Source organism: Rattus norvegicus, chromosome 13 (genome assembly GCF_021556685.1).
Source record: "Rattus norvegicus strain SHRSP/BbbUtx chromosome 13, alternate assembly SHRSP_T2T, whole genome shotgun sequence".
Taxonomy (NCBI): Eukaryota; Metazoa; Chordata; class Mammalia; order Rodentia; family Muridae; genus Rattus; species Rattus norvegicus.
Window position 1 is genome coordinate 82820001 of NC_141546.1, and position 407500 is coordinate 83227500.

The 407500-nt window shown below is 44.0% G+C and overlaps 1 protein-coding gene and 1 long non-coding RNA gene across 8 annotated transcripts; one reads left to right on the forward strand and one right to left on the reverse strand.

Moving 5' to 3' along the window:
* Positions 1-53887: 53887 nt before the first annotated feature.
* LOC120096312 (uncharacterized) lies at positions 53888-59415 on the forward strand. Its single transcript, XR_015636139.1, has 2 exons — positions 53888-54077; positions 58534-59415. It is a non-coding gene; the product is annotated as an uncharacterized LOC120096312 (long non-coding RNA).
* Positions 59416-83860: 24445 nt separating this feature from the next.
* Positions 83861-393506, reverse strand: Pbx1 (PBX homeobox 1). Of its 7 annotated transcripts, XM_087580974.1 has the most exons (10): positions 393162-393506; positions 392655-392944; positions 389116-389189; positions 174964-175208; positions 168947-169137; positions 160665-160800; positions 156295-156454; positions 149961-150073; positions 148553-148642; positions 117143-122314 (listed from the first exon to the last, which is right to left on the reverse strand). In XM_087580974.1, the coding sequence occupies exons 2-10, from the start codon at positions 392843-392845 to the stop codon at positions 122222-122224; spliced, it is 1293 nt and encodes a 430-aa protein (XP_087437100.1). In that variant the 5' UTR covers positions 392846-392944; positions 393162-393506; the 3' UTR covers positions 117143-122221.
* Positions 393507-407500: the final 13994 nt, after the last annotated feature.

The window sequence follows — 407500 nt, forward strand, 5'->3', positions numbered from 1 at the left end:
TTATTTTTCCTTCAAGGGACAAGTGCTGTACAACACAGAGTCGAAGTTTCCCTTCACTAGATGTATACATCCTTGGCTAGCAGTCAGAGGATATTGACTAACAAGCACTGATGAGAGATGTGGGTTCAGAAACCTCCTCTCAGAAGCCCAGGTGACCTTACCCCCACCATTTCTCACTCCCCCAAATACCAGCCTTGTTTGAGGAGTCACTACCAAATCTTAGTACTTTGGGATTTGCTAACTAAATAAACACCAAACATTGAAAGTGTCATAAAGTTCGCAACATGCTTGTTGTATTAGAGATATTCCCCAGTTGAATGTATAGAAGCTTGGTAGATTATTGACTGACTTGGAGGGTAACTGTTGTTCATTACTGTGAAGAGAAATAGGAAAAGCAATATCAATGGGTTTCCAATTGTATATATCACAGATTTAGACTGATTTAGGAATTTTTTTTGCGACACTTCTGAAAGTTTTTTTTTTTGTTTTGTTTTTTTGTTTTGTTTTTTCTTTTTTTCGGAGCTGGGGACCGAACCCAGGGCCTTGCGCTTCCTAGGCAAGTGCTCTACCACTGAGCTAAATCCCCAACCCTGAAAGTTTTTTTTAATAACATCTGTGTGTGTTTGTGTATATGTATGTGTGTGTATGTATGTATATATGTATGTATACAGGTAAGTGTGTGTATGTGTGTGTGTGTGTGTGTCTGTGTGTGTGTATAGGTGAAAGGACAACTTTTAGGAACTTGTTCTCTCCTTCCACCACATGAGTCCCTGGAATTCAGGACGCCGGCCTTGTCAGCAGGTCCCTTTACCCACGGAGCCATCCCCCTATTTTTCTGTGATGCTTTAAGAGTGTGTTTGGAGTCTGAAACTCAGGCCATCTCAGTTTGAATACTGACTTATTAGCGCCATGACTTGGAGAAACTTTTTTTATTGTCTAAACCACAGTGTTCTAATAATTTAAAATGGAGATAGAATGGCCCGTTTCTAACGCTGCCATGACAGGACTTCCTCTTATACTCAGTGTCTGCTGGCCTGAGTCTTGGTGAATAAAAGTGATTTCAGGGGGAGGATTTGGAATCCAGGGAGAGTCCACTTTTATGCTTTCAAAAGCACTGAGACTCCAGGTGGACCAGGCGCTTATAAAAAGGCTTGGTGAGGCCATGGGCACTCATAGGCACAGTGACGAATCCAATCCTTCACCACGGCAGAGCTCAGGGCATCTCACTACACTCGCAGGACCCTAAGCAAGGCCAGAAGAACAGCCACACCTGACAACTTTCAACTCTCCCAGCTACCAGAGTCAGTAAAATTGTAAGTTTGAGGCATCAAATTTTGGAGTGATTTAATATAAAACAATAGTTAATGTAAACCTAATATCATGGCCTCTAAAATATTTGAAGATATGTTATGGTCATGTTAAGTTTAAGCCACCAAATTTTGGGGCGATTTAGTACACAATAATAGTTAATGCAAATCTAGTATCATGGCTTCCATAATATTTGAAGATATGATATATATGGTCACGCACACTGAGCTCTTGGCACATAATCATTGCTCAGAACATGTGTGTTTAGTTATGTATCTCTGCAAACAATTCTATACATCTTTATTTTTTCGTTTTAAACATATTTATATTTTCAATTGCTTTTTATGTGCGTGAGCAAATGTGTATGTGTATTCGCGTATGCGCGCGCGCACACACACACACACACATATACACACGCATCTTGGTATGTGTGTAGACATCAGAGGACAAAAGAAATCTGTTCACTTCTGTGTGGGTCTGGGAGATTGAACTCAAATGTTTAAGTTTGGAGACCAATGCCTTAGCTGACTGAGCCATCTTGCCAGCTCTAGCACCCAGTTTTCACGTTGAGAAGCCTGCTACAGAAGGCAGAAGGGAGGGCTAGTGACAGGTGCAAGGTGCCAGGCCCTTCTCACCCCAAGGCAGATTGTTCTCATGGTTTGTAGCTGTCTTCCTAGGAAAAATAGAAGGAATGTCTTGTCCCAAAGCCTTTGGAAAGCAATAGCCTCCTTCTCACCTCACATCTTCTCAGTAATAAATAATGAGGGGAATGGAGGCAGTGTAAGCCAAAGTGTGCACTCTGGGGATGGGTCTGGTTGCTGTGGAGATGGCGGTGATGTCTCAAGCTGATGATGATCTCAGCGGGGGGAAATGAGCCGCAGGAGAGGACGCACTGGGGAGCAGCACGCTCTTTCTCCTAATGTCATGTAATGAAGGGAGTTAAGCTCCAAATGAATGAAAACAGGGATGGAATATTTTCTAAAGATAATGCTCGCCTGCATCTCCCCAGCACTCTAGCGAGCACCATCAGCTGGCAGAATGAGAACAGCAGCGAGTACCATTCAGCGTTAATTATGTTGAAATGTAAATCTAAAGGCATCAGGCGCAGACGAGTCATTTTTAATAACACCTCATCCTGGGCTATGAAAATTTTTATTTGTCACCATCTAATTGATTTGTGTCCGTTTCAATTATTTGTTTGCTTTGGCTTGGTGTGTTCCTGGGCTGGTGGGAACAGGCAGCCCACAGCCCTCATCCCTCCATACACACACACACACACACACATACACACACACTCACGTTCATTTTTCACACCTACTATCCCAAATGTTTGACAGTGAGCCATGTCAAAGTAGCTCACTTTCTGCCCTCTCCTTGGTTATTAAAAGCAACCCCATGCTGATGCTGAATGATCTCTCGACTCTCCCTAACCTCATCTAAAAAGACAACCTAGGGTGTCTTCCTGGACAATGCCACCTAAGCCTAGAACTTTCCATAGCCATTACCCAAGTCAGTGCCAGGAATGCGTACCGTTTTGCTTCCCAGTAAATTGTACCTGTATATTTGTCTCATTAGGTAGCTACAAGTTCTTTAATAGCTGTGTGTGTGTGTGTGTGTGTGTGTGTGTGTATTACCCTCTATATGTGTACATGTGCACACATATGTGCACATACTGCATACACATCTATGCACTCGAGCGCACACACACGCATGTGCACACACACACACACACACACACACACACACACGCATCCACATAACCATTCAGTTGCTAACAGTATTCTTGACCAAACTCTAGTTCAATGTTTACCCATTACTCTCTCCATTGTCTTTTAGGTTTCCTACACAAGACCAAGTGTGATGACAGATTAGTTAAGTAATTAAACCATGTGCATTAGGAATCTCACGTGTGTCCGTTCCCAGACAATAAAATGTTCTTAACTAAAAAGAAAAAAAAATGCAGATACCTCCTTAATATGAAAGCTAAGTCCTTGGAGGAAGAAATAATGTCCCAGACTACAAAGATAAATATCCTTAAATGGGGTGACTTTTCAGGGACCCAAAAATTGTGTTAGTCAGCTAGTTATTATGCCTGGGCCTTTGAATGTCAGATTTATAGTAATTCTGTTTGTAGGTCTGATAGTGATGACTGTTGTAATTGCGTTCTCTGGAGCCCCCAAACCACCTGCCATTTAATCAAAAGCAGATGGGAGATGCTACTCGGCGATGGGGAGCTTTGGGAATAAAGTGGAAACAGTGGCAACTGTGCAGAGGTAGAGCCTCCCTTCCCACAATTAAGGATGCTTGCGTTTTCTCTCCTCTTACACCGCATTCCGTCTTTCGCTCTCAGACAATGAGCCCATGCCTTTGAATGCCTCTCTCTCCAGGCATGATGCCTTTTTCCCCAGCAGTATGAATCAGAGTAGACATGGCTTCCAAAGAGCCAAAGGGAATGGCATCCACCCATCACTGCAGGGACAGGCACCGGAGGCGCCAGCAGTTGACAATATGTTTGTAACAGATCACTGGGCAATTTTCCAGTCTGATACATCCCTTCTGCCTGTGCCCTCCAAAATACAAGGTATCAGGGAAAGTTGGCAGTCGAGTTCGAGGAAGGCTTTGAAACACAACCCCCATCACACACCACACGCTGGAAGGCATCCAAACCACAGTACCCGGCTGGATTCATTTGCAAGTCTCTGAGTCCCGGGTTAATTGTACAAAACAATGGCCCTGACCCATCAGTACAGAAAGACAATGACTGGCAGACTCACAAGTGTCTGTTCATTTAACTTACTCCTCTAAGCATCAAGGCACTTAAACGGGTGTGTTTAGAGGCAGTGGGCACAGGAAAATATGCCTGCTGCGTATGAATTCAGTGTATGACTTCAGTTACATAAGATGTTTTTGACACTCTATCACACACACACACACACACACACACACACACACACACACACACACACACACACACAGAGAGAGAGAGAGAGAGATAACTTATTCCCAAGCTAGCTTTCAAGCCAAGCCAATAGGACTTGGCCTCTCGAGTCTATTCCCAGAGCCAGAGTGTAGCTCCGCAGTGCTGAGTCGGGAGCACATTCTAGCTACTGGCATTTATTTGAGTTTAAATTCCCTTGTCTCATAAAGGCCTGCCATTGTGCTTTGAAATTCATCAGGCTCACATCCCAGCCATGAAATGAGGGCTTTGCACAGCTGCCTGACCTGTGCTCAAGATGCTATGATTGCCCCCCCCCCCACTGCAGGGAGTGGCCAAAGCTTCCATACTCGCTCTGTCCATGGCTCTTCCCAACCCATGTGACCAGTAGGCACTTAGCTGATGGGCCTGTGTCTGCTCCTTTATTCCTTCTATTACTTCAGGTATGAGTCCATCTGGCAGAGTTGCCCACATGGGCTTTGTGAACATGCCAAATGCCTACTTAACATACACTGGAAAGCCTCTGGCTGTTCACAATCCCACGAAGCAAGGCAGTGAGGAACTTCGGAATTAGGTTTTTTTCAGACAGACCCTGATATAGCTTTAAATTACTGCTGTGTAGTCATGCCTTGGCCACACCATCTTTGACCCTCAGGTTAAAAAGTGGCTGGCTAACACCCATCTCATACCATAATGTGTTAATTATATGTGATGGTGCATGTTGATCGTCAGCTTGGTGGGCTTTAGAGTCACCATAGAAACACATCTCTGGGTGTATATTTGAGGGTATTTGCAGAAAGGTTTGACTGAAGAGAGAAGACCCAATTTGAATGGTTGGTGTGGGTATCACCTCCCTAAGCTTGGGACCTTAGACTAAAGAAAAGGAGGGAGTGAGTCCAGCATGAGTACTTATCACTGTTTCCTGAGGATGCAGTATGACCAGCTACCTTGAGTTCTTGTTGCTATTGCTTTCCTGCCATGATGGACTAAACCATCAAACTGAAGCTTGAATGAACCACACTCTTCCTTTAAGCTGCTGTTTGTCCAATATTTGATCAGGAATTTGATAAAGAGTAACTAATTTAAGTATGAGTGGGATCCAACCTGTTCCAAGCATCTTCAAAGTGTTCAGAAGGGACTGGACATCACCATTACCATCATCACCATCCTAACACTATCACATCTCCATTACGTCATCATTATATTACATCACCAGAACTATCACCATCACATCACCATCATGTCACCATTACATCACTATCATATCACCATCACAACACAATCACCTCACTGTCACTATCACCATTACATCACCATCACATCAACATCGCATCACCATTACATCACCATCATGTCACCATCACATCATTGCATCACCATCACATCACTATCATATCACCATCGCATCACCATTACATCACCATCACATCACTATTTCATAACCATCGTGTCACCATTACATCACCATCCCAACACTATCACATCACTCTCACATCATCATCAAATCACCATAACCATCAATCATATCACCATCATCATCTAATCACCATCATCACCATGGCCATCACCACCATCATCATCATGATTCTCACCATCACTATCCCATCCCATCACTTCACTATCACACCATCACATAACTACCACCATCATTATCATCAATTTTGCTACAATCAGCAATTCCTGTTCCTTAGAAGAATCACTAGTACCTGATAATGGCTGTGGCTTCTTGCTCCTTGACCTTTCAGGTCCTAGAAGCTCATTTTTTCTGGTTAGGAATTTTTAAAAATTAAATTTCTTCCTTCTTAAATACTTATGTAGAAATATTTACTTTCATTTGTTTTGGTAGTTTATGTGAAAGGGAATAAGAAGTCACTAAAATGAGGCAATACCCCAGACACTGAAGTGGTTAAAGTTTAAAATTGCCGTCAGAGATTCCAGGCTCCATCTCCAAGAGAAACGTTGGTACAGGGAGTCTTTGGAAGGAAGGGGAGGATGCTCTCTTTCCGGGGGATGGGGAGGCAGACCCATCTATGTGGTGGAAGAGGTGGATGCAGTAAACTGATTACAGACTTGACAGAGGAGGAATTAACCCTGGGTCTGATCAGGAAGGCCAAGGACCAGCTCCCAGGAATTCAGGAACTCACCAGTCAACAGTTTCTGTCAGAATTCAGAAGGGTTTTCTAATGTAGGCAACGAGGACAGCAGGGGAAAATGGCTGCTTTGCTCAGAAGATAAATATAACAAGTAGATTTCATGTCTATAGAAACAGATCAGCTCAGCTCAGTCAAACTCGAGGAACTGGCATGGATCCCTAGAAGCCATGTCTTCTTGTTAATTCGTTTATTTATTCACTTTATATCCCAGTCACAGCGCTTCTTCCCTCCCTCTTCTCCCAGTCCAGCCTTCACAAACCCCAAACCCTATTACTTCCCCCCTTTTCCTCAGAGACGAGGAAGACCCCCCTTTGGTACCACCCTGCCTTGGTACGACCATCACAGCAGGACTAGGAGCATCCTCTCCCATGGAGGCCCAACAAGGTAGTCTAGCCAGGGGAAGGGGATCCAACGGCAGGCAACAGAGTCAGAGACAGCCCCTAATTCAATTGTCAGAGACCCACATGAAGACCAAGCCATGCATCTGCTGCAAATGTGGAGGGGGCCTAGGTAGAGCCCCTGCATCCTCTTTGGTTGGTGGTTCAGTCCCTGTGAGCCCCCATTACTCAGAATGGCTAAAATCAAAAACTCAACTGTTTGTACATGCTGGTGAGAATGTGGAGCAAGAGGGACACTCCTGCACTACTGGTGGTGCAAATGCAAACTTGAACAACCATTTTGGAAATCAATTTGCCAGATTCGCAGAAAAATTGTGAATAGTTCTATCTTAAGACCCAGCTATACCACGCCCGGGCACATACCAAAAAGATGCCCCACTCTACCACAGGGACACTTGCTCAACTATGTTCATAGCAGCTATTCATAATATCCAGAAACTGAAACAACCTAGATGTTACTCAACCGAAGAAGAGATAAAGCTATAGTTTTTAAAAAGCAAAAACAACAACAACAATGACAACAAAAACATTAGGCATGGTGGTACCTGTTGTTCTCCGTTTGCAATCTCAGTGCTGAGGAGGAAGGGACCGTTTTCTAGGCTTCACCAGCCACTCATCAGACTGAGGGTCCTGTGCTGGTCAAGTCAGCAAGTTCCAAGTGACTGAGAGACCTTGTCTCTCTCTCTCACACACGCACACACGCACACACGCACGCACGCATGCACATATAGTTAAATGGCAGCTGCTGAATGACAGCTTAAGGCAACGTCTTCCCCCTACACACACACGTGCACCCGCACTCATGGAAAGAACAAACAAAAACTTTACACTCCTCTGACCCTGGATGTGGTGTCCAGGACACAGAGTTCTGCCCCAAAGAAGAATAATATTAGATTATTGTGCAACCACTAAATGCCAGGCATCTTCCTGAATACTTCATGTTCTAACTTGTTTGTTCTCAGAGCAGGTTTGCGAGGCCAACTTCCTATTCCCAACTGCAGACGAGGAAACTGAACACAGAGAAGTTATATCTAGGAAAAAGTCACACACACAGCTAGCAAATGGCAGAGGCTGGGTTTGAGTTCTGAATTCCTGCTCTCAAACCTTCAGTAATGGTGATCATGGGAGTAAAGTGAATATATATATATATATATATATATATATATATATATACACATATATATGTGAATTCTATGTATTGTATATATGAATATGAAATATATATACATATATATGTATATGTATATATATACTTTTTTTTATCTTACTGGTTCTGTTCCCCTAGAGAACCTCTAGAGATTAATACACCTTCCCTACTTTTATACAGCCCGAAGTCTCCTTCCTACAATTAAGACGAGTCTTCCCATATCATTTAGTGACTATCTTAGTGAAGTGACCCAGATGACATGGCTAGAAAGCATATTGTACTCAAATACCCTTGGCTTGATCCACTACTAAGGCTGCATCGAGCCTGTAGCCTCCTTCTGGCAAAGTGTAGCCTCAACCTTATCATTAGGAGACTTCAGATGCATCCAGTTCTAAGACACTCCATAACCATCTATGCTTCTATGTCATGAGAAACTGAATTACTGTCACCGTACAGAAGACATTATGAAATATGAAAGCTAAATAGAGTCCATCACCCTCAATAGAACCTTAAAACAGATAATGAGAAATTTGTACAAAATTTTGAAATTAACGTAGTCTATGCCTTTGATAATAATATTATGGCTAATTTTATAATTTTTTTCTAAGATGTTAATATTAGAGGGAGCTAGGTATGGGGTATGGATTCTTTCTATAGTATATTGTACAATTCTGTTAGAAAATTCCAGCAGTGTTCCTGATTTAAAATAATTATGATTTTAAAATGGGAAAGAAAAAATTCAAATTATCTCCCGTTGCGAATAACATGGGCTTATCTACAGGAAAACCTATAGATCCCACCTGGAAATGTTAAAAAGATTACCGAGTCAGGTAAAGTTGCAAAATATGAAATTAACATACAAAGTCATTAGGGGTTTTTACGTATTAGCAGCAAATTAGCTAAAAATGAAGTGAGTGATTCCTCTTCCTGACAGCTCCAAAGATACCTTTAAAAGATTAAAACAAAACAAAACAAACAAAACTGGCCAATCAACAAACAATAACAATAAAATCCCTTTCTTCTGTGAAAATTAAAAAACACTAATAAGAGAATCAAGGGATATTTTTTAAAAAATGGAGGAGGGCTGGAGAGATGGCTCAGAAGTTTAAGAGCAATGGCTGCTCTTCCAGAGGTCCTGAGTTCAATTCCCAACAACCACATAGTGACTCACAACCATCTGTAAGTCCAGTTCCAGAGAAATCAGATGCTCTGCCCTGGCCTTTGTGTGCACCTGGCATGTAACTGGTACACAGATCTATATGCAGACATAATACTATGTGCGAATTTTTTTTTAATGGGAACGACATCCATGTTCATTCCTCTTGGACTCAGAGAGATCCACCAGCCTCTTCCTCCTGAGTTCTGTGTGTCACTGTACCCAGCTCACCTAGAGCTATTTCTAAGGGACCACAGAAGCTGCGAGGCAAAGCTGGGGTCTGTGGCCTTGCCTTAACTCCTAGTTGGACACTGCACAGCTTGCACTGTTCCTTCCACATGCCCATAATAATTGGGGTACTTTTTAACTCCAGCAATTGCCTGGGCAATGGAGAGATTCTGTTAATCCCATGTTCTAAAACAAAACAAAACAAAACAAAAACCAACTCTGCTAAGCATAATGGCAGACTATTTTCTGAGAGTCAGGCATAATCATCAGGAACCAAAATTCACTCTCCTTCTTTCTGCCACTCCAGATACCATAGTTGTCTTAGTTAGGGTGTTACTGCTGTGAACAGATACCATGACCAAAACAACTCTTACAAGTATAACATTTAATTGTGGCTGGCTTACAGGTTCAGAGGTTCAGTCCATTATCATCAAGGTGGGAGCGTGGCAGCATCCAGACAGGCATGGTGTAGGAAGAGCTGTGAGTTCTACATCTTCATCTGAAGGCTGCTAGCAGAGTACTGGCTTCCAGGCAGCTAGCACTAGGATATTAAAGCCCACACTTACAGTGACACACCTACTCCAACACAGCCACGTTTCCTAATAGTGGTACTCTCTGGCCCAAGTATATACAAACCATCACATTCCACTCCCTGGTCCCCATAGGCTTGTTCAAACATATGAGTCTATGGGGGCCATACCTTAACATAGCATAATGCAAAATACATTTAGTCCAACTTCCAGAGTCCCCATAGTCTCAGCAATGTTAAAAACCCAAAGTTTAAGGTCTCATCTGAGACTCCTCCAATCACTTAACTGTAATCCCCAAAGCAAGATAGGAAACCAGCTGAGCAAGTTCCAAACTCTGAACCTCCATGTCTGATGCCAAAGTGGTCTACAGATCTCCAACTCCTTTCTGCAACAAACTTCTTTCTCCTGGGCAGGTCCCTCTTAGGAATTTTTGCAAGCAGATAGCTCATGGCTCTGGCATCTCAAACATCTTGGGGTCTCCAAGGCAACGTCAATGTTACAGCTTCATATTTCAATGTCTGGAATCCACACATGATCTTCTGGACTCTTCCAAAGGATTGGCATCACTTCTCCAGCTCTGCCCTTGGTAGCACTCTAAGGTCAGGTTGATCCACTCCATTGCCACTGCTGTTCTTGGTAAACTTCCCACGGTACTGGCATCTCCAATACACTGTGGTCTTTTGCTGCAACTAGGCTTCACCAATAGCGTCTCATAGGCTCTCTTCATGGTGCAAAGCCTCAACTCCTTTGCATGACCTTTTGAGCTCTGGGCTATCAACAGCAACCGAGGCTGCACCTTTACCAATGGCCTTCCATGGCCTCTCACAGTGCCAAGTCTCATCTGTTCTTCATGATACCTTCAAAACCAGTACCACCTGGGTGAGTCTTACCCATTACCAAGTACAGCTGCAGCACAAGGTACAACCTTAGCTATCTCTGGAACACAGCTTCTTTGTGCTTTCGGAAAACACTTTCCAGAAGATATCACCTCAGTGATGCTGGTCTCTTCTTAATCACCACTAATATCTTAGCTCTAGCTGACCAGCATCAATTGTCCCAGTAGTCCCTTCTATTCTTGACTCTAAAACCAGAGCTAATGGTCAAAACTGCTGAGTTCTGCTGCTTGCTGGGGCTGGAACAAACACCCCCCCCACCATTGTTCTATTACTTTATCAATGCTAGGATTAAAGATATGTACCACCACATCTGAATTTAAGTTTTTCTTCACTTAGAGCTTGCTCTGTCCCAGGCTGGCCTTGAACTCAGAGAACTGTTGGGCTTTATCTCCAGGGGTTAAAGGTGTGTACCACCATTCCTGGACCTAAATTTAGCTAGGTAGGATCTTTCCCCAGAGTCCTACTCCCTTAATCTGATATCTGCTAGAACATAGAATTCAGCTCCATTCTACTCTCTGGTGCCTTTTCAATACTTGAACCATATATTTTATAGTTTTCCTTTCTAATCTTGCTACACGTGTTCAAAATACACTTCATGGGACTTAACCAGAGAACAAAGTCTCTGCCAGGCTTTTTAAAGACTTCCTTTTTCAGAGCAATTAATCTAAATCTCTTCACCTTAGTCTCAGGCAACTCTTCAGACAATGGCAAAAAGCAGCCACATTCTTTACCAAAATACCACAAAAACAGTCTCTCTGCCACATACTGAAATTCTTCCCTGAAACCTCTTGGGTCAGGTCTGCACAGTTCAAATTACCCTCAACAACAAAATCGTTCATATTCTTACTAGGATGGCCCATTAAGCCCCATTTAAAGCATTCCACTTCTTTCCAAATCCAAAGTCCAAAAATTCACATTCTTCCAAACAAAAGTATGGTCAGGCCTATCACAGCAATACCCCAGACCCTGGTACCAAGTTCTGCCTTAGTTATGTTTTTACTGTGAACAGACATCATGACCAAGGCAACTCTTATAAGGACATTTAATTGGGGCTGGCTTACAGGTTCAGAGGTTCAGTCCATTTTCATCAAGGTGGGAGCATGGTAGCAAGCATCTAGGCAGGCATGGTGCAGGAGGAGCTGAGAGTTCTACATCTTCATCTGAAGGCTACTAGCAGAACACTCATTTCCAGGCAGCTAGCTCTAGGGTATTAAAGCCCACACTCACGGTGACACACCTGCTCCAACAAGGCCACACCTCCTAATAGTGCCACTCCCTGGCCCAAGTATATACAAACCATCACAATATTCAGCAAGAGTACCTTTTATAGAAAGGAAAGGGAAGAGAAGAAAATCTCTGCGATGTAAGATATCTACCTCCCTTCATGTCTCATTGTCCAGAAGAGGCTCACATGGCTGATTTTAGAGCAATTCATATAGTAAGAAATAAGACTGGATAACTTCCACCAGTCATTCCATACACTGCAGCTGGGGTGGTTCCCTACATTACAGAACACATTATAAATGTATATTTTACCTGAGAAAGCTAGAGATTCCGTTAGCAAAGAGGCAAAGAGAATTACTACTTGGAAAGCATCTACTATCCATTGAATATGCACCCTCTCTCCTCTCTTCTCTCTGTCTCTCTGTCTCTCTGTTTCTCTGTCTCTGTCTCTCTACCTCTGCGTGTATGCACACGTGTGTGTGGGCGTGCGCACGCTCCCTTCAGTTATCTTAACTTCCAACACAACTATAAGAATTAATTCTCAGGATTGCTTTGCATTCTCCACGATCAAGAAGAGCACAATAAATGTTTATCGATTAGCTATAGTAGGGAGAAAAGATAGCCTAAAGTCAAAGATTTGAAGACCCTGTCTTTCATCACCTCAAAATTCCAGGCCAGCTTTGAATGAGTAGCTTAGGCATGCTTGATGAGGATGGCAGCGTCGAAGAAGGGCACCAGAAATTCTATCTGCCAGTGTTCAGCTGACTAGCTGGACATGCTCACATACCAAACAACATAGCAGGCAGGCACTGGGACTCCTGCTTCGACAAAGCTCTCGTATAGGATTTGTGTAGCTATGATTGGCAGCACCAGTGTTTTCTATAGCCATTGTGCTGCATCTCATGGCCACAGGGTTTCATGTATTCCCCCCTTTCACTGGTCTATATTTCCCTTCCCACACTCCTTAACCTAGGTGAATCCCGATAGTCATTTAAAATCTTCCCAGGATATCTTCTCCGTTCTTCATGCATTGTTGATTTGGGGCTTCCTCCTCTGTGGGTCTGGATAGCTGTCCTAATGGTTGCATTTAACAATGTGTTTTATATATATGATATTATACAATTGCAAAATATATCGTAATATAATTTGTGATATATAATATAATTCTATGTAAGATATACTATAATATATAATACAATTATAATGTGTGTAATATATAATAATATATAATGTATATTCAATATATTATATATAGTGACAGGAACTTCAATTATATTATATTAATTATACCATACTATATTATGTATATACCATAATCCTCTTTTGCAGGCATAAAATATATTCTAAGACTTTAAGCAGGAATCTCAAATACCAGATGTTGCTGAAACCTATTTATAAGTCTCACTGTAGTCCCATAACAATCTCATAACCAATACAGCTATTTAGTGACTAGGGTTAAACAGAATACACAAAATGGACACATTGGACATGTGGGTGATTTATGTCCCCAACAGAAGGAGCAGGGTGGAATGATTTCATTATGTTACCTGTAACAATGTTATAAATAAAATTTACACATTAATTTTTTCTTGGAAATTTGTTTTGCCAGCGTATTTATTTTGATAAAGAATCTTGGGAATTCCAGACTGGCACTGAACTCACTAAGTAGCTGGGGGTGGCCTTGAACCTTTCATCTCCCTCCCTCGGCCTCTGAGTGCTAGGATTACAGGTGTGAACCTCAGCTCTCGGTTGGATGGACTATTTCCTATTTTCAGACACTGACTCTGTTTAATGAAATTGTGAAAGGTGAGACCTGTGATAAAGAAACTATTGTATTCGTTATATATGAAGTGGCTAATTTTTAGGCTCGTGGCGTTTTAAAAACAGCGTCTCAGTCAGAAAGGAAAGCCTGTTCTGCATTGCTTTATTTTCCTCTCAGTAAGAGGTAGACTCAGAAGAAAAGCTATAGTTGCTAACTTGGAAGTGACCTGTGGAGAGAACTCACAGACCATGAGAGCAGCATAATGACAAGCCCACCCACCCCTTCAAGAAGAGAGAGTAGAAGAGAGTATCAGACAGTGGCCATGGCTGTGCTGAGGAAAGAGAAAGGGTGGTGTCAGGCAGAGGACAAAGCACCCTGGGAACCATCTGAGGGAGCATGAGGGAGAAAATGAGGAAGGTCAGGTCAGAGAGGACTGCAGAGAGAGTGAGGGAAAGGTGTGTGTGTTGTGGGCATGGGGGGGGTGGTCAAGGCTAGAGTGTGATGGGCGGGGCCAGGCAAACCACACACCTGAAGTCCTGTGTTGTTTGCAGAAGAACCACCAAATGTCAGTCCCCCCCTTTCCCTCCCTCCCTCCTCCTGTCTCTCTCCCCCCAAAAAATGCTTTCTGCTATTTCAAGAAGAAACAACAAAACTGTAAAGTTGAGTGGATAAGGAAGTGTGATCTGAGAGGATTTAGGGAGAGAAAAACACATTTATCAAAATAAATTATTATCAAAACAATTATTTTCAGTAATTGTTTTAATTACTGTCCTCATTGCTACAACAAAATGCCTGACCAAAGCATTTTGGAGGAGGAAGAGGAAGAGGAGGAGGGAGAGGAGGAGGAGAGGGGGAAGGTGTTTGTTCTGGCTTAACATTGAGGGGCAGTCTGTCATGATGAAGAAGACATGGTAACAGGAGCCAAAGTCTGACTAAGCATCTCACATCTTCAGTTGAGAAGCAAGAGGGATCAAGGCTGATGTTCAGCTCTCCCTACTCACCTTTTTCATTTTATTTTTTTAATTTAGCCAAGGTCCCAACCCATGGCATGGTATTGTCTACAAGTAGGTTAATCTTGCTATCTCAACTAACTTATCTAGACACTTTCTTACAGTCATGCCACAGACTTGTTTCCATGGCAATTCTAAGTCCTGTCAAGTTGACAAGATAAACCATACCACAACTGATGCTTGGGGTGGGGTGGAGGGCTCTTAAGATATCTTAGAAGGTGTATGTGTCAGGGGAAGGGGCAAAAGTTGCACGACAGGGTTTTTATTTGAAGAGTTCTTTGCACAGCAGCATAAGGAGTTTGTCTTCTAGGATCAGTAAGATGAGTCAATGGCTATGTGGAGAGGGGGTCATGGGCAGCTCCAGTGTGATCCAGAAGGTTGACATCATTGGCTTAGCCTGGAGTGGTAGTCATGGAGACTGAGGAGCAAAACAGCTGTATTCATTTACTGTTGCTACCACTACTGATTAAAACAAACTTAACGACTGAAACAAACACACCCGTTATCAATGGTCAGAAGTTGAGGCATTCTGACTCAAGGGCTCCCCTATTAACATTAAATTCTATGGAAGGACAGGATGAACTTAGCATGTGCCAATAGGTCCATAGATCCATCTCAGAAGGCTGGAGTTACAGTGTTGACCACACTAAGCTCCTGTCTGGAATTCTAGTTCCAATTTATTCAGGTTAGGAGTGAATTTCCTTAAACCCCTTGTTTCCATAACACATAGTCTTTATTTAAGTTGAGAATGGATGGGATTTCAAATCCTCTGATGGCTTAGACTCTCTGGCCCCCTCTTCTATATCTCTCCACTTTCCTGCCTTTCCGTTCTGTTTATGTGATTACATTGGCCCCACCTGAATCATAGAATAAACTTTCCACCTTAAAATCAGCTGACTGGTAACTTAAATGACACATTTAATACCCCTTCCAACCTGTAGTACGACAGAAGCATGGATGTGCTAGCCCAGGGCAAAGACAGGAGGCCAGAATGCTACCTGTCTCGTGAGATTAATTAAGCAACTAAAATCAACAGTTCTTGCAAATGAATTGAAGTGACCATTACCACATTCCTCTTCTTCAAAGAGGAATGCAGATGCAGAGAAATTACAGCCCTACATCCGGCTGCAGCCTGCTGCTATTTCTCAGCTAGTGTTGTCAGAAGTTTTGTGATTCTGGCACAATAAGAAGCAAGAACTCTCAGGTAGAATGATAACTGGAGCCCTGGTTGGTCCTTTCATCCCTTGGGTAAGCCAGTCTACCCCCTTGATTTCTTAGTTTTTAAGGTGAAGGGTATGAACCAGAGAGTATTGTCCTCCTGAAGAATTCTAATACTAAGTTAATCATATTCATTTGTCTTTTCTTCTTGCTACTTGATCAGGAACAGGCCAGGTGTGAGGGGGTGGAACCGTGGAACTGCTGGCACATGCTGAATTCATCATGTCTTTTCACAGAGTTTAATACCAACAGATGTTTCTGAGTCATGATAAAAGGTTAAATATTTTAATAAAAAAGACACATGTTGAAGGTGATTTGGGTTTCGATTAAACTCCCCTGTACTCACCATTTTTTCCCTCACATGCAAATGAACTGGAAGCTTATTAATGAGATGAGAGGCTGGAGCCTAATTAGCAACAGGACTGAGGAAGCTTATATTAGCTGATTCAGCAAACCGAATGGATAATTACTGTAGCTGGACTTGGGTAGCTTCTAAGAGGCCTTATTAATAGAACTCTCAGAAATTGCCTTGATTATGGTCTCTCGACCTACAGACTTAATCCAAGCCATAGATCCTTTATAGTTATTCCATGCAGGCCATCAGCCTCCTCCATCATACTTAGTGGGCAGACAGAATACAAACCATCTCTGGCAAAGTTGGATCTTTATCAACTTGGGGACCCAGGGGAGTCTCTGAATCTACTGCTGACCCAGTCTTTTCCTGAGCCCAGTCTTGATTTCCTCCTTGGCTTCGAGGCATACCTGACAGTGCTTTTCATAGCCATTGCCTATTTGCAACTAGGAAGCCTAGTATTTTATGTGTGTTTTTTTTTTAATTTAACAGATACATGGTTCAGCATACCACATGCTGCTTGTGGTGGGGTTTGGTACTTGTTACTTTGACAAAAATTTAGAATCATCAATGAGGCCAACATCCAGGCACACCAATGAAGGATTATCTAGATTAAAGTGATCCTCTGAGAATGCGTAGGAGAGGTGGTTTTAGATTGTGTTAATTGATGTGGAGAGTCCCACCTTAATTATAGGTGAGACCATTCCATGGGCAGGGGATCCTTGATGGTTATAGAAGAAGATTGTGAAGTGAACACTGGATGTGTATTCACTGTTCACTCCTTGTGATCAAGGGCAGAACGTTACCAGCTCCTTCAAGCTCCAGCTGCCTTGACTACCCCACCATGATGGATTGTACCAGGGTGAGCAAAAATAAACTCAGTACTTCGTAAATTACATATTAGGACATAAAGTCTCAACAAATACAGGAAAATTGAAATCACACCCGACATTCTATCTGACCACCATGGATAGCCAAAGAAAAAACAAAATGTTCACAATTCATGGAAACTAAACAACACTCTACTGAACCAAAACTGGATGGAGGAAGAAAATCAAGAAGGAAAAATTTAAATTTCTAGAACTGAGTGAAAATGGAAACACATACCAAAATCTATGCAATGCAATAAAATCAGTCTGAAGAGGAACGCTTATAGCATGATGTGCCTTCATTTAAAAAAAAATCTGAGAACTCTCAAATTAATAACTTAATGATGCATCTGAAGGAATAAAATTAATAAATACCAAAAAAAGTAGATTTGAGGAGAGAGCCAAAATCAGAACCAAAATTAAATAGAAATTAAAAAAAAAACCCAGTCAATCATCTTGTTTGAAAGAATCACAGCTCCAAGAAAAGAAGAGACTGATCTAAGAAATTGGTGGTTGAGCAAACTCACTACACTACAATTCCTCTGTAACTGATGTGTTGATGGTCCAAATGGAAAGAAAGAAGCTATCTAATAGATACATAGTAACAGAAAATTTAGTTTACTGAGTAAAAGTAGTAACTGGAGCAGGGAAAAGTGTACAAGAAGTGTTTCATCTTCAGGTAGATGACAGCCTCAAAGATATATTAGAAAGATGTATTCAAGGCCAAGGGCCTCACTGGACTCTTGGCTTCCACTTGATTTAATGGTGTCTCCTTTTTACATTAACTTTTTCTTCTTTTGTTTGAAGTCAAATTTCTTGGAAGCATTGAATTAATACTTTGCTTCTTTTCCTTAACTCCTCATTATTCAAACATTACTCATAACGTGACCTGTGTTGTCATTGCTCTGCTCAAACTAGCATTTTAATAATTGCCAGTGACATCCTGTTTCCCAAGCCCCACATGATCTTTGGTTAACCTCATGACCAGTCCTTTCTGTCAATTCCCCTTGTCTCCTTGGTTGTTGTCATACTGCCTGTGGACAGTTCCATGGGTTGGAGGCTTAGACAGGCTAGAAATGGGAGAGAGAAAAAAAGTCAGGACTGTTTCTTGCTCTTAGCTTCATAGCCCACTGCCCTAGTTTGTATTAATGGCCAACTCAATACAGTCTAGAGTAATCTGAGAAGAGAATCTTGATTAAAGGACTTCCCAGAGAAGATTAGCCTTCAGACATATCTGTGGCGAGCTGCCTTGATTGTTAATTGCTGTAGAAGTGCCCAGGCCTCTCTGCGCAGTAAAATTCCATGGACGTGTGGTCTTGGAATGTATAAGAAAGTCATAAGCCTGTGGGAGTCAGCAATGGTTCCTCAGTGGTTTTTCTTTTGAGTTCCTATGTGAGTTTCTTTCACGAGTGTGCTCAATGAAGCAGAAACAAACCTTTCCTCCTCTAAACTGTTCTGGCCATGGTAATTGTTACAGCAGTAGAACAACCAGAACGCCCTGTGTTCTCTGAACCTGTCTGTTCTGTCATATCTGTTCTGGAATTGGTGGATACCCCCCACTTTGAGTTGTCTCTGCCAGTCACAGTGATGGAAAAGTAATTAGTAACACACACACAATTATGATTTCAAGACATCAATCCTCGGCACTCTTCTGTTCTCCTTTGAACTATTCCATACACCCCCATGAGCTAAATAACTTTCTATGTGATCATGACCCTAAAAATATATTTCTTTCATAGAGATATTTCCTCTGAACTCCGGGATTCAGTTCCAACTTCATTCAACATCTTCACTAATTAAGCTCTCAAACAAATAAACTTCATGTATTCTGAATGGATCTCAGACTTTGTGTATTCCAAACGGAACTCTTGAGGGTTTATGCTTTCTACTTCAAAATGCACACACCTTCTGCTTCCATGAACATATGATCTTAGGTGGTGCCTGTATGCTGCCCTATACATGCAAGTAAGGAAGCTGTCTTAGGCTGGAGAGAGAAACAGTTGGGGAAATTAGCTGTACACAAAATGCCTAGGCTGTAGTATGGACTCACCAAATATGAACTGAGGTAAAATAACTAAAAACCTAGAACCAGAAAAAAACAAAATGATCCTATAAAACTTAAACAGTATTTGAAAACAACACTGAGTGAGAGCAAGAGGTTTAAAAGTATCTAGCATTCAACAAGATAAAATTTATGTCTGTGAAGAAGTAAAAATTATCAAACATATAAAAAGGCAAAAAAAAACCCCCAAAACCCTGATGTCTTTGTTTTTAATAGCTGAATAATATTCCATTGTATAGATAGACCACATTTTCTTTGTCCATTCTTCAGTTGAGGGACATCTGGATTGTTTCCAGTTTCTGGCTATTATGAACAAAGCTGTTAGGGACATATTTGAACAAGTATCTTTATATGGTGGAGCATCTTCTGGTATATGTCCAGTAGCAATATAGCTGTGTCTTCGTGTAGAACTATTTTCAATTTTCTGAGAAACTGCCAGATTGATTTCCAGGGTGGTTGTACAAGTTTGCAACCCTACCAGTATTGGAAGAGTGTCCCCTACCCACCTTTCTCCACATCCTTGTCAGCATGTGCTGTCCCTTGAGTTTATTATCTTAGTCATTCTGATTAGTGTTAGGTGGAATCTTAGGGGTGTTTTGATTTGCATTTCCCTGATGACTAAGGACTTTGGACATTTCTTTAAGTGTTTCTCTGCCCTTTGAGATTCCTCAATTCCTCAATTCCTCAATTCCTCTGTTGAGAATTCTCTGTTCATCTCTGTCAGCCATTTTTAAATTGGGTTATTTGGTTATTTGTTGGTGTCAAACTTTGTGAGTTCTTTATAAATTTTGGATATCAGCTCTCTGTCAGATGTAGGATTGGAGAACATCCTTTGCAAATCTGTAGGCTGCTGTTTTATCCCATTGACAGTGTCCTTTATCTTACAGAAGCTTTCCAGTTTCATGAGGTCCCATTTATCAATTGTTGATATTAGAGCTTCAGCCATTGGGATTCGGTTCAGGAAGTTGTCTCCTGTACTATGAGCTCAAGACTATTCCCCATTTGCTGTTTTATTAAATTTAGTGCATCTGGTTTTATGTTGAGGTCTTTGATCTACTTGGACTGAAGTTTTGTGAAGGATGATAGATACGGATCTATTGCATTTTTCTACCCTTAGACCAGCACCATTTCATCCTGAGTGAGGTAACCCAGACCCAAAAGGATATGCATGGTATGTACTCACTTATAAGTGGACATGAGCCAAAGGGCACAGAAGAAGCAAAGAAGCTAAACAAGGAAGAAGACCCAAGTGCCCAAGTGAGGATGCTTGAATCTCACACAGAAGGGGGGGAATAAAATAGTCATAGGAGGCAGATGGAGGGAGAGAGGTGGGTAGGAAAGGGAATGGGGACAGAAATAGGCAGGTGGTTCAGGATCAGGTGTGGAGAGACAGGGGAGATGGCCAGAAGGTCAGGAGAATGAATGGAAATCAGAAGCTTATGGGGGTGGGGAGGTAGGGAGCGTCTCAAGGATGTCTAGGTGTGAAAATATATACTATGTTTTAATGTTTGCTCATTATGTGCACAAGGGTTGGTGGGATGGCGCTGTAAGCTAAAGACTCTTGCTGCCAAGTCGGGCGATTTGAGTACAATTCCTGAGACATGGTGGAAAGCAGGAACTGAATCTTGAGTAAGTTGTCCTCTAACCTTTACATTTGGGTACACAAACACATGTGCACACACATACACATGGGCACATGTGGGAACACACACAGTTATACACTCACATTTTTATTATGGATGAAATAGCTCTTAAGATTTGTTTGAGGGGTGAAAATGGGCATGAGTTTAAGTAATTTAAGACTTCTGTGAGTTGGTAATTACTAAAGCTGGATGAGGCATGCTGTACAGTTTATTCTATTTTATGAAAATGCTTGAATTTTTCATAATAATTTTAAAAGTTTTTATCTGTTCTGGCCATTGAGATTCTTTCTTTTTTTTTTAATAGCTTAGTGCACAACCCTTTAAATATTGGATGGAAAAGAGAACATTGAAGGTTCTATTAAAATTCTTCAATGAAATGCACCAGTTCCCAGGGCAAAAAACAGCATCTGGATGCAGCAACAAGACCCACTTGTTTGTACCCCAGGATAGAAATTACAGTGTTTGTTTAAACCCAAACTGAACAAACCCGACACTGTGAGAAAGCACAGACTTCCTTACCCACATTGTTGGCAGAAGCCCCTGCCTCAGCGGGTGCACACATCTAGATTCTTGGATGTTCATCAGGACCAGATTGAGTCTTTAGGGCTTCACCCATCACCAAGCAGAAGGATATTCATGCTTTCCTCATCACATATGGCACTGGAGATTAAGGCTTCCCGGTGAACATCTTAGCCTTTGGCAGTTGTGGAGAGCACACATCATTTGCTTAAGGCCACTGGGTGGGTCCCGCTTAAATCCCCCAGTCAGCTTCCCTTTCCTAGACAAGAAATGCCAGGCTTCCAAGCTCTGTGGTTCTTGGCATGAAAGAGTTCCAGAAACCTGCCCATCTCCTCAGCATGGCCCTGCAGTCAGTCACCCAGCCTCTTACCATGAGTGCAAAACCTTCAAGGGGACTGAAGAGATGGCTCAGTGGATAAAGAACTTGCCGAGCAAGCAGGAGGCCTGGAGTTCAGACCCCCAGAATCCATACAAACAACAGGCAGGGTTGGCGTCCTGTGCTCCAAAGGTAGAGAAAGGCAGGGAAAGGCAAGCCAGGAGCAAACTGGCTTGCTAGACTACCTGAAGTGTGAGCTCTTGAGTTCAGTGAGAGACTCTGCCTCAGCTTATAAAGCCACCGAGAAAAATACCCACGATCAAACCTCAGCCTTCACGAAAGAACGCACACCGCACACTGCATACCGGCACATGTATCCAATTACATATATGAGGGCATGCATGTACATCACACACACACACACACACACACACACACACACACCGAGAGAGAGAGAGAGAGAGAGAGAGAGAGAGAGAGAGAGAGAGAGAGAGAGAGAGAGAACGGTAATACAATACCACAGGCAGCTGTTCTTAGAAGGAGTTGCATTCAGAGTCTCACAGGAGAATAAAGGCAGCAGCAGCTTAAATTATGTTTTTAATATCTCCGGATGTTGTCCTATTATTTAGAAAAGATCCTAAGTTTACATCTTAATCACTTGAGGAAATGACAAATAAACTACTATTATCCCATTTCCCTATCACTCACAGAAATCCAACTCCATCTGTCTACCATCTTTCTAGTACACTAGAATCCCCACGACCTTTCACTCTTCATCCCTACCTCCTCCCTGAAGTTGGGCGGCTGAGCCCCTATTCTTACAAGAAGCCCAGATCCTGTTGGAGTAAACTTGATACAGAAAGAAAATAAGTTAGCCCAGATAAGATTTGAACTCTCACTGTCACTCTCCCTAGTTCTGTGATAGCCTTTAAATTTTTCCTTTCCCTGAATACTGTGTGTTGGGATACTACAACTCAGAACAAGAGAGGGAGTGAGTGAGATCACATATGAAATGACTATGGCACAATAGACAATGTACTAATATTGCCACGAAGCATCTCACTTCTAAATTCAAATCTTAGACTGTTTTGTTTTGTTTTGTTTCGATGATGAGTCCTTTAAACATTTCTCCATGGCCAGCAAACACAATGTTTTGTCAGTAGAGGATGCTAGAAGAACACAGTTAGAGGGCGGAATTTTCCCCCTGGTGCCTTTGTGCTTTCTGGCAATATCTTTAGCATGCACAGCTCCTAAAATGCTCAACTCCTGCTGTGCAAATGTCTTTCCTAGGGCAAGGTTACTGCTGGGTGTACAACCACCCTAGCACCCAGCTTCCAAAGAGTGCATGACTTCCTCAGTGCTGCAAGCCTACAGCATAAACAGCTTCTCCACTGCCTGGCTCTGGCAGCAGGGAGAGGTTATCCTGAGCCCAACTCCTGCAGTGAATAGATTCTCCAATGCCCTACTTCTGCGCTAGACTCGATGCCTAGCAGATAATGTTAGCACCACCTCAAGTGTCTGCAATGGAGGACACTGTCCAGACACTTACGCATCATAAAGGATCCTGGCTGGTCCTTTGTCAAATTTCCCAGCAAGTTCTTAGGTGCAGGGCCTGATCGCTGGCAGCTTCCCTCACTAACCTGGAGGCCGAGCTCCTAGCAAAGCCCACCTGCTTGTCACCTCTGAGAATCCATCGTTCAGGGAACCACAGTAATCTCTCTTGGCTTGGGGGTTGGGGGAGGAGCTTTTCATGAATACTATCAGTCTGAGAGGTAGTACCTGCCACTTTTGTCTGTAGCCTTATATTCCACCAAGCTCTGCTTCTAAGTAGCCAGCCCTTGTTTCTTCAAACCACTGATGTAGTTTAAAAAAATTATGTTGTTTGTGTTTTACTTTGTTCTGTCTTGTGAAACAGAGTCTTATGATGTAGCACTGGTAAATCTGAAACCCACTCTATAGGCCCAACTGAGCCCCAGTCTCGTGGGCAGTCTTCCTAGCTCTGCTTCCTGAGTGCAGAGTTATAAATCCCCCCCTTCTAAGAAATTCCCTTGTGGAATCCTTGTGTGGTCTCTGTCTTCCGCTTGGACTTCAAATGCTATCCAGGCATGCTATCCCTGTTAGCCGAGTTCAAGACAGTTCAGTTTCGCAAACCTCTTGTAATTCTGTCATCTAGTTCTAAGACTTAAACATCTCCATTTTAGAACATGTTGGTTCTCCTCATAACAAAAAGTACAATGTATGCCTTATTAATACCAAAAGACAGAACAATAATGAAGCCCTTGGCATATGATATTATGAATTTGCATAAAAGCACAGCCAGACTCAGTCTTCCAACTAATGGCGTTTATTCCACAATAGCTCCCCTGCTGACTTGCCTTCTAAAGCATTCTTTTTGATTTCATCAACGAGGTTGGTTTTTTTTTTTTTTTCTGGAATGTCCTTCAGTGTGGTTTCGTGGGAAGTTCCTGGACGAGATCAGAGATGAGATTGCTTATCTCTGGGAAACAAAATGTTCTTAGACCTCAGGACAAGTCCGTGGCAAATTGTCTGCATTCGTGGTTGCTAAAGAAACAGGATCACAGTGAAGCCTAGACAACCAAGGCTGGAGTGCTAATTCTTCTAAGCTGGTAGTCATTTTAATTTCCTGCCAATGGGATGCTGTGGAGAAATGTGTCTTAAAATTAAGGACAGTCCCTTTCCCAATGAGTCACTGGTAATTGGTGTCTTTGAAAAGACTGAGAGGGACTTATGACTTGGGGTTTCTCTCTTAATTTGCATTTTTAATTAGATGAGATCTCAAAGGGTTTCCAGCCTTTTCTCTCTTCGCCTCTTGCCTTGCCTTTTTTGGGTTGTTGCTCCGCAATTAGAATTTGTAACAAATGAGTTGCCTGCATATAAATGTCAGCTCTGAGGTAAAATATTATTGTTGCTGAAGAACAGAACGGGGCTCTGACCATAGCTTTTTAAATGAAAGCGCATTCCTCTGAAGAGAGATAATCAACCGGGCCAGAAGAAAGGAGACTAAGATTTAGCAACAGTTAAAGTCCTTCGTAGGAATGGCTTTCTCTGTGGATGTTGGAATGATTCCTGACTCTAGCATACAACCCCACTTCAGAGAACTTCAAATCCAGATCTGCACAGAGTGAGGAAGGAGACAAATTGGGGAACCCACAAGAAGGCGCTGAATCCGCCGATTTCACAATGACTTCTGGGCAGAGGGATGCTTTTGGTTGTATCTGCTCTCTCTCTCTCTCTCTCTCTCTCTCTCTCTCTCTCTCTCACTCTCTCTCTCTCTCCCCTCACTGTCTCTGTCTCTGTCTCTTTCCCCCTTCCTTCCTTTAATTTATTTTTACTCTTTTAATTGTGTGTGTGTGTATGTGTGTGTGTATGTGTGTGTGTATGTGTGTGTGTATGTGTGTGTGTATGTGTGTGTCTATGTGTGTGTATGTGTGTGTGTCTATGTGTGTGTATGTGTGTGTGTTTGTGTGTGTGTATGTGTGTGTGTATGTGTGTGTGTGTATGTGTGTGTGTGTGTGTGTGTGTGTGTGTGTGTGTGTATGTGTGTGTGTGTTACAGGAGCCTGTGAGCAGCCTGGCATGGGTGCTGGGAAATAAACCTGGGTCGTCTGCAAGAGCAATATATGCTCTTAGGTTCTGAAGCATTTCTTCAGTCCTCAACTCTTGTTTGAATGTTGGAAAATAACAGCAGGGCAGTATCTAACTAGCCACAGATGGCTGAGCCGAAACAATCATTGTAGGGTTACTTTTCCAACTCTCAACCCCACTCATTCACTCGTGGTTACAAAGCCCACACTACGAGAAATCTCAGCCTGGTGTGTATAACAGACACGGCTCATTGCTTCTGTGGTCACAATACGCACAGACACAACTGCCCCAGCGAAGGCATGCTAAACGTGCAGCGGACACAGACGAAGCAGGGCAAGCATCTGCCACTCTAGGCAAAGATCAGCTAAGCTATTTTTAAGGACTCCTAAAGAAGACAACTCTGTGAACTCCCATATCAGCCCACTGAGCACACTGCCAGGAACCATTTCCCCTCATCCAGTGTGAGCCCCTCATTCTATGGGTAAGCCATTGCTCCCGTGTTCTGTGCTCAGCTGAGAGAGAAAACAGCTGCTCCTCATCCCGCTTAGGTGAGCCTTTTATAGACTTCAAGACGCTGTCTGCCTTCTGTCTACTTTTGACAAGAAAGAAACAGAGCTGCCAACAAAGATAACAATAATAATTTTTACTTGGAGATGGAATTATTATTGCTATGGTTACTCATAGGATCTTTTTTTTTCCAATGGGAAAAAGACATTTATTCAGCACTGTACTTTGCAGAAGAACAAAGTGCTACTAAGTCTACCTTGCTTCAGATGCCTTGTTTACACAGGGACGTCAAACCAGGACCGGCCAAAATATGTCCCATTGCCATTTGGACTAAGGTGGAGAACATGATAAAAACCAGTTCTCCTCTCAATTCCTGGGCTTCAAATGTTGAATGTCTGAGGTAACTAGAATCACCATATTATTAAATCAGGGATTCTGAAGACAGAAACAAGAGTAACTTAGAAGTTATAGCCATTGCTAGGGGAAAAGGAATTCTCTCTCTCTTTCTCTCTCTTTCTCTCTCTCTCCCTCTCTCTCTTCCTCTCTCTCTCTCTCCTCTCTCTCTCTCTCTCTCTCTCTCTCTCCCTCTGTGTGTGTGTGTGTGTGTGTGTGTGTGTGTGTGTGTGTGTGTGTTTCTAAGAAAATCCTTAGAGAGGTCACAAAACATTCAGGACAAGCTTATGTATGATTAGTTGTCTGTGTTTTGTGATGTAAAGAATGCCAGCCCTGGCTGACTTTCCAAAAACACAGCCTCTAATGTCCAGCCAAGGGCACACCAGTCTCCCATTTTTCATTGCTGTAGTTGAAGTTAGAAAAATTCAAAATTAAAGTAAAAATGTCTTCAGAGACAAATAAGGTATTTAGTCATTATCAGTTCTTAGTTCTTGGACCCGAATTAATTTGTTAGTTACAGCCAAATGCAGGCCATTGAGGAAGCAGATTTAGGACTGAGGAGGCTGTCTACACAGAGCAGCTGGGGCAGAGTGAGGGCTGGAACCATGATGATGGGACCCTGGCCTGCTGACCGGAAGTTTATGGTTTAGGGTGGTGGTCAGGGAGTGCCATGGAAACAAGTTGACCAATTTCTCAATTTTGCCTTAACCTTCTACTTCATATTCCTATACAACCCATTACTCAACACTGGCCTTTCAGTTAATAACGTTAAGTTCAGTAAATGAATTTCAGTCTCAAATAATTGTTGCAGCTTTATCCTTATTCACACATTCATTTTCATCCTTTAAATGTGGATTTGGGATGACTTAAACCACAACAAGGGTGTGACATGTGGCACATTACTCAAGAAGTAAGAACACAGCATTACCAATAATTTGATAAAATCACCATCCATCAAGAGAACCCTGGAACTGGTGTCACAACTCCCAGAGGGAATACAGAAACCAGAGAGGAAAAGAACCCTTTATTTTGGCCCCATCACTTCTCTCCAAAGCCTGTGCAGCACAGCACCAGGAGAAACTCCCATCGTTCACACAATATGGCTTCTCTGTGGACACCAGTACATGGCCCAGTTGAGCTGTCCATCTGCAGACACATTGGCAAGCCTACTAGCTTGCAGTCTCCAGCACCAATAACACATTCAGGGTCTCCTGCTCTGGCAAATGAGGAAGGGCTCTGCTTTTGGTACTAATAAGAAGAGACTTACTTTGTTAACAAGTTCTTCAAAGAGGCAGGCACCAGCATGAGGCTAAAGAAGCACAAAGGATTCACGAGCCATACCTCAGACAGAGGAACAAAAGGAGTTTCTAGTAGCACATGAGAAAACAAAACAATCTGAGACCTACCAGCTGTCTGACAGCAAATTCAAAGCAATCATTTAAAAAAAGACCAGCTATCTTCAAGAAAACAGAGATGAAATCCAAACATATTTGGGAAAAACAGGAAGTGAAAAAAGCTGGGATGGTCAGCAGAGACAAAGGCAGCACAAAGGAGACAAATTCTGAAGCAGAAGAACAAAATAATTGAGCTAAAATATTCAACCAAGAAGTTTAACATCAGAAGAAAGAAACTTTGTGAAACTGACATGAATGAATATTCATAAAAACACAAGAGAAGACCAAATATATATAACGAAATAAACATTTGAAATCGATGCAAAGAACCAAGTAGATAGTTTTCCAAAGAATAAACACAGTGGCCAATAGATGCAAGGTGCTCGATCTCACCAATCCTAAGGAGGAACATAAGTCAGTGCCATAAGCATGCGTCATCTGGTGCCTGTCAGTGCGTCTACTACACAGAAGAACTGAAAGACGCTGGTGAGGATGTGGGAGAAAGCGCTGTTATGTGCTACTGCCGGGAATGTGAAGTTGTGTAGCATTGATAAAAGCAGAGCAGCTCCTCAGGAAAGTAAAAACTGCAGGATGCCACTGTGTTTCTACCGGCTGTGTAGCTGCGAATACTGAGAGCAAGAGCTTGAAACACTGCTGAGCTCTGCCCCAGTCACTGCAGCAATGTCCACCATGTCGGTACTTAGGACCAAGCTCAGTCCACGGGGAGGTGAATGGAGAAGAGTGTGAGTCAACAGCCAACCTTAGAAAAGGAAGGGGCTGGTACCATTCCCAATAGCAGATACAAATCTGGAGGACATCAAACCGAGTGAAATAAGCCAGACAAGTCAGTACTCCAGACACCATTTATGATGACTGTAAGAGAGTTTAGCAAAGGGTGAAGTGGTGGGACTGGACATGTGCATCTACCGTCCATTGTATGTTCTCCTTTCCTGTGTAAGCTAAATCTACTTGACTTTTAGTTGCCACCTGAAAAATCACTAAAACTATGTAGCAGTAGAAACCTGATCAATCCTTAGGGATGTGGCTCATTTTCATCCCATGAGAAAGAGATACCTTCTCATCCGGAATGTATCTGCTAAGGTTATAGGCTACTGCAAATGACAGAGAAACTAGACAACCTTAGAGCGTTCTCCACTCTCAGACAAAGTGAGCCTGGCGGTGCGTAGGTCAAAGGCCATGTGACAGCTCTTTGCCATTAGGAAACAAGCTTCCTTCTAGTGTTCTTTGCTGTCCTTAGCGAGGAGGGCATAGCGCTGGCTCACAGACCGTTCAGTAGGATGGGTGAAGTCCCAGCCTGTGGGTCTAGAGAAAGAAGAGCACACAGCAGAGAGAGTTCTCCATCCTCTTCTGTCACGGTGCCACCGAAGTTCCTAATGGATGTATCCCACCTGTGGCCTATGGGCCACATGCATGCCAGGATAGCTGTGAATGTACCCATACAAAGTCGTCAGCTTACTTAGAACATTATGAGACTTTTGGAAGCTTTTGGGGGGAGATGGATTGCATGGTTGTCAATGTCAAAAGACTGGCGGCTCCTGCCAGATCCCGTTTATGTGCTCAGAGTTTAGTTAATTAGCCATTCCTAACTGCTATCAGATATGGACGAGGGATGCCTTTTTACCAGGGCATTTTTTTTTTTTTTTTGGCTTTGGCCTCAGTGATATAGAAGTTCTCTTACAAAGACAAATGAGAAAGTGGAGGGAGGCTTAATAGGGAACCAATGATCTCTGTAAGTCACACAGAGCATGTAGGTGTGCCCACACACACGCAAGGGCTTTCTTCTGGAAAGCACATATTCTGTTCAAGGTCGGGGACTACTGTTCTTTCAAAATGCTCCACCACATGTGCCAACAAAGAGGGAGACAGAGACTACTGGACCTGTGTGACTGCTGCCTTTCCCAAAGAAGCACCGTGGATAACATAGACATGAAGCGATAAAAATTTGCTTCCTGGATTCACAAAGCAGCCTGTTGTAAGGGCTAAATATTTCCCAGCAGCATTATAAATTGCCTTTGAGATGTGTCTGTGGAACCAGTGTCTATCTTGCTTCCTCCTGCAGAGATGGGGTGTATTGTATTTTTCCAGGAAGCATGCAAAATGGGAGAGTTGGCACACAGCTAAAATAAGTTCTCTAGAGGCTCTTTTAGTCTTAGACAGATGCAGTCTCTCTGTGAGGCAATCTGGATGGAAGAATTCTGCGTCCTTTTGCTTCTGGATGAGAAGTCCTAACATGTAGAGGGGTCTTCAGAGCCCATGGGAACAGTAACCATAAACACGGAGGTGAGGAGAGCAAATGGAGCTGGAAGAAGACTGGGACAGAGAGGGAAGGAGGGTCACCCTCTTGAAAGAGAGCGCTGTATATTTTTTTAATGTCGGATCTGCCAGCAAACTGCTGGCAGTAAAAGGAAGATCCCAACTCACCTTGGAACGTGCACATACTTTTGAATTTATGAGAAAGGACATCTGTGGAGCCTGAAAAGGAAATATATTCAAAGCGGGCAAAGAGATCTGCTTGTTGGATGTTTTCTGGACTAGAAATTGAGACTTGCCCCAGGTTTGCATTGGAACCCTCCTATACATTGTTCAATTCTTGAATTATCCCCCATCATATTAACCTCTGAGAACTCATGGATGGATGCCTGCACTGTCTCAAAGCAAGGAATTGTTTCTCTAACCCACTTAAGATGTCTCCTAGTCACCAAGATCCCTTCTCATGGGGCTTGTCCTCCCACTCAGTAGTGTTCTGTGGGTGACTGGTAGCCTTGCTGTCACCACCAGATTTAAGTTATGATGTAGCTTTCTTTCTTAAAAGTTAAAACTCCAGTAGATTAATTGAGGCTGTAGTGTTTGAATATCATTTAGAAAATATGCATATTCTTTTTTAATAAAACATGATGTAACCAATTTTTTATTTATATGTATGTCTTTATATAAATATATACATGTGCTCAAGGATGCCAAAAGAGGGCATCAGCTCTCCTGAAGCTGGAGTTCAAGGCAGTTGTATGCTGCCTCTTGTGAGTGCTAGGAACCAAGCTCTGGTCTGAAAGAGCCCCAAGGGTTCTTAACTGTTAAGCCATCTCTTCAGCCTGCAAATATGCATATTTTAATTTCACTTCATAGGTTACTTCAGGACTCCTCAAAAGAAAAGAAAATAAAAAGAATTTTAAAAAGAGAAGTAATTGCAATTTCATGTTTTAACAGAATGAAAAGAATTAATGTAATGTTTGAGCCAAGTCTGTAGAGCTGGATCATGGTTTAACTGAGAGGCGTTTAAGTGCTGTATGTCTGTGGGGAAGATACTTGGCTTCACAGTGTCCCAGTTGCCACACGGGTTAAGGTCAAAGCAGAATTCTTACATCAACATCAGCACCTTGTAAGATCGTTACCAATGCTGGCAATTATTATAAATGAGCAGAAAGCCACTTGCTACTGAACAAGATGCCTTTCTCGACATTCTCTGTGATTTCAAGAAAGCTAATCCTTCACAGGGAAGGGAGTTTCTTTTCTCAACCTGTCTGGATAATGATGGGCACAATATCCATATGCTCCTCACTTACTGCTCAGAATTCTTGGGTCAAACTTCCTATTCTCAGTGACTATTCAGACAACCAGAACATGCGACTACAAGGAGCTAATCCTTCAGTTAAAGTATTTGAAGAGTTCTCAGTTCCTCTGATCCTCATGCTCTTGCGCTGACCAGTCATGGTAGACCACACTGGCTTCCTGCCTTAAAGCTTAAAGGCCTTAGAGCTTCCTGCCTCCTCATCCAGCCATACATCTATCCTGCCCACTTTTACCATCCTCCCAAGGACAACACCTGTCTCAGTTCTTTTTTCTTTTTTCTTGCTGTGATAAGACACCCAAGACCAAGAGAACTTGTAGAAGAAAAAAGAGTTGAATTTGGGGCTCATAGTTGCAGTGGGTTAGAATTCATGACCGTCACGGCAGCAATCAGGTAACGATGACCCTGGAGCAGAAGCTGATTGCCTACCTCTTGATCCACAAGCACAAGGCAGAGAGAAAGTGTAACTAGGAATGGTGTAGGCTTTTGAAACACAAAACTCCACCTCCAGTGGCATATCTCCAGAGGTCACACGTGATTATTCCCAGGTTTCCACCAACTGGGGACCAAGCATTAAATATACAAGTCTATGGCCACTATCATCCATCTGCCAAAGCACAGATGATCAACAAGAAGGGGATTTCACATTCCTCCAAGAGACGAGCCTTTGGCTAATCTGGGAAGAGGCTGCATTGGTTACTTTCCCATCCCTTTGATAAAGCACTATGGCAATAGCAACTTAAGGAAGAGTTATTCTGGATCACAGTTCAGTAAGCTCCAGAGGAATGGAGTTCATACTGATGGGTGAGACATGGCAGTAGGCAGGAATGGTATCAATAGTAAAGATCACATTCCATTCATACACAGAAAACACACACACACACACACACACACACACACACACACACACACGAGAGGGAGAGTTAGAGGGACACAGAGACAGAGAGGGAGAGAGATAGAGACAGAGACAAAGAAACAGAGGGAGAGACAGAGAGGCAGAGAGCGTCTGTAAACATTCCAAGTCCTTCCCCAGAGACATACTTTTTCCATTAAGCCTGTACGTTCTAAAGATTCCATAACCTCCCCAAACGCAATTATCACTAGAGGACAAAGTGCTGAAATACATGAGCCCATGGGTGGCATTTCTCATTCAAATCACCACAGAGACCATCAGAAAAAACTACTTCTCTGCTCCTCTTCCTGGATGGACTATCCCGAGAAGATGCTCCTGTGAGATCAAACCATCAGTTACAGGAGACATCCAGAAAGATGGACTTGAATTACAATTTCTGGTTGTTTAGTCATCTTCTCTGCCTTAGTCCCATTTCTCCTGGCTTTCACTTCTCTTGAGCTGCAACCCTTCAATGAACTAGCATCACCTGGCTTTTTTTTTAAAGATTTATTTATTTATTTTATATATAAGTACACTGTAGCTGTCTTCAGACACACCAGAAGAGGGCATCGGATCTCTTTACAGATGGTTGTGAGCCACCATGTGGTTGCTGGGAATTGAACTCATGACCTCTGGAAGAGCAGTCGGGTGCTCTTAACCACTGAGCCATCTCTCCAGCCCCATCACCTGGCTTTTACCTCAACCTTGCTTTGTGAGGAACCCAGCTTACAACCAAATCTACAGTTTTCCATTTTAACTGAGACTGACTTCTCTTCACATAATTTGTGTATTTGCATATTCAAAGCTCCTTCCTTGTATGATGACTTGATTGTTGGCCATGGTTTGAATGTGTCTACCAATACATTTTGTGGAGGAGGTAAAAGTTAAATTTACTAACTTTCAGTGTTTTCTTCAACATTTGTTTCTCTGAAGAATCCGAAGAAATCTTAAATTTCTTAGAAATCTTAGATTTAAAAAACTGCCTTCCTCTTTTAGATCAATGTAACTGAGAACCTGGGAGAGGTTGTCTCTTAAGCATTGTCAGCCCTAATTCTACCTAAACTAGCTAATATTCTCTCCTCAAGGCTCCTCGTTAGGGGCCTCACCATTTTGGCCCTCTTTACTTTTTTATCTTGTGGGGTGATGAGCCTTTCTTTGATCTGCCTATGGTGACATTCTTACCCCCACTTCTGGTAATGAATTCTAGGACCTCTGTCAGCTGCTGTCACATAATACCTTTAGCATTTGTACTCTGTTATTTATATAGACTGAATGTGACATGTAACAAGATATGATGTGAATTTGACTCAGGTGTATTGTGTCTCCTTAAATAAGCCTTAGCTCAATATTATTCATGAGGATGCTATTCACTATTGAGTTATGATTATGACTTTATGGCTATATGGAAATAATATCTACTAAAAGACCCAGCATATTTTAATACCTATTTGCTTTCTCTTCTTTCTCCTCTGCTGACTCAAGAAGCCTCCCCACCCCTTTTTTTCTTCTCTTGCCTGGTGGCTAATTCTGAGACAGATGGTGCCCTGCTTCTATTCTATCTGGGTTTGTTCTACCTTTTTTTAATGATGGGAATAATCTGTCATGTGGAAAAAAATCATTCAAGTATTAACCTGACACCCCAGTCCCCTGTCACCACCTAAGATGTAAAACTACGAGGAGATAAAAGTCTACAAAAACGAATTTTGGATTTGCATGTGTGCATTGTGTATGTATGTGGCTATGCAGGAATGGAGGCCCAAGGAAGACTAGGTGTCCTACTCTATCCTTCTCCATCTGATTCCCCTGAGACAGGGTCTCACATTAAATCCAAGGTAGGCTGGCAGCCAACAATCAAGAATATTGGTGATACTACATTGGGGTTACAGGCATGTGCATGATGTCACCAAGCTTTGTACATGAGTGTTGGGGCCTCGAGCTCAGACCTTCATTTTTGCACAGTAAGTATTCTTACCCACTGAGCACTCTCCTTACTGCACTTTAGATGGACCATTCCACCTCAATGTTTGGGGAAGAGAAATGGAAAATAGGGCGTTTTAAGCCAGAAAATGTGACTTTTGAGTAATGAAAGTATGACCTTTAAGGACAAAGGGATTAAAATGATTGTCACATGCGTTGACTTGGAAGAAGCCCTTGGGCCTATCTTCTCTCCTGTGAGAAGAAAATTAAATTCTCAGGAAAGGCAGAGGATACCCCACAGGTACATCTTTAAGAGGGGTATCTGCATCCTATCCTACCCCACCCCAGTTCCAGTCATACTCTGTGGAGGAACTTCCTGAAGGATCCTGCTTGAAGGGGATTAGCAGTAACAGCATTTGTGACCTGCACAGAGAGGATCTCTAGTAGCCTGACAAGTCTGTTCATGAGCCATAGTGATGCTGGAGAAAACTCATACTATCTTGGTTATTATTTGACCTTCAGTGACCTTGTAGTTGGGCTATAAGGTCTGTAGTGTGGCTAATGACCCGGATGAAACGTCATTACATCCGCCAGAGAAGGAGGAGGATGATACAAATGACTTGTTTGCCTTGAGAAGTCACAAATGCTCTTTACGTTAATTCACTATTAATAAAAATCCCCAAAGACTCATGATGGACTGAAGACCTACTATGTGTCCGAGCTTTGTCTGAGCTCAGATAGTCAATGTCATTGTATACAGATTCTTTATCAATAAGAGATATCTGGGAACATGGAGAATAGGTTCTCTTTTCTACCTTCTACCTTGAAGCCCCACCAACTCTTCAGCCTCTCATTTCCCACTCACCATTTCCAACTAGGGCTGTTAATTTTAAAAACAACAAAAATTACCACTGACCCCAGAGAATACACTTTCATATGCAGCTGCTTACCTTTCCCTCCTTGTAAGACGTCTGCCTCTTCATAATGCTTTTCTTGACTTTGCTTTTCGGTAAGGGGAAAATAATATTTTCATCCTATTTAAAGAGAGAAATGTTCTCAATGGATATGAACTGCAGTGGATGAGAACTTCGGGGAAAGTTGTTGAACGGGGTTGGGGGATGTGGGGACAGTGCTCTTCATGAATGATGAATGAGCTGAACAGCTATCCACACAGTCAGTGACTCTAGCACCACTGTGCCCTCTGCTTCTCTCCTACAAGATGGGAGGCTGCATCTTTGCAAGGCTTCCAGGGAACAGGAGGGCCCATCAATTTCAACCTAAAACTATTAAAATGTTACTTGGTTAACAATAATTAAGGTGTTCAGCCAGGACTCCCTAGAGATCCCAGTTGGAGTCAGGGTCATATTTTTCTCCTATAGCACCTCAGGGGTCTTAAATTAACAAAATCAAGGGAGGGGGCAAAAACGAGTGTGGGCAAGGAAGGAGGAAGGGAAGGGAGGTGCTAGTTTTCAGGACATCTTTTGTTTTTCTTCTTTAAATTTTCTTGGGGTGGCTTTGTGTGCCTGTGTGTGTGTGTGTGTGTGTGTGTGTGTGTGTGTGTGTGTGTGTGTGTGTGTGTATGCACATCTATGCATGTAAGAATGGAGGCCAAAAGTGTACACTGGATGTCTTCCTTAATTGCCCTCTACCTTGAATTTTGGGGCAGTCTCATTATCTTGGGACTCAGCAATTTGACCAGAATGGCTGTCCAGAAAGTGCCAAAGGTTACCAGTAAGGGATCTCCCTGACTGCCCCCTCAGTGCTGGGGGTATAGATGCTGTACCTGACTTTGTACGTGGGTGCTAGGGATCCAAACACAACTCTCCATGCTGACAGAGCAAGCACATAGTGATTTAGACATCTTTCCAGCCCAAACCATCTTTCTCCTAACGCCACTTTCTCTTCTAAAGTATCCTACAGCACTCATCCTGCATTTAATCTGAAAATGCTTAAAATGAATATTGGTCTGATCTAATTTTTCCAATATGAGTTTTTAAGTCATCAAAGACACTACAATTTTCCTTCAACATTGGCTGATACAATACGTAATGATGGTGCTATAGACTGTGTCTGTCAATGCACTCTGAGAAACACCTCGTCGTCTAGCTTGTACTTCTGGAATCTTATTCTTATTTTCATTCTTCACCTTGGTTCCCAACTCTGCTTCTACCTTTAGCCTCACAAGAAATCCCCAGTGCCCACCTTGCAAGCTTGTAACACTCCAGAAAAGATACCGCCACTTATAAATCAGCCTAAGGAAGTTTCCTACGGAACAATCCCTTGTATGGACCTCTGAGGACACCTGATATTAAAACCAAGGCTGTGGACTTCAAGCTTCAGGCACATCGAAAACTTAGAAGACACCAGAAAATAAGGGTTAACTAATTAACTGTCTATTGACAGTTTAATGGGCCGAATTATTTTTGCTTTTTCCCATTCTGCCTAGGTGCATAAGGACTGCAGGGTCTATATTGCACTCTGTGTGGAAATGGTTTTGTGTCATGAAAAAAATTCCAAGAGTCTGCTTTACCAAACTCTAGGTGTATTAGTAAGGATTCTCTAGAGTCACAGAACTTATGGTAGTCTCTGTATAGTAATGGAGTTTGTTGATGACCTACAGTCTGTAGTCCAACTCCCCAACAATGGTCGGCAGCAGGTGTGAATGAAGTCCGACGATCTAGCAGTAGCTCAGTCCCACAAGGCAGGCAGGCGAAGAAGAGAGAATCTTCTTTCTTCCAATGTTCTTATGTAGGTCTCCAGCAGATGATGTGTCCCAGATTAAAGGTGGGCACCATCACGCCTAGATATGGGACTTGCTTAGTCCCAGATGACCTTGAACTCAGAGATCTTCTTGCCTTACTCTCCTGGGATTCATAGACACTATGCCTCAAGATCTCCATGCCAAGATCCAGGACAGAAACTTGCACCTCCCAGCCTCAAAATCAGAATCAAAGGTGACCCTTCCAATTCTGGTTTGTTGTTCATTCCAGATATAGTCAGGTTGACAACCAGGAATAGCCACCACACTAAGCTAAACTCGGATGCAATGGAATACACATAAGCTTAGGTTTTGGAAAGTTGACTGGCTTTGGAAAGCTGGTGACTACATCACCCTGACCTCACCACCCAGGAAGCTCCTATCCTTTATGTGGTACATGAAGACATCCACCTCAAAGTTAGCTGTGAGCCTTAAATGAGATGCTGGTCTCAATTCTGTAGATTTCTCTTGATTCCCAGTCCTTGTCATAGGACCTGCTCTGGCAATGGAATCTGGGATGACATCTGTCAGTTGGCAGTTCTTCCCCTGCTCTCTCAAAGGCACTGCCATGTATGTCTGTCCTCCCTCCTTCTTCTCTATCATCACGAGAAGATTCCAGGCCAGCCGGAGGGATAGAAGATGGGAACTTAAAGAGCATACCTTCAACTTTAGTATCATTAAAACACAAGGCTAGCCCCAGACATCCCATCCAGTAAGTCATTTGTATTTTAGTGAGCTCCCCAGGGCTTTTGATGATGTCAGTCCATCTGTTCTCCTTTTTACTCTTGCTGCCTGCCATCCTCTATTCCCTGTTTCTTTTAATCCCTTCCCCATCCCTTTCAGTGAATACAACATTCCTGAGTTCTAAAACAGAAGAATATGAAGATTGTCCCTTTGGTGAGCCGCAGAAGTAAACTGAATGTACTTTTTTAGAGTGTGCTTCTGAGGATCATTTTAAAGTTTCTAGAAGCATCAATACTGAGAGTAGAGGACTAGAGAAGAGAGCAGAGAGGAGTCCTGCCTTACAGCTACCACTGGAGCCCAGCTTGTCTCAGCCAACTCCCACAACACCCAGGATGCAATGCTTATTTATAAAGTAAATGCTTATTTCTAGACACCACTGAAAATGTGCACTTATGACATAGTAAGTAGTTGACTGGTGTAAAAATTATAAATTATGGAATATGTGATTGCTTTCCAATGACCTGGCTTTCTGGAGTGAGGCCAGAGACAAGCTCTAAGTTCTGAAAAGATGCTAGGGGAGCTCTGAAAGTCTTCAAAATTCCACAGAACAGTAATTTTTTCCCCTGAACAATTCCCTGCCACTCACATTGTTCTCATTTCTTTCATCTCTCTCCTTCAATTTTTTATTACTCTTTTTCTGCTTTAACTCAAAATGTCCAAAAACAAAACAAAACAAAACAAACACAAACCCCTTGAAAGTTCTTTTAAAAGCTGATCTGAAAGAGAATGTTAAGTCTACCCTGTTGACTGATGGAGGGACCTTGTTTCGTACCTGGGTATCTTAAGGCATGCCCCATCCTATGACACAAAGATGATGAGACGGAGAACCAGGAGGGAGGTAGGAAGAAGGAAGGACAGACTTACAGTGTTCAGGGAGTCTAGCGCTTCTGTTCGGTGACATATGGCCTCAGTTCTAGAGATCAAGCCAGAAGCAGAAACTCTCCTACCTTAGGTTCCATATTGTGTCTAAAGAACTAATTCCCCCAGAAAACAACTTTCTCCCCTAGGCTGAAACTCAAGGACACAGATCTTAGCCTTGTCCTCTGACTCATCTTCACTTCCAGTCATGCCTGGAACATGCTAGACATTCAACACACATTTGTTGAATGGAAAACATAACCGGAATCTCCCAGAGCCTAGGGTAGTTTCTAAACGTTGTAGTTTGCTGGGCATTCAAACCATCCCTGACTTCACCGTCACCATGTTTGTCTCACACAAACATGACACTCAGCAGTTTGTGGCTTCCAGCTCTGTCTGCCTTTCCCCGGGATAACAGGAGCAGCCCTGAACAGTAGACACATGCTTTATGTGGACCCAGCTCTTCCTTTGTTCTGAGAGTCCTGTATTAATTCTCACTTCTCACTTCGCCTCAAGTCTTCAGCACCACATTGTTCTTACGATTAAAACATTTCCGGCACTTCTTGAGGGTGGGGAGGGGTGCCGGCTTAATTTTTCAGCCCTTTAAAATGCATCTTTAGTCGACAAGTAATAATTGTGTTCATTTCTGGGACACAATGGGCCTCTTGAACCTATGCATATATCATAGACTTTACTGGGTGTGTAACATACTGAATTTGCATATTACTGCGACATTGGGATGCAGTCTTACAGAGGCATATATGCCTTTGGAAACTGAGATACAGGAAGTGAATAATTTACTTAGTACCATATGAATAGCCAGAGGTGGAGCTGAGGCTTGAACTTGCTGGCAGAGATTTTCCCACACTGCTCCAAAATGCCCTCCTCCAGACATTTAGTTCTTTTTCTGGTTCAATTTTAAGCCAATGACTCAGATACATTCCTTTGAAATCTCTGGAAGTATAAAGTGGGCCATGCACTGCTATGCTAATACTAACTACATTCTGGTAATAAAGGTGGCTGACACTTCTAGAACATTCTATAGCGTGGGAAACACCCTCAGACACAGTCCTGTTTGATATGGAAAGCCTTGGGTAAAGTGATGGCTTTCTTGGCAGGTACCTACTCCCTCTAGAATGAGGGGAGCACCGAGGTCACAGTGATAGATAATGACCCTTTGGTTCGGCTGCTTTTCAAACCCTGTGCGTACAGCGGACCGAGCCGGACCTCCGCTTAGATCATTCTTGGGGTCTGGAGCCTGGAAGTGAGGTAATCGAAAAATGGAGCAAGAGCAGCGAACAAGAGGCAGAGAGAAGTCTTCGCATCACTGAGGCAAACGCTGACAGGAGTGTGCACAGTAAAATATTTTACTACGAGGCAGAATTACTCCAAAGACTGATGGACTCGCTCGCGAGACCCACTCACATTTATGAAGGTCATAAGTTACCGACGCCTGGCTCACTCACAGGAGCACAGCCATCACCTTTTATGGGTGAAACTTCCTGCAATATATTAAACTCTCCAGAAAACAGACAAGGGGTTTATGGCAAACGATAACTTTAATGCCTAGAAACCATTTGGTGATTTTGGGAGGATTATTAGTAACAAGGGCAAGATGCTGAGCTGTTTCCAGGCCCGGGCCTTCTCTCTCTCTCTCCTGCCTGCTCGCAACAGTCTTCATTTTATCTCAGTGTTTCAGCCAGAAATGTCGACCGCAAGGTGGAGTGTAGTGTAGGGGAAGGCATCTAAGCAGGGTAGAGCTTTGGAAACCCTGTGCATTTGGAGGACGTAAATTGAAGGGCAAGGTGGGGGTGTCATCTCAATGAAGACATTGATCTACCTTAGGATTCAGAGAGGGCCTTGCTCATCAAAGTCTGCTATTCTCAAGATCTTCTAAGTACCCAAAAGCCTCAGCTCTCAGCTCCGAGAGGGATTTAAATGGCTACCAACAGTGGGCAGAGGGCTGGTGGAAGCTGTGCTGGAAGACCTGGCCATGGAAAAGGCCTCAGAAAGGTGTATCAGGAGGGGAAGCGAGACAGTTGCTCCCTGCACGAAGCCTCATTTCCTGCAATCAGAAAGGGGCCAGGAGTTGCTCCTATAAAAACAACAGGGGATTGTGCGTGCCAGTGTGACTCTGGGGAGCTGGTTTCTTTATTCATAGTGGAGGCAGACAGAGTTCTCCCACCAGGCTCTATGAGTCTCACTTCTTACCTGCATTCTGCATCCTGCTCTAGCCGGTCTTAGATCCGGCTCTTCAAATACTGTATATCCTGTTTCTCCAATCCCTGCTTTTAAAAGCACTTTCAACCTAGCACCAAGCTCCCGAATCAGCTCGCAAAGAAACTGAAATTCCCTGGAAGGGGGCGGTTTAGAAGCCCAGTTTCCAGTTCTTCCCAGTTGCACAACCGACTGACTGACCTAGGACTCCCATTCGTCCTCTGAAAATGGCCCCCACCTCAGTACGCTGTAATGAGTCTCCTTCTCTGGTTCCTGAGATTATCAACTGTCTGCCTCTTCTCAACTCCAAGAGTGTAGTCCTAGGTCCCAGCTCAGCTCCAGTATCTTGATGCCTGACCTCTTCAGACAGTGAAGGGATGAACTCTCCATCCGCTTCCTGCTGATGAGTGATAGAGAAATAGCCAAAGCTATTTTGCACACTTGAGAGGCAGTCCTTCTCCAGGAGCAGAGAGCAGTGGGACCCTCTGAGGATGGAGCCAGGCAGCATGATGTCCTGTCTGTTCCTCCTAATTATAGAGGTAGGCTTGTCCTTCCAGTTGTCATGGAAACCCTCATTTCCTTCTACCTTGCCCCACAGCACACGTGAAAGAAGAGTCACATGGGGATGCACACTCCCCCGTCCCCCAGAACAGGGTGCTCTCTCCTCTCACATCTGCGAATCTCAGCTCACTGTACTCTTTATTTATTTATTTTTTTATTAACTTGAGTATTTCTTATTTACATTTCAAATGTTATTCCCTTTCCCAGTTTCCGGGCAAACATCCCCCTAATCCCTCCCCCTCCCCTTCTTTATGGGTGATCTCCTCCCCACCCTTCCCCCATTGCCGCCCTCCCCCCAACAATCACGTTCACTGGGGGTTCAGTCTTAGCAGGACCAAGGGCTTCCCCTTCCACTGGTGCTCTTACTAAGATATTCATTGCTATCTATGAGGTCAGAGTCCAGGGTCAGTCCATGTATAGTCTTTAGGTAGTGGCTTAGTCCCTGGAAGCTCTAGTTGCTTGGCATTGTTGTTCATAAGGGATCTTGAGCCCCTTCAAACTCTTCCAGTTCTTTCTCTGATTCCTTCAACGGGGGTCCTATTCTCAGTTCAGTGGTTTGCTGCTGGCATTCGCCTCTGTATTTGCTGTATTCTGGCTGTGTCTTTCAGGAGAGATCTACATCCGGCTCCTGTCGGCCTGCACTTCTGTACTCTTATCACTAGTATATTGCTGTTGGACTAGGGCTATCTTTGGGTTGGTTATGAGATTGTCTTTATCTCCTATAATGCCTCTACTCTTACTCAGACTTCACGGATATACCCTTCTTTGGTGCTTGAAATTTAAATTCAGCCAACTCTCTTCTCATTTAAGATATTTTTTATTGATAATTTGAGAACTTCATACAAGAGTATGTTTTGACAATGTTTACCCCATCCCATTCACTCGTCTCCTTAACTTCTCCTAGATCCCCTTCACCCCCCACCCCCATTCTTTCCAACTCTTTTGTTTAATATCCTATTATTGCTGATTTATAGTGTCCATATACTCCTGAGTACAGAGACATCCACTGGAGTGTGGTTGGCCTACCAGGAGCCACACCCTTAAAGGAAACAGATTCTTCCTCCCCCAGAAGTTTTCAACTACCCACAGCAGGAGCTTGTGAATGTGTAACTACTGCATGCTAGCATGCAGACGGACTTGGTCCTAGGTAATCCATGTGCAGACCAAAGCTGTGGTGAGTTCATGCATGCAGTTGGTCCTCACAATTTCACCTCACCCTCCCTGACCTCTGCCTCTTGCAGTCTTTCTGCTCCGTTTTCCAAGATGGTCCTGTAGCCTTTGGGAAGGCATGAGATGTAGTTTCCCTGTTTGTGTCTGAGTGTTTCATGGACACTAATTCTCCGTGCTTTGCCAGCTGTGGAAACTCTCTTCTTTTACATTGACTTTGTCTTCCAAAGATTTTTTTTTTTTGAGGAGGAGGAATTTCTGGGGCTGTGGGAAAAACTTGAAGGCCTCTTGAACCCTTCAAAATGCCTATGACATAATTCATCCAACATGGCATTGTTCCTCACAGTTTTCTGTCACCAGAAATGTTTACTTGGTACTAACCAACTAACTGCCAAAAATATGTAGTGAGATGGGACTAACTAAGGGACAGTTGATATTTAAAAAGTGCATGTGTGGTGAAAAAGCACTATGTCGGTAGACAAATATTAGTGACATTTATCACTGATTGCTGGAGACATTCCCATTGTTAATAACAGTCCACTTAATTCACATTTTATTAGAATTTTTAAAAGAAGTTCATACATCCGATTTCCCAGCAAATTCTTATTTCTTTAGCTCAATATCACTTAAAATATCAAATGTGTTGCCAAAATAGATAAATTGAATTTTCTTGACCTATCATGCTGTCTCTATTTTCCAAATACAGAAATTATTCATAGCAAATCTATACTAATTCTAGATATTACTTTTAAAAATACTTGTCATTTATTAATTCTCTGTTGTAAACCTCCTAAACTAGGACTACTTACTTTGCTAAGGTTATTTCCAAATTAACCATTACATCCCTCTAGCAGACACGGTCTCTTGCAATCTGAAATTGGATCTAGTGGTTTGATATGTTTCTTTTTCCTGTCTACTGGTCTTCAGGTGTTCCTGTGGGCGTGTGTCCTGAGTCCACCAGGCAGGTCACTTGGAGCGGAAAAGTTGGTCTTACCTCTGGTTTCAGGCCTGGAGTCCCTTCTCAGAGCTGGGTTTCAGCTCTCCATGAGGGCAGCAACCAGAAGAGCCTGCCCCGCCTTCACTCAGGACCCTGTGCACAGGGGGCCCAGATGGCGCTAGGCGTTTTCCTCTAGAGTCAGAAATGTGGGCAGAAAGTAGTCTCCTCTGGCTTCCCAGGCATGTCTGCCCCTCTGAAGGTTTAGCTCTCCCTCCCACGGGATTTGGGTGCAGGGAGCTGTTTGACCGAGATATGTTTCTTTTTTTTTAAAACTATTTTTGTTTTTTTATTGAATTTTTTAATTTACATTTCATACATTATCCCCTTTCCCCCACCCATCTACCCTTCCCTTCTCTGCTCCCCACTCTGACATTTCCCTACACTGGGGGATCCAGCCTTGGCAGGACCAAGGGATTCTCCTCTCTCTGATGCCCAACAAGACCATCCTCTGCTACATATGCAGCTGGAGCCATGGGTCTGTCCATGTGTACTCTTTTGATGGTGGTTCAGTCCCAGGGAGTTCTGGTTGGTTGGTATTGTTGTTCTTATGGGATTGCAAGCCACTTCAGCTTCTTCAATCTTTTCTCTAACTCCTCCAATGGGAGCCCTGTTCTCAGTTCAATGGTTGACTGTGAGCATCCCCCTCTGTATTTGTCATGCTCTGGCAAAGCCTCTCAGGAGACAGCTATATCAGGCTCCTGTCAGCATGCACTTCTTGGCATCAGCAATATTGTCTGAGTTTGGTGGTTGTGTATGGGCTGGATCCCCAGGTGAGGCAGGCTCTGAATAGCCATTCCTTCAGTCTCTGCTCCAAATTTTGTCTCCATATCTCCTCCTATGAATAGTTTTGTTCCCCCTTCTAAGAAGAACTGAAGCATCCACACTTTGATCATCCTTCTTGAACTTCATGTAGTCTGCAGATTGTATCTTGGGGAATCCAAGCCTTTGAGCTAATATCCACTCAGTGAGTGCATACCATGTGTGTTTTATTGTGATTGGGTTACCTCACTCAGGATGATATTTTCTAGTTCCATCCATTTGCCTATTAATTTCATGAAGTTATTGTTTTTAATAGCTGAGTACTATTCCAATGTGTAGATGTACCACATTTTCTGTATCCATTTCTCTATCGAAGGACATCTGTGTTCTTTCTTATAAATAATGCTGCTATGAACATAGTGGAACATATATCCTTGTTATATGTTGGGACATCTTTTGGGTATATGCCCAGGAGTGGTATAGCTGGGTCCTCAGGTAGTACTATGTCCAATTTTCTGAGGAACCTCCAGAGTGATTTCCAGAGTTGTACCAGCTTGCAATCCCACCAACAATGGAGGAGTGTTCCTCTTTCTCCACATCCTTGCCAGCATCTGTTGTCACCTGAGTTTTTGATCCTAGCCATTCTGACTGGTGTGAGGTGAAATCTCAGGGTTGTTTTGATTTGTATTTCCCTGTGGACTAAGGATGTTGAACATTTCTTTAGCTACTTCTCAGTCATTTGATATTCCTCAGCTGAGAATTCTTTGTTTAGCTCTGTACCCTATTTTTTAATAGGGCTACTAACTTCTTAAGTTCTTTGCCCTCTAGTGGATGTAGGATTAGTAAAGATCTTTTCCCAATCTGTTGGTTGCCATTTTGTCCTAATGGCAGTGTCCTTTGCCTTACAGAAGCTTTGTAATTTTATGAGGTCCCATTTATCGATTCTTGATCTTAGAGCATAAGCCATTGGTATTCTGGTTAGGAAATTTTCCCCAGTGCCCATGTGTTCGAGGCTCTTCCCCACTCTTTCTTCCATTAGTTTGAGTGTGTCTGGTTTGATGTTGAGGTCCTTGATCCACTTGGACTTGAGGATTAGATATGTTTCTTAAAGATCATAGCTCCATGGCCCTCTCTGAAAATGAAAACAGCTTCCATCCGCTTCTGGGGACTGAGATCCTGTGAGGGGCGCTCTCTTACTACTTCTACAACTAATTTGGGCTGTGGCTTCTTTCTTCGAACCTTTTTCCTTTCTTTCTTGATCCTTGAAGAAAAATAAAGAATTAAGAATTACCCTTCATTTTTGGTAAAGTGTATGAGAAATCTGCCCCTGAGAGTGCCAAGGTCCACAAGGAATGGGGCAGATGACTTGCTTGTTTCTCATTCTCAGAGTGGCTTACACAGGCTAAGGGGCTCCTTAGAGCCTCCCTTGTCTTCTCTGGAATATATTTTGATTCAGGAAAATTGTTTCATCTCCTGTAATCTCTTGTTTGTTCCTATAAAAAGCTGAAATAATCCGTGAAGTATTTGTTGTTGTTGTTTTATTTTGTTTTATAACATTTACATAGGCTTGAACAGTTTCTTTTAGGAAATTCATTCTGGCATCTCAGTCTAAATGTCTACCGTACAAGTAGAGTTTTCAGGCTGTCTTCTTATCCTTTCTTCACTGGGGGGAGGGATACCTTGCATGGGTTGAGCCACCGTTGGGTGACATGAATATTTTCTTATAAGTCAAGGGTAGCTACTAGTCACTTGCTACACAATCAGTACCATCCAGACTCTATATGCTACACAATGACCCACATCTCCTCAAAAGCTTATGTTGAAGCCCAGTATGACTGTGCTAAGAGACACAGAAGGGATAAGGTTAGATGAGGTTGTGAGGATAGGGCTTTGGTCTGATGGATCTCCTTCCCTCCTCCTTCTCTCTCTTTCCCTCTCTCCCTTATTGCTACCCCTTTGTTCTTATCTCTTCACAATACGTTTTGTAGTATTCAGCAAGAAGGCAGCATTATGGAAGCTAGGATGGGAGCCCTAACCAGAAAGCCAGGCTGTCAGACTTTGGTCTGGACTTTCGGCCTCCTGGACTGTGAGAAATAACTTCCTTCTGCCTCCTATCCAGCTTGGGATCCGTTGTTTCAGCAGCCTGAGCAGACCAATCCACCATAGAGTAGGCACCGACATAGATCACATACTGCACTTAAATCAAGAGCTGAGCTCCTAATTGTTGTTTGGCTCCAAACAAAAGACTATTTTCTTACAGTCCACATCACTTCATTTGTAAAACAAGGCTTTTAAATTTTATTATGCCTGTCTCACAGGATTGCCTTTTAGATTAAAAGAATAAGGTGTGAAATCGCTTGCTTCCCAAGTTGGCCACTCTGTGGAATCACCTAAGACTCTTCTAAAACTGCTCATGCCGACCTCCTACCTCATATATTGCCAAGAGTCTTTTAAAGGAGCTTAGAGCAGCTCAGGTAACTCAAAGTTACAACAAGGTTTGGAAACGAGGGCATCATCACAATACTAGCTCCAGAGCTAGTGTCTGGTAAGTATTAGCTTTCCTTCCTGGCTTTCTCTTCCATGATACAGCATCTGACAGCGACTCAGAATATCCAATATGGCGCTCTGTCTGGGTTGACCAGGTTAGATAATTCTGGCAAGAACTGATGGCATGAAAATATAATAATCTTTGCCCACATGGGTCTGACATGCTTGTGGAAAAGTTTTTTTTTTTAAGATTTATTTATTTTATGTATGTGAGTACACTGTAGCTGTCTTCAGTCACACCAGAAGAGGGCATCGGATCCCATTACAGATGGTTGTGAGCCACCATGTGTTGCTGGGAATTGAACTCAGGACCTCTGGAAGAGTAGTCAGTGCTCTTAACTGCTGAGCCATCTCTCCGGCCCCTGTAGAAAAGTTTTTGATAGAATCACTGTTCTTGTATGCATTCATCCATGTTTAGACTTGTCCCGTCCCCTTGGATCTGCAATCTGCTGCTCTCTCGAGTCAGTATACAAACTTGACTTTGATCTCTTCTCTTTTTTTTCCCTCCCCATCCTCTAGAAACACACCTCTGACCAGGGCCTTTTCCATCTCCCAAGTCCCTCAGACCTGCAAGGGCTTCTGTCAGAAGTGGCTGCACCTACCAGTAGGTCTGTCACTTAAGAAAGGGGCTGCATCTGTCTTCTGTCCCTCGGAGCAATTACCTCTCAGCTGGGCACTCCCAAGGTACACTCTGATCCCCTAGTTGCATAATCTCAACATGAGATTGCTCCCTTGCCTAAATACTCACTCTTTGGAGCACATCATCTTCAGGACTTGACAGCTAATTAATAACTTCCATTTTCCGGCTAAGGAATCGTAAAAAGATAAATGCCCATCTTTCAACCCCTAGCTCTCATTATCGCTGATGATCACATCTCCCAATTCAGGACAAGTCCTCTGCCCTGGATGTGGAGCCTGTTCGCCATTGAATTAAATAGGTTTTGGGGTATGGATGTGGACTTCTAAATCTCAGCCATGGATGATGCCATCCTACTTGTAAGCACTTCTAAAATCTGGCCTTCAAGTTCTAAATCATCCTTCTTCAATGGTTCTCAGCAGACTTGGGGAAAAGATATTTCAGATAGAGTGACCTGGAGTCTTTAGAAAGACGTCCACACTTGTGTTAGACTGTGGTTGAACATGTGTTGCATATTTATTTTTGGAAACCTTTACTTTATCAACCACTGCACCGGTGATTTTTTTGTATTTATTTATTTATTTATGTGTGTGAGTGTTTTCTCTGTGTGCATGTCTGTTTACCACTTAAGTGTCTGGTTCCTCAGGGGCCAGTAGAGGTTGTTGGATCCCCAGAACCAGAGTTACCTACCAATGGTTATGAGCCACCATGTGGGCACTGGAACTGAACAAGGTTCTCTGGAAAGCGAACAAATACTCTTAACTTCTGAACCACCTCTCCAACCCTACCACTGAATCTGCTATCTATTATTATGTTCTCAAGAATGGCTGACTTAGTCGGTGAATCCAAGTGACTGGGTAGGCAATCCTTTCTTGTCTCTGCGTGGGGTCCTTTGTGAAGCTTTTGCAACATTCAGATTCCCAGGTCTTGTCCCAAATTATTAGATCAGAATTCTTTAAAGTAATATCTGAAGTCTGTAATTAGGGAAAAGAAAAGGCTCTGGATGATTTTTTTTTTGAGTCATCTAGGGCTGAGAGCGGTTGGCATGGTGATTAAGAGTCTGAATTCTGAACCCAAATGTGAAATAAATTTTTATAGATGTTATACCTAACCTAGCACCTCACATCTCAGGGGTACTCATAAATCATAATTAAAACTTGCCGTTATTGAGCACCGATTCTATGTAAGTGGTGCACTGGATACGAACATACACTATTTCATGCCATTCTCACCAAAAGCAGCTCCCACATCAGCCCAGAGACACTGAGCCTTCCTGTAGAGCGGTGGTTCTCAATTGTCCTAATGCTGCAACCATAAATACAGTCCATCGTGTTATGGTGACCCCCAACCATAAAGCCATTTTGTTACTACTGCATAATTGGGATTTTGCTACTGTTATGAATTATAATGTAAGTACCTGACTATCAGGATGGTTTCAGGCAATCCCTGTAAAGGGGTTGCTTGACACCCCCCCAAAAAGGCTGAGAACCGGTGCTCTAGAGGAAAGCCTGGGGCCCTAGGTCTTATTCCAAAGCATATGTTTATTTCACATCCCACTCTTTACACACACATATGTAGTGCATGGACTGTAGCCCCAGGAAACAGCAGCATCCCTTTCATTCCTTAGTCTCAAACACTTGCTGTTGTTGGACATATGAAATGGATGACCAGGCATATAAAAGCAAGCAAAGACAGGCTGGTATTAGGTGGCAAATGGAGATGTTTAGCTGGCCCCAAATAGACACACTCTGATTTTTTTTTCTTTTTTTCGGAGCTGGGGATCGAACCCCAGGGCCTTGCGTTTGCTAGGCAAGTGCTCTACCACTGAGCTAAATCCCCAACCCCCACACTCTTGATTTTTAAGCTTTAAGTTCTCATTATCTTGTGGACATACATGGCGTCTCAGACCAGGACGGAGCAGGAATGGAAGGAAGCACATAGTCTGTGAAGGGCAGGGAGGAAGTGCGCTGAGGGGAGAAAGGGACCAGACCGGAACTGAGAAGGCAAGGAATTGTGGGAAGACTCTAGTGTAGAGCACGCTGCTCACCCACTCACCCGGTGAGTTTTTAACCCTTAGTGATTCGTAAGACATACTAGCTAAGACATACTATTTATTGCTATTATAGATGTACATATGATATGGGACGGGCCTTACCACATCTTAGAGAAGCCAGAAAACAACTCTCCAGAGTCAACTCTTCCCTTCCTCTGTGGTCTTCCAGGATAGAATGCCGATTATTAGGCTTGCTTTAAAAATATTTCACCCACTGATCCCATGTAAGGCACAGTGATCTTACTGGACACAAAGAGCATTTCACAGATAGGCCACATATACTGATTCGCGTTGGAAAGCTGACGTTTGTAAGCAGATTCCCAGAATATACATAGACCCTCATGTAGACCAATGCAGACCCCAGACACGTCTGGGAGCGGCAAATGGCAGCGGATAAGGCTCGAAGCTCAATTAAAGGAGTGCTCCAGGGAGGAAATGATGCTGGACTTCGCTGCTGTGATGGAGACAAAAGGCTGTCAATCATCAAGGGTCTGTGGGCAAATGGACAGTGTGTCCTGAATGCTGTCCCCCAAGCCTTGCAACAATGATGTCTGTGACTGGAGGGTCAGAGAATCCTAGTTTCCACGTTTAGATCCCAGGGACGAGAGGTTTCAGGAGGTGACCAGCTATAGTTTAGCTGCCTGATTTCTACCTTGTGCACATTCACAGGCATACACAACCAACCAACCAACACACACACACACACACACACACACACACACACACCTATTCAAGCATGCACAAATATGCATATGGGCATGAACACACACAGTCAGGCTCCAACATACACATGTGGGCATGCAATAAACATAGAAAAGCATACTCAAGCACGCTCACACACTCTAAGCACATCCCTTCACTCCACCAGATTCCTACCTGCTGTGTGTACACTCTACCTTCCTCAGCCAGCTCCTCTACCTTTTAATGAGAGATTCGGGCTGACTTCATTGTTGCCCAAGACTACAATCGGTTGATGTTTGTCATTGTTGGTGGCTTCATTGGGACATCAAGGACCAGATGAATATGAGTTCAAGGGTAAAGGACACATCTGTGGAGGTGGATAACTGTCCTTCAGAGACAGAGGAAGAGGGGAGGGGTTCTTCCAACAAAGAACATGTCTCCCTTTTAGTTCATTCCTGGTTCTAGCAATGATCCAGAAGCTGAGTCTTAACGCCTCATTTGTCCAGAAGTCCATCTTCCCTTGAACTGGTAAGTGATGCCCAGTGACACAGAGAGACCTTCACAGCAAAGGACCGCATCCCTTTACCTGTTAAAAGCCTCTTAGTTCATTTTAATTAAAAAAACTGTGAGCATTGTTCACCTCATAGAGCCGCCTTGGATTTAAGAGAGAGGCTTTACAGCCCTGACAACAGATGGGAAGGGAGGGCCAGAGGGGGATGAAATTAAGGGTGATGCCCAGATTTACCTAACATAGCAGAAGGTGTGCAGCGACAGGGTTAGCATTACTGTGGGCAGGACAGTGGTTTTCAGTTCCTTCACTCTCTGACTGAGCGGCTCTGACCTTCCAGACAGGTCCTCTAGGCTCCTCACTCCCCCGCCTCCTCAAATGTATTGTGCTTTCTCTCCTCCCAGTTTCTTAGTAGCCTCATGGAATTTTCTTACCAGCCTCCTCTCTCTGCCCTACTATGGTTCTCACTGTTGCTGCTGTGACTAATAAGACGCCACATGTGTGTGAAAGAATGCTCAAGTTCTTCCAGAGCCCTTTCCCAGGTATCACCTCTTTCTGTACACAACCTTCTTCTTAGCCCACAAGGCACACACACAGACTTGCTTTTCCTCGGGTAGTAAACTTGGAAGACCTTGGCATGACTGCTTTATTTGTGCTTTTTTCTAGACATGCAGTCTGCCTTCCTTATTGATGCATATTTTAGAGTCTGCATTACTTACTGGCAGAGCCTAATGCACAATGCTGTACTTAAAACAGCAAGCACAGGGAAACCTAGAAGCTCGTGATACGGCTCCTAAGGTATAAGGTTTCTGGTCCTGGTTCCCTATCCTCCGAGCTTTCTGACAGTGGGATAAGGTAGTTAGGTACCTGTCACTAGAGGGGTGCAAACGACAAGATGCTGCATCCTGTGTGGCCAGGAGAACTGATAGAGCTGTACGTTAGAGTAAATCTCTCTGCTTCCCGTCAACTGTGAAACTTTCCCTATATGAAAGGGTTGTGTGTGTGTGTGTGTGTGTGTGTGTGTGTGTGATGTGTGTGTGATGTGTGTGGTGTGTGTGTGTGTGTGTGGTGTGTGTATGGAGTGTGTGTGTGTGTCTGACTATGTGTCTATGCATTTGTGTATGTGGTATGTATATGGCGTGTGTTTGTGTGTGTGATGTGTTCATGGAGTGTGTGATGTGTGTGTGGTGTGTGTGTGTGATGTGTGTGTGTGTGTGGTGTGTATGGTGTGTGTGTGTGATGTGTGCATGGAGTGTGTGTGAGATGTGTGTGTGTAGTGTGTGTATGGAGTGTGTGTGTGTCTGACTGTGTGTGCATTTGTGTATGTGGTATGTGTATGGTGTGTGTTTGTGTGTGTGTGTGTGTGACTGTGTGTCTGTGCATTTGTGTATGTGGTATGTGTATGGTGTGTGTTTGTGTGTGTGATGTGTTCATGGAGTGTGTGATGTGTGTGTGGTGTGTGTGTGTGATGTGTGTGTGTGTGGTGTGTATGGTGTGTGTGTGTGATGTGTGCATGGAGTGTGTGTGTGTGAGATGTGTGTGTAGTGTGTGTATGGAGTGTGTGTGTGTCTGACTGTGTGTGCATTTGTGTATGTGGTATGTGTATGGTGTGTGTGTGTGTGTGTGTGACTGTGTGTCTGTGCATTTGTGTATGTGGTATGTGTATGGTGTGTGTTTGTGTGGTGTGTGTGTGTGTGTGTGTGTGTGTGTGTGTCTGACTGTGTGTCTGTGCATTTGTGTATGTGGTATGTGTATGGTGTGTGTTTGTGTGTATGGTGTGTGTATGCTGTGTGTGTGATGTGTTCGTGGAGTGTGTGTGTATGTGTGTGTGTGTGTGCGCACTCGTGCATGTGATGTGCATACTACTCATGCATGAGTGCAGGCATGCACATGCCACAGCATTTGAGTAGATGTCATAGGAAACCTGGGATGACGGTCTTCACCTTTCACTTTGAGACAGTCCTCTTACTTTTCCTCAATGCGCAGGCCAGACTAGCTGGCCTGAGAGCATTCAGGGTCAACTAAACTGGACTTACAAACACACCCTTCCACAGATGTGGTTTTATGTGGTTCTGGGGATCCAGACTTGGGTTCTCATATTTGGGTGACAATCACTGTATGAGTAATCTTTCTAGTCTGAAACTTTGCATTTTAAGGGAAACATTTGATGCAATCAAATTCTGGTAATTACCGTTGCCCTTAAAGAAAGGAAGCTTTGGACCTCCATTCAGTTGCTCTTCTCTACATAACACCAGCCAAATCTTAAAGCAAATGTCCTGTTTGGAGCGTCAAGGCAAAGCCTTTCCAATACAGCAGAATCCCTCCCTCAGCACCTCCAGAGTCAGCAAAGGCAAGGCAGGAGTCTTAGCTTCCCCCTCCTGCCCTGGGCTGATGAGTTCTCCCTCCTCCTTCCTTCTTCCTAAACCTCCTGTGGCACTTTTAAAACCCAGTCCTCAGCATCCTCCTGGGCTCTTTCCCCAAGCATCATTTGGTCTCAGAGAATGGGAACCGTTCTAATGTTAGCCTGAGGAAGCATTTCCCAAAGTGTGATTAGAGGAACTCTTGCCTTAATAGGTACTTCTGGTAAAGAGGTCCTTGTGCTCAAATATTGCTTCGTGCATTCTTCCCCTTTGGAAAATTCCAGTGCACAGTAACATTTCAGCAGAGTAAAAGTTTTGAACGGTTGTGCACAAAGAGATGTGTTTCATGTTTCAGCCAGGAGTTTCTCAAATATATGTGATCATACCAGACTTTTACAACACTGCTTTGTGTGTATATGTGCCTACACATGCACCCATGTGTGTGTGTGTGTCTGTGTGTGTGTGTGTCTGTGTGTGTGTGTGTGTGTGTTTATTCGCTTGTGTGAGGGAGTTAATGTACAAACATCTGGAGACTAGATTCAACCCTGTGGAATGTTTCTCAGGAGACACCCACTTTGTTTCTTGGGACGGGGCTTTTCACTGGGACCTAGAGTTCACTAATTAGGCTAGGCCAACGGACCACTGAGCTGTACAGATGCTCCTGACTCACTTCCCCAGCATTTTGACCTCAAGCACACACGGCACCACTACACATGGTTCTTTCTATCAGTGCTGAGAACCAAACTCAGTCCCTGGTTCTTACGAGGTAAGCATTTTACCCTTTAAGATATCTCCCTAGTGACTAGGACATTAATTTTTATTGGCGGGGTGGTGGTGGGGAACTGACCTATAGCTAGTAAGTTAGTACTTAAAATATCTGCGAAGCCGTGCTTAGGGGAAAGGATTCTGCTATCATTCACAGTTAGCACGACATGGCTTTATTTTATATTGTTTGGATTGACTGTACCCACCTGCATCTCTAGGCATTGTGACATCAATAATAGAGAACCGGCAACACCACCAGGGCCTTTCATCAAAAGCAGGGCCCTGGCACATCCCTCTGGAGCAGTCTCTGATGAGTGCTACTGACTTATCTCCGAGTCACTATTAGTGACATTCAGGGCAGGATGACCTTCCTGTTCGGGGCTGTGCCCAGGTCTCATCTGCAGGACTCGCCAGCAGCAGGTGTATTTCATCTCCTGGCTCCAAGGTATTTGTCCTGCAGCACCTGGTGTGGAGTGATAATTCCTGCCACGGGGATGCTCCTGGTGAACCACTTGGCAGGAGCCTGGGGCTCAGAGGCTCTCTTCACAAATCTCTAAATCAACTGGCCATGCAGATGCCGGAGCAGCAGCAGCTGTTTCTGAAGCAGAGGCCATTCATCTTCTGCCTTTTAATCTCTTGTTTGTGGGGATCCTGGAAGAGTGCAGGTCTCTGCCACTGCACACTGTATGCCTGGGCGCTCACCAAGATTCATCCAGACGATATAATTGCTGGGTGTTCTCAGGAAGCCAACGCATGGGTGGCAAGGATCTTTCATGAAAGGGCTTAGAAGCATGAGGATTCTATTTTAAAGAGCTCAGGAAATGCTGGGCTCCTGTTCTGTTGCCTGAACTCAATACAAACAGGGGATTTATTGTATTAGTTCTAAGTCCTATACTAAGAATAGAGGAAGATCTGGGGGGAAAGTAGAGAATACTAAATCAGGCTTTCTGATAAGGTAGTGATATTGATACATAGAGGAGGCTTAAAGTAGAGGCTTTGGTTCACCCAAAGGATCTCTAGCCTCCTGAGAACTGCTCGGTAACTCGGATGTGAATAGAAAAGGGAACTGCACCTTGTAACACTGTATTGCATCTACCATGGATGGTCAGTCGGCATCACCCACTTATTCTCTCTAAAGCTAAACCCTTGATCTTTGCTTCCAGGACAGGCATCCCCAGACCAGCCAACAGCAATTCCAGATGCCCTTTGGACAAAATACTCCTCTCATTCCAGGTCCTGACTATTGTGTTGCCCCCCTGTCTGCCCTATGTCCCAAACTAGGCCACACCTACTTCCTCTCACAGTCCCTACTTCTTAAATCTTGTCCAGCCCACTGGACTCTCACCCATTTTTGCAACATGACTAACAAATTTTCCCATCATCAAACCTGCTCACCTATGTCTGTCTTCACCCAGAAGCCACAGGATTCTTAAGATATTAATAATAATAATAATTAAAAAAACCCAATACCCTTCTGTGCAAAGCTACAAGCCCCAGCCCTTCCATCAGGCACAGGGTTCTCCATGGACCATCCCACCTGCCCCCTTCCCAGTTGATTCCTTGCCACACTCCTCTCTCCTGACCTTACAGTACTTCTCCAAATGCATCGGGGCACGTACCTCACGACTTGTGCCCATCCCTTCTGCCTGGAAATCTTCCTTCTTGAGGTCTCCACACGGCTGGTCCACCCTCTCCTTCATCAAGTCTCTGTTCCTGTCTCTCACCTACATCATGTAATGCACCCACTCTTCCCCTTTATTGCCTTACTGTTCTAGCAACTCTCATAGTCCGCCATGGTTTGCTTCTACGTCTCCCCTTTAGCTCCTAGCTTGGAAGTGTCTTATTGGTTGTGGTTTTCTTTGTCCTTTTGACTCAGTGCTCCATGGGACAGGGACAGGAATATGGCAGCAGCCACCAGACAAATACACATTAAGTGAAGAAACCAAATGATAGTGACACCTATTAAATACAAGGTAATATATAATATATGAGGATATGTATTCACATATATATGTACACACATGTATATCATTATATTTCCCTCTTAGGAAAGGTTTATATATATATGAATGATCCTGAGAACTCATGCCTACTCTTTCCTTCTCAATTTGAATCATCAGGGCAACCCTAGGCTCATCGGGACTCAATGGTTCAGGGATGTGAGTTGTGGAGGTCTATGAAAGAGTCACCCAGGAGCTAGGAGTTGACATGGGACCTAGCAGCAGAGTTTGTCCCTGATAAGTCAAGAGGAGGGAGAATAGCATTCCAAAGAGGGAAGGCCTGGGAGGTTTGGACACAGAACAATTCAGAATTTGTTTGTTCAGGAGTGGCTTGGCCCAGTAACCTCAGTCCCCTTTGCTGCACTTCTCTGGTTCCAATGCCTCTGTTGGGGGAATCCACTCCCAGTGAAGTACTGAGTCGCTCTATGTAGTAAATGCATCGGTGAAGAGAACAAGCATTTGTCCATATCATGGAGGGTGGACCCACTGACAGCATAAATGAAAAGGTATTTTCAATCTGTGGAAGTGGGCTTGGAAGACTGTGGGTTTTAAAACGGGGATGAAGTGCAGACACACAAGCAGACAGGAAACACTGGGGTGCGTTAGGAGGTGATGGTCTGGCTAAGGAGGCTTAGATAGCTAGTCAGGTGTGGACTCACCTGTCCGTGATCCTCTACAACAACTACTGCCCCCTCCTATGACTCTTTGGTCCTGGTCTACATGCCAGCACTGGTTCCCAGGAATCTTCCTAGACCTTAGTGCCTGGAGGTAGTGCTAAGCCCAGGAAAACTCCTGTCTGGTCTTCTGTCACGTTTCCTCTGTCTTCTGTCATCCCTGCCTTCTTTTTCCTCAAGATGACCTATGAACTGCTTCTCCCTAGAACCATGGGGCTTGAGGTCAAGGTCCTCACAGAGCCCGCACAACCTTGTTGCACCCATTTTAGCACTCTGTGTCATCCTTTTGGAACGTATACACTACAACTCAGAGAAAGGCCTTATTTAAAAAAAGTGAATGGCAAATGTGCGTACATTTAAATAAATAAGAAAGAAGTACTAGGGGCCCTGTGAGTGCCCTTAAATCTTGGCAATGGCTATAGTTGTCTGTAAAAAGCCATCCTGAGAGCAACACAGCTAGATATAGCACACTCTGAGTAGACTACTGACACTGTCTTCCTTACTGTGGCAGACTTCATATCAAGTACAACAGTTCTACCATCAGAGGTCCTCAGCACTTCAGGAACAGAACACCAGGGAAGTTAGCCTCCAGTAGGTCCTGCTGTTTCAAGCAGTAAGCAATAGGATGTTCTTGGAGATATATTCTGTCAACATACACAGGCACACGCACTCACACACCCACACACACACCCATGCACCATACCACATACATACACTCCATACATATGCACATATATATCAAAACACAGCACATACACATACCACACAAACCACACACAAAACAACATTCAACACACTGTCACATATACCACATACACATGTGCACACACAAAATATACATACCATATGATACACCATATACACACACACACATCATGTACATTCCTCCCTATACACACTTATACCCACATATGCACACACACACATGGCACACATTCATATATACACCACACTCCACACACATATACAAACACCATTTTCACATACGCATGCCACCCACTCATATCAGAAAACATACCTACGCCACACAAAATACTCACCACATACACACCACACATACAACATTCACCCCCCCCACACACATATGCCATACCATTCATGCTAAATACACTGTATACACACCACACACATCTACCCCATCACACACACTGGTGTGCAGGTGTCAGCTTCTTCTGACTATTCATTCGACCATTGTTGACTTGGGTTTAGATGCAGAGAGGTTCAGTCTAGAGACACAGCCATTATGTCTGCGAACTGGATAATCTTTACTTCTGCGCTTTAGTCACTGATTACATGCATCATGCCTGCAGCTGCACACATTGTGTTTGCAACTGCACACATCGTGCCTGCAGCTGTTCTTTCTTATCCCAGGGCCTCGATTCCCCCTTCTCTCTTTCCTGCTCGCACACTTCACTCTGCCACCTTTATTCTCAGGCCTGACTGGGTAAACTGAGGCCTGCTTTCACCCTCCCCTGACCGATTTGTGAGGTCTGCACCCCTCAGAGTCATCTCGTGAACTTCTCTAGATTAAAAACGCACATCAGTCTCTTGTTCATAGGTGGCTTAGTCGTTACATTGAACCTGACCAATAGAGGGGAAAAGTCCTTAAGGATGTAACTGTTTACAAATCTCACACATCCTCTTGGGCAACATATGACTCATTGGAAAGAATTCTTTGAGGAGATAAGTATAAATTTACCCAAAACACTGAGATTAAATTCCTTCAGAGACACTCCTGGGTGTAGACATTAGGGGAAAAGCAATCGCAAGATGTCTCCGGTTTTGCAGACCTGCAAGCAGCTGGCTTTCCTGAAGGATGCCTGCTGAGCAGAGGGAAAAGCTTGGTGGGCTCAGCCCAGCCTCCAGGGTGTCCCTGCAGCCATGGGGTGACTTACTCTCCAGGTGGAGCAGCAGCAGAGATGATTTGATGGAAGGGACTTTTCATTGCGACTGTTCTCCCAGCAAAGCTCCTCTCGGGGGACCTCAGACTGGCACCTTTCACCATTGTTAAATTCACTTAAGATAAAAGCGACACCGGGCAAACAACAAGGGAAGAGCCATTAAGGGCTGAGTGTAAGCCTTGACTGACAGGCAGGTTCTCCAAAATGCTCAGCTGCCAGCCTAGCTACCGCTGAATCACTAACGTGAATGCTGTCCCTAGCCAGCGCTTGACAAACAGGCAGGGCCCCGGCCAAGCCTACAGGACCTCCATCCATTATTCCCACAGCCTCGGTCTCTGAGAAGAGCCACCCATACTCCATCAGTGACATCACCTGGAACCACCTGGAGAGAGGGGATCCCCGCCTGCAAAATGAGACCCTATCTTCTGCCTGCTTTCAGGTCGGTGCCTGCTGGTAGCAAGCCATGGGCTGTGGAGCTTCGATTTCCTCACTGTGTAGCTGAGAGAGACAGTGTGAAGATTGGACTCAAATCATAGGGAATGCATAGACTGCCGGGTCTCTCGCTTAGCCTGTTTTCTCCAGCGAGTACAGAATTGTATTGATTGTCATGTGTTTTCTTGGGACTGGGCACACGGCCATCCATTTGTTGAGATTTGCCAGCATACAGTCTGGTAAATGTAGACGCTCTATAGCAAGGAACTAACAGCAGGTACCTAACCTGCTAAACATTTTTTTTAAACATCATCATCATCATCACCACCACCACCATCATCATTCACAATGTTTAACTATGTAGCCCAGGATAACCTGGAACTTGTGATGTTCATATCTCCATCTTCAGAATCCAGGGACTACAGACCCATCAACATGCCCTACAATTGTGGGAAAATTTATGAAGGTAACTTTTACCTTTGGAAGTTTCTGGAAAATAGACAAATAGAAACCCACAATGAAAATGCTACCATACCATAAGTCCACAGTTGAAATTTACAGTTGCTCCTAAGTGCAGTGACTCTTAATGTTTGTTGGTTCCTTCTTGAGCTTGGCCACATCTTACCTGTGTGACCTGGAGAGAGTTGCTTAACCTCTATGTGATTTCATGTCTGCGTCTTTAAAATCAAGTATAGGAAATCCTTCCTGGAGTCACTGTGAACATTAAATGAGTTTGAAATATAAAACTCGGGCTGGAGGATAACTTACTCCCTAAATTGTTTGCTGTGCCATCAAATGCAGGACCTCATGCAGGGGACAAATAATTTGGATGTGGTGACACTCCTGTGCTTATAAGCCCCAAATTAGAGACGTTTCCCTAGGGCTTGCTCATCATAGCCTACTTAACTGAAGAATTCCAGTGAGAATCTCAAATAATAAGGTGGATGACATCTGGGGACAACACCAAAGGTTGACTGCTGACCTCCATAGGCTTGAACACATGCACATGTATGTCATGAACGCACGTGCGCGCGTGCGCACACACACACACACACACACCAACCACACACCATGAACCCAAGAACACCATAAATAATAAATCTTTAAGTCTCATTGTACACCATTTTCCATCCTGCCCTTGGCCTCAGCTGCAGTTCCACCGTAACACCGCCTCCTCTCTCCATGACATTTTGAGCCTAGGGATGATCCTACAATGCTTAGCATTGCTTTTGGCTGCCACATTGACATCAGCGGCCCATTTTAGCTGATGATCATATCATACAGCCTTGTTCTTGATTGCAAAGGATTCTGAAATACCAAGTGAGGAGACTGAAATCCTTGCAAAAGATTTGTGTGTACAACTTGAGACAGATTCTTGCCCAGTTGCTCACCCGGAATTCAGCTGTAGGTATGTTCTATGGGGTCCTGAAATGTTGGTGTGTCTTATGCATGCTTAGAAACACAAGTCTCCATTCTAGCTTCTTTATCATGTGCTGCCGCCATCCATGAGATGCTTCCTTAGGAAGCATAAGTATCCTGCATTGGTGCAGCTGTGGGTAGAGCTGGGGAGGGTAGGCTGGACCACTGTCAATCTTGAATGCAACTGTCATGAAGGTCTTGAAGTGCACATTTGATGACAGACTTTTTACCACTATGCTTCTTTATGTTCTTGCCCTAAAGACTCTCCTGGTGAAAAAAAAATCTAGCTGGGTCTTTTAACCCATGCCATCCAGACCATCCCTTCTCTCTTCCCCTCCATCATCACAGTGCTCTCCATTGTCAATATGTCTCTTCAACCAAGATCATGTAGACTTCATGCACATTTGAGAATGGTCTTACCAGGCTGCACATGTGTACCAATATTCTTTCTAGTTTATACAAACTTACAGAAACACAACTTTGAAAACCAGTATTATGATTTTTTACCATCTGCATCAAATCTTGAATCCCTCAATAAGCAAAGAGGCACAGATGCAATCAGAGGTCACTCAGCTGTCTTCCATGTCTCGGTTTTATTGACTACAGAGAATTCCATCTTATTGTTTTATAATATTTTCTATTTCCTCCTTTGCTAGACAATGAGGTTCTTCCTTCATATTGAAAACCAAGTACTACTGATCTCCTTGTGCAGTGCCTTACCATGCTTATGGAGTTATTTTCTCAGTATAACTTTCTAGAATATAGCTTAAGGATTTTTTTGATATGTTAAGATTTTGTGAATTGCAAGGGGTCTCACTCCTCCATTATACCCACCACAAGTTGAAAATATTACAAGTGAAGAAATTTCCCTTAAATATACTAACCCACCAAAGACACCAGCTGAGCCAGTGGAATCTCTTTTATTTGTTTTGTTTTTTTTTTAATCAGTTAAGGTGTTAAATGTTGATATTCTGTCTAAGCTCTACCCCCACAGCTACCTGGGACAGCCAGGTATGCTCTGCCCCACAGTTGCCTGGCAACAACCAACTGTGCCTGACACTATAAAAGGGGCTGCTTGCCCCCTTCTCTTCCTCTTCCTCTTCCTCTTCCTCTCTCTTATTTCTCTCTTACTCCTCTCTTACCCCCTCTTACTCTTTGTTCTTCTCTGCTCTTGCCCCTTCCCATCCTCCTCCTTCATGTGCCCATGGCTGGCCTTTCCTCTCCTCTCCTTTTCCTCTCTCATTAAACCTCTCCATGTGGAACCATGTTGTCTGGGTGTGTTCTGTCCATGCTCGGGCCGAGATTTAAACCCTAACATTAAAGATAAAAAAGTATTTGGGGCAAAACAAAGGTTTTGTTGCTCATTTGCAAGCTCTATAGACTCTGCGAATAGAGAGGGGTCCAAAAGCTGGGAGACATTGTCTCTGAAGGCGTTTGGGTTTACACTGCATTTGAGGTGTCCCTCCCAATGTCCCCTCCCTCCTTTTTTTCTACTGGCTTAACGATATCTATGTGGCCCTCTATAGTAAGAGTCAGGTCTTTCTAGGCACAAACATGGAAATAACTGCAATAGGACTCACTCCCCACCCATGATACAAGAAGGCAGTGTGGTACAGGGTCTCTCACCTTGGGGCACAGGCACAGAAACAGGTGTTGGCTGGATTGGTCTCTTTGTGGTATAGCCAGGAAAGGAAACTCATTGAAGGAATGGGAAATGATGAAGGAATGGAAATAATGTAGGAAGCAGAAATGACCTACTTTTTAGGAAAATGGAAATTTTCTGCTAGAGACCAAAGCCATACAATAGCAACCAATGGAAACAAACAAACTAATGGGATGTTTATATCCCCCACTTGTCTCCTTCTCGGGTCCATGGCCTCACCAACATCTCTGATCAGCAGTCCAGCACTGTGTAAAGCATCAGTGCTTTCCTCCGCTGTTCAAATGACTGACAGGAGCTATGGTACTCTGCAGCAGGCCACCTTCAGTCTCTTCACATTTAAAGATTATATGGAGAACCATCAGAAATCAGGGACCATTTTCGTTTTTGTTGTTGGTGGTGGTGGTTTTGTTTTTATCATACATGAAAGAGAGGATGGATGGTTTTATGTATCATCTTAAGCCCATCATAGACTAGCAAGACAGTTGACTAAACATCATTACACCCTTGTCTATGAAGATGTTTCCAGAAAAAATTTATGATTTGTACAGGTGGGCTGTATAGGGCAGATGGGGTGAGGACTAAACAGGACAAGAGGATGGAGGGCAGTGGAATATGCTCTGTCTGCCTGTGTGAGCTGGGATACTTATCCTCAGACGAGGCCCGGTTCTGTACTATTGGCTTTCTGGCTGGTGTAAGGGTCCACGATTCACCAAAGTGATACCCTGGACTCAACTAGTGTGTAAAAGCGAAGAGTGTTTTATTCTGCAGAAGTCAAGCATGCTGGGGTCTCCCATTCTAAGATGCAGAGAACCAAGTGAGCTTGTAGGCCTGATTTAAAGCACATTAGATGAACTCCAGGGTAGGTGACCTGCATGTTGTACCATCTTTAGGGACATTGCGGAATCATTACTGGGGCCTTGGGGGCTGGGAACTGTTGCTGACCCATTCATTGCCCTTGCTTCAGGCCCGGTGGAAGGAAGGGCAGCTTCTGACTAGCTGCCTGAAGCCTGGGTGGTTTTTTGTTTGTTTGTTTGTTTTGTTTTGTTTTTTGTTTTTTGTTTTTTTTTCTAGTAACTGACTTGGCTGAGCTTGCCTGGACCTGCCCAGTTCTTAGTCCAGTTTTGAAGCTTATCATGGAGTCAGCCTATCCTTCTCACTGTTAGGTCTAGTCACAAGCAAATGGAAGATCATGAAACCTTTCAGCCTCCATCGACACGGGATCCACCATGTTACAATGCACTTATTATTTTCATCTATTTCTGGTCTATCAGATTTTTCTGGGGAAGGAAATACTAAAGTTTCTAGGGTTTTTTCCTTCGACAACAGTGTCTTCCCATTAGAAAAAAAAGTCAATGTCTGAATTGGTTTGGGAAGTGAGTACTTCAGTTACTGGAATGTTCTGCTTAGCTGAGAATTTCTATCTGCCAACATTACATGTGGGATAAACACGTTATCACTTAACACTAAATTACACCAAGCATAATCCCATTTTCCTTTGAGAATTTCAAAGGCGTTCACAGTTCTTCAGAGTCATTATCATAATCCTACTTCTCAATGCAGAGTTTTAGAGGCTGTGTGGGGAAGGCCTTTGTAAGTGGAAAAGAACTGCGGGCATGCAGAATTTCATTGTTTCTGTTTTTTAATGAGAAGAAACTGTATTGACCAAACTTATCAAGACATGTCATGTACCAAGAGATCCTTTTGGGGGTAGTACATGGCAACAACTCATTTATATGTCATTTACCTCTTCCTCATGAAAGCAAAATCAAGAATATTAAACCAGGCATGATAGCGCATGCCTGTAATCCCAACACTAGGGCAGCAGAGGCAGGAGGAGCTCTGAGTTTGAGGCCAGCCTGATCTAAAGACTGTGTTTAGGACAGCCAGAGGTACACAGAGGAACTCTTTCTCGAAACACCAAGAACAAAGAACAACAACAAGAAACAACAAGATATGTAAAAGTTCCTTCCTTCATTGTTGAAGGTGAATAGTGACTATACTGTAATTTTAGTATCACAAATAGTGTTCACCTCTGAAATCTGTCAGTAGGCATCAATGATAAAAAACAAGGCCAGTGATAACAAGAAAGCATTTTCTGCACAATGAAGAAATGTTCCTGCTTCTATGAATTCAGGGATGGAGGAATCTGAGGAGGGACCCAACACTGTTCCTGAAGGGCTCTTATAGACATCGCCTTGGGCAAGTCAATTACCTTTTCTGAAACCTGTTTTCCTCATAGATGATGAAAAAGCAGTCATTTATAAAATCCCTTTAAGGTCTAAAATTTCTATGATTTTATGCCTTGGCCCTCTTTTTTTGAAATTATGTTGTCTCATTTTCTTGAAAAGTTCTTGAGCTAAAGGAAACTATATTTCTCAAGTAAAATGATGTAGAGTGGGACTTTTCTCAGTGTTTAGGATGTTAGCTCTGTTGAGAACAAGGATTGGGAGGTATCTCTCACCTTAAAGGACCCAAAGCTCCTAATGAATATACTGAAAGAGGGCAGCAACAGCCTGCACCCTCACCACCATCAGTATCCCTAGAAATGAGTAGACAACAACTTTGGAGTATCACACTGGTGACTTAAGAGTTCCATCAAGGGTGGGGGTTAATGCTGAAATTCATAACTGGTCAAAATGAAGATAACATGAAGAGTGCTCAGTCATAAATGGGACATCTCTATTATACCCCTCTCCCCAAAACTCAGGGACCATCTTGGAAGACAGAACAGAAAATAAAGAGCCAGAGGTCAGGAAGGACTAGAGAAAAATTGTCTTCTGGATATGACAGGGCCACTTCACTCATGAACCCACAGAAACTGTGATTACCTGCTGAAGACCTAAAGAACATCAAGCTAATCAGTATCCCAGTATGGGAAGGGGAGGAGCTCACGAGTTCCCACTCCAAGCTGAGACACTCTTGGAGTTGGTGACTTCTTGGTCAGAGAGAGGTAGTTTTCTTTAAGAGTATGGTCCCTGGTGGGTTGACCACACTCTGGTGGATAGCCCCAAGTCTATAAGTATATGAGCAGAACAAATTGTACTCTGTGGCTTATTTTAAAAAGAAAGATATAGGTGGTGGAGGAAGGAAGTGGGGCATGAGTTAGGGGGAAGTTAGAAGGAAGAGTCAGGGACATGAATGTGATCAAAATACGCCATCTGCATATGTAAAATTCTCAAAGACTTAATAAAATAGTTTATGTAATGAAAAGAACAGGCAATCTGAAAGGTCTTTAGACTGGAAGTGAGGGTACTATTCTGTCAGGTGCCCTTCTCCAAACCAAGTCATGGCAGACTCAAGAGAAAGAAAGATTGAGGAGGTTGGTGGTATGATTCAAGAGCCCTTCCCTAGCCAACTGGAATTTAGTGTGTGTGTGTGTGGAGCTGTGGGTGAGCTGCAGGGTTGAGGAATCTCATGGACCATATCTTCATGGAACCTAACAGTCTATGGAAAGATTCTCTGAAGATTCACATGTAATCAATTAATTTGTTCTTCCCTAGAACTAGGGACTGGCAACCAGCTGTGGCCAGGCTAAGACGGAGTAAAAAGTTGCACTCATCCCTACTGGCACTGTGGTCTGACAAGGATTAATGTGATTCCTGTAGATAGTGTGTCCTTTGGGAAGGTCCTAGGCTGGGGTCACCATACAAGAAGGGTTGGAAAAGGCAGCAGTTTGTCAGGAGATGAGATATGAGGTGAACAGCCCAGATAGTCAATGAGAAGTGTAGTGGCACCCATGACCTGAATGTCTTCTCTTCACCTTGTCCCTCTCCCTGTCCTTGGATTCCTAGGACATCCAGAAACGGAAAAGGTGGTCAGCTGAAAGGGTCCCAGACCTTCTTTTTCTATAGGTAATTGCTATTTTGTCTGTGTGCTTAGAGCTGAGGAAACAGACGCAGAAACTTTGAATTTTTTAGCCGAGTATCTGAGTGATCTATCATATATGTTATTGGACTTCCCCCTTATGGTTTTTGTATATTGCATTTTCTCTGACCTTCTACTGTTTCACAATTGAATGTTGCTCTATTTCCATAGAGGCAACACAATGAGTGAATATCACTTTTTCATTAGATATAGAGATGCCCCTCTTTGCTGACCGGCTCTACATATGAGGGGGTCAACAAGTTGAGATATAAAGAAAAACGTTCCATCTATATGGAACACTTTTTGTACCCCTATTCTCTGAGCAATATAACACAACCGTTTACTCAGCATTTATGCTATATTAGGTGCTCCAAGTGATCTGGAGATTGTCCAAAGTCTGTCCTGGGAGGTTGCTCAGTGATTCAATCTCTGTTTTCCAAACAAGACCACTCCAGTTTAGATTTTCAGAATGCATAGAGAACTTAGATGGGATTGATAGTCCATACATATTTCCAGCATGGGAAAGTGAGACAGGAGGTACCAGGACCAAGCTGGCTAGTGAGAGTAACTATATTGGTACACACTGGGTTTGACTGAGAGATGCTGCCTCCAAAGAATGTGATAGATAAGCAACCGAAAAAGATTCTGGGGATCAACCACAGCTCTCTGCATACCTGTCAGCACACACAGGCACCGACGCACACTTAAAGACACAGGCACACATGCATGTATTACACACAAATAACATATATGTGTAAGAAGAAAACAGCAACATCTATATTATGCCATTTTATCAAAGGGACTCCAGCATCTGTGAATTTGAGTCTTCCCAGCATATGTCCCACTCTCCTGTATGTACCACGAGATGATGTCATCTACAATTGGGGAGGGGGGACAGTTTGTGGTAAGGTAATGAGAAAAATCTAACCATAAATTGTGATGCATTTTAACCATGAAATTGTTACTTCGGGAAAATGTCTTCCTTAAATACGTAAGGAATTAACAAACAAGAAAGGGTATTCCCTGGAGAAACTATGTAAAGAGGAACTTACACTTAAAAAGCACAACCTGATAAATTTGGTTCCTGGACTGTTACAGCCTTTGAAAGCAAGACAGACGTGGGTTAAATTCCCAGGCCTCCCATTTGTCAACTGGGGCAAATAATTCCTAAGATGCATGAGATTACCTAGAGCCATACACCACAGCATGACGAAAGGACAATCAGTACGTTTCTAATTTCTTCTCTTTATTCTTGGTCTTAAATACAAATTTATCTGATTTTTATCATTCTTATATATAATTTTTAAAATAAACATAAAATGTGTGTCCATTTTACTTAATTGGGTTTTAATAATCATATATATACATATATATATATATTTCCATGTACATTAAAGAGGAGTATGAATTATGTTACTGTGTCCAATTCCACTATTCCAATAGATCCACCATTAGCATTTTGGGGGGACATTTTGAGGAGGGTTCTCTCTGTCTCACACTTTCTCTTCACTTGGCCTCCTTTTCCTCATTACTCTGAAAATTGCCTTTGCTTCGTTTAAAGCAACTTCCATTGCCAGAGTGGGTGTGGTGAGTGGCGCAAGGGGAGTTTAATAATGTATTGTCAATTTCATTTCCAAGGCAAAACGCTGGTCCTCTAAATAATTTCTTTCCCTCTGGGCATTTGGCTTTGCAAGTGGGACAAGAAAGAAAGCTTCTTGCTGGACTAGAGACTGTTCATGATGTCACCTTGAGAGCTCTTCATGTTCAGAACAAATACAGTGTTTGGGTCAGTAGAAAGTCACATGTCAGAAACTGTCAGCCTTTCTCCCCCATCACTCCTTCTTGCATAGTTTCCAAGGTCCCAACATCTTTATCTCCTGGAGACTGGATGCCCAGTCAGATTTGCTTCCTCCTTCTCTCTCTGTTTTCAAATCCGTCTTTTAGGAAAATATTGTTTGGTGAGTTTCAGAATTGTTGGTCTCAGCCAACAATTTAGAAACCTGAATTATAATATTGATGACATTAGAATCAATGAAACAGAAAAAAGTCTATACCTGCATTTGATTTGGAACAAAATACAATGGGGACTTAGCTATGAAAGCTGGAGTGTTATATTCCAAAGATCATCACAAGCCACCATCACCCTTGGTTTTCTGTACAGACTAGGACATGATGTCTGTGAGATGATGTCTTGTGGTTTCCCATGTTAGAATAATAATGACAACAATGTTATGAATGCATCTGCTGTACCAAATTCTATTTGGAGCATCTCCTACACATTTAGTCTTATTTGATCCTTACACCAAACATTTCTGAGTGAAGGAAATCATGGTCATGAATGTTAGGTGACTTTTGCAAGGTATCACCTTTGTTGTGCTAAAGGTGACTTCTCCTCTGGATCTTTTGCTCTAATCTGACCTTAGTTTTATCAAATAAGAGAAAATCTCCCGATCAGATTTCATGTGGAAAGACTACAATCATTCTTGGCTTCCCAAATCCTTAATCCAAGGGTATAGTGAAAACTTTTTTTCCAGCACATGGTTGGGTAAACATGTTGTCTAGGGTAGGATGCAGGTGTGGTCAATATGTTTCATGTAGTCTATTGAGAAGCAATCAATCATAAAGGGAATAAAGTGTCTTGTATGATACAATTATGTTTGGTGTATTGAATAAGAAATGTACTCTTGGGTTCACTTGGTCCCCAGTGGATATTGCTATCTGGAGAGGTTCTGGAACCATCAGGAGGTAGAGCCTTGCTGGAGGCATATGTCACTAGGATAGCCTTCGATGGTTTATAAGACCTCTCCACATCCTGTTCTCTTTCTCTCTGCTTCCTGTGTGGATGAAAATGTGATCAGCTTGACTCAAGCTTCTGCCATCGCATGTGCCTCTTGCTGTGTCTTCCTCACCTTAATAGACCATCCTTCCCTAACTGTGAGCTAAGTTAATTCCTTTCTCCTTGAAGCTGCTTTTGGCCAGGGTGTTTTATAACAGCAACAGGAAAGTATTTAATGCATTACATCCTGTTAGCATTCTTCTCTGATTACTTTCAAGGAATTTCAGCATCTATTTAAAAATTAGGACTTGAATTATTCAAAATTCAAAAGTAAAAGAGACCAGAGAAGGTTTTAATGTTTGTTTTTCTCCTTATGTCCTTGATTCCAACTCTCTGCTCCACATCTTTGAAATGTGTCACAGATCATCTGTTTGGAACTCACTGGCAAAGGGAATTTCTACTTGGCATGACAGAGATGAGGAGTTGGACATGTAAACGCACAACTAGAGTAAAATGCTCACACTGCTTTATAAGTGCTGTGTGCCAGTTACTATGGAAGCATGGAAGAGGGGCCTGATTTGGAGGGAGAGGACATTTAACCAGGTACACGAGAAAATGACATTTGGTTTGCTCTTGATGGGAAGAAGTAAGTCTGGCAGTTAAGGAACAGCAAAGAAGAAAAAAGCAAGGAAAAAGTCCAAGTTGCTGGCAAGCATTTGGGCTTCATGTAGGTCTTCATGTATCTAGGATATGGGTAGAGAATGTTGACAGAAGGGTCAAATCTAAGATTGGAAATGTACACTGATGGTAAGGACTTTGAATTTGATCTCGAAGACAAAGGGAGTCATTGAGTAGTTTTCAGAGTCTGATAGGAGACTATGAGGGGGGCCCACTAATGAGGACACATGGAAATCAGTACCTTTATACTATTTAGTAGTTTCAGTTAGCAGGGTTTGTTGACAACTTGGGTATAGTGTTGATAGAGATTGGAAGATGTAGATGATAAAGCCCTGGCTTCTACCACATCTTGTACATGAGGCAGAGGGTAGGGGAAAGAAGACAAGATTGGTCCCATCCCTGGAAAATTCTACGGTAAAATCCCAGCATTTGGCAGAGGCAGAGGCAGAGGCAGAGGCAGAGGCAGAGGCAGAGGCAGAGGCAGAGGCAGAGGCAGAGGCAGAGGCAGAGGCAGAGGCAGAGGCAGAGGCAGAGGCAGAGGCAGAGGCAGAGGCAGAGGCAGAGGCAGAGGCAGAGGCAGAGGCAGAGGCAGAGGCAGAGGCAGAGGCAGAGGCAGGCAGATGAATCTATGTGACTTTGAGGTCAGCCTGGTCTACATATTTAAGTTCCAGAGCAGTCAGGGCAGTATAGTGAGACCATGCCAAAAAAAAAAATCTCGAATTAACTTTCAAAAAATATCCTTCAGATTGGTCTTAGTCGCCTCAATCATCACTCCAGCATGAGATTGTAGATATGCTCAATTTTAGGTAAATAAAAATACACTATTAAACTGCTAATTCTACCAAATGTCTGTTCGCTCTCTCTCTCTCTCTCTCTCTCTCTCTCTCTCTCTCTCTCTCTCTCTCTCTCTCTCTTCCCTTCCCCTACCTTACCCTCCTTTCCCCTTTTCTATGTTTGTCCTGGAGCTCCCAGCATAACAAAGAGCCAAGGTTCCTTTCTTGTGGCATATTTAGCACCTAAAGATAGTCTCAATGTCTGAAATGCTATAAGTAATAAATAAATAAATACAACTCAGCAAGTACACACACTGAAAAGAACCAGATGAACTGTGAGAAACTGAGCCCTGGCCCGATTCTCCTTCCACCCCTGGCCTTTTCATTGCTGTACGTTATGCGTTTTGCCATTCTTTGCAGTATAATGACAAGGAGGCTGACTGCAGCTCTGTTCCCAGCACAATACGCCCTGCTTTACAAAAGCCCTTGGGATAAGAGAATCAAATATAGAATTTGCTGAAGGGCACAAATATTGACAGTATTCAGCTATCCAAACACAACCTAATAACATTTGGTGAAATGTGGGAAGTCAAAGACACCATTCTGCCTTCATGACAATTGCTAGCGCCTCTCCCCTTTTGAATTCTTTTAATTTTTTTTCCCAAATGGAACCTATATTTTGACTGGATCAGTTACTAACTTTCACCAAAGGAAGAGACAGGGAAGATAAAGTGGCTTTGTGCAGATAACATGGCTTGGCGAAGTGATGACCACTGTCTCTGTCCACATAGTTCTTGCTTAAGAGATCAATGCAGCTTCAAGCTGCACGTCTTCTGCTTCCTGTAACAGTAGCGTTTCTCAAGATCACCTGCATCTGGGGTGGGGATGGAGCAAGAAGGAGTTAAGTCTGCAATTGCAGGAGACCCTATCCTTCCTCCTTCTATTAGGGTGTGACAATATTCACAGCTGTTGTTGTAGACCTGTCTGCCTCTGCATGACTCAACAGTTGGAAAAGCCATCAGCCAAGGTAATGGCTAACCTCAAAATGGTGACAGGTAATCATGCCACGGCTGACCAGGAAAACCACAAGAGCATGTATTAGCATAGTGATTCTAAGTCTGGGCTAAGGTAATGGGTCACAGAAAAGTCAAGTATACAACTTAAGCCATAAGTAATCTCCACACATTCCCAAACCCCTTTGTCAAGGAAGTTTTCCTGTGGATGGTCGGGAAGCTCAGACCAGAAAAACAGGCCCTGTGCAGATAAAGCTTCAAGCGATACCAAGCACCTACCAGCAGGGACCCAAGGCAACTTAACCAAGGTTCATTCTTTATCCAGCATCTGTGTAACTCCTGTTATGTAGTGACAGTCCTCTACGTCTGTCACACAGCGTAGGTCACATATTGTTGGAATCCATTTCCTTATAGGGCAGAGCCTTCTCTTCCCTCAGACTCCTTCAAGAGTCATGGTATCTCAATTTGTCCCTTAGGCCTGAAACTCTGCCCTCAGTGTCTGGTGCCAGGTGGGTAGGATTCTTCTTACTGTCCTTTAAGCTGGTTAAATATTGCAGAAGCTTCCATGCACTTCAGTCTGCATCTTAATTCTTTATACAACCAGAATATCATTTTCAACATCTATTGAAGTTAGCCATTTATCAACAAAAGCAACCATGTACTACACTTAAATAGTCTGTAATGAGCATTCAAAACCAGACACAGACATAAGAAGCAAGCATGATTATTTACATTTGGGCTAAATCGTTTGTTATCAAAGGAAAGTTTCAAGATAATTTTCAGAAGAATGAATGTTAAGTAAAAAGATAAGGATGGATGACATTTTCTACGCACAAGGCCAAGGTCAGATAGAAGGTACTGGTTAGGCCCTACTTTCTCTTAGCAAAAAAGACAGACAAATAAGGAGGAAAGCGATGGAGATGTGGAGGGAGGAAGAGGGGATGGAAGGGAAGAATAAAAGAAAGAAAAGCAAAAGCAAATAAATGTTGTCTTAGTCAGGGCTCCTATTCCTGCACAAAACATCATGACCAAGACGCAGGTTGGGGAGGAAAGGGTTTATTCAGCTTACACTTCCACATTGCTGTTCATCACCAAAGGAAGTCAGAACTGGAACTCAAGCAGGTCAGGAAGCAGGAGCTGATGCAGAGGCCACGGAGGGATGTCACTTCCTGGCTTGCTTCCCCTGGCTTGCTCAGCTTGCTTCCTTATAGAAACCAGGACCACCAGCCCAGGGATGGCACCATCCACAATGGGCTGGGTCTCCCCCCTTGATCACTAGTTAAGAAAATGCCTTACAGCTGGATCTCATGGAGGCATTTCCTCAAGGGAGGCTCCTTTCTCTGTGATAACTCCAGCTTGTGTCAAGTTGACACACACAACCAGCCAGTACAAATACTATGTAAATTTTAAATGCAAGTTAAAGATTCAGGAGGAAACCGCTCACCCTGACTGATGAACAACTGCCATCTGTAACCTAGGAGTGCTTGAAAGTTCTCGAAAGCTAGGCCATCCAAAAGATAATGGAAGAACACTCTTCAAAGCACACAAACTCTCTGTTGCAATCCATTTCTATCCCTACCCTCCTCCTGCAGTCTGCATTGGGTTTGGGATGAGGCAGGGGGGAGGAGGGTGGAGATTACATTTTACTAGGCCTCCCACAAAATGCTTTGAACACATTTCCACTTGATTATCAACATTCTCCCACATCCAAGATAGGATTATACCAGTACTTTAGGGAATGAAGAAACAGAGGCCAAGAGAAGCTCCGCAAAGTTGCCCAGGGCCATTAAACTATGTATGAGGGCAGAAATGCGGATTTAGGTCGGTCTGAATTCAAAGCCCCACTGTGGAACACTGTGGATGCCTTGCGAATCCACATTTATTCAGGACTCACATCAATATTAAACACTCTCCTTCCCCAGCCAGGCCTTTCCCTTCTTGCTGGGTGAGTGACCGTGCTGTTAGTCACCACGGTGGAAGGAAACCTTTGTGACAGTTAGTGGTCTGTGCGCATGTAGGGGACAGAAAAATAAAGCGAAGTCGGCCATTTGCATAAATAGAATCTGGTCGAATGTCAGCAAGCACACACTAGCAGCAAATGTGGAAACAAGCCAAAGGCAGATAATACACCTCTGCTTGCCTCATACCCACCCTTGTCCCCGAAGCCTCCATCCCCAGCCCTGCCAGGGCGCATGTCCTGTCAGATAAGCCCTAGCCAGACAAACATTGTCATTTAAACTTCAGCCCATCACTCTGATCCTGATCGGGTCCAGGCTCAGGCTCAACACCCAATCGTGAGTAGAATTTGCTTTGACATGTACCTGGCTGTGATAACCACGTCCCTGCCTCTACCCCTACCCCACTTGACCCTACGGCCTCGTATGTCAGAACGTGACATCCCAGGTGTCAGCTGTGACACTGAATGCGCAGAGCAGGGGAAAGATGGACCATGACAGCAGAGGCTTTGCTGCCTGCTCCATGCCTGGCACCAGGAATGGACTTCTGCCTGGGAGGGACGCACTGGATCCACCAGCTGCATGTCAGAGAGGCTGGGAGAGCACCAGCCGTGCTGGGTGCGGTGGAGTCTAGAATGTCTTTTGCTTAACCATCATTCTCTCCTTGAGTCCTTACCTAGGACTCTCTGAGTTCACTATGAATTTGACAACAAGCAGTATTTTCTCTGTCTGGAAGAGGCCAGTGAATGCAAGGGATACAAAATTACCAAAGACATGGCAAATCAGTTGTCCTGGGCCAGTAGTTCTTAACCTGTGTGCAGTGACCCCTTCGGGGGTCGAGCAACCCTTTCATCAGAGTCGCATATCAGGTATCTCGCATATCAGATAGTTATTTACGTTATGATTCATAACAGTAGCAACATTACAATTACGAAGTAGCAATGAAGATATTTTTATGGTTGGGGTTCACCACAGCATGAGGAACTGTATTAAAGGGTCATAGCATTAGGAAGGTTGAGAACCACTGCCCTAGACACAAAGGAAATTTAGTCAGAAGTCAACAGTATGTGTCTGGTACATGAAAATCGAAGTGCTCTGTGTAGCTTGCAACAGCTTCTTCTTAAATAGATCTCTGTATCTACAGACGGTACCAAGCATTTCATGCACTCTAGCTGATTTTGTGCACACATGTTAATTAGCATGCATGCACATGTGTACATGCACACAGGTACATAGATGCTACTATGCACATGTGAAGGTCAGAGGACAACTTTCAGAAGTCCTCTCTCTCTCTCTCTCTCTCTCTCTCTCTCTCTCTGCCATTTTGGGCCCCACTGAGCTAACTCAGGTCATCAGGCTTGGCACAGTGCATATACTTTTACCCACACCAAGCCATCTAACCAGTCCCACGTACTCTGGTTTTCTAAACCTATGACTGAAGCTAAAATTGAACTTAAAAGTTAGAGTAAGACGTTAACAATAATTCACTGAAAACTTTGGCATCCCCTATGAAAATCAGAATTTTCAGTTTGAGTAGACCATGTGTGGCTCTTCTTTGGCATATCTGAAAGGGCACTGTGATGGTTTGCATATTCTTGGCCCAGGGAGTGGCACTATTAGAAGGTGTGGCTTTGTTGGAGGAAGTGTGTCACTGTGGGGTGGGTTTGGAGACCCTCTTCCTAGCTGTCCGAGGATGTTCAGTCAGTTCTTGGCTTCCTTCTGGTGAAGATGTAGAACTCAGCTCCTCCTGCACCATGCCTGCCTGGATGCTGCCAGGCTCCCGCCTTGATGATAATGGACTGAACCTCTGAACCATTAAACCAGTCCCAATTAAATGCTGTCCTTTATAAAACTTACATTGGTCATGGTGTCTGTTCACAACAATAAAATTCTAATTAAGACAGGCACCTCAATGTCAGCCTGTCAAGTGAGACAGCTAAATACTAATGGGTACTAACGGGCAGGTAGTATATACAGGATGGATACACTAGGCAAAGGGATGATTCATGTCCTGGCTGGATTAGAGCCTGGTAGTATCAGATCTACCCAGAATGATGCACAATTTTAAATGAGTTTTCAGAATTTCTTGTTGCATATGTTCAAACTGTAGGGGGTCACTGGTAACTGAAACCTTGGTAAGGAGGGACTATAGTACTACAGTATACGACTTTACTGTTACAACAATAGTACCAGGTTCACACAGGAACCTGCTTATGATTATATACCCATTAATTAAAACAAACATCCAGGTTATGGTCCTGGAACTTTGTCTGATAAACTCTATGGCAACCTTTCCCCCCCCTTTTATAGCATTTTATTTAGTGTGTGTGTGTGTGTGTGTGTGTGTGTGTGTGTGTGTGTATGTGTGTGTAAGTTGGTTTTGTTTTCCCACCGTATGTGTCCTTGAGAACCAACTCAGGTTGCCAGGTTCGGCAACAAGTGTCTTCACCAGATGAGCCATCTTGCTGGCTCCAAATCTTTCTTTTCATAACACTTCTCACCTGGAGCACAGTCTTGGGCATAGAGCATAGAGCACAGACTTGGGCACATCAGGTATCTTTTCAGTCCCTTGCCTTAATCTCTCCTGACATGTCAGGACAAATGCAGAGGGAAGTCAGCTCTCCTACTCCTGAGCCCACAGACTCCAAAGACAGCCCAAGGGATGCCTTCACTCTAGTCTATGGGATTTCTAAGATTATGCAGGTTCCTGGCTGAGCCACACTGGCTTTGGGTTCTACGAGGGCAGGGTCTTATCAAGATGATGTTGAGTGGCCTGGGGTTGGTGACTGCATGACAGGGTGATAAGTGGAATGGTTACAGGAATCTTCTGTTTATCTTTGTGGACTGCCAGAAACAATATACATGGCAGTTCCAAGACTTTAGAATTTTAAGGAACTATCTAGGACTGTCATGTAGTCATCAATGTTACATTCCATCAAGTAGTCATATAAACTACCCACTTTGCTATCATTACCGCATTATAAAGAAGGAAATTTTATGTACAATAGCAGGCTTTCTCAAGAATGAAAGTTGGTATTGGATATATATATATATATATATATATATATATATATATATACATACATACATGTGTGTATGTATATATATGGCTATCTTTACATATCTCATGTGTTGTCACAAATGCATAAACCTATCATTGACCATCTGTAAGAGCCTTTATCACAACAATGCAGTGATCGGTGGGGAGCCTTGCTTAGGATGTAAAGACCTTAGATTAAAAGTTAAGCTGCCCAAGACCCAAGCTTGATCCCACTACTAGCAAGTGTGTCTCAGAGAGTTACAGCATCTCCAGAGTATGCTGTGGCCTCCCCCATGGGACAGAGTAACAGTACCCCTGAGAAGGTCCTGAGGATTGAATAAGGCCCTGAGTGTAAAACATAGACAAAGAAATACTAATTCACTCATCTTTTAAATAAGAGGACTAGATAAAATGAACTGATGTCCCATTCTATTCTGATTTCACAGGAAAATAGCCCAAATCAAAAACAAACAAACAAACAAAGAAACAAACAAACAAACAGACCTTGGATAGACTGTGTAGCCCAGGCTAGCTGCAAACTCAAGGAAATTGTCTAGCCTTAGCCTTCCACGTGCTGAGAGAGAAAATTCTTCCTTGAAGACAAAATGTCTTTTAACTAGACAGAACCCTAAAGACTTGGGACAGAGTGGATTTGGAGTAAACTCTGGCAAATTCTGCCTATCTATCTATCATCTATTTATCTATCATTTATTCATTCATTCATTCATTCATTCATTCATTCATTCTGTAGTCTTTTGTGGATGTCTTCATTTCTCTCCCCACCATTCTTCCATTTCTGACTCCCCCAACTTATCAATAGATTGTCATCTTTGACTTAAGCTCCCTGGCTCTACCTTGTATGCAGACTAATTTTCTTTCACATTAGGTATATAAGGCCAGAGATAGCTTAGGCAGAAGAAATATTTTTCGAAGTTCAAAGTATGATTTGCAAGCACATCAGGCTCAATACAGTGAGTCCCAGGATGGGTGCAGGTGCACCTGCGGCACCTGTTTTTGCCCAACTCTTGGCCTTCACCCCGTTTCTAGAATCCAAGTTCAACTGTTCCAGTAAAGCACATTTACAGATAGTTCTGTCAGTCCCAAGAGATTCTGGAAGGTTGACAGTCGTGTGAGTAACACTGTGTATGTGTGTGTGTGTGTGTGTGTGTGTGTGTGTGTCTGTGTGTGTGCGTCTGTGTGTGCCTGTGTCTGTGTGTTCTGTGTGTCTGTTCTCTGTGTGTCTGTGTGTCTGTTCTGTGTTGTGTGTCTGCATGTCTGTTTTCTTTGTCTGTGTGTTCTCTGTGTGTGTGTTTGTGTGTCTCTGTGTGTGTGTCTGTGTGTGTCTGTGTGTCTGTGTGTGTGTGTGTGTGTGTCTGTGTGTCTGTGTGTGTGTGTGTCTGGTCTCTGTGTGTGTCTTGTGTCTGTGTTTCTCCTCAGTGAAGAGTGACAGTAACCCACATGCTAAGGAGCCAACAAAGCACTATAATGTTGTAAAGGTCATCTTTCTAAAATCAAAGTACAGCTGACAATGATCGTGCACAAAGGGAGTGGCTTTAGCAGCCCCTTCCCCCAGGAAGGGATGCCTGAGCCAGGCAGGCCTCACAGCCTCACCATTATTTTACCAATTAACCAGGCAGAGGAAGCCACATCCAGCCCTCATACCCCAGTGCTTGGAAATACCTGTTTGGTGTTTCAGGGCTATGTGGGAGTTAGAAGTGGGCAATGGTTGGGGTTTTATTGACAGCTGACCTGGGGGAAGTTTGTGGCTGTCAATCACAGCTTTTCAATCTGTTCCTCTAAGGCAAGCTTAATGTACATTCAAGGAGTCCATGGTATAAGTTTCTGATCTCTTGTCATATGTGGGACTCTCCATTTTTTATTATTTGAACATGTAAAATAGAAGCTTTTATTCTGAACCTGAAAGTTTCACTACTTTTTTCTCAACAGCAGAGGTAACTTCCATAACAGCACCCAAAGAGACATGTGTACAGCAACCGAGGAATCAAATGGATGAAATGATTCACATGGCATGCACCCCATTCATTCCTTTATATCCTGTTCCCACCTCCTTCTCTGTTTTTTTTTAAAGACTACAAGTCTCAATGGGAAACCTGCTGAAGATGCAGGAATGAAGTTTAATAGGGTCTGCCCTGTGCTTACTCGCCCTTCTGCCAGAAGGAACACCTGCTGTTGGAAAGAATGACAGTTCATATAAAAAGAGAAAGAAACAGCAACAGGGCAAGCATCACTGGACATGCTGCGCTGTGCTGAGACATCTCCTAGGAGAGTAAGCCAGGCTCTGCTAAGGGATGGCACCACCCACAGTGGGTTGGGCCTTCCCCAGTCAATCACTAATTAAGAAAATGCTCTACAGGCTTGCCTACGGCCGGATCGTATGGAGGCATTTTCTGAACTGAGGTTTTCTCCTCTCAGATGACTACAGTTTGCTGCATAAGCATTGGCCCTGAGTTCAGATCTCCAGCACCCTTGTGAAAATCTGGGTGTGGTGACCTGCATCGTAGGGGCAGGCAGAGACAGACAGATCCCTGGTGCTCACTGTCCAACCAGTTTTAGCTGAGTCCATGAGCTTCGGGTTCAGTGGGAGAACCTGTCTCAAAAAATAAGGTTAAGGGCAACTGAGGAAGATTCTCAAGGTTGATGCTAGGCCTTGACATGTGTGTTCAAGCACACCTGCATGCACATGTGCACACCAACATGAACTAAGACACTGACATGAATATGTACAGACACACACACACACACACACACACACACACACACACACACACCGTGCATGTAGATTTTACTGAGGCTGATCCTATAGTCATTGCCTTGTACACTAGGTAGGGTTCTCCAGTGAAATAAAAGCAATGGATTACATTTGAGCAAGCATTTGTTATAAGGAATTGTTTCAGCCTTTTCCTGCAAGTCTGAGTTTCAAGACCCTCAAAGGTATAGTTTCCGTTGGATCTGATGGCCTGAGAACTAAGGAACTGATGATACAAGCTTTCAGCCCATCTAAACGCCTAACAGCCAGGTTTTCTGTTGATGCCAACTCCGATACGAGGGCAGAAAAGGATAAGACTTATCTCAGCTCCAGCTCCCAGCAGACAAAGTCTGCTCTGCTTGGATCTCCAATAGGTGAGCTGTGGCCCACCCACCCTGGACAAGACTATATCCAGAGTACTGCCAAACAACGTCTTTTCTGAAAACCCTCACAGGTACACTCAGAAATGATGAACTGAATGTATGAGCACTCTGTAACCTTGCCAAGTTGACATGAAATCATCATAAGAGCCCATCTGTGAGAGAGCCCTAAGGGACCCTGGAGGAGAGTACCAGCTAACTGGAGTCTATGTATAAACTTACATTCTGGTTAAGGTGAGTTCTGCTCCCCTCCCCAGTGCTCTTGTTTCTCCTTCTTTCGACATGGAAGAAATGTGATGCTGGAGTGTTTGTGGTTAGCCATGTTTTGTGAGTAAGAGAATAAGTGCTGTATCGTGTTTGAGAAGGGCACAACGACTAGAAATTCCAGGACGTCACAGTTTTTGGTTTGCTCCAACCGGTAGCAGCCGCACTTGCCCTTAATCTAGGTCAGATATCCTTGTCTCACTACCTTGATCTCTGGATTACTATAATCATGAGCCCAAAAATGCTCCAACAGCACCCATAGCTGGGTGTTCAAGGGGCCCTTCTGTGTCTTCTATTAAAAAGAGCATTCCTTCTTTGTGAAATGGACTTCCATATGGACATGGACTAGCATCAGGGGAATAGGATGCCTAAATCCGTAAAATGGGTCCCTTGGAGTACTAGAAATGGGGTCACTCTGCTCCCTGTGCTGTGGTTTCTAATTCATGTACTCTATACATCAAAGACACAATATCATATAAAACCATTGCTTTAGAACAGTGGTTCTCAGCCTTCCTACTGTGGTGACCCTTTAATACAGTTCCTCATTGTTGTGGTGACCCCCAACCATAACATTATTTTTGTTGCTACCTCAACAACTTTGCTACTGATAGGAATTGTAATGTAAACACCCGTGTTTTCCAATGGCCTTAGGCAGCCCCCATGAAAAAGTCACTTGATTCCCCAAAGGGTTCCAACCCACAGACTTGAGAACCACTACTTTGTAAAATATGCAGGATCCTAGAAACAGTGCTCTGTTACTGCAAGGTATCATTTCTAAGCCGGCGTTGACTTCCAGGATTCCTTTCCCCTGGGCAGTAACATCAGTTGCAGGCACTTGCTTTGCAAACAAGAGAACCTGAGAACAAATCTCTGTCACCCACATAAAAAGCCCAATCTCCAGGCCATCCAGCACAAAGCAATAGAGGAAGACACTGGAGGGATGTGACGCTGTGCTCTGGCCTCCACAAGTGTGCATAGGCATACATACACAGCTATACACTCATGTGAATGCAACACACACACACACACACACACACACACACACACACACACACACACACACACACACAGTCCCTTTCTCTACTGACTATCAGAATGTGCTAGGAAAAACAGATTCCATGGTTGTTTGTTTGCTGTTAACTCTTCTTTGCTACAATGTCACATGAGTTTTGGTCCAATAAAATAGCAGGTAAAAGCCATGCCAGTGGAAGCCCTCAGAGAGTGACTGTGGCTAAGGACTTCGGGCAAGAATGGCGAATTCAAATGTGTCTGCAGATCCCATGTAAGCTTATTGCTTTTCCTTCCAAGATAGAAGAGATCTCAGGATGCCAGGTTGCTTACAAGCAACTATTTCTCCTTCGGGGATGGCACCCCATTGGGATCACCTGAGAGGACAATGCAGTTTCGTCTTTGCTGTTTAGACACAGATCAATGGAAGTAAATATGTCATCTTTGCTGAATGGGAAACCGAGCCCTTTATTCCATTAATGTACCCATTGTGTCAGCACCCAGATAGCCAATCAAAGAGCAGGCTTCTGTGGGTTGTTTTGGTTACTTGATTGCTTAGTGTCTCATCTATGGTGGAAATTCTTAGGAAACTGGTAAGTGTTGCTAAGGTATTTATTTTGTGTCTATACACACACACAACACACATTGTCTACACACACACAACACACATACACACATGTACGCACAATGCACTCACACATACACATACATTTATACACATGTACTCATACATGCACACATGCACTCACACACACCCATTCACCCACACACACGCATGCACACGCGCGCATGCACACGCATACTCGCACAATCTTTTTCAGAGCCTGTCTCTGGTTTTTATGTGTCTTTACTTTTGAATTCCCAACCCTGGCTAAGCCAACGCCAAGAGGCAGGCTCTCTGCTCATCTGTCTCTTTGTCTCTGTCTCTCCATCGCTCTGTCTTTCTCTTTCTCCTTTCCCTCCTTCTCTCTTTCCATCTCCTCTTCCCTTTCTCTCCTGTCCATTTCTATTAACACAGAAAATAGAAGATCTGCTGCAGATTCCTCGGTGCTCTGTCTGTTGGGAGGATTTGCCCTCATCAGTCTGTTGCAGAGCACTAAGCGAGAGTAGTACCGGTGTTAGCCATTTGAGATTTGCAATCATAGACAAAGCTCAGGCTACCACCCGCCCCCCAGCTTATTATTAGGAATCCTTCAAGCATTCAGATGTAGGAGCTAATGGAGACACACCACTGTGGCAACAGGAGAATAAATTGGCTGAGTTACCCAGTCATGCAGCAGACTATCTGGTGGGCCTTTTTGTTGCTAATCTTGTATGTAATGCTCTGCCTTAGAAATTGCCAATAGGCCCACCAAGTCTACTTACTTTAAACATTGGTGATTCTGAATGAACCTAACTTATGATAGAATGTCTGGCCATATGATCATTTGGTATCCCTCGGTCAGTTATCCCATCTTTTAGGTTTCTAAGAAGAGGACTATCCGTGGTAGTCCCTTTTCAAGTGAAATATAATTCTCCGGTGTGAATGGTATGCTTCTATTCCAAAAATATTGGGTTTAGATGATGACACTTTCGTTGTGACTTATCATAGCCCCAGAGAGCATCTTTCCCCACCAGAGATGCCTATCACATCACAGGGACTGCTGTGTCATATGTTCCAATTTGCAGAGTGATTTTCATAGTAATTCAAAACCTTTATGTAGCCCTTTATAGCTCTAGGGTTCACTCAAAGCTGCAACGTCCATGTTACTTGGTAACAGTCAGAGCAGTATTCCCTGTGGAGCCTACTTCCAGGACTCAGGGAAGATTGCTAGGAAGATTGCTATTTCTTCTCAGTGGCAGGAAGCAGGATTTGACATAATCAGCTGCTGTCTTTGGAAGGGTAGCCTTAATACACCCCAACATCACCACACTTCAGTGCTATTCTAGGGTTTTGGATATTCCTAAGTTTGATCTCCTGCCTTTGAGGGTGCATTTGTCACATTAAAAATATCCACCATATTTGCTAATGCCTGGTACTTTTTAACACAACTTTTTTAATGTCATGGATGAGTGTAACATTCTTTGGAATGGCCAGTCTAAGTCCCTTCAGACTCCAGGAAACTGAAAAAGGAGAATTAACATAGCTCAGGGCAAGACGACAAATATACATTTTGTCTATGCCATGTGAATACAGACTTATCCTTCTTCATACCATGGAAAAGAAGTAATTTGGGATGTCAGAGGCTGCCTAGCACACACCCAGGCTGTGTTAACATTCCTTTGCAAAGATTCTACACCCAGCACAGCAGTTGCATTTGGAATTACTATTCTCGACACAGCAGTTGCCACTGGGTTACTATTACTTGAATGAGTGAAGATCCATGTCTTTGTGGTAGTGTACAACTACCATTCTCTAGGATCCGTTCAGTTTTTTGTAGACACCAAACTGGTGAGATAAATGTAAATATACTGGATATTACCACCTCGACATCTCCCAGGTTAAGTAGGGGTTTATTCGCCTTAGTCGCAAATGTTTTTAATTTATTCTTTTGGTAGAGATGTGGAGGTTGGAGGAAGACAGGTTTCAGAAGCTTGCGCTAGGTCTACTTGACTATACATAACTGGTTTTATTCCACCATCCAGGGATCTCTCTGCTGATGTGTATCTGTGAAGCCTGTGGATTCACTGTGAACAAAAGCACAGGATGGACATAGTAAGAACCTTCCCTTAAGAACAAGACCATGATGACTGACTCTCAGGGTCCCGGATGTCAATGTCAACATTAAGCTTATGCTTAACAATCTTCCAAATATTTAAGTCATCTTTTTTCTCCAAGTAAATGGCCATCTGAGTAAATGCCCAAGAACTTTTTTGAGCAATCATGGGACATGGTTTATAGCGTATAACATTTGAAGGGCTTTTCCATTGGAGACCTTTTTTTGATTACAGTCTAGGAGATGAGGAATATGTCTTGATTTTTCATTGCAGTGATGGTCTCAGTTCTTGATCAATCTTTCTTTGATTTGTTTGATTATGCACATTGAACAAACTTTTATTGGCTATCCATTTGTCTTGTTCCCTAGGGACACCACATTTTACTAGCCATCTCCATAGATCTCGGAGAGTGCTTCCCTTTGGCTGGACTCCAACCTTGTCACCCACTATAATAATTATACTCTAGATCTGTGAGCTACAGTTTCCAAGCTTCTAAGGAGACCTCCAGGAATAAGCAGCATCCTCTCTCTTGAAATAACTTACTCCCTCAGTAAACATCCAATTCTGTGAAAATTCTTTCTTGTGCACCAGAAATATGCTTTCTGGAATTTCTACTCATGTGACATGCCTTCATGTATGGGAAGGGAAGGTAACTGCCTTGCAAGTCTTTCTCCTCATTTCTGTCACAAAGATTATATCCTCTTTCATTTGAATAATCTCAGAAATGGACTTTAAAATTCACTAAGGAAGTCAGGAAGCTAATTAACCTTGGGTCATCTGGAAGGAAAGAGAGCATATAGTACTGAGATTAGATAGAATAATAAAACAATAACTGCTTGCCACATAGATAACATATATGTGTTTACCATGTGGCAGGTCCCATGCAAAACAATTGACTCAAATTATCCTCCCAAGAAACATTCATTTATGCAAGAAATATTTTATTAAGCACCTAATTCACTCTAGAAACTGGGGATACAGCAGTAAAGAAATACAAAAAAAAAAATCCTGCCCATATAGAGCTTACATTCTAGAGGTAAGAAGATGGGAACAGGCAATAAATAAGAGAATGGAGTGCTCTGTATAGAATGTTAGGTGTTGAGTGTTAAGGAAAATAATAGCATGAGGAAAGGAAGTAGGAAATGGTGAGTGTCATTTGCAAGGTTAGAGACTGTTTGAGGCAGGCCTAGGTAATGGGTAACTTGAGTAAGACTAGAAGGAGATATAAGGGTGACCTTGTGGATGACTGGGAACTGTTCCAAGGAGAATGAACAATAAGGGCAGAGACCCTGAGGTAGTATTATTATCTCTGTTGTATATATGACTTGCCCAACAGCCCACTGCTTGGGGACGGAGCCAGGATTCAAACTCGGGTCTGCTTGATTGTAGACCTTGTTATTATTACCATAGAGCTCCCTAGTGACAGAGTGTGACATTAGACAAGGGGGAAATGCTCTATGTTACCAATGATGGCACAAGATCCTAGAAGAGGGAAGCAAATTGCTTAGATGAACACATGGAAATGCTGGCGGGTCAGAGACTACCATGTGGTCACTTCTAGTCCCTCATTTCTGTCTGCAGAAGCTAGACATTTATTCTCTGTCTAGAACTAGTTTCCAAACCAATCAATGGACTAGGTAAAACAAATTTTGCTGATACACATTTTAGAGTTATGTCTTGGCTTAGCTGCACTAAATGATGTCTTTGAGCTCTGACTTCTCTCACTGGCAGGTATGGGTTAGTAACAAAGCATAGACTACGGAGTTAGTTAGGTACATCTAAGCCTGAAAATAGACTCTAGGCTTTTCTATCTATGTGGCCATGGGCAAGTTACTAAATATTTCGGACTCTCAATTTCACCATTTATTAGAGGATAGGAATGCCTCTTGGAGACGTGGTAGGGATTAGACAAAATAAGACATGTGCAACACCTTCCACAGTGACAGGCATGTGGAAGATGCTATACCTGCAACCATGTTCTCTCCCCTATGTGATTAGTTGTCTTGTCACATGCATAACTCTTACTTTGTAAATGCATTACTTTTTTGAGAGTTGAGAGGTTACCTTATATATCTAGCTACTCACCACGGTTTATATTATATGGCGGTACACAGTAAATGCTCAAGAGTGATTATTTGATTGCTGGATTAGTGGAGAAGAGAAAGAATAGTGGTTATTGCTTTGGGACTCTGTGGACTTATCCATCATCTAGTTACAACATCTGCTAGCTCCCTGCTCACCAGGCTTGTTTTGTCTGATCTGAGTGGCCAGCAAATATCCTCTTACTTCTTCGAAAGTCAATGAGCATTATTCCAGAGGTCAGGCCACTGTTCAGGTAGAAGAAGACTTTTGTTTGCAGTCAAGAGAAGAGAGGCAGCTGTCACTGTGAGGATCAGTAGGTTCTTGACATATCCTGGGAAGAAGACAAAACTCCAATTTAATTCACAACTTTAGCATCTTCCACCCAGATCGTTCATCAGGACTGCTATCAAAGAGTCAAATTGACCAATTTCCATTTTTATTTCTTTTCCCCACCCTCTGGCAAGATCTCAGTGAGCAGCTAACCAGCTGAAAATAGGAAGAGAAGAGAAAGGCCTGGACCTCAATGACTCCAGAGATGGCTCATCAGTCGCCAAAAATTGAAGTTAGTTTTTCATTCGTGTAATGTAGAAAAAACCCCTCCATTGTAAATATTAGCAAGAGTTTAATGGAATAACTTGTTTAGAATACCATTGTTTAAGGAAAAAGGTAGCTAATTTTATAGCATCCTCTTACAATAGCTTGTTTAGTCCTTCTGGCCACTGTATGAAATCATTATTATAGTCCATTTCTTAGAGATGAAGACACAAATGGATCCTAAGGACATTAACTTGTTCCAGTTTATACAGTGTGTGAATCTCAATCCCAGGGGACTATCTACACATTCTCGAGCCCAAATTCATTCCTTTGCACCTTGTATTTTTGTTGTTATTGTTGTTTGTTTGTTTGTTTGTTTTTTGCCTCCATTTCTAAAAAGATGGATGACAAATGTTGTCTCCTGATCCCCTCACAGGTCAGTCAAGACTGTCAAGGAGGACCAAACAAACATCTTTCTCCTTTTCTCTGATGAAACATGCATAAAGTCTTGTAGTAAAGCAAACACATCAAAGAAAACATCCTATTTGTTCCCCTTAGAGTTAATGATGTGTCTACGAATTAATGCTTCTCCCTACATAGATGAAAAGACTTTGAAGCTTCACCTCTTGACAATATGAAAGGAGGGAGTGTTGTTTTGTGACTGAGGATCAAGGGAAAAACAGGAATGGGAGGCAATCATCAACTGTCTTGAACTTTAACACTGGTCAGGTTGAGCTTAAGGAGCTTTTAAAATAAATCAAACTATTAAACTAGTAATTGTGTATGTGTGTACATCAGGAAGATTCATAGACAGTGAACACCATTGTATTGGGATGGTAGGACCATCATGACACCTCCCTCCTCTATGCTATGAGTGTATAGTATTTAGATGAGCAGATATAAAGGGATAATTCTATGGCTTTATTGGAGACTCTGTAGGTACCCATTTGCCTAGAGCTAGGAGTTCTCTTTCCTTCAAATTCCAAGTTTGACAGCTGATGAAATTAACACCAGGGGAGGACAGATTTCTTCGGAGCTGGAGGCACGGGTGATGCTCCTTCAGTGATAAACTAACAGGGAGCACTGGGTCTCATGGACTTAGCACCCTTGCACTTGAAGATAGGTGGCTCCATTTTGCCTGGTGGTCATAAAGAACAGGGAGGCAAAACCAGAGTTTGAGTTATTTTCCTGAGTCCAGCTTCTCCAGTAATTTTTTTCTTTTCTTTTCTAAGTGTGGGAGACTTTTAATAATCAAATATCCTTGAACATATCCTAACGCATTCACCTTTGGAACTTTTTTTTTAGCCTAATCCTGACATTTTTCTTTAGGACAAATAGTTCACATCTTTGTACATGAGGAGACCAAGGCTTGGAGAAAGAGCTTTCAAGGTTAAAGTTCACAGGCAAGCACAGCTCATGGGCTACCTAGTTAGAATCACACACTACCCCACAACCCAAGCAAGCAAGTTCTCAATATTACTGTTGCCCTTCATGGCACTATGCAATAATTTGCTCGTTAGAAAGTACTCTAGTCTATGTCACTGGGGACTCTGAACAAACTAGGAATACAGAGTTTTCATTTTCAATAGTGAAAGACACTAAACATGTATGAAGTGACACATGGGTAATATTTTTAAAGAAACTTATCATTTGCTTGTTTTATTATAGTTAAAAAAGAAGCCTTCAATGGGGTCTCTAAAGTTGGTAGAGAAAGCAGCCATGAGAATGAAGGGCATGGACATAGGCTTTGCTGGCTATCCTTCTGGATTCCCAGGGTGTGTCCCTACTGTTGTCTTCACTTTCACAGAGGGATGGCAAATGGCTGTCATTTTCAGACAGCACCATTATGTAGACTGGGAGATTTTATGGGAACTTCAAATCTGTTAATTCTTTTCTATATGGCTTTTAGAAACCAGTCACTATTTCCAGGTCTGGGGTCTCATCTTGTCAAAGAAGTGAGTTGAACTACAAATTCTGAGTCCCTGCGGTTTCACAGGGTGAATTAATTTAAGCTCAAGAGAATGCACCATGGGTAGTTAGCTCACAGACTTTAGGAAGCCTAGATCACCTGTGTTGGAAAACGAGATGGAACCAGGACAGGTCAGTGTGAAGATCTGAGAGTGCTGGAGCTGAGGAGAGAAGAGTCATAGTGCAGGTAGCAGTGTCACTAGTGAACAAGCCACATCAGAGATAATGAGGTCCCTAACATTTTCTCCCTTTGCATCTCACTACTCAAGCCCAGAGTCCCAGGACACTGACTCCTTGATCTAGACTGAGGCTGTATTGCAGTTTACCTAGACAGGAGACAACTTCCTTTGAGTCCTCAGCCACACAGCCTTCAGTAGTGGAATGACTATTACTGCATAATGGGGTAGATGCTCAGTGGGCACCTAGCTGCTTCCTCCTGGACCCTCCTTTTCCAATCCCCTCTATTTCCCTCCCCACCTCTGTTTCTGTCTCTGTACTATCTCCTGAAGGCTCTTCCAATCACCAGCTGCCTTTTATATTTGGGGAAGGCTATATTTTTAGTACATTAAAGAAGGTTCTAGTCCCTATTTCTCCCTACACCATCAGAAGGCTTAGGATCGTAGTGAGGAGAGGAGACAGTTGTCCTGGTTACAGCTGGGGACCAGAAAGCCAGAAAGCAGCAGTATTCCTAAGGACTAGAGCCAGGCAGGGCTATGAGCAGGGATCTTGGAGCAGATGGCTCATAGAAATGTCCACCAAAGTCCCCCAGGGTACTGCTGCTAGTCTGAGGGGTTTCCTTTCACAGTGTTCCCATTAACACATTTTCTTGGCTTTCTCTTTATGGCTGCTGGGATGAGCAGCTCTTTTCCATTTCCAAACTGTCCTTATCAGTAATGCAACAATAGCTAATTTAATTAGCTGACCTGAATGGCGGCCAGTTTGGGCTAATTTGGTTTTGATAGTGCTCCTTGGCATATGCAAAGCTGATAAGCATATTTTGCTCCATATGAACAGTGGGGTTTAGGGGCGGTATATGAACGAGGATAGCTCTCCCAAAGCCCCTCTTTTACCTAGGGGACACAGTGCTTGACCAAAGGCAAGTTATTCTAAAGTCAATATCCACCCCCCCCATCAAGGACCTGTCAAATGTGTCAGCTGAAAGAGATAAAATAGACAACCAGAAAATTGCAAAGGCAAGTTGCCCAGGATGAGGGTGCTGGGAGTTGGGATGAAAATATTCCCTTTAGTAGAAAGAATGGTTGGCTGGGAAGTCTGGATCTCATCCATGGACTCACTGTCTCTCAGCCACCTCAATTCTGTAGGTCAGCCACCTGATGCGTCAGGTGATCACTGGCTACTTCCTCCACAGCTGTGTCTCAGCACATTAGTACAGTGTAGATAAGAACACACGCGCGCCGTGTTCGCGCGTGCGCATGACGCGCGCGCGCGCACACACACACACACACACACACACACACACACACACACACACACACACACACACGCACCATGCCAATGGAGGATGCTGCAACAATGAGCTGATGATAGGAACTGAACATCATTACTCCTTGTGTCTCCAAGTCCTAATATGACATGTATACACAGAAGGCACTTAACTTATTTTTGGTGACTGACTGAGTGATGTAGGAAAGGGGGTATGGGAGCACACAGAAGGACAGTTTCAGGCAACATATAACTGAATATCATAAAACAAATTCCTTTTCAGGTCAATATTTCAACCCTCTCTATCCTTGGGGAGGGGGGTAAAGTTACCAGAAAAACACAATTGTTTTGTATCTTCAGTGAGACTCTATTTTCGAGAACTAAGTTTTCATTGATTAGTGATTATCAAATGGAGACAGCGTCTGGGTTAGGGATGGGGGTATGTGGCTACTTCTCCTTTCTGCTCCCATCTGGCACAATCCATGCGGACCCTGTGAGTCTCCGTGAGTTCACATGTGCGTCGGTCCTGCTGTGTTTAGAGGCCTTGTTTCCTTGGGGTCCCCATCCCCTCTGGCTCTCACAGTCCTAGCATTAGATGGTCAACACAAGATGAACTCAATGACATCTTTGCAAGGTCTTTGTCACAATGTTTGGTCAGAAAAAATTTTTTTTAACTTTACATGCCCCTTTTTATATCATGGCTTTTGGTTTTGTGTTTTTTTGAGTGTAGGAATGTCAGTGTCCCTGCATTTAGATGTGTTGCTTGTGCTTTTCTTTGGATCTTTTTCTTGGGCTTGCTTGCTTTGTGCTATTTTGGGTTTTTGTTTTGTTTAGTTTTATTTTAATTTTATTATTCTTTAGATGTCTGTTCTCTAACAGCAATAGAAAGGGTATAGATTTGGATAGGAGGGAAGGAGGAGAGGACCTTGGAGGAGTTAGGGGAGGGGAAAACATAATCAGAATATATTGTATAAAGGAATCTATTTTCAGTAAAAGAAAAATAGAGGGGAAAAGACTCAGTTGTTAGGTGAAACTTATTCTTTAGCAAATCTCTTTTGTCCCACTGGGGCTTCTGTCTTTCATTCCCCAGCCATGTTCTTTCTAGATAAAGGGCAACACCCAGGTAATCTTTGAATTTTCTTTGAAGTGCTTTCTCATTTTGGAACTGCACTTCAATAGCACACAAATGAGCCTGCATGTAATCACATGACTTAGATGGTGTATGACTGAAATTAGTAGGTTTGTTTCCAGTAGGACTGGCCCACGGGAGAGTGTTTCAATATGCCTCCTGATTCTGCTGCATGGTCATGTCTAACAATGTTTGGTCATCTATTCTCATTGCGTGTATTTTTCCTGGGGGAACTCACTCACTCACTCCCTGGCATCAGCACCCTATGTGCTGAAAATATGCAAGTCTTTGTCGTCGATCACTTAGCTTAGTTGGGCATAAATGCAACTGATTGTCAGAGCTTTCTACCTGGATCTTCCATTACAGCCTAAGCAAGATACCAAAATCTGTCCTGATTACCTGTTTACAGAAATCTACTTCTCTTCATTCCCTGCGTTTGGGAACAACTTAACCCAACTGCTTCCCTTCATTCCTGCTCTAGACAGTCACCTAGTCTATTGATTTTGTCTTCCAAATGTCTTTTGAATCCAGGTCATTCTTAACACCGAAATGACTTTATTTATATCTTTCCTCCCCCTATCCCTTCCAATCTAAACAGGACTTTCTCAAAGTCTGAGATCTCTCAACGTCAGACAAATAGAAAGTGTTCTGTTTTCTGAGCTGAATTAACATATCCCTCTCGCTGCTCCATCAAATACTAAATCTTCAGTGAATACCAAGTACTTGGCTGAATACAAAGATGTAGATGGGTTTCTCACTCTGGTGTATATCAATTTATATTTTAGTAGCAAAATCAAATGCCTTTCGTGTATAGATCGTATGCTATGCAGTTTTCCTAGTTCATAGATGACAGTCAAACAGAAAAACAAAACAATCAAGGCTCTGACAGGTTATGAAACTTTCCCCTTACTACACAGATCATAAATGATAGAAGTTGAATTTGGAGTCTGGGTTGGGTCCAATGTAAACACTATGTAAGATGCATAATAGTTATTCAAAGTCCTCATCTCCGTAAATAAAACAAAGAAAAAGCAAAGCACTGAGATGAAGCTCAAAATAATTACACTGAGTGAAAGAAGCCAGACGAGGAGGAGTGCATGCTGTGAGATTCCACATAGACAAAATTCTAGAAAATATGAGCTAGACGTGATGATAAAAATCAGGTCAATGGTTGCCTAGGGAAGAAGGAAAGGGTTGAAAGACTGGATTGTAAGCAAGGAGAGTTTGGTAAGTGGGAACAGGTTCAAAACTTGTCCAACTGTACTCTTCCAATATGCAGTTCAATGTGTGCTTACACCAACAGGCAGACACACAATTGAGCTACATTCATATTTTTAAAATCCCACATATTAAAAAAGGGTAGTTAATCAAGAGCATAGCCCAGGGATGGGTGAAAGGAGAGCAAGTCCCCAAACACCTAGATCTCAGAGTCAACAGGTAGTTGTGGACTTGTGGACTTCCCTGGTTCTCGCCTCCTCTTTCTTGTACTTGGGGGAAATACAGTGAAGTGCATTCTAAAACTTTTAGTGTTTTCATCTAAGAAGCAATACAAGGTGAATCAAATCAAGGGGTGTTGAGGTACATAGTCCACTGATGAAATGCTACGCTCATGTCTATGCACACATCAACACCTGCTAAATATTAAGGGTCACAGAAGGCCTGAATCAGGGTGCATTGGGCTGTGGTGTGCATTAAGTCCAGCAGGGGTGAGAAGGGACCATCCTTAGGTATGGTTCCATAGAAAGACATCAGTCATCACGTAATTTTTTTTTTCTGAAAGGTGCCAGCATCTGGAGGGCAGTGACAGATCATTGGGTCTGGCTGGAGGCTTTCTCCCTTCTCCTATCCTACCAGGCAAGCAGAATGCAAACAGCAGCCCTTGCACTGGCTCAGTCTCTGCCTTTCTACAGAAAATAGCCATGCTTTCTGCTCTATTCCATTCCTCTATTACCTTAATGTGCTGGCCTGGAGGATGAATGAGATAATAAACACGGAGCACCGAGTGAGCACAGTGTCTGGGTCACAGGAGGCGCTCAATAAATGTTAATTCCCTGCCCCCAGCCTGGTATAGATTAGCCCTGACTTCTCAGAAATGCAAATCCCTGTGCGCTCAGCTCACCTAGGTCTCCTTTCAATATCCTTTGCATAGGAGCCTTTTACTACCCCTTAAAGCTGGCCCAGAATCCCTCTCCCTCTGCTAATTGTCCCACAGAGACCAGGGGAAGAGAAGGCAGCCACTCCGGAAGAGGCCAGAGCCTCCTAGCAGAAGAGTCTGTGTGTTATTGAGCTCCATGGGCACGGACCTCATTCATCTTCACAGACACTGCTGCGCCATCCATTTTAAATGACATAGAAGTCGACCCGTTTATCAAGATCAGCATACTACTGTATTATTATGATTATTTAGCATTTACATAAGACTCTATTTGCAAAGTGCTTAATAATAATTTATTTATTACTTCATCTAACTATGCACTAATGGAAAATTCAAGCGGTTGTTTTGAGTTCACTGACCTCGGCTCTGGAGACACCTCAGGCCATTTTCAATTGCTGCCCAGATGCCTGCCATAAAATGTTTTTAATGAAAAACCATTTGGTATATATTATATATATATATGTATTATATATATATGTGTGTGTGTGTATGTGTGTGTATTTTATGTATATATACACACACATATATACATACATACATACACACATATATATGCATTTATATTTATATAAATGTGTGTTTATGCTTTCATTTTTTGACAATTGTAATGTGTTAAAAAAACAATATTTTTGCTTTACAATTGGGAAAAATAGCCATTACTATTAATAAGAAGACACTAGCATTAAATATATTTAGAACTTACATACAATTGCCCCAACATTCTCTTCTCATTGAGTAGAACACACAGAAACCACACATGCATTCTTTGCATCCCTCTCTGGAGGGATTCTCACATCTATCCCAGGATGCAGGAAGCTGAAGCAGGAGGGTCGGGGTTTAAAGCCAGCCTGTACACTACTGAGACTGTCTCAAAAACCAATGAATAATCAAACAGAAAAACCAAACAAGAGTTCAGTCGGGTTCGGAGTCTCATGGGTGGCTGACAGCTTTGTCAGTGAGCTGTTTTGAGGCCCATGTCAGGCACTGAGCATGGCAGTGGGGTGCGGTGGCTAGCTTCTCATGGTGGGGTTCAATTAAACAGGGATTGTATTGCAGAGCTCTGTCTTGGGTTGACAGGGACTTTCTCAGTCCTCCATTTCTGTCTGACGGCTTGTCTGCCCACTCAGGTCCTTTCCTTCACTGCTAGGCAAACCTCCGCACATTTTGCAGTCCTGACTCAACCTCAGATCCGGCCAGCTTCCTCAGCCGCCAGGCTTCCCCAACCCCATATTGAAGTTAAGCCTTGCTCTGTTAGGCATGGCTGTAGATTGTATCCACCAGAGTCCTGATGGGAGGTAGCTTGAATGCTTTCAAAGAGCTTTCCCCTCCTTCATTCTATGGAAAGGTATCCACTATTCTGGATCTTTAGCCTCTGTACAAAAAGGTTTTATAAACACTCTGAAAACAACCGTCCTTAAGAAAAAAGCAATTTAGGGGGGAGAGAATTTCTTTTAGTGTGTAGTTCAAGGATACCATCCATCATGAAAGGTCATGAGAGCATGATCTTGATCATGTAGCTAGTCACACTGCACCCACAACCCAGAGGATACAGGTGGTCACACTGTACCAACCCAGAGGATACAAGTGGTCACACTGCACCCTCAACCCAGAGGATACAAGTGGTCACACTGCACACTGCACCCACAACCCAGAGGATACAAGTGGTCACACTGCACCCTCAACCCAGAGGATACAAGTGGTCACACTGCACACTGCACCCACAACCCAGAGGATACAAGTGGTCACACTGCACCCTCAACCCAGAGGATACAGGATGTCACACTGTGCCCTCAGCCAAGAAGCAGAGAGTGGTGAAAGTTGTTTGTTTCTTTTCATCTTCCTTTTTATGCCATCTAGGACAGAGGCTCTGAAAGTAAAGCCCATTGCTTCTGATAGCCCCGTCTCTATACCTACAATAGTCTGCATTGATTTTTTACCTTTGTTAAAAATGTTATGAGTACAGGCTAATATGTGAATATTATACAATAAGAATATATACATATATATATATATAATTTATATTTAACATTATATAATATACAGAATAATAAAATAAATAAATGATAGGGCATAAATGAACTAGCACATAGGTACACATAAAATACCAGTCAAACAGGCATGTCAGAAGAGAGAAATGGGGAGGAGAGGTCATACAGAGATAGTGGGAACGCAATTACATTTGAAAAGAGGCTAATTCCTAAGCTAGAAAGCACCATTGTTTACCTATCCAGTTAAAATCAAATAAGAAAGGAAAACTTCAGTGAACTGCCGCAACAGGGAATGTTTCCTGAGCTACACTCAGAATTCTGGGAATGCCAAGGCCCTTGTGAGTGAGTCATGCTTGTCACCTATGAAAGTTTGGGGTTTTTTTGTTTGTTTGTTTTTTGTTTCTTTAGAATAAGAACAGAAGACATTAGCCCTTTCCCACCATGTCCCCAACCCCCATTTTCTTTCTTTTTTTTTTTTTCATTTTCCAAACCATTTCTGGAAGAATTCGGGTCTCTCCTTTTCTAAACCTTTTATCCCTTTTCTTTATCTCACAGTGGTCTCAGGTCTAAGACACCCATGAGAAAACTATTAAGGAATGTAACAAGTAATTTTGAAAATGAAGTTTACCAAGAATCAACGCTAACCATGGACAAGGGTCATGCATTTAGTTGGTAGTGGTGACTGGCTTTGAGAGATCATTCAAACTGGCTGAAATTTTAAAGCATGTTTCATCGTCTTTTGTGTAAAGTCTTAGGAGACTTAACTGTCATTAATTAGGGGATATGTGGCATGTTTAAGAGAATAATAATGAGATTATCTTGGAGTTTTCATTAACTTTTAGAGGCTAGCTAACAGAAAGTATACTGCACACCCCCAAAACAGCAAACTGGCAGAGTTCAGAAGTCGTCTTAGGTAAGAATCTAGGCTGAACTTCGATAATGACCTCAAAGCATGAAGTAGAATAATTTGTGATTTACAGACGTCAGCAGGAATTGACCCAAACAAGACACATCCTATTTCCATCACTTACTCCTAGGATGGAAGCTATTAGAACAGCACAGAATCCCTGATCCAATTTCTTCAACATAGTGGACAGCACTTCTCTTGTCCTTGCTTGGGATAAAAGTGTGTAATGAGAACAACGATATGCCAAAAAAAGGGGAAGGGATCTGTCCTCAGTCTGCAGTAGTCCACAGTGTTTGCCTTAAGGCACTGGCTCTGACTGGCCCTGTCTATAGCAGGGTTGTAGTGACAGCAGCATACCTGGTGGCACACCACCTTCAGGGTCACACTCTGGGTTCACATCCTGACTCTCCTACATATCTGTATGTCTCTAGATAATGTTCTGAATTTTTCTGAGGGTTTCCACAAATTTCTTTCATATAAGGTGGGTCAGCAGGGCACAATGATGCATGACTGTAGTGTTAGTACCCAGGAGGCTAAGTCAGAAGGATGTCCTGAAGTTCATGGACAGCCTGTTTTCCACAGCGAGTTCCAGACCATCCTAGGTTCTATAGAAAGATTTTGTTTTGATAAAATGAAAGAAGACAAATGATTAAACAGGAACCAATGTCATAATACACACTTTCAAGAGTTGTAATGCGGTAGTATGCTGTATAAAGTGTAGCATCTGGTCAGAGAAACAGACTGGAAACGGTAGCTCTTTATTACACATTAAACGCATTGTCTGAGAATAATGAGCTAATATGTGGGATGCTGAAATCAGGACCCAGAAAGGTCTCACTAGGCTGGACTCAAGGAGCAAATCTAATAGGGTGGCCTTTAACAAGGATAAATGTAAAAGCAGTGTGATTCGATCTAAACAGCAAGTGGCAGACACCCGGTGGGGAGATGAGTGCTAACAACTGCGCACCTGAACGAAGGCTTGGGCGCATCATTGACTCTTTGCTAATTTAGGATCAATGGTAGAAGTCCACCAAAAAGCATACATAAGTCTGTGCATTGTCTGGCACAAAGGAAGAAATAGTAGCTGTATCCTCTGCCATTCCCTGGACCTCACATGCTTTCAAGGGTGGTGATAAATGGAGCTAGGATTAGGAAAGAGATGTACATTTAAACGGAGCAAAACAGGAGGAGGTAAGGAAAACTCATGAAGGTGCTGGATCCGTGTTTCTGAACATTCAAAAAGCAGTATGTATATGATGAATAAAATCCCTTATAGCAAATTTCTGGCTCCTACTCTGCTTCGAACTGCGCAGGAGAGCAAGAAGGATGGGTGTAAGTGCCAGGAAGGAAGATTGCTGCTTATGCTACAAAGAACGCACCTTCAATCATTAACCCTGTCTCCAAGTGGGGACCTAGTGAATTCCCCCCAGCGCTGGGAAGGCCCAGGGAGAAGCTGAAGCATCATCACCTGCAAAGGATGCTGTACGGTAACTACACTGTCTCCTAGTTCAAGCTCAGTCTGCCTACCGTAGAAGTCATAGGCAAAGGTAGATTCTCCCCTGGGGAGAAGGTTCAGAGCTCTCTTTAGATCATTTAAAGAACCTCACATCCCCTCTCATCCCTCTCTCAAAAGATGGAGACGGAAAGCTTGGTTTGATGCATCCTGTCATTCAAATGTATACAAACTTCGTTCTCTGCTGTGATGGTGTACAATAGAATGCCACACGTGAGTGACAGCATTCTGCTCTTCCTGGGGACCATCCCTTCAGCTTGGGGACTGAGGACTCTGCCAGAGACAATAGTCAAAGTCCCTCAACCATGTTCGCAGTCCTCTCAAAGTGGTGTTTTCCAGGGTCACCAAGGACTCCAAGGGGATGAGACACCAAAGCCACAGACATTCCGTAAAACCCTACCAAGGCCCTGGGAACTGTTTATCTCTGGCCCTGACCTCTCCAAGACCCTATCCCGCCTGTCTATTATGGGATAGGTGTGTGAACTAAAATGTCCTGAAACGAGATGCCATGGAAACTGCAGGAAAATACCTTCACTTAGTTCATGAAAACCCAAATCAGCAGCTGCTTGTGCCTGTATGCACACCTCCATTAAACTGTCAGGCTGCTTTACATTTATTTACCCTCCATGTACTGCCTGTTTATTGGGCTAATAAATTGGAGGCAGTAATATCTACTCACCAAAACCCTACCTGTCTTCCAGGGCCTGGCTGTCACCTTACATTCTCCAGATGTCTCCCCAGGTACTCTGCACATGGAAAACACGCTATTCTCTGAACAGAGGAGCCATCTACTGTGTGTGCCTCTTATTAAGCACTGGCTGTTTACCTCTCTGGTTGTTACTTCTCTGGATTCTTTTACTTAGCTGGATTTTCTAGTTTTCAACTAGCTGAAGTCTTACCTGATGAAGCCATTAATTCTTGCTTACTGGGGCGGAGCCAAAGCTCACGATTGACTTTCACTGTGAGATTTAGAGGCATGAGCGTCCGGTTGCTAAGTAGGGAGTCATATACCTATCTTGGGGTCTTTAAAAAAATGTTAGAGCCAGATAGAGCCACACACAGGAAGGCAGTCTGCTTTGCCATGGCCTGTGGATTCACCCAGTCTCCCTGGAAAGAACAGAAAGAGGGAGACAGATCCCACGGGTTTTCACATTGTAGACTTGACATTATGGTTTTAGGGTTTTCCAAGGTCTAATGGCTCCAAGGAACACTGTAGGTCTGGCCTAGCTTTTTGAGACAGAGTCTCATTATGTAGCACTGGTTGTCTTGAAATTTGTTTTATGTCCCAAACAAGCCTTGAAATCACAGAGATCTGTCTGCCTCTTCCTCCCACATGCTAGAGATGGCATGCACACACCATCTGGCTTGTTCCAGAGCATGTAACCAGAGGGGTAAATAGTTGGTGCTTAATAAGAGATGTACATGGTAAATGCAGCTGTTCCGAGAATAGCACGTTCTCCGTGAGAAGAGCACCTGGGGAGACATCTGGAGAATGTACGGTGACAGCCAGGCCCTGGAAGACAGGTAGGGTTTTGATGAGTGGATACCACTGTCTCTACAATTGAACTCAGATTCTCAGCTTGCACATGGCTTGGCATCTTTATGTTGTGCCAGAGACACAAGAACAGACTTTCAAACTCTCAACCAAGGCCAGTTCTTTTGCTCATAGCCAAAAGAGCTTTCTCCCAGTCAGTCAGACCCAACCAAACATAGAGAATCACTGACTTAGATGAGGAAATGGAGTTGAGGTTTGACACAGTTGAAATCTATAGTTGCTTTAAAAGTGGAACAGCTTGCTGTCTACAATTACCTGACTCAGAACATTGGTTCTGAGAGGGACCAAAAAGCTGAATAGACACCCACATTTACCTTCTTCAGGAAGCATCCTGTTTCCAACTGGCCATTACCTAGACATAGGCTGCCAGGTTCAAATTATGAGCAAGTGTCTGGGTATAAACCAAGACTTCTCTGAGGGCCTTTCTCTAAGTCCAAGCCATGATGCATGTTTAAAGCTAGCCAGGATTCATGAGACACCAAAGAGCCCAAGGCCAGAGAATTCCTTTACATCTCCAACCCCAACCCAGGCACTCCCTACCCTCAGAATGCTAGTTCTTCTGGCCCCTTCTATCATTTGGACAGTGTTGTTTGCAAATCAAACTGGCTCCCAAGGTCAGAGAAGTCTAGTTCTCCTCTCCTATTCTCCTCTGTGTAGGGCTCTCATGGCTGAGGCAAGCATTTGAACTCAGGGGTAGGTAAAGCTGACATTAGAGCAGAAGCATGCTACTTGCCTGTGAAGCCTGCCTCTGCCACCTTCCACACTCCCTCCTCCACCCACTGGCAAGATGCAAGCAACACCAGCTGGGTCAGCATCCTTCCCTACGCTGCTGCCATTATGGCCTCTCAGAAACCCAAGGCCACACCATAGGAACAAAGGACATCTCAACGTGGACGTTGGCTACAGTCATTTAGAAGTCACCTTGGGCCAATAGCCATTTTCTTAAGCTAGTACTGTACCCATCTGGAAATCTCCATTTGGCTGGGAGCTGTTCTATTCTTTCTCTTTCTGCCTTTTCTCTTCCTACCACACAAAACGCTCGAGACCCACCTGAGACCTAACATTTGTCTGTTTTGAGAATAGATGAGTATTTATTAGAATTAAACAGCTGGGAGCCCCGTGATATTTAGACGGGTATTAGGAGGAATGTATGAGAAGAAGATAATGCTGGGTCTTTTTGTCTGTAAACCAGTCTGGGCTTAGTTACTGAGGGGATTTCTTGGATCTCCTGTGAGCGCCAGATACAGTTAATTTCCTGCAAAAGCTGCGGGCTAGGCCGTGCTGATATTGCAGTGTTATTTAGAATAGAAAGGTCAGGCCTGAGATTGAATAATCACTGACAAGAAATCCACAGGGCAAAGGAGGCAGTTGGTGAGTAGTCAGACTTATTTCTCCCTTCCCCGACTTCCCTTCATTCCTGGGTATCTGTTGATTCTGGAGTTTGTTTAATATTCTTTTTGCAACTGTTTCCCAAATTCGGAGCTGGTAGGAGATGTGTGTTGAGACAAAGAGGGGACAGATTCCAAGCCATCAATGGAGATGGGACATTTAGTCTCATAGACTGGGTCTATTTATTCTGGGCCATTGGCCTTGGGTACCTGTGTATGAATTTTTCCGACCATACATGGTGGTTTTTCTTCTCAACAGTTTGAAGCACCCTGTCCCTAAACATGGTGCTTTCTTTTCCTGCATAGCATCTGAGCTATCCACCGTGTGGCCCAGTTTAAAGTCTGCCCTGTGTCTGGAGGCAAATATCAGCCTCTGAAAAGCATAGAGGAGAATCCGAAGAATGGAACATGTGTCGTGTGTGAGGCTGGAGTAGTTTATGAATTCTAGCACCCATGGGAGTCCCGCTTTACTAATGGGAAAGGCACCAGAGAAACTGGATGGCTTGCCCAAGACTTCTCAGTTCCTGCACAGCAGAGTAAGGGTGTAAAAGCTGGGGATTTCTAGGTACCAAGTTCATTGCATCCTTCAAAGGGTCCCAGTCTCAATGGGGACGTCTCAGGGGTTCTGTCCTCTTTCCCTTTATCCAGTCACCCTAAGGGGTTTCTTGGAAATTTTATTTAATACAAGAGTTTCTCTCTTGTATTATTATTATTAGCTGTCCCCTGGGATGACTGATCCTACAAATTAAGTGGCGTAGACTTGAGACCTGTTTGTAAAGAATGTGGATGGGCGAGAGGAATGTTGGCACCCCTTTTGATTCTCAGATGCCACATAGTTTATTTATTTTGAAATTCTTTATTTCATGTTTGGACTTCATCAAGAGGACTGTGAATCTGAGGCCAGACTGGGATATACAGCAAGTTCAAGGCTAGCCTGGGCTACATAGTAAGATGCTGACACCCCCAACCCTCCAAAGTAAAAAAAACAAGACTGGGCATGAGTAGCTCACACCAATAATCCTAGCACCTCAGTGTTGAGGCAGGGGGAGTATCATGTATTTGAGGACAATCTGGATTATAGAATGAGATTCTACCTCAAAGCTTGTGGCCACACATGTGCACATGCACGTACACACACACACACACACACACACACACACACACACACACACACACACACTAAAAGACCTAAGTGGATGAAGGCAAAGTTGGGTACTAGATTAGGTACTGGAATGATTCCTTAAACTTAGAGGTCATCTTGCTTAATTTGGCAACGGTATGGGTACAAATAATAAAACAATCAGCACGTCATCTATCTATCATGAATTGTGAGTTGGCACCTAGGTTATGGTGAAAGGCCTTCAAGCATCCTGAGTACAGCCAGCTAAGGGCCAGAGCACGTGATTCTGAGGATAAGGAAAGGCAAAAGGTTATAAGGTCAGGCTTGGAATGCTATGTCTAGGTTTCTCCCAATTTAGGCACAGATAGCAACAAGTAATGATATGACTTCATGACACTATAGCTTTAGCACACACTGGCCCGTCTGTTGATGTCATCATAGTGTTCTGGCATCTGGTGACATTTCTCATGCTTTTCATAACTCTGGGCTTGAATCATGAGGACCATATATGACAGGTTGGGCTGAAGGGAGAACAGATCGTGGACTCCTGTCATCCTTAGCTGACAGAGACATAATAGCAAGATTAGATTGCCAAGTCATCTGCTTTATGCAAATTCAGTTCCTAAATTGAGACACAGTGTGGCGATTCCTGTTCCCAAACCAGGTATCTAGTAATGAGTACAAACATCGCTTGGGGTTGACGGAGGTTTTGACACAGCACAAGTGCTTAAAAGCCATGATCTGGTGGCTGCTACAAGAACCAGGACCTTGGAGTCCCAAGTTTGACCTCCAATGGGACTCTCCTTTCTCTGTGCCTAGCATCAGTATCCTGAAGCTACAAAGCATAAGGTTGTACACTGGCTTTGAGTGTTTATCTTTCAAAAGCCTTGAGTCGTTTAGTGCAGGAAGGTGGCTGCTAGCTTTTGTCAATGCAGCTGTACGTGAGTTATGATAGTGAGAGGAAGTACTGATACACAGAGCAGGAGCCTGTGTGCCCAGGGAGTGGTGAAACCAGACTCTCGGCTCCGGCTTCCTTACTTTGTGCCTTACAGAAAGTCGCACACCCTCTCTGAACTTCCGTGTTTCCATTTGTGACGAGTGGAACCTCGGAACCTCGGCACCTACTTAAAGCTGTTGAGAAAAGCGTGTACAAACCCTTAGAACTCCACCTATTTCACAGTAAGCACAAATATGTGGATAGGTGCTTCTCCAGCCTTGCCAAGCAGGCACATCTGAGAAGCACCATTTGAGTGCCAGGATCTATGGTAAGCACACAAATTAATTAGGAGGCAACTGGCTTCTGACCTGGCTCTAGCAATGGAAGCTTCAGGCTTCCGAGACCTGGATGTGGTTCCACAAGCCAACCTTAGAATGAGTCTTTGGGCTGTTTTAGGGCAGCACGAACTGACTCTCTGACTCCAAATAGATTTATTGCACACCTCTAGGAGGCAGGCACCTCCATTAGTAATTTGTCCCGTAGCCCCTGTGTCTGGGTTTTATTTCTTGCAGAAATGGAACTGTGACACCTGCCCCCTTTGGGTTCATGCAATGGTTGTGATGCTCCAAAGGAATATGTCAGCACAACTTTTGAAATGCTTGACACATCTGTGGTACCAACATTCGAACCATGACAAGTGTCACCTCTGTAGGTTGGTGGCCCTGTTGTCAGATGGCAAACACCCCCCCCCAACTTCAGAGAGAGTGCAGATGAGAAGGATGACCTCGAAAATACAATCTCTGTGGTGCCATCTGGCATCCTCTTTGCCTTTGATTTATTAGTGCCCGCCTCTCCCTGTGCGGTACCATAAAGGCAGGTTGTGTGACACCTTTACTGTCTGGCACGACACGAAGCAGCATGATCTCATGCATGCAGGGACAAGGTGTGGAGGCTCACCTCTGCCTCCCTCCACAGGATTCCAGGCTGCGCCTGGCCACACGTACTGTTCAGGAACCACTGGCCATTCTAGCCGCTCTGGAAAAGGTAGAGATGAGCCAGGGCAGAAACAGGTCAGCCAAGGTCCAGCCAGGTGGGATGTGTCTCGACAACCTGTCACGTCCCCCTCTTCCAGGTTGTTCTGGTGCCTGCCGTCCCTGAAGTTTATAGGTGTCATTACCTATGAAAAATCTCTTCTATCTGAAGATAGTCCGGGCTGGGGATGGGTGGCAGATTGCAATTTAATGACCAGATTAAAATATGCTAAAGCAAACAAACAAATAAATAAAAATCCCAGCAGCCCGGAGCTCTGCAATTCATTCTGTGGGCAAGAGAGGCTGGGGCTCCAGGGACCGGCTCATAATTCACCCCATCGGCAGGTTTAGTAGGCTGTTACTGTATGACCACAAGGGGAAACAACTCTCTAAGAAAGATTTACACTGACTGCCACTGGAGGCTGAAGGGCTAGGGGCCAGGAGTAGAGGATCTGGGAAACAAACAGGTCCTGATACTAACCATGGGAAACACCAGCCCCTACACTGACCCGTGCAACAAGAGAGGTTCATATTCCCTTCCTTTTCTGAGTTCTCCCTGACCCCTATGTTGCTCAGCAGGATTAAGTCACTCCTTCTCATGGCAAATGAAACCAAGGTCATAATGCCACCTATTGAAATGGAGGCTCGGTTTTCTATCTCTGTCTTAACAGACTCGCTTGTTTTCGAAGGGTAGGGAAAGCAGTGTTCTTTTGCTATTCTTGATTTCAGGTATAATTTTGAGTCACTGTTCAGTGAGCGAACGTGTGAGTGAGTGGTATGTGTCGGGATCTGTGTGACTCAGGGGGAGTCACAGCCTGTTAGCATCTAACAGGAACTGGTTCTAGACTCCAAGGAGATACCAAAATCCAAGGCTGTATAAAATGGTATAGTGTTCTCATCATGTAACCTGTAAATATCTTATGCTTTTAGTCATCTCTAGATAATTTATACTATGTACTGCAATGTAAAAGTTGCTTAACTGTCATTTTTTAAAATATTTTTTAAGTGTGTGTGTGTGTGTCTGTCTGTCTGTCTTTTTATGTTCAGGGATCTGACAAGTTTCCAGGTGTCTGTGGAGGTCAGAAGCATCAGATCTCCTGGAGTTGTAATTATAGGAAATTGTGTCACCTTATGTGGATGTTGGGGACTCCATTCTTTGGGAAGAGCAATACTCATTCTTCACCTTGGAGCTATCACTGCAGCCCCCAAATTGTTGTTATTGGGGGTTTAGGGAACAATGACCAAAAAGTCAGTGTCTGTTCAATATATAAGTAATTTAGAAATATTTTTGACCCTTTGTTGAGGTCATAGATACAGAGCCTGCAGGGGTGACAGGCCAGCTGTGCTGTGTACACACTCTCATTTAGTGAAGAAAAGGTGGGAAAATGACATTAAGACCAGCCTTTGCCTCTTTGGCCTTTGATTTCTCGAGGAACTGTCCTTTGATTTTCCTGGCCTGCAGGTCTACTCCCTGCCAGTTCCTCTCTTGAAGCATAATCCTTGTCCCTGCTGGTCCTTGTCCTCTGCTGAACATTCTCTTTGTTGTCCCTTATTACATGTCTAGCTAATTTGACAGTTTGAGCGTCCAAGGCAGTTACTACTTAAAAAGACAATGTTGACCCTATTGAGTAATTCAGTTTTCTTCATTATAGATGCTCATAGGATCGTATCTATCTTACCTATCCAGATAAATAACAGGTAGATATTACACAGGCACTCTCAGTAGATGGTGAGCATTGTCACAAGAAGGACTAGGTAGTGTGTGTGTGTGTGTGTGTGTGTGTGTGTGTGTGTGTGTATGCATGCATGCACGTGTATGCATATATGTACTTATGTGTGTACATGTGGACATGAGTGTGTGGGTGTACACAAACAGGCTTAGAGACACAGGTTAACCTCCCATGTCTTTCTCAGTATATCTGTCTACCTTGTGTTCTGAGACAGGGTCCTTCACTGGCATAGAACTAGGCTGGCTGGCCAGTAAGTCCCAGGGGATCTGTCTGTCTCCTCTTCCCCAGCACTGGGATTAGAAGGGTGCAACATTGCATTTTAGTTAGCTTCTGAGGCTCAAACTCAGGTCCTCATGCTCATGTGGCAAGCACAGTACTGGTGGAGCTGTTAACTCAGACTCAGCCTTCTTCACTCGTCATCCTAGCACTCCGGTTGACACATCTCCATGGAGACATCAAAAGTTCGGTGCATAGTGGAATGTTACATCTCCATAGGGTCTTCTCATTTCTCATGAAAAGACATCTATGCAGCTCTCCTTTCCCCTATCCTGCCACTCTATGACCTGTCACCTTTGCCCACTGAAATATATGCATGGTGATTTCAGACACGGAGCCCCATAGAGCTAGAGCATGGGGCAGCTCTTCTCTAAGACTTGGCATGGCTGGCGATTGCTACTGTACTTGAAGGGAAGAGAAGGGTGAGGAGCTCCGAGGTTATCACTCATTTCTACCCTTTGGGGAAACTTTGTTTTCTATTCACATCCAGCAAATGATGCTCTTGTACCAGTAACAAATGTCAAGTGTTCTTCCTGGGACTTTGGGGAGACAGAGCATTAGCAAAGGAGGAACAATCCAGCAAAAAGGACAGGAGTTCTATTTAAGGACAGGGAAGCTAAGTAACAAATGTCACCCTGAGACACCAGGGAGACAGCTTTGCATCAACAACCATGAGTGCAGGGAAGAAAAAAAGAAGAAGAAGAATATGCCCACGGCGACCTGCGATTATCCTGGCTGCCTGCTTTCTAGAATATTCCAGGAACCTCCCTCTCATGCTTGATGTGATCCTTAGCTCTCAGCATTACCTTATCTATGGGCTATGGTGCTGTCTGAGCTGAGTGTTGGGGGCCATGTAGGGAATTAGTGGGAGCTGCACACCAACGCTGACATACACTTGAAACAGCATTGCTAATAAGAACACTGTGGCTCCAGCCCACAGTGGTTTGGCGTACGTTACATTTCTTTGTTTATTTATTCATTGAACAGTGGTGAACCCTGCTCAGTGGTAAGTGTGGGAGTTATTGTTCAGTCCCCCTCTATTCGAGGTTGGAACTGGGATAAGGTCTTATCCACCTTTCATCCCCACTGAGGGTAAAGGAAATGAGCTCCAATTGGGGCTAGGGGAGGGTTCTCAGTTCATAAGGGAGCAGGGAGAGGGTAAGTAATTCCAACCAAGGCCCACGAGTGTTAGATGAACAGGGTAACTGGAATTCTGTCAGGTCTCATGAGCCATTGAACACATCTGCACTGTGCAGTGAAATCCAGAGAGGGTCTCTTGCAGGGTGAGCTTCCTTTTGAGTGAAAGATATTTGTACTTTTCTCCCCCAAAAGCAAAGTGCTGTGTGTGTGCATGTATTCTCAAGAATGCAAGTAGGGGAGCAGGTGTGTATGAGTGTGCACTTATGTGTACTAGCACGTGTGAAGTCACAAGTCAACTTTGGTTGTCGTTTCTCAGAAACTGTCTACCTTTGGTTTTTTGAAACAGTCTTTCATTAGCCTGAGTCTCTCATCAATCCAGTTAGGCAAGGTGGCCAATAAACTCCAGGGATCCACCTGTTTTTATGTCCCCAGAAAGGAGAAACAAGCATGTGCCACTGTGCCTATTTTTATATGGGTTCTGGGATTATATTTGCACATCACAGACTTGCACAGCTGAGCCATCTCCCCAGTCCCTCAAAGGTACCATTTTATCATACCAGGAACTCTCTGGGCCCACACCACCATCATCTTTGGCCCAAAATACTGTCATCATCTCTTCAGTGGGTCTTTATTTCCAAACTTGTTTGCTTGTATCCTATTTGCAACAGTTGACAGAGCCATATTCTCAAACTTGAATCCCATCACACTATCAGTCCTGTGTCCCCACTTCCCCAAGGCCTACAAACTCATGTTCATCTCAGGTCTGTGCTGCCGTCCACCATTAATTTTCTGACCATAGCACCCATCTTAGTTACTTTCTATTGCAGTGACATACCATGATCAGGGCAACTTACAAAAGTGGGAATTTTGGGGGTGTGTTTGTGTGTATTGCAATTTCAGACGATTAATTAAAGTCATAACCTTCACGGTGGGAACATGGTAGCAGACAGACAGGCGTGACACTGGACCAGTAGCTGAGAGTTTATGCCTTGACCAACAGGCAAGAGTGCTAATTGGGAATAGTGTGAGCTTTTGAAACCTCAAAATCTACCTCTAGTGACGCATCTTCTCCACAAAGGCACACCTATTAATCCTTCCCAAACAGTTCTACCAATGAGCGGGCAGCTACTCAAACATATGAGGCTATGGGAGGGATTTCTCATTTAAATCACCACATTCTATTCCCCACTCCCCAACCCCCGTATGTTATGGCCACCTCATAATGCAAAATGCATTTAGTTCAACTTCAAAAGTCCCCATAGTCTTTCAGTCCCAACATGATTTAAAAGCCCAAAGTCTCAAATGAGACTCAAGGTAGTCTCTTAATTGTAACCTCTTATGATATCAAAAATTGAATTAGATTATTTCAGCATACAATGGCACAGAATATATATTATCAATTCAAAATGTCAGAAGGATGAAATGCTGGACTCAAGCAAGATGGAAACCTAGAAGGAAAACTCCAACCTTGTACATCCATGCCTGGTGTTAAAGGACTCAGAAGACTCTGACTTCCCAGGTTGGCCGACCGTAATAGCACCTAATCGCTTCCTCCTCACTGAGCCAGATACTCTATTTACCTTGAAATTCCTCAAATCTCTTATGTATTCTCCAGCATCATGGCCTTTCATGGGATAGTCTTTCTTTCTGGAACAATCTTAGTTATCTTAGTGGGTTGCCTTGGTGTCCTGCAGCATTTGTTCAAAACCACCTTGTCATCCTGTGTTCAGGATGTCTTTGTCTTGGCTTATCACATTGCCTCTGCCTGCCTCTCTTACCCTTCTGCCTGTTTGGTTCACTCTTTTCTTTACTGCATCCTTCCCTTCCCACTAGAACTAAAGCTCCATTGTAATGGAAAACTGAATCACGTGCTCTAACAGTGCCAGGTCAGTGGCTGAGGACGGCTGTGAACAAAGCCAAATACAAAATCATAAATGACTTATGATGTTATGAGATCTTTGTTGCAAGTGTAAGTGTGTGTGTGTGTGTGTCTGTATGCATATATGTATGTGTTTATGTATGTATGTATACATGTATGTATGGAACAGCATATCCACATCCACATATGCACACAGAGATAAAGGTCAATGTTGGGTGTCTTCTTCAATTGCTGTCTGCCTTATACTTTTTATCCAGGGTGTCATTTAGCCTGTAAATTACTGCAGGGGTAGGATGACTGGGCACTGACCCCAGGGATCTACTTGTCTGCCTCCCTAGTACCAATGTACACCATTGTGCCTGCCTTCTATACGTGGCTTCTTTGGGTAACTGAACTCAGTCTCTCATGCTTGTGTGACAAGTCCTTTACCAGCTGAGCCACTGCCCCATCCTCTCAATAACCTAAACATTTTAAAGAAATCACACACTTAATCTTTAGAAGTGTGTACATGGAACTGCTCTTAAAGAATTCTGAGGTTAGACTATGATAGTTCGTTTCACACCTGCTCCATGCTTTCTCGGAATGCCCTGTTTCTCTTAGAACCCCTTTTGCTTTTGGACTGCTAAGTGCTGTGGTCTCCCTTTAGAGTAATAAAGTCTCAGAGCCTTATTTCAGTGGCTTCAGCATCTCTCTCTCTCTCTCTCTCTCTCTCTCTCTCTCTCTCTCTCTCTCTCTCGACGTTTCTTTCTCTCCTTAACACCTCTCCCATAATACTTTGTTCTTCTGTATGCCCTTCTCCTGTTCTCTCAGTTCTCTTTCTTTGTCCTCTCTCCCCGCACTTTCTCCCTGCTCTTCCTCCCTCTTCCTGAACACCTTTCCCATTTTCTTCCTACTTTCCCCCATTGGTTCCCTTCTTTCCTCCCTCCTTTCTCTCTTCCCCTCCTTTCTTTCTGTTTCTGGATACCTACTAAGTGACCAGTGTGGCAATTTGTTCTGCTTTTCTTTGTAGGAGTCATGTGGTCCTTGGGGGTCTGATGGTTGATGTAAGGAGATGAGACACTTACTAGAGAGATTGTGGTAGATCCAAATACAGTGGGAGAGCTTGGAGCAGGGAAAGGTGAGCCTGGGAAGCACGGAGGCTTTCCCGAAGACAGACACCTGCCTGAAGAATAAGTGGGGCTGCATGTGTGAGGGTGGCAGTGTGGCAACTGTCATTCCAGGTGTTTGACGTCATGATATCGAGAACAAATAAGAAAGGAAGAAAAAGCTAGATCTGGGCTTTCTGTGGATGGTAAGAGAAGATAATCCCTGAATTAAGCCTGGAGGGATGAGTAGCAAAGGGCCCTGAGAATTCCAAATATTTCTTTTTTTATTCATCCTAATATTGTTTTCTTCATCACTACAGAGCAACCTGGTTTAAGACATCAATTGCTGGTGGATTCTAGTGATCTCAGGAACTAGTGCTTTCCTATCAGCCAGTTACTAGCCAGCACATTGGAAATGGGTGTAAATTAATTCCTGTGTGACTTGCGGGGAGGTGGTGTAACAGCTTCCCTGGCGAAGTTCAGTTCTATCATTCCTTTGTATTACTTTTGAATAGTGTAGATTCCAGTCTTGGATCCTTCCCTGGCATTTGATCATTTCAAATATTCTGATGGCAGCATTTCCTCTGTCCCTTAATAGATTATTTCAAGTCTTCCAACTGTAAGATTGTTCTTATTTAAACCCACAGCTGTTCCCATAATTTCAACCTAATTCTGTTTCCTCTTAGTTTATGTCTTTGTTAATGGATGTAAGGTTTTAAATTCTTCCTCAAACTTCTACGTGGACAAGTAGAGTTGCATTCATCCCAAGACCCCAGAAGTTCTATTGACTTTTGCTCTGTCTTCAGGATGCTTTGACCTAATCTTCTATTTTCTGGGAATGGAAAGTGTCTCTTGGTACATGGGATGTGGCCACAGCAGGCTTGCTCATTGAAGAAGTGCAAGATAAGTATAGAAGACAGGTGTCTGTCTGATGACTACAATGTCTTAAGCAACAGTCTCCTGAGGTAACGGCCCAGGGAACTCAGCAGAGATCTTGCTATTGATAAGGAAAGTCTTGAGTAGGGAATATAGTAATTCGGAATAAAGTAGGAACATGTGAAGAAGCAGGGCAGTGGATCTAGGAATAAAAGATTGGGTTTACATCATTGAAGGTAAAGGCGCAGGGATATGACTGCAGTAAAGTTGAGTGTGGAGGATGGGTGGTGAATGCTGTGGAATCACATGCAGTGCATCCTACAGAGTCAGCAGTGTGAACATGAAGGAAGTCAAAACCTCCCAGGGCCTGTATCCTGCTCTGCCCTTAGAAGTTCCTGGAGGCTGGGTCAGGTCAGGCTTTCACACATGACCTAGTACTTGCTTTGTTCCAACATATGATTCCCATAAAACTGCTTCTCCATGTGTGGACTGCTAAGAAGCTACAGATCCCCAACATTGCAAATCAACCCAAATGCTAGCACTCGGAGAGCAGTTTCACCTGAGGGGAGATTTTACATATTGAGATATTGTGAGCATCTTTTCTCCCTGTAGTGAAATCTCTGCCACCTTAGTAATAATAAGGCCCAGAAATGAGCAGAAAGAGAAAATGGGAATTCATATTCTGCAGTATATATTTCAGTGGCTTTGTACTTTTATACTAGACCAACTCAGCCTGTCCGACTCTGAAGCATGGAGTCAGCTATTTTTTTGAAGAATATAAAATTTCCTTAATATACAAGAGCCTGACATGCCTGGTGGGTCAGAATATTTCATGCTATCATTTGGTTAGGACATACAAGTTTTTTTTAACTTCATATAGTTATTCATGTCCCCTTTTAGACTGTCCAAAGCATGGGTGTGTCAAGTATTTCATTCATTGTAAATTCTCCCGCTTTTTTTAAAAAATAGAAACACAGGATCTATGTAGGAAACATGTGAAACCTGCAACATGGGAATGTTAGGTTAGCATTGTAGGAGAAGTGTGCATCTTGGAAACATAGATTTGTTCTCAACATTGTCACTTGGGTGTGTGTGGGTGTGTGTGAGTAGATGAGTAGATGGTGGGGGAAGTGTATTTCCTGATGCAAAAGAATGAAGGCTGTTCATGAATGAAGAAGAAGTGAGCTCCTACATGCTCACTTACTCTATGGTTAACGGGAAGAAACATTTTCCTGTATTTCTACAAGTTCGGGGCTATGAAAGGCCTCTAAAAGGAACACACTGGGACTAAGAATCAGATTCATCAAGATTTTTCAAGAAGAAATGGGATAATTTTTTTAAAAAAATTGCAATTTTGTGATCAAATTTAGAATTTTAGAAGCCACAGGGAAAGTCAAGGAGAAATGAGGGAGAAATGAGGGAGTGATAGTTGGGATATTTTAGCAGTCATTTGGAAAAACTGGAAAAAGAGACAGAAGGAGAAAAAGGAGGGTGGAGGGAAGAGGAGGGGGAGGAGAAATGGGAGGCACATGGAGGAGGAGGGGAAGAAGGAGAAGCGATAATCATAGCTAATATTTCTTTTCAGTAGAAGCAGGACCGAGGAGGCTATTCTAATTGGTAATAGTTCAAGGATGACAATGTGCAGTGAAATATATTGGTGGAAGAACACTAATAAGGAACACATCTTTCAACTTTACTGTTTAACAGGTATTGTTCTGAGTGCTTTCATGTATTAACTCATTTAATCCTTCCAGGAGCCCTACGAGGTAGATACCGGGTTTAACCATATCTCTTTGTGAAGGAAATGGAGACACAGAGAGATTAAACAATCTATCAAAGGCCATATACCCTAGTGATAAAACGGGAAACCTGCAGAGGGTGAACATCCCTTGCCCGATATGCCCAGGATCAGCCATATTTTTGTACTTTGTATTTTTTTTTTCAGATTTTGAAATACTTTTTTTTTATTTAGATATAATGAGGTATATTTGGAAGGAGATCAAATTCTACACATATAACGCATTTATGTTTCAGGTACATTGCACATTCGCAGTCTGTAAATAATTCTGTTTACTTTTAGTGCTAAGCATTGCATGAAGTGTGTGTGGAGTCGCACACACTGGAGTCCAGATCTTCCTGTTGGAGCACTCAACTTTGATCTCCCTTCCCTCGGGGCAACTGGACTCCTTGAAAGTTCTGAGTGATGAGTGGCTGGGCACTGCTTTCTTCTCAGGAAAGGACTGTCAACAACCTAGTAAGTAGCTACAGAATGGAGCGGGTCATAAAAGACTAAGGCTGACTGGAAGTTTGCAACTTCCCGTTTTGTCCCTTCCACCTCTGTGTTAACCACCAGTGATCTGTGATTTAGTCGCTCATGCCTCCGTAACCAAACCTCCCAAATCCCTAACAATAGGGACTAAGTTGATGAACCAATCCATGTTGAGGGGAGGTGCATGCTAACTATGAGAACGACATGATGTATCCTCAGAACCCTTCCATTCAACTCATGTACCTCTCACCTGGCTGTTCATTTATATCCTTTAATGCCAAAGGAGGACACATAGATGGAGTTGTTACTTGCATCCCGTAGCTGTTTTAGCAAATTACCCAACTGAAAGAGGGGATTGCAGCTTGGTTACAGCTCCTGATCAGATTTGACGGTTGCATGCAAAACCTGTTATGAAGACAGTCTGTAGGATCGAGCCCTGTTGAGCCCTAACCCTCCCCCAAATAACTAGTGTCAGCTTTGGTATGAGTTTTAAGATGCCTCCCAGATGCTGGAGCAATTGTTGGTGTAGAAAAGCTCTCATTTGGTTTTAGAAGTGGTATCAGGAAGGTCCCGAATGACAGTAGTGGATCTGGCACTTAAGTCAGTATTATGTATGTAGCTGTTAGGTGCTCAGTGAGCAAACACCATGCAGACCGGAAGGGAAGGACTCCGGAACGTACCAATGCAGCCAGTAGGAAGATACTGGGGAGTACAACCAGAGATGTTCTCCTGAGTGTCTCAGAAAGGGGCCCTGGGCGTTTGCAGAAAACGTGGGCACATCTGAGAGGAATTACTGAGGAAAGTAGGGTGGGACATTCAAGGTTATTAGTGAATTCTCCTATCGCCATTTCTGTGTGAGGGGACATTGATGAGCTGTGTGTTCTAAAGGCATAGCCTGGAGATGAGGCCCTTTGGAGGGATTCTGCTGGAGAAGTAATTGCAGGAATCCTGCTGGGGCAAAGGTGGCTAAGTCTGGGAAAGTCTGTGGAATTTGAGTAAAGCTGAGCAAGATGCACTGGATAGAGTGGAAGCTTTCAATAGAGCCAGAATTTGGGTGGGGGAATTAAAAATAGAGTTTAGGAAACTATGCTAGGGAAACCAATATGTAGACCTAAGAGCAGAGAGAATGCACTCTATACAAGAGACAGAAGAGAAGGAACTAGGGAAAGAAGGCGGCCAGAGCATTTGAAACACTTCCGGCTTGCTTCCAAGGAGCTCCTTGGAAAGTTCGTTATGAGCAAATGTCAGGACAGTTTGTGTCTGTGGACATGGAGCAGGCCCTGTCACTCTGGCTTAGGCCCACAGAGCTGAGGGAAGGTGAGGCTCTGTGGTGTGTGTGTATGTGTGTGTGTGTGTGTGTATGTGTGTGTGTGTGTGTGTGTGTGTGTGTGTGTGTGGTGGGGTGTGCACACAGGGTACATCCCTCTGGCCTGCAGTGTATGGAGAGCTTACGCTCAGCAATTGGCAGCCGATTCTAGCTGAGCCAGGGGGAAGGGCAGAAGGGTCACAAGCTGGACAGTCTTGCAGAAAAGGAAGAAGCAGAAGTCACAGAGGTCTAGTGACCTGTGGTTGGGGGTGCGGGGCTTAACAGGAAATGGAAATTGTGTGAAGTTTTAAATATGTGTATGAATGCTGGGGGAGGAAGGGAACCTCAAGTCAGCCTGTGGACTAGAGGGGACCCACTTTTACATTCCTGAATTTTTCATAAAGGCATGAATATTTCAAAGGTCGTTCTCAGAGAGAGGGAGCAGAATGCATAGGTCGGGTTGTTTCCCTGAGGATACAGGAAGCAAAGTGCAAGATTAACCTCTTGCTGGTGGCTTTTTCTCAGTGTGACTGTGGATACCAAACCACTGTACTGCAAGACTAAAAAAAGAGTCTACTTTTACTTTTTCCACGGACTCTCTCTTTTTCTTGCTTTCTCATCAAATTATCAAAGAGCCGCTAAGATCATTCATTACCAATAGTCCTGGCTACTTCATTTTGCAATTGGAGCTAGGATTCTACTGGTGTTTTCTCAGTTTTGCAGATAAAGCTGACCTAAGGATACAGTTCATATGCCTTGCAAGTTGATTTCTAGGGGAAAGTGGGGGGGGGGTACTAGAGAGACTCAAGGTTAGATTAACTGGGCATTGGAGGAAGGAAGGCCCTAGACCCCAGTCGTCACAGTGGACTATGAACACACTTGTGCACAGTGAGAGCATTAGCAAATCAGAGAGGATGGAGCTGTAGATTAATATCCTTTTGGATTTTAATTTATAAGAGAAGGAAGACTTTATTTTGAACTTTAATTTCTCTCTGGGTACTTATTAATAAAAGATTCATATCTGAATACATACCAGCACTTCAGACCTTTTATGCTATAAAGGAATACATGTTGATAACTGCTGAGCTCCATTAGAAATCTGGCTGGGTAGTGAGGGGTGGGGGAGTGATTTTGGCTTAGGGCACAGTGAAGCCCAAACATTAATGATTGGTCTACTAGCTCTACCTGAAGCTATCTGAGTTAGGCCTTGACTGGGTCCCAGGAAGACAAGACAAAGAGTGGTTCTCCAAAGCATGAAGCCCTGGGCGGCACTGTGACTTTTCTTCATCTCCCAGCACCACTGAAGATCAAGGAAGTCTACCTGGGTGAGAAGCTACAGACTAAAACCCTCCAGGCATGGTAGCCCCCTACTGCACTTTCGTGTTGAGGTACACGGTTTAGTTTTTATGCAGGAATGATAAAGAAACTCTTGCTCCCTGGTTCTGTGCTCAGATGGCAAGCTTAAGCCCAGGCTCCTTGGGAATCACCCAATGGGCAACTCCATAGAACGGGGCCGTGCACTACTTCTCAGAAATGACTCTAATGCAGAGGCTATATTTTGGCCACTAAAGAGATATACCATTAATACTTTAGCTACATTTCTCCTTGCAAGGTGGAAATCGGTAGAAATGTAGAAGGACATGTAGGAACTTTTGGTTGATGAGAGTAAGCACATCTGACTTCCCAGTTTAGATTTGCTATGGTCTAAGTGGTTTCTGTAGACTCTGTGTTCTATGCTGGACTCTGCCTTTTATAGGAGGCAAGGTATTTGAGGTATGGTTCAATCAGGGGTGAAAAGCATCTAAAATTATACTGTTGCTTTTCTGGAAGAGACCTGGGGAAATCCATGATGGAGATGCTATCCATAAACAGCCCCTGCAAGACTCTTAATCTGCCAGCTCCTTGCCCATTCAGAACACGGAGCAGTATGATATTATTTATAGATTATTTAGTGTAAGATGTGTGGCTACAGCATGAATGAACTAGGGCATAGCCTCCATACAGTCTCTTAGATGACTCCTAGCCACCAGCCATGATTCTTTGAGGCAGCTATATGAACACAGAAGTGTGACTTCCTGGAGATGGGGGCAAGGCTTTTGTCATTCTCAGTAGCTCCTTCCTCCTGGTGACCACAGGTTTGATGCTGAGGTTCAAGATTAGAGACAAATTGGAAGATGTTGGAGAACGTGTTTGCTTGTTTGGTTTTCTCTTTTCCATTCTCACACTTCCATAGCATAAGTACTTCTGTTTACTCTCCCTTGAAAGGGGACTATTAGGGCACATATCCCTATATCCTGACACACCCATTCCTCAACCTTTACAACTGAGGCATAATGCAGCCTTGTCTAGAATGGTGCCTAGGCATATATTTACTTGGTATGTGTCTACGTAGTGACACAAGCATATAGATTTGTCTTTTGTTTTTGCTCTCAGTCACTTGGCCAGTCATTCAAAAGAGCCACTCAAATACCTTGCCTCATACAAAAGGCAGAGTCCAGCATAGAACACAGAGTCGACAGACACCACTTAGACCATAGCCAATCTAAACTGTGGAGTTACTTTGAAGTGACTGCCTAGCTAGGGAATAGTTTTCTAGGCTTCCACTATTATCCCTAGATCTTAAGACTTAGACATCTAAATGCAAGTCTTGGTCAAGGTTTTCAAGAAATGGGTAAGCCTCCTTCATACCCTTTCGTCCTACTAAGTATGGTAGATGACACACATGGGAGATGAGTGACAAAGAGCTGGATCTCTAGGTCACAATAATGGAAGGAGGTACCATGGCTGAAACATGTCTTAAATTATTGTATAGGAAATATATTTGATTTGTATTTGAGGCATTACACATTTTTGGCTTCTTTCTTCCTTTAGTTCTGTACAGCTCCAGTGAGTTCTAATGAATGTGCTTTGTGGGTAAATTAGACCCAAAGGTTTCCAAATAATTGAGAAAAAACTTAGTCTGAGTCTGACTTTCACACACACACACACACACACACACACACACACACACACACACACACACACACGAAATGTGTTTTTCTGTTTAAATTTGAAGGAAGAACCTGAGACTTTTAGCCTCTGCAAAGATTTTAAAAATCATTTATGGATAGTTTTATTCTTCCAAGGTCATTGATGCTTTGTTCAATAGAAAGAAAATGAAAATTTAATTCCGACTGCTTCTCTGTTGGTCTAGTTTTGTTGATTGGAATCACGATTGGGATGGGGTGGGCATATGGTGCTACCTCAACTTCCAACTCCCTTCCTTGGAAATGTCAAACATAAAAACAGAAAAGGAATGCTTGTTTAGAACCATGCTTTTGGTGGGACAATCTGTCAGAGGAAGATAGGCAAGTAAATCCACGGTGTTGAAGGTAGGGACATGCACTTAAAGCACTGGAAATACTGACTAACAGATGGTAGCCTAGGCCAGAGGCCCAACGAATACAGACAAACTCTCAGGCTCAATGCTTCAGCAGGGTGGTAGACATAACTGACTGCAGTTTAGCAGATTGCTGGAGTGACATCTAGGGTATTTTGGAGAGTCCACAAGTATTATTCATAGCCTGGATTCTTTCCCTTGAAACATCCCTTGAGAACAACAGTTTCCCTTATGACCAGACCATTCCAGCTAAGGAAAACATAACCCACTGGGTCAATAGCCATGTCTTAGGGAGCAAATGAGTTTCTCCTTCCTTCAGACCAGTTGATTTTTTATGTCTCTTTCTCCCTCCCTCCCCCCTTCCCGCTTCCCTCCTTCCCTCTGTGAAGCTGGTAGCCCAGATTTTGGCTGATTAGGGCAATAATTTAAAGTGCAAGTGACGATAACCCTGGACCATTTCGGGAAGAGAAGTTGCCAGCACAGAAGAAGTGCACAAAATACAAGTGTGTATATATATATTTTTTGCAACAAAAGAAACTATTTATTTGGAATCTGCATTACCAGTACAAATTAGGAGACTGTAAAACCTACATCGTGTTAGTATCATTAGAGAACACAAAAAGTTCAGCTGGAATCAAAGGGGACAGAGGCCTGTGCTCGCACAGAAGCAGAAAAAGCTTAAACTTTCAAAACCAAAGTAGAACCGAGCTTTGCAGGTTTATACTCTCAATAATAAAGAAAAAAGAAAAGAAAAGAAAATGCGGGGGGGGGGGGAATAAAACCAACAACCAAAGGAACACACTTCAAAATGAAACCCCCCAGAGGGAAGAAGAAAGAGGGAAAACATTCGATATTTTATTTTAATGAAAGGGAAAGAAAAAGTTTACAAAAAAAAATAAAATAAAAGTTTCCAGAAAGCTTTGAGCTAGGCTGGAGAGCACAGAGGTGACGTGAAAAGGCTGCCTTTCATCTCCCAGGACATAGAAACAAGAGCTAAACTGTCTCTAGGTGGAATGCTTCCTACAGCAGAGACCCGGGACTGTGGCTTCCCTTCTTCATGCATCTGGCGGGAATTCTGTCTGCTTTCTGAACACTTGAGTGTCTGCATGAGCAATGTCTGAAACTGAGTGTCTGTCCAACCACATGGCCTTCTTTTTCCCTAAGACCGTGACAAACGTTCTGGTGAAGCCCACCTGGCATTTTAGAGTTAACCTCACCAGAGGTGAGCGACAAGTGCACCCAGATTAAAAGACAGCTTCTTAGTATTCAAATCCCAGCCGTGACCCTGGCTCCTAACTTCATCCACACTGCGTCCAGAATGTGGGAATCTGGATCCCAAGAAGATGGGCCCAGGGTGGGCTTCACGGATCTACTGTACTGGGTAACATCGGCTTCCATGGCAGTACTGCCTGTAGAGTTCTACCTGGAGAGAGATCCCACCTTGTTGGGAGCTTCCTGTGGACTGTTGATGTTAGTCAGGGAGAAAGAAAGCCCTTGATTGGGACATTCAGAATCAACAAGCGCTTTTGTTTTCAATGTAAGAAATCCCCTGGACAGACTCGGTGAGTATTTAAGGAAGGAAGTCCCTGCCTCATTATCTCGGGGACTGCAGAGTGCCACACACCCTGGCATGCAAGAGAGCAGGGGCATGTGGCCGTGGGCTTTATCGTTGGTTTTGACATTGACTGCAGCAAAGCAGAGGGGAGAAGCAGCCTTCTCTCCTAGCTGTCTCTTTTCACATCACCCTGTACACATATGTAAGGAACAAACCTAGTAAGACCCATAAACCCAACAGCGGAAAAGGAGCACCCCCCCCTCAAATAAACAAAACCAAAAAGAAGACAAAACAAAACTTTCTTTTTCTGTATTTTTAAGAGCAGGAATAAAGAGAAGAATTCATTTCTGGGTCAAAATTAATAAACATAATGTGTTAGGTTGAACCTATTATGTTCACTATTCCAACCTTTTTTTTTCCTTTTTTTCTTTTTTTTTTCCTTTTTTTTTTCCTTTTTTAGTTTACAAAATGAATTACGGTCACTTTTAAACATCATGAAAGAAGAAATGGATGTACACACCTTGACACTTTTCTAGCATTCTTGAACTAATTCACAAATGCGAGAAAATAAAAAAGAAAAACGGGAGAAATGAGGAACATAGGTAGTTCGGTGTTAAAAAACATTTGCAGGAATGATGTGTATTGTTACAGAGAGAAGGGACGCTTCCCCTTCCTGTTTTGCGTGCTATGAGGGTCATTTTTAAAACTTTTTTTTATTATAAACACTATTAAATTCAGACCGCTTTTTTGGTTTTTTTTCTTTATCTGAATATACAAGAACATTCATTATCAAATGTTCATCATCAATACTACAAAGAACGAGACACAAGTCGCAAGAAACAATGGAAAAATGTTAATAAAGCTGAAAGAATTGTTGAGTTTTTTTTTTTTTTTTTGCATTCTTTTTTTCCTAAGATTTTTTTTTTTTAATTTGAGTTTCTGTAGTTTTATCTTTTTTTGGTATCGAAGTCAGGTTTTTCTGGGCAGAAAAAAATAAAGAGGAGGAAGAAAGAAGCGAAGATAAGTGTGAGGAAAAAGCAACCGAAATAAAAATAATAATATTAATAATTAAGTACTACTACCACAGGGGAGGAAATGGAGAGAAGGTGTCTGTGGGCTTAACAGCTACCCAGAAGTCCATTCTACTCCAGCAGGAAGAGGTGATGGTAAACCAAGGTATACACGGCAACGCCATTTCTCAGGAGGGAATTGCTGCTGTTGGAAACAGAGCACTCACACTCGTACTTAGAGAATACGAAGAAATTCTGGGACACAGTTTGTTTTTTAAATGGGGAGTCTATAGCATTGACCTGATCTGAAATCCTGGGGAGCTGAGTTTCTAAAGGCCACACTCATTCCAATTCTATCTGGGGACTGCCAGTTTTCCCTAGCCTTGCTTGACAACAGAGATCTGGTGGCTGCCATGTTGGAGGCAGCAGTGAGCATGGATGTCAGACCACTGGCTATGTGTTGGAGCTAAAGGCGGCCTAATCAAGTGCTGGGTGGGTCTCTCTGTGCAGCTACTGCCTGGAGAGAAGCAAGCTTTGAGGATGGTACTATTGCAGCACGATCCACTCATGTCCCTTCATGTGTTCAATCCACAGCTGGGGTCATTCTTGTTTTCAAGAGAGCCCTTCAGCAATTCTTACAATTTGCTCCATGTTACATGATGTGATCCAGCCATGCTTCTGTTAATGGTTTCAATATATTCTTGCCACAAGGACAAAGATCTATGCATGGCTCAGGTTTGATGACAGTCTTTCTAGTAACGGGTCAGCTAGACAAATTTTCATTTGCCAAATAATTCTGTTCTGCATTATCTTCAAATACTCGGTCCCCTCAGGTTTCCAGTATACAAGCCTGACTCCTCCGAACACACATGAAGCGTGTTTCCCATTTATCACTGTAGTATTGTGGAATGTGTGTGGTGCTGTGGGCTTGTCTCTCAGCCCTCAAGCTCTTGTACTTCTTCCTGGGAGTCCCTGAAGCAGAAGAGTTGTGATAGGGACAAGGACTTGCAGAGCCTCATAACTGGATTCAAGTTGAAACTAATAAAACCAGGTTCTACTCCTCTAGCTTTGAATCTCCTCTCTATCCTAAGAAGACAAATGGAGCAAAACCAAATCAGAGCAGAAAGCCTCTGACACAGCACTCTGTCATTACTACGATGGCACCAAGGTCTGGATAACAAGCAGAGATTAGAAGAAGAAAACCATGTATCGTTCTGACTTAGCATGAAATGTTTGGCATAGAGACATTGCTTTTCCTGACCATCAGACCTGGAGATTAAATATAAACAAAACCAGCTTTTTTGGGGGGGGTGTCTTACAAGCCCCTTGGTGAGCCAAGTATACCAATTCCCATTTTACAGAGGAAGTGCATGAGGCTCCAAAGATATCTGGCCACTTGTCACTTAACCTACTGGTAAAGCTGCCATCTTTATGGCTGGCAGACTCATCTGGAGAATTTAAGTTCATATCAAAAGCAAGACTACCTTTCTAGCAACTTATATTTTCTGTCAATCCCTTGGCATATAGATAGATCACCGTGATTATTTCAACGACAACAAAAAAAAAAAAAATTCATCACCCTTACTCTATGATTCAATGTCTTCCAAGTAATTAGTAAAAGTTAACCGTATACCTATACCGTTCTCTTCTCTGGAGGGAAAGCCAGAATCAAGACCATGGTTGACTATAATATTTTGGAAAGATAACATAATAAAAACACAAACAAAGCGTTCAAATCTGTCATAGACATTGGAAGTCCTGTGTGTGGCTCCCTGAGAGCTGCAGAGGTGGTAGGAATGAAGACGGTTTACACTTGAATCCTGACCTGCATGTTAACCAAGTCCTGTACATCTGACTGTAGTAAGTACATGTTAGTGGGTCCTAAAAGCCCCAGCCACATACCGCTTCTCTCTCGGGCTCACCAGATAGAGTACTATGATCACTAGTGTAAGTCTGTATAGGACTTGATTGTTGGGAGACCATTTGGGAGGTATCAGTAAACACTGCCAGGGCCTTCTACAGGGGAGGTCACTGATGAAAGGTTAGTAGCATCCTGCGAAGCAAAGCTGTGAGGTTGTGCATGTGTCCACCTGTATGTTGTGTATGTGTGCACATGTCTATGAAGGGACAGTGAAGCCTTTCAGGATGAGATCCTTCACTCTTTATAAACAGCCTCATCAGGACGCCTCTCTTAGACCTGGCTTGCCTGAGGTTCTGCAAATTGAATGGTCGAATGGTCACCATAGACTGTGCCTCTGAGACCAAGAACTGTTTCTAAGAGGATGAGAAAGCTGGTAGGAGTCCTGCCTTTGCCATTCCTTGTGTCCTCCGCTGCTAGACTTCCTGCCTAGGACTCAACCTGATGGAGCTACACTGGGACATGTGGCACCTTTAGAAGCCCAGGTATGGCAGTCCCTAGCAAACACCTGGGGCCAGAAAGGAGAGGAAGAAATCAGGATTGTTCCCAGAAAGAAGGGGGAAATGGAGATAGGGTGGCCTGGAATGAGTAGGGCAGTGTGGTGTATTCCTGCTAAGAGGTAGTAAGAGTAACAAGGGAAACAGAAGGATTGCCTGTCAATGTAGGGATGAGGGCTCCTCGTGAGGTAAATTTGGCTCCTCAAACCACCAGCATGAAAACATACAAACGCGTTTATTGTTTCTTTGTAATTTGTCTTTCCTTTTTAAATTTCTCTAATTGTGGGGGGAAAAAATCCTTCAGTGAAATAATAGAAGGCAGGAACCAGGGAGTCTATAACAGAGAGCGGGGGCCAGGGAAGATGACAGAACCAGTCTGATAGCTGGAGGCAGGGAAGGGTGGCTTCTACCCAGAAAAAAAGGGAAGAGAGTATAAAGAAGTGTCCAGATTGGCTGAAATAGCATCCCAAAGAAGAGAAGAGAAGGAGACTCTTATTGTGTTTGCTGATTGCTTCGACCTCCAGTCTGACCGCTTCAGCGTTGGGAGAGAAACCCTCCCTCCTGCCCCTGCCCCAACTGCGGCACAGGGTCAGCCGGGATGCGATTGCTGGGAGATCAGTTGGAGGTATCAGAGTGAACACTGCCAGGGCCTTCTGTAGGGGAGGTCACTGATGAAGGGGTAGTAGCATCCTGCCAACCTCCATTAGCCTAGAAGGGAAAAAGGGAGAGAAGTCAGTCCTCTGTGATCAGGTGGCCTTTTTGAGCAGACAATGACAATGAGGCAACTTGTGGAAGGGACTGGCACCTGGCACATGGGGACACCCATAAAATGGGCTCATCGGGTTGTAGATGATAATATTCCCCCCAACACTCAGATGAGTCAGTCCTCCCAGTGAGCCTTTGGATCCAATGGTGATACCTCCCACTTATGTGATGTTTGTATTTCTCCAAGATTCTGCAATTCAGTCCCAGCCATCTATGAAGTGATAGCTGCCTTCTGGTCAGGAGATATGAGAAACTTATTTGGGCTTTAATCTTGGCAACAAGTTAGCCATTGATGTGGGTAAAGTACCTAAACATGGCTGGCTTTGGTTTCTCCTGTGAAGAATAAGAAGACTGGCTTAATTGTTTTCTGAAGGTCAATCTAGCACTGTGTGTCGTGAGTATTTATGGGATACCAGGCCCCGCTCTATGCCAGGGTCTAGAATCTCTTTGGTACATAGTGATGAGTGAGTCTAGTTCATGTATTCGAGGATGGGGCTAAGACAATACCATGAATGTCTTACAATTCAAGACAGAGCCTGATCAACTGTTGAGCCTGTTGTTAAGAAGGCCAGAGCTTCCATGAGGGCAATACTGTGTCTTGTTGGAATATCAGGAACTAACATTCTTAGCAGAATATATTGCTATGAAGAGAGAAGAGGGACGACTGGAGAGAGAGAGAACTAAGTGGGAGAGGGATGGAAGAGAGGGGAAAGGGAGGGACTATGGGAAGGGACAACTAACATTAAGGGCCATTTGAGAGACCATATGGAAACCTGAAACTAAAGAAGCTTCCTAAAATACATACGCATATGAAAAAATATAAACCGAGTCACCAAATAATGAGATAATGCCCCAACTAGACATCTATGCCACCAAGGAAAACCTCAAGTGCCAGGGTTGGATTACATCTACTTGAGTCATTGGCCAAAGGGACCCCATAAAAAACCCCAAGCATCTCAGGCTGTTGCCAAGGATATTGATTGTTCTCCACAAACTGATGAGAAATCTCTGTAGATAAAGACAACCCTCACATCTCTCATCCAGTGCAGAGAAATTGAGCTGGTAAGTAGCTAGAGCCTTTATCCCCTCTGCCTAGTGCTCACAGAGCTGGAAGGTACTGCACATGCTACCAGAGAAGAAAGAAAACTATCAATCCATTTACAAAACCTGTGATCTACATCAGTGACCTGCCTACAAGATATGCTGGGACAACAGCGGCACAGAGGTGAGAGGAACCAATCACTCAGATTGGATTTAAGGCCTACTCCATGAGATGGAATCCTACTCCAGGAGATTGAACCCAGGCCTGACACTGCTAGGGTGGCCAAGAATCTAAGGATGGATAAGTCATAGGCCTAGGGGAAAAGTGAATACTATTGTTTTGCTACAGAAACAAAGCAATAGAATTATTCCTAATGCCATTCTTCTATAGCCATAGATCAGTGTCTTGTTCATTCACCATTGGAAAAGCTTCTTCTTGCAGAAGATGGGAACCGTCACACAGAGCCACAACTTGGACAGTGAGAGAGATTGGAGCACTCAGCCCTAATTGGGATGACTTCATCAAATGCTTTCCTCAAGGTTCTGAGCCCTATGTGAAAGATGAAATGGAAAGACTGTAAAAGCCAGATGTGGTGGCATCAAGGAAGCAGAGTCCTCCAGAAACAGCAAATACGAATTAACAGAGACAATGCAGTCCCCACGGGGCTGTACCGGTTCGAGCCAGAGAGGGCCCCAGCATCTAATCCAGTGGAGGCTCAAAGGGTATATTAACCCACTTAAGGGTAGACAGCACTCTTAGATGGTCAACGCTTACACACACACACGCACGCACGCATGAGCTGTATTGGCCTTTTGCTTGTATTTTGGCTTCTAATTGTGTGTGTGTGTGTGTGTGTGTGTGTGTGTGTGTGTGTGTGTGTGTAAGAAAGGTTCTTGTTTGTAGGGAGGTGGGAAAGATCTGGGAGGGGTTGAGAAAGGGGAAAACATGATTGGAATATATTGTATAATTTTTTCAACTGAAACAAACAAACAAACAAAATAGGTGAGGGCTTCCATGAGGACAGTATTGTCAGCCAGTATTGTGTCTTGTCTTGTTGGCGCATCAGAAACTAATGTGCTTTGTAGAGAAGATAAACTTTGATGAACATTGAGAAGGGAATTCAAATGAAACATCACGGCTGCCACTGTGGGATGCATGAGAGTGGTAGGAAGATGGGAGAGTGTGAGCTTGACAGGGCCTCTGGAGGTCATTTGTACCAGGCAGTAGGCCTCAACCAAAAGAACTGTCCTGAAGTGTTTGTGGAATGGACAGTCTTTGCACAAAACACCCCAGAACTGAGTGAGTTCAGGAGTGATTTTTCTATGACAGTTAATTCTTGATTGATATGTTTAAGATCGCAGAGGTCACTGCACAAAAATGTGTCTCCTGTCCCAATCACTGTATTCTTGGAAGTAATTTATCTCAACTCTGGAAACAGACCATATCTGAGGGATCCCTGATTAAAAAAATTAGTTTCTATCATCTATTCTCTCATTTTATTCTTTAAAAATTTTAGTCATTATTATTCACATTATCATTATTATAATTCACATTTAGAAAAGACCACCACATTCCTATTGTAAAATCCATAGTAAGTAGAAGAGAGGATATCTGCACATTCTCTGTGAACAGGTGTCTGGTTATACCTCACTCACAAAGTAGCTGAGATGAAGAGAAAAGCTTCCTGGTCCGTGGCCCAGATGGAACACAGTCCTCCTAACTCCTGAAGCTACTCCTTTCTGCCTCCTTTCCTTGACTTGGCTTCCTTTGCCATTGGCTCACTGAGTGATGATTCAACTTTCCCAGAAAAGCCATATTTTTCATTCAAAACTGTTTCCTCCAGTCGTTAGGTTTTATGAAATCCCTAAGAAGGAACATACCAAATGGCTTATTCCAGGCAATGTCAAGAAGAACATGCCTCCCAACTTCTTTCTCCCCATGAACAACTGCTCTGAGCTCTAACTCCCAGTCCCCTAATCCATCAAATGGTTCTTCCCATTGCCTTCTCTGCTGGAACACTTCTTCCACTTGTATAGGGTCAGGACATTTTATTGAGGACAGTGAAGGCACAATGGGAGGATCTTCAAAGTTCTAAGGGGCAGAGACTTGGCAGCATAATCCAAATGAGAAATAGAATCAATTCAAATTCTAGTACAGGTTGTCATGGGGACACGGTGCTTCCACTTCGCCACCCAGCTAAGGGCATATATATTTTGGTGTCATTTGAAGCTTGCTAGGCACAGCAATTATATTTATTGCTTTTTCTACAAGAAAATCTTTTAATGGCATTCGTCTTTTTCCTGGGGAAACAAGGGTAAGATTATCAATAATATTTTCTAAAAAAATAGACAAGCTTAAAAAGCAAAGTGTTCAACACCCATAATCTACTACTCTGAGATAATTACTGTTAGCACTTTGATATCTGTCTATCTTAGTAATTTCATATGTGTATGTTTCCTCGATATTTTGATAGATGATAGATAGATGATAGAAAGATAGACAGACAGATAGACAGATAGATAGACAGACAGACAAAGGCAGGCAAATACTGTGGTGTGCTTAGGGCTTGAGGGAGGTAGGCACGCATTGGTATGTGTGCTAAGTAGTATTAGTTCTTAGGAGAAAGTGATAAAAGATGTATAAGTACAACTCCACAAGACAGAGAAAAGTGCTAGGGGGAAAAGCCACCTTAAGACTGACCTGGTACAAGTCAGGTACAAGGAAATCCCATCTTTATCATGGCACTTGGCACATGGTACAGGAGAGTTTGAGTTGACCACCACTGCCTACTTAACCATGCTATAATTCCATTAAAACGGTCATAAGTGGGGCCCCTGATGGAACATTCAGGAGAGAACATTAGTCGTCTTGTCTCTTTAAAGAAAAATCTGGCATTCCATGCTGCACAGAAATACTGGGAGAGTTCTCTGGGTTATCTCTGAACTGAAATGTATCAAAGAACTTGAATTTAACTCCTTTTATTTTTTTTTTTCCTTTTTTCGGAGCTGGGGACCGAACCCAGGGCCTTGCGCTTGCTAGGCAAGCGCTCTACCACTGAGCTAAATCCCCAACCCTTAACTCCTTTTCTTAAAAATTCAACTTCCTCACACCAAATATGCCAGGGGTCTGGGGAACTCAAAGATGGTAGAGAAGTTTAGTTCAATCAAAGAACAAAATCAACATTTTTACATATGGTAATTGAACCGGTTAAAGAGAATATATGGAATTTGTAGCCCAAATAAATACATACAATAAGCCTTCTAGCTCTATAACAAACCAAACCAAACAACAGACACCCCCACCCCCCTCTGTCAACTCCTCTTCCATCTAGAAGCCTAAAGAATGGGCGCACACACACATACACGTACCCCTTAGATTTGGCAATCACCATCCCAGGGCAAGATTCTTCCACATTAGCTCCCCAAACCCATATTCCAGGAAAGCCTTGTAGTCTGAATCAAATTGTGTGGCTGATCATCTTACCCGAGGATATACCAACTAGGATCCCCTGCTTCTTGCCAAATTTAGCAAACAGCAGCACAGGAGTTTCAAATCAGACAGGGAGAAGCACTTTGTAAGGCAATTTCATGTAGTACCAAGAGACCTGGGAGAGTTTCCTTCCCTAGAAGTGTTTTGTACAGTGGAGGGCCGCCTGCTGCCATGGCAGCTGGAAATGGCTAGCTCAGAAACTGCAAGCAATCCGAACCCAACTGCACTGTCTTTCCCGTAAATCACTCGAGCTGCTTCCGAGGTAACGTTGCAGCTTTAAAGTAAGACCTTCAGAGAGGTTGTACCATCTTGGGAAACAGCTGACCTCGCTTACTGCCACGTTAACCCTCGGGAGCAATTCTTTCCCTCTTCCCTGACTGCGGGTGAATATTAAGCAGAGCGCTCTGCCTTTGTGTATTTATTATCTGGGCACAGTGAGAGGAAAGGAGGCTTTTATTAGCAGCGGTGGGAGGGAGATGAAGCTAAGACTACGGTTTTCTCTGGACCCCAACTTTCCTGTCTGATTCATGCTGTCCTTCACAACAGGCAATGCTTCACCTCAGGAAGCACCTTGAGGACTTAATCTTTTTCATTTCTGAAAACATGACTCTTGGAAGAGTCATCTGCATGGGGCAGGGAAGCAAGACCCAATCTTACTTTTAGTTTCACCCAGGAAGCTAAAGGCAACCAAATAGGTTGAACCTAGAACCTTATAGAGGGGAAAGGTGAGAGGATTAAAATTGGAACTAAATGCATCAGGTTCCCAAGTTAAGGGAAAAAAAAAAAGAGAGAGAGATCTTCAAAACACAAATGAAAGATACTAGGGGACGGGGACAGAAATGCTTGAAACAAAAGTGACTCTTTATTCTATGGGCCACTCCAGAACAGGTTTTGCTAGAAGTATAACTAAAGACCAAGCATGGCTGTCTGAAGAGAGAGAAAGCAATGAGTCCCAGAACAAGCCTGGGCAGTGGCAGGCTAGAAAATCCACGACCCCCTATTTCTTTCTTCTCTGCCACTTTTCTCAAACCAGAACAGCGGGGTGGGCAGGCAGCTGCCTCCTCCTGGCTGTGGAGGATTTTGTAAGGCCTTTAGTTCACTGCAAAGTCTGCTGGGCTGTAAGAGGTCCCTGTCCCATCTCTTTTTCTTCTCGCTCTTCCTCTGCGCTTACCTTAGCAGCACGCTGTTGATACAGAGAATTCATCACCTGATTTGACAGCCCGAGCGAGCATGGCACTAAGAAACCCTCATTTGCAACCCAGAAATACGCTGAGGTGCCACAAACTGGCTGATGTCAGCACCAAGTTGAGTTAGATCTGCATACGGGCCAGATGCCATTATCAGAGATGCCTTCAGCATGGACGACGAGGTGTACGTGCTTCAGGCCCTCAATCAGCCAGGCTGGTTGGTCAACCAGGAAGCAAAATAAAGAACACGGATGTATCTTGTCTTCTCCTCTGGGCATGTGTGGGTTAAATACACACACACACACACACACACACACACACACACACAGAGAGAGAGAGAGAGAGAGAGAGAGAGAGAGAGAGAGAGAGAGAGCAAGCACTTCTCTGTATCCCAGACACATCAGTTCACCTGGGAAGCTACACCTTAGATCCATGATTCTTTTCTCTCTTGTTCCCTCCATCTCTTTCTTCTTTGCCTCTTCTACTGCTTTATCTTCTTCCTCCTCCTCCCCCTCCTCCTGTCAAATGTGGACAGAGTTCCGCTATGTAGCCCAGGCTGGCTTTGAAATTGTGATCCTCCCGTCTCTGGTTCTCAAGCGTTGGCGTTCTAGCTATCAAGCTAGAAGAACTATGTTTTCCTAATGTGCTTTCCCCAAGATAACCTTGCGAGTGCTTACCAAGAGAGGCTTTGGGATGTCAAAATGTGGTACGAATGTGATTGGAAAGTCCCTCAGGGGTCATCCTCTAGTTTAAAATTTCCCAGGAAAATTTGCAATGGGAAACAGAACTGGGCTTAGCCTGGCACTCCTCCAAGCTTATCTCTAAGCTAGCCCAAAGGGATTTCTCGAAAATGTAATTTTGATCATATCACTGCCCAGGGTAAACCTTTCGAGACTTTCCATTGGCTTCAAGATGAGGGTCAGTGTCCTCATCGAGTCTATAGCATCTTTGATTGTGTTTATTCCCAAGCCAACTCTCTCATTTACGCCTTCAACCATCTCGGACCACTTAGGAATCCCCAGATCGGAGCAGCTCTGCTTCTTCCTCCTTGAATACAGCGCTCTCAAGCATCCAGTGACAGTCACTTAAGTCGAAGTTCTTTGCAAGGCTGAGTTTAACTGCCCTTGCAACCTGCTTCCTTGGCAATGTCCATTTCTGCACCAGGCTCCTCAAGGCTCTGCACACACCTGGTCACCCCACCTACACTACCACACTGATGTGTTCTTTCACAAGACCTCCCTTATTTGCCAAAGCACAGGAGCGAGGCTGTGTGATATCTGACTCCAAAGAGCCTATCACAGTGTCTTACATACACATCATTTCGGTAGACGTATCTTGGAGGGAACATGAAATAAACACGTGGGGGACTCCATAGCATCCACTTGGCATCAAGAGACGATACAGGAAGATCGGGATTCTGAGCTCAACAGTTCAGTCTGAGTATACATTTAAAATTTATTCAAAATGCCAAGCAGAGGTGGGTCTAGTGTCTGGGTAGACTCTGAATGCAGACTGTAACCTTTTCCTTACTTACTAAATTGCCACCAGGGAGACAGCTTACTCCAAACAGTTTGCTATGATTAACATTTACATGATGGTACTCTGTTTCTGGGGAGAACGGTTGAGAAGGATACTGTACAGGGCCTCACACACCATCTCAAGAAGTGGCAGTGTCCAGAACGAGTCAAGGAGAAGATACATTTCTTACCTGGAATCCAGACAGTTTCTAGGTCACCACTTTGAGTATTGTGAAACTCTAAAATGTACAGACACAGCCCCTAGTGGTATATGCTTCCCTCTCTTTTCTATTTCCAGAGATGAGACCCACACCCCCCCATCCAGTTTTTATCTTAGGATATGGGAATGAAGGTGGCATGTCTAATATAGAATATCCTTACACACACTGAATACAAAGTTTTGAAAATATAAATCCTGTTTTGTTATTACTGTTGTTGGTAATATTTTCATTAGCTAAGTTAGGTAACCTCTTTTGGTAATTTTCTGCAGACCTACATGTCTCAGTGTCAATCATGTTGACTACCTCACCCTGACCTTGTATCTGAGAACTCTTATACAGAAACTCCCTTATACAGAAACTCACTTGTGGATGAGAAGATCTCTTCCTCACTGCCTCAGATTTGCTTAGTGCCCCACAGTTCCTTAAAGATCAGGATACTCACTTGATCTTAGAATTAGGTCACACTCTGAGACCTGTGCTCACCAAGAACTACCTTTCCTCATATGCCTCTGAAATCAGTCATCTGCGTGCATGTTCTCATGATACTGGCTCTAGGATTACAGTTTCAACAACCTTTGGCAGCCAGGGCTTCCTCTCTGATTGCTAGCTAGCTCTAGGTGAGACTGGGAATGTCACACCACTGGCACACTACCATAAACTCAGGAGCCCTATGATCTTGCTGGACACGTTTCAGAAAGACAGTGCAGTCAACATTACTGGGAAATCATATTCTTGCTATAATGACTTTGGCAATTTAAGATGTTGCAATGACATAGCAGATCCTGTGTTGCCAAAGAGAGATGTCTGATTACCCTAAAGAGAAGTCCAGTGGGAACCTCTTTTGGCTTTGCCTGCCCAGGTCTCCTGGTCTCAGGGAATCTGAGTCATCTTTCAAGGCCAGGTTTGACAGCTGTCTCCCTGTAGACTTCTTCAAGAGGCACCATCATGTAGTTCTCTAGATGTGACTCCATTGACCTTCTGACCTTCCACCCTGACCTTGAACCATGCCCAGCCTTTCAGAGATCTCCATGGAAACAGAGTCTCTTTTCTATTCCAGTTACTTCCCTTTTAGTTCTATCTTATGCCACTTACTAGAGATATAGGATTATATAAAAAGTAAGGAGGAAAAAAATCTAGTTTCTAGTATCAAGGATTTTATAGTTTTGTGGAAAACAGATACTTGTTAATCATCTATCTATCTATCTATCTATCTATCTATCTATCTATCTATCTATCTAGTCTAGATTGTCCTAAGTGCCAGGTCAGATTAGTATATAAGGATGTCATGGACACTTCTGGAAAGTCAGCCTGGAGCTGAACAGAAGACAGAAGTAAAAGAGTGGAGCAAAGAAGCTCCTGAAAGAGAATTCTAACCAAAGGCTCTGTGGAATCCAAAGGTGGCCAGGGCTGTGGGGGTTAAAAAGGTAATTTAGGGCTGGGGAAACAGAAAACTTGATCACTGGACCTAAAGAGCCCAAGGAGGGCTGGCTTTGACATTTCTCCTTAGTGCGGTGGTAAATAATGGAACAAGAAGCCATTAAGGCAAGAAACCTGTCTAGTGCAGTGGCTTCTCAGTGAAGCACCTGCGTTGAATGAATGAAGAACTGGTGCTTTGAAAGCTTTGCTAGTATCCTAACCCTAGGAAGATGGGGCCCTGGCTGCAAAGTTATGTGGGATAGGTCATTTGTTTACCCTAGATAACAAATACATAATTGGCATTGACACTGAGATCAATGGGAACTCATTCTAACTCCTCAGGAGAGGACACTAAATTGAATAAACTTGGTCCCCATTATGGGGTGCTTCAGACATGGGAAGCTGGGGCTAGATGGTGTACAGTCACCATTTAGAGTTGGTATTTAGAGGTGTTCTGCTTTGGAGCTCCCAAGTCTTTTTTTTCTAAATTCATGTATCATGAAGACCCAGAATTAATACTGGGTCTTCTTGATACTGCTACCAGTATCAAGTGCAGTAGGATACTGCTACATAAGGCACAGTAGACAGAGGCTGAAGACAGTTGTAGTTTTCTGTGGCTCGCACGGAATGTGAGACAGTGTAGTTTCAAGTCTAGGATGAATTGTTTTCTCACCCCTATTAAAAGTACAAGTAAACTATTATACAAAATGTTTCTATGCCCCATAGATGCACAGGGGTTTTGAGTCTAACTATATAGTAAGTAGAGGGTTAAAACTTAAAAGTCAGTTCTTATTCAACTTTTCAAAGATTATCCCGATCTTCTGGCAAAGAGAAATAAGCTCAGCTTGATTCAGCCAAATAGAGATGCCTTGATGATGAGAATTCTATTTATATCTGAATAAACATCCTCTGTTCTCAGAGGTGTACAAACCAACACACACACACACACACACACACACACACACACACACACACACACACAAATCAATACAGTAGTTAAAAAAAAAAACCCATGATAGTCAAAGAATCCCCCCCCACATATCAATACAGTAGTCAAAAAACATACACACTTTCTATATTTTCTGATGTTTGAGTGCCACTAAAATAGGTTTAAAAATTATTCACGACACCCTAAGACCTCATCCCCACACACAAACACACAGGCAGGCAGACACACACTCATACACGTACATAGCTCTAATGGAAAGCAATAGGTATATAGTATGTAAGACAATGTTTACTGACATAGCCAAATCTAGAGAAGTCAATCAAAACAGACTTTTTAAAAGCCCTTGGAATAAATTATCAAATTGGTCGATCCCATATTGAACCGAACTCTTCATTTCATTTTCGTAACTTTTGATTTCGCTTGGCTATGGCTGCCAAGTGTATCATTTACTTGGGGGTGCACGCAGACATAATGTACACATTGTTGTGATGATGGTGGCTAAGCGGGGGAACACACACAGCTTGGTCTGTGAACGTGCCCCGGTCCTGTAAATCTTGAGGCTATTAACTGTCACGCAGGAAGCGAAACCTCTTACACTTTCCTGACCATCCAAGAGACAGCAATTACCCCAGATTATCAGACCAACAATGACATGTCGCGTAAAGAGAGTCACTGAGCCAACTCTCCATCCCAAAGACTGGCATATTCAAGTACACTTAGGACATTAATAGCAATTTACGTGCCATCACTGAGACAAAGCCACAAAGGCTTCGCTGGCAGCCTCTTATTTTGAAGCCTATTATTTGTGGGAGTTACAGGCTATAATCACAACAGAAACTTTCAAAACCCTTATCTTCTGTGACGCACCAAATCTATTTCAGAGCCGTAATTGCTATGTCACTGGAGAGTCTGCTGCTTAATGCACTCAAATGCCATTTAGTGTTTGCAGGGTCATTACAGCTAACAGAGGGGCGGGGGCGGGATATAGTGGGAAGGCAAGAGGGAAGAAGCAGGCAGACAGTGTGGAGGGACATTAGGCGCTATTGTGCCCAACGCACTTACAGTGAACGTTGCTGTCGTTAGAAGAAAATCCTGTTTGCTGTTGAAATGAGAGCAAGGGCTTGAAATAATCTACGGACTCAACAATTTCCAGGTCAGGGGCTTTACTCAGTAGATAGATAGTCGGTAGATGCTAGCAGGTACCTACTTGTATTCTGAGGTCTGCATCTATGCATGAGATGGTTGAGCTTCTTAAATCACCCCACCCCCACCCTTAGTTAATTACAGCAATTTTTGCAGTGGAAATTGTCCAGCTGTCCTGATGGAGGAGGAATCTGCCTTGGCCTTTCTAGATGCTGCACTGTGGAAAGAGAGGGCAAACAGCCTGAGTTCAGGAGCCCAGGAAAAGTGTGACGCTTATTGATGGTCAAAGAAAACTTAGGGCGGCTGATCTAGAAACTGACATAAGAAAAACAGCAAGTCTCTCAAAAAAACAACGTCCTTGACCTAAGTCTAGTAAAGGCCATAATAAAAAGGGACTTTAAACATATGCAACTCCTATTTCTTCAACTGGGCTATGAACGAGGCGAGGAGAGACTTAACTTATTTGATTTAGTATAGGTATAACTTCTATATGATAAGGTCCCTTTGGATAATTTTTAGGTTTGATCTTCCAAATACTGAGTTGATTTTTTAAATAGGTCAGAAAGACTGAAGATGCCAAGTTACCTTAAGACTCTGTGTGTTCAACCCAGTCTTTCCCTCTCAAGATCCCAAAGAGATAGTAAAAGAAATAGGCTTTCACTCTGAACCTGTCTCCTTCATTTGGAAACATAACTTTGTCCTGGAAGTCTCAGCTAAGTTCAGAACTTTATATCCCTCGAGTATGAAAGTCCTTTGAAGTTAGTGAGGGGGAAAAGGAATGAACATTTCAAGAACATACATAAGAGGCCAGTAAACATGAAAAAAAAAATCCAACTTCACCACCAATACAAAGACAACAAATTAAAGCAAAAGAACTCACAAAATCTGAAAAACTGCCAGGCATTATTGTTGAGGATATGAGGGAAATTCTACTTATCAACTGCTAGTAGGAATACAACACAATAGACATTTCCAGAAGACAAGTTTACAATGCATTCTTACAAATGCCTTAGACATATTCTTATCCTTTGATGCCACCATTTGTTTTTTCTAGAAATTTATCCAAGGAAATAACAGAAAACATGTGTTGTATTTTTTAAGCTAGGAAGTTTACTGCTGTGTTATTAATAATACTAAAAAATTATGGACCTGCCCTGTAACATGTTCCTATGCAACTATTTAAAGTTATGTTTGAGAAGAATGTTTAATAATATGGAAACGTATTCATAACATATTTTTGGGAAAATAAGTAGGCTACGAAATGACAGGTAACTCTTGTACACCCACATAAAAACATACATACAAAGTGCTGGAAGACCGAAGTGCTGAAAGTAAGTGGTAATTTTATTCTGGGTTATTTTTTGTTTTCTCTAATTTTCGGCACTAACTATTCATTTGTAGTTAAAAAAAAAGAAGAAGAAAAAGAAAAAAGAATATTCGCGATTTAAACAAAGCGTATAGAGGAAAATCTACACCCCCAGTAGCTCTCTGGTGTGTGGCCAACTTTTAAAGCTTAGGAATGAGAAGAAACTGGTACCAACCAGTTGTGACCAACCAGGAAGGGGGCTGAGTGAATGGAAGAGGGTTCTAGCTTCCAAGGAGAGTGTTACCCAGTCATTTCCGAGTTCTTTTAAAAATAAACACCTATGAAAACTTTGACTGGTTTCTCTCCCTTCCTGTCAAAAATAACTTCAAACACAGAAATCCACCCAGAAAGAATGGCAGCCTGCTTAGAAAAGAGGCACCAGGACTCATCTATTCTGCCATCATGCCCACCCAATACAAAAGGTGATTAGTCCGAGACCATAGGAGGATATCTGCTGAACAAACGAATGGGTGAAGGATGAATCCCAGATCAAATTCAAACCCCAGCGATATCACCTCCTGCACAGGGAAGATGGGTAAAGGGAAGAGGAAGGGAAGCTACAGTTATCTATCCCTCTGTGAGACATTTCTAGCAGGTAGAGATACAATTACAGGGACAAGAAGGAGGTCAAAGATGGCAAATCTATAAAATAAAGAGAAAAGGACAAAGGGTAAAAGGCCTTGCTTGATTAGCTCTCTTAGGGAGATATTCGTGACTGTCTGTGTAGGTTTCAGGCAGGCAGGCAAAAAAAGAAAAGAAAAGAAAGAAAAGAAAAAGGAAGGAAAGAAGGGAGGGAGGGAGCAAAGAGGGAGGGAAGGAAGGAAGGAAGGAAGGAAGGAAGGAAGGAAGGAAGGAAGGAAGGAAGGAAGGAAGAAATCCAATCTCAACAATCTGATTCCAGGTGACCACTTCTACCAAAACCAAACCAAACCAAACCAAACCAAACCAAACCAAACCAAACCTAACCAAACCAAGCCAAACCAAACCTAACCAAACCAAACCAAACCAAACCAAACCAAACCAAACCAAACCAAGCCAAACCAAACCAAGCCAAACCCTATAATAACATCGAACAATCCATAGCAGTAGCAACTTCATGTAGACCTGTGGTTTTCAGCTTGTGGGTTGCAACCCTCTTGGGGTTCTGTATTATGAGATCCTGCACATTGGATATTTATATTACAAATCATAAGAGTAACAAAATTACAATTCTGAAGTAGAAACAGAATAATTTCATGATTGGTGGTCACCACAACGTGAGGGACTGTATTAAAGGGTAGCAGCATTAGGAAGGCTGAGAACCACTGATCTAGCTCGTATCAGGCTTCAGCTGAAATACTTTGTTTTGGACACAAGAAAAATGATTCTCTTTCAGAAATTCATGCCCCGGAGAAAGGACAGATGCAGATCAGCAAAGGACTCCACCCCAATTTCAGGATGCCTTAGAAAATAACCGAGAAGTCTGAGCCGAGTTCGGAAGTTGAACCCCATCACAGGCTTGTTCATCGCCACAAGGTCTAAGTAGTATTGGGGGTTTGCACCACTAAGGATCGCTTCTAGAAAAGGACCACCTTACTGAGGCTAGTAAGAGAATGGCCACCTATAGCCCCAGACACCTCAGGAGAGAAACAGAAAGAGAATGCTGGGTAAGTCACCCACGAAAATTTGACAAAAATATTAAATAATGGGAACTTGTCACCTGCAGACCCATCTCGCTAGTCTTCACAACTCTTCTTGTGATGATTCTGCCGCACAACTAAACTATTTAGCTTACAGTATTGGCTTTTTAAAATACACGTGAATTAGGTAAGTTAATGCACACAGAGTGCTTCACACCAAAAAGCAACTCAGTGTTAGCAATTAATACAATTATAAGTGTCAATTTAGCCTGTTAATTTCTATTATTGGTTTTTAATTGTCCTTTAATTTACTATTTTATATGATTTTTTTATTTTTATTACTACTTAGTCTGTTGTTTTGAACCCTTGTGTCCTTGCTGATGGCGTTTATTTAACCACTTGTCCCAGCTTACTCGCTTTTATTGTCCTCCTTTAGTACTTGTGTATCTCAACTGTTTTTAACCCTCATTCTGTATCCCAAATACAGTTTCATCAGACCCCTGCCAACTTTGTCCTGTTGTCCCTTTACAAGTGAATAGTGTATTTCTATTTCATACTTCTATTTCTTACTGTCTCATGCTTTAAAAATTATTAACCCTTGCCATATATTTCTCCGTTTATCTTCCTTAATTTTATTCAAATGATATCATATTCATATCCCTGTGCCTTTACTCTTTCTAACTTGTCTTTGAAGTGTTATGTGCATAAGGAGGAAGGAAACTTGATGAAGGTCCTGGGCCACCAAGGTGAAGGAGGCTTTCTTATTCTTTGTCTCCAAGAAATGTCTCTTAAGTAGATGCTGTTCCAGTTTCTTCCCCGTGGACCTTTCAGCTCCTAACACCGTCATTTAACATGCAAAAGCTATTAAAATCTTCACAGGCAAAAGCCACGCCCCTTCTCCCCTTCTACTGCTCTCCAGATTAGAAAAATAAGTACTGGCAACAAATCTACTCTGATATGAGAACTCTACATGCCAGACGTGAGCTTTCTTCCCTCCTGTCACAATGAACCTCCCGATCTCTGTAAGGGATGCTTGGTATATGATCTCTCATCGCTTCTGGATTTCATGGGGTCTCGGAGTAAGAAATCATCACCAAGGTAAAGGGTAGGCATATGCAGGATAGGACTGCTCTTATCATTGTCCAGCTTTAATTTTGATGACGGAATTGACGAAATGTAAGCCTTCAGAGAGGATACCCAACAGAGGAGGGATTCAGTTCTTAAGAATTCATTGCCATACCCTTTATGTTCCAAAATAATGTATCCCAGGGCAACTTAACAGATGTTTATAATGCAAGGACGTTGGCAACTCCCACCATTTAAGCAGTTTAAGAACTATGGGCTCAAGGGTCCATTTGGTCAAAAGTGAGACAGAGGCTTTAGAGTATGACTACTGGGTTCACACCTGGCCCTGCCACTTACATGTCAGCTGATCGTGGGTGAAACACTTAATGATTCTGTTCTCAGTTGACAGACTATAGTAGGATCTCAATAAATAATCTGCACTAGTGCTCCTGGCATAGCCGGTGGACCCACAGCTGAACGCTAGAACTGTAAGCACACAGTGGGGTAGTGAAGCATGTCTGCTGTCTTTTTCCCCACTCGGAAGGTGCACAGAGCCCTCAAACTCGTGGGAGATCTTTCCGGAATTCTGAGCTTATGAGGGAAGGACTGATACTTGCTGTGTCAGAGCACCATTCCCTGGCAGTGTCCCTTTGGTGGAAGCTCAGTAGAGGCCGTGATTGTTCGTTTCCTTGAGTGGGTGGATGTCAGTCTCATGCAAGTGCTGACTGTGAGGGAAAAGTTTTTGCGTGAGTTTGGGGAGGCAAGGAAGACAGAGTGGACTTGCGACTCAAGAACCCCAGATTAAAAGGGGGAAATGACAAAAGAAGAAAGGGAAGCTTTAACATCCTAAGCTTTTCTTATGAAAAGGGGGGTTTATAATTCCCTTTAAAAGAAAGCATATCAGATCAAAAGCAAGGGCAAATAAATGTAAAATAAATCACCTTAGGTGACTCTAAATGGCTTTCCCAGCACTCCTTAGCTCCAAGACATGAGGGTGAGGTCAGCTGGGAGAGAGATAGGAGGAGAACCTTAGACTGCCTGGAAAAGTCCAGACTGCTCTGTGCATACCCATGGACTTCTACCTTCTCCCTCTATCTGCCCTTTTGTTTGTCTTTATAAATTGTGAGAACGAGGCAGGTGTATGGAGATACAGCACAGAAACCAAACAAGTGGACTGTACCCACCAAAATGCCAAGAATGCACACTCACAACTTGCACATTTAGTTGTACAAAACTTGGCCTCAGAAGTAAAAACAAAACGGTATGTGTAAACACCAACTCTAGTCATCTCCACACGCAACAGCAACATTTACGTAAGGGAAAGTGTACAATTTTCTGCCATCACAGTGTGGAATGTTCCATGAACTGATGAAAGTTTGAAGGGTGCACCTGTGTGTGCATGAGAACATGGGTAAAGTGGCAGAATCTAGCCAGTGAGTACAAAGGTTACACTGCACCACATCATGTGTGTGAGTGCACGTGTGTGTAGGTTTGTGTGCACATGCATGGGACACAAGTGGAGGGCAAGACAAACTCGGGTGTCAATTCTCAGGAGTCTTGGGCACTTACACGCTTTGAGAGAGTCAGTCCTGCACTAGTCTGGGATTTTGCTACCTGGACTAGATTTGGTGGCCTGAGCACTTCCAGGGATCCACCTGCCTCTGCCTACCACCTTCTCTTGCCAAAATTATAGGAGTGTATAACTGGGCTGGCTTCTGGGTTCTTCGTGGGAACATGGGTTCTGGGGAATTGAGCCAAGGTTCTCATGTTTGCAAGGCTAACTGAGCTGTCTCCCCAGACCCTTGCACTATTAAATTCTTCCTTTTGGGGGAGGGTATATCTGTAAATGCTTAAAGAAAACTCTTGGAAAACTAAAGAATTTTGTGAAGAAACCAATATTAATTACTTCTCTTAGGGAAGTCTTTTTTTTTTTTTATTAACTTGAGTATTTCTTATATACATTTCGAGTGTTATTCCCTTTCCCAGTTTCCGGGCAAACATCCCCCTCCCCCCTCCCCTTTCTTATCGGTGTTCCCCTCCCCACCCTCCCCCCATTGTCCCCCTCCCCCCAACAGTCTAGTTCACTGGGGGTTCAGTCTTAGCAAGCTTCCCCTTCCACTGGTGCTCTTACCAGGATATTCATTGCTACCTATGAGGTCAGAGTCCAGGGTCAGTCCATGTATAGTCTTTAGGTAGTGGCTTAGTCCCTGGAAGCTCTGGTTGCTTGGCATTGTTGTACATATGGGGTCTCGAGCCCCTTCAAGCTCTTCCAGTTCTTTCTCTGATTCCTTCAACGGGGGTCCTATTCTCAGTTCAGTGGTTTGCTGCTGGCATTCGCCTCTGTATTTGCTGTATTCTGGCTGTGTCTCTCAGGAGCGATCTACGTCCGGCTCCTGTCGGTCTGCACTTCTTTGCTTCATCCATCTTGTCTAATTGGATGGCTGTATATGCATGGGCCACATGTGGGGCAGACTCTGAATGGGTGTTCCTTCAGTCTCTGTTTTAATCTTTGCCTCTCTCTTCCCTGCCAAGGGTATTCTTGTTCCCCTTTTAAAGAAGGAGTGAACCATTCACATTTTGATCATCTGTCTTGAGTTTCATTTGTTCTAGGCATTTAGGGTAATTCAAGCATTTGGGCTAATAGCCACTTATCATACCACCCTGAACGCGCCCGATCTCGTCTGATCTCTTAGGGAAGTCTTAGTGTTAGGAAGGATTTAAAGACCTGATGTCCTCATGCGGACTTTCAAAAGCTTAGAAGTTACAAGGGGATCTAGTGAACTCTCAGAAACCAATTTGATAGGTCTGGTTGGGATACAAAGTTCTTCACTGCTCACTGGCCCCCATGTGACACTGCTGAGGTGACAGCCACACTTTGCCCAGACTAACAGGGCAAGAAGGGGGCAGCAAGGCAGAGGCTGTGAGAAAGGATTGCAAAGGTCACCAGAGGGAACTGAAATAGAGCCTGCACTTTGAAGAAGCGTGGAATGGTTGAATCTTAGCCAAAGGGCTCAACATGAACATGACCTGGGCAGGCTAGAAAAATTATAATTAGGGGAATTAAGTAGCTGAAAATCACTGCAAGTAGAGATTATAATAAATGTGGGTAATTCTATATTTATATTTTAAAACTTCCTCCATATTATTTCCTTGCTTGAAGCATATTCTTATGCTAATGTATATTAACTGCCTACACATGACTAATTTTAAACAAGGGTTCTATTTATCTTAGAACAGCAAAAAACATTATTTTCTGTAATTTTTTTAAGGGTGTTTATCCTTTGTTTGTAGCATGGCCATACCTTTCACACTATTGTATGACTCTGGGTATCTTGGTACAGCATAGGCCTCATTGCCCAGGATAGCAGCCAGTACTTACAAATGGCTATTTTGAAATTAGGTAAAATTAAAAACTCATTTTTTTAAAACACTAGTCATACCAAGTACTTTATAGCAATGTGTTAACTTACTAAACAAGATTAAAATAGACTATTCTTACCAAGACAAAAATCCCATTGCTGTAGTCACTTGTAATAAAATAATTCACGGCAAAGGCCAATCATATTTATAAGCAATTCATATATTTTAGTTGGTTGGACTGCATATACAAATGCCCCTTTTGACATCTAGTTCCAAGATGCCTTTAAGATAATGTATTATATTGATTACATTAGGTGGTATAGCTCTCTGTCCAAGAACCAGATGACTAAGGGAGATAATTTCCACCCCTTTTAGCTTCTGGTGATGTTATGGATTGCCAGGGCTATGACCTATTAGTGTTTCTATTACTGATATGGGATATTAGAAGTACTCAATAAATATTTGTTGAATGAATCATTTCTTCATTTGCTTACCATACTGTAAAACTGAAGCAGATTTAGATATGAGGATTTCTAAGTATTTAGTATTTAGAGATCTGGAAAAGAATCTCCTCAGACTAAAATATAACCAGAGAAGCAGAAACTTCAAAAACTTACCCACTTTTACTTTTGTATTAGGAACAGTGGGATCTTTCAAAGAAGAGGAAGAGGAGGAGGGAGAGGAGTAGGGGGGAGGAGGAGGGGGAGGAGGAGGAGGAGCAGCAGCAGCAGCAGCAGCAACAACAACAAAGTAATAGTCTACCCAACACAACAACAACAACAACAACAACAACAGAGTAATAGTCTACCCAACACAAGCTTGTCTCCGAACACGGATTTCTTCAGGAAGCAAGAGTAGTCCAGGCTTAATTTAATATGCTAAATGTTTACTGAAGTTTATGGGGACATGGCCCTTTCAGAGCAACCACAAAAGTAACTTTCCTTTTTGAAGTTGTGGTTTTTCTTCACAGAGTAGAAGGCAGGAGCCTGAATTCCATATGAGCCTGGAATAATTTCTCAGCACCTGAGAGTGGGCCAAGCTGGACAGGGTGCCAGAAACATCCATTTCAATGAAAAGAACGTGGAGGACAACAGTCATTTCACAACCTAGAATTTTCCCAGCAATGCAATTTCTCCTTTGTGTATTTGAGCATCTCTCCTGGTGCTATATTGATTTGGGGATAGGAAAATAATCACTATTCATAAATATAATATTACAGTAGACAATGGCTTATCTAATGTTCAGTTCAATTGTTCTTTTTGGAGTTCAGGAAGTTGAATCCTCACAAAGCTGTCCATAGTCCCATGGGCAGAACTGAGACACACACCATGCCCGTGTACACAGAGTATGGACGCAATGCTCTTGGAGTGGAAACACCACTAACCTGGCGGTCAACTAAGTTTACCGTGGATCTACAAGGAGATAAGGAGCATGCAGAAAAGATGCTTGTTGTTGCACTGAAACAACCCAAAGTATGGATGTCTGGGAGGTGGGAAGAACACTTTTTTAAGATATTATTGGTTGTTTTTGAGTTGATTTGCACCAGGGGGTTTCGTTTTTTGATTCTTGTTTTTTTTTTAACATGTATGTGTTTTGCTCACATGTATGTTCATGCACCTTGTGCTTGCCTGATGCCTGTAGAGGCCGGAAGAGGGGATGCCCTGGGAGTAAGAGAGTTGTAAGAAACAATTCTAGGTTCTCTGGACCAGCAGTCAACACTCTTAACCACAGAGCCATCTCTTTAGTGCCATCATCAGAGGTTTGTATGATTTCAGGACTTTTGTAACTTGACCTGTATGTGACATATGTGACATATGTACTTCCCTCAAAGATGAAAAAGCACTTATGATTATTGAATGGGCGAAAATCCAGGCCAGTGAAAATGAATGAACAAGTAAGTCAGTGCATGATCCGGCCATATTTGCTTCCAGAGCATTTAGGCTGGCAGCTAGGAAAAATGATGGATGTGTAGAACATTGAAACGCTGTGACTTTTTTTTTTTGATTCATTAACAACTATGAGCTGAAAAATAAAAAGCCCTCTATTTTTTAAAATGTCTCTCATGCAGGAGTAGACACAGTATTAACTTTTAAAGGTCTTCTAATCTAGGCAGAGTTCTGTCATGAAGAAAACTCATCAGAGTCTGCCCATGCATGTGTGGACCTCTCCATTTTTTCTCAGCCCCTTCCCATGACCAGTCTGGGGCTCTGCCCCTCATCCCTGGTCACAGGTCCCGAATGTCATTCACAGGCAAACTGGAAGCACATCTGGACACCATCTAGCCCTTTCAAAAGCCACATTCAAATTTAATTGACGAGAGAATTAAACTCGGTATAAGTAAAATGAATTTTTAATGATTTGCACGTGAATTTAATGATTACCCCTTCTCTCAGCCCTACAACCTCAAACATGGCAACACTATCTTAATACACACAATTGAAAGGTCTGTCAGAAGCAGCTAAGGAAAGAAAAGCCACAGCGTGTGGCTGAGCGCTGCTAAATAAACCCTGTGATATCTAAGTGCTTGGCACATGTTTGCTGAAATGGTAGGATATTCTGTCTTAATGATTTGCATTTATTTATTTATTTATTTATTTATTTATTTATTTATTTATTTATTTATTTGAGCAATGTCCACTTTATTCGTTCTCCACCTAACATGAGAAGAAAACCCAAACAAAACACCTGCATTACAATTTTTCAAGATAAAAGCTTCATCTCTTCTATTTTTCCATTTCTACAATTATCACAAACCAAAAATTAGTGCGTTTCCCCCTGATGACTGGATGTCGTCACTGGCGTTTTCCCCCGGATGACTGGATGTCGTCACTGGCACACTGCCTCACAGAGATAAACACTAACACTCACAACTTTCACTAAAACCTTTGAGTAAGCAAATCTCCAGGCGGATTGACCTTCCAGGCTGGCTGCAGCAAATTCACCCCCTCAACTCCCATTTCAAAACAATTTAAAATAAATAATCTCACCCTGCAGGGTAGTGGTTCTGCTTTTTACAAATCTCTAACTCCAAAGGGAAGGATTTCTTGGAGTCAGACTTCTTCCTCCTGCACATTTGAACTCAAGATACAATCTGGGGGGGAAATGGGGTAGAGGGGAGAGGGGAGGTTAGAAAGTTGATCTGGTGCCCCTTGAGCTGAGGAAATCAACGGTCACACTGTAGAATTGTATAGTGTGAATTCCGAAAGAGACTTTCAGGGCGGTTTGCTGTGATCCAAGATGATAACTTTCCTCCTTTTGGGTTGCTTCCACATCCCTCCCAATCAGGGTATGCAGACTCTTGCTCCACAGTGTGTGAGGAGAGGGTGGAGAATCATTAGACATGGCCGCCCAACCCACAGGTGCTCTCCGGGAGAGTCCCTAAATAACAAAGGAGCTCTGAGGCTGTAACTGACAGGACCTACGGAGATGATGTTCCGTACCATCCCATACAACAGCTCACAGGCTGAGTGGAGGAGAAGATCCTTGGATTTTATACAAAATACATGCTCCGAAAGGCTTCGAGAGCTGTTAGCTTTTGAATCCGGGTCTTGTTGTGGAGCCCAGGTTCATCTTAACCTTAAAAAGTTTCCCATCTCCCTCCTATGCGTGCACTGCTATACCCTGTCTAGAAAGGTCACTCCCAAAAGTATATATTTAAGATCATTTGGGGGTTTAGAACACAGCCTATTTATGGTTAAGTGAAGCACTTAAAATAATCATGATTACTAAATACCTTAGAGCTGATACATTAGATATGCCCATTAAAAATGTTTTGAATTTGGTACATCTTTTTCTTCTCCTGATTGGCATATATATATTATATATACATGTAAACACACATATGTAGAGATAAATGATATAATGGTAATAAATGTGCTCTGTGAATTTAAGTGCTATAAGAGAAGTTTGTGAGAAAAACGAAGGAAAGGATTAATAGGAAGAAAGATGCTAAGTAGGAACTGTGCTTGAAGCAATAAATAATGATTGGGACAGGAGTGAGATAGTGAAGGTAGCCTAGGAATGAAGGGACGCCCATGTGGATGACAGAGAGAAGTGAATGCAGGGGTTGAAGAGACAGCTCATAGGTATCATCTCCAGGGGTACCAGGCACTCACATGGTACCCAGACATAGAAGAAGAGGGTTAAAGATGTAACCAAGTTAAGGTCAATGGGCTGCATGAATAGGATCCCAGAGTTTAAGGACAGATCGGTTGGGCCAACAAATATGGAAAATCCTGTACGTGGACTCAGAGTTCGGGCTGCTAAGGCAGGCGATCAAGACTGCTAATGATTTCTGAGCAAAGAATGGCACTGGAAGCCTTCAGTGGGGATGTGCAAGAGAGGAGACAACCGAAGACAGCAGCAGCGTGGAGTCTGCGGCAGAACCCTAGTTAATGAACTGCTTCCAGAACCAGGGCAGTGGCAGGGGTGATGAAAAGAAAGAGTCTAGTAGTTAGGCCGTCTTCAAGAATGTCTGACTGACAGAGAAATGGAATATTTTCCCTGAGCTACTGAGAACCTCTCTGTGTGGATCAAGAATTGTCTGTGGTTATGTGAAAACACAAAGTATTTAAAGACGTAGAGTTTACCATTCACGCTGGGCAACAGGGTGTCTCGAGGTCTTGTATAACTCTGTGTCCATTTCAAATCCACGTCTTTGCATCAGAATAGTGCCCTATCCTACCCTCAAGAAGAAACACCCACCGTGAAAACTGTTCATGAAGAGGAGAGAAAAAAGACCAAACCAGAGAGTTATGCTTAGCCAATCCTTTTGCTAGCTGCCTCCTCCTTTTTCCCGGAAGCGTGCCTGGAATTACCGAGACAGGACCACCACTGTTATGGGACCTTGCCTCTAGAACTTTGTAATCCCATTGCTCTGAGCTCGGTTCAAGGCGAGTGGTCCACATGTTACACGACTTAAAAAACAGACACCAGCTGGATAAGATATGGGTGCTGTGGAAACCCAGCCAGGAGGCAGCTGAACAGTGCCCAGAAAACGTCCTCCATCAAATGAGACACTACCCAGATCCCAGCTGGGAGTTCCACTGCTGCATTCGGCTTAGGGGTTGTTTATTTTTGCCTTTTGGCTCAGATCTTTCATTCCTGTCCTTGTCTCCTCTTGTGTCTCCTCCCTTTCTCTCTTTCTCTATCTTGGCAGTTAGAAGTCTACTCTGTGCATGCCTATGCCCTAGCTTCTAAAACCACCATCTAAAAATACATCTTGCTACAACATGCCTCATCTCCTGTAGGTGGCCCATTTAAGAATGGACAGCAAAGCTACGTATCATGTCGCCACTGTCCTTCGATGCACTTAGCCTGTATATTAAAGACTCAGAAATAAAGTCATCACAATTTACAGGAAAAAATTAATACACGAGTGACTCGAGTGGCATTTTTCAGCCAACACCCCCACTTTTTTTGTTTTTTGGGGGGGTTTTTTTGGGTGCTGGGATTATGTAATCAGACATAATTGTCCCCACATGTTTGTTACACTGTCTCAGAAATGATTTCCAGCCCACCAGATGATGTCAGAAGGGTCAATACTGGATGTCTACCCAACCCTGACCCCATGAAGCACTGCTTACTACAGTACTGCAGTTAGGGATTAAAATAGGCCACATAAGAAACTGTCAGACCCACTTTGCACTGAGTCATAAGGACTTCCTTCAGTTTTTTTCTTTTTTGGCATACATCTGCATTTTTTTTGTTCCCACCTCTTCTACAGTCTTCACAGTCTTCTCTTTCATTTAATGCACAAAATCATTTCTGGAAAAGTCTAGTATCTCATAAACGCTCAGCAATACCCAGATGTGTGTGCACTTAATTCTCTAGCCAGTCAGCTCCTTCCTTCACTTGGATTCTTTGAGAATGCGAGGGCCACATGGAGCACTGTGCTCTCCTAAGCATGTGGCCCAGCCAGCCAACATTAACACGTTATCATAGTTATGATTGTTATCATAGGCACAATATGGAGACAAGCTCCTCTCTGGACTTTCCTAGAAAATGGCATGACTGTTGAAAGTGTGTTCAACAGGACAGGCTGACCTTGCCTTTCTTTGCAAAGAGAGAACGGTAGTTAAGAAATGAGCTCAGCAAGATTCTGCCTGATAACAGGAGAGAAAGAATTCTTAACTGTAAGTAGCAATAGATGTCACCCCTCAAAATTACTACCTAGTGACTGGCTTATTTTTACCATGTCCTTACCAAGACTGTTACCACAGGTACTAGCCAAACCATGTATGAGGCTCTCAAATTATGTGAAACCTTCGATGTTAAGCAAGGGACCACAAATCCATGTCTCCGATGATTCTATTCAGTGTTCTATTCAGACCGTTCTGATGAAGCTGTCTCTGTGAGGGCTGCATCAAAACTGTTATACATCACCTACTCTTTGTCTTTTACGGGATAAGAATTCTTCTTCTTTACATGTATGTGGTTTATATATGTGCTTGTGTGGGATGTGCAAGTTGGTATGTGTACAAGTGCTGGGTGTGTGTGTGTGTGGAGGCCAAAGGTTAAAGTTTGGTGCCTTCCTCCACTGCTGTTCACTTCCTTTCTTAAGACTGGGTCTCTCTCACTGGCTAAAGAGCTCTAGGGGTCTCCCTGTCTCTGCTTCCCTAGTGCTGGGTTTATGGATGTGTGGCCAGATGACTTTTTACATGGGCACTGTGGATACAACCTTAGATGTTCATACTCAAATAGCCTGATGGAGCCATCAGCCCTACCATTCTCTGATTTTAAAATAATTATTCTTCATCTGATGAAATAATTGTTCTTCTCTTGATTCCTTCCAGATATGCCATAATTGGGTAGGACAAGACTCAATGCAGAGGCAAAGGGGCCACCTCCCACATCCTCACAGACATTATACTTCAATTAGAACAGACTGAGATCACATTATTAAATCACATCATATTGCCTTCCTTCCCACTCCCGTTGTTAAAAAGTTATTTTAACAATACCAATAGCAATGAACAATAGCACGGTTCTCCATCAACTAACCGAAGCTCTGCTTTCTTCATCAATTCCGAGCCAATCATCCCACGAGAGTCTCCTGTGACCTCTAAAATCCTGGAAATCACCCCTGAACTGAAGAACAACCTCCTTTTCCAGGCTTCCCTCACGTCCCAGCTTGCTGTCATCGCCGCTGAGATAGCAGACGGTTGATCTGAGAAATCAAGTTGGATTGCTGTCCCGAATCTACACTTGGTTCTCCTTGTGTCTGTCTGATCGATTTCACTCTGTGCGACATAGCTTGTCGCTATGAATTTTCATGCTAGTCAGGAGCCGCCAGCGCACCCAAGAACAAGTGGAAGATGGTCCACACCCCCTCCCTGTCCCTTCAACATACTCGGCCTTGTCAATTTTTGAAAATCATCTATTGACAGATTGGAAAAATGGTGTTTTATTCTTATGGCCATAGACCTGGATGCAATGGATTTGGGCCCCTGGTTTTCTTCTCCAGGTATCCTGGTCCCAGCCTGTGGTGATATTTCCTACCACGGTTGTACTAGGTGTCACCTGTTTAGCAGCTCCTCTCAGCTGAATGCATGTGGCCGCAGGTGCCATGCAAACACTGATTGTGTGTGACAGCCTTAGACGCCAGCTGCCTGCATGAAGCCTGCCCAATCACTACGTTCTTTCGTGGGGAGGATGCTGCCGATGGCATGACCGATAAAGAAACAAGAAACTAGGTGACTGCAAAGCTAAGACAAGTCCTACTAAGTGGCATTCTGGGCCCTGTGGCTTTGAAATAATTGACAGTGATAGAATAGAAACAAAGGGTTGGGGAGCCTTGTTTGCTTACACTGATGCCCTGCGGACTGTACATCTGACTGGCTGCGAGTCCGTCACTGTATCCTCCTGTCTGGCTGATAACATGGCGAAGGGTATCCACCTAGACAGAGGAACAACAACAGAAAGGCAATTAGTCAGAGAGAGGAAGGAAAGGATGCGGCACATCATCTCCTCACAGGCTACCAATGGGTCATGCTACACAGTAAAGCAAATCATTTTGGAGATGCTCTTCCTGGGAGGGGGGAGTCCAGAAGGAGGAGGCTGGGACTCCCCCCGATGCCAAAGACATTGTTACTTCTGAGTTCAGTAAAAACAGTAAAAGAAACCTGGGTTCCCCAAACTGAGATAGATTGCACAACACTGTGTGAGGGGTCAGGGACCATGGTGCTAGAGGGAATGGAGGGAGAGGACAGGTGCTTCTCCTTCCCTCGCTTTTTATCCTATGCAACTTGAGTCAAGGTTTTTTTTTCCTAGACTTGGGACAGCCACGTCACAGAGAGAGGAAACTGGGATAAAGACCCAGTTTTATTTATTTATTTTTAAAACCAGTATTTCAATGATGGTAAGTCATTTAGTCACATGACCAAAGTCTGCCTGCGTCACCTCAAATTTGTTTCTAGGCAGCGCTTCCTGTGCAAGGGGCTGAGTCACCAGCCAGCTGTCTATTCTAGGCATGTACTATTTTCTGTTCCATGTGTCAGATAGGTAGATGTGGCTCCTATCTTCCCAAGTCATTGTGACCCAGAGCATATGACTTCAACCTCTCACATCACGCTTCATGCTGAGAGAGCAGGATGGCTTCCCAAGGTATCTGTCTTGAAGGTAAATGGTTACACTAAGAAGCACGGAGGTTTGGCACATGACTTGATTTTTGGTTCCATATATGGTCTTATCATCAGAAACTCGAACCCACTGACCTCAAGGGTGACTAAGTATACGAGTTTAGTCAAGCTGACTTTGGTGATTTTAAAGCTTAAGGTGAAAGCAGGAGATACTAACGCATCTGCCTGACCTTGGATGACTTCTTTATGTGAGCGAATCCTGAAGATGGGAAATCAACAGACGAGAGGGAGACTTGGAAGAGATAACAGGCTGAAACTCCTTTTCCTTTGATGAATAACAGAGACACCAGTTCCACCCGCCTCGCAGGCCTCTTTCACCTCACTCTTTATTCGTTCCTTTCCTACCTTCCTACTGTGATTGACAAGCCAGAGCCAAAGCATGGGCACCATACCCAATGATAATGGTTGTCTTTGTTCTGTTTCGTTTTATTCTGACTTGGTTTGACTACCGCCTGTCTGCCTTTCCCTTCCTTTCTTTATCCTTCTCTGGGTCCAGACAGGAGCAGGAGGCTGAGACAACTGAAGGTTCTTCCACTCTACTGAATTCACCTGGCGGCATATTGGCTGGGTCCCTACCTGTGATTGCACGTTGGCTCCAACCTGGGCCCCTTGGTAAGAATCCCCATTGAGTGACTGCACGCTCATGAACAAATCTCCAGAGTTTGACATGTTAAAAGAACTGGAAGAACCTGGAAAGGAAAGAGTGAGGCACCTGAATCACAGAAAGGAAAAGGATCAACCCCGCAACCAACAGCCAAGAGGAGAATGGCATGCAAAGCAATCCCCCAAATCAAATGTAAGACGAAAACAGTGTCTGCAGAGCCTGGTTAGTAGCATGAAGAACAGAGCAAGCGAGAGGGTGCACGCTGTTGCTCTTACATAAAGAGACCCCTCATTCCGAGTTGTCGTGAAGACTGCTTTCGGCTAGTGATTTTAAGTTGAAAAGGGGAAGCTGTAGTCTAGTGCCATCTACTTTCATGACTCTAATTGTCTAGGGTTGGCCATGAGGCCGAAAGGATGGAGAGTGTGGTCAACAATATTGGCTGGCCAATGATATTTCTGCCACCACATTAGAGCATCTGGGTACTTTTTCTAGATTCCAAATATGCTTTGCTGAATCCATCTTGTGAGTGGAAGCAGCACACAGGAGGAGAGTGCATTGAGGCAGTGTCTCCTGGGGTGGATAGATACTCTCCATTCCTAGAAATACGGTAAACTTCGTTGCTCTGTGGCAAGAGCCCAGGAAATCGCCAAGACTGCGAGATTATGTGAGAATGGCCTAGCCTTTCTACCAGTTGCTGGAGCACAGAAAGATAAAGCAGAACACTGGGCTAACATTTTCAAGCATGCATGAAATGCGTCTAGGAATTTTTTTAAAAATCGGCCTCCAGAAGGAGAGGTAGCATGAGCTTTCACCAGAGATAGAAGTTCCATCTGGCTGGCCTTAGATCCATCCACAGGCTCCCATGGGATGAACCTAGCTCAAGCTTACCCTGAATCCCAGGGCTTCCGAAGCTAACCAGAGCTCTAAAATCATCGTGCAGCTCAGCGCATAGGAAGGAAAGCTCAGCGTGCAAGGTTTGGTTAAAAACATGACGTTAGCCTGATAAAGGAGAGACCTCAGGGACCCAGGTCAGTTGCACTCTGTGACTTCTAACCCTGTGCTCTTTCTTGCCCTGAGATTCTTCTGACAGCCACCACCAATGGGGAGTCACCCAGCGATGAGTCAGACCTCCTGTCTGATGCTTTCTGTCTCTTCTCTCAAGACAGGGATCTGAGCTCCCCAAGAGAGCTGTCTACCCGCAGTCAAGAAGAGAAGACCTTTTCTTTTCCCCCACAGAGCAGCCACTTAATAGGCAGTGTGTTCTCTACCCTGCCATGGCACTTGATATACAACTGTCTACTGTGTCATCACATGTCAACTGCAAGAGTCATTTAGAGGAACCAGGTGTTTGTAATCTTGGCAACAACCCCAAGTTAAGAACTATCTGTATCTTCCTGTGTTCCGGGGAGTTTGCATCCTCACACAAGAAACTCTGTAACTATATTTCTGCATAAACTGCTGTTGCCTCCAGCTCGCTGCCCATTCCTGCTTTTCCAGGCAAGGAAAGTGCTGTCTTTATGGGTGGAGAGGGGACTGAAATATCAACCAACGGACTACATCTTGTCTGGCCTGTACTTTTCTATATAATTTCTCTTGAAGGAATTAGACACACTCAATCTTAGCAAAAACAGGACTAGGATCTCGTCATGGTCAGTTTATATGCAGGCAGTGGGATGGAGACTTTGGCCTGTAACTTCCCTCCATTACCACGGCACTCTATTTTTGAAACCAACCCTCCCAACTATGGAAGAAGCAACGTTTATTGCAGCTCCAACTCTCATGCTTGTGTAGCCAACCCAGACTTTGACACGTGAGTTGTAGCCCCTTCAGATCGCGTTTGTAGTCACAGACACAAAGCCTAAACAATAAAGCCAATGCAATATCACGTCTTGTTCAGCGCACATCAGAACCAGAACCTACACAATGGCTGTATTCACGTCATCAGACTTCCTATGTTCCTTGGCCCCGAAGTGCTGAGTCTGAAACCTAGGTATTTTATTTCTCACCCATTCTTAGACACCAGGTACTAGTCACAGATGCTGTGTGCCTGGCTGAGGGTCAATTGGTCATTACTATTTAAACCATGCCATGAGAGAAATCCCCAAAAGGGCTACCCTCATGCCAAGAAGCATGGCACCCACAGAAGCATGCAGACATGGAGTGTGCCATCTACAAGATATATACTGCAATTGACACGGATGATTTAAAAAAATATATGTGCATAGATAAATTGTAAATATGTCTGGCTATGTAATATGCGTAGGGATAAATATGCGCATACAAATGCACTGTGTGTATAAATGCATTTGTATCAGAGCAGTAATTGCAGAAATAGTCCCTTGTGCTCTTGGCTGTGCTGTTTCAGCATTTCATGGTCTCTGTGCAGCCATGTCGTGGCTTCTGAGAATCTAGAGGCAGTGATGGAGTAGACGGAAGTGAACAGGTGCTCCTAGTACCACAATAAAGTCCACACAGGCATCAAGGTATGTGTGTGTGTGTTGGGGGGCCGTTCTTTGCCCAGCATTGAAGGGTGGAAAGAATGGATCACTGAATGGAGAGCCTCCTGAGCACTGCATGGTTCCCAGACAGAAAGTGAATGCACTTTCTTGAAAGTGCTGTGGAATCCCCAAAGAACAGCTGCGTACTAGTAGGTTTGCCGAGACCACCCAGTCACTTTATCTGCAGGGTGCTGTAGGGTAATCAGCAGTCACTTGGAGGCATACTTCAAGATGTGCTTGGCAGTTGAAAGGATCTGGATTTGGCTAAGGAATGAAGGCCAGTGCCACCCAGTGTGGCACTTGGGGTGTGTACAAAGTGACATCTGCACTCAATTAGACTGAGAAGAAGTAATGGGTCACCCGGGAATCTAATGCATTTCCTTGGGCAAAGACTGTGACTTGGAAATGTGTTAACATCCATTTTCATAAGGCGAGTTCCTGAAGATAGTCAGTCCTTTTATTTCAAATGATCTTTAGGAGTCTAAACTTCTCGCGAAAAACGAAACAGAACAAACAAACAAGACCCAAATATGCAATAAAATTCAACTAACTTAACAATAAAACGTAATAATATCTAAATGGAAGCATGGCTTCCCAGTCTTGGCACTATTGATGCTTTTGGCTGGATAATTCTTGGCTGTAAGGAGCATCTCATGCCTGGTGGGATGCTTAAGTGGATCTCCATCTCCAGCCACACCACGGACACTGACAACAATGAAAACCATCTCCAGATACTCCTGAATGTCTGCTGAGGTGAATACTCACCTCTCATTGAGAACTAATAACTCACCACACAGATATGGTATGTGCTTGCCTTAAGAAACTCAAAGTGTTTGAAAGTATGAGCTCACGGATTCTCACTGGGTATACAGGTTTTGTGAGGGAACTACCTGGCAAATATTGCTTTAATTTCTGGAGTCTAAAAAACCCAAGTTCCCCATAGGTGAGGTAACTGGCTAATTCAGCCAGACTTCCATGTCATCTCGAGGCAGGGAGGAGGGTACAGAGGAGGACAGATTTTAGTAGATGTGAACCTAATCATGTTTCACTCTTGCTTCCAAGTAAGCACCTGCCTCGTTTGAGTCCTCAATTCATGCTTCTATAACCTTTTTCTTTTAAACTTGAGAAATTGAGAGCTCATTATTTGGGGTCTCCCCAGTGAGCTCTAGCCAAAGGTTTATACAATTTTGTCATGCAGGTTCTCTCATTTCCCACGCCCTCAACTTCATTGCTTTCATCCTTCCTCATTATTGCATCGGGTTTGTCCACCTCTGCTGGAAGACACAATAAATCACACTGAAAGTCTCACGATACTTGGACATCCCTAGCACCTAGTCCTAGGTGAGGCTATGGAAAAGGGGGCAAAGTCTACTGAACAAACAGGGCTGCTTAGGTGTGGGTTGCTAACCACCCGAGTGCTATTCCCTGCACACAATCCAGGGGAGGGAAGAGGGTTTATTGCTGTATTGCCTTTCCTGCGGTAGAAATGAACGTGTCGAGTAAGCAAAGATCCCAGGAGAATTTCTATTTCCGTACCAAGAAGATAAAACTGTCCTGGGTGCCAGAATCCTGGACTTCAAAATCTGCCCAAATACCTTTTCATAGATTAACCTTTTATTGACAATCTCCATTACCATTTCTCCTTTGAAATTCCTTTCGAGATGGCGCACAATGGAATAAACACTCTATGTAAAAGTTCGAGCGCTTATCCTCCAATCTGTGCCGTGATTTAGGCTGTTAAAAGCCGAAGAAAACCCAGAGAAGCCCATTTATAACTTTTCCAGTTAAGACATTTATCTTTAAAATTCCGTGCTGTTGCACATCTACAATGGTGTTTTCTTTGCTCTTTGTATTAGAAAGGGACCATTACAAAGGGTTCCTTGGCAAATTATTTCCAATAACTTAGGCACAACTGGAAGGCTTAGCTTGAGTTTTCCATAATAATGTACTTTGTGCTCAGAATAGTCATATGAAGTTTAAGCCACCAGAAAATTCCTTAGAAAACTGTAATCAGACTGACATTCCGTAAGAGCCAACATAATTCTTAAACACAGAGTGGGGGTTAAAATGCTTACTTTTCTCTTTTTAAGTGCTTTAGGAAAGAAAAATAGTTATGGATTTAGTAATGAAGGGAGCCCACAGGGCCTTTCTAAGGACTAGTCATAAATCATGGGAAGCCATCTGTGATGCAGATATAGCAGGGACAGGGAAAAAAAGTCATTTTGATATCTGTTTTGCATTATGATAACCTCTGCAGGACTGTTGAGTGCATTTTTGCTAATATTGACAGAATTATACTTCTTCCAAAGAGATAAGCGAGAATGTCTGCCGAGCACCGCAGATCACCTTGTGAAGCTGGGTTTGAAATCTTCAACCATCAAGCAGATAGGGAAGGAGGAAACTGTGGTTATTGGACCTGTTTCACTTGGATCTTTTATCAATCATACCACATCGAGGAAGAGCAACAACGGCCAACAACAACAACAACAACAAAACCAACAGAATTTTCAAAAGCGTTCTTCAGGGCAGCCTGACCTTAACAGCTGAGGAAAATAAATTGGATCAAATTAAAGAGTCTTGTGATGCCAATGTTTGAAAAGCCAAGGGCTCTCCTCATGCCTGATTCTAATTAAACAAAAGAAGGTCATGGTGGCATAGCCCAGGGACTTGGAGACCCCGAAGATAACCAATTAATGTGTGGAGAAGCTCACGGAAGAAAAGTGTGTGGTGCCCCACAGATATCCAGTTACAAAGGCAGCATATGGCATGAAGAAGCTCCTTAGTAGACAACCAGACCATGAGGTTGATGTCACCACACATACTCCTAGAAATCAGATTCGCAACCATGTTATGAGTCAATATGTTTGGATTTGCTAGTATATTATTGGTATCGGCAGACTTAGAAGTGCACTCCACATCCCAAATAAATGCATCTTGTCCGTTATAGGGAAGGATGACTTCTTACACAAAACATATTTAATAAGGAAACGTTTGTTTTCCCCTTCTCCCCTCCAGGAGAAATATCAACATGTCTTCTGCAGCATACCGTCACAGAGGTAATATTTCATATAGTACTGACTTACTGTGGCACCCTGGAAGTTCAGAAGTGACAGCGCAGGGCAGTTCTAAAAATGAACTTCTATGGCAGCCTAAAGTCTGAATTTAGTGGTATGATGCACGCTCACAAAAATAAAATTTAGACCCAGAGCACACGGTTGAGGTTACAATATGAACACTAGAATTCAAAATATTTGGTTTAACAGCTTATAATTTTTCCTGGCAATTTACATAAGGAAAACCAATAAAAGAAACCAATACAGAATAATATCTCTAATCAGCATCTAGGAAATATTGTAGCCTGGCCCTGCAGATTGGAATTTGCCAATGAGACCTTCGCAGAAGAATGAATATCCTTGCCCAGGTCCCATGCCAACACATGACCTGGACATGTTGATGATGGGGACAGCAAGATAAACGAGGATGAAAACATCATAGGAGAACCCCATGGAACTGCCTAAAAGTGTTCAATTTTATCTGTGATTTTAGAGGTCTCATTAAATCCACAGTGGACCTCCATTATAAATTAAACATATGCATTACAATGCAAACTTGCAGACAGCCCCATCTTAAAAGCTTTGTCCTTTGAATATGACAAGGAAAAAAACCCGAATTGTCACTGACAGCAAATCATAATTGCAGTATAGATCAACGAATCAGAACCCATAAGCATTCAAACAAAGTCTCAAAGTAGGGAAAAACAAATATACAAATGGAGAATAATCCCCCCCAAATCAAAGAGGAAACTGACCCGCTGAGTTGGGAGTGGAGGGCGAGTTAGCTTGGCTTCCATGGGCTGACACATTGGTGGCAGTGACAGCCGTTTTGGCAGCATAAATATTGGCTTCCTCTTGAAATTTACCTATGTTCTTCTTGTACCGGATTCGCTTATTTCCAAACCAGTTTGATACCTAGAGCAGCAGGAGAGAAGATGGTAGAGTCAGTTCAGCAGCCATCAGAAGACATTGCAGGGAAACAGAGGTCCGTGAAGGGGTGGAGAGATGGGGCCAAAGAGGATGACCTCACCCGCTACGGAGCAAAAGTAAAATCTTAAAGAGGACCAACTGCCTACTATAGGTTTTCTAAAATTCACAAGACCGCTTCGAATAAGATACTCCTATGTAAGACTTGCTCACCAATGCTAGCACTCTCGGTTTAGAATAAGTATTTTAAACTTATTTCCGAATTTATGACATTTAAATAAATATATTAGGAAAAAAATGCTTGTTCTTTTTAAAGCAATGCTAATGCTGACACTGTGCAATCAAAATACACAGATCTTTAAAATATCCACATAAATCTATATTGATATATGGGTGCTTCTGTGCATACATTAATTCCAGACTTTAGAAGTTAAATGACCTTAATATGGACTCTGAGACTTAACTGTATTGTGCTATAGGCTTTATCAATATAAATTTACTGATTATCTTGTACAAAGTTTTATCTTAGATATGGAAAAAAACAAACAAATGACTAATTACTACTTTAAATCCCTGCTTTTAAATGTTAAAGCCAATGAACACAATAAACCTAATTTACTTTCTTTTGTTAATTTATTGCCTTCCTGTGGCTCAGAACAGCTGTCTTGGCTCCAATGGGTACTTCTTTTCCATTTATACAAAGACTCCTACCAGAAAGGAGTCAGGACATACACTGGCATTTACTCCACAAGTCTTGCCTTGGGGAGGAATGTCTAATAACACCCTACATTCTAGATGTGAATCTGGACTACAGGGTTGTGGTTTTTATTTAATTATACAACAAGCTATGAAAACAGGTAAAGGAAGAACAAACTGACCACAGACATAACACCCCTTACATATAATCCCCACTCTACCTTTTATCAACAATGGCAGATAAAGAAAATGTTAAGTTAAGAAAAAACAAAACAAAACTACACTTAGTTTTGAATTCATTCAACAAAGCTAAAACTTCAAAAGCCTAGCTAACCTTCAAAGGCCTCTGTGGCTTACACATAGCAGAAATACCAAGTCTTTGTTACAAAAATCAAACTGTACCAGTGCAGTATTAGTAAATAAGAGAAAAAAAATTCAATAATAAACTGCTTTATTTGTTGGAAATGCAGAAAAACAGAGTTAACGTGGGGGAGGAGGTGTGCTTCTGAGTACAATTCAGGATGACACCACGTCTAACTGCACTTTGAAATTCAAATTTCCCTTGATCGAAGTTTCAGTGCGCATATGAATCAATCATAATTATCACTGGTTATTGATTTGTACGTGCAACAGGGAGGGAGAGGAAAGGTAGGTATGTTTCTCAAAAGCAACTGGGGAAAAAAGATGGAAATGGTGAAGGTAATTGAGGGAAACCTTCCGGGAAGAAAGGAAATGACCCAGGTCTATTTCTATTAGCTGTATATGAACAAAACAAGAAGGAGAGATATGGGTGGGAGGGTGTTAGAGAGGTTGGGGCATTTCCTGTAGTATCTACATAGCAGTATCCTCTACCTCAGATAATATGTAGACTCTGCGTTTCATTAATTAACACTCAACTGTCATAGACTAAAGGCCTAATATGTGTCGGGCACTAGGGATGCATACGGATGAGGTAGCATGAGTCAGACAACACAGAAAGAATAATAGGTTTTCCGGGGACTGTTTGATTTACATCTCAAACATGTTATGTTTCAAGAGCCTATGGGCAGAGCCACGGCAAAATCCAGTGGGAAGTAAGATACATGAGTTTAGTGTTCCGGGACAAAAGCCCCATCTGGATATTCAAATGGAGTTACATTTGTAGCTGTGAGTGTGTAGAACGGTGCTTTTCAGAGGTAAGCATTCACAGATGCCTCGTGAAAGCAGATTCCAGGACCCGCGTTCGCAAAGATTTGGATACAGGGCTGGTTGAAGACCCAAGAGTCCACATTTCTCTTAGGTCCCAGGTGATGTGCTGCTGGCATTGCTGATGCAGCTGATGCTGCTTTCTGAGGACCACACTGAGCAGTACTCACATGGATGAGGGGCTCTTTGGGGACCAGGGGGGGAGAAGATAGTTATTAGAGGCATTTCAGACAGATTTAGGTCTATGAGCCTATTTTATGGGGGAGTCATGGGAGAAACCAATAGCTTTTTTAGCACATGTCAGAAAAGTTGTGAATGAAAAAAGGGTGATCCGGTCCACTGGCTGGAGCATGAACTGATGAAAGCTAAGGAAAGAAAACCAGTTGTAGGGTGGGCAAAGTGAGAGTAAATCGACTTCAAAAGACTGAGGGGGGCTAGCCCAGGGGGAGAGAGGAAATGCAGAAATAGTGATACCAAGAAACAAAGGATGGCTGGACAGGTCCCATGAGGTGGCTATTAAAAAGGGTGGCTACAGAACGTCTACCTCATTAAGAAACTTAAGTAGTATACATTACTAAATCTGAGAAACATAGACAGCTTTAACATGTATCCTCCAACCAGCCACGCTTGGTCAATGGTATAATAAAGACTCTCCAAAAGTAAGAGTAAGTCCTCTAGAATCCCACATTGACCTTGGCCAAAAACAAGCCCCCACCCTATGAAACTATGAATGGCGTCTTATTGTTTCTCAGCAGATTTTGCTTCACAATGTGGAGCAGCTTAGCCTACCAGTTGTTATTGTTACTGTGGTGGTGGGAGTGGTGTGTGTGTGTGTGTGTGTGTGTGTGTGTGTGTGTATGTGTGTGTGGGTGTGCACGCTCGCGCGTGTGTGTGTGTGGGGGAGGGGGGAGGCATGGCCTTGGGGTAGATAGAAGAGAAAGGAGACATGGCATATAAATAATTCTTTTGGTGAACCAAGTTCAGCCCTTGGGTTCCCACAATGAAGGAGGTAGAGGTTGCTACAGCTAATTGTCATTATCACCAGCTGTACCCTTGAGTGACTCCAGAAGGGTTCTCCCTCATTTCTAGATAAATTTAAAATCTGGAATTGTGGACTTTTTTGATTGAGTCCAGGGAGCAGTTTAACTCTACCTTAGAAGTAGAGGACTCTACCATGGAAACCTATTGATCTGTGACAGTAGAAGTGTACTTCACGCCCTAAACCCACTCCTCAAATACACCACCAGGAGCAAGGAGCATCATTTCTTCCCATTTTACAGGCAAGGCATCTAAATCTAGGGCTGGAGAGATGGCTCAGTGGTTAAGAGCACTGACCGCTCTTCCAGAGGTCCTGAGTTCAATTCCCAGCAACCACATGGTGGCTCACAAGCATCTGTAATGGGATCCAGTGATGCCCTCTTTTAGCATGTCTGAAGACAGTGACGGTGTACTCACATACATGAAATGAATAAATATTTAAAAAAGAAAAACAAAAAACAAAAAAACCAAAATGGTCACAGTTCTAGAAAAACACTAGGCTGACTTACTTGAGCATGAATACTGAGTTTCTGCTTTCCTTAACTGATGGGGCTGGAAATAACCTTCAGCTAGGTCACAGAAGCCACTGAAGGCCTGGGTTACAAGGCCTATATGCATGCTGCCTTACCTAAGTAGATGTTTCTAAAGTCAGTAACTTTTGTAAGGAAATTATCAAATCTAGGGAGCTATGCTATTTTTCTTATACTTTTTTTTTTCTATTCTAAGACAGAGGCTCAATACTGCTTCCTGTTTTTCTTCTATTCGTGTTAAGAGATCCCATGGTTACGGTTAATGCAAGCTGGAGAAAGGGACACCCAGGGCCATTCCAAGGGAACCACAGTGGCAGGCTTCACTCCTTCTCCCAATCAGTTATTCGTTGTAGAGTCAGAGTACCAAGAGAAAGCATTCACATGCCTTTCATTCAAGTAGTTTATTCACCGACTCTTATTAAAGTTCTTGGTTCGGGAGAAAAATGACAAGGAATTAGAAGAAACAGTATGAAAGATGCGGGTATTGTATAATAAATGCTACCATCCCAAGGGAGCCTTCTCCGTCTTTGCATACTATATTCTAATTTTTCTCTTCCTTTGGTTGTTTCCTTTGGCTGGGTTTTTTGACTCACCGGAAAACTAGTTCACAAGCACTAAGAGCTTATCTTCCCCTTTCAAGGCTCTCTCTGGTAGCTCTTACAAGGCCTGAAGGCCTAAAAAACCCTCCAGTACCCCCAGGATGCTCCATTAGGCAAGGCAACCAGCTGGCTCTTCAAGGGGTTTCTCACCTGGGAGACTGTGATGCCGCACTTCTTGGCTAACTCCTCTTTGGCTTCCTCACTGGGGTAAGGGTTGCTGAGATGGGAATAGAAATATTCATTCAGAATTTCTGTGGCTTGCTTGTTGAAATTCCGTCTCTTCCGCCTTCAGAACGAGAAAGGGAAAGGGATAAGAAAGAAGGTCACATTAGACAGAGAGCAGGGTGGCTTCTAGAAGAAGGAACATCTTTGAGCAAAGGGTGAAATTTGAAAAAGGGCTGAATGTCCAAACCACTAAGCACATTTATTCTGTGTTTCAAATGAACTGGAGAAGAGAATCAAAAATATCTGTACATTCAGGCCACCTTGGGTTTAACTCCTAGACCAGCTCGATACCAACGGGGTGACTGTATGACACGAAAGCACCAGCTTCTTCAAGTGACTGTGAAGAGCTCCGAGGTGCACAGGGACCATGTACACGAAGGACTCAGTAGAACATTTAGCACTAGACACAAGCCAAACTCGGTGGTAGCATTCCAGGCCCTTCCTACAAGAGCATGAACTTACGTCGTTCATTCCACCTGGCACTTTGCTAGAGCTATTCTTATCCGCTTGCCTTTTTTGTTTGTTTGTTTACTAGTTCTGTTTTCTAAGACAGGGTTTCCATGTAGCCCTTGCTGTCCTGGAACTCAGTCTGTAGAACTTGGAGATTGACCTTTGAACTTGGTTGATTGAACTTGGCTTTGAACTTGGAGATTCACCTGTATCTGCCTCCAAAATGTTGGGATTAAAGGCTTGCACCCATCATCATCACTACCTCTACTGTCACTGTTCCCACAGCCTGGCCCTATTCTCAGATTAAATACTGTGTTCTAAGTCACTCATCGGTTGTGCTATGGAGATAGTTCAGGTCTGACTGACATCCAACCCAGCCTCATGCTTCTATGTAAGCTGCCTCCTGGCAGTGACACAGAGATTCTGGAAGCCCCAAGTTAAAACTAAGTTATCATTTTCTCTCGATTCTATCCGCATACAAATGCACCCAACATTTTAAAAAGTCATCTGGGGAAGAGGGCAGGAATTAACCCCTGATTGCCTGACCTCCCTCAAACAGAGAGAGAAAGGGCAGTTTTGAAGCAGAAGCTGCTAAGTGGTAAAACTGAAGCTCACAGAATTCTTCCTCATACACAGGTTGCCAAAAGGAAGAAGACCATTTTTCTCTCATAAAAGCATTTCTCTGCCTTTTAAAAAAGGGGGTGCTAATTGAACAAATCTCAAGTGAGAATTATTTTATTGCTTCCTCACTGCTAAGGCCTGTGGGTGGTTGGATGATCTCTTAGAGGACTCTGGGCTCTGTGTAGGCCTGATTTTCCTCCTTGAAGCGGGTGAAGCCTTCCTTTTAAAATTCCCTTTAATAGCACATTTACCTACCTTGCTTTTTGTCCAAGTTATTCCTCAAGGGAAAGAATTCTAGAATATCTCTGATTATATCAGGACAGAGACTTTCCAAATTTAGCCAACAGAAAGCACCGGTGGCCTTGCTAGACTGGAAATTTAGCTAATATTGTATTTTCAGGGTCCCTCTTGCATTAATTAACACAATAAAGTACGTGATTTTACCGGATGAACACCATCTGCCTACAGGTATCAACCACATCTGTCCAGACTGTGGCAAGCTCCAGTCACTCTCCCAAATCATGCTGTGTTTCTGGGTCATCCAGCATCGGAGATTGGACAGATTGGATTTAAAAGCCCAGAGAAAAAAAGAGGCTTGTGTGGAAAGTTCTTGCCTAATGGAAATTAGAAGAAGATGGCCTAACGGTCAGTGTACCCTCTGGGTTTGCCTTCAAAGAACCTTTTGCTGGTTTTCCTACAGATAGTTGTTTGGGGTCTGGGGAACTGGACCAGGAAATGCTTCTGTCTCTGGGAGAACCCCCAATCCTTCATCCCATTATTGGCAATTAGCATTACAGAGTATTTTTTGGGAGTCTTCCAATTGAGCTCAAAGGAAACCTCTCTGGAATGAGCTAGTGGTGTGGGGATGGTGCAGACAGCTGTTGCTGGCTCTCTTGGTGTCCATGATATGTGATCTAGCCTAGGTGGTCCCATCTACTCCAATGGACTTGCTTATCCCTTCACTCAGTAGCTGTCTTAATCTGTCTCTGAAATCTCATGATCAGGATGCTTCAGAGCTTCAGGAAATCTAGTGAAAATAATGTGTGCCTCAAGGTAAGGCTGGGAGCTGAGACAACTGGACAACTGCTTTCCTTGTTTTAGCATTCCTGACTTACAGGTTAATGTTTGTGATCACCAGCAAATCAGAGCAGTGATCACTATGGATTTCCTGTGTGTGCGCTCGAGCGAGTGAGCATGTGTGATCCATGCATGTGTGTGCGTGCATGCAATTTGTAAAGTGTATAGGCAGGTGTTTGTGCACCATGTATGCACTGCTAGAAGAGGGTGCCAGATCTGTTACAGACAGTTATAGAGAATTCTGAGTCTAGAAGTGGGGCTGGACCCAATCCTATGGAAGAACAGCAAGTATTTTTAATTGCCATGCTAGTTCTCTCTACCAGGATCTTTGTGTTTGATGTAAGAAAATGTGGATGTTCATGGACTATTACAGCCCTGCTTTGGGCTCATGGGAAACTTTTTGTTTTCCCTTTTCTAAAAGAGCCATGATCACTTCTTAGCCTTTGGCTAAGATCAAGTGTAGTGCCTAAATGAGATACCCATGATCATGAGAAGCAGGATTTCCTCCTGCTGCTTACTTACCCTCATCTGACCATGGTTTCAGAGCAGGTCCACACAGTGCTGATCTCTCACATCTATCCCTTTGTTCCACTCCTGATACCACTGTTAATTTTGAAAGGTTTAGATGAGCCAGCGTGTTTCACAGCACTGCTGACTAACGGTGTCGAGCGGTGTTTTTGGAATGAGGGAGTGTTCTATGTTTGTGTTACCCAGTAGAGTAGCCATAGTGACTTGAGGCTACCATGCAGCTGTAATGTGGCTGGTGGAGCTAACAGACGATTTCTTAAAGCACATCAGCACTCTAACTGTACATTTGAATTTAGAGTCAAAGGGCCACAAACTAGGCATGCACCGTTAGACTGATGCTGTCAGAAGACATGCTCAAGTAGCCATCATGGAAGAGAGCCCAGGTTAGAACACCCCCAGAAACACTGGATGACTGTAGAACCCACTGACCGTTTCCATAAGATAGCCAGGTTTATCTTCAAACCAGAAAAATTATCCAGGAATATTCTATAAGGTGTAGACAGTATTTTCTCCACTGGCTGTGCTGGCCCCGTCTGAGGGACAGAGAGGTCAGCAGTGATTCATTCCAGACTCCTCCAGTTTGGAACATCCTCATCAGAATCACTATAGAACCCTTCTTAAAGCAACATGCTCGCTACTCATGCCGCCAAGTTATAAAATGGATAACATATGCGTATATATAAGTATATTATAAAGTTATTTAAGTTATATTTATTTATATAGTAAAGGTGATAATATTTAAATGTGTTAAATATAATATACGTACTGAGTGGCCTAGGAATTACTATACTGGGATCATAGAATAAACATTTTGTGTCAGACGCTGTGTTTGTTTTTCAAATTAGCTTCACACATTCTCATGTAAGGAACCATCCCCATTCCATAGATATGAAAACTGAGTCTTTGGGAGGATAAATCACTTGTCTCTGATCACAGGGACCACTGGACACTTCAGTGAGAATTTGAATCCAGTGGCATTCCAGAGTTTGTGTAAAATTTTCTCACAATCACTCCCTAAACACCTCTCTTGAGGGTTCTGTTCCTTAAAAGTAGGAATTTAAACCCCCATTCCCCCTGGTACAGCTAAGATGGTCACTGGGTCCATCCTACTCCTGATCTCTCCAACTCAATACACATTGTTACACCATTTTGTCCAGCAACGACTTATATGCTCTCATCAACCAAAGATCCTAGTGGCCCCTGGTTTCCTCTATCTCTTCATTTTCTCCACCACAGTGTTTGCCACAGCTTACACACGTCTGCAACTGAAAAGAAAATCCCTTTAAGGGCAGGACCCATGGTTTACTCATACTTAAAAATCTTGTGTCTACAGCCAGAATACAGCAAATACAGAGGCAAATGCCAGCAGCAAACCACTGAACTGATGATAGGACCCCCGTTGAAGGAATCAGAGAAAGAACTGGAAGAGCTTGAAGGGGCTCGAGACCCCATATGTACAACAATGCCAAGCAACCAGAGCTTCCAGGGACTAAGCCACTACCTAAAGACTATACATGGACTGACCCTGGACTCTGACCTCATAGGTAGCAATGAATATCCTAGTAAGAGCACCAGTGGAAGGGGAAGCCCTGGGTCCTGCTAAGACTGAACCCCCAGTGAACTAGACTGGTGGGGGGAGGGTGGCAATGGGGGGAGGGTTGCGAGGGGAACACCCATAAGGAAGCGGAGGGGGGACGGGGACGTTTGCCCGGATACCGGGAAAGGGAATAACACTCGAAATGTATATAAGAAATACTCAAGTTAATAAAAAAATAAAAAATAAAATGTAAAAAAAAAAATCTTGTGTCTAACACTTAGCAAGTGCTTGGGTAGGGATGTTGCTAAGGTCGAATGAGGGGGTTGGGGATTTAGCTCAGCGGTAGAGCGCTTGCCTAGCAAACTCGAGGCCCTGGGTTCGGTCCCCAGCTCCGAAAAAAAAAAAAAAAGATGCCTAGCTAAGGTCGAATGAGGAGAGTCCGCATTGCTAGTAAGATGTCTTCAGCTTTATCGACATCTTTTCCTTTGCTTTGGTCCTGCTCTTTGGTGACTCAGAGCATAGCCCAGCCTAAGAGTACACCTCTAAGCATCCATGTTAATATTGCAAACCCCAGTGCAGCACACCACGAAAATCCTATAAGCTTTTTGCTTTGAAACTACTAAATGCTTAAAATTTTATCCCCTTTACTCTCTTTAAGAGGACACAATTTTTAATGCTGAATAAACTAGCCAAGATGGATAGTACACAGGATGAGACGATAAACAGATGAAAGAAAATTTAAGTTCAATGTTGTTGGCATTTGTACATCAATGTGAGGCCCAAAGAAAGGCTGAAACCCGGGTTAAAGAAATCCAGATCAAGAGCTCAGTTTAGAAGTATGAGTACAGGAATCTAAGGTCCCTGATATATGATACCTTCTCCTTCAAGTGACTGGGATAGTGGCCACAATGGGGGTCTCACCTTGTGATTTGGTTAAAGTTTTAATCGGAAGAGTTTGTCTTGCAGGCCACCAGAAAGAAAGCAAGCAGTCTGATTGGGAAGTGCTTCTAGAGAAGGGTTGCCTCCACAAACCAAAGTTCTGTAAGTCCCGCAGGGACAAGAGGGGGAACAAGAGGGTTTATTGCACCCGACGTTCAGATGTAGTCACTGACTCTGGACAGCTTGGCTGAAGAGCCAGCAGAGCTATCCCCAAACTGAAGCCAACACAACTGCAAGGGCGCAAACTTGCATGGTCTTAAGCTGCTCAATTTGTGGTAATCTGCTACACAGCAATTGAAAGCTGATACTAGGCATTTCCCTCCATGAAGGAGTGTAACAGTCACTTCTACACACCTATTAGATCACAAAGACTAATCCCATTACTAAATCAAGTCCTCTTTGTATTTCGTTTGTCTACCATGAAATCTTTTCTGATGAATCCCTGCCCGTCAGATGCATGGTTCAGGGGTAGAGGGAGGGGGTGTACAGGATGGGATATGAATATTCACAGTGAATGCTGAATCGATCCCTCCCTGGGGTTGGCCTAGCTCGCTCATCCAGTTACTGGTGGGTGAGTTATCAGGACGTTTGGATATGCTGTTATTTGTGAGCCGGGCTCTGCTTCACGTTGGGCTGCATTTAGGCTGATGCTCTGCTGGCAAATATGTAGCCACACAAAGACATGAGATGGCCAATGACAAGAGGCTGCCTGTGTCCAAGGGTCTGGTGTGGTGATCTGAAAGTTTCTTACCCAAGTAAGAAAGAGAACCTGCCTTAGAGTGACTGCCCTTCTGGTTCCAAATGGAATCATCTAGACAGAGGCCAGTGGAAGGAACAAATGTGAACAAAACATACCTAGTCCAGTGTCTTATTAGAGTCTGACCTTGAGCTGGGTGCAGTGGAACTGACGCTAAGAGAGACCCATAAGCACAATGGTTCTCTTATGTTCATTTCTCCAGTTTCTTTCTTGAGAAACAACAGCAACAAAACAAAACACCTCGACAAAAAAACAATCTAGACCCAACATTTCTCTTTGATTTTCTTTCTTCTCCCTCTCCCTCTCTCCCCCTCCTCCTCCCTCTCTGTCTCTGTCTGTCTCTGTCTCTGTCTGTCCCTGTTTCTCTGTCTCTGTCTCTGTCTCTGTCTCTGTCTCTCTGTCTCTCTGTCTCTCTGTCTCTCTCTCTCTCTCTCTCTCTCTCTCTCTCTCACACACACACACACACACACACACACACACACACACACGTATCCAGGATTTGCCAATGTAAATAGCAACTCCAGCATCTTAATTAAGGGAGTTACCATGGGGATGCAAGCAACACATGCAGCACAGTGGCCACTTCGGCCTAGAGGAAGGACCAAGACAGAAGCCACCAGTCGCTCACATTGTGTAGAATGGTTGCCTGAAAGAAACCAGGCTGGCTGTAGGCCACTGGGCAAGAGAAACAGAATCCTGCTGAAGGTCTGATTTCACCAATGCCTATGTCCCTTCACCTACACGGGCAAGCTGTCTCACTTTTATTTAAGATTTTATTTTTACTTTTGATTATTATATATGCTTGGGGTGTGTGTATATATAGCTACAGTGTCCATGTACCTCTGGAGGTCAGGGAAGGGCTTCGGTTCCCATGAAGCTCAAGGCAGCTGCAACCTGCTCCCTGTGTTCTTACTGGGAACTGAACTCAGGTCCTCTGCCAAGACAGTTTGTGATCTTAATTGCTGAGCCATCTCTTCTGTCTTGTCCCCCTTTTAGGACAGGATCCTTTTGGCCGACAGGTGTATCTTGCTGTCTGGCATTCTCATTTTGTATCTCATGCAACCCAAAAACATACTGAGGAAAGGGAGGTGGGAGAAGATGCTGGGGGAGTTTTAAATGGGTCCACCGACCACTGAAGCCTACCACCGTGAGAAAGAGAAGACGCCAGGGGAACTGAATAATGCATGACATCCGAGAGGAAAGCAATCCTGGAAGAGCTGTGAATCTTTCAGTCTGACTCAACAGGAACAAAACTATATACACCATGAAATGGTGTACGGACCATGACATACTAACATTTGATAATAAAAGCTTTACGCTGGAAATATTTTCCAGGGTTGTGCAGACACAAAAGATGACCAATTCAAGATGAACTGTGGTCTACAAGGCAGGCCTAAACCATGGGACAAATTTGTAGATCAACTGTCAAAAAAAAAAATCTACTTCTAAGTAAAGGTAAACTCTGATTAGTACTCTCTCAGAGGCTGGAGAAAAGAAGCCACAGGTTCTAATCACTTCACATCACTTCACTGGTCCATAGAGTAGAAGAATTAAGAATTGGTTCTCAGTCTTTTGCTTTAAATTCTCATGAGGTCATGAGGGTTTTTTTTTTTTAAGGACTGTTCTAGACCTTTTTTTTTTGTCAAACATATATAAGTAAGGCCATGAGCACCACTGAAGCCAGATAGAAAACATCAAACCAAGCCAGTGGGTCTCTATCAAGCCACCTTCTTGACTGTCTATGCTCAGGGAAGCATGAGTTGTTCAACTGTGAACTTCTTAAGCAGCCCCCAGTACTGTGCACGGTAATCTACTATGAAATAGTCCTTGAATTCAATGGAGTACTCTCTCTCTCTCTCTGGAGTATGGGAAAGATCCCAACTTTCAAGCAGTTAGAAGCCTTCTTGGAGGAACTGTCATTATGGTGTGCTAATAAAGTCAATGAGTACATAGTTATGATATGTTCGTGTAAGACAAGGAAATAGTGCTGTGTAACAACAGCAGCAACAGCAGCAGCAACAACAACAACCACCCCTTTCGGGCCTCTCACTGTTACCTGTGCTGCTCACCCAGAGGACCAACAGGAATGATAAACATCTCCCACAATCATGTATTCCGCCAGTACTATATGAAACCAGCGGGCTATCCTGTCTCCCAGACTGTGTTTCTCAGACCTTAGACCTTTACACAAGCTAGAGCATGGCACAACATTCAATGGAGAACTGAAACTTTGGAGAGAGTCAAACCACAAACCTAGACCCCGCTGGATTCTCTTTCCAGACAACCGGAAGGACTCACCTCGCATCCAGAAACCGGGAGCGCAGGATCATGACTGCCTCGCACGTGCTTTGCTTCAGCTGCATCTGGATGGAGCTGAACTTGCGGTGAATAATGCTGACCATCCGCTCGATCTCCTTCGGAGAGATGGGTCTGGTCCGGCTTTGCTCCCGAAGGAGGTTCATCACGTGGGTGGTGAATTCATTGCATGCCTGCAGAGGCGACACAGTGAACATGGGGTGAACTGAAATTCATACTTTGGCAAAGAGTCTACAGTACGGAGCTGGGGCGCTTTTCTAGACACTGGTATAAGTGAAGAAAACTAGAAGGCTTTACGACATTTTGCCAAATGTAATAGCTAGAATAAATGATTATATAGAAAATCCTCTTCTCCCCAGTGGCTCTAGCTCTATTTGGCACTGGCTTCAAATTCTTAACAGAAAATAAAATTCTGAACCGTTTTAACATCATTTTTCCTTATGATTTTATGGCATTGAAAGGGGAGATACTTAACATCCACCCCTGCCTTTTGCCCCTATGTTAAGAGCAGAGTGACTTGGGGTCAAATACATTATGAGCTTTCTCTGTCTTTCTCATTATTCCTGATATGGTTGGGCTTCCAAATATTCAATTTTGGGATACGTAAACAGCCAAAAAGAGTTCAAGTGGAATCAAAAAATAAAAAGCTCTAGAACTCTTCCTGGAGATTTCTCATTACTTGGCTTTGAGTTTTATCTAAAGAAGCCCCTTTGCTCCTTGTCCATAACACAGAGGGTGTGCCCTCAGGAACCTTATAAAAAGAGTGCCCAGTGTGATTTAGAGGGTCCGCAAAGCACCCCTGTAGGAGCACATTATCAGTCAACCACGGAAGTCTAAGTGGGATCTTCATGGCTTTCTTGATCGGTTGGGAAAACCATGGTCTAAAGGGAAAAGGGGATTTTTCCGAAGGAGGCAAGAAAGGCTAGAGTGAGCCCAAAGGCTTCCTATCATTATGGGCCGGGAAATTCAGAGCCTGAATTCGCTCTTTGAGAAACCACTACCCTCTCTTTTAGTTATTAATACTTAACATCCACAGTCTAGTTTCATTAGGTGAACACTCAATAAAATATCTATTCACGGATTAACTCACAGCGCTGCTGTACAACAGTATTAGATTTGTAATGAAAAGGGCAAGACAGTGCTTTGAGAACTTCGAACTTGGGACTCGAAGGACCCCGAATTTAATATAAAGAGCAGAAACTTGCTTATTATTGACAATATTGCATCACTGGGTTTTTAGAGCAGAAAGCTCTTTGTATGCATCAGTAATGCAGTAGTGATTACAGAAGCCCACAGTCACGGGTTATTTATGGAAGAATCCTTTGGGTTTGGATGACCAAACTAACACGGGCAGAGGCACCCATAGGTGGCATCTGAAACCCACGGTGGAAGCCTGCTTTGAACCCTGCTCCTGTAAACATTGTTGCGAATTCCTGCATTACCAAAAGGCACATTTTATTCATGTGAGAGATTTAATGACTCTTCAACCCTCCAACACACTAAATGGTACTCGCGCTCTTGTGCACAGGGACCTAGACGTAAAGAAGACCACTTGTATGGACCAGGAACTGGGCGAAGTGACAGGCTGCCTGGGTCCCTGCCTGCAGAATTTGGCAGGAATGGCATTTGGGGAAAGTTCTTTAACATATCTGTGTCCCGTTTCCCTTTGTAAACTGGGGGTGATAATATGCTACTTTACACGGCACAGCAGAGGTTTGCAGAGTTACTATGTGTGCAATGCTTATGTGGGCCACAAGTGCACGTCTTCATTATGACTTCGTGACACAGAAGAGGACTCAGGGCCTGGAGAGATGGCTCAAAAGCTGGCAGGACTCTTTGCAGAGGACACGAGTTTTGTTCTCAGCACCCATGTGGCAGATCACAACCACCTGTAGCTCCAACTCCAGGGGATCTGATGCCCGTTTCTGGCCTCCTTGGGCAGTGCACACAGTGGACTTAGAACCACTCAGGCAAACTATTTAAACTATTTATTATAATATAAATATAGAGGCGACTTAAGAAATCCACCATACTATCCTGACAAGAGTAAACATCTGCAGACTTCATTTCAGTCTTGGTAAAATAAATGTGACAATAAATGTCCCCTTTTCTACTCTGCAGGAATATGCTGAAGAGCAAGCCACAGATGGGTCTATGTAGCATTCTCTATTCAGAAAAGTGTCTGTTACAGTTTTATTCCCAAACTAAACCTAGGCTCTGGAACTGTATCACAAAGACAGGGAAGTGAAACCTGGCAGTGAGCTGGCAGGGATTATGAGGCCCTATGACATAGAATAAAGGGCTAGGCTCACAGCAAGAGCACAGCCATCTTTCTGAGGAAACAATGCAATCTGCTGGGCTGCAGCATCCCTACCTCGAGGGAACTATCAGGGAGCAAGAGCTGCAGGTTAGGAGGGGTTGTCAAATTTACCAGCTCTCGGTTGGAAAGCCACAGTGCTTGGCTAATAATAACACGCTCCATTACAGTGAATCAAAATACTCACAATATCTGGTGTTTAGTCAGGGCATTTTATTCCGGGGACTTTGATGCTCCACAATGAGAGGACAGTGGGGTCCTTCCACCCACTGCTGTGGTAGAGCAAAGCAGCCGCTAAACAGCTGGGAGAACACACAACCGAGGCTGTCTTAGATACATAGGGCAAAATGATCCAGATTCTTCTAGGATCTGAACCGCCTGTAGCAACCCCTCAGCTCCCTGCCATTGCAACGTTAGAAGCTGGGATGCTTCTGTTCACTCAAGAGCTCACAGTGTACCAGTAAGGTATGTATTTGAGGTTAAAACGTTATAGACTTTTCAAGGTCCAATGGTCTTTGCTGTGGACAACTAAGGGAAGCGTGAAGAACTCAAGCTACCTGTGGAGCAGAGCTTCTACAAAGAAGCTTTCCAGGGATAGCAGGAGACATTACCAACTAAAGAGAAGCCCATGTAGGGAACCTCACAAGGTTCTAGATTTTGCCCAACATCCTGCATGTCAACCCATCTTCCTGACTTCTTCTGACTGAGAAGAGGCACTAGGCTCCTTCACAGAGATAAGTGGATCTAAGAGCTCCCTTTGCTGTGTACTGAGTTATCCTAGCCCAGGTCAGCACCGGAGATGCAGCTCAGTCAATACTCCAGTGGCATCATTTATGAAAGCTGACGAACTCAAAGGAACAAGAATACAAGTATGTTAGCTCTTAACTACCTTCGCCACCAACATTTTTTTTTTTTTTGCTACAGAAGTGTTTTATTAATGTCATTTAACAGGGATGACAGTTTCTAGATGTTTCTTTATTTAATAACCTTTGTATGAAATAGCTCGTTCAGGTGGGTCTATTTGGAGGGCTGGGGGGTGAGGGATGAGTTAGAAGTTAATTATTGTGCGGTTACTTGTTATCAGTATACAAAGAACAAAACAAAGGTAGCAGAATTGACAGTGACAACTACTAACACGGAGGATGACATTTTACTCGACTGAGGTTCCCTACATTTAACAAAGCCCCCATGAGGAAGTGTTGCAGAAGAATGAAGAAGATGGATCTTCTTCACACACACCAGCTAAAAGGTTAACAGCGCCATCGCCACACAAGGTGCTATTTATTATAATTAACAAACTAATTTTAATAAATTATTAAGCATCCAGAATGTGTTAAGCAGAATTCACTTCTTACCCCCCAAAACTGTCTGCATAAATAAGGGGACATGATGCTTTGTTTCCCAGATCTAATAAATACACAGGACAAGTTGGCCACTGCTACATTTGCATAATCTGTTGTGTACCCGAGGGTTTTCCCTAAATTCTTCACTTCTGACATCTTTATGATTTCAAATAGGAAGGAATCCATGAGAAAGTTCTAGAGAAAACATTTTTACCACTAGTTTGATGTCAGCAGTCCAACCCAAAGAGATAACGACACACTTCTTATTCAGTGTTGACTACCTTATATTTACTAAATGGAGGCAGGCCTTATTTTAACAATAGCCCTTGGCCCAAGGGTCACAACAGGATTCTATGTCAACTTCTATTCCTCACCGGATATGTGACCTCAGCATCATGCTTCCCATTTTCCACCTCACCTTCCTCACGTCCTTAGACAGTCCTAGGCACCCAACATCAAAGTGGCTTGAAGATCAAGCGAGATTGCACTGGACCAGAGGTTTCGCGGTGAGTACGTTATTGAATGGGCTACTACTGCCTGAGCGGTGGAATTTTGCATGGCAACAGGAAAGAGAGAACGGAGTTTCAATGGAGAAATCAGTTCTGTGCTGTATACATCCCAAGCTAACAATGAAGCCATCCATCAAAACCCTCAAGCCTAACACGCATCGCAGTTGCGCGATTGGAGGAAGCTGCGTTTATTCTACGTTTCTTTCATGCCTTGATTAACTGGCATGAGTTACCTGAGGTGTCAGGTCTAGGCAGGTTGATGGGAAGAGGCCACGCTTCCTGGAGAAGGTGAAGTAAGAGTAGTATGGAGGGGATAAACTGAGAAGCCATCTGGAGATCTTTATAAGAAAAGTCTGCACGTGCATCTTCTAAAGTCCCACCGAGTTAGTGCAGAGTCCAGGTTCGGGATGACCCAGGTGGAGAAAAGCACCATTAGCAGGTAGACCAACTCATCCCAGACTCTCCTGGGACCTGAGAAAAGTCTCTGGGAGCCAAGATGTGTCAAGAACACGTGTTCTTTTTCAAGAACACATAGGGTAGTGTTCTCATAGTTCCAAACATGCTGACTTATTTTTTTCTCCCCTTCAGCTCCCACTGCACCTTGTCTGGTGGTTGAATTTTCACTGTGACTAACTTAAGGAGGCATAGCATCTCCTCCTGTGTAAGAGAGTGGATTTTGTGGGTTTCCACTCCAAAGGTGGACAGGGGTGCGCTCATGAACCTTTCTCCACTTTAAATTTTAAAATGCCCATTTCTGTTTTAAAATTTAAATTTTCTATTACGTTCACATTTGCTGGCTAACTAGGCAATCATAAGTAGACTGTTCTCTGCCCCCCTCTTCCTTTTTGGCCCACAAAAAAATGGTAAAAGAAAATCTAATTCAAGGAAAGACATTCATATAGAGCTGGAGTTCAGCATCAAATCCAACAGGGACAATGAATATATTTGTCGGTTAAAGAAACAGGAGATCTGGGTGTTAAAGGACACCTGACAGAGCACTGCGGTTCACAATGGCTGGAGTAATGGCACTGATATAGAAGTCCCAGTCTATGGGGGACAGGTGGGCTTTCCCTACCAGGGAGAGCTCTGGCATTATATGGTACCTCATTTCTTTATGCTACTTTGTGACTTAAAGCAATCCTAGTCTTTCCAAAGGACTTCTATGACCCTTTGTGAATCTACAGTTTTCTATCTTTGGGGTACGGCATGCACATATATGACACCATCAGAAAAATGCTAGGACTGGAATTGAAGGTGGTGTGGCTCTAGAATAGCTCTTGAGATGACTTATTATCTCTGTGGAGAACTGTATGTCACACCACATATCACACATAGAAAAGAAGGCACGTTTGGCTCAGCTGACCCCAGCATGGAAAGGTCAGGTCCAAATGTCCCTTCCCATGGAATTCTCTGAGCATTCAAAAGAGTAATGTTCTTCAACTTAACAGCAAGCATCGGCCGAAGGAAGCCAGCGATCCCTGTAATTGGGTTGCAATTCTGACAATGGTCTGTGTGCTCTAGGGAGAGCCAAGCATGTTCTATGTTTACAGATGTTCTAGAGTTCCCAGCACAGGAGACTCCTTACATTGGCCACTCATATTTCTTTCAGTCATCATTTGCAACATCATGGTTATAGTATCTTGTCCCATGTAAGGCCTAGGTTTTCAATAGTTGAGAACAGGCTCTTGAAGGGACTCAAGGTTCTAAGATAAGCCCTGACCTATGGGAAAGGCTGACCAAGACATGTTCATAGGCTGTGAGGCTGCGGTTTGTTCTGCCCTTCCTTGGCCAATGACCACCATGGTGCCCAGTCTATAGGGGTATGGTTACCTGTTCATACTTCTCCAGCTCTGTGTGGTAGATTTGTCTGATCTGTGAGAGTTTGGCTCTGTAATCGGAATGCTCCACTGAGTTGTCTGAACCTGCACCCCCAGAAGCTGCCGCTGCTGCCGCTGCCGCTGCCGAGCCTCCGCCCTTCTCAGGCCCCGCCACCCCTTCTGCTAGCAGCATGTTGTCCAGTCGCATGAGCTGGGGGTCTGTGGGCTCCTCTTCTTGGGCTCCCCGAATACTCAAAACTACGGAGAAAGACAAAGGGAAAAAGAAAGGATTAGCAGCGGCAACTCGGAAATCATTTACCAGACACAAACTATAAGAATCCAACTGTTTCCCTCAGTTAAGCCAGCTTCCAGATCAAGTGTCATATGGTATGTGGAGATCAGAGGACAGGAAGGACATCGACTGAGAAGATGGGAATGTGGAAGGAGATACCTGCTTTGCTCCAAAGAAACTACTTATATGAGATACCTAGGATAGGAGAACAGTGGGGTTGAGACCAGAAGAAGGGGCAAGGGAGAGTTAGTATGATACATGTGGGGGTTCTCTTGGGGAAGACGAAAGAAGTTTCTGGAAGTCAGACACTGTGGGTCACAGCTATAATCCCAGCACTTAGTGAACCCAGGAAGGCCAGGAGTTCAAGGTCATCATTGTGTATTTGTGTTCATGTGCATGTGTGAGTGTAGGTGTGTTTGCTCATGAGTGCCAGCCTGGGCCATATGAGGCTTTGTCTCTACCCACCTCCTAACAAGATGGATAGCGAAAACACAACCATGTGAATTTAGTTAATGCCGCTAACCTGCACATTACAAAACTGACAAAATTCCCGTTATATGCGTTTTACTACCATCAATGTAGGACTGCAAACATTAATTATAACAAAATGTGATTTTTTTTACTTTAATCTTCAAACAGCCAGGTTTCAAACAAACAAACAAACAAACAAAAAAAGAGCATCTCTTACTTTACATTTTTGTTTGTGGCTTTTACTCTGTTAACTTTCACTGTAATATTGAATTAACCTGTGCTGTCATTTCCGAAATAGCTTCAGCAAGGTAAATCCAGTCCATGGAATTAAATCTTGAGAGATTTTCCCTGGACTGGCTGAAAGAATAGAGAGTAGTGTAGAAAAATACAAAGACAAATCGACCCTGGCATAGGACATGCTGCTTTTGAAAACAGAGCTCCATTTATGGTGGGTGGTAAGCTTTCTGTCCTGTGCAAAGTGAGGGTGTGGTGTTTGTAAGAAGCTGTTTTCATGGATTTGCCCAACCCTGAGTTCAGGTAGAACAAAGTTTCAGATCAAAACCAGGCTATGTTTTAGGGAAGCACCACAACTTTGTGGGTGGGGGTGACTTGAACTGAAGGAGATGAAGTGAGTTTGCAGAATGGCTCACAGGAGAGTTGCTTCTGTGCCTCCTGAACACAGCCTGCCTTCTGATAAACAAACCACTCAACTAAATCCAGTTGTGTCATCAGTCGCCAAGTTTTTGTTGAAAGAGAACAAGAAGACCATTTTCAGTGTTGGGAAAACAAACAAACAAAAAACCAAAAGCAATAACAAAAAAAAAATGGAGAGAATTCTGAGAACAGAAGAGGAGGGAAGGGCAAGGATGGAGGAGAGGAGATCTAGGTCCTAGTAGATGCGCAAGAACTGTGAGAGTCAAGAGCTGTTTAGGGTACGAAGAGGACAGACCAGAGCTAGCTGTCTCCTAGGCAGCTCTCCCTCCTCCAGGGGCTGTGGTGGGGAAGGTAGGAATGAACTCAACATAATGATGTGAGTATCACTGCTGGCTGTACCCACATGTTCCTGGCTCACAACAGATAGCACCCCTCAGAATGAAGTGACAGTGCATGCCTGGTCCAGAAGGAAAACTACAGCATGGCTTTCTTCCAACACAAGAGGAATGTCAAGAGTTGGTAGGAAAGGTTATCAAAGGTATTGCTTGATGACGACAGAAAGGAAAGAAGGAAGGAAGGAAAGATATAGACCAGAAAAGAAACCTATCTTCATGCATGCTATAATATCTGGGTACCCATTAGTTTTACCCTTTCATACCAAAAGCTCTTCCATGCACAAATCAAGTTGATACGGCGGGGATAACCGTAAGGTGAAATGATTGTAGAGGTATACTTGGAGGGTCCCCCTTCCATGAAATCTAATTCTGTTAGACTCAAACTTCCTATAGAAACAGCCCTTTAAGTGACAATAGAGTCATGTTCTTCTCTACGTTGCACATTTTTACTCAGATCTACAAAATCCTCAGACAAACTCAACACCAAAAAAGGCTCCTTAACATAGGAACTAGATGGGGACACTCCTTGTGGCCTGCCAGGCTCTGAGGACACTGAGCATCTAATCTTCCACATGTTGGGCCTCAAAGTCCAGCTGTCATCACATCCGAGGTAGGTACGAAGGCATCGTTTATAGGGCTTATTGGTATGTCTCTTCGCTTGGTGAATTTTAACCACTTTATCAAAAAAAAAAAATATATATATATATATATGAACTCTTCACAAATTTTAAAGAAGAAATTACCCCTGAGCTATTGAAAAATGAATATTGCTTTTCTGTTCTGAGGCAATATTTGAAGCCCCATTCATTCATTCATTCATTCATTCAACAAAGTCCTACTATACATATCCATACTGGTCTCAAGCTCATAAGGGCCCTGCTTAGCCTTCACTGTATGCTAGGATTACAAATACATCCCACTGTACCAATCTCTGAATCAAGTCTTCTTACTCAGAGATCCAGTCTATTTCCTTAAGAAGAAACCAAATCAAACTCGTTGGGATAAAGAAAAAAATAATTTTCCCATGATGCTAAATAAGACAGTAATATGTCCAAAGGTGTCTCCTGGTGACTCTGCAGCCTATGGCCCTTGCACGTGACCCATCACTAAGACATGATATCATCCTTTCTCACCCACAGCAGCACTGTCAAAAAGAACGTGCTACCCATCCGTTGGCACCTGCCATTCCAAAGCAATGTTAGGCACTTCTCTCCTCCAGTAAAACAGGTGCCAAAGATGGCCTCCTAAACTCCCAGCTTTAGCAAAACCAATCACGAGGAAGAATAAAGCTAGGTCAACTGGTACTCAGAGAGCACGGATCAGGCAGGTGGTCATGAGCAGGTTCGCACTGTTGGTTCCCATATACCCGATATTTCCTCAGCACATTCTCTCTCCCTACTCCTCTGGGTTTCAGTCATGCCTGTGCCTGGGTGCTTTTAAACAACCAAGTTCCTCCTCATAAACTCTCCTCAACCTAATGAATATCTTGCTTGCCCTTGATATTTTTGATCTTTTTCAATAAGGCGAGGATCTCCCTAAGGACGCTGTAGAGGGAATGCGGCCAACAATGGTGGCCTATTGTATAATAACATGCCTCGCCTACCTAGACTGGAAGTCTCTGCAGACAGTGCATTGGGATGCATTCCTCGGTGGCGAAAGAAGATTTACCTACGGAGCAGTGGGGCTGGCAACAATAAAGGCGCTTGAATTTTTTTACACGGTAAATGCTTTAAATAAATACTCGTTCAAAGGAAAGTGGGTTTGCGAAGACTTATTACAATTGTTTTATAGACGTGTTCTACCAGAAATTTGAAAATAAGAGAATGAAAAGATGCAGGGAAAAAAAAGTCCAGAAAGACCCCCCCCCACCCCACCCCCAAACAGTGCACCATTTAAATTATATTCTACTCATGAAAGACTACACTGGAAAATGTGCAAGAGCTAGACACAAATAGGGGAACACTTTGTTGTGCCATAGTACATGGGAGGCGACTGTTCTGATGGTCTTGGGGTGTGCATGTATGTTTAAAGAAGGCAGGGAATTTTGCAGGTCCTTGCTTCTTCCTAGGACAAGATTTCAAGATTCTAGTAAACAACAACAACAACAACAACAACAACAACAACAACAACAACAACCAGGTCTATGAATTCCCTGACCCGGAAACTGTTCAACTAGTCAGTTAAAAAGAAAATCCCACCAGCATTAAAGAAATAAGTGATACGGCTAACAGATGTGACGCTTCCTATTTATGGCTTGAAGTCAGTACTCTGGTGACTTGGAGACAAAATGTGTATTTAAAAGCTCCTTTTTATCTCTCCAGCACCATGCAAGACTCAAATGAACCTTTCACTGGGACACCGGAGATGTTAACACTCGTCCTCCAAGATCCAATTTCAACCAACCGAGCTGTTACCTAATCCAGCAGCCATCACATATGATCAGGTTGCCGCCTCCCTGATGGGTGCCCGGCACCCCTCCCTTCTTCCCATTCCATCTCCTGCCCAAGAGCTTTCCGTGAAACTGGGCTTTAAAGGGTCCCCATGCCTGTGCATGCTGGTGCATCCAGGGTTCTAACAGCCCCACTGGCTGTACCTAACACCAAGGTATTTATCCCGGTTTAGGTAATAATTCTTAAAGAAGGAGTTTCCTACCCACAAATCACCCCCTCCCATTCCAATAAAGACAGAGACCAGTCACGACGGGTAAGTGATTTACACAGAGGTTGTCACAGTCTTTAGAAGGCACCAGAAGTCACATTGCTGTTATCACTTGCCCTAGGGTTAATCCTGTGCTAAAACTCCAGAGATAAGGAGATTGTCACAGCCTGGTTGAAGCAGCTCTCACAACTGGCCACCTGCGGTTCAATCTTTATTTATTTTCTTCACACAAGGAGAAAAACAAACCAAACCCAAAGGCACATTCAAGAGAGCCAGTGGGAGGGCTGTGCAAAGGATTGTTTTGTCCTTGGCTGAGCAATACAGCTCGGGAACCGCTCCCTGCTGGTGCCCACTAGAGGGCACTCTCTCCCCACCGAGGACTTGTTTAAAGGGTCCCAACAGCCACCAACATCTCCATGGAGCTGGGGAACTGGGATCTGCTCAGATTTGAGCTCCCAAATGTGGGCAGACGGGGAGGAGAGCATATTAGCAGAGGACATTGTTTCAGGGTATGGAGTAAAACTTGAAACTCGCTTAGCTGGGCCAGATAAAGAGACCATTGGAAAAGATAACCCCTGGACAGACACAAGGCTAAAAAGCCTCTTCATGGTTTCAAAGCACCAAGGCAGAAGCTAGATTTTTACAGTCTCTGGAGCAGTTTGGAGTTCTGTCTTTCCAAGACGAGCTACCAACCCCAAGCCAGGCAGGACTTTGAAGCCAGTGGAGGAGCTAGGAGTAGTCTGCCCTTGTACTTTTAGAAACTGGAAAATGTTTAGCCCCTGGGACCCTTTGTGCACACTGAATTGCATCATCACCTGGCAATATAAACACAAACTCTGCTAGCACACTTACAGATTATAAAGGTGGGTAACTTTGCTAAAAATAAGGCAGGCTCCTGCCACCAAGAGAGTGAGCTCCTAGAAGCCAGTGGTGACCCAGCATGATCTCATGACTCAGGTATCGTGCATCTATTCAGGTCCTTTCAGAGCTCTTGTGCACGCAGCCGAGTAGGATGTAGGACTACGGCATCTTAGGCATCTGTGTCCCGCCACCCTTCTAGGCCAGGCAGTTAGTTCCTGGTGTGTGCACCCCCCTCCGGTTCTAAGTTGTACAGAGAGAACGCTTTTTCTCTCCCATCTCTTCCACACCCATTTCCCAAAACTAAGATCTGCCTTTCAAATGTGACCATTCTAAACAAGTAAGACTATGCTGACATTAAGGCAATGGCTTTTGGAGTGAGGGAGAGCCAAGCACAGGACCAGTATCTGTGAAGGGTTTCTCTGAGGCCTAAGATTACACCAGCTGCTTTCAGATTTGTAGATCTCCGCCACCCCACTACTCCACCACCCCGACCTTTCAGGGTGTGTCATTTCTGACAGGCACAGTCATCATCCACATACTGGTGGACACTCCTCCAGCAGGAAAAGGACTAAGCTAGGCGCTGATTCTTCTAAACCGTGTCGGGACCCATATCTCCCATTCCTTAGTAGCCTGAAGCTTGGGGTTGTACTTATGGGCGCTCATCCCTCCCAGTTCTCAAGCCTCTTCTGTCTTTGATGAAAAGCTGTCTTGGTGAGTTATTTTAAAGAGTCGTCTATCAAGTAAATGGAAATGATTAACCATTTGATTTCCCCAGTTTCACAATCCGGCATTTACAGGCAGCTGCCAGACAACGGTTGATGGATAGGCTCAGGAGAGAGCCTATCGGAGTTCACTGTCGGAACTCAGACTGTAGAGGACCAAGCGGGAATCTTCCTGGCTGCTGGCCTAGAATGGCCTCTTCAGAGGATTCCAGTGCACAGAATCTGGAGATCTGGGAATCACTCTGATACACGGTATTGTCCCCTTCGAATCACACAGGAGTTTGTTCGGGTCAGTGGTCTCCTAAAGTGTCACCATTTGGTATGAAGACAAGATATCTTTCAATCCTTGCAATATTTTCCTGGGTTCATTAATGAGCAGGTATATATAAACAGCATATGGGATCAGAAAAGGACTTGTCAACTTCCTTCCAACAACGAGATAGTGAGGTCTTCAAGTGTTTCAGTGCGAGCATATTTACGGAGTGTTTCTTATGGTATCATGGCTGCCCTGATTTTCAAAGGGTGCTCTAGCCAGGAACTGGAAAATGCACTCATTTCTTCCCACTTGGCCCAGAGCCGCAACACGTGCACTGCGGGTGAAGTTTTAAGGCAGGAGATGAAAACAAAAATACAGGGTACTCTTGGGGATGGTTTTTACTATTTTGAGCATTTATGTTTAGGAGTTTTCTCTAGAGACCTACCAAGTTTTTCCCGTCTTTTCTCTGGGCTAACTTCTGGCCCTTCTGGTCACAGGACTTGTACTTCTCAAGGGATGTACGGGCATGGATCCCATTCACACGTTCCCTGCTTGGCACACCGAGTCTCCCCGGGCCAGCTGGCAGGGAGAAAGCTAACTCACTGGACAACAGGCGCCTGCATTTCTGGACGAGTGCCGGCTGCCTGGTGACGGACTTACAGATCTTAATAGATAAAGCTTCTACAGTGGCTCAGGAAACCCTCTTTGTAACAAGAAAAGCTACAGAGGTTGGGGGTTGGGGCATGGCTTCATATGACCTCTGCCCTCAGATCTGTGTACTCAAGACATTTGAGGAAAGGGAATGAGGTAGGGGAGAGGGCCAGGGTAGGGTGTGTAAGGCCTGGGCTGCACATGGGAACTCAGGATGTGGAAAACCATTTCCTACTTAGTTATACATAAGAAGCATGGGAGATATGGAGCCAGTAGCTGGAGGATGCTGCGCTCTCCACAGAGAGGAAGACTTCTCTCTACAACAGCATCTCCTACAGCAAGTCACTACGGAAGGCGGGAGGGGTTCCTTAATGCGTTCTTGCCTCAAGCTGAAAACATTTTGTGGATTAAAGTCATCCTAAGATGTCCAGAACATTGCCTGGTTCTTGCTGGCTATGATAAGTTCCCCAACCCCACCAGCAAACTCTAATATCCAAGAAAATATAAGTGTACATTCAGGCTTCTCTTCACCCAGTTCTACAATGCAGCTTAAGGATCCTTGAGGAAAGTACAATGAGATAGAAGCGGGGATATCCCATGCTAACCCACATTCCAGACTCTTGCTGGGGGACTTTGCCTCATTTTAGTTTCAGTTTCCTCGTCATGAAATAAGTAGTGATGATACTGATTTGTCACCATTCAGACTATGAGTAAAATGAGGTTATTGTTATTTATGACGATGATGACAGTGACAATGATGTTTTTTTTTAATTTGGTTGGGTTTTTTTGGGGGGAAGGGGGCTCTACATAACCCTGGCTGTCCTGGAACTCACTATGTAGACCAGGAGGACCTTGAACTCACCTCTGCCTCGGGAGTGCTGGGATTAACACAGGCTCAGACCTATTACTACTACATCACTCCTGAGGCGAAGGCTGGAGGATCAGAAGTTCATTATCACCCTCGGTTACATACAACGTAAGTAGGAGTCTCCCCTGCACTTTGTGAGACACTGCCTTTCGGGGCTGATGCACTGGTAAAGGACCAGAAATGACAGACTTAAGAGTCTGGTGTCTGGTTCCTATATGTTACAAATGTGTAACAAAGAAAGAACTGGCACAAGCCAGTGAGTGCACCCACAAACACGGGCATGGGCAAATACATACACATAGGACTCGTGTGAGGACGAACAAGTCCTGGTCAGTAACAGCATCATGTCCCACAAACCAATCATTCTTCAGTGCATAAAATGTATGCCAATATAGCATCTGCTTTTTCTCCCCCTTCCCTGTTGCTGGGGCTCCTATGCTACTAATCTCCTAAGCACTGTAAGGTCCCCCTGCTTTAAAACTCTTGTGTTTTATTTATTGGAGGAGGAGGACCAGAGGACAACCTTGGATGTTGTTTCTTGGGTCCCACACTGGCTTTTCTTTTGAAATAGCTTCTCTGTTGCCTTCAGACTTACCTATTGGTCTAAACTCAACACAGGAGATGTCACAGGTACCCACCCACCTATCTCCTCCTCCCTGCTGTGCCTAAGTTGTGTGTGGTCTGCTTTTTATATAAACTCTCTGGACTGCATTCTCCCCAAGCCAGGAAGCATCTGTGTCCTCCCAGCCTTTCAGGGCTCACATTGGATATCTCTGCCACTCTGAAAGGCTTCGAGAGAGACCCTCGGGAACCATTCGACTCGGAAGTAACCTCACCTCGGTCAGACAAGCGAGCCTAGAAGTCTCTCCTTTAGTGGTTGCTTTCAGAATTCCATTAAAAATAGATAAATTCCAGTTAGAAGAGAGCAAAGACTCCATTCATATCCCGAGGTTTACGAAAGCAGGCTTCAGTTTGAAATTTGGTTAGGATTCAGTGCTCACAGAGAAACTCCATATTTAAAACATTTAAACCAGCTGCTACCGCAGGATGTGTGGCATGGGCGGGCGCTTGCTCTCACCTTATGGATGTCAATGCTTAGGCTAACAAATATCAGCCCTGAGCCAACGAAACTTTCCTGGCCATATTCACAAACTAAATAGTAGCAGAGATATTTTTCTGTCTAACTTTCTTAACGGTGCCATCAGCACAAAGTTGCTTACTTGTTTGTTTTGTGGGACTAGGGGTTGTACCTAGAGCCCACTGCATGCTAAGCAAGGACTCTACAAGTTATCTCTAACCCAGCCCAGAAGTAAGTTTAAAATAAAAACCATCATGTTCTCAAAGAAATCTTTCCAAGTTTTTTTTTCCCATTGAATAATCTGGGGTCAGCTTCCTTTACAATAGAGTGGGTGACCTGGAGATGTTCACAGACCCTGAGGGGCATTTGCCAAGTTCTTGGACAACCTAGTCCTCATACAATCTGTGTATCAATTTCCAATGGTGTAGAAGGTAACATACATGCTGTGGTATTTTCCCAGGTGCTGAAGGAGCACCCCACCCCACCCCTTCAGCAAGATGGAAATGCTAACCTCTGCTGGTAACAGCCAAGAGGAGGTGGGAAGACCAAGGACAGACAGACAAGGAGTTTATGTCAGGATCTAGAAACAGGTGCTGTGTTCTAGCTGCCGCCAACTTTTCGTTGGCCTGTATAATTCTATTTGTCTTTCCCTGTCTGTCAGACCTGTGACCTCCCTGAATAAGAGGACAGAAGCCAAAGGTCAGGAGAGAAAGGAAGATCACATTATGCTTGCAGAGAGCCAAAAGAAAAGACTTCTTGGGGCCTCTGACAACCATTATCACTTCAACCCCCACTGAGGGCAACAGAGCAACCTTTGAAATGTGCGTGTCAACCACATTAATATGCATGCAGCTCGGTGACTGTTATGATAGGACCTGGGCAAGAGACCACCTTGAAGGCTGGCACAGAGGTGAGAGTAAGGCATGATCTGCTTGTTTCAACTTTTGACAACTTGATTTTTCCCCAGTGTGCACAGCTGCCTGGAAGAAGGCAACTTTGTAGCTTTGGGTGCAGCTCACAGGCCACGTGACAGAGCCCCAACCAATGAGAGGCAAAAGGAAGGAGGGGTACAACTCTTTGGGAACTTCTTGAAAAGGGAAAACGCCCTTCTTGTGGCTTTCTCCTTTTCTTCTGCAGACGGCACCCTAGCAGTCTTGGTATGCTATGAGATGGATGGGGCACTGGAAGTCACACCCAAGAGGTAGATGCGAGTGATGTAGACGTGCGTGAACTTGGATATCAGCGTGGGCTCTCTCGCCTCTGGAGAATGAGAGACGAATAAAGCTGCATTTTGTTTAAGCCATATTTTGGGATTTTTCCGGAGTTTTGTTTACTCTTGGCAGCTTAATTAATCCAAGCTGATACAAACTGTTAAGAGGATAGGAATCTAGAAAGCAGAGCGATTTCATGTTGGTTAGAGAGTTACAGGGAATTAGAGAGAGGCAGATTTGGGGGGCAGCTCACAGCAAAAGCCAGTGACAGGAGAGCTTCTCCACTGGACAGAAAGGGGCTGGGCCACTAGGGGGCCTCTCCTGGATTCCCCCAGAGCCATGAGTGGAGGCTGGAGAAGCCAGAAGTCTTGGTGAGTGAACCTGGGAAGAAGATGGTACCTGGCTAGGGTACTAAGTGGTCTAAAAGAGTCATTGACTTTGACCAGGAATGCAGGGGCGGGGAGAGGAGGGTGTGCACATGAGCTGCTAGGAGTGCCTTGCTCCCTCCAAGATGAAGAGGTGATAATACCATGCTCAGTGGAAATTAAACTCAACTGACCTTGAAGCTGGAGGCAAATAGAAGAGATGTAGCAATCGGAGGGGAAGTTCTAACTATTTTAGACCAAGAGCTGGAAACATACCTACAGATACACAGCGATGCTTCCCCACACAACAGTAAAGTAAGGCTTGGAGCCAAAGCTGCCTTCAGAACGGGTCAGGTGCGGAGGACTGGGAGGGAGGTGGGCTGCTCTACTTACAGAATGAAGAGCAGCCATTCGTTATGGCTTCCACACATCACCTCAGCTAAGACACTGGGTTTGTGCGCATGTGCATTAACTTTCCATTTTCTAAAGCAGCACACACCTGTCCTGCCAAGACAGTGATCTCAAGAACCCCATCTCAAAAGCCACCGGCTCCCCAACCTTTATTGATAACAAGTCACCAGGCTATGCCATTCTCCATACAAGGGAGACAGAACACAGCAGCACAGAGACAAACAAGAGGCTTTTTCTGCTTCTCAGAACTTTCTGGCAATCTCCAGAAGCCCCCAGTCAACGAAGATTAAAGACCAGATAGGAACACTGAACGCTGACTGTCTAGAGTCTCATCACAGAGAGAGACACGAACTGAGGAACCCTGGTTGCGTTGGTGGGTAGGATGTGGGCAGGGCATTAGGGTTCTGAAGCTCTAGGTTGCAAAGCATACCTGTCACAATCCCTTGTTTAGTCTCTACATAAAAGAGACAAATATCTCATAGAGACCAAGAAAGCTGGCCTGCTGCCTTTAGGTGAGTGTGTGAGCTTGTCTCAGTAGGGTATTCAGAACCTGTACCTTTCCCCAGGGACTCAGCCCTCTAGGGTAGCATTGTCTTCCTGGGCTCTCCTCCATGGTGCCTCTCCCTCTCCTCCCAGCACAGCTAAGTGGCTGACTCATGAACACATAGGCACCTGCTGGCCAAGTGGGTGGCACTTATCCTGAAGTCGCGCTCAGGCACTTACGTTCTATCCTGAACAGGCCTTCTCAGACGCCGATTCTGGTTTCCAGGGGACATTTTAAAGGAGAAGTAGATTTCGAGCAAATGATTGCAACTTATGGAAAATAATGCGCTACTTAGCGTCTGCAGCAGACATCCTGGCAGGCAGCGAGGGGAAGCAGCGCCGGAGCAGATGGGCGCGATTAGGCTCAGATTTTCAGATGGGTTTTTTGTTGCTGCTGCCTCTGCTTGTTTCTGCACACTTGTGACACCAGAAACTCAGGGAGAGTGCCCACTCCTTCCCTCTGAGCCCTGAGAGACAGCTCCCTACCCCCATACTTATGCTAGAAGCACCCACCCCGAGGGGAGGGACAGTGGGCATCATGATTGGCACGATCAAAGTGTGTCTGTATCACAAGGCTCTGGCTAAAATACATCAATGGCTGGCAGAGAGATGGGTAAGGCACTAGCTTTGTTTTCCGTTAAAGATTCACCTCGCTGAGGCTGGGCCTTACTTACCTCTGCTCCTACCATATTTCCCCCCAAAGATGTGCCTTGTTTCTCATTCACCTAGTGAGCCAACATCTCCCCAAATATATAATAATGGCTTCAAAAGTTCCAGAGCTTTTCCTCCATCATCACCATCACCATCACCATTACCATCAACACCACCACCACCACCACCACCACCATCACCACCACCACCACCACCACCATCATCATCATCATCAACATCGAATCTCCAGTCTGGCTTAGGAAGCACCTTGGGATGGCACTTTATGAGCCTCTCTGGACTTGAGGAGAGCCAAGCCAATAGCACACAGTTTTTGATAGGTGTATGTGTGTGTGTGTACATGTGCACGGTGTACATATGTGTAGTGTAAGTGCATGTATGTACCTTCGTGGAGAAATGCAGACGACTGGCTCTATCACCCTCTGCCTTATTCATTTAAGAATGTGGAATCAGCTCACAGCCATCAAGGCACATGTGTCCTGATGCCACCTATATAACCATGCGGGTATAGGGATGTGCAGTCACACCTGAGTTTTCACGTCGAGACTGGGAAAGTGAACTCAAGCTCCCATGAGTATGCATGACATCCCTTATAGTACTGGGAGAAGACATCACTGTAGCCAGGAAACTTGGGCAGGGGATTGAGTTTCTTAGTTTAAAACACAGCTGCCATTTCAGAAGCCAAATTCACTTCTCTCTTTCTACATTGCTGCTTGGCAACGCAGTTAGCACTGGGCTTGACTGCAGACAGGCCATGCCCCTTATGTCTAAGTGTCAGCTTCCCAGATCGGCGAAAATAAAGTTCTGTTTTGGCACAAGGTCTGATGTAAAGCAGACTGGCACCAAACTCACTATGTGGAGGAAGATGGTCAACTCCCAATTCTCCTGCCTCTATCTCCCATCTTGCAAGGGCTTGGGATTACAGGTGCACACCACCACATCCACCTCAAAACAGAATTTCCTCAGCTTGCTCAACAAGCTATTCCTCCAAAGACCTGAATGATCACCCTAGCAGACAGCTCCCAAGGATCTGGTCTTGGATGGCTCATGCCTCAGATACAGAGACCAGAAGAGAATGAAGGTGAAATTCTTCAGAATCTTAGGAAGAGGAACAATTTCATGAAGTAAAACTGACAGAACCGGAGCATCTCTGATGACGTTTTTGTGGGAATAAAACTTTACCCATCAACTTGTCAAAGTTTAGCATAGGTACTGGAATGTTCTGCTGATGGTATGGGAGACTAAGCCTGTTATTGTGATACGGGAACTGAAATGCACTGGAGTCAGAAGGGTGGAAGGACTGTGTGGGTAACCTCAGTTGGGGCTCCTTCCCTGGTCCGGTCTCACAGCTGCCTTTCTTGGTGCTCAGGGGTGGAGTGGGCAGTCGGCCATTAAGGGGCAGCCTGCAGCTTCACAGGACAGGGGTCAATGTTGGCTTCTATGCTGTCTTTTACAGAAATCTTTTCTGTTCTTCCTAAACTAGCCTACACCAGTAAAGCTGGTAACAAGGTGTCATTTCCACAGCTTCAAAAATGCCCCTTTTCTGTCCCAAGAGAAGCAGGAAACTCACAGAAGACTTTGCACACCACACCACCAGAAGTTATGATGAAGCCAACGGTTCTTTTAAAAGGTGAATTTGCCTTTGCTTGCAATGCCAGGAGGCTGAGAGCTGGATGCTACTCTTCCTGATAAAGGACGGTGGTTACCAGTTGGTACTACCCCTTGGTTTTTGGTTCAGCAGCACCCACTATGATGATCTTCCAGTTCCTGGCCCTCGATCCATTTTGCAAGCCAGAACCTCTTCACCACCTCTATGCCAAGATGACCCAAGAGCCCTCAGACATAGTACAGAGAAAGGCACCTTGAAGGCTCTAAGAAAGAAACGCCTAGCCCTGTGTCAAGATCTTACAATGTTTGTAGAAAAAAAATTCTCCCTAAAGAAAAGTTAAGATGTTATGAACCTTTGAGATTGACCTCTAAATGGGCACCCAAGTCATGGCAACATCTGAAAATAAACTAGCTAGTTTGAGACTTGTTAAGAATTTATCCAGGGTTAAATGGCTCTGCCTCCTCTTCCAGCCAGCATCCCAAGAAACAGAGATTGGTACAGATCTAGAAACATCTGCTTTAGGCAAATGAATAATAAGTTTTTGTTTTAAAACTTGGGGTCACCATGACACGCTGCAGAGCAGAGAGTAGTCCAAAAGAGGCAGGGATGCAAGAAAAAACCCAGATAGATAACGATGCATAGAAAATAAGAAGCAGGTTTTTCTTTAATTCTTCTCTCTGCGGGCCACCCCTGTGGTCCTGTGATTGGCTGGCCTCCAGAATCCAGAAACACTGTAGTAGGTGCCAGTGTCCTGGGACTAACTACTCAGTTTGACTCCATGAAATTCAGCCCTGTGGTTCATCTCACGACTCTTATAAAGATTCCTGGGACTGTTTTAAAGATGCTAAAGTAAATGTCAAGGAACAGCTTCCCCACTTATTTTTTCTGATGGCTAAGCATTTTCTCAATTGATGTGGAGAATAAAAGATACCTACTATCTCAGGTGGGCAGCCCTCCTTCTTCCTCTCTCCCTTCTTCCCTCCCCCTCTCTCTCCCCTCACTCCCACATATGCACAGTGCACTCAGAGTACTCACAAATGTAAGACTACAGATCTAACACAGCCATCCAGTCAAGTTTTAAACAATAGCCCAGATATGGAAGCTATAGTTCCTATTACATGAGGATGGACATGCTGAACTCGTGCATTCATTAATTCTTCACAATGAAAAAAGGGAAATTTAATGCTTATACGTTAAAGCCTGTCCAGTGCTCAAATCGGGTTGAAAACTTTGCAGTCACTTCCATGGCTTTGTTTTGGTGTGCAAAATTTACTATGGTTCCTTTTGAGTTCTTCTTCCAACTACAAACTAATTTAAGTTTACAAGGAGAAGAAACCCCTGTGGGTAGAATTCATCCATTTGAAGAATATGCTGATCTTGAAGAAACTATGATTTCCCTAGAAATCAAAGATCAAAGTTGGAGAGGGGAAAGCATTTAAGGAAGTAAAGAGGACTCAGGGAAACAAAAAAGGCTTCTTAGGGGAGGGAGACAAAATAATTCACAGAATGTTTCTGGATCAAGAAGCATAATGGGGACACACGTCCCAGTGGTGAGGACAGAGCATCACACTATGTCCCTTCTGCTTCATGCCTTAGTGCCTGCTCCTGCAGGGGAGACATACCCTTTATACCCAAGCAACAGCCAGGTTCTTGGGGATTGGCATTCTCTGCCTTCCAGAAAGAAAGCTGGGAATGCAAGATAAGAAGGAACCCAGCTCGGGTGAACTGTGCCCAATGCCTAGCAATTTATAGCGACTTACCCTTGGGCCCCTTCTTTTATGAAATATACTTAGTTTGCTTACCCATTAAACTTAAAAAAAAAAATCATCTTTCGGGGTAGGTTGGTTGCTAAGCTGGTAAAGTGTTTGCCTTATTAGCGTGAAGAGCCTAATTCAATCCTTAAGGATCCACATTGGGAGGAGGAGGGGAGAGCCAGGTATGGTGGCACACTCTCATAATCTCAACCCTGAGAAGGTAGGTAGAAACAGATGAGTCCCTTTCTAGGGCTGGTGAGCTTAGCCTAACTGACAAGGTGAGCCTGATCTGTCAGTTATAGATCCTGTCTTTAAAACAACAACAACAACAACAACAACAACAATAACAACAACAACAACAATAACAGCAACAAGTGAAGACAGTAGAGGGAGGAAGGGTTCCTAAGGGATGACATCCAAGATGGCCTCCATATGCATATGTGGTACATACGCTCACAGACACATCATTCCCTGAGTGAGCACTATGTCCTAGACAGATACTGAGGGCCTGCAAATACAAAGACTAAAGAAAGGTATTCCTGAGAGGGACAAAGGATGACCTGGGAAAGGCAGGACCAAGAAGATTATTGTTAGAATGCAACTCATAGAATGGAGTGTGGTGGCTGAAGTCTCTTCATCCAGTCCCCTCACAGCTAAGAAAGGTGACATTTATCACAATGTCATACTCCAGAGCAGACTGCCACATGTCCAGAGACACCAAAAGAACCCAGCACATGGTGATGCAGAGCTTACCAGAGGCCAGCTGCTGGAGACTCCTGGCAACTACTCAGCATCCACTCACCCTGGTATCCCTCAACCTAGCATTTCAACAATAGAGAGCCACAAATGAGCAAAATCTTGGGGCTGCATCTGGGGATGAGGTACCCCACACAGAGATGAGAATCCTAAGGTTGCAGTGGACAGGAATGAGATCAAAGTCACTCTGAGACAGGTGTCCCCAACACACTTCCTCTTCGTGGACAAGCAAAGGCTGCAGAGTATTGCACACAGGCCACAACCCACCCAGCAGACCAGTGCGGGCTGGCAAAGTGGATTCCAGGCTTCTGAGGGCTCAGAGCAGACTTTGCCTGTGAGAAAGCATTCACTCAGTCTAGGCAGACATTTTTTCCCCTGGGGTTGGGCTGGCTGGAGTCTGTGGCTGGCAAGTTCACCACACACTCAACTTGACCCACCATAGTCCTTGCTAATTCGGCTCTCAAAGTGCATTGCAAACCTCATGAGGGGCTGCCAAGTCTGGGGCAGTGGTCTTTGCAAAGGGCTCCTGGAGGTAGAAGTCTCAGCCTTTGAATAGCTGGCTCCTTCTATTCATGGGGAAGTAAATATTTAAGCTTCTGGCAGACAGACTGAGAAAAAAATGTAGCTGCCTCAAACACTCCATTCCTTACCCATCCCAAGCCATGTTGAAGCCACACACCCTGACCCCAAAGGAAGCTTCCTCAGCATGGGGAGGCCCAGATCCCAACCAGCAATAATTCTACATATAAACAACTCTTGCTAGGCATGAAGCACACACCAGACAGTAATCAGCTTATCTAATAGAACAGGCCTCTTTGCCTACCACACAGGAGGATTAGTGGGCTTGAATTACAGCCGTGAAGTGTAATCATGCCCAGATCGACACTGGCAAAGGATACTGTATATTCCTGCTGGGCCGAGAGTTGTTGGCGCACCATGGTGTACCTACAGGGGATGAACAGGAAATGCTTGCCATGGTAATTATGCCGGGAGGTAGCAATTGAGAAGTGGGGAAAGGCAAGTATTATGGGAGTAAAACGAGACGGCAGCTGATATCCACTCCCTGGACTCCTTTCAGACTTGGGAAGGTCTTGCGGTTACTGCGTTGGAGCAGATTTTTCTTGCCCATTATAAACAGAAAAGCCCCCTAAGCCATAGCAAGGGGAGACAGATACTCTCCCTCACTTGACCATGAAAGCATCTGCAGTGTGCTCCGTAGAGTAGAACCCACAGCCCCCAACCATGGTGATGCCTATGGTATGATGTGGATTGCCTGAGTGGGGGCCCAGCTGACAAGGAGTTACAAAGGAATGGGTACCAGGGTTCAGAGAAAAGCGATTACATTTGTCAATCCCATCTTCACCTTGAAGATGCCAAACCCAAACCGAGGCCCGTGGCACTTGTCCCTTCTGTCTCCCGGATGGAAGTGTCCCATCTTGCTTGAGATTCTGGGGTCTCACTCTGTGTTTGGGGTGGGGGTGGGGGGTTCTTCTTTACTTAGTAAATTCCATGACAGCATGCACCACGGCTTCTGAAGTGGTTTTAAATGGCCTCCCGGATGCTTGAGAAGGGAAACGTTTTCATATCCCTGTCATTTGCTTATAAATTTTTAAACCAACCTCTTCATAGCGACTGCCCATCCTCTAAAGCCAAGAGGTTCTTGTCTTGGTCTCCTAATGAAAAAGCAGTCACCCCCTTTCTGATACTCCACATCTCTCTTGCCATCTAGTCTGTTTTCTTATTTATATTTCTTTAGAGATCAAAGAATCCCTCCAAGGAAACTGACGGTCACCGTGGGTTTCCCAATACTCCCTAAGTGTGACTGACTTTGAGTGCAAACTTGTTGCTCATTTCCCCATGTGGTCCCCACCACGCCTGCCCATCTTAAGTCAAATCTTTCTTTAACCATATTTTTTCCCAATAGCTATTCTTTAACACCCTTCCAAAATCTGGCATTAATTTATTTTTGAGACAGGGTCTCTTCGATTATACCAGGCTAGCCTTGAATTTTCTAGGTAGCCCAATATGATCTTGAACTTCTGATTTTCCTGCTTTCCTGTGAGTCCTGGGATTAGAAGTGAGTTCTACTGTACCTAGTGGTGCTAAAGACAGAATCCAGAGCTGCATGCATGTTAAGTAAGTACTCTACCAGGAGCTCCAGGCCAGTCCCCAGTGGGTAGCTTCTTCCCATACACTTAGAAGAATGGGTGGGAGTGACTGTGTAGCACTCCACTAGAGACAGTCCATGATACGAAAAGAGCCATGACCACCAAGGCATCCCTTCTGATGATATACCACAGTCACTTGCCCTGCTAGTGACAACCCACCTCTCAATAGCTCATTCTTAAAGCTCCAATTGCAACCCCCAAACCACTCTCCACACTTAAACAGCATGGCGGTACCACACTGTGAGTGCTAACTCCATGGCCTTTGATGAGAAATATAGAAGTTCAAGCTATTATATCCAACCATTGATAGGAGCGTGAAACTAAAGCATAGTCTTCTTGAGGACACAGATGAAGATATATCCTGAGTCTATTCCATCCATGAGAAGGAAGTTGAACTGAGCAGGTGACACTGTTCAGCACATCAGGGTGCAGAAGACAAAACCAAACAATTATAGTATCAAGAAGCACTGTGCAACGTTGACTGCATGTGACACAGAATTCTCAATTCAAGAAGAAGAGCTTATTCCAGGAATGTCATAGTAAAGAAGGAACCTCAAACTCATTTTAAACTGCAACTCAATAACTCCAGCATTCAAAATTATGTCACCAGCACAGGCTCAGTGGGTACAACAGCTCTTAAAAAGCCACAGAATGGGAAAAGGAGCCAAGAACATCCAAGAACCGCCTTCATAAGACGTTAAACGAATTTGGCCATGCAATGGCTTTGATATGGAGAGCTGACTAAGGCTGGTGCTCAGAACTGGATGTGATCACATCTGAGAAATCAGATCCTGCCTGGGGGACACTTCCTGGTCCTGAGCCAGCAGGCAACTCCTTCTCCTGATGGGCTTAACCACTTATTGAAAGCCTGGCATTGTGTGTGTGTGTGTGTGTGTGTGTGTGTGTGTGTGTGTGTGTCTGTCTGTCTGTCTGTCTGTCTGTCTGTCTATGTGTTTGCTCAGACCACCAATCAGCCATGGCAGACATCACAGAGCCTTGCATTTCAGGCTTTAGTCAACTATGTCTCCACAAAGGCATTTGGGCAAGGCTACAAAACTCCCCCACTATGCCATCCCTTCTGAAGCTTCAGATATGTGGTCCAGGGAGTGGACACGAGTGCTCAGAGGTTGCTGCCAAGCCCCAGTCATAGTTTTCCACATTGATCTGTAATCTCGGCATCAGGGGGTCACTCTGCAATGAAGTAAGTGGCCTATGTAAAATGGGACATGGCCCTTGCCTTCAAGCCATCTAGTGAGTTTGATAATCACACTCTAGAACATCAGTTCTCAACCTATCAGTTGAAACGTCTTGGGTGTCAAACCCTTTAACAGGGGTTTCCTAAGACTACCCCCCCCCAAAAAAACCCCACAGATATTTACATTGATTCAGAACAGTACCAAAATTACAGTTATGAGGTAGCAACAAAAATAATGTCATGATTGGGGGAGTCACATGAGGTATTAAAGGGTTGCCCCATCAGGAAGGTTGGGGACCATTGCCCTTAGAAGTCCCCTTAAATTTATCCTCCTAGCTGACATCTTATGGTCACATCAAACCAGTGTACAGAATGGCTAGTTAAAGTAGGTGACTGACATCACTTCTTTGACCAGAACTTAAGGTGTCCAAGGTGCTTTAAACCATGTGTGTGGTTTTTCTTCAATACAGACTAAAATAAAATGTGTTGTTTAACCCCAAAGCTCAAGGCAAAGAACTAGGCAGGGAAAAAAGAATCTGTTTTGCTTATCCACTGTGGTGGGAGCCTTGCTGAGAAAGAAATGCTGCTGTTGAGTTTCCTACCTGTGGATAAAATGGATTTCACAGACCTTTGGATGAGAGGGATCAGGTGATTTCCTGGGAATACATTAAATGGCCTTTTGAATTCTGGTGAGGAGATCCTGCACCCCACACTCTTGGGATAGGATCCAAACGGGAATCCAGCTCTACCTTCTCTTACCGAGAGCTCTGATTTCTGCATTCCATTCTTCTTCCCTCATGGTCTCCCAGCCCCCCTTCCAGTCTGGAGGCCCAAACCCCATCTCAGGCAGACAGGGCTGGCGGGGGCAGATGGGTAATTTTTCCTTTCAGCTTTAATGGCTGCTATTAACAATAAGTTGCCTTGCCCTACTAATGGCTCAACTTTCAGCTTTTCCTCTGATTGCCTATGAGTAACACTGTGTCACATGAGCTGTGTTTAACAGAGGTGTAATAAATGCCAAAGAAGAAATATTACCCAAAATAAAAAAATAGTTTGTCCCAGTGTGGCCAGGAGCTCAAGCCTCCCAGTGATGCCCATTTCAGCTTCCTAAGCATTTCCATTTGCATTCTTCTTTTAAAGGGTCTCTGGGGGCTTTAAGAAAGCTGTTTTAAGAGAAAATCCAGAAAGACTGTAGTGAATGTCAAGTGCAGGGAGTTCTGTGTTCAAGACAACAGACAGACTGACATCAAGGGACTCTTTGAGACAAGAGGAGAGAGGCAGATATGAAAGGTCATTTATTATTATAAACAAGGCAGTCTGCCCTCCTTTCTGTGTTCAGAACATCAGGCCTGGCTACCGGGGAATTGCTTCAGAGATATGCGGCTGAAAGAACCCCCCAATACCACCCCCTGCACCCCCTACACCCCTAGTGGTGCAGAAAGATTCAAATTCTCCTTTAATTGCAAGCAAACTCTGCTCTCAGTTTGACAATAAGCAAAAGCCATCCTGTTGTCTGTCTCGCAAAGAGTAGCTGGTTGGATCTGTTCCTCTCCCAGAGAAGAAAGCAATAAACATTGAAATCCCTTGTCAATCCCTTGGTTGAAGATGTGGGCAGGAAGTATTTCAAATCCTTAAGGTGTTCAGGGAGAAGGAGGAAAATGACAGAGGAAGGAAGAGGTCTCCCGGGAGGCCTGGGAATGAAGTGTGGTAATCCTGTGGGAGGGGGGCTCTTAGGAGAACTGGGAGAGGGTCATTTTCTCAATCACTTCGCTGACAAGGATGGGACAAAGAGACCGAGCAGCAGAACTCAGAACACATGAAGGTACAGATGCTGGGCGTGTGCCAGCCTACGGCGCCACCTTCAGAGTTCACTGCCCTTTTCTTTCCATATCTCTCAAGCTCAGGGCAAAACATTCACTGCGTATCTAACGGAAGACAGAAAGGGATGGAAAGACACAGAGAGGCTGGGTCTTGGCTTCAGAACCATACTTGTTCAAAAAAAAAAAAAAACCCTCAGAACCGTCAGTGTAAATAGAGAGGGTGACAAGTTTCCATTGTGACAGTAGACAATGCATCTACATCAAAACATTATGAGGTATATGATGGAGACATACAATTGTGTCTGTCAGTTGGAATGGGAGTCGCAGCAGAGTGGGGGGGGGTGTAAGCAGGATAACGGCATAACCACACTCTATGGGAGAAGATCCATCAAGAGAGCTTGGTAGCCCAGACAGGTGCAGTGCTATACCCGAGAGGGCAACCTAGCAGGGAAACATGGCAGGGAAAATGACTTTGCCCTGGCGGGTCTGACTATAAGGAGCAAGGAGGCCGAGGCACACAGAGCACGGGAAGGGACCACTTGTGGTGGGACTCCACGTGGTCATGTGAAAATAGCAATGGTTCTGATAGGGGTTCACACCCTTGCTCTGCTACTCTTGACCTCTGGTCCTGGGCAAGTCACTCTAAACGATCCATTAAATAGCAAAGGTGGGACTCATAGGCCCCGTGGTTCAACTGCTATGTTTATTGAACCATAGTAACTGGAGAGCCAGCACTCTCTGAAGAGGCACTGATACCTGGACAGTCTTCTCAAAGCAAGTCGGGATGCTGCTTCTTTTCCTTGAACCAAAAAGGTCTCACATGACCTCATCCACATTGTGCAACCGGATCCACACACACACACCAGGCTTCAGAGGCAGAGTCTTAATTCTCATTTTTTTTTTTTAGGAAGGTCGCTCAGAAAAGTTGAAACCAGCTCCAAATGATGGAGTGCTCCAAGTAGAACCCTCCATGACCCATGTGCTCAACACTGCCCTGGCTTACCCGCTCCCATTCAGAGCCATGTGGACAGTATGGCAGAGTCTATGAATTAGCTACCATTTTGTGAGCTGAGACAGGAGAGTCAAAGGGCAGGGATGCAGGGAAGTTCAGGCATATAGAGAGAAAGTGCAAGGTTGTGCCTGGCCTTGTCTGTTTCACAGAGCAGGTGGAAAGAGGCAGGAACTGGACTCCAATCCCTGGTATTAATATCATACACCGTGTCTTAGTCAGTTTCTATTCCTGCACAGCCATCATAACCAAGAAGCAGGTTGGGGAGGAAAGGGTTTATTCAGCTTACACTTCCCCACTGCTGTTCATCACCAAAGGAAGTCAGGACTGGAACTCAAGCAGGTCAGGAAGCAGGAGCTGATGCAGAGGTCATGGAGGGATGTTACTTCCTGGCTTGCTTCCCCTGGCTTGCTCAGCTTGCTTCCTTATAGAAACCAGGACCACCAGCCCAGGGATGGCACCACCCACAATGGGCTGGGTCCTCCCACCTTGATCACTAATTGAGAAAATTCCTTACAGCTGGGTCTCATGAAGGCATTTCCTCAAGGAAGGCTCCTTTTTTTGTGATAACTCCGGCTTGTGTCAAGTTGATACACAGAACTAGCCAGTACGTAACCTTTTCCGACACTCACAGACCAGTCATTTCTAAACATTTTGCAATACAATCGCAGTCACAGATCCGAGGTTCCCCTTTGGTACATAGGCCTTAGGTTCACAGTCAAACTTCCTGCTTATGACATCACTTCCGTTGGCACGGAGCACACAAAAATCTAATCCGATCTACAGGGGCTGGCCACAAAAGAACTTGTTCTACTGGCTCCATTAAATAAATAACTTAACACAGAAGAAAAAGGGAAGGGAGTACCACCCAGGTTTCCCAAGCAGGTGGAAGGCCTCCCCGCCAGTATGTAGTCACTTTAGTTCCTAGTTCTTCCCCGTCTCACAGGTTTTCCTGCAGGATCTGAGTCAAATATGAAGCTACCTCTAACATCTCAGGTCTGCTTAACTGTGTGGAGACCAGAAGGTGACACGAAGCCAGAGAACAGATCTATAGTTTGGGGCCCACGCCTTATCTGTGAGGCTCTCCATGATCCCCTTAAAATCCTATAGGCGAAGCATCCAATGGGTAAGGAAGCTAAACATGTACAAGTCTAGGCCAACAAGTCCACTCCCGTGGATGTGAGTGGATTTGTCTGTGAATGGAGTCTTAGCCCTGGGTGGGGAGGTGAGGCAGAGCAAGCTGGCTTGGAGTGGTAAGAGAGCTATTTCTTTTGTAAAAGAGGTGACCAGCTTTTCTATTCACACTGTGGTTCCTGCAGGCACAAGCAATGGTTCTTGGGGGCTTGGGCCATCTACTAGGTAATGGTTGGGTTTTGCACAACAGGAAATGGAAAAGAGAAAATGCAAATATACAAAGCAATAACTGGCTTCTCTTCAGACAACGTTCACCGAAGGGACCTCAGAGAGTCTTTGCGAGGTTGGGGGGCTGGGTGACTTTGCAAGCAGTGTAGCCATGCATGCCCTTTTTCTCAGTGCTGGAAATGAGACAGAGTGGATATTCTCTCTGTGGACGTCAGGGTGGTGGGTGAGGGGAGCCAGGGTTTTGAACTCAGATTTTAAGTTCCCCCTCCACCCCTCTTAGCCCAGGAAGTTCCGGATAACAGCACAAAGCTGGTGTCCTTCACTGTACCCCAAAACTGGCATTAACTATGGAGTCCTGCTTGTTCCAAAGTACCTGAATGACACAAACAAAATGCTAACACTTGCTCCCTTTTCGGGGCCCCTTTGAAGGGCTTAGAAATGAGTGGTTTGGGGTCGAATACACATGCTGTGCTCAGAGAAAACCAGGTTGGTTTCTGGCGCCCATGTCAGGCAGCTCATAACTGCCTATAACTTCAGTTAGGATATTTGGTGCCTCCTTCTGCCTTCCAAGGCTGACTTTGCACATATTTTCATGCATACACACGCCTTTAAAAAGAATAAAGAAAATATAGTAAACATAAAAATAATGAAAACTAATCCTGAAAGTGTGACCCAAATGTACCACAATTTAGCTTACCTGTCCCTTCTTGACTGAAAGTCACTTAGCTAGGCAGGCACACTTACTGAGGTGTATCTATGGGAGCTCGGATATGGGAATGCCAAACACTAGCACTCGCCTTCAGAAGATGGGGAGTTAAACCTCACTCTGGTTCAACAGCAGGATTCCTTCGTGTGAAATCTTGTTCTATTTCAATACCCTGTGGGTTTTTTGCTGCAATTTCATGTTTTGCTTAATTGTCCAGAGTGGCAAATGTGATTTTCATGTAACTTTCTATCCATCTGTTTTTCTATACCAGAAAGGCAAGCAGAAGGGGCTGGGGCTTCTCCAGAGGATGGCCTTATCTATACTGACTGTCAGAAACATACTGCCCAAGGAGCTGAGTTCACGGTGAGCTCAGAAGGCCCATTTCTTGCCGCTCGTTCTGCCTCCCACTTCTCCACGTTCCCCTTTGCTCCAAATCGGAATGCTTTGGGAATGACTAATAAAGAGATAACTTTCGTAAGCTACAGAGAATCACCATGTTCTTAGCAGTCCAGAGCATCCATCACAAATGTTCACATGTGGGGTTGGGGATTTAGCTCAGTGGTAGAGCGCTTGCCTAGCAGGCGCAAGGCCCTGGGTTCGGTCCCCAGCTCCGGAAAAAAAAAAAAAACAAAAAAAACAAATGCATGCACTCACATATTTGTGTGTGTGTGTGTGTGTGTGTGTGTGTGTGTGTGTGTGTGTGTGTGAGATTGTGTGAGCACAGGCGTGCATGTGTGCACACTCATGTGCACATAAAACACGCCCCTTGTGTGAAAGCCAGGAGGTGACTGACTTGTAGGAGTCAGTCCATTTCTTCCCTCACGTAATCTGGGGATCAAACCTTGGTCAGACTCGGCAGCAAGTTTTTTTATTTGCCGAGCCATCTCATTGGCCCAGTGTGTTTTGAACAAAGGTGTCCACGTTTCCCCTTTTTCCTGGAACCCACAACTTCTCTGGGCAGCCCTGCTTTAGGATATATTGCAGCCATTAAGAACCATTTTGTGACATTACAATGAAACTAATTTCTATTTTACAATAGGCATCTATCTATGCTTGGGACTTAGCATCTAGCTTTATGAGTCTTACCGAAAACTGGTTACAGTTGGGGGAGGGTTAAAGAAAAGAAATTGAAAGAGATTTGCTGGAATTCAACCTATTTATAAACTGGAATGAACACACTGATAGGGAAGACCATGGGTCTGAAAACTCTTAAATTATTGTTGTCCAAATGTGGAACGTACAAGGTGGGGGTTCTTGCTAGTGGTATGACCTTGCAGGATGTTCTGTTCCTTTACAGTTAACTCTAGTGTCTCATTTTCTCAAGAGTCCCTTGTGGGCCACTATACATGCCAGGAATGGTGCCATTGTGGTATTCCTTATCTATAAGAAGGGACAGACTATGATAAGAGAGGAAGTAAGGAAATGCAGATGTTTGGGAATGTGGATGGATGCTTCAACTTCTCCAGCTGCCTCTCAGTCAGTCCTCCTTCCGAGCTTCTGCTTTCAGCTGTCCACTTAGCCACAACAGAGCCATGCTGGAGGCTCTCCTCAGCTGCTCACACCCTCCCCTCCCCATTCTGTTTCTCAATAGCTTGTTTGAATGATATAATATTGGCCCCTACTTTTTGTTGATACTCGACAATGGCCAACAGTTCTTCCATACATCGCTTTGTCACTGCTTGTACAGTCACACATCCAAAGGCCAGAACCATACTTTACTGTCTTCTGTCCCTCCCAACACATTCAGAACTTTGCTAAGGGCACAAGAGACACCTAGAAACATCTTTCGATTTATTCAAGCGAGGTAGAAGCGTACAAGAGGACAGAAGGCAGCCACCAGCTCTGTTATCACATGGTGACATTTCTAGAAGCATTTCCCAGCTTGACAGAGTGAGAGTTGCCATGATAACCTGGAGACACTTGATGGTTCTATCATTAGACAGACCTGAGCTACATCCTGGCCTCTGCCCTGTCAGCCACCTGACTGGAGGTGAGTCGGTTCACTCTTCAGAGCCCTGTCTGTTTTCTTGGCTACAAATGTGGGTGCACTCATCTGTCTTCTAGGATTGCCATCTTGAGCTGACATGTGCCAAGTCATGAGAAGAGATCTGGACACACAGGGCATCCCAAGTGCCCATTTCCTGCCTCTGCTCTGCTAGGTGACTTGCGCTGAGGCTGAGCCAATCAGCTGCATCGATGTGTCAGAGTCCTCACTTCCTGGTCCAAATTTCCAAAACCAAACTGGAGTAATACTCATTTTCCTTAATAGGAAATAAGCAACTAAGTGATCAATACACACACACACACACACACACACACACACACACACACTCATACACACTCACTCACATTCATTCACACACTCACAAATACATACACATACACACTCACACACTCACTCACACACACATACACACACATATACACTCACTCACTCATACACACCCACACACTCACACACACATAATCACACACACACACGCACTCACACTCACATACATACACACACTCGCACACACTTGCTCACACACAGATAAGCAAATTAAAAAAATAATAATAACATTTTATATTGCTGGGCTAAGACTCTATGTGCACCTTTTACTGTTTCCATCTTTTGGAAAGGAATCATCCAGCCATGACATCCTGCTGACACTGAGAGTGGAGTTGTATGATCCCGGATGGCTGATGGCCACATACGCAATGCTAGTTGAAGTCACTGGGCTGGTGAGGCTGCAGGGCTGAAAGAGGATTTTAATCTGGAACTGTACAGGAATCTGCCTTTCAGGCCTAGAAAATCCATCCCCAAAGGAAGAAGACTAATTCAGGAGAGAATTACAGTGACAACAATTTCCAAGATTGAAAGAAAACCCTTGAATAAGAAGAATGGCGGCTTCTGATCTCCCCTTTAATGTTGCTATCATAAACATGGGCAGGAGTTTCAGAAATAATAAAACCCATTCACCTGAATATCTCATGTAAATATGGAAAAGGCTCCCTATCTGGTAACTTTTCACCATGAAAAGTTATGCCTCTGAATAGCATACACAGACTTGGACACTAGAGTTGCCACGAAAGTTGTCTCTTTTGTGAGAGAAGACTATAGCTATTTAGACATATTCTAATCAAACTATAAAGGCAAGGAAAGCAGAGGAAGAAAGAATCATGTCATAACAAACAAAGATAACTAAATTATATGGGCAAACATCTGTGGTCTAAATAAAATATGTGGTTGTGTGGGCAGCACCATAAAACTGCTCCTGACATTCTAGAGATACTAGCTGGGCTCACCTATGAGTAATGCGGTTGTCCTCACAATCCTGCAACACAAGTATCAGGGTACTCTATGTTGTCAGACATTCTGTATGGATTTGTGACCTAGGAAAATCTTATCAAGAGGCTAAACTAATATATAATGTAAAGTGCCATACACACAAACTACTTCCTGTCATGAACAGATAAGCACTTTCTCTTTACTTCTTTTCACACACACACACAGACACACACACACACAGACACACACACACACACACACACACACACACACACGAGATGCCTGTGAGGACATATGGGTGTGGACCATGTCTCCCTAAGCCACTGGGGCAGATGATACAGTAACAGAGGAGTGAGTGTTCACTGACAAAGATTTATGGCATCTCTGGGCTACAGTGCATAAACACATGCCCAAGTACTTAGAAGCTTGAGTTTTCTTCCTCTGCAAATAGAGTGAATAATAAGGGAACTTCTCGGCTAAGATCACAGGGGGTATGTGGGTCCCCTGACCTCAAGCTACAGAATAACCAAGAAGTTGATTCCGAGAGTCTTTAAAATTGTATACCCTACTCTGACTTAGGTGGGAAATAACATGAAGGGAGTGTGTGGATTTACCAAGCCACCAAGCAACAAGCTATGCTGGGGTAGGCAATCTAAGGCTTACAGCAGGGCCTGAAGGTCTGCTTGTCTCACGACTGGCTACTAGGAATGACCCTGGCAATACTGTTGTGTTGTGGGAAGCATGCCTGCTCCCTGTGTGCTGGTGTAACTTGCCATACAGATGTCTAATCACAGCCTCTTTTCCCACATTTATTGTGACATGATCCGTGCTTACCATCGACATGTTCTACACTGTGACATCACAACTCAGATTCACATGGGATCTCAATAACAGTAACTACACAGCCTGGCTAATCTGTTTGGAGAAACTTCGGGTTTAAGGATAAGACCATGTATAATCTCATTAAAGGAACTTGCTTTGTTTCTAAAAGACAGTTCCACACAACAGCATGTCTCAGGCTCCTTTAGAACATGTCATGTCCCTTAGATATGTCAGTATGGGCAGTGTGGTACAAGCAGAAGTGTGAGCAATTTAGAGGCAAGTCTTTAAAAGGGTTACATCTACCTATCTAGTCTGATACCTGGGTAGCACACACGATGTCTGGGACTCTAGGAGCCACCTTAGATCCTGAGGACAACAAGGGAGCACACTTCCTGGAATATGGAGGAAAGAAAGGAAGGAGGTCTATGTTTTTGTCAGTGGCAGCGCCATTTTGAAAAGCCTGTCTCTTGTTTTTTACATATTGCAAGGCTGTGGACACAGTATCTATTACCATCATCCTAATGCATTTAAACTAGCGTTCAGTAATAAGTTGTTTTACTTCCCCAAGCTTGTTTTCTGATGTGGATCCTAAGAAGAAAATGAAATCTTTTTTTTCCCTTCAAATAACTATGAATGTCAAAACTGAGACAAAATCCTTCAAAGGCGCTTTACGTGTTGAAAATTACTATCCCAATATTAATACTCTTGTGATTATTTTTCATTGTATTCCCGATTTACAGAGAAAAGTAGGTCAGTGATTGACAAATTGAAACTAGCTGAGGCTAGGACTCCAGTTTCATTGCTCTGGCAGGATTTTATATCAGCAGAAAATGAGGCCAAGGTAATTAGTTCGGGGAAGGTGACCAGGGGTTATTAACCATTTCTCATTGTTGTGTTCCCAGAAAAATTTGCTACAGAGATGCTAGTTTAGCTAACCAAGAGGTTTGTGTGGGGATGCATTTAATTCTCCTCAGGTTCCAAATGTGTACCCACCGTTTTGGTACCATCTCTTGAGTGAGGGAAAATGAGCCAGGTGTCTGTGTGGATTGGGAGACAGGCAGAATTGATCAACAGAGAATACTGTAGAAACAAATCCCCAGCAACCAAAGGCCTTCGAAGAGGTGGGTAATCACAAACCACTGTCCGTAGTCACAAAATCACAAACTACTGTTGAAAGGAGCATATTCTCTCTCTCTCTCTCTCTCTCTCTCTCTCTCTCTCTGTGTGTGTGTGTGTGTGTGTGTGTGTGTGTATGTGTGTGTGTACGCGTGCATATGCATGTGCATGCTTGAATGCATGTTAGCTCACCCAAATGTGTGTGCCTGCACACATGGAGAGCTCAAAGGTTGACGTTGGGTGTCTTCATCCATCATTCTCCACCTTATGTTTTGAGACGTCACCCACTAAACTGAAATTCACTGATTCTCTAAACCTGCTGGCCAGCAATCCCCAAAGATTCTTCTCGCTCTGCACACTTACTTCTGGGGCTGGGGTTTAGATGGAGGCCACTGTATCCAGGTTCTACATGCATGATGGGGAACTAGGTCCTTAAGTACATATAAACAATAACTACCCACTGAGTCACTTCTCCATCCCTAAACAATCTTCTGTTTTGTTTGTTCTGCAATTGATACATACTAGTCAAGTGGCCGATCTCTGAGTCACATTCGCCAGCTCTCCACTTTCTTTGTCACCTCGGCTATTGCTCTAGAGGTCTCGTGACTCTTCACCTTGGTCACTTAAACTTTCAAAGGTGGGTGGCTAGGAGACATTAACAATCTACAGCCCTGTTTAGCTTTATGAAGATTTTAACAAACAGGGAAACAAAACAAAACCCAGAAGTGCGAATCAGTTTAGAAGAAAAAGATAATTTAATACTTGCCGTGGATCATCTATATAACCTACTGTCATGCCAGTTGTCAATCTTAGAGAGGCACAGCCAGCGATCTCTGAATTCTTTGAAGTCACTGGCAGATATAAGTAAGAATCAACTTTCATATCTGTAACACCCCATGGTTATGACTTGGAGGTTTAGAGAGAGAAAAAAAATTACTCTCACCTTGAATTCCACAAGTAAAGCCCAAAATGTGTGCCATGGTCCCTAAAATGCCCATAAAGCAATGTCCCCATATAAGAATACAGGTTGGGTGTGCTTAGAATATCCCTTTAATACATCAAACACCCAAGTCTTTGGGCATGTGCTCACTCAACACACACACACACACACACACACACACACACACACACACACGAAACACCATGAGTTTCTAATGAGTTACATGCATACGAAATTAAATTCACGAGTTTGTATAATTTACCGAATACATGTGTTCTATTTTTATCAAATGATGTGGCAGGCTGGGTGTATGTGCTACACTGAGGAGAGATACTTTTCTCTGGCCACCAGTGTGTCCCTAAATGAGGGGCTGAGGACTCTGAAGGTTTTACTTCAGAAACCTTCTTTACTAAAGAAGTCGTGTAGTCATCCTGACTAGCTCTAAGAAACAAACAGAAGGCGACTGGTGGAAGAAAAAAAGCGAGCCATTAGGATGGGGAGCTTTGCTCATATTTTAGGGACACTGTCTTAGTTCAGGCGAGAGGGAAAAGAATATCAGGAAACAATACTGGCTCCATGATGCTGTCCCCAAGGAACTGAGGAGAGATATAACTGGGAAACATCCGTAGTAATTTGAGGCATTCCTACCCACCAAGCTTTACTGTATTATTCCAAGTATGCAGAGACAAAAACACAAATCTGCCTCCCTACTTTCATTTATAATTGAACCAAGTCCAGAAGGATGAAGCCCGTGCCATCTGCAACACAGGCTGCATCAGCAGCCGGGAGAATGAAATATTCAAATTACTCTAGGCTACCTCACATGGTGACAGGGCTCAAACACTGACTTGCAACCAGCAAGGAGAGAGCAAGAAAAGAAAGTTCTTTGAGTTCTGTTTGCTTCTTTTTGTATAGAATATGTATGTGGAAAAGATTACAAGCAAATTGGTGTTGTCGAGAACCCAGAAAACGCATTAAAAATGTTAGAGAGGAAAGATCGTGTAACATAGTTCACATCTGAAGAGCACAAGGAAAGTGGGGGGTGGGGACTGAGGGGTGAATGAAAGGAGACAAGAAAGGAGGGAGAGAAGAAGGGGGAGGGAGAGGAAGGAAAGAAAGGAAGGAAGAGGGGAAAGAAGAAAAAGAGGAGATGATGATGTCATCCTAAACTTCCCTCATTTGGAAGCCCTCCAACTCCAGATCTGGGACGCTGTTGATCAGTGTTTTGCTTCATGTAAATAAGGGGTGCCATTTTTGTGGGGGGGGGCGAGGTTGGAGCTGCTCGCTCTGATACCGTTAATCAGGGCTGCCGAAACGGTGACACGGTAAGTGGCTCTAGCCCCTAGCAGCAGTCAAGATGGAGTGACAGGCTCCATTTAAGATGTCACTGCACATAATAAAGTGTAAAACTATACTTAAAATAAACGAGATAGAAACAATAAACTTGACTCAGTATTTGAACTTTCACAGGCGCGCGGAGCCTGGAGGAGGAAGCCAGTGCGGTGCGGACTCCCTGAGGAGCTCTGTTTCCGCCACCGGGAGTCTCAGGTTGCTGCTTGGAAGGGGGATCTGGTCAGGCCAAGGGGAGGTGAAGAGGTCCTATCAATCGTGTAAACTGGGCATCGGGCACATTTGGGGTTTTTTGTTTGCTTGTTTGTTTGTTTGGGATTTTTTTTTTTTTTTTGGCCAAAATGCCCTAAGGCATCAGGGGCTACACAGAAGGTCAAACCCGGGTGTCACCTTCCCAGATAGCCCCAGGAAAGGCGGTTTATTACCCACTACCTCCAGTCTAGAGAAGTCCCCCACGGCCCACTTCTGTGCCCTCACGGTCCACCTGATCCAGGGCCGCCCTGCTGCAGCCTGGCTTCACCTCATCCAATGTTGTCAAGGCTGTTTGGCCCCAAATTGGAATGATAGGTTTTTCCCTCCTCTGGGCCCTGCAATTACTGTGACTTGTGGGGGTGGATTTCAATGTCAAAGCAAATGTTTTCCTTATGTTTCTTTCTTTTAAAAAGGAGAAAGAAAAAAAAAAGTCTAAATGGGAGCCAGCAGATGAAGCCCCTGAACTACAGCCACCCAGGACTCCACATTATCCAGCAAGGCACCTGGTAGTGTGTTTCTCGTGCATTAGACTTGGCGACATCAGTTGAGAAAGTGGCTCCCTTCCCTCCACCTTAAAAACAAAGCAACACAAACAAACAAACCCTATGTCAATGCCTGTATCTGGAGGCAGGGCACAGCTCGTATCATCTTAGCTATGTTTTTTTGTTTTTTTGTTTTTTTGCTAGACGGTGCTGGTATTTGGGCTCAGCCAAATCATGCTATAACTGGTGGCTTGCATAATGGTTTCCATTGCTACCATCGTCTCCCCTGTGAAGTTACACTGCAAGTGACACCGAACTAATGCTACCTATGAAAATTAATGTATTGTGGTATGAAAAACATTAAACAAAAGCCTATAAACCAAGGGATTTTTTTTTAAATGCATATAGTCAATTACTCAGAACAGAGAGACTGGGGCTCCCTTTCCTTCCACAGCCAGTGTCCATTATCCTAGCTGATCGTCAGTGGGAGTTATAGCCATTCAGCTTTAAAACTTCATTTTCTCTTGACTTGCATTAGGCCTGGCCCTGACTGAGCACCTACTGTATGCTAGGTACAGTGGCAGGAGAACACAATAGGTACTTAATGCACTCCTCTAGGACTGACTGCCTGAAAAAGATTAGAGTTTCAAGCTTCCTGGTTACTGGTATTAGGGGAGGAGGGCAAAATCCACTACGATACTTTAGAAGGCATTGTCTAATTACATATTAGAATTTCCTTGACTGTCATGCATCTGGCCCTGTATGGATGTCCACGCAAGGCTGTGGTACATCGATAAAGAAAACTGACAGGCAATATGAGCAGGCAGGCTTGCACGGGCTTGCACGCAACCACTAGCACCAGAAATCACCTTCCTCCCAGCCTCTGGCAGGGGAAATTAGGCAGGGATCCTGGCATGATCTCTCCTATGCCCTCCTCTCTGCGTAGCCAGGATCAATCCCTGACATCAGGTCACATATGAAATCTGCCTCTTCAGAGCCCGCCTGCAGCTCAGGATGTCAGTTCCAACGAAGCCACACTGCAGTCACTCAGAGTGGGAGTTTTATTAGCCATAAGCTGTGACACCATGCGCTGATATATTTAAGCAATAATGAACAAGAAAACGCTGGTTGTCTGAAGCAGCCACTGAAGTGGTAAAAATAACCAACAGTGTTTTGTGAGTACAAAGCTCCACTCATGGATCAGCTACTCCGTGAGGAATGAAGGCTTGACGTGGTAAAATCAGAGGATCCCAGAAAAACTGTCGTAAGATTCTCGAGGATTCGCTCGACATAGTCAAGGAGGTTCACGGACCACTAGAAGGTTTTGAAAACACTCGTCTCTAAGGGGAAATTCAGATCCTTTCCACTGTTCAGCCTCCCCTGAAGTCGAAATGATCTCAAAAGCCATAACACACAGATTTAAAACACAACAGTAAAAATGTTTTTTAGCAAGAAACGCTGAAGAAGCTCAGGAATCTTTACTGGATCTCATCCGATCCAAAGGTTTACGATAAGCAGCCCACCAAAGATGCTAACCAATGGCCTTGGGCTGCAGCCTGAATCAGCCTGGTGCTTGACAAAGCCCAGCAAGTCTTGGGTCAACATAACCTAGAGTGGTTGTCCTAATGGAAACATGCTGGGCTACAAAAGAGTAACAGCATGATTCAGAGGTTAAAAAAACAGGCTTAACTGAGCTTGGCAAATGCCTCTTAGAAACCTTTCACTCCTAGTCAATACTCAATGGACAACAGGTGTGCCGTGCTGACTTCATTGGCCAAACACGTTAAATGGTAATATAATTTCTATGATTAAAAGGGCGGGTAAGATAACAGCAGATTTTCGAAGTTCAAAGGTGACTTCGGGGTGGCTAGTTGCTATTTATATTCTTTTAATCAGCCCTTTAATGTTCCCTATTTGGTCAAACCAGTCAGTAATTGAGAATATGAATCTTCGATGAATAGGTTCAGACTTCGATGTTGGGATCAAACATTATCTTATGCAGCCTTTTTACTTCAGAACCTTCCTGTCCTGAGAATTGTATAAAAATTACAACACTTCCTGGCTTTTCTTCTCTGTCCTTTGAGAACTTGACCTTTCAAAGTCACGGCCAACCCATCCACAATATCTATCACGTTGTACGCCCTCTACCATGCTCTGTGTTCCTGAACCAATATATTTCATATATGTTCCCCTACAAAAATCTTAGTTCTGGGGGACAGTGGGAATCTATCATTGCATCCGTGATGTCAAAAAAGGATCCTAGAAAGAACTGTTCGCTTTGACTGCTAGGTAATCCTCTACATCCCTTGTTCCAAACTTCCTCCACCCCACATGTGTAACAGAGTTAAGATTGTTAAACTCATCAGTAAGTTCTGGCATATCATATCAATTCTAAATTCTCACCTAGCTGTTCTTCACCCGGATTTAAATGACGACGTTTGGTTCATATGAGTTTCACGATGCTGTTGATTGTATTAGGGACTCTTTCAACCCCATCGTGTATCCTTTTTGTTTGCAAACCAGGGCCAAAACAGAGACATGTATCTTTGTACACAGAACCATAACGTATGTTACCCACACTTCCTTCCTCCATTTCCCCTTAAGCCCTGAACTTAGTGAGTCAAGTAATACACCAGGAATTAGCCAATCCGTTTCCTTCCCATGAGTCAAATCTACAATTGTGATTTTCCCAGTACGTAAGCGTCTATCTTGAATTACACGATTTATGTCATGCGCCGCCCCCACCCCCACAGCCCTGCAGGTGACGCTAGGGTGTCTTATCTTGAGATCTTGCAGCCAAGTGCATCTTTTAAAATCGCAGCAGAGAGCACGAGACGACAAGTATGATTGTGAGCATATGTGCACAGCATCTCTAGGCACAAACGTGTAAATTATCTCTCAGGAAAAAAAAAAGAAAACTTACAATTTTTAACCATGTTTTGTGGTGTTCAAATTAAAATGAATTTTCCTTCACAGAAAAATTAAGCTTCTATCTTAGGCTACTGTTTTCCATAAGATTACGAAGGGTAAAAAGAAAATCTAGAAGAGCCTTTGGTAGAAAAGACTTGGGGTTCGTAGGACAATGTGAGGAGGGACAGTAGAGTAAGCTCTGTGCTCAGCTGTCCCTGTGCACTGCCATTCATATGATATGACAATGATGGCTTACATCAAAAGCCACAGTGCAAATAATCCCTTTCTCCATGCCATCCACAGCAAAAGACAGCCCCTAAAACCAGGGGCAGTGTGCCAGCATACACGCTCTTGGATGCCAGCTAGCTCTGTGCAGTGGATGAAGCAAGGGAGCCTTTTTCCCCCCTGAATTGGGTTTTTCAATGAATGCTGACTGGCACCAGGAGGCTACCTTGGGCCCCCAGAGCCTTCTTAAAGCCCTGGCACCCTGCCAGAGGAGCTCCAACTTTGCAGCCCACAGAAAGCCATGTTGGCAGCTTGTCAGGAGCCAGGGAGTTACATGGCGCCCTGGGGGTAATAATATTTTCCAGAACGCTCAAGCTAATAGTCCCATGATGGGCAATTGAAAGGACTGTAGGTATGCTCTTTCCTGTCCTCAGCCTTAGAGTTCTCATCCATCTCTGCAAAGTGCTGAAGCATGCCCTGCGACCTCTGCGACAGAGTTAGGGACACCGCCCTTTGTTCTGTTTCATTTACTGTGTTATAGCCAAGCCTGAGCCAGCTTTTACTTATTACCACACTTTGGGTCCATTTCGTTGAGAAAATAAATAAATAAATAAATAAATAAATAAATAAATAAATAAATTTTGAAGCTGAGTGGAAGCTTTTATCTTTAAAGGGACAGAATTATGTATCCGTACACGTATTGCTTAAATTCATCTAAGTTCAGTGGGATCTCTGGTTTGCATACATTGGAGTCTCTCTACATGGATGACTAAGGATCTTCCATCAGTTATGTTTCGTAGGGTAGCTAAGAGGACAGTAGATGGAGGAGCTTTTTGTTCTTTCTCCTAAGGTCCAAAGAGAGGCAAACTGTATTCTGTGGATTCTCAAATCCACTCTTACTCTCTTAAATTCTAATCCCTAAAATTCTTAGTCTCCCCAAGATGGTTTTGACATTTTAGCGTCGCGTTAGTTGGGTGGTGATGTAATGTAAGGCTCTGTGCATTGTATTTGTTAGAAAGGCAAAATTCAGTCTTTTAAGCTTTCGGGGGGGGGGGGGGGGGCAGAGAGGGAGAGAGACAAAGAGAGACAAGACAGAGAGACAGAGACAGAGATGGGGGGGAGAGGTGCCCCCTAGTATCCAGGTGTGTGAAACTATTTCAGAGGTTATGACATATGAGCTACAACATCCTGAAATGATGGTGGTGGTGGTGGTGGTGGTGGTGGTGGTGGTGGTGGTGGTGGTGGTGGTGATAATGGTAACAAAAATAACAATAGCCCATAAACCGACATATTCATTTGTAACCTCTCCTTCTTTCCTTCCTTCTCTCCCACAGTTCCCTCTACTTTAGAACAATGAAACTGAATTTTAGCCACTCTAGCAAAAAGTGGGTAGCCATACCACGTGAACAGACAACAATACTCTTCCAGTTCTTGCAGTGCAACTGAACTGAAAGCCACATGCAGGTTGATGCCAGTTTTACGTGTTGAAACAAACCAGTCACTCTTTCTCCCGCTAAGCAGTTAAATTAGAGAGTATTCAATTAATAACAGCTGAATATTCTGTCACATTTAGGAAGATGTATGGTAAGACAAGCAAGTTGTGATGTATCTGACAGAAATGATAAAGGCTCTCCCGACACAGTCTGGCAGATACTTGGCTCCTGCCGCGGCTCTTTCTCATGTTCTAAAACGTCAGCAGCACAGACCCAAGATCCGGCACTGGCTTCAAGGAAACAAACGCTCCAAAGTGAGCAGGGAGGCCTTTGCCAAGTTCCCGAAAGGTGCCTTCTCTGCCTGTTTGCTAGGACCCATGCTCCTGTCTGTGGGCCAGAGGGGCAGCAGAGTATCAGGGCAGCCGGTCTTGACAGCCACAGGCACCAGTGGCCTCCACCCTCAGAACTTGCTCAGTCTCCTCCAGCAGAGGTCAGTGGGTCCAGAGGCCTGGCCCCCAGCAGCCAAGGGGACTTACTTTTTCCATTTGCACACCAAACCAGACAAAGAGCAGTGACCTGGTCCCCAGAATGTTCATGGTAATCCCTCCTGTCTTGGGCTCTTGCAGGCTGCCTGGGGGCCACCTTCTGAGAGCCAGGAAACTGCTCTCAGGACATTCCTGGCAGCTCCTGACCCTGAGCCTCTATTCACATTCCTTCAGAAAACTGCCCAGGCTCAAATTGAAAAAGAAATAAAAGAGACCACAATAAAATTGGTAACATACGGACTAACAGAGTGGTCTGTGACACAATTCTGTTACACGTTTCCCTTTTCCTTCCAGGAGAGGTAGATAGGCACTGGGGTCTGTGCACAAGGATCTATGATCATTTCCAACATTCAGAGAGGTCAGCACCAACCAGGCAAGGGCTGTTGGCCCTTAGGAGTAGGTCTGGCTGCATGTCAAGGGACCGATGTGCTCCCGCAAAATGCATTTCTACTAAAAGGTCATCTCCTGAACTTGGGAAATAATGCACTAGAAACAATGACAAAGGAGTCTAAAGAATGCCTGTGAGGAAGAAGAGCCATTCACCAACACAGTCCCTCAATCAACCTCAACGACAAATAGAATAAGCAGACCCAGGTGGACCTGTTCTTATGAAACATTATTCTGGATGGATTAAATTGATTTGCAAATGCTGGAAACAAAAATTTCAAATTTGGATTCCCAGCCCCCATATATATATATATATATATATATATATATATATATATATATATATATATATATACACACACACACACACACACACACACACACATCTGATGTGACAGTATGCTCCCACAATCCTGAAGGTGGGGTTAGAGAGGTGGGGTGGGGAGATCCATGGGTCATCCAAGTTCACTGCCCAGCCGGTTTAGTCAATCAGCAAACTTCACTTGCACTGAAAGAGATTTGGTCTCATAAAACAAGGTGGAGAATGGAACTCAAGAAGAAAAAGTAGTCGATGTCATTCTGACTTTCCTGTACATAGACACACACACACACACACACACACACACACACACACACACACGAACAAATATGCAGCACAAACATGCACACAGACACCCAGAATTGAAAGAGAAATCTCACACATCTTTTGCACTTCTTAAAAATTACGAGACAATCTTTAAACAGTATACTGAGGGCCATTTTTATTTTATTTTCCCAGAAGAACATTTTGAGAGCAGAGATAAAACTGATATAGATGGTTGTGTTTCCTGAAGAGTTAGGGTCATCTGGGCTGTCCCTTCATCCCATGCATCGGCAACACATTTCCAAACACAAACTTAGCCATCTCGGCAACACCACCATGCTCATCTCCCTAGTCCGTTTTAAAGAAGGTTTCTTTGAAAATTTAAGGGCAAAATACAGATATGGACAAATCTTCCCCTTCCCTCTTGAAGAGTAATTTATAAAATTGAAATTGCTTCTAGAGGATTTAATATACATTTTCTCTCACCCTCTTTGAGTGTGTATGTGTGTGTGCATATTCTGCATGTGTACTGGCATATGCACATGTGCAGCTGTGTGTATATATGTAGGCAGGCCAGAGGAGAGCAGTATCTATCAGTCTCTGCTTTATTGCCTTGAGATAGGGTCTCTCACTGGGTTGCAAACCCGAGCTCTCTGCCTCCTCAGAGCACTGAGCTTCCACATGCACTTATATCCATGTTTGCTGGGAACTTGAACCTAGGTCTTCATGCCTCTACAGAGAAGACCTTATCCCAGCAAGCCATTTCACCCAGGCCCATATATGCTCTTAGCAGAAAATACCCACAGAAATGTGTATGGGTGGGGAAGGATCTCATCTCTTCAACCCCACAACACTGCAAACACCACGCGTTGGACCACGGCCATTTATCAAACCTCCACCTTGTCAACAATGACACTCAAGTTCTTTGATGTTCCATAAAACCCTGATTATTGCCAACTTCCCCATCTACTATTATTCGCCAATACCTTGGATTAATAAAGTCTTCACGGTGCTTATGAGCAGAAAATCACTGCATTCCCTAATCCACAGAGTGACACTGTGGGGCAACAGGCCCTAGCACTTAATTAGATTGTATAACTGTCATGAATTTGGTGAGGTTTTGAATTTATATTTCAATTAATATTTAATAGAGCTTAATTAGCAATTCCCCCCCTCCTCCACCCACAGTCTGCATTCTCCCCTAATGTCTTATTTCTCCCATCTTGCTCTGGGACGGCAGTCTTCCTCTCAGACTTCACAGAGAGAGGAGCACTAGTCGGCAGAGGCCACTTGCTCGCTCGCTCGCTCTCTCGGAGATGCTGTGAAAATCATGGGGAGAGATGGGTTGCCATTTTTTTTTTTTGGAGGGTGGTGAGAGTCTCTGAGAATAATCTATCATGTATGGCACAGAAAGTTCTGGAAGAATCCGAACAGACAAACTCTCTGCCGGCTCCTAGAAGCCCTGACTTTGGAGTCACTTTGAAAGTTCCACAGATCTGAAAGGCACCCAGCAGCCCTGAATCGTGCACAGGCATGGGCATCCGAACTTTAGAGTCTTCTCAAGTGTTCTGGCCTGGGGATCCATTTACAGTATTAAATAATGGACACTTAAGGGCTGGAGGGACACCTCGGCTTGTAAGAGCACTTGAGGCATTTGCAGAAGACCCTTACCATAGCGCACAACCATTTGTTACTCCAAGTTCTGGGGATCCAACATTTATGGCTGACTTCCTCAGGCACCAGACATTCATGTGATTCACATACATATGTGCGAGCAGAACATTCGTAAACATAATGTTTTTTTTTAAAAATTGATATTTATATATTAAGAAAATGAGACTTCAATGTTGAAAGAATTTACTTACATAGGCTAGGCTTATAGATACTTGCTTCGCTAAAAATTGGAGAGTAAAAATTTTTGAATATTTATTAATTCATCCAGAATAAAATAACATCTTAACATACGTAATACATTTTTTTATAAAAATGGAATTGGATTAGGAAAAAACCCAGCAATAGTGGTAGAATTGTTTTACAGTTTTGCAAGTCTCTTTGTTGTGTCCAACTTAATAGAAGACAGCTGGGTTCTCATTTCTGTCTCTTTAACCAATCCTTGGTCCCTGAAAAAGTCTCTTGTCTGTCATCTGTCTTTGTCTCTCTGTCTGTCTCATCCGTCACTCTCTTTTCTCTCTCTCTCTCTCTTTCTCTGTCTCTCCCCCTTTGTCTGACACTCTGCCTGTCTCCCCCTCACCCTCTCTCTCTCTCTCTCTCTCTCTCTCTCTCTCTCTCTCTCTCTCTCTCTCTCTCTCACACACACACACACACACACACACACGAGAAAAATCAACACTCTTATTAACATTATTATCAATACAGTGTTGGCCTTGTGGTCTTCACGGGAAGGGCTCAGGAGATCCTGAGACTGTATTTTGAGGACTGCTTTACTAGAGCTTTAAATAAAGACATAACACAATAGGCTTGGTGCAGATAAGTTCCCCCCTGCCCCAATCCCTTGCTTCCTTGGGCTTTATCCCCACCATTTTAAAAACAGGGGCTATACACGACACTAGGTAGCATCACAGTGGAAATAGATGTGAATGCGGGCTTTCCATCCCTTACATATTAGTAACTTTCTGGCCTGAAAAACAAGAAACAATTACTTAATAAAAAAGACATTTAAAAGAAAGATAGTCTTTCCCTAAATCTTCTGCAAGCTCCATCTTGTTTTAACATCCAGGCCCTCTGAGAAGCAGCTGCCTCCGCTGAGGATGCTATCCAAGGGCGGAGGACCAGCAGGGGGATACCCTACTGTTTCAGATCAATTTCATCTCATTCCCACACAACAGGAAAAGCTTGCCCCGGCACCAGCTACGGAGATTGTTTTTTTCCTCTTTTATGTTTTTTTTTTTAAATGCTTCTCTTTGAGACTATATTTTAGTTGCTAAGAAACTAGTTTCTTATTGTAGACTCAGTGAGAGCAAAGATAAAGCAACTGTCAAAATAGCATGTTATTTTGACAGTAGCCATATCATAACCATAAATGATATAGCTTATCTGTAGATTTTTACCCCCACTAATGTGGTCTAAATACTGTATTCTCCAATTTTTCATACATATACAAAGACACACACACACATGCATTTTAATAAGAAAGGCCACCACATGGTTAGTTGTGAATATTTAGGAAATCACACACCATGTACACATACAACATGTACACACACACACACACACACACACACAAACACAGAGAGAGAGAGAGAGAGAGAGAGAGAGAGAGAGAGAGAGGAAGAGAGAGAGAAAGAGACAGAGACAGACAGACAGACAGACAGACAGACTCATATACTTGCACCACTCCTGGCACCCAACAAAAACTCTCCTTAAAGGAAATTTAGGAGCACAACCACTGGCTCTATCATAAATGTTTATTACATTTGAAGTATTTTTTTAAGAGAGGGGTGAAACACCGTAAGAGGCAGTATACATTTTCCTTATTCAATTTTGTATAAATTCTAACATTTTATTTAAAGTGAGAATGGCTTGTATCTGTTCATTCAAGGTCATTCCCATGTACTGACTCTTTATCCATCAAATGATGGGACTCATCACTAGACAGCTGTCCTAATACACTGGCCTGTTTGGCCCACGGTTCTCCTAAGGCATGCCTTCACGCTTTATCAAGGACAGGCTTCCTCTTTCCCACATGCACCTCCATAGCTGTCCCCAGTTACAGTCCTTCTCTAAAGTCCCAGTATAGAAGAACTCGACTAATAACATGAAGTTACTCAAATCTGCTGAAAACCTCCAACAGTTAAAAAACCCAATACTTGAACATGTTATTCAACTGTTGTTTTGTTGACAAGTGTTTGAACGAAAAGGAGAGAAAAGCCAAAAAATGCATCATTTCCTCCTTGTGTCTTCCCAATACCAACTATAGGAATAAATGCTACTTCTTAACATTTGCTTGGTCTAGAATAATGGCACTTATAACTGAGGAACATTGAGTGGTTGTTAAAACACAATTATTAAAAGTAACAGCAACATACAAAATGCTTACCCTATTTTAATGAGATTGCCGTGTCTGTTTCCATTAAAACTATGTAATGTCTAATAACTAATATGTAACTATCTAAGTATGTGCAAAGGGATGAAAACATGAGGGATATTTAAAGGTTTTGTGGGGGGGCAGCATTAACATGACTTTTCTCATGTGTGCCCTGCTTTTGTAATGTCTTAGCATTGAGTGGATCCAGATGAGATGCAAACACACTGGTGTGGCTTGAATCTTGCATTGTTTAGGGAGGTTGTGGCCCCTCTGGAATAGCCTAGCCCTTGACCTCTAACCCTTTCTCTGCTTACGGGTCCACTAAAACACATGAACTTACACTCCTGTCCCCATCGAAGATGCCACACCTTCCCCATCATGACTGACTGTTGTTCCTCTGAAACTGGGAGCTGAGATAAAATCTCTCTCCCTGTAACGTGTTTCCACGAGGCACTGTATCTCAGTGATGGCATTTTAAAGGGCTTTGGATACACTTTTCGTTTTCCTACATTTGGGGGGATTTGTGAAGTATTTCATTGAGTGTAAATCTTATTCAGCATTGTAGAGTACAAGGGGAGCTAAGGGCAAGCCTCCTGTATTTGTTGATTCTTCCTTGCTTTACTGATTACTTCTTGAAACAAAGGAAGATTTTTTTTCCTCAGTCTTCTCTACTGCCCACCATGGTCCTAACCTTACACCATCCTGTTGAAGTCCCTGATGGGTGGCTGGGCAGATGACAGACAATCCAGTGCAGTACGCTAGTGCTTTGTGTTTTATAAGAATGGGGAGAATCGGGGTTGGGGATTTAGCTCAGTGGTAGAGCGCTTGCCTAGGAAGTGCAAGGCCCTGGGTTCGGTCCCCAGCTCCGAAAAAAAGAAAAAGAAAAAAAAAAAAAAAAGAATGGGGAGAACCAAGCTATGGGTGTTTGCTCCCAATGACAATTCTGATTCTTTCCAGGAAACACGGAAAACACCCGGAAAAATGTAGCCAACCTATTGAATGTTTCTGCCATGGGAGTCAAAATCTGTGCCTGGAATTCTAAGAATTGATTAGATTTTTTCGGATGTTTTCAATAGCTTATTATTTAACCTCAGCTGATAGAGATTCTGGAACTTAGGGCAACCTCTTCTAATGACTGAAGCTGACCTTAGGCAACGAAGCCAGCAGAATCAGAATTGATTAGGAGGGTTCACTCCCTCTTTCCAAATAGGCGAGATATAGAGTTCTTATTTCTACTTCATTATCTCCTGACCTGTTCTCTGATCCACATCAGCACTTTTAGTAGCCAGCAGAAAAAGGGAAGCTGCAGAAGTCAGTTGAGCCTCAAGAAGCTGCTTTGCCTTGGAGTCATGTAGAAACTTGCAGCATATAGGAAAGCATTCAGGCAGGCACTCACACACATATGCACATGTGCATGCATGCACACACACAGATCTCTTTGCATTCTCAGTTAATTCTCATAAAGTGATATGATCTGTCAATGACTGGCATTTTTAGTAGAGGATTTAATGTTCTGAATTTTAACATATTACCTGAAACTGAAAACATACAAACTGAAAACTAATCAATCTGTATAATTTGCAGAATATCTTTAATAGTTTGCATGGCAAAATACTTTTAAAAGAGATTAAGTTGTGCCTGCGCTGCCCATCACAGTGGCTAAATGTCTTAATTTTGGAGTTAGTTGTTGCTTTGTGGGCAGCTTGATATGTATCATGTTAATACCACATAGCTATGTCTTTATTAGGAGGTGGAAGAAATATTGTAATACCACATAGCCATGTCTTTAATCAGGAGAGGGAAAAAAACATATTGCTTTTCTGATTTGAAAAAGTCATATCTCCAAGATCTCAGTCTCCAATTTAAAAAAAAATAACTCTAAGGCTGTCTACTCTTGGGCATAGCAAACACACAGTAGGCACTTTAAGGGTCATGTCATGCCGTTGCACCTCTAGTCAAATCTAAGATATTTGAGCATCGGCAACCCTAGTGAAAGTTTCTATTCAGGAGCTTGAGTAATGAACTTGAAGCTTCTTTACTCATAGGCACAAAAATGTCACTAACAGATCACTGCTTTGCTCATTATTCGGGTGGCAACTACCAAATGCCTTCATGCCCAGCATAAAGAGGGTCACACATGACATAGACAGGCACGGGGACTTTAAAGTCACACTAAGTCATGGCTGTCTGCTGAGGTGTATCAAGGAGACCGAAAAACACACAAACAATGCTCTGCCATAGTACTCTGCAGCAGACCAAGAATATATATATATATAACCAAACTTATCTGTGGCCGACGGCCCTTCCTTTCCATGCTTTGAAATAAGAATGACATACAAACATATACAGCTTGTACATTTATCGATGCTGGACACGTACCTCAGGAGAAGAGGTACAGACAAGGAAGGAAGCCTAGACCCTCTACATCTGGGATAAGGTGTCTGCAGTATTTGGTAGACTAGGAAGAAAATTTCAAGTCAGAATGGGAGTTAGAACCAGTACTCGGTACTCGGTACTCAGTACTCAGTACTCAGTATTCAGTACCTTGGAGTTCACTATTCTCTAAGAATGCCCTCTGTTTGTTTCAGCTTTCTCATCTGAGCATCTGGAGCAAGAGTATTGTATCAAGTACTTGTGTTAAAGGAAAAAAAAAAGGAGAGAGAGAAGGGAGAGGGGAAAAGAAGAGGAGAGATAGAGGGAGGGTAGGAGGGAGGGAGGAACAGAGGGAGAGAGAGGGGGGAACACAATTTTTTTTATCTTTAAGAGAAGTTTATTAAAACCTGGAATCTTTTAAGATGACTACAAAGGTCAATAGCTAGAATACAAGGCTGTGACACTTACTACTCTGGGAGAAAACTGGGATCATAGCTGGCCAATTCCCCTCTCCAGGCAATCCCATAGAACTTTTGAAAACACACCTACGGTGATTCACACGTGCACACCATAAAGCTGCTGCTGTCAGAGGAGCCTGGTAAAGTTCCAGGTAAGAATGGCTTAGAAAGACTTCACCGTGCCACAACATTCTCATATCGCTGTGTATGGCATGTTTTACCTACGGATACCTTACCCCATAGCGAAGACGTGGAGGCCAGGTCACCTAGCACTACACTTCTGCTCGGAGTGAGTCTCTCATGCATCTATAGTACCAGACAGGAAAAGGACTTCTGCCCACTTTGGATACCTATAAGCTGACTTTGCTTTCTTTTAGCTACTCCAAGTCTGATGAACTGAATTCAATTCCCAGAACTCACACAGGAAGAAAGAACAAACTCCTGTATATGGTCCTATGACATCCACCTCTGCTATAAGGTTCTCAAGTACACATTCATACAGGCATGCATGATTCATACATTCATACATACTTTCATGCATGCGTACATACATACATGGAGACGCACATATATAGACATGCATACAAGTCGAGTTTTTAAAGAGTACAGAAAAATTAACACTTAATTTCAAGGTACTTTAAAGTGACTGCTTAAGAACACCTGTGTTATATTGTTCTTTTATTACAAAATAATCAAGTGCTTCCTGGTTATTTAACAGCCAGTGGGTCAGTGTGAATCACAGACAGGTGAGGCTGATTCTGATTCATTTATATATATATATATACATATATATAAATATATAAATATATATACATATATATAAATATATAAAATATATAAATATATAAATATATATAAATTTATATATATATATACATATATACATATATCAATGCATGAGGGAGGCCATTAGAGGACCCCTGTAAGCACATGACTCACGGATGTGAACTGCCTACCTTGGGAAGTCAACAGATTCGGGGGAGGAGCCTAGATCTCTGGAACAGGACAAAGCTTATTCTCAGTCACATGTATAAAAACAAAGCAAGGGAAGGCATTCATGATTTCTCTGATGACACCTGGAGAGGCCTGTCCTCTGTGTATGGGCTCCCACTCTGTTAATGTCCATATCAGACATTTCATAGTCAGAGTAAATTCTCTTTGGTAGAAAATGACTATCTCTGACCTTAGCTTTCACTGCCTGGACGCGTTTATTGCTAATTATCATTGAACTTCTATTGTTACCATTACCACTACCTTCTCTGAGCTCTTTACATTTTGATGATGATGCTCAATTAGAAGATACAAAATCACTCCTCCAAGTGACTGTGTTGACAAGCTGGGCTGCTTAAAAGGCACCTTATTTGTGGTTCTCTCGGCCCTTTCCAACCTAGCAATTATTAGAGCACTTTGGGAGAGAAACAATATGACCAACCCGATTTTTCTAAGGGCAGAAAGCAGGGATGGGGCTTTCACTGTGAAGATGAAATGTCATTCTTATTGAGCTCCATCCTTCATACAGCCCTTTGAACACCCTGCCTGCAATGACAAAGCCAAGTTGTGAGGCGGTGTGGGAAAGAGATGGAATTCAGTAATTCTAATTTCCAGCCCATTGCTCAATCTGTGGTCCATGGGATCCTTCTATTTTTCACTATAAAGTTCAAATTTCCTGCTTTGCTATTTTTTTTCCTCTTGGAGAAGCAAAGTGGTAACATGGGGAAAAAAAAGAGGAATTTCATTAACAGCTTTGCAGCTGATTCTGCATCTCCTAGACTCGGTTTCCCCAACTTCTACTTGAGAATAAAAATACTACTGCCTTGCAAGTTTGGTGCCAAAAATAAAAAATACCACTTTGTACATTTGTTATGTCCCATGGGACAGTGTGTCAAATGACAGGTCTTCGGTCAAAACACAATCTTCTTTTCCCTGTCCCATTGCCCCTTGTGTTGTGGAGTGAGATGTAAAGAGATAGATCTCAGCTAATATTTTGGGTCTATGTCCAATAAAATGCTCTCAGATTAGCTACCCATCTCCTAGCTTCTATCATGTTCCCTGAGAACAGAGACCATGGTTATGACATTTTGTATAGATAACTCAATCCTCTAAGCACACAAGGCCATAGGGTAACATATAAGCCAGGTACCATCTGGTCATAGAGGGTAGATATGTGTTATAGCTGTGTGCATAGTCTCCGTTGGAAAACACTACCTGCTTATAGGAAGTTCTTTTTAGCTCTAACAAGGTAATGAACCTGAGGATATTGGGTACCCAACAGAGGCTCTGTGAAATGCCAGCCTTATCCTGAGCAGTGATGTTTCGGGTAAGAGGAACTCTGTTCACGAGGCACTTGCTTAATAGACATATGCGAGGTTTCATAGTTGGGAATCGTTCATACTTTAGTAATTATAGAGAATTTTCAATATCTTAATTAGAAGATGACATAGTAAGGAACTCTGGGAAGAAAAAAGAGATACTTGTGAAGGTATAAGATCAGACCAGAAATAAGCCCAGGAACCATCTGCTGCTGAGCCAGACACAGACTTGTTAGCATCCCTTCCTAGCATCAAGCGCATGGGACGTGGCCATGGGTGGTTTGTGTCGTCTGGCAATCCTGAAGTCTGCTTTCACTTTCTGATACTTTCTCTGGGGTGGGGCAAAATAACAAAGTGGGGTAATTAAGATGAATTAAATGCAGACATAAGATTCCATCAGACTCCAGTTTCTTAGCCAATAGCCTTCTGCCTTTCCTTCCAGGCAACAGGAATCCAATTTGCTCAAAGAATACATCAGATGCACAATGACATTGCTCAGCTTCTATACAGCACCAGGTACTGTATAATTAAGGACAAATAGATTTGTTATATAGGAATTTTAAGAAAATTCTTATAAAGGGGGCAGTTCACACAAGTATGCTCACTTTAGCCCCATTTTCCTTCTGCTTGCCTAGAACAAGGATAGAATGTCTATACATTGAAGAATAATGCTAACTAGGAGGTGGGCTTCCGGATGAGCCTTAAATACATCCCTATGCCTTAGAAAGGCCCCAGCTTTGCTGATGGTCCATTTAATTCTATCCCACAAGGCCTAGCTTAATTCACCCTTTCAAACATTTTATCGTATTAGCAGACAGACCTAAGCTTCAGTAAGTCCTAACCCACTGTCTGACAAAAATCCTAGATTTCCTTGAAATCAATTTTCGAAACATACATGACAGATAAATGAAAGATGACACGCAATCTCTTAGCCAGTACCTCATAAATTGTAAGGGATAGAGCGTATAGACCTACGCATAAGCACAGGCTGGACATACATCACCTCCAACAGTAGCAGAGGGAAGTAGGATTGGATGAAAAATATCGAAAGAGCAGATGGCTAGGAGAGTTGGCTCCTGGAGTCCTAAGGATTCCTTGAAGGGGGGTTGGGGGAAGGGGGAGAAGCAACTCCATGTGTCAAAATCAACCAACTCTAAGAATTTGATGCAAAGAAGCAGGTGTACTGAGTAGGTGAACAGGACAGTAAATAACACTGTTACCATAGCCATCCAGGCATACTGCCCTTGATGGCCTCTGTGTAGAAGGCCTGTGACAGCAAGTGGACTCCCTCTGCCCCCTAACCCCTGACCTAGCACTAACCTTGAGCTAGCAGCGATGCCCTGGAGTAGGGGGCTTCCTCACTGCCTTCCATTGCTTGTTTGCCAGAGACCCTATGGGAGTCAAAGCTTTGTGCCTGTCCGCAGCTCACTGACTAGTATGCAAGCTGAGCGTCTCGGCTCCATTATAAAGTCACTCATTACCATTGCACATTCGTCACTGTCATTCGCTCCAAGTCACTTTCAGAAGCCATGCCTCTGGTCTTTTCAAGCTGCACGCTGGCCTGGAACCATTAACTGCTGTTCTGTAGATAGCGAAACAAAAGCTCAACTTTACTTAAATTGATCTCCATGGGGTCCTTTTGGGATGAAGTTGTAACTACCTGATCCCTACCCCCGCCCCTTTCTTTTATTTTTAAGTCAGAGCTTAGGACAAAGTTGGTTAAAAAGAGACTATTATCTAGCAGTTTCCTTAGGCAAATACACAAATTCTAACGTAAATACTACTATACTCAATGTGTTCACCCTGTTATCTGTCTTCTATCTATCTATCTATCTATCTATCTATCTATCTATCTATCTATCTCACAGATCTAGAATGAGTCTACTATGGCACTGTCAATCTGGCTATATGGCTCTGACCTTTGATGTGGGTGAAGTCCTCCAATCCATAAGTAGTGCAGATAACGTAAAGCTGAAGTCATTTCTTCACCTGAGACAGAGCAACGTATCCCTGGGTTTCCTTTCTTTCCTTTCTCCAGAACCCTTAGTGCAGCATGCAGACCCAAGGGACTGTTCTCTTCAAAAACCCCCAGAGACAGCTTTTTTTTTTTTTTTAATTTGGCACTTAGATGAGAAACTACAACTCTCAGCTTTTTCTCTTGCCTATAAATTTGTGGATCTCCAGATGGGATACAATTTCACCTAAAAAGGCTAAAGAAATTTCTAGAGTAAAAGAATTAAACCATAAGCTGTTAGCTTCAGGTTTACAGTTCCTACTGGAATTGATGGTGACTTTCTTTTTTCTGTTAATGCGGTTGGTTTCAATCACGTCACTTCATTGTAGGCTCAGCAGTCCATAAATCACGAGCATGCATGCATGCACACACACACACACACACACACACACGCACGCACGCACGCACATGCACGCACTAGCTTCCTAGGACAGCACACTCTCATACTTGCCTTCATCTACACACTGGAACTACAATGGAGGCCAGGGGACTTACTAAAATACTCTCACCATTTATTAGAGTGACATCAAAAATGAAAGAAACAAAAGATTGGCTTCTATCCCACCAGCACAACCAGCGGGGACCACAGGCCTTTCTGCAATTCCTTTCTTATGTGCAGTTCCTTGTATGTAAATGAGGGGTAAAGGGCCCTGTGCTCCAGTACAGCAGTGTTCTAGCACTGTTGGAGCTAGGGGACATCCCATGCGCAAGAGATGGCTGCTTCTACGTAATAGAGATTGTAATTTATAATCTTGAAAAATCTGTCCCAGCCTGTTTTGAGTAATAAAGAATACTGAATAATACATCTAAATCATAGGAGTTCTGAATCACTCAAAAGGAATTTTACCCAGAAAGTCGTCCTGGCCCACAGAGCTCAGAGATCTCTTTTTCACACCCCATGGATGCCCTTACCAAACCCCCAGCCTCAGAGAAGGTTGCGGACAAGTGGACCAACCTCTTTGTCTTAGAAAACAAAGCTCAGGCTGGGGAGATGGCTTAGTCAGTCAACAGGCTGACCATGCATGCATCCAGGGCTGGGACTTTGAAGTCTAGAACCCACTGCAACAGTAACATTAGCTGGGTATGGTGGCATGTGCTTGCAATCCCAGTACTTGGGAAGCAAAGACATGTGGATCCCTTGGGCTCCTTGGTCAGTCTAGGCAACTCTGTAAAATAAAAGAAGGAAGGATATGGAAGGGAGAAAAAGAAACCAACCCTTCATTAATTAACTTGTAGCAACCTGAAAAGAACAACTGAGTCTTTGATAACTTTTGAGAGATATATTTTAATTTAAAATGATTTTGTTTCATCTTATGATCATCACATCTGATGCACATGGCATCAAGTAATGGCTTAGTAATGGTTCTGTTGTTGTCATAGATCACAATAAAAATAACTGTGGTCTAGGGGCACTGGACTGGCTATGATGGGTCTATGAACAGTAAGCTCTAAGTAAGGATCTAGTCCACCTGGACACAGGCATTTTTCACTGTCTTGCTGTGTCCTAAACTCCAATATCTTCTCCTCTAATGTCACCTTTTACTTTCTCCCCCTTCCTTTATATCAAATTCCATTTTTTTCCCTCTAAATGTAAGCTGTCTTGCCTCCTCCTAAGTCTGCAAGGCTAGCTGCCAACACGTATGTTTTCAAAAAAAGATACTTTACATTGAGAGCATTTGAATTTTATTTAGTATTTATATATTTATGTATTTATTTACCATGAATAGCTGTTACTCAGGCCTAAAGAGTATACGGACCATGCAGTTAAGAGCTTAATACATTATATTTTGTCTCTCAGATCCTTGCTAATCTGTAAACACACACACACACACACACACACACACACACACACACAGACGAGGACTCTACCCAATCCCAGAAAGAGGAAACATACTGAACTGGCTGCTTTCATGAGAAGAAAAAGAAAAAACAAACAAACAAACAAAAAACAAAAACAAAAATCAGGGAGTAGGGGGGAACCATCTAAACTTTTAAAGACAGCAAATTTAAGCAAATTACTAAATGCGAGTGTGTTCTGAAGTAAAACCGACTAGGTCAATGATCTCAATAGCCACTAACAACAGACAGGCTGCTTTAGTGGTTAGGGAAGGCGCTCGTTGCAGGTGTTCTCTGGATCTCAGAATAAGCTACAAGAAGAAACGGAGCATCATCGACTGCATCCTGCTCAGAAACACATCACCAACGGACATCAAAAAAATGAAACCCACGAACCAAACACTTTCGCTTTATCATGGGGCTATTTACTCAGAGGCAGACAGCTGAATGTGGAGCTCATTCAGACCATATGAGCAAAACAGGTGAGAGGTTCTTGACAGAGGCTATGTAGCCTGCCTGTGTGTAAGTGTGTGCAGAACCGGCATGCACCAGAATCTTTGTGACATTTAAAACATTTCACCTGGTGCAGGAGAGATGGCTCCGTGGTTAAAAGCAGGCACTGTTCGTTCATACAGAGGACCTGAGTTCAGTCCTCACTGTAGGCTCTTTTCTGTAGGCCACTGCAAGTCAACTCAGTGGGCCACACCCACAAAGGAGACAGGAAAATGGAATGGGGTCTTGCTGGGAAGAAGGGTCAGTGAGAGGGAGGGGTGGGAGAGGAGAGTAGGAGAACATGACTGAGGTCCAGGTATACACGTATAAAACCGAAAGAATAATAGCAACAAACATCTAGAGGTAAGACATTTTGGAAAATAGTACAGCGGGTTCATATGCAATTAAATAATTAGCTACCATAAGCCTGGGCATTTATCTAGGAGAAGTGAAAAGCAAACAGTCTTGTAAACTTGAATACAGGTATGCATGAAAGAACCTTAGGCCACAGATATCCAAATGTCTATAAGTAGACGAGCAGATAAGTTCTGAAATACCATTACAGTAAAATAATAATCACCAAGAAAAGGCAACAAATGGCTAAGTCGGACAAGGAAAAACATCTCGAAATCGTATTTTGATGACAAGTAAGATATACACAAATAAGACACATCGGAGTAGTCAGTAACAAGAAACCTACATTCTACATAACTTCATTTATAGAGGAAAACACTAGAAAAGCTCACTGATATCAACAAAAGAGACTTAGTTTTTCCACCCTTTTGCTCAGCGACTAGTAAGCCCAGTGGAGGTTGGTGCTAATTAAATGAAGTCAGGAGAGACCTTTGTGGTGTTCAAAGGAAATGCCTCGTTTTGATCAGTGTGTCTGGTTAGGCTTGAGAGATGAATTTGTTAAAACTCATCAAATGTTAAACATCAATTATTCTGCATTACTCCAATGGGTGGCTTGGGTGGCTGGCTGGTCCAGGCCATGATCTGTTGACTCTGAGACACAGCATACTGTGACGGGTATTGTCTGTAAGCAGAGCCCCTCACTGTGGTAGTCAGGAAGACAAGAAGCACATAAGACCAGCTTCTCATCATTAGCTTCGAAAGAACATCTTAAAGACCTCCCACAGAATCCACCTCACCAGCTCTAAAAACACGAGCTAGAGACAAAGACTTTGAGGGACATACGAGATCTAAGATGGAGACCAGGATGGTGGTAGAGAGGCAGAAAATAAATAAATATTTGTTAAGACTCACCTAACCATATGCCTAAAACTGGGATGCTTTACCTGTGCAAATGACACCTTAAGCTGATCAAATATGGGAATTATTTTTTAAGAGATAAGCACCAATACCCAAAGCTGATACGCATTCATCATTTTGTCGTGATTTACTATTTTCTTTTTTTAAAAAACTCTAGATTTTTTTTTTTTTTTTGGTATATGAATGTTTTGTCTGCATGTGTGTCTGTGTTCCACCCACAGGCTTGATGTTCAAGAAGGTCAGGAGAAAGCACTGGCTATCCTGGAACTGAAATTACGGGTGATTGTGAGCCACCACATGTGCACTGGGGACTAAACCTGGGTCTTCTGCAGGAAAATCTGCTCTTACCCGCAGAGACACCTCTCCAGCTCCCTAACTCGGGAATTGATACAACTCTTTCTAAAATTATTCAAAGGTCCTATGTGACGCCACTCAATCGTATTCAAATAAATGACCACTGAGACGTTGTCAAACAATCCTCAGGGAAGCAGCTTTTTCTATGGGTCTCACATGCTCTCAACAATATGGGCAGATTTCTCAAGACCGTTGAAGTCAGGGTGGGAGTGCCCAGGCACCTAGAGGGCACATCTACTTAGACATAGCCTCCTTTTCCCTGTCTCCTAGGATGTCTGTCAATAACAACACAGATACACCTCCCATTAACCTGGAAGCTCTCCCTCCCAGACACCTACAGAAAATGCTTCTCAGTTGCCGAAAGCCAAAGACATCGTGCAGACACCTCCTTTCTAGCTCTTCCCTACTCCAAGTTAGAACTCTTTACTTTGTTTAGGCATTTAAACCAAGCTCAGAAATGGAGAAATCGTTGCCATGCCTTAACTGCCTCAATCCGCAGCTGATTTTTAGACAAGTTTTTCTCTCTCCCCACCTCTCTTAGCATCCTGCTCTGCTGCCCTTTCTTCCCATACAGTGCCTCCTCCGTTTGTCCATTCTATCTGCCACATACTTGGCTGACAATTATTTTTCTGACTTTCGGTGCATCCGCTGAGGGGCGTCTTTGTTCTGATCTGTGTACTTTCTGGAGGATAATGTATATGTCATTGTTCCCCATGTGGCTTTTTCCCTCTGCTGTATTCAAGTTGCAGAAGGTTAGGTCCCCCCACCCCGAGAAAAAAAAAGATGAAAGGAAGAATTAGGTTGAGATGGGGGAGCGTGGAACCAGAGGGGAAGGTGTCAATTAAAAAAATGAACCCCACTGCATCCCCCTCTTGACAGGTGGGGTGAGTGGACCTGACAGCCATCGCATTCACTGGCTTTGGTAGAACCCTCATGCCTTGTGGTCCCCTGAGCTCCAAAGGAGTAATTCTAGGGACGGTGGGCACATTCATACATTTTCTCTGGGTGTCCCAATGCCTCCCCCGCAGCTATTTCTAATAATGGTAATTATAATGATTTGAGGCTTAAGCAGGGCAATTCCGGCCTGGAGGCAGACTGTAATGAAGTAGTCAGGACCAAGGAAAGGAGAGGGGTGGGAAGAGGCCATGGTGGGAAGAGGCCGGCTGGAGCATTTTGAAGCCTTAAATAGCTTTGTTGTGTCTAGTACAGCTGAGGCTCAGACTCCAAAGTCTGGTCCTCCAGGAGATTCAAAGCCCACTTCCACTGAAGACAGGGAGGTGGAAGGTTCTTTTCCACCCAGAGGCAGGCAAGGCTGACTTTAGGCAGGCTCTGTGCAGCCAAAGCATCATCCAGCCTGGAGCCTGTAGTGGCTGCTGCTCTCTTGGCTGAGGCTTGAATGGCATTCCCTTTGGCTCTGTCCAGCCCCTCCCTATTCCCTCACCATAGATAATACTGTCCTAAAAGCCTTGGCCAGAATCCAATTACTGCTGATATACATCTTCCCTTGACTCCCAATGACTCTTTCTGCCATTGAAGAATGTCCAGGAATGTTGAAACCTTGTCCTGATTGCGGAGTTAATGGTCATGTGGTCCTCCGCACTGAAGGAATGGCCTTAGGGGGAGCCTTGATGGGTCTCTCTAGTCATCAGTGTTACCCCACCTCTCCGCTCTGCCCTTATTAAAGCCATTCTTTCTGAAAGCTAAATGAATATGTTTCATCTTCAAATGCTGAAAAACAATCGCAGGCAGCCAGTGATCAGTACTGAACAATACTGGCTTAATCACTGCCATTGCCTTCCGCTTGCTTTTGCGCTCTCTCTCTCTCTCTCTCTCTCTCTCTCTCTCTCTCTCTCTCTCTCTCTCTCTCTCTCTCCTCAGCAGTGTTCCCACTGACACCAATGATGCCTGAGGCATGAACTACTCCATACACAATTCCATAAGTGTGTGCAGACAGAAGCACACACATGAGCACATCCACGAAGATGCGAGCTTCAGAAATGTGTAGTCAGTAGATGATGTACACATCTATAATTGCACATATAGGCTATGCTTATCTATCCGTATTTGTTTTCAGGCTCTTTAAGGAGTCAATACTTTTGAACGCCGCCAAAAGTTGAAAGGAAAATTATGCCTAAATACCACATTTTTCCAATAATTTTGGCAATAGAATATGGAATAAATTTGGATAATTGAAATATAGATGAGCTGAACTAGAGTGTATGTGTATGTATGTGTGTGTATGTCTACAAATATGTATAGCTTATGCAATATATAATGCAAATACTTCAGTAATATCGAACAAGCATTTCTAATAACACTTAGCAGAGAAATGTATTTGGGTAATAAATTACAGAAATATGTGAAATGTCCTCTGTTCTGTCTTTTGATTCACAGCTGCTCCTGTTATCCACCTTATCAAAAACTAGCATGATCTTATCTCTCCATTCCACATCTCTTCCCTTCAGACAGACCCACCAAAGTTGACTTTACTGGCCAAAGGAGAGTATCTTATACAAATCTGTCTTTCAGTTCTTTCCTTTCACACATTGTTCAAGAACTTAACAAAATATGACCCAAAAGGGAGGGAAATGTCTAATAACTCTATTTGTTACTCATGGTGATGGTGCTTTATTGATATTATCATTCTATCTATTGCTAAAAAAATTTAATGCCATGTTATCTTTCTGGTCTTTTACTATGTGTTGTATACAATAGGCACTCAGTAAATGCTTGTTAAATGAACTGCTAATATTCATTCTAAACATTATTTGTGGACTCAGCGAGAAAGAAACACAGGAAGGGCCTATGTACAAAACAGTTCGACAAAAGATACTTTCCTTTAGTTGGTCAATAAAGTTAGTGTCAAGATTTAATAAAAGTCCCTTTACTAAAACATCATTTATTAAAGGTTAATTTTGTTGATTAGTCATTTTTATTAAATGAGATATTGTGGTGATCCTTTAGGCCTAAATGAAGGTTCCCTTTCCACTTGAGTGGTTTCATCCAGTCAATGCTAAGAGAGTGTCCCTGATGTGCAAATGATTCTTTTGGTAAATGGGCGGCACCATATCATGCAAGGACATATAGCACACTATTCCTACTGTTCCTTGTCTGTATCCACAATGTTTGGGATTACTGTCAAAAAGCATCTTTCCTGTTTGTTGTTTTTGAAGATTTTTTTTCTACAACAGTCTAAATACTAGGATCTCCTTAAATGACAAAGATTTGCTTTCCCCCAATAGACCAATGCCCTGGGTAAGGACAACAGTGGCACATGAAGCATGCATGGTCACTTAAACCTCCCTTTGTGGCCAGCCAAGGGCACACACAACCCTGGGTGCTATGACCTTGTGTCTAGAAGACACCCATACTGCTGTTGATAGCATTTTGGTCCCTAACGGATGCATCAAAGAATGAGGCCTAAGGTCTCACCTTAAGTTCTCAGTCTAGGGCTAAATTAGACGTCAGGAGAGAGAAAGAGGAGACGAATCAAACATCCAGGCATAGCAGACCTGAGATGGGAACTCAGATAAACACCAAAATCCTAGAACCTGAGGGCACAGGTGCCTGCCCATTCAGGGAACAAAGGTACCCAGAGTTGCAGAGGCTAAGAAGGCAAAATTTGGGAAAAGTTCTATGTAGAACTGTGGGAAACAGTTAAGAAAGCGGTCCAATAAGATGAGGACAGAAAGAAAGCACAGTGTATTAATCTATTATGAGACCATAGGGGCACAAGACAGAAAAAACATCAAAGGTGTCAAAGGAAGACTTTGATGGATTCAGAAGAAAAAGCTTGTCTGAGAATTTGAATGATCGGAGGAAGATTAAGTCTGTATGCAGCAAAGGAGGAGGGAGTCTACGGAAGGTTTCCACAGGTTCTGTGGCTAGGAGATGATGCCCATGGGTCTCAAGGGTGGAATGACAGATAAAGCAAATGACAAGGAGATGGAAGAAACTAGAGTGGGGCACAGGTAGAAGAGTCTAAAAAGGTACCTCTCAGTGAGAGGAAGAGAGAAGGCCAATAAAGCAGGAGGCAATGGAGGGGGTGAGGGAGGGAGTTTGACACAGAGGATTCCCTTTCTTCTGAGAACTACTGAACAATGTCTTCTTCTGGGAGGAGGCTGCATTCAGAATTCGACAGAGGAAGATTTGCAGACACATGGACAAGTGCAAGCATGCGCCGGCAGAGCTGGTGTGCACTTGAGTTAGAGAGGAAGTGCTTAGGGTTGCGTTCTTGGAACACTTGACTGTATGTTTAGCAATATGTGGCAGGCAAGGCCTTTTTTTGTTTTTTAAACCTGTTTCTCACTTTAAACCTAAGAGCATTCTTGAAGAATGGAAGTCGGCAGTCAAGGAGAGAGAGAGAGAGAGAGGAGGGACACTTTCCATCCCGTTTTATCTTTGTTCCAATTGCCTATGGTGGATGTCTCCCATGCCTCAGCACCTACATGGACTTCTGGCATCTTACCAGCTCACTGGGCCAGCGGTGTAATCAGAGTAAAAGAACACAAGGCAGGCTCGCAGGCTTGCTGGGGAAGGCTGGTGTCTATGCAGATCATTCAGGCCTTCTCCCCAACATGGCCCTATCCTTCAGGTTGCCCACTGTGCACATAAGTGCCTGCTCCCTGGCACACTGTGAGGGCCTGAGCACTGACCCTGTGTGTACCTTTGGCCTCCAATTCCACTGGTGATATAGGAAGGGCAGACAGCTTCAAGGCAGTGGGGGTTCGGGCAACACATGGAGACCTGCAGAGCTCACATAGGCCCTGGAACCGAGCTCACTTCTGTGGCAGACTTCATAAGGCTCCGCTCTTTGACTGGCGTTGAGTTTATGTGAAAGTAATTAACAGTAATTAATCCTTAATTACAGTAATTAGCCAAGTCGCAGTAAATTAAACCACATCTGGAGCAGATGAGGGCTTCCGAATGGGAGGCAAAGAGAGGCGACAATCGGGGAGATGCTGAATTCATCTGACAGCATCTGATTAAGTCTACCTGTTGCTGGCAGCCTCATTTGCATGTTGTTTTTGTTTGCATTTCCCAGTAACCCTTTCATTGGCATTCACAGTGTGGACCTCTTGGTCCTCTCTTAAATACCAGTTAGGCAGTCCTGCTGCCACAGGGGTGAGGGAGTCCCTTCAGATCCAGCCGAGCTGCTGGTTCGCCAGGGCTTTGTTTATCTGCTTCCCCCCTCCCTCCTGACAAACAAAAATATAAATAGCAGGGACCTCATCAAGTGACAGGCTGAAATCAAAGAAGCCAAGAGAGCTAGGCTTTTTTTTTTTTTCTTTCCTGATGAAAAGAGAAGATGCTATGAGTGATCATCATGTCTGATGAGGAAGGGAAGCAGAGGGTAGGGGAGAGGCAGAAAGCTTGCAAAAAGAGGTCACGTGGGGTGTCTTGGAGAGGAGTCCAGGAACACGCTAAAAGGAGCCCAGACTCCAGAAGACCCGTTATTCATATCATATGCACATACACAAGCACAGGCATGCACAAGGAACATGCACGCTAGCAAAAATTAAATAAATCCGGACCTCTTTGTTTCTCTGATCTCATTTGGATAGTGGGAGGCCTCTCATCTATGCAAGAAATATATGGAAATTAAAGGAAGCTTCAAACATACAATGAAGTATGAGGATAAAAATGAAAGCCGCCCAGATTCCACGAGCCAACACAGGTGTTGGCCAGTCCTCAGAGGAGAGCAATGATGTCTTCATGTTGCCACCTGGGGCCTGTTGAGTTGTTTCTTTGGCACTGAGGGGATGAAGCCAGTTAAATCCTCTTCACTTGGTATGTCCCATCTCTGCTGTGGCCTTGGGCCAGTTCACAGAAAACAGTCCTCTCCCAGAGTTATACATCTAGGAGCCTCACCTGCCTGGTTAATCCGATTTCTACTTCACTGGGATAACTAAAGATTGGGGAAACAGAGCCACAGGGTACTTTGCCCCAGAAAAGCCTTTTATGGTGGATAATGGTATGAGAGTGATGGGAAAAACCCTGAAAATAGGTGAGAACAAAGAACTTCCATCTCTTCAAAACCTTTCACCTACCTGTCATAGACCTAGTCCAAGGAAAAGACCGTTAACTATGTCATCTTCATCATACATAGCACAGTCCCTAGGCCTACACCTTAACCCTAAGCTGTGTACTGAGCAGGTCAGGACAGTCTTTGGGGCTGCTGGGCAACAGCAGGCATTGCAAGTCTCAATACAACATGAGCTTTGAGTCACTGAGTTAGCCTGCCCATTGCTTCCTCTTTCCCATAAAGCCATGCACCTAGGGACTCCAGGAAGTGAATTCTTGGACTCCCCGTTCTCATCATCTAGTCCATTTGCTGCTATTCCCAATCTCCTATATGTGCCCCTCCCAGTTCTGCCTCCTGCTATCCTTAGACTGATTTATGGTGGCCTTAGGAGGATGCCCTTTTACCCCAATGGTAAGAGCAGCTACCTTTAACTAGCTGTGTAGCACAAGGCAGGTTTTGAAACTAGGACTACTTTTAAGCATTTGATGTGTGGTAGTGTTGGCATTTGTATCCTTGGGTTATCAAGAGCCTTGGATGAGGAAGTGAATATTGGATGCTTGCTTCAGGGACGCATGCAGGAGAAAAACACTTGTTAATAATTTACTTATTACAATAATCTACTGGTTAGTTAATACACTTACTTATTTTGGGGAGGTAGCATAGCATACTGATGTATGAGCACAGACTCATGAGCCAGCATGCCTGGGTGAGTTGACTAAATATTCCATTTACAAGCTGTGTGATCTTGGGCAAGGTAGTTCATCTGTCTAGGCCCAGAGGTTCCTTAACTGTAAAAGAAGGGTAATAATTGGACCTGGCTCATCTGTTCCTTTTAAAAGGTTAAGTGAGTTGGCTGAAAGTGCTGAAACAGACCCAGGACACAGGAAATGTTGAATAAGTGTTTTCCGTTATTGTTAAACTACATGCCCACCTGTATAGAATCCTGAGCATTTTTACACAATGCTGATGTGTTTATGATCCCATTAACAGTGTGTGCAATAACTTGTGTGTCCCTAGAGAGCAGGTCCAGCCTACTGCTACCCTCATAGGTGAGCTCTTTGATGAGAAAGATGAGGAAAAGAAGGAAGAAAAGAAGAAGGCATAAATAAAATAACAGAGACAAATGACAAAAGATGACTCAGTAGGTCAAAACTGAGTGTTTCGTGGTACATGAATCTATCAATATGATATCATTTAGGGAAGATTCACTTTTTAATCAATACCTGCATTCCAACAAAATGACGTAGATTGTTTAAGATTTATTTCCTGGGGTTGGGGATTTAGCTCAATGGTAGAGCGCTTGCCTAGCAAGTGCAAGTCCCTGGGTTCGGTCCTCAGCTCCGGAAAAAAAAAAGAAAAAAAAAAGATTTATTTCCTTTTCATTGCAAGAATTCAGCTACATATGCTCTTTAACTCTCTAAGAGTTAGTTTCCATGTGCTCCTGGATGTTACTTGAAAATTCAACTGGAAACTGTATGTCAGTCACTGTTAGGCAGTGTCTTATAACATGAGCAGAAAGGAGAAGTGGATGCTGGAAGCTGAATACTGAAGAACACCAATGGCCCACACAAGGCCAAGTCGCCTACCAGCAGCAACCCTACAATTATCTTGTGGTTTCCTAGAAGTTCTAACGAGCTGACCGACTTGGCTTATCCAATTCCTCAGACTGGTTTTGCAGTTCCCACTCCGTGTAGACAAGGCTATGCTGTGGTAGGTGAGGAGGCCTATCGGGACAGAGATGCGTCCTACAGTTAAAAATTACTCAATGGTCTTGACCAGTCATGGTAATGTGAGACCACGGATCCAAGGCAAACCAATAACAAAACCAAAAAGTGCCCTTTGAGGAAAACGAACATTTCTTGGTTGAGAATGCTCCCCTCCTCCATGTGTTGAGTGAAATATGTTTGGTTAGCACTAATACTCAACATTTGCTGCATTTCTTTCAATTTCATTATTCTGTCCTTGTCTAAATCAAAATGTGTTATAATTTGGAATAATGTGTTATCTGCTGCCTGTGGTGAAATGGTTATAATGATAATAAATAACTTCTGAAAGTTAGGAATTAATTCCAGTCTTTGGAAAATATGTAAATTGTTGATTTGTAAGGAAGGGAAAGTGCATTTGAAACAAAACCTCTTCAGCCCTGTGGGTTTCTGGTTTGTGTTCCCCAGAAGCATGATCTGAAAGTCTGCCTAGTGTAGCCACAGCCAAGCCATTTCCCACCAGGATGAACAGGAAGGAGTAGCCTCCATTTTTGTTATTGCCATTGTCCCTCTGTCCCTCTCCTTCTATCCTTAGAAGAAGAACACAGGAAGGAATCAAATGTAGAGGAATCACATGGGGAATATTGAGGAGGGGTGGGCCTCTGAGTCAGACTAGAAGCAGACTCTCTTCACAAGTCCTCCATGAAGGTTGGGAGAACCTAGCACCCATTGCTTACATGGATGTTGGCATGAAGACCTTGGCATTCGAACAAAAAGCCTACCTGCTATGAACCATATTCCAGTTCTAGTAGCTGACAAAGACAAGGGCAGAGCCACCACTTCAGGTTCCAAAGAGGCCATGAGTCATCTCTATGGCATGAGAAAGCTTTTGCTCCACTAGAGCCAAGCTCCCTTACTACTATGTGTATATGTGTGTGTGCATGCACGCATATGCATGTGCGTGAATGTGAGTATAACATTCTAGATGATTTCAAACACTTAAGAACAGAAAGTAATTGCAACTCTACAAGTATATGCTCTAAGACACAGACCATTCAATAAAGGTTATTTTCCTCTTTACTTCCTAAAGTATATGACTGTAAAACCTAGTTTATTTAAATGCTCAATGTAAGAACTGTACTCTTCTGAATTTTAACCAAATGTCGCTTTATTAATAGAATGCAGTGGATAGTAAATAAAACTATACAGGCAGAATACTAGGCTTTCAAGATGGCTCAGGCCATCAAGTCTGATGAACTGAACTGGATTCCCCAAGCCCCACATAATGGAAACAGAGAATCTACTTGTATAACTTGTCCTCTGAACTCTCACATGCACATAATGGCATTCATACATGGATAACTATGTGTGCCCACAATACAATAAATACAGTTTGAAAGTTTTAAAGGTAAAAACGTGACAGACTGTACAGATTTTGAGACCATAAGATAAACATTAAGGGTACACATTAAACAAATACATAAATTATGTTAATTACTAGATTTCATTGTACTTTCCTTATGTGCATGCCCAGAGGTGAGTATTATAACTCATTCAGGAACTGCTTAAGGGTCCAGTCCTTCTCCCTGGGGTCTGGAACTTACCTCAGTCTAATCTTGATGTTGAGTTCTTAAAAAGCAAGCATAGCTGGAGTGAGAGACTAAGGCTGTGTGTGTGAACTGGTGATCAAAAGAAATGACCCAAAGCTGAGGCCCACAAACTGGAGGCAGTGTTGGCAGAAGCAAAAACAGTTCCTGGAATAGGACCCTACTCTACTTTTAGGACAGAGAGTTCTGAGAAGGCCATAGCCTCAGTAGAGCCTCTCTACCTACCCATTCCAGTTCCCCTCTGATAGCCTATGGACCTGTTTCATGACTGTAAGTTGTGCGGGCTGTTTCCATCAACAGTATTTATCTGGTCCTCACAGATTACAGTAGGTATTTTTCTCCACACAAAACATTCTAAAGACCATTTTATATCCAATATCCTATATTTTGTATGTAATAATGTCACACATGGTGCTGACTCAGAAATTATATAAGTGGCTATTCTAACATTGCCATATAATTCTTTAATATGGCTTGATTCATCCATCCTGACGCGACCAGGCTTAGAGATTTTGTTTGGTTGCTTACTTATTAGTTAGCTCATTGGTTCTAGCCATATTTGGGGTTAAATCTATGTGGGTGAGGAAACTGATCACATGCCAATCAGAGCTAATCATTGTTCAGTCTTATTCCTAGTCTTTATTCAGAAATTCCCATATTGGGAGAAAAAAAACAGTAGCTTAACATTTAATCAACACATCTGAATAACATACTATTTCCTGAGATTAATCAACTAAGAGTTGACCTGTCTTTATGTATAAAGAGAAAGCTCGCAGGTTAACATCCCACCCGAATTCTAATAATGGTTAAAATAATTTCATCAACTTCTAAATTTCATCCAAATCAGATTAAACTTTGAAGGCTAAAACTGCCAAACCAAACAACCATGTACCCTAGGTCTTTTCCACTAGCCTGTGTCTAATTCACTCGAGACAATAAGCAACTTTCCATTAAGAAGAGAGATAGACGAGAGAAATAGATTCCAGAAGCTCTGAGGTAGTAACATTTTATTTCGAGGTCTTGGGGTCACCAAAGACTACCTGGTAGAAATCACTCTCATCCCAAATACCTAGCTGTTTAGGGCAAACTATGGTTTGTTTGTTTGTTTTGTTTTCCTGTGCCTTGGCTTTCTTGCCTCAAATGATCAATAGTGACTTCTCTTTGATCAGAGGAGCAAAATGCTTTGAAGACAGAACATATTACAGGCCCATTATTTAGGCCGTGAAAAGCATTTGGTATCCATTATATGTGAGGAGCTTCTTGTTTGCACACTGGCCTGAGAATGCTAGACACACAGCGGAGCGAGCAGCACCGTGAGAGAGATGTTGGCTATGCATTCCTGGGTCACCAGGCTGTCTGGCAAGGCACAGAGGTCTGAAACCTGGGCCTGTGGAGGCCAAGGTGATATCGACCCAAACAAGTGCAGGAAAACCATAAAGATAAAGAATTAAGGAGAAGTACTGTGCTGCGCACTGCTGGAAGTAAGACTGTGTTCCTGATTAAACATGTCAACAGAAAGGCAGATAGCAATGGCCCCTGTGTGAGGGACAAATGACATTCTGTAATAAACACTTTGAAGACCTAAGAGTATTAAGCCAATCGAGTCTTCATTCTGCCCAAACCTTTGGGGGCTTATGCATCATTAGTCTGTATCATAGCTTCCTGTCACTTGTCCCTTTAGAACAAGAACTCTCAAAGGCCTGACAAGGAGGATGGACAACCACAGACTCCAATCTTTCTGCCCGCTCTGAGTGTAGGTCTCTTCTGGGAGGAAAAGCTCAGTTCATTGGGAGGCTTAAACTCTGGAATGGCTTTTCAAATAAATAGCTGAACCCAAGGATCCTATGTTTGGCACCGCCAAACTCCTCATTCAAAAGCCAATGGCCCCTCCTACATAGGCATCCCTCACCATCCAATAAAGGATCCTAGGATAAGCATATGTAGAATCCCCAGCAAGTTTTACAAACCCCGTTACTAAGGAGAAGCCCCTCACTTTACATCAAGAGATAGGACTGAGACTGACACTGCACAGTGATCCATAGGATTAATACAAGAAAGGTAAAGAACTCCAGCACTGTGCATTTCTATTCCATGAGCACCTTGCTTATCTTTCAGTCTGATGCATTTATAATAGCACTAAAGTGTGCGCGTGTGTGTGTGTGTGTGTGTGTGTGTGTGTGTGTGTGTGTTGTGTGAAGTAGCCCTTTGGTCTCAATATACATCTGCATACACATGTGCACACCATATATCACACACACAAAGATACTGGGTATAAAACATAGCGTCACTTTGTCCAGAGGAAGGAAGGCATTTGCATTTGCCTTGCCCACCTTTTCGCCTCCTCACCGGGTATATGTGGAGGTGGTAGTGGGGCATTATTGAGTCTATTAACAGAACAGGGTTTTAAATTCCCATTTATGTCCCTCAGACCTGCAAAAATCCGGACCTTTCTGTAGGTCTTGCAGGGTATAGGAATTTACATAAACCCATAAAACCCTGATCATCTCATTCCTCCTTAAACATGATTTTTGGGGGGAGACTTTGCAAAGTGTAACCCAAAACCAATTAAAATGCTGCCAAGCTTCTAAGGAGATTCTTTTATGTGAATGCACCATGTTCAGGCAAGCACAAGTCCAAGGAGAGCCACAGAATGCTCCATCTGACCTGTGTGCACATTTATACCGCTTGAGACTAGAAGCTGAGTTCAGTAAATAAACACACCTCACACTTCAGCTCCTTGCAGGTTCTGGGCTCTGGCCCTTCTTCTCATCTGCACGGTTCAAATTAATTATACACTTTAATTTCATGAATTATTAATTTGATTCTGACTCGGCAGCTTATGATTATCCAGTGCTACAGACTATACAATTCCAGGTTCATTAAAACATCACCAGCTGCCTGAGAGACAGACATTAAATAGGGGAGAGCAATAATAAAATTAAGCTTCCGGCGCATAGCAACAGAGTCTTCCTCAGCCGCAGGCATCACGAAGCTCTGTGGCTGGGCTGATCCAGGCAGGAAGAGAAAAGGCCTTTTAGAGACACCCATTCCTTTCTCAGAACATGATTCTTGGACTCCTATAATGTACGCAACTTCAGGTGGTCAAATGTAATGTCTCATGAGAAATAATAACATGTATCTGTCTGTCTCTCTCTCCAACCCTTTCCATCCACCTACCATTCATATTCACCCAACATTAACTCTTTGATGACCGCCAATGTACCAGTCACAACCACACCAGCCACTGCAGCCATTTTCCAGAGAAGCATCTTCTGGCAAAGATAAGCTGCAGGCTCAACAGCAGCACAGATCTTAGGGTCTGGAAAGAGTGAGGCCAAGAACTAGTGGTAACAAGTCAATTGCTATTCCCTCTGTTTAGTCATTTGGCTGGAGAGAGTAGCCTGGTGTTTAGGATGAAGATGGGATTTAGCAGCAGCTTTTACCATGCTCAGCACAAATACTTCCCCATTCTGAGGACACACATGTGTAAGGTCTAGCCTCAGACCTGGTTCGAAGCCAGAGCTCACTGGTAACCGTTCACAAATTTCACCTTTACACTTATAAAATGAAACAAGGGAGCTCACAATACCTTAAGTTATTTCCAGCACAGATTTATGAGCTTCCTCAAGGAAGGCTCACTATTCCTGTATATCACAGGCCCTTGAGACACATTTGATGATTTTTCCCCCTAGAAATTCTCTGCTCACGACTTACAGGGTCACCAGAAAGCTCTCTATGCATAATTCTTCAAGGTCCCTGCCATTGTGTTTGGCTGTAGCCTTTAGGTATAGACTACGGAGCACTGATCCAAGAAAAGAAGACCCGGGCAGAGGCTGTCCACCCTTTGTGATGGCAACACTCATCTTCAAAGAAAGGAAGGAGTCACCCATTACTAAGATACACATCCAATAGAGCCAGCAGTATGTAAATAAAGGACAAAGCCATAAGAAGAGCAAAAGAAGAAAATTGTGTGTAGATTCCTGATGGGGCTGAAGAAGGAGGATAGAAGAAAATCGAGTCAAACATATTTGTTTTCCTTTGTCCGTCATATGTCCAAAGGCCTGACCCTGTCCTCTAGGGCAGAATCTAGATTAGAGAGATGATTTGGTAGGTACGATGCTTGCATAAAGACTTGAACTTAGATCCCTGGAACACACATAAAAGCTGTAGGTGATCATGCATCCCTGTGGTCCTAGAGCCAAGGGCAGTAGGTCAGGGCTGGAGTCAGGTAGGTCTCTGAGCCAGCCTTGTTGAAACATAGTGAATCCCAGGCTCAATGAGAGATCCTGTCTTAAGGAAATAAGGTGGCCAATGATACAGCAGGAAGCCTGGGACATTCTCCCTCTTCCACAGCCGTGTGTATCAGCATGTGCACTTGTGCACGTGTGTGCACACGCACTCACAAACACATGTATACACGCAACCATACGTGCAGATGAACACAATGCAGAATCCTCTGTAAATTAATATACTCCTTCCAACAAATAGAACCACAACACTCCGTCCCAGTTACTTGTGGCAAAACAATTTGTAGAAGGAAAAGGCTGGAATTTAGACATTCCATTTAGCTACTTCAGAAATCTAAGGACCTTGAACCTTGTGGGATTTCAGATCGATGGAATTAATTAAGGGAGATGTCCAGTGCTGTCCGCTAAGTAATCAGCAGGTACAGTAGACCCAAATGTCTATAAGGAAAAAATGGAGCGGGATGACATTGAGGGAGGCAGTGGGAATTAAAAAATGAGCATCCGAATGGGAAAAGCACACAACCCATTGATTGAGGCATCCGAGATCAAGGCTTGCTTGAGCAGCCAGAAGATTCTGTAACAGGAATGGCTACAGAGCAAGAGCCTGAGCCCTGCAGACATCTATAATTGGTGACAGGAAGGCACAGTCAGACAGAGAGCCCCATGCGAGGAAGCCTGAAGCTGAAGAGTCAATGTCCAGAAATGAAGATTAAAAAAAAATAAATAAATAAACTGAGATGGAAAATAAAAATTAAAAAGTATGTACGCTGGTAGGCGGTTTATCATTTTACATTGTGCTGCATCGTATTTATTATCTGTTTCCTTCCGTGAAATGGAAGCATCAGGAGGCGGGTTTCTGTCTAGTTTCTTCACTGAGACGTCTTTGGTTTCGGGAATACAGACTGTCATCATGAAGAGAGGCTGAGTAACCTTGCATGCAGGGAAGAGGTAACAGTGAGCCACGGGGTCTGGAGCGGTGGCTCAGCGGTTAAGAGCACTGACTGCTCCTCCAGAGGGCCTGAGTTCAAATCCCAGCACCCCCACGGTGGCTCGCGACCATCTGTGATGGGATCTGATGCCCTCTTCTGGTGTGTCTGAAGACAGCTACAGTGTACAGTACACAGCTACGGTATACATAAGATAAATAATAATTCTTAAAAAAAAATGTGCACCCATTTGCCAGTCCTTGGGTGGGAATGGGGAAGCCAATTCCAGAGAGAGAAAGGAGGAGCCTTGGCTGGCCCTCAATGAGACACTAAATCAAAATGTCATCATTCACCCCCCCCCCCCGTGGAATATGGGTAATCCTTTGGCAATTTTTTTTTTAAATAACATTGCCAGCAAATGAGGAAATGAGGGGCTCCACATCAAATGTTTGTAAAGGCATTTAGTGGTTAGAATAGTGGCATTTCCAGAACAATGCACCGTCCCTTCAAGAATTTGCTTTTAAGTCCCTATTCTTCTTCCTCCTCTATCCCAGCCCTGAGCCGTGGGAAAAACCCTCTGCTGCCCAATTTTACAGGCCGAGTCACTAAGTCTTAGGAAGAGGGCCCTTACCGGAATCTAATCAGACTGAGAATCGAGTATAAAAACCTAAGGCCCTCTTGTGCTCACATTCACAGCCAACAGTCAGATGCCTGCTCAAGGGCTCTAGGGGGAGAAGAGCATCGAATCAGATGTTCTTCCGTGCTTGGCTGATCTTTTCAGAACATGGCAGACCTGGAAAACCACCACAATACCAAAAGGCCAGTTGCAGACATGGGAGAAGACAGTCACCAGGAGCTTCAGAATCCAGCCAGATGGTCGGGACTAGAAGATGCTTTACGTAAATCTGACCTTAACCTTGCCTGACCAACAACCACCTGTCTTACTCACTTAGGTAAACAGGATATGACGCTACCAAAGATGTCCATCCTGATGGTCCTCCGAAGACGGTGGACACCATCGATTGGCACCATCACTGCCAGAGGACACTCACAGTTTGTCCTCTGTTGTATTCACAATGTAGCCACTAAGAATCCACCTCAGCAAGAAAAGTGCATAAAGCTTATGTCAACCTAGGTCCAAGGCAACAGAATTACGTCCCAGGAATGAGAGACCACAGCACCACCAGTAATCCACTGGGGACCTCTACTACCTTAATAGGCATCTCACCACCCCTTGCCCACAGACCAGTGAGCTTACTGGAGAACACTAGCTTACTCCTACAGGTAGAATTCATTAGTAAGCCTTCTACTGGGGCACTAGCTGAAGATATCATTCCTGAGGGGCTGAGGAACAAGAGCTTCTGTGTAGGTTGACTTCTCCCAAATGAAGTTAGAAATCTCCAGGGCTCTTAGGCACACCAAGGAGTCTCTGAAGCATCTCTTCCTTTATAGGAAGAACTCTAGGGGCTGGTGAAATGCTGACAGTGATTTCATAGTGTCGGGTGTCTATCATGATTCCAAGTGTTCCTGTAAAAGGTCAGTGTGATCATTTCAGAATGGGGGCAGGGCAGTTCACATCCAGTACAAGATCAGCAGGTTTTTCTAAGCCAACTAGGAGTTTAGAATCCAGGCAGGGTGGCATTTCCTATGAGCCCAGATATCTGCATAATAGCCTTTGGCCATTAAAAATCACAAGACTGTTGAAAAAGAAAAAGGAGAAAAAGGAACAAAAGCAAAACTACAAACTTTCATTGTTTCCTTTGTCTTTATAATGTTTATTGTCGGATTCCTCTGGATTTGGGGAATTTCCAGTTTCCATGTGAAGCTGGACGTTTTGCATTCAATACAAATTAGTTCCTTAAACCCAGAATCAATTGTCAAAAAATGTAGGGAAGTATTTTCCCACGGGGCAAACATCCGTGGTAAAACTGGAAATGTTCAACTTGATTATAATGTTTCGAGAAAAGGTCAGCGTGGGGACTCAGAGCCATACCTTGAGGACATTGACTCTATTTGCAGACAGGGTGATACGGGAGAGTCAGTTTGCCCTGGCTTGCCATGGTCACTGCTGTGGGTACATGCCACTGGGCCAGCAGCAGCAGAGCCTACCATGAACACAGACAGACAGACACATGTGTACATAGGTGGGAGCATACACACTCTTCATAGGTTCACGGACCATGTGAGCTTCCTGAAGCTCAGACACCTGTAATTCCGGTGACAAGAATGGTGTACTTTGCTGGGATGTGCTCTGGATGAAAACAAAAATAACAGTGCTATCTACGGCAGGGGGTTGCAGTTTAGTGGGAGATGAGATAGTATTGCTGGGGGAGCTAAGATGCAAACTCAGAGGTTTCTCCACATCCTGAAATTCTGACCCAAAGCATGAACAAAATTTAAAAGTGTCCCCAAGTGATTCCAATATGCCACAAACGGACTCCCTAATCTCCTAATACAATGTTTGCATTTAGGGATTAAAGCTTAACGTGCTCATATATTCAAGCCAAGTAAAAATGGCAACAACCTCTTTTTGATGGCTCCTTTTGTTGACCTCTAACTGGCCTGGAACGCTGGTGTTTTTGAATTCGTCTTTGGATTCTACTTTTTTTTTTTACTCTAGGTACCAAAATGGAGTTTCCTAACCTTCCCTGTAGCAGAATGAAGAGCAAACAGCAGAATGGCTCTCCTTCCTCCCTCAGATTTCAGCAGCCATGAGAACACATAGGGAAACGGTTCATCATGCAGCGCTTGCTCCTGGGACACCGGCCTGTTTGTTTACTCACAGCCTGCACAGCTCTTCTAGTCAACCCCGCACCCCTACCCCCATCCCCTAGCTTGTTCAGATGATCAGATCTGATGGGGTTATCGCCCATGGGCAAGAGTGTGGAATCCTGAAACACTTTGGTTGTGACCCAAACGTTGTCACATGGCGGAATCCTTAGGGCGAGCACCTCCTCTTTCAGTAAGTCCAAGTGCGAATCATCTTGGGGGAGGGTGATTGACAATGAATACTGAGAAAACTGGGCTACAATCTCAGGTTTGAAAGACAGACCCAAACTTTGCCTCCCTTGCAAACCACAGTAGATTCACATTGTTAGAACTGGAAATTAGGAAAATGTCCTTGCTTTCTAAACTTGACCCAGATACAATATCACCAGCTCCACCACATTGATATGAAGTCTTGAGGGTCAAAGAACCTAAATGGAGGGACCTATGTCTCCAGATACATATGTAGCAGAAGATGACCCTGCCTGACAGCAACAACAGGAGGGTAGGCCCTTGGTCCCAGGGAGGCTTGATACCCCAGTGTCGGGGGATAGAGCAGTGGGAGTATGGTTGGGTGGGGGGGTACTCTCATACAGGCAAAGGGTAGGGGTAGGGCAGATGTGGGATGGGGGGCTGGTGGAGGGGTGGGATGGGGTAACTGGGAAGTGGGATATCATTTGAGATGTAAATGAATGGAATGATTAATAATAATAATAACTATTATTATTATTATTATTATTATTATTATTATTATTATTATTATAAAAGAGCCTAAATTGGTTTCAGTTCCCTGTAAATTCTAGTATTAGTTTTGACTTCACAAGGCCAAAGGGGTACACTGGGCTCACCCTCAAAGCCCAGGAAACTCAGAATTTGGCTGCTCAATTTCTGAGGTCAATGTCATTCAGAGCCTCATTGTGCATGACAAATTCAGGGAACACAGATTTGTACTGAAAACTGTATTTGTCCCCTATGTCCTAAATGTTCCTGGGTGTCCAATATTCTCTTACTCCTATGGACCACAGGTAAGACTACAAGAATATGCCCAGTAAGAATGTCACCCTCAGCGCCTCACCCCAGAATTACATCCTCAGAGTTTCTAAACATGGATGTGTGGAGTAAAGCTGAAGACATTAGCCCTGGGCTGCCTTTACAGATGCTGAGATGATGTGTTTTCTTGCTAAAACAAACAAACAAAGAAAAGAAAGCGCATGTAAGCTTCCTCAAACTGCACCTTGGATGTGCTCTGGCACCAAGAGCACAGATTAATTATTAAATATCCTATATTAATGTGTATGGCAAGTTTAAAGCCAGGGATAAAAAAAATAAAGCATGACATATTACATGAAAATTCTAGTGGGAACGCAAATATCATTTGTAATAAGGTATCCATAACTCCAGCTCAACAAGCATGTACGCAGTCAGCCAATGTATGTTCCTCCAGATCCCAGATTCTGAATCCAATCAAACTGAATATCTATTCTCTATATCAATACTATTTTAAGAGTTACATAAAACAACATTCTCGGTATCAGTACACAGTAGTTGCTTAATAAAAGACTGCTAGTGTGCTAACAGTTGTCCACATGATTACCAATACATTTCCTTGAGGTTCTGCTGGGCTTCTGGTCTATAATGGACAAGACCTGGACAGAGCGACAGCAATATGAACTCTACTTACGACCTCTGAAGCCACAATTCTGGCCTAGCAGAGGCCTAGTAGTTTACCTGTCTTTAAACTCTGATGCCTTCAAGTCAAGAGCACCTGTTTCTAGGCAATGCTAGAGGAAATGAATGTTTTGTTTCTTTCCTCCAACAGGAAGGAGATCTCAATCTACATAAGGAGTAGGTGAGTTCCTACTTTCCAGGGATGGCACACACCTGCCCAAGGAGCTGGGATGCTGGGGTCCCACCGTCCCAGAGCTAAGAAGGCCCCAGCTGCTGCTTGAAGTATTTTTAGCTGCATTATTTATGGGAACACCTGCCTGCAAATTCTAGACAGAGCTCAGTCTGAGAGAGGAGGGGTAGTGGGACACCTAAACATTGCTACTCTTTATGCCGAGAGAGAGAGAGAGAGAGAGAGAGAGAGAGAGAGAGAGAGATTGATTCAGAATGATTAGTACCACTGCCCTGCCACAGCACGTGATCAAAGAATACCTCAGCCTAGAGGCTACTGACGTATTAGTCAACCTCAGCTACCCACTCTTCCCAAAGACTGGCCCTGAACTGTAGATAGAAGCCTCCAAAAGAATGCACTGAAAGCCTTGTTTCACACAGAAGCTCTCAAGAAACATTAGTGCCCGAGGGAGGGAAAAAAACGGAAATTAGGTAATTATGCTCTAATCGCAAAAAGTAAAAGAGGGAAGGGATTTGTAAGGGTGGGGCTGGGAGGAGAGGAGGGAGGGGCTCTGATTAGGATGTAAAGTGAATAAAAAAATCAAATTATTGAGGAAAAAAGGAAAAGGAAAAGGAGAGAGAGAGAGAGAGAGAGAGAGAGAGAGAGAGAGAGAGAGAGAGCCATTCAGAACTAGTACGAGCTACAGCACATGACCAAAGAACACCTCAGCCTAGAGGCTACTGACGTATTAGTCACCTTCAACAGTATTTCCAGTGGTGGCCTATTGCCATTCAATATGGTTTTCTTTATTGTTGTCAGTAGCAAAACGGACACACACACACACACAGAGGGGTGGGATGGCCTACAGAAATGGCATCCTCTGTCTGAATCTGTGCTGGCTCCCTTGATTCTTCTCAAATGTGACACCGGAACCTTCTGCTCACTACACTTCTGATGACTTTTCCACTCCTACCCTTCATCTTGGTCCCTTACCATCCGTTTTTATCATCCCTACCCCAAAGCAATTGTTCTTGGCCCCTAGGATCACAAGCCGTCTGCATTTCGGTATTTAATATTTTATATATAGCTCGCATTGATCCGTCTGGTAGCCAGAGTGTGCTCAGCAAATTGGAAGGAATGCTTTGTGGGTCTTGTGAGAAAGAAACGGGGCATCTATTAGCCCTTTTGGACCCATTCACTGGTTCCTAACTTCGTACTGGGCACGCACCAGGTGCTGAGTAAAAGCTAAGAGGCTGGCTGAAAGACCCCTTTCAATTCTTCCGCAATTTGCCATTAGTGAAATGTTTACAGATCAAAATCCTGGCTGTTGGCACTTAGGCCTGGCTCACCAGGTCATGCTTTCTCTGCACATTCTGCCTTGGGCTAAATTGCCTAATTTTTCAATATTTAGGCTTCATGTTCTGTTCAAAGGGTAAGGAGCTTATTATTTATTTAACTCACGAGAGTCTTAAGTGACTGAGTGTTTATGAAAGGGTCTGCGATCCCAGAATGAACGATGCCCGCGTCTACTGCGGAGCACCTCTGCCCAACACAGAGCAGTGGGTGGCGTGCACAAAGACACGCACAGAAAAACACTACTTGGCAGTCGCTACGCACCCCATTTAGGTATGATCTGAAAACGTCTTGCTGGCATAATTCGTAAGCAGACTGTCTTTGTATTTAATGACCCAAATATGCCACGCACGTGCCTCCGTGAAGCAAGTTGGGCTTTAACAAAACAGCAATTTCCTTAACCTTCCTCTCCGCCCACCAAAATAATCTGTGCTGTGGCCTCTGACCTCTCTGAATGGCTGCTTTGAGAGACTGGAGTCAGCACAGGCCTTAGTGGATAATCATGCTGTAGAGATTAGAAGAGGCTTGGAATGCAGCAGACACAGTCTCAACTGTAGACCTACAGGCCCAGTGTCTTCAAGGCAGAACGCAGGCACGAAGTGGCGAAGGGTTATCCTGGGCTAACGGTCTTCAGTCAAAATAGGTTTCAAACAATTCAAAGAATCATATCATCTTGAAAGGGAAACCAGAAGCTGGCCAGGCCACTACTGTACTTTGAAAGCATAGACCAATGGTGTATAAGCTCCAGTGACACATCCGTCATTTGACAAATACTTATCAATTAGCCCCGCCCCCACCATGGTTCTAGAGAGGTTACTTCCTGTTTCAGACAGTGCAATTCCAACACCCAGAATAGATTCTTGGAGCAGCTCAAAAAGCCTTGACTCCTGCAAAGGATAGCTTCAACCTCAAGGTTTACAGACCCATAAGGCCACTAGGTCCTCCTAAGTTATCACGATAAGACACTCCAACAACCACGAATGATGAAATTTGATGCTTGGACCCAGCCCTCAACATTTTGGGATGATCTCTTTCCACTGCTATCCCAAAAACATCTTTTCTCCTATTTCTTCTGAAGACACAAGGACTGAATGGCCGGGTACTTGGGTATGACTTAGGAAATCTTTTAGTAAAGGACTTATCCCTTGAAGAGCCCAATGAAAAGTTATATTCAGTCATTCATCCACAGCTTCTATAGCCAGTGCTTACTGAGTAGTTCTGTGTGCAGAACTGGGTAAGCTAGGTGCCTCGGGAAACACTGAAATAAGTGGTAGAGTCCCATCTCAGGAGAAACTGAAAAAAAAAATCAATGGGGAAATTACAATGCTTACATTACAGTCAAGGTATTCATTTTAAAGGCTCCGTCCTATTATGAAATCATCATAGATGACTTCAGAACTAGAAAGCAAATATCTTAGTTCGGGTTCAGATTCACTTGGCATGCTGGTCCAGGCCCTTGCCATGAACCTGCACTTCATCCTTCCATCTCTAGGATGGTGAATTCCCATCGCTTTGTGAGGAATAAGATTTGCTAACTAGAACTAAAGACCTAAGTCTCCAGATCATAGGATTATATTAGAATTAGTATTTGGAGAATTTAAGGTCCGTGTAGAGCAGTCAGAAAGCCATTCCATCCTGATAGTCCCGAGGTCTTCATATATGATACTCAGATCCAACATGAGTGTGTCCTCCTCTGTAGATATGACAACTGTCATTTCTGCCACCTTAGCAATAATGACAAGGAAATTTGGTGTCCTATTTCCAGGTCCTAAGTCTTCACAAGGTAATAAGGACCTGCTAGGGCTATGTAGATAGGGTAACCCATCCATGCCTAATGAAACAGATAGGGCTGTAGCCCAGGTGAACAAACCTCTTAGTTACAGGTGTCCTAGACAACAGACTCCTCACAGATAACCTGCAAGCCATCTCCCAGCTTAGCTTTCTGTTCCTATGAATTTTCTGAGAACCTAAGATTCCTCTATGGAGCTAACTGGTGATGCTAAATTGCGAATAAAAATCATTTCTGTCAATGTTAGCACTACCTTCCAAAGAGAACAATACAGAATAATACAGGGGGGAAACAAAACAACAACAAACGAGTTTGGACTTTTAAAAACAGACCATTTAATAACTTTAGCCCATTGTTTCCCTCTTTAGCCATAGAATCTGATCTTGGATAACAGTAGATGCTAGTCCCTAAGTTGCCAAGCGATGGGGTCATTTTGTAGCCTGTGCGCTGCAAGATCATCCATGCAAAGATCTGACAGAAGGCCCGGGCCTGAATCCTTTTGTATTTATTTATTTTTTTCCCCCTTCCTGCTTTGACGCTGCCATTTGTGCTCTCTACTTTTATTTTTGGGGTCCAAGAGGCACAGGTGGTTCCTATTTCAAGCTGTAGGAGAGATTCTGCTATTCAAAGATTAATGAATAAAGAGAGCCTTGTAAATAGATTAGCATGATAATAGTCATAATACTCTCTGCTGCCTTCTGTGCCTACTTCAGGCTGTGAGCCCTCAAAGTATCTCCCCTCCCCCAAGCTTGGGACCCCTTTCCCTTCTTTCCCACCACCCAGTTCTCCTAGAACAGAATCCTAGAAAGACAAAGTGACTCCCAAAACAGGCAGCTGGAGAGAGAGAGAGAGAGAGAGAGAGAGAGAGAGAGAGAGAGAGAGAGAGAGAGAGAGATATGGAGGAATCAGACAGACACAATGGAGAATAGAGAATACTTAAAAATCTCTTGTATTTAAGGATGAGGGCATTTGTATAGAGGATACGGACAAAGAAGATGCTGGATCTCACTGGGGCGGGGAGTACTGCTCAGTAGTAGTGTGCTGGCCTAACTTACACAAGGCTTTGGCTTGGAGTCTCAGCACTGCCATTACAGTAACAACAATAACAGTAATAACAATGCTAGTTCTTTCAAAAGACTACACTGTTGAACACAGACAGCACCTTCAACGATTCCTGTTTTCTGTATAGCTCATAGCTCACCAAACTGTAACCCCTCTCTTTGCTTTAATCTGGAAGGAAAAGCTAGCTACAGATGTGGCTTTTCTGGAAGGGCAAGTTCAAGAGGGCTTTTCCATGAAAAATGTACTAAGAATCAGAAATTGGCTCCTCTCGGAGAACTTCCAACCCTTCCCCGAGGTTATGAATACGGGATGGGCTGGATGCCTTGAGCTGCACTGGGTATCAGAACTAGCCAAGAACCCCTATGCTCACAGAACTGTCTGTCTGTGTCCCTTCTTCTTAATCCTTATTCCGTGTCTGGTCTCTGCATGAATGGGGATATGCATGTGACTTTCAAGGAAATGTCCCTCTAGAGAGATGCTGTGAGGATTTCCAGGCAGTGTGGATTGAGACAGGAAAGCAAAATCAGATCTTGTTGCTGGGGTTCCAGAATAGACTCACAGAAGCTCGGCACCTAGGTCTGTCTGCCTGAATGGAAACTCCAGCCACGGCAGAAGCCGCTGAGCTGCACAGGCAAAGAGCCCACACACCAGGCTAGGGAAACACAGCAGCTTCCTTTCCTTTGTCTCCAAAGACCTGCTTGCCTTTCCCCTCATTTAAAGAGAGCCCAGAGCACCAAGAGCCAGGCTGACCCTTTGCCTCCCCCGTGTTGATTAACATCCCCTCCACCTCACACCGACCCCCATCAGGGCACACATTACCACCCACCCCACCTCCTTCCTCTGTGCCTTCTGCTATCAACCGGGAAAAGGGAATCTAAAAATAAAGCCGGGGCCAGAGTGTGTACCACTCGATTGGGCTCCTGTGTTCACAGACCTGCTTATTTTGGCCTATCTCTCCCCAGCGATAAGGCCGCTAACAGCCTGTTATCAGCCAGTCGGTGAAAATGTGCTCCAGTCTGATTAGGCCTCAGTCTTTGCCAAGGTTATAAACAGCCGTTATCGTTTTCCCGAACAGAATAATCCGGACAGTATCAGCTCAGAAACATATGGACCACACAGAGAAGATAGCCGCTGACGGACACTTCATTTTAATTGTAACGAGTGGGTCGCAGCAGCCTGTAGACGGGCAGAGCTGCCCGATTGGCAGCAGGGTTCTCTTCTCTCTCTCTCTCTCTCTCTCTCTCTCTCTCTCTCTCTCTCTCTCTCATCCCTTCTTCTTTGCCTAATTCCCAATGCCTAAGCTACTGATATTCTGGGTGGCATAATGAACCCGTCCCTACCCCAGATGTTACCAGTCACCAAGAATGACCTTTCCCTAAAAGGCAGATGGGGTTTTTCTGATTCTACTCTATAGAGGAAAAAAACAGTCATCACAAGGGAACCGGTACAGCTTTCTGTTCCTCGGCCTCCCACTTTGGTGGCATCGGTGGCATACTTCAACCTGGATCACCTCCCCTGCCCCCCACCTCCAGGTATACATAAGGTAACCCTCTGCTCAGCCTACTCCCACCTCCCTGTTTTTAAATACCAGGCTCTTCCTGTGCTAAACCTGAACTTGCATGAAGAATTCGTAGCCTTCCCTCTGCCTTCCCCACACAGACATTTATTAGGCAAGGGCAAATGGGAGGAATATAAAGCCATGGAAGTGTTGTGTCTGGAAAGCTGGGGTCAAAGGTCTCACCACATGTCTCCAGGCCAGCATGGAATTCTTGATGGCTGAGATCTCAACTCGGAGCCTTTGTTCTTGGATGAAGCCAGCAGCCACTGTGCTCTTCCCGGGAGCGAAGTGGCTGACAAGGGGCATGGAACATGGAAGCCGAGTCCATAGCTAAAGGGGCTGGAGAGCAGGTGTACCTCTTCTCCTCAGCAGTAGGCTCCCTTCAGGGCCTCAGGTTATTGTGCTACATCTCACACCTGGCTGGCCAGATGGGGTCACTGAGAGCAGGTGGGACTGTGAGGCGGATGAGCACCCTACCTTGCACCAGCTGGTAACGTTTGTTCTTTTTCCCTGCATTCGAGCCTCACCTAACTGAACATCTTCCTGTTGCTTTTCCTTGCTGACACACTTGCTCAGCTTCCTCTCCACCTCCGTCTTATCATAAAAACCAAGCAGTGCCTCTCACTAACAGTTCACAGACTCAGTGCATTCAGCAGACTGGTGAAACTCAAACAGATGAAACTCAGCTCCCGGTGTCTTTCTAATAAGGATAAACAGGTCAGACTCACAGAGGCCATAAAGATAAAAGAGGTGGTTCCCGAAGAATTCCCAAAAAGCTAGCACAGGGTTCATGTCTCTTATCTGAGCTTCAGTTTCCCAATCTACTGAGATAAGATGATATTACTTTGCCCTGGAAGAAATATTAGCAAGACCCAGTAAGCACTGAGGGCTGACATATATGCCATGTTGGTTTAACCATGCTATAAAGGTACTTGTGTGGTCCTCAAAATAATTTTGGGACTCATGTGGAGGCAGCCTAATGGTTGCTGAACCCCTATCATTCCAGGGTGTCACAGTTCCCAGCCCACATCCAGGCAGCACCCTTGTGCCGTCGTGCTTCTAGAGGTGTCTGACCAACTCATCCACCCACTCCACCTCATGCAGTCCGTCAGGACACACGGAGCACTCTGGCCATGAGATGCTACTGGCATTTCAGTGTCAAGTGAAAGTTGAGTCGCTGATGATCTTCTTGCAATAACATCAAATTCAAAGGGGAAAGAAGGCAAACTGATGATAGTTGAAATGAGCCCGAGGCGTGTTTTTGTTTTAATTCTTTTATTCTTTTGATTTTTCCCATGGCTTTTCAACACCTACATTTGCACTGCCACTTTCCTGACGAAATATAGCTTGGATGGCTTTGCAAACTCACTAAGGGTCTGGTCAGCGGACCGTGCAAGATGAGGCAGTGGTCTACGAACGCCATACGCACGCCATCTTGGTGGTCTTAGCTCAGTGCCCTGACGGCGTTTGAAGGTTGTGAAGGTCTTTCCTAAATTGTAACTAGTATCTGAAAACATCCAGTGAACATGTGAGCTCTTGTCAGAAAGCAGGAGTGGGGCTCAGCTGCAGCTGAATCAAACTACTGTTTCCCCTCATTTTTCTACTCCAGTTTTTATACTTTCCATTTTAGTGAACCCAGATTTGTTCCTTCACTATTTAGGGCTAACAAAAAGGGTTTTTTTTTTTGTTTGTTTGTTTGTTTGTTTTGTTTTTCAAAGCTACATCTCACACCTGTTTCTCTGGGGCTGGCTTCTCAATTTCACCCACAATCCGTTCGGGTTGATTAGCCTCCACTTCCTTAAAAACTGGCCTGGCTTATTCAGGGGCACTGCGTAGGGGCCAATGGTGCTTTCAAAGTAGAAGATGGTGGCAAAAGTGAGAGTGACTATCTGCTGGCCTGCTGCCATCACGCTTCTGCTGTGTGGCTGCCACTGTGGGTTGACAGGTGCCATGAGGGCTGTGGCCAGCCTTCTCAGAGCATCTACACCTCAGTGCTATGGTTGATTCTCTTGGGTAACGCCATCAACATAAGCACCTAAAGGACTAATTTCCTCCAGGCTATGTGGCTCCCCAACACCCAGAGCAGTACTTAGATACAAGAGACACTGGATAAAGAGAAAGAACAAATTTGACCCAAATCTGCCCACATTGATGTCCAAGGCCAAGAAAGCCTTGGAGGAAGTCCACATTTAAAAGTCATCCCCAGATAACTCTCTAGATCTGCCTTGGCCATTTTTCTTAAGAGTCTCAGTTTTCCCACCTCTGGAATGGGGCCAGAGATTTGTTGTGGAGGTAATCTATGCAAAAATGACTCAGCTGGCTCCTGACACGTGACAGCAGCCACCTAATAAATAGTAATTTATGAGCACACGACTCTTGTTCATCTACTCCTACCCCGCTATAACCACCCCAGCTGCCCTGAGTGAGGAAGCCCTGGCAGCCAAGGACCTCTGGTTCGGATTGCTGCATTGCTACAACTACTGCTGTTGCTTGAGTCTGTGCATCCCACTGAGGTCATGCTGCTTCACCCGGCTCTGAGCCATGTGAACTATCAGATGTGGCAAAGCAAAATCTAGGCAGACTGGGAGAGCACTGGAGCTTGTGCGAGCACTGCATGGACCTCCTTGTCTGTGACTGCTCCCATGTCCCTGCTCTAATCACCATCCAAAGCATTACTTGGGTTCATTGTCCCCTCAGCTTCCGCCAGGCTGCATAAGCAGCGAGCGTTACAGGATGAATGACACCCACAAACTTTGCTTTCCCCGTGGCGGTGGCAGTGTCTTCGCAGGACACACAGCTCCTCTCTCTGGGAGCTGCTGAACGCCATCTACTCTTCCTCTCAGTGTCCTTGCAGTCTCGGGGTCTGCTTTGCTTTTCCTTTCCTGGAGAGAGAGATTCTTAAACCCATTTGCATTCCCAAGACGAGCTCTTAGGCATAAATTCATTTCAGCGTGGGGGTCCTCTATTCTCTCTCTCTCCTCTTGCCTAGAAGCTGGGGTGAATTCATAAGTAGCTCTAGTGTTTTAGCACTGGAGTCTTACACGAAACAGGATCACAGGAGATGGAGCCTTCCCCGTCACACATACCACACGCACACACATATGCGCGCGCACACACATACATCTGTGTACATGCACAGGTCTCATCAGTACACTACTACTCTGAGATCTGCACTCTATAGGTGTGCCCAACTCAGGCTTAGTCAGTGCTATCTTTCCTGGCCTCTTGTGGGAATATTGCCAAATAAAATAACAAAGTACTCTTTGGGTAAGGCAAGTTAAAACCTTGGGAAGATTTAAACCTCGGCCTCATATCACAGACGCTCCCTTCTGTAATCTGTATTCCAATCTCGGCACTGGCAAAGCTGTGAGCAGAATATCCAAGGTCGCATAAAAGATCCAATGCTTTCCGACTTCCCTGACATTTTGCTGCTTCGTGTTGCCCAAGAGCCTTCCCTTTCAGCCACCAAAGACCCTGCAGTCTCTTCCGGCTCACCTCTGCAGATGGCGAACAGCAGAAGGGAGAACTCGGGACAAGGAAGGACAGGACTCAGAAAACCCCTTGAATACGAATCTGGGGTTGGGGTCCTTATTTGGTAAAGTAGATTCTTTCTTTTTCTTGAGTGATTTTATAAGATTCTTTTCCTGCTACATACTATATGAAAGTAGGACTTATGGCTGAGGGAGTTTCAGCAGTCTTCATGAAGATTCCCCATCTCTGGAATGCTATGACAGGCTGGGTAGTCTGACCTCAACTCAGTGTGTTCAAATCTTCCTACTTTTTGGGATTACTTAAATCCGAGAGTGTCTTATTTAACCTTATAAAGTTTGGAGGCCATAATCTACAAGGATGGTGGCTCACCAAATGGAATCTAGGGACACTCTCCGATGACCTGTGTTCAAAAATGAGTGTATTAAAAATGTACACCCCTGAGACTCCACACTGCCGTAGATGGGCACCAGGGCAACCACAAATACAGTAGCTCAGTTCATGCACGGTGTATTACAATCAAAGGAAAGCAGAAATACTTGGAGGGGCAACAGTGAGCATGTGTTCTGACCCACTATGAGGCTCACCGTGAGTGTGATAGACAGACCCAGCAGCAGGCTGTAAAGAATTACTTTTCAATCATATAACACATGCGTGTCTTATCAGAAAGACAGTAAATAAAGGGCTTACACCATACTTCTAAAGGGCGGCGCCTACTGCAGAGTTCACAGAAGGAAACTTGGGCTACATCAATCTACAAGTTAAGACCTCAGTGGCCTATGTGGACGGTAAGAAGAAAGAGGACACATGGTCACATGGCTAGCGACACAAGCGATAGAAGGCAGAAGGGATAGATTTATAAACAAAAAGAAGCTTGGGGACCCTATAAGAATACTTCAGAGATGGCCTTCAGTAAACCCATGAGGGTCTTCTTTTTTCTAAAAAAAAAAAAAACAAAACTCCAAAACTCAGGCAATCAACAGCCAAAGGCCTACAATAACTTAATCTCTTTTGACCACATAATAGCTTACTTATCTCATAGGAGGCGACCTGTGCCCATTACACCAATTAGCACTGAATGCCACCAGATCCAGGTCCCTCTCACACACAGTTGCCTGCAAGTCAGGCGACAAGAAGGTGACTAGGCACTGTCGGCCACGTATTTGGATGTTTTTAATAATCTATCTGCTTCTAAAACCTTCTGAAGAGGTTCAAAAGAGAATCTTAGAATACAAATTGAAAATTAAAGACAAGTAGAAGGAATCTCAAAATTAAACGTGCCACATAAGAAAGTTACAATCGAAATCATCTCTGTGCTTCTCAAGTCTGTGTGTTCTGTCACATGCTATGCACACGCGGCTCCGCATAGACATATGAAAGGCAGAAAGGAAAGGATATCACTGCTTAGTCATCAGATAATAAGAACAGTGGCTTCCAAAGGACATATGCCCACAAGCCTGAGGACTGAAGCAGGTCAACAGGACATTTCATTTCTTGGTATATTTTAACATAGGACTGAAAGGTTATATATGGACATTCAGAGACAGGCAGGCTGTACTCCCTAGGAAATAGTCATAAAAGAAAAGTTTGGTCAGATATTTCTGGAAGTAAATACTCATCTAATTTATGGTAACTCTAGTTTTGGAGTGTTGGTTATTTTTTATTATAAAACTCAGTCCCTATTACTTATTTAAAGGCAGTTATTTTTTTCGGGGCCAGTTAGCAACACTATATAGGAGAATGGTTCTCAACTGGGGTGACTGTGTCTCCTAGGGGACATCCGGCAGTGTCTGGGGTACTGGGATGCTGTTGCCCACTGTAGATAGCATCTGGAAACACAGCTAAACAACCTACAGTGTACAGAACCACAAGAAATTGGGTGACCTCAAACTCTAATCCTGCTGAAACTACAAAATGCTTACACAGATTATCATCAGCAGTATAAGGTGTCTCAAGTCAGGCTCCCTACCAAACTTCTAAGAAATGGAGAAGAAAGAAGAAAGAAAGTGAGAGAAAGAGAAAGAGGTGGGAGAGGGAGAAGTTAAGGAACAGAAAGAACTCTTTTAATATCATTTAGCTTATCAAAAGTATAGTTGGAGGATTGGAGGGATGGCCTATAGCAGTTATAAGTTCTGACTGCTGTTTCAGAGGACCAGGGTTCAGTTCCCAGTACCCACATGGGGACTCATAAACACCTGTGACTCCAGTCCCACAGGATCTGACACCCTCTGCTGGCCACAGTGAGCATTGCATGTACACAGTACACAGATGTGCCTTCAGGCAAACACTAAGACACATAAAATAAAAATAAATAAAGGTCTAAAACAAAAGAGATGGTTGTTATTTGTACATGCTACAGTTGCCCTACTTCATCATCAAATGTACTTCTAAAGCCCTTCCGCTTGTACATAGCATTGTACCATACATTCAAAATTGTTGGCCAGTGGGCAGGAGCCGGAGGAGGAAATATTGACCTGGAGATAGCCCTAGCAGAAAGGAGGGGCATCCTGACCAATTGCATTAAAATCAAATGAAGTTAAGATACACGAACATTAACTTTGCAGCTAATGATGAATAAACACACGTGGCTTCCCGAGCCCTCTACGTGTGGAATCCAATCCTATAGCACTGGATCTCTGGCACTCGGTAACACAATATTATTTTTGAGATCAGTTAGGGTCTAAATCGTGCGTGCTCTGTCTTTAATATTAATAAGTTTTGTAACTAGCAGTTTCTCGTAGCTCCGAATTCTTGAGCACAACTAGAAAGGGCACTTATCCTGAAAAATCTAATAAATTTACAGTTTTATATACTTCCTTCAATTGTAAAAGTCTTGTTCAATAAACTTTAAAATGCCACTATAGAGCAATAACACAGACAGTATAAACCCAGCCCTGGGAAAGCTGTGCGACCAGAAATTGTTCCCCTTTCTGCTACAGCAATAAAGTTTTATATGTTTGAACTGACTGTAAAAAGGTTTGAATGTTGGCAACTGGGGAATAATCTGTCTTCTTTATAGTTATTATCATATTTCCCACAAGACCCCTTGGTCTGTGTCAATCCTTCTTGTATATGACACCTTTGTACTGTCAGCGAAAGCAAGTCTACTTGCCTTTTTTTTTTTTTTAAAACTATAGGACTTGTATCTGTTTTCCTTCAGATTACAGCTAACAGGAATAAATTATTTCTGACAAGCATCTATTGCAGCATTTTACCAAATAAAGCTGGGTTGTGACTGCTTTTCCAGGAGGGGGTGGGGGGCTCCTCCCTTCTCCTTCCCCCGTTTTTTCCTCTCAACTGATTCAAATGCAATTCAGGGCTGGTTAAATTGGAGGAAATGCCAATAAAAAGAGATTTGTAGGAAAGTTGCTCTGAAAGGCAGAGCCAGAGGAACATGGTGCTTCGGTCCTCTCGGGTGCCATTGGATCTGTGTGGAAGAGTGAGGGAAAGTAGGGGGAGGGAGGGAGGGAGGGATCTTCCCCCTCCTCAAGACCTCTCCCAGACCTAAGAGCATTGCTACTACATAGAACTAAATGGGCATTTTCCTGGGCTCAGATTAATAGCCAGTGGGGAGGGGGCTGGGTGCCATCAGCATGAAAAGTAATAAAGTTGTCATTGATACACTTGGGCTCTTGACTAACCAGTCATTAGGACTGAAAGAAATTCAGGTCCATGTTACTAAATAACCATTCTGTATGTGTATGTTTGGGGGCTCGGGGAGGAATGGACCTTACCCTGTAGTCCCTTTACACAACAGCTCAACAAAAGATACATAGACCCATTTCCCTGAGACAACCATGCTAAATACATCCACTCTAAACTTACACATCTACACCATCAAGATCTGATGTTTTCTCATTTCTTTCCTTTGCACTTGATTTCAGACAAAAGACTGAGGGAGGATTCTTCAGAAAAGAATAAGGAGTATTTGCAAACATCAGGACTCATAAAATCAGAAGGCAAATATATGGTTAGATATCAATACAAATGTCGCAATACATTAATTATGTCCATGCAACAAATAGACAAGCTCGCTCTCTGAGATCCCAAGATTAGTCATATGAATATATATTCATACGCACATATATACGCAGTATCTATCTGTGTGCATACAAATATTCAAATACAACTCCACCCAGATGACAGCTCTGGTATGAAGGCCACATGTCAAAAGGTGTTTATGAACAGAGCAACTGCACAGAATCAGTTGGTGCCAAGTGTAATGGAGAAACACAATCATCCTTCAGTTAGAGTTTGGGATTTATACATGTGAGCTTGGGACACCATCCTACCATCCTCTTAAATGTCCCCTCTCCATGGAGGCTCAGGGTCACAAAGACACGCTGCCTTTTTCCAGATCAGCAAACAAACAAACAAACAAACAATAAATAAATCATGTTATGGTGGGCGGATATACCTTACTCTCCTCAGCTCTCTCCACAGCCCTCAAAACAGAAGAGCCACAGACTGTATCATCTAGCAAAAGTACACCCACGTCAACCTTAATGGGTCTTAAATTCCAACTGCAACTGAAAAGTAAGGTTCCATGATCATAAGCCTTAGCTGTTCTCTATGTCTGCTCCATGCACTGTGTGCTAACTGTTTGCCATTCAATAGACTAGATCTAAAGATTTCATGAGGAAAGCCGGAAAGAGGCATCAAGAAGCATTGTGGCTGACAATGGCAAGAAGCAGTGGGATATCGGAGACCCACAGGGCATATACCTATTTTCAAGTCATCAAAGAATATTTGCAGAAAGATGGGCTGACAGATGCAACAGTGGCACAGACATGGCAGTAACCAACCACTTTCTCGTTGCTTTTAAGGCCCACTCCACAAGAGAAAACGCATGCCTACAACTGCAAATCTAACCAAGAACTCACGCTGGGGGAGCTCGCAAGTCTCAAGGGCCAACCTATTAACACTTTATTAAATGAGCATAGTATCAGACAATCTTCTGAATGTGGATCTCTATGCTTATAAGCAAGTGCAGCTCGCAGTCCTTCTCAGAGAAATTTCTTTGTGCAATAGACAGTAGCCCATGCCGATCAAAGTGCACAGAATAAATGTCAACTACAAATAAAACATCGACATCGCTTGGTTCGCAATACTCAGACTTACTGCAGAAAGAGTGTAGTAGACAGGCCCAGTGGGAAACTGTATCTTCTGGACAGAACCAGACTGCTGTACCCACGAACTCCCAGCACTACTGCTGCCTATCAAAACGGATCAAACTAGTAAACATTCTATCCTGGAGAATGAGAGCTTCCTATACCCCTCCTCTGGCAATTCATGGCTTCTGGGAGAGGAAGTGTCAGTTTATTTTAAGGGTGGGGCCCCTGGTAGATTTACCAGGTTCCAGTGAACAACCCCACACTTGTGAGTACAGGGGCAGCTCAAACTAGGCTCAGTAAGTTATTAAGTAGGGCAAACGCATGAAGAATAAATAGGACTGGAAAGATCACGCAGTGGGACCGAGATCGCTTCCTGTTGTTACACAAGACTGGGAATCATTTTCCCAAATCCATAGGGCAGCTCGAAATCATCTATAGTTCCAGCTCCAAGGAATCTGATGCTCTACTCTGAATCCACAGACAGCAGGCACACATGTGTTATACGAATATCCATGCATAGGAAACGCTCATTAAACATAAAACAGACATCTTTTAGATATAAATAGTAAGAACTGGTGGTTGGAAGTAGATATGGAGGTCGAGGAGGGATCCAGGAGGCATGGAATGTGAATATGATCAAAATACATACATTTCTTGAAATTATTAAACAATTAATAAAAGTATTACACTCCTTTAAAAACAATCCCTTGAACTCGAATACAAGAGCACTCAAATATGGAACAATGTGGACCTCCGAAAGCTCTGTAATACATACAGCAGGGCAAAACTGAGGAGTTTGGTTTTTAATCATTCATTTCTTGCAGCTGATATTGTTTTGAGGCAGCATCTCGCCCTGTAGCCTGGCATGACGCAGAATGGAACTTGCTCTACGTAACCAGGCTGGCATAGAACAGAGGTACTAATGATGGTTCCCACACCTCACCTCCTATGTAGAGAGAATACAGCACAGCATACTCTGCTATGGACACATTGGACATCAGAGAACAACTGTCTCTTCCAAAGACAAAGCAGGTAAAACTGTAGGCTAGAAAGCCTTGCTTCTGGGTAATGCATACAAATAACAACATTTCTGCATTTTGACCTTGCCACCTTTTGACCGACATGTTTACTCTTGCTAATAATTTTATCAAGTGCTTTTACATTCCGTGTCATTGATGAAGAAATTCCCAACCAGACAGACTAAATCTTGCTGCTTGATCCCCTCAGTGACAGCCTACTGACATGCTCCATTCATGTCACCCAGGCTGTCTGGGCCCCTGCATCCTCCCATTGGCTACAGGTCTCCCCAACACCAGTGTAGCAGGCAAAGTACTAAACCAGGAATGGAAGGAAGATCACAGGGGCGCCTATGCCGCAGCTCACCAGTAAAACATCTCAGTCCTGTCCACTAGACACAAGCTCTATCAAGTGAATCATCAGGGATCCAGGCAATACTCCTGAGTATCCAGAGAACTCATCTCAAGTCTGCAATGGAGAATTCAACAGGGGCTGGAGCTCCCCTGGCTTGCCCACCCTGCTTCTTCCTAAACCAGCCATGCTGGCACACTCTCTCTCACACCACTACGGGGATGCGAGGTCCCTCAAGAGCTGCCAAGCTCTCTGATATACGGGCTGCTAATGCAGCATTATTAAGAACACGTTTGTCTCTACTGCTCTAAGCACGCCGCATCCCCGCCTGAAGGAAAGCCCCATACATGTTCCCACAGAGGGACCCAGCAAAGTGCCCTGGAACCCACAAAGGGAAATCAGCATGCCAGGGGTTAAGCACACCCTGTAATAAGCGTCTCTGTTCTGGCGTGTTGCGAAAGCCCATTACCTCCCGCCACATTACCTCATTCATTTCTTATATGCGGATGGTTTATTTTCCCATGAGCACCCTGGCTCTCAGTATTAAGTCCCCTCCTTCGCCTCTATTTCTCTATCCATCACATTTAACACTCTGACAGTAACAGTCTATAATGTTTCTATTCTACAAAACCGCTCTGTCAACTCCAGGCTTCCAGAGCAGCAACTGAGGAAAATAAATAACATCAACGCCAGCGACGACAGCATCACGGCTCCCGTCCTGCTGGGCCCTTTTTTTTTTTTTTTAAATATTATTCTACAAAGAGAAAGGGGGAGAGAGAGAGAGAGAGAGAGAGAGAGAGAGAGAGAGAGAGAGAGAGAGAGAGAAGGAATGCAGAACAGTGAGAGCAAAGGAGAGAGAAATTTCCCTTCTCATACCACAGATGCTTAAGAGAACTGAAGGGTCCATCTAGGCATTTATTTCCCATTCAGACAAAGGAGTGATTTCCCCTCTCTGCTCTCTCATCCCGTGGCTCCCCCCAAACCCTGCCGCCACCCCCATGCCTTGCAAAAGACTGATACTCACTACACTGCCCTCAATCTACACAAGGCAAGGCAGTGCGATCAAGCAGCCTTGCTTACCTAGGGGGACTGGTGAGTGACTGTGGTCTTTCCTAGAGCAGGGCTCCAAGGAGGAGCTAAAGGCAGTCTTTGGCCTACCACCTTTGTTCTCAGGGAAGATAGCAAGGAAGGAACACCCTAGAACCCAGAAGCCAGTCAGAAAGTAAGAAAACCTTCACTCCTGGAAAATAAAACATTCTGGAAGATTTGTTTCTTGTTCCTGGGGCTCTGTCAAAACACATTCTATTTTCATCGCATTCGATGACTATCTCTTAAAAATGGCTATCTTTTGTTTCTATCCATCTCCTTTTAAGAATACCTACATAGGCGAGACAGATAGTAATTATTTGGCTTCTTTTTCATGGCTGGAATCACTTACCAGAATGAATGTCAGTTACCACTCAGGCCCTACCAGGCAGGAGCACTACCGGAAACGTTCAGGCCTAGTCTATTCACACCTGGTCTGCCGGGCCTTGCAAATTTTCCTCTTCCTAATTTTCCTGGCTTCCTAAGTTTCCCTCGGTTCTGACCACAGTTAAGGACACACGGAAGCAAGCCAAGCCTGATGAGTCACTATCCTAGGTTCCCGTTTTGGAACACTCTGTGCTGTTCTTATCTTTCCTGAGGAGAACAGAGTAGACCCTTGGCCACATGGCACGTGTTAAAAGTTTAGGATGCTATCTGCGGTCAGTAAGGATTCAGAGAATATTAGTGGTTAGCATGTGCAGACTCTTGAAAATAAAACAGCTACACAGTAGAAAGGAACGTAAAAGAAAGACCTGCAGAGTTTGCTTTGGATACTCTGATGAGTCAGTAGCCCAGGGTGAAGAGCCTGGGCCTTCACTGTGTGACTTCCCCATGCTCAGCTGTTTCAAACATGGCGATCCCATCAACACCTGCTTCTGAATGGGAAGATGTAACCATAGAGAAACAAACAGAGGGCAAGGAAATAATGAGGGAAAGAAACAAGCTCTCCTCCACCACTGCCAAACAGACATCAGTAACTAACTCCTTCTGTCAGCTCACCATGCTGCCTCTGGGAGAACAATGGGAGTTTCTATGGCTAAAACATACTTTGGTAAATAAGAAATATTCTAGCCTAGTAAGGGCACCAGTGGAAGGGGAAGCCCTTGGTCCTGTCAAGGCTGGACCCCCAGTGAATGGGATTCTTGGAGGGAGGGCGGTAATGGGGGAGGATGGGGAGGGGAACACCCATATAGAAGGGGAGGGGGAGGGGTTAGAGGGATGTTGGCTTGGAAATAGGGAAAGGAAATAACATTTGAAATGTAAATAAGAAATACCCAATCTAATAAAGATGGGGGGGGGGAATATTCTGCGTGTTATTACATTTGTGAGCAGGACCATTACCCTAGAGTTAAAAGGTTCCTCTATGTTTTGAGGCTCAACTGGGGACTCCTTGCTCCCACCTGCCATTGCTAACTAGAGGCTAAAGTTCTGTGTTTGACTTTTGTTTTGTTTTTGTCTTTTTCTTCTTCCTTTTGAAGACAGTGCCAGTGAGACAGAGCCAAGACCATGCTGGGGACTATGAGAGATTCCTGGCATAGATTCCCTACATTTGTCTGTTTCTCCCACCCCTAAGCAGGGGAAGACTCCTTCAGATTCAAGCCAGTTACTACAAGACTTGAGAGTAATACGCTAACACCAATAGAAGTGTAGACACGATGACCTCTAAGAGAGAATGGGACATAGCAAGTCTGATGCTTGCTGGTGGCAAAATTAACTAGTTCCCAACACTTCATTTCTGGCCTAGTTCACTTCCAAACGTCACAAACATCTAACCTACTGAATCAAAGATCATTTTTTATGACTTTTTTAGGGTGTGTGTACTTGGAGGTGGGAGGATTTTAAGGACCACAACTAGGCTAAGTGACATCATTTAATCACTTTAAATGATCCTGTTTCATAACCACTGCCAATAGTTCTTGACACTTTTGTTTTTCTATCCTGGTGACAGGAGGCAAAGGTGACCTTAAAGCATCAAATGGCTAAAGGTATCTTCCTGGGTAGGAATGAGTGTTTCATATTTCTTTCCTTGAAGCTGACATTTAGGACTCTTATGCATAAGGAAAGAGTGAGAGGGAAACTACATGGGTGGGCACAAGTTCATGCCCTCAAAAGTTTGTAATTACTGAAGAGAGAAGACCAAATGAATTCATGGCAGAAACGAAAGGGTTTACAAAAGGTCCAGAAAACAAACAAACAAACAAACAAACAAAAACCCATCAAACTAGTCTGTGGGATGGTTCTGTCCACACAGGCACATGCTACAAAAGCTTGATGGTAGAAAGAGAAAACCAACTCCTGAGAGCTGTCCTCTGACCTCTACAGGAGTGCCAACACACACACAAACACACACACACACACACACACACACACACACACACACACACACACACACACGGTTCAAAATAAAGGATGCTAACTAGTGCTTCAGGTGTTTTGTTAGCGGGACAGAGTAGAAGATATACTAATCTGAGGAACTGGCTGAGTACAGCTTGCCTAAGGAGGGGGCGATGTGGGACACCACATGTTTTTACAATGACATTAAAAGTTCAATATGTGTGGTCATTCAAACCAGGCTCCAATCTCTAGATGGCTAATTCCTACTTAATTTATCTACTGTCCTGTATGCGGACATTCCATTATAATGCTGGCTAATGTGATGGGGGAAATGGTAGAAGAAAGTTCACAGGTTTCTCAGGAATTCAGAAACCAAGGCCTAGAACATAAAATCTGATTTAACATGCAATGTTGTTATCATAACCTGCCCTTGAACCACGTGAAGTAGGTGATGTAGTCGCCACTCCATTAAAAGAGTGGACATCAGAAAAATAGGTAACCTGACAATCGGATGAAGGATCCAAAATATAAAGTTTTTACCTGTGATTACATTCTGATTCACTACTAGTCAGTGCGCTCTGACCTCTTACCAATAGAAAGGTCCTTGAACGAGTGAGCTCAGCTTAGGGAAGGCCTGGAAACCTAGGAACTGCTTCAAGACACAACCTGATTCCAGGAGACAGACGTCACGGGAGATAGCACCAGATTGTCAGAGAGGCGAGGCCAATAAGAAAACCAAGATTAAGAGTTGGGGCTGCTCAGAGGTATGCATGAGGTCTTGGGTTCTACCCTCAGGAACATTAAAAAATAGAGGTTAGAAAATGAAATAAACTAAATGAACATTCAGATATTATCAAACCAGTCACTTTTCTTCCACATTTTGAGATGAAGCAAAATGGCTCAAGCATCATTTCTTTATTCCCATCAACACTATCCTATCCTTCCCAGTAACCGGATAAGAGAACCTACATGCTTCAACACACAGAGCTGGACCTCTTCTCAGAGTCCAGTTCAAGGCTGCACTCAGTGTAGCAAACATCTCGACCACATCCTCAGCCATATGGGGACTGATCCTGCCATTCAGTTTAATGTTGTATTGAGTCACCTCTCTCTTTTATGGAATCGGAATTAGTAAATGTATTAAGTTGTCTAGCATCCCCCATTCGAAATCTTGCTCGGATCATGTCTAAACTTAGATGTTACCAGGCTCTGCTAATCTTTAAGATAACTTTCTTGGGTCCTGGCAAGACAGCTTAGTGGATCCAGGCACTAACAGCCAAGCCTCATGGCCAGAATTCAACTTCCTTGACACATGTGGTGGACAGAGAAAACCAACTCCTGTAAGTTACCCTCTGATCGTCACATATGCACAATGCTTATGTACACACATAAAAAAGAAGATAGCAAAAATAAATGAAATAAAAGAGTTTTTTAAACTAATTAGAACTAATCTCAAAACAGTCTGATTTTTTTTTCCATTCCCAAGACTCTTGCTTTGTTGGGACCTTTTGTGTCCAAGATGAAATCTCTATTTTCAATAAGTCTCCCCATCTTGTACATTGTGTACTTTTTGCCAGGCCCAAAGTCCTTCAATGTGATTTCAGTCCTTCAATGTGTAATTTATGCTCAAAAAACATAACAGAACAAAACACCCATAGTGTGCCTATGTCTCTTGTTAACACATCAAAGGCCACAAAGCCACCATGGATGGACTGGGCCTGACTCCACCATCTTTCTAGCAGGTTCATCCTCAAACCCATCATTTTACATGACACTCACGTGCTTGCCTCTGAAGACTGTTGGGTTCAGCAGACAAGATTACAAGGTACCTGTCGTGTGTCTGAACCTGTCCTAGAAATGTGTAAGATATTGCAAAGTTGTTAACCCCAAAGTGCACTCAACTCACTAATGAAAAAATAAACATACAAACTTGCCATGTAGCATAAATTAAAATCAAGGGATAGATAAGAAAACACAGACACTAAGGGACAGGAACAGATACATAGTTATGATTTGGACAGGACGCAGGGCCTCTGGTAAGATCAACATGACTAAGAGTGATTTTCTATGGGGATAGTAGATATGGAAAGTACTACAGAACAGACAATCCCCCATAGCATTGTTTTTAAATGCAGTATGTTACAGGTAACTCTATCTGTCTAGAGTGCAGAGGTAGAAGAGAATGGTGGGAACTAGGTCATTGAGAGCTAGAGGAAGCCAGGAGAAGGTGGCGCATGCCTTTAATCCCAGTACTCAGGAGACAGAGGCAGGTGGATTTCTTGAGTTCAAGACCAGCCTGGTATACACTAGACGCTACAAAGTTAGCATAGGTTATGGTGAGCAATTTAGACATCAGCCTGCAGGCTTTCCAACTGCATCCATCCATTGCATAGACACATGTAATGATGATGGCTTGAGACACACCCTAGAATTCCCACAGAACCGCATAGCTCCTACCTATCTGAATGCAAACTCTACTCTGGAAACTCCATGGTAATTCACGTAAATGAAGGTGACATTCTGGTGCTAATTAGAATTAGCCTAAAATTTTAAGTAACTGGCGAACCTCAGGTCTTGAACCATTACGAGTATCAAAATTACTTGTGAGATATTGTGTAACTGATTCTGGCATGACAGTTTGGGATTCAGGATCACAGTGTTTGACAGTGAGATTGCAAGCCATGAATTCTGAGTCAGGGTTAAGTCAAGTGGGTTTTGCATGGTTTGAATATCTTGACGGGCTTCAGGAGAAATGAACTGTTAAAAGGCATCAAGGGCAGAGATCCAAGTTGAAGAGGTCAACAGAGCTGTCTGGGAGAGAGACAGTGAGAACCTGACCTGGGAATGTGGCGGATGGAGAGAGGGCAGAATGAGAAACAGAGTATGCTTACCTTTGTTTGCCTTTTGATCTCTTACTTGGTACACAGCCAGGCATGAAGCATTCAATAAATGCTTGCTGGTAGAATCAATACAAATTGGTTAATTATTGATGATGGGGGAGGGGATTGTGGAAAAATTAAGATTGGTACAAACATGACATATCCACATTAGGAAAATAAGACAGAAGGAAAGAACACAAGGGAGAGAACCAACTATAGAAAGAAGGTCTGACAAGGAGGGTCCTTGGGTATAATAGCTTTGGAGTTGGTTGAACCTACAAGGGAGATGCCTGTCAGTTATACTACAAACCAGAAAGTCACAAAAGTCCATCGGGGATGAAAACACAAGTTTTAATTTCATTTGTTCAGTAAGTCTTCATTGGATACTTACTTTAATCTAAACTTTGTGCCATTTGCTGGGCTTAGAGAAGTTGCCAGGGAAGAAAAGGCCCTTGAGCTTAGTGAGATGACACATGGGTATGTTTAAAGCCGAGGAACAGAGATGACAAATGAAGGCATGTGGATGCTGAATGATGATTTAACGATGGGTTAAGGAAAATATGGCACTGACATCTGGTCCTTGGAGACCAGATGAAGGAAAGATGGAAATAGAAAAATACAAAATATAAGGTCTCAAAAGCAGCGAGACTATAGAGTGAGGGATAAATTGTCAACTTCATCATCAGAAAAAAAAAATGGAGCTCTGAACACAGTAAAAACAAAGCTTTCTAGAACACTAGAACTCTTAGAATTCACATGGGAAGGGATGGGGAAGTCTGAATGAGTCCCAAACACTCTATGGAGATGGGGCCTGGAACAGAAAGGCAGAAGATGCAGGGGAGAGTAATGGGTGAAATCAGAGCAGGACATGACCCTTGCAGGTTGGACTGGGAGATGTGCACTCTTCCCAGAAACAAACATCGACACAAGAATCCCCATGACTATCCCACTGGCTGATTAGCAGAGTTCATAGTGAATGAAGAAGATTGTCTTCTGGGGGTCTATCCTCATTGGCTGGGTGATTCGCCAACAAGGCCCTTGCAATAAAGTAGCTGGGCTTGGAGAACATGAGTACATGGAAGCTGAGGCTGGAGAAACAGGTGTGGCAAGTGAGAACACAGGAATAGCTAGAGAAACAGGTGTGGCAAGTGAGGACACAGGTGTAGCTAGAGAAACAGGTGTGCCAAGTGAGGACACAGGTGTAGCTAGAGAAACAGGTGTGCCAAGTGAGAACACAGGTGTAGCTAGAGAAACAGGAGTTCCAAGGTGATAAATAACACTTCAGAATCACCAAAACACAGGCTCTGTCCCGCTCTGCTCAGTGGGGTCAAAGAGTGTGAGCAGGGGGGGCAGGAAGAGAACTTAGATGTAGCTTTGGCAGCAAGTACCTGCAAAGTCAAGGGAGACAGTCACCCAAAGCAGGTCATTAAAATGTCACTCTTGGCCCTCAAGGACATATGTATGCTGTGTCATCCTCATTTACAAGGCCAACAAGTGTTGGCATTTTTTCAATGCCAGACTTCTCCTCAGGCCCTCTGTGGCATGACAATAATGATAATAGCTCCTTGCTGCCCAGCAAGTCCCCAGAGTAGCTCAGGCCCACACTCAGGACCAGGTATAGGCCATCTGTTTTCGATTCCTCCTTCCAGAAAGAGCCAGCAGGATATGCAGGCCCAGAGCAGAGGGCTTCAGGCTTGACCTTGCTAGGGCCAGGGGCAAAGGAAGTCGGGAGGATTCAGACTTCAGGTGCTGTCTTCTAACACACACACACAAAGACACACAGACACAGACACAGACACACACACACACACACACACACACACACACAGAGACGAACACACACACAGAGACAGAGATGAACACACACACACAGAGACAGAGACAGAGACGAACACACACACACACACACACACACACACACAGAGACAGAGACAAACACACACACACACAGAGACAGAGACAGAGACGAACACACACACACACACACACACACACAGAGACAGAGACGAACACACACACACACACACACAGAGACAGAGACAGAGACGAACACACACACACACACACACACACATACACACAGAGACAGAGACGAACACACACACACTTGCCCCATTTAAAGTCCTGAGTCAGAGCAGAAACCGCCCAGGAGTAACACCTTTGGGCTGTGATCACGGAAACTGTGTGCTGTAGGGAAAGAACCCAGCCTGAATGTTGTCCACACAGCAGCTGCTGACTTCAGTGCCTTGGGTGATGTACTGGAGCTCTGTGCCTTTGCCGCCATGTGTAAAACTCGAAGCTAATAAAATGCTCCCCTTCGCATAGCCGTGAGGATTAGCAGAGCAAGTGCTCCTCAAGTCTTTTTCATTCTAATATTATTTTCAAACAGGTAATACATTTCTGATAGAAGATATATTTATACTAAATCCATTGTGGTTCCCACTGGCCATCAAGTCTCGCCCCCACCCGTGCCCCCACTTAGCCTGTTCCCACTCTTACACCTGGCCTCTACAGATAAGCACTTTTGTTCATTTCTTGTTTATCTTTTCAGTGGTTCTTGAAAGGGTGGCTTTAAATATAAAGTGCGTTATCATTATTGTAATGGGAAAGCCTGAGGGAGGGGGTGGGGCGGAGGCGGGTGTTATCTGTAAGGGGCCCGGTTTCCTCCAAGCGAACCTGCCTCATTATCACCGTGCCTCACACGGCTCTTTCATTTAATCCTTTATTCATCTACTGTATCTGTATTTGCTAAGTGTGGCTGGCCTGCAAACACAGCCTGAGTGGCAACCTGGAGGAATGCGAAGATCCGTCTATGGCTCTTCTGGGTCCATACTGTCCTCAGGCCCACTAACCCCTACCTTGATGGCATTTGCCTTGAGCCAAGTCTGAGCTTGAGCCATCTGTAGTTCAGGGGCTGCACACATGTTAACATTTCCCAAGTATCATATCTGTGCACACAAATATATACTGCAGATGCTTGGGCCTGACGACCTAAGTTGGCCCCGTGCAAGGAGTCGCATGGATTGGTGGGTGTGTGATACTTTGGCCAGCCATCTTGGATCACCATCAGCTGGCTTCTTACAGCCCTGGAGAACACTGGACTCCCAGAAGACTCTTTGCTGTCCATTCATGTCTAAAGGAGACCCTGCCACTTCCAACTGTGTCAGCCCCAGACTGTGGCTATGTGGGACCAAGGAGAATGAGTCTCCAGGCTCTTTTAGTTAAGTGGAGGTAAAGAGCCAAGGAAAAGGAGGTTAGAACGACTTAAGACAGTGAAAGCTAAAAAAGAGAGATTACTTAGAGAGAGATGTAACATGCCCTATTTTTCCAGCATAGCCCGTGCCTCTCCGGATGTCCGGAGCCCACCGGAAGTCCCTTTCTTTAAGATCTGTGCATTTTCAGTCACTGCACAACGCATCCTCCGACTGCCCCCAGGTCATTCTTTCTCATTTAGACACTAAGTGACTTCGTGACCTTGAACTGTGTGTGACCCAGTGCAGTATTCACCTCTTTATCTATAAAGTGGGACAAGGGTATCGACATTCAAGAAAAAATAAAAGCGTTGTTTAAAATCACCTTCAGGATAAGGAAGATACTTATCAAGATCACTCCACAACTGTAGAAAGGCCTTGGGGGCTTGTCTCATCGCAGGAAAGACAGCCATCTTGTGTGTGTGTGTGTGTGTGAGAGAGAGAGAGAGAGAGAGAGAGAGAGAGAGAGAGAGAGAGAGAACACAGTGTTTAAAGGATTCTTTTTAGCTCCCTTCCCCATGACTCTGTCATGATCTGTCGACCAAATGTGCCTCGTTTTTCCCCACATGCCCACGGGCCCCTCCCCCTCCAGGTCCCAGCCCACATGTGAGGGAGATCATAACCCATAATGAAAACCTGCGGCCCCACAGACACTGAGAGCGGGCACACAGAGGGGAGGCCGAGGAGGAGCCGGTCAGGAGGCATGTAATCACAGGGTTATCTAATGCTGCTTCCTTCTAATTGAGTCGGTACCATATGTCACCCAGCAATAACATCGCAAGCAGCATGCAACTGAATACATATTTAATTCACATAATGGGTACGGTAGTAGAAGTAATCAAGGCAGTTTGCCATAAGCCATAAAGAAATGTAGCTTGTTCCTATCAAGAAACATTTGGCACTTAGGGAGAGAACTGTATCTCCAGAGAGGAGAACTGCATTACTGCAGACACTGGAGGGGAGGGGAGCAGCCATGGGGAGAGAGGAGGAGGAGAGAGAAGAAGAAAGGGAAAAATTGAAAATGCCAAAGACTTTCCAGCCAACACATCGATCCCTGGCGAATGAAAATCAATGACGGAATATTGTCAGCGGATCGTTGGCCATCTCAATATAATTAACAGTAATGGATTTATTGGCAGACACTTAATGACCTCACGTTAAGTGTGTCCCAGAATTTCCTGTGCTGTCCCATGTCCTTCCCACTCCCACTTGGCCCAGCTGTTGGCACAGGAAATGGATGTAGCTTTGGAGGGTTAGAAAACATTTTTTCCCCCTTACATCTCTTCGGTCAGGATTGGCATCTGACAGAAACCTGCTCACCCATTCCCTTCATTTCCTCCCTCAAGGAGATGATTAATACGGCTGGGCCCTGCTCATCAATATCTTTGGACAGATCAACTGGAGTTTTCATTAAACCCATATTAATGTCCTAGTTACACAGCTGTGGACAGGTTACACTCAAAAGAAAAAAAAAAGGAAAAGAGAAGAGAAGAAAAAAAGAAAGAGAAGAAGGAAAAACAAAGCAGAACGGGACCTAGAGCAGGAGCATAGAGCAAACCGTGGCGAACCTCTATCTCAGTTAACTTCGCCTGGAATTAGCAGGAAAACCCAGCCACTTCCCTCATTAGCGCCTTCTTCTCCCAACATGTTTTGATGTATATTTCATGAGGATAAACAAACATTCATTTCACTTTGGGAAGGTGTTTGCTGTAATGTATTGTCAGCGTACCCAGCAATGAGGGGACATTAATTTCAATTCTGGTGTTTAAACACTTTGGCGAGCCCCAATTACTCATTCCCCAGCTCAATATCTGGAGCCCCAGAGGAAGGTCGCTGGCTCTCCATGCTGCCCACCAAGCTAGGGGGAGACTGGGCTCCACTGGGCTGCAAGCTGGAACTGTCCCTTTTCTGGTCCTCGGTCAGATGAATATGAGACATGAAAGGGCCACTTCGGCAGATCCCCAGGTTTGCATGACAGCCATGTTTGTGAAGAGTCACGGACAAGCAAGAGTTTGGGAAACTAAATCCAATAGATTTTCTTAGCTGCATATGAGGATTCCAGCCATTTAGGTGGAAGAAGGGCAAGCATGGCCTCAGAAGTGGAGAAGGGTGGTGGGAGAATGGCCATGTGTCTTTAGCAACACTCACCACAGGTATGTTGTTTATTGTATAGTCAGGATCTCACTGTGTAGCCCAGGCTGGACTTCAACATATGATCCTTGTGACTTAGCTACCTTAATACTACTGAGACCATAGGTATGTACCACCATGTCCTTTGATGACTATGTTTTAAATATATCATAATATCTCATATATATGTAATACATAATATCATATACGTGTGTGTGTGTGTGTATGTATGTATGTATGTATGTATGTATATATGTATATATGAGAACTTGGCCCTGGCAGAGCTGCAAGGCCAGGAGAATCTCCTGCAGGTACCCATCACTCATTAGACACATAGACAGTTTCTCTGTCTATGGAACTCCTGCATGTAATATGAGATCTGCAAGCCTGGAAAAGAATGGGAATTTTGGTCATCAACATTCATTTGTACTTCACTTTTTGGTGGTGCTCACACCGCTACCGAAAAGTTTGTAGTTATGTCCAATGCTGGACTATGAAGCCACAATTGATCCATACAGACACCGAAGAGTCCACACTCATAAATGCAGCTAGTAAACATTCATCCAAACCTATGAGCATTTTTGAGGATACAAATAATTATGTGAATAGTAGTTTCTAATTAATGACAAACTAAAAGTAATGAAACCCTAGTCTAGTGTGGGGTCACAAGCCTTCATTCCAGCATTCAGCAGGGTAGAAGCAGGCAGATTTCTGTGAATTTGAGGCTAGTCTGGTCCTCGTAGTGAGTTCCCGGACAGTGAGAACTGTTTAGAGAGATCTTATCTCGATAACAAACAAAAGACCAATGCAGCCTTGACTTTGGTTGAGAAAACAAAGATGCAGATGACCGGGGGATGCTCCAGCCTTGGACTACAGGGCTAAGGACCTGAGAGGTAGGTGTCCCCAGATAAAGATTTGCTCCTATAAAGAATTATGTGGGGTTCCAAAGGAGAAGAGTTACAGGGCCCAGGCAATAACTCAGGAATATTCTAGCAAGCATGCCCAAAGCAGAATTCAAGCAGAGTTAGTAAATCTGGAAAAGATTACATTAATAAAAAGTAAGCCCCAATTAGTTCTTATCAAAATGACTTCTTATTTGAAGTGAGTGATAAATCCAAAATTTCTCTCTTTACATTTCTCCAAAAGAACTCAAAGCTAAGTAAGGATCAGGAGCTGTTTCTGGCTATGGTTACTATTTGGCTGCCGTGGCTCATGTTGCCAAAGTATAAAATATCTCACACCTTGCACATGTTTTTGGATGCATTCGAAGGAGCACTGAGAAGCCTGACAGCCATGCTTAAATTCCAAGATCATTCTGTATCATCAGCCCCGTGGGCAAGTCTACCCACAAGCCTCTGCTTTTGGCTCTCCTCCACACGTCACATATATCCAGCACGTGAAGTGTTAATACTGTGTGTACAGAGTCACCTTGATGGTAGTGTCCACCCTCACTGCCTGATTCTCATCCTGGCAAAACCGTTTGACTCCACTTCTGCACCCAGGAGTTTTGATGGCTAACATATCACACATCTGTGTAGCAATCATACCCAAGCCCAAGGACCTGCCTTGCTATGGTGTGGGCTAAAGAAGTATGTGACTCATGGGAAAAGAACAACTAATACAATGAAAAATCATGCCTTGAGGAAGGCATGCACCTTTCTGGAACACACTTTCCAATCAGTAACTTGGTTCTAGTCATTTAGACACACACAGTTCCAAACACTGTGATAAGGATGCAAATTCAACACTTCAGACTGTTTCTCACCTGAAACTGCTATGCAGGGTCTATGTGCTTCATACCCAAGGGCAGACAAGAGGGATATATTCTCTAAGTACATATGTAGGGGAATAAGAAGTGTCATCACCATACTCAGACCCCTTTTGGCCAGCATAGGAATGCTCACTGGGAAAGCATCCTCCCACTCTGAGTGGTTTCTGGAAGAGTGATGATTCTCTTCTCCTATTTAATATCCTCAGTTCTACACCTACATATATGCTGATGTCCAGAGAAAGCCGAATCCCTCTAGCCTATAAGTTGAAGACACTTGGAGAAGTATCTTGTCAATCAAGGGGTCGGGCTCAGAGCAAGACCCAGGTCGGCAGTGACAGGAGGATCCTTGTTTTTTCACTCTTCACCTATTCCGACTTCTAAACTTTTAAAGTCATTTTGAGACAGTAAACTATGGCTTTCTTTTTTTTTATTTCTTCCTCAAAGTTTCAGAATTCACAGAACATTGAAAAAAATCAAAAGAAGGAAGTAATGCTTTTGCAAAGTATCAAGAAACAAGGAAAACACAATTTGCCAGAGATAGGCGAGATCTGCTACAGAGACATGGGCGAAACGCAGAGCTTGCCCAGGCTTCATGTCTCACACAAACATAGATTTTAAAGTGGTATTAAATGTTGGTCAAGCTGGTAGCTATGCTGTATAAACAACAACAACATCTGGACATCAACTATACATCTTAAAAGGAAGAGATGGCTCAGCAGTTAAGAGCACTTGCCTCTCGCATGCAGGACCCAAACTCTGGTTCCTGGCACCGTGTGGTGTCTCACAATTACCTATAACTTCAATTATAGAGAAGCCAACTCCCGCTTCTGGCCCCCACAGAGCTCCTGCTTGTGTGTGGTGGCCATAATAAGCCCACACAAGCAAATGTGCATACACGTTAAACAAACTAATTTGAGATGGGGTTTCCCTGTATTGCCCTCACTGTCCTAGAACTAGCTATGAAGAGCAGACTGGCTCTGCCTCCCACGTGCTGGGACTAAAGGCATGCACCACCATGCCCTGTAATAAGTCCTTTTTCAAAACTGATTCCCCGAGGAAGAGGTGAAGACAAACACGTAAGCAATGGCGGAAACATCCCAGCGCGTCACAGTGTGTTTTGCACCAGGTTCCCAAGTCCTCACATAGGAAACTTCGGTGTGCCTATGAAGGCGGACAGGAGAGCGCTGGCTCCTAACACAGCCACAGGGCAGAGCAGCAGGAAGAGGTGGATTCAGCCAGTTCAGATGACCTGGGTTTGAGTCCTAGCCTGTTACCATTTACAACATCCCACACGCTTGACTTTGGACAGACTTCTTGAAATTCTGGTTTCCTCTTCTCTGAGTGGTGTTCCCACTTCTGCTGCAGGGCTCCCTGACTGATGAGACAAAGCCACTCTCACTATGACACATGAAACACTACCCCAGTGTTAATGCTACTGACTCAGTTAGGGTCAAGCAAATGCCCTATTATGGGTTTGCTGACACACAACAACAAATTTTACAATGACCCCAGAATCATCATGGTTCTGGACACTCTGTACCATCCACCTTCTTTCAAACATCCTTAGGGGGTAGTTCCCCATAGGATAAAAATGAGAGCCTAGGTTCTGAGCAGCACAGGCCTATGGGAAAGCAAGTTCCAGGAAAGACAGGAGCTGACACCTCCGAGAGCCACTCTGCCCTCGCAATGGTGCCACCTATAAGGAAGGAGGCTATGAGGCAGGCAAAATGGGAATTTCTGCCTTCAATCCATCTGTTCCCAATGACTGTTTCTGACCCAGTACAGACTGGTTAGTAGAAGCAGCTTAAGCATGGATATCCTGGGTCATACTGACCTTACCTCACTCATCCTGACCCCAGCAGGAGCTCAAAGAAAGATGTAACAAATTAATACTAGGATCTTGCAGTATTAATCTTGTAAGTAGAAAAAGAAAAAGACTTGTAGGACTATCCCTACATCCCTAGGGCATGTGGTTGCTTAATAGATTTAAGTTACAAAGTATCTGGCTCGTGGGTAAAGTTAATAGTTGACAAATTGAACAACAATTAAATGACTGAAGTCAGCATTCCTGAAGTAAAAGATCCTTAAAGTCAAGATCTTTCTTTGCTCTTTATACATGTATCCTAAGAATGAAGAATAGTGCTGGCATCTAGTGCATACTCAATAGGCTATATACAGCAGAAATGAGATTGTAAACAGTGGATGGATGGACAGACAGACAGACAGACAGACAGACAGATGGACGGGTGGGTAGATGGATGGATGAACAAAAGCAACCCCTATTGGGAAAGCAGAAGCAGGAAGATCAGTAGATCGCATGAATTCAAGACCACTTGAGCATCACAGACAGACCTCCTCGCCCAAATGAATAAACAAAATTCCAAAATCAAGACAAAAACCTATATTAATTTCAAAATGCTGCCAAATCTACTCCCGTCTTTCTACCTCAGAGTACACAAGAGGGTCTTTCAAAATTAGTGATGATTACAAAGTGCATTAAAGACAAGTAGAATCATCTCACTTTAAGTCTTCCAACCAGCTCTACCATATATATGGTATCATATTTTAAAACTGGTCGAAAGGTTATAAAATCATATTATATTGTCATTCCCTGTAAATTTTGTGTTAACCAGATATACAGATTTTAAGTAATAAAAGCATGTGCTATGGAAATCCTTAGAATGCTGTTTTGCTTGCTTAAATGTTGGGATCCACCCCTCTGATGCCCTCTCCACACTGTTCATTTATTTAAATGGTTTCTTCCCTTCTTGGTAAAGACTTTAATCAATAAATAGAAAGGCAGATTTGAGTTCCTTAGCATAAGGTGTATGAAGAGCAGAGTTTGCATTACCATTGTTTTGGTTTTTGTTTTTTTCCTCTTTCACTTTCATGGGCTTTTGTTGTTGTTATTGTTTCTTTTGATTTGGTTTACGTTGGGTTGGGGTTTGGCTTTCTGGAGGCAGTGTCTCTCTAGGTAGCCCAGGCACTTACTATGTCCACCAGGTGGGCCTCGAACTCACAGAGGTCTGCTTGCTCCTGCCTCCTGTGTGCTGGGATTAACAGCAGGAGCTTCCACACAGGGCACTGTTTTGTTTTTGCAGTGGGTTTCATCCATGTTCCATGTCTCAGCTGCTGAAGTGAGTTTCTCTACTCACAGACATTTAGGCCTGGGGAGGAGCTGTGATATGTCTTAGCCAACCCTGACTCAAGAGGCAGATGTCATTCACCTTAGAATTACAGCTTTAAATCACCCAAAGTCAAAAGGCTTATTTAAAATGCCTCATTGGGGCTGAGGAGAAGACTCCTACTAAGAACAATTGTTCCCGCAGAGGACTCAGGTTCTACTCCCAACAACCACAGGGTGTCTATCTCACAACCTCTTATACCTCTCATTCCAGGGGATCCAACATTCTCCTGACCTTTGTGGGCACATGGTGTGCATACATGTATGCAGGCAAAACACACATAAAATAAATAGGCTTGAATTGTTGTAAATAAATTACTTTATCAATATTGTCCTCACTGGTTTCACATCCTAGCGTTCACTTCTTTATGATTAAATATAAATGCATTTGCTTATATCACATATGTGGTATATATGTGACTAGGGTGCATTCACGTGCACACATGTATTCATGTTTTATTACATGAACAGAAAGAAAAACAGTGCTATCAACTTCCCATTTCCATCTCCTTGGGTTGTGTTCTGGTCTCCTTGGGTTGTGATTCATATTGCAAGGAAAAGGCATAGATTTAAAATGCCAAGCTCACACACAGTAGGCACTCTATAAATGTCGGCAGAATTGCAAATCGAGAATGAAGCATGAACCACACAGAGAAACGCGAAGAATATGGAGTGATTGGTCTAAGGAAAAGAAGAAGAAATGCTAAAAATAATGGTCTACAAATTCTTGAGTGGCTTTTGCAGAAAAGCAATGGACCTGTTCTTTGCTGGGTCCTAAGGGAGACCTCAGACTGATGGGAAAGCTTCCAGGCACCGACTCAGTTGATCATGACTAGAACAGCTTGTCTGGTATATGTAATAGCTTACTGGTTGTTTCTATTAATTAATAATCTTGGAGACTCTAAAGATGGAAAAATATTATGTTTCTCTCTGTGTGTCTCTGTCTCTGTCTGTCTCTGTCTCTCTGTCTCTGTGTGTGTGTGTGTGTGTGTGTGTGTGTGTGTGTGTGTGTGTGTGTGTGTGTGTGTTTAAGTGATAGGCATCAAACCCAGGGCCTCAATCTCATGAGGTAAGCACTCTGTCATTGAGACACATTATCCATACACTTGAATAGGGTCTATTATTAGACTCTACCCAAAGAGCATCAGCCTGTGTGGCCCAGACAGTGGAACCACCAAGGCTGGTTTAGTAGCAGATCCCTTAAGAACCTAGAATTTGCCAGGTAGTGGTGGCACATGCCTTTAATCCAGCACTTGGGCGGCAGAGGTAAGCAGATCTCTGTGAGTTCAAGGCCAGCCTGGTCAACAGAGCAAGTTCCAGGATAGAAGACAAGGTTACAGAGAAACCCTGTCTTGAGGAGGAAAAGGAGGAAGAGGAGGAGGAGGAGGAGGGGGAGGAGGAGGAGGAGGAGGAGGAGGAGGGGGAGGAGGAGGAGGGGGGAGGAGGAGGAGGAGGAGGGCTAGACAGATGGCTCAGTGGTTAACGCACTTGCCGCTCTTCCAGAGGACTCAGGTTTAGTTCCTCACATCCAAAATGAGCAGCCCAAAACCACTCTAATTCTACTTCTGCCCTCTTCTGGTCTCCTCGGACTCTGCATGTACTTGGTGCACATACAGACAAATATACACACATACACAGAAATAAACAATAAAGGAAAAGAGAATTTCAAAAACAACCAAAAGAACTTGTAATCCTAAATTTATAAGTGAGTCCTTTCAGATATCCCCTAAATTTCTAAGTATGGAAATGCCTTTAAAAAGATGAATATGGGGCTGGAGAGATGGCTCAGCGGTTAAGAGCACCCGACTACTCTTCCAGAGGTCCTGAGTTCGATTCCCAGCAACCACATGGTGGCTCACAACCATCTGTAAAGAGATCCGATGCCCTCTTCTGGTGTATCTGAAGACAGCTACAGTGTACTTATATATAATAAATGAATAAATCTTTTTTTAAAAAAAAGAGTTTAAAAAAATGAATATGAGGGACAAGAGAAATAGGTCAACAGATAAAATTCCTACTGAGTAAGTCTAAAGACCTGCATTTGATTTCTGATGCCCATGTGAATATGAAAGGAAACCCACAAAGTTGTCACCTCACTTCCACAAAGTCACCATAGCACAAGTGTGTGTAGCCACACACATTATACACACAAAATAAAAACAAATCATTTTGTAAAAATAAGAATACAAACTTTACAGCTATCTGCCTTGCAATCTTCAATTTCAAAAACTGATTTGTTTTTTTTTAAGCAACAAAGTTCTAGATTCTTACAAAATGTCAGTTTGTTCTGTTTATCCTGCATCCGTTTGACTCAACCAGCCCCATCTATCAGAGTCCAGACTTTCACTAGGAGAGGAATAATAAACAGGCCCTCCTTACACTAGTGGTCTCACTATGTGCTATTCACCTTTCTGAATAGAAAAAAAAAAAAAGAGCCATTAATTGACATCACACAGCCAATGGTATTTCTAGCATATCAGACTACAGATAAGACCAGTGGGTTAAAAGCACCAACATCCACAAGAGCAGGAAGCCAAAGAAAAGAATCTGTAGAATTGGGTACCACCTCCTCCAAGCTTCAGCACAGCCATCTTTAAAATGGTGGGAGATCAGTGCTTGCCTAAGAGACTCTTTCTGAGATCAAGATCAATAAGAACATTAAGCAAGCCTCCAGGGCTACTCAGAGGAGGGAAGATCCATTCCAAGTAACTTTAGAAAATAACTGTAAAACACAAGGTTGTATCAAACTGTCTTAATGCACACAACCGATTCTTACTTTTCCTTAAAAAGAAATGTATAAATGTCAGGTGCACAGGCTTTGAATGTGCCTTTTTCCTGATAATCTGTTCAACTCTGGTTGGGACTTTATAAAGAAAAGGACCAAAGGGAGTTGTCCCCCTGCAGTGAGTGTTCAAAGGACTGTACACACTGTGTCCCATAACCTGTTTTGCAAGGAGCCTTTGTACCCTATCACCATCTCCCAAGTCTCCTAAGGTCCCCAACCCCTGCTGAGATACCTTCACTGTCCAGAGCAGCGGACTGTCTCATTAACTATCTCAGTCCTTTCACAGTGCAGACAAACAGAAAGCACAGTGTTTGGCAAGGGCTTTGTAGCCCTCTGTCTCCTCACTGGAATCATCTCCTGCTGAATCATCGTTCATCATTCATCACCCAAATAAAAAGACATTGCCCTGCTAGCCCAGCCTAGGATACAAATTATTTGATGTGGTTAATTAAGAGTGTGAAGACCTGTGTAAACTTCAGGAGGAGGGTGAACGGTGGGAGGGAAATCTCTGAGTGGTTTCTGCACTTATTGGCAAGCCGTTTCTCAAAACATTGGCTTTGATATAAGAAGATACATGCAGAATTTGAATTTAGTTTCTCCCTACCCCGACTACGGAAAGACGTTTTCCTCATACTGTCTTCTTTGTAGTCTCAGGAAGACTGGAAGAAAAATATACTTACAGCTCCTCTCCCAACCCTTCCAGACAGGTCTCCTCTGAAATTCGCAATGTCTGTCATTCCCTCAGAAGAAAAAGAAGTCCATAAAAATGACCCTGTGGACCTGGGTCAGAGCTTGTAGAGAAGGGAAGCTTAGTGTCCATCAATGTTGCCTTGGTATTAGCTGATTTCCATTCAGCATAATCTTACATAGAAAAAAAATCTGTCATACATACTTGGCTCAAATGATTATTAGTGTACACATTGGCCAGTGAAAGCAAAAAAATTATAAAATATAGTTTAAAGTACCATGGGGATGGGGTTGGTTTCTCCCTAAAGGGCTTGTGGCAATAGAGTGACCAGTTCTGAAGATGTGTCACTGGAGGCCCTAGCTACCAGCTCAAGCTCGCAAGAGTTCACATGAAGAAAGACAACAGCTTTGTTCATTAGAAATGCAGGTCTCCCAAATGGGAACCACACAAAACCACTTTCTTTCTCTGGCAGATGAATTCTGCTTGGTAATCTAAAAAATGTAATAAATTATAGAGACAGGGACGATGCCTCTGATGCTGACTGCGACAACAGAAAACCTTGTGTAGCTAGAATGAGGCTCCCACCACTGGGCATCTATAGGAAGAATGCAGATCTCAGGAGATCGGTCCAGCTGGGGACGGACGTTCCACTTTGACTTCTTGGTTAATTTCATAAGTACCAAGCAAGGATTCCCCTTGTCCTCTAGAGACAGCTGACTTTGCATGCAGTGAACAATTTTATTGGCTACTACCTTTCATTTTTATTTTGTTTTTCTCAACTCTTTGAAGGTTCTCCATCTCCAACCTCAGAAACCCACCTGGCATTCAAGAAGTTCCCCTTTAGGCAGACGTGTGCGTTTGCCGTCAGACACATTTTCTGAGACACAGGGCCAGAAATACTGAATGCCTAGGGTTTTCAGAGAATGAATAAATTACCTACTTTATGGTCTCCTCTTCATAATGTGAACCTAACTTACACTGTCCTATTCCACCACTATTCAAACCAAACCCTACATAGTTGGCAGGTCTGTCTCCTTGTGGCCATTCCTTTTCTTTGCCCAGTAAGTTCTACGTCCCTGTCTTCTGGGTACTAATTACCACCACTCCTTTCTCTTATTATTGCGTAACTGACCCGGCTCATCTTTACCCTCTGCCAGCCACCTCTCCATGAGGCTACCCCTGAAAGCCACTGCTTCAGTTTCTGAAGCATCACTGCACTTTTCAGGCATGCCATGCCATTAGCAACTTCACTGAACATCATTATCATCTGTGGTTTGTGGATTTTAGTATTTCAAAATTAGGAGCTTGGGGCTGGGGAGTTAGTTCTGTAGGTAAGAGTGATTGCTATGCAAGTGGAGGGACCTGGGTTCGAACACCTAGCACCTACCTACATAAAAGCCAGACAGGGCCACAAGGGCCTATAACCATGACATTAAAAGGTAGAGATATGCATCACCTAGGAGCTCATTGGCCAGGCAACCTGACCAAACCTACAAGGTTCAGTAGGAGACTGTCTCTCAAAGTGACAAAGGCAGAGAATGAGGACAACAGATGTCTTCCTGTAACCTGTTGTGTGCATCCCCACATACACAGAGAGAGAGAGAGAGAGAGAGAGAGAGAGAGAGAGAGAGAGAGAGAGAAAGAGAGAGAGAATAAAAAATCAAAATCAGAACCTTGCCGAAGGCAGAAACCAGTTCCTCCCCCCCCCCCTCTTTTTGAGTAGATGGCACCTTCAACACATCATCTGGTGGTATAGATAAAAGGGCTCTGTAAATTCTAAAGCAATTTATGCATGGAAGATATCCTGTCCTGTCAGAACCATGAGGATGTGGCTGTAAGTCATGCTGAGACCTTAGTGCTACTCTCGGTTGGGAAAGAAATGGAAACTAGGGCAAGCATCTTAACTGAAGCATCAAAATGGACGGGAGTGATCAGAGGCCCCCGTAAAGGTGCCTGTCCCAGTTGTACTATGCAAAAAAAAAAAATAAAATAAATAAAAACATCCACATTTTATATGCTTCTGGGTTGAAAGAGTCATGGCGAACAGCCTGACCCCCAGCCCTGTGCTGGAATCAGGGATTCCACTTTAAAGAAAGGAATTCTTGATCGCTGGGGAGGGGAAAAGTTGGGTTCTCCAAAGAATAAGGCAACAAAGCCAACAGCAACTGTAACCCCAGCACCACTTAACTAGGAACCTTGGATGCAGGCGTACGAACCAGGCTGTCCCACTCCTGAAGCCTTTCTCTTAAACACATCAACATAGTCCATTTGAAAAGTTGGTATCTTAGGCCCAGAAGCTTTTATTCTATTGCATGTCTATAGGTTAAATGGGTTTCCACTCTATTAAACGGAATTCCTAGGGAACAGGTCTGGTGATGTCATTTGTCATTCAAGGATGATGGTGTAAAGGCTCCATCCCACCAGCTCTTTGACATGAAGTGGCACAGGTTAGTTAATTAGGTTAATGCAATGTAGATAGATTAGGTTAATGTAATGCCATTACGTCGGACTCTAAGCCTCAGTTTCCCTACCTTCAGAGAGATGAAATACACTTTTCTTGCTCATCCCATAGGACTGTTTTGAGGGTTGCCTAGGTGTATACACAGAGGAAGCATTTGGTAAACAATAAATTCCTATGCAAATGCAATGGAATAAATTCCTATGCAAATTGGTCCTATGACATCACAGCATCATTCTGTCAAGTTAGGGGGCCTTTCTTGTGGGAGGGACTGTGGTTTCCTTTTCTAAGTTACCAACCTATTATCTCTCTGTCTCCATGAGGCCAGGCCCCTTCATTACCAGAACCTAGTAGACTAAGATTGGGATGTCTTTCTCCATTTTTCTCTTATAGGCTGTGGTTTTAGCCTTTCTGAAGATAAACTGCATGGTTGGCTAACTGTGGTAGGATCTGTAAAAATGGGTGCCTGTTTATTAATTGGCAACAAGTTCTTAATGGTACTCAGTAGTCTGGAATTGATTTCTCTGCCATTCAGTTTTCCCAAGGCTTGCATGCCTCTTAGCTTTCAACATGGACCTCTAGACTGTCCCTTATTGGAAAATGGGCTTTGGTTAAAAATTGCTAACAACTGGGTTTGACTTTCCAAACTAGCAATGGAATGGTGACCTTGGAGTAGAGAACAAAAGAAAATGACAGGGACACCTCAACTAGAGATTGAGTAGGACTACAGGACAGACACAAAGAGGCCACAGTTCTTTAGCCTGGTGCTTGTTCGCATAAACCATGCCTCTGATGTGGCCAGACTGGGGGCCATGAAAGACAATGCAGGTATGGGAATCATTTTCCTCGGAGCACAAGCAACGTCATCTCCTAGGAAGTTAGAATGAACGCCTGTGGCAGAGACAAGAAAATGACTGCCGAGTAAGGGGCGAACAAACCCTTACCCATGAGAGAACAAGAGAATCAAACAGATGGGGAAACAGAGTCCTATTTGGAACTACACAAACTGGTGTCTTGCCTTGCGTCCAGCACATTCCATTTCTCTTCTCCAGCATGTAAAACACCACCAGAAGCTATTCCTGGTGCCCCTTTGCCCTCCCCTACGATGAGAAACAAATAATACTGGGTTTCGGAGGTGCCACAGGTCTCCCCATTGGTCCATTCAAATCATAATCGTGCCGTTCTGCCCCCTAGTGGCTCCATGTGGCACTTGCTGATATCCCTATGACTGACTTTATAAGTTCTTCCCAGTTTGGAGATTTACACAGAAAAATAAAATGTTTTCTTTCCTGATTTTATGATACCAAAATACAAGCAGACTCATAGGAGTTCTGTGTATAAAGGAACTTTATAATATCAATAACTCAAAAAAGGTGAAAAAAGGCAGAGGTTGATCTGAGAAAAATGGGGAGAAATGGTGGCCCTAGACTGGGGAAGCTGGGTGCTTTCAGCTTCTCTCCTAGCCTCTGAAGGAGACCCCTTCAGGGGCTATGATTATTCCTTGCAGCCCTGCACTGTTGAAACATTCCAAGGCTAGCTCTCTGACACCCAGTCACTGTGCAATGTTTCTTTGTTGTTTTGTTCTTTCTTTTTCCTTTTCTTTCTAAGCTTAATCTGAAACATGTCATAGACCACATCCTTCCTGTCTGAGCAGGACTCATGCCACACAATGCTTGAACACATGGAGAATACTGCAATCCCTCCAAGAAGGGCTCCATGTAAGACGTGTGCGTGTGCCCACCCACTCCTGAGTGAGGCCATGGAGCTAGTGTTGACTTTGGGGGACTGATACAATGGTTGCATTGTGACGGACAGGGGGACAAAAGAATGCAGAGGGGACAAAAAAGGGGGGAAAATGATAAAGTACAGGAAGAAAGGGGTGACATTTACCCTTGCCTCTGAAATGGCTGCAAATTTACCAGATGAATTCTGAAAAGAAGAATTAAGGGCAGTCCCAAGGCCAAGACAATATGACTAAGGACGCTCCTAGGAAAGAGAGACTAGAGAAATCTCTGATCACTGACACATGCATGCACATCACACATACACAGAAGACGCAGACGTAGCCTTGCACGGTCAGAGTGTGTCAGACCTATGTTTGAGCCGAGAAGGCAAAGACCTTTTCATAAACATATTTTGAGCAAGACAAGCATGTAGAACGACCATACCACAGCTCAAGAAGAAAGGAGAGAAAATCCTATGGAAATTATTAATACCTTAGAATGAAGACTCAACCTGAATGCAGACGCTAAAACTCCCAGCTCTGCCATTAAAGTGGGACCTAAATTATTGATCTCTTGGCTCTATCAGCATAACAGTCACGTCCCAGTATCGAGATCTAAGTACACTGCAGTCCCTCTGCTGCAGCCACTGAAATAATTAGGAGAAATTCTCATTAAAGGAGAGTGAAAGGTTCAGAGACAGAGGCAGAGCAAAGGGTCTGGGAGGCTGTTTAATGTCCTCCAAAGGGTCGGGAGATTACTGGGATCAAATCCCTGAGCAGTGCCCGTAGATGACAGCTTATCAAAGGGGACCGGTACAAATAAAATACACACAGCCGCCCTCTTTGGTGTGTTTACATCCATGGGTATCTGTGTAGAGTCACACTCACGCTGCAGGAAATCAAGGGCTGTGACTGTGCGTGCAGATGGCTGGTGGGACTGAGCCTGACATGTCACAAGGGACAGGGGACAGAAGAGGGGAGGAGGGAGGGAAACCAAAACTGCATGGAAAATAAGTCAAAAGAAACAAGTTGATGATGGCGAACCCACTATGAACTTTTCAATTTAATTTCTTTCTTCTTTTAAAGCCCAAGAGGAGACTAGGGAGACTGAACAGTGATTGGGGTACACAGGCAGGCAGGCAGGCGCTTTCCCACGGGCTGGCAGAGAAGTCGGGGTAACAGACACCAATAAGCAAGCCATGCCACTGTCGCAGGACCTGACTTCGAGTGGAGCAGTCTCCTATTGATTTGAAGGTAGTCAGCCAGCTTTGCCTACCCTCCCCCACCAATTAAAAAAAAAAAATCAGTCTTCTGCACATGTTCCCAGAAACGGCCTAGATGTGTAGACGGGCAAAGCACAGCCAACAGCCATTCAAAACTGTGCTCACAGAGAGAAGTGGTTACCACAGGGGAAACTGAAGGGAGGCAGGGTAAAAAGGGTGGGAGTAAATGTATGCATCCTGCTCAGCTCAAGGCAGGCTCAGATACCCGCAGAGAAGTTTGGGCACATGTGGGCACACTCAGTCACTCATGCAAGCACGGGCACGTGCGCGTGTGTGCGCGCACACACACACACACACACACACACACACACACACTCAGACACACACAGACTCACGTGCACACACAAAGTTGGCCAATATTTAATGTCAACAGGCAGTAATTTGGAAGAAAAATTCCATCTCACACAGCTAATCAGAATTGTTAGAGAAACCATTACCACAAACACTGGGAACATCTGAAATTGATTATTTTTACTTCATTTCGTTAATGAAATCCTCCAGCGACCAAAAACTAACCCTGAACAAATTTCTACATAATGAAAGGAGAAATGAGTGACTACTCTAACAAAAAAAAAGGGGGGGGGGGTGGAGAGAAAAAAAAAGAGAGAACTACCTTCATGTTCGGCATACACGCATTTACATGTATATGCTACTTTACGGCTTATGTCATTGTAAAATAACTGAGCCAGGCTGGAATCTGTCCCCACCATTTTGTGAGCGCTGAGACATATTAGCATGGACCTCACATCCCAGAAGGAGCACCACATCATTAAATGTCTTGGGTTGGTGCATAGGGAAGAGGAATGCAGGATGTCACCGGCTGATAGGGAATGATGTTATTTATTAAGGAACACTTACCAGAAACTGCATTTTCTCCATTTGCATTGGACAAGGCAAGGCTGCCTTTGCAAAGTGCACACAGGCAGAGACACACGCAGGAGGGGACAGGACTCAGATCCCTCCTCCCCACCCCCATGCTCTCTTCACTGTCCCCTTAATCTTCTTCTCGAAGCTTGGAGACTGGCTTAGATGGTGACAGTTCTTCCTACCACTTTCCTTCTCTCCTGGGCTACTTCAGCACTCCATGACTCCCCACCCACCACCACCACCTCCCTACCCCTCCCCACTGGCCAGCTCAGAGCTGCTCTGTGGTTATAAAAGCCTCAAAAGTCCCCTCTCCTTCCCTTGCTCCCAGCAGTCTCAGAACACTTAGCTACAAAGGCTGTCCTTTCTACCTTCTTTTCAAACCAGATTTAGTCACACCTCCAAGCTCTCACACCAACCCCAGCAGAGAGCTGGCTAGGGAGAAGTCAGAATGCCTACAAGGAAAGGACACCTAACAGTGCCTGGAGGTCTGTTTGCCCTGAATTTGTGTGATTTAGCAGTCCTACAGGGTGGGGAGTGGGTGGGGGGAGCAGGTAGCTGACATCCATATTTCTTAATGAGAGGACAGGGAAACCGGAGTTAGGATTCCAATTGAGGTGCTGAAATTTTACACCAGGGGATGGATCCTCCTGGAGAAGGATTGTGTGTGGAATCATAACTGCTAAATGCTGGCCCCAGCCTCTCTCCTCCTCAGCAGTTATCAAACAATGGGGAAACTTGCTTTAAAGATGCAAGCCTCAGGCCATAGCCTCGGAATAAAAAGAACAATGGCTATTTCCCTGCGTCACCCCCTTCCCTGGAAGAGAGTGACCAGAGGGAAGAAAACTGAATATGTCTTTACAGTTTGTGGAAGCACTTGGTCACTTGAGGGCAGAGTCACCCCACAGCAATCAAACTAGTACAAGGACCATCACATCTCCATGTGGCCAGCGCCTTCACGGAATTGGGAGGGGAGAAACTGGCTCAGATCGAGGGCATCTGTGAAAATCCATCAGAAGGACTTAGGAACTGGAAGAACACACATCCTCTTAACACATAAAACAAATACCAGTATGACTGAAGGGGGAAGCAGCCAATGGTGTAATAATGGGAGGAGATGGTGAATCCCTGGAACAAGCCCCCAGTGGGCACACAGGCAAACTACGTGGAGAGACTGGAGGTCCTAGGAGGCTTGAACGTGTGTTTGGGGCAATGTGTAAGACAGTGAACTTCCTAAGAACATGTAGGTTTATTGCACAAACCCAAGAAAGGGAGTGGGGCTAGGAGACAGAAAAGCAGACCAAGGACAGATCTTCTAGAACATTCCACTTCTGCACAAAACTGTTGGTGCCAGAACTTTGAGACTACTTCCAGGAAGCAAAGAGGGGGAAAGGAAGAAACTAGTCTTTCTAAGAAATAAAATCTGGTTACCTTCAATGCCCATGTCTGTTGGGAAAGTCTGCCCCATCCCTGATATTTATCAGGGGGAACCACTTACCCCCAATCCCTCCTTCCCAACTCCTAACGCAGCGGCCGCTCCCCCACCTAAAGAAAGTGGCCGAGTGTAATTATGCAGAAAGCACCATTGGAGCTATATCAATAAGACAGACGTCTGTTGTATCAGTCTCTCTCAGTAAGGCATTTCTTCTCCCCAATTGCTCATATAGAATCATACCCTAATAGCATCCCATTAACATAATTGCCAGCACAACTAGTGTTCCGTGTCTCAGAGCCATTTACTTACTTCACCATAAAGAATACCAAAACAGCCCTAAAATCACAAAGAGGAGGGAAGATGAGGGGTGGGTGATGGGGAGGCGAGAGGAGAATTTTACCCCTGTACATTCCCCTTGCTCCCCAGAGCAGGGTCTCCGGGATGATAAACACAGGAGTGCCTCTCTCATCTGCAGGAATCGTAACACAGGGCCTTCCTACCAGACTCCCAAGCAGACGTGTGCTAAAATCTAAACGGATTCTGCCAGGCGAAATGAAATTCCCATTATTTTTAATTAATCCTTAATTAAAATATATTACTCCGCAGATTCCGCAAATCTCTCTTAATATGCAAATGCGGCCCATTCAAGGATATTTACATATCATTAATTAAAACGGCACATTCTTTCAGTCTAACAAGCTGAGGGGCTGTGGCTGCTGCCACATTGGCGCGAGGAGCCCTTCCTGGCAGTGCCAAGCTCATCCGATAAAAAGATGTCAAGTGTTGGCTGTGCCGAGGGAAGGTAACTGGGGAGGAGAACAGTACCTAATACTTTGACACTTTCCAAGCATGGGGGCTTCTAATATTTTCTTGGGGCTGTAGCCAAGTGATTTTGGCGGGGCTTGGGGGCCCCCTGCTATTGGTGCCTATCTGAAGATCCCTCAGGGACCAGCCCAGCCTTGTACTGGCTCTGAGACCCGTGAGTTTCTCACTCTGGAGAGTGAGTCATGTGGAGATGGGCTGGGTGGAGGAAGATGCCTGCCTGTGAGAGGAGAGAGGATTTGTGTACACTTGTCTGGGCTCTGCCTCAGAACTGAAGAGTTTCTGATCAGCAGGAAAACCGTCTCCCCAAACCAAGATAAAATTAGCTTTGGTGAGAGGCATTGAATACAGTCCACCAATGTCCTTACCAGTTGCTTAGGTGAACAACAAAAGACTTCCCGGGGGGGGGGGGGAATTAATCTCCTGGGTGAGGCTCTCTGGTTCCTTTTCTGCAGAGTCTTGCAAAGGCAGGCTTGGGACCATGAAGCAATGGATTGACTACTGGGAAGCTGCAGTAGGAGGATGGTCACGCCGTAGTTCTTGACTCAGAGATAAGGTGGAGCTCACCTAGAAAATGCACTTAGAAGTGGGCATCAATCACTCTATCTACAGACAAGTCCTACCAGTCAGGAAGAGGTCTGCAAATAAGCTCCACCCACTCTGGTGATGAATGGCAGCCATTTTGGGAACAGAAAGAGGGCCCACTGGTTTAACCATCCTAAGGCTTGGACAGGGTAGAGAGCAGAGATGGATGAAGTATAAACTGCCCTGTCCTAAGGTATCTTTACTCCCCACTTCTGAGAATCCCACTCAGTGACATGGGCTGTTGGCAGCCAGCTAGGTTCTCTTGCTAGCTGAGTGACTTACTGAGTGGTACAAGGATTTCCCACTGGTGCCTTAGCAAAATTACAGCTGGATGCATACTATGGTCACCCATGGCCATTTTTTAAATACATGAAAGGAAGAATATTTCATCCTTGAATACCAATGGTCTACTGTGATCCCTTGAAGCTACTTATCAAACCATGACAGGGGCCTCATGTACACGATACCCTGAGGCTGCAGCACAACCCGGTACCATAATACAAGATGTTCTTGGTCTCAACCCAAATGTCTGCTGCTTCTCTCTGTACTCAGTGGTTCTGCTCCCCCAATATTTCAACTTCTGGGAGGCACAGGCCTTAACTAAAAGAACTCTCTGCTTTCTACTTAGCTCATCCCCATGCGAACTTGGAAGGCAGAGGCAGACAGATCTCTGAATTCGAGGCCAGCCTGGTCTACAAATCCAGGCCAGCCAGGGCTACACAGAGACCCTGTTTTGAAAAACAAAAACAAAAGTAAAAAAGCAAAAATCAAGCAGGAAGAAAGGAAGAAAAGGAAGAAAGGAAGGGAGGAGGGAGAAACAGACAGATAGACATACAGACAGACAGACTAAGCTGGAAAGTGATTGAAATGGACACCTGACATTTACCTGTTTTTCACATGCATATGTGTGCACACACACACACATACATACATACATATATATATACACACACACACATACACACCACATATACAATAGCATACACAAGGAGGCAAGTATTCAAGTATAATTATTTATTGCTATTACTGTATTTTGCTTCTTTTGGCAAATGCTAGGACCTTAGCCTCTAAAGTCTTTCCCAAATTGGAAGCCCAGTGGCTGTGAGGAGGTTCCTCAGCCCCTCCCTTCTGTGGTTACTGCAGTTCCTCTCCTAGACTCACATGCATTATTTACTGTCCAGGGCTATTTCCATTTCTCAGATGGCAGTAACAAAAGCCCCACCGTTCTATGAGTTTATCCAGATGCAGAGTATCTGCTTCATCAGCCAGTATCTGTTATCGGGCTTCTTCAAGGAGCTATCATTCCTTCATCTGTCTTCCTCAGACTGCTCTGAGTAGTGAACACGCAGGTACATTATAACAACATAAACATTAGCTAAATACATCACTGAGTCTCTGAAACCTTAGGCATATTTATATGCAAAAGTATCAAATAAAAATAATGATGGTAATGTGCTTCAGCCTTCCCTTAGTTTCCATGGTGTGGTCACTGAATGGGGAAACCAACAGTCTTCCTTTTCTTCACCCAGCTTGAGCAAGCTTTCTGGGAAGGAGAGTTGAGATGCCACACGGCAGCTGATGAAGCCCCAGGAGAGAGCACTAAGTGAGACACATACCCTCAGAGTATGGCAAGTGGAGACACCCTCTGGGAGGTGTGAGATTCACAGGAATCGTAACTTTACCCTGGAGTCCTACAACCATGTCTCTGTAACTGTCTGTCCTGCACACCACTACTTCTGCAGTTACCCTGAGACTCCCATGTTGAACCTTAAATTTTATAACTGCCCCATGTCTTCACGACACTACATATTTAGTAATCTCCTGCATCCCTGTGGCCTAGCTACAAAATGCAAAACCAAAGACAGTCTTGCAACCAAGTACAGCCAGATAAGATGGCTCTCACCAATCCGACGAGGCCCCACAAGATGGCGAATCTCAAAGAGCTGCAGTCAAATGGTGGAGACTCCTTCATGCAGCCACAACGACCAGACATACAGTTCTTGTGTCTTTTCTCCAATGTATGAGTTCATGTGTGTGCAGGTGTGTATGTATGTTTTGTGCACATACACATATGTAAATAAGTGTGTGGCAAACAGAAGGCGATCTCAGACACCATCTACTTTCAATTTTTGAGACAAGGTCTCTCAATGGCCCGGAGCTGACTAAGTAGACTGATCTTCAAAGGTGACCACAAGCCCCAGGGCCTTTCCTGTCGCTGCCTCTTAGGGATGAGTTTATAAGCATGCACCACCAGGCTTGGGTCTTTTTAACATGAGTTCTGGTGATTAAATCTGGGTCCTCACACATAAATGTCTGTCTAGCCAGACACTACATGGGTGGAATCTTTGAAAAAAAAATTATACACACTCTGTCTTTTAATAAAAATTTTTATTCTGCTTTAACGAGTCAGCATGGGTTATTTTTGGTGAACTAAAATCTCTAAGTAATATTTCTATGAAAAAAACATTCAATGTCCAAGAAATCGAATTCTTCCTGCACAAACACAAAATCCTAGAACTGAACTGATCAGAAATTCATCTAAATCTTCAAACAGCACCAGTCTCTTTTTAAGGATTCTACTACACAGATTCCAAGTGTGGGCCAACAGAAACCTCAGAACAGTCAGAGAATGTCCAGACCTATGTCTTATGAGGGAGATTCAACTGGAGCCCAAAGCCTTCACACTGACTAGTTCATAGTATGGCTGCCCTTGACACTGCCACCATCTGATGCCAAACCCAGTATGGACATCTGAATAGAAGGTCAGCTACCAACTAATGCACCTCTTCATCTTACAAACAACCTCAGAAGACCTGATACCTATTGGTTCATATCAGATGATAGTAAGAAAGAGACTCCACCATGAGAGGTCACTTTGCCTCCATTGATCTATTCCAGGTCAGACATCTGCGTCTATCTCTTTGTCACATAGCCACCTCGTTTGACTACCTAACACACAAAAGCAGGTGGTTCACCAGTCTCTAGTAACAAAACATTTCTTTGACTCTGCCTGTCACACACGTGAAGCCTGTTGAAACCTCTCAGCACACGGAGGCTCTGCCAGTGCTTAGCAGGTGTATGAGTTCCCATACCGAGGACCACATCCCTAACTTCCTCAGTATTCCTCTTCTGGGAAGAGTAATTAACTTAAACCACCCTATTAGTCATAGCTGCACTATGACAGGTGGCCTAGGGTTCACCCCAAACTTACCTGGCAATTGATATTTTACTTGAGGTGCCAACATACTTCACCATGCTTTGCTAATACAATTATTTGTAGAGCGCTGTGATGAATAGGGTTTCATACCAAGAGCAATACATCCAGGAGCACTCGGAAAGGTGTTTGAGGAGCTCATAAATGTTTTAATTGCAATGACAGACAGGTGCAATCATCTCATTAAATGTAAGTATCTTTGATATAGCTTTACTGTTAAAGAACACACAGCATGTCGGTGATAAGTATCTTACATTCAAGATCTGGAATAGGCCGGCTTACAGACCAGAGCCCAGAGCACCATTAATGCTGAACTAGCATTACCCCAGGTCGTATTGCAACCATAGGGAGATGTGTTCACAAAGTTACTGTCTTTTCTAACTAAATCTTAAAACGAAACACTTACTGGGGAACGGAAGCCAAGAGGAGGGAAGACAGGAGGGAGGGAAGAGGGAAGGGATGGAAATATAATTTTGCCTCTGCATTCCTTGGGCTGGCACAAGTAGGATGCTGTGGGATTTGGGAAACCACAGGGAAGCTGCAAAGCTGGGCAGGACTCGTTTTCACAAGCTGTGCTAATGTGAGTGTCTGTGCATGGCTACCACAACACAGTGAACCTCAAAACCTTTGTGTCCCAGAGATGGAGAGCTTTGGAGAGATGTTCACAATAGTACAAAGATGTGAGGGAGGTATTTCTAGACTAAGGAAGAAAAACTACTTCTGATTAAATATCTACACATGAACCCCCTAACCCCCCATAAACACCACACACACACACACACACACACACACACACACACACACACACACCCAACAGATATAATACACATGCATGTCTCCATGCTGCTACAACAAAATGATAAACCCTGAGGAACTAGGCGATGCACAGGCCCTAACCCTGTCCCCTAGAAGTCCTGAAGTCAGGTCAGGACAAAGTTCACAAAAGCAGGCTAAGGAAGCTTTTCCATGACAGACTATTTCTTCAACTCTGGGAACAATCGATGTCCTAGGATTTGGAGAGCGCTCAGGAGGAAATATTAGACAGCTGATGCTCTCTGTGTACCCCACATTCAGGTATTCGGGGTAATTAGCTAGGTTACTGCCCCTTTCACTCCATAAGCAACCTATCCAACCTTGCCTGGCAATAAGGACTAGCAAATAAATGTGCTGGGATTGATGAAGTGAAAGCATCTATGTTTATACCAACTGGTACCAAAATTACAATGCCCAATATTGGCTAGGATCAGCTTAGGGTGAAATTTCTAGCAACCTCTGAGGTGAAGAGACAATGTCAGAGCTCTGTCCCCAAGGATGTGGAAGCCTCTCTGACAGAAACTGCTGGTAACATCAGATAGCATGTCCTTCAGACACCTAGACCAGAGGGCCTCTCCTGGATTCAGACCAAGAGAGATGTGCATCCGTTTCCCTCCTCATCCTTTTGGATGCTGAAGAAGCAAAGGAGAGAAACACTATCCAGTGAGGCAGAGACATGAGAGCAAGATATTTTTTTTTTCTTGTGCTAGCAGCTCACAGTCAATGTTAACGTAAATAAGGCTCCCGGAAGTCATCAAGGTGGCTTCACAGGTGAACACACTTGCCGTGTAAGACTGGCAACCTGGCTGTAATCTCTGGAACCACGTAAAGCTCGAAGGAGAGACCCGATTCCTCAACCTCGGCACACACTCCAAACCCTACCTTTGTACAACAGCACTTTCACTCGGACAAATTCAAGTACATTACACTAAAATTGTTTAAATACAATAAGACCACCAGGCATCTAGTCAAGCAAATAGCATGGTGCCTGTGTGTCTGAGTGTGACAGGGGTTGCTTCCCCTGTCTGAGAATAAAGGAGATATTCATCAAGGCGTGTGCTGCCCACAGGGGAAGCATGTTCTGAAAAGATTTTTGTGGGGAGGAGTATACATCATCTAGAAAGAGAATTAGAAAAAATCAATAGTTCTGTGTTTACAGCTGTAGGTGCAGACCGCAGACTGCATTATAGTTAGAACTCAGATTAAACACTGTTTGGGGAAAAAACACAATAAAACAAACAAACAAATAAACAAAAATCTAATCATTGCAGACTGGGGGTGGTTCAAACCATAAAGTGATAGCTGTGGAAGCTTGAGTTTGGATCTCTAGCTTTCACATAAATCCAGGCACTGTGTGGCACAGTCTTGTAATTCAAGTACCTGGGATGGAGGTAGGGAGGGGCGGGGGAAAGGTGGGAGGAGCCACACAAGACAGGGCCTTGAGTTTGCTGGTCAGCCAGCCTGGCCAAATCTGCACGGGAGGTCCAGGTTCCACAAGAGAATGCAGAGAGAGACTGAGGAGGGAGTGTGTCCATGACCTCCGGCCTCCACGTGTGTGGGCACTACACATACGTGTGTTCCCCATTTGTGCCCCTACCCCATCGGCCTGTGTTTGTTTGGTTTTTTCCAAGCTGAATGAACTGAACAGGTACTAGAGAACTGTTCCGAGGACGAAAGTGCATAAAGGCAGCTCTGCTCCCATGACAAACCACCCGGTAAAGTTGGCAGGGAGAGAGGGCTCAAAAGTTAGGAGTCTTTGTTCTTGCAGAGGACCCTGCTTCAGTTCCCAGCACCCCCACGGCTGCTAACAAACATCCACAATTCCACTTCCGGGGGGATCCCCCCCTCATCTGGTCTCCATGGCAACCAGGCACACATATGACGCACAGACACAAATGCAGGCAAGGCACTTTCTACACACAGAATAAAAAATAAAGAAATCTAAAGAGATGAAAATAATAAAAACTAAATAAGCCAAGAAAGGTAAAGCCACAGCAGCGGCAAGGGCTGCTCTACCCACAAGGCATGGATGTCGACAAGGAAGACAGGACCACTTCCTCCTTCCTCTGCTAATGCTGCTACTATGGACTCTGTTTTTATCTGGCAAACAGAGAAGGCAAAAAACAGCAGGGCTAATACGAAGAAAACTTAAGTATAGGGTGCAGGCAGAGACCCTACAGTTTTTGTCCCGGATGAAGTGTCCTTGGTCCTTCCCAGGTCTCCCCACATAAGCGTTTTAGTCTGAACTGAAACTGGTTCCGGACCTCCTGGCAGCTGCTTAGCAAACATTAGGCTAGTTCCCCAAAGCTCCAGGCCCCAGCACGTCCCAGGTAGGCAAGATCCCCACTAGGCTCCAGTCAAAGCCCAAACCAGTATTTCAGGTTTAGACAACATTCTCCTATGCTTCAAAGCCAAGTGCAATCCCTCTCCAGTTTGCCCCAAACTGATTTTCTAACAGAAATATTTAGTTCAGCCGAAGAGCCTGTCCCAAAAGCTATCCAGAAGAAAATTCCCTTCTTCGTTTTTTCCTCTGGCCAGCAGTTTCTGAGAGCGCCTTTGTTCTGTCCTAACTTTTTCCATCAGTCAAGGGGTTTTGGGGTTGCAAACAAACCGGATGGACTCTGGCTCACCTACTCAGGAAAGGAATTTATGGGACAGATAGGCAAAGCCTCAGAGTCAACAGGAAGGCCTGAGAGTCAAATTCAGGAAAACAAGCATAGGCAGAAGGGATACAGCCAAGGTGCTGCTACAGAGAACCTGTCAGCAGACGTGGGTCATCCCACTCGCCTTGGACATGCATCCGGCTGGCACCACTAAAGCATCTGGAGCCAGCTGACCTGTTTATCTCCTTCAAAGGCTAGGCAGACGCCCCCAACTAGCCAAATGCTAAGGACTCATCCAAGCTGCTAGGGAAGTGAGGACCAATGGTCTTAGCTCTGCTGTTGGTCAGTGTTCTCACAATGCTTAGGTCCTCTGAAAGGACAGGAGGATTCTCTCTTCCAGACCACTCTGCTCCCCATTGCACAAACCCCACTTAAGCACCCTTCTCAAAGGGGTGAGGTAGGTAGGTAGGGGTGTGTCTGTGTGTGTCTGTGTCTGTGTGTGTGTGTGTGTGTGTGTGTGTGTGTGTCACACCAGAGGTTGTTGCTGTCTAGTGTTTTCTTCTATCACTTTTATTTGTGGGGTGGGGGTGGGGCAGATATCCTTTTGAACTTCATCTCAGCTAGGGTCTTCCGGTCTCAGGTTCCCCAAATGTTAGGATTTCAGTAATGCACCCCAGTTGTTTACCTGGGAGCTGTGTGCCCCCTCTTCTTTCCTGTTTGCTACCTGTGACACAATGATAACGAGTTATATATAGCTAGTCCAAGCTCTGAAAGCATCCAGCCTTTGACTTCAATGTTTCCTCACATACCACCCACCCACTTTCGCCTATCCCAGAATCCAGCTAGCAGTGAGACACAAACGCTCCCATAACATCCAAACTGCTGGGATGCAGCTCTCTAGAGGAGGCCATCCTAAGAGCTACCAGGATGACAGGATGGCCAGCCATGCAGTGGCAGGGACACCCACTGGGATGTTGCTTCAGTCTGGGATGGTCTGTCCATCACTTTTCCTCCCTACACAGCGTGTGGGATCCAGGGCTTCCAGCAGCAGGGCATAAAGTCACACACATCAGAAGAGGGAATGAACACAAGGCAGCAACTTCTAGCACCACAGGGAAGAATGTTTCTTCCACTAAAGATCCTCTCAGAGTAAAAGCTGGGTTGGTGAAAGAGAGGATGGGACCACATAGATCAAGTGACCCACACAAGAACAAACAGTGTAATGTGTGTTCCACGGAGGATGCTCTCATCTCTGCCCCAGATCACGTGTTACCAGGATCTTCCACCAATTCCGCATCTTGTCTCTCCCTTCTTGGAACAGGTATCATGAAATATGCTCTAATTGTGAAATGATTGCTTCATTCCAATATTGGAGTAAATATTACTTAATGTGTTGCAATAAGCATTTACTGTTTCTTTGATTTTATAGCTTTCATTAATCTAGCTTTAATGCATCATGATAATATGGGGTTTGGCTTACTATATTATTATTGCCTACTGTTGAGAAAAACATCTCCCGATTACATGACAGACAGCAGATGTCCCCACCTTCTGAACAGATAGCAATGTGTGACACAGCTCCTCGGTCCTGAGATGTTTAACTGCAGCGGGTGGATGTAGCCTAATCATGGAAACAAGGACTCTGCTATGATGGCCTACAGATGTGACATGTCTTTCAGAGCCGCTGGCTTTACAAGCATTTTGATATGTATGCCTGTGATTTCTCCACTCTGAGAAGACGCTGCCAATACACTCATCGCCACCTTGTTTTATCAAAGAGAAGATCAACCTTCCTTGGCATTGGATTCTCTTATCTTAATTTTATCTCTCTCACCGAATACCTCAAGAGGAGTTTCATTTTATTTTCGTTTAACAAAAGCTTGCCCTCATGAGCCATAGAATCCAGAGCTCACCCATTCATGAACTCGCACTCTGGTTACTAGCCGGTGAAAAATCCTACTGTCTGTGCTCGACATAGAACAACTGCATATATGTAACATGATTGGGCGAGAATAATAATGACAGCAAGTCATTTTCATAATAGGATCAGCCACAGAACTGAACTCCACAAATCTCATACCGTTAGTCCCTTTACAAGGATTTGCTACATGTTATAATTGTTTCTTCCTTTTTATTTCACTTCATGGGTTCTCCCCCCACCACCCCGCCCCATTTCCTCTGTACCCATTTCTCAATCTTAAATTGACACAGCAAATCTTCTAGTCACATCAAAGGGCAAGTCACACTTTAGCCAAATTCTGGACAGCTTTGTCTTCATCATTTGTCAGTCTATTTACCCTTCTGTCTGGGAGGACGGTGAGTACAGTGCATGGGTGTAGTGTATGCACACGCATATGTGTGCTTCCCTGTGCCTACGCACACAGAGTACTCCATGCATGTTCTCACATGGACTGTCCCCCTCTGTCACTCCCCACTTTATTCCCTTGAGAAAGGATCTCTCCTGAGCCTAGAGCTATGCTAGAAGCCAGCCATCCCTAGCAACTCCCTTGTCTCTGCCTTGCTTGGTGCTGGGGTTATAGGTGCCTGCATGGCCACCCTGGCTTTTTACTTGGGTTATGAAATCCAAACTCAGAAGTTCATGTTCCTGCAACTAGTGCTTTTGCCCACTAACCATCAATCCAGACCCCACCAACTTCCTCTTGAATATCTATGAAGGAGCACTTTTATTGTGTAGTCTCAATGATGGGAAAGAAGGGAACGTGGCCGTTATTAGCAGGAGATTCATCAAGGCTCCCTCAAGTGAAACGAATACTGCTACCACAACTTCAACTTTCTGACTCGGTAAATCACTAGTTAAATGCACCAGAGAAACCAGTTCTAACAGGCAATGATAGTGAGGAAAAACATTCCTCAGAGATGTACTAAGCATTTCCTTTCTGAATTATGTGTAACTTAAAAAGATCCTTGATTCCTATAACCACTGAAATTGGAGATGTCATCTGGATATTGTGTTTCACTGTGACATTCTGCAGTTTCTGGAATAGCCTCAGCTACTTGGCCAGTTACATAGTTACATAGGTATGAGACCGGTATTGCTGGGACCTGTTTTGGCATTGAATTGCTCTGGCAACAGACCCCAAGAATAATGCAAGAAACTAAAGGGCCCTATTTCTGGCCAGTTAATCAGATAAATATGTCTTGTTTTGATTCTCTTAAAAGATATCCTTAGATACGCTAGAGTATTTTCATTCTCTACCTGTTGGTGGTTAATTATCGGTGTATGACCTTCAATAGTGAAGGTATTGTGGTAAACAACTATATTGCTTCTTGTTCCAAATTATCTGCTGACTCTTAAAGACTCTTATCATGCATAAATAAGTAAATAAGTAAATGGGCAAATTGATAAATATAAAAATCTACTTTAACAAGCTCTTATATTTTATTATAATTCTATCCATTTGTTATAAAACCAATGTATCTATGTTATATATAAAACCATGTGTACTAACAGAGCGGAGAGCTACAATGGCACGCTGCATATAGATTTACAAACCTAAGGCCCGGGGCAAACAAGCAAACCAGAAACAGATGACTGCCATCAAGGCAGTTAACCAGGGCACCAAAGGAGCAAACACAAACACTAGGTCGATATCCAGAAGGACCTACTGATCATTCTCAGAAATGTTCGTATTTTCTTGATTAATCCTATGGGAGGACACTGAAGAAGCTCATTGATGGATGGTTAAGCATAGGCAGAAGCCACATCTCCTCGTCAATGTCTCCTCATTCAACACAGGACTTCTCTACTCCCCAACCTAAACAAACCAGTCTCTGACAGCACGTTCCCCAAAATAGACAGGTAAGGTAGCAAAGAAGACACCTTGAACTAGCAAATGATACCTTTGGATAAAGGGTGACACCTGTAACTCAGGCAAACCATGCCAAGGACTACATTCCCCATCATCCCGTAGTGCTCTCAGTGGTAATTCCTATAACACACCATGTCCCTACTATGAGCACTGAGAACAGCGGGTGCTCTATTTCTTTCTTATATCCAATCCAATGATGTCACACAGTGAAATGAATGAGTGATTTGGTTAACTGCTTTCACTCTTCCACTGACATACTATAACTGAGTCCTGGCTGCATGGGGCCCCAAACTACATGACTGAGCTTCTTTTCACATAGACTTTATGCACGTGAAGTGAAGAAGTAAACAGAGCTATTTGTGCTGCCTCCAAACCTCTTTCCTTCTTCCCCTTTTGACTCTTTAGGAAACATAAATGACCCCCGGGAAGGTCTAAAGGCAGAATTTACATTCCGCTATTTCTCTTTCCTCTATCTTTCCAATGTCACTTGATCCCATTCCGTCTAGACAGTGATGATCAGTGACCTGAATCAGGACGGAGGGCAATAGGAGGGAAGTAAGCACAAGACACAGAATGTTTGAAATCAGCAAAGTTGGAGGACAGATGTTGTGTTATGATGTCAAGCCTCACCAGAATATCAAGGAATAGGTCTCTTTTGTCAGCACAAGTGACCACATACACACACACACACACACACACACACACACACACACACACACACTCCACCCTCTTTCAGGTTACTGCACTGGGTTCTAAGTCAGGGAAAAATTTTTTCTGCCTTCCTAAATGTCGAAAGGTCTCAGTGTTGTGATATCCTCCAGGTTATTCCTATCTGCAAATGACGTTATCATTCTGGACCCTTCCCTACATCAAAGTGCTTACAGTGACTGCCTGAAATTTCTACATCCTCGAGTTGACTCTACTACTTGGAAAGGAAATGATGTCGATCTCTCAAAAATAAATTCTACTTGAATCCTGAGAAGATCAAGGAGAATTTTCCAAAACCAAATAATCAACAAAATTCTCAAAGAAAAGAGGGGGGAAATGCTGGTCCATTGTCATAAGCATCAAAGGACAGTAGACTGGGGAATGTCCACTCTAGCATGTTTTCTCTAAGCAAAGAGAACATGAATCCCAAACCACTGCGAGTACCAATTTGTGGACTGAGGTTTAGGCAATGTGACCAGAAAGCCTTGGTTACCCTACATCTGACCTAGCCATTCCCTCCTGCCTGCTAACATCCTGGTGCCATTGAACCCATGGGAGCCTAGCCAAGTTCACATCAGTGCTTCAAAGCAGGTTTGAAGCTTTGTATCTTAAATATCAAAGTACTATTTAAAAGGGTCTTTTTCTGAAAAAAAATGTTACAAATGTGTCTGGATGAAAACATTACATCATATTAACAGAGCAGAACATGTAACTTAACAATTTGGAAAATTAAAAAGGAAAAGCAAAGGTACTGATACAATAATATGGATAATTCTTAAGAAATCTAGAAACCAAAGCTTATACACTTCACAATAAGGTCTGAATGTAAATAAAATGTTCCCAGCTGGTGGCAATGTTTGGGACATGATAGAACGAACCTTTGGGTGATAGATCTGGTTGGAGGAAGTGGGTTACTGACTGGGGACATCCTTAAGTTGCTTCTTTCCGAGCATTTGTCACAGAGACAAAGTAATTAATACATATGTGATTCCATTTCATTCACAGAGCGCTTAAACAGGAACAATTACTATAGCTACAAGATGGAGTGATGGTTTTATGTACCTGTGGGAAAGTGGCTATCAACGGAAATAGGAAAGGCCAAAGAAGAACTTTATTGTGGGGTGGTAGAAGAGCTCTGGATATTAACTAAAGTTTTGGTTATATGAGTATATCATTTAAAAAAAATCCAGCTGTGTATACATTACTTGCAACTATTTTTTTTTTTATTAACTTGAGTATTTCTTATATACATTTCGAGTGTTATTCCCTTTCCCGGTTTCCGGGCAAACATCCCCCTCCCCCCTCCCCTTCCTTATGGGTGTTCCCCTCCCAACCCTCCCCCCATTGCCGCCCTCCCCCCATAGACTAGTTCACTGGGGGTTCAGTCTTAGCAGGACCCAGGGCTTCCCCTTCCACTGGTGCTCTTACTAGGATATTCATTGCTACCTATGGGGTCAGAGTCCAGGGTCAGTCCATGTATAGTCTTTAGGTAGTGGCTTAGTCCCTGGAAGCTCTGGTTGCTTGGCTACTTGCAACTATTTAAACCCATAACTTGTTCTTCATCATCATCATCACCACCACCACCACCACCACCACCACCACCACCACCACCACCACCATCATTCTGCCTCTTAAAAATCTAAAGTTTAGCAGTATAAGTAAAAGTCATCAAATTATGGAAACAGTGGACCTGAAATGCAGCCCTATTCTCTACCTTCTACCTCTGTCCTCCTCCTCCTCCTCTTCCTCCTCCTCCTCTTCCTCCTCCTCCTCCTTCTCCTCCTCCTCCCTCTTCCCTTCCCCCTTCTCCGCCTTCCCCATCTGTAAAATGGAGAACCTCTACCAAAGGGCATCTCAAATAAAATGCCTCAAAGATCAATGCCACAAACATAATATACACAGGAAGGTTCTTCTGGCAATGACATGAGGTTCTGTATAAAATGGTATCTCCCCAGATCAAGGCGTTTAAGAGCAAGACCTTTTGCAGAATGCACCACCAGGACAGTTCAGCTGCCTGTCACGATTTCCCTCTCCTTGGAGCTGATTGGAAACAGTGAACCCAGAGCTCATACGTGGCCTCCACTTCTCCTCACAAGCATGCGCGTGCCACCCCCATAAGTAATGACTGCTCTCTCTTGCTTTAGTTCCTCATTCAGCTTTGCAAGGTACCCGATCTGCATAAACCATGAAAATAAATCAACCACGTAAGAAGAAAGAGGCAACCAGACCCAGCCAAGGCCAAACACCCTGCCCATGAGGACCAGGTCATTAGGTCCTGGGTGTCATCGTGCTGAAACTGGATTTGGCTGTAGGAAGTCACCCATTCCTGGGGTCCCTGTCGACCCCACTTCTCCCTCTGCTTCTCTCCCTACAGTCAACTGTTGGTAGTTGTTTTTGTGTTCTCAGCGCCTCCCTCTTCCCCTGTTCTGTTCTCTCCCACACTTTCTCTTTCTCTCTGGGCTGGTTTAATTTGACACCTTGAGCTTTGGTAACAAGGTGGGGAGCAGAGCAGCCACAGCGGAATTCATTAGGCTCAACACTGCAGGGCCCGCTCTCTGTGCGTTAATGACATCGGAGGGTAGGGAAACGAGACAGCCACCACGCGAGATGAAATAAACATGAGGACTGTCAGCAGTGACAGCCTAAGCAAAGGGGACAAAATGAGCCAGGTAGAGACCTTTCCCGTCCACACAATGCAAACCGACAGCTTGCAAAGCCTCCCCTCCCCACAGCTTTCACCCCCCCCCTCCTTTCCCTAAAGCTGAGAAGTGGGGGCTGGGGGGGGGAGCGGAGTAGAGAGACAGAAATGTGGACGGGGAAAGGAGAAAAGAAAACACAATTAAATTATCATTGTTTTAACATACAAATTTCATTTATCAGCTTAATGTTGGCGGAAACCAAATTCATCACCCTCCTCCACCGTGGCAAGGTACAAGGAGGTGCTCTGGGGGCTGACATGCCTGGGCCCAGCGATGCTTACAGACTTCTCTCCCTCCCACCCCATGATGCTCTCCTGACTGATTTTTTTTTTCTGAGCAGCAACATTCCCTCACCTTCATTCAACCACTGTAACTCCATTGCTCCTGGATTTGTTACTAAAGGGAATCCTGGATGGAGAAGAAGAAGAAGGGAGAAAGGGCAGAGGCAATGAACGGAGAACAGAAAAAAGCAAGACAACCACAAATGGGCAATGGAGGGAAAAATACATTCTGTCTCTGTGTGTGTGTGTGTGTGTGTGTGTGTGTGTGTGTGTGTGTGTGTGTCTATGTGTGTGTGTGTGTATTTGATGTAATGACAGAAGGAGAGGAGGCGTAGGAAAAAGATTCAAGAACCTTGTAGTAGTCACACAGTAGTAGATATGCAGTTGAAAGGGCAGCACCATGTAGTAAACATGCGTAGACATGTAGTTGATGTACTGAAGAAAAGTCAATCATCATACATGTAGACATGTCTTATACATGTAGTAGAAAGGGCAGCAGGAGTTACATACGTGCCGAGCAAGGCCCTCAGTGTGTAGGTGGTCCCCCTGTATCCAGTAAGCAATTGTCAAGAGACAAAGTCAGTTTGTACCTCAGGCTGCTTACCGGGCATGGAAGGTCCTGGTGATTGTGATGGCCTCTTCCCCACATAATGCTGAGGGGATAAACTGGCTATCTGCAACCTAAGTCATGGCTACCTTCCCTTCCAATAAAAATAGTCTCTCCATAGGAGCCAAGATAAAGCTGCCCTTTCCTCTCCTTACTTAAGACTGATTGCTTTCACAGATCTCCATCCCCCAAGCATGCACTAGCATCTGTGTGAAAGCCCATTCCGGGAAGGACCTCGGCATACAAAACCAGTTCTGAATTTAAAGCCAAGTACCAGAGTATTTGGTTTGCCCATTGACTTCTCCGGCAAAGCGAGCAATGTGACATTAGGAGGAGAAAGGAAGCCCTCCTAATTTTTTGAACAAGTATGACTGTCCATGAAGAGGGAATTCATCAGGGGGAAAAACGTGGAGTCTGAATAGAGGTCACAAGGCAAACACAGAACAGAGCCAGTGTGGCCAGTTTGCTGTTTTAGGGGCAAAGGAAATCAAACTGAAAGCTGGATACAGGGTCTGCCACAGGGATGTTTGGTAGAGGAAGGAGACAGCAACAGAGAGCATTTCACCCTGGACCCAAGAAACGGTCAAGTCCAACTCCAAGGCACAGTTACAAACAGCTGATACAAGAAAGCTGCCCATTTGTTTCATATGTTAGAGAGACTTGACAGACGGGGAAGACAGTCGCCATCAACCCAGGGGCATGTCGACTCTGTCAAGTAAGTCCCAAGTTTAAGGCCGAGTTTGCCCCGTGTCTACTTCCTTCTCTAGACGGTAAGCACACAAATAAATCCTAAGCACTGTGATCCCAGAAGGAAAGTCAACCATTTACAAAAGTATTCTACATTTAAAAGACTAATTGAAAATGTGATCTATTACACTTTGTTAAGAGACGCTTGAGTATGTTACACACACACACACACACACACACACACACACACACACACAGAGAGTTCATTTATTGAGGAAGACAGAGGTAAGTTTATTACAGAATACAGCTATATGACAGGGCTGAGTAAGACCTGAAGGCCCACTATAGATACCACATTCTCATGCATTCTAGAACATTCTAGTACCACCTGAAGATGAGTTGAGGAGACCATCAAGAACCCAATGTTGACTCTACTTAAGCCTGACACACAGAAAGAAAAGAAGCGAATCCGTGGCTCCAAAGGCATGGCAGTTACTGTCACAAAAATCATGTTTTCCAAGCTCTTCACAGGATTTTATTTCTTTTGGCCCGGGTCTAATTACAAGCTTGCCCTGAGGCTCTCTCCCTCTCTGTGGTAATCACTGCAGAACTAGCTTTCTTTTCTCATCTTTTCTGTGGCATCTGAAAAAAAAAAAAAAAAAAAGGAACCAAAGCCTTTCCCATCAGTGAGGGTGTGGACTAACAAGACCCTTGTCTTTCTGAGAAGCAGCATGAGTCAAGGAAAGGAGATTCGGAGGGAGATAACTCTCTCCAGGCCTTCTCCGCCATTGATAAGCTTGCACACTTTTCTCAAACTACTTTGTTCCTGTCCCTCTAGGCCTCGGCTTCCCCCTCCTTCAAGTGAGGAGAAACACAGAGCTCTGCTTTGTAAGACTAGCCTAAGCCTGCCATCCCTAGAACACGCCTGGCCTGATATCACCACTCCCATCAAGTGGTTCTCAACCTTCCTAACACTGCAACCCTTTGCTACATACAGTTCCTCATGCGGTGGTGACCCCCGACCAGAAACTCATCTTCATTGCGACTTCATAACTGTAACTTTGCTACTGCTATGAATCGTAACGTGAATATCGGATATGCCAGCTATTGGATGTGCGACTCCTGTGGGGCGTCGTGACCCACAGGTTGACAAGCACTGCCAGAATGGAAGCCAGGTACGGAGGAGGCAGTCAAAGGCCACTGCAACATTTCTTTAGTCTCCCGGCCTTGCAGTCTGTGAAAAACACCACGAGCCAAATGGACTCCAAGCACCACGCAAACAACCTATGCCTTGGTAACCGCGAAGCGCAGACTCTCTTCTACTCTAACCCAGCCCCAGTCATAATCTCTTTCTTCAGACATTCTCAGCCTTGCCTCCTCTCATCACCCTCCCCGAGTCCCCTGAGCAGTATTTCACCCACTCTGCTGCATAACACAATAAGCTGGTCTGCTCTGAGAAAATACTTACGTTCAGCACCAGCCCCTAGAGGTTCTGATTTCATTGTTCCAAGGTAAAACCCAAGCGTTGGTGGTATTTTGTAAAAGTTCCCCAGGTGATTCTAATGTGCAGCCAGGGTTGAAAAGCACTCTATACCAAATATACTTGTTATTGAAAGGTTTATGTATAACATTTTTTAAAAAAAAAAGTCTTTATTGCCATTTTCACTGCCTCAACAACTTGGTGGGAGGGTTAGGCCCTACTCACCTACAAAGAAAAGCTCCCCCGGCCTCCCTAGAATATCACACTTGGAAGGGACTTCCTGGGTCACCAGGTCACCTCCATTGCACCCAGGAGACTCAGAAAGAAAAGCAGCATAGTCCTCACCCAGGGCTCAGGTCTTCCCAGCCTGCCTCCTTTGGATACAGTGACCTCGAGGTCTCCCCCTGTTCCTCTTCTTCCCTCTATTCTTTCCCTCCCAGTATTCCCTCATCCCCTTCTCTCCTCTGGTACTAAATGCTATCCGAAGTTTTCTGTATAGTGCCATGAGCTTTGAGAGAAAAGGTGGGAAAAAAATCTTAATAAACAAATAAATAATTCATAGTAGGTATCGGTCTGTTCTCTGCACCACTGGGCTTCAAACATTCCTTAAAAGCAGACTCTTACCCAGAAAGCGAAAGAAATAAAATCCGCCAAACAACAGTATAAAGATTGAAGTCGAGGTGCCAGGGGCCCAGAGCCTCCAAGGCAGAGCCATCTCCCTGCCAGGAAGGTAAGACTGAGGGCCTCCTCACCTGTCCCAGGGCCGAGTGGGAGATAGATTCAAAATTGCAAAATAGTTCCACAGAATCCTTGGTGGCATAGAGCTCTGTGGAGGGAGGGCAGCCGCGAAGAAGCAAAGACATCACGCGGTGCACACTCACCTCCAAGAAGGGTGAGTTGTGAAAGAAGACAGACTCCTCTAGGGAAAAGAGCAGGCCGTGCAATTGGCTGATGAGGAAAATAAGAAACACAGCGACAGTTGGCCCTGCTCAGGCAACTCAATCGTCAGGTGGGATTTAGGGCTCCTAAAATTATCAAAACTTATCTTGCAAGCTGAGTTGGGCATGGGCTGAAACCTATAAACTCAGTATTCTGGAGGCTAAAGCGGGATGGATCCCTGTGAGTTGTAGGCCAGCTTGGGCCGCAGAGGAAAAGCCTTGTGTCAGAGCAGACGTCTTCTTAGCAAACAGGGAGCTATTCCCAATCAATGTGTATGCGTGTGTAACTCTTCCCACCTAGAAGCAAAGAACCGTGGAGAACACTGGGGAGCAAGAAGCCATTTTGGCCACAGTTCCATAGGCTCTCAGTAACCGCAAGTAACAGGAGGGAGCCTACACAGAAAATCTTTCCAGTCAACTCTTTGAGTGGCTGACAACATCAGGGTTTTCCTACTACTAATCAAACCAGCTATGTACAACTACTGACCAAGAAGTCAAATTTACCCAAAGAGTGTTTTTCTTTTTCCCCTAAATGAAGTATATGGGTCTATGTGTAGGTATGTAAATGTATAAGTGCCAAGGAAGCCAAAGGTTTCCGATCAGTCTTGCAGCTGGAGGCACAGGTTTCTAGGTGCCAGCCACACACACAATATGGGTTCTAGGAACTGAATTCAGGTCCTCTGGAAGAGCAGCGGTTGCTATAGTTTCAACCCTAGGAGACCCAATGCGCTCTTGCAGCCTTCATGGGTACCAGGTGTGCAGATGGTGCGCACATACGCATAGGCAGAACACATACACATGAAAACAATGTTTTAGAAGTGAATAAAAAATAACTCCCCTTTACAATAATGAATGAGTAAAAAGAAAGGACTAAAGGAAATGTTTTTAAAAAGAAAAAGTTCAGATAAAAAAAAAAAACCTAAAACACCTTCAGATTCACATTTTGAGTTTCTTATCAAAGCATTTTGATTCGGTCCTCGTGACATTCCTACAGGACAGTTGTCATAGTCCCCATTTACAGATGGCTAAGATCGAGGCTAAGAAAGGTGAAGCAATCTGCCCAAGGTCTAGTAGCCAGTGTATCAGGGAGCCTAGAGCCAGGCCTTCTACTTCCAAATGTAAGATTCCTCAAGGAAAAACAGAAATTACCCCAAAACTCGAACACAGGAGGATCAGATCACTACAGCGTCTCTTCAGGTTTCCCAGGGGGAAATCTGCATGTGAATCAGGAGTGGAATATGTATTCCTATATGTAGGTAAGAATAATGGGCCATCAACTACATTAAAGGGCCACTGGTTTATTCTTTAAGAGCCCATCCCAAATCTATCATCTTTTCCCTCCAATCCTCCTTTGCACCAAAGCCCTTTTGATTCCCCCCTCGACGTCCCTATCCCTAACCCCTCCTTCTTCCCTGAACCTTCAGCTTCCCTATTCATCAAGGGACTGAAACTCATATGCATAATTCATTTCTTTTGTGAACTTTTTTCCCCTGCAGGGAGCATGCTCCCTGCACACTGGGGACAGAGCTATTGACAGGAGGCCAAAAGAGCAAGGGTATAGAAATACCTTCCCCATTTGGCCAGGACAGACTGGGGCCAAAGGTTAGGTCTGGACCTCTGCTGACCGACCAGCACCTCAGGCTCCACCATTTTGTCTCACCAGAACGAGGGGCACCCTGCTCTGCCTATTAAGGAACAATAGGCTTCATCCTTAAGAGAGCCCAGGAGCCTAATAAGGATGGCAGCCTGGTTTCCAAACCCACTAGCTGCCTCATAGGTAGGAGGGGGAAAAAAATCAATTGAGTCCTCTAGCTCCTTCATGTCTCTGCTCATATTGAAAACCCAAAACTAAACAAAGAGATCTACACCATGCCCAAGGCGCCATGTTTAACAGCTGTTGCATTCCGAGAGAAAGCAGTCCCTAGTCCAAAGTCAGATTTGAAAAACGGCTTTATTAAGAGAAAGATTTACTGTGTATGAACTCCAATCTTAGAAAGCCCAGGAAGGGGCAGCGGAGAGACAAACTCACCAGACAGAGGGCCAAGGCTGAGAGCTCAATGGCTTAACCCTACCTTTGATGCACTGACCAGTACAGCATCCACCACAGGGCTGGTCTTTAGTGATTAACTCTTTAATAACAGCCAACTGCAGGCCTGTCTGCTTCAGAAATGGCCAACAGAGTCTAAGGCCAATGTGGAATTTATATATGGCCCACTGTATCTCAGGGAGCCTGTGTGACTTAGCATCCCATCTCAGTGTCTTGTACTCAGGCTCCTTTTCTCATTTTAGCGTCTACTTTTCGGTTCCAGAAAGAAACAGAACAAAACACACAGATGGCAAACATTTTAGGATCCTTCTGCCTGGTTTGCCTAAAAGCAACTCAAACTGTATTGTTCTGAATATCCCACGCCACATTTCAGGGTCCCCTTCTTGGAAGTAGGTTAGGCTCATTTGAGGTGTTGTCAAGTCTCTTGGGATTATCAGACTTGGGGACACAGCTCCTAACATGGGCTCATCTGAATTGCCATCAGATCAAGAAGAAGGAAATTTCATTTACTCTCTGCTTTTTTTTTTTTTCTCTGAGATAGGATGGAGTGGATGAACACGGAGGAAACAGGTGTATCTACCAATAAATTTAAAGTGACAGACGTTTTATTGAGATCCCCATAAGATTAACTTAGAGAAACAAAACACCCAACGCCTGTCATCTAGTGTGTGAAAACCAGAATACAGCTCAGTAAAGGCACCAATAAACAGGAGGACTATCATCTGGGGATCTGTAGAGGACCCTGCTCTGACCCTAGGGATCTGTGTATTTAGAACGTAAATGGACAAGGAATCCTGAGGTTAGACTTGAACTAAAGCCAAGCAACATACATACAGCAGACAAAGACACTCCTGACAGTCATGGAGGGATCCTGGATACCCACTTGGCCCACTACTATCTGTGTAGTCCTAAACCCTGGCTTAGGGGTCTGTCTGATAGACATGAGGCCTGTGCCCGAATCCTGTCACTTACCAGTTATGCAACTCCAGATATGAAAAGTTCTCAAGGCCCATCTGTAAATTAGATGCTATAATGTTACTTGCTCGTGGGAGATGGGACTTAAAAACACACGAAACAATTTGGTAATCTGCTCAGCATGTAGTAAATGCCCAAGAGGTTGTAGCTTAAGATACGCAAAGTAGTGTTACCTCATCTGCCCTTGGAAACAAACTCAGAAATGCAAACTGACATAGTCACGGATGACTTGATTTGGCATCAAGTTAGGTGGCATGTTGGAATTTACAAATTCTTGCCCTTTACAAAGGAAACCGCTTGCCCATGCGCAGTACACCATCTATTTGGTTCTCCAATGGGCTGGCTAGAAAACAAGTTGAAGAATTAAGGAGACAAACCCTTTCACCAAAAGTCAGGCTTTCCCACCCATTCTGTTCTATGACGTGCTCCCTTCCTGTGTGCAAGGGAAACCTCATTTGATCCTCCTTCTTTCTCCATGGGAGCAGATCGGTGCAGCTCTGGGTCTTCTGCTCAGTCAGGACAGTCAGTGGTATCACCGTGTCGCGGGGGTACAGAGAGCGTCTGCAATGCCCCATTTCACTGCGCTGTGTTCCTATCTTCGGGATTCATTAGCATATTTCAGCATTGCCTTGATGGATGAAGATAGATGGGGAACATCATCCTTGGTGAAATCACTGTTTCATCAAGGTTAAATCAGCCCCTAGCTTCACCACCTCCCTTTGTTTGGCTAGGTCTCTAATAACAAAATTAACGGCAAAATTAATGCCCAGGAGGCTCCCTGTGAAATATACCGATGCCCCCAGAATGAAGCTTTATTCTGGACCTCCCAGTTTATAATCCATCAATCAGCGGCTTCCATACTTTATCTTAAAATAAAACATCACCGTCACTACAGCAGACGTCCGCCTCTCTGTCTTTTCATCCGAAACAGCCAGACTGGGGAAAGATCAAGGGGTGCTATTGCCTCAGAATCATCACAGCACTGACAGTCCAGGCATGGAGCTTGTGGTCCTGTGGGTCCTGTCTCCACAAGTAGACAGCTCACACTTTAAATCGCAGGTGGGTTTGGTTACCTTTTCTCACAATATCGGAACTTGTAGGGTAAACAGTTTGTCTTTGCTACGTCCACCCTAGAGTCCTGACGATCCAGGCACCTGATCAGGTCGATAAATGCAGACTGAACACTTGTTATCTGCCAAAGACAGCCTAGGACAAGCTTCTAGCCTTTATCCCAGGCTGCCCATAATGAGGAACAGCTCTGTCAGGTTCAGGGATCATTCTTAAAAGCTCTGATCCCCTAATCAGCCACAGAGATGCTTGAATGCTATTCAAAGGGGGGGAAAAGAGGAACAGGCCCTGGATATCCTATTCTGTGATAAACCCCCCTACCCCTGGTGCACACAAAAAGAAATGTGGTAGGGGGAAGGTTAAACAGCCAGGCCACACACCTGGGCAGCTGTGAGTGCTGTTTGCTGTTAGTAGTCACAGCCTCCTGGCAAGACACATTCACCTCATGGTAATGAGTTTCTCAAGACTGACTGTGCCTGTACTGGGTTCCCTATATTCTAAATTGTAGCTATGTCCAACTTGTCAGCCTTTCCCTTTTGGGGCGATGGTGGTGAATACGACATGGAAATGCTGTTGAAAACAAGCAACAATGGGCACGAGGAGCTAGAGCAATGGGACTTTTCATAGGAAGATTGACTATTACCAACTTATCTATTCAAATGAAGTTTTGTAATTTTGAATATTCTAATTTAAGTTATTTAGAATTTGAGATGGTGTTTGTTTGTTTGTTTGAGATAGTGTCTCCTGTAGCCAGAGCTAACTCTGATCTGCTATGCAGCCAAGGATGGCTTTGAATTTCTGAGACTTTAGATTTTCTGTGCCAGAGTGCTAAGACATTAGGATTCCACCGCCAAAACCTATGTGTGCTGGGGATCGAGACCAAGGTCTGATGAATGCCAGGCAAAAGCAATCTACTTACCAAGCTATAGATTTCCTATGTTCGGGTGGTTTGGGTTGAGATAAAGAGTGTAACTGCAAGCTAGTAAGCAGGTTACACAATAATCAAGGCTCTTACATCACCGGACTTCCATTTTCCAGGGATATTTGTGAAGATGAAAGGCTTAAAATGCATCAAGCGTTCTCCCTTCCTTAAAGGAAGGGTGTTACCTGAATAGCAAGTCATCCTGAGCGTGTGAAATCAAACCCAACTTGGAAACTCTGCCCTAGAAAGGCTGAAATCACACTCAAGGCTCTCTTGCCATTTGGACACTTGGAAATTTGCCAGGCAATAAAACCTCCCCCTTTAGTTGTCCTCAGCTTTAAATGAAAGTTGGGATTCTTCAACATCACAAGAAGAAAGAGCAATTAGGACAGCCCACAGGCATTGAACCCACCCCTCATGTCTGCTGTCCTCCTTCCCCCCTGTGGACAACTGAAGACCCATCATCGGGACAAGCCAGAACTGAGCCCTCACCATAAGCCATTCCTGGTGACAACAAAGTCTCAGAATGGCCACAGAAGAGCTGTGTGGAGCATGAGCCAAGAGTCAGCTCACTGCCTCCCTTACTGAGGAGGAGAGTGACTGAGGGAGCAAGTGTGAGACAAACCTTCACTCCTCTACTGGTCTAAAGGAGGTCTCTACAACTGATGTAGTTTCTGAGGTGCCACAGAAAGAGCTGTTGGACTTCTTCAAAAACAAGTGGATGGGCAAAGAAGACCACACCCTTTATGTCTCCTCTCCTGTTTCTCCTCCCCTCTCCTCCCCACTCCTCCTGTTCTGTTCTCCTCTTGTCTCTTCTTCTCCTCTTCTTCCTCTGTCTCCTCTTTTTCCTCCACTTCCTCCTCCTTTTCCTCCTTCTCTTTCTCCTTCCTCTTCCTCCCCTTTCTCTTTCCTTCTTTCCTTCTTTCCTTCCTTCTTTCCTTCCCTCCTTCCCTCCTTCCTTCCCTACCTCCTCACCTACCTACCTACCTACTTATCTACTTCCTTCCTTGCTTGCTTCCTTTCTTCTTTCCAAGTATCAGAATCACAATCTTCAGTAGCATATGACCATGGAATGTGGTACTGGGAGGGAAGACAGGAATGAAGAAACAGGTGATATAGAATTTTTGAACCACCCTGTTCCACACATTCTGCTCTAAGCCCCAGAATGGCTGCTAGGCAGGAGCCATTAAGACTCCCTGCACAGACAATAAGAAATGGTTCCAGGATGTGAATTATCTTGGAGAGGTAGTAGCTTTGTGGGTTCATGTTTCTCCTTTGATATAGAGATTAAGCTACTGACATTTGCTGGCCCAAAGAACACCACGCCTGTGTTTAAGACACAGAACTGCTGCGAGTGGACTGTAGCTTTCATGCCGGTCCTGCCATATACCTTCCAATCATCTGGGCTGTGCAAGGAAGAACCTTTCCAGTGGCCACGACAGACAATTCTTTGCTTGTTTATTTCTAAGATTAATTTTTATGTGTATAGGTATTTTGCCTGAGTGTGTATCTGTGTTCCACCTGTGTGCCTCATGCCTGAGGAGGCAAGATGACAGCGTCCGATCCATTGGAGGGATTATAGATTGTTATGAGCCACCATAAGGGTGCTAGGAATTGAACCTATATCTTCTGGAAAAGCAACCAATGCTCTTAACTGCTGAACCATCTCTCCAGTTCTGACAATTCAGAATTGGAAACCTACCTTCCTCAGGGAAGTTTGTAGGTCAAGGACACTTCCCTGGGGAAGCGGCAGAGTGAGGACTCATAGCAGGACTTCACTGAGAGAGGCTGTTTGAAGCCAGAGCCATTCCCCTTTGCATCCATCTGTCATTCTTCATACTAGCACACAACAGATATACAAGTGGCATAAGGGCTGTGCTTCAGCCCTGCAGACCCATCAGAGGCCATGTTGTGATTCCAGAGAGTTCTCGACCGATCTCAATGCTCCAAAGACCAAAAGCTTGGACTCCACAGTGGTTCTCTGCCCAACCCCTTCCAATTTTACCGAGGGCTTCATCTTTACCAGCAGACCACAGGACTTTGGTCCAATCTTAAGAGACAAGAGTCTCTAGAAATCGAAACAAGCCTAAGTTCTGGATAACTGATCTATCACCTGTGAAATGACAGCAGCCCTCCAGTATAATGGACTCTGAAAAAGAAAGCGAAGAAACCACTGAAGGGCTGGAAAGATAATTCAGTCAGTAAAGAGGTTGCCCCATAAGCTGCTAACTTGATTCAGATACCCTGAACTCAAGTAAGTATGGCAAGGTGAGCCGTCAGACTGGCTATGGCAGGGTACATATGTAATTCCAGCACTTGGAAGGCAGAGAGAGGTGGATCCCTCGTGGTTACTAGCTAAGCAGCCTAGCTGAACCAGTGAGCAGGCCAGGTCTCAAAAAACAAAGGTGGAAAGTGACTAAGAAAGCTGCCTGTTGTGTACCGCTGGCCTGTTCGTGCACTTATACTCAACATGCACCCAATACACATAAAACACATATATGAACATGTATGGTTAGAGATACATACCAAAGGATCAACTAAAAATAAACAATTGCTTCCCTGGTAGCCAGTGAACCAAGTTCACATCAAACATAGCTCTGTGTTTAGAAGGCAAAGATCGGAGAGGAAACTTAAGAAGGCGAAGTCTGTAATACGAGGGTGGCTTCAGCACCCACCTCTCTTCTGAGTTCCTGAATGCTGGAAAAGGCAGGTAGAGGGAAACTGTCACTTTACAGGAATTGTGGACAAATACTCCTACAGTCTCCTGCCTTTGAACCCACTCAGTGTGGCTGATATCGCCACCCATCATAGTCAGGAGTGCTCATGCTCAAATGGAACAAGGCACTTGGGAAAGCCACGTGCTAGACTGCCTTCCTACTCGGAGCCTGTACTTTGGCCATTCTGTCCCCCTCACAAGAGGAAAAGGCAGGTAGTGAGGAGATGCTCAGCCCCTTTCAGTCACTGCCACCTCTCTCCCTTCTGTTCCAAGCATTTCCAATTCTCCATAAATACAACCACCACTACCCAGGAAACCTCTGCAGGCCAAGCCTCTTCAGACTCTGCACTGAGCAGGTAGCCTTAACGTGGGGTGTCAAATTTTAGGACGGATAGTCAAGAGCTAGGGTAAAAGGCAGACCGGCAAGGATCACCTGCCTTCATCTCACCCTGGTTCTTTGTTCCCATCATGCTCTACTTGCCTCTTCCACTTGAGGGTGCGTGCGTGCGTGCGTGCGTGAGTGAGTGCGTATGTAAAACTGGCTGTTTCATATTCACACTTGTAGACTTCAACCCCACCACAGTCAACAGAGATAATACCTACAGAAGAAGTCTAACATACCTCCAAGATTTATCTCAAGACTCAGAAGTCAGTCTGTAAGGGCGCACTAATTTAAAGGGGGAACTGAGGAAGGGATGTTACGCAAATGCCAGCGCTCAGCCTTAGATGGCCTGGCAAGTCATCGCATAAAAACATGCATTTGAATATCAGCCCTCCGAGGTCCACCACGTTTTTTTTCCCCCCGGCATCTCACTGTGCCTAGTGCAGAGAGCAACCCACAGAAGCCCTCCACATTTCCCTACAGATCCAACAGAAAGAGGCACAGAAATCTGTGCAAGTGACCACGCTGCCGCTGTTGCTAGGCAGCGTGATTATGTCCATTCCCCGCTGCTTGGCAACCAGCATTTCCCATCCCATACACACACAGCCAAGTGCCCTTAACTGCTATCTTACAGCTTTCAAAGGAAGGGGTTGAATTTCAAGGGAACTTATGCACATTCATGGACAAACACCTCCCTCATCAGTAATCCACTGATGTTTTGGATGGTCCCTACAGTGTGATGCTCCCATTTAATCAGAAAGCGTCCCTGTGGACATCTTGGACCTGAGAATTACACAAATCTACTGAGTTCAGGGACATGCCAGAGAGATGTGCGAAGTTGCCTGAGTCAGCAAACTCAAACTTTGGAGGATAGAAAAGCTGTTCTCCGCGCCCCAGACTCCTGAAAAGCTTGTTAATACAGTGGTCTCCATCTGGTAGAGGAGGATAAAGGGTCAGTCAAACACCTTGATGGGTGATGTTTCTTTCTGTGGTCCCCAACAAAATGTCACTAGAGTTTAGTACATGTCTCATAAGTGAGGGCAAAACTGTCCTCTAGTCATCTTGAACCTCCTTGGTCACAATCTGTCAGCTCCTTCAGAGCAGGGTCAAAGCCATCAACTTGCTGCTCGGATTGAATAGCTGCTGACTGAATAACGGGGCTCTCCCTCAACTCACCTTCTGTCTTGGGTGATAAAAGAGCCAGATGCCTGCGTCCCACGGGGCATCTGCAAGCACTCGAACTCAGGAGGCCTCTATCAGCCTCACTGCCTTCCTGCCAGACCCACAAAAAGCAACACTGGATGCATTTTTAATTTCTGTTTTATTCGCACCCAACTTTTTAATGTTCGTTCCGCAAACAGCTCCACAAGGAAAGGACCATCTACAGCTTGGCTGTGCCTCCTGGGGGAAAGCAGCCTTCAGTACTATGGAGGGGCATATGCAGTTTCTGGTGAACTCTAGAAAATTCTCTAAGCATCGTTCTGATTACACTCTGAATTCAGTGAGATCACCCAACGTGTGATAACCTCATTGGTATTTCATTTTCCTCCTCAGCCCCAGCTGGAGAATTTTTCCCCTCATTAAAATTAACGAGGTCAGTTTCCCAAGCTCAAGATACTAAGCAACTCCTGGTGGTGGGGTTTTGTTTCTTAAATTGAGCTACAGCTCTCTAAGTGCAGAGTTATACTAAGCGTCATTTACTTTATTGCTATGTAATAAGAAACCAAAATGGAAGGCCTAACATATCCCACACTTCAGCAGCCACACGCAAACATGCACAAACCACAGATCCCCACCTCAGCCCCAGGGCTCTGTTTTTTGGCCACTCGATAACCTTGCTGTTCCTTTAGAAGCAACAGCTTAGTGCAAGAAATTCAGAACTCGGAGGACACAGTAACAATTGGAGAAGGAAGGTGCGGCCGCTCTGACAAAGTGACTGACAAAGCCAGGGTGTCCATAGAAAATAGAATACAAGGTTAAACCGGATGAGCAGATTGGACAGTTTTTGTCCCCCACAGGTGTGAGGAGTGATCCCAGCTGACCCCATAGATGGCTGAAATGTAAATGTGCCTCCATTGACAATCAAAAGCCAGGAATTCTACCAAATACTTCAAAGACTACAATGTGGAAGAATAAAACAAGGTGCCCAAAGCCACAAGGCCTGGGAAATGGATGAAAAGGGGAGGGTCACAATCAAAACCATTGCTACGCAAATCTTAAATTAACATAGGCATTGTATAAGATGAATTTAAAAATCTAACTTTGTAAGCAAGATAAACACTCTACAGGGGATAACACACACACACACACACACACACACACACACACACACACACACACACCTAACTCCGAGCTGGAAGAAGCTTTTTTTAGGGAGGCCACGGAGAAAGCAAGTGGTCCTGTTCAGGCACAACCCCCAGTCACCCTTTCAACAGGAATCATCTGTGGCTAACTCAGCCTCTTCCCTTTCTCCTTCTCTGCACGCTCGCTCACACATGCGCGCACTCGTGCGCACGCACGCACGCACACACACGCGCGCGCGCGCACACACACACACACACAGATATGTACTTCAACCTAAATAAAAGCTAACTGCAACTGAGATCAAAGGGAAAAGGAAGAGGAAAAGAGGATGCTGGGGACCAGAACTAAAGCCCGGGATGGAGGGGTAGCTGCTGGTTTGTGGAGGCCATTTCCCTAGACCAGGCAGTGAAGGGGGAGCTCCCTCGCGGCTGCCATTGTTGGCTGATCAAAGTCCAATCAGAAAGTAAGGGAGGAACTCAGCCAGCCTCATGTGATCTGTACAGGAAGCCAAGGGTACAGAAAATGAGCTGTGTTTGTGAATAAGGTGCACCAAGACATCTTTACTAAGCATGCCAGAGAGAGAGAGAGAGAGAGAGAGAGAGAGAGAGAGAGAGAGAGAGAGAGAGAGAGAGAGACTGACTCTATTTGAAGTTGTACCACAACAAGCCTTAATAAGTTAATGCAAAAAGCCTCCCAAGGAGTCTGGCTATAGGAGACACAGGTCTCTACTGAATCAAAATTCTGTTATGTTGTAATATAATAGATGTAAATTAAAACAGAAAATCTATCATGCCTCTAATGTACCCTGATAGCTGAGTCTGTGGATCCGGACGAGCAGAGGCACCCGGAGGAAGGGTGATATATGGCGGAGCTGGATGGAGGGTGAAAAGCGTAGCGAGATGAGCGGGAGAACGGCGCAGCCCGCTTGCGCTCCTCAGACCCAAGGGCAAGAGACGAATAAATGTTGATTAGTGTTGATTTTGTCCGACAAACGCCTGTCGAGTGACAGTTGGACTAAGCTGCACTGAAAGAGAACCATTAATCTTGGTCTGGTTTAAGTAGAGTATATTAATTTGTGTCATTTTTACTAAGTCGCGCTGAGAAAGGCCTCTCACTGCTTTGCATCTGACTGCTTTGGTGGTTGAGCCTTAATCCCCCTCCCCCCACCCTCTACCCCCACAACATTTTCTAAAACAGATACCACGGTGGCAGCGGTGGCAGCAGCAAATTCAAATGGCACAGCAGGGGAGCAGGGGACTGAGAGCTCCTCTCTTGGATTAAGAAAGTAAACTCCCAGGGTGTTGGCATGGCAACAGCATTGCAGATGAACTGCTATATATTCAGTGATTAATAAATTAACATTTTTTACAGTTGTTCCTCCATTTCTCCCCACCCCCACCTTCACAATAACCCCCCTCCCTTTCCCCCCATACACACTTCGCCCTTCTCTAAGCTGCATCTCTTGCCTCAATGAAGGGGAAGAAGAGGAGAGGAGCAGACACAGCAGGTGAGTTTGAGCCAGCCCATGGCTGCTGTCTCTACAGACCTACAGCGAGGCCTCTGGTCACTTAGGATGCTGCCAGTGGGACTTGGGGTCAGCAGACAGATCCACGAGGAAACCAATGCCTATGCTTCATTCTACAGAGCACCTAGCACACCCTAGCCCCAAGCTTGGGCCTTTCCAAGCCCTGACATGCTAGGAAATAAATGAGGTATCATTCTCTCCATAGCACTGCTCCTCAATGTCAGTGATAGATTGGGGATAACTAGCCTCCCACACTTGTGTTACACACACACACACACACACACACACACACACACAAACCAAAATACAAACAAACAAAAACCATTGCACCATGGGGTGGTGTTGGTATACAGACAGAGAGCTGAGATTTCTTCCCTTTGAAGCTTCTGGTCCTCCCATGCATAGTCAATGGATTTGGGCAATTCCAGGAATGGAACTCAACCAGAATTCTGGGAGAGCAGGGAGAGCCAACAGACTTTCAGCCATTGCCCTGCAAGGCCAGTCCTGAGGGTTCGAACCATCCACCAAACTTGGGGTGCATGGTTTGCATAGAGACTTCAGAAATGCTTTAATATCGAAATGTGGATTTGGCTTTCCTTAGCTTTTCCCCGTGGCTTTTATTACTCAAGCCATCCTATTGTCTTGGGCAGCTCAACTGGCAGGGAACTGGGAAGGTTCTGGAGAAAGCCACTAGCACAGGCTCAGTCTGTGAGAGCAACCAAGCCCCCAAGGAGTCTTTTGCCCCAGAAAGGCCCCAGTTCCAGATCAGGAACCCAAGAAGAGAAAGGGACTCAGTGAACAGCACAGGAGCTCCTAAAGAGAAAAGAAACAATTTATTCTCTAGAATTTATTCTGTAGATTTATTCTTGCAGAAGACAAGACTGGCACCAATGGAGTGCTCTCGTGATGGGGAACTGGTTTTCAAGGAAAAGAGAAAAACATGCACCTAAGGCCACAGTATAAAGAAAGGGGTAATGTCTCTCAGAACAGTTCCAAGAAGTTCCAACCTTAGTGGAATAGGAAATTGAATTACACACCATTCTAGACACCTCCAAGCCACTGCTAAGGGTAAAGAAAATAAATCATAAAAGCAAACCCATTATGAAGTTGAATATGGGTCAGATAGCACCTCAGTTGCTTTGTATGTGTTTCAATTCATTGACGGGTGCTTAGGGGAAAGGGCTGTGCCAGACACTGTAAGAACCGCCTCACCGTGAGATGGGTACCTATACAGAAGGTTCCAACATTATTCTGTGTGGGTTAGGAACGTGAAGCAGTGTCATGCCCAAGGCACCCCACATGTGAAGGAAAGACCTGGGATTCAAATACAGGCAGATTGTAGAGTCTGTGCACTACAGGCCATTGTCCCTTGGGCTGTGTGACACATGTAGGGGGGTGCCCAGATGGCATGATGCTGCACTCCGCTCAAGTTCTCCCAGTTCCAGGAAACAGCTACCAAGAGAACCTTGAAGAAGAGGGGGAAGGAACAGGTGTTGAAAACGATGGGATTATTCAGAGCATGCTCACAAGGAAAGGGCAGAGAATCTTGTAGAAAGGGAAAGTGACGCCATCCATTCGGTCATGATACCCTACATTGAAAATGTGCCCAGAGCACTAGAGATACTAAATCTGAGTCACAGCCCTTCGCCACTTCCACTGGTCAACTATTTGACCCTAGAAAATTGGAGGATTTTTAAAAGTCTCTCCCCGTTTTTAATTCCCGCATAAGTAGGCCAAGCCAGAGATTTTCAATGACTCCCCAGATGATTTCTAGAATCACCCTAATTGTATCTTCTGATGTCGTCAAGTTTCCCTTTTCTACTACCGCCATGCTTGGAGTCAGTACCCATGAGCTTCTGAAGGTCCACAAACCCATGTGTGCTCAATCATCCATGCTACAGATTCTGCCTTGTCTGTGATTTCAGTCTTGGGTTTTGGGTGTAAGTTTAAAGTCAGATTGAGGGAAAGCAAAACTAGGATGTTAACACTGTCAAGCCCATGATGGACAGAGGGCATGTTATGACATTTCTTCACAGATGATGAAAATCTCTATAAGAAAGGTCAGTGAAGATGGCTATCTACTCCCTATCCAGGAGGAAAAAGACTAGGGCTAGTGTGCCAGCTTTTACCTACCTTAATTCAGAGCTTGGCTTCCCCTTATCCCACCACTGGAATCACAAGAGCCTCCCCACCCCTAGGGGAAATGCGTGGTATCACCAGAGGCAAAACGCACAGCGAAGACGAAGGGGCTAGAACAGGAGGAACAGATCGATGTGCTCCTTTTCTTGACAACATCTACCGTAGTTCAAGCCATGTTAGGAAGGTGCTGAGAGGGATATGAATGCTTCGGCCATGGCAAGGTCCAAAGTTTGGGGGCAGAACAGTCATAGGTCAGGCCGAGTAATCATGGTGATAACAATAACAGTATCTGTATGTGTCTAGAGATGACTGGACGGTGTGAAGGGAATCACATTAAATTCAAGAGGACTCAGATAAAACGATGCTAAGGGTCAGACGGAATCTAACAACAGCCTGTGATTTGTAGCTTCGCCACTGCTCTAATTTGCCTCTCTACGGCTGATGGTCCATGAAGGTGAGGGGTGTTATTGAGTGTTACCCAGGCTCGGCTCATAGTCCAAGCAAGTCACAGCATCACTGGTGTGGTCCCTGACTCTGCAGTAGACCATCCTTCAAAGGATATTCATTCCTTTTTTTGTTTTAAATATATGAAAATGATCAAATGTGGCCCAAATACATTTCCAGTTCCTTCATTTGTCTTTCGTACCTTGGTTTGCTACGCACACTTTATTAAGTTGCTGACTTCACATCCCTGTTGTTTTATTCTTGTTTGTTTAAAGCATATCCAGATGCAAGTGTCTTTCTACAAAAACAATATGTCTCATTTATATATTATCTATTGTAGACTGTAAGCAGTAAGGGCAGGGGCTGCCTTTTTCCTATCATGCTTGTAAATATGCCCCAAGGCTGAGTAGCAACGAGCTTCTCCAATAACTGGAATAAATAATGAATTAAGTAAGTGAACTTAGTCCTCTCTGTAGTGGGTGACTTAGCTCTGTGAAAGGGTCACAGCAAAGTGACAGCTTTTACTTTCCTCTCTTTCTTAAACTTTTTGCCCGCTCTGTGGTCCTGTGTGCCTTTGTCAGTTGAATCTGAGAGCTTTGCTTTTTGGTGCCTCTGCGGTGTTTGTGTTCAAACAACACTGCTTGTTCCAAAAGCACTTTGAATACTGAAGGAAAAAATAGTTTGTTCTTCTGCCGACATTTATAAAATTATTTTTTTAAAGCCCAAACTTTCGTTAAACACTCTAGCCAGATGGAGGCTTTTTTAAAAGTATCTAGAAAGGCAGGGAAAAAAAGGGGGGGGGGGGCAGGGGAGGGCAGGAGAAGGGAGGGAAGGGGAATTGTACTCATTGGGTTGAGTAAACTACTTGCTTGGGTAACCTTAGCATCTGAGTTCCATCTGCAGAACCTAAGTAAAGAAAAAGCTGGGCATGATGACACAAACTTGTAATCCCAGAGATGGGGAGGCAGAAACAGACGGGTCTGCAGAGGTTTGATGGCCAGTCAGGCTAGACTACCTGGTGAACTCCAGTCTAGTGAAAGATCTATTTCATAAGGACAAGAGGGACAGCTACTGAAGAATGAGGCTACCCTCTGATTTCTACATGCAAGGACAAATGTGTACGCATGTGAACACACACAGGCAACTTCACCCACATTTACACACATACACACACAGACACACACAGACACACACACAGACACACACACACACACACACACACACATGCATTCACACAGCAACCTGCAAGATACAGAACCATCTGCTTTGTTAATGTATTAGGTATTAGGAAGGGTACTCTATTCCTTCCCATTTCTCACCCTCAGTTATAACTTTTGCCAGGTCCTCTGAACCCTGACCCAGCCTGAACATTGCTATATCATAATCCACTCCGTCAGGGACAGGGAACTACCAGGAAGCTTCTGGAGCTGATAAAGATGACTTTAGAGTCTTGCCAACTGCGACTTTCCCCATGATGATGCCAAATGCACGTCACTCCCATTCTAACATGAGTTGTAGGGGGATGATTAACACCCATTATCAAAGCAAAGATCCAAAGATTGCACAAGAGACTAATTGCCCAGTACCTAGTGGGGCAATGTGACTCACAGGAAAGAACATGGACTATGAAATGAGAGACACCTGAATGTCATTTACTAGTCGTAGGAAAATTGGGCAATGCACTTAAGATCTCTAATGTTTAGTTTCCCCATCTGTCAAGTGGGGACAAGACCCCTTTTCAGGGTCATTCCGTGCCCTTAACACATATTATTTCATGTCACCTGCCTGGTGGGAACCAGTGGATATTGGCTTCCTCTTTCCCTTGTATTTGGGTAACAGAAAAGGGACACTGAGCACACGGTTCCCATTTCCCGGGCTGACAGGAGTATGAATGGCAAACTGCTCATGGCTGCAGGCAGCCCATATATGAAACCAGCAGATTTGAGAACAGCACACAAGAACTAGAGAGTGGGAAAGACCAAGCGAGGGCCTAAGCAGAGCTTGCTCCGTCTCCTCAAATGCCATATTACTCATCTGCAATAAAACTCCCCCTCAGATTTGGGAAACTTAGGGGGAAAAAACTGTTCATTCAGGATCCTCTTTTACACCAAAGAAAAAGCATACACCCTCTCTGTCTCCACCTTTGCCAGTGCGCTCTCCCCTCTGAATTCACCGATGTCAGCCACACAGCTGTTGGTCACAAGCACTAGCTTTTTCAATGACCCTTGCAGAACACAGAACAAAAATGTACATTGTTTTGGTATTGCTTTGAGCCACCTTCCTGAAAACTTGCGTTGATTGTAATATTTCTCGTGTCATCTGTGCGTTTTGGCACATTCATTCATACTGTCTTTCATAAAAGAAGCAGTCAAAATATTGCTCGCAAAAAAATAGATAAATATATGTACTTTTGCATAATAGTATCCCATCAAAATGGCTTACGCATTCCCCAGGTCCACTTCCTCCCCAGGTCCACTTCCTCTTATCTACGAGTTGGCAAGTGTCTCAGACCACTTCCTGAAAAAGAACTGGAAATTTAGGGCATCCAACCTCACCTCCTGTCAACATTTGCCTAATGGGCCCTTCCTAAAGTCTCCATCTACGTCTTACAGAAATGCTGAAGGGGTATAAGAAGAAATTAGCTCGATACAAATTTCTTTTCTAAAGAAATAACTAATCATGGTACAATGGAAGTCTCCGCAAAGGCAGGGAGATGTGGTTTCCGATTTGCAGGATCAAATGACATGTGGCCTCAGCAAGCCACATGATCTTTGGGCCTCAATCTCCTCATAGATGTAACTAGTGGACTAGACCAGATTCACAACTCTCTTGCAAAATAACATTGCATGCATCAAAGAAAGGGAGTGTCCACCTGAGGGACAAACCTAGGGATACAGAGTTGGAGCCAAAACAATTTATTTGGAAAACTCAGAACCTGCCTAACAGTCACTACCAAACCAAGCCTAGATATACCAAACAACCTCTTCACACAGGCTTCACTCTGATCACAACACAGGCTGTGTCCTTGCCAGTCACACAGCTCTGACCTGCACTCAAAATGATTAACAGGAACACATTTTCCCCTAATATTTAGAACGTGGGTGCCAGCTTCTTCCCAGTCTTTAGAAGACTGGTTCACAGAGACAAGGCAAATGATTAATGCGGGGACAGCCACAGAAGTCTGATAAACAGGACGTCGGGCATCAAAGAGAGGGAAAAAATGCCACGTAGGGCCAGAGTAGGGGCCACAGCCATGACCCCTAACTGTATTTGCGGCCAGCTCAAACAGGCACAGACATCGAGGATCTTGAGTGAGGATGTCATTCGGCTCCACCCTAAGAAAGGAGAGAACCGTTGTCATGGCAACAAAGGTACTTGAGAGGGACATGAGCAAAGGGAGACTTAAAAAGAAAAAGACAATATGTGGCCTAAACAAAAATGTGATGGTGCAAGGGGTGTTGTAAAGCCTTTATTGCCACTTGTTAAGGAAGACCTGTATAGCTCACTCGTGAGTAATAAGGCGGTCAACCCAAACTCAGGCACTAAAAATTTTATAGCACCCCACATATCATATATATCCAGATAGATAGGGAAACAGCCAGATACATACATAAAGGCCTTCCACAGATACACGCACAAACACAAGCAAATGTTGGGCCCAATCCCGGCAATGCTGTCTTCTAATGGAGTCGTTAAATTTGCCAATATCCTCAATTTATCGGCTATCAAATTCCACATCCCATCAATTCAGTTCTTAAAAGGTTCAGAAGCTCAGCTGTAATGAGAGGGAACGGGAGGGTTTCCCAGAGAGTGCAGACGGGCCAGGTGCACAGAGCTGGGATTCCAGGTCCTAGTGGGGATTCCACAGGTCATTGATCATTTCACAGCTGGATTAAACGTTCCCTGCTGCCATGGGGACCTCAAGGTGACTGTCAGAGGCCTGAACAGAGAGATGGTTAGAGCCCAGGACAGCAGCTGAGGAGTTAAAAGCTGCAGGTTCTCACTTCCTCACCCTACCCCATCCCAACCCCCCCCCGCCCCCAAAAAAAAGAAAGAAAGAAAAAAGAAACGTTCTGTGGAATCACTTGTACACTGGTTTACAGTCAACTTGGATAAGACTAGAAGAAGGGTGATAAGAAGACACCTATAATAAACTATTTTTAGAATAGAATTTTTTAAAAAACACTTTGGAAAGGAAAGTGACTCCTTTCATTTTCCCCTCCAAATGTTTTCACGTGTGGTATTTATAAGCTAGGTAAACCCACTGGCACAGGGCTAGAAGAATGTACCCAACCCCACTCCCTACTCCTTTCCCCCACTCCCCAAAGCAATGCATGCTGTCCTCTGAGTCACCTGAGTCCAAACAGGTGCGGAGTGGTGTCTGTGCAGAGGTCCGTACTCTATTTACTGTGGTTCTCAGCCATTTATTTCCAATTTGTGGTCCCAGCAGGGAACCAGCCTGGGTACATTCAGAGGCCTAATCCTGAACTTCTCTAAATGCTTTGGAATGAAATGGGAGGGGGGGAGTGAGACTACATGGAGAGATGCTCCAAGCTCATCAGGGAGTGGGAACACTCTCAAGATGCAAAGTTTTGGTATTACTGTCCCTGTTCAGGCAATCCTAAGGCATAAACATAGTTAGATGTCTGACTGGCTACTAGAGAGATGTCTATCCAGCTACAAAGGGTGACAGTAGTCCCCTTTCAGAGTTCAGAAAATGTAAATAGCATCGCTTCTCCATCACACTGACTTCCTACCTCTTATATATGTGTATGTGTATACATATGTGTATACATGTTTATGTGTATGGGTCTATGTATATGTGTATATGTATTTGGGGGACAAGTGTTGATATCCAGTATCTTTTTCAGTTCCTCTCCACTTCAGTTTTTGAGACAAAATCTATCACCGAACCTAAAGCCCTGACTAGATTGGTCACCCAGCAAGCCTGGATATCCTCCTGTCCCTGCCTCGACCCCTCAGAACTGGGGTTACAGAGGCATACTGCCTCATTTGGATTGTACACAGTCGCTGGGGAACCGAACTCAGGTCCCTAATGCTTGTTCAGCAATCACTTTACCAACTAAAACATCTTCCCAGTCCTGGTTTCCTATCTCTTAAAACTTTAAGAGATTAAGAGATACGTGATTTCTTTTCCCTGCCAATCTGCACTCTACGTTATGACCAGGGTCTGTTCTCAAAGGCCACCATTGCTGAAGCTTCAAGATCAAGTTGACTCCCATCTCCTACCACACTCACCCAGAAATAGGCGACTCCTGCTGACTGGAGAACACAAGAGTTGCAGGTGACACAGTGGTCAGGCCAAGTGATTGCCAGCCACACATCTGTACCAGAGCACTCGGAAATCAATAAGGCTCTCATCATAATCGAAGTTCAACGGCTTTCATTTGCAAAGTGTTAAATGTGCCAAGGGACTGAGTTAAAGCTTGGGCTATGAAAAGGAACTGTAAGTTACACTTCCTTTAAAAAAATTAGCAAATGGTTCATTTTTCCAGAAGGGGGAAAAAAAGGCATTTTCAATTAGGTGAGTGGAAGGACACATACGCTGAGTGCGTTCTGCTGGAGTTCTAAGTGCTTTTGAAACCCCTCCTGTCAAGGCGTTAGTAATGCAAGATTTAAGATGCCCAATTAATTTTTTCCAGCCACCAGCCAAAAGTAGATGCAGGAGGAGGTTAAAAGCTAAGTGTTTAATTAATATTAAATTTATAAGATTCTCTATCACTGAAAGCATTGTAAAATTGAAAAAGCAGTTAATTTTATGGTTGCTGTGTATTCTTCTGCTTTGATCTTTGATCTATGATATAAAATCACCAACTGTAAAGATTCCCCGGCTTTATTACACCTGTTTAATGGTGAGAAGGAAGGAGGAGAGGGAGAACCCAAGACTTGGTGGGGAGTTAGGTTCTGATATTGGTCACTAGCATCGATCAGAAAAGCTGAGGAAGACAGATGCGGAAACCACCCCTTGTCTTGGTGCATTTACCACCATCTTGCCTGTTCTTTATGCCACGTTTCTGGTATTAAAAAGGGCAAAATGTGGGAGGCTGTCTTTTGCCTAACACAAAACACTGACACGGAAGAGATTTGGGCTGGATTATGAAAGGATTTTCTAAATCTAAGGCTAGTCAAGGCCTACAGTGTGGAATGTAGTGGAACTCAGTAAGAGTTTGTGAAATTTGTGTGTGCATCTGCCTTGAGTGCCCTGTATGACGGTCGTTCTTTTAAGAGCCCTTGCATAGGTGTGACCATGTGAAGAAACCCAGACTTAAATGAAGACAGCTCAGGCCTGGGTAAAAGGCCCTCTTCAACCAATGTCAAAAGCCAGTATTGGTAAGGAAGGGGTGGCAAGGGAGGGAGTCTCAGTTAACACAGAGACGTTTGTATTCTGGAAGACTCAGGATGTGAGACGGTTGGAAGAGTGCTTGCCTAGCATGCTCACAGCTCTAGATTGGAGGGATGCCCCAGTACTATATAAACTGTACCCTATAATGCCAGCACTTGGGAGGTAGGGGTAGGAAAACCAGAAGTTCAAAGTTATCCTTAACTACACAGCAAATCTGGCTAGCAGAATCAATACCCTGGTAGCCACAGTGGGCAAAAGCAGTGGGGAGGGTCTAGGCTTCAGAGGCTGTCTCCTGGACCTCCCCCCACCCACATTTCTAACAAAGGACTGTCCGCCTTAAAGTAAGAGGGTTGACACATCTGAAATACAGTTTATCACTGACCCTGTGAAAGCATCGGGTGCTTTTGTCCCCCTACCACAATCTGGGGTAGCAGGGATGAGGGAAAACAGAGGTCTCTGGATAATGGCCTTGGAAGTGGACAGGAAAGACAAGACTTTCTGCCTAACAGAATGGTACACCCTATTCCTTAAAAAGAACAACAAGGGTGCATTTCCAGCTCCAGGCCTCCCTCAGTTATGTCTGAAACACAGAAACAAAGGCCTATTATGCAGAGTAGATTTCTAGAGAGGGAGCAGGAGGGAGAGGGGGAAGGGGTAATCCATGTGAGGTGTTTTTTTTTTTAATTCCATCAGGGATCTCATTATAATTTCATTATTAGCAGAAAAACCAAATAAGTGGCAAGAAAAAGAATCTCAACTTAATATTAACACACACACACACACACACACACACACACACACACACACACACAAAGATGAAAGGTCTGTTGAGCTTCAAAGTGACTGCTAATTTTCCTGGCTTCAAACGACTCAGTGAGGAAGACATTGATAATGAATGTGCTTTTTCCACAGGCTCTCTTAGAAAGCTTCCCCCTTCCCATCTTCCTCCGCAAAACAGGTTCTCATTTTTTTATTTAGGAACAAGCAGCAGACAGAACAGAAGAATCTCGAATCCAGGCAGGACCTGCCAGGAGTGCTTTATCAAGACCATCGCCAGGGAAGGAGACAGGAGGCAAAATGGATCGTGATGCTCCTATGAAGTCTGAGGATGTGGAACTCATAAGCTGTAGATGGGTACTCTTCCCGAGGAACCAGGTTCAGTTCCCAGCACTAACACAGTGGCTCACAACCATAACTGCAAGTTCAGAGGATTTGACACCACCCCACCCCTGGCCTCACTGGACAGCCCACATTGACTTGTCAGCAAAAAGAGTAATTTTTAAGAATTAAAGTCTACATAAAGAAAATTTATAAAGTTGCTGAAGCCAAGTCTTAGTCACGTCTAGAAAGTGCCCATCAGGAGAGCAAAAAGACAGGATGTAGAGAAAATACAACAGAACAAGGTCATATGTCATTTTTTTTTATTTTAAATCTGTACGTTCAAAGGGGACTTTCGGTCTATCTCCTTGGCATGTTCTCCAAGCGACACCTGTGGCTGCCCGTTAGAAGATGGATTTCCTCTCCATCCAAGAAGTGAGCACAGGCGTGGCTGGCGGCCATATCTAAATAAAGACTACTAAAGGTCTTGGATGTCAAGAGGGCATAATTTGATAAGTGAGGTGATGTATAGTTCTTCTTCTTTACTTTCAGACTGAATCCTTTAGGGTAACAAGCAAAAGGAAGAGAGGAAAAGTGTCAGTTGTGGGAGGTACCCCTGCCACGGGCCCATGTCCCAGGACTGGACTAGGAGTGACATAAAAAACAAACAAACAAACAAACAAACAAACAAACAGCAAAGGAAAGTTACCCAGCACTCCAGAACTGGGGAGGACACAGGGTTAGCGTTCAATAAAGATTTAAACCAAAACAGAGGTGTGTGCTGGGGATGGGACAGGCAACTGGGAAGAACAGCCAGGAAGACATGACAAATATGCCCTGCTGCCCATAACCTGATAAAATACATTTCAAGAGCTCAAAACACTCTCCTCGTGTCTGTAACTGTCTTTCTCCATCAAAGAGCTGAAAACTTGAGATGTTTTCTAGCATAGTGCATGCTTCTGAAAGCTTTACTGGGAGCTCAAGTGTGATGCTGCGAGCCTACCTCTGTAGGTCTCTTTAATCATAATAAATAAATAAATAAATAAATAAATAAATAAATAAATAAATAAATAAATAGCAAGCCAGTTACTAGAGTTGAAGCCTCCAAGAAAGTGCCATCCAGGTACCCCAGAGCCCAGGTTTCTTCACAATGAGTCCTGGGGTTTAACATGATTTCTATAAAGACTGCTAAATTCTGAGGGTGAGGTTAGGTGGTGTTCCTACTCTGTGAAAATATAGCTCCAGTTTATATTAAAAAAAAGAGAGAGACAGTAAAGTAATTAACAGACACCACTATGGAAAGTCTCAGAAACATACTATTTAGAATTAAAGCCATAGTCAAAAGTAAAAGCTATGTGCTTACATTTTTATAAGCAACCTTGATGGCAACAGGTTAAGTAGAGGTCCCCAGTCTTTGCAGCTGTGGGGTCTCCTTTACAGAATCAATAAAAACCAACCCTCCCCCCCCCAAAAAAGCCAAGGCTCTCTACACAAGAAACCATTGTAAGTTTAGCTTTTATAGATGGACAGATGACATGATACATGAGAAAAGGGGAGAGGACAGGAAAGGAGAAAACTGCTTCTTAAATGTGAAGGTGCTTTTTGTCAACCATAAAAGCACTTCATGCATTCAAAAGATTTTAGGAGATCTATTTATCTGTATGTTTACATGTGTGCGCATGCATGTCTGCATATGTGTATGGCATAATTATATGGTTGGTGTATGCATAGATTCCCCAAATCTTTTCAGCAATCCATGGTCCTCCCAGGATCCAGACTAGGGGATCACTGAGAGAGAGAAAGCCTGGGAGTGGAGAAATCTATGTCTCCACCGATTCAATCATGAAGAGAAAATGACGTTTCCACGGCCGACTGATTTTACACACACCACCCCTTGTTTTCCTCCCACCAACAAGATCAACACGTTGATAGACACGATCCTGATTATTTCTCAGTTCACACAGTCTTGATTGTTGGTTTATAACACAATAAAATCTCCTTCGGGCAAAAGAGCCCATCTTCTGTGTGTACATCTTCCATTACAAATCGCAAGTATGGATATCGTGGGGGATAACATAATCAAAATAGCATTTCGAACAAAGATACCCGAGTATGATCAATGGGAAGGAAAAGCAATTGCTTAAGAAACATTGGAAAATAATTCTTTGGATACAGACAGCCTTGTGGTTTTAGGACAGTTGAAGGATGATAAGAAAAGAGGCATTACCCTTAAGAACTATTGACCCCCACCTAAATGTACTCATGGGCATTCACATCCCCAATGCACACCTCCCTCCACCTTCCTGACTGATTTCCACGTACCCATTCTTAGCTCCTGTTTGTCTGAGGCCACATGCAACTGGATTTGTCAAGTCCCCTTTTAACAACTTCTTGTCACAGTCCATTACCAAATTGCATATAGTTATATATTCCACTAATTAGGCTTCTAAAATATCATTAACATGTCTCTTGATCATTAGCATAACGTATGAGGCGTCCTCGTTAGGCACGACTCGAGTTTGTTAACGTGGTAATGAAAGGCGCAAGGCAGGCTCGGCAGAGAGGCATGGAGAAGTGGGGAACACAGAGGCACCAAGACTCCCTGCGACAAAAGTACAGATAGCAATCGTGACAAAGGCAAACACAGAAATAAGAAACAAAATGTGAAGAGCAGACAAAGCCCATGCCGAAGGGGCATCGGCAAGCTAACAAGGCTGGCATCTACATCGGTGCTTGGCATAAAGGTATCCCATAAGGCTTCCTCCCACCTTTAAAAGGAATGGGAACCTACAGGGCTCTCATTTAGCCCAAGTAGAAGAAGCCCTCAAACTTCCCCAGACAAGAAAATGACATAGAGAAATCTTCCCAGAGACTTAAATCATAGACAAACGTAGGTCATTTCTCTTCCACATTTCTGGTCCATCTCCTCTTCATTCCCAGTTATAGGAAGCTACAGGCAGTGAGTACTGCATGCAATTAGAACTACTTGGGGTAACTTTCTTCTAACCCTCGGGAGGGCCTTTATTAACATTGTCTCTGAGGCCTTTCCCCTACTTCCTCATGTGTGCATGCGTGTGTGTGGTGTATACATACATACATGTATCACTGATGATGATGACATATGTATTAGGATAGAGCTTATCTGAAGAGATTATGACTGTATATGTTCAGGGAAGAGAAGATGGACGCCATTGAAGAAATAGAAGATGGCAACTTTACGTACATGTGCACATACCGTGTCAGACGCATGTGAGCATCCACCAGGCATGTGGCCTGAGGGCTGCAGTTTCAAATTGCCACCTAAGACTACATTTCCCAATTCACGGAAATGTTTCAGACTGTGGTTGATAGGATTCGCAGGACAAGAAGGAAGGAAAGTGTTTGGTTTGGCCAAGTGGCGAGCTTATGATAGGTGTGGAAATCGAGGAAGTCAGGAGAGATGGCTTCATTGCATGTGCACACCGTGTGTTTATTTCGCCCTCAAGAAGAAAGTGCTCAGTCCAAGGGTGCAGTGTCATAGTTACAGGCGGAGGGCATCAGAGGGCAGCCCCAGAATCAAGCAGGAGGATGTTACTCCTAGTCAGCCTATGTGAGAGGATCAACTGAGGAGAACTTGAGGGTTTAGAATCCGACCGGTTATTCTCAGCACAGCTATTCTAGGCTAATCTCTGAGACTTGGACTCTCATATAGATAGTTGGAAGCACCCAGTAGACTCACAGAGCAGAACAGAAAGAAAAGGGTGTGAAAAGGGCGTGGCTGTCCTGGAATGACTTCAGCAGAAATTCCACAGGACACAGGTGTCTACCACTTCCTAATATGATGTCCCCTCCTGCCTGGGATCCTTTCCGGGCCAGCCTTGCAATGAAAGTCAATAGTGGAAGAAATAAATCTGCTTGTGCATACTCAAGCATCAAAGTCAGAAACACCACAGAACACTGGCTTTGTAAACTTAGGCGACCCCTAAATGGAAGTTTTCCCCCTGAGTATGCAACTCCCTTAATATCTGAATGAATGGTCCTAGTGGTAGCCTAGGACTTGACAATGGCAAGGATATGCCAGTCACCAGGGCTCATTCACAGGGAAGATGCATCAAAGAGGTTGTTTCTCTGGATCAGAGTTGGTGGGAGGAACTGATCTCTCGTTAGAGAACGTGGAGGTCAATGACAAAGAGTCTAACCTCAAGTGCCTTTCCTACTAGCAGAATAGGAGATGTCCTCTGTGAACCACAAGTACAATTCTTGTATTTCAGAGCCACAGAACCTTTTCTGATCAGGTATGGTTCTCCGCTCATGTCTCAAAGGAGTTAAGAAACTCCCAAGGCCTGAGGTGAAGTCTGAATGGGATTCATCATGGCATGAAACAACTGCGCACCAGAAAAGACGGTCTCATTCCACCATTATTACCATCCAGCCGTTAGTACCAGCTCAGCCCCTACTGCAGAACCAGCAAGAAGCTAGGCTATACCCGCAGCCTACCCCCACAGAGCACCCCTGAGTGGTCCCTTGCAAAGCTTTCTCACCCCTGCTAGACAGATAAAGTTCCTCATAGACAGGCTCTGAGAAGCCAGCTCTTTTTCACCCACTGGAGAAAAGAGAAGAAAAAGCAAAATATAAGGAGAAGGTATTATTTTTTTAAAAAAAAATTAAAAACTAGGGGAAAATTGGAATCTCAAAACCTTAAGTTGGTAATGACAAAAGTAATCATACATTCCTTATCTCACTCTGTACCCAGGCTCTGGGGATGCACTTAGAGGCAATTTTTTAACTCAAGCTGGTGGGCAAGGTGAAGGGACAGGAAGAAGAAATAGATATAAATGCACCCACAAGCGATCCCTGTATTTAAAGTCATACAAACAAAAGGCTGAGTTGGTAGGGTTACGTGTGAACTGATGGGATTTCCTAGTGTTTGGAAGCATGCAAAACTCAGAACTCAGGAGGACAGCCTCAAAGTGGCTTGGAACAAACACAGTGGGTCTGTCCAGTGTAGCTCTTCACACTGGGTGTTTTAGGAGGAGTTCAAGGCAGCCGCTTGCCTAAGGCAACTCGTGCTTTCTTATTTCACAAACTCTGACTTAGAAATGAAACAAAAAGGAAAGTCCAACCGTGTCCCTGTAAGGACGACAGCCACAAATTCAACATCTGTAAACAAAGATAGCGATATTCTAGAAGTTGTTTTTTTGTTTTGTTTTGTTTTGTTAAGGTTGGTTCTTGTCTTGCTGAGAAGCCATGTGGAGGTAGAGATGGCCCTTATTTACATGTTATGAGCCCACTGCTCTCTTCCCCTCACCCACCCTCCACCCCTGTTCTGAACACAGCACACAGTAGGATGGTGGAAATGATCCAGAATGCAATTACTGACAGAAAAGACGATCTTAGTCTACCCCATGGATTGGAACGGCAGTTAAACAGGACAATTTGAAGTAATCTTCAGGCTGGTGGGGAAATGGCTCAGTGGATAAAGGCACTTGCTATGCTAACCTGACCATCTGAGTTTCATTCTTGTATCCCATTGTGGAAGGAGAGAATCAATTTCTAAAAGTTAGCCACCAATCTCCACCTATGCCATAAGTCCTGTGGCATGTATGCACCCATACTCATATACACACATAAAATAGTAAATTTTTCAAGATATATATATGTATCTTTATACATATATATATCTTTATATATATGATATATAGATATAGATATATAGATATGTTTTTTAAAGTGACCTGGAAGCATGTGGTGATAGATGCCTATAATCCCAGCACATAGAGAATAGAGGAGATGATGGATCTTTCTGAGTTCGAGGCCAGCCTAGTCTACATAATGAATTCCAGGCCAGTCAGGGATGTACAGTGAGAACCTGTCCCAGAAAAGAAGGGGAGAAGCTTGTTACCTATAAACTGATGCATAGGGGGAAGCTTAGAATAAATAATGTCTGTGGAGTAGGAGGGAAAGATTAGAACACAGAACAAAAAGCCCCAGTGCTACAGAGCTTTCACAGAGGCATCCCCGATCCCAACATACGGCTTTTCTAATTGAGAAAACGTACTTGCCTTACACCGGGATCCCAGGTAAGGATGTTTTGCTTTGTTGTAACACAGAACAGATAGAAGATCCATAGACCACCTTCTGGGAATGACATGGGCAAGGAATGTGCATCTAAGTGTTTCTCCAAAGGGAGGGCACAGCTTACATGAGCACAGTAAGGGACGCGTCACATACAAGAAGTGAACTGCTCTTTCCACAAAAGGGAGTGCTGAGAATTCAGGATGAACACTGAATTAAGTCCGTGTGTCAGGAGGCTCACAAACTATACTGCCTTGTCGCCTGGAACACTGTCCTCTGATTCTCCACACTCACTCCCCCAAGAGCCGAATAACCAGGAAGCTGCTGCCCGAAAGATATTGTAAATAGCTCTGAGAGAGTACAGTTCAGGCAGCTTCCAATTAGCTCTCACTTAACAGTCTTTTTCTCCCTGCCAAGTTTGTGCAGTGAGAGCCCCATACCCCCGCCTGCTGTTTGGCTCTGGCTTTGGGAACACGGGAGTCATGATGGTGATTGGGTTGATAGAAGTCAACACGTGTGCATATGTACCAAGCCAGGGAGAGAGTTAAAACGTGCTTTGGGGGGAGGTCAGTACCAAGTACGGTCTGGCATTAAGGCAGCAAGCTATCCGGAGTCCCATGAATCCACTTCTTTCTCTAGCTCTGGCTACCCCTAACTTTGCCTGCTTCCACCTAATTGTCCTGATCATTCTACCTTTACCCTCCATCCTGCTGCGTACCTCCACAACTCATCTGAATCCCGGTGGAGACACCTCGGAGCTCAACACAAACTGATGGCCAATTAAAAGGTAAGTGCCTTATGTTAAAAGCCAGAATATTCAATATTCATAATTAGGTAGCTTTCAAAATGGATAAAGAACAATACAAATCTATAGTCAAGGATGATCGGGGAACCTGGGTTTGGTAACATACAGAACCAACACCTATTCAGCTGACGGGTGGGAACCTCCTGATCTCTCCTCCACAGACTTGGCACTTTATAAATATTAGAGATGTGAAAGACCAAAGAGTTGCTAATGTGTTTATTTCCTTATAATGAATTCTTCAGGCAAGGGAAACCCCAGCTGAATTTGGCAGCCCTCCTGCTCTTTGGGGCAGCATCTAAGGATTACTAACGGGGAGGGCATAAAGAATGTTCGCTTGAATATAACTTTTTGAGGAAAAAAAGTGAAGATTTTATCTCCCATTCTTTCAGTTATTTTTTCCAAGTTATAAGATCACCAGAATTGGCACTAGATCTATAAAACAAAAGAGAAATGAGAGAAACCGCGTGTGATAAGGCGGTAAGGCAGGAGACAGTTCTTTTCAAGGTTCAGGTGCAAACCTTCTTAGCCCTCACCACTCCCAAGTAAAGGGTTTCTCCTGCCTGCAATGAGACTATCGTCTCTGTAGAAAAGTCAGCTTTAAGTCTGTTCTTAGAACCCATAAGGAGTGCTTTTTAAATGTTGGTTAATAATGTGGTCAACTTTCTTTTGTGGGGGAGTGGAGTGTTGCGTCTTTCTCAAAGACTTAAGACAAGGCCACTTTATAAATGGACAGCAAAGACAAGACATGGTTACAGCTCACCTTGCACGGGACTTCCAGAGAATCAAAGCAAGATTCCTGCTCCCAGCAAGTGCTCTGTCCACTGGGAGGCAGCAAAGGCTGCCAGAAAGAGAAATGGGCCGGAGCTCGGAGACCCGGGTTCTAGTCCCTGTAGTATCTATCCCTTTCTTGGCAAGTGTATTGTGGCCAGCCACAGAATCCTGCTTAAAAATTAGGGCAGAAGAAAGAGAAAATTAAACAAGAGATGCTGAATGAAGCACTTGGGTTGTAAAGATAGATGTTGTTGGAGGAAGATACACACACGTACAGAAATTTGAACTCTATAGTTTCCCCCGGTGTGAAAGACAGCTCTACCACAGATATTTAACATAGATCTAAACAAACACAGTTGGGCATCCACACGTGCAGATTCCAAACTGAATTATCCACTGCAGAATGAGAATTATGTCTGCCAAATACAGTTTGGGGCTTGTGTTATTATGTTTGCCATTGCTTTCTAAACAATGCAACAACTATTAATATGTAGAACACCGACATTGGGTTTTTTTGGCATAAGAAAATTGAGACTGAGATTGTTTAAGGTGTATGAGAGTGATCATATAGTTACATGCAAATACCTATCCCACTATGTAAAAGGAACTTGGGCATCCTTGTATTGAATATCATGCAAGATCTTGGCTGGAGCTCCTGGAGCAGGTTAGTACTGAGGCATAATGGCACATTAAACATGGTATTTTCTAAAGTATGTTTCTTTCTTTTGTTGATTGATTGATTGATTGATTTTAGAAATAGGGTCTTTGCATATCCCTGGCTGTTCTGGAACTCCTTCTGTAGCCCTGGATGGCCTTGAACTCATAGGAATTCACCTGATGAAAGGTGTATACCATGATCACCCATTTTTAAAGTATGTTTCTAAGGCTTGGGGTAAATGGAGGTGGTTCTCAGGTCGAACTAATTCTGAAAAATGCTGCTACACTACACCCAGTATTCTGGCAGATATGAAACAGATATTATTATATTAATATTCAGAAAAGGACTGTGGTTAAGAACACTCTAATTTATGAACTCACTTGACAATGCTCTCTACTTTCACACAAACACAAACACTCTCTCTCTCTCTCTCTCTCTCTCTCACACACACACACACACACACACAAACACACACACACACAAACACACATGCCAAATAAATGGCATTTAAAGTTATTTATTTGAATGGCAATAATGACTAGTTTTGATTTGGAAAGCTAATGTCATTGAACCACTGGTCAAGGTCTTGGGGGGGGCTATAGCATTTTAACTACAATACCCTCCTTATCCTCTCTGATAAGCAGCACAGCAGTATGTTTGTGAGGCAGCTGGCCTAGGTGAAAGGTTAATTTTGTGGCCTTGAATCTCAGTCCAGTGAACAGATGCCCATGGGGACGGAACCTCATCACCTTGTTCTCATTAGCTCTACCCAAGTGAGCTTAGGACCACAGACAAGCGCCTTAGTTACCCACTCAAAGGGAGCTGGAAGTGTATCATCGCAACACGTAACCACCAGACTCTGGTTCATATGTTTAAGGAGTTACAAAAACATTTAATGAAGGTACACTATTTCTTCCTCTCAGGAAAGCTGGCTTCTCGGGAGGCTTTATAACCATGGCCTTGGAAGCCAGCCTCCAAGAGAACAAGTTCCAAGTCCATCCCTTAACAGCAATAGAGTCTTGAATTTAACAGATTACTTATTTGAACCTCAATCTCAAAAATATGTAAATCACAATAAAGATAGCCCAGTCCTCAAAGGGTTCTGATGAGGATTCTGGGAAATGATCCTTGCCAATGAATTTAGCACTGAGCCTACCCCATGATGAGGACCAATAAACACTAATAATTATCCATTTATTTATTTGTTTACTTATTTTTGTGTGTAGTTAGTTACTTATTTGGGGGGAGGGCTGGGACTTTGATTTCAGGGCCTTCCACATGCTCCCCAAAGATTTCTCCCACTGACCTACATTCCTAGTCTTCTTTCAATTTGGTATTTTGAGAGGAGATCTTAATGAGTTGTCTAGACTAGCCTTTGCTCTATAGCACAGGTAGTCCTTGATTTTAACAATCCCTCTGCCTCAGTCTCCCAAGCAGCCAGGATTATCAGTCTGTGTCCCAGGCCTGGCTGTGTTGGCTATATTTAAAGGAACTAAATCATGTCAAGAATATAGTGGCTACCATTAGCAAAATGTGGTTTTTTCCCCCCTCTCTTAATTGTTTTTATTTTGTAATTCATGAGAAAAACACATGCTTCTTAAACCTTCACTGAAAAAATCGCAGTGTGAGGCTGAGACAACTTTGGTCAGGTTTCTGTCCTTAGCAGAGATTTCTAAGTTCAGAATTTCGATGTCTGCAAAACATGATTCAGCTAACTAAACTCATTATACTGGTACACTCCCAGGAACACATGTCTCAAAGGAGATACACCCAACCCGGCACTTAATCCTTTCAAGGTATTATTATGTGGCCTAGTTCTTTCCTATCAAAATCAAACTACACATCGGAAGATGGGGTTCCAGACCACACACCCAAGGAGACAGATGAGGAGTAGAGAGGAAGCCTTGGAGGCAGAGAAAACCTCAGAAGGCACAGGAGATAACGCATGAGGACCCCAAGGACACTGACAGGAATGGTCTGCCTTCTGCCCTTGGCGCTGCTGCTGGCCACATCCGACACTGCCAGACCTGTTCATACACGGAAGCAACCCCAGATTTGTAGGGCAGCCATTTAAAAGCTAGTAGGGAACTCCCAGCAGCGTTTTTTAAAAGCCTGAATGGAAAGAGTCAGAGGCAGTCTTTTTCATCCTTCCCTCTGGGCTTTGGAGAGTGCCATGGTGACCACCTGGAAGGCATCTAAGTAACCAATATCCATATCCTTTGCCTTCCCAGACTCCTGGCTCTTAACCTCCAAGACTCTTCCAGGCATGTGGGACCACGGGGTAGCCAAATTCCAAAGCCAACGATACTAGACACACCCTCTCTCCCTCCCTCTCCTGCTTTACCCCCCCCCCCACACACACACACCCATGACAGGCCACATGTAACTGATTGGGGTCTTCCTGATTGGTGATGTGCACAATCCAGTGCTGCTACTGAGTCCTTGCCCACGCATGCGCACGGTAGTCTAGTTACTTTGGCCTTGTCTAGTGCCTGCTTCCCAGGGCCACTACATCAATCCAATCAATGCTGGAACAGCTGGCTCTTAATAACACTGGATTAAACAAATCGATTACAGAAAGGTCAGTTTGGTACCTAACATTTAGAATGTCGGGGCCTGAGCACTTGGTATCTGTTGGGGACCAGTGCCACGTAAGGTCAGGAATCTTACTCCTGAGCAGAATTACTTGAAAGAAAGAAATGTCGATCCTACGGTCATGGCTTTAATGTCCTTACATTACATCTACTTGCAGGAAGAAAACTGAACTGGGGCAAAAATAGTGTATTCACTGTTTTAAAAATTCCTTGTGGTTAGACATACACATAACACTGCATACAGTCAACAGACCACGGTAACACTTGCCGGCCAATAGAAGGAACAGGATCAAACTCCACACGTTTTTATTGTAGTGAGAAAGGGGCTACCAGTTGGAAAGAATTATGTCCACACATGTCCTTTGACCTCTCAAGAAATGAAAACTGTTGAGACATCTTGGGAGAGGCTCGCAGTCCACCTGACATGGCACGTAAAGGGAAGCCTGAGCCTCCAGTTGGCTCTGCCCCCTGGAAACCTGCTTGTCATTACCATGTGTGCTGTGAGAAGCCCGACTGAATGCTGTAAAATGTGTGGAGCCCATGTTTTATGAGCTGCCTCCACAGTTCAGAGGGTGAAAACAGGCAGAGGGAAGTGGGATCGCAGACCCATCATCGGCCAGTTGGCAGACATCAAGATCCAGGCAGGAAGGCGGCCAATGCTACAAGTCACATGTCAACAGAAATGAGGGGATGGGGTGGGGGTGGGGTGGGGGTGAGCACGGGGGAAAGGAGTAAGAGAGAGAGATTGGTGGGGGGAACCATGTCGGAAGGAAGCAAAGGGAGGTATGTGTGGGCTGACCTGCTCCTGCTGTGAACCCTGAGGACAGAGGGAATCACAGCCAGCTAGGGGAAGAGCTGCCACCAGCGTCCTCATATTAGACTCCTTGAGTGTCTGCCATAAATGGAGGTGTGTCCTTGGTCAGGACTTGTAACGCACTGTAGCACTGTAAAATGAGAAGGGTTGAACCACTGGTCTGTAAAACAACAAAAGCAGTTCCACACTGCTTTTATTAAATTTACACACACACACACACACACACACACACACACACACACACACACACACACACACACAGAGAAGGGAGGGAACCACACCTCTCAACATAAAACACCTCAACTCTAGGAATGAAAGGATGCTTGTGTGCTTGGCTTCACGTCGGCCATCCGGCCCAGATGTCTATCTCTTGAGCATATGGGGGTCTTCTACAGATCCTACTTTATCAGCAAGACAGGGAGGCCTGACAGATCCCCTGGAAATCACCTCTCTGGTTCCAAGTGTTTTAGGGTCTGTTTTACAGCAGGTTTAAATGGAGTGTGCTTAAGGGAAACCTTGCGCTGCGCTCCAAATTGGTCAAGTCCTAAAGCGGAGTTTGAGTTCTGCCTTTCTTCCCAGCTTACCCTAGAGATGGAGACAGGAGGAAGAGACTTGCATTGTGTCCACTAATTATGCAAACCAGTTTATTTATCTACAAGAAACAAACAACAAAAACCATGCATAGCATGGACCAGGTTACTGGCACTGTGCTGACAGCTGCGCTCACCCAGGCAGAGTCAGAGCTCTATGTACTGATCATAAAACGCACAGTGTGCACACCTTAGGATCCAGACACACAGACCATGCTCTGGGGATCCCAGGATGATCCTGGAGGGAGTTAAGAATAGCTTTACTGCAACCCTGACATTTGAGCCTGTAGCTGAAGGAGCTCGCCAGGCTGCACCGAGCGGCGGGAATGTCTATTAAGCAAAGGACACTGCGGGAAGGCTGAGAGTCCACTAAGGGTGTGACCTGCTCCCAGGGGAAGGACAAGTTCAAAGCGGTTGGGGTTTTGGATCTAGTCCAGCCTGGTGTTTGAAATACACGTCTAAGAGATGGCCCTGATGGCTTGCCTACACATACGGTTACAAAACATTGCGGATCAAAATGTAGAGCATAAGGCTTGAATGTGGGCCACCTACGCCTTTTAGATACTGAGGAACTAGACTTTCAGAAAAATGAAGTGTGCATGGGCTTTTTGCTGTTTGTTCTGCCATTTGCGATTCTTTAAGGCAGGAAGAAAAAACATTTGAAATGTTATCTATATATCTAGATACTCAGATACAAATAGACGTACATTGAAAGGTTTCTTTAAGGAAAGTCTCATGTGGTATTTGCTATGTGCCAAGCACTACCATAAACACACTGCGTGTATTAGATACATGTGATCTGTCCAGTAATTCAGTAAGGTAGTCTTTCTTGTTCCTCATACCTAACCTATCAGGCAGAGAAATATCAAATAACTTGCCAGAGTTAATCGGCCGGTTAATATCAGGGTCAGGACTAGAAAATGAAGCTGGACTTTGCCCGCAGCATTCCTCACCACCCTGTTCACCCACCTCTCATGAGACCCTCGTAACAAGGTCACTGCTGGGAAGGGAGACCATGACAGAGATGGGCGCTCCATCACATTTCGTCTCTTCCGCCACCCCCCCCCCCCAGGTGTGTGTTCCTGGTGGATGCCATGCAGACATTCATTATGGAATATACCGTAACTTTTGATTCAAAAGAAACAAATGGTAAGTTCTAGAGACTCAGAATTATGCTGAGTGCTTTTATAGTCACAGGTACTGGCACAGAAAGGTACAGAGGAGGGAGAATGAGGAGACCACAGCACAGTCCAGTCCAGAAACAGGGCTGGCAGACAGCAGGACTACTTGGACCCACCACAGAGAAGCCTCCCCAGAGAACCCTTTCATTCCCACTTCAGATCAACTCCTAAAGCCACTGAGGCAAAGAGTTGGAAATCAGGATCCCAGCAAGACAGCACAATCCAGGGGAGCTCTCAAAGGCTACAATTTACAAACAGTAGGTGGCTGGAAACCATGAGAAGGAAAACACCTCACTCTCCACCCACACCAGTGTGATCAAGACCGCACCCACCTCCCACCCCCACCCATCTTGAACTAGGAGCCCATATATTAATTACACCGTGCCATGGTTCATTTCAGCAAAAATCAACTATCATTCTTCTGACCTGGGGGGGGGGGGTGTTTAAAAATTCCCTCATGGAGACGCTGAAAAAAGTAACATGACATCATGTTGCCTGTGTCAGGTTTATAAATGGGCCAGGGGGAGGCAGGGGTGTAACCTGACACTATCAAAACACGGGCCCTGCTGGAAGAAAGAAGGCCATTGTTGTACTCTGTCAGCTCTCTCCTAGCTGGAGGTAAAGTGAGATTGGAGAAACATTAGCAGGAGGCCAGGAGCTGTGCGGGGCCCTGACTCCCTTGTCTGCTAAGGAATCAGGCAGGCCCGGGTCCCCACTTCCTGTGGGGTATGTCACCCCTGGTTTTATTCTCCTAAGTCATTTTTGTTCTGTACCTCAAAGCAAAGGAATGCTTAGCCCAACAACAAGAAAGCCCAGGGACTTTTTCTTTTTTTTAAATTTCTGGAGCAAGACTATTTTCCTAAGCAGACAACCAGAGAGGGAACACGTATGACCATGTGCATACAGGGTTGGGATTTTCTATGAAAGACAGAAATGGAAGCCTGTTTCAAAGCTAGAAAGACAGACCACTTCAAAAAGGGTCAAGTGGACCCCTTACATACAACAGTAACAAGAAACAAAATTCCGAAAACTTAAAAACACGAAGTTTCCAAGTGATGGGCTGGGGCTACGATCAGGATGCAAGTGACAGAATGTGGCATGTATTACAGAGCCAGGAGGGACAGACACAGACAGGCCAGAGGACAAAGTGTTGGCACAAAGAGTAAAAAAAAAAAAAGAAAAAAATTAATGCACAAAAGGAGAGGGGAAAAGATTTATGGTGAGCGAAAGTTCAGAAAATAAAAAGCCAGACAATTGAAGGCAGCCTGACTAGAGACACGATTCATTGTCCTGGACACACATTTAATTTGATTTTTCTCTTTTCTCTCTTCCCCATCTCCCAGCTCATGCTCGAAGGAAAGAAGTGCGAACAAACAGCCCCTCCGGGGCCAAATGTGCGCAGATACTTTTGACAGTGGAGCCAGGCGGGTTTGGCCCGTCAGCTAGTCCTCCTCAGGGAAATGACCACTTTTGTGATCACTGAGGACAGGCCTTGACTGAGGTCAGAGAGCAGAGGGGCGAGCATGAAGCTGGTTGTGGGTGGCTCTCCTGGTCTTCAGCTTGCTTGTTTCCACCCAACTCTAACCCTATCATCAGTCTACAAGGTCCTTAACCTCTCAAAACAGCTCTCTCCACCCACCCCTCATGCCTCCTGGGCTTAATTCACCAGCAATTAAGAAAGCAGCCATACAGACCACTGGGTTCCTAGTTGCTAACTGCAGCTTTTACGTTAACCCTAGCACATCTTCCTTGGAACAAAACAGGGACCCCCTCAACTAAAGTATAATGGTGCCCCATGGCCCAAGAGCCTTCAAAAGGCTTTCCCACAGAGCCTTGGAACCAGCCCCCACCATGCTTCAAAGAAGACAAGGGAGGGCCCCCCTGGACCACCCTCCAAGCTCCAAGCTTACTTGTCCCTCTCAATCCCAGTCCCCTGAGTCTTTTTCTCTGTGGCTGGGAGCTTTCTTGGCGCCAGGGCGTGCTCATTAGAGAGGAGCGGAACACAAGCAGAAGAGGAGGCAGCCACTGCCTTAAGACCAAATCTCACAGACAAAGGGAGCTGTCCAGGGAGCAAGGCTGGACCCTTGAACTTGTATCCAGGAATTTGTGCCAAGCCTCTGGTTCAGTGAGTGGGAAAGTGTCTGGTGTCTCTGCCATCAGATTGGAAGTCTTCGCCCTGACCAGTCACGAGGCATCTTTCTCTGCTGTAAATGCCCAAAGGTTGTCTGATGTCCTTCCCTTTCCTTCACAGGATTCTCCAATTGCTCGCTATGTTTCACAGAACAAACTGAGTGCCCAGGGCACGTCAGACACTGCCTTAGCTGTTAGGGTGTATGAAAACCAAACAGGGAGAGTCTCTGGGGCTTCCTTTTCCTGCCTGGCCCCAAATACTTGCCAAGCCCAGTAAAGAGGCCATGGAGGGTCTCACGAAATCCACAAGATTCTCACCGATGCAACCAAAGAGCTCGGGACCTTAGGGAATCTAGAGCATATGAGGTGCACACATGCATGCGTGTGTGTGTGTGTGTGTGTGTGTGTGTGTGTGTGTGTGTGTGTGTGTGCGTGTGTATGTGCGCACGTGTGTGTAAGGAGCTGAGGGAAACGATGCATTGCAGAAAATGACAAGGTTCCAATGAGAAGGAAGAGAAGGCTAGGAGGACATATAAACCGTACTTTTGGAATTTGCCTACTGTGACTGTTAGACATGCTGTCTGCTACCTATCTCCTAGGTGTTCATGCCCATGACTAACAGGAAGAAAGACACTGGTGCAGTAGATAAACAAACAAACTAACTAACTAACTAACTAACTAACTAACTAACTAACTAACGAGAATAAGAAATATCTCCCAACCTCTGGAGCATGGTAGACAGCAGGGAGTAGCCTTCACAGTTTGAGAGATTGAATTTTTCTCTCTCAGAGGGACAAGAAGAAAAAGCCAGTGGTAAGAGAAGCCTGGTGACCAGTCTGACACCTTGGGTCTTAAATTTATTTTCTCATTAATAAGGGGAAGTGGGGGTGTTGTTGGAAGCAATGTCTGTCTGTTTTATATCAACTCTTTTTTTCCTGTTTTTTTTTTTCCTCCAGACAGTGGCTCTCCAAGGAGACCAAGAGCAGATGTTTCATATTTCAGGAAAGAACACTCTCCCCCAATTCCTGAAAGATTCCTCAAATTCCTATACTTAACAAAAATTAGCTACAGAGAAAAAATAATAATTGTGAATTAGGAGCCCACAGTGCCTCTGGGAGCCGATGGTTTCTATCTTTCCCCCCAGCAAGCTTTTGCCACTGTAGATCTTCTGCCTGCTACCCAGTGGGCTCCATGGAAAAAAAACAGTGCAGCCAGCTCTTCTTGCTGCTACCGGGGAGTTTCACCATATTTCATAGTGGAGATGCCAACCCTGAGCCATCATTTCCAAGAGTTGGAAGCAGGCGTCAGCCTGAGTTGTAATCTGGGTTCCATCTTTTGCTCTGCTGACCAGTTTAAGCAGTAGACATGTCCACGACCTCGTCCACACGACACAAGACTATTGAACCATCTCTCTTGTACCCACGCAGAGATGTAAGTGCCCACCAGTGAGCTAGATACTTACAGAACTATAAAGTCCAATTGATTAAATTCATTACCAGCTGCCATTCTATGAACAAGCCTTCGTGTTAACCATTATACTACTACCCATGTGGAGGGCAACATTAGCTGCACACCATACTGAGCTAGCCTGAGCTATATTCTCAAAGCCCTCACAACCTATGTGAGGTCCTTTTCCATTCTGTATATGAGATATCAAAGCCTTTAATCATTCAGCATTTATTCAATCAACATTTATTGAGCAGCTGGCACAGTACTTGGCACACGCTGGGTGCTCAGTAAATATCTAGTGAATAATGAATGAACGAGTACCTAACACAGAGAAAGAAAAGTGTATGGCAAGCTGCCACCGACCCTGGATCCTGAATCCACAGCAGAACCCACTAATGGATTCAAATGTCTTGCCCTGAAGACTCGGGACTCAGAATACACAGAGTTGATACACAGGAGGAAATTTACCTCCCTCCCTGAGACACAAAGATCAAGGACATTTTGCTCCTGTTTTCAGGGAGCTTATAGATTCCTAGGAGAAAGGCTGTAAGTTGGCAGTTGTGATAGGTGTTATGAGAGACACAGAGAAGCCCAGTGAAAGCCTACGGCCTCTAGTAAAACATGGCTGAGGCCACACTTCTCTAACTTTGCTTGTTTTCAAAGTGTTGGTTCCTCAAATATCTCTCCTGCCTCTCTGAAGATCCTTTTCTCATTCACTCCACTACCCACTTTGCAGCTTTTACATTGTTAGGGTCCTGTCCTGTCCTTGTCTTCTTGGTATACGCACTCTTGGATCATCAGTGTCCCAGACAAGCACTCAGCGGCCACTTACATTGACATCAGAGCCTTGACTCCCACCTCTGCAAGGATACAAATGCAGTAATTACCAGCTCTTGATTAGCAAGTCCATGTGGGCATTCGACAAGCCACTCAGCAGCAGACTCATAGAAGCCCTTTCCCCTTTCTGCGTAGCTCTCCTCAGCTCCTGATAACCTTGATCTATACCCTCTAAAGTACCAGCATTCGAAACTTCCAGCTTCCTTTCACCTCAACGCCCTCCCCACCAGCAAACTTTGTCTAAAACAGCTTCTGTAATACATTTGTTTCACTGCTCCATACTGACTCACTTCTAACTGGTCTTGCCATGCCCCAGTATCACCCCCTACTTTAATCTGTCTTCCAAGGGGACCCCAAAACTACCGTAAAGCACAAACCCGACTTGTGTTGGCCACGCCACTTTCTCTCCCCAAGCCTCTCATTCAATATCCTGTTTCCTTCGAGATCGCATGCTAAGTCTGGCATAATATGACTTCAATCTACTTGTGCCTGCCGTGCTCTGGACCTGTCAGTCTGGTCATGTGACTGCCTTCACCCCAGCTGCACACTGGGGTTGGCATGCTACCCACCCATCCCTCAATACCCCTTTCTTTAGCACCCTTCGTGACCCAGAAGCCCCCTTCCAGACCACCCAGGAATTCTTTTCTGATACCCCATGGCAGAATGAGTTACCCCAGCTTTGTATACAGATTATTTTACAATTAAAAAAAAAAAAAGTTGTTCCAGATATATGGCCATATTATGTGTACCCAAGCTGTCTTATAAAAACCACAAGTATCTTAAGTTTCTGTGTGCAGATAAAACATTAACCTTCATTCAATAAACATGAAGTCCTTGTCATCGGGGCAAGGTTAGAGCAACACCACAAAGTCCCTGCTATCAGGGTGGGAATGGCGGACAACAGGCGATGTAATGTATAACTACAAGACTGGATACATCCACTGATTTACTACAGGGACCAGAAGATTAAAAAGAAAACATTTTCAATATTTTTTTAAAAAAGGAATTATAACTCTTGAGTACTAAAGACAATTTTTGGACCTTTTAAAGCTGCAAGGGGTTGGTTTGACCCTACACACAGTCTTCATGGTCCTACTCAGCAATTTGTTTATTGCCACAGAAAAGACAGGGGCCATAAAACCTGAACAATTTAGGGACATTAGGAGAACGGCACGAGTTACCAAAGGGGTCTAGGTTTATAGAATTTCAGTGAAAACTAAAATCTTAAAACTTTATGAGACACGAACACTAGTCACTAATAAACCTCAGCTACCAAGAGACACCATCAAGACCTGCCTTCCAGATCAGGGTATGAATTAGACTTGCTATGGAAACAGAGGCTCTTTCCTTTATAAAGCCTTTGAAGTTTATTTCTTTCAACCGGCTCTATACACCCTGGAGCTGCCTCCAGTACATAAACCCAGCACCCTACACATTTAAATGCTCAATATTTATTTAATAATTTAATCATTGTATTATTTATACACCTAGTCGGCTGCTTTTTATAAAAAAGGCCTTATTAATCACCTAACATTTTTAAACCCAGGGGCTTGAGTTGATGGGATTCTATTGTGCCTACTTTAAAAGAAGGGAAAGGCACAACGTATAATATATATGTGCATACATATAAACTTACACATTATTTTAATTTTACATAAACATAAAATGTTTTCACAAATGCTTCCATGCATCCTTACTGTCACTTATATTTCTACACCCCCCACACACACACACCTCTGTATTGCCCTTCCTATCCAGTTAAAGCTTTCCCTCTACCACCCTTCATTTCCATATTATCCCCCTCGAAGCACCTGAGCCCTGCTAGTCCCCCGCCTAGATCTCCTTCTGCATCCCCACGGCTCACATCTCCTTTCCTGGTTTCAGCAGTTACTCCAGGTTACACACACACAGATTTGGAAATGGGATCCACAAATAAGAAAGAACACGTCACATTTGTGTTTCTGAATCTGGACCACCTCCCTGGATGCAATATTTTCTATTTCTAGCTATCTAAAGGCCTATCTCATGATTTCACTTTTCTTTGTGGCTGAATAGCATTCCTTCTGCACGTGAACCATACTTTGATTATCCCTTCGTCAGTTGAAGGACACTCAGGCTGTTTCCATTCCTAGCTATTGTGAGCAGCACGGCAGTGAACATCACTGACCACGTATCTGTGGAAGTTACACCAACCACAGAGAGCTGGAAATTCACAGAAACAACAGTCCCGGACATGAGAAAGATCCTTCGAAATTGTTGGTCAGTAAAATCCAAGAGACTCACACAACTGCCCTTGCCCTCAATTGCCCCCCAGAATTTGAAAGTACCCCCGTTCCTGAAGGCATCACTCACTTCAGAAAAAGGACTTGCAAGAACCCCAACTGAATGTGACCTAGAAGCCCCCTCTCTGACTTCTCATAGAATCTCAAGTACTATGGAGGCTGCCTACAGTGAAACGCAATCACCTATCAGCTATGATGCTGTCTTGATTAGGGTCTTAACTGCTGTGAACAGACACCATGAGCTTGGAAAGTCTTATAAAGAACAGCAGTTAATTGGGGCTGGCTTACAGGTTCAGAGGTTCCGTCCATCATCATCAAGGTGGGAACATGGCAACATCTAGGCAGACATGGTACAGGAGGAGCCGAAAGTTCTACATCTTTTACCTGAAGGCTGTCAGCAGAATACGGACTCCCAGGTAGCTAGGGAGAGGGTCTTAAGTCCACACCAAAAGTGACACGCCTACTCCAACAGGACCACACCTTCTAATAGTGCCACTCCCTGGACTTAGCACATACAAACCATCACAGATGCCTAGGAACTGCAGCAGTGACCAGCACAGCAAAGGAACATCAGGAGCACATGTGTTTTGACCAAAGCCAGTAGCTACCTATTTGGACGGGAGACCCACTTAATAGAAGGGAATTCGTGCCTAGTCTTGTAAACCTAGCCTGTAGAAAGTAAGGCCAGCAGAGAAGACACCATTCTCTCTTTCCTAAACCAGGATAATTTCTAGAACAGCGTTCTAAATACAAATTCGCATTATGTCTGAAGGTGTAGCTCTCACCTGGAATCAAAGAAATTTCTTTTTGAAGCTGACAGAAATCCTTAGAGAAATCTACATCAGTTCAGAGAATGACTGACTATGGTGTTTGGCCACAACTGAACCACTTACAACAGAACTCTACACGTAAAGCTCAAGTAACACCGTGGAAGAGGAGGTGGAGAGACTGGAAGACTGGGATCGTCTGGTGTAAGATTGTGTCTTGTATATATGACAGGAAGTCCACAACAATCTCAACAATATGGCTGCCCAAAGAAGACCCAAACTACGACAACAGCAATTGACATGTCAATGTGGATGGGGAAACCTCACAAGGCCCCACCCCTAAGAGAAAAATTACAGACAGATATGACCTGGGAGAGGGAAAATCAGTCTTCCCCAAGGATGAGCCTCCTAATTGGTCATCCAACACCAAGTGGTCAGATTCATATAATCAATACGAAACAGACCCAGCAGGTTACATTTCCAAATTTTTATGACTGTACATATGTAATAAGAATAATCAAAGAATAAAAGGCCACACACATGAGACGGATGGGAGGAAGGAGACATAGGCAAATAAACAATTTGTTAAAAGCAGAGAAAGCATGTTAGAAGGACAGTTTGCACGCATCAGGACTTGAGTCCACGCCTGAGCATCCACATTAAAAATTATGTTTGAAAAGGCCAGGCCTAGTGGTGCCTGTACTTATCATCCCAGCACAGCCACCCGGGGGAGAGACCTGTCCTTCCTTGCTACACGTGCTTCCATTTTTCCTGAAGAAAGAGGTAGAAGCTAAAGTCACAATCCAGCCCATCCACATTATCCATATGGCAGTCTAGGTGGATCCTACAGGGTGAAATGCCAGCCTACTCTAAAACAAAAGCTTTTCAGCAAAAGTTTTGCCTCTCTGACCCTCTCCTACTCTTATCCCTACTGGGATAAGCCTCTGTTCACTCTTAGATGCCTGAGACCTGCATCCCTCTCTGTGTGTGTGTGTGTGTGTGTGTGTGTGTGTGTGTGTGTGTGTGTGTGTGTGTGTGTGTCCCCGCAGGCCTTTTACTACTATGCAGTGCAGGAAGAGCATCTCTCCTTATTCTTCGTTCTCTGGTGTCTTTCATTATTTAGATGGGAAGCAACTATACTTCATCTCAAACTGCCATATTTCACAAACGGGGGAGGAAAAAAACCAGCCACCTCAGTCCTTTTTCATAGGAGGAGGGCAGAGGAAAAGTCTCAACGGAATGACTCAGCCCTGTGCCAAGACGTGTTTCCCACTTACTGTTAAGAATTCTTCCCATTAAAACTTAATGCAGTCTTCTCTAGCAGCCCATTTTGTTTGCCAAGTCCTTTATGACTATTTTGATAAGTTATTTATTCCAGTCATAAGTGGATTGCTTAAGCAGTGCCTTATAGGACAGAGTAAGATGCCACTTCCATTCCTGACTCTCGGAGGACGGAATCGTTAGCTCCCCTGACAAGCGGCTGTCATGGAGTCCTGTCTTGAATAGCGGGACAGCCTTCTTTACAACAGGCACCCGATACACACCACTACTAAACGCTCGAATGAAATACTATCAGAGTGAAAGGTACATCAGACGTCATACGGAAAATGTTGAAGAATGAGACCCCCACAGAATCATGATGGAAATAGATTTATTGGTACAGCGCAGTGCAGATAAAACAAGTAAGCCCACAGGCAAACGACACACACAGTGTGGCCCCACCACATCATGCAACATCTGGGGTCCACACTCTCTCACTTTAAAATGGGAGTAGCACAGAAGCAAACAATGCCCAAAGTGTTCACTTCATTAGTAAATAATACATTCTTAACATTACCTATTACTACTTCATAGGTACAGTTCATGTTTTCTAAACTGTAAGGCACACAGCGGGCTAGGATTAAAGCTCAACACCTACAGAGTAAAGGCTTCTAGAATATACTCTGAACCCAAGGAAGTCACATGTAGATGTTCTTCATACAATTCATCATCACGAGCCTTGTCTTGGGTATAAAAGAATTTTCAGTAACAGTCACCTTTTAATTTGTAAGTGTATCCTTTAAAACATGTAGTGTGGCATGTGACCTATACGCTGCAGCTTGAAAAACATCCCAGTGTGACTTACACACTCTCTTAGAAATAGGTGGCTATGCTTTTTTCCATATCTTGCATTGCACGTCTATCTCCATTTAATGGTATAAATGTATCAGCCCTCTGATGGCCTCACACTACATCTGGACAGACTGCAGGACACCGCTACACTGTTCTCTCCTGTTCGTTTTCCAATCCACGGACCAGATCTGCGCGTTCTCTGCTGCGGTGAGCTGAAGTACTTATTCAAAATGACTGTCTTTTACACGCATTAATTCCAGCACTGGCTTAAAGAGAAAGGAATGAGACAAACATACACAAAGAAGAAATTTAAAAAAAAAAAGAAAAAGAAAAATAGAATAAACTCTTTCGGCTTTGTCTCACGCAGGAAAAGAAAGAAAGGCTGCTTTCCTGGCCTCATTAAACACTGTGTTCCTTGTAGCTGCTTTTAGAAAACTCCAAAAGGATTGGGGGAGGAGGTTTAGAAGACGGAATGAGGTGAGCACTAAAGAAGGTAAGAGAGGGGGAAAAAATGAACGGCTGTGGAACAAACCGGAGGGGGAGGAGCAAGAGAAAGAAAGAAGAAAGGGGAGCTGGGACGTGACACTCAGGAACTCAGGCCTCTAGCAAGCAACTTCTTGGACTGAAAACCTGCCAGCCTGAGGGATGTGGAAGGGTTCCAATCTCAGCCTTCATTAACGCTTCACGTACTCGGTCCCTAATTTACAACCGTTTAACAGCAGACATTCTACAAGTACCTTCGGGGACCTCTGAGGACAGAAGAAATCTAAGAGAAATTAGATGCCCGGGGAGCTCTCTCAATGGCTAAAGCCCCCCTGTGCAAGGCAACAATTTAGTCTTACAATTTTTTTTCTTATAATGTCTGTTGAGGACGTGGGGGTGGGGAGGGGGGGCCCTGTGCAACAACAGACACAGAACCAGTGGGGAGTGATGGCTGTTGGGAAAGATGGGAAATGTGGGACACATGAAAGGTGTACAGAGGCTCTCCGTCTGTGACAGTTGCGTGGCAAGGAGTGTGTGGATATACAAAGGAATGTATACAGAGCTGCAGGCGGGGTCTCTGGCCTTATGACCAAACTTTTAAAAGTAACTGAAACAAAAAAGGATCATTAACATAAAATAAAACTAGGATGCTTTCCCTCAGTGTTGAGACCAATTGTTTCTTAAAAAAGAAGAAAAGTGGGATCCAGAGGTAAATTCGGATATCAAAATCGGGTGAAGGGACAGGCAGGGTGGTGCCCACCAAGGCCAAGTTCGTAATCATTTCTATCATTCTCTCAAGCTTTCTTCCTCTTCGGTCCTGCCTATGTGCACAGTGCACATCACAGAATGTAACGAACCAGGACCTAGAACAGGTCAGGTGGCTTTCTCTGCCAAGGCCAAAGGATCTCCGTACAAACTCAGGAGTTTGGGGAAACAGATTGAAGTCCCTCTCCTCTGGCAGCAATAGGAAGATGGGAAAAGAGAAACTAATTAGATTACCTCTCAACTAACAGCTTTACCTAAATGGATTAGCTGTGTGGATTCCTGTTCTAGGGGCTAAGGGCTACATCGCCATCCTTGGGGTAGGTGAATAGAGTCAGGCAGCTCTCAGCCAGACCTGGAAGGACATGGCTTCAGCCCTTCAGGAGGAAGAAGCTGTTTCCAGTCCCTCTAGAATGGGCTTCAAGGAATGCTAGTCTTCTGAGTCATCTAAAGCAACTAGGAAATATTTAAAAATAGCTCCCAGTGAGGCAAGTAGCCCAGGCTGGAAAAGGGTTTGAATATTACGCGGAGCCAGGTAAAATCAACGCCATGTCTGATTCCAAAAGATTCAAAGCCTCCCTTCTACGACTGTAAGATCACAGTCTCCCTCTTTCCCAACTCATCTACAAGGGAGCCTGTGTGTCCTCTGCTCATTAGAGACGGCTCCCCCTGCTACTGATGTCCTTTTCCAATAGACAAGACAAAGGCGTGGCAAAGTCACCCTGCCTTTCAGCACTGGCTTAGCTGAGAGTAAATTGGGACTTCACGAAATCTCAAGTGGTTGTTCAGGGCCTCAGTAGAGCCCTCTTACCTTCCTCTTTCTCTTAGCTTTCATGGCAACCTCAGGGCCTTTACTAGCCCAGGTGGAGCTGCTGAACTCCAGATCCAACCCAGTTAAAAAGCAGCCCTAACCTACAGATGTTCACCTCCACGTCTGTCCCATGAGCGGTAAGTGACGTGAATGTTCTACGGGATCTACCGCATACATGTTAGCCCGTGTGCTTTGGTTCATACCTGGACTGTCCTTTATCCTGAGACTGGAGGGGAATGTGTAAGAGATGACCAGACCATCTTAGGGGTGAAATTGAGAGTCAAGGATTACAACAAGCACGGGGTCCTACAAAAAGCAAGCCCTTAATCATGGTTGAATGATGCTGGGACAAGAGGGCCCTGCGGTACCTCAGCAAAGGAAAGGCCTTTCATCCCTGTTTGCTTTGCACTGCCAAAGAAGGATTAGTGGCTGAGTTGTTGCTGTTGTTGTTGTTGTTGTATAGCAGACCACTCAGGTCCTTAGTAGGAGGATGTGGGGTATTTGTGTATATGTGCATGTGTGCGTGCTGTGGAATCGACACAGATGTCTCACCAGTCATTCTGAGACAGGATCTCCCATTGATCTTGAAGCTCATGGAAGTTGCAAAACTAGTTAGCCAAAGTCCTATGCTATGGCCCCTGAGTCTCCACCCTCCCAGGATCGAGACCAGCTTCTTATGTAGGTCCTGGAGATTGAACTCATGCTCGCAAGGCAAGTGGTTTACCAAGGGAGCCATCTCCCTAGCCCCACCTTTTGAGCTCCTCCTCCCCACTTAGGGAAGTCCTGACTTGTGTATTTGATCCAAAAGTCCTAGTGATTATTCCTAGGGTCATGGGGTCAAACAGCTGTGGAGCTCTGGGAAGCAGGAACACCGTGAGCCTTTCACCTTGGGAGAGCGGCTCAGACCATTGCATGCTTGGCAATGCCCTCTAACTGGCAGCTGGGAGTTAAAAATTTGCTTTGGGAAAGATTTCTTCCTCAAGTTTTAGCTGCGTACATAACGGCCTTCCACTTTTGTTGACTTGTATCAAAAGAGCGTAGAAGCTTGTTAAGAAAAGAAAGTGGGGTGGGGAGGGGCTTCAAAGGCTAGCAAACCAACAGGAAAAATGAGACAAAAAAGGAACACTCAGAATGTCCATCCTATCCACTCCACTTGGGCAGCAGGCCTTCTGAAGGGTTGTGCTCACTGGGTCCCAGTTTCCTAAATATTGCTACTATTTAACAGGTTGTGAAAGTGACAAACACCCTCAGAGTCACCTTGTCTAATCTCCATTCCCACTTGTCCTCATTCCCAGGCCTTCCTCAGACACAGAGGAACAGATCCTGTAAGTCTCAACTCTCCAAGTAAATAAATGAATTAATAATAATAATAATAATAATAATAATAATAATAATAATAATAATATAAATGGTTTGAACTATTAACTCTTCTTCAGAAAGGACTGAAAATCAAGAGGCCACTGACCAAATATTCACATAGGAATACCATGATAAAAATATACCCAGCACTTTGTGAGCTTCCCTGAAGAAAAGGAAGGGAGACAAACTCACTTGAGGAGGGCTAAAGAAAAAGAGACCATGGATCCTCTAATAAGGAACTAGAACTAGTTCATAGTGGCATCAAAGAGGAGCAAAGGTAGGCAGTGAGGCTAGGCATGGCTTCTATAGGAGGTCTTGGAAAGGAAATCAGACTGGCTGGGCTACTTGCAAAAACACCTTTCAAAATAATCAGAAGTTTAAAAAAAAAAAAAGGAATGTATATGGGGGCTGGAGGGACAAATGGTCCATCTAGAGGGGTGGGTGGGACAGGCTAGAGCCAGGACAAACCAGTATTCAAAGACAAGCTGGGGCACGTACCTGTGGATAACCCCAGGCAATCCAGCATGACTTCCTTTTATGTAAAGGGGATAATGAGACCTCTCCTTCCAACCTCCAGGTGGTTTTAAAGGTCAAATCCGAGCATATAAATGAAATGTGCTGTGTAGTTCAAGGCACCACACAAATGTCAAGCTATTTCAGGCACGAGACTCTTTATGAAAAATGTGGCTGCCCAGGTAGCCCTTCAACAGGGAGAGGGGAGGGGAGGATAAAAGCAGCGGAGCATTGTAGGTAAGGGTGGAGCTTATTGTCTAGAAAGGGTAGCAATGAATGCCAAGGCCAAATGAGATCACATTTTTCGAAGAGTTTACCACAGACTGTAGGCTCCAAGTCACCCAACCAAAGGTCAGGGGGCATTCATTTACTCATGAGACAGACCTCTAAGGATGAGTCTGGTTCATTTCCCATAGACGTATCTTCCTCAGAGACTGTCCAGTGGCCATCTTTATGGATTGGAGTACATAGATACCCACCAGAATCCTTATGATTCTGGACGGTAATGGTTTAGCCCCTTCAGATCCCAGCACCTACCTAACAAGCCATGTGTGACAACTGATACGTATAATCCCAATGCTGGAGAGGCAGAAATAGAAAGAAATAGAAAGCTTGCTAGCTCTATGTTCAGTAAGAGACTCTCTCAAAAAATCGGAAAGTGACTGAGGAAGCCAACAGCCCTCGATCTCTGGCTTCTAAAACACACATACATGACATACATGCAGGCAAAACACCAAGGCACATAAGATAAAAATGAATAAATAATTTTTAAAAAACAAAAAAGAAAAGAAAATGATCTCTGTCACTCCCAAAATGTTCTTCTGTGAAACCATCACTCAAAGGAAGCTACACTTGTCTTTTTTCAACCAGTTTCTTTCAATGCTCATCCTTTCAATTGAGAAAGCCACCATGTAAGACAAGTTGAGAGAAGACAGAACCTAGAAGGCTCTCAGAGGCCAAACGCTCATCCTGGCCAAGAGGGTCAAGCCTGGGTATGTTACTAGAAGCAGTAGATATGACAAAAACCACTTCTCACATGAAGAATCACTCCTTGAAAGACACTGCTAGGCAATCTATAGAATCAAACAACCAATAAGAACCCCAACTCAAGGCTTAGACCCCAGAACTTGACTTAACTGCCCTCCCATATCAATAAATGCCACTGAATCAAGGGCTTGGTGCGCACACAAGTAACCAATGCAAACAAGGCACTTTGGTCTCATGCCCTAGCTGCACCATACACCTGCACAGGGCAGTCTTGGTCAGCACACTTTCTTTCAGCCCTGTGTTCCTCCTAGATAATATATTTCTTTTCATTTCTAGAATAGTCGAGCAACTTAAGTTAAGGAAGAAAGGGATTAACGCCGTGACAGAATGTGGCAGACTATAATGGCAGAGAGAACACTGCAATTCTTAATAGTCTATGAATGCGACCACTACTGTCCCTATATTACAATGCAGGCACCGAAGCTCAAAAGTTAACTTAGTTGTTAAACTCAAGATAAATGAAACACTTGTTCCTTAAACAAGTACCCTTTCTGCTGACTCAAAGAACCTAGCTTCTTGTAGGTGAGTCTAGATTGATGATACTGATAATATTCAGTCTATTAAAAAATGCAAAGAATACATGTCATAGAAATAGGTCAGCATATTCACCAAAAAATAATGTCCCCAGACACTGTCAAACACTCTATTTGTGGAAAAAAATCAGTCCTATTGACTGATGGGGCAAATTTTCATCATGCAGGAACGTAGCCCAGTTTTACCAGGTAACATAACCTGGATTTGTGGGTCAATTGGAAACCCTAATGTTCTCTCTGCCTTGACTTTTCTACACAGAAAAAATTTCAGGGACTACTCTAGCCATTAAAGGTATGGGATACATCCATGAGTTACACATTTAAAATTGCCTATGCACCAAAACATAACACTGTGACGAATTTCCTTCTGTATTTGTTCTTTATAGCGCCCTCTAACTAGACAGAAGCAATAGACTTTCTTTCCTGGGAATTATACTGTGCATTTTGCTAATCTATGTTCATGGTGTCATAGTAGACTCTACCAAAGCCCTAAAAATTATAACCTTTGGACTTATTTTGTCAGCTATATTTCCCTAGAATGTATTTTTCCTAGCTAGGCCAGGCCGGGTGTCTCTTCCTGTCACTCTTTTCTTATGAGGCCATTGGCAAAGACAAGGACTAATTCTGTGTTCTTTAGTGCACCTTTCATCCAGCTGTTGATTAACACTAAATAATAATGATGCTTGTAATAATGGCTGTCAATAATCATAACCTTGACCATCATCATCATAAATAAGACTTCCCACTGGAGCTTTCTCAAAGCCAGTGCAGTGCAGACACTAACTACGATTGGATGGGTTTGGAGATCTCCTGGGCGAAGCTCAGCTCAGCTGGGCTGTGATACCAAACAAACGAATCATTAGCAACACACCAAAAAGGAGGGTGGGCGAACGGCTCATCTCCTCCTTAGGGGAAAAGAAGGATCCTACTGTCATCATCCAGTCAGGTAACTGACCTTGTCTTCCATGCTCGCCTTAGCTGGGAGAAACATCATTCATGTCATCCTCAATTGCTTTATGGCCAGCTTGTCACCATGGGACCATTATTGAAAATTGCTCTCCTGGCATTGCCCACTTGGCATACTAGAATAACTTCCCAAGGGCACTTCTCATGGTTTCCAGAGATTTGGGACAAAAAAAAACAATACTTAAATCCATAGCAACATATTAGGGAAGCTCTGGGCAGTGGTGATTCCATTCTATAGCTTTCTGCAAGACAGAAAAATCCATGGGTTCCTACACCCTACATCATTGGTATGGTGGGGAATTGGGAAGCTTAGTCACCGCACAGACATAGGACTGTTACAAAGCTTCCTAATAGCGACACCGCCTCAACCCTGAGCTAGAGCATAACACACACAGAGCCATGCAAAAATGACGGACACGCCTGGCTTGTTGGTCTTCATGGCAAAGGATGAATGAACTCATACAAAGAATTAAGAACCACAGCATGACTCAAGACACTTGGGGTTTTTATGAGTTCACCATACTTCTGAGAGCCAGTGTCTTAATGCTACAAAGTCCAGCAAAAGGACTTCTAGACACTTGTGACTATTAAGTACTTAAAATAGCTGAAATTATATAAAACACACACCCAATAAAATAAAATCCTAATCCAGAAAAGAACAAACATTCTCTCATAGCTTCTATCCTAGTTAAGGGTTCGCATAATGTCTCAGATGTATTGTAATATACATTAAAATTGATTTCACAGGTTGCTTTTATTTGGGGAATGCAGCAATGAAAGGTTTCAGGGTTTATGATTCCAATTTCAGTTTTGAGAAACCTACTGTCCTTTCTGCAGTGATCCTCCCCAACTGAAGCAGAAGTACAAGGAGAATTCAAACCTTTCCAGACCTAAGGTCCGCATATCTGAATGGGGCTAAAGTCACCTTTGATGTGTGGTGACAAGGGGAGTATCTTGAAATAACCAAGTGCTGTGCAAACTGAGTTACTATAGAAATTAATACCGTGCCATGAACTCCCAGGAACAACAAACGCAATAGCAGGTGAAGAGGAATAAGGTGGAAAAAAAAAAAATGAAGGCCTCCAAAGGAAGGAAACACCAGCTCCATACACACAATACTACAAGAAAATTAAGAGCAATGGATGCCCTGAGAGCCCCATAAAGCCAGGGGAGACACTAAGTCAGGGAAGCAAGTACCTATACCAAGGTAGGCTGGGGGCATCTTTCTCCCCAAAACGCAAAGGCCTTTATAGTTTACCAGAAAAGCTAAGAGGAGAAAAGAACGAGGAGCTGGAGAGACAGGTCAGCCATTAAAGAGCACTGGCTACTCTTCTAGCGAACCTAGTTTCAATTCCCAGTACCCACATGGTGGCTTACAGTCAGCATAACTCCATTTTCGGGTGTTCTGATGCCCTCTTCTGGCCTCTGACAGGCACCAGGCATGCAAGTGGTGCACAGACATAAATATGGGCAAAACACTCATATACGTAAAATAATAAAATAATATTTAAAAGAAAGTAAAGGAACAGTAGTACTTTAAAGCTGTTTGGCCTCTTACATTGACCACCTTGTAGACCTCAAAACCGAATTTGCAGATTCGACACTTTTTTTTTTTTAAATGAAAACAAAGTCTCACACAAACTAAGCACCTCTCTGGTAGCCACTGCATTGGAATGAACAACTGTCCCCAAAAGGAAAGGGGAGAGAACATAGCTTCAGACAAGCACCCTTAGCCTCTCGAGGGCACAAGTTAATTCTTCTGGAGTAATCTTGGTATCTAGGGGGGGTTCCATCCAACATTTGAAAAATAAGTTTGGATGATCCCATTGATCCGCTGGCATTCAAAAAACCAACAGTATAGTGGTATCTGGATCCTTAAATAGGTGTTTGCTTTAGGAATTGTGAGGTTCCCTTAGGAAGGACAGAGGAACCCACCATAGTTGAGTTGAGAGTTCAGGGGAGAAAGTTCTGGGAGCAGAGGACAGTGCTCACAACCAGAAAGGTTGTGGAAGATTCAGGGGAAGGGGTTGTTGCTGGAAACAAAGATTCTTCATGGGTACACGAGGTGGGATGAGAAACAGGACAAGAACTTAGAAAACAGCCTGAGCCTGCAAATCGCTGACCAGCTGCGGCTGCCACCTCCCGTGCCCTCTGGCAGGGCAGTGAGAGAGCAAGCTCAAGAAGAGGACCTCCTTTTCTCAGCACACCTTCAAATCTGCACAGCCTGGGGACATAAATGGTTGGAAGGAAAAGAGAGAGGGAGACGGACGGGGCAGCAAATTCTTGATGCAGTGGAAGCAGCTTTGGGAACTCTCATGAGACCCTCATGAAGAGTGGGGCTGTCCATGCTCACATCCCCTTTCATGGGATGCTGGAGTGAGCTGGAAAAGTCACTTCCCAACTCCCATACCCCAATCACAATCATCTTTGTGAGGAGGATTCCCTGTCGCTCTCTCTCTCTGAATCAGAATTAGTACCTCGCTTGGTTTGAACAAAGACCCAACCCTCCCTTTCTCCCTCCATCCTCCCAGCCCCCACCTTTCATCCGCCTTCCACCCCCCAACCCCCAGCCACATTAACTACTCAGAAACATAGTCACCCCACTCTGAGTTACTCAGGAATCACATTCTTAGAATAACTCATCAATTATACCTGTCAAGTTGCCAAAAGTGCCACAGGGGAGGTGGAAAGTCTAGACTGCATCTAACAGCAGCAACACCGTACCCCCTGTTCACAAAGGGCCCCAACTTTGCAAATTGTCTCTTCCATATCACAAGACACACGCATCTAGGGGAAGGCAGCCACCATGGTTAGAATGTGGGCACGTTCACCAAGTTACTCCCAGGCCCAGGGTGAGGCATGGAGCTCTCCTTTCTTAACCCCTAGGATAGGAAAACACCCACAAGTCTGCTAACAAGATGTTCAGCTACACAGAGCCCGGGTTAGGAAACATTGAGGATAGATGTCACTGTAGCGCTTAAATATGCGTACAAACTCATCACCAAGAAAAATGCTGCCAAGAAAGCAGTGCCATGACAGACATACTTTTTAATTAATTGGAAAGGATCATTAGTAATTAAAACATTTATTGTATGCAAATGGAGCCTGCTACCTCTGAGAAGCCAACTTTCTTATACTGGATCAGCCTTGGCTCCACCAGCACTTCCACCAGGCAGCCCTGACTCAGTTTCTCATGAATATTTCCATGAAATGACTGAGAATCAATCCACCCAGCATCCTTATTAAGAAGATGTTCCTTTGATTGCAACCATTTTGGCGAGCCTCTCACTGGAATGACAAGGGGCCAGCACTACTTACTAAACCAACTCATTTAATCGCTCTATGCTTCCGTTTCCTCGCCTGCTAAAATACTAATAATTCTCACCTCGGGATATTATTATGTAGATTATGAGATAATTCCAATGAAATCCAAGACCTTGTCAGTGTCACAGAAAACCCCAGCAAGCACTTAGTATAATCGCACATCCAAACAGTCAGTGTCGATAACCTTCTGTGTTAAGTTTGGATATCTGTGATCAGAAGGAGAAATGGGACCCAGGAGTCCTGGCATGATAAACCAGTTCCCCATCCACGGACACTCCCAACTTCCTTCACCATGCCATGGTGCAGGTTCATGTGAAATCTATACACCCCTCCACACCCCACATTCCATCACTCCCAGTGATGTTTAGCATCAGTGGAGGAAAAGTAATAACTCTCCTGGTCCCACCTTCCCGAGAGAGAGAGTTTCCATGGCTGTTCTCCCCATTACTGCTCACCAGAAACAGCACCTTTCAATTTAACTTCCTCCTCACCAATTTAGACCCCATTATTCACTTTCCACCAGCCGCTTGTTTACAGGGGCTCAGCAGTCCTGACCTCAGAGGCACAGTGGGGAGGGCAGTGGTCAGAGTCCATAAAGCAAGCACTTCAAGTAGGTGAGCTCAAGACCTGTGGGCTCAGAGATGGGCCCAGCAGAACCACAACAGTGCTTTGCTTTTAGTCTCATTGGTCCCCAACTTTTTTTCCCCCTGTTACTCTTTCCAGAGAAGAAAAGCTAAGAAGTGAGCTAAGGTATTTTTTTTTAATCCAAGAAACAAAAGATGTTGCAACTGAAATAGGAATTTAATCCAAAGGCCAGAGAGATGACACAGTTGATGTGCTCACTGAGAGCAGGTAGACCTGGGTTTGAGCCCCAGAACCCCAATTATTTAAAAAATTTTAAAAAGTCAGCCATGGTAGCCTATGCTTGTAAGACAGCCTTCAGGACGTGGAGACAGGAGAATGAAGGGTTTCAGGGCTCTCTGAGCAGCCTATGCTTCTTAGTGAGTCGCAGGTCAGTGTGAGACCCTGTCTCAAACAGGGGATAGGCACCTAAAAAAATGACAGCTGAGGTAGCGGCCTAACTGGGTCCCACACACAAACCAAAACAATAGACAGGAAGGGAATCCGCTTCAGTCCCGCTCACTCTAAGACCTTGGGAAAGTCACTTCCCTACTCCCCAGCACCTCAGCCTGAGGAACAAAAATCAGAACTTATCTGTCAGCCCCCTTCCTAGTGGTGACAGGTGGCTAATATCACCTATACCCTAAATACCTCGCAGGGATATGGGAGGATGGATGAGCCCGCATTACAGCCAATATTCTACTCTCTGGCAATAAACAACTCACCTTTTGGAGGTAAACGGGTTCTTCCCAGGGCACCAGGGGACCATTTAGCACTCTGGAAGAAGTAATTTGCTCTATGGTCCTCTGGTGTCCTGAAATGTGTAATCCACCTCTGAAAGGTGAACCCTGAGATCTCTGAGAATTTGTTTTCTCACTGTAGAATCCAGATGTCTGAAGACAGCCACACAGGTACCATTTTCAGGTCGATTCTTTCCCCCCTCCCCAGCCCTTCGTTTAGCTGTTCACCCTCTCCCCTCTCCTCAAACAGAAACCAGATGAAACCATTGCAAAGCTGGGAATACTCAGTGTGTGCTTGGGGAAACTTAAACAAAAACAAAAAAAAAATCCTTTCTGGGGCCCCTACTCCTGCTGCCAGCCTCCTCCTCTCTGTCCTCCTCCTCCTCCTCCTTCTTCCATTACCCCTCCTCCTCCTCCTCCTCTTTCCCCCTCCCACCACCCCCCTTCCGGAGAAGTTAAAGGCCCAGCCAGTTAAGGCGAACTTCCCTCCTCCCTCCCCCACTGCCCCTCTCTCTGCTGGGTCCTGAGCTTTTGATTCCTGTCTGTCACTGGGTGATGAGGACAAAGGGTGAGGAGTCAGGAAAAGGTCTGCGCCACTTCGTTCAGAGTCTGGATTCGAACTTTGGATGAACCCTCCATGAGGGAGGGGGTTGGGAGGAGAGAGAGAGAGAGAGAGAGAGAGAGAGAGAGAGAGGCCAGCAGGGCGAAACCATCAGCTCTGGAGGATCCAGTCTCAAAAAAAAAAAAAAAAAAAAAAAAATCTAGAGAGAGCAAGATTCTCCTTAAACGACAGGAAAGGCAAAAGTGAGGTTAGAGGGCAGAAACCGGAGGCTTCTGCTCCAGGGGAGCAAAAGGAAAAAGTGTGTGGTGGGGGATAAACTTAAGGAAACAGAAAGCAGGAACAGAGTCCCTCAAGGCGGCTAGAGACTGCCAGCCAAGAGCTAGTTTTATTTTGTCCTTTTTCAGTCAGTCTTTACCTCCCTCTCTCGTTCTCTCCCTCCCTCATTCATTCATTCATAAACCGAAAGGCAACTCCTAATAAAGCCACGGCAGATTTATAGACAAAGGGAAGGACCAAGAAAAAAAAAAAAAAGAGCTGAGGGGGAAAGGGCAGCAGACGAGGCAGATCATACGGCTTTCTGAAAGTCAAAAAATAAAAAATACAGAAAAGGACCCAGCATACATTGAGATTTACAAATCACAGCACCCTCCACCCTCTGCCTGGAAGCTCAGGGTGTTTAGTCCTAAGTCTACATTTTCCTCAGGATCTGTGTGCAACTATGATGGTGATACTGATCCCAAGAATCTCAAACTACATTTTCTTAAAAAATAAATTAATAATAATAATAATAATAATGTCACCAGCATAGAGCAGAAACCACCAGGAAAGCCAGTTTGTCTTCTCTGTGATTGATAAAAGAGGGCTACAACTTTCACAAACTACTGATCTCTCTATTGTGCGCTACAGGCCTCTGTCTCTCCCGTCATCAGCCAGCCGGCTTTCAGTCAGGAACCTCTCTGACCACACGTGGACAGGAGGGTTGCTAGCTTCTAGGGATGGCATACCCTCTGAGCTCAGGCACTCTGCACGCGTGAGCAAGGCCTGGGGTTGCGTTTTCACTGCTAAGGCTTTTGTGGGAGGGGTGTTGTTTGTTCATTGTCTGCCTTCTCTCTTTCTTTTGGTCTTCAGATTTCAACTTTAAAGACACCCAGGTGCCCATCCATCTCAGCAGGGCAGGTGTGGTGATATGGCACCCTTGTGTCCTCAGGGCTCTTTTCCCTCTCTTGCAGAGAAGTAGGGACTAAGTAGGAGAGTCAGAGAACGGTTGGAAGGGAAAGCCAGCAGAAATGGGGCTTGCAACACCTGGCACGTGGCACCCTGCCTCTCCGGAGTACACTGTGGTAGTACGGGCAAGGTTGCTCTGTCATGGCATTCTTTCCAGCAAGAGAATCAACTGAACACACAGAAGAAGACGCGTTCATGATGTCCCAGCTCTATGAAAACTGGATACCCCAAGGTCCATAGCTAGCAACAAAAAAAGACAGACAGCAAGCAGATCAAGCACTCACATTACAAAGGGTTCCTCACCCTGGAAAAGGGAGTGCCAGGGGCACAGCCCTGGGAAGGATCTTACAAGTGGGGCACGCAGAGTCTGGCCACATAGAAAAGCAACCAACTCCTCACTGTGGGAATGTAAGTCCCTCCTCCAGAGCTCCTGGCAGCATCGCACATTGCTTCTACGAAGGAGTGTTCTTAGAACGTACCATACAAGTTACCAAAATCAGGACCACATATTTCTGGAGCAAAAACAAAAGATGCCAGAATAGGGCTGGAGAAGAGGCTCTGTAGGTAAAAGCACTTGCTACCAAGCCTGCTGACCGGAGTTTGATCCTAGGAACTCAGGAGACGTTAGGAGAGAGCCAAACCCCTCCCCCAACCCTTCCCACTCCTCGTCCCTGGAAAGATCTCCTCAGCTCTCACCACCATGTGGTCTATGGCTCATACACCTATGTGCACACGCCGTTAACCAACTGGTTTAAAAATTTCAATAAAATGAAAAATAGGAAAGATACTAGTATACATTACCTGAAGAAATGACATAGGAGCCTGCATGCATCCCATGGTCTAGCTAGCTACCTGAGCCCATGAACCATGGCGTGGGGACACAGACAAACAGAGCAGAGCTGCCTAACCTCAGTCAAAGAATTTCCGTTTGTAATCGGGTATGAGGTTGAAACTATGCTTCATTCTCTACAGAATCCACGTGGACTGCTGCACCGGCCTCTCTGTGGACAGGTAAGCGCTACATTCAAGTTTCTGCCGTGGGAAATGGACTCCGCTCTCATCAGCTAACCCTCAATCATGCCTCTCTGCCTGATTCTCCCGGGATCCCCAGCTCCATATCCTCTGTATGCTCCACCAACTCCCTGTTTCGCAAGGTTTCTACATCTGCGCCCTCCACACGCCTGCCACCCTGCGACTTCTTTCTCTCCCTCAAGAGTCACAAGCAGCTGTGACAGCACAGGCTAGAAAAGGAACTTTAAAGTCAGTGTGGTGCTTTGTAATTTACAAAGCACATTACAAGCACGGCTCTGAGGAGATTCACAGCTCCCCGAGGTGAAAAATGACTGAATAAAGAATACAGTCGGTGCTCGAGTGACATACAAGAAACTGTCCTGAGCGGGGTGGCCCTTGTTATTTACGGACTCGGCCGAGCAGGCTTCAGGAGGGGTGCTCCAAATGGGTTTCTGTGTTTCCACTCTTCCTTGGAAATGAAAGGGGGGAGATGTTCATTTGTTGAACATTCATTACGTTAATAGTGCTGTGTCGGATGGTTCTTGTAAGAGGGGAAAAGTCAACATTTTCAGCCACGCACAGCCTAGACATCAATGAAAGGACGCACGTCTTCCTTCCGTAGATAACACACCCCGCTTTGTCTCCCGCCTACTTCTCTGAATCCATTAGAGAACTCCCTCCACCAATATAAAGCCTAAACACCTAAATCTCAGACGGAATCCTTGGGAGGGGGGATTAAGTACATTTTCCTATCTGGGCTGCCTCAGGCAGCAAAACTCTGAGAGATCGGGGTTCTTCAGAAGTACCAACATTGCAATCCCCACGAGCTTGAGGGCAGCACACGCCTCCCATGTACACATTAAGTTAGACTGCCTGCTTCCCTTTGCACTTTGTACCCCACACGGATCCTTGTGTTGGATGTTTGCGGTCTAAAAGCAGCACCTACTCAAAGGATGTTAGAGAGACGAGCCTACGTGCCACCAAAATGTATTCAGTTACACGAGCAAACCGAAAGGCCACATGTGGAAACATAGAAACACCTTCCCCATATAGCTATCTACAGAGAGACATGTATAGATGTTAGCCCCTGGGATTGCAAAATTAAAGCGAGCTTCTTAGCAATCAAGAACATAGATGAAGACTCTCAAGAGCCTGTGGTTCCAAAAAATAAGAAACCGAACGCCGCCGCCGCCACCACTATAAAGACTCCCAGAAGAGACCTGCTTCTAGTCTCCAAAGCAAACCAAAGGACGCGACCTCCTCAACGCCTTCCAGAAGATCTTTGTTCAAGACCCTCCCTAGGACAAGACTCTGCAATGACCCCACAAAGGAATGTGGGACTCAACACTGAGGGGGGGTGGCTGAGGAGAAGGGAGGTTAGTAGGGCACACAGAGCTTCGTCCTACCTCTGAGAATCATTGGAACTGCACCAGGACTGGGGGAAGGGTGTCCCCAGGGCCTGACCCTGAGAAGTGACAGCCAGCTTTGAGATATCACAGACTCTGTCCTCGCTAGGAATTTCCCCAGTGGTGGGGGGTGGGGGGGAACTGGAGGGAAGGTGGGGGACAATCTTGGCTTTACTTATCCCCAGGGAGAGGTTTAAATTACACGTTTGCAGCAGAGTAGGGTATGGGGGCTGCTGATGAGAGCCCCTATTCTGTTACAATATTCCCCTAGCATAAGGTTCCTTGTGGCTCTACCTTAAGTAAATAAATTCCTACTTCCACTTTTTAGGTTTTGTGCTTTTTTTTTTAAGTATTATTACGAGACAGAGAGGTCCTGTTCTACCATTCCAGTTTGATGCACTGCACAGGAAAGAAAAGTAAACAAAATTAGCACAAGCAGACAGAAAGTTAGTGTAATCTGTGGAGCAGGAATAGAAGGTTTTACGGAAGGGGAAAGACGGACCATTTGTGGCGAGGGGGGGATAAAAAGAAGGCACTGAAACTCGAGCCCCTCATTAGAGAAGCAGCTTCTCCTCCCACCTCCGCCTCTCAACTGAAAGGGTCTGTCTAGCCAGCTTCCTAAATCTGATTATCACTTGTCTTTACACGGTTCTCATGTGTCCCCGTGTGCACACCTCCCACCCCATCATCTTCTCCACAGAAACTCTCTCACACTTCCTAATCCCAAAGTCCAAGATCACAGCTCAGAAAACAGAGAAGCTATTCATGAACTCTCCCCCACTTCACTAACAGGTTGATTGAACCGCAAACCTCTCTGGGTGTGCACTTCACTGATGTGTTTCAACCCCGGCTAAGAGGATCTCCATCCCATAGCTGGCTTCCACTCGTCACTTGCAAACCTACGTGAAATTTATAAGCTTAAGGCAGAGAATGCTGGCTTTAAAAACAATTTTTGTAAGATGTTCCGTCTAAAATAATTAAATCCAAAGTAGATAGAGATAAATTATCTGCGACTCTCCTTTCTTTCTCTCCTTCCTCTAGCGATGTCTGTTGAGCACCAAAAGCATCTACTGGGGGTTTGGAGAGTTGGATCAGTGGTTAAGGGCACTGGCTGTTGTGCTTCCAGAGGACCCAAGCTCCATTCCCAGCACCCACACGGGGGCTCATAGCCATCTGTAAAAACAGTTTCAGAAGACAGAATGCTCTCTTTTAGCTTCCAAGGGTACTAGGCACATAATTGGTGTAAAGTTGCAGGCAAAACACCCATACACATATAATAAAATCAAATAATTTAAGCACGAGAGAGAGAGAGAGAGAGAGAGAGAGAGAGAGAGAGAGAGAGAGAGATTCTATACATAATGAACCATTTCAGACAAGCAATGAACTACAGCCTGACTAGCTAGTTCAGCATCTCCGAGATAAAGCTCACAATCTCAGGTCACACTTCGAGAGCACACTTGACCAACGCTGCCCGAAAGCCTTTCTCCCAAAGGTGAACAATTTAAGGACCAGGTCCAGTTTTGCGTTTGCTTGGCTTAGCACTGGAATGAGATGGAAAAGCGAAGAAGGGAAAAGGAGAAAGGGAAAGACGGTAAAAACTCTGTTGTAAAGGCATGAACAAGTGTGAGCAAACCACTAAAATTTACACACGCTGGTTGAGTGCTGATGTGATCAGCCGTCATTTGCTTCTCAAGTTTCTCTTCCGAAAGTATGTTCAAGTCAAGAATCACTCCTGGTCTTGGGAGTCATGATTATGTATGGGGCAGAGGGAGAGGTGGAGACACCTTGCTGCCTCAGATGCCTAGAACCATAGGTCTCCTAGTCAGATGTGCTAGGCTAATTAACAGCAGACTGGAAAAATGTCCATCCTACTCTCATCCTGTGGCCTGTGCTATAATAAAACTAATATGAAAGGGGAAAAAAATCTATAATAGTTACATGTCCTCTTAGAGGTAACTCCAAACTGGTGGTTTGTCCCCCACCTCTCCTGACTAAAAGGGTTCAACCCACAAGCTGTGGCAAGATGTATTGAGCAAGTATTTGGAGCAATATTATAAACTATTTTACAAAAGATAAAATGTTCATACCTCTGTATGGTACTTATTGACCCAGTAGGTCTATCCCTGGTTTGTCTTTAGCTAGTCATAAGTTTCTTAATGGTATCTGAGCCAAGAAAATTGAGTATCTGCTGCTGTGTGGACATTAAAATCTACACAAATTATTTTTTAAGAAATCCACAGTCTAATGAGAAAAATGGACCATAAACCAATAATTATGATAGAAGTCTGTATTAAGGGCGCTTCAGTAAAATATAATAATTTACTTATTATGTCTTCAAGAACAATGCCCGTTGTGCCACTTCTGGAATCCTCTCTGCTATACAACAATAGGAAAGAAATGTTACATAAGAAAAAAAAGAAAAGATTCTGCTTTCCCTACACAACTTATTCATATCTTCAATTCTAACTCTTTTTTTAATTTGAAGAGAATGTTTTTCTTCTGCTATTGTTGCTAAGAAAGGCTAAGTCAAAACCATAGCCAAAGTCTCTAGAATCTGTTGTGAACAAGGTGCTAAATTAATCTGAAGAGACAGGCTGGGAAGTTGGTAAGGAGGAAGAGTGGCTGACACACAGCTTTGCAGGTTAACTATCCCTTGCATTTAAAAAAAAATGCTTTTCACTGTTATTTAGCAAAGTCCCTTAGACCACTTGCCCAGCTTACTTAGCTGCTTGAGGCCCTGGTTGACGTCGGGTCATCAATGAGTAAACAAGAGGTATGTCTGCTCAGAAGAAGAAGAGAATCGTGGGGCTGGAGAGATGGCTCAGCGGTTAAGAGACCACTCTTCCAGAGGTCCTGAGTTCAAATCCCAGCAACCACATGGTGGCTCACAACCATCTGTAATGGGATCCGATGCCCTCTTCTGGTGTGTCTGAAGACAGTGACAGTGTACTCACATACATTAAATAAGTAAATCTTTAAAAAAGAGACAATCTCATCCCTGAAAGGGGGTGTAAACACAAGGATACCCAAATGGAATGTGGGTGTTGAGCTTGAGTAGTATGAGGAAAGGTGAATTTATTTCTTCTCTTGTAAAGATGTCCTTTTTGAAGGTCTTCTGGGTGTGGTACTGTCTTCTAAACAATGACATTACACATCGATGTCTTGATTTATTATACAATAATGTTACACATAGATGTGTTGATTTATTATTGTTGTTACTAATCTGCTCCCTTTCTATACCTAAGATGAAGGAACCAGAGGTGACATCATGATTAGTCCCCTTGACAAAGTTGCACCAAAGTTGGGGGCAACGGTGTATAACAGGCTACTCTCTGGACACCCGGGACTTCTTGGGAAGCAGATTTTTCCATCTTCAAAACTCAGACACACACACACACACACACACACACACACACACACACCATGTGGGAAAGGAGTGAACTTTTAGTCATGAGACAAGGGTGTCTGTAGAACTGAAGAATCAGGACTCTTTAGTGGCACCAATAAGGCCTTCCTCCTAGAATCATGGAAGGGCCCTGACACAGCGGGCTCCACAGAAGGCTGAGAAAGCACGAAGAAAGCAAGGCCAGAAGTGCTTGCATGAATAAGGCCACGGGCCTTCTGATGATCGGTTTCTGTTCAAATGGTTACGTTTCTGAGAAGGAGCCAATGAATAGTATACACAGCTAGGATGGCCAAGCTGGAGACCACTTGGACAAACTCATGCTCATTGCCTGAAAGGAACCAGCCAAAGGCTTATTGAAAATCCGCAATGGGCCCAATGACGAATTTGGACTTACATTTTTTTACATTTATTTTAACCCTCTTTCTATGTATGTGTGGCCACAAGGACAGTCCTGGAGCAGTTTGTGTTTTTTGTTTGTTTGGGTTTTTTTTTTTTGTTTTTTTTTTTTTTTTTTTTGAGCCAAGAAACAGGACCAGAAAAGAGTGCAGAAAAATCACCTGAGATTTAGACAACTGGGTAGGATCCCTGAGCATCCCTGAAGAATCCCTACCTGAAAGGCCACTTCTTGAGGTCGGATGCTTTTGGAGAACAATTTGCATTGGGTAAAACAGGTCCTGCCTCAGCTTCTCAGGCTCTAAGCACTGAGGAAACCTCCTTAAACTGTGAGTCTCAATCCCCTGTCTCTGAACACTGGAGTAGTAACAGTAGCTCCTCTCAGAGCGAGGGCTTTGGCACACGCAGCCACTGTTCTAAAGTGTGGACAGAAGTTTCAGTCCCGCTGAAAAGGGGGGACTCTGTTTCTGCTGCTGTTTTCTACCCAGTTTCACTCAGGGATGAACCATGACTATCCTGCCATCCCGTTTGCCACCATCTTGCCCACATCCCTCACTTCCTGGGGTCACTTAGAAGGCACAAGCACCAAGCCACAGCTTCTCCATCCACACAGCCCACTTCTCTTCCCTGGCTGACAGTCAGACAGACGGACTGTGAGTTTACATGTTCTTGGGGCCAGAGAAGCCTCCAGGGCTAGTCTGTCCTGGTAACTGCACTGAACAGGCTCCCAGACCAGTTTGAGACAAAGACAGGCAGCGATCTCCTTGCCAGCAGAAGGGCTGGGCGGGCCACAGTGGGAAAGCCCTCATCCCACGTATCATAAACCTTAAGGTGACAAGCGGTCTAAAGCAGGAGGCCTCAAGGAGCCTTAAGCAAATCCTAAGCCTTCTCCTAGCACGGAAGGAGATGAAGAAACAGAAGAACGGTGGAGGGGAGGGTATAAATATGAAAGATGAAGCTAACCATGAAAATTTGATTTGTTAAAATAATGACTAGAGAATGACAGATAATGCACAAATTGTCTACATGCATTTATTAAACATATAGTAAATGTGCATATGAGTATATGAGTATATACATAGTGTACGTGTGTGTGTGCCATGATAAAAATTAATTCCACCTTCCAGGGCCCAGCATTGTTTGTCTCCCTGCTAGCAAGAACCCTAGAGCACAGAGGCAAATTTCAGCTTCCTCTCTGGCAGATGGACGCCATGTAGCTTAAGCTGCCCAGGTGAGCAAATGTCACCGAATACCTATTTGGAGGGTGGTAAATTCCAGCTATCTTGGGGAAATGCCAAGTGGTCTCAGGTCACAAGTTTGGCAAATAGCAATTTGGAAGGGGGGGTGGGGAGGGCCCAGGGGAGGAAGAGAACAAGAGAGTCTGAAGAGGGAAAGGCAAAAAGGAAATGAAAGAGGTTACTTAAACAACAGGCAAGGCCTCAAACATAGTAATTTCTCAGACTGCCTAAGCATAAAATTAGAACCATTTGCTTCCTTCTCCATGGGGCAGCCAGGGTAGCCATGAACTTCGGTTCTGAAGACGGTTATAGCCCCATTCCTGGTCCTAAGAAACACATTCCACTCATGTCTACAGGCTTCCCATGGTACAGTGACTGTGACCATGACTCAGGCACCCCGTGGGGCTGTGAGCTCCTCAAATGTAAGCGCTGTGATTGGCACAGCCTCGTTCCTCCTCCTTCACAGTGATCTGGACACCAGGCAAGCTGCATAAATATTTGTCCATGACTAAAGCAGTCAGGAGGTGGAAACAGAATATAGATTCTTCCGCCGTGTCAAGCCACATGAAGACCCAAAACACAAACATTTCTACTCCTGAACACATCAATCCAAACAGGGGAGAGTTTAACGTTTTCTTAATTCAACCGGTAGTTTCCCAACAGGTGTCTATGGATACCTGGTACAGCTTGCTCATAAATAATACAACCTCAGATGGCCTCCACTCAAGCAGTATTCATGAGGTGGCATTACAGGTGACGGGGCAGATGACACAGAAATCTTGGCATGCGTACTTAGGCCAAACCAGAGTCACAGAGGAGATTTCCTTTGTACTGATGAAAAACATCTAAGACGCTATCAAAACATCCCAGCTAGGGACAGAGGCACCAAGGAGAGGAGGCAGGGATAAGCAACTGCCTACTGGTCCTCTTTCATTGTCACTAGACAGCCGTTAGTGTTGCTACCCTTCTATCTTAGCTACACCTGTCCACATAGCATGTGCACCATAACCCTTCCATCCTCTACCCCAGAGGCACGAGGAAGAGAAACAGCCTATGGAGATTGGAATGAGCCTACTTCTTCAGGGGGCTGGTCAGACACTAGGCTCTTGAGAATGTATGGAGAGAATTAAATCATAGATATGTTTCCTACTTGTGAGGCAAGTCAACCTGGCTGGCTTCTCCTTCCCACAAGGATGCAATGCTAAGTTTCCAGGACTAGTGGAGAGGTGGGGTACTACCCCACCATGCTGCAGATGGGGAATCATAGAGAAGCACACAGATCCGTTGAAGAATAACAACTTCACATCAAACGCATCTTTCCAAGCATAACTTTTGAAGAAGAAAAATAAAGTCCCGGGACTTTTCACAGGAGCCCCATAACAGCCCCTTCTTGTCCTGGCTCCAGCCAGCTAGGTGGGGGAGGGGATGCAAGTGTGTTCACAATGCCCCAAATGAGTTGTCCGGTTTCTAAAAGCTGGCAAAAATCAGGCAGCTAGAGACCCCTTCACACAAGTCTCTGAAACAAGGTAAGGGGCCATACAAAAAACTAGGCAGGAGAGAAGGCCTAGAGCCTTCTCCGAGTGCTCAGGAAATCACCCCAAGCTTAACAAATGTCAAAGCTGTTTAAAGTACATCAAGGTTCTTCGGGTTAAAAATTTCCCCAGGGGAAGGTGCTGCACTCCCCATAATAGCTGAGAGATAAAGAAGGCAAGACGGGAGGGTTTTCTGAGTAACTCCGTGCTCTGTGATTTAACCCAATTCCATAGATGAAGCAACAACTGGGATATTTATTGATCAGAGATGAAAACAGAGCCCAACTAAGAAAGGAGCTGCAAACTGACCTGCCAGCGCCAGCCCATCTCACTTCTCTAGGCAAAACCTCCGGGCTTGCGTTGTGCATTTGAGAAAGCAGTCCCTGCTGTAGGAAGCACAAACAACACAGGCACAACCCCGAGTAGGAATCCTGGGGACCCTGCAGGCATCATCGGGGAATCCAGCCCCACACTGAAAGTGTTCCGTAAAGGAAACTCCAGAGAAAGAGGATGGTTTCCAGGGAGGTCGTTCTCTCCAGTCACCCTTGAGGTCAGCCTGGAGGCATGAGAGAAGGCTGGTCTGCAATGCTCCCAGCTGATCTCGGCCTCCAGGGCCAAGCACAGAGGGAGGCAAAGTTCATCTCATTACCAGCCACTGCTCCACTGCTCGGGGTATCTCAAGCAAGCTATCTGTGCCGGGGACTTGAGACAAGACCCCAGAGTGTCTGCCGACCGGTCTCCCTGTGCATTCCCAGCTGCTGTAGGGCTGAACCAGGCCTAGTCTGTGGATCTGTGATGACTCAGCCACTATACCCTGGTGCCTCTGTAAAGCTCAGATCCCCACGTGAGACTGTGTCTTGGGAGGATCTGTCCCCTGAGCACCAGGCTTGTCACGAAACTCCTTCACCACCCCAGCTTCCTCCAACACTCCCAATTTCTCATTTCCACCTGATTTAGGCCAAATACTTTTTTAGGTCTTGAATATTCTTATGTATTGTTGGGTGCGCTCTCTCTCTCTCTCTCTCTCTCTCTCTCTCTCTCTCTCTCTCTCTCTCTCACACACACACACACACACACACACACTATCCACCCCCACCCCACCCACCCCCAAAGGACTCAGCTGGCCAAACCACACCCTGACTTCTTCCTACCCCTATCTGGCCAGCACCACCACCCACCCGCACCTACCCAGGACTTTCCCTCCTAAGGCCTTGGAGATGATTGCAGACTCCCTAGCAAGAGGGCCACACAAAGGCGAGCCCAGGTGCTAGCTCTTTGTTTTAACTGTGTGTTAATGTAGGCTGCTGTGAGGAGGCTCCAGCCTCTGCTTGCCCTGTGTGGCCAAGAATGAGCTCTCAGCTCTCAGAGCTAGCTGCTCCCTCCCGCCTTTCAGCAGGATGCCAGCTGGGCTCAGCCGAGTTCACTCAAGGAGGCTTTCTTTGTTATGGACAAAATATAAATGCCAAGTTTCAGTCCTATTAACAGTGGTAATTATTAGAAATCTCTTGAGAGTGGCAACACTTGAGATCTCAAATCACCCAAAACCTTCAGGGGAAAAAAAAAAAAACCTGCTGCTACTCTCTTCCTGGCTTAGCCCATACCACCAGGTAAACATATTCCTTTGAGCTGCTGGCAGATTCAATTGTTCTAAAAGCAAGACAAAAGTGTCAACCTTTCTTTTTCCCTAGCTGTCTACACTTTCGCTGGCAAAACCAAGCATCTTTCTTTAAAAACAAAACAAACAAACAAACAAAAACAAAAAACAAAAAACCTCACCAGTAAAGTTTCCAAAGTTTCTCTGACAGCACAAGGAACGACAACAGATCACCAAGTCACTCTCCAGGTCCATGGTGGAAGCAAACCCAGACTTCTGGGCTTGACTTCATGAACAACAGAAAGGTAGAGTCTCTTTCCTCATAGATTCCATGAGATTTCCCATCTAGGATCCCAGAGTTACAAATACATAGAACTCATGAAACATTGTTTGCTGCTGTTGCCAAGCCAACAGGTAGATTACAGAGCACTTGCCCCCAGCTGAAGATTTCCATCATAAACACTTTTTTTTTTCAAATTCCATCCCTTTCCCCCCCTTCTCAGTTTGTCTTATCCAATTCAGTCTGATTGACAGGAGTAGCCGTAACATCACCATAACCAGTTTTACGTGACCGCCTAGAAAAGATACAGAGATTCCCAGGCTAAATTAGAACTGCCATCGCAATGAGAGGATTCTCTCATAAGCACTCAGCTCAACCTGCCTCCCAGTCTGTGTGCCTATGCTTAGGAGCGGGCCATGTAGGGGCCCATATCCTGCAGAATGTAGGGTCAGACTAGTGGGTCTCTATATCCACCCAGACCAGGAAAGCTGAGAGCCAAAGGAGAAACTGGCATTCTCAAAATGACATACTAACACGGAGACAGTACGAGCACCAGGCTTCAAGTGCAGTCTGGCAGTTTAGTCTAGCGATCATATCAACTATGGAGTCCGCCGACTTGTTCCCACTCTGTTGCAGCTAAAGATAGCAAGATGGCTGTTCGGCCCACTCAGTTATTTTAAGGAACCTCTGAGATTTTGTTAGGGGTAGAGAACCACAGATGAGCAGTTAAGGAGAGAAATGATTTAGGGAGACAGAGAAGGAGGTGTGGGGGCCGGCTTCGTCCTTGCTCATAGTGACATCCTCTGAAGGGTGCAGGGTACAAGAATGCAGGGTACACAAGCTTTTCCATACATGGCCAGCCATCTACTGACCCACCAGTTTGAAAAGGGAATAGCCACACGTGTCTTAATTTGCCAAAACAGGGAAGAAAATATTCCTTCAGCATAGCCATTCAGTGGCTTGGCTATCCAACCAATATGGTAGTAACACATAGCCAGCAAGCCTGAGAAACGCAACCTGGTGAATTAAGACACATCCCACACAGAACAACACACTCCATATCTAAACTGTTGTACACAGCAGAGCCCCAAATACCCCCCTAACATTTAGGACCATTACTTGTTCAGTTATTTCAAGCACACTTAGGTTAAATGAGATACAATCCTGATGTTTAGTTTGCCTGTTTCCTTTTGTTTGTTTGTTTTTTTTTTTTAAATTGCTCGTCCTTTTAATGAGATGACTAGCAAACTTAGATGGAGAGATTTAAAACTATATGAACGGCGGTGTTCTGTCTGAGAACTCTAGGACTGGGCGCAGAGAGTAGGAAAGGGTCCGGGGGACAACCACGTCACAAGAATAGTCATCACTGAGCTGAGACAGCCTCCAATGCCTTAAGTTGACGAGCATCCCATAGAGAGATGGATGGGTCTGTAACCCAGGAGTGACTCGGTCAGCACAGAGGCACACAGATACTGGAAAATAATAATAGCCACAATGAATTGAGCACAGGCATTGAACACCGAACGCTGCGCTTCCTGGTGGTGTCTTGTTTAGTCTGTCAAGCGAGCCTGGGTCCTAGGGATTATTTTCACCCCAGATGAGGAAATTGATGCCCTGTGAAATCAAACAGCTACTGCAATTTGAGCCGGTTGGTTTGACTGCGAGCCCAAGTCCTATCCTATCATCCTACGTGGTTACTGGTTGTTGTTTTCCAAGTGTCTTCCTCCCCAAGGATGTGGCATATGTTACTTCCTCCAATGTTAGAAGCTCATCGCTTGGGCTTTTACCCTAACTGTCCTAAGAGGACAGTCGCAGAGTTCCTGATTGCGCATTTTCAGGGCAACTAAACTTTTCAAAGTATGTCCTTTCACTGAGCTTAAAGATTGACTCAAGGGTAGGAGAAAGCACGTAGCAGGATCCCAAACTCGGAAAAGAAAAGAGCTCCGATCGGAACGGAGTAAAGGGGGTAGCAGAGCTGGATGCCTGGGGCCGCTGAGGACAAAACCTAGCATCGAGTTTAGCAGGGCTCAAGAATGTGTCTGCCACACCAGGGCATGAGGTATACCTGGAACAGTTGATTTATTACTTTTCTTATTTATCTTTAAACACTATATCCACTGCAGGAACTCTGGAAAACATTTTAGCATGTCCTCAAAATCTAACCACAGAGTTACCAGGTGACCCAGCACTTCCCCTCCTGTAGGGACAGAAGACACATACATGCAAACTCTGTAATACAAGCATACACATAGCAGCAATAGTATCCACAAGAGCCAACAGGGGGAAAGAACCCAAGCGTCTATCAGCTGACAGACAGATGAAGCAAGTAAGGCATATCCAGTCAGTGAAATAGTATTTGGCTGGGAAAAGATACAAAGTGTTCTCATATGTATCTTGAACTGGTAGACAAATCTTGAAAATAGGCTAAGTGAGAGAACCTAGTCGCAAGGCAGCACACCGGGTACAGTTATATTCCTGTGGAATGGTCCTATGCAGAGAGGCAGAGTGTGAGGTGAGGGGCTGATAGGGTCTGGGCATGGGAGACAGGAACATGGCCAGACTTGTGATGAATGCTAAGTCAGGGGCAGACCAAAAGGTCCTAGAACTAGATTGTGGCCCTGAGAGCTCTGTGAATACACTAAAAACCACTGAACTGTATTTTGTAAAGGGATGAATTCTGTCATATATAAAATACATTTCAAACATATGTTTAAAAAAAAAAGAACATGAAGAAACAGTAGCCTGCTGGGTGCCAAGAAGCCCATCTCTGTGACGAAGATAGTATTTCTCCTAAATACAGAACATATTGGGAATTTGGGGAGAGGTCACATGACTCTGGCTTCTTTTTACCAAGTTCCTACCTCGAAGCTCTGTAAGTTGAAAGGCATGGTCTGGGCATGCTCAGAAAAAAAAAATTTAACCCTGAGGATGCATTGTCTCCTGTTGGTGTTGCTGGGGAAACATTATCTCCCGCACGGGCAATTCTAGCTAGCTAGGTGATGGTTGTCCAGGAAGAACATGACTAAAAGGCCCTCACCTTCCTCTTCATCACTCTCTTCCCTTGAAGAAAAAAATACAAGAGAAACAAAAGAAGCTATCCTTAAATTCAGCAATCTGTCTCTTTCAAGCCTTGGAACCGGCTCACCCTTAGGGACCATCTGGTGGAGGTCTCTCTCTTTCATGTAAGAAAACAGGGCCAGGAACCATAAAACCCGCCAGCCATGTCTGTTTCCACCAGGCAGATACTACATCGTTTAATCCTCCCGGTGACCCTTCACCATACAGTCAAGCTTGAGAGGGTACTCAGAAAAAGGATGGCGCACACCCAAGTGTGGGTATCAGGGTCTCCAGAGAGTCACCATAGCAACACTTTCAGGTAGTGTTCACTGTGAGAGAGTTTCACTGTGACCTTCCCTTTATAGAAAAGGAAAATTGCTCTCAGAGACGTTTAGCAACCTAAACAAGGTCACACAGCAAAAACATAGTAGATCAAGGGGACTGGCTGTAGAAACCAAGTAGTTACCCACTAGGTACTGTCAATTTCTCCTAAAATTAAGAAATGTATCTACAGTCTTAAAATTGCTCAGTTGTAAGTAAGGGTACAATGAGCAAAAATCATGAGGCACCCACCCCAATATCCACGTATTGACAAAAATTTCAGGCACAGATGTAGGTAAAGCTATAAACCATATGCAGAAAAGGATGAACTTTGACCCCACGGAGCCTTTAGGCAAGTCACTAATGACCTTGCCCTGCCATCCCAGAGGCAGGCTTTCCAGTCCCATGACAATCTATACCTGTACTTCTTATGCCCAGGGACCCATTTTCCAAACTGCTAAAAATTGCTGTCTTTGAGATGCCAAGGGGTCAAAACACAGGCACTCTGCCCCCACCCCTGCCCCCACGCCCACCCCCATGACAATAGGTATCCTCTGCCATCATTAGAGGGTCGCACGTTTCTTCGGTCTGCAAGACACCCTGAGAGGGTCGCTGACAGGAAGCTCAGGAACCCTGTGTCTCTCTTCACCAACTGTTGTGTTCCCAGGCCCCTCCGCACCACCTCAATGAAGGGACAGACAGGATGGAGAAAGAACCAGTACCTTCCCCTAACCCAGGGGAACAAGGCAAGAGAAAGGTGTGGGCAGACTCTGGGTGAAGGGAAAAAAAGGAGGCATGGCTGTCTGCACCCTTCATCCCAGCTGTGGGGTATAGAGGCAGAGGTGGGTGCTTCTGTGAGTTCAAGGCCAGCCTGGTATACATAACACATAACACGTTCCAACTATACAGTGAGACCCTGTCTCAAGGAGAAAAAAGTTACCCTTGGTTACATAGCAAGTCTGTATAGATGAGTTCAGACATTACCACATCCATCGAAAAGATACTCAAAACGAAACTTGAGGCTCGGCTTTCCTCAGGGACACATACAAGGTAGGTCTCAATGGAAGCCGGGGGCCTGACAGTAAAGGTGCTGAGGTGCTCGCAGCTGAGCCTGACACCTGAGTTCCATCCCCAGGGCCCATCTGGTGAAAGGCGAGAATCAGTTCCTGAAAGTTGTTTTCTAACCTCCACACATCTGTCATGGTGCTCCTCGCCTCCCCCACCCTCACAAATAAACACATAAGTATAATTAAAATAGAAGATTTTTTAAAGACGCCAGAGCTCTGTTTTAAAAACACCTATGATTTTGGGTTTATGTATCCCAATATCTAGGTTTGGATTTGTTAACTTGTTCGGGAGCTGGGGGAGGGCTGTTTTTGTAATTTTGCCAAGAATTGGAGAAAATTTTTGGATAGCAACAGAGCACAGAGGCAAAGCCTTCAAAAGGCCAAGCCCCAGTTGAGAGCTGAGTCCTCGAATCCCCAGTAGGTCTCAGCCTCTCCAGAACTATGCACACAGCACACTGGTCTGCAGCTCCCACAGTTCTAGGTCTAGGGTTCTCCCTTGCACACGACCTCTTGCAGAGTCTCCACGAAAACTGGCTCTCAAGTTCAATTCAGGTGAGAAAACAGCATACCATTCCCCTCGATCTCTTTTGAGAAGCTACACGCTCACGAGGTCAGAGGTCTGGGAAACCCACTTTCAAGGAATGGGAAAGACACTGAAATGCCTGGAGACAGAGATATGACTTGCCTCCAGGTCAGCTGACACCCTCTCACAGTCACACTGCTGTCTGTGGTCCACAACCTGTGTACATCACGGTAAAGCTAGTACCACATGAGGGATGAGGGATGGTTATGGGGTGACGCCGCCTGGCGACATCTCCTTCATTTGCTCTTCCTTAGCTCATTCTACCTGGCATGCAGCCAGAAAAGACCAACTTCTCAACTCCTCAGATGTCTTTTCACAAAAAAAAAAAAAAAAAAGTTTTGAAGGCCAGCTCCTCCAACACTCCCACCCAGCTCGGAAAGGGACCCGATGGGAGGCTGTCACCGACTGTCTACAGCTACTTCAGTCCTGCTCTGCTTAAGGAACAAGGTCACTCGTGTCTTTTGAAGTCATGCACCGCTTCCATCCAGTCAACCCCCATCACACACACACACACACACACACACACACACACACACACACACAGACACACACACAAATGTGCACATCTCTAGTCTTCATGGGGCAGGGAAAAGAAGTAAGTGTCCGACCGTGTAACTGCTGTGGCAGTGGCAGGCAGGATGGAGAAGGGTAGGAGGGAAAAGGGACATAAGGAGAGGGGTAAAAACGCAAACCCGGCAGCACCATGATGGGGGTGTTAATTGGACACAGGCAGAGAGAGAGAACAAAAGAAGGTTAAAAGGGGGCTGGTGGTGGTTTTTAAACCCTCCTCCAGTTATTTGATTGAACTCAAGGGCAGGTTAGTGAAAACCTAGCTGAGGAGTGCCACAGAAAGCTCTTAGGTGCTAAACTGAAAATTCACTCAGACCTGTAGCTTGTTCTAGGTGTCTCTGACTCCTCTCTTTAGTAAACAAGACGCAGTCTTCACCTCTTCCGACTTTGAAACCTTTGTGGTTTCTCTCACAGAAGTATAAAGATTTAAAAGAATCAAGAAAATTTAAAGCACTTATTAAATATCCTGGGTCTCTTATTTTTTTTTCCAGAAAGTCAACGTGTTTGACTTTTTCCTCCTACCCTTCGGGCCCAAGCAACCCATTTTCCAGCCCACGTAGGCAGAGGCAAAAAACTCAACCTACCGCTAACATGTCCTAGGACAAGTGACAGTTCTTTAAAAGGGAATTTGATTATAAATGACCCAAATTCTGGATTTAAAGGCTCTATGGTCCCAGACTGAACATCCGGCTGAAAGCCACATCTGTAAAGTTTGTTCCTGTAGCTCTCAACAGGGTTTGCATGAGGCCGACTGCGATTTGCAGCGTGAATGTTTTGTTTGCTTTTTTTTTTACCTTAGCGTTTATATTTAAAAAGCATAAAGTATCAAAATAAACACTTCCCCACACTCTAAAGCAAAAACACTCAAGTTCATCTACTTCTCAAAAATCCCAAAGTAATTTCTGACTTAAATACCCATCAATCAACTATAATTCGGTCGGTGCTGCCTTCTTTGGGTATTATGCACGTGTTTTTTGTTTTTGTTTTTTAAGTACCAAAAGGTTCATCAGACATCTTTGCAAGTTTTCCTATTCACCTCAATCTTCTAACTAAATCAATAAAAGCCCAAGAAACAAAAAAGCAGCAAGCCAACACACACACACACACACACACACACACACACACACACACACCCAGAGCCCTTCCTAAGCGAAAGCCAGAGAGAAGAGCAGTGAGTACAGAAAGGCCTCCGCAAGGTTTCATTCAGGTGACCCTCAGAAACACTCATTCCATGCTGTGGGTCTTGATAGTCCCAATGAGAAAACTTCCCAGGCAGCAAAGATGCGTGTGAACTGATCTTTTAGACCACCATTTTACTAGGTTTGGAAGAAGGGGAAGCAGACAGACAGAAAAGAGCACTGAAGACTTGTGCGACTTTACGGGCACCTTGCATTCCCCCAGGGCATCAAAGGCGTGGAAATGCACAGGCCGCCCAGATCAGAACACAAAAGTCATGGTGCTTGGAAGTAAAAGCCTGTTTTGAACACAGTGCTGTCTGTTCCACATCTGACACCTTGGTATGTTTCCTTCCTACAGTCTCCCAACACTCAATTAATAGAATAAAAGTGAGTGTCTGCTCTCCCTGCTCAGGTACCCTCTCCACAGAACCCTGTTTTGTACCCCCTCCCCATTCACACGGGGACAATCACTATTTAACTATTTCATAAACCATCCGTTAAGACATCCTGTTATCAATAACACGCAAAGCTTTGAATCAGAATATTCTTAAGACTCTGACCATATTCATATTGACAATAATTAAAAACAACAGACAATATCTTCCAACCATAAGAACATTGTTTTCACCAATTCCACAACCTTCCCCCCACCTCCATCCCATACCCCCACCCCCACCCCCGGGCACTGTAGCCAATATTCATCAGGGGTGAAATCGTTACGGAGTACCTGAATTGGACTTCTATTCACACCCACCCACTTTGATCTACACTCCCTCAGCAGGTTTAATTAGGAGATCGGAATTGAACACTTGGGCCATGATGTACAAGGCGGTGACCTGAATGGTACCCTTCCCATGAAAAATACATAATACAGTGTCTTTAAGGAGAAACTCTCCTCCAGTCCCTTTATTTCCAATTTTTTTTTATTATGACTCTACATTTCATGAACCAAGATTAGGAAAAACAAAACAAAACAAAATAAAACTCCAACTTGATGAGAAACAAAACCCGCGGTTCAAAGTGAAAAACCACAGAAGCCTTAAGGAGAGAAGGAAAATTTGGAGGGAAGGGGACACATATGCACACAAGCCCACGGCTTCCTTCTCCGAGCTGATAGAAAGAAAGAAAAATAACAAAACCAAACAACAACAACAAAAACCTAAGAGACAAACTGAGGAAAAGCTCCTTTGATATTGGTAGGCACAATCAATACATCTCTCGAAAGGCACCTCTCACGGCTAACGCGACACAATTATCAGCTTTGCAATAAGGTTAGGTCCTGGCACAGGCACCTGGATGACTCAGAGGTCTGAGCAGCCTGTCTCAGGTGCTTTGTCTGCCCGCTTCCCTACCATCCAAGTATCACCCAACAAAGGAGCTGTTTACTCATTTCACAGACATTTGAAAGACCTGAGTAATTACAGATTCAATCAACAGTGACCTCTTGAAAAGACTCTTTTTTTTTTAACAGAGAAATCCAGAGACCTTTAGCAGGAGAGAAAATAAGGAACGCCACCACCCGTGGCCTCCCCCTTTCCATGTGTAACTATCAATGTATATCAACCGAGCATGCAATCATATCTATTGTCACTTTCATTTATGTCATGCCCTTGCTTATATGGTTTAGATTTGAATTATTGACTGTTATACACCTTGTTGTAAAAAATAAATAAATATATGGGATGGCAGGTACTTTGCTCGGCTTTAAAGTGGGTGAGAAAGTCAGAGACCAGCAGCCGCTCCCCGTTTGGTGCATGCACCCCTCAGTCCCTCTTTATGCCCTAGCTTCAGATTGCCTCCTCCACCCTTTCTCCTTACAAGGGAGCGATTTCACCCACTTTGGAAAATTAAGGACCAGGATAAAGAAATGAGAGGACAGTTGCTAAGTGCCCTTTCTCTGCGCATCTGTTGTTTAAGAACACCTCTGATTGATGACTGCGATTTTTTAATTGTTGCTTTAAAATTTAAATGCCCTCCTGGGATGTGTTATAAGTGTGTTAGTCTATGATATGAGGTTCAGAAAGTAGCAAAACAACAGAGGGAATGATCTCTGGATAATATAGTGCCCTAAATCTAAAGAGTGTCCCTGCTAGAAAAAAAAAAATTAGAGGGCATTCAAAAGCCGGTTCCCCGAATATTGAATTGTGCATTCCACAAAGGTATTCCAAGACACTCTTTTGAGAGCCTCAGGTTGGTTACTCTGTGTAAATACAAAGAACAAAGTGGCAAAAAGAAAGGAAACAACAGTTTAGCCCTTAGTCCCTTGCCCAATAGCAGGGTGAGAGAGACTGGAGTCAGTAATTGTAGACAAAAAAATATATTCCTTCAGGAAATGGACTTTTACTTTCGCGTTCTCCCCCAAAGGCGTATCAGTCTATAAATTTCCCGTCAAAACCTCTGCCTTAGTCCCAATTTCAAAAAGAGTTGGGGCCAGAGTTAAGGAAAACACACTGCTTGAAACCGACTGTCAAAGCTGTTTCCCTTTGGTAAAAGCAGGCATGGCTTTCCTGGTAGTGCTTGCATTCTAAAATGTTAAAGTCCCAGGAAGAGTAGAAGAGTTGCAGGTTCCACGGTATAACTAGCCAAAGAAAAAGGCCCAAAGGTTGGATTTTCATTCCTACCTGTTTTTTCTTTGATTTCACACAACACATTAAACAAGGCAGGCTTCATTCTGTGGCAGTTTAAAGCATGTTTTCTGCAAGAAAAAACAAAACAAAACAAAAAACAAACACAACAGCTTAGGTGGACACTCAAGATCAAACTGATAAGGTACAGAGGGGACCTCAACATTTAGCCAAAAAAAAAAAATAATAATAATATATATGTATATATACACCAAGCCTAACTCTACGGCATGCTTCGATTGTTTTTATGACTTAATATACAAAGTCCCACCATAGCAAAAGAAGCAATGGTAATTAGCAGTGAGAGTAGGGATTTAACTACAGAGCAGAAATAACCTAAATTATGCCCATTAGGGAAAGGGTTTTTCTTTTCATCTTTCTTTCTTCCTTCCTTCCTTCCTTTCTTTCTTTCTTTCTTTCTTTCTTTCTTTCTTTCTTTCTTTCTTTCTTTCTCTCTTTCTTTCTTTCTCCCCTCCACTCCTTGGTAAGTGGTTAAACCAAAGTAGAATTCTTCAACCAAGAATCCTATGGAAGACAATGTAACAAGGGCCAAATGCATAGGTTAATAGTTCTATATAATCTCTGTAAGGGCCATAGGCTAGGAGGTATGTATGCCTCTTCCTCTGTGTGTGTGTGTGTGTGTGTGTGTGTGTGTGTGTGTGTGTGTGTGTGTGTGTACGCGCGCTCGCGCATGTGTTTTCAAATTTAATTCATCCATGTGTTCGAATTCATTCTGCAGACGCCCCTGTATTCTCATAAACATAAGATGCTTGAAAGGTCTTGTGAGTAGAACTGTCAATTTATAAAATTTCAGTCCCCAAGTTAAAGAGTATGGAAATGCATTGCCAGGGGGCAAACATACCCAGATGGGGAATAAATTCATTTCTCTGTGTTCACATTATGGCTCTTGTGCGCACACGGCTTATTTGCAGGTGTTGAAATTCAATTATTTACAATTAGGACCTTGCACCCACTGGGGAAAAAATAAATACAATTTTGCCTTTTAGATTAGTGATTTACCTGGTTCCCGTGGTTGTGCATGTTTGTACTCGGAATGCACTTGAGGGACAGAACAATGCCCTTCCTTTTAGTTTACTATAGGCTCACTTAGCAGAATGATATTGTTTTGGAAACAAAATACTGATGCTATCAGCTACTAGCTAAGGGAATTCTGTTTACTAACTAAATGCATGTGAAAGAGAATCAGAAACCCCGGCACTAAAAACACATTCAATTATTTTTCAATCAGTTTTAAAGTTAAAAAAACACAAAACAAAACAAAACACCAAACCCCACATCCTTCAGAGAAGCAGGGATCACAAACATATACTCTATACAGTGTAGCAGGGGAATAGAATACTCGAAATTCAAAATGCACATACACACATCATCTAAAATAGTTCTGGCTGACTTTCTGAATTAACAAAGATGCACTACAAATGTATAAGGAGGAAGAAAGGAAAAGAGCTTAATAGTCTAAGTAGTTACATTTTTTGAAGAAAAACAGAGGTTAGCAACATAGTTCTCAGAGGGGGTTAAAAACAATGTTCAATATATTTAAGATCTTTTCTGGGTCTTTTAAAATACTTTCCACTAGTCTTTTTTTTTTTTTTTTCACCCACAGGCCCAAATGCAAAGAATTGGCAGCTCCATGTAAAAGCTTTGCTTCCCCACGCTAACACAAATGGGGTTAGAGAGAGACAACTGGATTTTTCCCCATCCCCAAACTGCATCTGATCTTTCTCAGCATCTAGGCCATTAAAGGGGATACCCGCTGAGAAGTGTTTGTCTTCAGTCTCACAAAAAGAGAGAGCAGAAAAGTAGCGAGGACCCAAGCTCACTGGCCTCTTCCACTTCAAGAACTTGTGATCAAGCCAGTTTGATCAGTGGTGTCTGAGTGTATTTTTCTGGAACAATGTTATGGAGAAATCTGTTCCAATTCAAGAGAGAATTGCCAGTGGGGAGCCTCTCGTTTACCATACCCATTAGCTTTTCTTCAGATAATAACGTTCAAAAAGAGGACCAACTAATTTTTCAAAAATCTTCCCCCCCCACCATTAAAAGCATGAAAATAGCTGGGGGGGTGGGGGGTGAGGGTTAACAGTCCCAAGTTTTCCAGGCGTCCTAAGCCTTAGCCCTTAAGTTTACATGTTCCATGTGTTCGTAGCTAAAATGAATGCATTTCCTAGCATGCGTGCTCTTGGCTGCTGCCTCTCACTTTCTCAAGGCTCTGTTTCTCTTACATAAAATCCACATTACTTGTTATCCATATAACTAAGTCACATAAGGTCCAGTGACTCTGTACTATGTTTAAAATAATTTCAAAGCGAAAAAGAAAAGTACTTGGGAGATTTAACAAAGCTGAGAGATTGTGTAGACATGTGGCCATTAGATTTTTTTTTTTTTCAAATCCTTCCTAACTGAGTTGGGCCTTGGGCAAGCTGTTAGTGGCTTTGCCACTTAACCTGTGTTTTCACTTTGAAAGAGGACTTGCTGTAAAAATCCTAGAGTCGAGAACTACGTATACCTGGTGGTTGGTTCAGTTAAGGAAGTCCCAGTTTCATAATTATGTTTCCTCATACTCTGTCCTACTGAAATACATAAAAACCATCAGCTTCCATTTCAATTAAGGAGCACTCTCGGTGATCCTGGAAGAGGCTTGGGGCAGAAAATATGGTTGGCATTTGTTCCCACCCCTTTAGAAAGGACCACACATAGGTGCCTCTGTCCTGGGGAAGGTGAGGCGAGCAACTCAAATAAGAGACAATAAAGTTAACCTAAAAATCGGAGTCTCTTAAAACTAACAAACAGCCCTCAAAAAGGCAAAATTGTCTTTCCTTTCTTCCTATTTCCTTTTTCTAAAAACAGAACGGAGTGACTGCAAGGTATTTTCTTACTATCTGACATCTACTAACACAGAGCTACCTTCCTTTTTTGTTCGCTTGTTTGTTTGGGGTGGGGAGTGAGGAAAAAAAGAAAAAAAAAGAAAAGACCAAATAATAATAATTACTATTACAGAAGGGTAAGTGAAGAAGGAGAGAAAAAAAATCAAACTTGCTGAATTAGCTTAGGAGTCAGTGGAATCTGCAAATAAAGTGTTCTTGGGACATTTTTTATTTTGTCATGTTCCGAAGTCCCTCAACTACCGAAGGCATGGAATGCCGCTCGGAACTTGACAATTCTGCTTCCTTCGTACACTTTTTTAAAGCTGTAAAAAAGTGCCGAGGGCCGCTTTCGGATTAGTTGGCAGTATTTTCGGCGTGGCTGCGTGTTTTTGTGCATTCATACAAAAAACCTCTAACAGACACACACGCACAATATCTACACATAGCCATATCTCGGCACGGGCGATCACACTTTCGATAACAACGCTTCTTTAAATTTTACTCCTCCGCCATAGAGTTGCTTGTCAAAATGAGGAAAGAAACAACATTTTAAAAGAAAGCGCTGTGGTGATTCAGTTCCCATTGTTTCCCCCTGCGAGAGGGAGGGAAAAAAAAAAAAACAAGAAAGGCAAAGAAAAGCCTCCATCTCACCTGGCCTGCGCTTCATCCAAACTCTGGTCTGTGATGGTCATAATTTGCTGTAAAATGTCCCCGATGTCCTGCTTCCTCCCGCCCTCCCCCTCGGTCCCTCCGGCCCCATCCTGCAAGTGCTGGGACAGGCCGGGGTGTCCGGCCATCCCGACCCCAGCGTGGGAATGCATCAGCCTCGGCTGCTCGTCCATCTCTGAAGGCTCCGGCAGCCCCGGCTCTTCCTCTTCGGCTCCTCGGCTCGGCGCCTGGGAAGCACCGAGGCTTTTTATCCTTCAAGCTGTCTTCAAATCCTTTTCAGGATAAACAGGGACCAGGGTTTAAAAAAAAAAAAAGAAGAAGAAGAAGAAGAAGAAGACCAAAAGGGAAAAAAAAAATCTCTTTGCCTCTTTAGAGGATGGTGGGAGGATGGGGAGGGGGAGGGGGCGTGAAGGGGTTGCGGGGTGAGGGTGGGGATAAGGGCTGGTGGGGAAGGGTGTTGACTCCAAAAAAGCAAGAAAAATAAACCACCTTCCCACTTGGCGAAAAGAAATCAGAGCTGCCTTTGGGTTTTTCAGTCCGATCTCCTGTGCAAGGCAGAAATGGGCTCCCGACGCTTAAATCTGTGGCTTAATCCGTTTGCAAATATGCATTGATCGGGAGAAAGGAGAGGAAGGCAGGGGGATTGCAATGCAAACTTTCCCCCCCACCCCCCGCTGCCCCCCACCCCCACTCCGGGCCAGAGTGATCTCAAAGGGGGTGGGCTGTAGCAGAAGCCAGATCTCCCCCAGCCGTGGCGGCAGGCAAAACCCAAGCTCTCTCCTCCTCCGTGTCTCTGCAAACTCCAGCAGCCCCGTCAGCCTCCTGCTTTTGTTTAGCCCAGGCTCAGGACTCCAGAAACATATACAGAAAAACCACAGCCTGAGAGGAGGAGGAGGAGAAGGAGGAGAAGGAGGAGGAGGAGGAGGTGGAGGAGGAGAAGGAGGAGGAGGAGGAGGAGAAGGAGGAGGAGGAGGAGAAGGAGGAGAGGGGAGGGGGCCGAGGGAAGGGGGGAGGGGGCGGAGAGGCCAGGAGGCGGGGGTCAGAGGAGGGAGGAGGGATTCTGAGCCCCGCCCCCCTCTCTGATTGGCCAGTCCGGAAAATGGGCTCCTCCTCCACCTACTTTCCACCCTACACCGCCTCCTCGGCCTCCTTCAGCTCCTCCTAGCCCGGGAGTCTTGTCAATCAGAGTTCAGAGGTGGGCCGGGAAGGGGGCGGAGCCACGACCCAGTCTCCAGTTCTTAAAGGCGCAGAGAGACCTTAGCTCCGGCTCTTGTCTGCTTAGGCTGCGTCCTTGAGGAAAACGTGGCTCCACTTAAACGCAAGACTGTAAAATTAACACGAAAGCACACAGACCGTGTGGATCCCTCCGCCCCACCCCTCGTTCGTCTACGCGGTGACGCTGCGGTAGTAAACTTGGTTCTCTGAAATCTTAGACCTCGGGGAAACTGTTGAGAGCAAAACTTTGTTATATGACGTAGTTAGTAAATAAAATCGAGCTGCTAAGATAATGAATAATGATCTCTAATAGGTGAAAGTCGAGATAGTAAGTAATTTGCAAAACCTCAACTCTATGCCCGCAAAGAGAATATGAATTGTCATTTTTGTGGCATAGACACTAGCTAAAGTGTGGACTTTGAAACCAAATAAAACTCAAGAAAAATACCAATAAATAAGTTTACCAAAAGAAACGAATTCAACAATTCTCTTCCCCCCCCCCCGAGGGAAGTTGGTTATTTGGCTTAAACACTTAATAAGGGACTGCATTATCACAGTCTGGTTCTAGTTTTTAATATAGTCTAATAAGCATTAATAACAGGGAGAAGAAGGAAACTGACATTTATTGAATGCCTACTATGCACAAAGTAATTTACTTGAGTTATTGTATTTAATCCCCAAGACATCTCTGTGAATTGTGGGTTATTATTGTCCTTCCACAGAGAGGGAACTCGCAAAGGTTAAAGAATGCGTTAGAAGTCCATAGTTACAAAGTATCAAGGCTGGAATTCATACCCAAGTTTGGCTCCCTCCGAAGGAAGGCCTAGTGGGTCGATTTTTAGCAGGCCTCAAATTTCACAGCAGCATATAATTGTGGTAAAAGTTACTTGTATGGCTTAAGACTTAAGACTTAGAAGATCAGATATTAAAGTACTGGGAGTGGAAGTAAACAGGAAATAAATGACTTAAGGGAAACTGATAAGGAATTAAAGCCTAGGCAAGTCCACAAGGTTACCTTTATTTTCCTTCAGTCCAGCCAATGGGAGAATCTAATTGGCCACATAGTCTGAACACCCATAAGAGAAAACGACACACTAGTCATTTCGGAAACTCCTGGACATCTTTGGAATATTCTCTTGTGCAGTCAACCCTCCCTTTGCCGGCATAGCTATACTGCCAAAGGAGTCATACCAAGCCACTGCCAGCCTCAGTTGCACCAATCGGCAGAATGGGTAGCCACCTAGCCAAGCACTTGGAGATCCCCAAGTAGAGTTTTATTCTTTTCATCAATCATTATGCAAACGTTTGGCAAGATAAGGGGCCCTTAGGGAAGCACTTCAAAGCGGCTCTTAACATGCTCACTGGCACCATTGGTATAAAGGCACGCAATGGTACGTATTAACTGTGCTGACCGCAACCATAGTACTTAATAAAAGTGGCTTTATTCACACACACATCTCAACTTGTAAACTGTTGGTTTAATCGACACTTGTCAGAAGTTGAGTAAAACTATATACTTAAGCCATATGTCAATCTAGGTCCATGTGGTTTCCTGCATCCTTTGCCTCTTACTACATGAGGTTGGATCAGTTTTAAAGCAATGGATTCTGAGTCGTGAATCTCATAAAGTGTTGCCAGGTCAAGTATTGAGAGAAGTCTCATTATTACTATGAGATCATTAGCATCTAGGCTCGTCTTGCTATGGGTATTAAAGATGGGTACAGTATTAATAGTACAAATGACTAATATTTATTGCTTACCATGCTAATTTTTCCTGTTCAAGGTAATTGGGTCACTACAACTCACTGGTCTCAATTCTTACGGTTTAAACTGTGACTCTCTACTGTTGCCCGGATACATCAATATACACAATCAGTACAGTGGAGAAACCGCACACTGCCAAAGAGATGAAAGAAAGTGAAAATCCACTTAGAGTAAGCGGAAGTGGGCTTTGAGGTGGTTTGAAGGAAAAATGGATCTGGAAGGCAGACAGGATTAACAAATGCCTCAGAGTCTGGAAGTAAAGTTAAGGAGGTGTGACTGCACAGGCAGCATTGTACTTTCTCTGGTGGGAGCTGAAGTCACATGAGTGACTGACTCCAGCATGAGAGCAGGAGTTATACAGTTGTTCAAACCAGCAGGTCAATGATTATCGGGCTGCACAAATCCCTCTGAGAAGGGGAGGCAAAGTTAAATTCCACTAGCCAAAAGGCAAGGGTAATGTTGAGACCTTATGAGGATGGTTCCACTGTGAGAGCTAACTTGATGTGAGGGAGAAAGATAAAGAAAATGGCTTCCAGTGTGAAATAGCAGCATTGATACAATCATAATTATAGCTGTGCATACAATGTATCCAGTGCCTGTACATTAGCACTTCATTTGGCTAATTTAACACCCATTTTTAACACCTTCCTGGGCTGTGGTAAAGAAGCAAAGTTTCTTAAATTACTAGTAAGTACAGACTAGCATCACCCCATGACTCACTGGGGTTTAGTCCATCCTTCTGTGGCTGTTTCATTGTATGGACATAGATTGTATTGAGCACACGAAACTGTTCTGTCACTAGGTCATACAATTTTGTATGAACATCGCTATATCCTGTCTTCTGAGGCATGAGGGTACATATGTTTCAAAGGATCTTATTTTTTAAGGCAAATAAAGGAAGTCAAAAGGAGAAAACACCTTGGGTGAAATAAAATGACTAGGATTACATTAGGGGAGTTAGAATAACAGTAGGTTCTGAGGGAAAAAAAATCCTATGTGCAATTTCCCAACTTTATGAAGCGTGACAGAAGATGGATACTGGTTTTTTTGTCCCTTCCTTATCTGGACAAAACTTTCCTAATAATCGCTGTTCTATAAACATGTGCTGAAAGAATTCATAACTCTGGTGACCATGCTGAACGTCAGGGGAGCTGAGGCCTGCTAAGGCCTGCTTTCCGGATGTGAGTCACTATCAAAATTTTACCAAGTAACAAAGCAAGCTCTCCCTCCATCTAACCTAATTCGAATGTGCCACAGCGTTATCCCACCATGACTTCTGTGACAAGACGAGGTGACACTACAGGTTCTCTTTCAAACCTAGTAGGACACAGCTCTCTTCACTGAAGGGAAAAGAGCACGGTGTGGAGAGTGAGTGAAAGGACCCCACTCCATACTCTAGCAAACCAGGACTTGCTTCTGTTGGCATGGTCAGAGAGAAACTCACGACCACATGGTGCTGTATCATCTAAGCAGACACTTAGTGCACTGGAGTGGTTTAAGAATGGCCTCCATAGCTCATAGTTTTCAATACTTTGTCATTAGGGAGTGGCATTATTTGACAGGATTAGGGGGTGCGACTTTGTTGGAGGAAGTGTGTCACTGGAGATGGGCTTTGAGGTTTCAAAAGAAAAGCCCATTCTGAACCCAGAGTCTCTCTCTCTCTTCCTGTAGATCAGATGTAGAACTCTCACCTTCTTCTCTAGCACCATGTCTGCCTGTGTGCTGCTATGCTCCACCATGATGACAATGGGCTAAACCTCTGAAACAGTGAGCACCCCCCACGCCATGAAATGCTTTCTTTCATAAGAGTGGCTGTGGGCATGTGTGTCTTCACAGCCATAGAACACTGACTGAGACATGCATATTTATGGTTATATTGTAATTGGCCTCTAAGTCTTTCTAACTCTCTTATCTATGTATGGAAAGAAGAATGTCTTTTCCTTAGAAGGTCAGATCAACATCAAGGAACCAAAGGCAGCGTGTAAGACACTTAGTGTATCCCATTGCCCTGCCCAAGGTTCCTCATCATTTTCTTTTTGGTTTCTTACCAATTTTTTTGCTATTTTTGACCTTTCCACTCACTTATCCCCCTTTATGCCCCAGTCCATCTGGAATATTTTTCTTCCTTTTGTTTTGTTCAACCTTCTCGGGTGTATTCATAGAAATATCCTAGTTTGTCCCCAACTCTGTTAGCCACTGGGTAATCTTTAAAACTTTAAAAGGGGTGGGATCACTTCCTTCTGAATTAGAGCACAAAAATTCTAGAACAAGGACTCTCAACCCAAGGTTTACATAAAGGCTTCAAAGGTGCTACAGATTCCTGGAAATTGCACACAAAAGTTAATGGTGAATACCAGTTCATATTACTTAGAGTGGGGCCCATTACATCTACCAGGGCCTCAAGAAATCTCAAGGGCCCCATGATGATGGATCTACCAGTCTTAGATGACGAAGTTGTAAATGATACAAATTTACTTGAGTAGCTTGACCAGTCACATTGTTCTATTTTCTAAGGAATACCTTTTTAAAATTCCTATGCAGGATTAGTGCCCAGAATGTCAACAGCTCATTAGGAGTAGCTATTGAATGGTAATCAATATGGTATCAATGTTAAGACTAAAAAGTCATCATTTCAGACCCTGAAATGCCAATCAAAGATGTGGGGAAGCATTGATGCTTTACATCATCATGGTCATTGTCACATTCTTTAAGGTATTGGGAACATAGTAACGAAGAGACAAAGTGAATTCTTTTACTTGCACTCAAATATAATAATACACAAATAAGGAAACACACAAGCCCAGAGACTCATAAAATTTGTGGATAATACAAATCAGTCAGATGAGCATCAAATCAAGAAGGTAAAGCCATTCACAGAGCTCAACCTTGAGTAAGATGTCAATATCGCACTCCTCCTACAGAAGAGAGTTGGATGCAAAGACTGTAAGATCCAGAAGCAGTGAACGACTTTAAGAGATCAACATCCATGAGCTGGAGAGATGGCTCAGCTGTTAAGAGCATTGACTGTTCTTCCAGAGGTCTTGAGTTCAAATCCCAGCAACCACATGGTGGCTCACAACCATCTTTAATGGGATCTGATGCCCTCTTCTGGTCTGTCTGAAAACAGCTACAATGTACTTAAATATAATACATAAATAAATTTTTAAAAATAATAATTAAAAAAAGAGAGAGAGAGAACAGCATCTGGAAACAGCAGGAGGGATGACTGCATGAACACATGCAACAGCATGAAGACCTGTATAAGCCCAAAGCAGACAGGGCTCCTCCTGGAAGCTGGTAATCGGGCACAAAGCCCCACCCTTAGCCAAGAGGCTTTTTGAAAATAATACCTGCTGGGAGAGGGAAAATCAGTTTCATTCATGGAGTGACAGCTGGTGTATCAACAATGTGCCAGGGCAGGACCTGTGCTCAGAAGTTGCCCAACACAAATCGGCCTGTATGTTTCTACTGTCTTTTTGTTGTTGTTATTGTTAAGAGAGAAAGAACCCAAAGAAGCTGGTTGGATAGCCGGGGAGAAGAGCTCGGAAGAATTGAGAGGTGGAAAAGAATATGATATAAAATATGCCGCATGAAATCTTCCAAGAATCAAATAAAAATTATTAAATAAACAGTCATTTTCCAAGCTGCCCGTGAATTTGGTTTTGAATAACGAGATGAGGCAAAAGCAAGTTTGCAGAGATGCTGGGGAAGGGAGGTGCGGGACTGGGGCTGAACAACTGCCACGAACCTTGTCTAGGATGAGCTGAAGGAAGGAAAGCTCAAAGGAAACAAGAGTGCGGCTTTCGAGAAGAGACAGCGTACGGAATCCGGTGCTGAGCCGCGCGATAGAGTTAGGATTTTATTCTAACTGCTCTTGAAGTTCACAGAGGATGCTAACCAGGGATCTGACATCAAACTTTGACCTGACAAATGTTTTGTGACAGCATCCTGCATGGTACTAGGCACTGTCTAGTCAGCAGAGAATATGCTAGTTTCAGACACCCCGGGCATAGTACTGCTCTCACGAAGAAAACCCATCCTTGGCAGCGGGATCTTCATCACCTTCTGGGAATGGCTTCTTCTCCTATACGTGGTGCTTTCTTCCGGCCTCTAAGTGCTGTTTTTACTGTGCTTCCTGATGTTTTTCCACATCCACAAGACACATAGCATTCAACCCTGTACAAAAACTTTTCACAGAGGGTGGGAAGAATTGATGAAGAGCCACTTCCCTCTTCTCCAGACAGGCACCAATCTTGAGGTTCAGCAGCTGGGGGAACACTGAAAAAATCGTATCGGGAAGGCCCAGATAGTACAGAGAGATAGCGGCACATCTATCCCCCATTTCATTACAGGAATAATGCTGTATACAGTGGCATAGACGAGAAGGTGCCATCTTCTTTAGCTCTCTGTAAACCACAGTCACTCTCTATGAGAGATCCTGCTTCCTCCTTCCAGGGCACTGCTGTGGGGCGCCCCACTCCTCCTCACCCATGACAGGTTACTGTGCTATCTCACCCTATCCAGGGGCAAGGAACAAGTGGCCCATGGTTTTGCTTGCTTCCCCTGCTGCTCCAACTTGATCCCTGTATATGAAAGGGTCTGAGTTGGCACTGTACCCACTGTTTCTCCCTTAACCATACTTGGATTCCAAGAGGGACCAGTTCTGGATGAAAAATAAACAAATAGATCTCTAGTCTTGGTATACTTCCTTGCCGGGGAGAAAAATGCACAGCATATTCTGGGGAGTAGCCGGCAGTGCCCACTTTACCCTTCTTCAACGGACCTGCTTTCATTCACAGCCTCACTTCTTGGGTGAGCTTTTCGTTGTTCAGGCCTGAGACTTCCAAGCGTGGAGGTTTGCGTCTTGCAGCGTATTCCCCTAGAAGTTCCAGCTCAACACGAATCTTGGCACCTTCGCTCTTTGAGTAACGTGGATGGGCCATAGGCCAGCATCGACTTTCCCCTTCTCTCATCCCCAGCTGATTCCATTAGCACTTCATCAGCAAACATTTACGTGTCGATCTAAGGTGTTCGGATCAGCCAGATCTTCTTTATTTCATATTTCACCACACAGCTTAAACCACTAACCACCCCCCCTCCACACCTGCACCCAGTCTCTATGGAATTTAACCTCCTCCTCCTCCCCACCTCTTCCTCCTCCTCCTCCTCTTCCTTTTCTTCCTCTTCTACTTCCTCCTCCTCTTCCTCTTCTTCCTCTTCTACTTCCTCCTTCTCTTCCTCCTTTTCTACTTCTTTTTTCCTCTTCTCCTCCTCCCCCTCCTCTTCCCCTCCTCTTCCTCCTCCTCTTCCTCTTCTTCCTCTTCTACTTCCTCCTTCTCTTCCTCCTCTTCTACTTCTTTCTTCTTCCTTTTCTTCTCCTCCTCCTCCTCTTCTACTTCTTTCTTCTTCTTCCTTTTCTTTTACTTCCTCCTTCTCCTCCTCCTTCTTTTTCTCCTCCTCCTCTTCCACCTCCTCCTCTTTCACCTCCTCATTTTCTCCTCCACCTCCTCCTTTTCTTCCTCCTTCTAATTCTCCCTATCTGGACCAGTGTACTACACACCAAACACTACTTCTAACATACCCAAACTGCTCAATAATGCTTGTCCTTCCATTATTGTCTTCAAATCCCTCATAATTATCGGACCCCGAGCCAGTGATAACCAAGTGTCTGTAATGACTCATATGAACCAGTGCATCACAACTGATTTCCTCTGTATTGTCCCAGGCTACTCAGCCTTGTCTTAGGCGGGGTGGGTGCCTATATTACCAAGTTTGTTTATATCTGTGATAGCAGCCAGTCCCATCTACTCACCCCCATGTCCCATAGCCTCATAAGCCCAGCTAGGAAGGTCCTTTCATCTGTTGTTTTAAAGTTACTGTCAAGTTTAGCAGTCCAGATGCAAAGTATCCCCTGGTTATCCTCATTCCCTGTACTGGGCCATTATCAAAACCTTTATCTCCATGCTGGATCCTGAATTTCCCCTTCCTCTGTGATAAAGTTGAATTTCAAGAGTGACGTCTGTCACTCTCACCCTGTTCTCTCCCTTCTCACTGTTTTTATATCCTTACAAGGACTCCTTAGCACAGACCTATTTTATATGCTTTTCCTCTTATGCAGTGCCCATAGTGAGAAATAAAACCAGCAAAACAGCAACTTCATCTCATTCTTCCTTCTCTCCCATAAGCCCTATTTCCCCTGGCACACGAGAAGCTAAAGCAGAAGATATCGGCCACATCTCTTGGTAGCTCCTGCCTTACAAAGGCACAACTTTTCTAGGGAGACAGCTCAGCATCAGTTACATGTCATACCACCTATAGCAGAGGCCACCCAACTGTCTACAAAGGCCTTCCTACCCTAGCCGTGTGCTGCCTTAGGCAATTGCAATATATTCGCAAGTTCATTGGCCTTTCAGTTGGCAGGCCCCATTTATTAAGGAGGAATGTCAAATCAAGCCACATGGAGGAAGATGGCCACCCTGGGATTCCTCACAAGGATCTTGCTCCAGCACAGAGCTTGACCTAGTTGGCACATCTCCTCATCCACACCAGGGTGCAAGCAGCTGCCAGAACACTAGGAAGGAAAGTCATCAGTATGAGTTAGGGTTATTATTGCTGTGATGAAACACCATGACCAAAAGCAAATTGGGGAAGAAAGGGTTTATTTGGCTTGTACTTCTACATCATCATTCATCATTGGAGTAAGTCAAGGACAGGAACCCAAACATGGCAGAAACTTGGAGGTAGGAATTGATCAAAGGTCATGGAGGGGTGCTGCTTACTTACTTGCTCCTCCTGGCTTGCTCTTTCTTCTTCATTATCACTCCAACCTCCATTCCAGGGGTGTCTGTCTCCACCCAAAAGACCCTCTCAAACCAACCACTAATTAAGAAAATGTCACCACAGGTTTGCCTACTGCCCAATCTTATGAAAATATTCTCTCAATTGCAGATCTCTCCTTTCTGATGACTCTGGCTTGTGTCAAATTGACACAAAACCAGCCAGCAGACCATCTCATACTACATGGGGAGTGGTATCCATACTGAGATTGCTTCTGGGTGCTCTACCCTCATACATATCAGCCTCTATATTGTATACTGCCCATTGCGAGGACTGTTTAACTACTTCTCCCCAAATTATCTATGGTTCTTGTTGGATACTTATTTGGCTATCAACTGTGTTGCATTACTGCAGGCACTGAAGGCAGACCAAAAATAAAAAATGATTGTGCCAGGTCTAGCTTTTCAAAACAGTGAGTTTTAGGGTTACATAAAGTAAGAGGTTATTTACAGGAACATGGGTGACCCAAAGGTGACTGAGTCACCAGAAAGATCATCACTCTCTCAGTGACCACAATAGGTGTCCCACTCACAACCAACTGGACCCTCTCAAATTAATCACTAGTTAAGAAAATGCCCCACAGGCTTGCCTCCAGCCCAATCTTAAGGAAGTATTTATGAAACTCATGAAAGCTAGAGCTCTCCTGTCCAACCTGTGGATCCTCCCTGAAAGGTCACCTCCTCCCCAGTAATTCTTTGCTGTCTATACAGCCTTGAAGAAGAAATTTATGAACAGTGACACTTTCTGAGCTCCTCAGGTCTTGAACTCCTTGAGTCTTGCAAATTTCCCAGGCTAGAGAATTCTGATCAACTTCCTGAGTCTTATGAGCCAAAGTTTCAATTTACAGGAAATAGCTTTAAAGCACACACATCCCACAATGATTGAACTTCCTCCCATTGGCTCCTGTCTCTTAAAGTTTCTATGACTGCCAATGGTGCAAAGATGTGGGAGCCAAACCCTTGGCTTGTGGGTCCTTGGAGGGACTTAGAGAGATACTTCATCATGTCATTGGCAGTTCCTAAATCAGAGAGGCCTCCTAGGAATTCACCTGCTTTCAGTCTCTCTTCTCTATCTTCTTTTTTTTTCCTTTTTTCTTTTTTTTCAGAGCTAGGGACCGAACCCAGGGCCTTTCGCTTGCTAGGCAAGCGCTCTACCACTGAGCTAAATCCCCAACCCTCTTCTCTATCTTCTTAATCAAACTTTATCAGTTGAGAATTTATTCACAGCTCACTACAGCAATTCAGCTTAAGGTACAGCTAAAATGTAAGTGTAATCCCCTAATAATTGTAGATAGTTCTGTGGTCCAAAGTGGGCTCTATTTAGGGAATTCAAAATTCATTATACACATCTCCCAGATTATTGGCTCTAATCTACAACCAATTTTATTGCTCATAACTCCATAAGCTATGAAGATAGTTCTTCTTGCCCAAAGTCTGTTTAGAAAACCTGAACAGGACTCATTGGAAGGTAGGAGAGCTAAAGAGATTGTTCAGAAGGCAAAAAAACTCTTCTGCAAAACATGATTTCTTGAGTTACATCCCCAGAAAGCACCTCATGGGAGGACAAAATCTCCTACTGCAGGTTGCCCACTGGCATCCACACAGGGGTCAGGACACATGTGCGCACACACAAAAACACTTACATGTGACCAAAAAGATGGCTAGAATGATACCTGGAACCTAATGTGGTCTAAGGTAGCTTTGCTCACATAGACTATTTATGGGCTAGGCCAATGAAAGTGACTGGATCTTGGCTTTCTCATAATTTATTTGACTCGCTCAAACAGAGGAGACACATTTACAAGAGGGACAGTGCAGAATGTCTTCTACGTTGTGAGCTTGGCACATTCACAGTGTTTTATCAAGCATAACCAACCATTCCCATGGCCAACTTAGATTCAAAGCTTGGAAAATGGACACCGTGCCTTGATTTCAGAAGCTATGAAGTCCTCTTACAAAGGATATAGTTGGCATATGGGGGCACTTTTGGTATTAAGAATCAAGATGGGCACTTGACTTGGGGTGTTCTTTACCACCTCTGTATTCTGTTAGTAGCAAAACTTCATCTACACTATTTGTTCCAGTAACACTTGTGAAGCTTGCAATACCCTCCTTGAATCTGGACTTGTGGATCAATATTGTCTTGGAACCCTAAGCACTTTATCTCTCCTGTGTAAAAGAGAAATTAAAGTGGTGTGTGTGTGTGTGTGTGTGTGTGTGTGTGTGTGTGTGTGTGTGTGTAGGAAAGGCATCTGCAGTGGCCTAACTTCTATTCTCAGGAGATCTCCACCCTTGGAATTCTTTAGCCTTCTCTTCTCTCTTTGTTAGTACCTGTATATCAAAATGATCAATAAACCCTATAGTACATACAAACTTACTCTACTCCCTGTATCTCAATGGAAAATTGACTGGCAGGCTCAGCTAGTTCTGTATCCATAACATACATTCTTTCCCACAAATCACAATTTATTCTGACGCCAACGTACCAAGCTAAATAACCTAATATCCCAGAGTGTTTTGCATGTATGCGTGGTCCTTTGTCATAATTCTGAACAAAAAGAAGTTTCCTGGGGAGGGCTTGTGGGATGAGGGCTGTGTGTGTGTTATTGTTTCATAGCTCAGAAGCAGACAGACAGAATGCTTATGTTCATTCCCTTTCCATTCTTCTTACTGGCTGGATTGCGGTACTAAGGAGGTAATGTCTGGTGATAACGGAGTCATCTTCGCACCATGGGGATAAAAAGGATCATTACAGATAGAGATGGAAGCGAAATGCTTTGACATCGTGGCCATTCCCTTGAAAAGCATATCAATCCTTGAACAGCCAATACTAGACCTGGTGTATGAGGAAAGCAATCCTGTGTTTTCTGAAGCGATGCCCAATGTTTCACTGACGCAAACTCTAATAATGAGCACAGCACCTGAATTCACTCACAGACCTGGAGAAGTCGGGGACTCAGAAGAAGAAAAGAAGTAATTTTCTTCTCCAAATGAGCTATCATCAAGATTCTCCTGCATCTCCCTAGGTATCCAATCTACTCAGACACAGAGAATGGCCAGTGCATTAGAAATCCCATCAAAAATCACATAAAACCAGGGAAGTCTTTCAGTCGTCAAGGGAGTGGGCTAGAGCAATCTCCGGAGAAAGGAAATGTTGGTCAGCCATTGCACAGATGTTCAGATCAAAACTTTTCTCTTACTGTCACTCAGATGACTCATCTAGAACTCCTCACTTGCCCTTCCTTTCTAAGTCCTCCTATCTCTTATCTATGGTAAGGGACTCACCACCTACCCATTTTATTTAACTTAACTTATTTTTTTCCCCTCACCGTCCATCTTTAAATTAGATCCTTCATGTGTGTATCAGTGGAGAAAGATAGATGTACACAGGTAACTATGCCACTGTTCAAGACTGGCTTATCTAGATATTTGTATTGCTTCCAGCCATCAGTATATCCCTATTCTACATAATTGAATTGTTCGTGTGTGTGTGTGTGTGTGTGTGTGTGTGTCTGTCTGTCTGTCTGTCTGTCTGTCACGTGTGCATATGCTCAAGCACACACTGGCTTTACTTCCCCTGGCTTGCTCAGCTTGCTTTCTTATAGAACCCAGGACCACCAGTCCAGAGACGGCACCATCCACCATGGGCTGGGCCCTCCCAACCTTGATCACTAATTGAGAAAACGCTTTACAGCTGGATCTCATGGAGGCATTTCCTCAAGGGAGGCTCCTTTCTCTCTGGTAACTCCAGCTTGTGTCAAGTTGACACACAAAACCAGTCAATACACCATCTCTCTTTTGACACAGACAATCGACTGGCCAGCAAGTTGGAGGAATCTCCTTGTTCCAACCTCCTTGGTGCTGGAATTAGTGAGTCCTCCCCTGTTCCCCATGCTGAGCCATCTCTCTGGGCCTCCATAGTTGTTCTCTTCTCATTGGCTGACTCCAGTACGAATTCCTTTCTGGGCTCCCTTTTTTTTTTTAAAGATTTATTCATTTTATGTATGAGTGTTTTATGTGTATGTACACCTGAGTAGCAGAAGAGGGCATCAGATCCCATATGGTTGAAAGCTACCATGTGGTTGCTGGGAATTGAACTCAGAACCTTTGGAAGAGCAGCCAGTGCTCTTAACTGCCCAGTCATCTCTTCAGCCCCTGAGTTTGGTTTTTTTTTTTTTATTCCTTTCTGAGCTTCTTAGATAAAATTATTCTTTTAGTCTCAAGTACACTTTGAATCACTCTGTTTCTGGCTGTGTATTTACCTCAGGACACCAGGTACCTTGAGGAGAACACGGATATTTGCTTGCCTGGCACATGTCAACATCTCAATGCATCTATGAAAGAGAAATAGAGAAGTGGAAGAGTGACTTTACATTGTAGAGGGTTTTTTTTTTGGGGGGGGGGTGTTTAACAACAGCGTTTCTCTGTGTAGCCCAGGCTGTCCTGGAACTCACTCTGTAGACCAGGCTGGCCTTGACTTAGGAGATCGAGGTGCTGCAGCCATGAATTGGCTCACACTATAGTTTTTAAAATGTCTTTTTTTTTTTTTGCTTATTTCTTCTCATTAGCATTAAGTTAGGTCTATGTTTTCATATGCAAAGTGAAGTATTTTCATACAGTTTTATTTTAAGAAAGAAATTAATGTTTCCAGAGAAAGTTAACTAAGATTTGCTCTAGCTTTAAAATTTAATGCGTCCCTTTTTCAAAATTGCTGTCTCAAAATATTTTAAGATAAAAATTAGTAGAATTCAATTACACAATTAGTTGCCTGTAACCTTCCCCTTACGTTGAATTTATACATAGATAAGAGTGAAGAGAAATCAATGAACTTTGCATTTCTGAATTGACACTCTGATTTTCAACAAATCTCACAGCAGCATAAAACAGTTTAATAGACTAAGTAATGATGACAAAATGATGGAAAATTTTTATGTTTCTCTTCATTGCGTCACATTTCATAAAGTCAATATTAAATATATAAGTTAATAGCAACCATCTTTTGTAAATCAATAT

Excerpts from the sequence above, each read along its gene's own strand:
- Pbx1 (XM_087580974.1), bottom strand. The coding sequence starts at position 392,845 with ATGGACGAGCAGCCGAGGCTGATGCATTCCCACGCTGGGGTCGGGATG. Across the intron at positions 160,801-168,946 it reads TCCCGGTTTCTGGATGCGAG|GCGGAAGAGACGGAATTTCA; the intron begins GTGAGTCCTTCC and ends CTCGTTCTGAAG. Across the intron at positions 150,074-156,294 it reads CTCCACTCCCAACTCAGCGG|GTTCTTCCAGTTCTTTTAAC; the intron begins GTCAGTTTCCTC and ends TTTCCTTTCCAG.